This window comes from Sciurus vulgaris (genome assembly GCF_902686455.1).
Source record: "Sciurus vulgaris genome assembly, chromosome: 1".
Lineage (NCBI taxonomy): Eukaryota > Metazoa > Chordata > Mammalia > Rodentia > Sciuridae > Sciurus > Sciurus vulgaris.
In genome coordinates, this window is record NC_136461.1 from 96,830,485 (window position 1) to 97,407,200 (window position 576,716).

The 576,716-nt window shown below is 37.6% G+C and overlaps 2 protein-coding genes across 5 annotated transcripts; both read right to left on the bottom strand.

Moving 5' to 3' along the window:
- Positions 1-5,338: 5,338 nt before the first annotated feature.
- LOC306657337 (guanine nucleotide exchange factor VAV3-like) lies at positions 5,339-116,011 on the bottom strand. 2 transcript variants are annotated; one of them, XM_079133251.1, is made up of 10 exons: positions 115,732-116,008; positions 110,614-110,659; positions 65,366-65,502; positions 43,552-43,617; positions 37,736-37,770; positions 33,658-33,774; positions 33,007-33,094; positions 27,079-27,208; positions 7,339-7,490; positions 5,339-6,707 (listed from the first exon to the last, which is right to left on the bottom strand). In XM_079133251.1, exons 3-10 carry the CDS (start codon positions 65,489-65,491, stop codon positions 6,666-6,668), a joined length of 756 nt encoding a protein of 251 aa, XP_078989377.1. In that variant the 5' UTR covers positions 65,492-65,502; positions 110,614-110,659; positions 115,732-116,008; the 3' UTR covers positions 5,339-6,665. The 2 variants fall into 2 exon arrangements, with proteins under 2 accessions (XP_078989377.1, XP_078989378.1); XM_079133252.1 differs by lacking the exon at positions 110,614-110,659 and having other exon boundaries at positions 115,732-116,011.
- Positions 116,012-128,039: 12,028 nt separating this feature from the next.
- LOC306657137 (guanine nucleotide exchange factor VAV3) lies at positions 128,040-424,908 on the bottom strand. Of its 3 annotated transcripts, XM_079132883.1 has the most exons (20): positions 424,278-424,908; positions 327,024-327,140; positions 254,969-255,027; positions 252,794-252,859; positions 248,424-248,532; positions 246,671-246,763; positions 243,994-244,062; positions 242,057-242,160; positions 240,794-240,893; positions 236,392-236,487; positions 232,515-232,583; positions 230,801-230,887; positions 226,755-226,840; positions 225,168-225,300; positions 224,361-224,470; positions 189,900-190,001; positions 189,505-189,605; positions 177,586-177,611; positions 172,461-172,506; positions 128,040-128,141 (listed from the first exon to the last, which is right to left on the bottom strand). In XM_079132883.1, exons 1-20 carry the CDS (start codon positions 424,479-424,481, stop codon positions 128,131-128,133), a joined length of 1,788 nt encoding a protein of 595 aa, XP_078989009.1. In that variant the 5' UTR covers positions 424,482-424,908; the 3' UTR covers positions 128,040-128,130. The 3 variants fall into 3 exon arrangements, with proteins under 3 accessions (XP_078989009.1, XP_078989008.1, XP_078989010.1); XM_079132882.1 differs by lacking the exon at positions 128,040-128,141 and having other exon boundaries at positions 172,001-172,506; XM_079132884.1 differs by lacking the exons at positions 128,040-128,141; positions 327,024-327,140; positions 424,278-424,908 and adding exons at positions 286,942-286,967; positions 291,888-295,517 and having other exon boundaries at positions 172,001-172,506.
- Between the last annotated feature and the right edge of the window lie 151,808 nt (positions 424,909-576,716).

A 576,716-nucleotide genomic window follows, 5' to 3' on the forward strand; every position in this document is an offset into this window, starting at 1 on the left:
GCTTTTCTCCCCAAATAACAGATTGGCACCTAACCTCACACATCATCTGTCTATTGTTTGTCAAGCTCTGGGATCACAGGAGTTCCTCAAGTGTAGGAATTATGCCAGGTTTGTTGTGTCCTGAAAGCCTGGCACTGCAGAGTTCATAGAAGGAGCTCAATACATGCTCGTTGAATGAATGAGTCAAGGTTTTGTCAGATACTTGTGGAATCTAGAGATGTAAATTTTCAACAGCTACTTCCAGGCTTGCCTGGTTGATGTTTCCATTTTTCTCTGTGTGACTATGTGATTGAGCCCACTTCTTACATATTAGGCAACTGGCTCTTCTCGCCCACCACTTCTCACTCCCTCTCCCAACACTTTGAGCCTCAAAAGGGACATTTGCTAAATGAGAAATGAGCTCCCCTGGAGAGACATCCCTCTCTTATTCATCCTTGTATCCCCTGTAGAGGCTGATATTGAGTAGGCATTCAGTAAATATAGATTTAAGAAATCAACATGAGATTGTTTTCTACAAAGAGCTAAATTTTAGATTCAGCTAAATTTACCTAATGAAACCTATGCCTTCCTTATGGGCCTCATATTTGGTTTCAATGGCCTTTTCATTTACCCAGTTGTGGCAGGCATCCACTGGGACAGCCCCCAGCAATTCCTTTCTCTTGGTGTTTGTCCTTCTGTAATCTCTTTCCCTTGAGTATGGCTGGATTTAGGAATTCAAGGAATAGAACAGAGCAGAAGTGATGGACGTCACTTCTGAGAAAGTTATAGGAATGTAAGCCTTCACCCTGAGTGCTCTTATTCTTTCACTCTTGGATGCTTATTTTGGGATAAGCCAGCTGCCATGTGGTGAGGTGGCCATGTGGGGAGGTTCACATGAGTGAACTGTGGCGCACTTCTGAATGCCAGTGAGCCTTGAGATAACTGTAACCTTGGCTGACACCTTGATTGAAGTCTCGTGGGAGAGTCTGAGCTGAAAATACCCACTGAATCTGTTCCCTGATCTGTTCCCTGACCCACAGAAACTGCAATAATAAATGTTTGTTGTCCTCAATCACAAAGTTTTGGAGTAATTTGTTATGTAGCAGTAGGTAACTGATACATTGTGCTCTGGAAGAGCATTTTATTTGTGCATCACTTGTGCATAATTTTTAAAGCATTACTAATATGAAAAGTTAACTATAGATGTTTCTTCCAGAGGCTAATATACAGAGATTTTTCTCCCACATCTGAGTTAACTTCGTAAATTTTTTTAAAATTTATTTTTGCATGTAAATTTAAAATGGTGGCCAAAATGTAATTTACAAAACTCTTGTTTGTTAACTATTTTTCATCGGGTGATTTTCTAAAAATTTTACACATATTTTCTCATTTAGTCTTTATGAAAACCCTCTGCAGTAAAGTGCTCTCATCTCTCCATTTGAACTTCAGAGAAGCAAATGAACTGGCAGTGTAAACATTCACCCAAGGTTGGACAGCTACTAAGTGGTAGAGACAGATTTATTCTAAGGCTGAACGCTTAACCATTAGTCTCTAGAGCATCTTAGACAAAGGGGCATATCAAGTAGAAGAGTAAAACAAGTCTTAAAATCCAGCTCCAATATGGAGGAGATACTTAACTAGGACTAGAGATTTTATGACTAAAAAACAAAATGATGTGAATCTTTTGTGAATTTTCAGAAGGATTACATAAGATAAGTGAGATCATACATAATAAATGCCTAGCATACTGTCTGGCACATGCCAGTATAAGCTAAGAATATATAAGTGAGAAAAGAAGACAGACCAGAAATTACTGCTGGGAGTAAACAATAAAAACCAACTTTCCCTTTCTGTGAAGGGGTCATTCAGATCACTAGAAAATTCACAAACATTCCCTGATCAAGCTCCTGAGTCATAATTAGGTCTGCTGACACTTTTCAAAGTCTTGCTGACAGCAAGTGGATAAAGCATAGTGACCTCACCACATTCTCCCAGGATCCAGAAACTCCCCAGAATGATTCCCAAGAGAAAAGTCTTAGAAGTTGTAGAAATATCTTGATGGTCAGAAGTATCACAGAGAAATGTAAAAAGCATGTATTTGTCATTGAGCCAGGACACCTGGGTTTGAGTCTTTGCCAGTGTTTTTATATCTGAATGACCTTGGGCAAGTCAGGTCATGGGCTGACACTGAGCCATTTTAGAGTTCACCTTCTATCTTACCCAGGACTCCAAGAGAACAGGACATGAATTGACTTTTCTACATTTTCTTTTGGCACTGAGGCCTCTCACCATCTGGCCCTGTGCCTGGTTCATTATTGCTAGTTACACTGTGCCCAGAAATTCTGGAACTTTTCGGCATAGCCAGAATCTAGCATGCTTCAAAAGGAGTTTTGTTTTGTTTTTCTGTCACTATTTTCTCCAATCTGGTCTAAGCAATGGTGCCTAATGAGATACAGGATCCCTTTTCGACCTCCATCCCGGGACTTGTTACTTAGAATTAGATGCCTTCCAAAGTCTGCCAGACCAGGCAGGTGCATAACATTTCTAATCAGAGTCTGACCAATCCCAGAAAATAGTTTCAGTGAAAAATGAAGTGACTAATGGACTAAGTCTAAATGATTTGGGGCTGGGTAAAAATTCCATTTTCCTGGTTAAAACCATGTGGAGCTGTTAAACTCACTTCTGAGATTGTTTATGGGTTTGCATATTAATCTTCTTGAATGTAAACCTATTACTCTATCTATAATTTGCTGAAAATTAAACCATGGGTAAGCAACAATACAGAATCATTCAAATGTATTCAAAATAAAGGCTATATGAACATAATTTGGGACCCCAGTACACATTTTATAGTTCATAAAAGGAGGGAGAACAACTTATTCTTAAGGGCCTACTGTGTGCTAGGCTCTGCAGAAGGGGTTTCTCATATGTTGTTTATTCTTCATAACAGCTCTCTCAGACACTTAGAACTATTCCTGTATTACAGAAAGGAAACTGATGCTCAGAAAAGTCAGCAGTAGAGTTATAGGTGAGTCCAGGTCTGACTGATGCTAAAACTCTCCCTTTTCCTGTGACACCAAATAGTATCAATTCCCTTCCTAGAAAGGTTAATTTAGAATCTGCAGTTGGCCACCTTAATCTAATAAATAAACCTGATTATGTTTAAGGAATTCAAAAGGATGGCAACTGCCCAAATTGTCAGCAAATCCATCTGACAATGACAATGATAATGAGGACCAGATGTGACTCTGAAAAAGCCAGGCACAATTCCACTTGATATGTGCTTATCTCTGGTGAGTCTTCCACCAGGCTGTGAAGTAGGCATGATGACAATATTGACTGCTGAGGTCCTGCCTGGCAGGGGTGGGCTCTGAACCTAGACAGTCAGTCTGACTTCTGGGGTTGTGCTTTCTTTAATCTTCTCTCTACAGCTGTCATAGTAAGTGGAACAAAGCAGGTCATCTAAAAACCAGGTACCAACATATAGGAACTACTGGCTGGAAGACAAAACACAGGAATGTTACAAAAGACTGTGTTCCCATGTTAATGGACAAGTAGAGAGGGACCTTTCTGAGCACAGTGGGCAGTGGTGTGGATGGTGACTAATCCAAGTCTTAAGAGGCACATAATGTTAATATGTCAAAGAGAAGTGATAAAGACACCAATGGAATTAGCTCCTTAAATAAAAGGAGAGCTGTGTGACACATATCATAATGAAAAGAGGGGGAATTTTCTGAGCACAGTGTGAGGGTGATGTCAAGCAGAACCACAGTGGAACCGGCCTTTCTTTCCTGGTCCTTAGGAGGAATATGCACCTTCTCCCTCCCTGAGATGGACAGCCTGCAGGCCTGCTCTACCAAGGGAAGCAGGTTCCCAGTCTTTCTGGCTGCTGTCATAATTTCCTAGCGCAAAAACTAAATCAAAAGCAGGGCAGGGGCAGGGGAGCTCACTCTCTGATGCTAATCTCTCTATGCAATATCTGTTTGGGGTTTTCTTTTAGAGTAGGAATAGTGGAATATTTCTTAATTCTATTGATCTTCAATTGTTTAAATCACTATTATAAAATGGTTCTTTGGGCTATATAAGCTTAAAAAAATCGCTAATCTCTGTCTTGCCTTATCAAGCTTATACAATAGGGTGTTGGTTCTTTGGGCTTCAGACCCAGACTTCCTAGGCTGGAACCCAGTTCTGACATTTAACAGCCATTGACCTTGGGAAAGTTGAACCTCTTGATGTACCTTAGTTTTCTCATCTGAAAATGGAGACATTATAGGGGTCATTGTATGTGCACCAAAAGGAAGGAACTCAGAATAGTGTGTGACATATCAAGAGCATGTCAATAGGTGCTACTGGCAGAGACTGAGTTTATTTTACAATTAAGGGTTCTCAATTTACATGGTAATTGTGAGCTAAACCCAACCAAAATTAGGGTTTGTATTCCCATGTTAATTATGAGATTGGCATATGGGAGTTATGTCATTATTCAATGGAAAGACTCTCCAACTCTCAAGAAATCAATTTAATGCAAGTAGTAACCATTTATTGTATTGACATATTTACATAATATTACAAAGTAAAATACCACTCTAATTCACCATATTACACAAGGGCTGCATACAGGCAAGACAAAGTATATGGAAAACACTTACTTCTGTCTTTGGTATTAGAAATCTACACAAATCTGCAGCATTTAAAGTTTCCAATAGAAAGTATTAAACAAAGACAAAGTTGTAATCAGTAATGTCATGAAAAGGGGCTCTAATATCCTCTGCTCTGAAACCCCCAGACCAATGAAATGCAACAGGAAGACCACATACCATTTGTAAGAGGGGGAATATATTGACTGAAATAAACGATACATGCTACAACACTGTACACAGGAGCATTTCAATTTGTGTGAAGCTGTGCCCTCCATAATAACATTTGGCTGACAGTAACAGACAAAACATTCCCAGGACAAGAGTCACGGGTAAGACTTATAGAGAAGAATCCACTCCAAGAGTGCACCTTGGCAGTGTAACTTCACTATACAGAACACTCTGTAAAACACATTTTTATGATAGTTTACACATATACAAAAACTTATCTGGTTTAACAAATAATAATTTTTCTAAAACACAATCACAGTTTACACAATTCTGAGGTAAAGGTCTTGAGTCTATCCTAGATGAGAAGACCTAGCCCACAAAGGTCTCTAGCAGGGGATGTGTCCACTGAACATCATGTTCTGGCACCTAGTGGGTTGGGGGAGAGTCAGGCCACAGCTACTTCATTTCAGAGAGGGCCCCAAATTTCAGAACTCAACATTACTAGTTTGGCTCTGTGAAGTTAATGCTTGAAATTTTTCCCCCCAAACATGAAACTCTCCAAATCTTGTCAGAGCATGATTTCTACTATGGAGGAAGTATTTCATCAGGAAAGGGCCAAGTTAGTGTCTTAACTGCCTCAACAGGGGACTCTGTGCATCCCAGGAAGAATATATTTAGAGCCCTCACCTAAAAAAGTGAAGGCCTGTTAAAATAAATCTACTGCAAAACTCATCTTCCCACCAGTCAGTACGTGTCCAGAAATGCCTGCAGATGGGAAGCCCAAGAAGTTCAGTGATTCTCCTTCTGTCCCAGAAATGCATAAAGGACCCAGGTGTGCTTTCCTTCCAAAATCCTCAACAAAATAGTTTGTGCTACTGTAGAAAAGAAAGTAGTCTTAGAGTAGTTTGTGCTGCTCTGAAAAAATGTGGGAGTCAGCAAATATGTTCCAGGTCTTTCCAAGAGGAGAGGAAAAGGCATATGTTAATAGATACTGCTTCTACAAAATGACTTACTATAGATTATAGCCCTTGGTCTGTTTCTGTAAACAATGCCACCTTACTCAGACTATTGGCAACTATTCATAATATGCCCAGCCAAGATTATTTCATCAAGTCAAGTACTATCAAAATAAACCTATGAAGCCATGAAGAATGTGAAGATTTAATATGAAGACTCTCTCTTTCATGTGCTTTTTCCCCCTTTTTACAAAGAAGTTTGCAAATATAATCAGGACATCAAGTGAATAATTAAAACCCTTCTGGAATGTATCACTTATGATGCAAACCAGAGCAATTGCCTCTTACATGTTTATCATGAGTAACATCTGGGGGTAAAAGTGTTTGCTGGGCAATGAGTCACCTGTTGGGCAATTTAAGACAAGTAATTCTAGATCTTTCCAGTAGGCTGGATCCTACCCAAATGGCAGGACTCTAATTTTTCTTCATGCTGAGAAAAGCAAAATTAAACTTCTGCTTCTTTGTGCCATCAAAAACCCTGGTGAATGGAAGGTGAGAACAAAGTAAACATGCATTAAGCATTTACTAATGGTGGGCATTTATGGTGTCTGACCCAATGAAGTAAAGAGAAACCTGAATCAATGTGTTTGTAGGACTCTTTTAGGAAGAAAAGCTTTTGGCTTTGCCCTGGCCCCAGACAATGACAGACTGGCAGGCTGTTTCTTGCACAGCTCTAGGCAAGCCATTAATCTGTCAGTACCAAGCATCTTTAGAAATCTCAGCATTAAGACTTAGGAGGGAGTATATTGAACAGCCAGAAATTCAGCTTTTTAAACACTGCGGTTAATTCATAATGCTGTGCGGGCTTCTGTTTATCCCTTCTCTGAGATTTTTGGTGCAGGGTCCAGTGCTGGATTGGAATTTATTCATCCTCTTCCACATATGTGGATGGAAACCAGCCCACCTAAAAAAGAAAAGCAATCAACATGACTTTGCATCTGGCATTTCAAAGGATTCTACAAACAGCCCTTTGTTTTCATAAAACCCCAATTAAGCTGGGGTTTTATGTCCACTATAGGTAAAGATGATGGGTTTATTAGGCTGTTCTTAGAAGTCTTATAGATTGAGTGATAGAAATGGAGTTATAAAGTCAGTTTCAATAGTGAATCAGAATCTGTTAGCACACAAATAAATATGTAAATTAAGTGTAACACAGGTCTCAAGTACGTAATGATTCCTATTTCTGCTGTAGAACTGGGTATAAAGACAGAGTACCATGCCCCATTCTTTCCAATTGGGACCAGCAGCTCTTATCAATATCTGGCACTACACATAAAGTGTAGGCTGTGTGGCTGAGGTTCTAAAAAGAATTGAAATACTCCTTAACTCCTCTCCAAACAGGAAGCCATCCAGCTTGCTGCTGTGGACTTTCTTGATGCCACTGTGGTATTTATGCAACGTTTTCAGTAAGGCATGACACTGGTCTCTGAGGCCAGGGGTGGGTGGTGTGAAGGCCGCCCCATGATGGGTGACAATCATGCACCCCACCAACCTGCTTCAGTCAAGGGCACAAGCACCTGAGAGCCATGACTCACCCTGCCATTTACTTCTCCTCTCCACCAGCCATTTGCACTCATCTTCGTGTAAATCTTCACCACATCTCCTTTCAACAGGGAGAGTTCTCGCATATCTCTTGCACAGAAGTCATACCGAGCGATGGCGATGCCCAGCACTTTTGGACTTAGCACTGCAAAGGGAATGATGGGAATCAGAGTGGACATGTGGTCAGTGAGCAGCCATAAGATCCCAGTCAGAAGAACATGACTGATGCCACCAAAATCTGAGCCGTGACTTCATCACAGCCAGTGGTGGCGGCAGATGGGAGCTTGAAGCAGCACAGAGACTGTTTCAATTCAATCAAGTGTGGGCGAATTCCTTTCTTAAGTTTAAAGAACCACTCTTCTGTCTTCACATTATTCTTAAAAACTTCCTAATCTTTAAAAACTAATTTTAAGAAAAACTAATTGAAATAAAACTAGCTAATATCTGAGTTACTCTCTGAAAGATGGAATCTAAAGTGACTTCAGCACAAAGGTGTTATGATGCTACATCTATTTCTAACTAGAACCTCTGAGGTCAAGTCGTATATATTGTATATATCATCTAACAACTGCTGTGACCAATTCTCAAATAACTAAATTCTTTGCTCTGATAAAAGTCTGTCAAACTGATGTCATTACTTCTAATTAAATGGCATATCCCCTCCTAACCAAACTCTATGTTAAAACTGTCTGGGGACAAACCCAGTTATTGTTTCATATATAATTTACGTGAAAGAGTGTGAAAGAAGTTTCGTAGAAAGAACACAAATATTGCCTTCAAGACACTTTAACTAAAATGTCTAATCAAAAAAAGTTGCCAGGGAATTCAACTCCTGTAATAGGAGATTTTTTTGTTTGATTTAATATTTTTGATGGTAGGCAAGGATCTCTCCCTGCTCTGAAAGGAAAAGTCCACTCAAGCTCCAGGTTTGGGGCCTCTAGGGTTTCATAATATGTTTTATATCAACTTCTCCACCTGTTGCTCTTCAGGCTCATAAACTGTTTTCAATTATATGTTCGGTGATTCTGAGAATCACTCATCTGAGATTGGTGGGACTTCATAAATCTGAAATGGTGGAGGAACGTCAGCATAAGAAAAAGACACGAACGGGAAACTTCATCCATCCGTATGTTTAACGGTTCCCAGTCCCCAGGCAGCCACAGCTGTGACCCGTGTTGCCCTGGGAAAGTGTGCCCACTTGGTGACAGGGCTCCCTGGCCCATTACTCATGGCTTTGTAATGATAGAAATGCTTTTAGTCTCTAGGTGTCGATCAAAAGATAAATGAATGGCGATGCTGTAGATTTCAGAACTGTAAAGGGAGTAAAAATAGGTAATTTTATTTTACTGTTCAGGACACAAACCACTTTAATGGTTTTCTTACTGAAAACTGTCCCATTGCTGGGGCACAACTCTTAGAGTCAGTGCACATAAAAACACCCCTGTGATGGAAAAACCAAATCATCAACTTAACTATGTGACCTTGCACAGGCCTCTTAACCCCTCTAGGCCACATTTTTCTCATCTATAAAATGAAAGGTTTGTACTAGATGACTTTTAAGGTCTTTCTATTTCAAAATCCTATGATCCTATTGAGACTTACAGGTTAATTTTTTTAAACCCGTAAGAAAACATATTTTACCTTGCCATAATGTTGTCCCCTCAATGCCACATAAATAGCCATTAAACTCTCTAGCTAATGACAGAAATCAAGGCCAAAATGCCTGGGCACCAACTAAAGAGCTGTAGAACTGATGGGCACCAGTCATCCTTTCAAGCAATATGTACTGAATTTTATACTTCTATTTGAAAGTAAAATTAGGATTTGGGTTCTTTTTATTTTCTTAGTAGAAATATATAAACACTGTCTTTCCTCACCTAAAATTTCTAGTCCTCGAAAAAATATTAATGGTTTTGCAGAATACTTCATCTCCCTTTATACTTCCAGTCCCCATCCCTCTCCAACCTCTACCCACAGACACATTATAAAATGTCTTATTGAAATATATGGCATGGACACACACGCAAAAACCAGAGAAGTGAAATGTCATGACAAACAATGACTTTATGACAGAGAAGAGTAAAGTGCATGGTGGTAATGGAACTCTAGGGACTGTCTGTGAGGAGATGTATCTATATGAGAAGCCATACACAGAAGTCAAAATATTTTATTTGCAAACAGAAGCAGGCTGGAGAGACATATAAAAGCAGTAAAGCAGTACCTGACCAGAAAGGAGTGGAAGAAGGGGGAACAAAGCTGTAGTCTGGAGGAGTTACAAAAGAAAAGCCACAGAACAAAGAGGGGGCTTAGAGAAAGAAAGAAAAAGAGAGAAGCAAAAGAGCATTTAGGAATTGGTTAAAAAAAACATAGCAAAACTATTTTGTTGTCTGTAATCATAAGATAATTATCACATCCAAGTCACAATATCAAGCTGCATTTTTCACCCACTTCTCTCCTATCACCGTTTCTGAATGAAGAACAAGTCAGACTTCTTTATTTTGACATTTTGAATGACTGTAGTTCAGAGTGGTCTATCCTTTAACAGGCAAAGACAGCAAATCCATTCCATGTCGCCACCTCTGAACTCCGTCTATCCAAGGTTGGTCAAGGAAGGCCTTCTTCTTTTGACATGGTGCCCAACTTCCACTTTGTTACAACAGTGGAAAGGGGCATTCCATAAATACCTGATGTAAAGTGTGTTTCACATCAATACTAGTGTGGATCATTAAGAGTTTATAGAGTAGTGTCAATGAAATATGCAGAATCCATGGAAAATTAAGAAAACCACCCAATTTATTAGGAACCACCCTCAACTCACAATCAAGCATGCACGTCTCAGGTTATTTTCAAAACGGGAAAAATGCAATTAGAAACGATTAACACCCTGGATTTTACCCTATCTGGCAAATAAAGTACTTATATCCTCTGAATTATAGAAATGTACAGAAAGGTTATGTATGCATTTGGATGCTCAAAACTTTTTACTTTACACACTTAATAATAAGAGCTAACAACATTTATCAAATATTTATCAAGTGTCAGTACCATGCTCAATATAGTCAGTATTTCATTTAATCACTACAATAGCTCTAGGAAGAAGATATTAATACTATTTTCCCTTTGTATCTGAGCAAACCCAGATTTAAACCCAGGCAGTAGGACCCCAGTATTCATCCTCTTAATTGCTGCTGCCCTTCTCTGTCTGCACCTTCCATATTGTTGCAGGTACCTCCACAGGCAGCTATACTTGACCTGCTAATGCCAGGAGCCATGGCAGTGGAAAAGGCAAGGGTTATAAGCTTCCTTACATTATTTATTCTACCCTTCTTTCATATCATAGATTACTCAGTTTAACTATGTTCACCCATCAGGAATACTACATTTCCCAGCCTCCCCTGCAGTTTGGTACAGCTATATGGCCAACTTCCTGGTAAATGAGATAGAGCAGAAGTATCAGAAGGCAGCTACCAGGATCTTTCAAGACAGCAGAAACACACCCCTCTTTTTAGTAATTTATTCTATTCTGATGTCTGGCATGTGAAAGCTACCATCTTTGTCTATGAAAAGGAAAGCCTCTCTTTCAGGCTGACAGAGCACACACTTGAAACAACTGAGTTACTAAAGAGTTTGTGGAAAAAGAGAGACCTTCCCTTCTCTCTTTTCTGGGCTGACGACCACTAGGTTTTTGCAGGAAAGAGAAACTGTCTATCCTGTTCAAGCTGATTGTTTTGTCTTCCTGTCACCTGTACCTAGACCTAATCTAAATTGTTATAAAAAGCTTTCTACAATCAAAGATGAGATAAAAATCAGGCTAAACAAAAACAAAAACAAACCAAAAAAAAAAAAAAACTGGATGATAAGTTCATAAAATCTTCTGCCTCTTTTCAGAAAATGGCTTGACTTTGAGGGTCAGAGAATTCTCTAAGAACTAATTTTCTTGTCAGAAAGGGGTTCTTAGAATTCCTAATAGCAGTGACCTGTTGAGGGGATTAGCAGACTCCAGCCAAATGGACTGGCCATGGGAACTGGGGAGAACGCAGTTGCTCTTGGAATCACAGACCCTGAAGCCTTCACATGTACAGGGACATATTCGAGGCACATGTTTCTTGTGGATGGTCTCACAAGTTCACCGTGTGCCTGCCCTGATGTATTGAGGTTCTTTTCTATTTCATTTGAATGCCCTGTACTTAAAAATGTGTTGGTATATGCCATCACAAGTAATTTTAGAAAATGCCTGAATTAATTCATGGCTATATAGAACTGATATATTTTCACTTTCTTGAGGCCATGATACACCCACTGCTAGAAAAAGAATGTCATTTCTAATAATCCGTACATACCTAACTCCATTATTGGCAGAAAATCTGGGATCAATATTCCTATCTCATGTCTGTGAGAATGTAAGTCAGAGGCCTGCATTTGACACATTACTCTGGCAGGTATGAGAATCTTTCTCCTTGGTGTGTTTTCTAAGTGTCCATTCTTGATTCCCTCTCTGGGACTATTTCATTCATAAAGAAATAAAAGAAGACTATTTCTCCAAATTTTCTAATGAAGGCAATTTAAAACTAGAGTCTGAAATATAAGAAGAGATAAGTTATCTCTAAAAGGAAAAAATGAGAAATCAATGGAAACACAATTAGGTGTAATTTAAATAATCCCAACAATAGGTAGATAAATTAGATAGATAACCTGTCTATAATCTTAAAATATCTAACTTTCCTGAAGTAATATGGGTAATGCTTCACCAAAGGACTTGAATCTCTGTTTCAATAACATAATATTAGAGTGCTACCCCTGTCTCTAAGAGACCTAATTATGTGCATTCATGTCAAGTGTCTAGAATTCAAACCTTCTTAAATGTGATCTAAAATATTATAATTTCAACCAAATAGTTAGCCTGCATGGTTAGGCTTTGGCGCCTCTGCAGGCTTCATTAAACTACTTCTTTTCCCCTGATGAGTGAAACAGATTCTCGGATATGCCTTCTGAATCTCCTCTAAATTCCAGTCTGTGACTTCCAATGTTGTCATGGTACTACTATACCAAGAAATGGTAGAGCTGTTTTCTTGGATCTAATTTGTCTGAAGCAAAACTCATCACATTCCTCCTTGTAGTCTAACTCAACCTCTCATTTATTTCTTCCCTCCTTCAATGACTCCATTAAATGACTCCCCTACACTCTTTGTGAACTATCCTTACCAAGAAGAAAAAAAAAAGTATACTGTTCGGTTTTTGCTATTGTCTAAATCAAGTGCCTTCTTCCTCTTAATCCTTCACTAATTCTCAATTCTCTCATCATTTCTAACCTCAGACAATAGCCCCTCAACTGGTCTTTTTGTTTTTGACTTTCTTTCCATTCTGTCTTAAATTCAGCCTCCCAGCTATTCACCTTACTTGTAACTTCTATTATTCCATGTGCTAAATTATGAAATTTAAACTCTTGACCTGAATCCCACAGCAATTCATAATCTGGTTCCTACTGCCTTAATCTTAAACAAATCTGCCATAATTTTCAACCATGAATTCCTTTCACTTAAACCAGCTTCTACTCCCCCTTGAGGTCCTTAGTTATATTTCCAACACAGAACTTCTCCATATTTTGGCATACAGCTCCTGTCCCTGGTCTTTGCCAATCCTAACTTCCCTGTCTCAAAAGCCCCTCTCTGAGTCTTCCTGCTCAATTGAGACCACACGTTTTCCCTCACAGTCTTTCCTAGGTCTCTGCTAGGCACTTGTATCATAACGCTTCTGGGTTCTTTTATTTAATGACTGCATGTGTTCCAGGTTTTATCTCCAATTAGACGTTGATTGTGGAAAGAAGAGGTCAGTTCTTACATGCTTCTGCAGCTCCTGCAGCTCCTGCAGGACGGGGAGCAGTGCTAAGCAACCAAAGTTGCAGAATGGACAAGAATCTCAGCAGGGAATTTAATTTTGCAAGTTCCTTATGTCTCCTCCTCCTGTTCATTTAGCTCATCTTTTGCTCACTTAACTGCTCAATAAGACTTCCAACAAAGGCTGGCAAAACACAAAGGAAAGAATGTGAAATATATTCAGGTTTTATTCCCCAGGCTTCCTGAGAGCCATAATCTATCAGTGATATTCCTACAATAACTGTATAATTTTTTCAGAGATGCTGAACAGCTATTAAATACTGTATGTCTCACAGCATTAACCACACTATATGCCTGAGGAATCTTCTTAGGAGGAAAAGGTTAATCAGTTTCTCCTGCCACCCAGTGTATAGCTGTCAGCCAAACATTATAAGGATTGGTAGGGATGCTTTCTACTTTTCTACATGTTGTAGCATGACTTATTGTTGACACTCTTCCTATATGTCAATTTTCATTGCCTTTGGGTCCTTAATTCCCTAGAGCTAGAAAAACATTATTTGAATATCTGGCACCTACTGAGACAAGAATAAAAGATAACATGTTTCCCTGGGAAAGTATGGATTTAAATCTAGACATAAACAATATCAGAATATGGCATTTGATAAAATTATCTTGCAGAATGGTTTAACTTGTAAAATATATTTATATCTAAACTGAGAATATATCTACTTATCTCTACACAGATATGCAGATGTTCAGTTCCTTCACCAAACTCCTCCTACTTCACCAGGACACCTCTAACACAAGAATTATTGGTAGGATGGTGCTGGGGTTGGAGCCAGTAGTAGAGCATTTGCCTACCATGTGTGAGGCACTGCGTGTGTTCTCAGTACCACATAAAAATAAATAAATAAAATAAAGATATTGTGTCCAATTACAACTAAAAAAATTTAAAAAGACTTATTGGTAGGTGCATGTCCTAGAATAAAATTAGGAAGAGCCAAGAACAATGACATTCAAGTGGGAATACTGAAGTGGTTATCATCTTCTGGACTCTTCATTCACTGCCTGGTATTACAGGTAGCCTCCCTGATCATGAACTAGGTAACTTTGGAAACTTCTTGAGAGACCACTCTTATTCATATCAATACCCACGCAGATAATATTAAATTAATATTGAGCTCTTTATGATTGAAGTAGTCATTTGCAAACTGCATGCTTCACTTAAGAGTCTACTTTCCCTCCTTCAAATACTTTATACTAGCACAGAGGAGGAAGAACACAGCTCAGAGAGACCCTAGAGGCAGGGCTCTAGTGATTTCACATGTGACTGACTCCTGGCTCTCAACTGGGCTAACATTCATAGACAGCATTATTATCAAATGAGTGGTTCATAATTTAGTGGCTTAATGTTTCAATTATGAACTATTAAGAGCACAAATATTATTTATCAACTTTTCAAGTTAAACAAACAAAAACTTGAAGTACTAACATTCTCTAGTAGGAATAGAAGTTATCTGTTAAATACATTGAGAATAGAAGTTATCAGCATAGCCATAACTGATTGGCAGATCATTAGTGGATATTATTCAGTTATAAGACTTGATTGAGAAGATAAAGCCACAGAATACAGAAGTATGTCAGGTGAATGAAAATAATAGGTTAGCAGTATGATAAAAATGTAGTAGTGACTGATCTCTCATGCCTATATTTCTGTTGTCAAGGCTAACCAATTGCTTTAAAGTATTATGGACTGCCTGATAAGGTACTAATATTCATGAGCAAATGAAAATATACTCAATTTTCAGTAATATTTGAAATCTGCACACAGTAGAGGTTGAGCTCAATCAACATCATTTTTTCCAGATCTGACCTATTTTTTACATTTTTAGTTTTTAAAAAGTTTTATTCTTTTTAATTTTACATGACAGTAGAATCTATTTTGTTATATTTAAATAAAATTTAAATAAAGTACATGTTATTATAATTAGAATCCCAGTCTTGTGGATGGATATACATGATGTTGAGATTCACTGTGGTGCATTCATATATTTCCATAGGAAAATTATGTCAGATTCATTCCACTGTCTTTCCCATTCCTATGCCCCCTCCCTTCCCTTCATTCCCCTTTATCTTATCCACTGTCAGTCAACATTCTTCCTTAAGGTATTGGTTATCAAATCAGAAAGTAATTTTGAACTAACAATTATCCATTGTGTGTATGAGAGAACTTCAGTTTAAGGTTCCATTAATTGTTTGGTGGTAGTTTAGACATTATTCAACATTCAGTTTTTAGATGTAATGAGCATATTTGTTCACATTCATTTAGGTAACAAAAACTAGTTAGCAAGAATATTAGGCGACTGGACCGGTAGTATTATCAGTGCAGTGACCTCCTGCATTAGCTGCCCCAGAGTGTCTAGCGCTCTTCCTGAAGACCTGCGTTCCTGTGTGAGATGCTCTGATGAACGGGCCAGGAGGTTCTTTTTGCCAAGATTGTCTACAGATGGCCTAACAGCAGAAAACATGCTGAGAATTTAATGAATGTTTAATTTAAAATTGTGATCCTTACCCTGATTTTATTTAGAGCTCAGGCATGTCTTCTTTTTAAACTCCCAGCAACATTCACCAAATACCTTCTTGTATAACTCTCCCAGATCAAACAAACTAAAACTCCCTTATTTAGTATTTATTGTATATTTCATATATTATCACTAAAAATAGGAATAATTCAGATTGGTTTCACTTAATCGAGTTCTGCCATTTGGTAAATGGAAAAAAAATGGCTGTTAATGTGAAATTCAAACATAGCAAGTAAAAGTGATGTGTAGGATACTAGGAAAAATAAACAGTACTTGGTATTCAATGCCATACAGTACAAAGATAAAAAAACTATTAGGAAAATAAAATAAGTATAGTCTTTCCTATTGTTTTGGAAAATTACATCATTTAACATCACCTTGGGATTTCAGATTGTTTATAGGCATATAGTCTGTCAAGATGTGAAACTGGTTCTAAATCCATATTCTTTAAAAATGACTGCCATTTATTAAATTACTAAGGTAACAGGACTGTGATAAGACACTAAAGAAGAGAAGCTTACAAATTAGTGGGGAGATAGACACAGACATTGGAAATATGAAAATAATTCATTTTGATTCAAGAATGCTGTGACTAGACACTAGGATCTGCTGTAGCCCTAAAAACAAAACAAAACCCTCCAAACTTCTACTTGCTCAGGCCCAAAACTTGAGAGTCATCCTTCGGTCTTCTCTTACCTCCCATGACATCCAGTTGGGGCACCTTCAAAAGCTATCACTCATATGGCTATATGTTGGTCCAAGCCACTGTCACCTCTATCTAGAGAGTAACAGTAGCCTCCAAAGTGAGCCCATGTCTCTCCTTTGTGTACTTCCCTCCAAGGGCTTCCCATTTCTTCCAGAGTAAAAGCTAACATCCTATAGGACCTTACAAGATCTGGCCTCCCTCACCTCTCAGACCTATCTCCTACTAGTTTTGCTTCTTCTGCTCTGGTGACATAACTCATGTCATAGATGCTTCTTCCTTTTGCACTGGATGTTCACTCTCTCACTTCCCTGAGTTTCTACACACAGCAAACTTCATGATGAGGCCTTCCTTGATATCCTGTAAGTGTCGTGGACACAAACCACTTATGCCTTGTGATGCAGGTAGAAAACAGGCTTACAGGGTAATGACATGCAAGCAGAGGAGTTGGAGGGTGCACACAATCCCAAACACTCTCACTGTCCTACTTCTTAGGTTGGGCATGAATGGTCTGCACACACAGAAGTCTCAGCAGCTGGCTCTACATACCTCTAGGGAATGAGGTATTTACGAGAGCTTGTAACAACAGAAGCTCCTTGGTCATACAAGCAGGCAGTTAGAAAGGGGAGCTACTGGTGCTCATGGCTGGTGTCAGCCTGTTCAAATATGACTGGAGAACAGCTGAACCAGCTCTCTGCTACACTACCAAAAAGAAGGAAAATGATCCTCCAGTTTTACTCATCATTTAAATTACTCAACCAATCCAGTTACAACCGTAAGCCATCCCTTTCACACTTGAGCACCATTGCCTTGTTATTTTCCCAGAGCACTTCTCAATTTCTAACACTATATAATTATTTTTAAATTTATTATCTGCCTTTCCCATTAGCATGTAGATTCCACAGGGAGAAGGAATTTTTATTTTTATTTTGAAGATTTTTTTTTTTATTTTTTTTATTTATTTATTTATTTTGTACTTGGGATTGAACTCAGGGACACTGGGCTACATCATCCACAGTCCTTTTTTAAATTTTTTTAAAATTTTGAGACAGGGTCTCACTAAGTTGCTTAGGGCCTTGCTAAGTTGCTTAGGCTGGACTCAAACTGCATTTCTCCTGCCTTAGTCTCTCAAATTGCTGGAATTATAGGCATGAACTACCTCACCTGGCTAAAGCAGGGAATTAAGTCTGTTCCATTAACTGCTGTATATTCCTGGCAATTTGAACAGTGCTTACTCTGGTGTAGGCTCTTCATAAAGATCTGTTGAATGGTGAATGTGAGGATCTCTGGAGGGAGTTATTTGTGAACATGTAATAACTAAAGAGATGAGGAAATTGTTTGAATAATTCAAGTATGTGAAACTGTGTCCTTTGAGAAAGAAAGATAAAGGAAAGGGGGGAAATTCACTGGGAAAGAATGAGTTTTGAATAGGGAAAAGTATGAGCCAACAGGTCATGCAATATTGAAATTTTTTAGCTCAGTTCTGACAAACTGGAGTGTATCCATAGAAATGTGGCCAGGATGGTGAGAGATTTGACAACCAATGATATGATAAGGGATTAAATAATAGGAAGGAAAGGAGAAAATAGAGGAGGGCACAGAATGCGGGGGAAAGAAAGAGACAGTGTGAAAGGAAGAAAGCATATCTGATGAAAGGTCACCATGGTGCAAAAAGTATATTTCTTTTTAATATACATTATTTTACAGTATATTTTGAGGTTTTCAGGGTAGAGTGTGTACGTAGCATATTCATTTTGAACTATGGTTAAGTAGCCATAGTAGGCCAAATTTCAGGATCAATGTAGGACAAAAAAAATCATGTTCAAAAAATAACTGAATGCTTTTTGTGTGGTGATAGACATGAGGTCACCTGAGTGTTCAAGCAAAGACTGAGGATGACCTTTCAAAAATGTTTTAAAAGGGATGTGTTTGCAAAAGCCTTCACCAGGGCTAATGAGGCTGGAAAGAGTGAGTGTGGAGGTAACAGCAGAACCCACAGCATTTCTATTTCCTGTTGAGGCATCAGGCTGGCTATGCATCATGTCAGGGGTATGTGTGCTGCAGAGTGTGTGCACGAGTAGCTGAACAGACAAAACAATGATTGAAAATGTGAATGAATGAAAGGAAACCCAAGCTGAGCCTGCACTCAGCTTCTCAACACTAACATGAACAGAGGAGAGTTGCAGCCTTGCTACCTAATGCAGACTGGGAATTAAGAAGGGAATCAGCACATCAGTGATACATATCAGGAAAAAGGGGGTCTCAGCCTGAACCCGCATAGCTAGGAGCCTAGTTACATTTTTGGGGGACAAAGACAGAGAATTCTTTTTTATTTATTTATTTTTTTTGAGAATTCTTTTTGATGTAGATAAATTTGTGTGTCTTCCAGGCAGGAAAGGCAGAAAAACAAATCCTTGGCTCAGGGCTGTCATATGAGGACACTGTAGTCAATTGGGGAACATTACTCATATTAACTACCCTGAGACCAGTTTTTAACTAAGAATATAAGTTTCTGAGAATGGATAGTATAAAGGATGAGAAATACTAAGAACTTAAGTACTGCTTTTTGAGCTATGAAATATTAAAAAGATGGTTTTGAATGAGGTTATCTGAATCTGTACAATTTATATTGGTATGCCATATTCCGAAGGGATCTTGGATACTGGTTACTAATTTTTAAAGCCATCAGACTCAGGATGAAAATGCTTTATAGTAACAAGTAAAGCTCTCAAAGTAAGTAAATAAAAAAGGTGGGCCCAGCATGTTCTAATAATGAAGATGTACAGTTTTAGTTGATCAGCTGCCCCAGTACTGAAAGTTGTGTGGCCATTACAGGCATGTTGTGGAAAAAAGATAAAAACAGCAGCAATGTTGTAACTAACACAGCCCATAGAGGAGTGTGCACACTGGGAGAGCAGGGTTGAAGCCCAGGAAATGGGAGTGGAATCCCAAGCACCAAGGGAAAGCAGGATGACTTCATAAATGCAGTAGAAATTGTCAGATGAGATGAATGCAACGTCTCACTCAGGGCCATAGTGGGGCGTATGCAGAAGCGGGCAGAAGCGGGCAGAAGCAGCGATAGTGATCACAGGAGCCCAGGCATCTAACTCTTTCTGCATGACAGATGCTATTCTGAGTACTCCATACCTACTGACTCTTATGGTGCATACCATGAGCATATTACTATGAGGTAGTATTGTATGATAAAATAAACTAGGGAAACTGTCATTTTCCCAGAAAGATATCATACAAATAGCAATTTTTGCATATTTGTTTGACAAAGAGATCTTTTTCATGGTGCTTCCTGAGGAACTAGAGGTTCATGTAATACTCCACTGGAGATGTTAATCTAATATATGTAACAGGGGTTAATCATTGGATTGTTCCATCATCAAATGAGATACTTAGGTTCTCTTATTCTTTATCATATGTGTAAGGCAGTGTTTCAGACAAATGGCCATGCAGGTACTGCTTGGAAACCTGCACTGGCTCAGGGCTTCTTCTGAGGAAGATAAGGTATTTCACCGTGGGAAAGCAGTAATCCACTGAACACTCCTGACAGATTTCAAGCACTGTTGCTCTTGTAACTTCCATTGAGAGTTGCCCAATCAATGCCAAGACCTCTCATAATTTTGTTAAAAAAAAAAAAAAAAAAAGAGAAATTAAAATGGGGATGGAAAATTTTAGAGAAGTTAAAACACAACACCATGAGACTGGGCTGTGTTGACAGACTCCCCCCTCATAAAGATATTTCCACTCAGTCTGTGAATAGGGCTGTATTTGAGAAAAGGGCCTTGGTAGAAGTTAAAGATCACAAGATAAAATCATCCTGTTTATGGTAGGACCTAAATGGAATGCTAAATGCTAAGAGAAGGGCAGATACAGAAAGGCAAGGTAAAGACCAGGCAGACTGATGGGTCTATATGCCCAATACCCAGGATTGCCAGCTGCTCTCCAGAGGCTAGAGGAGGGATATGGTGCAAGTTCTCCTTCATGGCCTTTGAAGGTGCTAACCGTGCCCGCACTTGGATTTTTGAACTTCTCGCCTCCAGAACCGTGAGTTTCTGTTGTTCTAAGGTACTCTGATAGTTTTTACAGTAGTCCTAGGAAACTAATATTTAAGTAATGAGAATAAAATTGGATTAAATCAAAAACACATGACTAAGGAAAAAAGTCATCTGAGACTGAGGCTAAAACAACAAAATTAGAAAATAAAGGTACATTAACATCAATATGTTTAATTAAAATGATTAAAAGCTGAAACTATTAAGTGTATATTTGAGAAGCTTGAATGAAAGAATAATAAACAGCAATAAATAATAAGTAATAGTTAAGAACTTATCAGGATGTATCAGGAATTATCAGGAATAAGAATACTGTATTCTTTTATTTTCAGATAAAATAAGTATGAATGACACAAATTCTCCAAGTCCAAGTTTCTGTTAAAAACAATGGCTAAAAATGAAGCATAAGTCTCCTGTTCATGGCTATTAGCTAACGAGTGAAATTATAGAGCTACCCAGGAAGAGGCAGGCCAGGCTCTGGCTCTGACTTCTTGCAATGTCATTTATTTGTATGATCTCAAGGAAACCTTTGTTGATTTTTGAAGAATTGCTAAAATATTTGTCATCACACCAAAAGGAACATAGTGATCTCCATTTATTTTCAAATCCACTCATCTTCCTGTGCTTTCTATTTTAACTGCACTTGGCACTCCAATGCTTGCTATGCCTTCCCTGGGTCTTAGGTTCTGATCTCAGTTACTCAGCACCTTCTGGGCACTGTGAAAAATGCAGTTGAGAATGAAAAGCAAAGGAGCCTGGCCCTAAGGGCTCCACAAATAATACACCAGAAGAAATCATTTAACCTATATGCAAACAACTATAATTCTCAAATTACTATATTTCATGCAAACTATAAAATAAAATAGTAGTCATTCATACAAATCTATCTTCAATGAGACCACTCTCCTTGGTGCCAACAGCTTATTGAACCAGTGAGCATCTGCAAGTACCTAAACTCATGCAAAACCGATTGCCTTCTCCTTTAAACCTGCTCTATCTCTTCTGCCTCCTGGTCAATCAATGGCTGAATTCACCATCTGCCAACTGTCCAAGATTAATATTATATTTGTAATACTTCTACCTCAATTCCTTTATCCAATCAGTTCAACTTCTAGAATGTATTCGTGTCTTCCCACTGTCCTCCTCCATTGTCACTCTCAATCCTTGCCCAAACTACCTGCAAACTTCTCACAAATTTCTGTAGTGAGCAGCTGACTCATTTCCTTTCTACTCATGGCTTTCTCTCTTATCCACTCCTTGGAGAAACCAGAGATATAAGTTAGTTCTGTGACTTGCTGCTTATAAAACTTGAGAATATTCCCACCAGAAATATCAGAATTCATTCATGCTGTTCCCAAAACATTTACTCCTTCTCAAATTCAATATATATTTCTTCCCTGTATTAGAGCTGTTGTACAAGCTACAACACTGTGGAGTTTCCCCATGGCCCACCCTTGTACCCTGTCATCCTTATAGATCATTAAGTTTAGCCTGAATGACATTCTTCAAAGTCTTTCTATGATCCCTCAGGTTAGATGAGCTCTTTTGTCAAACTCTTGAACTTGTTCTTCATCTCCACCAGACTTATCAAAATCTTTGGTTAAATACAAATTACTTGTCTGTTGCTATTCCCCATATTGTCTGTGTCATTCAGTATTATAACTCTAGCATCCAGTGCAGAGCACATGGTAAATGTTAAATGATAATTTTTGGATAAAGGAAATGAGTGAATGCATAAGCAAGTGCAATAGGGTCACAGTGAGGAACAGAAGTCTTTAAATAGGATCTACTCAGCACATATTGTTATTTAAATGCTCCAAAATTAGTGACCAAGTCCCTCTGCACCTGGAGCGGGTGAAAAGGAGGACACTGTCACTTTCTTCCAATTTTGTAGACATAGCCAGCAGATAGGATCATTTCCACATATAAAACTTTTTCATGCTGAAATAATTCAGACATAAAGGAGAAAGGATAACATATAAAATCTCTGTACAATTCATGCAGATTCTCCAAATGTTAACATTTTATAACATTTGATTTATCAATCTGTTTTTTCCTGACCCATTTGAGAATAAAATGCAGACACAATTCCACTTACTGCTAAATATGTTAATGTGTTTATAAACAAAGACATTCTCTTATAAAACCACAGTCCAATTATCCAAAGTAGAAAATTGCACTGATACAGGAGTTATTTCACAGAGTTTACACAAACTTTGCTAAGTTGTCTTACTCCTGTCCTTTATAGTAATATATGTGTGTGTGATATGCAAATATATGTGTGCTTATAAATGTGTGTTATATATATTCTTTTCCTCCATAATTCAATCTAGGACATAACATGCTACATATGGTTGTCATACCTCTTCAATGTGAAACAATTTGTCACTCTTTGCCTTTAATGACCTTGACATTTTTAAAGAATATAGTTATTTGTAAATGTCCTTCAATTTCCATTTGGCTGATGTTTCCTCATGATTAGACACAAATCATGCATTTTTGGAGCAGGAATACCATCAAAATGATGGTGTATCTTCCTTGAAGCATCCTATTAAGAAGTATATGAAATTTATTTGTCCCAATACTGGTGATGTCACTATCAATCACTTGGTTAAGGTGTTAGTATTTTTCCTTTTATAATTAGTAAGTTATTATGAAAGAAATTATGATGTTACTTAAGTATCATGATAGTGAAAGTTTTAAAAATTATTTAGGTCTTTTCTGAGAGCCAATTAATTCTGCATAAATATAAACTTGGGAAAATAGTTAAGGTGTGCTTTTGGGTCACAAAATAGCTAAGTGTGCAACTTTTCCTTCTGTAATGGTCTATTAATATTATACTTTACTTCCTTCTCTTGTGCATACAAAGAAAGAAACCATTTAGAAGGCAATTTGTCAAAGAACATAATAAAATCTCTAATCTCATTTCTTATTTATTGGTTGGGAAAGCTGAGGCCCAGCTGGCTAACTGGCTTGCCTAAGATAAGGCAGGTAGATACTCAGGAGTAGACCTGAAAATAATTAAGTGCTCACTAAAAAGCAAGAAAGGCACATGTCAATATATTTTCCTTCAAATATATAAGCCCTACACATTAACCTAAAGCAATCTAAAGCAGATTTTCTAGGATCCTTTTAGAAAATAAAGAACTTCTTCCACAAATCCATAGAACATCTTCTGTGGAGCCACTATAGGATTTAGGGAAGTACAACAGCTCACTGAGACCACTGAGTTCCATCTGTGTTCTCTTCTTTTTTGGAAATACTCTTAGAGCATTCCAAAGGTCAAAAAAAAAAAAAAAAAAAAAAATTCCATCACCCTGGGACACAGTCTTAGAGTCAGCCTATAATGGGCTGCTAACCAAGAAATACTATACTCTGGATGCTTAATTCTAATCAATATCTATTTACATGTTATTTTTCAAGGGTTTGAGGTAGTTCCATCATAATCCTATTTAACTTTACAGACCACAAAACTGTTCAAAAAACATGCCAATCTTGACCAGCCCAGAAGTAAACGGCTTCCATATTGCACTAAGACTTCTTTTCCAAGATGACTATATGAATTAAAGATAGCAAAAATAATAGGTAAGGACTATAAAGACAGCCTGCATAGTCTTCCTCTCCAGAAATTGTAGCATATTCTCTCTGCTACTTTCTGGGATACGCAGCAAGCATAAAATCATAAGTAGAGGACTGGGGATACAGCTCAGTTGTTAGAGTGCTTGCCCCACAAGCACAAGGCTTTGGGTCCAATTCCCTGTATTGCAAAAAAAAAAAAAAAAAAAAAAAAAAAAAATTCAAAAAACAAAAAACATAAGTACTGTTTTCAGTAAAGGTTAACCCTAAATCAAGACTTGGTATAAAATAAGCAAGGCAAATTTTTTAAAATCATAAAAGTGAAGTAAAAAATGCTCCCAAAGTTACAATTTGTAAATTTATTCAAGTCTTAGAAACACAGAGAAACACTGATGCCTTAGAAGGTTGAGTAGCAGTAGTGGCAGTAGGGGTGGTAGAATCAGTGATAACTTCTATGGAGTATATACCATGTACAGGCACTATGCTAAGTGCTTTATATGAAGCACCTCAATGAATTCTCAGGACCATTTTCTCATTTTACATAGAGTTATCATAAAGTAAATAAAACATTGGGGTAGTAGGTGTTTGATCTGAAATTATAATTCTGTTTCATGTTCATGAATAAATAATTTTGGAGAGTTAGCTACTGTGTTATTGTTGCTGATGGCTTATCCCTTCATTTCTTTCAGGAATAGTGAAGGAGTGACATCTTCCTGAATCACTCTTTTTTTTTTTTTTTTTTTTTTTTTTAATAGTACCAGGGATTGTACCCAGGGACACTTAACTACTGAGCCACAGCCTTTTTAAAATTTTTATTTTGAGACACGATCTCACTGAGATGCTGAGGGACTCGCTAAGTTGCTGAGGCTGGCTTTGAACTTGCAATCCTTCTTCCTCAGCCTCCCAAATTGCTGGTATTACAGGCATGCACCACCATGCCTGTTCTGAAATACTCTTTATAATAAAAAAAAAAATCTAATTCCTCTAACCAGATTTGCCTGAATTTTCCCATCAAAATCTAAGCTGCATAAAGGCAGGGACTTCTACTTCTTAACTGCTATATCCAAAGAGCAGAACAATGCCTTATCTGTGTAAGGTGTTTGTATCTGTCTGTCTCTCTATCTATAGATCTGTTGAATTATATTTTGTTTTATTTATCAATTTTTTCTATATATAACTTACATTAAATTTTAAATGAGTGACTTGCCTTCCTTTCTTAATCATAAAATTGTTTTAGTTGCTGAAAAGATAGGGTACAGATGTTTAAACTCATATTCTCTTTTTAAAAATGTCCCTGTAAGCTAGCATGGATAGTCAGATTTATTCTTTTGGCTGTGATTTAAAAAATAAAAAAGTCTATAATTCCTTTCCTAGCTGCAAAACAAGTTTGAGTACTAAATACTCCATTAAATACTAATGACAAAATTGTGAAGTTAGGCAATATAATTGCTGGACAATGTTCTCTGATTGTCATAGCATAGCATGTGCCAAGCTCTAACTAAGGGCCTGCAGTGGACCAGACATAGATAAGTTAACAGCCTTCCTACCTAATATGGACGCTGTCCTCCCTGGTTGCCCACCTCTCCCCCACTGGGCCCTAGAACTAAGAGAACAACTCAAATAGAACTGGGTAGAACTGACCTCCTCAGTGAGTTGCATTGTGTCTGCTGCTGCGAAGGCAAAGAAAAAACATGGAAAATTTTCTTTCTTGCAGTGGGGAGAAGTCAGAACCTTGACAGACTTTAAGGAAATTTGTAGAAAAGCTGTTTTTTAGGGAAAACTTCCATAAGAAAATGGAAGCTTTGAATGAGCAAAAGTTATAGAATGTATGACAATCTAAAATAAGTTGAGTAATATTGGGCTAAAAAATAGATGAAACTTTAAATGTGTTTAAAGTCTCAACATAAAGTGTGTTCCTACTACTTTCGCTGTGCAGTCTTGGGCTTGTGTTGCTGATCACTGTGGGGAAAATAGCTATTGAGCTATTCAAATAAGAAAAAACCTGTCAGTTGATATGACATATTACTTGCATGTTTACTTATATTGAAGTGTATGAAATTTTACTGATGTTGTTGGAACCCTAAGCATACCTGTTTCCCTTTTAGTGTCTGCTTTTAGGGGAAAAAATAAAGTCAAAATTATATTAAACAGTTGCAAATTCTTTTTTCAAGTTTCCCTAGATATTCCAGTTTTGCTTAGGCTAAAGATTCTAAGAGTAATAAAATTGTTTTCATTTCTCCCTTAAAACAGATTTATTTATTTATTTTTTTAAATGATCAAAACAAGGGCCTGAAAGCATACTTTTTTCTCCACATTTTTCATCACAAAGTTCTCTTCACATGCCACATCTATCACCAGTAAGATTATGTCACCAGGGGGAAAAGGTTTTGATAAGGACTCACATTTGAACCATGACATGTTTTTGTTGTGTGCTAATCTTTCGCAGTTAGTCGTTGCACAAAGATCTTTCTGAAAGTAATAGCTCATATGTAGTTTTAGAAAAACTGCCATCCAGGAAAAGACACTAGCCATTTCAATATTCTGAAGGTAGTCATTGAAATGGGACCATTAAGCACACTGGGGATACTAGCCTGGTGAGGAGAGCTGTAAGCCAGTTTTGCTTAAATACTGTTCTTCAAACAGCATTATAACCACCAACATTAGGTGTAAACAAAAACGTCTGGCTAATATAAAATTTGAAGAATAGCATAAAACTTTTACATATTAACATACCCTTACATTTTGGCTATTTTAATGCAAACATAATTTTGAATTTGGCAAGAAGACCTATAACTAGACACGTACATAAACCTGTTGGTCCCTCTGATTCTGCTTAGCTCCAGAAAAAAGTCCTTGCTCATTACATTAGCATATTAATTGGTTATATTTCAAAGTTTAGAATGAAGATGTTTAATGCAATTTTGCCTCCAACCCTTCAGTGACAGCAAATCCTATTCTCAATTATGATACTCACAGCTGTTGCCTGCTCTATTACCCCTCTGTCCAGCTGAATGTTCTGGCTCCTTGTATGGAAACTGTAGAGTCGTATCTAAGGTTCTGAACCCTTCTTTAAGAGAATGATGCTTGTAGTACTCCACAAGTTCCTTCAGAGAAAAGAATCAAAGATTATTTTTTTATAAAGATACATCTGTTCTCAAACACATACTCCTTAACACACAATTACATACAATGTAAGGATGATCAGTTTAATGCTAAGTTCTCCATACCTTTGGAGCAGTGAGTGAATGATGATCTTTTGTCACTGTCTGGATGTACACACACCTACCTAGGTTGTCCTTGTTATTCAGGACATTTATCATAGGACTTAGTCTCTATTGTTCTTCATGGCTATAGAATCTCTTTCTAGTCTTCAGTCAGATGTGGTAAATGAAAAGAAACCATACTAAACCTCAATTTCAGAGTAGTAATTATTGTTCTTATTTATGGAATACTTGTTGTTCTAAACAAAAATAAAAGGAACAGCTGCTTGCTTAGCATATAGCAATTTCTACTTTCCTGCATTTCTATCAACATGGCAGAAAAACACACTTGACACTAGATGCATTTTTCCATGGTAAACACCAGTTGATAATGCAAAAATGCTACTTGACATTGTTTCTGGTTTATGATAAAGTATTGGTACCTATCATAGCTCTATATATCACCTGGTACTCACAGGAATCCATAACACGATTTTTCCAATTTTTGCTTAGAAATAATTTGCCTTAAACACAGCCAATTCCAATGTCATAATCACCCACCATTTTTCAGACTAAAACTTTAGGAAATTTCTTTCTGCATGTTGATTTCATAAATTCTGCACAAATCTGAATCCCTCTACTGTAAACCAGAACTGAATAATCATTCATTCATAATGAAAAATGCACCTTATCATTAGATGAGTACTATAAAGCTTTTATAAATATATGAAATGAAAATAAGAGCAAATTCACTTTTAACCTAATTATTTGGTGCTTCTATTATTGCACCTTTAAAAATGAGTGGGAAAGCATCTCATTTCTCCTAAAAATCACACTGTTGATTGACTCAATACTTCCATTCAGTGGTTATTTTCTCAGTTCCTAAAACAAATCAATTGGGCCAAAAATCACCCAAAAGAACAAAAAGAGAATCACCAATGATTTATTATTTATGACTAAACTCAGATATGTTGCAGGCTCTTCTATGTTGAGAGTGTCAGGGGTCACAAAGACTATGAAGACAGGGCTCCACTCTCTAGAAGTCTCATTCTAGAGGAGAAAGTGGGAACTCAAGGGCACAGAGAGAACTTCCTGTGGTGTGTCCAACGGGGAGAATGAGAGAAGGCTTCAGGATGGAAGCACCTTGAATTAAACTGAAGTACAAGTAAAATTTCAACAGAGAAAAATGGGGAAGTATCATTTTAGGTAGTCAGGCTGGGAACATACACAAAGGTGACAAAGTAAAAACAAACAAACAAAAATATCACCTTCATAAAGTAAAAGCAGTAACGTTTGTCTAAAGCTCTGGCTAAAGCAAATGGAGACTTTTTTTTCAATCCTGATACCTGTAAAATGGAGATAACAAACCATTTCACAGGCTATAAGGAAATATACATACAGTGCCGATACATGTGGATAATCTCAACAGCTGCCACCATCCCGTGAGCCAGGCCCTCACAGGCTCCCCTGTAATCTTCACTCAATAACCTTAGGAGGTGGGCCTCATTCCCACTGATGCTCAGATCTCAGTGAGGCTAACTGATTTGTGTAAGGTCACAAGCTGGTGTCTGTCTCCAAAGTTTGAGCTTTTAACTATATCCTACTATTAGCAAATAGGATCTGGCAAATGTAAACATAAAAACCAAAAAAGAGGGGAGGCAAAGGGAAGTGATATTTGTTAAGAGTCCATAATGTGCCAGGAATTTTGCTAGCATCTAACACACATGATAACTTTCTTAACTTCTTTAACTTTCTTCCTTCCTTTGGCCCAGATAACGCAGATGCTTGATGAAACAAAGAAATGTGGAATCTGACCAACCTTTAAAACGAGAGAAAAAGAAATAAAGCAACAGAGAGTAGTCTGTATCTTCAAAGTAGTTTCAGCCATCAGAAAATGGCATTTGTGTTGTGATAATTTTTAATGTAGTTTGCTAAGGCTAAGTCAGGAATTAAATTCGACTTAGTGATGAATATTTCTGTAAATGTTTTTTAAAGACAAAGAAAAATTTGTCTTTTAAAAAAGATCTCTTAAAGAACAGTACATCTATATATCATGTTGCTGATACAAATGATACCAGAGAATTGTTCTCTTAGTCTTAATATTTAAATTGAGTAAAATGTGTTATTTCCTTTGGCAATATAAAAATAAATCTGAAATGAATAATAAGACAATAGCTTTGAACTTCCATTTAATCTCATTGGCAGCAATATGAATTTTATGTATTTTATTATGAATTACTATTCACTAGTGTTCATATAAAGTTGGCTAGAAACTATAGAATTATCATACTGAAAAAAGGATTTGGTGATCATTTAATAGTCAACCCACCTCTACATTTTACAGAAGAAAAAAATGACTTTTCCAAGGCTTGGGGTCATGTAGTTTTAGTAAGCTTCAAGACACTCTTTAACACTTCGCTAAGCATAGAAGATATTTTAGTTCCATTTTCAGTCTTCTGAGGGCAAATCTTCCTACGTGTCCCTGAGTAGAATTAAGTACTGCCACCATGGATCTTTTCCAATCCATGCCTTTATGCTTTCTGTACTTTAGTCTAATCCACCCCTGCTTTAGCAGTCATTGACCTTCAGGTACAACAAGTAAATAAGGCGACTCTAAACAAAAGAAATCGCTAAGCTTTCCTTATCTCACACTGACACAGCAGTGTCAACAATGCAAGTCTCTCTGAAAAAAAAAAATAATGAGTGAGAGCCAGTCATTGCAATTACCAAGGAAACAGGCAATGGAGATGGTTTATAAACAGCATTTGGACATGGATGGTCTGGCATACATGAAAATTAGAACAAAATTAATGCCTTGTAATCTGGATACAGAAATTCATTTAGGATTTGAATTTAATGACTAAGAAACACAAAGATTTTGATTAACCAAGCTATTGAAACCCAGGGGGAAAAAGGTTTGGTCCCAACCACCTAAAACCAGCCTTCTCTTTGATGAACTAGCTGATTTAAAATAAGCGCCAGTGCCGGTTTTGTATTTCCAAATAAAAATTTACTTCAGGCCCCATTGTGATTCATAGGTAGAACACAACTTTAACACCAATGACAATGGGTCACTGAACTATTCTTAAGAAACAATTGGAATCTTCAGACCTCTTCTTAACCTGTAATGGAAACTGCATTATTTGAAACAAACACTTTCAGAGGGATCTAAACATGAGGTTAGAGGTTATATGGTTGTGATTTTTAAGAAGGCCCGATACCTCTTAACCTCTCCTTCCAGAGGAACTGTTTACTGAAGTATTAGCCACCCCTTCTGACCAAGTATCCCCAATTTCCCAGTGTAAGTCCAAAGGATGGTACTATTGTGAGGTTCTTGGTACAAATGTATTTACTAATTTGTAAGCTTTTTTAGATGAGTCAAGTCATTTCTGGATTCTCCAAAAACACAGTGATTTCACACAGAAAAGGCTCGTATAAATTTGTTCAATGAATGATCGGAAACAAAAAGAAGGGGGAGCCGCAGCCTAGTTCAGGAGCCTTTTCAGCAATTTTCATACTTATTTGCTATACCTGCCAAAGGACTTTTCTGATACTGAAACTTCTCAGCTCCTTATCCTTTCTTTTCACAATTACATCTTTTTGCTATTTTTCAGTCTCACTTGTAGCTTTGCTTAATTTCCCTCTCTCTTAAATCCACTGTGTTATGTGCTTCTCTGGAAAAGATCTCCAGGTATAAAAGTTTCGAAAAAATATATGTATGTGTCTTTAACAGTGGTATTTCTGAGATTTGCTTTATAAGAGTTTATTTCATCTCCAAGACAAATATTCTTAATTTCTTTTCCAGAACACTGAGGCAAAAACTTTAATGCTCACTGGTACCAATGATCTGAAGTCAGATCATGATTGTTTATACTATAATCGCAGCTTTACATGTAGACAGGAACTCAAGGATCTCTCTACCCATCCAGGTGGCTGTGGGATTACTGGATTTTCACATCTGACCTTCATCACCGAAGAACTTCCTAGAGCTGAACCAAGTGATACAAAGCTAAGTTGACTGGCCCTTTCCAGTGGCTATTTCTTTCATCCTCTCTGCTTGTCTCCTCTGATGGGAGTTCCTTTCCATACTTCCAAAGCATGGAAGGCTGGAAGTCATCTTTCGCCCTGCAGCATGTTTTTAAGTGCCATATTAACTATAATACTGTGGAGCAGCCTCATTACCATCCAAGGAACTTCTGCAGGTGAAAGCTCACACTGGCATGTCTTGCAGAGATGTGGAGAGCCCTGTGCATGCTTTCATCATGTCTCAGCCGTGTCTGTCCTTCGTTATTTGTGCATCCACTTGCCACCTCCCTCCTAGCTTTTCATCTTATGAAAAACCTCCGCTGGTCCAGTTCTCTCTGCACAGCTTGCTTGTTCCAAAGGAATGTAAGTCACTTCAGCAGGCAGGTTGCCTGGATCTTGGTTACCAAATTGACAGAGTTTACTTTTCTAGGACATGACCATGATGCTCGTCTTAGCTTCTGAATTTAAAATGTGATATTTATGTCCATAGAGGATGTCTTCTTTTTCTTTCAACTTAAAACGTTTCAATTTCTTTAAAATACTGGTCACTGTCCTGAAGCTACTGTAAATTTTCAGCTAAGGCATTCAAGTCGGCGTCTTTTGTCAGGCTCACTTATGCTCAGTTTTAACTTTAATGTTAACATCTGCAAAGTGCTTTCTGATGTTTTCCGGAAAGATGTGGTATGTATCATTTGACTGATGGTTCAATCAATGAGTGGTCCTTCTCAATGTTACTGAATTTCTTAATAGCTACAAATGCATCTTATGTTCTATTTCCAAATTATTCATTTTCTTAGTGAGCTACCAGACTTGAGAAATACACTTGAGACCATTTTTAAGAAATATGAACTTTTATTTATTGTTAGCACTGTCTAACTAATGATACATATGCATTATATATGCCATATATACAATATTCTTATATGCTAATAAAATTATTAAATTATGTATTTTTTCAATTGTGGGAATTAATCAAATAATCTTTGTTCATTTGAAATAAGATGACAATACACTATTTCCATTTAAATATATTTCGTAGGACATAAGTATTCCAATGAAATATCAATTGTATTGTTGTAAAAAAAAAGTTACCATATTAATACTTCATTGTCCAAGATAATGAATGAGAGTCACTGAACAGAAAATTTAGAAGAGTAGAAAATATTCACAAAGAATTTTCCATTTGACTTTACATCTTGTATGAAATGAACTTAAATATGAGTGACATTTTATTTATTACAACTCTTTGTGTCATAATTTATAATATTCTTCTGGGTGAATGAGGAAATAGAGGCAAAGGAAGGAAGAAGGAAGAAGAGCATATTAAAAGTTTGCTGCATGTCATTCAAACACACACCAAAACCCACGCTAATAACTGAAAGTTGATTCATTAATTTGTTGTTACCTTAAGAGTCATAACTAGAATAGACTCTAAAATACTATCCAAAACTTGCAAACTTAGTTTACAGTGAAAAAATACGATTTGAACAATTTTACAAAACTTAGTTGGAGTTCTTGAAGTCAGACATTTTAGAATTTTGTTACAAAACTATACTATGATTCCCTTTAAGTAATTTCCAGTGAGCAAAATTTCCAAGAAACTATAGAATTAAACTGATCTTTCTAACAACAGAAAAATAGGGATCACAGATTGAAAAGAAATAATCGATGCTTACCATTAAACTTTTAAATTTTCTATTTTCTGCAATGTGAAAAAAGCCATCTCTTGTTAAAATCTTGATGTGCTTTGCTTCATTATTATACCTATGGGCAATGAATAACTTATGAATATAAATGTGTTTTTAATCAGTAGAAATCAATAATTACCAGAGGGCATGCCCCAATAACATTATAAGAATTAATTCTGCAGACAAAATATATAACTATGCCAATACAAGGGTGACAGCTAATTAACAAAATATATTTACTAGATTGGTTGAAGATACAACCAATATTTGAAGTACAGAGGGGTGGAGATGAGCTTGTCTAATGATAATGCTTAATTTATAAAGTTTAGTTTGAGAATGCAGAAAAAAATAAGACAAAACCTAATAATATATACTTAGAATCTATTAGAAATATACACACATCAAGTCAACAAAATATAATGTTATGAAAGGAATCTAATATGCCAATTAGCAGCCTATAACACTTATTACTGTTTCTCTAACAGATATTTTCAAGTATTAATGAACTGTCTTGATAGATGCATTATTTCTGCTGCAATTAGAACCTTGGTTTTCAACTTCAGTGTTATACATGTCAGATGGTCTATGCAATTATGAAAACAGGAAATCTATTTCTGTAAAAGTACTTGTCCTACTTACTTAATGCTAATTGCATATTCTCCTGACTCTTTGGTCCTGTGCCTCACAAGGTAAGTACTATTTACCCTATTAATAAGTTCAGTCTCTGCTTGCAATCTTTCCATTGCTCCAGCATACCTGTAAGAAACAATAACATGGAAAATTTGGCTAATGTACCTGAAAGAAAATGGAGGCTAAAAATATGTATCTGTCAGGATTTTAGTTTAGTAGCAGATCTGATTTGTTCTTACTTCTATAAAATTATATTGCTTAAAAATAATTTGGAAAAGTCCTTTAATATGTCCAAACACAAATGTTCTACAAAACTAACCACAGCAAAGTGAACGGTGCCTAAAACACAGTAATCACCTAGTTAATATTTACGAAATAAATAAATGGGACAAAAAGAGGATCCAGTAGGCTTTGGAACACAAAGATAGCTGTGGGGAGTTAAGGGACAAGTGGAAAAAGTCTTGCCCTGCAGAAGACACACACATGCACACACACACACATGTTCTCTTCACCTTTTCTATGCACACTATGACATCTCCTTGGAGTGTCTTTAGTTCACAATTTTGATAACTAATTTTCTTAAGAAATTAGTAACAGTGTGTAACACTTACTTTAAAAAGTTAGTTTTCAAACCCAGAATTCAATTTTCCCTAGACTGTAAACCTTAAACATATCCAAAGTCCATAATAATAAAAACTATCATAATAAAATGTCCAAATATAATGTTAAAATATTCTTAAATGACCCCCTCACATCAAACATTGGTATTATATTGACTGGAAAATTGACTGGAAAAATACAGCAGAGATTTTGAACAATAGAAATTAAAGAAAAAATTTGTTGTGTTCTCTTTCAAAGCTATTTATGACTTAATACTCTAGAAAATTCTGATTTACACATAGAATCATGTAACTCTAAATATTCATATCTAATCTACACTATTTATTTTAAATGCACAAAGGCATTCAACAAAAGTGTATTGAAGGAGGGTGTGTTAGATTTCCATCAAGTCACAAAGGGGACTTGAAGGCATTTTACACTGATAGTGCCTTAAGTTATAACAACCCGTGAACCACAGGAGCTAGTGTGGTACGATTCATGCCTACCTCTTCAAGCTTTTCTCTTACAACACCCTTCATCTCTGTCTTAAGCCTTCTTTCAGGTTCACAAATTCATCTAGCTCCCTTTTAATTCGCAGACTATGCTTTTGTCTAGAAACACACCCTCCAGCAACACAATTCCTTCAGGTTTAGAGAGGGGGTCTTCCTGACCATCCCATTGTACTCTCCACTCTGTTATTCTCACTACTACTTGTAAGTTGGGCACATAGCACACGACTATAATCCTAGCTGGTTGGGAGGCTGAGGCAGGAGGATCGCAAGTTCAAAGCCAGCATTAGCAACTTAGCAAGACCCTATCTCTAAATAAAATATTAAAAAAGGGCTGGGAATGTGGCTCAGTGGTTGATTTTTTTATGGCTATCACAAATTAATTCCAAATTCTCCAAATAAACCCCTTAATAATACATTTTCAACACCTCACACTCTCCTGACTTTTTCCCCTTCTTTTGAACCTCTCCACTGTTTTGCTTCCCCTCCAACCCTGCTGAATGACTGTGGTCTTGAGACTTCCCTTGCTCTCCTTTCCTGGATTCTGAATGTTCCTCTTCCTTGGCCTAGAAACTCAACCTTCAGTCTCCTTCAAGTGGATACATGGGATCTAACACTCCTAAGGCTCACATTTATGAAAATGGAGTAGGGACCTTGGTATTTATCTCCTGTTCTACATACAGATTTTCAAATAATTCTCCAGTTTTTAGGTCCATGCCTTGTCCTTGCTTTTTGACACCCTAAAAACATAGATTATTGAAGATAATCACCTTGATTTCCCATTTCATTTCATGGCCTATATAAGAGACAAAAGTTACCCTGTTCAAACAACCTCCTTTAAATGTGGAAATAATGAGCACATAATACAGTTGGTAGTATTCAACGTCTCAGTGACTTGAGAACTACCATGCCATCATTCAGTGTAATTTTCCCTAAACAGTTTAGTATTTCTAAAATTGAAGGTTCCATTTTCTGGTGTGGTTGATCATTTTGTTCCCTAGCAGAAGACATTTCACACAAAACTACCTGCTTAGTTTGAATAAACTGCCCAGGTTGCTCAAGGGAGGGGAGGAAAGTGACTTTAAATTCTACTGTGAAATATCTTTATTTCTTCCTATTTTAAGGCTTTTCCTTTGTCTGAACATCTTGATTTTTTATCATAAGGAATAATACTATCCTAACTGGTCATATTTTCAATAGAATCTTACATTTTGGCAAGAGTGCATTTTAAAACAGAGTCCTAATTCATTCCCAAATACCTGATTAACCTTATTTCATAAAGTCTCTGTAGTCTGCAACATTAGTATTTATCTAAGGTTATGAAAGTTACATGAAAAATTGGAGGAAGAAAAAGAAGGGCTTCAATCATTATACTTCTATGATTTTTATCTGATTTTGATGTTTTCCATTTGTCCATACTATTAGCTCTAGTGTCCACATTTAATTCCTGTCAGGACTATGGTTTTCAATTACATAGAAACTAAGACCTGGAAATTGTTTGAAGTCAGGTAAAAATGGCTTTCCCAGTTCTATCACAATGTCTTCAGCAAGCTCAGTGCTGCTTGAGGCCCAGAGGGGTACAGCAGAGAAGGCAGATCATGACTAAGAAGACAGAAGTGGTTGCTGAGAGGGGCAGAAGGTATGAGGGGAAGAATCCCATACCTTGGGCAATGGATTCCCAGGCTTTGCAAAGTAGACTGGCATTTCCCCATTTTGGTTATGACACAGAAAATACTCAGAATGTTTAAAAAATATCAGACAACTCAGGTGGTGTCTACACTCCCAAGTGTACTAGGACTTGCATACTCTCAGGATAGCTCATTTATGCATATATCCTGATCTCTCATTTGTATGCATATACTTAAACATCAGGAAAGAGAAAACACAGTCATTTTAAGAGGAATCAAAGAACATTCAGGGAAACATAAAAAATGAGCACTATGTTCATGTTTTATATTTTGAGAGGCTATATAGCAATGTGCAGATGGTATAACCTGGATAGCCTTAACCTTTCTTCATCCATAATAATAAAAATAATAACCATATATGAATGTTAGAAAAACAAAATTAAATAGAACATGTAAAGTATAAAGTATGTACTAAGTACTCAGTACCTCTTAATTGTTATGATGATGATCATAACTATTCCAGATCCTGTGTATTTTTTTACGTTTAAGATATCTAAAAAATAATAACTGCTAATCTGTGGTTCTGTTAATTGTACTGCTCAGCCTCCAGGTGGTAGTAAGTACACCACTTCCTACACCCAAAGACGTGAGGTCATATTTTACTGCTCCCTTATATTGCAAATTGTATTTTTAGAATTTACTATGCTTTTTGAAATAATTCTTAGTTTCATACAGTGGAAAAATTCATATTTTTCTCTCTGCTTCATGAAATCTATCTTCTATTTTTTTTTTGCTCCATGTCATTTTATTTATTCTGTTTTAGTTTTGACAGTGCAATTACATTATTTTTTCCATTAGAAAAAAATTTGATTAGGAATTAAAAGATAAGGAGTCCTTAAAATACAAGACACATATTTACCTATGCTCCATTCCTTTTTTTAAAAAATACTTTTTTAGTTGTTGATGGACCTTTATTTTATTTATTTATATGTGGTGCTGAGAATCAAACCCAGTGCCTCACACATGCTAGGCAAGTGCTCTACCACTGAGCCACAATCCCAGCCTTGCCCCATTTCTTTAGTGGCTGTTATAAACTTTTCATTCACAGTCAAGTGCATTCATGCACATGTGTGCTTACACATGCTCCCACATACACACACACCACTCTCTGATAAAGATACAGAAATGTCAGCAAAATATGGATTCATTATGATGTTTTGATACATCTGAAAATACCTTTAGCAAGAACAAATGGAAATGGAACATGGTTTACTGCCCCCACATTTAAGGCATCCTCAAGCTAAGAGTATGGTATTTCAACTTAGCTACATAAACATTTTTAATACTTACCAAGGTTGGCAAGAATAATCTACTGGTTTGGGCACCTAGGATATAAAAAGGCAAAAATAGATTAAGTTTACTTAAGGGAAGCTTTTAGAAATCAATCATTAATTCAGTTCAGCTGACTCAGCTCTATAAAACCCTTAAGTAGCACAGTCCTAGAGCTATCCATTGGCAATTTTATACAGAATGAATCATAGTATATGTCAGACAAGTAGAAAATAATTCATTTCACTTTAATTCATTCTTTCATTCATTTTATTGCTGCTGTACTCCAAGGGGAGAGATAGCAGGAAAATATGAACTAGAAACTTTCAATATTTATTATCAAGGCAATTTAATCCTATCATAGAAAACTAAAATGAAAATGTTATTAAGGAAATCAAATAGCACTTCACTCTCACATTAAGAAAACATGCAAAATAAATAATATACACTGGATATAGATTCTATTATGTAACAAATTCTAAAATCTGATTTTAAAATCTATCAGCTGGAAAACCTTTTATTCAGGAAAATATCATGGAAAATATCCATTTTCACCTTTTCTCAGATAAAGCTTTGCAAAAGAGAAAAGTCTTACAATTTCTATCCAAATGAAAAAAAAAAAGTTCTTCTAGCTGCTGATGGCAACTAGAAAATGAATAAAGCCAGAGAAGTTAAACAAATATTCATAAATAAGAAAATTCATTCTATAGAGAGGGAACAAATCTCTAAGTTCCTGAGAAGACAGAGCATAGGTAGTCTTGTGTTCAGAAAAGTTTCATGAATGATCTGAGTCTTTGACATATATATCCCATGGTATTCCAGGGCTTTGTCATAGAGAATGATTAAAAATACTGTTACCTTCACTTGTAATAGTTAAACCATAGAATTTCAGAGATCTGGACAAAGTGAATGCCTCTAGTTATATGACAGTTTTCATAATGGACTGGTATTATTTTGCCCTTCCAGGTTAAGAGTTATACATTAAAAACAACTTCTGATCAAAACATTCCTATAGTTATTTAAATATTTTAGCCAATGGAACACATTTTTAACATTAGCACTTTGTAAGATCATGATATGCAACAATTACTGAAGATAAAAAAACCCACTGTAATCTTGCAAATGTTTTCTTGTATCATTTTGGCTTTGTATATAGAAATTGATTTTCAGCAGCTTCCCTTTTCATAAGATGTATGTGACTTCTGAAATCTGATGGGAAACTATTTCCTTCTTCCCTTGCCTTCTTTGTATTTTTCAAATGTTTAATGTGTGATTATCCCAAAACCAACTTCTCACTCCATGGAGTACAGGGTAGGGGCAAAGAACTTCAACATATAAAGGTTGTAGACTCCTCTGGCTAGTCAAATGCTGGAAATCCCAAAACTGTATGGGTGCCATGAAATTCTACAGCAGAACAGATAACTGAATCTGCTCCATCCTGAAGTGTCCTGCTGGAGCTTTGTCTCTTTTCCTGGGTATATTCTGATATGTGAGGATCCAGGACTACCTTCTAATCTCTGATCCTCACAATCAGGGTATGGTCCTAATCTTTTTATTCAGAGATGCTTCATATTTAAGACTACAAATGATTTCCTTCTGGCTACTCTCTCATCTTTCAGTACATAGTTACTATTATTCCCTAATTCCATTTTCTGCTTTCACTATAGACAGTTTACATTGCTAAACTACTACTATTGACAAATCATTTCGTTAAAAAACATTTTATTGGGATAGTACATGCTGGATAGCCTTAACCTTGCTTCAACCGTAGTGCATGCACACATGAACACACAAATATGTATTTAAAAGCACATATATAATGATACATTTTTATTCCTAAAGTACATCTTATAAAGTTAGATGGAACAGTATCTGTATTTGGCTAAAAATATCATTATTTAGGGGAGTTAAATTTCTAAGTTAATAACAATTTTTTCTTAAAACTTTTCAACACATTATTCTTATAATTTCAAATATTGTAGTTTCACATTCTAGAATCTCCCTTTGGTACTTTTTTATAGTTCCTATTTCTCTACTGAAGTTTCCTTTTCATTCAACTCATTATGAACATATTTTCCTTTGTATCCTAAGCTACTTTTAAAATCCTTTCCTTCTAAGTCCATCATTTGGGACATCTTAAGGTAGACCTCTCAGTTCATTGTTTTTGGTTTTTGTTTGTTTCTTGGTTTGTTTGAGTATGGTTCATGTTTTCTTATTTCTTGAGTAGGGTTAATTTTGGATTGTATCTGGGATGATCTGAATAACATGCTGTTTCTCAAATTGAAGATCTACATTCTGTTGTATTCCTGCAAAGAGTACAGTTTTTGTAAAAGCAGGCAGTTAACCTGGTTGAACTTCAATTGCAGACTCTATGTCTCCCATGCTAAAGGGCTGGTGAATTCTCAGTTTAGTTCTTTCCGTCTGGGCTGTGTTGTTTAGAATCTGCACCAATCAGAGACTCAGACAGAATTTATACACAGAATTTGAGGTTCTCTATCTCTTGTCTCCTTTCTTTCTAACATTTCCTATCTCCCTTTCCAGTTTTTGTGGTTGTTTCAAACTCTAGACTTGGTTCTTCAAGTTGGAGATACCCTAAGGTTTCTAACTGAATTTTAGCATAGTTGAATTCTATAACCCAGACCTTGCCCTCAAGCTAGCCTCAAAACCAGGAAATTCACTCAATATCATTCCCTCTTCCCAGAGTCAATTTTCCTAGTCAATACCTTCAGATGGTTTGTTTTGTTTTTATATTTTGTTCATATTTTACAGCTGTTATCTGAAAGAGGACTGGCACAATAGGAGCTACTCAACTTTTCCCCAAGGTAGAAACTCTTTGCTTCCATTATGGCTTTTGTCATCTGTTAATATAATCATGAATCCTTAACAAGTACTCTGTCTTTTCTCAGGTTAGATTTAATATTTTGTCTTTTAATGTTCTGAAGTTTCAGTAAGATATGTCAGGGGTTGCTTAATTTTCATATATTCTTTTTGATTCTTAAGATTAGTTTAATCATAGATACTGGAAAGTTCTCAGTCATTACTTATTTAAATATTGCTTCACCACAATTGTCTCTAATCTCTCCCTCCATCAGAGTATTTGAATCTCATCACTTCATTCTCTGCTATATTTTTCCTTTTGTAAGCTCTTTGGATTGTTCTGAGAAGTTTCTTCACATTTTTCTCTGTCTCCACAAGTGTGTCTGATATGCATATAATACTCCCATTAAGACCTTCATCTCAATTACTATGAGTTTTTTTGAAATATGTCCAGATATTTGGATAGTGTCTTGTTCTTCCCTTAGATTTTTTATTCCCTTTTTAAAATTTCTTCAACCATATTAAACATAAAGTTCTGAGTTTAGTATCTAGTAATACCAATATCTACTGCATTTGTGGGTTCAGTTCAATTTTTTATTATTTTTGTTATCCTTAGCTCAAGGTGGTTTTCTCATAAATTTAATGATTCCAAATGGTGAATGTATGTGCCCTAGGGCTTTATCTGTAAAAATCCTTTGAGGGCTGTGTATAAGAAAACTCCAATGCAAACAGAACTTGTATTTTCTCTGGGGAAACAATCAATGTGGAATCATTTTAATATATGTCTCCAGATTAGAATTATTCAGGTCACAGAGGTAGTATGAATTCCAGAGAATTTTTAAATTTAAGGATAGTGATTCTTAGGGGAGATTGTTTTCTTTTTTTCTATTCCACCCAGAGTCAAGACTGTGGTAGGCAAAATTTTTTTTTGTGGGGTAGTGTTTTTTTTTTTTTGTTTGTTTGTTTGTTTTTCCCCTAGTTTACCCATGGAGGGCTTCGGGATTCATAGAGAGATACCCAAGTTCACCAGTGCAAACCAATAAAGGAAATAAAAAGCCTGCTGTAGCTCCAGGTTTTATCCCCAATAAACATATTTCTGGAAATGAAAGTATCTCACTTATGTACCTCCTGTGCTTCCCCCAGTTGTAGATAACTAACTGTATACCTCAGAATTTGTGAGAAGACAGGCAGAGCATATGAAGAATACTGAACACTACTCATGAACCCCTGATAAACAGTATCTTCCAGGATCAAAAGCAATACCACATTTCAAACTCTTTCAACCTATCACCCCTTCAGTCTTCCTGCTTTCTACTTACCTTCACTCAGTATTCTCTACAATCAACATGAATAATAGAATCAAGTAAGCAGCAAAATTTCAAGACCTATTTATTAACTGTAAGCTATTAAAAACAACTGTATCTAGCTGGTTGTTTTCTGAACATATTTATCCTAATTACTCACTAATTGGGTCACCAAATATCATTCAATAGGATTCTACAAACTGATTTCCTTAGTATCTAGCATTATTCATTGCCTATATATAGCCAGGGACTTGCATTTGCCTTTGTACTCCTTTGTTCATTCATTCAACAATTATTTTGAAATACTTTATATAAGACTATCTCTAAAATAAAACTTCAGATGCTTCTTTTATACCACATACAAGAAGTCATAAACAGATGGTAGCATTTGCTATACGAAAATGGTTAATATTCTTGATTTGATGCCTCCAGATTCAAAATATCTTAATATTAGCATACATTATCTCTTGCTACATGCCTGTATATACACATCACTGCTTTACAGATAGGAAGCCTGAATCTCTATCACACAAATGACAGATAACTAGCTAAATAATCGTTGTTTCTTATCTAATTAGAGAAGTATCAAACTTCAACAATCATTCAACATTATAACATAATGCAGGATTTTTAAAATGTGACATTAGATCATAGAGCCAAAAGAATAACAAATGCTTATTTTTAAAATAATTAAACCTAAATGAATGCAGTAAAGTATTTTATAGACTACCTTCTGAAATCAAGGGTGGCAGATGCTCACTTTTTTATTTTTATTTTTATTTCTTTTACTAGTATTGGGAATTGAACCCACAGGTACTGAAGCACTGAGCCACATTCCAGTCCTTTTGTGTGTTTATGTTTTATTTAGAGAAAGAGTCTCACAAAGTTGCTCAGAGCCTTGCTAAGTTGCTGTGGCTGGTTTTGAACTTGTAATCCTTCTGCCTCAGCATCTGGAGCTGCTGGGATTACAGGTATGCTCCTCATATTTGTAATATGAAAAATAATGTCCAATTTAGAAATATAGGCACAATTCAAATATAGCAGGAAAGGTAGTTTAAGAAGAGTTTTGAGGGTTTCCTTTTGTCAAGTAATCAACTCTATCATATTAGTAAAAATATTCATTTACTTTGGACTCAATAACTTCAAAATTTTTTGTGAAAATCTCCACCCTAAATATCGTTATATTAAAATCATATCACTTCAAACAGAAATTTATCAATATCATAAATCACAAGAGTAATTTTATGTTATATTCACCTACATTGAGTAGTGACTCATTCTCCTTTTATGTGTATTTGATGTATTCAGAAATTTTCATTATGATATTAAATAAATAATGATATACTAAAGTATAGAAAATGTATTTAGAGATTTGATTGAAGAATTTGTGACTTTTCACTTCCTAGCATGCTTTCCAATATATCAGCTGAATGTAAATTCTTCCTGCAGCAAAATTGAGTGGGAATAGCTTAGACCTTACTACTTAATTCTGTAAATTCTTCTAAGCTAAATTTGTCTCTTGCATATAATTAACATTTTAAAATATTTTCTGACAGTGGTTTAAAATGGTATTGTAAATAATAAGATCCCTTTAGAAAATATTAATAAAGCTACAGAGCAACCTGACCAGTATCCTTTCTTTGTATATTTCTGCCCAATTAATCATAGTATCAAAAGTCAAACAAAACAAAAAAGAAATAAAATACTAATACTTACACATGGGGAAGGCTTGACGGCATCACTTGGGAAAAATCCAACCTCTCCTGAAGCTAAATTTCTACCCTAAGTTAGGAAAAAAAATTCAGGGTTGAGAACAAAATGATAATTTCATAACACTGTTTACGTAGTGGTATAAACTGTGGTTCTGAGGATGCTCAGAATGACTTACATCTTATACCAAGTCCTGAGCATTAATTTACTATGGCTCGGAAAAAAGAAGCAAAGACAGAGATGTTTTTCCTAATTGTTCAACTAGACATGTGGTTTTAGGTCATTTATTTTTTTTTTAATGTACCATTTAATTCTGTTACCTTTCCATCTCTCAATCTTATCTAAAGATGGAGTCTAAGAATAGCTAATACATATTTAACCCTTCCTGTATGATAGACACTGCTCTGAGTGTTTCATTTAATTCATATAACAGTCCTCTACATTAGGTCCAATTACTATTCCCATATCATAAATGAGGAGAATGACAAGAAGTAAATGATTTGTCCAAGATCACAGAGCTAACAATTTCCAGAACCAAAATTCAAACTTAGATATTCTAACCTCAGAGCTCTGCACTGCTTCTCTATACAAGTGTAATGCTTAAAGAAGGATGCTAGAAAATAAAACCAAAAGGCAGCAAGATCCATTCTATGCTGCATGAATTTTATTGTTGCTGGTGGTGTTTTACCAAAGGAGTTGCCTATTTTAGAAAAATTAAACTGGTGCCAATGTGAAAGGTGGCTTACAGAAGGACATGGGTTTGGAGGTAAGATTAGTATGAGGGAACTGGTAGCATGGTAAGAAAAGAGAGACCAGAAGAGGAGAATCCGGTAAAGACATTATTTAACTGGAGTCTGTTGGACTTGCTTGAGGATTGGATAAGGGCAGAGAAGAGTCAGTGAGAAATGTCAAGGATGGGGGTAAGGGTGATTCCATAATCCTTCCAGACAGATAACAGACATGGATGACCATCATACAGAGGGCAATCTGGAAATCATTGGAGCGACACTGACATGAGAGGAAATGTAGAGAGAATACAGAAACTAGTGTAAATAGAAGACAGACAGCAACCATCAGGAGGAGAAACAGATTGGGGAGAGACAGTAACACAGCAACTGTAAAGCTGGAATGAAGTGTTTCACTCAACTATATTGCTGAGTGCTCTGTGGCACCTTTGTAAGCATGACAGAGGTACAAATAAGTAAGAACAGAATTTGGGGACCATCCATCCCTTTATATATAAGTACACTGCAATTCTAAGTGCAAAATACACAAGTATGTGGGTAGCAACCACACACTGACTGAACTGAGAAGAAAAAAATAAAAGGGGTGATACTTCTAAAAAAAGAAAATTAAGATCTCTGATAATGCACTAAAAGAAATAAGTTTATTTTGCAGGGAAAAGGCCAGAGAGCTTTATAATGACTTTTCAAAACTATGTTTGAAGGTATATCAACAAATTGGAAAATTATGACTCATAAGAATCGTGAACTGTCAATTCATTTTCTTTATCACAAAAACTAAAAGTCTTAATCTACAGAATGCAGAGTTCACGGGAAGAAGTAATATTTTTGTTACAGTACAAGATGGTCAACATAATATTATATACTTCCTTCAACAGAAGTGACACAAGGACCCTCATATTGATTGATACTTTCACTCTGTTCAAAACTCAGTTCATACCCTACCTACTCTGTCATCTCTTCTATAAAACCATCCCCAAGCTACAGATCCTGGTTTAATCCCAAGTCTGTTCTCCCACTGCACCTTCACATCCTCTTAGTAGCACACAAATTTTAGCAGACCATATAATTATTGCTCTATTCTTCTCCATTATTAGACCATGAGTTTTTTGAGATCAAGAACAATGTGTCTGTCATTTTTGTGTCACCCAATGTAGGCCACATGGTAGGCATTTAATAAGTGTTTTGGACTGAGGTATCTTTCATTTTGATAGTCCCATCGTGGTGAGCAGAAAGACCCAAATTTCCTCTTCACTAAAAACAATAAACTATACCAGACTTCATAACCACAACCACTAAAAGCATTATGCTACCTGTTTCTATATGAAAATATTCATACAGTGAATATTGACCTGTCCCTGATATTTTAGATAAGGAGCCTGTGTTGGAGAATGCAATGTTGCAAAGGAGAGAGAAGGATGAAGATACAGAAGGTGAAAGAGTAGGAGGAAGTTTACAATTTTTTATAATTTATGCAAGTGTGTGGCTGGCAATTTTTTTCCTCTTTCTTCTTTTGCAGAACCAAGTGGTCCACAAGAAAGACATGAATAGGAACTGAAATCATCCTCACTGGTTGAGGAAGGGAACAGAGTTGTGTAAGAAATACTGCAAAATGGGGTGAATCTGTCATTTTCCATTCAAACCAGGACCTTTTGAGAATTAAATAGATAGTAGTTCATAATGATGCAAGGATAAATGGTGCAAATTGATCTACTGATAGAGGAATGGACTACTGGGAGGGGGAAACCTAGGTGAAGGAAGTGGGTTACTGGGGGTATGCCCTGGAAGGGTTTATCTCCCAGTCTTCCCTCTATTTCCCAGCTGCCATGAGCTGACAGCTTTCCTCCACCATGTCCTTCCACCTTAATGTTTCTGTCTTGGAGTCATCAGAACATGGACTGAATCCTCTCAAACTATGAACCAAAATAAAATTTTCTTTCTCTACATTATACTTTTCAGGTATTTATTCATAGCAATGGAAAGCTGACTAAAGGTCATTCCACAGTGCTTCTTTCTTAATGAAATGTCCTAGCATGTGATCACATTTCCTCAATGGTCACACATATTTCTTAGATGACAGAGAGAGGAGAAAGAATTTAACCTATCTTAACAGATGAATAAAGTTAGAATTCCTTACTAATGCCTATGAGACATCAGTTTTAGCCATGAGAGATAACATGTTCTATATTTAATTATTTCATTTATTAAAGAACTAGCCTTTCTATAACATTTGGAGGATTCAAAACAAAGTAGTGTGCAGGAAGGAAGTCTTTGGTTCCTTGGTGGATGGATGTGGGTGGGATATACAACTGCAATTCTTAATACTAATGGATGGAGCTGCTGCACATGCAGGTCATTGCAGACTGTAACCATTAAATCAACCATCCTCAAATCTAATGATTTAGTGTATCTAATGTCATGATCTATCTACGAGATTTTTACTAACCTTGATGAGAGACATGTAACTGAAGTTCTTTCTTTATATTCCTGTGTGGGCATTTTATTCTGGGTCAGATAACCAGGTTGTCATCTTTTTTTTTTTTTTTTTTCATGCCTATTATAAATACCAGAGATAGGGAATCATCTTTTAGCAACCTTCTTGTCTGATATTTGTTCTTGAGTTCCTTAATATCTTCAAGGTCAACTTGAAAACATTCCTCTTTTATACTATGTGTCATCTGATATACCATATGGTACTAGCTTTATATGCATTTATTCTGCAGAGCATCTTTGTATTATGTGGTGAGACTTTTGTAAATTTAACATTACAGGTTGGGTCATTTTATGAAAATGCTTTATTTGGAAAGTACCTGAGAAAATAGACCATGAGATGACTATGGTGAGAATATGGTGCACTTTTATAACTGCCATTAAATAAATTGGAGCAAATATAAAGCAAAATATTAAATTATGAGTCATAAAATAATAATGCCTTTTGTCCTGACAAGCAAATTGCTTCCTGTAGAAAAATGTACCAAACTAAAATTGACAACTTTCTCTGAAATTTTGAGCATCACAAATATAAATGCATAGTCAAGCATTTATTTCTAACTGAACTTAGGTTTTAACTAGTCCTCATTTTTCTTCAAAAAGAATACACAGTGAATCATAATAAATTAAAACTACTTTATTGCTGATAGAAATAATACTTACAATCTACCTGAATAGAGAAAAACATTAATGTATTCTAGGACACCAGAGCTAAAAACACATTTTTAAACCCATGGACAAGGAAGGCTTAAAATGACAGAGGACATCCTACAAAAACCTTAAACATAAATTGCTTGGCTCCTAACTTTGCAAAAAGAAGAAAGAATTGCTTTAAGAAAAGTACAGTGTCTCTTCCCTGTGGCTCATTTATCCCCTTAATACTACCTGGATTGGAGCTTTAATGCACTCCTGGACTAGTACCGAACAATTTGAAACAGATGTGGAAAGCTGAATGTAAAAGGGACAGATTAATGGTTATTTATGAAAGACTGGAAATTCTCCAAAGTTACAATGCTTTAACCACTCTCAATGTATGCATGATGGTGCTATGGAGATTAATAAGCAATTTATCACACATGGCTAATGGCCAGAGCAACTGTCACCCTGCCCAGTTATTTCTCTATTGTCAGAAATACACAGTTTGAGGGTGGACAGGGGAGGGGAGTAAGAAGACATATAATGTGGCCATGAATTTTAGGAATATAAGCAAATATGTATACCAGTTAGTTTATTTACTGGATGGGTGAATAAATGCACATATGGAGGGATGGATGGGCAGATGGACAGATAGATGCAAGCATTATTTTTGCAATTATTCTGATAAGTTTTGTGAGGACAGGTGATTAAACAAAAGGTTCAGAAAAGTGATGATCAGGGAAAGACCCAATCTGAAACTGGCCTTTGATGAGCAGTGATTTCTCATCATAGCTGCAACCATGTTGTAACCATTGTCATAGTCACATATATGTCCAGGCTAGTTCCTGAAATGCAAAGAATGGTGGTATCATAGGGATATTGCATCAGAAGAGCTCATTCTATTCCTGGCTCTGCTATAAAAAGCTGCACAACCATCTTAGGTAAGCCTCCATGGTAAAACAGGAATGATGACAAAACATGCTTCATCAGGGTGTTACAAGGACAGAAGAATTAATAGGTGTGAATGCACTTTGTAAACACTTGATTTCTATTTTATCCACAATATTGCTTTTTTAATTATTCTCAATTGATTCTTGCATTCCTAAATCTTCAGTTTTTATTGACCCATTCCTACATTATTAAAATAGAAATGCCTAGTCTTTTGTATAATTCCCACCACTCCTTCTATATTTAGGCAAATTTATGAAGCCATAGGTAACAGATTCTCAAGTCACTTTCACCAGAACAGAACTATTACAAGGCATTCTTTACACAAATACTTTCTGAAAAGTACACATGTTCTTTCATTGTTAATTTCCCCCTATGCAGTGAGTAAGGTAGACCTTTTCCTGCCAGTGAACACTTTGAAACTTGCCAAGCATAATTGCATGTGGTTATACTGAAGGGTCACTACAATGAATTCCAAAGTTTCAGTCAGCTTTTTCACTGCTGTGAGCAAAAGACCTGATGAGAACAACTAGAGGAGGAGAAGTTAATTTGGGGTTCACAGTTTCAGAGATCTCTGTCCTGATGCCCAACTCTGATGCTCAGGGCCCAAGGTAAGACAGAACACTATGGCGGAAAGGTGTGGAGGAAGAAAATAGCTCAGGACGTGATAATCCAGAAGCAGAGAGAGACTGTTTCACTCAGCAGGGACAAAATATATACCCCAAAAGCATGACTCCAATGACCTACTCCTTCAGTAACACCCTACCTGCCTACAGTAATCACTCAGTTAATTCATTCGAGTGGATTAATGCACTGATTGGGTTAAGGCTCTCATAACCCAGCTTTTTCACCTCTAAACATTCTTGCACTCTCACATGAGCTTTTAGGGTACATCTCATATCTAAACATAACACAGAGTGTTGGTGCACACACATAACACAGTGAAACTGTAAACCATGTACCATTGTTAGCTCTTGGTCAAAAAAGGATAGGATCTTCAACTTTTGACCAATGTATAAACAGTAAAAGTCCTTTTAAAAAACTTCAAAATTCATATGCCTATTTAATTCACTTATACCTAGGTAGCTACCATAGATACAGAATTCAGAATAACTCTACAAAACTTGTACCTTGGTCTAGGATCTCTGAAATTAAATTATTTCCAGTTTGCATGGGTTTCTAATTGCATCAAATCACAGAAATATATGAAAAGGCCTCCATTATACTTGATGGTTTTTCCAATTCACACAAAATTGTTTGTGTTTACTATATGTCTGAAATTTTGGCAGATGGAAGTGTCAAAAAAGCTTTAAAATTAAAAGTTGTGAAACGTACACTGAGAAAAAAACCACTAAAAAGCCATAAGCTGCATTTCTACAGTTATCAGATGTGAGATGAATGTAACAGTGGAATGAGACTATGCAGAATAGTTTTCCTGCTATTCAGAAAAACTGTGTTCCATGAGATCTCTGTATTTCTCCAGCAAGAAAGGGTGCTCTCTGATTATGGGTATATTAAGGGTTTTGTTTTGTTTTCTCTCCAAAGTCTCAGTGGGTAAGATGTTGTACATGATAAAATACTGACTCATAATCTTATGATTGCATTTTTCTGGTCAAATAAACAAGAGAGCACCTTTGATGAAAGAAAAAATTTCAGCAAGCAGAAACCAGTCTGCAGGCAGGTAAGCCAAATCTGAAGCAGTTACTAAACACAAATCTGGAAAGAACAAGGTTCTACCACATTTTGGAAAATGTCCTACTTGTGAAGAAGCCATATGACCCCCCAAATAACTGGCTTAACAAAGTTTCAAAGAAATTTATTTTTCTAATCCTGGCAGACAAGAAATAAGTGTTTTTCTATCCTTGGTAATCACAAAGGAAAAATTCTGAGTGATAGCACTCTACATGTTAAATGCTTATGCAGCATTAGGCATTTCTAAAGAATGTTGTTTTTCTACTAAGAGTAGAATCAGTGATTTAATGAAAAGTTTATTGACTTCCTTATAAGTTTAAAGCTCTATGCCAGGTACAAGGAGACTAAAAATCAATAAACATGGTCACTGTTTTCAAGGATCTCATGCAATGTCATTTTGTTAATGAGTTTTTATTTTATTTTCATAGATTTTAAATGATTTTAGATCAGAGCAAACCCATGAAATACTAATTTGATGTGATTAGGGAGCTGGGAGCCTACTGCCCTTTCTCTGGCCTTCACATCTGAGTAAGTCATTTGGCCTTGGCTTCAATATGCTCACCCGTGAAACAAAAGAATTTGACTCAAGGATCTCCAAGGTCTCTGCTTACCTCCAAAGCACCCTGCTTATATAAGCTCATTTTCCAAGTCTCTACAGTTCTCCAATCAATTATTGCTAGCCAAAAAGTATCTGATCCACAAATTCTTAATTAGGGAGAGTATGTGTCAGTAATTTAATCTGGTAGCATTCACTGACACAAGATAAGGTCACTTCATCTCCTTAGTGACTTTCACTTTAATTTAGTGTGAAGTCTTCTATTTTCCAAACTACATAGGGTTGACTTATTGAGATTAGATACATTCACTAATTCCTCAGGAATTACCATGAATGATTAAAATTCAATATATGTTATAATGTCCAATTATTTGGCCCAAAGTTGTAAGGGCATGTGCACATGCAGGCTCTAGTAAACCACTGGTGGTATCAAATCCACAGTTGTGTCAAACAATTTCGGACTGATGATTCACTGAAAGTATTCTGTAACTGATACAACTTTTAGTAACGATGGCAGAATGCAACTTATATGGTAAAAAAGTAATGGAAGTAAAAGAACCACAACAGAATTTCTTAAAACTTTCCCCCATAATGTCCTCTAACCCTCAGAAAAGAAGAAATAATACTTCACAGGCTAAACTGCTGCCTTAGATGGCAGTGTCCTCAGCTAAGTACATTGTAACCTACATTTTCCCTGTATCAAACACTGGAAAAATACAAGGAAGAACTGTTAAACAAAAAATGTTCATCTTGAGAGTTAACAATTAGGACCTCACCCAGTTTGTCAGGAGGTTTGCCAATTCCCATAACACAGTCTGTACACTTGGAAACACTCCTGAAAACTCAGTTTATGATCTATTCAATCAAAGCCAGTTGGCAATTACCCAGGGAAAATGCTTCTTACAGTCCTTTACCCATGTCTATTATCTTCTATAATCATCTCTCCCAGGGCCTCCCTTGTTCTATTACACTTACACACAGCCTTTTTCTCCTTTCCTGTAATTAGGGAACCTGATGCTCTCAAGGTCAAAATACTCAATATTTTGAGGCAAAAACCTGTCAAAATAAAGGTCTCACAATTATAGGTTATACTAATGCTGACAAAGTCACTACAATTTTCCCATAGGTTTTTATTTCTACATTCACAATCTCAATTCTACCTTGGCTTCTCCTCATTCTATACAAGGAACAGGCTAGTGAGAGGCATCACAAGAAAAGCCCAGGTGAACCAAGAAACACCTTGAAACCATGCTCCAACACTTAAAAGGTAGGACTGCCATGGTAGGAGTCAAGTTTGGGACTTTATGCAGGAATAGCGTCCTGTAGAAATATGAATTGGAAAAAACACTTATCAGTTCCCAGAGATGCTGACTGTCTGGGTTTCTAATGACAAAGTAATGGGGTTAATTTATTATTTACTTATTGATGTTAAGAATCAGTTTTCTTCACAAAGGCAATTTGATTCCTTTTTGACATTTTTAAAGTAAACTTATTGGTCTCACACTATGATGCAGCCTGATATTTGAATTTTAGATCAAGAGAAAAAACTAGTTTTATAAAATCCTACAGGAGATAATAATCTCGTGTTGTCTAGAAAGGATCAGAAAAGTCTCTTCTTCATCTAGAAAAAGAATCCTTTAAAGTGATTGACTGCTAAAGTTGTGGGAGAAGTATCAGACAGGAGGAAAGATCTGCCCTCCCCTGCTATACCTCTCTTCTCCAGCCTTCAGTGGGTTTCTGGTCAGGTTATGGGTTATTATAAAGTTCAGGCAAATTCTCACCCATTCCCTAGGCAGTCTGTTTTCTGAAAACGCTATCTCTATTCCCTTCTCCCTGTCCTTCGCTCTCCTTCAGGAATCTTACTTCTTCCTCATCCAAACCTGCTCTGGGGAAAGAGCTCATGATTTTTTACCCTGAAGGGCATTTAAATCATCCATGCCCTCCAAAATTTTTCACTTGCTCTTTTATGTATAATTATGAAGTAAAATGTTTCATCTCTGATTAAAGAAATTTCAAGAACTGGATATAGGAACTGGATGAGCAAACTGGTCTTCTACGAGCTCATATGTCAGTGAGACCCTTCACATTAATATGAGGAAGATGAAATTAAACAAATAAAACACTAGATAATCCTTTTCTTATTTCTGGAAAAATGAAGCACATTTTTCAAAATCGTTAGTCATGATTCAGAAATATACTTTTTTCCTTTCCAATTTTCTCTCCAGTTTTTTTCCTATGGTTCTTACAACACCCTGAAAGTCATTTAAGAACTAAAATTCCCATTTTATAGATGATGAATGTGAGGACACACATTAACTAGCTCTAAGATTATTCCAAGAAAAGAAATACAAATTTAAATCTGATAAGATAAATGAATATCTCAAAGGTCTTTCAAACATCATCTTAAAATATGATTTGGGTAAATAATTAGAAAATTTATAAATATCGTGTTATGGAAATATCATCTCTAAAGCACTATGCACTCTAAACTAAATGCCCATTTTGTTCTAGGCCCTGGAGGTAAAGACAGGAAAGTCACAGTTCTAATCTTCCTGCTGCTTACAGGCAGCAGGAAGGATGAACAGACCCTGGGGATACAGTGTGATATGTTATGACTGAGGCCTTTTGGTTCAGAGAAGAGCACAGAGATGGTAACCCCAGGGTTGAGTTTTGTTGGTGAAGAAGGTTTTAGCTAAGACACTGAGAGAAGGGGAAATCTAGACAAGGACAAAATACACATCAATGACTGGAGGTTTCAAAAAATATGTCTCCAGTCAACTGGTTTTTGTTTTTTGTTTTGTTTTTCTTTTCTTTAATTAACATGAGGAAAACACACCTGTGTTTAAAAGAAAAAAAAAAAGTCATCAATCCATGTTATGTGACTGTACAAATATGACATAATAAATTCCACTATAATGTGGAATTATAATGCACCAATTTAAAAAAATTATTCACCTGGATTATTCGCCTGGATTGCTGTTTGAATTCTGAATAAGGCAGTGTGGGAAGTAAAAATTCTTGACAAGGCAGAATCCATTAAGGGTGAACTTATTATAGGAAATTTAATACTTTGCTTTTCATGGCAACTAGGATCCTCCCTCCCCCAGATTCCTTGACTCCTGTGACTAGGAACCCTTCTCCTCATTTTTAGTCTTCTAAATTCTATCTCAGTTCTAGGATTTTCTTACTTTTTATTCTTTTCTCTATGACTCTTCCTATGAGGCAAAATGTTTAAAATCTTTTTCTAAGCAAAAAATTATACATACAACAATGGTTTTTGTTTCCTAATTAAATTGCCTTTAAAAAAGGTATTTTCCTTAGGGATCTGAAAAAAATAAAATGGTTCTCCTAAAACAAAGGTAGAATGATCTAACATACAGAATTAAACTAGACCTTAGGACCAGAAGTCTGGAAGAGACTTTAGTTTCAATTCTATAACTATTATCTTATAGATAGGGGTTAAACTTGGCTCCTTGAAATCTCAGTTCTAAACAAGGGTAACATAACTTTCCATTCATCCTCTTTATGGCAATCTCTGTGAATTAATCAGAATGTGTGTAAAACCGTTTTTACTCCTTAGAATACAGATCATGTAGATGCATGATTTGTAACTGTGAAGCATCACAATTATTTTCTAGGTTATTTAACTTTCATTGTAGATAAAAATACATATATTTTTGGCACTAATTATAGTTCTACTGCTTATAATTGCCTTTTGGTTCCAATTAGCTTACAAAATTCTCCCAGTGGAACATTTGGATATTTGTAAATGACAATGGAGCAAATAAAACCCCACGATATAGGTCACAGGATCCTCATCATTTCACAAGTTTACTTCTAAGAAGAAAACACAAAAAGCACACCATTCGAATGACTTGATTTTCTGTTTGACTGTTTCTGTCTCTTGCCCTCTCCCACTTCCTGTTAAGTATAATCTGTATCTTTTCTGAGAAAAACACTAAGCCTTTATTATCATATATTGTAACAAAGGCATAAGAGCAACAGGATTATCATCAGTCAGATGGTATGATCAGAATTGTTCTATATGCTGCTAACTCTAAAAATCTATGCCTTAACACCTGCACTAGGAAATGTACCCAAAATGACCAATTTTCTACTTTATATTCATTTCACTTGAAAACAATTTTATAGAGCTTTCAAGGAAAGAGAACGGAAAAGAGAAGACAACCACAAAAGAAAAAGCTGCCACAATGAATCCCTTCAATACAAAGATTGAACAGAACACATTTTTACAGCTCAATTGACAATTCATTGTTTGAAAGAAGTTATAATGAAAATGCAGATAGCTCACTCACTTCAATAGCATTAGAAATTACTGTTGTTATAATAATAATACAGACTAGACTAATAGCTATTCAGAGAAAGAAAGCCCCTGATAGATAGTAGAGGATAATTTGTATTCTTTGGACATGGAGTATATTGAAAACATGACAGTCTACAATAAAATCTGACTTTCCACACTAATGAGTGAAGTTGAACACTTGGGGGAAAAAAGACAGGAAAAAACAGTTCAGAAGCATAACTTCTTGAAAATTTCCAAACAGGCCAAAGCACTTAACTAGTACAAAAAACATTTTTGAAATACAAATGCAAAGTCAGTGTAATATTCCAAAAAGTAGTCTAAATTTTTATCTGCAGGTAAAATTCCAGTTGTATTTTTAACAATATGATTTATAAAAACTCAAAATGTACTCATGTACCTCATCTATTCTGAACTCCAATTATTCCTTAGATCATTAAGATCATTGAGCTGGGTGTGATGGTACACTGCCTATAATCCCAGAAACTCTGGAGGCTGAGGCAGAAGGATCACAAGTTTGAGGCCAATCTTAGCAATTTAGCAAGGCCCTAAGCAACTTAGCACGACCCTGTCTCAAAATGAAAAAATAAAAAGAACTAGAACATAGGTAAGTGGGGTTCAATCCCCAATACCAAAAAACGAAAAACAAAAAATAGATGATTAAGAACATGAGGTAAGGTTAGAAACTGTTTTCCTCACTTCTGAAACACAGAATTGGACACACAGTAGGTACTTTGTAAGTATTTAAAGGGATAGATGGATGAATGGATGGGAGGGTGGATGAATAGGAGCTAATGTTTAATGAGAGCTATGCTAGAACTCCTTCATACATTGTTTTACTCTGTAAACTGTGATTATCGTTCCTCCCACTTTACAGAAAATAAAACTGAGAAACAGCATAATAAGTTTAAGGTCATGCTACTGGTATATGGCAGGGTTTGTAACTCATACTCAGCAAACTGAAGCATGACTTTCTAACTTCTAGAAAAGAAAAACATCTAACTTGATCCTCTTATGCTAATTATGTGCAATCTCAAATGAGATTGAACAGGGGAAAAAAGAAGTGCTTAACTATGTTTTTGGAAGCTATTCGAAAACATCCCCAGGAGAGAGTCACATATTTTAGGATGTGAACCAAAAAGGGCATGCCTTCTTTGGAACATGAAATTGGCAATTAATGTACATGAAGCCACTGTAAACACACTGAAAAACATACATGCTTTGGAAGGATCAATCAGCAAGCATATTCTTCAGATCCAACGAGGAAGAAAGAGTTTTTGTTCTGAATTTCTTTTAAAAATGCAGGACATTCTAGATCATGCCACTGAGTAAGTTCAGATTTAACTCAGTTTCCTACATTAACCTGCCATATGTGCGATCTGTACAACAAAAGCTGATTTAACTGCAACAGCCTTGGGACACTGTAAGATGTAAGGTGCTTTTAGAGAAATAAATTTATATGAAGTTCAGGATGAAGATTGTGGCAAATACATTTTTATTATACATTAATTATTTGAAAACCTTCCCTATACTTGGTAATTATCCAGCTGAAGTATTGAGTCCATTCTAACATCTTACATTGCAGTTATACTTGAGTTGGTTTGCTAAAAATGACCAAATAAAGAAACTGAGGATAATGCCATAGTTACTGTGAAATCTTACCAACTAAATCATATAGTCAATGGCTCATGTTAGCTTTATCTGGGGTTCAGTAGAAACTACTCAGACCTGGACTCACCCCAGATCAAACCTATCTATTCTCCGCATGTAGGGCTGTGTGTTGACTTCATTCCAAAGCCTCCCAAGGAGTCAGTTAGGATTGGGAGCACTACTCTGGTCCAGTCCTGACTGTGTAACACTTGAAGCTAAACTACATAGGGATGAAGTGATCTGACCCAAGCCCCACAGCTGTTTGGCTACAAGTGCATAATTGAATCCAGGCCTTCTTATTCTGTCACTGCTCCTAACAATAGGGAGTTTTTGTTGAGTGAAAATCCTTTGATTGCCTCAGAGGTACCCAGAAGACAGTTTGAATATGTTACATCCATGTCAGAGATGTGACATGAATCATTAACATAGGACTAACAACTAAAATGCACTACTAGCTCAAGCAAGCATGAGTGGTTCCTTTAGAAACAGAGGACCTTAATGCCAAAGCAATGATGAGAGTTGATAACTGAGGTGAGAGCAGTGTCTGAGTAGTGAATATAGGTGGCACTCAGGGCAGACCTGCTGAGCTGAAATAAATGTGCTAATTGTTTTTCTGTGTTCTAAACGTATCTTTTCCCTTTCTTCTCCCCAACCATTATATACCTCCCAAAATAAAACACATTTTTGTCATTCAATGGTTCTTTTTTCTCCTACAATTCCCTTAAGCATTTCCAAAGCCATTCTAAAGTGATACTGGAAACTCTTCATGTTTTCAGGCAGCTGGGGAGGAAATGTCAATAATGCATTTCTTGTGGTCTAGAAAGAATAGGAGGCAGTACAATTGAGTAAAAAGAGTACTGGGCTGTTGGTCACAGAGCCCAAAGTATTGTCCTATTTTCAACACTGTGAAATAATGAATACGAAAAAATAATGAAAAATATTGGAAGCACCATCCAAACCTAATGTGATAACAAAAAAAAAAAAAAAAAGAAAGAAAGAAAATATACATATTTACACATTTCAGCTTTTGGAATCTAGGTTATCAAAGAGAAAAAAAACTGAAAAAAAAAAAAAGAGAGCTTGGTTAGAAAAATATGAGGTCTAAATTCTCCCTCTCTTAAGGGCAAACACCTCTGGACACACACACACGTTTGGGGGGTTCCTGATAGGCTACTCTCACCATCTTCAGTGATTTCCAACACACCATGGATTGGGAACTCCTGATATACACCAAGATCTTCAACACTTTGTCCTTAGCATGACTATTTCCTGTCCCTTTCTCTACAGTGAAAAATGGATTGGTTTTTAGTGCCCTTGAGAATTGCTTACAAAGTTAGTTTATTCTTAGAGCTTCTCAGACAGCTTCAACAATGTTTTCAAGGCACATTGGTACCTTGGTGATCTCCAGTGAACCATACCTCCTGGTATTCCATTTGTATAATCCTGTCTCATGTGTCTGGGCTGGTCCTTGTCCTGTGCTAACAAATAGAAAGCAGCAGAAGTAACTGCACCAGTTCTGGACATAAAGCTCAGAAGGTTTGGCAGCTTTTATTTTTACACTTAGATGAGAGGTACTGTGTAAGACATCTAACTGCCCCAAGCCTACCATGACCTACCATGCTGTGCAGAAGCCTAAAGAGTCACTGAAGAGGTCACTGTGACAGACAGTTACAGCTGAGTTCCCAGACAGGGCTGCTCCTAACTGCCAACCCTACGGATGAGGCCATTTTGGACCCTCTATGTTGCAGCACCCCAGTCAACATCAAGTGAAGCAGAGGCGCCACCTTGTCAACCTACAGCATTATGAGAAATAATAAATCATTGTTTAGTAAAGACAAAACTGAAATACTGTCACAAATTTGATGGTAGTTAAACAAACACAAGAAACCAGTTTAATTAGCATAACGACAGGTACTTCTTAAACAGCACATAAGCCTACCTCCCCTGTCATTAATCATAAAGTCTAAACTAAGATGCAACCTGAGCTTGATCATGACATCACAACCACAAAAGCAGCAGCAAAGTATGGTAGTTAAGAGCTTGGGCTCTGTGTCGAGAATTCCTAGGTCTGATTCCCAGCTCTGCCAAGTCAAGAGCTGTGGGACTTTGGGCAGGCTACTCACCCTCAAAGTACTCTGGTTTGTTCATGTATAAAATGAGGATAATCATAGTAATTCACTTTATATAATTTTCATTTGTATTACATGTATTTATATGCTTAGAATTCTATTTTGTAGCTAAAAATATATAATAAGCATTAGTTGTTGGGGCTTTTAGTTGTAATTATTATCACAAGAAAAGAATTTTATTCAATTCTACCTGGAAATAGGATAGGAGTAAGAGGGTACAGAAGAGAGAAAATTTTGACAGAAGAGGCTTTAATTGAAATGTCATAGAGCAGGGTACAGGGCTGATGGAAATGATGATGAACATGTGAGAAGTTGAAGGATGATGGGATGTGAAATCAGAGGTAGGTAGGAATGCAACATGTATCCTATGTTTCATACATGCCACCATTAGGGCAAAGAAATGTGAATTGTGTGCAGCAAGGAGAAAGATACTGGAAGATACCAAAAAGAAGTGTCCTGTAATTATATCTGGATTTTGCAGGGTATGGAGGATGGTTGTAGCAGATAACTTCTGGAGGTCAGAGGTGATTGAGGAGACCACTTTGAAGGTAATCATGTAACAGTTGAGTAGAGTAGAAGCTTTACAATGGAGGTGGTGAGGAAGAAATGTATTGAGAGCAATTTATAAGATAAAGTGAGGAGGAACTGATGACTAAAAGATGTGGAGAGTGGTGGATGAGAGGAGGGAATAGAACACAAAATTTTAGACTTGGGTATCCTACTACAGTCTGACATGTATACATACGTTTATAGCAGCACAATTCACAATGGCCAAACTACAGAACCAGCAGAGGTGTCCATCAGTGAATGAATGGATAAAGAAAATGAGGTAATACACACACAATGGAGTCTTATTGAGCCATAAATAAAAATGAAATTAAGTCAATTGACAGAAAATGGATAGAACTTGAGACCATTACATTAAGTAAAATAAGCCAAACTCAGAAAGTCAAGAGTTGTGTGTTTTATCTCATAAGTGGATGCTTGAAAGGCAAAAAGTAAAGAAACTGGGAGTGGGGCAGGAATCTCATGAATCAAAGGAAGATGAGTAGAGGAAAGGGATCAGGGGGTAGGAGGAGGAGAGGGAAGGGAAAAGGCTGGGAAGTGATACTGACCAAATTGCACTGTTATATTATGTGCTTGTATAAATATATAACAACAAATCCCATCATTATGGACAACTGTAACTTACCAACAAAAATGTGGAAAGGAAAAAAATTAGACTTGTGTATAGGAAAGCAAATGGATCAAGTGGTTATGCCATCAATCAACAATGATATAGACCATGTCAACAATGCTATCAACTACTTGGATCATATTGACTTTGGTAGAATATCCCTCCCCTGAAAAATAGAATACAGATTCTTTTCAAGTACACACAGATAGACCATGTTCTAGATCATAAGACAACTTCTAATAAATTTAAAATAATTCCAGTCATATGAACTATATTATGATATGGCAAGAAATTAGAGTGTAAGAACAGAGGAGAAAAGAGGTATGTTTAACCTGATTTAAACATTACACACTATGTACATGTATGGAAACATGTTATTTCATTAATATGTATAATTTTTTATGTACAAGGTAAAAATAAATTTACTTTAAAAAAGAAATTAAGAACAGAAATATGTCTGGGAAATCCCTAAATATTTGAAAATTGAAAAGCACATGTCTAAATAGCTGCTCAGAAGAAACTGAAAGGGTAATTAGAAAGTAGTCTGAACAGACTGAAAAATGATAACACAGCATACTAAAATTTAGAAAGGCAGAAAAGGCAGCACTTAGAAACTCCACAGCCTATATTAGAAAAAGGAAGGAAAGTACTCAGATCAATGAGTAAACACTTTACCTTAAGAAACTAGAGAAATTAATCCCAAGAAGAGGAGAATATAGAAAGTTATAAAGACCAGAGCAAAAATAAATTATATAAGAGAAAAGAAAAACAATAGAAAGAAGGGTTAAAACCAAAAGCTGGTTCTTTGGGAAGATTAGTAAAATTCCCAGCCATCTAGTCAGATTGAAAAGGAAAAGAAGTTGGAGGAGGAAGACACATGTTGATAAATCAGGAATGAGAGGGATAACACAACTACAGAAAACAGATACTAAAAGGCTAATGAAGGAAAACTATGAACAACTTTAGGCCATTAAATTTGACAATTTAAACAAAGTGGTAAAATTCCTTGAAAAACACAAACTACCAAAGCTCACTCGAAAGGAATAGGTAACCTGGATGGCTCTATATTTATTAAAGAAATTGAAACTATAGTTTAAAGAAACCTTCTTACTAAGGAGACTTAACACCTAGAGAGATTTCCTGGTGCATTCTATAAAACATGTCAGGAAAAAATTATGCAATTCTACAAAACTTTCAGAAAACTAAAAAAGAATTATTCCCATTTCTCAGTCTTTGAGTATTATATTATTATTCTCCAAGACAAACAAAAAAAAATTCAAGAAAATAAAACAATGTATAAGAAGAATAATACATCATTGCCAATTGGGGCTTATTTCAGAAAAGAAAATTGATTTAATATATGAAAAGCAATCAAATTTACCATATTAATAAATAAAAATGATACAATAATTTAAGTTAATGTAGAAGTAAAAATTTAAGTAAATTTACTTAAGTAAATTTAAGTAAAGCTAGCATGCATTACTGATAAGAACACTCAGCAAACTAGGACTAAGAAAAATATTCCTTACTTTAAAGAGGACATTTATTAAAAACTACAGATAACATCATACTCAATGGTACAGGACTTAACACTTTCACCTAATATCAGGAATAAGGCAAGGATGTATTCTCTCACCACTTCTATTTGACATTTTACTATGTTCTAGCCATTGACACAAGGCAAGGGGGGAAAAAGGCATTCAAGGATCCAGATTACAAAGGAAGAAGTAAAACCATATTTATTCATTGGCAATATAATTATACAAAATATGTACTGGCACCTGGAGAAGAAAAGGTATAAGTGAATTCAACAAGAATTACAAGATGAAAAAATATTAATACACAAAACAACTGTATTTCTACATACTCCTGATGAGTAATAGAAACTGAAATTTTAAAAAACTATAATTTGCAATAGCACCAAAGTGAAGTAATAATTACACATATGACAAAAGACAAGAGTGACTTTGACTCTGACAAGTACAACACTTCTACAAAATTACAGAAGAACTAAAGAAATAGAGTATGTCATGTTCAGTGATCAGACAACTTAATATTATCACTTCTATATAATCTACAATTCAATACAATTCTAACCAAAATCCCAGCGGGCCATGATTGCTGAGACTGACAATGTGATTCAAAAATTCATATTAAATGGAGAGGATTAAGACTAGCCAAAACAGTTTTGAAAGAAAATGTCAACTCATCTACTTATAAAGTAAAGAGGCAACCCAGTAGATAAATAATTGACTTTTCAACAAATGTTGCTGGCTATCCATATGCAAAAAAATATGAACACGGCTCATGTCATATACAAAAATAACTCAAAATGCATCATAAACCTAAATGCAAAAACTAAAACTATAAAACTTCTAGGAGAAAACACAGGAGAATGTTTTCTTAACTTTCGGAGAGGTAAAGTTTGCTTTTTTTTTTTTTTTTTAAATGCAGTTCTGTGGATCAAATCCAGGGCCTTGGGCAGGCTAGGCAAGCCTACCCCTGAGCTATATTCCTAGTTCCAAAGATTTCTTAGATAAAATACCCATTGAATGATCCACCAAAAAGAACAATTTAACAAATTGTATTATATCAAAAATAAAAACTTTTGTTCTATGTGTAGCAATATGAGGAGAATAAAAATAGAATCTACAGATTAGAAGAAAATAAATGAAAAAAAAATGTTTTACAAAGGAAAGGACTTATGCCCAAAATATACAAGGAACTCTCAATATTAAGAAAATAAAATGTTAAAAAAAATTTTGATGAACTACTGGAATTAGTACTTCACCACTAAAGGTAGATGGATGATAAATACACACATGAAAAGATGCTCACAATTATTAGTTATTAGGGAAATGCAAATAAGAAACACCATGGGATACTATTATATAGCCATGAGAACAGAAAAAATAAAAAAGACTGTCCATACACGATATTGGCAAGGTTATGGATCACCTAGAATTTTTCTCTACAGCTAGTGGAAATGTAGCTTGGCAGAGTGACTTTGAAAATCAGACTTAGTAAAGTCTATTTAGTAATATATTCATATATCTATGTAGGATCCATCATTTCCCCTCTTAGAATTTAGCTAAGAAAAATGAAAACTGACAACCATACAAAGACTTATACTTGAATGTTTGCAAAAGTTTTATTTGTAACAACCAAATGCCACTAAAAACCAGAAAATCCATTGGTAAGAGAATAAGCAAATTGTTCTATAACTATACAAGAAATAATACACAGCAAAAAAAGAAAGAACATGGTTAAATCTCAGGATGATAGTGTTCAGTGAAAGCCATACAAAACATTTGTGTACAATGAATCAAAATGCAGTCTGTAAAAGTTTTAAAAAATAATAAATTTTAAAAAAAGAGAATACATATTATATAAAATTCTAAAAGGTACTGTTAAGGTTTGGAGGTGAGGTGTCCCCCAAAAGGTCACATGTGAGGCAGTACAAGGTGGTTCAGAGGAGAAATGATTGGGTTAAAAGAAGCTTAATCCAATCAGTGAATTAATCTCCTGATAGAGATTAACTGAGTAGTAACTTAAGTGGTAGGATGTAGCTGGAGGAAGTGAGGAATTGGGGTGTGGCTTTGGGATGTAATATATTTGTATCTGGAGAGTGAGACTCTCTCTTTCTCTCTCTGCATCCTGATCACCATGTGAGCTGCTTCTCTCTGTCACACTTTTCCATCATGATGTCCTGCCTCACCTCGAATCCCGAGGAATGGAGCCAGCAGTCTATGGATTGAGATCTCTAAGACTGTGAGCCTTCAAATAAACTTTTCCTCCTCTACAGCTGTGCTAGTCAGGTCCTATAGTCAGAGCAGTGAAAAAACTGACTAAAACTGGTACAAACTCATCCATAGTCTGAAAGCAGAACAATGGTTTCACCCTGGAATTGTACCTTTTGCCTTGGAGTTGGAAGGGTAGGATAATAAATGAGGGTCTAAAGGAGGGACTAGGAAGGGTCACAAAAATGTTTGGAACTGATAAGTATATGTATTATCTTGATTGTAACGGTGGTTTTACTTGCATATACATTTGATTTGTCAAAATGAAATCAAATTGTACACTTTAAATATGTACAAATTGTCATATATCTCAAAGCTGTTTTGTTTTAAGTGGTACCAGTGATCCAAGTAAGAGTAGTCTCTCCAAGAGACTAGATTAAACTAGATTATGAATGTAACAGAGGGGAAGAGAAGGAACACACCACTCCCTCAAAAAGTGCAGCTTTGCTATGGGAGAGCAAGAGGGTGAGATGGAAAGAGGGAACCTGACAGAACCAGGCAAAGGTTGAGTTATCCATGTTTTAAGTTGAGAGAAACTTGAGGATATTTTTATATCACAGAAAAGGAGCCATGTGGGAGAATGAAATTGAAAATGTGGGATGGAAAATCCAAGAAGAAAGATAAGTATTGAATAAGAGGAGCATTATGGGTTAAGTTGAGGGATTCACGAGTTAATAGAATTTTTCTGTTATTCTTTCTTCTAAGAAGGATGACATATGAGAGGAGTACGATACTTAAGAAAAATATTGGAGATCTGGAAAACTCATTGGCTACAGAAGTTGAAATGGTGGTTGAAGATAAATGTTCAATCTCAGAGTATTCTTATGTAATGAGATGACAGACGGTAAAATAATCCATGCAAATTAAAGCTCTTGCTTACATGTGTGCACAGTGGGATATTATTCAGTAGTCCTCTGCCTTCTCTGCCTTTACCCCTAACCAAATTTCATTCACATGCTAATCTTTCTGTTGATCCTCACCCAACTCTTCCCTCAATGCAAATAGATATTTAAAAAATTCTTTAGATTTGCTGGGAAATATTTCTAACGCACACAAGAAAATAGAGAATAATTTAATGAACAGCAGATTTTATTATCCAGCTTTATCAAATCTTAACGTTATACCATATTTATCTCAATTTTAAAAATGCTTAAATCAAACGTAGGCTTACTAGTAAGATAGATTTTACCACTAGAAAACATCAACATAATCACTTACTTTTCATATTTCATTTATTTCATGAATAATGCCCAGGGCACCTCTGAGAACTTCAGGTACTGTGAGTAGGCAAAGAATCAAATATGGCCAGAAATGGCCACCGGCAAGCTAATTAGGTAGTTTCCCTGAAGTGAACTGCTAATATATTAAAGCCATGCAAATTAGATCATGCCCACAGGTACTGAGTTTGGAAAATCTGCTCTGGCAAGGTATGAATTTTTAATAAAAATGATAATTATGACTAACAGCATTGACACTATTTTCCTTTAGCTTTCTAACACTCACTGCCACTTTGGTATTGGTAAATATGAGGAAGGCTAATAAAAAATAATTTCCCTCTCCACAGTATGTAAGATTTCTGAATCTGAAAGCAAGCAATCAGTTTCTAAAGATAAGAGCTTTATTCTTCATGCAGTTATGAATCATCCATTAAATAAAAAAGTTATAATTTTGATGGTACCTGCCAAAACAGACTGTGTGCATCTCCTCTCAGAAGTTCAACTGTATCCCCTGCCTGGATATGTAATGGGGGTCCTTCATGAAGAGCTGGGGGTGGCGTTCCAGTGTAGTTCCTAATGACCTGCATCTTTGGCAAACCTGAAAATAAGCAACACGAGTTCTAGAATTGAGAAAGCAATGAAATGTGGAGTCTAAATGTACTTTAAAAAAAAAAAAAAGAGCCATTATTAACATTAAAACATTTTAATACCACTAGGTGCAAGTAAACATTTGAAGTAATTCCAATAGAATGCTTTGCAACTTTCTCATTATTTGAGATGGTAATAGAATAAGACAAGTATTCATCCCCTGATCCCTTACATACTTTCCCTCTCACCATCAACCTCTTTTCAGTTGAAAAAAATATTTCTTTCAGTTGATGCCTGCTTCATAAAAAACACATCACGTATTGTACAGTTTAATGGAAGAGAATCAATTTTTTCATCAACTCTATCCTTTCTGCCTACTACTTTCCTCTTGGGCATTGGCTGATTTCATCACTAAGGAGGCTCACCCCTTCTGTGTATGTATCACGGTGCCCAGTATAAGGTTGCTATCTTAAGGTTATCTTTGTAATTCAAAAGCAAAGCGGTGATGGATGTGCCACTGCAATACTTAAGACATTTAGATGGAGAAACTCTTCGGGCTCAAATTTAGGCTTGCAAAACAGACTCAATGAAGGGAATATGTCCAAGCCAATAGCATCAACAATATTTGAAATACAGATCTGTCCCTTCTCTTTGTATTTCTTTGAATGTTCAATGAAGACCTCGGTTCAATATTTCATTTTTGAGAACAGCAACTTCAATTGCACACAGACCTAATTGCACCAATACTGGTCACAAATAGACAGCCTCAGAATCACTTTTTTCACTTAGAGGTGAAACTGCTCCCTCCTAAGGGAGAGATGGCTCATGAACATGCTATTTATTGCATACTCCAGAACTTAATCCATTGCTTATTACACTTCAGGAATTTTTATTCTAATGTTTGACTGTGGTGACTGGATGGAAGTGCTGCACTAAGTATACATAGGAGGATGAATGACTGTCATTTGGTTCTTGATGTCCAAGTTACCCAGAAAAGGCTTCGATAACTACATGGAAAGCTCCAGCAAAGAGTTTCAATGAAGTCCTCAAAAATCTTTTTCAACAGCCACCACAGAGAGGGGAAAACAAATGTTGCTATAAATTAGACAGAACTGAAAAGCTTTTGTCAACAGTTTCTTATCAGTCCAGTCAATCAGAAGGCAGAGGACTGAAACACATGGCATCTTTTTCCCCAATTTAGCAGCTGGGACTGCTGAGGCATGTTAGGAGTTGCTACATCACCCCTTTGCTTCAGTACTTGAGCCACAGATCCCTGGAGGAATGACTTTAATCCCACATCTCTCACGGAGTGATTCCTTTCCAGATGCTAAAAGGTGGCACCCTAAAGCAAACAGCAGCCTTTATTGTTTTTCCCAAAAACAATACTCCACAGGAGAACTCTTCTGGTTGAAGTGTTTATCAGACTTGTTCTCTATACACTGTAAATACCTCTGAGTATAGACAAGGCTTATTTTACACATTCTATTAAATTGCTACTGTTAACCTAAAATGAAATCTAAACATCCCATACACATGACAATTGATTTAAAAGCTCAATACATAAGAGAGGATAAAGTAGAATTTTTCAAATGGAGTCTGGTCTGCATGATCGTTATTCCACATCTGGAGGTCAGAGTTGAAGTTTGCCTCTGTTTTATTGAGCATTTCTAGGGCATTTGGTAGGCTCCCTGGGCAATTTGGGGTCTATGCCAATTTTTAAATAGAAACTGAAGGCCAGAAAGAAGAGTTTTCAAACCTGAAATAATGCATGTGGCCCTGTCTTTCCTGCGGTTGTTTGTGGCCAAGACCCACAGGGATAAAAGAAGCAGTGCCAAGTACGTGTGACATACCATGGGAAAGATAGTTCTTTTATTGTCAACATTACCGGGTTAGTCATTATCAAGAAAAAATGATTGAAAACGTACAGGATGTTTAGGAACAAAAGTTAACTGTGATGACATTTCACTATCCAAAAATGCATTAGAGATTGTAACACAGAAATGTCCAGGCTGCGTACAAGGCTGTAAGATGTCAGGCATGGAGCAATGTTGCCTCCTGACGTTTTCAATGGACTGGAATGCCATAACATGTGGCCTAGTAAAAATCACAGTATTAATACATGGGCCCTTCTCCCTTTTAAATACTGTGGTTTTTAAATAGTCTGGTCAAAAAATAAGACCTAACTATGTTGCAAAGTAGCAATGATGGACTTTGCTTCTATAACTCCATTTATTCCTCATTTTTCATTTATTCTAATTTTCTGCTATTACTATTTGGTTATGAGCTCCATTTTGGAAAGTTGATCTAGTAGAACAATAGCATAAGTATGTTAGTAACCTCATTCCTAAAACAAAAATGGGTAACCCTTGCCAGGAATTACGGTTGTGTCCAGGTAATAGCTGAAAAGACATAGTACCTAGCCTCAATTCAGTCACAGAGGGCTTGCAAAGAACGTTATTTAGTTAACTCTTATGCTTTTCTCAAGGGACAAATTATGACTTTACAGTACAATGGAATTTATATCTTTGGTTATTTGTTAGATGCGTTTTGGCTCTTTGTTTCTAATTGGTTAGCACTTTCCATTTTAGCATGATTTGTTGTTAGGACTACAGGACTACAGAGATCAAAGGAGAAAAGGAATGAAACAAGGGCACAGTTACTTAAAGAAGCCTGCTACATTGTCCCTGCTTCTGATGCTAGCATATAGAAGGTGCTCTATAAATGCCAGCAGGACAAATAGTTGTTTTCCAAAAAGGAACCTTCCTTTTATAAAAGAGGCACAGACACATTTCTGTGAACATGATCATATCAACTGAGATTTAAAATGCAATTAAAATAAGAAAAGAGGAAATGAGTTAAACTTCAAGTCAGCACTCAGCCATCAATATAATATTTAACACAATCTACAACCACAGCAGGCATCACACCTCATAAATGAGATCAAGAACAGAGAAGAAATTAGATTTACAGATGCTCCTATTTCGAATAGCCATTTACTGTTGATTTAGTGTAGGTTTTCCTCTCCTTATAAAATATGCCTGATAGGTATTAACCCAAATTTAAAAATGACCAGGACAGAACATTCACAACATGTCCCCATGACAACTCAGTCATTATGGCATACAGTTTATTAACAAGGTTTTCCTGAAACTTACTCAAAAATCTCTTTTTCCATTGACCTGCCTCCTTCCATCTGGAATTATGCTGAAGGAAGCAAATCTCCTTTTTATAGGTTAGCCTTTCCCTTTCAAACTTTGTTTAGGCTGAAAATCCCTAGTTCTTAAAAAGAAAAAAAAATCCTTTGGTTATCCATGCTTTGAGGGATTTTTGAGATGCAAAACAGTCTGAACTCTAAGAGTAGAAATGTAGTTTTCCTCATTGACGCTGATAAATCACAAATAAATAGCCAAAGGTTATCTTTAAAAAGATGATCAAAAATATGCTTTTCACAATATTCTAAACTCACAACTCACGGAAAACTTTCTTTCTCCTTGGGAAAACTAAGACTAAGTAGTTGTTCAGTTTCTTTCTGCTCCAGAACTGCATTTACAATGGATGTGGCACAGTCACAAAGCTGCTCACCAAAATCTAAGTATTTATGCTGCAACTGTCTTCAGATGTTGCATGCAAAATAATCACATGTAATTTCATCATATATATGTGGGCAATCTTGGAAATTCCCAAAACTTTACATAATCATAATTATAAATTATAATCATAATTATAAATTATGATTGAAATGGCTCAGCCAAAATTACATTTCCTGCCCAAATGTTTAGTTAGTTTTATTCATTATGACAAATGCTTTGTTGTATCACTATACCCTTAATATCTACCTATGAATAATTTTGTCCTTGACTTTTTGTTCACCCTAGCAATTGTTCTAGGTCTTAAATCAAAGTCTCTAAGTCAGCCTTTTGCATGAAAGATTCACACACCAAAGAATTGGCAATATTAAAATGATAGTTATATGCCAGTGATGGTCATGGAGCTCTGATTAAATAAAACTAAAGCCATGTGGAAGACTAAAGTCTCAAAAAGAGAAAAAGAAAAAAAAATGTAACACATGCTGAGTAACTTTTTTAAAAGGTGCTTTAAAAAATTGTTAATTTTAGATAGAATCTTATTAGAAAATTAACCAGATATAAACAATTTCTTTAATAATTTTCACTTAAACCCTCAAACTCAAAGAACTTCACAGTGCATTGTACCAGTATCAGCTGCTGTGTTGTCTAAGCAGGGCAGGAAGAGTGATTGTCACAATATAGATTAGGATCTATTCAGGATGCTGATATCGATGCCCTAATGCAACGGGCTTCCCTGGGACAATAACTCAGAGGAGAGTGCTGCCTACTAGATAAATATGCTGTCAGTAATGTGCTGGCCTTTCACCTCTGAGGCCTAATTTAAAATCTAAACACAGTCACATTAAAAAATAATTAGTTTTGCAAGATGTCGGAGGATCTTGTTGGTTCATCCTGGGAAACTCATCAGGAATGTAACATATGCATTCATTCGTAACTGTGTCTTGAGCATTGCCCAGTGCTGAGCATGAAGGGTTCAGAATAGAGCCAGGGTGTGATTCCTGTTTTCAAACAGACTGCAGTCACTGCATTGAACTGACAGGTGAAGGCAAATGAAGCAACACCACTGGGTATGGTTTCTTGCGCAGCGGGAACTTTTAAAAAATATTTCTATCCGTAAAATTTCAGGAAATTTTGTTTTAATAAATCTTGAGTAGGATCCTACTAGTATATATTTTTATTTTTTTCTCCAAGTTTCCTCACTGTGACTACCAAATTGTAGTTGGGTTTCGGAACCTCATTCTGATGGGTTCACATACAAAGCACCATGACCAACATCCACCATGACCCAACTTGTTTTTGAGAAAATTACAGTGAAGTACGTGCCATCTGCATCATACCAACAAAATTTTCTTTAAATTAATATCTGTGCCCTTCCTGATTCGCATCCATGATCTAAGCCTGAACTCCTGATAAGCAGGTTGGGCAAATTGGGGTGCTGTACCTCCCCTGCCCACCGCACCTATCCAGGCTCTTTCCAAGAAGGCACTGCTCTTTCCTTCACTTGTTGGTCTTCCTAGAGGAGCAAAAGGAGCCTCAGAACAGAAACCATCTGCTATGACAGAAGCAGACAATTTGGTGGAAAACAAACTAGTCTAAAGAACTAATTGTTCACAAAGGGAACACTTCGCATCAATGATTTTTAAAAATTTTCACCCAGAGAAGCCTACTTTACTTTTATAAACAATGATGAGTCAAATGGAAGAAATAGTTATTGCTCATATAAAAAGAAGGGTTTGGTGTGGAAGCCTTCTTCCAACTTTATAAACACTGACTAGTCACTCTTTGGCACTGCCTATTAGAGTATTAGTGAATTGTGAATCAAGGGTGAAAGATATAATAATGCCTTTTGGAAGGTTTTTAAATTTTAATTTATTAAGAAGATGCTATATGTTATAAGTATAAAAGAACTAAAAAAATTCATGTAACTTTAAAATCCAGGCAAATTTAACATTCTGTCTTATCATATATGGACATTTCAATGAAAAAATGAATGTTTCCCCAAAATCTTTAAATAAAATTCAAGCTCTAAGAGAACATGCTAAGGATTTGGCAGACTCCTAGTAAATAACCATTTCCAAGGACCTGAGTGCATTTTGAGGAGCACAGCTCAGAACTATCTCATTATATTCTTTTCAGACAATAAAAGAACACAATCACATAATCTTAAATAAGAGTATTATCATCACCCACTCTTATTGCCTTATTTTCTATGTTATACAACTAGGAAGCAACATGGCAAATAAGTGATCTAACATCAAAGAGCTAGTTAAAAGCAGAAGTGGAACAAGAACTCAATTGACTGACTCCTAGTTCAGTGATCCTACTGCCAGCAGCCACTTTCCACAACATAGAGGAAATAGGCTATAGCAGAGTAGAGATCTCTTGACAGGGATGCAGGTTTTGGCATGATCTGAGGTGCACCCCTGACACCTGGGAATCCAGTGTTATCCTGGGAGGCAAAAAGAGGGATAGAACTTTCTTTTAAGTGGTGAAAGAGTTCCCCGAGACCAGTTTCATTCTAGGAGAAAGGTAATAACTCTCACTGATATATTCTAAACCAGAGTCTCAAAAATACCCGACTTAAAAAAAATAATCACCGCACCAGACAATCCATGGAACCGTCTGGGGCTGACACATCCACAAGCAGCTCTGAGGATCTGTGGGCAAGTGGTCACATGTAGCTGTATCTACATAAAGTTATAATCACTTAAACTAGATCATTCTGCACTGCTGAGCACACCCAAGTGTTTCACAGATGGTGATTAAGCCAAAGCCTGCAAATTAACAGGCTGGACATGTGAGACACCAGTGACTGGGGAGGAGGCAAAAGGAGACTGTCGAATGGCTGTTCTTACTGAAGGAAGATAAACCAGATGGCCAGATTTACTCTAATAGAACATGAAAGGAGGAGGAAGATGCATAGGTCAGTAGGACACAACTCTTGATGACTCCTGAGACAAGAGAACTAGGATTATTAGTTTCCAGAGCTGTTGGTCCAGAAAGATTTCTTCAAAGTCTGTGGGACTTTCCTTTGTGGAAAGCACCAGGATGCTGAGTGACCACAAAGATGACTTTTGGGTCTGTCTTCTTACCCATCAGGTATAGACCCTTCTGTCCCCCAAAGAAATTCAGCATGTTTCTTTCCTGAAATCAAAATTAAGTTTTAACTGGGCATGGTGGCACATTCCTGTAATCCCAGCAACTCAGGAGGCTGAGGCAGGAGAATTTTGAGTTCAAAGCCAGCCTCAGCAATTTAGTGAGGCCCTAAGCAACTCAGTGAGGCTCTGTATCAAAAAAGGACTGGGGATATGGTGGGGATATGGCTCACTGGTAAAGGGCCACTGGGTTCAATCCCCAGTATCAAAAAAAAAAAAAAAAAAAAAAAAAAAGGTTGTTTTAAGAATTCAGCCATAAAGATAGCTGAGGGATAAGAGAACAGAGTAAAAGTAAAATCAATTAAGGCACTTTGTGATAACCTAGTTTCCTTCTTTGTTCTATGGGTTAATTCATTTACTCAACATGTGTTTACAGATCATTCATTTCTAGGCAGCACTGGGAAAAAAAGACTAACCATGTCCATCCTTCATAAAGCTTGTATTTTAGTGAAAGTAACAAACAAGAAAGCAAGAGGATAAAAGTCATAAAATCAGATTTAAGTGTTACTAAAGTGCATTTAGAAAAAAATACTGGATTACAGAGTGACCGATGCAGGGGTGAGAGGATTTTAAGGGAAGGTAAGCAAGTCAGGCTTCAGACCTGAGGAAAAAGCTGTAAGCCTTTGTGATGGGGTTGAAATTTAACAATCAAGCTGAACTATAAACATGAAGACTCTGAGCCTGAAATGAGATTAAAGTACTTTAGGGTCAGGACATCGAATAAAAGCAAAGGATAAAATTTAAGATAGATAATATGCAATCTTGAGAATCTGGCCCATTTCATTACACCATTTCTACACTAATTTCTGTTGAATTATTTGAAATTTATGGGACAGGTGAGGTTCTTATTAGCATACTGCACCCTTTTTCTGAATTATACTTGCTGTTGTCTGCACATAAATCTCAGCCCACACCCATGGGAGGAAATGAAAAAAGTCTGACCTTTCTTCTTACTCCTTAAAGCTCATGTATTGCTTCTGCTAACAAACCCACTATTACAGACTGAATGTTTATGCCCCCCATTCATATGTTGACATCTAGTCCCTCATGTGGTAGGAAGTGATTAGGTTATAAGGGAATGAGTGGATGTGACTAGCGCTCTCTCAGAGACCCTGGAGAGCTGCACCCCTTCCACCATGTGAGAACACAGTGAGAGGACAACAGTCTATGAACCAGGAAGCAGGCCTCACCAAACAGAATCTGCCAGTGTCTTGACTTTGGACTTCTCAGCCTCTGGACTGTGAGAAATCAATTTCTTCTGTTTATAAGCTACCTATTTTATGATGTTCTATTGCAGCTGCCCAGATAAACTAACATACCTACCACATTCCCTTACGGACTTAGACACACTTTTTTAGATACTCATTCATGCTTATTGCTTCAAAACTATTTATTACACAAAAATTATTTATTTAGCTAATACAAAATAACATGTACCAGACCATATACAGTCTTAGTGGAGAGTTTATATCCTAGACTGTGATAGCTTGATGACAATTTGTATTCTTTATCTCAATGAATTTTTTTAAAGAAAAAAGGAAGAAATGTAATGATTCTTTTCCCCCCCAAAATTCACTTCCAAACACATGGCATGCACACTCGATTATACCTCCAAAGTACCTCTAACGAAACCATTTCTTCTCACCCTTATTTCTACTGCCCAGTTCAAGAACTGTCTTCCTAAGTGGCCATTCCTTATCAACTTTTGTAATAACTGAGCCTGCATATAGCAGCACGATGTTTTAAAAGCATGAATTACATAATAACATCCTCCAATTTAAAACCCTTTGCACTACACTTAGAATTAGACCTGAAATCCTGGCCATCATCTATCGACAAGACTCTCTCTGGCTCCCGACGACTCTCTAGTCTCACTCTGTTCCAATCTCACTTTTGCCCACTGTTTTCAGTTATGCTGAGTTTCTTGCAGTTTCTCACAGATCCTCAGCAAATATGTCAGGTGAAGATAGTCCATATTTTTGTAATTCATAAATGTATCTATTTACTGGTTATCTGTCTCCTTCCCTTTTTTATATATTTGTGCCACTTAATACAACAAATATTTTAATGATTTAATCATTAGTCAGTTTTGGTTGATACTATATAATTATAATTAGTTTTGACTTAATTTTAAACAGTATTTCTGCTTTTATTTCTATCAATATGCTATATATAACTACAATTTTGTGAAATTATTTTTAATGTGCAAAATTGCTAATTTATTTCTTGAAAGTCCTTAATAATAACACTTTTAACTTATACTCATCCTCCGTATGCTTTAAATTAGGTGACTTATATCATCTATAGTTTAAGAAAAAAAAACTTTTTTATTCCTATATAGTCAGTTGTTTCATTTGCTTGCTTTCCTCAACCTCTATCTCCTTCCCTCCATCCTGAGATACATCTGCTTGAGCAGCAGTGAACATATTCAGATGTACTTCCCAAAGATTTAGATTTGTTCGGACACATTTTATTGATTTGTAAGTTAAAATGAAGAGCATGTGCAATTGGTATTCTTGGAGGGTAGAGTTTCAGAGAAAGCAAATGACTCTAGACCATCATTTTGATGTGCTGATTTTTTTTTTTTTTAAGAGACTTCAGAAGCCTTAGGTAAGAGATCAGCTATCAACTATCTGCATAATCATGCACATAAATTGAACAATGTCTTCATCCTTCTTAAGAACATTTTTTTCTAAAATAAACTTTGAAATGGGAAGCAGGCAAAACAGAAGAGCAGGCTTTTTATAAAACAGCACCGCACTGACAATATGAACTTGAAGAACTTCCAACTAGTTCAGTGTTTGAAAACTGAATCCACATTCAAACTCTGAGGATCCATCACCATCACAATATCTAACTGGTAATTGGAACATTACTTACCTTGCATTGTTTATTTTTTGTTCTTAACCTTTTCTTGAAGTAAAAAAAGGAATGTAAGTCAGAACCATTTACTTAAATCTTATGGATTCAGGCATGAGTACAAAATTTAGCAGTCTAAAATCAAATGAATATATAACTATTATCAAAACCAGTGATGTTTCATAGGAAGAGTTCAGGTAGGTATTAATGTGGTAAAAATTTTGTTTAAATTCCCTTTCATTAGAGCCAAAGATCAACAACCAATAAATCTACCTAAAAACACAAATAACTGAGGGGGGGAAATTCTCCTTTTTAGCACTGCTTATAGTAAGAAGGAAGAATAACAGAAAATGGAGATGCTACACCCTTATATGGAAAGGTGCCACTGTCAAAGAAAGTGCTTAGGATAATTTAGTCAAATGTTTTCATTTACATGCAAAACAATGGAAATCCAGTTGCATGTAGTCAGCAAATATGTCAGGTAAAGATAGTCTATACTTTTGTAATTCATAGTTATCTATTTACTGATGCAATAGATTTTGTAATTCATAGAGTTATCTATTTAACATGATGCTCTTTCTAATAGTGCTCTGTCACCCAAAGAGGGCAGAGTCTTGGGTGGGAAGCATGAGAGAAGATCACAGAAGGTCTCACACATTGTTATTTCAGATTTTAATAATTAGTGAATAAGTCATTATTTTCCCAAAGGAAACTGGGAAAGAATGAGATTCAGAATTTTTCAATGAGAATTATATTACTATATATTATATGTTATATTATATTTATTATGTTATATATTATTGTTATATTATTATTATTTATAAGCAACAATAGACCAATAAGACTATTATAAGAAGTTCAGAAATTGAGTTTCAAAATCTCTAAAGCCCTGAGATTATTATATTGGGCATATATGTTCTACCTCCTTCCTATAAACTGACTGGAAATACTAAAAATTTAAGGTATTCACATATAAATTTCTGGAATTTACCACCTTTCAATTTAAAATATTTGAAACTCGAACACCAATTTTAACAAGTGTTGGTATTTGTCTTTCAAAACCGTGATTTTTTTTTCCCTCCTTCTCCTATTAACTGGAAAACTACTATTTCTTTTCCTACCCTTACTTCTTTTTCTTCCCTTACCTTCTTTATGGTTAATCTAATTGTCTCCCATAATTTTTAGCTTCCCATCTTTTTCTACATCAACAGCATCTGACATCATCCTTATATATCAAACTTATGTTATAGTTTTAACATGTTGAAATGTAGCAAAAGTTTTTTTTAAAGGGTTAGATACTCGATCCTTCTAATCATCTGAAAAATGATAATGAATGGTACCTACATTTTAAAGGTATAATAAAAATATGAAAGTAATAATTATTAAAATGTAAACTATGAACTATAAAGAACATTACAATTGTTAAAATAGTAAGAAATTATACCAAGATCTTATGAATCAACTAGAAAGCAGTTACAGTGGTAAAAGCAGGGTTATGTATAGAAAAGATATACTGAACTAGAACTTTGAGTTCTGTCTCATTTCTCAATTAAAACATCAATGACACCTGGCACAAAGTTCATGTGCAATTACACATATAACACACACTGTATTAACATGTCATATCATCCTAAAACCAAACTATTGATTTCTCACTTGACTTTAATCACCATGAAAAATTGCTCACTCTTACAATGACCTTTTCCTGGGCTCTGTAGAGTCTGGTTGTTTCATTTACCTGTTCCTTGTTCTTCCATTAAGACAAAATTTTCCAGGATAATGTGGAAAGTTTACTTTTTGCCAATACCCCATTGTTCATCCCAGAATATAGAAGTATGATATATATTGGCTTATACCAGTATATTGGCTAGTTAAACCCATAGGTATTGGATGTCAACAGTTTTGGAACTATGAAAAAGGTAAACTTTCCATAGTTCAACCTAGTATGTACCAAAATAACTCTTGATATATATGAATTCAGTACCAACTATAAATGAAGTTCATATCAGGAAAGGATCTGATTAAGCTGAAGTATGACAAAATGTAGGCATAATTCTGTTTAGAAAAGAATATTTCATATAAATTTGCACTTGAGTATTAGCTCTGTGGAGCAACACTAATTAGTAATTTTTTGTTCAATAAATATTTGTTGAGTCACTCTTTGCAATCTACCTTGGGGACCTAATCCTTTCAAGATAGTGTCACCCTGCCCCACCCCAGGATTCCACAGCAAAGATATTGTATTTTGCCCCTTAAGCTAGGGAATATACCTAGTGATGGTAGAATTTGCAATTTTGTCTTCTGTAAAAATATTTCATCTCTATATAGCAAAAACTATACACATTATTTATTACACAATCACAAAACAATTATTTTTATCTTTACTGACTAATTATCTTTGTTTTGCTAACCCCTAGCATACTGCTTGGCATATGGTGAAAGCTTGGTAATAATGAATGATTTAATTTTCACAAGAATTTTTACTTTATGAGAGTTAAATGTGAATTTTTAAACATAAACATGTGATACAACCAAGTCAATATTTCTTTTTCCTACTATCTTCAAAGATTTAAAAATTCATGGCATTTGTTTTTAAAGCACTCTGATTTAACCTAAAGACAGATAAGTTTGGGCATTGACTTCTGATGCTTTGTTATTATTATTAATTAAATAACCAAGAGGGCAGGCAAACACAAAATTTAAAAAAAAAAAAAATCCAGAATGTCCACCTGAGCAACTGAGGGAGTACATTACTTCTCAAAATTCTAAGAAATGACTAGGGAATATTTCACCAAGGAGATGAACTCACAAGCCATTTCTTCAGTATACCAGATGCATCAAGCTGTCCATTGAATTCCAGACTGCTTTTGATTTCTTTTTCTATCTCCTAAATTAAAAAAAGGCTTATAGAATATACATTTGTGTTTCTGGCAAATTTCACCAAAATTTGGTTTTGGTTTTGCCAAAAACAGATAATAAGTATGAAAGCAGTTTGAAAAATTACAAGAATTTTCTCCTGAACACAATGTTTTGAATCCACAGCTGTTTAAAACATATCCATCTACAAGTTTGGTTGGTTCCTTGACTCACTGTTGGCTGTTTCCCTTCCTCTGAAATATTCTGGATATGAAAGGTGCAATATGAGTAAGACAGCTCTTTCCCTCAGAGCTGAGTGCCTCTAGAGTACAGAGAGGAGTGAACACACCATCCCATGCTCTGAGACAACCATGACAGGACAGACATGTCGCTGTGGAAGCAATGAGCAGAGACACTGAAACCAGGAAGATCAGAGGCCTAAGGGAAGAAGACGCTAAGCTAGAACTGACACCTATGTAGGCATCAGGGAAAGTATCTAACTGGCACCACATTTAAGAAGGTACAAGTCTCTGTGAGTGAATGGCATTCCTTTTGGGACTCTCCATTTCCACTGGGTAAGTGAGGACAGGCTGATCTGGACATTGGCAAAAGAATGACTCAAAGTATTGGGCCACAGATTAGGCAAGGCAGAAAACACAGGAGGGGGCTGGTGAGCAGAAATTAGCAGATGGTGGAGGGACAGGAGGTCTGAGGTGGGAGTGAGAGAATGAAAGTAATGTTTTAGAAATGTAACAAGTCCGGGTGACAAGGCCCCACTGGTTATGGGGATAAAGGGGTGAAACAGAGCAGCAGCAGAGGTTGCCAGAGGTAAAAACATCAATATTAGGAGAAGTGAGGAAGCTTGCATTTGGGTAAGTTCTGCAATATGAGGTCACCCTGGGTTGAAGGCAGTATATCCTTTTGTGTATGTGCAATAAATTATGGAGAGGAGTCCAAGAGGGTAGTACAGGGTAATGGTCACAAACATAGCTTTGTGTTAAACAGGTCTCAGGATGAGTCCCATAAATGCTTCATTTCCATGTCTGCACAAGGTGACACTGATACAATTAAGGAGGTGTGTATGTAAGAATTACATACAAAGCACTTAGTACAATGCCTGGCACGAGGTCTGGATCCATGGACATTTGTCTTTTCACTGAGTCTACCTGTTTCTCTTAATAAACTACTTTCATTAACCTAGTTTGTTAAGTAAAAATGTTCCAATGGCTCATAACATAATAAAAATAAGAAAATATATACATATAAGAATGATAATACCAAGCAATCTCAGCACCAAGTGATATAATTACTAAAAAGAGTATTAATTAAAACTCTAGGAATGGAGAAATAAACTACTGGAAGAGACTGAAGAGCCTTGAAATAAGTCTTTTATGCATCCAGTTGGAATAGAGGCTGAAATGTGAAAGCAAAACATTAGAGCTTTTAGAAATCAATACATTAAACCACTTTTATGACATAAAATAGAGAAAGTTTGCTTCCAAAAGACACAAAAAGTACACGAAGTAAAAATGAATAAATTTGTTCCATTAAAATTTTAAATTCTGAAAATCATAAAACGTAGATGCACGCAGTTATAATAACCAAAAGATTAGTGCCCAAAATATAAAAAGAACTGCTAAAACTTAAAACAATAAAAAGCCCAATTAAAAAAACTGTGAAAAAAACTATGGACAGGTAAGAGAAACTGAAAAAATGTTAAATGTGATGAAATAGTCAATGTCAGATATTAATTGTTAGAGGAAAAGTTTTTAAAATGATCTATTAATTTATACCTTTTTTGTTGGTAAAACTTATAAATTAATTACACTAAACATTTTTGGAGGTTCAAGGAAATAGGAATCTTTTGATTAGGATAAAGAAAAGGCAAAATGTTAATATGTATTTACTCAATGGTAAGTGCATCAGTGTCTATTATATTATTTTTGTTGTGTTTGAACATATTACAAATGTATTTCTTTAAATTTCATTAAAGAGTATATAATAAAGTACTTACTTTGAAGAGATTTAAATTATTTTAAAAAGTGGTATAGCCTGTATTCACCATGAATACTACAAGGAACACGTAGTATAAATAGTATTTTCAGTGAATAAAATTAGCAAATTCAACTTGCTATATACTGAAATAGTTGTTGCTACTTTATTTAAATTTTCACCATTTGATTTTATTTGCATTTGTTAGATAATGAATGACAGCAGAAAGTACTTAGCTGCGATGAGTCCCTATTAAACAGATATTATCCTAGCTCCCTGTGCCGGGTGCAATGTCCCTCTTTTCCTTCTCTCTGACCACCTATGACAGTCCTTCAATAATACTCTCAGCAAGGGTCTCCAGAGAGCAGAAGATGAATCAAGGTCATTCAAGCATACAAGCTTAACCTCCAACCTCAGCAGAGCCTACCATACATTTGTCAGGCAAAACAATCACTTCTCTTTCTTAAACAAAGTAAGACTTCAGCTTATGAAACAAAACAATCTAACAGGTTAGGTCAATATTGTATAAAGGTAACATTTATTAGCAAACTCCACATCTCTAAGTCATGGCCTAAAAATAAGACTCTGTATGTGTGTGTTTTAAGCAGAATTTCTAATTTCATAGCCTATATTTTCTTTTCTTTTGGGTGCTCTCTCAGGTAATAACGAGTGCTATGGAAGAGGGCTACTAAGAAAGAATTGTTATTCACAGGGACTTAATCCTTCTTGACATTTTGTCCTGAGAGTTGCCTCTGGGTGTATATTCTCTTAGATATAACAGTGGCTCATATAAACATCAACACACTACTGAGCTTGCATGACACTGATACAAAGGTCAACAAAAGCTGCACACAGTTACCAGAGGTAGAGCAAAGAATGTAACTCAATGCAAGCACTGTGACAAGTTTCTGGGATTCACAGAGCACTCTTAGGATGAAAGTTCTACTAATAGTAAACATACAACAGAGGGGAAAATTAAAATTGCACTTTTATACTTGTTACTCTAGGATATTTTCAAATACTTCACAGGTATTATTAAAAATTATGACCAACCTCTTAAACACTCAATCATTTTATTAGTAGAGCCATATAAGAAAAAATGCTAATTAATTGCTATTAATACAACCACACAGGAGAACTATAACTAGAAAATCTATAGTTTAGGTCCCAGTTCTGATTCTGGCATAGAATTTATATGAGGGCATGAGCATTTCCTCAAATGTGACTTTACCTCAATTTCCCTACTGGGCACAATTCTTCAATATCTTTTTTAAGTGAAAATTAATCCTGTTCAAATGAATGGTCTCAATAAAGTTACTTGCATAGAAATGTGGAATGTACAATTATAAAAAATATGGCTAAAGAATAAAAGATTTGATTTGCTACTTCAAACCTATACATAGGATGTGAGAATGGAGTTAAATTCTCAAAGAAATTCACTTTTATAAATAAGTGAATGGCTACAGATGTGTCTGTTAAAAAGAAAAACCACTTACACATCTAATCATACATATTCCAACACTTCAAGATGTCCAAAAAGAAAACTACCTGGGATTTCAAAGCTTTTCATTTAATCAGGAGTACTGACAAGAAGATGGGTCTTTTATGAGGAAGTACTTATATTCTTATATACATGTCTACATATGTATATAAAATATATTTTTACACAATATTCTTGCAATCTACAGAATTTACCCAAATTCAGTTGTTTTTATAAGGACATACTCATTGAGCTGCTACCATGTTAGGTAGTAGGGACACATCATTATGTGCTTTTCTTGGTTTTCTGTTGAAAGTTTATTTTCATGTGTGAGTTTAAACATGCAAATAGCTGTCTATAAAATTTATTCATTAAACAATGAGCCTCCAGTGAGAACTAAGTGTGTGAGAGTTAAGTGAGACCTTTCCTACTCCCATTCTCACAATTCAAATGACAAGTCACCAGAATGTCACCGACTGTGAAAGGGCAAATATTTATGCTTTTCTTTCCCCCACCTCCCCACAGGGGACAGCTTCTCCAATGTCACTGTATGTGGGGGGAAAAGCTCTCCAACTGCAATTAAAATTTTTAGCATCTAAAAATTCCCACAGATAACCTGATTCATGTTTAATTTACTGATATATTTCCCTGCTCCAGTTTTTTTTTTTTTTTTTTAATCCCCAGGTTATTCCCTGTTGTTCCAGTTTCAGGTTGTGACATGTTGAACTCTGCGATGCTTAGGAAGGGACCTTCTTTGCATACCTTTTTACATGGCTGTTATTCTTTGAGTAACAGTGTCCACAGTGAATACCACTTACAAGGTGCTGCACTTGAAAGTTTCTTTCTCGCTGTGCTGAGTTACATAATTGTTATTTTCATCTTAATTATCCCAAGCGAGTGGGAAGGCATTTTGAGATTTGGCTTGCTTGGCTTCGAAATGAGGTAACTAGAAAAGAAATTAATTCATGTGCCAGTTTCTCTAGGCATCCATCTATATCTTTGCAGAAAGTCAAAAATACATACCAGAACACCGCAGTGACGGGTGGTCTTAAAGTTTCCCTCTTTACCAGACTGAAACATGTTCCATGTCCCTTTTCATGAAACACATCATTCACTATGGTTGCTAAGTGAAGGAGACCCTAGGATGTGACTTATTTCTTGGTATTTCAGCTTTCAGCCTCTGCATGTTCATCTTTTCCTAAAGCTTCCATTTATCTGTGTTTAATTTTTTTCAAAATCTACCATGTACTTTGTGCTTAAAACGGTAATAACATAACAAACAAGAAGGCTTCTGCTTGCCCTCACAAAGCTTAGACTCTAACAAAGAAAACAACACCGGCAATTATAATGCATTACTGAGTTTTACAACACAAAAATGGCAAATGACATGGCAGCATAAGGCAAGGACAATTTCATCAAGAGCTCAAAGGAGAGACTACACTCGGAAGAAGGCCCAGCAACAAGAGGCTTGCCAACATGACTGTAGTTTACATACCATGATGAAGATGACATTAATTTTTATAAGAAAAAAGGACTGGCCCAGCAGGGTGGCACACGCCAGTAATCCCAGCAGTTTGGGAGGCAGAGGCAGGAAGATCACAAATCAGAGGTCAGCCTCAGCAACTTAGTAAGACCATGTCTCAAAACAAAGAAGAAACAGAATAATAACAACAACAATAATAATAACAATAATAAAAAGGACCAGAGATGTAGGTCAGAGATAAAGTGCCCCTGGTTTCAATTCCAAGTGCCAAAAAGAAGAAAGACAGACTATAAAAAATTTTTCTTAATAAAATAATAAAAATGGATTACATTTTAAATAACAACAGTTAATTTGTAAAGCACAATTAGGATTATCTTTCAAATGTTCATTGTAGTAGTTATGATATGAAAAAAAACTGGAAACAATCTAAATGAATAGCAAAAGGGATTTGGTTAAATTAAATTCAGGGTACATTTTTATAATTCAATATAAACTGAAATTTCAAAATAATGTCATAGAAAACTATTTCTATAATATATGGAACTATATCCAAGGATGTTGTTGAGAGGGAAAAAACAAGTTACAAAACACCAGGATATGCAATAAGACCTCATTTCTGAAACATTATAGAGGAGCACAGGAAAAAAGTCTGAGACATGCTACAATACTAATGACAGTTATTTTTATTAAAATAACTTTTGTCGATTTCAATTTTCTAAACTTTAACATGTTTCATTTTAAAGATTTTTTTAATGACATATTCTAGGTAGCCAAGATACCCCTGTTGCCAAGAAAATGAAGTTCAAAACTCCTTGTCCTGCCCTGATCAGCATCATCACACTACACTCCCTACCACGGCACTCCGGATGCCAGACACCAGCACTGCACCTACTCAATACTGCACCTCCAAGTGACTTAGAACCAGCATCCCCTGTGGGTGGGTGTGGCAAGCAGAGGGCACATTCATGCTAGGAAAGACTTTCTTCTGCCTGGCAGACACTGTTCCATGCCTGGAACTGCAATGGCCTGAGGAACACTGACTGAATCTTGGTACCACCAGCCCCATTCACGGGCATCTTTGCTTTATCTCCTGCTGTTATGCATCAACAGTGCACTGCACCCTCCTTGGTGAGCAGACTATGCACTTGCAACACTGCAGGGCCTGCTCCTTCTAGGCATTCCTGGATGCCAACTCCAGAATATCATCCCAACCTTTCCAGCAGATCTATGTCTTTGTTCCACTGAAGTTACACAATCTTCTGAATCTCTATCATAGAAACTGTTAAGACTGAATATAAATTATACATCAATTTTATTTCCTCCCCACTTGAATATAAACTTCACAAGGTCAAGCATCATGAATTATTCAACTGTTTATCCTAAGTATGATGTTTGATAACCAACACTCAATAAATGCCTGTTATTAATGAAAGGCTGTAAGAATGTTTATCATTAAAAAATAAATTATTGAGAATATTTTTAATAAAGTATGTTGTATTTCTTGACTAATTTTGCTTGGATAAATAAAATAACAGAACCATTTTGTGTATGTGTGTATATAGTAAATTCATATAATTTTGCGTTGCTTTGGCATCCATTCTAAACACAAATTTAACTTTCTCATACTAAAAGCAGGGCTCAGACACCCTTGATATAGTTTCCAGATCTATACCACACCCAAATGGCTCAGATAAGATATACAAACTTAGAAGCATCTCTCCCACCTAGCACACCCAGCTCCTTGCTTTCCTAAATTTCCCTTTAAAGAACCATTCAGGCATTTGCCCAAGAATTTAAAGTGATGCACAACCTTCTTCTTTATATACACTGCCATTCTCTTGCATGACTTTTCATTCATGCTCCAAAGATGAGGGACTGTCAATCCAACTCATTTCACCCTCCACCCTCCCCAAGATCTGTAAGAAATCTTTGAACTGGCTTCCGATTGTGGTGGTGCACTGAATTTATACCTTTCATCTGAAAGAACTAGGGTCTGCCTAGGCTGGTTTTCCTTGAGATACTAGGGAGAACACATGATGGGTCTCCCAGTGCCAGAGTGATGGTCAGGCAGGTACAAACTGGTCACGCGTCGAACAACAGCCACAAGGGCATCTACCAGTTTAAACAAGTTTCCCATATGCAGGACCTCTGGTTGCAGGTTGGGCAACGAGGACTAGGCTGACTGCCAGGTAAAGGAAGTTTCCCATGAAAGGCTATAAACAACCTTGTCCAGCTTACCTTCATGCTCCATTAGGGGAGACTGCTAGCTGCTGTGGTACTGCAACCCCAATTTATCTGGGGACTCTCAAAACAACATACAGTCAAATTATTTGTTTCAAATAAGGCATGGTAGTTCTAGTCTATACCTACTATACTCTGGAATTTGGAAGTACCTAGTTTCTCTAACTGTATCTACCACTGAAAATAAAGTTGCCTTGCTCACTGTTGGTAGAAATGTAAGCTTTCACATATATTATGGAAAACAGAATGGAGGTTCTTAAAAAAAGTAAAATTAGAACTACTGTTCAATCCAGAAATCCCAATACTGGGTATATATCTAAAGGAAATAAAATACATCAAAGAGACATCTGCACTCTCATGTTCATTACAACAGTATTCATAATAGCCAAGAAATTGAAACAAACTTAAGTGTCCATCAACTGGTTAATGTATAATGATAAAAAACCTGCAGAAATAAAAGATAGAAGGAACCTAGCTCAACATAACAAATGGAATATATGAAAAACACAAAGCCAACATCATAATGAATTGGGGAAAATCAAAAGCATTTCCTATAAAATCTGGAACAAGACAAAGGATGTCTACTTTCACCATAACTATTCAATATAGTACCAGAAATTCTAGACAAAGCAATTAGACAAGAGGAAGAAATAAAATGGATAAAAATAGGAAAGGAAGAAGTCAAATTATCACTGTTTACAAGTGATATGATACTACACTTAGAAGGTCCAAAAAGCTTCACCAGAAGACTGCCAGAGCTAATAAACAAATTCATAAAAGCAGCAGTTTACCAAATGAATGTACAAAAATCTACAGTTTTCCTATACTACAATATTAAATATACTGAAAATGAAATCAGGAAAACAACTTCATATAATTTGCCTCAAAAAAAATAGGAATAAATCTAACCAAGAAGACAAAAGATCTCTATAATGAAAATTATAGAACACTGAAGAAATGAAAGAAGATGGAAAGACCTCCCATGATCATGGATAGACAGAATTAACACTGTTTAAATGATCATACTACCAAAAAGCAATAGACAGAGTCAGTGCAATTCCCACCAAAATACCAATGACAGTCTTCACACAACTAAGAAAAAAAAACTGTTGTAAAATTCATTTAGAAGAGTAAAAGACCCAAAATAGCCAGTTTTCAGCAAAAGAGCAATGCTGACTTCATAATATACTACATAATAATAGTCACAATACCTGACTTAAAAATGTACTACAGAGTTATGGTAACAAAAATTGCATGGTACTGGCTAAAATCAAACACACAGACCAACACTACAGAATAGAAGACACAGACAAACCCACAAGATAGAGTCATCTAATCCTTAACAAAAGTACCCAAAACATGCATTGGAAAATAGATAGACTTTTTTTATAAAAAAATGGTGTTGGGAAAACTGGTTATTCATATGTAGAAAAATGACACTAGATGCACCCTACACACACACACAAATATTAAATAAAAATGGATCAATGTCCTAGGAATTAGACTAGAGACTATGCAACTCCTAGAAGAAAACATAGGGTAAACACTCCAACGGATAAGCAAAGGCAATAGCATTCTTAATAGGATCCCTAAACCTCAGAAATAATGACAAGTCTTAATAAATGGGATGGCATCAAATTAAAAAGCTTCTGCACAGCAAAGGAAATAATTAAGAATGTGAAGAGAGAACCTACTGGATGGGAGAAAATCTCTGCCAGTTCCTCTTCTGACAGAGGAATAATATACAAAGAATTAAAATATACAAGGAATTAAAAAAAACTTACCATCAAGAAATAACACATACCCCAATTAATAAATGGGCAAATGAACTAAAGAGACACTTCTCAAAAGAAGAAATACAACTAGTCAATGAATATATGAAAAAGGGTCAATATCTTTAGCAAACTGGTAAATGCAAATCAAAACTTACACTGAAATTTCATCTCATACTAGTCAGAATGGCAAAACTATGAAGAGCAAAACTAATAAATGTTGGAGAGGATGTAGAGAAAAAGGAAAACTATTATGCTCTTAGTGGGATTGTAAATTAGTACAATTCACAATAGCCAAACTATGGAACCAACCTAGGTGTCCAACAATGGAGAAATGGATAAATAAAATTTCGTATATGTGCACAAAAGAGTTTTATTCAATCACAAAGATTGAAATTATGTCATTTTCAGAAAAGTGGAACTTAAAGTAAGCCAAACTCAAAGTCAAGAGTTGTATGTTTCCTCTCATATGTGGAAGGTAGAGAGGAAAAATGAAAAGTGGGAGAAACCTCATGAAAATCAAAGGGGGACCAGTAGAGTGGAGGAATGGTTCCAGGAAGAGGAAGGAAGAGGTGGGAAAGGGAAACACTGGGGAATGGTATTGACAAATTTACATTGCTGTATCATGTGCATGTAAGAATATGTAATAATGAATCCCACCATTATATGTAAGTATAATGCAGCAATTAAAATGGAAAAAAAAACTAATGAATGGATAAAGAAATGTGGTACATATATAACACAAAATAATATTCAATCATAAAAAGGAAAGAAATCCTGTCATTTGCAACAACATGGATGGAACCAGAGATCATTACATCAAGTGAAATAAGCCTGGTACAGAAAGATGAGTACTGCATGATCTTATACATTTGTGGAATGTAGAAAGTTTATCTCACAGAATTTGAGAGTATAATGGTGTTAACCAGATGCTGGAGAGTATTGGGGCATTATGGGGGAGGTTTATCAATGGGTACAAAACTATAGTTAGATAGCAGTACGAGGGTCTGGTGTGCTAATGCACAGAAGGTGACTACAGATAACATTAAAATACTGTGCATTTCAAAAAGCTAGAAGTAAAGATTTTAAATGTTTTTACCATAAAGAAATATCAATATATTTGAGGAGATAGGTATGTTTAACCTGATTTAAATGTCATGCAATATATAATGGCAGCAAAATAAAACATGGTGTCTCATTAATAGGTACATTCTATGTTACAGTTTTAAAAAATTAATTTAAATTAATAATAAAGTTATGGAGTTGTGATTCAGTGGTAGAGTGCTTGCCTGGCACGTGTGAGGCCCTGAGTTCAATACTCAGCACCACACATTAATAAATGAATAAAATAAAAGATCCACTGACAACTAAAAAATACAAAATATAAAAGAACATTCATTTAAGAAAAATAAATAAAGTTGGCACTCCAGATTGGTTGAGGGAAATTATTTTTTTTCTCTTAAATGAACAATTATTTAGATCTTCAAGTCATTACATTGTTAAGATCTTCAAGGCAAAAAATTAAACAGATATATAAGCAAATAAAATTTTAATTTATAATGTGAATAACTGCTTACACAGTATAGTCCTAAAATTTCAAAACCAGAGCACTGTATTTAAGGAGACTGTGCCATTTTAAAATAATGAGTTGCTGTTTTTTTCAGCATTGAATTCACTTTGCAAAATGAGCCTGTCAACAAATTTATACTCCCACACGTCATCAATACAAATGTATCTAGTTCCCTTTCTCCAAATGATTAAAATTATATTAAAAATATGACAAACTGTTTTTAAGAAAAGACTATAGTTAAGGCTGAAACATTAGGCAAGTTGAAAAAACAAGTATGAAAGAATATGTCTCAATTTTATTCTGCTCAATTTGGACTTTTCCCAAAGGATTTTTAAAGGGAAAAAGCATGTGCCTGAAGTAGAGACGTAATGTCACTGGGGCACAAGTTAACTCACATGCACACAGAGATTTCCAGAGCTTCAGTGCTGCTGTTCCTCAATGATCAACGTTCCTAGAGGCCCAATGGTTATCTTTACTATTTTAGTAAAAGTACTAAGAGTTGGGATTTTATTTAAGGCCACTGGCCTTAAAGCTTCTTAAGTCCAAATCCAACCGGAATGACAGGTTATACGAGGATGTTTTAGCAAGAACACTTACCAAGCAAATGAAAGCTCTGCAATATACCAAGCTTTAAAGAAAAATGCTAACAGAAGCACATTCTCTGTGTGCCCAATGGGTAGCAGAAGACATGAGTAATGGGCAAAGAAATGAAGCTAAAAGTTTCTAACTCTATCCAACTACTACTTAAAATACCAGCAGTTACAAGTACTTGCAGACTGGGGCATATGTGAATCAGAAAGCAGGAATTCCCACACTGACACCCTCATTATTCCCAGCAATGACCTGTACATCTGCTTCTTGGGCTGCAAAGGCTGGCCCTGTTTTCCTGGAGCTTTCCAGTTTTTTTTCAACCACAATTCTTTATAAAGCCAATTATATTTTAAATATGCTGAAGAACTTATGTTTTAAAGATATTTATGCATAAACCAAGGGATGTGATTGTAATTAGAATCTGGGCTACTCTAGTAGTATTTTAGTCAGTTAGGATTCTTTGGTAACCATGGGTGTAGTCATTTATCTAATGCAGAGTGTATCCAGTGACTTAAAAATATATCTGCCCTTTGTAGATACTCAAGCAGAATTTTAATATATGAACTTCTACACTGTTGAACAGGCTCGTGTGAATCTGGGTTATTAAAAGAAACTTTTATAATGGAAAAAAGTTGAGAAAGGCATTGCCCCAAATGAAGTATTTCTGGTTCGAAAAAAAATCACTCAACAAAATATGTATATGTATTCCATTGGAAGGGCTCTGAAAATATCTGTTTTTGTGACTTTTACACCTTTAAGCTTCTATAGATTCTTGAATTCTAGGTAGATTTGGATTAAAAATAAACACAGGGAAAGAAATGCTTTTATAAATTCCTCTTTCACCAAGCATATTAAAGCTAGAAAAATATAATAGGCAGACTTACATGCACCACAATTTAAGATAATTGCCAATAAAGTAGTCAAGAGCTTTAAAGAAATGCCAATTTGCAAAATGAAGAGTTTGCTAGTATTTCACCTCTGCTGAAAAATTTGATTGCCTTGCCTTTCCATACCAGCAAATTCCTCTTTATAATTCTAGCAAATAGTGTGATAGTGAGATTTTACTGCAGTTATTATAGATCCTAAATGAAACTCCTATTGTTTCAATTTGGCTCTGAGTGGTTGATATTAGAGACAAATTATTTTTACTTGAAGATTCTTGCAAAACTTATCAAAATATCACTTTATAAACATGTCTGTGCTCTATATTACTGTGGGTTTGGAATCTTCTATTCATTGTTCTTAAAGTCTTTGTGAAAAAAATTCAAGCTAGCATGAACTCCCTAATACTCAAATGTAATGCATTTCATTGTTTATATACACTAATCTGAAAGGTAACAACTAATAAAAATAGGACTGCTGGTCATGTTAGCAAACCATTTCCTTAATTTTCCAAGTATAGAAAGAAGCATACTTGATTTTTCAGAGGCCAAAGACTCTTCACACTGCAAATCAGTGCTACCTCTTATAAAATTTAATTTAAAGTTCAGTTCAATATATATTTCCTGACCACCTACTATGTTCCAGAAACTGTGAGTATAAATATTAAAAGATAAAGCCCCAGTTAATAAGAAATTTATGAGTTTGTAGAAAGCAGAAGATATAGATTATTTCCACCAAAAAGTACTATGGCAGTGCTATCATGGTAGAGGAATCTTTGTAGCAACCAGATGTGGGATATGATAAAGTAGAAGAGGGTGTACTGGAATTAAGTTTAGGTGGATGAATGAGAGAGTTAAATAGGAGTTAACCAGATACAGAAGTGGTGTCAGGGTATTTTGTCTACAAACTAAGGCAAGAGACAATGATACGGTGGCAAGAAATAATTCAGTATATATGAAAAATTATCAAATCTCTGTGACTGCAGAAGACAAGAAGAACAGGGGTATGTTAGATATGAATTAGGTTCTGGAAGCCTCACATCTAATATCCTGTAGACTGGTTCTGCATAAGGGCTGAAGAATTTAAGCAGGAGAGTCTTTCTCCTTGAGGTAAATCATTCTTTTGGTAGTGTGATGGAGGCAATAAAGGAAGTTAAACCTGAAGGCAAGATGAAGAGTTCAGACACTACTACAGTGGGCAATAAATTGAATACTAATTGACTAAGTACCAGTGGTACAGAAGCAGGGGAGGAGAGGAGGAAGATATGTGGGTTGGGAGTGGTAAACACTAGGCTGGGAAAAGAGGGGTGCTTTGTCTGGGGAGAACTTTAAAACAATCACAAAACTAACTTTTAATCAAAGTTGATGTGGTTGTTCTGAGAACCAGAAACTCTCAGCAATGTCACTGATAAAATATTCCTCCCCACAAATAGGTGGACCTCTCTCTCTACATCAGTCCTCCCTGGCATACCACTGCAAAAGGCTTCTGTATAAGGGGTCCTGTACTGAAGCTCTCTGGGACCACAGGGATGAGAGCAGGTGCTTCTCCTCAAAGGAATTAGTTTTACCTTAGTAACCACAGCTCACAAATACACTGTCTACAAGTCAGTTCCTCAGCAGTCACATAATGGAGATTGAAGTGGGGGTCACACCAGTCTAACCTACCCTGACTGCATTTTGCTATCCTTGCTAAGGGCAGAGCCAATGTCTCACAGATCAGCACTAGGAACCCCCTAACCTCACCTGTTCTGGAGAAAGAGTGTGATTTCCCATGTCCAGTATCACTGTGCCCCTTACCACCAGAAAGTCACACTACCGAAAACGCATGAAGGCTCTCGCCCTCTCTGTGCTTCTCACACAGTCTAGAAATTCACAGGTAAGAAAACAAAGGACAATGAATGTTATCTGGAAATTGACTGCTCAAGGGAAGGTGGTCTTCATTGTGAAGAGAGGGGATGTATCCCAGATTCAAAATAAGGAAGTTCTGCCAAGCATGATGGCACAGGTCTGTGGTCCCAGATACTCAGGGGGCTGAGCACAAGGAGTGCAAATGCCAGGCCAGCCTCTCAATCTATGTGACCCTGTCTCAAAAACTAAGAAACAGCTGGGGTTGTAGCTCAGTTGTAGAGTTCCCTGAGGTTCAATCCCCACTGCTGAAAAAAAAAAAAAAAAAAAACCAAAAACAACAACAACAAAAAAAAAACCACCAAAACAAAACATTAAAATAGTGAGGATTTCTTTTATTTATTCATTTATTTCTTTGTAGTACCAGGTTTTGCTTCTGCCACTGATACACATTTCTGCGCCCCCCCCCCCTTTTTTTTTTTTTTTTAATGAGACAGGGTCTAAGTTGCCCAAGCTGGCCTCTTCTGATCCCCTACCACAACCTCCCAAGCTGCTGGGATTACAGCAGCTCACCACCCTCACCACCCAACTGAAGGGGAGTGTTTTAAAGAACACTCCCAAAGTCACTATGTTCCAAAGCAGCACCATGAGTCTTGAGGAATACAGGTTTTTATGTCTCCACATGACTTCCTCTTCCTTTTACCCCTCCACCTTTCCCTTCCTCTGACTACTAAGACAAGAATAGTTATTAGAAATCACCAAATTAAACCAATAGTTTTCAGGCATACACTGAAGGTCAAAAAGTTTAAATGACTTACTACATCTGGCTACTGGTCGTCATGAATAACTATTAAAGTGATTACTCTTGAGGAAAGAAAAGACAAGAGTTAGTGTCTTATTATTCAAAAGCATGATCCGTGGGCCTGAATTAAGGTGGTGTCTGCGATTTGGAAAGGAGTATATAGGCCTCTAGGACTGTGATACCACCTCTCACAGACAGGTGAAACCCATGGTGGCTGGGCAGGTGCCACTATTTCCTAAGGCAGCACAGTCTATTGCTGTGGTGCATGACTCTTCACTTACTTAGACGTTAATCTGCATGTGTTGCACAGTATTTTCTGTCTCCTTATAAGTAGGTACCTGGGAGTTTTGCCTCCTGGCCTCAGAGCATTGCAGGCTAGAGAGTTAAGGCTTACAGAAATCACTGATTTCTCTGGAAAATCTGAATTATTGAAGAGATGGTGTTGGATGTGACCATGAGTAGAGAGGGCGGGGGAGGTGCCAACCTTCCACAGAACCACTGTGGGAGGGAGGAGAGTCCCCGATGGACAAGAGATCAGAGTTTGGTGGGTCCCAGAAAGCTTCCCAGGCTCCTGTGTCACATTCCTGATCAGAGTCCACCCTTTTCCACATGTGAGAAGTAAAATGACACTCTGCAGACATTAAGGGAGAGAATAAGGGCTCATGATAGGAATTGAACAGATTTTAAGAAAATAAAAGATGGCTTTATTACATGTATTCTTAAACCTAGGAACTGAAATTCTCACCAGCAACCTTCTAAAGTGTATGCCATTCTGCAAACAGTACTAAAGTATCCACTTTAGTAAAGCTGTGCCCAGCTTTACTCCCAAAATACAGTACTAACTGCCCAGAATATTTTAAGTTCTCTTTAAATATTAATCTATGGTAGACTTCCAAATATTAGTTGATCTATTTGTAGGACACACTTCTATCACTACCTCAGGATAACCAAAATATTTTATTTTTAAATATACTAGCTAATTTATAAAGCACTAACTATGTGCCAGACTAATAGCATCATATATTTAAGCATCATGACAGCCCTACGAAGTGGGCATTATGATGATCTTGGTTCTAGAATTTGTGTAACATCAATTTCCAAAAAAGTACTACACACAAGACATGAGGGAGCTAGCAGCTTGGACTGCTGCCTCAGCTTTAATGGACCTAGGTCCTTAAAAGCAGAAACAGAGCATGCCATGACCCCTAGTCTCAGAAGTCTGAAACCTGTACCTCTTCTCAAGGTGTCAGCTCGCCTTTCGCAAATGGGTGATCCTGGGTCCTGAAGGTGGTGGTGATAATGATGGGTGGCCATCATTTACCAAATACATACAAAAAGCCAGACCAGACATGGTGCTGATGCTCTACAAATGCATTCTCTCAATTCACACATAGCATCTCTGGGAGGAAGGCATCAACATCCCCTTGCCCTATCCCAGGTAGAGGTTGGGACCCTGGAAAGACTGTGCCTTACTAAGTAGTGAGGCAAGGTGCAATGTTGGCTACAAAGCCTGATACCTTAGGCACTTACATTGCCTGGCCACCCACATGCCACCCCAGGAGCACTTGTTTCACATACACATGACCAATGATAAAGCACAAGACAGAAAAACAACCGCTTTCTGTAAGTTATCTAAAATAGCAAAATCCTGTCCAAAACTCTATTTTCTACATGAATTTTTAAAAAGACTCTAAGGGAGAAGACCATGGAAAGGACAAGCAGAAGCAGCATCTGTTACATTTGTTTGGGGTCATTTCCTGAGAGTCTGCTATGATTTTATCATCTAATCATGTTAAAATTGAAGCAAGACACACTAATTAAAGATCTAGAATGCTATATGGAATGAGCTTCTTTCCTTGGAATGTAGCATCCTGAGACAGCAGGGCCCACAGTGCCCACTTGCCCAAGGAGTAGCACTCTCTCAGCCTTCCAAACACCTGATCTGGTTCCCTCTCAGCCGGGACCCAGACATTTATGCAACAGCACAAACTTTCTCTTCCTAGCATCCCTGACATCATATCCCGCCCTCCATTTTGGATTAGCAATTAATAGTTTTTCTGTCTTTCATCTGACCATGATTATTTTTCTTTATCCTACTTTAGCTCACTTCCTCCCTCCCGAGTGTCTGGCATCATTCATGGGTGAGGTCAGTTTGAGTACAAAATAAATCATCTGATAAAGTGCACTAATGTAATGAGTGTCCCCCACCAAAGACTCCTCAATTAGTTAAAGACATCCAGTGCTTTTACTGATTATAGAAACAAAAACAGTCAGCCCTCTGTATCCAAGTGTTCCATATCTATGGATTCAATCTGTGTGGACTGAAAATATTTGGGAGAAAAAGACTGTCCTAAACACATACTCTTATTATTGCCTAAAAAAGTACAGTTTAGCAACTATTTCCTAGCATTTGCACTGTAAAAAGGTATTATAAATAATCTAGAGAAGATTTAACATAAATTCAAGGATGTATACAGGTTATATGGAAATAATATGCCACTTTATATAAGGGACTTGAGCCACTCGATGCTTGTGTATGATGAGGACCCAGGGACCAATACCCACCATATTCATTTTTATAAGGATTTTATTAAAAGTTCAGGTTCTGTTTACTACTTCTATGAATTTGAATCTGACTTACACTCTCAGTATAGCTTCCTCATCTAAAAAATGGACATAATATCCCTGTCACAGGATTTGTTGTGAGAATTAAAAATAAAGTCAGTAAAACAGTATCTGAAATCCTAGCATTCACTCCTCAGTTACTTCACCAACATGCTGATGTTCCTACAAATCATACCTATAAGAATTTGCAGTAGGGGTGTACAATGAAATGTGCAGAGTAAGAGATTTAGCAAATCATCAACTTTTTCCTGACTGTACTGAGAGGAGGAGACCACAAGCAGGGCCCCAGGGCTGATGCTGATGCAGTCTGGAAGGAGGTAAGTGACAACTGTCAAATAATGTGCTGTCAAAGGAACACAGATTGTCAGCAGGAACTTCTGACACCTCATTTTAACTTTAGTTTATATTTTTAAGTGAAACATAAAATTTGGACTCCATACATGGAACCAAGGTTTCCTGTACCTTGGCTCATAGCTGGCAGTGTCATGTTACAGAGGCACCCTGCAACAGTTCCCAAGCTACTTATCCCAACATGTTAATTCTCAGCAACCCTTTCGCAATAAGGGCGTGGGATTCAGGATTTCTGAAGGAGTCTATGCTGACTATATGGAGAAAATCCCCAAGGGAGAAAGCCAAGAGCTGATAAGAAGGTCAAAAGGAATTCAGGAGGAAAAGAAAAACAAGTCAGGCCAGTGTTCTTTAAATTGAAGACAGAAAAATTCTTGCCTGTGTTTTCATTCCATTTCACCTTACAAAAACCTCCTGCTATTCTACTCTGCTCAATATCCTTTTTCTAAACTACTTTGACTTAAAAAATGAACTAAGCCTTCCTAGGAGTCCATGTGATCGCTTCTTTATCTGTTATCTGTTTGAAGGGGGACAAAAAGAATCACCCTGGCTATTGTAGATGGACAGGGACCTGGCCTGTCTCCTGTGATTTCTGAAACCTCAAGGTTGCATCTTCAACCATGTCCTTAGAATTTCTAGTTCTTCTTTTGGCTTTTTACAATGCTTCTAATAGCATGAACCATAGAAATAAAGGAAGAGACAGGAAAGGGAAAGTCTTCTAATGGGGACAAGAAGAAAAAAAAAAAAAAAGAAAGAAAGAAAGAAATGAACACATTTTCAGGAGGGCCTGAAAATTTCACAATCAATTCCTACCTCTGATATCTGGTTGCTGATGGTCTACACAAACATGAACTGCAGCCACTTTGGATTGTACATGAGGTTTTGGTTTTTGTTAATTTGTAATTGTTTAGATTGGTGAATCTCTTCGCACATGCAGTTTTAGTTCTTCAATTTTAAAGTTTGTTATCCTTCTTCATTTATTGGCAAACTGCTACATTTATCATAAATTTCCCTCATTTGTAAACAGTTTTTTAATTTAGAAGACAGGGAAAAAAAGAGATGTAAATATATAATTATAAAAATAGAAGAGCGAAACAATGTCACTTGATGGCAGAGCACTTGCCCAGCATGCACAAGGCTCTTGGTTTTAATCCCTAGCACTGCAAAAAAAAAAAAAAAAGAAAGAAAAAAAAGAAAAAGAGAGAGAGAGAGAGAAAAGAAAAGAAAAATTAAAAATTGCATAGAGGATAGAGGAATTATACGACTGACCCCAAAAGATAAGCAAAACTATGAATCACCCACCCAAATAATGTTACCATTGAGAGTTTGAGACATATGGCAAAATAAAGATTCCATAACTTGGCACTTACTTTTTACTTTATTGCATGAGTTTGTATGCCATGGCTAGGATCAGTTTTCTGTCTTGATTAAGATATTACCTCATTTGGGCCAGTCAATAACCTTGTGATGTAGATAAGGAGAGTACTGGTATCAAAGAAATCAAAGGTTTATTAAATTGCCCAAAGATTTATGTAGAAGGTCAGACTGAAACCCATATTTTTAAATGTCAAGCCCATACTGCTTCCTCTCAGTGGGAAGTACTGGCACTTCTGGTGACAGTACTGCTGGTCACTGGCCAGTCATCTGTGCCAAGAGTTGTGTTTAAAGTACTTTGCATGTTAAAATTATGACCACACAGGAAGGAAGTAACAGGGCCAAGAATCTGGACCCAGATTGCTCTAATCCAGGGGCCCAAACTCTTAACCAATATACTCGACTGCTATAGACTATGCATGGACATTCTCAGAATACATCAAATTTACATAACATTATCACAAATTAAATAACAGCCAAATTAAAATCTTTTCAAATGAAGATAAAAATATAGCATTTTTTTTTCCTTTTAGAAATGTTATTAAAAAAACTGGCATGAAATGTGAAGTATGTTTGTTCTTATGCTTTGATGATGATTAATGAACTCCTTTTTGGAAAGGAGAGATCTGCACTTGGCATTAATATTATAAACTTTTCTCATCCCAGTAGCTTCTCTTTAGGTAGGAAAGTTGTTGCATAAGGCAGTGATTAATGAGATGCCACAAATGTTGATTTAGTCCCAGATAGAAATTCTTTTTCTCTCTCTCAAATCTAAATGCTTCACCAAAATTAATTTTAAGTCACACTACAAATATGAGTAAAGTGCCGATTCAAGTTGAAAATACATCATATGTTCAACCTGAGTCCATATGCTTTTCTCCAATTTCTTCCTGTTTTGCTAGAAAAAATATCTTTGAACAGTTTGAGATTCCAAGAAGGTATTGCCATTTCACTTTCTCAAAACCATTGGCCAGATTCTGTTCTTGGATACTGCTTACATTTAAATGGAAGACACACAAAGTACTTAAATATGGGATCCCCAAAGCATGTCATTATACATGGATTTTTTTAAAAATGATAAGTTTTTTCCTCTGGGAGAGGGACACTTTAATATTAGCAATAAAATGGTGGATGTTGGTAGAGAAATGAATGAAAATGTTCATCTTTCACCTATATAATTTTATGAATATGCTCTAAACAAACTGAAAGAATAAGTCTTAGTCCCACAAAGGAAAGTTCTGTCCTGGATTGAAGGTATCATATTATTTTGATAGACCATTAAAAGCAGTCAAAAGTTGCAGGCATTACTGTTGTTATCTGCAGAGCCAGAAGCAAGCTCTGAACAGATCGTCAGAGGCAATATGCCAGACAAGAAACCAAAGGCATATTCTACTTGCTTACAATAAACTTCTCCAAGAGTGTCTATTTATTAAACACCTCATGTTTTCATGATAACATATAGCTCGAAGCCCCTCAGTGGACGCCTGAAACTGTTGAGACAGCTGAATCCTATATACAGTTTCTCCTGTAATCACCTACAGCATTGTCACATAGTACCAGAGATAATCTGTCCTTCACATGTTGTGCCCTGACCCCTCCTTTACATCACTACTCTTGGGCATTGAGGCCATTGTTAAGTAAAATAGACTACTTGAATGCAAGCCCTTCAATACCAGGACAGTTGATCTGATAACTCAGATGTGAGACAGCCGCTGAGCAACCAGTGGACAAGAAGTGAACAAAGTGGACAAGCTGGACAAAGGGATGGTTCACGTCCTCAGTGGCACAAAGCAGGACAGCATGAGAGTCCAGCACTCTCTTCAGAATGGCATGCAATGTAAAACTTATGAACTGTTGATTTCTGTGACTTTCCATTTAATATTTTTGGACTGGTGACAATTACAAAGCACAGAAAATAAAACCGTGACTTAGGGGGGACTACTGTATAAAACTTCCCAAATTAGAACTCTATAAAGCGTAGAATTTCCACACTGTTTTTAAAATGAGAAGACATTTACTACATATTTCAAATAAAGAAACTGAGAATTTCTTTCACGAAAAATTACTAAAACTGAAGATCTTTTAAAATAATGTCTCATCTCACTCCTGAGAGCAGCTGATAAAATTAAGATGAAAAGGATGTGTAAAATTAAGGAGGCTGCATATGTTCAAAGGGAAATAGAGAAATGGGAAGAGCCACAAAATGTTTTTCCTCCTACTTGCAAAAGGCCTTGGGGGAGGTAATCTTAGATGGTCATATTTTGAAAATAAGAAAATTTGACTGCCTCAATGTAAAATACTTATATTTGTTCAACATATTATTTTCTTGCTATATGGAACATATATTGTGACCTATTTTGCACAAGATAACTTATTATCTGAGCAAACCATGTATATAATAAAGCACAAAATAAAAAGTACATAATGTAATGTGGTTGTTAAGATATGAATAAAAAGATAATTTAAATTTGTAAAATGTTGTAACATAAATCCCCCAAATATTTTGATGAACATTTTGGAACTGCTCACAGAATTGTAATCGACTACTTTAAAAATTAAGTAAATTATTAAATTAAATAAGTTAAATGGGCAAATGTTACAAAAATTAAACAGCATAGCTAGAAGTACCTATTTAATAACATTAAGAGGAGGAGAAATTTCCTAAAAAAGAAACCACAAATGAATTGCCAGTAACTCTGACCACTTATAAATTTAAAACTTCATATAGAAACAAATAAGCCAGAAAAATTATGAAGATTATTTCAATAAATATGTGGTTGAAATCAACTTATCTATGTATACTTTTCTTACAAATCATTTAGAAAAACAGTAAATCTTAACAGAAAAATAGGTGCAGCATAAGCAGAAAATTAATAGAAGAATGATACAAACATCCAATAAACATTAAAAGGAGTCCATCTGGTGTAAAGTCATGTACAGTCCTATCATGACTGCATGCAGATCAGATACTCTCTGACTTACAATGGTTTGATTTATGACTTCTGGACTTTCTGATGTTGCAAAACTGATACACATCCAGGAGAAACCATACTTTAAATTTTGACCTTTTCCTGAGCTGGACACACTGTATAATAATCTCAAGATGCTGGGCAGTGGCAGCCAGCCACAGCTCCTGGTCAACCTCACAATCACAAGGTGGAAGAAGCAACTCGCTACTATGTACTGCATGGCTAAGCTTTGATGTTAGGTGAAGTGTACTACATGCATCTTGACTTACACTATTTTCAGTTTATAATAGGTTTATCTAACATTATCCCATCATACAGTTGAGGAACATCTGTACTGTGATATAAACAGTAAGATATGATTCTTTTGCTATCAAATGACTTAAAGTAAGAATTTACAGTGTTAGCATAAAATATGACATATTCTCATAGGCCAGCAATGAAGATAAAATTGAATGCACTATTTCCTTTTTCCATATTTTTATTGGTACTTTATAATTATACATAGCAGTGGAATCTGTTTGTACATATTTGTACATACATATTCTATAATGATATAATTTGGTCAATACTGTTCCCCAGCATTTTTCCCTTTTTCCTCTCACTGCCCTTCCCCTGGTCTCTTTGAATGTAATATTTCTAAAAGGCAATTTTGCAATATAAGTACCTAGATTCTTAGAGTTCATATGCTTTGATCCAGAAAGACTACCTTGATGACTAATTTTCTAAATGATTTATAAGAAAAATAAACATAGATAAGTTTATATTAACCACATAATTATTGAAAACACTTGCATAATTTTTCTGGCTTATTTATTTCTATATAAGGTTTGTGATTGGGATGTAGCTCAATGATAAAGTGCTTGCCTTGTATGCGTGAGGGCCCGAGTTCAATTTTCAGAATTGCAAAAATAATCTAAATTTGGAAGTGGACAAACTACTGATATTTTACTTATGGTTTCTTTTATTGATTTTATGCTTAGGAAGTTTCTCCTCAATTCTATTACATATGTACTTTTAACTTTATTGTTTAATTTTGGTAATGTTTATTTTTATTTAAGTAATAACTTATTTAACTTTTTCAAGTAATGGATTACAATTCTGTGATCAATTCCAAAATGTACATCAAAATAATAACCAGCCACATAGGCAAATATATCCATTTTCCTCAGAGTAGTATTTATAATAATGAAAATTAGAAAAACTAATGTCTAGCAATAAATTATGCTGAAATCACTTCATATGATTTGAAGAGAACTCGCTTCCAGGTATCTTCCACATTACATCTGGGGTGATCTTTTCAACCAGTCTCTGCTGGCCATGTTACTTCTCTGGCTAAAAATATTCAAGGGCTCAATGTGCTCTTGAGAAAAAGTCAGACTTCTCGTGTGGCGTCTTGTGTGCCTGCTTCTCAGTTCTTGCCTTCCAGCTCTTCCTCAACAGCCCTACCCCTGCATGCTTCCTGAACCTCAAGGTTTCTGAGCTACCTGTTCCCAAGGTCTGTAACTCCTCCCTCCCCTGATCTGTCAATACCCTACTCATATCTTGGATTTTGGTTTAGATGTCATTTCTTGATTATCATGCATTAAAGTCTATGGCCCTTTTCTCTGAACTCAGATCTTTGCTCTGTGACACTGTTCTCTATAGTGAAAACACATCCTGTTCATTCCTGTAAACCCAACACCATATCTGCACACTTGTCAAATGGTTGAACAAACAACCGAATAAACAAATATGCTCAAGAAACAAAGCCAAGTGATAAAAGTAAAATATCAAATTGAAAGCTATAGACATTTTATAAACATGCAGTAACACACAAAGAAAGTAAGTACTAGGGAAAAGCATGCAACAGAAGTTTAAAGGGTGATCATCTGAGTAAACCAGGGAACTTTTCTATGCTTCCTTACAATTTTCAGAATCTTTCATAATAAACTTTTCAAACGCAAAACTAGTTTATCAGAAAAGATCAAATAAAAAAAAATACATATGTACGCTCTCTTACTCTAAATAATCCCTGGACAACAAATGCTTATTGTATTTCTGCCACTGGTTTGGTTACCGGAAATATTGCAAAACAATGTGAAGACAGTTTTTCAGAACTGTATAATATTTTTAAATTATATATCAAACAATTAATGCCTTAAAATAGCTTTTTAAAAAAATTCAACTACCTTCAAGTTCAGCCTTTAGACTGACAGAAAGAATTATTCTTCACATTTCAGAACTGCAAAGCAAAGTGAGTTCTGCTGGGTGTCATCTATCCAGCATGTGTCAGTGCCCGTGTCTACAGTTGTTTGTTTCAGAACCTCTAATTAGCTGCCTTATCTTCTGCTAGTGTTTCTTCTGGTGCTAAGTTTTAATCATCCAAATTAATTGAAATACTGTAGCAATATCAGATTCACATTTTCAAAATTAACAATGCATAAAATAAAATTACCCCTAAATCTGGTTGGTAACAACAGCCACTAATAAATTCTGCAAAAGAGACCAGATCCCACTGCTAATTTTCACTGCACGAAGGAGCTAGGACTCAGAAAATGAGCTTTTCTCTGTCCAAAGCATGGCATAAGAAGTGTACATAGAAGATCTCTAGAAAGGTCTCTAGTTTGGCACTTAGATGCTGTGTGGCCTTGGATAAATTACTTATTCTCTCAGAGCTTTGGTTCCCTCTGCTGAAAAACCTCAATAAGCCATGATGGAACATCACTACTGCAATTGGGTTACATGAGACTTTAATTTCCATCTTGCTAGGAGCTTCTCAGCTTGCATTCTTTGGTGAAGCAAGCACCCACATTAGGAAGTCTCATATAGCCAAGAATGGGGAACAGCCTCTGGGAATGTGTACTAGGCACTGAGGCAGTCAGTCTAACAGCCAAAAGGAAGGAAATCCTGTCATCAAGTACATGAGGCTGAAAGTAGACCTTTCTCAGGGGTGATTTCAGATGAGATCCAGCCCAGATCTTAAATGAGGTTTTAATGAGAAAACATGAAGCAGAGAATCCAGTGGAGCCATGCTCAGATTTCTCACTCACAGAAACCAGGAGATAATAAATATGTGTTATCTTACACAGCTGGATTTAGGGTGACTTGTTACACAGCAATGAAAAACTAATGCAGATGTGTACAAGTATTGATAATAGCCACCACTGCTCTCCCTTAAAATGTTCTAAACTTTGATGAATGATTCTTTTACTATTCCTTTTAATCTTCATAATGACACTAGAAGGGGTTGCTACTATTAGCTCCATTTTCAAGATGATAAACAGGTAGGCCTTCTCAAGATGATATGACCAGTAAGTGGAAGAGCAGGGTACAAACTTGGCCTCTGGCACTGCAGAGCCCTGTGAACCACCTCGCAGGCTGCCTCTGGTGATTGAAAGTGCTGACATGAATGAAAGTGCTGAACGGAGACAAAACTAAGGAAGCTCTCCCCTCCTCTCTCCTCATCACTCCCTCATTGCCACAGTCAGGCTGCAGCCTCAACTCTGTGCCTTGAGGACCACACTCTGGCACCGAGCTTTCCAGCAGGGAGGACATCTGTTATTCCTCTTGTCCCTACAAAGCATGTCACATTAGGTCCTGTTTGCTCTGCTCTCTGATGGACCTATCTCTACTCATATGTCAGTTGGTAACAGCAGAAACAAAAGATTATCATCTTCTAAGAGCACAGAACCTGCATTCAAAGGAGAATATCAACTTGAAATTTTAGGTACAATGACTGCATGACAAGATCAAATGTGTGGCAAGAAAACTATTGTACTGCTGCAAACCAAAGATAGCAGTTAGGATTAACTTTTGTTGGGAATCTCCACTTCCTGCTTTAGGTACCTTCCTCCCGATTTATCTCTTTTGATAAGAGAAAAGGACCAAAGAAAAGAACCTACAAATGGAACAAGGAGAAGGTAGAAGAGGTGGAAAATCCAGTCAGTGGGCCCAAGAAGAACTCTCTGATAACTGTTGTGCACAATAATAGATTTATATTATAATCTGCTCAAACCAAGTTTCTCTCTACTGCTACCCCTGGCCCATTGTTTTACAAGCAGAATTGCAGAATACAAATTCCATGTGGACAGGCTAGGTCAGTTCCAAGTCCAGTTCTGGAAATGGGCACAGAAGCCAGGTGAACATTTAATATGAAAGCCAGGCTTTAGTGATTTCTTCAGAGATAAACAAAGGGTGGAGACTAGGTCAATTAAAGCCTTCCTTGAATTTTTGCCAGATATGCTGGTAAAAAGGTATTCTGTTTTCTCAGGATTCACTAGCTATGATGAACAGCTATTCTAAGAGTTGCTAATGGATACTTTTGCCTGTAAATGAGACAAATGTACATGAGGCGCTTGTGGATAGGAAGTCAACAAAGAAGAAAGGAGAACTGAGACACAGGAAGAAACTGAGCCCTGAGGGTATCAAATGAGTCCCTGGATTCAACTCTGCCTGGAGGCAAACACTCTGGACTTCCCAGTTACTGAAATAGGTATGCCTTTCCCCTTTCTTATTAAACTAGTTGGAAATTGGTTTATATTCCAAACAAAAGTATAGTGCTTGATAAATACTTGAAATGACCCAAACCTGGTACAGACTTATACCTTCAATTAAATATCTATAGTTCTAGTAAAGTTACTGATATAGTTACTGATGTAACTATTAGACATTTTGTGTCCTTGGCATATGTACTTCTTCAGTTCATAATGAATTCTGCCCCTGGTATATTCACTGTCAACTACACCAACTAAACCAATACCACATGTGGGTGGTTCACCATATTCTGAGCAGTACTATTGTTAAGTGAGTTAAGTTTGTATTTCTTATCTGTCCAACAAAATTCCAAGTTCATCAAAGGCAAGCAAGCAGCCATAAATTTCTAATAACTATACAGAAAAAAATAGGTCTCAAAAATGATCTGTAAAAACAATTATAAGAATCTAGCATAAGTTTTCCTTTCATTCCAATTAAAATTTTAAAAATCACTTGATTTGAATATGCTGAGATAATAACCAATATGTGTCATTTTGACAAACTCCACACACTGTGCTCCAATGTTCTAACTAGTTCAATAACCACTCTCACTCTTTGTCCATAGAGTTGTAGTATTAATAAGATCAACGGCTATTTTGATATTAAGGCAGACATTTTCAATGTCCCCTTTCCTGAGAGCAGCCAGATATTATCTGCATTAAATATGGTGTTGGAAACTAAAGTTTTTACCTTCCTTTAAAACTTTAGACCTGAGCCCATAAGAAATTTCTGAAGTTTCTTTCTCTAGTTAGCATTAGGTGGCATATTCTTTTACTTTTGAAGTGGAAGAGTATTCAACTAGCACAGTCGCAGATATAGAAAAGGAAATGCAGGTTATATCTGATGAAATGTTCAAAGTAGCTCATAGGTTCAAGACTTTCTCTTTAGAATGTTTTTCTAAATATTTAGTAGATACATTATCTTCTAAAGACATAATTACTACGATAACAAAAAAATGTTATAAGTTCAAAAATGACCCGGAAGTAGATTTTGTATGTGATAATTCAAATATTTTGTTATTTCAATAATCACCATACTGATGCTGTGTTTGCTATCTAAAAGAACCCCCATGTACATCTTCAAATATTCACCTCTCTCCCTTCTTATTCTGAAGGTACCTAAGCAGTGTGAAAGACCTGCTTGGCAAGGCATGTACAGACCTGCCAGACAGCAATAGCGAGTCTTTGTGAACTCAGAGTGAGCCTTGAAAGGGAGAAACAAATCCTCCAGCCAAAAAAGATGTGAGCCAGGGACTGTGATGTTCATTTCAGAAATCTGTTATCACGGTAAAGGGAATTAGAAAGGTAGTCCCGAAAATAACTACAAGGGGATCAACTGCCTTAGTGCAAAACTAGTCTTATTGTTCATAGTTTAATAGAAGCTGGAAAAAAAATCTGCTATTTTAAAAACCAGAGCATGCTCCCCAGTATTCGTTCACAGCTTGGATTTCTCATTTTTCCGCAATGAATCTTAATCACTGGGTTTTACTGTCCCAGTTTTTTTTTTTTTTTTTTTCAAGTTCATTTCTTTCACTGTGAAATATATTTTTTGCACATTTACAAATATGCTCCCAATATTTCAATTAAGATACAGATCCTAATATATTTGATGAGAAATTAGTTGTGGGGATAACAGAAGAGATAGAAATAGGTTCAATTGGTTAATATGGAAATTTTGCAATCTATGGAAACTGTATCTTATGGATTACAGACAAAAGCTGATTTCCTAAAACCTTCAAGAATATACATTAGTTTCCCTCATTACAAAAAAGAAGGAAAATATGTTTTCAGATCAATGATTTAAACAATACTGCACTGTTAATTTTGTTTTCGATGATTTGGAAACTAAAATATAAAATTTCTCTATTGAGAAAATTGATAATATATTTAAAAGCAAATTTAAAAGAAACAATTTTATTTAGACTTGGAATGCATTTAGTAATCCTTTGAAATTAAAACACTAAGGAGAACATTAAACTGTAATTCAATACAATAAACCAGCATACAGGATTTTTTATATAAATAAAATCAGCCATACATAAACTCCTTAAAAATAATTTGAGCCCACATCTGCTTGCCTTTCCAATTCATTTTGCTTTTTTAGTGTACTAGGTAATCACAGATATTTATGTATACTTACGGGATTATCACCAATTGTCATGATACTATGTTATGCCACAATGGATCTGTATGTAAAATTTATATAGTGCTACAATGTTTTATAAGTTTGTATACATATGCATTTATGCTATCAATACCTGTGCCTCTATTCCTTTCCTAGGGGAGAGGGGCCATGTTTTTTAATTAATGGCATTGCTGAGCTTAATGTCATGTAGAGCATGAAGCTGGTAATGAAGCAAAGATTATTTGAATTCCTTTTGTTACACAAGAACAAACAGTATCAGTGGCATACAACAATCCTCACCTCCTGAAAGAGAAAGTGACCACCTTGAAGCTGTCTGTGCTTATAAATGATTAGGATATCTTCTGGGTGAATACAAACACAATCTAAGCACAGGTATCTCTTTGTAATCAAGAGTTTAATAAAGAGCACAGGGAACCTAGGGCTCTCAGGAAAAACCAACCCATCATCTCTTCATTTACTATTCAAGGTTATCACAGATTCCATGAGTAATTAAGCTCAGAAAGGGAATAAGCTACCTAAACTGTTGCCATGTACTCCATCTAATCTACAGGCAGTACAACACCCAACAATGGCCTGAATGTTTTAAAAGGTAGAGACTGCTGATTTAAATACAGGATGCTGTAAGTTTTAAAAATACAGGACAATTTTGCAATAGTCAAAAAACATGGATTTGGTGAAAAGAACACATGCCCTGGCATATAAATAGACCATATGCAAACTGAAATAAATCCTGTATCTCCTATACTTAGATTGAAGGAAAACTTTTAAAGCTCAGTATTAAAATTTAATTGGTAACTTTGACCTTGAGTGCCACTTTAGGTGAAAATTATTACACCAGTGCTCTGATTTTCTTGAGATTTATGATCTCATGTTCTTGAAAAAGGCCTAGCACTTCCGTGTTCCTGAAATAATTGATCTGTCTGTTGCAAGTGTTGTTTTTCTGATACACAACATCTGTCTCAGGAAGAAAAGTACAAACTGATGAAAATACCCTGCTATATTTAAGTAATTCAAAAGAGCTACCACAATTTGCATCTAACACATTATTTTTATAAAAGCAGTTAACATTATAAGTTGATAAGTTTCTTAGCACACAATAGAAGACAAGAAAAAATAAAGAGCAAAGACATTTGCAAATATGATCTATTAAAGATCAACCACAACTATAATGAAGAGCTAATGTTTTTAAAAACATGCTAACAAGCCAAAATACAAACCTGCAGCTCACGTCTTTCTTGGGTTGGAATAAAACTCCACAATGTACATTTTCAACCTTGGTAGTGATTGTTTCTTTGTTGTAATCACAAATGTTAATTTTAAAAAAAAAAAAAAAAAAAAAAAAAAAAAAAACTCTCAACCATTACTGTTGATTGTGTATACTGGTAAAGATAAGCAAAAGCGCATGACAGTCATTAGGTAAGCAGGGAATAACTCCAAGTCTAGAAATGACTGTGTTTATGTAACTTCTTGCTTCAATAGAAATTCAACATAAAATTCAGGGTCTGTTTGCAAAGAAATAACTGGCAAATGTTATTGATTCTCTAAATGGAAAAATAGACAATATTAAAATCTAATACAAACTAATTAAAATGATAATTGCTACCACTTAGCGTTTACTACATACTGGGCAATTTGAAAGGCACTTTACAAGTATTTATTTACGTATGCTCACGGCAACTTTGTAAGGTAGGGACTGTCATTGGTTTCCTTTTAAAATCAGGAAAAACCAAGAGGAATCAAATTGCCTAAGGTTAAACAGCAAGGAAACAGCTAAGTTCACTCCCAGCCCCAGCCAGTGTGGTTCAAATCCATGCTTCTTTGTACCACTTGACCCTGACATAGTCTATTAGCAGGAAGAATTTATAATGCAAGCAAGAGAGTCAACCCCTATCTATAGAAAAGAGTATAAGTCATTCATTAATTCATGTAACAAATATTTACTAAGTACTTCTTACCCTATGGAATTATACACTAAGTTCTTTTCTAACTCAAAAGGTCTGTAGAGAAGATATATAGTTTACCTTTGTACATGGTTATGAAATTGGAAACTGAAAGTTATACCTGACCTCCCAAATGCTTTAATCATTTTTACTACAAGCCCCCTAAATAAGGCCCTGGAAAGTCATCAATGTATTAGCACTTGGAGATGACAACTAAATCAGCTAGCAGAGAAAAAATAAACAAATAAAAGGAACTTCAACAGTAAAAGTACAAACAGTAAGCAATGCTTCTGGAAGCAATCTGCCCATGCGGCCTGTACTATAATGATCCCTTGTTTAAATACCTTGGATGAAACACTCCATAACTGTGAAAACCCGCTAAACAAGGACTCCATCAGGATCAATGTGAGACAGTCATTAAGCAAGGGTTAACTCTGAAACAAGAAGTTTTGCCCCTTGTCAGCAGAAAAAGGCAGAGAAGCAAAAGTCAACCAATCCTTTTCAAGCCTGATTCCATAGATGGCTAAGGGGAGAAATAGGTGTTACCTCACCAGCAGCTTCAACAGCAAGATCATCAACCATTTGACTTTTTCAAAAATGTGGAAAACTAAGAAAGATATTCATATATTTTTAGTATACCCTGAAATTTTTCTAAATACTCTCAAAAACATAATATACAACAGTACTTTTATATTTGTGAGTTTATGTTTTAGGAAGATCTACAATTTTTGGACACAGAAATACCAGAATAGTTATACCTATACAAAGTCATCCTTTAGCATAAAGGAGTATAAATTTATTTTATTATTGAACTACTTGGTCATATTTATAATCTGTGAATTCACAATTTATTTTGGCTATAAAATAAATTGTTAAAGAGTTAAATGTGTTCCTACTAACATACTCTAAATATAGAAATGTATTTCCCTAGAGGGAAATAGTCTAATGAAAATGGACATAGAATAAAGAAAAAAACACCTAAAAACACATTTATTAAGGTTAGATGAGTTTCTGAAATTGAAATACAACTCACATGAAATAAGAAAAAAAGTAGTATCTTCATGGTCATACGCTCCTACTAAACAGAAAAGAAGTAACTTCTGAATATTATTGCAGAGTCCTCTGCAAAGGGTATTGTCTTGGGAAGTTAGAACTATTAAAAAGTAAACCAGAACCCTATTTTTTTAATGGCCTCAATTTTGTTCTGTAGTTAAAAGATTTAAACTGATCCCATGACACAAGTGAGGCAATTTCAAGCCAGAGGCAGCAAAGCTGCTATAAATCCCAGACAGCTCATAAACTGGCATGGCTATGATGGGTGTGGTTTCAGTTAAAAGCTATAACGCTTTGAAAACTAAACTTTATGACTAGGCGAACACTGCTTATGAGGACAAAACAAAACAAAACACATAATCTACATTATTTTCCAGCAAGGCTACTCAATTCTTCATGTTCCACTTGATTTATTATCAAGTTCATATAGCTAGAATCCTTTAGTTGTGAATATCCTTTACCTATAATAACAGGATCACATAGAGAACAAAATATTGATAATTAAATTCAGAAAGGCATTGCTTAATAGATGGAAAAAAATTATACTTAAATAATAAGGCAAACCTCACAAAATTAAGACAAATCAATGGTCTCCAGAGAGGACACATGTTCACAAGTCCTTAAAAACATGCTTCTATTATAAATTCATAGAGATATAAGATTAAGAAACTTTCCAAATGGAGAGGTACCAGTTGTATGTTCTTCCCAACTCCCTCAGAAAAATGCTCATTTGTAATAGCCATCTTGCTGGTTGGTTTTCTTACCAGATTTAGGAGGGAGCAGAGGAAGGAACCTGGGTAGGTTAGCATTAGCCAGGCACCCTGAGGTGGTTCAGTAAGCAAATAACCAGCCCAACTGCTGATTGTGGAAAGAGTGTGGTACTAGGGTTACTCATCATGTGAATGATTTACACTTTAGAACTTCACCTCCTGGTCACACAGTATATACCAAGCTGTGAGGAACAAAGGCCAAGAATATACCTGACTTTCTATAGCAATTCCTTAACTGAAGTCATTATAGGATATATCATCAGAAACACACCTGGATCCACCTGTCTGGGAGTTCTTCGGAGTCCATTGGTCCGTTTCTTCTGCCCAGAAAGGTAAAACAAAGCAAAACAAAGATGCATTGGTGATTTAGCATTATGAATTACATTACCTCTGACATTCTAGAAGCTCAACAAATGCTGCATTTTTTCCAATTAAAAGCATGACTAAATTTGAATGTGGTCTTAAAGTTTGTTTTTATTATTTAACTCTTTTAATTTCTGCAATAAGGCTTCATTTGAACATCATTCTACCTCCTACTCCCTCTGAGAGGGGTCTTGCTGTCCTGTCCAGGCTGGCCTGGAACTTGTGATCACTCTACCTCAGCCTCCAGAGTAGGTGGGATTACAGGGGCATGCCCAGAAAACATCATTACATTTGACAAGTCATTGATATGACTCTAAGAAAAAGAAATACTTTTGTGTGCCTATTCTAGATACTGTGTGTGTTTGTTTGTTTGTTTGTTTGTTTAATTACAGTGACTATAGGAAATAGGAGAACAAAACCTGGGCAGCCATTTGGGGTTGGAAAATGTTCTTAGAAAAGTTCTATGAGCAATAGTTTTAAATTGATCTGCTAAAACTCTAACTCCTCTTTCTGAGGCCTGACAGAATAGAGAAAGAAGAAGATATGCAACCTCAAAACAAAGTTCTGAAGCTCTGATTTTAGCCAACACTCAAATGATCTAGTGTTTTAACTGTGGACCAGCTGTATCTGAATACTTTAACAAAATAAAACAAAACAGGCAGGCAACTCTGAAGCCATGAAAGTGAATTCTTATTATAGAAAAGGAATCCATTAAAAAAAAACTGTGCATTATAAAAAATTATAGATAAGATTCAAAATGAAAGAGATTTTAAATTTTTGAAATGCATGATTACACATTTGATTTCACAAGCATTAAATTCATTCTCACCTAATAACTATAGTAATCTCACTAATTAAGGACTTGATTTTTCACTTTTTATTATACAACTGGATGAGAAGCTGAGTCTATGACTACCATATAATTCAGATTTTCACAAAAGCAATTTTCTTTTTATGCATGTTGGGTTTTGTGCCTGTGTGTGGAAACTTGGTTTCATTCAGAGCACATTGGCTTTGCTAAGTACACATTAGCCATGGATTTTTCTCATGGTTCCTTATGATGTTGCTTTTTACTCACAAGTCAAATGGTTGAAAACAGGGTCTTTGAGCCTTCCAAAGGGCCTCAAAGCCAAATCCAGCGGACTCTCAGACACAAGTGAAAAAAACTGGAGAAACTTTTAAAAATGTAATTTTTGTTTTTACTGTAACTGCTTTCAAAACGGATTTTTTAAAAGACAAATAGGATCATTAAAGTGAGCATTAACTTCTGTTGAGCACGATGGATAGCTGTACTGGAAAAACTATAATATAAAGAGTCTCTATGAGAAGAAAATGCTGCTCTGGGCCTCTTGGTGGCCAGTGCACATAAAGTGGAAGCCCGGTAGTGACAGATTCATACCCAACAGCATGAAAGAAAACTGCTTTCAAAGGAAAAACTCATTCTATCTGACATTTTACAAAATCCCTGGACTTCCCATAGAAAGGACAATACAACTGACTACATTTGCTATAGGAATATACACAATGATGGCTATCTTGCCACTATTTACTTTTCTTGTACCATGCCACCTTCTTAATGTACAATAGAAAACTGTCTTTCTTCTGATATTCCAAATTCTTTCTTATCAAAGTGCTCAGGCTGCAAGAAAAAAATTCAACCTTTGGGTCTGAGTTCTAGAATCCCTAAACCAGCACTATTTAGAAACTGTAAACTTAAAATGTGAAAAAAGAGAATGTAAATTCTCTTTTACACAGATTAGAACTCAGATTAGAGAATAAAACTAAGTGCAAATTCAGTACATCTCTTTGCCTCAGTTTCTTCATCCACAAAACGGGGATAATAATAGCATCTACTTCACAGTGTTGGTGGTGAGACTTAAGTGAGTTAATTACCTTAAGTGCTTGGAATGGTTCTTGCCACATAGTAAGACTTATTAAATGGTAATTTATTATCACATCATTAACTTCATAGAATTTTGAATGTGTAAATTCACCTGAAGGATATATTCTTGTCCTGTTATTGCCTTACTTATTTTGCTTTCTTTTGTTTTTGAGACAGGGTCCTGCTATATTGCCCAGGCAGGCCCAAACTCCTGGACTCAAGGGATGTTCCTGCCTCAGCCTCTGAGTAACAGGGACATGGGCACACATCAGTGTGCCCAGCTTGCTCACTGTTCAAGTTCTTTCTCCTGAAGAGTCACTGAAAATCAGTCACCTAGAAAACAACTTTTCTGCAGGAAAAGTAGGCAGAGAAATGAACTATGTGTTAAATAAGTTTCAAAAATAGAGGGGAATATCAGTTCCTGAGATGAAGTAAATTGACAAGAGTTTGAAATTTATTATACTTTCAAAGCACCTAAAAAGTAAAAAACATGGAATATATTAAACAATTTAAAAAATAAAACTCAACAGTCATTCTGTCATCCCTGTCCCACAGACTTTCCTCACAGACCTGTATTTTCAAAAAGCCCTAGGCCAGGCTGGACAGGCCCTTGTCCCCAATAAGAAAGGGAATGAGAGAAGGGCATATGTACTAGCCACCCCAGGATCTCTCAGTTACAGCCCCATGAGACCATGAGAATTGGTCTTTAGTGCCTTCTCGATCTCCTTTGATCTACCTTGAAGGGGTGAGGAACAAATCTCATTTTATAAGTACTTGTAATTATTTCTAGCTTCATTACCTAATATTTTGCCTTTAAAAAATATGTCTTGTTATCTAAAAATCTCTTGTCTTCTTGCCTCTTTTGGGGAAAGACTAATTCTCTCTGTTGGATTTACCAACAAAATAAACAAATCTTCCTTTGGTATCTGAAATTTGGTTCTTCTATCTTAACCTGCATTAAGGGGTAGATTCAAAGTAGCTGAATAGGTGTAAAATGATAAATTTGAAGTTGGAGGGATCCTGAGGGCCACGCCAGAGAGGGTGTGGCCATGGAGCCTACGGATCCTGTGGCTATCAGAAACTGACCTACCTTGAGAACCAAATGTGAAATTAAAATAAAAATTCACAATCATGCTCTTCAAGGAGACACAGAAGAAAACTCTCAACCAATTCAAGGAGAGAAAGACGGTCCTCAGAGGGGAAAAGAATTAAAAAATCACAGAACTTTAGAAGGGCTTCATCATCAACTTGGGGGAGGAACATTTGTTATTGAAAGTGAACTTATTTGTTATGGGGTGAAAAGATGCTTCCTAATGTTCTTTTTGCTACAATTCTCCCTTGAACCATCTAAGGTTTCCAAGTATACTGGCTGGCATGAGGGCTCACTATGTTCCTCCTCCAGAAAAGTAGAGATTCTCAGTACAGTCACACTTTAAATAAAAAAAAACACACTTTTTATATTCAAAAGTTAAGCAAGTCACTAAAAAACCTAATGCTACCTGATACCACATTAAAAAAAAATAAACATGAAAATTAATTCTTTTTATTAATAGGCTTATGTGTCATTTTAAGAGTATAAAAGTACCTGAGAAAATTATTTTAATATGTGAAAATTATTAACCACTTCTTATTAGCACTTTCTTGCTATAAATACACTCACTTCACATTACCTTATTAAAATGAAATGAAAACCATTTTCCTTGGAAAAAAATAATACACATGCCGACTAGGATAAATGTTAAGTAACAGTGAGTCAAAGTTCAGAGCTCTACAAGTCTGTCTCAACAATCTAAGAATAGAGCAGAATAATGAAAGAAGGCTGCTTGGCCAGATCATCGGCTCTGTCCAGAGACCCTGACACACTGATGAAGAGCCTTCCTGTCCATGAAATACTAAAAGGAATTTTGGTAAATTTATTTCACCCTAAAAGAACTTGTGGCCTATTTTTTTTTTAAATATTACTGGCTATCTTGTTATGCGTTCCTTGATCTAGACTCCAGATTCTAAAGCACACTCAACAGACATAAAGAGCTATATCTAGCAGGAGCTTCTTGCTGTCACACTCTTAAGACTCTACCTGTGCAACCATGTGCTCATACAGAAGAGGAAAAAGTAACTCAGGTGATATACATCCTGTTGTTCTTTGCCAACTATATAAGTAATAGCTTATTACAAACATACTAATAGTATAACACTTCTATTGTTTTTTTATTTCTCAGTGCTAGGAACTGGTAGCACTTTTAGAAAGAGAATTGGTACATGTTAAAATAATTTGATAAAGAGTGTGGTCATTCTTTTCTGAAAATTTTGGGTTACTTTTTTTTAATGTACTAATCATACACATTTTATATTTACTTTGCTACGGTATTTTTTAAAAGATTTTGCTATGGGGCTGGGGGTATATTTCAGTGGTAAAGTGCCTAGCAACACAAAGTCCCTGGGTTTATCCCCAGCACCCTCAAACAAATGAACACAACAACAACAACAAAAACTTTTGCTATGGTATTTTGGGGAGTCAGGTGAACATTTTATTACTTTTGGTTGAAGGCTAAGGCTGTGATTCCATGGTGGTCTGGAAACTGCCATATTTTTTCATTCTTTTGTGTTTTTGTGTTTTTTTTAAAAGTTACTTTACTCTGAGAGGTAACAAGGATCACATACTTCTGTCATTAGGAGATTGCATAAATCCACATGAAAATGTTATCAGATCTTGATTTTTATCAATAGGACATAACAATAATCACATTTGTGCTCAAATGGAAAACTACAAGAAATATAAAAACCATATCCTTAGGTGAACAACATCAGAACTTTCAGTACTGGCAAAGATGGGGGCAGCATACATTTCATGATAGGGGAAAGTCTACCAAATTCCTAGGATAAAGCTCACCTTTCCCTCTGCACCAAGTATTGTATTTCACACACAGTGCTAGTCTAAGCATTCACACTGTCCCTGGACCCCAGGCCTACAACAGTGAGGTGAACAAGCCTCTGATCTGCACTCACAAGCATTTATCTGGTCACTCCCTCCATTTTTGTTCCTATTCATTTTAAAAGGCACATTTAACATTGTACAAGCCTGCTTAAGTTAGCAAATAACTTGAAATGCAAAGTTTATATAAAATTTTTAAATGTTAATCTTACCTCTGGTGGTTTGAGCGGCCCTTGTTCTGAAACAAATGTAAAATTGGCATTGTCAGTGCAAAGTTGTTTGGTTTGGGTTAGCAACCTTAGCTTGTTCTCTGCAGCGTGGCAAAACACTGCTGCTTTGTTTTCTTAACTGATCCCTGTAATATATTTCCAGGGTCCCTCAGGCTGGGCTAGTAATTGTTTTGCAACCAGGGCTCTCTTACCTTATTGGCTTGTCAGGAAAGTGACTCATAGTTCTAAATGACTTCTAGGTTATGCTTACCTTTTTCAATTGTTTATTAGCAATGTCAATTCAACCACATAAAATTCTCTAAAACAAGGCTTGTACTAAATTATATGCATGACAGCTAGATGCAAACTTTTCTTTCAAACGCACCTTGTAAGAATCTTAACACTAGTTGTAAGGTATTGCACTATTTATAACCATGGCAAACTTAACACAGTACAGCATTCATATGTAGGTTTTCCCATTAACATGGCTTACAATCTTTATTTTAATCTTGGGTTTCAATAAAGCAGTTTGGTTTAAAGATGTAAATTAAAAATTGAATCAGGATATGATTCCAATGCTCGTTTTCCTTCATCATTAATGTACATCTCTACAAATAGTAGTAACATCTCTTTACTACATGTCAGTTTCCTGAAATTGATTACTAGTTATAACAGCCTGGGACCTACAGATGAGCAATCTGGTCAAAGGACCAAGGATCCCTCAGAGAGTAAGAGCACACATAGTACATTGGAAACTGGTGGACGGTCCTTGTGCTTCCTTTCCTCACACCTAGGGAACCACCTACATGTTATAAGTTCTCCAGGACAAGCTCAAACCCCACAACACTGTGAGCCCACACAGTATTTTCCCATCCAAAGCAATCCTCTAAAGAAGGAATTTGAAAATAGATGATGCCACAGAAAGATACCAGGAGAGGAAGGGGAGGCTTAAGTGGGAACACTGCAGGAAGCCCCCAGCCAGAGTTCATGAAAAACTCCTTCCAGACACCCAGCTGCTGCTCTGCATAGGAAGACTGCCTGAGACCTGGAACAGGAGGTTGGTTGGGGTTTTTTTTTGTTGTGTTTTGTTTATTTTTTGGTTTTTTTGTTTAAAGTACCACTCCAGATTAATGGAAACGGAAGATCCGTGGGTAGAAAGTCACCTTTCTAGAGGCAAGCCACATCCCTTTGTCAATTTCAATCCCCCCCTTTCTCCTAGCTTTCACAAATGACTGACTTTCTTCTATGAAGGCATTTTGCTAGCCTGGAATTAGCCTTTATAAAGAAGTATTCCTGGAGAAAAAGCTATTTCACTTCTTATTTTTCCTCGCCATTAGAAACATACAAAGTTCCAGAAGAAAGACTGCCTAAGCAGGTTGGCTGGAAAGAGGGTCTTTAAAAGTTGGTGAACCTCAACTCAAAATGAACTTGGGTTCTTAACAGGGCAGCTGTGATACCTGTTTCACTGGTTTTCCCTGAAAGACCTCTATATTACAGGACAGAACTAACTACCTTCTTATTCTGGTGAGTTTACAAACCAGGAATCAGACGCTGGAAGAAGCACCAAACAGGAGTGGGAGTTTAACTTACCATATCAAGGACACTCAGGAAAGCTTTGATATTTCTAGGTGACCTCTAAAATGAGAATTCTCAGACCTTTTGGGTTCAGTGTTTACAAATGAACATACATCTTAATCTCATCCCAAATATCCTTTCTGTCCTCACTCTTTGCATAGAAGGGTTTTATGTCCTGTGAAGTAAGGTTTTTACAAGATGTTTTCAATGTGTTTATTTGTGCATAAAAACTATGATTGCCTCATGAGGTAGCTCCATATCAGACTTCATGAGGGTTCTCTGGTGCTCATTGGGGAGAAGAAGGGATGGCAGTTTTTTCCTCAAATCTTGCTGTGTAGGGACTGGCTGCACCCTATTCAGCTTCTGGCATGAGTGAGGATCAATTATGGAGTCCAGGAGAGCATAGTTCAGGCAAAGGTATGGAGGGAGGTTGATACCAACTAAAGAACACCCTGGACTGGGCGGACCACCTCACTTCATCCTCCTCTCCTTCATTTCTCCCCCTCTCACCAACTCTTACTTTCCTTCTTTTGGCATCTCATCAAGAGAATCATCTTTCCTCTGAATTCTGATGGATGCACTGAGAACTACTCCACATGACGCTTACCTTTGTGTAATCCAGGTAGGAAAAATGGATAGGGGCTTCATCCTGGCTCTGACTACAACTCCAAGGGCCTGACTCCTTCTTATTCTGCCATTACTCCCCTTCTCATGGCCATACATTTACCCTACTGCCTAGACAAAGGCCCATTGTTTCAACGACTTAGCACCTACAGCCAGCATGCTGGTGGGCTCTTGCTGGGTAGCTCACATAAATAGCAGCTCATGAAAGCCTGAGTTTTATGCAGTCACATCTCATGGTAGGGCTCTGGTTTTAGAATCTTCTCTGAGTTCATAATTCTTTTGAACTCCAACAGTGGCCATGCCATCAAACTGGACCACCTCTTTCATGAATGCAATCTACAGTCCCATTACCATCCAGTGCAATAGCTGGGGTAACTGACATTAAAGTTTGAAAGACAGGAAAAACAAATTGTAACCCTATGACTTATATATTTCAAAGTAAAAAGTGAAAGTTCATTCTGACTGGAGAACAAACAGAAAAGTGCTTTTTCTACATGTTCTATGGAAAGTTGATCTAATTTGAAATCCACAACCCCATCTTTTACTTCCTCTCAATATGTATCCAAAACTACTATGAGGGGGCACTTGGATTTCTTGAAAACTCTGTGTGTTGGCATCTGATCTGGGATAGCAAGGGCTGAGTATCATCAAACTTCTTTGGCTGAATTCTGACCTAGAATACAGATTGCAGGTTGAGATCTGATGAAAAATGCCCTCCCGCTTTCTGTCTCTCTCTTTTTTCTCCTGGGAACTTTCTTAGGATAGTAATTCAATTCTTCAAGTTTCTAAGTTTTAAATCCTCAACTTGTCTTTTACCCTGCAGCCTACTTCTCAGGCTCCTATTGATCAAACTATAAAATGTCCTTACCCTTTCAAGACCTTTCTAGATGGTGACTCACAGGCCCTCAAGGGGTTTATACCTTGCATTTTTTCATCATGTCCCAACTGGCTTAATGTAATTCTGAGAAGTGGTGTACCAAGGTGCTGGGAGCCATTGCAGAGCTCCACCTTCAAGGCCAGCAAAGCTCAGTGTGAGTATTTGTATAAAAGAATGATTTCTACTGCAGCTTTACACTCACGTTGTACAATTCTCCTTGTTTAAAGACAAAATTCAGTCCTGCTATGTTTGTTTCTCCAATACAAGGGGGCTCTCAGTTCATAACATTATTACACGATTTGCTTTGTCTCTTATCTGAAGTTCTATTTCTCAAGACTAAACAAATCATGTCTACCAGAGGGGTTGTCACAAAAGGGGCCACAGAAAACTAATTACCTGTATAGCTATTGAGGTGCCTTGCCATCATGGCTAATGTGCTACTTTCTGTGAAACATAAACTAAAGGATGAAAGTTGGATTGATCAAATTTTGGAGGCAGTTTGCACAAATGCTATATTCATTATTCAGATCTACAGCAATGTTTTGGAAAGAAAAAAAAATAAGCAAACCATAAGCCATAAATATAGTTGGAAAGAGGCTTTGATTTTAAGTCTTTCAGGAGCTCTAAAGGAATCCAACCATGTAACAGTTTCCAATTCACTTTAATAATTATTAATGTATCATTGAACTGACCCAAATAGTGAAATGGAAGGAATAATAACTACTCTGGAATATAAAAAATGTCTCAATGAGTTAAAAAAAAAAAAAGACTAATTTATACAGATGTTGTAGAGAACTATTATGCAGAACTAAATTCATTTTTGGTTATGAAATTAATGATCAAGACTCAGTTCATGTAAAAGGAATGTGATGTAATGCCAAGTGGCTGAAATAAAATTGTACTTTAAAAGTTTATCTCTTATGCTAAAATATGTAATAGTATTTATAAATGAGCCCATTTCAGATGCCAATTCGGGGTACAGGTTCCAAGTAGCAGCCTTGCAGGTTTAAACCAGTAGGATATCAAGGCAACTTCCTTCCAATTTAGAGGTGGCTGTAACAGAGCAGGAATAGCAGCTGGCCTAGATAAAAGAGTGATTATAAAGATAAGCAAATGGGGACCTGCTTCTGTTAAATAGTAGAGCAGCTGAGGTTTACATTCCCATTAAAGGAAAAGATGCATTAAACCAAAGTTGTCTGCTCCTGCAATATTTGCCTTCCAATGTTACTTTCATTGTTTAGACAGGGAAGATGCAAACCAAGCTATATTGATCAATGACATAGTAAGAAAGGGACCAAAGGGCTTAGTCATATGTTATCATTGGTGGGGGCAACATAAATGTCCCTGAAGATTACAGTCTAGTATTAAAAATTAACAATGGTATACTGTGAAAAGGAAATGCCAGCCTAGAATTACATCAGCTTTGCAGTAACTTGTTGAGAGAGTCTACATCATGGAGTTCAAACATATTCATTATTAACGTTGGAAAGTTTTGGCACACACTTCAGAGCCCATGTACGTGTTTATCATCAGGGCTGTTATGGTGAATGTGAAGGAGTCAACTCAAGTTCAAGAAGAGGAGAGGGTGGAACTGCCTGCCCTTTACTTATATCCATGCAAATTCTCAAATGTTAAGACATAAACTCATTACCCACACTTCAAATATGTTTTTAAGTTGTGTGATTTGTTTTATAAAAACTAAACACATTTCTCATAATTCAAATGTACTTAACCTGTCATAGTTATAGATTCCTATGAATGGATTAACTCCATTCAGAAATGCACTACATTTTTGTCAAGTAGTAGTGATTTCCAGGGTGAATGAAGACTAGATAGATTGAATAGATATAAACCATGAAATATAAAAGGTTTCTAAACTCAGGAAAGACAGCATTTAAGGAAAATCAACTTTCACAAAAAGAAGCACCTTTGAGATATTGTCAAATGCTTACTGATTAATATTTAGCTATCCCATAACATCACTAAGAACTGTATTTGAGTTGAAATAGTCCTATTTTGGGGAGGTTTGAAAAACAACTTGGTTTTAAGTGCCCCTACTTTGGACTTGATATAAAAGGGTGGATTTGTAAGATGAAAAACAAATTGCCTAAATTGTTTACTTCACTTCTCCGATAGTGAAGAAGCATGTAATGTGGGGAGGGGGATATTAAAATGACAGGGAGAGTGTGCTCACCAAGCAGATCGTGGTGCTCCCTACAGTGTCCAGCTTCCACAGAGTTAAGCTGTAGCTAGTTTAAGCCAATGGCAGTGATCAAAGTGGTACTGCTTGCTTCCAGGTCATGGGTCTAAAATGCTACAGCCCTGGAAACCATGTATCACGCTGGCAGAGTCACAAACAGGCCTAGACCCCAGGCCATTGCTTAGGAGCGGCTCTGAAAGACTAGTGTATACATGGTGCATGTGTGAGAAATAAACTTTATTTGTTAAAAGCTGCTGGGACTGGGAGTGCGTTAGTCACAACACCAGCCTAACCTTGGGAAAGAAATAAAAACCTGCATACAAGCTAATTAAAGAACAACTTAATTCAGACTACCATCAGGTGGTCAGGGTGAGGTTAATGATTGGCCTCGATAGAAAGTAGAGAAAGGGCAGACCTGGGAACTGGAAGGAGAAAAGGGGGTATATTTCAGAGAGGGGCTAGAGTAAGAACTAAGCAGGAATTCTAAAAATGGGATTGACTGGATCAGGGAGCAGATTTCTCCAGAAAGAGGTATTTTTGTTATCAGGTGATCTGTGAACTGGTTCACTTTCTTGCTACTTATTAACCTAACAGAGGTGTTACCTGTCGAAACCCCCATGATCAATGCTTAGGTCATGAACCTTTCATTGTGCAAATACTAGAAAGAAAATGCAAAAGGTCTATTCAGTTTGGCTATCTTGGTTCTTAAAGTACTAGCCAGAGATTCAGATGAGGTTTTATTCTACTTGTCTACCACTAATGGAGCTCTAGCCTCCACAAGGATGGAACAAAAGCCTATAGGAGCTCCCACACCCACCCACTTCTGGATCTAAGACTAGTGATCTTAGAGGCCCTGGTGCACCACATTCTTCTCATTCATCTGTCCCCTGGGTTTGGTGGTCTATCCACACCTTATCCTTGTACCATGTTTTCCCTAAAGTCAAAATAACAGTCACAGATATACCATTGACCCTAATGAAAAGATCATCAAGGAGGCAATTATAATAATAATGATAAATGCTATAAGAAAGTAATTGTAAATGCCAGGGTCACAGAGGGGACTGACAGACTAAGAATGACCAAGTATAAAAATATACTAAGTATAAAAATAAAATCTTCAAGGTGGGGCAATATTAGCAGTGAGTTTTCAAAAATGAAAATAGATTTATCAAGTAAAAAAGGGAAGGAAAGACATTAAAATAGAGAAACAAATTATACAAATTTATATTAAAACAAATTTATATTGAAACAAATTAAACAAATATATATTAGCTATATAAACATGAAAAAAGTAGTTATGGAACTGCAATAAACAGAGTTACTTGGTTGGTTGGGGAGAAGTGGTATAATTGGACTGCAAAAATGATCTGGAGCTCTGTATGTGATTTTGGGAAGTTTGTACACTATTCTGGAAGGCACAGAAAGTAAAGTAAGTAAAATGGTGACACAACCAGTCATATTTAAAGGATTTTTAAAGATAATTTCAAAAGTTATATAGAGGAAATAAGATTAAAAGCAGAGAGGAACTTTTGTTTTTTTTTTTTTTTTTTTTTTTGGTACCCAGGATTGAACTCAAGGTCACTTAACCACTGAGTCACATCCCCAGCCCTATTTGTATTTTATATAGAGACAAAGGTCTCACTGGTTGCTTAGTGCCTCACTTTTGCTGAGGTTGGCTTTGAAATCATGATCCTCCTGCCTGGGCCTCCTGAGCTGCTGGGATTACAGGCGTGTGCCACTGTGCCCAGATGAGAAGAAACTTTTGAAGTTGTTGCAATAAGAGACAGATTTGATTTTTATTTGTAGCAATGCCATATTAGTGGATTCTAGGGAGACTTAGAAGGAGAATGAAGATAGGTAAGTGATTGGAGATGAGAGAGACGGCGTGAGAGTATGGATGGTGGACTTTTAACTAAAAAAAAAAAAAATAAAGGAAGGAAAGGAAGGATGGGGTGGGGTGGGACAAACAAGGGTGGTTTAGACATGTGGTATTTGAGGTCATTGTAACATACTACTTGGGAGGGGCATGAGGAGGAAAGGAAATTTAAAAGCCAGAATTCAGGAAAGATGCTGTATGTAGAAATGGAGTCTTATCCAGCTGAGATGTCGGTTGTAGCTAAAGTCAGGGAAACAAATCAGATCTCCAAAGGGAGGCATGGGGATGGGATGGGATGTGAAGGAGTGTCAAGGAGTCAAGGAGAATGGTTAATAGTGTCAATGAGAGATCAGGAAAGGTAGAGCCTGAAATGTGATCTGGCAATTAACAGGTAGAATGGGATATTCTCTGACCTTCATTTAGCCTCTCAACTACTATATCATTTTGTTCAACTAGCTCCTCTTTTTCTTTCTTTCCTGGTCCCGGGAATTGAACTCAGGGGCATTCAACCACCGAGTCACATCCCCAGCCCTATTCTGTATTTTATTTAAAGACAGGGTCTCACTGACTTGCTTAGTACCTCGCTTTTGCTGAAGCTGGCTTTGAACTCATGATCATCCTGCCTCAGCCTCTTGAGCCACTGGGATTACAGGCATGTGCCACTGCATCAGGTGCACCTCTTTCTCACTTCTCCACGCCTGTCTATAAACGTGGTCACTGTTGAATGAAGATGACGTGTTTCCCTTATAGAACTGCCTTCCACCCAGTTATACAGTGTCTATCAAGCATGATGTGACCATTCCTACTAGTCACAGCTCTCCGCACCACAAGTGGACTCCTGACTCACACTGAGTCAATCAGAATTTTTTTTGTTTCTTAAGAAGACAGAGTATGCTAAACATTGGAGCTACAAAGTCGCAAAAAGTTGGAGTGATTCTCAAACCTTCTATGATTCATATTCTGTGGCAACCCAGATTATGTAAACACCTGAGTTTTCCTTAAATCAATACTACTCACTTGGTTTAAATTTGCCCGCTGGGATGATTTTCTTCAAAGTCAAATTCTCCTGGATACCACATTCTCTCCATATAAAAGCCCCATTCAAGCAAACCATGACTCCAGATGCTGATATATCCTGTCCTTCCCCCTGCCCTACTACACATCCATGTTTTCCCAGATGCTAAGACAGTCTTGGAAAAACTACCCTGCTAACTGCTGCAAGCAATGCTTCCTGGATGCCAAACAAAGAACTGTGCCAAGACTTAGGCAATGCTGGGACTCTTGCAGGTTGGGAAACAGCCCATAAAATCCAGCTCCCCATGACCTCAAAATAGCATCTATCCTACCACGCTGAGATCAGACCCACCAGGCTCAGGTTCATACTCTAGCCACAGTTACCACCTGCCAGTCAGGGAGGAGTGCATTTGAGGACAGGATGTCATGACTTCTGATTTTTGGAGGACACCATCTTGGAAACAAGGGAGAGAGAGCTGCTGATGCAGCTGTGACACAGATCCTTCTGCACTCTGATGACAAGGTCCTGAGAAAGGGCCACCCAGGAAATCCTGATCTGAAGGTAAAAGAGAAGCCTCCAAGGCAGGTTCGTATCATTTCATACCCCTAATTAATTGACTATGAGATTCAATGTCACTGGTCTTTTCAAAATCTTGAACAGAAAAGGAAGTAGAAAAGGAGAGGGAGAAAAGGCACAGACATGCACAACATAGGAGAATGGAGGTCATGGGGGGACGCAGAGAAAATGGAGGGCACAAGGGAATATGTTCAAAATTCCAAATATCAAATTCAGTCAGAGGTTCAAAAAAATCTTTTCTGTGCCTTAAAATGAATTATATATCAAAGTTTAGACAGTGGTGTTACCTTCTAATGGATGATATCTGTATAACCAAGTATTATAATCTACAGGGCACTAATAGACTTAGTTATTTTCAAATTTCTTTTTAGCTTTCAAATTCTTAGGATTCTTAGATTCTTCTCATTTAAAAATAAGGGGCATAGGTAGAAGTTATCTAAAGTCCTTCCAGCTCCAAAGGCAGGTTTGGTTCTACAGAGTGCCTGCTTTCTCACTGCACTTAAAGACACTCAGACATAAAACCATATGATGGTTATTAAGTTAATCAAGGTCAAAATTGTTTCTCAACTTACTAAAAAACTTGCAAGATCACTTCCTTTCTCAGAGAGAAATGAGCACAGGATGACTTACCAAAGTAGGTACTGAGCAAATGACATTGTTGTCCTCATAGTTAATTCACATGCCTGGCAGCAGGTCCAGTGCTCAGGAACAAACCCAGAAGACAGTCTGCCTGGATCTGATGCTGGACTCTACTGATTTTCTGTACCTTGGTTTCTCATCCACAAGATAAGAATAGCAAGAATGCCAACTTTAAATAAGTTAATAGTGGCAATGTACTTACAACAGTACCTGACACTATCAAAGTATTTTTTAAAACTTTGAAGGCTGGGCTGGAGCTGGAGTATAGGTCAGTGGCAGACTGCTTGCCTAGCATGTATGAGGTCCTGGATTCAATGACCAGCACCATCAAATAAAAGAAAAAAAGAAAAGACAAAAAAATTACAAAAGCTAAGTGCTGTTATTATCACTATTTTATAAGAAAAGAAACTAAAAATCACAAAAGTTAAGTAAGTGGGATCCAAAATCACCCAAGGAGTAATCTGTGGAGTGTGGTCAAACCTACATAAGACGTGAGAACTGCAGGTTTTCTGGCCACTGTGCTACATCCCTAAACAAAATGACTCACCTAAGAACAGAGGACAGGGTATGTTGAACTAATGACCAGAAAGAGACACTGGGATACACCACTCCTCTCTTTTTCGATTGAGAATTCCCAACTGGTCCCTATCAACTTCTTTAATATTAGAGAATTTTTAAGACCTTTTAGTTATACTTATGTACCATTTCAAAGTTCATCAATTTTTTTTTTTTTTTACCCATAGTACCTCCAGGCTATAAAACCAACAAAAACACAGAATTAGCCCATGTCTTTTACAAAACTGACTTTTCACTGTAACAACTCAGATTTAAATAGTTCTTATTATACCCAAGCACCGTAGTAATCATCAATATCATTTAATGGATCCTTATAACCTTCTTCCAATTTACATTTTGAATGAACAAGAAAAAGTTTATAATGTTCAGGTGAATTTCCCAAGCTCAGGTAGCTGCAGATAACTGAGGTAGGATTCCAACCCCTCTGCTTGACTTAACTACTTACTGTCCTCCACTACTGCCTTTAGAACAGAACCACCATGTCAACTACAGTGTCACTTCATATTCTTCAAAGACTTCAATTCTCCAAGGCAGGGCATGGGATTTATAAAAAAACACATTAGCCTACCAGGAGCAAATTGTCTACAAAGAGATAAAAGAATGGAACGTAAAAATGGAAGGACAAAAATTTAAGTTGACTCAGGTAGACAATTAAAGAAAACAATAATAGTATATAATACTTCTACTAGATTTTGCAACTTTGTAAACTGTTTCTGACCTTCAGGCAGATGTGAGGGATGACCCTGTCTCTTTCACTTCACAGCCCTGTGCAGTTGTATGACCATGCAGACCCCATCCGCCATGGGAAGGTGTGTTCTGAAGACTGAGTGGACTGATAGGGAAGGGTCTGCAGCATGAGGCAGGCAGAGCAGGCCCCATGCAGGAACTCTTCCAATGCCAGGACTTCTGCCCTTGTGGAGCTGTCTGGGCCTAGCACAGAGAACGGCACATAGGGCTCTCTAAAAATGTCGACTGAAGGAGCAAAGTGAGCGGAATGTGCTGTGATCTCAGTCCTCTACTAGGATTCACCTTTTCTACAATCGCCCATTTTCTGAACTCGGCTCTGAAATAAGCTATTCTCTGTTTCACTCTTCTTCACATTATCCAAAATAATTCAATGTCCACCTTTTCCTTTGGGAAAATCAAAGGTTGACATGGCTACCTTTTGAACTCAAGCTGTTAAAGATCCTTTCTTGTGTTCAAAAAGTTTTACTGATTTTGAAAGGTCTTATTGATAAAACACAGAGAAACTCAGGGGAAAAGGACAAAGAGAAAGAAGAAGAAAGAGAAAGAATAAAGAGGCCAGAAAAGAAAGAGAAGGGAGAGAGCCCAAGAGAAGCAGAGAAGCAGAGAGAAGCGAAAGGCTATTGAATGCATAATTGCCGACCAGCTCATGTAACAGCCATGGAGTGCTATTTTTAAAAACCAATGGGAAAATATTTACATAAAATCCAAAGCACATATGCTCTTTGTTAAATGCTGGAAAATGACAATGTATTCAATTCATTAATTCATTGATGTTTACCTCTGACACCATTGGCAAGTGTAAGCTAAACAGCCAAGAGGAGAAAGAAGAAATTTAAGAATTAAAGATAATGAATATTTTCTTTCTTTTTTGTTTTTGCTACTGTTCTTTCATGTGTGTGTTCACAGTTTTAGTGGCATCCTTAGGGGTTGGGGCTAATGAACGGGTGATACGAAGCCATCTAAGTCCCTCTTGAAGACCTCTGCTTCCAAGGTTTGTATTAAAAAATCAAATGAATTTTAAACCATTTAAACCAAAGTTATGTAGAAAAGTCACATAAATTTTAAACACTCTTCTAATTGTGCTTATAAATAATAGTTTCAAAAGGAGATACTTTATAATAAACATATTAAGGGTAAATTAGGTCTTAATTATGTTTAGCACATTTTATGTCCTCATTAAAAACAGAATCCCAACAATAAATATGACTTACCACCAGAATTACCTCTGCCACAATTGTCTACTCTTCCCAAACACTCTTTGTGGGCTCTTGCTCCACACTTAAAACATAAATAGCCTTGATAAAATGTTCCCCTGAAAGGTAAAATTAGAGAGTGATACATTAAAAGGTGATAAACTCTGCCTATATGAAATAATTCATGCAAAAGATAGTGGGGCATCACATTGTTACTCAAAGCACCCTCAGCAGAAAGAAAGGACCTCCCCATTGAGGTCCTCAGGGGATCTTTTCTAGGTCCAAGACCTAGTAAAGATCTGTTGGATCCAAACTTATAAAGGCAATATCCCCACTTCAGAATGTTTTGGCCTGAAAAACTGAGCAATTTCACTTGCTCATTTAAACTCAAAAACAGGCCTAAGCAGCTTTACCTGAGGAGCATCTGGCAGACTTTGCAGGACGTCACCCGAGTGAAGGTGTGCATCTTGAAGTCATGGAAATTGGAGTCTGCATAGTCTGGCCTTATGTTAGATCTGTAAAAAGGAAAAGGTCACTTCCTAAAGAAAGCTTCACAACAGAACAGCAGATTAGGCACCTAAAAGCTAAATCCATCAAAACTGCATTGGGTAGAGATCTGATTCTAGTAAAAAGGCTAATGGTTTCTAAGCCATTTACACATTAAAACATGCACCAAAATCTAGTTATATGAGAACATGTAACACAGAAGGACATAATCTAATCCTTAGAATTGAGTATTTACAAAGGACTCTGCAGCATGGTCCCCTAGATCAACCTGCTGGGAAAAAAAGCAAAATCTGCTATATATTCATGCTGTGTGATAGTTTCTTTTCTCTAGCAACATCACTGAAATATAAACTAGCTGGTGATGGTGTGAGGGAGAAGCAGAGCACAGTGAACTTCAAGAGTTGATCTCTAAATAGGTGTGGGTTATGTAATGATTTATAAAAAAATAATTTTATAGAAAGTTTTTCAAAGATGCATTAATCTGATAATTAATTCTTTCCTAAAAAATCATTCTCCTTGCAATCCAAAAAAAAGCTAAATTATTTCATCATTTGTTTTGCATTTTTAGTATACACACACACACAACAAAAAAATTATTTACACCTATCTTCAATTCACATTCATCGTAGACTGTGCCAGATACTGAGACAACCACTTGACATTCATTACCTTGTTTAATTTCACATCAATCCTAATTGCCTGGCATTAATAATAGCAATAGCTTACAACAAGGAAACTGAGTCTACTTGAAAGCAAAGCTCGCTCTAAAATGAAGGAAACCCGAACAAAGACCTTCAACCCAGGTCTGTGCTGTTGGTCACACTTACAGAGTGAGAGAAATCATCAACATCCACAGTAAAATAATAATCAGGTTTTTGTGTTTACTAGGTGTGTTAGATGGACTTAATTTAACCATTTCTAGAGGTTTTTTTTTTTTTAAACTTTTTAATTTAGCCATGCATAGAAGAAAGGAGAACTAGAGTTTAAAATGGATACAAATCAAAGTCCACCTAGAAAGCTAAAATAATACACTCCACAGTGTTACATGCAATCTGAGAGACTGTAGAAAAGTTTGAGATACTGATGAGCTAGGATTTCCCCTTTCATCGAATACGGCAACTCTCAGGCACATAGAGCCTCAGCGTAATGAAGCATAACGCAGGCAGGCGACCAGGCATCAATCTCTGAGGTACCAGGAGAAGCCTTATGAAAAAACATTCGCAAAGGCAATTGGAGTAGCAGGCAGTGATGCAGAAGTGTCAGAGAGGTCAGCCTTCCCATCCATCTGCTGAATATGAGAGTGCTAAAAATGAAATCAAATATTAGTGCCATCTGGGATTTCTCTGCTCTGTGCTTCTGGTGACCTCACTTTTTAGGAAAATGTTCCACTGCATGCTGAAAAGTATGGCCTCTTCCACAGAGGCATTTTTGTGTTGCTGATTAAAAATGACAGAGCTTTTCCTCAGGAAGGGAGATGAGAAAATATAAGAATCTGAAAACTAAGCTTCCATCACATTGTTCAGAAAACATCTGATTCTTGAATCCATACAACCATGTACTAAAAGGAGCCTCAAGATCCATTTCCTTAGCCAGGAAGGGCTGTTGTGCATTTTTCTCTGAGCATCAAGGTGATATAGTCATAGATGAATTGTCAAGTAACAGTTTCAGTCCTGAAAGAATTTACCAGTCTGGAGTTTTCAAATAAAAGTAGGTCTCCTTCAGGCAGGAACTTATGTAAATAGGTCGCCAATATGAAAGAATTTAATTAATTTCAGGAATTGGCCTTGGACAGAGAGAGGCAACTTTCTCTTGGGGTCAAACCAAGTTTTTTTTGTGTGTGTACATGTACAAAGATATATACATACGTATTTATGTATATGTATCAGAGTCGAATTTGGACCATTTGTATTGAAAATTTTTACCAACTGAGAATAAGCTGACTTTTCAGAAGACTAAAATCTGAAAAGTAGAACCATAAACACATCATAAAGTTTTTTTTTAAAAAATCTTATGAAAAAACTCTGAAAATAATGTTAACAGTAGTTGCCTTAAGGGAAATGAAACTTGAAGTGAGTGTGGAGTGGTAAGGAGAAACTGTTATAATTTTTTAAAACTATAACTGCATATTATTTTAAAAACTTTTGAATCAAACATTAAAGAATGAAAGTTAACTTAGTGACCCTGAAACTGCTACTGAGGCACTACTGAATATAAAAGCAGAGTGGAGGGCAGGAATCTGAAATGAGACCACCTGGGCTTAAATCCTAACTTTCAAATCAGTAGCAGTGTGACCCTAGGCGAGTTGGTAAGTATAGAGCAGGAATACTAATAAAACAAAACTCGAAAAGTGAGGTAATGTATGTAAAGTGCTTAGAACACTGCCTGAGCAGAACTGGTGTTCAATCAGAAAAAAATAGACTTACTCAGGAGAGGATGTGTATGACAAAGTCCAGGGAATAGGTGTAGTCAAACCAGGTGCAACCTGAAGAGGAGAGAGGTCCACCCACATGGCATATATCCTGTAAGGATATAGAAGCCAAAGACTGGCCATGTTGGAAGAGTTGGGAAGGAGGACTGGAGCAGAAGAGGGCAGAATAACATCAGGATTATAGATTGGGAAAAACAAAGGCAAGAATGGGCAGCAGTGGCCTTTATGGTACATCTCCATGCACCAGGCACATCACTAAGCTGTTCATGTGCTTTTTCACATTTCCTGCTTACAACAAATCTAGGCAGTCACTCACTCATTTCATGTGCTTCTTCACATTTCCTGCTCACAAACAAATCTAGGCAGCCACTCACTCATTTCATAAATATTAGTGAGCAATTGCCATATAAACAGACCCTGAGGCAGGAACAGAAAATAGGACCCTTCTACTACAGCCCAATGAGTAAAGAGGGGAGATGTAGGAGATGAGGAGAAAGTTTGGCAAGGGCCAAGGAAAGAGGTGAGATTTTATACAAGAGGTGATATCACATTTAGTTGAAAAAAATAATATATGTAGCTACCACATAGAGAGTTCCTGCTAGTGAGGAAAAAGTGGGCATAGCAAGACCAACTATGGGGATGAGTTGTCTATACCTGAGACCTGAAGATCAAAAAGGTCAGTCTACTTGCTCACTCCTGTAGCTACACATAAAAGATTCAATTGTCTTAATTCATGACAATTTACTTTTGGGAACCTGGAAGGAATCTCTCGGATTTCTCAGTTAAATGTTCTCACAGCTATTGCTTCACGTGGGGTTCATTTATAAAAAGTAATCAGGCCATCAAATTTTTATAGGGCAATTTATGTTGGTACTCCTAGGGCTCCTTATAACCTTTTGTGTTCTCCTAGGATGATCTCCCCTTCTCACCTGGTTCCACACTGGCTTAAAGACAAGGACCACATACCTCCCATTAGCCTAGGCATCTTCACCATGCTACAGATCTATATCCCCAACTGCAACTCAGTATCTCCAATGCATCACATGAAAAACTCATCTTCCATACCTTTCCTGAAATTTCTGATCCAATCACTCCATCTTACAACCTAGAAACTTCAGAATTACAAGAAATTTTTCCCTGTCCTTTATATATCTGCACATTCATTTGCTCTTAATCTCTTAAATGTTCCAATTTCTCCTCGCCTGAAAATCTGACCAATTGTTGATTCATTCTTGAAAACACCTCCTCAAAACCCAGGTTATGCACACACACAGGCTCCATTCTTCTAGAGAACCCTGACTACTACGGACATACTGGATAATAATAGCATTAGAATAGTGGGGCCAATAACCAAAGAAGGAGTAGAAACAGTGCTTAAATTTAGACATTTCAACCTTTACAATGCTTTCCTTGACAGTGATGCCAAGTTACATAGAACTGCTATGCTTTACTGACTTTGTGCAGCCTTAAAAGAAATTGTCACGAAGCATCATGAGGACTCATTTGTGTGCCCCTTGCCATTCAGTGCTGGAGGGCTCAGTGGTTGTCTTTTCCCTGTTAACCTAGCCTTTTTATAGACATCAAACATTCTACCAGGAAAATACCAAGGAAGGCCCAGGTTTTCAAGTTCATAAATAGTTCAACCAAATTGACACAGGTGCATTAATATAAGTTAAAAATCATTATAGCTTATACATATATAATATTAACATTATATCATTATGACCATAATGATAGTATTATTAGTATATAATTATTTATATGATTGTATCTTATATTTAAAATTTTATAGATTTTTCCACATCTGAAACAATGGAACGAAATGGGTAGAAAAATGTGTGTATACTGTAGCATTTTCTTCTTCTTGTGTTCAAAAGCTACCCTTTGCCACAGTATCAAATGGAAAAATGGAAGGAGCAAAGAGAAAGATTTTTTTATTTTTTAAATGCTGGAAATTGAACACAGGGTGTTCTACCAGTGAGTCAAATCCTTTTTAAAATTTTAGGGAGACAGGGTCTTGCTAAGTTATCCAGGCTGTCTCACACTTGAGATCCTCCTGCCTCAGCCTCCCAAGTAGCTGGGGTTCTAGATATGCACTATAACACCTAACTGAGGTAAAGATTTTTTTAATAGACCAAAAAGTTTGATCATTCACATGTGAGAAAATTTAAAATATACATAGAATTATATAAATATATATATAATTACTGATATTCAATTACATGTTCTACTTTATGTTTAAAATTAACATTTTTTCTCTATTTCAGTATCTGATTATACTGTCATATAGGTTAAGAATAAAGGAAGCATATACTAGTGAAATGAAATCATCTAAAACAATCCTGACCAGTTGCAGAGGAACTAAGAACCATGCAAGATGACTTATTATCTCATGTCATGTCAGTGTTGTTAACATTTAAATATTACCAGTATGAATAACAATTATGTCAAAAATATAAAGTAGTGCTTGGCATGGTGACATGTGCCTATAATTCCTTGACTTGGGAGGTTGAGGAAGGAGGATCACAAGTTCAAAAACAGCCTCAGCAACTTAGTAAGACCCTCAGCAATTTAGCAAGACCCTGTTTCAAAATGAAAGGGACTGGAAAGTTGCCCAGTGGTTAAGCACCCCTGGGTTCAATCCCTGGTATCAAAAAATTAAAAATAAAATATTCCATATTGCATAAAGCAATTGCATAAAGCAGTGATTAAACACACCCCCCACACACACACACGGATGCAGCAGGATCGTTTGTATACCAAAACACACGCATATATAAAAATGTATAGATACAAATGGCTATGTGTACATGTTACTGAAATTCAGAAAATACACATTGTGACTATCAAGAGAATCCTGAATAATTTTCTATTATTATAATATTAAATTATTTTGCTCTCACTGTAACAAGATGGATGCATCTCTTGCATTCTTCTATTAACCTCCATCACTTAAGTGGCAATAAATTACTATAAGCAGTAATTATTTAAGTTATCAAAGCAAGCTTTTAAAATCATTTAAAATAATATGTATTCTTTATTATCTTCAGGACACTTACTGACATAAATGACTCTTTTTAAAAAATAACAATTTTAAACACACACACACAAAAAAATTGGATCATTTTGCCAAATACTGAGGGGTAGTTTCTTAATATAACATAAAGCAAACTCAATAGAGAACATGTTTAATGTAAAACACTAAACAATTAAAGTTTCTGAAATCAGTAATATCATTCAACCCAATTCTGAAATACCCAATCAATGCAATATGACAAGAAAAATAAATATGAAGGATAAATATTATTTTTTAAAACTGCACAGAATTTTCATTTGAACATAACATTACAGTATGATTGAGAAAAGCCAAGAGAAGAAATTGAACACTAATGAAACCAATAAGAGAAAAGGACACATCAAATGGCATTTGGAGAAATCCACATGTAAATGTTCAATATTTCATTAGCAAAATGCGATGATGTGTGACTGTCTCTGACCAGCAAAAACCTCTTGAGAATCAGAGTTCAAGGATTTTAGGGATCCTAGTCACATAGATACATAGTCTACATGATCGGCCACAATCATTAAAAAATTCAAGAAGAAAAGTATATGCTTACTATAAATCATGTTGTTTAAAAAGGACAGTCTAGACAGGCTGGCACAATAAAATTCAGTTTCCATTGCATACTAAACCTATTGCTTAGTACCACTGGGAATATTTTAAAGCCAAGTTCCAAGATGTCAGAGAAGGACCAGCCAACCCCACAAGCTGATCCTTCTAAAGAGCAAATTCAAGCCTTCTACTTTCTGCACAAAAAAATATCTAAGAAAATCCCAGGGTGAAAACTTTGAATTCTATGTGAAAAACATTTTTAAATTGAAAAAGAAAATAAAACATATCCAAGAAAATAAAATTTGCACAGCAAATTCCTAAATAAGACTAAATATTTTATTATAAATAAATTTTATCATTCTAAATTAATGCATAAGTTTAAAACAATTATTTTCCCCTACAATACATGCACATGCACGCATACACATACACACACACACACACACACACACATACACACAAAAATATGTATAAAATGAGATTTTGTTTTCAACTTGAAAAATGATTATGAAATCCAACTAGAAGAATAAATGTGTGAATAGTTGGGAAGTTTTTTAAACCATTATATGGAAAGCTATCATAGCCTAAGAAATAAATATTAAAGTGTTTTTAAAAGTACAGTTATTAAATCTACATAAAATTGACAAAAAAACTGAAAGGCTAATAATACAAAATAAAAAATTCTTGAAGGGGATCAAATTTATGCAAGAACTTGGCATATGATTTTTATGTTAATTTACTCATTCATTATTCATCTGTTCAAAAATTAACTAATTTAAAGAAAACTTGTTAAATATCTAATATGTTTCAGGTGGTAGAATACAATGAGAAGCAAACCTAAATAATGCCCTTGCCTATTTGGTTGGGAGAGGGGAGACATTTGAAACATTTAAATAATTCCACAAACAATTCTGAAACAGGGCATGCAATCACAATAAAAGATCATATTAAGAAAAGTTAAAATACAGAATGTGACCTTGTCCATGAATTATCACAGAAGGCTTTTACATGGAAACAATGCTTGAACTTGGATTTAAAGATGAGGAAGAAATAAATAGACAAGGAGAGGAAGAATGCTCCAGAAGGAAAAAGTATCTTTCAACTGTAAATATATAATAAAAACATTTCTGAAAATGTTAAGGAAGACATATGTCTATCATGTTTTATAACAATATAAAGTTTGGATAAAGATTTATAGTACTTATTTGATAAATAGGTAATATATACCTATAATGTGCCATGAATGTAGCCAATAGGAAGGAGTAAGGGACAAAATCACTGCCCTCATGGGGTTTATAATCTATATTTAAATGTGAAATTTAGATCTAAGACTGAAACTTGTTTCAAGTAAAAAAATATTAGAAATACTTGAAAATATTGATGACTACTTACATCATTTTTAAAGGTTAAAAAAATTAAAGGTGGCTAAATACACTTTCATTAAAATTTTTTTCTTTAAACCCAAAATAATAAATTAAAAGATAAAGCAGAAATTTTATTTGTAATATATATGATAAAAGATTAATGTCCTTATAATATGTAAGAGTACATGAAAATTCATAAGAAAAAAATGAATATCCCAATTGAAGACTGAAGAAATGGTTTGATTTATAAAGAAATAAAATCGTTCAATAAATACATAATATGTAGTTACTAGAAATCAAAAGAAATGCAAATTTAAATAACAAGATATAATTTTACACATCAAAGTTCAAAAAATAAAAAAGCACATAGTATGAGTGAACCTATAAAAAATCCAAGCACTTAAGATGTATTCATTCTTTGACAAAAATTCTGCTTAATACAAGTTATTGTGAATTGTTCATTACAAAATTTTTAACAACTAAAAATCAGAAATTTTAAGTTAAAGAAAGGAAACAAATTATTATATATCTGCATAATGGAATTTAGAAATAATATGGTAGATATATACATTAATCAAGAGAGATATTTGCAATATATAAAAGAGCTGGTAAGAAAACTGAATCTATATGAAGATACACATTAATATGACACATAACTGTTTGTTCATATATGTGAAAACATGAAGAATGGGTGATAGCACTATGAAGGATTCTGATGTTTCTATTTTACAGTTACCTGTGTTAAGTTTCTACAGTGAACACACATTGGTCATTCATTTTATTTCTGTATCTGTTTTTTGGAGTAGAGAAAATGAGAAACAGAAACAACCACAGCAATATTACAAGCATTGAAGAGGTTACAAGCAACTTGACTAGTCACTGGAAAGAATCTGAGACAAACACCTGTCTCAAAGCCTGTGCTGTTTATGTTAAATGTATTATGTTAAATGTATCAAAACTCTATTGGAAAGTAAAGACAAAGTGAATTAAATGTTTGCAACACATGTGAAAATATCACCAAACAACAAGAGCACAATGATAAATTTGACCCATGGTAAAGTTGGCAAAGGAGGTGAACAAGAAATCCTTTATGGATTTCTTTATGTTGCTTTTTTTTTTTCTGTTTTTTAATGTTATTTATGTTGTTATGTTTTTCTTTACAGAAAAACAACCAGCGAACAGGCCTTTGATAAACGATTCAGCCTCATCAGTAAATATGTGACGCCTGGGAACATGGAAGGCGTCAGCAGACATGACCAACGTGGCCATTCTTGGACAATGGTTATTTTGCACTCTTCTGCACTCCTGTAAGGGATGTGGTCTTTGCTGATGAGTTTGGTCTAAGAACTAACAGCCAGATTTGTAAATACTTCCTTAAATGGAAGTACATAAGCTGGTAAGTTCTTCAAAGTGAGAGACTAGTCCAGATAGATCACACTGCTACAGCAAGAACTGAATTTTTCAGAATAGGCAAGATGCTTCCCAATGCAGGCAACTGTGGGCCCAAGAAAAGCTAGTTAAAGTATGCTACATTTACCATTGCTATTCCTGCAATCCTTGACTAATTAAATTAGGACTCTATCCATATTTCTTAAGTGTGGGGTGTGGGATGCATTTTTTTTTCTTACATAAATTTGGTCCAATAGAAAACTTTGGTTTTCAAAGTAGTGAAAAGTAAAGCATATTTTGTTCTTTATAATAGTGAATGATTATAAATAAGCTAAATGCCCAATGATGAAGGATTGGGCAAATAAATTGTGATACATCCATATAGAAGAAAAATAATTGGTTATTTAATCATATTGGACAAGAGTTTTCACAAGAAAAAATAAAGGTATAAAAGTGAGCTAAAAACAATATATATGTACATATAAATGTGTGTGTGTGATTTCTGTATCTATCTCTGTTACTAGAAAGGCTATAGCAGGAAAATGAAATTAGGACAAATGCTGATTACAGAGACTCAAATCATCATACAACACTCCTTCATTGTACTCATCACAATTTCCTTTTAATATTATTTGTATGATAATTTGCTTAATGTTTCTTTTCCCTGCAAAGACTACAGCTCTGAGGTCAAGGACTATGTCAGAGCTGCCTAGCACAATACCTGTAACAACCTGCATCGTGTCTAGCACACAAGTGTTAAATACATTGATGTTCAATGGATTGCCCAAGGAGATTAAATGCACCAGATTAGAATAAAGTTGGTTTACAAAACATTCCCCAAAAGGTAAGAAGTTACTGATGAACATTGGTTATGTATTTTGTGCTAAACTCCCTGGTAACCAAAGCTAAGAGCACAACAGGATTAAATGCTAAGAAAATGATAACAAGAAAAGAAAACTCTGGCAAGAAAAATAACTCTGATGGGTTTTCATCTGAGGAACACTGTGTGTGATTTACAACCAATGTCTTCAACAACATACCTATACACAACTGTGGGCCTTCTAGCCCTTCTCGATTGGCACCAAGAACATAATACCACAGCAGAAACAATTCAATGGTGAATCTTTCCATGATCTTAAAAATCATTTCTGAAACTTCATGATCTCCCCTCAAGTCAAATGCTAAGTTTGGGGTAGTCAAATGGCTTTCAAATTCAAGAATTAACATCCTAAACATATGAAAATGTATGTTGATAAGGCAAACATTTGTGTCAAATCTTCGAAAACTAGCTCTAGAGGCACTAAACTTTCTGATCTAGAAGAAATTTCTAAAACAAATAAAAGGCCACATTATTTTACTAGATGTTAGGTTTTATGATTCATTTCTACATCAGGGCTGAGGACAGATCAAATAAATATGGAAGTCCAGAGCCCAGAGGAGACCTAGAGACTGACCTTACAGACCAACACTACCCTGGGCTGGCACCTTTCCTTAGACAGTCCCCAGCTCCCAGGAAGGCCCACTAAGCTAACTGTGAACCATGGATCTAACTACCTAACACACTTCTTGTACTCTTAACAAAACATTCCAGAACATCAGAATAGTCTGTTCAGGTTATTTTTCATGTTACAAGCACTTCTAAAATCTAGAATTCTGACAAAGCTTTCTTAAACCACGTGATACTTTAGCAAAGATATCTAAATGAGACATCATTTTACATCTTAAATTTAGGTTTTCCTGGAAGATACAACTTTAAGGGCATCAATAAGCGTTACTTTTTCCTCCATTTCATTAACTAAAAAGTTCCAGAATAAAACCCAAATATTTATTTTTAAAATATCCTACATTGTGAAATCAAATCTATCAAGGAGGTAATAGAAAAGATATAATTTTTCAATCAATTGTCCTAAACCATTACTCATTTCCCAATAATCTGTTCCCATGATACCACAAGCCTACTAAATATATTGTTAGTTATTTGAAAGGGTAAAGAAAATGAAAAACAAACAGGTGCTTCAAAAACCAAGTTAAAAAAAAAAAAAAGAAAAATCTTCAGAAGGGACATCTTCAACTGTTTCTGAGGATCCATAAAATGTATGAAAAAAAGATTTATAAATCACAATAAAATTTATTCCTTATATTCCAAATCACGTAGCCTTTAATCTAGGGAAATAAATAAAGACTTCAAAAAACCAATAAAAATAAGATAATGCTTGGCTCTGAAAAACAGTATTTTCTTATCTATCATATATTGTACTTCTTTATTTCATTCAACACTGGCTTTATAGTAATTTTAAATACGCATCCATCACTGCATTTCAGTGACATTGCAAGGAAATTATTGAATGAGACATAAAGTCAGTTAAACCTATAATAAATTTAATGTAGAAAAAATGTCAGACTATGGGTAATTTGGGTCTGTATTTGTTAATAACTTGATGTGCAGCTTGTGGTGTATAATGTATTCTTTCTATTTTTAGTTTCTTCACCAGTCAAAGCAGTTTATCTGTCATTCCTGCTATAAAAGACCAACATCCAAGAGTGGGAAAAAGAAGAGAATTCCCACTTGTTGGTAGCTGTCTTGTCATTCAAATTTGTTCTGAAAATAAATAAAAATATATATGTGTAGATTTTAATAAATAGATTTGTCAACAAAATAATGGAAAGCCCTACATAAATGCTGGATGCTAGTCCTATTATTCTTTTTGCCATGAAAAGTGAGAAACATTTAGTAGAAAACTTAAAAGACGTCATGGAGGAACTCAATATAAATATAATCATATCACCAATGAGAACCAAGCTATTCTTGTAATAAGCACTGAATAAGCATATTAAAACTCCTCTTTGCTTCTAATGCAGTTTATTAGGCATGCATTCAACAGATTAACCGAGTACCTATTATGCGCCAACCATTTTCTAACACTGAGAATACAAGATTGTACTTATCTGGTCCCAACCATCATGGATCTCCAGTTAATATGCATTATTTTGCTTTACTTCAATTCTTCCACTGAAATACACTGTTTATTCTCTTGTAACTAAGTAAGACAGAGAGAGGAGGCACTTCAATGTTCAATGTTCAGGTTTAAACAGCAAGACAACTCCCACCATGTCAGCCCTTCCACATAAGGAACGGGGGTCCTGGAAATTGTGAATTTTCTCTGATCTAATACATCAATACCATAATTCAAATGCTGCAGATAACATGAATTAGGAATGCTGATCTGGCATACTAATTTAAGTCATGGTAGCACATTTTGAATTATGACTGATAATATGAAGTCTGCCACTGAATTAATGTGTTTTAGAAGTAAATGAAAACAAAGACAATATTGTAACCCAGCAATAATAACAAAACAAGGAAAACTGAAAAGCAATTTGACAAGATTTATGAGTTCCCCTTCAAATTCTATAATAATTATGTACGAAATAGGGGGTTTCAATCAACATTTCATCCTTTATGTACAAACTCTGTCTTATATTAAACTCTGTGTGGAACTTCATTGTAAATTGAGCAGGATTTCTATAAATTTGGCATTGAGGCTATCATTGTCAATCAAAACCCCCAATTACTCTAAAAATGCAAGAACTTTAAAATGCTAAATATAGTTGTTAAAGGAAAAGGTATATTAATTGTAGACATTACTGTGACCAAATACCCAGTAAAAAATTTTCTAAGATTACAAACAAATTCTTTTAAGATTTTAAGTGGTTTGGTAACACTTTAGACTCAATAGGACTTATAGGTTATGAAGGTACTTGTTGCCTATGAACTCACCATAAAGTTGGACAGACAAGACTCAAATAAACAATTTATGAAGAAGGTGAGAGCATGGGCAAGATCTGGAGCCCAAACAGCAAGCTATCACTGAACTGCTTTGGTCAGCAGGAATCAAAACACAACAACTGGAGATCACAGGGGCCTGGTATGACGGAACAGGTAGCTGTCCTATCCTGGGACTATCCAGGATCCAGTTGACACAGAAGGCACTTGTATCACAGCATGATACAAGGAATCAGGTCTCAAAGGTATAAGCTGGGTATAGCACAGAACCGTTCAAGAGAACAGTCTGCAAGCTGATGTCCAGAGTTCTAGGGTGGGCAAGAGAACCATGTGTCAGTTCATGATTCAAGACCAGGCTTAGGTACAAGAAAATGAATTAGGGCATGAAAATACAGGCAGGTAACAGAAACCAAATAGAGCTGGATAGGTGATGTGGCTGGGGAAAGTCATTCAGCAGAATAACTTAGGTAAGATGATACATTCCAAGAGGCTGCTATTGTAGTACACCTGTCCCAAGTACTGGACAAGTTCTTGGAGCAGGGTGAGATGGCTAAGGGCTGACAGATGAAAACCAATGGCCAGGAATCTCTCCCGGGAACTGGGAAGCTTTCAACATTTGAGCTGAGGGATGGATAAAAGTGCTGAGAAAGCAAGGCATAGAACCAGTAGACATCAGGGGTGTAAGGCTACATAGGAAAGGAAAATGGCAGCCTACAGAGGTGGCTGGGAAGCATGTCTGACCTTTAAGAAGAGAGAATATGATGCAAGCTGTGCACTCCAGCTAAAAGCAGATGGATAGAAGCAGACGCAAAGCAGCTTCTCTCTTGTCCATAAGGAAAACTCTACCTCCTGTCGAGGCCACTTCAGACAAAGGGAAAGCCCAAAGTTTCTAAATGCTGTTGGTGAGTGGTGCCTGAATTTCAAATCACACACCCCAAAGCAGAATTCTCAAGCTAAACTTCTGCTTCCTCTAGCCCAGGAAGGACTGAACACCACTGTTCACTCGACCTGTTGCTTTATGTCTCCACCCTACAAATGGGGTAATAGCATTTCCCAAATATTTCTGAAAAAAAAAAAAAAAATGAATCCAAACCAATGGAATGGAATGATTCCAATGGAATCATGATTGCCGTAATTCTTGGCAGATGGAAGGAACCTTGGCATTTGGACCCAGCTTAAAATATTCTGGCTAGGTCACGATTTAGGTGTCCAAAATAATGTACAGAAAAGCAGGATCTGAGACAGCTCTGCTTGCTGCAGTCAGTTGTGTATAAGGGTTTCAGAATATGCAGATGGCCTGAACCAGACTCCTTCTCCACTGTGAAGTATGAGATTGATCCTCTGTTCCTGTCTTTCTGCTGAATATTGGTTTCCCCCCCTCAAAACTAATTATATTAGAGAAACCCAGAATAAAATATTCTGTAAAACACACTTTTCTCACTATTCTTGTCAATGAATTTCAAATTGTCCTGTGATTTGGGACTCTCTCTTCTACAATATCTATCCATTTAGAAATGATTTAAACTCCCAAGTGAGCCAAAAAGCATACAAGGAAGTAAAATTCAAGTGGCTACTCCTAAAACAAAAATCAGAACTGTCTCACTGGCTTGAGATAGGCATGTGTACCTGTTTACTTAAAAAAAAAAAAAAATCTTCCAAAAATATTCTGAAGACATTCTAACAAATGAACTTATGAGAGTATTTATTAAATGCCTACTATACATTAGACGATGTGCGATAAAAAACAAATTACATCCTGACCTTGAAGGGTAGCTTTCTGAGCATAAGATGACTCACTGGAGTCACAGAGCCTTCCAAGCCCCAACAGTAGGTGAGGTTCAGTGATGAAGAAGAGCATCATGACCCCATGCCCTCTTCTAAGAGCTCCCCATGGGCCTTGCTGGTCCCAGGAAAAAGCATCACATGCCCCAGTCTCTGGGCTTTGCCCCTGGTTGGTGAGGGGTTAGTGCTCCTAAGGGGACTCATGTCTCCCCACACAAATAGTGAATAGTCTCTAATAATGCTGCAGTCCCAGCTCAGCCCTCAGGGAAGTCCTCCATTGTCTGCCACCATCCTCCACTTGGACCCCTCTTGATCTTGTCAGTCTACACCTGAATTCTCCTTCTGGGTCTGGGTATTTCAGACTGATGGTTCACTAAGATAGGTGTGAAATAATAAAAAAAACATACTCATCTTAGTCCTGATTCCTGACACAGAGCTCCTAAAACTTTGAAGTAGGGATGCTAGGAGAATCTACTGCTCTAATATTTGCCTTTGAACCCAGTTCCTGACCCTTTAAAATTTCCTAGGTGAGAGAAGCACCTTTGTTCTAATGAGAAGACTCTTAATGGGTTCCTGGATAGCCTCAGGTTGGAAGCTGGTTGCCAGGGGAACCAACCATATGATTATGGGACTTGGTGTTCCCTGCCCCCAACAGGCACCAACCTCCAGGAAGGAGAGAGGGGCTGAAAGTTGAATTGACTGCCAATGTCCAATGGTTTATCCCTCAGAGGTTCATATGCTGGAGGCCTGGTCCCAGTATGGCTGTGTTGAGGTCGTGGAACATTTAAGAAGTGAGGCCTAGTGGGGAGTAATTAGATCTTCAAGAAGATCTTACCATGTGATCTCTTCTAATGTGCACTCCCATCTCTATGATACCAGCTACCACAGACTCTCACCAGAGCTAAGTAAATGCTAGCACCATGCTCTTGCATCTCCAGAATTGTGAATTAAATCTTTTATTCTGTATAAAGTACCAAGCCTCAGGTATTTTGTTATAGTTAACACAAAACAGACCAAGCCATTGTGTATATAGGAACATACCCCACTTCCATATTTTGGTGACCAGGGGTGAAATATTGTATTGAGTAGTATATGAGAATAGGAAAAAACACTTCAGTTTATTTCCCATCATATATATAATACTTAATTCAATTTCTTTCTATTCCTAAGAGATTGCCTTTTGGTCTCAGGCTTTAGAAACTGAGAAATAACCAAACAAGCTCACAATCACTGTACAGACCCTGACCAGAGTCCTGGGACTGTATGGATCTGGGAATAAAAACTAAAAATTATCAGGACAGCCATTTCTAAATGCCTAGGATCTCTGGAGCACAGGTACAGTTACTTTGCATGTATTTTCTCCTTTTACTTCACAATGACTATGAAATAAGTATTATTATTCTCATTTGCAGATTACAAAACTGAGGCTCAGAGGGCTTCCATATTTTTTCAAAGATCACTTGACTAAAAAATGTTTCATGATTCAAATGCCTGTTGACTCCTAAAGCTATTGGTTTCAAACTTTATAATTCATACCTTGGGTTTAATAAAGAAGAGAGAATTTTTACAGCCCTTGATTTCTGGGAATCTTTATGCAGACCATTTCTGAGACAATGATCAAAAGAACACCCCCAGCCCAAGAACATTCCATAGCAAGGCACAGCTCACAGCTTAGGTTGTCATCACCCAAACACACTGAGCTCAGAGTTCTGACCATGCAATATCCTCATTCTTACCATCCCAGCCCTAGACCCATTCTAGTTCCCAAGAAGAATCATTCATTATTACAAGAAATCTCAGGGATTGTGTTTTCAGATTCTGAGCTAAAGTTATGGTAGCCCAAGCAGATTCATAGACCAGGCCAGAATTTAACAGATTCGAATCTCCTTGAAACTCCAAGATTCACTAGCACAATCAAACATTGCTATCAGTCACTGTACATAGAGGGACTTGTTCTTGCCCAAGTGCCAAAACAATCTGGGATCATGTCTTCCATATTTCTACTGACAGTATCTTTTTTTTAACACTGTAAAATGAGGAGCAAAATGATACCTTATTAAAATGAAACTGATGTAGAGTTTACCTATTACATAATAAAGACAAAAAAATGGCAAATAGTTGTATTATTCTGTTTAAATTGCATAATGCATGCCATGAGGTAGATAGTATATCTCCAAGTTATTTCCAGATTGAGTCATAAAAGTCAAGTAACTTTCCCAAGTTCATGAAGCAATTAACAGATTCAGCCATGGTTGCCTCTTAATGACTACACAAAACTAAGGAGTGTGGGAATTATAATGTGGGTCATGAATAGTAACAAAAACATTTTAAATAGGAAAATTAAATCTCCCAGATTATTATCCCATAATAAACTTAAAAGAAGCCCATCTGTTCAAGACACCCTTAAAACACACCTCAGACGCAGCTCCAAAACATTATTCTTGGTCACGAATATTCCTCTTTCTTTCTGCCACTCCAAATCCCATCTATCTATAGAAAATTTAAACAACAATTTCAAGTAATGAAATTGAAGAAGCTATCAAAGGCCTACCAACCAAAAAAAAAAAAAAAAAAAAAAAAAAGGCCCAGGACTGGATGGACTCTCAGCCAAATTCCTCCAGACCTTTAAAGAACTAATATCAATCCTCCTCAAATTATTGCATGAAATAGAAAAGGAGAGAACTCTTATAAACTCATTCTACAAAGCCAGTATCACTCTGATACCAAGCCAGACAAAGACACATCAAGGAAAGAAGACCTCAGACCAATATCATTGATGAACACATATGCAAAAATTCTTAATAAAATACTGGCAAATCACATACAAAACACATTAAAACCATAGTTGAGTATGTTTCATCCCAGGGATACAATGTTGTTTCAACATACAGAAATCAGTAAATTCATCACATAAATAGATATAAATACAGTTACATGATGTTCTCAACAGACTCAGAAAAAACATTTGACAAAATACAGCATAAATTCATGTATAAAACACTAGAAAAACTAGGGATAGAAGGATCATACCTCAACATTGTAAAGACAAAACTGATGCAACCACTCTGGAAAGCAGTATGGAGATTCCTCAAAAGACTAGGATTGGAACCACCATTTCACCCATTTATCTCTCTCCTCAGTATATATCAAGTTTTTAAATCAGCATACTACAGTGACACGGCCACATCAATGTTTATAGCAGCTCAGTTCACAATTGCTAAGCTATAGAGCCAACCTAAATGCCCTTCAACAGATGAATGGATGAGGAAAATGTGGTATATATACAGAATGAAGTATTACTCAGCCATAAAGAAGAATGACTTTAAGACATTTGCCTGTTAATGGATGGATCTGGAGATTACCATGCCAAGTGAAAGAAGCCAATCCCCAAAGAACCACAAGTTGAATGTTTTCTTTGATATGTGGAAGCTAACTCACAATAAGTGGGGGGTGGCAGAGAATAGAAGTTCAGTGAAGTAGACAAAGGTTAGTGAAGAGAAGGGAGGAGGGATGGAAAAAGAAAAGACACTGAAATGAATTTGACAACAACTTTCCTATGTATATATATGAATATGCCACAGTGAATCTCATCTTCATATACATCCACAAGAAATGAACTTAAAAAATTACTATGAGTAATTACTATGGTAGAAAGTCCAATAGAGGGAAGGGAACAGGGGCTGAGGGATGGAAGGGGAAGGAGACGCATTGGGGTCCATACTTTTATAATTATGTCAAAATAGGTTCTAATGTCATCTATAAAGAATTTGTAAAAATCCTATCTCTGTAATTTGGGCCTTCATCTTATCTTTGAGAACTTTGACATAACATACAGCTGATAACAATCTGTCCTTTCTCTGAAGTTATGTGGCACTTGAAATCTAAAAATGGTCAGATGTGGTGGCACACTTCTATAATCCCAGCAACTTGGGAGGCTGAGGCAGGAAGATTGAAAGTATTGAAAGTTCAAGGCAACTTAGCAAGCAAGACCCTGTCTCAAAATAAAAAAAATAAAATAAAATGGACTGGGGATATAGTCCAGTGAGTTCAGTACACGTCAACAGCTGGTCAGGGGCCTGCTTCTGGGGTCTCCTGGGCAACTACTTGGCAGCCACAGAGGATATTTTAAGCCAATGAAAATTTTTTGTTGACATGCTATTCCTGTTCCTGAGAGAAAAAAGGTAACTACACAGTCCTGGAAAGTATACTGATAAGTAGCAATTTTGGTAGATGAAGGCAAACATAAAACTGTTCTGAATTTAGGTTATTGCTAGAAAAAAAAATCTCTAATGAAAGAATTTAATATTACACTATCAATATCCCTATCTCAGAAATAAGTGATGATGTGTAACAGCCTATCTTCAGGGCTGAGAAAAAAAATCAATGATCCTTTTAGAATCTGAGCTGTGATATTTGCAAAGCGCTTTGGGTTCAGATAGGGGAAAGTGCTAGAAGAGGACACAAACAGATAAATAAGTCAATCAAAAAGAGAGGAAGAAGAAAAAAAACGAAGAAAAGAAATTGCTCACAGAGGACAAATCACTCCAAAGCAGAATTTTATTAAACCGTACTTGGGTCTGATCCTCACACAGGTGACAAGAATTCCTGCAGAAGGGCCCCTGCTCCTGGAGCAAGTGCTCAGGGAATACTTCTTAGAAAGCTGTGCCGTCCACTAATGGCCAACAGGCTCATCACAGTTTTCCCAGGCAGGTCTCAGAACTGTCTTTGAAACATTGATTAATTTAATCAATTGATTCTCTACATAATAATGCTCTGGCTTCTTGAGCTTTTATTATCAAAAAGCCTTCCTCACTAAAAACTAGTAGTGATCAAGTTCCCTGGATCACACACTAGCTGCACTTTTTGATCAAGGTTTCACAGTTAATTTCTTCAGCTTTGCAAGACAATGTATCCTAGTGAATCAGCACAGACTATCAGTCCTATTTCCTCTATTAAGATTTTGAATGTAAGCAGCACTTCCACTTATAATTAAACTGATGAAACTTTCTGTTATTTGGTCACTCATATTTCTGCAGATGAACTAAGTAAGGCCTGCTCTTTGAATTTTCTTGATGGCTTACTGAATGGCTGCATACAACCAAAAGAGAACAAAATCAAGAGAAGAAAGTCATCCTAACTGCTGGGTAGAAATAAAGAAGCCGCGATTACACTACTATTTTTGTATCACAATTAACTTTTACATTTCCCCCACTTTGTTTTGCCTTGCAGGACAAAAATTGATCACAAATAAGTATCAGTGCTCTCTTAAACTGGTAGAAGAATTAAATTCCAGAGAGAAAGACAGGCTTGCCTGGTCCTGTGGCTAAGTCATTGGTAGGATTTTCTCTTCTTGTCTGTCTTTGAACTACACTGAAATGTCTTTTCTGTCCAGTTTCCCATTCTGTTTTTAGGATAATGAATATGATCTCCATAATTAAATCTTAGAATCTTTTAAGCCTTCATTACTATTCATCATTAGCATTATCCTCAGCTGTCTTACCTTTCCTCCAACTTATTGAAAATATTACATATGCATAAATTAATCATTAGGCATTTAACCTCCAAACACCTTTATGAAATCAGGTTTACTAGCCATTTTAGATTAATGTGAATTCTCACTTTCCAAATGAATTTAAAAACCAATTGCAAATAGTCTACTAACAAACACTTAAAATTAATATTTGATTATTTCCCCAACCAGTCATATATTCAGATTGTCAACCTATCCATTATATTCAAAATGGCCAGCTAGTCATATTTTAAATTAAACATAAGCCCATGGGATTTAGCCTTTGTGGGCTTTGCACATTTAGACTTATGTCAATATCGAGAGTCAATACAAACCTAATACTAAAACATTCAATCTCTTATGTTGAAATGTTATAAAACCAAGAATTCTCTTAAATCAGCAATACTCTTTTACAGCCTCTTTGAAGTCCCCAAACAAACTTAAGTGAAGGGGAGCTCTATTATAATTGAATATGGAAGGGCAAGCTGGACTGTGCAACACATTAAACAATTAAACACACAAGAAATTTAATTAAAGTTCTAATTCACTTTGGATTTCCCTGTATCCCGCAATTAGACTGTTTCATGCTAGTATCAAGTCTTCAGGAGTCAGGAATGCCCTGCTGAAAGTAAATCTGCTATGTCAACAGCAAGCAGTCTGTTAACGTCAACCAGATGGCAGGGCAACGGGTTTTGTTGCTAATATCCACTGAAGGCTGGTTGACTTTGACACTTCTACCCTACATCCACTGGTCCTTGAACAGGGATTGGCAGCTTTGTATGACAGGGATAAAGGGGAAAGCAGTAGACCTTTGTTTTAAGGAAAAGGTGCCCACTAAACAAGATCTGCTTTGAGAGAAGAGGAATCGCTACAATTAGAAGACCTGGATCTAGTCTGGGTTCCACCACTTGCTACTCCTGTGTCTTTGGGCAAATTATCATGCAAATGGAGTCATCCTGAGTCTATCTAGATGCGCACATAAGATCATCCAGTGTGCAAGAAAAGGAAAAATTGATCTGTTAGCTGATCTACCTATAAAGTGGCTGAGGCAGAAGGGGGCTGTTCATAACTTCTGTGGTTCCAAATCTAGGACTATTTTTATTACACTGCCCTAAAAAGACCCTTCACGAGAGTCTCTTGTGTGTGTGAGTGCCCCCAAATCAGCTACAGTGGGAGAAGACTTAACACAGATTCCTTACCACTTTGCACAAGTACAGTGCCACAAAGAAAAAGAATGTTCAGCTAACACAACCAGATACAAAAGGCTCTGCAAAACGAGAAGCAACAAAGCAAGTTCAGAGATAAACCACAGTCACAACTGTCACCAAGCGTCACTGAATATTTCTAATGCATTTTTCCCAGCCCTGTGGAATGTCAAAAATGCATTAGGTTGCTCTGTGGTGTTTCTTCTAGTAAATCAAAGTCCCTGCCAAACAGTTCAATTTTTTCCTCAGTCTCAGAGATGTCTAGGTCATGATAATTGGAAAACTCAATCCAAACCCCTACCACAATTAAACAGCTCATGCATACTTTTGTCTTGGTAAACTACATATGATCTCAGGTCTATTTTGTTATGTATGAAACACTATTTCCAAGCCATCCAGTTTTTAAAAATGCACCGACAGCAACAACTTTAATTTAAAATGCCAGTGTCAATATGTCAAAGCTCAAATATTCTTCAGGACGAAGCTTTAATGCATATATATTATTAATGTACTATCCGAGAACAGATCCCTAAGTTGATTCTGATCAACAAGTCATTCATCAAAGACTACATAAAGCAAATCTGGTGTACAATAATAGATGAGAGAATTTTGTAGCTGGATGGTCTTGCTACCCAAGAAAGAGGAAACAAAAGTACAGCAAGTCTGCAGTTTGGCATTAGTAACAGAAAACCTGAGTTTAATAAGACATTGGTTTTATTCCTTACCAACCATTTGGGCAAGAAATTTTTGGAGAAAGGAATGAGGAAAACATGTGCCTCACAAACTGCAGACTCTGCCAGGATGAGCCATGGCTCAGGCAGGTTTCTTATACTTCTTTGTTGTTGTTGTTGTTGTTAGATATTTTTAGTTGTAGATGGACACCATACCTTTATTTTATTTATTTTTATGTGGTATTGAGGATCAAACCCAGTGCCTCATACATGCTAGGCAAGAGCTCTAAAACTGAGTCACAAACCCAGCCCAGTTTCTTGCACTGGCCCTTGGTTTTCTTATTGTGAAAACGGATAAACTGCACCCATCATGGATTCTGCAAAGCACTGTGTTTGGAGTATAATGTTAATGTAAGCAAAAGTTAATGTAAGCAAACATGAATGCTCTCACATGATTCATGCAAGAAAAGGTGGAAAGAAAAATATAAAAGTTTCTTACTTACAAACTTTGTAAAATAAGATAGTATTATTTTTAATGAAAATGCTTAGTTATATGGCCTGTTAATTTAGGGCATTTGTGACTTGGAAATTACCTTCATTTATGCAAATATCTGGCTGCTTTGTGTGTCAGAGATGGTGTAGGTAAATATAAATAATCAGAGTCCACTGATAATTTAAATATTCTAGCCACTTTTGAGGCAGATAATCTGAGGTCCCAAACTTCTGTATTTTCTTACAGAAGGTTGTTCACTATTCTCATAAGTGACAAACAGGTCAGACACATGGTTCAGATAACCACTTCAGACCTGCCTCTCCCCAGGAAGAAGCTATTCAAAGCTCAATCCAGAATTTATCCTGCAGAAGGATGACAATTTATCACACTGTGTTCCTACCTTCAGCAACTTCTGTAGTAAACAACCAATGTTACCTCAGTACTACATGAAAACACACACGCGCACACACACACACACACACACACACACAAACACACATATTTATTTAGCACTTATCTTAATCTACCCTGATAAAATCACCAGGCCTTATTCTCAGACCATAAGGCTTTTCTTCCCCAATTCCTCTACTTCGAGAAAGAGAACTTAAACTCTGAGATTAGAAGCTCATTATCTAAACAGCTAGAAGAATAAAAACTCTACCAAACCAAATAAAAACTATTTATAATCCATAATAGGCTCAATTCTGTGTTAAGACACAGTGACCAAAATTCATGATATAAATTAATTTATAAATTAAAATTTGATTTACCTTGCTCTAAGGAATTCTTTGAAGCTAAATCAGCCTTATAAATTGGTAATAATATGCACAGTGTTACTTATTATTGGATTTTGTAAAAATATCAAATTCTTATCCAAGAGCATCATCAAACTGTGGAAATATTTAAATTATAAATCACATGTTTTATCTAGTACATGAATATACTACACAGGAATATTCTTCTTATAAAACAAACTGAAGGAAACTTTCATCTTTGGAGAACAACAGTAGGTATTCTTGCTGTAAATGAAGCAATGTGGTGTGAGGGGAAAATCCCTAGATGGAGATTCAAGTTCAACCTCTATCACTTGATAACTGAAAACACACACACACACACACACACCTCTTAATCTCTCCTACATTTTCTGATTTTTAAAGGAATTTTACCTTCCTGGTCACCTCACAGGACTTTTTTTTTTTTTTTTTTTTTTTAGTAGTTTTAGTTGCAGATGGACACAATACCTTTATTTTCTTTATTTAGTTTATGTGGTACTGGGAATCAAATCCAGTGACTTACACACATCAGGCAAATGCTCTACCACTGAGCCACAACTCCAGGACCTATCAGAGAACTCTTTAAGAATGAAATGAGGTCTTATCTTAAGACACTTTTCTAACTGTAAAGCACAATGTAATGGTAAGGAATTATTGCTGTATGCCTCTAGATTCTAAATACTCTATCATGAAGGAATTAAAGTCTAAAATCTTCCTTAAGGAATGCAAGATATTAAAATGCTATGCATAATTCAATCAGAAATCCCAAAATTTATTTCTAACTCATTGAAAATACAAAGTCTAATATTTCTGTGAGAATATCTTAGCATCTGTGCTATCCTTCCCATAATACTGGGTTGAAATTAAACATTCAATTTATCCACACCTTTACCTGAAACTAATTAGCATTCAATTAAACTAGTTAATGAAAGAAGCTTTCTAAATTAAGTTCTTTTTCAGTATAAGAAAAAATGTGTTTTAAGCATGAACCTGGAGAAATAGTTATCTTCAAATATATAAAGGGAAAAGAGTTTAGACATATTCTATCTGAGCCCAAAAAGTGACATTATAAATCACACTTGAATAGACAGGCTTCTCCTCATTATAAAGAAAAATTTCCTACAGAGAGAACTAACCAAAGATAGAGCAAACACCTCCAGAGGTAGTGAGGGTCCTTGTCACAAGAAGCATTCAAGCACAGCCTGTACTTGGAAAAGAAGTACAACTTACAACTTTTTATTAAAATAAGAAAAGTCCTCGATTGCAAATGACTCTTATACTCCTCCAGGGGGCCAATAACTAAAATTCTCCCACCAGTATTACATGCACAGAACATCTCTATGTTGAAATTTCCAATTCTGTTCTCCTCAAATCAAAATAACATGTGGAATAAACCATTTCAAGAACCTTGCAATTTATCACTGCTTTGCATTATTATAACACTGGCATGAAAATGTAAGCCTCATTACAATTGATATTCCATGAGAGAAGGTAACTTGTCTTATGAACGTTCTTAGAGCCTCAAACACTTCTGAGTGTGTATGAAATGCTCAATAATTACATGACCAAATGAATGAATTCCAAGTTATAATACATAGTCTTCTTCAAAACTTGTTTCAAAACCTGACTTTCTTATCTCTGCAACTAGACCACCCTTGTCTTGCTGCCCCATGAAGAGGAAGAACCAAGCTTCTCCTTTGTGTCCACTGTTAAGTATTGCCAGTTTCCAGATGCAGCTTATTTTGTGAGGTTGTTGCTCAAAGCGGTAATTCCTATGAACTAATAATATCTTATCAAGAAATATCACAAAATCAGTACAAGTGACATTATTAGGCTTGGACTTATGGGTTAAGCTTGTTTAATATCACAGAATTCACTGTAGTAAAGATTATGTCATTTTCTTAGAGGCAACCATACACGAAGTTGACTCAGTACAACAATTCCAAAACAAATACTGTTAATCTCCACGATGCCTAGACCAGCTGGAGAAAGCACCGTGACCACAGCTGCCAGGTTAGACTCTCCAGGATGTGCTTGTTATTGTTCATTTAAAAAGAAGGAAAAAAAAAAAATCAACAGATCAAAGACTCTTGTTATAAAGGCTCAGGAAAACCAACAGTAATTCAGCTTAATAATTTTATTTGCCATAAGTCCTAACAAGGGTAATGCTTATTTGTCGATGGAAATTGTGCTATCTGTCCTTGTTCTTCCTCCTGCCTGCCACTCCTCCCTTCTCGTGAGCATGTTCAGGAATGCCAAGAAAGTGTCAAATAAGTAGTAAATACAACTAGAGAAAAAGGAGAGGAGGTTGATCCCCACCAGGCAATAACAGAACGAGAATATATTTAATATTTACTAATGCTCTGTCATGCATGAAATGCTTTCACATGTTTCTGGATCAAGCAAGCTACTGAAAGACTCCATTTTATGACAGCTGTGATTTTTCTGAGCACTGTCCCGTGTCCTGCTTCCTTTTATTGCTGCCAGTATAGTTCCCCATACTGACTTAACTGCCAATTTTGAAAGGTTATAGACAATACATTAGATTCAGGGAGAGCTGAGCTGGCTTCAACTTGGGAGATTAATGTGAATAGGTCAGCTCAGGGAGACTCGGCACAGCCCAGGGGCGGTGGACCACAGCAGCATGAATTTCACACCCGTAAACAAATTCCTCTTATTAAAATCTGGTCATGAAAGCCTTTTAAGGAGAAAGAATAAAAGGTGGGTTTTTTTCTCCAAAACAACAAAAATGCATATGGGTAGACAAATTCAGAGAAGGTTTTTGGACTGATATTTTGGCCACTATACCACTAAGACTACCAGTTTCCAAACAGGCACCAACAGGCTTTAGACACTCAGAAGATAACAAAACAGGTGCCACCATAGTCAAAATGTCACCAGTGGATCACCCAGGAGAGCTCACTCTCCAGCCAACTCAACACCATCCTCTTCCTCTGGGTGGCCCCCCCAGGGAGGACTCCAGAATAAATATCAGGCACAAATGGGACTTGTGCTATGAAGAAAGGTTTCAAGAACAGAAAGCATCACTGATTAAGAACTTTCCTTGTTGATGTGGTTGACTCCTGAATAGAGCTTGGATTCTGTAGGACTCACTGTCCTTTTCAATAAAAGACTCACAAAACCTAATGAAACGGGATATCCTAAATAGGTGCATACTGCTTTTTGAGCAGATGTTTTTGATATTCATTTCGACAGTAAAAAAATAATGCCAACTAGAGATAATTCATCCAGATTTGTTTTTGTTTTGGTGAGAGCATTTTGGAGCTAAACCATCATAATGGCCTAAAGAGAAATCAGGGCTACTAAATAAAAAAATAAAATAAAATAAATAAAATTTCCTGTCTATGAAAGACCACAGTGTGGTTCCTTACAGTTGAGCTCATTTATTGGTAACACATACTCACTCCATTCCTGAGGCCTAGATCATTTTATTTGTGCTCTGAGTCAAAGGTTAGTAGCTAGAGCTCATGAGAAAATGTAGACCACCAACTTTCTTGAAAATACCACTCTTATTCAGTCATGTGTTTTCTGTGGCTGCTGATAGTACTTAACAATGGCAGAAATAAGTCGTAGTTCAGAAGAAACCTCATGGCCCACAAAGTATAAAATATATTTTTTCTGTGGCCCCTTACAAAAGGTGTTTACTGGCCCCTGCTGTGAGAGATTTGCTTCCATGAATACTTATTTATACATCTGAGAAGATCTGAACAGACCACACCTCCTACTGAAGAAAAGAGGAGGTGGGGCTGGTTAGAGAGGAGTGGAGGGAAATGTAGGAGTCGCTCTTGTCTGGCCATGCTACAGAGGTCTGTGACTTAGCTTCACATAGGTGAGGGAGGTGACTGGATCTAAGAAAAAATATAACCAAAGTCAATCTTTCACTTTTTCACAATAGAATGTCAAATCTGCTACCAGAACTTTGACATTATAAACATGGGTCTTTTATCAATCAATCACAAAGGCCCCTTCTCTGAGAAGCTCCCAGAGAGCCTCCTCTGGAATTGAGGTGTAATGTGACAGCAACAGTGTTAGTCCTCTAAATCCCAGGGAGGGTGGGGAAGTGCTCTGTGTGGCCTGGCCAGGCTAGTGTTCACCATAGAAGTGCTGAGTTCAGGAGTACTCAGGTCAGGGGTACTGAGGCCAGGAGTACTGGTCCACTGCAGTTAGCAGCTTAGAGTGGTCACACCACAGGTGCCAGTAGGGTGTCAAGGAAACTGGAGGAATGGCAGAAGGAATAGGTGTCAGACAAGAGTCTCCCTGTGATGCCTGTCAGCACAACAGTTTAGGCTGTGACTGGGTTTGGGGTAAATAATGGAGAGGGAATAAAAGCAAGGAATAAAAGGAATCAGGAATGTGGACAGAGAGAGAGAAATGTGAAGAAGTTGGCTGGCCCTTCTTAATGGAGCACATCAAACTCCAGAATAGAATTTGGGCTAACAATCTAAATCTGCAAGGGACAAAATCTCCAAGTAGCACAGTTACATATAATTTCTGCAGGTTTTAGTACATGTAAGGATGAGATAAAGGCCATTTAGAAGATGGTCTAGATAATGTGAAAATTACCCTCCGTTTTGGTTCTATAAGTTTTATTCAAGAATCAAGTCAGACTGCCAGAAAGGAACACCAGGTTAGATGTACAGAAAACTGCCTTAAAAATTTTGCAATTTCATATTTGAAGGTTAATAAAGAAAGAAACAACATGACATCAACTTCACAAATCACAAAACATCTAATGCTGCCAGGGCAAAAAATGTTTTTAACTGTCTCTTACCTAAACATTCACACACAATACCTTCCTGTACTAGGAAGTTTCTTTCTACCAAGAGCTATTGAGATATTGTCTCAGATCACAAATTCCATAACCCATCAAGTCTTTTTTACCTTTTTGTTTTGGATGTAAAAAAAAAAAAACAAAAAACTTAAAAATTAAAATTTCAAATTTATAATTAATACATGATTGCTTATTAGATGCCAGGTGCTGTGCTAGAACAAATCATGTAGGTGAATGATGCCCACAAAGTCTCTGTCTTCATGATGTTCACCGCCCAGTGGAGGAAACAGATGTTAGATTAAAAATAGATAGATTTGATGGTGATACCACCAACTTAAGAGCCTAGGCAATTTCCAGCCTTGGAACACTGACGGTAGGTACACATAGCAATCAAAACAACCCAAAATAATCTCACTCTTAACATTCAAGGAACATAAAAGGGACTATAATTCAGAGTCCATATATATGCATCTCCAAATGCCCTTTCCTCCTTCCCAAATCACCAGACCCCATAGTGTTTCAAAGTACCCCCAGAACTCTTTATCCCCAGATCTATTAGCTTTTGTTTGTTTGTTTGTTCCCTCCTCTTTTTTTCCCCATCTGTAATTACGTGGTTCAGTTTGGTATCAATTCTAAATAGCAAAAAAAATCCTCTCCTTCTTAGGAGAAGAAGAGAAAAGGAAAAGTGAGCAGACAAGTATGAACTCCCTTTAACAGGCAGGGAGATTGTTGGATGGACGGAGTGCTGTGACCATTACCCTTGAATAACTTCTGTCTGGTGATACAGTTAAATTGTGAGAGAATATCGTGGAGGTGGAATTACTCATTTAGTGTAGACGTCAGGCTCTCTCAGCGGTCTTTAAAGTCAAGACCTGAAGGATCTAGAACTTGCTCTCCAAAAAGCAGACAGACAGACTACGCTAGGCAGCAAAGCTTATTCATGAAAGCCTGAGATCGTCCATTCTCCAGGAACAGAAATACACAATCTTAACTACAGAAAAATTAGCATGGAGAAAACAGATGGGAGATGTGGTTGGAAAGATGAGTGGGATACAAATGATGCACAGCCCTCTCTGGTCCTGGTAAAAATTCTGATATTAGGTCAATATAATCAATAACCAAAAAGGCATTGAAAGTGGGGCATAAGAGAATCAGATCACCCTGATGCTTAGTGAAGGATGAACTGGATGGAGGGGCAGGAAATGAAGAAGCCAAATGGGGATACAGCAGGTTTAAATCTGGGTGAGTGGCAGTGGAGTATAAAGGCAAGTGTTGAATTTAATCTGCAGAAATTGGTGAGAGATTGATTATATGTGGAGGCAGAGGGCTATGTTCAGGGCAGTTTTTGGAACTCCAGTTATTGATACTTGAATAATATGGTTGGAGGAAGGGATGATTTGGGTAGAATATTGAGAGTTCAGACTTGAAGAGACCACAAGCAGGGCCCCAGGGCTGATGCTGATGCAGTCTGGAAGGAGGTAAGTGACAACTGTCAAATAATGTGCTGTCAAAGGAACACAGATTGTCAGCAGGAACTTCTGACACCTCATTTTAACTTTAGTTTATATTTTTAAGTGAAACATAAAATTTGGACTCCATACATGGAACCAAGGTTTCCTGTACCTTGGCTCATAGCTGGCAGTGTCATGTTACAGAGGCACCCTGCAACAGTTCCCAAGCTACTTATCCCAACATGTTAATTCTCAGCAACCCTTTCGCAATAAGGGCGTGGGATTCAGGATTTCTGAAGGAGTCTATGCTGACTATATGGAGAAAATCCCCAAGGGAGAAAGCCAAGAGCTGATAAGAAGGTCAAAAGGAATTCAGGAGGAAAAGAAAAACAAGTCAGGCCAGTGTTCTTTAAATTGAAGACAGAAAAATTCTTGCCTGTGTTTTCATTCCATTTCACCTTACAAAAACCTCCTGCTATTCTACTCTGCTCAATATCCTTTTCTAAACTACTTTGACTTAAAAAATGAACTAAGCCTTCCTAGGAGTCCATGTGATCGCTTCTTTATCTGTTATCTGTTTGAAGGGGGACAAAAAGAATCACCCTGGCTATTGTAGATGGACAGGGACCTGGCCTGTCTCCTGTGATTTCTGAAACCTCAAGGTTGCATCTTCAACCATGTCCTTAGAATTTCTAGTTCTTCTTTTGGCTTTTTACAATGCTTCTAATAGCATGAACCATAGAAATAAAGGAAGAGACAGGAAAGGGAAAGTCTTCTAATGGGGACAAGAAGAAAAAAAAAAAAAAGAAAAAAAGAAATGAACACATTTTCAGGAGGGCCTGAAAATTTCACAATCAATTCCTACCTCTGATATCTGGTTGCTGATGGTCTACACAAACATGAACTGCAGCCACTTTGGATTGTACATGAGGTTTTGGTTTTTGTTAATTTGTAATTGTTTAGATTGGTGAATCTCTTCGCACATGCAGTTTTAGTTCTTCAATTTTAAAGTTTGTTATCCTTCTTCATTTATTGGCAAACTGCTACATTTATCATAAATTTCCCTCATTTGTAAACAGTTTTTTTTTTAGAAGACAGGGAAAAAAAGAGATGTAAATATATAATTATAAAAATAGAAGAGCGAAACAATGTCACTTGATGGCAGAGCACTTGCCCAGCATGCACAAGGCTCTTGGTTTTAATCCCTAGCACTGCAAAAAAAAAAAAAAGAAAGAAAAAAAGAAAAGAGAGAGAGAGAGAGAAAAGAAAAGAAAAATTAAAAAGTTGCATAGAGGATAGAGGAATTATACGACTGACCCCAAAAGATAAGCAAACTATGAATCACCCACCCAAATAATGTTACCATTGAGAAGTTTGAGACATATGGCAAAATAAAGATTCCATAACTTGGCACTTACTTTTTACTTTATTGCATGAGTTGTATGCCATGGCTAGGATCAGTTTTCTGTCTTGATTAAGATATTACCTCATTGGGCCAGTCAATAACCTTGTGATGTAGATAAGGAGAGTACTGGTATCAAAGAAATCAAAGGTTATTAAATTGCCCAAAGATTTATTGTAGAAGGTCAGACTGAAACCCATATTTTTAAATGTCAAGCCCATACTGCTCCTCTCAGTGGGAAGTACTGGCACTTCTGGTGACAGTACTGCTGGTCACTGGCCAGTCATCTGTGCCAAGAGTTGTGTTTAAAGTACTTTGCATGTTAAAATTATGACCACACAGGAAGGAAGTAACAGGGCCAAGAATCTGGACCCAGATTGCTCTAATCCAGGGGCCCAAACTCTTAACCAATATACTCGACTGCTATAGACTATGCATGGACATTCTCAGAATACATCAAATTTACATAACATTATCACAAATTAAATAACAGCCAAATTAAAATCTTTTCAAATGAAGATAAAAATATAGCATTTTTTTTTCCTTTTAGAAATGTTATTAAAAAAACTGGCATGAAATGTGAAGTATGTTTGTTCTTATGCTTTGATGATGATTAATGAACTCCTTTTTGGAAAGGAGAGATCTGCACTTGGCATTAATATTATAAACTTTTCTCATCCCAGTAGCTTCTCTTTAGGTAGGAAAGTTGTTGCATAAGGCAGTGATTAATGAGATGCCACAAATGTTGATTTAGTCCCAGATAGAAATTCTTTTTCTCTCTCTCAAATCTAAATGCTTCACCAAAATTAATTTTAAGTCACACTACAAATATGAGTAAAGTGCCGATTCAAGTTGAAAATACATCATATGTTCAACCTGAGTCCATATGCTTTTCTCCAATTTCTTCCTGTTTTGCTAGAAAAAATATCTTTGAACAGTTTGAGATTCCAAGAAGGTATTGCCATTTCACTTTCTCAAAACCATTGGCCAGATTCTGTTCTTGGATACTGCTTACATTTAAATGGAAGACACACAAAGTACTTAAATATGGGATCCCCAAAGCATGTCATTATACATGGATTTTTTTTAAAAATGATAAGTTTTTTCCTCTGGGAGAGGGACACTTTAATATTAGCAATAAAATGGTGGATGTTGGTAGAGAAATGAATGAAAATGTTCATCTTTCACCTATATAATTTTATGAATATGCTCTAAACAAACTGAAAGAATAAGTCTTAGTCCCACAAAGGAAAGTTCTGTCCTGGATTGAAGGTATCATATTATTTTGATAGACCATTAAAAGCAGTCAAAAGTTGCAGGCATTACTGTTGTTATCTGCAGAGCCAGAAGCAAGCTCTGAACAGATCGTCAGAGGCAATATGCCAGACAAGAAACCAAAGGCATATTCTACTTGCTTACAATAAACTTCTCCAAGAGTGTCTATTTATTAAACACCTCATGTTTTCATGATAACATATAGCTCGAAGCCCCTCAGTGGACGCCTGAAACTGTTGAGACAGCTGAATCCTATATACAGTTTCTCCTGTAATCACCTACAGCATTGTCACATAGTACCAGAGATAATCTGTCCTTCACATGTTGTGCCCTGACCCCTCCTTTACATCACTACTCTTGGGCATTGAGGCCATTGTTAAGTAAAATAGACTACTTGAATGCAAGCCCTTCAATACCAGGACAGTTGATCTGATAACTCAGATGTGAGACAGCCGCTGAGCAACCAGTGGACAAGAAGTGAACAAAGTGGACAAGCTGGACAAAGGGATGGTTCACGTCCTCAGTGGCACAAAGCAGGACAGCATGAGAGTCCAGCACTCTCTTCAGAATGGCATGCAATGTAAAACTTATGAACTGTTGATTTCTGTGACTTTCCATTTAATATTTTTGGACTGGTGACAATTACAAAGCACAGAAAATAAAACCGTGACTTAGGGGGGACTACTGTATAAAACTTCCCAAATTAGAACTCTATAAAGCGTAGAATTTCCACACTGTTTTTAAAATGAGAAGACATTTACTACATATTTCAAATAAAGAAACTGAGAATTTCTTTCACGAAAAATTACTAAAACTGAAGATCTTTTAAAATAATGTCTCATCTCACTCCTGAGAGCAGCTGATAAAATTAAGATGAAAAGGATGTGTAAAATTAAGGAGGCTGCATATGTTCAAAGGGAAATAGAGAAATGGGAAGAGCCACAAAATGTTTTTCCTCCTACTTGCAAAAGGCCTTGGGGGAGGTAATCTTAGATGGTCATATTTTGAAAATAAGAAAATTTGACTGCCTCAATGTAAAATACTTATATTTGTTCAACATATTATTTCTTGCTATATGGAACATATATTGTGACCTATTTTGCACAAGATAACTTATTATCTGAGCAAACCATGTATATAATAAAGCACAAAATAAAAAGTACATAATGTAATGTGGTTGTTAAGATATGAATAAAAAGATAATTTAAATTTGTAAAATGTTGTAACATAAATCCCCCAAATATTTGATGAACATTTTGGAACTGCTCACAGAATTGTAATCGACTACTTTAAAAATTAAGTAAATTATTAAATTAAATAAGTTAAATGGGCAAATGTTACAAAAATTAAACAGCATAGCTAGAAGTACCTATTTAATAACATTAAGAGGAGGAGAAATTTCCTAAAAAGAAACCACAAATGAATTGCCAGTAACTCTGACCCACTTATAAATTTAAAACTTCATATAGAAACAAATAAGCCAGAAAAATTATGAAGATTATTTCAATAAATATGTGGTTGAAATCAACTTATCTATGTATACTTTTCTTACAAATCATTTAGAAAAACAGTAAATCTTAACAGAAAAATAGGTGCAGCATAAGCAGAAAATTAATAGAAGAATGATACAAACATCCAATAAACATTAAAAGGAGTCCATCTGGTGTAAAGTCATGTACAGTCCTATCATGACTGCATGCAGATCAGATACTCTCTGACTTACAATGGTTTGATTTATGACTTCTGGACTTTCTGATGTTGCAAAACTGATACACATCCAGGAGAAACCATACTTTAAATTTTGACCTTTTCCTGAGCTGGACACACTGTATAATAATCTCAAGATGCTGGGCAGTGGCAGCCAGCCACAGCTCCTGGTCAACCTCACAATCACAAGGTGGAAGAAGCAACTCGCTACTATGTACTGCATGGCTAAGCTTTGATGTTAGGTGAAGTGTACTACATGCATCTTGACTTACACTATTTTCAGTTTATAATAGGTTTATCTAACATTATCCCATCATACAGTTGAGGAACATCTGTACTGTGATATAAACAGTAAGATATGATTCTTTTGCTATCAAATGACTTAAAGTAAGAATTTACAGTGTTAGCATAAAATATGACATATTCTCATAGGCCAGCAATGAAGATAAAATTGAATGCACTATTTCCTTTTTCCATATTTTTATTGGTACTTTATAATTATACATAGCAGTGGAATCTGTTTGTACATATTTGTACATACATATTCTATAATGATATAATTTGGTCAATACTGTTCCCCAGCATTTTTCCCTTTTTCCTCTCACTGCCCTTCCCCTGGTCTCTTTGAATGTAATATTTCTAAAAGGCAATTTTGCAATATAAGTACCTAGATTCTTAGAGTTCATATGCTTTGATCCAGAAAGACTACCTTGATGACTAATTTTCTAAATGATTTATAAGAAAAATAAACATAGATAAGTTTATATTAACCACATAATTATTGAAAACACTTGCATAATTTTTCTGGCTTATTTATTTCTATATAAGGTTTGTGATTGGGATGTAGCTCAATGATAAAGTGCTTGCCTTGTATGCGTGAGGGCCCGAGTTCAATTTTCAGAATTGCAAAAATAATCTAAATTTGGAAGTGGACAAACTACTGATATTTTACTTATGGTTTCTTTATTGATTTTATGCTTAGGAAGTTTCTCCTCAATTCTATTACATATGTACTTTTAACTTTATTGTTTAATTTTGGTAATGTTTATTTTTATTTAAGTAATAACTTATTTAACTTTTTCAAGTAATGGATTACAATTCTGTGATCAATTCCAAAATGTACATCAAAATAATAACCAGCCACATAGGCAAATATATCCATTTTCCTCAGAGTAGTATTTATAATAATGAAAATTAGAAAAACTAATGTCTAGCAATAAATTATGCTGAAATCACTTCATATGATTTGAAGAGAACTCGCTTCCAGGTATCTTCCACATTACATCTGGGGTGATCTTTTCAACCAGTCTCTGCTGGCCATGTTACTTCTCTGGCTAAAAATATTCAAGGGCTCAATGTGCTCTTGAGAAAAAGTCAGACTTCTCGTGTGGCGTCTTGTGTGCCTGCTTCTCAGTTCTTGCCTTCCAGCTCTTCCTCAACAGCCCTACCCCTGCATGCTTCCTGAACCTCAAGGTTTCTGAGCTACCTGTTCCCAAGGTCTGTAACTCCTCCCTCCCCTGATCTGTCAATACCTACTCATATCTTGGATTTTGGTTTAGATGTCATTTCTTGATTATCATGCATTAAAGTCTATGGCCCTTTTCTCTGAACTCAGATCTTTGCTCTGTGACACTGTTCTCTATAGTGAAAACACATCCTGTTCATTCCTGTAAACCCAACACCATATCTGCACACTTGTCAAATGGTTGAACAAACAACCGAATAAACAAATATGCTCAAGAAACAAAGCCAAGTGATAAAAGTAAAATATCAAATTGAAAGCTATAGACATTTTATAAACATGCAGTAACACACAAAGAAAGTAAGTACTAGGGAAAAGCATGCAACAGAAGTTTAAAGGGTGATCATCTGAGTAAACCAGGGAACTTTTCTATGCTTCCTTACAATTTTCAGAATCTTTCATAATAAACTTTTCAAACGCAAAACTAGTTTATCAGAAAAGATCAAATAAAAAAAAATACATATGTACGCTCTCTTACTCTAAATAATCCCTGGACAACAAATGCTTATTGTATTTCTGCCACTGGTTTGGTTACCGGAAATATTGCAAAACAATGTGAAGACAGTTTTTCAGAACTGTATAATATTTTTAAATTATATATCAAACAATTAATGCCTTAAAATAGCTTTTTAAAAAAAATTCAACTACCTTCAAGTTCAGCCTTTAGACTGACAGAAAGAATTATTCTTCACATTTCAGAACTGCAAAGCAAAGTGAGTTCTGCTGGGTGTCATCTATCCAGCATGTGTCAGTGCCCGTGTCTACAGTTGTTTGTTTCAGAACCTCTAATTAGCTGCCTTATCTTCTGCTAGTGTTTCTTCTGGTGCTAAGTTTTAATCATCCAAATTAATTGAAATACTGTAGCAATATCAGATTCACATTTTCAAAATTAACAATGCATAAAATAAAATTACCCCTAAATCTGGTTGGTAACAACAGCCACTAATAAATTCTGCAAAAGAGACCAGATCCCACTGCTAATTTTCACTGCACGAAGGAGCTAGGACTCAGAAAATGAGCTTTTCTCTGTCCAAAGCATGGCATAAGAAGTGTACATAGAAGATCTCTAGAAAGGTCTCTAGTTTGGCACTTAGATGCTGTGTGGCCTTGGATAAATTACTTATTCTCTCAGAGCTTTGGTTCCCTCTGCTGAAAAACCTCAATAAGCCATGATGGAACATCACTACTGCAATTGGGTTACATGAGACTTTAATTTCCATCTTGCTAGGAGCTTCTCAGCTTGCATTCTTTGGTGAAGCAAGCACCCACATTAGGAAGTCTCATATAGCCAAGAATGGGGAACAGCCTCTGGGAATGTGTACTAGGCACTGAGGCAGTCAGTCTAACAGCCAAAAGGAAGGAAATCCTGTCATCAAGTACATGAGGCTGAAAGTAGACCTTTCTCAGGGGTGATTTCAGATGAGATCCAGCCCAGATCTTAAATGAGGTTTTAATGAGAAAACATGAAGCAGAGAATCCAGTGGAGCCATGCTCAGATTTCTCACTCACAGAAACCAGGAGATAATAAATATGTGTTATCTTACACAGCTGGATTTAGGGTGACTTGTTACACAGCAATGAAAAACTAATGCAGATGTGTACAAGTATTGATAATAGCCACCACTGCTCTCCCTTAAAATGTTCTAAACTTTGATGAATGATTCTTTTACTATTCCTTTTAATCTTCATAATGACACTAGAAGGGGTTGCTACTATTAGCTCCATTTTCAAGATGATAAACAGGTAGGCCTTCTCAAGATGATATGACCAGTAAGTGGAAGAGCAGGGTACAAACTTGGCCTCTGGCACTGCAGAGCCCTGTGAACCACCTCGCAGGCTGCCTCTGGTGATTGAAAGTGCTGACATGAATGAAAGTGCTGAACGGAGACAAAACTAAGGAAGCTCTCCCCTCCTCTCTCCTCATCACTCCCTCATTGCCACAGTCAGGCTGCAGCCTCAACTCTGTGCCTTGAGGACCACACTCTGGCACCGAGCTTTCCAGCAGGGAGGACATCTGTTATTCCTCTTGTCCCTACAAAGCATGTCACATTAGGTCCTGTTTGCTCTGCTCTCTGATGGACCTATCTCTTACTCATATGTCAGTTGGTAACAGCAGAAACAAAAGATTATCATCTTCTAAGAGCACAGAACCTGCATTCAAAGGAGAATATCAACTTGAAATTTTAGGTACAATGACTGCATGACAAGATCAAATGTGTGGCAAGAAAACTATTGTACTGCTGCAAACCAAAGATAGCAGTTAGGATTAACTTTTGTTGGGAATCTCCACTTCCTGCTTTAGGTACCTTCCTCCCGATTTATCTCTTTTGATAAGAGAAAAGGACCAAAGAAAAGAACCTACAAATGGAACAAGGAGAAGGTAGAAGAGGTGGAAAATCCAGTCAGTGGGCCCAAGAAGAACTCTCTGATAACTGTTGTGCACAATAATAGATTTATATTATAATCTGCTCAAACCAAGTTTCTCTCTACTGCTACCCCTGGCCCATTGTTTTACAAGCAGAATTGCAGAATACAAATTCCATGTGGACAGGCTAGGTCAGTTCCAAGTCCAGTTCTGGAAATGGGCACAGAAGCCAGGTGAACATTTAATATGAAAGCCAGGCTTTAGTGATTTCTTCAGAGATAAACAAGGGTGGAGACTAGGTCAATTAAAGCCTTCCTTGAATTTTTGCCAGATATGCTGGTAAAAAGGTATTCTGTTTTCTCAGGATTCACTAGCTATGATGAACAGCTATTCTAAGAGTTGCTAATGGATACTTTTGCCTGTAAATGAGACAAATGTACATGAGGCGCTTGTGGATAGGAAGTCAACAAAGAAGAAAGGAGAACTGAGACACAGGAAGAAACTGAGCCCTGAGGGTATCAAATGAGTCCCTGGATTCAACTCTGCCTGGAGGCAAACACTCTGGACTTCCCAGTTACTGAAATAGGTATGCCTTTCCCCTTTCTTATTAAACTAGTTGGAAATTGGTTTATATTCCAAACAAAAGTATAGTGCTTGATAAATACTTGAAATGACCCAAACCTGGTACAGACTTATACCTTCAATTAAATATCTATAGTTCTAGTAAAGTTACTGATATAGTTACTGATGTAACTATTAGACATTTTGTGTCCTTGGCATATGTACTTCTTCAGTTCATAATGAATTCTGCCCCTGGTATATTCACTGTCAACTACACCAACTAAACCAATACCACATGTGGGTGGTTCACCATATTCTGAGCAGTACTATTGTTAAGTGAGTTAAGTTTGTATTTCTTATCTGTCCAACAAAATTCCAAGTTCATCAAAGGCAAGCAAGCAGCCATAAATTTCTAATAACTATACAGAAAAAAATAGGTCTCAAAAATGATCTGTAAAAACAATTATAAGAATCTAGCATAAGTTTTCCTTTCATTCCAATTAAAATTTTAAAAATCACTTGATTTGAATATGCTGAGATAATAACCAATATGTGTCATTTTGACAAACTCCACACACTGTGCTCCAATGTTCTAACTAGTTCAATAACCACTCTCACTCTTTGTCCATAGAGTTGTAGTATTAATAAGATCAACGGCTATTTTGATATTAAGGCGACATTTTCAATGTCCCCTTTCCTGAGAGCAGCCAGATATTATCTGCATTAAATATGGTGTTGGAAACTAAAGTTTTTACCTTCCTTAAAAACTTTAGACCTGAGCCCATAAGAAATTTCTGAAGTTTCTTTCTCTAGTTAGCATTAGGTGGTCCTATTCTTTTACTTTTGAAGTGGAAGAGTTATTCAACTAGCACAGTCGCAGATATAGAAAAGGAAATGCAGGTTATATCTGATGAAATGGTTCAAAGTAGCTCATAGGTTTCAAGACTTTCTCTTTAGAATGATTTTTCTAAATATTAGTAGATACATTATCTTCTAAAGACATAATTACTACGATAACAAAAAAAATGTTATAAGTTCCAAAATGACCCGGAAGTAGATTTTGTATGTGATAATTCAAATATTTTGTTATTTCAATAATCACCATACTGATGCTGTGTTGCTATCTAAAAGAACCCCCATGTACATCTTCAAATATTCACCTCTCTCCCTTCTTATTCTGAAGGTACCTAAGCAGTGTGAAAGACCTGCTTGGCAAAGGCATGTACAGACCTGCCAGACAGCAATAGCGAGTCTTTGTGAACTCAGAGTGAGCCTTGAAAGGGAGAAACAAATCCTCCAGCCAAAAAAGATGTGAGCCAGGGACTGTGATGTTCATTTCAGAATCTGGTTATCACGGTAAAGTGAATTAGAAAGGGTAGTCCCGAAAATAACTACAAGGGGATCAACTGCCTTAGTGCAAAACTAGTCTTATTGTTCATAGTTTAATAGAAGCTGGAAAAAAAATCTGCTATTTTAAAAACCAGAGCATGCTCCCCAGTATTCGTTCACAGCTTGGATTTCTCATTTTTTCCGCAATGAATCTTAATCACTGGGTTTTACTGTCCCAGTTTTTTTTTTTTTTTTTTCAAGTTCATTTCTTCACTGTGAAATATATTTTTTGCACATTTACAAATATGCTCCCAATATTTCAATTAAGATACAGATCCTAATATATTTGATGAGAAATTAGTTGTGGGGATAACAGAAGAGATAGAAATAGGTTCAATTGGTTAATATGGAAATTTTGCAATCTATGGAAACTGTATCTTATGGATTACAGACAAAAGCTGATTTCCTAAAACCTTCAAGAATATACATTAGTTTCCCTCATTACAAAAAAGAAGGAAAATATGTTTTCAGATCAATGATTAAACAATACTGCACTGTTAATTTTGTTTTCGATGATTTGGAAACTAAAATATAAAATTTCTCTATTGAGAAAAATTGATAATATATTTAAAAGCAAATTTAAAAGAAACAATTTTATTTAGACTTGGAATGCATTTAGTAATCCTTTGAAATTAAAACACTAAGGAGAACATTAAACTGTAATTCAATACAATAAACCAGCATACAGGATTTTTATATAAATAAAATCAGCCATACATAAACTCCTTAAAAATAATTTGAGCCCACATCTGCTTGCCTTTCCATTCATTTTGCTTTTTTTAGTGTACTAGGTAATCACAGATATTTATGTATACTTACGGGATTATCACCAATTGTCATGATACTATGTTATGCCACAATGGATATGTATGTAAAATTTATATAGTGCTACAATGTTTTATAAGTTTGTATACATATGCATTTATGCTATCAATACCTGTGCCTCTATTCCCTTTCCTAGGGAGAGGGGCCATGTTTTTTAATTAATGGCATTGCTGAGCTTAATGTCATGTAGAGCATGAAGCTGGGTAATGAAGCAAAGATTATTTGAATTCCTTTTGTTACACAAGAACAAACAGTATCAGTGGCATACAACAATCCTCACCTCCTGAAAGAGAAAGTGACCACCTTGAAGCTGTCTGTGCTTATAAATGATTAGGATATCTTCTCGGGTGAATACAAACACAATCTAAGCACAGGTATCTCTTTGTAATCAAGAGTTTAATAAAGAGCACAGGGAACCTAGGGCTCTCAGGAAAAACCAACCCATCATCTCTTCATTTACTATTCAAGGTTATCACAGATTCCATGAGTAATTAAGCTCAGAAAGGGAATAAGCTACCTAAACTGTTGCCATGTACTCCATCTAATCTACAGGCAGTACAACACCCAACAATGGCCTGAATGTTTTAAAAGGTAGAGCTGCTGATTTAAATACAGGATGCTGTAAGTTTTAAAAATACAGGACAATTTTGCAATAGTCAAAAACATGGATTTGGTGAAAAGAACACATGCCCTGGCATTAAATAGACCATATGCAAACTGAAATAAATCCTGTATCTCCTATACTTAGATTGAAGGAAAACTTTTAAAGCTCAGTATTAAAATTTAATTGGTAACTTTGACCTTGAGTGCCACTTTAGGTGAAAATTATTACACCAGTGCTCTGATTTTCTTGAGATTATGATCTCATGTTCTTGAAAAAGGCCTAGCACTTCCGTGTTCCTGAAATAATTGATCTGTCTGTTGCAAGTGTTGTTTTTCGATACACAACATCTGTCTCAGGAAGAAAAGTACAAACTGATGAAAATACCCTGCTATATTTAAGTAATTCAAAAGAGCTACCACAATTTGCATCTAACACATTATTTTTATAAAAGCAGTTAACATTATAAGTTGATAAGTTTCTTAGCACACAATAGAAGACAAGAAAAATAAGAGCAAAGACATTTGCAAATATGATCTATTAAAGATCAACCACAACTATAATGAAGAGCTAATGTTTTTAAAAACATGCTAACAAGCCAAAATACAAACCTGCAGCTCACGTCTTTCTTGGGTTGGAATAAAACTCCACAATGTACATTTTCAACCTTGGTAGTGATTGTTTCTTTGTTGTAATCACAAATGTTAATTTTACAAAAAAAAAAGAAAAAAAAAAAAAAAACTCTCAACCATTACTGTTGATTGTGTATACTGGTAAAGATAAGCAAAAGCGCATGACAGTCATTAGGTAAGCAGGGAATAACTCCAAGTCTAGAAATGACTGTGTTTATGTAACTTCTTGCTTCAATAGAAATTCAACATAAAATTCAGGGTCTGTTTGCAAAGAAATAACTGGCAAATGTTATTGATTCTCTAAATGGAAAAATAGACAATATTAAAATCTAATACAAACTAATTAAAATGATAATTGCTACCACTTAGCGTTTACTACATACTGGGCAATTTGAAAGGCACTTTACAAGTATTATTTACGTATGCTCACGGCAACTTTGTAAGGTAGGGGACTGTCATTGGTTTCCTTTTAAAATCAGGAAAAACCAAGAGGAATCAAATTGCCTAAGGTTAAACAGCAAGGAAACAGCTAAGTTCACTCCCAGCCCCAGCCAGTGTGGTTCAAATCCATGCTTCTTTGTACCACTTGACCCTGACATAGTCTATTAGCAGGAAGAATTTATAATGCAAGCAAGAGAGTCAACCCCTATCTATAGAAAAGAGTATAAGTCATTCATTAATTCATGTAACAAATATTTACTAAGTACTTCTTACCCTATGGAATTATACACTAAGTTCTTTTCTAACTCAAAAGGTCTGTAGAGAAGATATAGTTTACCTTTGTACATGGTTATGAAATTGGAAACTGAAAGTTATACCTGACCTCCCAAATGCTTTAATCATTTTTACTACAAGCCCCCTAAATAAGGCCCTGGAAAGTCATCAATGTATTAGCACTTGGAGATGACAACTAAATCAGCTAGCAGAGAAAAAATAAACAAATAAAAGGAACTTCAACAGTAAAAGTACAAACAGTAAGCAATGCTTCTGGGAAGCAGTCTGCCCATGCGGCCTGTACTATAATGATCCCTTGTTTAAATACCTTGGATGAAACACTCCATAACTGTGAAAACCCGCTAAACAAGGACTCCATCAGGATCAATGTGAGACAGTCATTAAGCAAGGGTTAACTCTGAAACAAGAAGTTTTGCCCCTTGTCAGCAGAAAAAGGCAGAGAAGCAAAAGTCAACCAATCCTTTTCAAGCCTGATTCCATAGATGGCTAAGGGGAGAAATAGGTGTTACCTCACCAGCAGCTTCAACAGCAAGATCATCAACCATTTGACTTTTTCAAAAATGTGGAAAACTAAGAAAGATATTCATATATTTTTAGTATACCCTGAAATTTTTCTAAATACTCTCAAAAACATAATATACAACAGTACTTTTATATTTGTGAGTTTATGTTTTAGGAAGATCTACAATTTTTGGACACAGAAATACCAGAATAGTTATACCTATACAAAGTCATCCTTTAGCATAAAGGAGTATAAATTTATTTTATTATTGAACTACTTGGTCATATTTATAATCTGTGAATTCACAATTTATTTTGGCTATAAAATAAATTGTTAAAGAGTTAAATGTGTTCCTACTAACATACTCTAAATATAGAAATGTATTTCCCTAGAGGGAAATAGTCTAATGAAAATGGACATAGAATAAAGAAAAAAACACCTAAAAACACATTTATTAAGGTTAGATGAGTTTCTGAAATTGAAATACAACTCACATGAAATAAGAAAAAAAGTAGTATCTTCATGGTCATACGCTCCTACTAAACAGAAAAGAAGTAACTTCTGAATATTATTGCAGAGTCCTCTGCAAAGGGTATTGTCTTGGGAAAGTTAGAACTATTAAAAAGTAAACCAGAACCCTATTTTTTTTAATGGCCTCAATTTTGTTCTGTAGTTAAAAGATTTAAACTGATCCCATGACACAAGTGAGGCAATTTCAAGCCAGAGGCAGCAAAGCTGCTATAAATCCCAGACAGCTCATAAACTGGCATGGCTATGATGGGTGTGGTTTCAGTTAAAAGCTATAACGCTTTGAAAACTAAACTTTATGACTAGGCGAACACTGCTTATGAGGACAAAACAAAACAAACACATAATCTACATTATTTTCCAGCAAGGCTACTCAATTCTTCATGTTCCACTTGATTTATTATCAAGTTCATATAGCTAGAATCCTTTAGTTGTGAATATCCTTTACCTATAATAACAGGATCACATAGAGAACAAAATATTGATAATTAAATTCAGAAAGGCATTGCTTAATAGATGGAAAAAAATTATACTTAAATAATAAGGCAAACCTCACAAAATTAAGACAAATCAATGGTCTCCAGAGAGGACACATGTTCACAAAGTCCTTAAAAACATGCTTCTATTATAAATTCATAGAGATATAAGATTAAGAAACTTTCCAAATGGAGAGGTACCAGTTGTATGTTCTTCCCAACTCCCTCAGAAAAATGCTCATTTGTAATAGCCATCTTGCTGGTTGGTTTTCTTACCAGATTTAGGAGGGAGCAGAGGAAGGAACCTGGGTAGGTTAGCATTAGCCAGGCACCCTGAGGTGGTTCAGTAAGCAAATAACCAGCCCAACTGCTGATTGTGGAAAGAGTGTGGTACTAGGGTTACTCATCATGTGAATGATTTACACTTTAGAACTTCACCTCCTGGTCACACAGTATATACCAAGCTGTGAGGAACAAAGGCCAAGAATATACCTGACTTTCTATAGCAATTCCTTAACTGAAGTCATTATAGGATATATCATCAGAAACACACCTGGATCCACCTGTCTGGGAGTTCTTCGGAGTCCATTGGTCCGTTTCTGCCCAGAAAGGTAAAACAAAGCAAAACAAAGATGCATTGGTGATTTAGCATTATGAAATTACATTACCTCTGACATTCTAGAAGCTCAACAAATGCTGCATTTTTTCCAATTAAAAGCATGACTAAATTTGAATGTGGTCTTAAAGTTTGTTTTTATTATTTAACTCTTTTAATTTCTGCAATAAGGCTTTCATTTGAACATCATTCTACCTCCTACTCCCTCTGAGAGGGGTCTTGCTGTCCTGTCCAGGCTGGCCTGGAACTTGTGATCACTCTACCTCAGCCTCCAGAGTAGGTGGGATTACAGGGGCATGCCCAGAAAACATCATTACATTTGACAAGTCATTGATATGACTCTAAGAAAAAGAAATACTTTTGTGTGCCTATTCTAGATACTGTGTGTGTTTGTTTGTTTGTTTGTTTGTTTAATTACAGTGACTATAGGAAATAGGAGAACAAAACCTGGGCAGCCATTTGGGGTTGGAAAATGTTCTTAGAAAAGTTCTATGAGCAATAGTTTTAAATTGATCTGCTAAAACTCTAACTCCTCTTTCTGAGGCCTGACAGAATAGAGAAAGAAGAAGATATGCAACCTCAAAACAAAGTTCTGAAGCTCTGATTTTAGCCAACACTCAAATGATCTAGTGTTTTAACTGTGGACCAGCTGTATCTGAATACTTTTAACAAAATAAAACAAAACAGGCAGGCAACTCTGAAGCCATGAAAGTGAATTCTTATTATAGAAAAGGAATCCATTAAAAAAAAACTGTGCATTATAAAAAATTATAGATAAGATTCAAAATGAAAGAGATTTTAAATTTTTGAAATGCATGATTACACATTTGATTTCACAAGCATTAAATTCATTCTCACCTAATAACTATAGTAATCTCACTAATTAAGGACTTGATTTTTCACTTTTTATTATACAACTGGATGAGAAGCTGAGTCTATGACTACCATATAATTCAGATTTTCACAAAAGCAATTTTCTTTTTATGCATGTTGGGTTTTGTGCCTGTGTGTGGAAACTTGGTTTCATTCAGAGCACATTGGCTTTGCTAAGTACACATTAGCCATGGATTTTTCTCATGGTTCCTTATGATGTTGCTTTTTACTCACAAGTCAAATGGTTGAAACAGGGTCTTTGAGCCTTCCAAAGGGCCTCAAAGCCAAATCCAGCGGACTCTCAGACACAAGTGAAAAAACTGGAGAAACTTTTAAAAATGTAATTTTTGTTTTTACTGTAACTGCTTTCAAAACGGATTTTTTAAAAGACAAATAGGATCATTAAAGTGAGCATTAAACTTCTGTTGAGCACGATGGATAGCTGTACTGGAAAAACTATAATATAAAGAGTCTCTATGAGAAGAAAATGCTGCTCTGGGCCTCTTGGTGGCCAGTGCACATAAAGTGGAAGCCCGGTAGTGACAGATTCATACCCAACAGCATGAAAGAAAACTGCTTTCAAAGGAAAACTCATTCTATCTGACATTTTACAAAATCCCTGGACTTCCCATAGAAAGGACAATACAACTGACTACATTTGCTATAGGAATATACACAATGATGGCTATCTTGCCACTATTTACTTTTCTTGTACCATGCCACCTTCTTAATGTACAATAGAAACTGTCTTTCTTCTGATATTCCAAATTCTTTCTTATCAAAGTGCTCAGGCTGCAAGAAAAAAATTCAACCTTTGGGTCTGAGTTCTAGAATCCCTAAACCAGCACTATTTAGAAACTGTAAACTTAAAATGTGAAAAAAGAGAATGTAAATTCTCTTTTACACAGATTAGAACTCAGATTAGAGAATAAAACTAAGTGCAAATTCAGTACATCTCTTTGCCTCAGTTTCTTCATCCACAAAACGGGGATAATAATAGCATCTACTTCACAGTGTTGGTGGTGAGACTTAAGTGAGTTAATTTACCTTAAGTGCTTGGAATGGTTCTTGCCACATAGTAAGACTTATTAAATGGTAATTTATTATCACATCATTAACTTCATAGAATTTTGAATGTGTAAATTCACCTGAAGGATATATTCTTGTCCTGTTATTGCCTTACTTATTTTTGCTTTCTTTTGTTTTTGAGACAGGGTCCTGCTATATTGCCCAGGCAGGCCCCAAACTCCTGGACTCAAGGGATGTTCCTGCCTCAGCCTCTGAGTAACAGGGACATGGGCACACATCAGTGTGCCCAGCTTGCTCACTGTTCAAGTTCTTTCTCCTGAAGAGTCACTGAAAATCAGTCACCTAGAAAACAAACTTTTCTGCAGGAAAAGTAGGCAGAGAAATGAACTATGTGTTAAATAAGTTTCAAAAATAGAGGGGAATATCAGTTCCTGAGATGAAGTAAATTGACAAGAGTTTGAAATTTATTATACTTTCAAAGCACCTAAAAAGTAAAAAACATGGAATATATTAAACAATTTAAAAAATAAAACTCAACAGTCATTCTGTCATCCCTGTCCCACAGACTTTCCTCACAGACCTGTATTTTCAAAAGCCCTAGGCCAAGGCTGGACAGGCCCTTGTCCCCAATAAGAAAGGGAATGAGAGAAGGGCATATGTACTAGCCACCCCAGGATCTCTCAGTTACAGCCCCATGAGACCATGAGAATTGGTCTTTAGTGCCTTCTCGATCTCCTTTGATCTACCTTGAAGGGGTGAGGAACAAATCTCATTTTATAAGTACTTGGTAATTATTTCTAGCTTCATTACCTAATATTTTGCCTTTAAAAAATATGTCTTTGTTATCTAAAAATCTCTTGTCTTCTTGCCTCTTTTGGGGAAAGACTAATTCTCTCTGTTGGATTTACCAACAAAATAAACAAATCTTCCTTTGGTATCTGAAATTTGGTTCTTCTATCTTAACCTGCATTAAGGGGTAGATTCAAAGTAGCTGAATAGGTGTAAAATGATAAATTTGAAGTTGGAGGGATCCTGAGGGCCACGCCAGAGAGGGTGTGGCCATGGAGCCTACGGATCCTGTGGCTATCAGAAACTGACCTACCTTGAGAACCAAATGTGAAATTAAAATAAAAATTCACAATCATGCTCTTCAAGGAGACACAGAAGAAAACTCTCAACCAATTCAAGGAGAGAAAGACGGTCCTCAAGAGGGGAAAAGAATTAAAAAATCACAGAACTTTAAGAAGGGCTTCATCATCAACTTGGGGGAGGAACATTTGTTATTGAAAGTGAACTTATTTGTTATGGGGTGAAAAGATGCTTCCTAATGTTCTTTTTGCTACAATTCTCCCTTGAACCATCTAAGGTTTCCAAGTATACTGGCTGGCATGAGGGCTCACTATGTTCCTCCTCCAGAAAAGTAGAGATTCTCAGTACAGTCACACTTTAAATAAAAAAAACACACTTTTATATTCAAAAGTTAAGCAAGTCACTAAAAACCTAATGCTACCTGATACCACATTAAAAAAAATAAACATGAAAATTAATTCTTTTTATTAATAGGCTTATGTGTCATTTTAAGAGTATAAAAGTACCTGAGAAAATTATTTTAATATGTGAAAATTATTAACCACTTCTTATTAGCACTTTCTTGCTATAAATACACTCACTTCACATTACCTTATTAAAATGAAATGAAAACCATTTTCCTTGGAAAAAAATAATACACATGCCGACTAGGATAAATGTTAAGTAACAGTGAGTCAAAGTTCAGAGCTCTACAAGTCTGTCTCAACAATCTAAGAATAGAGCAGAATAAATGAAAGAAGGCTGCTTGGCCAGATCATCGGCTCTGTCCAGAGAACCCTGACACACTGATGAAGAGCCTTCCTGTCCATGAAATACTAAAAGGAATTTTGGGTAAATTTATTTCACCCTAAAAGAACTTGTGGCCTATTTTTTTTTTTAAATATTACTGGCTATCTTGTTATGCGTTCCTTGATCTAGACTCCAGATTCTAAAGCACACTCAACAGACATAAAGAGCTATATCTAGCAGGAGCTTCTTGCTGTCACACTCTTAAGACTCTACCTGTGCAAACCATGTGCTCATACAGAAGAGGAAAAAGTAACTCAGGTGATATACATCCTGTTGTTCTTTGCCAACTATATAAGTAATAGCTTATTACAAACATACTAATAGTATAACACTTCTATTGTTTTTTTATTTCTCAGTGCTAGGAACTGGTAGCACTTTTAGAAAGAGAATTGGTACATGTTAAAATAATTTGATAAAGAGTGTGTCATTCTTTTCTGAAAATTTTGGGTTACTTTTTTTTTAATGTAACTAATCATACACATTTTATATTTTACTTTGCTACGGTATTTTTTAAAAGATTTTGCTATGGGGCTGGGGGTATATTTCAGTGGTAAAGTGCCTAGCAACACAAAGTCCCTGGGTTTATCCCCAGCACCTCAAACAAATGAACAACAACAACAACAACAAAAACTTTTGCTATGGTATTTTGGGGGAGTCAGGTGAACATTTTATTACTTTTGGTTGAAGGCTAAGGCTGTGATTCCATGGTGGTCTGGAAACTGCCATATTTTTTCATTCTTTTGTGTTTTTGTGTTTTTTTAAAAGTTACTTTACTCTGAGAGGTAACAAGGATCACATACTTCTGTCATTAGGAGATTGCATAAATCCACATGAAAATGTTATCAGATCTTGATTTTTATCAATAGGACATAACAATAATCACATTTGTGCTCAAATGGAAAACTACAAGAAATATAAAACCATATCCTTAGGTGAACAACATCAGAACTTTCAGTACTGGCAAAGATGGGGCAGGCATACATTTCATGATAGGGGAAAGTCTACCAAATTCCTAGGATAAAGCTCACCTTTCCCTCTGCACCAAGTATTGTATTTCACACACAGTGCTAGTCTAAGCATTCACACTGTCCCTGGACCCCAGGCCTACAACAGTGAGGTGAACAAGCCTCTGATCTGCACTCACAAGCATTTATCTGGTCACTCCCTCCATTTTTGTTCCTATTCATTTTAAAAGGCACATTTAACATTGTACAAGCCTGCTTAAGTTAGCAAATAACTTGAAATGCAAAGGTTATATAAAATTTTTAAATGTTAATCTTACCTCTGGTGGTTTGAGCGGCCCTTGTTCTGAAACAAATGTAAAAATTGGCATTGTCAGTGCAAAGTTGTTTGGTTTGGTTAGCAACCTTAGCTTGTTCTCTGCAGCGTGGCAAAACACTGCTGCTTTGTTTTCTTAACTGATCCCTGTAATATATTTCCAGGGTCCCTCAGGCTGGGCTAGTAATTGTTTTGCAACCAGGGCTCTCTTACCTTATTGGCTTGTCAGGAAAGTGACTCATAGTTCTAAATGACTTCTAGGTTATGCTTAACTTTTTCAATTGTTTATTAAGCAATGTCAATTCAACCACATAAAATTCTCTAAAACAAGGCTTGTACTAAATTATATGCATGACAGCTAGATGCAAACTTTTCTTTCAACGCACCTTGTAAGAATCTTAACACTAAGTTGTAAAGGTATTGCACTATTTATAACCATGGCAAACTTAACACAGTACAGCATTCATATGTAGGTTTTCCCATTAACATGGCTTACAATCTTTATTTTTAATCTTGGGTTTCAATAAAGCAGTTTGGTTTAAAGATGTAAATTAAAAATTGAATCAGGATATGATTCCAATGCTCGTTTTCCTTTCATCATTAATGTACATCTCTACAAATAGTAGTAACATCTCTTTACTACATGTCAGTTCCTGAAATTGATTACTAGTTATAACAGCCCTGGGACCTACAGATGAGCAATCTGGTCAAAGGACCAAGGATCCCTCAGAGAGTAAGAGCACACATAGTACATTGGAAACTGGTGGACGGTCCTTGTGCTTCCTTTCCTCACACCTAGGGAACACCTACATGTTATAAGTTCTCCAGGACAAGCTCAAACCCCACAACACTGTGAGCCCACACAGTATTTTCCCATCCAAAGCAATCCTCTAAAGAGGAATTTGAAAATAGATGATGCCACAGAAAGATACCAGGAGAGGAAGGGGAGGCTTAAGTGGGAACACTGCAGGAAGCCCCCAGCCAGAGTTCATGAAAAACTCCTTCCAGGACACCCAGCTGCTGCTCTGCATAGGAAGACTGCCTGAGACCTGGAACAGGAGGTTGGTTGGGGTTTTTTTTTGTTGTGTTTTGTTTATTTTTTGGTTTTTTGTTTTAAAGTACCACTCCAGATTAATGGAAACGGAAGATCCGTGGGTAGAAAGTCACCTTTCTAGAGGCAAGCCCACATCCCTTTGTCAATTTCAATCCCCCCCTTTCTCCTAGCTTTCACAAATGACTGACTTTCTTCTATGAAGGCATTTTTGCTAGGCCTGGAATTAGCCTTTATAAAGAAGTATTCCTGGAGAAAAAGCTATTTCACTTCTTATTTTCCTCGCCATTAGAAACATACAAAGTTCCAGAAGAAAGACTGCCTAAGCAGGTTGGCTGGAAAGAGGGTCTTTAAAAGTTGGTGAACCTCAACTCAAAATGAACTTGGGTTCTTAACAGGGCAGCTGTGATACCTGTTTCACTGGTTTTCCCTGAAAGACCTCTATATTACAGGACAGAACTAACTACCTCTTATTCTGGTGAGTTACAAACCAGGAATCAGACGCTGGAAGAAGCACCAAACAGGAGTGGAGTTTAACTTTACCATATCAAGGACACTCAGGAAAGCTTTGATATTTCTAGGTGACCTCTAAAATGAGAAATTCTCAGACCTTTGGGGTTCAGTGTTTACAAATGAACATACATCTTAATCTCATCCAAAATATCCTTTCTGTCCTCACTCTTTGCATAGAAGGGTTTTTATGTCCTGTGAAGTAAGGTTTTTTACAAGATGTTTTCAATGTGTTATTTGTGGCATAAAAACTATGATTGCCTCATGAGGTAGCTCCATATCAGACTTCATGAGGGTTCTCTGGGTGCTCATTGGGGAGAAGAAGGGATGGCAGTTTTTTCTCAAATCTTGCTGTGTAGGGACTGGCTGCACCCTATTCAGCTTCTGGCATGAGTGAGGATCAATTATGGAGTCCAGGAGAGCATAGTTCAGGCAAGGTATGGAGGGAGTTGATACCAACTAAAGAACACCCTGGACTGGGCTGACCACCTCACTTCATCCTCTCTCCTTCATTTCTCCCCCTTCTCACCAACTCTTACTTTCCTTCTTTGGCATCTCATCAAGAGAATCATCTTTCCTCTGAATTCTGATGGATGCACTGAGAACTACTCCACATGACGCTTCCTTTGTGTAATCCAGGTAGGAAAAATGGATAGGGGCTTCATCCTGGCTCTGACTACAACTCCAAGGGCCTGACTCCTTCTTATTCTGCCATTACTCCCCTTCTCATGGCCATACATTTACCCTACTGCCTAGACAAAGGCCCATTGTTTCAACGGACTTAGCACCTAACAGCCAGCATGCTGGTGGGCTCTTGCTGGTATCTCACATAAATAGCAGCTCCATGAAAGCCTGAGTTTTTATGCAGTCACATCTCATGGTAGGGCTCTGTTTTAGAATCTTCTCTGAGTTCATAAATTCTTTTGAACTCCAACAGTGGCCATGCCATCAAACTGGACCACCTCTTTCATGAATGCAATCTACAGTCCCATTACCATCCAGTGCAATAGCTGGGTAACTGACATGAAAGTTTTGAAAGACAGGAAAAACAAATTGTAACCCTATGACTTATATATTTCAAAGTAAAAAGTGAAAGTTCATTCTGACTGGAGAACAAACAGAAAAGTGCTTTTTTCTACATGTTCTATGGAAAAGTTGATCTAATTTTGAAATCCACAACCCCATCTTTTACTTCCTCTCAAATATGTATCCAAAACTACTATGAGGGCACTTGGATTTCTTGAAAACTCTGTGTGTTGGCATCTGATCTGGGATAGCAAGGGCTGAGTATCATCAAAACTTCTTTGGCTGAATTCTGACCTAGAATACAGATTGCAGGTTGAGATCTGATGAAAAATGCCCTCCCGCTTTCTGTCTCTCTTTTTTCTCCTGGGAACTTTCTTAGGATAGTAATTCAATTCTTCAAGTTTCTAAGTTTTTAATCCTCAACTTGTCTTTTACCCTGCAGCCTACTTCTCAGGCTCCTATTGATCAAACTATAAAATGTCCTTACCCTTTCAAGAACCTTTCTAGATGGTGACTCACAGGCCCTCAAGGGGTTTATACCTTGCATTTTTTCATCATGTCCCAACTGGCTTAATGTAATTCTGAGAAGTGGTGTACCAAGGTGCTGGGAGCCATTGCAGAGCTCCACCTTCAAGGCCAGCAAAGCTCAGTGTGAGTATTTGTATAAAAGAAATGATTTCTACTGCAGCTTTACACTCACGTTGTACAATTCTCTTGTTTAAAGACAAAATTCAGTCCTGCTATGTTTGTTTCTCCAATACAAGGGGCTCTCAGTTCATAACATTATTACACGATTTGCTTTGTCTCTTATCTGAAGTTCTATTTCTCAAGACTAAACAAATCAGTGTCTACCAAGAGGGGTTGTCACAAAAGGGGCCACAGAAAACTAATTACCTGTATAGCTATTGAAGGTGCCTTGCCATCATGGCTAATGTGCTACTTCTGTGAAACATAAAACTAAAGGATGAAAGTTGGATTGATCAAATTTTGGAGGCAGTTGCACAAATGCTATATTCATTATTCAGATCTACAGCAATGTTTTGGAAAGAAAAAAAAATAAGCAAACCATAAGCCATAAATAATAGTTGGAAAGAGGCTTTGATTTTTAAGTCTTTTCAGGAGCTCTAAAGGAATCCAACCATGTAACAGTTTCCAATTCACTTTAATAATTATTAATGTATCATTGAACTGACCCAAATAGTGAAATGGAAGGAATAATAACTACTCTGGAATATAAAAATGTCTCAATGAGTTAAAAAAAAAAAAGACTAATTTATACAAGATGTTGTAAGAACTATTATGCAGAACTAAATTCATTTTTGGTTATGAAATTAATGATCAAGACTCAGTTCATGTAAAAGGAATGTGATGTAATGCCAAGTGGCTGAAATAAAATTGTACTTTAAAAGTTTATCTCTTATGCTAAAATATGTAATAGTATTTATAAATGAGCCCATTTCAGATGCCAATTCGGGGTACAGGTTCCAAGTATCAGCCTTGCAGGTTTAAACCAGTAGGATATCAAGGCAACTTCCTTCCAATTAGAGGTGGCTGTAACAGAGCAGGAATAGCAGCTGGCCTAGATAAAAGAGTGATTATAAAGATAAGCAAATGGGGACCTGCTTCTGTTAAATATTAGAGCAGCTGAGGTTTACATTCCCATTAAAGGAAAAGATGCATTAAACCAAAGTTGTCTGCTCCTGCAATATTTGCCTTCCAATGTTACTTTCATTGTTTAGACAGGGAAGATGCAAACCAAGCTATATTGATCAATGACATAGTAAGAAAGGGACCAAAGGGCTTAGTCATATGTTATCATTGGTGGGGGCAACATAAATGTCCCTGAAGATTACAGTCTAGTATTAAAAATTAACAATGGTATACTGTGAAAAGGAAATGCCAGCCTAGAATTACATCAGCTTTGCAGTAACTTGTTGAGAGAGTCTACATCATGGAGTTCAAACATATTCATTATTAACGTTGGAAAGTTTTGGCACACACTTCAGAGCCCATGTACGTGTTTATCATCAGGGCTGTTATGGTGAATGTGAAGGAGTCAACTCAAGTTCAAGAAGAGGAGAGGGTGGAACTGCCTGCCCTTTACTTATATCCATGCAAATTCTCAAATGTTAAGACATAAACTCATTACCCACACTTCAAATATGTTTTTAAGTTGTGTGATTTGTTTTATAAAAACTAAACACATTTCTCATAATTCAAATGTACTTAACCTGTCATAGTTATAGATTCCTATGAATGGATTACTCCATTCAGAAATGCACTACATTTTTGTCAAGTAGTAGTGATTTCCAGGGTGAATGAAGACTAGATAGATTGAATAGATATAAACCATGAAATATAAAAGGTTTCTAAACTCAGGAAAGACAGCATTTAAGGAAAATCAACTTTCACAAAAAGAAGCACCTTTGAGATATTGTAAATGCTTACTGATTAATATTTAGCTATCCCATAACATCACTAAGAACTGTATTTGAGTTGAAATAGTCCTATTTTGGGGAGGTTTGAAAACAACTTGGTTTTAAGTGCCCCTACTTTGGACGATATAAAAGGGTGGATTTGTAAGATGAAAAACAAATTGCCTAAATTGTTTTACTTCACTTCTCCGATAGTGAAGAAGCATGTAATGTGGGGAGGGGGATATTAAAATGACAGGGAGAGTGTTGCTCACCAAGCAGATCGTGTGCTCACTACAGTGTCCAGCTTCCCACAGAGTTAAGCTGTAGCTAGTTTAAGCCAATGGCAGTGATCAAAGTGGTACTGCTTGCTTCCAGGTCATGGGTCTAAAATGCTACAGCCCTGGAAACCATGTATCACGCTGGCAGAGTCACAAACAGGCCTAGACCCCAGGCCATTGCTTAGGAGCTGCTCTGAAAGACTAGTGTATACATGGTGCATGTGTGAGAAATAAACTTTATTTGTTAAAGCTGCTGGGACTGGGAGTGCGTTAGTCACAACACAGCCTAACCTTGGGAAAGAAATAAAAACCTGCATACAAGCTAATTAAAGAACAACTTAATTCAGACTACCATCAGGTGGTCAGGGTGAGGTTAATGATTGGCCTCGGATAGAAAGTAGAGAAAGGGCAGACCTGGGAACTGGAAGGAGAAAAGGGGGTATATTTCAGAGAGGGCTAAGAGTAAGAACTAAGCAGGAATTCTAAAAATGGGATTGACTGGATCAGGGAGCAGATTTCTCCAGAAAGAGGTATTTTTGTTATCAGGTGATCTGTGAACTGGTTCACTTTCTTGCTACTTATTAACCTAACAGAGGTGTTACCTGTCGAAACCCCCATGATCAATGCTTAGGTCATGAACCTTTCATTGTGCAAATACTAGAAAGAAATGCAAAAGGTCTATTCAGTTTGCTATCTTTGGTTCTTAAAGTACTAGCCAGAGATTCAGATGAGGTTTTTATTCTACTTGTCTACCAACTAATGGAGCTCTAGCCTCCACAAGGATGGAACAAAAGCCTATAGGAGCTCCCACACCACCCACTTCTGGATCTAAGACTAGTGATCTTAGAGGCCCTGGTGCACCACATTCTTCTCATTCATCTGTCCCTGGGTTTGGTGGTCTATCCACACCTTATCCTTGTACCATGTTTTCCCTAAAGTCAAAATAACAGTCACAGATCATACCATTGACCCTAAATGAAAAGATCATCAAGGAGGCAATTATAATAAATATGATAAATGCTATAAGAAAAGTAATTGTAAAATGCCAGGGTCACAGAGGGGACTGACAGACTAAGAATGACCAAGTATAAAAATATACTAAGTATAAAAATAAAATCTTCAAGGTGGGGCAATATTAGCATTGAGTTTTCAAAAATGAAAATAGATTTATCAAGTAAAAAAGGGAAGGAAAGACATTAAAATAGAGAAACAAATTATACAAATTTATATTAAAACAAATTTATATTGAAACAAATTAAACAAATATATATTAGCTATATAAACATGAAAAAAGTAGTTATGGAACTGCAATAAACAGAGTTACTTGGTTGGTTGGGGAGAAGTGGTATGAATTGGACTGCAAAAATGATCTGGAGCTCTGTATGTGATTTTGGGAAGTTTGTACACTATTCTGGAAGGCACAGAAAGTAAAGTAAGTAAAATGGTGACACAACCAGTCATATTTTAAAGGATTTTTAAAGATAATTTCAAAAGTTATATAGAGGAAATAAGATTAAAAGCAGAGAGGAAACTTTGTTTTTTTTTTTTTTTTTTTTTTGGTACCCAGGATTGAACTCAAGGTCACTTAACCACTGAGTCACATCCCCAGCCCTATTTTGTATTTTATATAGAGACAAGGTCTCACTGGGTTGCTTAGTGCCTCACTTTTGCTGAGGTTGGCTTTGAAATCATGATCCTCCTGCCTGGGCCTCCTGAGCTGCTGGGATTACAGGCGTGTGCCACTGTGCCCAGCTGAGAAGAAACTTTTGAAGTTGTTGCAATAAGAGACAGATTTTGATTTTTATTTGTAGCAATGCCATATTAGTGGATTCTAGGGAGACTTAGAAGGAGAATGAAGAATAGGTAAGTGATTGGAGATGAGAGAGACGGCGTGAGAGTATGGATGGTGGACTTTTAACTAAAAAAAAAAAAATAAAGGAAGGAAAGGAAAGGATGGGGTGGGGTGGGACAAACAAGGGTGGTTTAGACACGTGGTATTTGAGGTCATTGTAACATACTTGGGAGGGGCATGAGGAGGAAATGGAAATTTAAAAGCCAGAATTCAGGAAAGATGCTGTATGTAGAAATGGAGTCTTATCCAGCTGAGATGTCGGTTGTAGCTAAAGTCAGGGAAACAAATCAGATCTCCAAAGGGAGGCATGGGGATGGGATGGATGTGAAGGAGTGTCAAGGAGTCAAGGAGAATGGTTAATAGTGTCAAATGAGAGATCAGGAAAGGTAGAGCCTGAAATGTGATCTGGCAATTAACAGGTAGAATGGGATATTCTCTGACCTTCATTTAGCCTCTCAACTACTATATCATTTTGTTCAACTAGCTCCTCTTTTTCTTTCTTTCCTGGTCCCGGGAATTGAACTCAGGGGCATTCAACCACCGAGTCACACCCCCAGCCCTATTTTGTATTTTATTTAAAGACAGGGTCTCACTGACTTGCTTAGTACCTCGCTTTTGCTGAAGCTGGCTTTGAACTCATGATCATCCTGCCTCAGCCTCTTGAGCCACTGGGATTACAGGCATGTGCCACTGCATCAGGTGCACCTCTTTCTCACTTCTCCACGCCTGTCTATAAACGTGGTCACTGTTGAATGAAGATGACGTGTTTCCCTTTATAGAACTGCCTTCCACCCAGTTATACAGTGTCTATCAAGCATGATGTGACCATTCCTACTAGTCACAGCTCTCCGCACCACAAGTGGACTCCTGACTCACACTGAGTCAATCAGAATTTTTTTGTTTCTTAAGAAGACAGAGTATGCTAAACATTGGAGCTACAAAGTCGCAAAAAGTTGGAGTGATTCTCAAACCTTCTATGATTCATATTCTGTGGCAACCCAGATTATGTAAACACCTGAGTTTTCCTTAAATCAATACTACTCACTTGGTTTAAATTTGCCCGCTGGGATGATTTTCTTCAAAGTCAAATTCTCCTGGATACCACATTCTCTCCATATAAAAGCCCCATTCAAGCAAACCATGACTCCAGATGCTGATATATCCTGTCCTTCCCCCTGCCCTACTACACATCCATGTTTTCCCAGATGCTAAGACAGTCTTGGAAAACTACCCTGCTAACTGCTGCAAGCAATGCTTCCTGGATGCCAAACAAAGAACTGTGCAAGACTTAAGGCAATGCTGGGACTCTTGCAGGTTGGGAAACAGCCCATAAAATCCAGCTCCCCATGACCTCAAAATAGCATCTATCCTACCACGCTGAGATCAGACCCACCAGGCTCAGGTTCATACTCTAGCCACAGTTACCACCTGCCAGTCAGGGAGGAGTGCATTTGAGGACAGGATGTCATGACTTCTGATTTTTGGAGGACACCATCTTGGAAACAAGGGAGAGAGAGCTGCTGATGCAGCTGTGACACAGATCCTTCTGCACTCTGATGACAAGGTCCTGAGAAAGGGCCACCCAGGAAATCCTGATCTGAAGGTAAAAAGAGAAGCCTCCAAGGCAGGTTCGTATCATTTCATACCCCTAATTAATTGACTATGAGATTCAATGTCACTGGTCTTTTCAAAATCTTGAACAGAAAAGGAAGTAGAAAGGAGAGGGAGAAAAGGCACAGACATGCACAACATAGGAGAATGGAGGTCAATGGGGGGACGCAGAGAAAATGGAGGGCACAAGGGAATATGTTCAAAATTCCAAATATCAAATTCAGTCAGAGGTTCAAAAAAATCTTTTCTGTGCCTTAAAATGAATTATATATCAAAGTTTAGACAGTGGTGTTACCTTCTAATGGATGATATCTGTATAACCAAGTATTATAATCTACAGGGCACTAATAGACTTAGTTATTTTCAAATTTCTTTTTAGCTTTCAAATTCTTAGGATTCTTAGATTCTTCTCATCTAAAAATAAGGGGCATAGGTAGAAGTTATCTAAAGTCCTTCCAGCTCCAAAGGCAGGTTTGGTTCTACAGAGTGCCTGCTTTCTCACTGCACTTAAAGACACTCAGACATAAAACCATATGATGGTTATTAAGTTAATCAAGGTCAAAATTGTTTCTCAACTTACTAAAAAACTTGCAAGATCACTTCCTTTCTCAGAGAGAAATGAGCACAGGATGACTTACCAAAGTAGGTACTGAGCAAATGACATTGTTGTCCTCATAGTTAATTCACATGCCTGGCAGCAGGTCCAGTGCTCAGGAACAAACCCAGAAGACAGTCTGCCTGGATCTGATGCTGGACTCTACTGATTTTCTGTACCTTGGTTTCTCATCCACAAGATAAGAATAGCAAGAATGCCAACTTTAAATAAGTTAATAGTGGCAATGTACTTACAACAGTACCTGACACTATCAAAGTATTTTTTAAAACTTTGAAGGCTGGGCTGGAGCTGGAGTATAGGTCAGTGGCAGACTGCTTGCCTAGCATGTATGAGGTCCTGGATTCAATGACCAGCACCATCAATAAAAGAAAAAAAGAAAAGACAAAAAAATTACAAAAGCTAAGTGCTGTTATTATCACTATTTTATAAGAAAAGAAACTAAAAATCACAAAAGTTAAGTAAGTGGGATCCAAAATCACCCAAGGAGTAATCTGTGGAGTGTGGTCAAACCTACATAAGACGTGAGAACTGCAGGTTTTCTGGCCACTGTGCTACATCCCTAAACAAAATGACTCACCTAAGAACAGAGGACAGGGTATGTTGAACTAATGACCAGAAAGAGACACTGGGATACACCACTCCTCTCTTTTTCGATTGAGAATTCCCAACTGGTCCCTATCAACTTCTTTAATATTAGAGAATTTTTAAGACCTTTTAGTTATACTTATGTACCATTTCAAAGTTCATCAATTTTTTTTTTTTTTTTACCCATAGTACCTCCAGGCTATAAAACCAACAAAAACACAGAATTAGCCCATGTCTTTTACAAAACTGACTTTTCACTGTAACAACTCAGATTTAAATAGTTCTTATTATACCCAAGCACCGTAGTAATCATCAATATCATTTAATGGATCCTTATAACCTTCTTCCAATTTACATTTTGAATGAACAAGAAAAAGTTATAATGTTCAGGTGAATTTCCCAAGCTCAGGTAGCTGCAGATAACTGAGGTAGGATTCCAACCCCTCTGCTGACTTAACTACTTACTGTCCTCCACTACTGCCTTTAGAACAGAACCACCATGTCAACTACAGTGTCACTTCATATTCTTCAAAGACTTCAATTCTCCAAGGCAGGGCATGGGATTATAAAAAACACATTAGCCTACCAGGAGCAAATTGTCTACAAAGAGATAAAAGAATGGAACGTAAAAATGGAAGGACAAAAATTTAAGTTGACTCAGGTAGACAATTAAAGAAAACAATAATAGTATATAATACTTCTACTAGATTTTGCAACTTTGTAAACTGTTTCTGACCTTCAGGCAGATGTGAGGGATGACCCTGTCTCTTTCACTTCACAGCCCTGTGCAGTTGTATGACCATGCAGACCCCATCCGCCATGGGAAGGTGTGTTCTGAAGACTGAGTGGACTGATAGGGAAGGGTCTGCAGCATGAGGCAGGCAGAGCAGGCCCCATGCAGGAACTCTTCCAATGCCAGGACTTCTGCCCTTGTGGAGCTGTCTGGGCCTAGCACAGAGAACGGCACATAGGGCTCTCTAAAAATGTCGACTGAAGGAGCAAAGTGAGCGGAATGTGCTGTGATCTCAGTCCTCTACTAGGATTCACCTTTTCTACAATCGCCCATTTTCTGAACTCGGCTCTGAAATAAGCTATTCTCTGTTTCACTCTTCTTCACATTATCCAAAATAATTCAATGTCCACCTTTTCCTTTGGGAAAATCAAAGGTTGACATGGCTACCTTTTGAACTCAAGCTGTTAAAGATCCTTTCTTGTGTTCAAAAAGTTTTACTGATTTTGAAAGGTCTTATTGATAAACACAGAGAAACTCAGGGGAAAAGGACAAAGAGAAAGAAGAAGAAAGAGAAAGAATAAAGAGGCCAGAAAAGAAAGAGAAGGGAGAGAGCCCAAGAGAAGCAGAGAAGCAGAGAGAAGCGAAAGGCTATTGAATGCATAATTGCCGACCAGCTCATGTAACAGCCATGGAGTGCTATTTTTAAAAACCAATGGGAAAATATTTACATAAAATCCAAAGCACATATGCTCTTTGTTAAATGCTGGAAAATGACAATGTATTCAATTCATTAATTCATTGATGTTTACCTCTGACACCATTGGCAAGTGTAAGCTAAACAGCCAAGAGGAGAAAGAAGAAATTTAAGAATTAAAGATAAATGAATATTTTCTTTCTTTTTTGTTTTTGCTACTGTTCTTTCATGTGTGTGTTCACAGTTTTAGTGGCATCCTTAGGGGTTGGGGCTAATGAAACGGGTGATACGAAGCCATCTAAGTCCCTCTTGAAGACCTCTGCTTCCAAGGTTTGTATTAAAAAATCAAATGAATTTTAAACCATTTAAACCAAAGTTATGTAGAAAAGTCACATAAATTTTAAACACTCTTCTAATTGTGCTTATAAATAATAGTTTCAAAAGGAGATACTTTATAATAAACATATTAAGGGTAAATTAGGTCTTAATTATGTTTAGCACATTTTATGTCCTCATTAAAAACAGAATCCCAACAATAAATATGACTTACCACCAGAATTACCTCTGCCACAATTGTCTACTCTTCCCAAACACTCTTTGTGGGCTCTTGCTCCACACTTAAAACATAAATAGCCTTGATAAAATGTTCCCCTGAAAGGTAAAATTAGAGAGTGATACATTAAAAGGTGATAAACTCTGCCTATATGAAATAATTCATGCAAAAGATAGTGGGGCATCACATTGTTACTCAAAGCACCCTCAGCAGAAAGAAAGGACCTCCCCATTGAGGTCCTCAGGGGATCTTTTCTAGGTCCAAGACCTAGTAAAGATCTGTTGGATCCAAACTTATAAAGGCAATATCCCCACTTCAGAATGTTTTGGCCTGAAAAACTGAGCAATTTCACTTGCTCATTTAAACTCAAAAACAGGCCTAAGCAGCTTTACCTGAGGAGCATCTGGCAGACTTTGCAGGACGTCACCCGAGTGAAGGTGTGCATCTTGAAGTCATGGAAATTGGAGTCTGCATAGTCTGGCCTTATGTTAGATCTGTAAAAGGAAAAGGTCACTTCCTAAAGAAAGCTTCACAACAGAACAGCAGATTAGGCACCTAAAAGCTAAATCCATCAAAACTGCATTGGGTAGAGATCTGATTCTAGTAAAAAGGCTAATGGTTTCTAAGCCATTTACACATTAAAACATGCACCAAAATCTAGTTATATGAGAACATGTAACACAGAAGGACATAATCTAATCCTTAGAATTGAGTATTTACAAAGGACTCTGCAGCATGGTCCCCTAGATCAACCTGCTGGGAAAAAAGCAAAATCTGCTATATATTCATGCTGTGTGATAGTTTCTTTTCTCTAGCAACATCACTGAAATATAAACTAGCTGGTGATGGTGTGAGGGAGAAGCAGAGCACAGTGAACTTCAAGAGTTGATCTCTAAATAGGTGTGGGTTATGTAATGATTTATAAAAAAATAATTTTATAGAAAGTTTTTCAAAGATGCATTAATCTGATAATTAATTCTTTCCTAAAAAATCATTCTCCTTGCAATCCAAAAAAAAGCTAAATTATTTCATCATTTGTTTTGCATTTTTAGTATACACACACACACAACAAAAAAATTATTTACACCTATCTTCAATTCACATTCATCGTAGACTGTGCCAGATACTGAGACAACCACTTGACATTCATTACCTTGTTTAATTTTCACATCAATCCTAATTGCCTGGCATTAATAATAGCAATAGCTTACAAACAAGGAAACTGAGTCTACTTGAAAGCAAAGCTCGCTCTAAAATGAAGGAAACCCGAACAAAGACCTTCAACCCAGGTCTGTGCTGTTGGTCACACTTACAGAGTGAGAGAAATCATCAACATCCACAGTAAAATAATAATCAGGTTTTTGTGTTTACTAGGTGTGTTAGATGGACTTAATTTAACCATTTCTAGAGGTTTTTCTTTTTTAAACTTTTTAATTTAGCCATGCATAGAAGAAAGGAGAACTAGAGTTTAAAATGGATACAAATCAAAGTCCACCTAGAAAGCTAAAATAATACACTCCACAGTGTTACATGCAATCTGAGAGACTGTAGAAAAGTTTGAGATACTGATGAGCTAGGATTTCCCCTTTCATCGAATACGGCAACTCTCAGGCACATAGAGCCTCAGCGTAATGAAGCATAACGCAGGCAGGCGACCAGGCATCAATCTCTGAGGTACCAGGAGAAGCCTTATGAAAAAACATTCGCAAAGGCAATTGGAGTAGCAGGCAGTGATGCAGAAGTGTCAGAGAGGTCAGCCTTCCCATCCATCTGCTGAATATGAGAGTGCTAAAAATGAAATCAAATATTAGTGCCATCTGGGATTTCTCTGCTCTGTGCTTCTGGTGACCTCACTTTTTAGGAAAATGTTCCACTGCATGCTGAAAAGTATGGCCTCTTCCACAGAGGCATTTTTGTGTTGCTGATTAAAAATGACAGAGCTTTTCCTCAGGAAGGGAGATGAGAAAATATAAGAATCTGAAAACTAAGCTTCCATCACATTGTTCAGAAAACATCTGATTCTTGAATCCATACAACCATGTACTAAAAGGAGCCTCAAGATCCATTTCCTTAGCCAGGAAGGGCTGTTGTGCATTTTTCTCTGAGCATCAAGGTGATATAGTCATAGATGAATTGTCAAGTAACAGTTTCAGTCCTGAAAGAATTTACCAGTCTGGAGTTTTCAAATAAAAGTAGGTCTCCTTCAGGCAGGAACTTATGTAAATAGGTCGCCAATATGAAAGAATTTAATTAATTTCAGGAATTGGCCTTGGACAGAGAGAGGCAACTTTCTCTTGGGGTCAAACCAAGTTTTTTTTGTGTGTGTACATGTACAAAGATATATACATACGTATTTATGTATATGTATCAGAGTCGAATTTGGACCATTTGTATTGAAAATTTTTACCAACTGAGAATAAGCTGACTTTTCAGAAGACTAAAATCTGAAAAGTAGAACCATAAACACATCATAAAGTTTTTTTTTTAAAAAATCTTATGAAAAAACTCTGAAAATAATGTTAACAGTAGTTGCCTTAAGGGAAATGAAACTTGAAGTGAGTGTGGAGTGGTAAGGAGAAACTGTTATAATTTTTTAAAACTATAACTGCATATTATTTTAAAAACTTTTGAATCAAACATTAAAGAATGAAAGTTAACTTAGTGACCCTGAAACTGCTACTGAGGCACTACTGAATATAAAAGCAGAGTGGAGGGCAGGAATCTGAAATGAGACCACCTGGGCTTAAATCCTAACTTTCAAATCAGTAGCAGTGTGACCCTAGGCGAGTTGGTAAGTATAGAGCAGGAATACTAATAAAACAAAACTCGAAAAGTGAGGTAATGTATGTAAAGTGCTTAGAACACTGCCTGAGCAGAACTGGTGTTCAATCAGAAAAAAATAGACTTACTCAGGAGAGGATGTGTATGACAAAGTCCAGGGAATAGGTGTAGTCAAACCAGGTGCAACCTGAAGAGGAGAGAGGTCCACCCACATGGCATATATCCTGTAAGGATATAGAAGCCAAAGACTGGCCATGTTGGAAGAGTTGGGAAGGAGGACTGGAGCAGAAGAGGGCAGAATAACATCAGGATTATAGATTGGGAAAAACAAAGGCAAGAATGGGCAGCAGTGGCCTTTATGGTACATCTCCATGCACCAGGCACATCACTAAGCTGTTCATGTGCTTTTTCACATTTCCTGCTTACAACAAATCTAGGCAGTCACTCACTCATTTCATGTGCTTCTTCACATTTCCTGCTCACAACAAATCTAGGCAGCCACTCACTCATTTCATAAATATTTAGTGAGCAATTGCCATATAAACAGACCCTGAGGCAGGAACAGAAAATAGGACCCTTCTACTACAGCCCAATGAGTAAAGAGGGGAGATGTAGGAGATGAGGAGAAAGTTTGGCAAGGGCCAAGGAAAGAGGTGAGATTTTATACAAGAGGTGATATCACATTTAGTTGAAAAAAATAATATATGTAGCTACCACATAGAGAGTTCCTGCTAGTGAGGAAAAAGTGGGCATAGCAAGACCAACTATGGGGATGAGTTGTCTATACCTGAGACCTGAAGATCAAAAAGGTCAGTCTACTTGCTCACTCCTGTAGCTACACATAAAAGATTCAATTGTCTTAATTCATGACAATTTACTTTTGGGAACCTGGAAGGAATCTCTCGGATTTCTCAGTTAAATGTTCTCACAGCTATTGCTTCACGTGGGGTTCATTTATAAAAAGTAATCAGGCCATCAAATTTTTATAGGGCAATTTATGTTGGTACTCCTAGGGCTCCTTATAACCTTTTGTGTTCTCCTAGGATGATCTCCCCTTCTCACCTGGTTCCACACTGGCTTAAAGACAAGGACCACATACCTCCCATTAGCCTAGGCATCTTCACCATGCTACAGATCTATATCCCCAACTGCAACTCAGTATCTCCAATGCATCACATGAAAAACTCATCTTCCATACCTTTCCTGAAATTTCTGATCCAATCACTCCATCTTACAACCTAGAAACTTCAGAATTACAAGAAATTTTTCCCTGTCCTTTATATATCTGCACATTCATTTGCTCTTAATCTCTTAAATGTTCCAATTTCTCCTCGCCTGAAAATCTGACCAATTGTTGATTCATTCTTGAAACACCTCCTCAAAACCCAGGTTATGCACACACACAGGCTCCATTCTTCTAGAGAACCCTGACTACTACGGACATACTGGATAATAATAGCATTAGAATAGTGGGGCCAATAACCAAAGAAGGAGTAGAAACAGTGCTTAAATTTAGACATTTCAACCTTTACAATGCTTTCCTTGACAGTGATGCCAAGTTACATAGAACTGCTATGCTTTTACTGACTTTGTGCAGCCTTAAAAGAAATTGTCACGAAGCATCATGAGGACTCATTTGTGTGCCCCTTGCCATTCAGTGCTGGAGGGCTCAGTGGTTGTCTTTTCCCTGTTAACCTAGCCTTTTTATAGACATCAAACATTCTACCAGGAAAATACCAAGGAAGGCCCAGGTTTTCAAGTTCATAAATAGTTCAACCAAATTGACACAGGTGCATTAATATAAGTTAAAAATCATTATAGCTTATACATATATAATATTAACATTATATCATTATGACCATAATGATAGTATTATTAGTATATAATTATTTATATGATTGTATCTTATATTTAAAATTTTATAGATTTTTCCACATCTGAAACAATGGAACGAAATGGGTAGAAAAATGTGTGTATACTGTAGCATTTTCTTCTTCTTGTGTTCAAAAGCTACCCTTTGCCACAGTATCAAATGGAAAAATGGAAGGAGCAAAGAGAAAGATTTTTTTATTTTTTAAATGCTGGAAATTGAACACAGGGTGTTCTACCAGTGAGTCAAATCCTTTTTAAAATTTTAGGGAGACAGGGTCTTGCTAAGTTATCCAGGCTGTCTCACACTTGAGATCCTCCTGCCTCAGCCTCCCAAGTAGCTGGGGTTCTAGATATGCACTATAACACCTAACTGAGGTAAAGATTTTTTTAATAGACCAAAAAGTTTGATCATTCACATGTGAGAAAATTTAAAATATACATAGAATTATATAAATATATATATAATTACTGATATTCAATTACATGTTCTACTTTATGTTTAAAATTAACATTTTTTCTCTATTTCAGTATCTGATTATACTGTCATATAGGTTAAGAATAAAGGAAGCATATACTAGTGAAATGAAATCATCTAAAACAATCCTGACCAGTTGCAGAGGAACTAAGAACCATGCAAGATGACTTATTATCTCATGTCATGTCAGTGTTGTTAACATTTAAATATTACCAGTATGAATAACAATTATGTCAAAAATATAAAGTAGTGCTTGGCATGGTGACATGTGCCTATAATTCCTTGACTTGGGAGGTTGAGGAAGGAGGATCACAAGTTCAAAAACAGCCTCAGCAACTTAGTAAGACCCTCAGCAATTTAGCAAGACCCTGTTTCAAAATGAAAGGGACTGGAAAGTTGCCCAGTGGTTAAGCACCCCTGGGTTCAATCCCTGGTATCAAAAAATTAAAAATAAAATATTCCATATTGCATAAAGCAATTGCATAAAGCAGTGATTAAACACACCCCCCCCCACACACACACGGATGCAGCAGGATCGTTTGTATACCAAAACACACGCATATATAAAAATGTATAGATACAAATGGCTATGTGTACATGTTACTGAAATTCAGAAATACACATTGTGACTATCAAGAGAATCCTGAATAATTTTCTATTATTATAATATTAAATTATTTTGCTCTCACTGTAACAAGATGGATGCATCTCTTGCATTCTTCTATTAACCTCCATCACTTAAGTGGCAATAAATTACTATAAGCAGTAATTATTTAAGTTATCAAAGCAAGCTTTTAAAATCATTTAAAATAATATGTATTCTTTATTATCTTCAGGACACTTACTGACATAAATGACTCTTTTTAAAAAATAACAATTTTAAACACACACACACAAAAAAATTGGATCATTTTGCCAAATACTGAGGGGTAGTTTCTTAATATAACATAAAGCAAACTCAATAGAGAACATGTTTAATGTAAAACACTAAACAATTAAAGTTTCTGAAATCAGTAATATCATTCAACCCAATTCTGAAATACCCAATCAATGCAATATGACAAGAAAAATAAATATGAAGGATAAATATTATTTTTTAAAACTGCACAGAATTTTCATTTGAACATAACATTACAGTATGATTGAGAAAAGCCAAGAGAAGAAATTGAACACTAATGAAACCAATAAGAGAAAAGGACACATCAAATGGCATTTGGAGAAATCCACATGTAAATGTTCAATATTTCATTAGCAAAATGCGATGATGTGTGACTGTCTCTGACCAGCAAAAACCTCTTGAGAATCAGAGTTCAAGGATTTTAGGGATCCTAGTCACATAGATACATAGTCTACATGATCGGCCACAATCATTAAAAAATTCAAGAAGAAAAGTATATGCTTACTATAAATCATGTTGTTTAAAAAGGACAGTCTAGACAGGCTGGCACAATAAAATTCAGTTTCCATTGCATACTAAACCTATTGCTTAGTACCACTGGGAATATTTTAAAGCCAAGTTCCAAGATGTCAGAGAAGGACCAGCCAACCCCACAAGCTGATCCTTCTAAAGAGCAAATTCAAGCCTTCTACTTTCTGCACAAAAAAATATCTAAGAAAAATCCCAGGGTGAAAACTTTGAATTCTATGTGAAAAACATTTTTAAATTGAAAAAGAAAATAAAACATATCCAAGAAAATAAAATTTGCACAGCAAATTCCTAAATAAGACTAAATATTTTATTATAAATAAATTTTATCATTCTAAATTAATGCATAAGTTTAAAACAATTATTTTCCCCTACAATACATGCACATGCACGCATACACATACACACACACACACACACACACACATACACACAAAAATATGTATAAAATGAGATTTTGTTTTCAACTTGAAAAATGATTATGAAATCCAACTAGAAGAATAAATGTGTGAATAGTTGGGAAGTTTTTTAAACCATTATATGGAAAGCTATCATAGCCTAAGAAATAAATATTAAAGTGTTTTTAAAAGTACAGTTATTAAATCTACATAAAATTGACAAAAAAAACTGAAAGGCTAATAATACAAAATAAAAATTCTTGAAGGGGATCAAATTTATGCAAGAACTTGGCATATGATTTTTATGTTAATTTACTCATTCATTATTCATCTGTTCAAAAATTAACTAATTTAAAGAAAACTTGTTAAATATCTAATATGTTTCAGGTGGTAGAATACAATGAGAAGCAAACCTAAATAATGCCCTTGCCTATTTGGTTGGGAGAGGGGAGACATTTGAAACATTTAAATAATTCCACAAACAATTCTGAAACAGGGCATGCAATCACAATAAAAGATCATATTAAGAAAAGTTAAAATACAGAATGTGACCTTGTCCATGAATTATCACAGAAGGCTTTTACATGGAAACAATGCTTGAACTTGGATTTAAAGATGAGGAAGAAATAAATAGACAAGGAGAGGAAGAATGCTCCAGAAGGAAAAAGTATCTTTCAACTGTAAATATATAATAAAAACATTTCTGAAAATGTTAAGGAAGACATATGTCTATCATGTTTTATAACAATATAAAGTTTGGATAAAGATTTATAGTACTTATTTGATAAATAGGTAATATATACCTATAATGTGCCATGAATGTAGCCAATAGGAAGGAGTAAGGGACAAAATCACTGCCCTCATGGGGTTTATAATCTATATTTAAATGTGAAATTTAGATCTAAGACTGAAACTTGTTTCAAGTAAAAAAATATTAGAAATACTTGAAAATATTGATGACTACTTACATCATTTTAAAGGTTAAAAAAATTAAAGGTGGCTAAATACACTTTCATTAAATTTTTTTCTTTAAACCCAAAATAATAAATTAAAAGATAAAGCAGAAATTTTATTTGTAATATATATGATAAAAGATTAATGTCCTTATAATATGTAAGAGTACATGAAAATTCATAAGAAAAAAATGAATATCCCAATTGAAGACTGAAGAAATGGTTTGATTTATAAAGAAATAAAATCGTTCAATAAATACATAATATGTAGTTACTAGAAATCAAAAGAAATGCAAATTTAAATAACAAGATATAATTTTACACATCAAAGTTCAAAAAATAAAAAAGCACATAGTATGAGTGAACCTATAAAAAATCCAAGCACTTAAGATGTATTCATTCTTTGACAAAAATTCTGCTTAATACAAGTTATTGTGAATTGTTCATTACAAATTTTTAACAACTAAAAATCAGAAATTTTAAGTTAAAGAAAGGAAACAAATTATTATATATCTGCATAATGGAATTTAGAAATAATATGGTAGATATATACATTAATCAAGAGAGATATTTGCAATATATAAAAGAGCTGGTAAGAAAACTGAATCTATATGAAGATACACATTAATATGACACATAACTGTTTGTTCATATATGTGAAAACATGAAGAATGGGTGATAGCACTATGAAGGATTCTGATGTTTCTATTTTACAGTTACCTGTGTTAAGTTTCTACAGTGAACACACATTGGTCATTCATTTTATTTCTGTATCTGTTTTTTGGAGTAGAGAAAATGAGAAACAGAAACAACCACAGCAATATTACAAGCATTGAAGAGGTTACAAGCAACTTGACTAGTCACTGGAAAGAATCTGAGACAAACACCTGTCTCAAAGCCTGTGCTGTTTATGTTAAATGTATTATGTTAAATGTATCAAAACTCTATTGGAAAGTAAAGACAAAGTGAATTAAATGTTTGCAACACATGTGAAAATATCACCAAACAACAAGAGCACAATGATAAATTTGACCCATGGTAAAGTTGGCAAAGGAGGTGAACAAGAAATCCTTTATGGATTTCTTTATGTTGCTTTTTTTTTTTCTGTTTTTTAATGTTATTTATGTTGTTATGTTTTTCTTTACAGAAAAACAACCAGCGAACAGGCCTTTGATAAACGATTCAGCCTCATCAGTAAATATGTGACGCCTGGGAACATGGAAGGCGTCAGCAGACATGACCAACGTGGCCATTCTTGGACAATGGTTATTTTGCACTCTTCTGCACTCCTGTAAGGGATGTGGTCTTTGCTGATGAGTTTGGTCTAAGAACTAACAGCCAGATTTGTAAATACTTCCTTAAATGGAAGTACATAAGCTGGTAAGTTCTTCAAAGTGAGAGGACTAGTCCAGATAGATCACACTGCTACAGCAAGAACTGAATTTTTCAGAATAGGCAAGATGCTTCCCAATGCAGGCAACTGTGGGCCCAAGAAAAGCTAGTTAAAGTATGCTACATTTACCATTGCTATTCCTGCAATCCTTGACTAATTAAATTAGGACTCTATCCATATTTCTTAAGTGTGGGGTGTGGGATGCATTTTTTTTCTTACATAAATTTGGTCCAATAGAAAACTTGGTTTTCAAAGTAGTGAAAAGTAAAGCATATTTTGTTCTTTATAATAGTGAATGATTATAAATAAGCTAAATGCCCAATGATGAAGGATTGGGCAAATAAATTGTGATACATCCATATAGAAGAAAAATAATTGGTTATTTAATCATATTGGACAAGAGTTTTCACAAGAAAAAATAAAGGTATAAAAGTGAGCTAAAAACAATATATATGTACATATAAATGTGTGTGTGTGATTTCTGTATCTATCTCTGTTACTAGAAAGGCTATAGCAGGAAAATGAAATTAGGACAAATGCTGATTACAGAGACTCAAATCATCATACAACACTCCTTCATTGTACTCATCACAATTTCCTTTTAATATTATTTGTATGATAATTTGCTTAATGTTTCTTTTCCCTGCAAAGACTACAGCTCTGAGGTCAAGGACTATGTCAGAGCTGCCTAGCACAATACCTGTAACAACCTGCATCGTGTCTAGCACACAAGTGTTAAATACATTGATGTTCAATGGATTGCCCAAGGAGATTAAATGCACCAGATTAGAATAAAGTTGGTTTACAAAACATTCCCCAAAAGGTAAGAAGTTACTGATGAACATTGGTTATGTATTTTGTGCTAAACTCCCTGGTAACCAAAGCTAAGAGCACAACAGGATTAAATGCTAAGAAAATGATAACAAGAAAAGAAAACTCTGGCAAGAAAAATAACTCTGATGGGTTTTCATCTGAGGAACACTGTGTGTGATTTACAACCAATGTCTTCAACAACATACCTATACACAACTGTGGGCCTTCTAGCCCTTCTCGATTGGCACCAAGAACATAATACCACAGCAGAAACAATTCAATGGTGAATCTTTCCATGATCTTAAAAATCATTTCTGAAACTTCATGATCTCCCCTCAAGTCAAATGCTAAGTTTGGGGTAGTCAAATGGCTTTCAAATTCAAGAATTAACATCCTAAACATATGAAAATGTATGTTGATAAGGCAAACATTTGTGTCAAATCTTCGAAAACTAGCTCTAGAGGCACTAAACTTTCTGATCTAGAAGAAATTTCTAAAACAAATAAAAGGCCACATTATTTTACTAGATGTTAGGTTTTATGATTCATTTCTACATCAGGGCTGAGGACAGATCAAATAAATATGGAAGTCCAGAGCCCAGAGGAGACCTAGAGACTGACCTTACAGACCAACACTACCCTGGGCTGGCACCTTTCCTTAGACAGTCCCCAGCTCCCAGGAAGGCCCACTAAGCTAACTGTGAACCATGGATCTAACTACCTAACACACTTCTTGTACTCTTAACAAAACATTCCAGAACATCAGAATAGTCTGTTCAGGTTATTTTTCATGTTACAAGCACTTCTAAAATCTAGAATTCTGACAAAGCTTTCTTAAACCACGTGATACTTTAGCAAAGATATCTAAATGAGACATCATTTTACATCTTAAATTTAGGTTTTCCTGGAAGATACAACTTTAAGGGCATCAATAAGCGTTACTTTTTCCTCCATTTCATTAACTAAAAAGTTCCAGAATAAAACCCAAATATTTATTTTTAAAATATCCTACATTGTGAAATCAAATCTATCAAGGAGGTAATAGAAAAGATATAATTTTTCAATCAATTGTCCTAAACCATTACTCATTTCCCAATAATCTGTTCCCATGATACCACAAGCCTACTAAATATATTGTTAGTTATTTGAAAGGGTAAAGAAAATGAAAAACAAACAGGTGCTTCAAAAACCAAGTTAAAAAAAAAAAAAGAAAAATCTTCAGAAGGGACATCTTCAACTGTTTCTGAGGATCCATAAAATGTATGAAAAAAAGATTTATAAATCACAATAAAATTTATTCCTTATATTCCAAATCACGTAGCCTTTAATCTAGGGAAATAATAAAGACTTCAAAAAACCAATAAAAATAAGATAATGCTTGGCTCTGAAAAACAGTATTTTCTTATCTATCATATATTGTACTTCTTTATTTCATTCAACACTGGCTTTATAGTAATTTTAAATACGCATCCATCACTGCATTTCAGTGACATTGCAAGGAAATTATTGAATGAGACATAAAGTCAGTTAAACCTATAATAAATTTAATGTAGAAAAAATGTCAGACTATGGGTAATTTGGGTCTGTATTTGTTAATAACTTGATGTGCAGCTTGTGGTGTATAATGTATTCTTTCTATTTTTAGTTTCTTCACCAGTCAAAGCAGTTTATCTGTCATTCCTGCTATAAAAGACCAACATCCAAGAGTGGGAAAAAGAAGAGAATTCCCACTTGTTGGTAGCTGTCTTGTCATTCAAATTTGTTCTGAAAATAAATAAAAATATATATGTGTAGATTTTAATAAATAGATTTGTCAACAAAATAATGGAAAGCCCTACATAAATGCTGGATGCTAGTCCTATTATTCTTTTTGCCATGAAAAGTGAGAAACATTTAGTAGAAAACTTAAAAGACGTCATGGAGGAACTCAATATAAATATAATCATATCACCAATGAGAACCAAGCTATTCTTGTAATAAGCACTGAATAAGCATATTAAAACTCCTCTTTGCTTCTAATGCAGTTTATTAGGCATGCATTCAACAGATTAACCGAGTACCTATTATGCGCCAACCATTTTCTAACACTGAGAATACAAGATTGTACTTATCTGGTCCCAACCATCATGGATCTCCAGTTAATATGCATTATTTTGCTTTACTTCAATTCTTCCACTGAAATACACTGTTTATTCTCTTGTAACTAAGTAAGACAGAGAGAGGAGGCACTTCAATGTTCAATGTTCAGGTTTAAACAGCAAGACAACTCCCACCATGTCAGCCCTTCCACATAAGGAACGGGGGTCCTGGAAATTGTGAATTTTCTCTGATCTAATACATCAATACCATAATTCAAATGCTGCAGATAACATGAATTAGGAATGCTGATCTGGCATACTAATTTAAGTCATGGTAGCACATTTTGAATTATGACTGATAATATGAAGTCTGCCACTGAATTAATGTGTTTTAGAAGTAAATGAAAACAAAGACAATATTGTAACCCAGCAATAATAACAAAACAAGGAAAACTGAAAAGCAATTTGACAAGATTTATGAGTTCCCCTTCAAATTCTATAATAATTATGTACGAAATAGGGGGTTTCAATCAACATTTCATCCTTTATGTACAAACTCTGTCTTATATTAAACTCTGTGTGGAACTTCATTGTAAATTGAGCAGGATTTCTATAAATTTGGCATTGAGGCTATCATTGTCAATCAAAACCCCCAATTACTCTAAAAATGCAAGAACTTTAAAATGCTAAATATAGTTGTTAAAGGAAAAGGTATATTAATTGTAGACATTACTGTGACCAAATACCCAGTAAAAAATTTTCTAAGATTACAAACAAATTCTTTTAAGATTTTAAGTGGTTTGGTAACACTTTAGACTCAATAGGACTTATAGGTTATGAAGGTACTTGTTGCCTATGAACTCACCATAAAGTTGGACAGACAAGACTCAAATAAACAATTTATGAAGAAGGTGAGAGCATGGGCAAGATCTGGAGCCCAAACAGCAAGCTATCACTGAACTGCTTTGGTCAGCAGGAATCAAAACACAACAACTGGAGATCACAGGGGCCTGGTATGACGGAACAGGTAGCTGTCCTATCCTGGGACTATCCAGGATCCAGTTGACACAGAAGGCACTTGTATCACAGCATGATACAAGGAATCAGGTCTCAAAGGTATAAGCTGGGTATAGCACAGAACCGTTCAAGAGAACAGTCTGCAAGCTGATGTCCAGAGTTCTAGGGTGGGCAAGAGAACCATGTGTCAGTTCATGATTCAAGACCAGGCTTAGGTACAAGAAAATGAATTAGGGCATGAAAATACAGGCAGGTAACAGAAACCAAATAGAGCTGGATAGGTGATGTGGCTGGGGAAAGTCATTCAGCAGAATAACTTAGGTAAGATGATACATTCCAAGAGGCTGCTATTGTAGTACACCTGTCCCAAGTACTGGACAAGTTCTTGGAGCAGGGTGAGATGGCTAAGGGCTGACAGATGAAAACCAATGGCCAGGAATCTCTCCCGGGAACTGGGAAGCTTTCAACATTTGAGCTGAGGGATGGATAAAAGTGCTGAGAAAGCAAGGCATAGAACCAGTAGACATCAGGGGTGTAAGGCTACATAGGAAAGGAAAATGGCAGCCTACAGAGGTGGCTGGGAAGCATGTCTGACCTTTAAGAAGAGAGAATATGATGCAAGCTGTGCACTCCAGCTAAAAGCAGATGGATAGAAGCAGACGCAAAGCAGCTTCTCTCTTGTCCATAAGGAAAACTCTACCTCCTGTCGAGGCCACTTCAGACAAAGGGAAAGCCCAAAGTTTCTAAATGCTGTTGGTGAGTGGTGCCTGAATTTCAAATCACACACCCCAAAGCAGAATTCTCAAGCTAAACTTCTGCTTCCTCTAGCCCAGGAAGGACTGAACACCACTGTTCACTCGACCTGTTGCTTTATGTCTCCACCCTACAAATGGGGTAATAGCATTTCCCAAATATTTCTGAAAAAAAAAAAAAAAATGAATCCAAACCAATGGAATGGAATGATTCCAATGGAATCATGATTGCCGTAATTCTTGGCAGATGGAAGGAACCTTGGCATTTGGACCCAGCTTAAAATATTCTGGCTAGGTCACGATTTAGGTGTCCAAAATAATGTACAGAAAAGCAGGATCTGAGACAGCTCTGCTTGCTGCAGTCAGTTGTGTATAAGGGTTTCAGAATATGCAGATGGCCTGAACCAGACTCCTTCTCCACTGTGAAGTATGAGATTGATCCTCTGTTCCTGTCTTTCTGCTGAATATTGGTTTCCCCCCCTCAAAACTAATTATATTAGAGAAACCCAGAATAAAATATTCTGTAAAACACACTTTTCTCACTATTCTTGTCAATGAATTTCAAATTGTCCTGTGATTTGGGACTCTCTCTTCTACAATATCTATCCATTTAGAAATGATTTAAACTCCCAAGTGAGCCAAAAAGCATACAAGGAAGTAAAATTCAAGTGGCTACTCCTAAAACAAAAATCAGAACTGTCTCACTGGCTTGAGATAGGCATGTGTACCTGTTTACTTAAAAAAAAAAAAAAAATCTTCCAAAAATATTCTGAAGACATTCTAACAAATGAACTTATGAGAGTATTTATTAAATGCCTACTATACATTAGACGATGTGCGATAAAAAACAAATTACATCCTGACCTTGAAGGGTAGCTTTCTGAGCATAAGATGACTCACTGGAGTCACAGAGCCTTCCAAGCCCCAACAGTAGGTGAGGTTCAGTGATGAAGAAGAGCATCATGACCCCATGCCCTCTTCTAAGAGCTCCCCATGGGCCTTGCTGGTCCCAGGAAAAAGCATCACATGCCCCAGTCTCTGGGCTTTGCCCCTGGTTGGTGAGGGGTTAGTGCTCCTAAGGGGACTCATGTCTCCCCACACAAATAGTGAATAGTCTCTAATAATGCTGCAGTCCCAGCTCAGCCCTCAGGGAAGTCCTCCATTGTCTGCCACCATCCTCCACTTGGACCCCTCTTGATCTTGTCAGTCTACACCTGAATTCTCCTTCTGGGTCTGGGTATTTCAGACTGATGGTTCACTAAGATAGGTGTGAAATAATAAAAAAAACATACTCATCTTAGTCCTGATTCCTGACACAGAGCTCCTAAAACTTTGAAGTAGGGATGCTAGGAGAATCTACTGCTCTAATATTTGCCTTTGAACCCAGTTCCTGACCCTTTAAAATTTCCTAGGTGAGAGAAGCACCTTTGTTCTAATGAGAAGACTCTTAATGGGTTCCTGGATAGCCTCAGGTTGGAAGCTGGTTGCCAGGGGAACCAACCATATGATTATGGGACTTGGTGTTCCCTGCCCCCAACAGGCACCAACCTCCAGGAAGGAGAGAGGGGCTGAAAGTTGAATTGACTGCCAATGTCCAATGGTTTATCCCTCAGAGGTTCATATGCTGGAGGCCTGGTCCCAGTATGGCTGTGTTGAGGTCGTGGAACATTTAAGAAGTGAGGCCTAGTGGGGAGTAATTAGATCTTCAAGAAGATCTTACCATGTGATCTCTTCTAATGTGCACTCCCATCTCTATGATACCAGCTACCACAGACTCTCACCAGAGCTAAGTAAATGCTAGCACCATGCTCTTGCATCTCCAGAATTGTGAATTAAATCTTTTATTCTGTATAAAGTACCAAGCCTCAGGTATTTTGTTATAGTTAACACAAAACAGACCAAGCCATTGTGTATATAGGAACATACCCCACTTCCATATTTTGGTGACCAGGGGTGAAATATTGTATTGAGTAGTATATGAGAATAGGAAAAAACACTTCAGTTTATTTCCCATCATATATATAATACTTAATTCAATTTCTTTCTATTCCTAAGAGATTGCCTTTTGGTCTCAGGCTTTAGAAACTGAGAAATAACCAAACAAGCTCACAATCACTGTACAGACCCTGACCAGAGTCCTGGGACTGTATGGATCTGGGAATAAAAACTAAAAATTATCAGGACAGCCATTTCTAAATGCCTAGGATCTCTGGAGCACAGGTACAGTTACTTTGCATGTATTTTCTCCTTTTACTTCACAATGACTATGAAATAAGTATTATTATTCTCATTTGCAGATTACAAAACTGAGGCTCAGAGGGCTTCCATATTTTTTCAAAGATCACTTGACTAAAAAATGTTTCATGATTCAAATGCCTGTTGACTCCTAAAGCTATTGGTTTCAAACTTTATAATTCATACCTTGGGTTTAATAAAGAAGAGAGAATTTTTACAGCCCTTGATTTCTGGGAATCTTTATGCAGACCATTTCTGAGACAATGATCAAAAGAACACCCCCAGCCCAAGAACATTCCATAGCAAGGCACAGCTCACAGCTTAGGTTGTCATCACCCAAACACACTGAGCTCAGAGTTCTGACCATGCAATATCCTCATTCTTACCATCCCAGCCCTAGACCCATTCTAGTTCCCAAGAAGAATCATTCATTATTACAAGAAATCTCAGGGATTGTGTTTTCAGATTCTGAGCTAAAGTTATGGTAGCCCAAGCAGATTCATAGACCAGGCCAGAATTTAACAGATTCGAATCTCCTTGAAACTCCAAGATTCACTAGCACAATCAAACATTGCTATCAGTCACTGTACATAGAGGGACTTGTTCTTGCCCAAGTGCCAAAACAATCTGGGATCATGTCTTCCATATTTCTACTGACAGTATCTTTTTTTTTAACACTGTAAAATGAGGAGCAAAATGATACCTTATTAAAATGAAACTGATGTAGAGTTTACCTATTACATAATAAAGACAAAAAAATGGCAAATAGTTGTATTATTCTGTTTAAATTGCATAATGCATGCCATGAGGTAGATAGTATATCTCCAAGTTATTTCCAGATTGAGTCATAAAAGTCAAGTAACTTTCCCAAGTTCATGAAGCAATTAACAGATTCAGCCATGGTTGCCTCTTAATGACTACACAAAACTAAGGAGTGTGGGAATTATAATGTGGGTCATGAATAGTAACAAAAACATTTTAAATAGGAAAATTAAATCTCCCAGATTATTATCCCATAATAAACTTAAAAGAAGCCCATCTGTTCAAGACACCCTTAAAACACACCTCAGACGCAGCTCCAAAACATTATTCTTGGTCACGAATATTCCTCTTTCTTTCTGCCACTCCAAATCCCATCTATCTATAGAAAATTTAAACAACAATTTCAAGTAATGAAATTGAAGAAGCTATCAAAGGCCTACCAACCAAAAAAAAAAAAAAAAAAAAAAAAAGGCCCAGGACTGGATGGACTCTCAGCCAAATTCCTCCAGACCTTTAAAGAACTAATATCAATCCTCCTCAAATTATTGCATGAAATAGAAAAGGAGAGAACTCTTATAAACTCATTCTACAAAGCCAGTATCACTCTGATACCAAGCCAGACAAAGACACATCAAGGAAAGAAGACCTCAGACCAATATCATTGATGAACACATATGCAAAAATTCTTAATAAAATACTGGCAAATCACATACAAAAACACATTAAAACCATAGTTGAGTATGTTTCATCCCAGGGATACAATGTTGTTTCAACATACAGAAATCAGTAAATTCATCACATAAATAGATATAAATACAGTTACATGATGTTCTCAACAGACTCAGAAAAAACATTTGACAAAATACAGCATAAATTCATGTATAAAACACTAGAAAAACTAGGGATAGAAGGATCATACCTCAACATTGTAAAGACAAAACTGATGCAACCACTCTGGAAAGCAGTATGGAGATTCCTCAAAAGACTAGGATTGGAACCACCATTTCACCCATTTATCTCTCTCCTCAGTATATATCAAGTTTTTAAATCAGCATACTACAGTGACACGGCCACATCAATGTTTATAGCAGCTCAGTTCACAATTGCTAAGCTATAGAGCCAACCTAAATGCCCTTCAACAGATGAATGGATGAGGAAAATGTGGTATATATACAGAATGAAGTATTACTCAGCCATAAAGAAGAATGACTTTAAGACATTTGCCTGTTAATGGATGGATCTGGAGATTACCATGCCAAGTGAAAGAAGCCAATCCCCAAAGAACCACAAGTTGAATGTTTTCTTTGATATGTGGAAGCTAACTCACAATAAGTGGGGGTGGCAGAGAATAGAAGTTCAGTGAAGTAGACAAAGGTTAGTGAAGAGAAGGGAGGAGGGATGGAAAAAGAAAAGACACTGAAATGAATTTGACAACAACTTTCCTATGTATATATATGAATATGCCACAGTGAATCTCATCTTCATATACATCCACAAGAAATGAACTTAAAAAATTACTATGAGTAATTACTATGGTAGAAAGTCCAATAGAGGGAAGGGAACAGGGGCTGAGGGATGGAAGGGGAAGGAGACGCATTGGGGTCCATACTTTTATAATTATGTCAAAATAGGTTCTAATGTCATCTATAAAGAATTTGTAAAAATCCTATCTCTGTAATTTGGGCCTTCATCTTATCTTTGAGAACTTTGACATAACATACAGCTGATAACAATCTGTCCTTTCTCTGAAGTTATGTGGCACTTGAAATCTAAAAATGGTCAGATGTGGTGGCACACTTCTATAATCCCAGCAACTTGGGAGGCTGAGGCAGGAAGATTGAAAGTATTGAAAGTTCAAGGCAACTTAGCAAGCAAGACCCTGTCTCAAAATAAAAAAAATAAAATAAAATGGACTGGGGATATAGTCCAGTGAGTTCAGTACACGTCAACAGCTGGTCAGGGGCCTGCTTCTGGGGTCTCCTGGGCAACTACTTGGCAGCCACAGAGGATATTTTAAGCCAATGAAAATTTTTTGTTGACATGCTATTCCTGTTCCTGAGAGAAAAAAGGTAACTACACAGTCCTGGAAAGTATACTGATAAGTAGCAATTTTGGTAGATGAAGGCAAACATAAAACTGTTCTGAATTTAGGTTATTGCTAGAAAAAAAAATCTCTAATGAAAGAATTTAATATTACACTATCAATATCCCTATCTCAGAAATAAGTGATGATGTGTAACAGCCTATCTTCAGGGCTGAGAAAAAAAATCAATGATCCTTTTAGAATCTGAGCTGTGATATTTGCAAAGCGCTTTGGGTTCAGATAGGGGAAAGTGCTAGAAGAGGACACAAACAGATAAATAAGTCAATCAAAAAGAGAGGAAGAAGAAAAAAAACGAAGAAAAGAAATTGCTCACAGAGGACAAATCACTCCAAAGCAGAATTTTATTAAACCGTACTTGGGTCTGATCCTCACACAGGTGACAAGAATTCCTGCAGAAGGGCCCCTGCTCCTGGAGCAAGTGCTCAGGGAATACTTCTTAGAAAGCTGTGCCGTCCACTAATGGCCAACAGGCTCATCACAGTTTTCCCAGGCAGGTCTCAGAACTGTCTTTGAAACATTGATTAATTTAATCAATTGATTCTCTACATAATAATGCTCTGGCTTCTTGAGCTTTTATTATCAAAAAGCCTTCCTCACTAAAAACTAGTAGTGATCAAGTTCCCTGGATCACACACTAGCTGCACTTTTTGATCAAGGTTTCACAGTTAATTTCTTCAGCTTTGCAAGACAATGTATCCTAGTGAATCAGCACAGACTATCAGTCCTATTTCCTCTATTAAGATTTTGAATGTAAGCAGCACTTCCACTTATAATTAAACTGATGAAACTTTCTGTTATTTGGTCACTCATATTTCTGCAGATGAACTAAGTAAGGCCTGCTCTTTGAATTTTCTTGATGGCTTACTGAATGGCTGCATACAACCAAAAGAGAACAAAATCAAGAGAAGAAAGTCATCCTAACTGCTGGGTAGAAATAAAGAAGCCGCGATTACACTACTATTTTTGTATCACAATTAACTTTTACATTTCCCCCACTTTGTTTTGCCTTGCAGGACAAAAATTGATCACAAATAAGTATCAGTGCTCTCTTAAACTGGTAGAAGAATTAAATTCCAGAGAGAAAGACAGGCTTGCCTGGTCCTGTGGCTAAGTCATTGGTAGGATTTTCTCTTCTTGTCTGTCTTTGAACTACACTGAAATGTCTTTTCTGTCCAGTTTCCCATTCTGTTTTTAGGATAATGAATATGATCTCCATAATTAAATCTTAGAATCTTTTAAGCCTTCATTACTATTCATCATTAGCATTATCCTCAGCTGTCTTACCTTTCCTCCAACTTATTGAAAATATTACATATGCATAAATTAATCATTAGGCATTTAACCTCCAAACACCTTTATGAAATCAGGTTTACTAGCCATTTTAGATTAATGTGAATTCTCACTTTCCAAATGAATTTAAAAACCAATTGCAAATAGTCTACTAACAAACACTTAAAATTAATATTTGATTATTTCCCCAACCAGTCATATATTCAGATTGTCAACCTATCCATTATATTCAAAATGGCCAGCTAGTCATATTTTAAATTAAACATAAGCCCATGGGATTTAGCCTTTGTGGGCTTTGCACATTTAGACTTATGTCAATATCGAGAGTCAATACAAACCTAATACTAAAACATTCAATCTCTTATGTTGAAATGTTATAAAACCAAGAATTCTCTTAAATCAGCAATACTCTTTTACAGCCTCTTTGAAGTCCCCAAACAAACTTAAGTGAAGGGGAGCTCTATTATAATTGAATATGGAAGGGCAAGCTGGACTGTGCAACACATTAAACAATTAAACACACAAGAAATTTAATTAAAGTTCTAATTCACTTTGGATTTCCCTGTATCCCGCAATTAGACTGTTTCATGCTAGTATCAAGTCTTCAGGAGTCAGGAATGCCCTGCTGAAAGTAAATCTGCTATGTCAACAGCAAGCAGTCTGTTAACGTCAACCAGATGGCAGGGCAACGGGTTTTGTTGCTAATATCCACTGAAGGCTGGTTGACTTTGACACTTCTACCCTACATCCACTGGTCCTTGAACAGGGATTGGCAGCTTTGTATGACAGGGATAAAGGGGAAAGCAGTAGACCTTTGTTTTAAGGAAAAGGTGCCCACTAAACAAGATCTGCTTTGAGAGAAGAGGAATCGCTACAATTAGAAGACCTGGATCTAGTCTGGGTTCCACCACTTGCTACTCCTGTGTCTTTGGGCAAATTATCATGCAAATGGAGTCATCCTGAGTCTATCTAGATGCGCACATAAGATCATCCAGTGTGCAAGAAAAGGAAAAATTGATCTGTTAGCTGATCTACCTATAAAGTGGCTGAGGCAGAAGGGGGCTGTTCATAACTTCTGTGGTTCCAAATCTAGGACTATTTTTATTACACTGCCCTAAAAAGACCCTTCACGAGAGTCTCTTGTGTGTGTGAGTGCCCCCAAATCAGCTACAGTGGGAGAAGACTTAACACAGATTCCTTACCACTTTGCACAAGTACAGTGCCACAAAGAAAAAGAATGTTCAGCTAACACAACCAGATACAAAAGGCTCTGCAAAACGAGAAGCAACAAAGCAAGTTCAGAGATAAACCACAGTCACAACTGTCACCAAGCGTCACTGAATATTTCTAATGCATTTTTCCCAGCCCTGTGGAATGTCAAAAATGCATTAGGTTGCTCTGTGGTGTTTCTTCTAGTAAATCAAAGTCCTGCCAAACAGTTCAATTTTTTCCTCAGTCTCAGAGATGTCTAGGTCATGATAATTGGAAAACTCAATCCAAACCCCTACCACAATTAAACAGCTCATGCATACTTTTGTCTTGGTAAACTACATATGATCTCAGGTCTATTTTGTTATGTATGAAACACTATTTCCAAGCCATCCAGTTTTTAAAATGCACCGACAGCAACAACTTTAATTTAAAATGCCAGTGTCAATATGTCAAAGCTCAAATATTCTTCAGGACGAAGCTTTAATGCATATATATTATTAATGTACTATCCGAGAACAGATCCCTAAGTTGATTCTGATCAACAAGTCATTCATCAAAGACTACATAAAGCAAATCTGGTGTACAATAATAGATGAGAGAATTTTGTAGCTGGATGGTCTTGCTACCCAAGAAAGAGGAAACAAAAGTACAGCAAGTCTGCAGTTTGGCATTAGTAAACAGAAAACCTGAGTTTAATAAGACATTGGTTTTATTCCTTACCAACCATTTGGGCAAGAAATTTTTGGAGAAAGGAATGAGGAAAACATGTGCCTCACAAACTGCAGACTCTGCCAGGATGAGCCATGGCTCAGGCAGGTTTCTTATACTTCTTTGTTGTTGTTGTTGTTGTTAGATATTTTTAGTTGTAGATGGACACCATACCTTTATTTTATTTATTTTTATGTGGTATTGAGGATCAAACCCAGTGCCTCATACATGCTAGGCAAGAGCTCTAAAACTGAGTCACAAACCCAGCCCAGTTTCTTGCACTGGCCCTTGGTTTTCTTATTGTGAAAACGGATAAACTGCACCCATCATGGATTCTGCAAAGCACTGTGTTTGGAGTATAATGTTAATGTAAGCAAAAGTTAATGTAAGCAAACATGAATGCTCTCACATGATTCATGCAAGAAAAGGTGGAAAGAAAAATATAAAAGTTTCTTACTTACAAACTTTGTAAAATAAGATAGTATTATTTTTAATGAAAATGCTTAGTTATATGGCCTGTTAATTTAGGGCATTTGTGACTTGGAAATTACCTTCATTTATGCAAATATCTGGCTGCTTTGTGTGTCAGAGATGGTGTAGGTAAATATAAATAATCAGAGTCCACTGATAATTTAAATATTCTAGCCACTTTTGAGGCAGATAATCTGAGGTCCCAAACTTCTGTATTTTCTTACAGAAGGTTGTTCACTATTCTCATAAGTGACAAACAGGTCAGACACATGGTTCAGATAACCACTTCAGACCTGCCTCTCCCCAGGAAGAAGCTATTCAAAGCTCAATCCAGAATTTATCCTGCAGAAGGATGACAATTTATCACACTGTGTTCCTACCTTCAGCAACTTCTGTAGTAAACAACCAATGTTACCTCAGTACTACATGAAAACACACACGCGCACACACACACACACACACACACACACACAAACACACATATTTATTTAGCACTTATCTTAATCTACCCTGATAAAATCACCAGGCCTTATTCTCAGACCATAAGGCTTTTCTTCCCCAATTCCTCTACTTCGAGAAAGAGAACTTAAACTCTGAGATTAGAAGCTCATTATCTAAACAGCTAGAAGAATAAAAACTCTACCAAACCAAATAAAAACTATTTATAATCCATAATAGGCTCAATTCTGTGTTAAGACACAGTGACCAAAATTCATGATATAAATTAATTTATAAATTAAAATTTGATTTACCTTGCTCTAAGGAATTCTTTGAAGCTAAATCAGCCTTATAAATTGGTAATAATATGCACAGTGTTACTTATTATTGGATTTTGTAAAAATATCAAATTCTTATCCAAGAGCATCATCAAACTGTGGAAATATTTAAATTATAAATCACATGTTTTATCTAGTACATGAATATACTACACAGGAATATTCTTCTTATAAAACAAACTGAAGGAAACTTTCATCTTTGGAGAACAACAGTAGGTATTCTTGCTGTAAATGAAGCAATGTGGTGTGAGGGGAAAATCCCTAGATGGAGATTCAAGTTCAACCTCTATCACTTGATAACTGAAAACACACACACACACACACACACACTCTTAATCTCTCCTACATTTTCTGATTTTTTAAAGGAATTTTACCTTCCTGGTCACCTCACAGGACTTTTTTTTTTTTTTTTTTTTTTAGTAGTTTTAGTTGCAGATGGACACAATACCTTTATTTTCTTTATTTAGTTTTATGTGGTACTGGGAATCAAATCCAGTGACTTACACACATCAGGCAAATGCTCTACCACTGAGCCACAACTCCAGGACCTATCAGAGAACTCTTTAAGAATGAAATGAGGTCTTATCTTAAGACACTTTTCTAACTGTAAAGCACAATGTAATGGTAAGGAATTATTGCTGTATGCCTCTAGATTCTAAATACTCTATCATGAAGGAATTAAAGTCTAAAATCTTCCTTAAGGAATGCAAGATATTAAAATGCTATGCATAATTCAATCAGAAATCCCAAAATTTATTTCTAACTCATTGAAAATACAAAGTCTAATATTTCTGTGAGAATATCTTAGCATCTGTGCTATCCTTCCCATAATACTGGGTTGAAATTAAACATTCAATTTATCCACACCTTTACCTGAAACTAATTAGCATTCAATTAAACTAGTTAATGAAAGAAGCTTTCTAAATTAAGTTCTTTTTCAGTATAAGAAAAAATGTGTTTTAAGCATGAACCTGGAGAAATAGTTATCTTCAAATATATAAAGGGAAAAGAGTTTAGACATATTCTATCTGAGCCCAAAAAGTGACATTATAAATCACACTTGAATAGACAGGCTTCTCCTCATTATAAAGAAAAATTTCCTACAGAGAGAACTAACCAAAGATAGAGCAAACACCTCCAGAGGTAGTGAGGTCCTTGTCACAAGAAGCATTCAAGCACAGCCTGTACTTGGAAAGAAGTACAACTTACAACTTTTTATTTAAAATAAGAAAAGTCCTCGATTGCAAATGACTCTTATACTCTCCAGGGGGCCAATAACTAAAAATTCTCCCACCAGTATTACATGCACAGAACATCTCTATGTTGAAATTTCCAATTCTGTTCTCCTCAAATCAAAATAACATGTGGAATAAACCATTTCAAGAACCTTGCAATTTATCACTGCTTTGCATTATTATAACACTGGCATGAAAATGTAAGCCTCATTACAATTGATATTCCATGAGAGAAGGTAACTTGTCTTATGAACGTTCTTAGAGCCTCAAACACTTCTGAGTGTGTATGAGATGCTCAATAATTACATGACCAAATGAATGAATTCCAAGTTATAATACATAGTCTTCTTCAAAACTTGTTTCAAACCTGACTTTCTTATCTCTGCAACTAGACCACCCTTGTCTTGCTGCCCCATGAAGAGGAAGAACCAAGCTTCTCCTTTTGTGTCCACTGTTAAGTATTGCCAGTTTCCAGATGCAGCTTATTTTGTGAGGTGTTGCTCAAAGCGGTAATTCCTATGAACTAATAATATCTTATCAAGAAATATCACAAAATCAGTACAAGTGACATTATTAGGCTTGGACTTATGGGTTAAAGCTTGTTTAATATCACAGAATTCACTGTAGTAAAGATTATGTCATTTTCTTAGAGGCAACCATACACGAAGTTGACTCAGTACAACAATTCCAAAACAAATACTGTTAATCTCCACGATGCCTAGACCAGCTGGAGAGAGCACCGTGACCACAGCTGCCAGGTTAGACTCTCCAGGATGTGCTGTTATTGTTCATTTAAAAAGAAGGAAAAAAAAAAATCAACAGATCAAAGACTCTTGTTATAAAGGCTCAGGAAAACCAACAGTAATTCAGCTTAATAATTTTATTTGCCATAAGTCCTAACAAGGGTAATGCTTATTTGTCGATGGAAATTGTGCTATCTGTCCTTGTTCTTCCTCCTGCCTGCCACTCCTCCCTTCTCGTGAGCATGTTCAGGAATGCCAAGAAAGTGTCAAATAAGTATTAAATACAACTAGAGAAAAAGGAGAGAGGTTGATCCCCACCAGGCAATAACAGAACGAGAATATATTTAATATTTACTAATGCTCTGTCATGCATGAAATGCTTTCACATGTTTCTGGATCAAGCAAGCTACTGAAAGACTCCATTTTATGACAGCTGTGATTTTTCTGAGCACTGTCCCGTGTCCTGCTTCCTTTTATTGCTGCCAGTATAGTTCCCCATACTGACTTAACTGCCAATTTTGAAAGGTTATAGACAATACATTAGATTCAGGGAGAGCTGAGCTGGCTTCAACTTGGGAGATTAATGTGAATAGGTCAGCTCAGGGAGACTCGGCACAGCCCAGGGGCGGTGGACCACAGCAGCATGAATTTCACACCCGTAAACAAATTCCTCTTATTAAAATCTGGTCATGAAAGCCTTTTAAGGAGAAAGAATAAAAGGTGGGTTTTTTTCTCCAAAACAACAAAAATGCATATGGGTAGACAAATTCAGAGAAGGTTTTTGGACTGATATTTTGGCCACTATACCACTAAGACTACCAGTTTCCAAACAGGCACCAACAGGCTTTAGACACTCAGAAGATAACAAAACAGGTGCCACCATAGTCAAAATGTCACCAGTGGATCACCCAGGAGAGCTCACTCTCCAGCCAACTCAACACCATCCTCTTCCTCTGGGTGGCCCCCCCAGGGAGGACTCCAGAATAAATATCAGGCACAAATGGGACTTGTGCTATGAAGAAAGGTTTCAAGAACAGAAAGAGCATCACTGATTAAGAACTTTCCTTGTTGATGTGGTTGACTCCTGAATAGAGCTTGGATTCTGTAGGACTCACTGTCCTTTTCAATAAAAGACTCACAAAACCTAATGAAACGGGATATCCTAAATAGGTGCATACTGCTTTTTGAGCAGATGTTTTTGATATTCATTTCGACAGTAAAAAAATAATGCCAACTAGAGATAATTCATCCAGATTTGTTTTTGTTTTGGTGAGAGCATTTTGGAGCTAAACCATCATAATGGCCTAAAGAGAAATCAGGGCTACTAAATAAAAAAATAAAATAAAATAAAATAAAATTTCCTGTCTATGAAAGACCACAGTGTGGTTCCTTACAGTTGAGCTCATTTATTGGTAACACATACTCACTCCATTCCTGAGGCCTAGATCATTTTATTTGTGCTCTGAGTCAAAGGTTAGTAGCTAGAGCTCATGAGAAAAATGTAGACCACCAACTTTCTTGAAAATACCACTCTTATTCAGTCATGTGTTTTCTGTGGCTGCTGATAGTACTTAACAATGGCAGAAATAAGTCGTAGTTCAGAAGAAACCTCATGGCCCACAAAGTATAAAATATATTTTTTCTGTGGCCCCTTACAAAAGGTGTTTACTGGCCCCTGCTGTGAGAGATTTGCTTCCATGAATACTTATTTATACATCTGAGAAGATCTGAACAGACCACACCTCCTACTGAAGAAAAGAGGAGGTGGGGCTGGTTAGAGAGGAGTGGAGGGAAATGTAGGAGTCGCTCTTGTCTGGCCATGCTACAGAGGTCTGTGACTTAGCTTCACATAGGTGAGGGAGGTGACTGGATCTAAGAAAAAATATAACCAAAGTCAATCTTTCACTTTTTCACAATAGAATGTCAAATCTGCTACCAGAACTTTGACATTATAAACATGGGTCTTTTATCAATCAATCACAAAGGCCCCTTCTCTGAGAAGCTCCCAGAGAGCCTCCTCTGGAATTGAGGTGTAATGTGACAGCAACAGTGTTAGTCCTCTAAATCCCAGGGAGGGTGGGGAAGTGCTCTGTGTGGCCTGGCCAGGCTAGTGTTCACCATAGAAGTGCTGAGTTCAGGAGTACTCAGGTCAGGGGTACTGAGGCCAGGAGTACTGGTCCACTGCAGTTAGCAGCTTAGAGTGGTCACACCACAGGTGCCAGTAGGGTGTCAAGGAAACTGGAGGAATGGCAGAAGGAATAGGTGTCAGACAAGAGTCTCCCTGTGATGCCTGTCAGCACAACAAAGTTTAGGCTGTGACTGGGTTTGGGGTAAATAATGGAGAGGGAATAAAAGCAAGGAAGATAAAAGGAATCAGGAATGTGGACAGAGAGAGAGAAATGTGAAGAAGTTGGCTGGCCCTTCTTAATGGAGCACATCAAACTCCAGAATAGAATTTGGGCTAACAATCTAAATCTGCAAGGGACAAAATCTCCAAGTAGCACAAGTTACATATAATTTCTGCAGGTTTTAGTACATGTAAGGATGAGATAAAGGCCATTTAGAAGATGGTCTAGATAATGTGAAAATTACCCGTCCGTTTTGGTTCTATAAGTTTTATTCAAGAATCAAGTCAGACTGCCAGAAAGGAACACCAGGTTAGATGTACAGAAAACTGCCTTAAAAATTTTGCAATTTCATATTTGAAGGTTAATATAAGAAAGAAACAACATGACATCAACTTCACAAATCACAAAAACATCTAATGCTGCCAGGGCAAAAAATGTTTTTAACTGTCTCTTACCTAAACATTCACACACAATACCTTCCTGTACTAGGAAGTTTCTTTCTACCAAGAGCTATTGAGATATTGTCTCAGATCACAAATTCCATAACCCATCAAGTCTTTTTTACCTTTTTGTTTTGGATGTAAAAAAAAAAAAACAAAAAACTTAAAAATTAAAATTTCAAATTTATAATTAATACATGATTGCTTATTAGATGCCAGGTGCTGTGCTAGAACAAATCATGTAGGTGAATGATGCCCACAAAGTCTCTGTCTTCATGATGTTCACCGCCCAGTGGAGGAAACAGATGTTAGATTAAAAAATAGATAGATTTGATGGTGATACCACCAACTTAAGAGCCTAGGCAATTTCCAGCCTTGGAACACTGACGGTAGGTACACATAGCAATCAAAACAACCCAAAATAATCTCACTCTTAACATTCAAGGAACATAAAAGGGACTATAATTCAGAGTCCATATATATGCATCTCCAAATGCCCTTTCCTCCTTCCCAAATCACCAGACCCCATAGTGTTTCAAAGTACCCCCAGAACTCTTTATCCCCAGATCTATTAGCTTTTGTTTGTTTGTTTGTTTCCCTCCTCTTTTTTTCCCCATCTGTAATTACGTGGTTCAGTTTGGTATCAATTCTAAATAGCAAGAAAAAATCCTCTCCTTCTTAGGAGAAGAAGAGAAAAGGAAAAGTGAGCAGACAAGTATGAACTCCCTTTAACAGGCAGGGAGATTGTTGGATGGACGGAGTGCTGTGACCATTACCCTTGAATAACTTCTGTCTGGTGATACAGTTAAATTGTGAGAGAATATCGTGGAGGTGGAATTACTCATTTAGTGTAGACGTCAGGCTCTCTCAGCGGTCTTTAAAGTCAAGACCTGAAGGATCTAGAACTTGCTCTCCAAAAAGCAGACAGACAGACTACGCTAGGCAGCAAAGCTTATTCATGAAAGCCTGAGATCGTCCATTCTCCAGGAACAGAAATACACAATCTTAACTACAGAAAAATTAGCATGGAGAAAACAGATGGGAGATGTGGTTGGAAAGATGAGTGGGATACAAATGATGCACAGCCCTCTCTGGTCCTGGTAAAAATTCTGATATTAGGTCAAATATAATCAATAACCAAAAAGGCATTGAAAGTGGGGCATAAGAGAATCAGATCACCCTGATGCTTAGTGAAGGATGAACTGGATGGAGGGGCAGGAAATGAAGAAGCCAAATGGGGATACAGCAGGTTTAAATCTGGGTGAGTGGCAGTGGAGTATAAAGGCAAGTGTTGAATTTAATCTGCAGAAATTGGTGAGAGATTGATTATATGTGGAGGCAGAGGGCTATGTTCAGGGCAGTTTTTGGAACTCCAGTTATTGATACTTGAATAAATATGGTTGGAGGAAGGGATGATTTGGGTAGAAATATTGAGAGTTCAGACTTGAAATTGAATCCATTATATGTTAACTGAACATTATGTTTGGAGATTAAAAAAAAAAATTTAAACTTAATTGCAATAGCTCCCTCATTGTTACATGCCCAGAGCTTCCAGTGCTATTTAGCAACAAGGAAGTACTCAACAAATATTTGAAGAATGAACAAAATTTCCTGTGGTAACTATCACTCTGGTTTTCAGAATATTTGAGCAATGTCTTTAGATTAAAACATTATGTTTGATGAAATATACTTTCATATTTGAAATGTGAAAAAACACATGCTTACTGTTTTTATCATACCAACTACAAGGAAGTAAATTCCAAGAAAAGTGTTCTTCCCTGGTAGAGTCTAGGTTTGAAGGAAATACTTGAAAACACTGTTTTATTTAACCTCTGATTATTTTAATTTTCCTTTTTCATTCTGTGGCATGTGTGCTCTTTTATTGTGAAGTGGCTTCAAATTCCTTCTGGAAGTAGATGGAATAAATTAGAAAGCAACACTGTGCCTCAGATTAAGTGTGATTTGTGGAGCTTAATGGCTAGATTCTTGCTGTGCCCCATCCTTCCCTGGCAGCTCCTTTTCAAAAGCTCAGCTTAGGGAACAGAGTTCAGGGGCTGTCCCTCAGATGACTAAGATGACAGTAAAACCTGGTCCCAGAGCGGCTACCCAGTTCTGGAATCTCCATCTCACTAGTCGTGGTATTAGCAAATAAATATTCTGGGCTAATATTCCAGGAGATGTGGGGCCCCTTGGTGCTACTTCTCCTGCGGCAATCCCCCTAACGCTGTTCCTGGCAGAGAGGACACAGTCAAGAAATTGCAATAGTGGCAGCAGTGACAGCATATGCATCCACGGAGGGACTTTTTTCATTCAGGGGAGCAAGTGTGAACTGATAAATTACAATAATTGGGTCAAGGTGGTCAGAAGAAATTCCAGGTAAAAGGATCTTTCCATTTCCCTGCAATAAATACTGCATAGGCCAGTTTGAATCCACCACTTTCCATCATACTCAATGACTTACTTTCCCTTTTCTTTCTCTTTCCAACGCTTTGTTTAAAAATCCCTACTTATGTGGGGCACAATGGTGCACACCTGTAATCCCAGCAGCTGGGGAGGCAGAGGCAGGAGAATCGCCAGTTCTAAGCCAGTCTCAGCAATTCAGCAAGGTGCTAAGCAACTCAGTGAGACCCCATCTCTAAATATAAAATACAAAATTAGGACTGGGGATGTGGCTTAGTGGTCAAATGTCCCAAAGTCCCTTCCCCCCAAAAAAATCCTTCTTGTCCTAATATTTCACTTCTTTATTTCATATTTTACCCGATTCTGACTTGTTCCTGGGACATTGAGAAAAATCTCTGATCCCTATGTCCTCGTCACAGTGAAAACAAAACAAAAAACCTGACTTCATTTTAGATAACAAGATCTGAGCTAGTTGCTTATTTTGGTATCCTCAGGAATAAAAAGAAAACAAAACAAAAAAAATCCTGTGAATTCTAATGTAAACAATATGGCCCCAACCTTCTACAAGTTTGCTAAAGTACTCCTGTGGTTACTAGTTTCCTGAGCTCTAAAATGGATATAAAGTTTATTAATTTAAATCTAACAGAAGAATTCATAAAAACACAATGAATATAAGGGATCTGAGGAAAATGGATCCACAGCTTCCTAACAACATTTTAGACTGCCATATGCACTCACATCCCCATTTTCCAACATCATCGTGAAAACCAGCTTAATCCAATAAAAATATTTTTCCAGCCTATTTCACAGATGACTAAACGGAATTATAAGAGATAGTTGGTGACAAAAAACTCTTTGGAATAAATAAACACAATAAAGTGCATATTGATCAACCTTTTAAAGATTTAAATTATTCTTTAGAGTGGGTTCTCCAGAAATACAGCTCTTGAACATCCCTTGGTTGCACAATCGTTCCAACAACCTCATGAGCAATCAGTCCAGCTATCACTTCTCACAGGAGGAAAGAAATCCTTCCTTCTGCCCTGTCCAAGTGGGTCACTGCTGCTTTTCTCTTTGCTCAGCCTTTCCTAGGAGGTTGCCAAATTCTACTGTGGTTCACTGCATATTTTAAATGCTGGAAGTGGCTGTGTCCAAAGAAGGTCAAGAACGCGGCTGCTGAGCAATAGTGGGGGTGCACTTGGGAAAGACAGAGGCTAAGATTTAGGTCACCTATGGGGAGGTGATTTGTGTCCACTGAATCCTTATTGTTTATTGGTATCCATGCTTTTCTTTGTGCTTTCTGATTAATGTTCTAAAGGAAGAGCAGTATTTTAAGTGCCTTCGAGGTAATTTGCAATTATTTTAAATAAAAATGATCCAATCATCCTATAAACAGAATTTCCATCTTCTGTAAACAGAGCTGGCAAATATTTCATCAGTCTTAAAAATACTCCCTCTCTTGATTAGCCACTCTCCTCCCACCAATGTGTTTCCTTTTCTTTTCAGAGTTCCTTAAAGCAGCAGTTCAGACTGTTCTAGAAAGATGTGAGGACACTGGGAAGAAGTCCCATAGAGATACACAGGCTTGCTGTTTTTCCTTTATTGTCCTGAATGCTACAGGATTTCTTAGCTTTCTTTTTTTCTTGATTTATAAAATAAGAGTATTAGAACTTAGTATTAGTATTAGATAATGAATAAAACAGCAATATTTGAACCACAAGGAAAACTGTAAGAATCAGGGATTACCTAGACTTTTCTATTTTCCTGAGCACAAGACAGACAAGAGCTATGTTAGAAAGCTGGAAGCAGACACTATCAGGGCTTTCAGACATGACCTTGTCACTAGCTGCCTGGACAATCAATGGAACTCTAAAATGCAAAACTGACTTCTGCTGACGTTTTATTATATTGCTGAAGTGCTTGGAAAATAATAGAAGATTGAGAATTCCAGGTACCCTGTGTATACTGCAGCTGTTCTGACTATAAGGGAACAATTTAAATCCATCCACACTCTGGCATGCAAATACCTGCAAAAGCAGGGTCCCCTAATTGTCCGCAAGGACCCATCCTCCCTTCTTCCATAGCAACAGAACCTCAGTTCCTGGCCAGGCACAATCCTATCTGGAATAAAAGTCATAATTCCCAGCCTCCCTTGTCAGGTGTGGCTACATAACTAAATTCTGGTCGGTATTATATAACATAAGTATGTGGTATTTCTGCAAAGGATCCTTAAACGTGGGAGATTACCTTCTGCTGCCTAGAACGTAGATTTTATAGCTGGAGCTCCAGAAGCTATCTTAGACTAACCCTGAGGATAGAAGCCAAATATTGATGGCAGAACAAGACACAAGCCTGAGTCCCTGATGATATCCCTAAGAGCCACCACACCACTCTCCTCTATCTATCCCCAGACTCTTACATAAAACAGATACGAGCATTTATTATACCAAGTCTCTTGTATTAGGGATTAGCTGTTTGATTTATGGCCATTGAAAAAAGTTGTCACTGATATGTCTATCATACAGTACAAGGAATGCAGCTGCTCTGGAAGGAGGAATTTTGCTTTCCTCCTCTGCAGAAATTCCTTCACTCATCTAAAAATTACATAGCCAAACAGAACCCATCAGAAAATACTAGCCTAGCATCTTCCCCCAAGAGCAAAGGTTGCAATCAACTCTGCCTCTGAGCATTTTCACTAACCCCAGCCACCTATGGCTCCACTTCTAACTGCTCAACTCCAGGTGTCTCACTGAGAAAGCATGCCAGGTATATGATGTAGCCCACTGTTAACCATAAACTGGAAGAGGTCACCAACTTCAGCACTTATGCCTCAAACCAAATGTAACCCTCTGCAGTCTCGGTACTGCATGAATGCACAAAACTGTTAATCTCTTGTGTTTATTATAATCAATAACAATAAATTATAATAACTATATGAGCACATTGAAAGATGCTCTCTAGCTTTATAAGTACCCATAAGCATACTAGGATCCTAAATATAAAAGAATATTAGTAACAGCAACAACAATAAATCTCACCTATTGATCAAAACCATATGACTGCTACTGTACTATTTGGCTAGCACTCTGCTGGGACCTATTATTTGGAGTTCAAAATAAATATTACTTCTATTTTACAGATGAGAAGACTGAGGCTCTCAGAGGTTAAATAATTTAGCTAAGACCCTAGAGTCAGATCATGGCAGTGATTACAGCAGAACACAGAATTGTCTATAAGCTGTTAAATATTTTAGCTACATAATCTTGTCTCTAAAACTATCAGGTAAAATAATCCAAAGAGAATATGTATTTCCTTTCTTCAGAACTGCAATAAACTATTCTAATCCTATCTCTATTTCATGTTGTCAAGAACATTTCTTAAAAGCCAGAAACAAAAAAACTTGATAGTATTGGTCAGTAGATGGTAAATAACACTAGAACACAAATGAAACAAATCACAACTATTTCCCCTTAATCCTACCCTTCACTAATAGTTTCACTTCAGGGTGACCGATATGTTTCTACAGTAAGGGTCACTAGACAACTTTTAATTTGTAAACATCCAAACTGAAAAGAAACACCTATAGCAACATGTTCTCCAGTAATTACAACTCTGTATGCCATTTCTTTTGACACAGGTCTGATTTATTTTCCACCTCTTTGTTGTGCTTTTGCTTTAATAAAAGAAAAGAATGCTGAAACTGAGCCCTTAAAGCATTCATTGAATCTGTCTGCAATTTAGCCAGTATTCCAACAATATGGGAGTTTAAAACAGAGGGAAGAAATCAATCTTTCTATTTGAAATAAGACATGTGCTCATAGGAATATCTTTATGTGTATGTGGGGGATATTTCTATTTAATTTAAAGATATACATTTAAAAACAGTAATTACATAAAAAGTTTACCATTACAATGATTAAAATTGTATGGGATTGCTAGAAGCTAAAGAATTAAAATATTCCTATGAGAAGAAATCCAAACAGTAGGCTAGAGCGCCCTCTTTCATCTCTTTGAAAAAAATCACCAAAGTTCCTCTCCCAGGAGGGGGATGTCACCAAGTCAACAGTTTAGCAGTGCTCACGCTCAGAGGCATTACAGTGTATCGATTGTTCATTATTTATAAGTGATTTTACAGTAGAAAACACAGAACTTTTAAAAACAGAAATACTCACAAAGCCATTTCAAACTGCTCCAGCCATTTTTTCTTTAAATCTTTTGTTTTGCAATAAAACTCTAACCCATTTTGTCCTTGGATGTGGATGAGGTAGAAGCCGTAAGACCACTGTTAAAAATTAATATTCTCTGGATTAATATGCATGGTTTATTAAAGATGCCATGTTTCCAAACTCACTAAAACATTACCATAATCATCCAAACACCCCCTCATATATAACCAGTATATAAACTGTGAACAATTAGGCTTATTATTACTGTCAACTTCCTATCTATAATATACATGTTTTACTGTCTTGCTCTTGTGGCATGTGAGATCATCAGATCAGTGGTAGCACTGTCCAACCACCTCTCATAGAGGCCTGTACCTGATCAATGCCTAGGGACAAAACAGCTGGATCACAAGCCACATCTCACATTAATCCACAGTCAGGCCTCTGCATGTGCAGTTTCCTCATCCCCAGATCCAATCAACCAAATATGGAAAATATTTTTTGATACTCTATCTCTACTGAAAGTGTATAAAATTTTTTTCATTATTTCTACACAATACAACACAACAACTATTTACATAGGAATTACAATGTAGCACGTATTGTAAGTACTCTCGGGATAAATTATATAGGAAAATGTGTGTAGGTTAAATGCCAACCCTGTGTCATTTTATATAAGGAACTTGAACACCCACTAATTTTGATATTCACAGTGGAGGCGAGGGGCTCTTGGATATCAAGAGATGGTGGTGTTAGCATACTTTTCCTGAATCATCAAAGTTATGGGTAAATTATAGTTATCAATGTTTTCACCTTTTTATTTTCTTTATCAGTTGTAGGATTGTTGGCTATCTTGTATTGTTGAAGATCTATTATTTCTTTCATTTCATAGTTATCACCTTTTCTTTTACATACAATCACTGCCAAATCAAATAAGAAGATATGCCTGTGAAAGAGAGAGAGACTGACTGACAAATGTTAAATGGTTTAGAAGCACATATATTAACTTTTACCTGGTAAAACATAATTATACCAACCAACCATTCCTCCTTTGTGTTAGACAACAGGGTGTTTCACCTTGGAAAAAAAGAGGGATGTGACTTAATAAAAACAGTGTGTATATAGACACTACCCTTTACCACATGAATGCTCTCCATGCATCTCACTTCTCAAAATCATAGTAAGAGCAATATTCACATTGCAGAGTTGTTGAAAGGACCAATTGAGATAAGCCATAAAGCTTGTTTAAGGGCAATAACTTTTTATTATTTAAAAGCTAAAAATTCCAAAAAGAAATATTAATGAAGAAGGTATCAGTTAACCTCTGCTAAGGTACTAGCAATCAGTCAGAATGACTGAGAAGAGTTAGTTCAGCCCTTTAACAAACCAGACTCAATTCAAGTCCCCAGCACCCCTGCTGGGTAGTCATTAGTATGACCAAACAGGCTTAGAGTTGCCAGAGAATTTGCTTAGGGTCACACTAGCAGGAAGGTGCACAGTAAGATTCTCACCCAGTTCTAAGGTCAGAATGTGGGCTTTTACCCTTTATGTTGTTCTTCATGATTTAAAGAACCAACTGAAACACAAACAGATGGTGAATGAGCAAAACGCAAACCAGAGAAGTTATGGTTAAATTTCCATGTCAAAATTTCTTTTATTTCTTATTAAAAACAATGTACTTTGGGGAATAAAAACAAACATTATGATCCTATCATCCAATACCAATATTTGCATTTTTGTAAACTCTTGGTGATTAACATGTATATTTGTTAACAGCGATGATGACTGATACTTTTACAAAGCTGTAACACTGTGATTACTTTTAAAGTCTGGTTTGAAGAATTTGTGGCTCCTGAGAACTACCTGTAGAGCCTGGGTATCAAGGTGGAAGCAAGAACCGATGCTGCCCCCTGCTGGCTGACTTTATATTCTCCAAAGAGTCCAGAAAAGACCAGGAAAGCATCAGTGGGGCAGTCACATATATATTATATAATTTTTTTTCTCTCAAGAAAAATATCACTTCATGGTACTCTGTCTTCCCTTAAGACCATTTTCTTTTATTCTGCGTTATTTTTTAGTGAATGTCCTAAAAGCCAATTATGTTTTTCCAGTATTTATTGTTATTTCATCTTTATTCACCTCTATTACCATGTCTATGTGTACTTTTTTTACCCTAGCTGTTCTTTTATATTTTTCATAATTTGTTCCTTAATAACTTAGACACATAATAGATTCCAGGACAGAAGGATAATACCTATATCAAAAAATTTTAGGAACCATGGGTTGTTCTGTCCCCTTGTTTTTCTTCTTTACTTCTCCTCCTTCATCCTAGAAAATTCGTTTTAAGGTTTTCTTCTGATACTTATTACTTATTTTGAAAATAAGCACTGCTCTTCTCACCTTTCTTGCTTTGTATGCTTGTCCAGAGTGGTTATTCGAATTTCACCATCTCCCTGAGGTCTTCCAAATAGCAAAACAGGCTGGTTCTAGAATATAAAATGTACATGCCTGAATTGTTCATAATCACAGAAACAAACAGCAAAGACATTCCCCCAAGAAAAATATCTTATTATGTTACAAATGTTATCAATTTACGTAATTTAGCATACTTAAAAAGCTCAAGACTACATGACACACTATTAAAAATAGTCTGTCCTTTATAATCTTTATGGAGGTTACATTAATTAATTTTACTTAAAAGAAAATAATTTTAAGGTAATCTTAAAAGCAAAGTTAGATATAAAAAGAGAAATAACCATAAAAATACAAATCACAAGAAAATTCCAGCAACTAATCCTTGCTGAGCATCTACTGTGTGCCAATAAACATAGGACAGCTTGACCTAGTCCCTGCCCTCATGGAACATACTCCCCAGTGGGGCAACAATATTGACAGAAGCATATAGCTACATATGTACCACCTTCCCAAAGGAGGAGTACAGGGAGGGGATCTAACTTGTTCAAGAGCATCAGGACTGACATTCTCAAGCAAAGATCTCAAGAATGAAAAGTTCTGACTTAATGATTAAAAATAATGGCAATTAAATTATTCCTTTAAAAAGTAATTATGAGTACATAATATACTTGCCAACTGAAAAAAAGAATTGGCTGAATATTATCACTCATACCTGGAGATTCCATTTTAATGAAGAACTTAAATGTTATAAGAAAACTATAAAGATAAATATTCCATATCAAAATCCCAATGATGTTAGACTGGAGTTGTGGTTCAGTGGTAGAGCATTTGCCTAGTATGCATGAGGTCCTGGGTTTGTTCCCCAGCACTACATAAAAAACTAAACAAAATAAAGGTATTGTGTCCATCTACAGCTAAAAATATTTTTTAAATGATGCTCTCTTCATCAATTCTGCCTGCCTTCCATCCTTCTTTCCTTCCTTTATTGTTAAAAAGGAAAAAAATGCCAAAATCCCAATGATGTTTTTTGAAGAAATAGAAAATTCCATTACAAGATCCATATGGAATCTCAAGTGACCCTGAAAAAGAACAAGGCTGGATATTTCACACTTCTGATTATCAAACATTTTACAAAGCTACAATAATCAAAACAATGTAGCACTGACAGAAAGACACATGGACCAACAGAACAGCAGAGAGCTTAGAAATAAGCTCTTACGTAGTCAAAATTATTTTTGACGAGGGCAACAAGAATATTCATTAGTGAAAAGACAAATGGTAGTGGGGAAACTGGATATCAATACCCACATGCAAAATAATAAAGTTGGACCCTTACTTCAAATCACATATAAAGATGAACTCAAAATGGATCAAAGACCCAAAGTAAGGGATAAACTAAAAAAGTCTTAGCAAATGGAGGAAAAGTTTTATAACAATGGATTTAACCATGATTTCTTGGATATGATACCAAAAGTGTGAATGACAAAAGATTTTACCAAAATTTAAAACTTTCGTGCATCGAGGACACTATAAACAAAAAGAAAAGCCAAACCACAGAAGAAAGTATTTGCAAACTATTTTTCTGGTAAAGGACTGATATGTGGGTATACATAAAGAACATCTACAAACTCCATGACAAAAACCAAGCAATCTGATTCAAAAATGATCAAAGTGTTTGAATGAACCCTCCTCCAAAGAAGATAGAAAAATGGCAAATAAACACATGAAAAGTGTTCTACAGTATTAATCATTTGTAAAATGCAAAGCCGAACCACAATAAAATACCACTGCACACCCATTGGGATGTCTATCATATATACCACATATCATACACACACACACACACACACACACATCTACATACCTGTGTGTGTGTGTGTGTGTAATTTTTTAAAAATCCCGCCCCCCCAAAAAAAAAATAACAAAATTAACAAATGTTGGCAAGGATGAGGAGAAACTGGAACCTTTGTGCATTGTTAGTCGGAATGTAAAATGGTGTAGATTCTATGAAAATGTTACGGAAATTAAATATTAAATAACCATACAATCCAGAAATTCCACTTCTGGGTATATAAATGGAAGAAGTGAAAGCAGGCACTGGAATAGATCATGGCACACCTATGCACAGCAGTATTCATGACAGATAAAAGGCAGGAGCAACCCACATGTTCAATGATAAGACTCACAGATAAGTGAAATAAGGGGTATATACATACCATGATATATCATCAACCTTAAAGGAACAAACTTTTTATAAGAAGGGAATTTTGACACATGCTACAATACAGATGGGCCCTAAAGACAGTATGCTGAATAAAATAAACCAACATCAAAGGACAAATATCATACAATTCCATTTACATGAGGTACCCAAAGCAGTCAAATTTACAGAGACATAAATTAGAGTGCTGGTTGTGAGGACTGGAGAGAGGGGCAATGGGGAGTTTGTGGTTAAGAGTAGAGTTTCAGTTTTGCAAGATGAAGAGAGTTCTGGAGATGGATGGTGGAGATGGTTGCCCAACACTGAAAATGTACTTGATGCCACAGAACTGTGCACTTAAATGGCTAAGATGGTAATTTAATGTTGTATTTTATTATTATTTTTTAATGCTATGCAGCTGTTAAGAAAATATGCTGCAGAATTCCAAAGAGGACAGAATGATGGGAGAATAGGGAAAGGGATTTTTTTTAGATTGGACTTTGAAGGAATTTCATAGGGAATAATGGGGAGAGACATGGTAGGCTCTGAGAAGATCGTGATCAAAGGTAGAATTATGCAAACACACAGCAAACTGGGGAACCCTGTGATAAACACAGCAGAAGACCTATAATATTTGGACAATTATCTGAGTTCAGGAAATTAAGTTTAAGTCCACATCACTGAGGGCCTTAAATGCCTGCTAAGGAATGTGATTGAATAATGAAAACAACAGAAAATCTTTACAAGTTTGGCAAAGAGGGCGAACTGAGAAATCCATATTTTGGAACAGCAACTATGTGAAGATATAAGAGGTTTATGGGATTGGGAAGGAGGTAGGTGGTGACCCAAAACAGAGAAGTAGCTGTATACTAGAAAAAGGTAGGTTCAAAATGTTTCGGAGAAGGAAGAAATAAAATTACTCTTTCAAAACAATTAACAATCCATTCTCTATTTGCACTGCCCCCAGGTTAATCCAGGCCTCCATTCTCTCTGGAAACCCCTTAACAGTTTGCTGACTGGTCTATCTGTAAAAAGGGTCCTCTTGAAAGTAAATAGCTCCCAGACAGAAACCTCCCACTAGCTTTCTCTGGCTGTCACAGTGAAATCTCAACTCAGCCTAGGGCTGTGCTGTGCTGTTTCCCTGCCCCGCTGCCCACCCATGAGAGGGCCATTCTTAATTCACTCTCGATTTCCAGCCACCCCTACCCTTCATCTCTTGCCCACCTCTGAGCATCTCAGCTGCTAAGGTTTCTGCTGAGGTAGATCTCCCCCCAGATCTTCTGGTGGCCGCTCATCATCTTTTAGGTCCCATTTCAAATGGCAGATGATTCCAGAGGACTAAGCAAGGACTCTCCTTAGTTCCCTCTGCTACAGCACCCAGCTCCAAGCACCAACCTCAACATGGCATTTTTAAACACTCTCCTGACTGTTTTCTCAGTCAGGAGACCCCTTGTTCATGATTATAGTCATGCCCTGAGCAAGGTGTCTGGCACATAGTGGTCACCCAGGAAATATATGTAAAATGAGCTTGTGAACGGTGATCAGCCATGACTATGCAGGGGCATGAGGAAAAGCAGAGAAAACGGTGGACTTCAATGCTTGGAATTCAGACTGTTGGGACAGAAAGTCCCTGGACAAGGAAGAATAACAGGAGTAGCAGGTGCCACTGAATATCCATGAATGCTGCCAAACAGAGGAACTGGGGTGGGGGAGGGGGGGCTCCAACAGTAGAAACTTCAAGGTAAACTATCTTTTTGTCTTCAACTGCAGCTCTTAAAATGTCCCCCAACTGGGGGGAGAGGGGAAGCTGGATGGAAAGATAATTACATACCAAATTTTCTATAGATAGCTGAAACTGTTTAATTTCACGAAGGGTCTCATTATCTCTTTTCACTTCATTCACATATTGTGCCAAGTCCTAAAGAATGAAGACAAGAAGGCACACTAAGATTAGGGAAGAGATGCAAACTGCTTTGAAAGAAAACACATCATTAATTCCATTAGGGGTAAATGTAACCACCATAACTCTGCAATGACAATAAAACGAACACCCAATCAATCAAAGCTGCATCTCAAAAGCAATTGTGAAATGTCAGGACAGCTGGAAGACTGAAGAGTTGTCATTTACCACACCCCTGAGAAGAGTCAGGATGCTGCTGCCTTAAAAAATCCAAACAAACAAAATATGCTGCTATGCAGAGCAACCAAAAAGAAACTAGGTCAGAAGAATGTCAATTCCAAGCACAGTAATGCCTGACCTTGACAGAATTATATTTTTACTCAGGTTAGAACGAGGGTAACAGTGAAGGATTAGCAGGGAGAAAAAAGTAACTAAAAGTTATACAGTGAACCTAAGGGAGACTATTTTCTGCAACCAGTTAATGTCTTGTTATTTCCAGAGAGCATTCAGTCAAGCAAGCTGGCTCAATTTTAAAGAGTTAATAAAGGAGAAATAAAGGAGAGCTGAGGAACTAAACAGAACAAAAAAAATGAAACAAAGTGAACAAAAACACTGGCCATGTTTCTCCATGTGCCTTCACCTATTTTAAAATGGCTTTTCTTATATTTGAGGAAACATTAGCTAATCTCCCCATACTGTAACCGGCTATTTTTATTACATGTGCTCCAGATTTTCCTGTTTTCTGAGCTCTTTTTCTTTTTTCTCTACCCTCTTAAATTCATCTGCAACAGTAGGAACCAACCCTCAAAAAGCAGTTCCTAACTTTGTTCTCAACAGAAATCTGACTTTTCTTAGGATGTAGCCATAAATGGCTTCTTCAAAGATAGGAAACTTGGTAGAATCTTTTTTTGTAATAATAATTGTGATGTTTCCTGATAACGGAACTAAAATGAGCTCAACATCAAAGCCGACACTGAAACTAGTACAGGGACACAGATGAGTAGCTATACATAGTTCTGAGCAGTTCTGCCACATTATCACTGTTTTTAAGAACAAATATCTGCTTGCTTTAAGTGATGGGCAGATATTATTTCCCTCAAAAATATACTGATTCAGCATAATGTGGAAATAAGGGTTTTACATATTCGTGATATGTTCAAAAAAACCTGCTTTTATCTACCTGTATTTCTTAAATTTCAGGCTTAATTGAAAACAAAAATCCAAACTGAAATTCACTTGTATAATACAGGGCATCCAAAAGGGTAAACTGGTAGACATCATCATCTGAGGAATATGAGCCACAATGGTGTTCCTGAAGTCCACAGATGACCTGATGCTTAAACAAGCCAACAATTTTCTATTAGTAACTATAAAAGAATCTGAAAAATGAGTCATTATATCAAGGCACTCTGACAGTTATGAAAGTTGGTCAAGTTCACTAGTTATTTTAATATACCTCTTAATGTTATGTGTTCTTGTCTAACTTTAAATCCATGCAAGTTTGTCTATTTCAGTAAATATTAACCAGCTTTCCCCACCAAACTAAATGTGTATTAAAATATCTTAGCATATCATAGGTACATTTCAGTAGTTTTAATGCTATTGTTTAAAAATCATAAACATGTTACAGATACATTTGCTTTACCTTCATAGCATCAAGAGCCAGTTTCAGATTCGCTTTCTCAGTGGGATCAGTGGTATGTTTGACAAGTTCCTATTTGGAAGAAATGGTCTCATACATCAAACCAAAACTATCACATAAGAAAGAAAATGTTTGTAAAAAGTAAATCATTATTGTCATCATTCTGTCCATAATGTGATAAATTTAATGTAAAGAGGCTTTATTTTCACAAAAAAAATTCCCAACTGCAAGAAGACCAAAAGAGCAGGAAATATGCTTGGATACATCTTCTTTTCAAAGACCAAGCTCAATTCTGTCCCCCACCACCAGATGCTGCTTCCCAAACATTATGTAAGAGTTCCTCACTGCTCACTGAATTGACACCTTTCACTTACTTTCACACATGGCTTCTCTCTAGCTGCTGCTTCCAAGAACCACATCTCCCTTCATTTCAGGGGCATCAGGATGTTCCGTTTATTGTTCCTGGGGCCATTGTTTTCATACATCCTCAATTTCTACCAATTCCTCAGTCTTTCAGTTTCTTCTTTTGTTAACTGAACTTTGAAAGTTATCACTCCCAGTCCCTTTCATTCTTATTTTACACTGTTTTGATTTGGATGTGAGGTGTCCCCCCAAAAGCTCATATGTGGGACAATGCAAGAGGGTTCAGAGAGGAAATGATTGGGTTATGAGAGTCTTAACCCAATTAGTGAATTAATCACCCAATGGAATTCATGGAGTGGTAACTGAAGTGGTAGGATGTGGCTGGAGGAGGTGGGGCATTGGGGTGTGGCTTTGGAGTATATATTTGTATCTGGCAAGTGGCGATCTCTCTGCTTCCTGATCATTATGTGAGCCACTTCGCTCCACCACACTCTTCCTTCATGATATAAAGCCTCACCTGGAGCACCAAGGAATGGGTCAGCTGTCTATGGATTGAGACCTCTGAAATCTTGAGCCCCTAAATAAAATTTCCTCCTCTACAGTTCTTCTGGTCTGGTCTTTTAGTCACAGTAACAAAAAAGCTGACTAAAACATACACAGTCTACGATTCTATCACAACCACAGTCATATCATGTCAACATCACCTAATGAGGTTCACTCTCAAATGCACACACTCAACCCAGAACTCACAATGGAGTCCCAGACTTACAATTCCTTGTGGTTTCCACAAGAAACCCCTACCCTTACCCAGAACCCTACTCTTGTTCTTGTGTTACTTTTTTTTTTTTTTAATAATGGCACCTCCATTCATGTAATCACATAGGCCAAATCTAGAATGTGTCCCAGACTCTTCCCTTGCTTCTCTGTCCCCATTCAACTGATGTTAGCTTTGATCCTGCCCTGGAAACCACCCTCCCTGCCACTCCTTTGCCCTTTCTCAAATGGGTTATTAGAATGATTTGCAGTCTTCCTCAAGATCATCTAACCCCTTTATTGGATCTCAGAGTTAGGACACCAGGAAGTCATGTCTCTCCCCTATTTAGCTTTCTGAGATGCCCCACAAGTGCCTTGGTTGTCACCTATACCTCCGAGTCAGACTCTAAGGTCTCTATCCTGCACACTTCCTTCAACTTCTCTCCCATCACTTCCAAACAACCCATATTCTATTCATACTCAATTAACTGTAATCCTCAAAACAATATTCTGATACCTAATCCCTTAAGAATTGTTATTTTTCTTCCTTTAGAAAGTGCCTCCTCTTTGCTCTACCAGTCAAAATTGTGCTCCTCCTTCGAAGCCCAACTCAACAATCACTCCTCTGGGAAGCTGGTCTCTATTCAGTTCCCTGGCCTTCTCAGGATAATGATCTGTTTGGTTTAAGGCCCTTTTGTGTGCCTATCACAGTGTTCCTTGGCAAATCACATTTCATATTTCCCTTCTAACTGGTGAGCTTTATCAGTGCATAGGACCTGTCATGTTGTAAGTGCTTGATGCTGTGTTTGGCACAGGGAATTACACAAAAATCTTTTATGAATTCAATGCCAGTAGTGCTTCGGCTTATAGACAGAGAATCTGCTAAGTATAAAAATCTGTCAAAATTCTATTCTTTTATTTCCATTTTTACTCTTACTTTATTAAATAAAAATAGCAAATTATTCTTAGAGTTTCCAATACTCCCATATAAAATATTCTAATTTTTATAAATTTGTGATTTCAAATCTGCAAACATTTCAAAAGTGATTTACCCATGAAAGTATAGTAGTAAGTAGAAAATGTGTAAATTCATAACCACATTTATTCAATAAATTTCAAGATGCGAGACAAATAAATTTTAGTCTATTTTGAGATGGGAAAGCATTTCCAGAATTTCTATCTATATATAGTACACAAAACTTTTCATAATTGCTTTTTTGGGAGAAGTATACCAGGGATTGAACCCAGGGGCACTCAATCAGGGAATCAAATCCACATCCCTTTTATATTTTTATTTACAGACAGGGTATCTTAGTGCCTTGCTAAGTTGCTAAGGCTGGCTTTGAATTCACAATCCTCCTGCCTCAGCCTCCTGAGCCACAGGGATTACAGCTGTGTGCCACGATGCCTGGCCAAAACTTTTCATAATTTAAAATTGATCATGGAACTAAATACACTCTTAAAATTTAAAATACAAAACAAACCAAGAGAAACTAGGGAAGAAGTTCACTAAATTTCAAAAAAGTACAATTTTATAGTTCTATAAGTCTGCATAAAACCATAAAAGGACCAAAATAGATAATGATTTAAAAACTGAACCTTCTAAATTCTTCAGTCAATATTTGACTACACCAAAGTTACAAAATACATTATCTTATTTTGGGCAAGTTTTTAGTTCCATGATGCCTTGGAAACTGATTGTCTGAGTCTTCCCTATTATTTTTTCATAAAATCCAATTTGATTAAGTTGCTTTGAGTTTAGGTCTCATAAATGTTTTAATGCATTTTTAAGAAATAATCAGGGTTTGAATTTTTCTGATTTCTCAGTAGAACAAAAATAGAGATGACTAATAATTTTGTGGCTACAGTTCAAGAAATTTAATATACAAGATGTACAAAGCACAGCAGACTCAAAATTATATTTCATATACAGGTAGTAGATCTTTTTAAAATGACATTTCACAAGCATCAGCAGAGTTGACACACTAATACAGTAAGACATTTCTTTGGAGCAGAACTAATGAGTCTCCTGGTATAGCTATCAAATTAAATTTATAAGACTCTCCACCCTCATTAGAAGACTAACCATGGAAACCATAAGCTTTGTGGGTTATAACAAGAATCACTTCAAAATAAATGTAGTCTTATTACAATTTAGTAGAGTAGAAAACAATACAGAATGTGACACAAACTGTTCATGCTTGCTATAAGGCAAAGGGTCTAATATGATTCATCTGCCCAAATTCAGAAACATTGAAACACTAATAAATGACTACTGCTAACTACAGAAGGCTTAGCTGAGGGAGTATTTTATTTCTTTTCCTTCATTTTTTATTTCCTTTAGTTTTAGCTAGTCCTGTTTGATGGACACAGAATATGACTTTATAGCAAATACCAAATCATCTTTACTGAAAGGAGGAAAAAAATATTCAGCTAAATTATGGTAGAATAAGTTGAACATAACTTTCCTAGTTCATATATGAATACACAACCAGTATAACTCCACATATCATGTACAACCACAAGAATGGGAAGTTATATTCCATGTATGTATAATATGTCAATACATTCTACTGTCATACATATTTAAAAAGGACAATTAATTTTTTAAAATGTCCTATTCTGGACATTTCCTACTTAGCCATAACAATAATTTAAAACTTTAAGGGGAGAGAGTCAAAACAGAGTATCTGCAACTCAGCTGACACTTTATTAATATTTTTTGAACAAATAAATAAGCAATAAGCAGTTTTAAGCTACATACCTGGAGAAGAAGGTGATACTTTAAAACACGTTGCATAGGAACCACAAGCAAATCTCGAAGAGTAAATTTCCCATTATTTGCTCTTTTGGAACATTCCTAAGGAAATGTATTTTTTAAATTGTTAGTTTTCTCAAGGGGAATCTTTAACATTAAAAATTGCTAAGTCTACAAGGACCATTATACTCTAAATATTTTGCTCTTTTCTTTAATAATCTTTCTCTCTAAATAATACAAGGTAGATTTAAAAAACAAATTTTATAGTATTTCTAATCAAATATGAATCAAAGAGAACTGTTTTAGGAATGCATATTATTTTCTCCAGTTCAAAATCATGACCTCCAGGGTCCTCCTCAATTTACTCTCATAGCTCTCTACCTTCTGCCAGTCTCCCCAGTGGGCTTATGGATCAGACATCAAGAACAAGTAACTCATCATCCTCTTTAAGAGCTATGCTTCTAGGTCTTCAGGAATAATCCTAATCAAAATTGTGTTTTCTCTTTCCCTTCCTCCTCCTTTCTCTGTATAAGCCTTGTGGGTCATTTAATTATTTTAATATATATCTTCCCCAAGATATCATTTATACCTCTAAGAATCCCAGATTTGCTTAATAAACATTTATTGAACTGAATGAAAGAGAATATTTGACTCTGAAAATTTGCAAACCTATAAACCTACTAACTCAATGTTTTCAAAAGCCTCAGATTTTATCTTCTTAAGCTCACATTATTTCTTTGAAGTTTTATTCTAAAATAGTATTTACTTCCTTCTTCACTCTTTTGACAGTAACTCTTATGCAAAGGAAAGTGCTTTGAATTTGAGATAGCAAAGCATGAATTTCAAGTCAAGATTTGCTGACTATTGATTGTATGGCCTTGGACAAGTTACTTTTCTGATTTTACCATTTATCACATATCTGTGCTGTCATTCAAAAAAAAATCCCAATAAAGTCATAAAAACATCATTAGTAGTGAGCCACCATATAAATCCAAAATCCTCACACAACTGCACAATCTATTTCAAAGACTTTTTTAGTACACATAAGGAGTCACATTGAAAAAACACTTGCTTGCCCACGTTTCCCCTTTGCCTACACTTGGCTTTCGTGGAACACTGAAAGATGTATTACCAGAAAGCACAGGGAAAAAACCATTAATTCTAATAACTATAGTGGCTCAATGAATGTGTTTGACTACAAATCTTAAGAAAGATGAACTGGGGCAATTTCCCAACATGTTTGCTTGGGTTTTATCAATTATTACAATTTATTGGAAGGTGTTATGGTTTGGATCTAGGAGTTCCCTCTGCAAAAGATCATGTGTTAGGCAATGCAGTAATGTTCAGGAGTGAAAAGCTTGTATTATGAGAGCTGTAACCTCATCAGTGGATCAATCCACTGGATGAATTAATAATTTGAACAGACTACTGGGTAGTAACTGTAGGCAGCTGGGCATGGTTGGAGAAGGTAGGTCACTAGAGACATGCCCTTAGGGACAAGCTAGCCCTTGTCCCTGGCTCCTATCTCTTTGCTTCTTAGTTGCCATGAGCTGAGCAACTTGCCTCCATCATGCCCTTCCACCATGATGGTCTACCTTACTTCAAGTCCAGAGCAATGGAGTCAGCCAACCATGGACTGAGACATCTGAAACTATGAGTCCAAATAAACTTTTCCTCCCCCAAGTTATTCTAGGCAGGCATTTTGGTTACAGTGATATGAAGCAGAGTAACAAAGAGGGATAACTGTTTCAACTCATTTGTAACTTCTGCAGATTGTAAAGAGTTCTGAATCATGGATGTCAAACAGAAGAATAACTGCTTTTACAATGAGTAGATTTTCTCCCCCCAGTTACATTTTAAGCTGCTTAGAATGGATGTTGCAACTTACACTTCATATATTATGCCATCTCAACAGTGTTAACAACAGAAAGTTACACATTTAAAAGTCACTATGTTATAGAAGTTCATGTAAAACTTCTGGGGAAAAAATTAATTCCTTTAAATTCTATGTCATGGGTTCAAGAAGAAAAAAAAAAAAAAAAAAAAAAAAACCAATATTACCGGCATAAGCTATAACCAGGGGCTGGAGACTGAGGTATAAAATGCTTATTGACACTGAATAAATGAAGAATAGAAATTATTATTGAAAGCAATTGAAGGGTAGAAATCACTCACTCACTTAGCCTAAACTCAATTTTAAATGGAAGGAAAATAAAATGAATCAGGTTCAGGCCTCATAGAGAAAGATACAGAGACTCCATCACCTTTTACCCCAAGTTATCCTGGTTCCAAAGTAGAGAAGAAAATGACGAAAAAAAAAAAAAATCAATAAGGGTAAAAATAACCACAAAGGAGAAGACAGGAAGAAGGCAGAGACACTAAGAACAAGGCAGCTTTCCCTCCATCATGCTGGGGCTTGCAGCAGGCGGTTGCAACAGAGGATTTTTTGAAGTGGTACAGTATCTGATTAAACACTTCCAAATCAGGCATGTGGTCACATGGAGGGCAGTGGGGCCAGGAAGGGACAGTTGGCACTGCCTACCCGTGAGCCTTTCACACTGTCTGAAGCCCACTCTTTCCCTGAGACTGAGACTGCACCCAGAGTTCCAGAGTATGGTCACTGGACAGGGCTTTGACGCCGATTCTGAAAGAAGAGCAGGGGATCCAACAAGACTGAGAAGATAATCCGTTTGATTGACAAATGGATGCTGACTCCTAACTTGAACCACAATTTTGTATTTTTATTTAAAATTATAAAAAATGCTTTAATGATTGCTCTGCTGTGAACTACTTGTATCACTTGTAAAGTTTTGTTTTATTATATTTTAATTTGCATCAAGCTGGCTTATCACCACACTTATGAGTCTCTATTCTCTGAAGAGGAGACGGAACCCTTTGCATTAACAGTCTTGTAAGAATACCATTTAGTGGTGATTAACCTGTCTCCAGCCATAAAGGTCAACATCATCAAGGAATGGGATACTAAGCAAAAAAAAAAAAAAGATCTATGATATTGATTTAGGGCAGTTACTTGGTGACCTGCTAATGTGTAAACTTCCTAAGTAATAGTATCCTTTATGGGAGTTGGAAATTATGAAGTCCTGCTGGGTCTGCCAAAACAGTGAAAGGGTTCTGATTTGAAAATTACCTGCCTTTTTCCCATTTGGTCACCTGATCTCACTGATAAACTCGACCAAAAGGAGGAAAGGGGGTGTTAAAGAAGCAAACAAGCCACATGTAGACATTTAAGAGTTGATCTCGTTTCTCGACCTGAAATTTAAGAAAATCCTAACACAGGGATGATATATTAAAGATGATCATTTATATAACATAATTGTTTTTCAAAAGTTCTTTTAAAGTATGAACGCTTCTGGTGGGAAAATTCATATATGAGGTACAAAAACCATGGTTTAACATAAGCTCCCAGTCTTATTTTCTATTGAGACCACATGCTGTACTTCCCCCAACCAACTGGCCACATCTCAAGCTTTCCTCACTCTTCCCACCAAGACATGCACTCCTCCGGGACGCCCTTATGGAATCTCATCTGCCAAAGCTGACCCCACTCTTCAGTGACCTAACTCACATGCTGCCTCTGCAGGTAGACCCTCCACACCTACAGCCCCTGAAGTTATCTCTCATCTCACTCAGAATCCTCCCACACAGAGCTTATCACAGGCCTCTCAGGCTTATCATATTTATGTTTGTCTTCTCTTCTGTCTTATAGACAATATGCCCTTCTCATACATCTGCTTCTATGTGTTTACTTTTCATAAACCTTTTTTTTGTTGTTGCTTATATTCTTTTTTTTATTGTAAACAAATGGGATACATGTTGTTTCTCTGTTTGTACATGGCGTAAAGGCATACCATTTGTGTAATCATAAATTTACATAGGGTAATGTTGTTTTATTCATTCTGTTATTTTTTCTCTTCCCCCCACCCCTCCCACCCCTCTTTTCCCTCTAAACAGTCTTTTCTTCCTCCATTCTTGCCCCCCTCCCTAACCCTAACCATAAACCTTTTAAATCCACATACATCATCTTACTTGTCCTGTACCTCTTACTACCTAGGTGACCCTGGCAAATTACTCATCAACCCTCCAAACCTCAACTTTCTTCCTAATAATTATATGAGAAACTTAATTGTATATATCTCACAAAGTGAAGGAGACCTAAGAAGATAATGGCTATAAAACACAGGGACATAAAAGTTAGACTTTGTGACTGTTATTATTACTACCATATTGTTATTTTAGAAAGCTATCTGTTAAATATTTTCTAAAATTGACTTGAAATTATATTTAGAATATATCAAGAAAAAATGTAGTGTTGCATTGGTCAGGAAGAGGAATACATTGCTTTTAAGTTTATTTTAGTTTATGTCATAAAAAAAAAAAAAATAGACACCTCTAATTTCAGTTTGACATCTTCTTTTGTTTTAGAGATATAGTCTAAATTAGAGATGGCTGACTCCACTCCACTGCAGTACTGCCCATAAATAACCAATCTGAAAAGGAAAAAGAGAAAGGAAGAAATCTGTAAGACAAAAGCAAGAATCAGGTAGAGGGGGAAAGAGGCAAAACTTTTCATCTCTTTAAAATCACAGTTGAGGATAAAGCAACAGTAAAAATCCTTTTTAACACACACAACACATATACAAAGAATGCAGGTCACTCATTTACAGTAATAAAAATACTCATTCTTAATTTCAAATTTGAATAGGATTAATTCCATGTACATTTTTACAGGTAGATTTTATGATCTGGCTTAATTACTATTAATGTCATTTGAGTATATGTATGTATACTTCTCTAAAAATTAAAAATTTATTGTTCAGCTATTAAACTTTGATTGTATACTGACACAGAACAATTTTATTCCCCACTGTAAGCTCACTGTAAATCACTACAACTCCACTCATTAATAAACCTCCTACTCCTTACTCCTTTTTTATTAAGGTACATGCATCATCCAAAAAGTGAGAATAAGAGGCATGAACTGTGAGGGATGGGAGATAACTCAGGAAGGGCATCTCTATAATACAGGTATTTTGTAGAAGCTAATTAGTTTATTGTTTCTTTTAACTCTCTCCTAGAAAAAAAAAAAAGAACTACTAATAAATTGTTGGTATTTATCGAAAAGTTGACACAAAGCAATTCATTAGTGATTTGTTAGTACTAGAAATTGTATTGCTTAAAATGAGAGAACATTTATATTTTAAGCACAATTTCTTGATATTCCAATTCATGTGACTCATTTAGTTGTGTTTTGTTTGTTTTCAATTTAGGAAAAGAAACTGACATTGTGAATCAAATTCTCCCAAAAGAGAATCCTAAAATAATCGAGTTGAAAGAAGTATTAGGTACCTGCCAATCTACCCCTGATGCTCATGAATGGGGAGAGGCTCCGAGAGTTAAAATGACTGAGTGCAAGATTACATCACTCAGTAGAGACAAGGCCAGTGGAAGAAACGTCTGCTTTCTGATTTACAATGTGGAAGTCAATATACATATGAAGTTCAAACTAGTACTCCAAGATTAACTGTCCCACATTCCAATACTGCCTACATAGTATTGTAACAAACTGTAGTGATAGCCATTAGCCACTTTCATACTAATCTTCACCATAATTATAAACTAACACCGACAAGGTTTAAAATTCAAGGGTTACCTTTCCTTGTAGTTGATGAAAACTTGATACAAGTTCTGGTCATTTTTATTTACAATGGAATCATGAATCTCTTGCATCAAGCTCCGATGAACTTTTACAAGTTCCTGAGAAAAGAAAACAATGTGAAAGAAGAGTAAGAATCAGAACCAAAAACAAACCCCAAACCAAAAATTTCTGCTGTTACTAGATCTGCCACTCAGGATACACTGAATGTTCTCAATATATAAACCTGCTACCATTAAGGAAGAGAGGAAGACTGAGGAGGAAGAAAGGGTAGAGGAAGTGGAGGGAGAAGAGAAGAAGGGGAGGTTTCAAAGGGAAGAGAGGGGGAGAAAAGGGAAACAGGGAGGGAGTGAGGAAGAGAGGGTAAGAGAGACATGCATGGGAAATAGCAGTTTCAGATCTGATCAGAAATGTCAGTGTCCTGTGAAGAAAGAAATTATCCCACTAGCTATTTAAGGATGATTTATTTCTTGTATAAAAATATGTACAGCTTTTTCATTTTATAATCACTGCAAATTTTTAAATAAAACTTCCCAAGTACTTAATGTTTTATTGACAGAATAAAGTAATGATTCATGTCCTTAGGACATAGAAATGTAGATTTGTACTCTGGTCAATTAGTGATGTCCTGGTGCTAAGCTAACAATAATCAGACAAAATTACTTGAAACCAGACAACTAATGGCATAAATAAGAAGCAAATGAATTGTACTAGACAGTAACTCAAAAGTCAGAATTCTACATTTTTTCCAGATAAACAAGTAATTTTCAACTGCCAGTAAACATGTGTCGCAGACAGGAAATTCAAGTCAAGGTACCAATTCCCCATTCTCTCTTCCCCTGGACCTTGGAGCATACAGAGACACCACGGCATGCTCCTTCTTTAGTAGGGCAGTAATTAAACATGGATGTTGGCCTTGTCATATTATTGAGGAGCTCAGTAAGGCCTTAAGAATGAGGACTGTCAATGGATTCTAACAGTGATCACATGTAAGTGGATCAGGATCCCTGTTTGCTAGACTATGCAGTTGGTTTTATGCTAGACCTTCATTTGATATTGTGAGTGTTTTCTTCCAGTTATGTTACAAACCAATGAGGATGTGTTTATTTGGCCTTAATCAGGGATAAGGACAACATGCTAGAGCTTATCACCTGGTGCTCAGAAACACAGAACAAAACGGATTCAAAATAAAAGGGATTTTTTTACATGATATAAGAAAGCCTATATACATAAAAACTCTTAGATGTGTGTGTGTATGCATGTGAATTGAAGCAGGTCCTCAAGGTCTAACATTCTAAATCTTGCCTGATAGAACCTCATTTGACAAAGAATTTCACTGATCCACATTTCTGGGCAAATGCCCTTGTAGGATTATAAGATTATGTTAAGATGCCCTGAAACTCAAAATGCATGCATAAATGTGAAGAAATCTCTTCATATTTTTATCATTAAAATAGTCCATTAAATTACAAGAAAGCTGAGTTTCAGAAGTGGGAGTCAAGGTTGATACAATTAGAAGCAGAAAGCACCAAAGTCCAGAGGCCAAGGAAGTAGAGGTATGGAGGCAGGTGGAGGTAACAGACATCCTAGAAACTAGAGAAGCACCAGGGCAGAGAGGGGTGGGGCTGAATGGGACCCCAAAAGACAACGAGTAGTACCAAGAAACAATTATTTCAAACTATCTCCTCACGACAACCAGTTAAGAAGAACACATGGATCTTATTTTTCCATTTGTGTTCCTGCATGCATTTTGGCTAAAGATATGACATATCAGTTTTTCAAGAAAGTAAGGACAGAAGAACTTGGGAAGCAAAAATAGGGTCAAAATTCTTAGAGAATACAGGAGAGTGTTATAATAGGAATCTGGAGCCTACTGACAAAATGAGGATTTTACAGAAGTGCATCACAATTTTAGCTATCATATTTTTACTTACAGGAATGTTGATGAATACTGAATCAAATTCTGCTGCTGTAAGAAATCTTTTCAGGGGTGCCATGAAATACTACGAGGAGAGAAGAGGGAAGCAATAATTAAGCATAACTTGCCCTAATCAATATAATGATTTATTTCATCAATAAACAAAAAAATTACTAGATTCATTTGTTAATCAGCACTATAAATACCAAAAAAAGTACAAACCATTCTCTTAAAGGTCTTATATTTGATCAGAAAAATAAAGACATAAATATAAGCTATAGTATTTGAAGTAATATAATTAAAGGTTTAGACAATAAGTCTAAGAAAGAACCCCCTGGGATGTTGGTAAACAATGACATTGGAGATACATTTGAGAACTCATATAAAACATCCCCCAAACGTGCTTTGTGGAGATTATAGATCCTTGAGATCAATAAACTGTTTATGCAATTTATACGTCATTTCCCCCAATTATCGCAAATTTTAGTTCCTGGTCTGCCGTACCTTTTTCATTCCTTGGCAATCTCAGAATCTGTGCAGATGATCCTCCCAAGAGCCTAGCCTCTAGTCCCTTGGCCTCCAATAATCTGATGCTCTAGTCTAGCTCAGCTCCCAAATCTCATGGTCCTATTGAAGACCTTGTTTTTATCAAAAACTGCAAATGCTTTACAGGTTCATTTAAAAAAAAAAAAAAAAACTCACCTCTAAAACCCCTACCTCCTACCTTTACAGGAAATTCTTCAGCCCCACAGGGTCTGCCAATCCAATGAATGCCCATATCCCTCATGGCCCCACTTCCCTCCCTACCCATTTTTATACTCCATGAACCACCATCAGAATCACTTCTCTGTATACACGCTTTCCATCATTTCTTCCATTGCACTTTTCTAGAAAACCAAAACCCTGGCTAAATCTAGCTTGCCACATACTTTGTGCCTATATCTAACAAATTAAGCATGGACTAACTGATAGTCTAATTTTAAATACGACCATGAAACTCAATGGATCCTATAATGCTATGTAGTCCTGTTAAAATTCCCTGGTCAACTTATTCTCTTACTCTCCTCAACAACTCTTCCATATCTTTATCTTTTCCTAAACCTAAACCTTTGTCCTGGTTCTCATTTTCCTAACCCTCTAAATGTGGAACTCAGCAGGGGTGACCTCAAACCTTTTCCTTAAGAGCATGTATCCCCTGGGGTAATCTCATTAAGTCCCACAGTCTGAAATTTCACTGTGCAATTAATTATAAAGGCTCAATCTATACATCAATTCAACTTTTCCCGTTACTACCAGATTCATATATCTAACATGTTCCTTGATACACCCCATGGGAAGTCCAAGAGGTATCACAAACTTAACATGTTCTCCAGACTCAAACCTTCCTTCCCCATCTCAGTAAGCACCTTCGCCATTCATGGAGTGACTCATGCAAATCCTAGCAGTCATCCTTGATCTCTTGCATCCTTTTGCCTAATCCATCATCAAATCCAGGTGGCTCCACTTGTAAAATATACCCCTTGCCACTTCTATCGATTCCACCATTTTCTGTCATCTTGAAGATTACAACATTCCTCTAATTTTTCTCTCAGTTCCCAACCTTGCCTCACAAGAGCCAGAAGGAGATGTTGAAGATTTAGCTGGTATTGCATCACATCTGCTCAAAATGTCCTAGCTTTTGTCCCCATATGGCCTACTCTCTGACCCACTCATTCCCCTTCACTCATTCTGTTCCAGCCCCACTGGACTGCTGCTGTTTCCTGAAGCACAGGTTGAACACTCTCCCACCCGAGGGTCTTCCTTCCAGAACTCTCATCCCTGCATATGTGTATGCCCTCAGGGCACTGGGCTGTTGGCTTAAACACACCATCTCATCAAAGAGGCCTTCCATTATCACTCTCTATAACTCCCATCTCCCCTCACTCTCCCCTTACCCCAACTTGTTTCTCTTAAGAGAACCTACCATACTTATGTACTTGTATTCTAAACCTTCCCATGAGACAGAAAGTGCCGGAGTACTGTTGGGTTTGCTCCTATAGCCTCAGTTCCTAAAACAGTGCCTCTCAGATACAAAGAAATCAACAAAATATTATGGAAAGAATAAATCTGCTTTGATATTTTTCTTTTTCCTTTTTAAGGAGTACTTTATTGAGACATAATTCACATATTACATAATCCACCCATTTAAAGGGCACAGGCCCATATTTATTAGTATGTTCACACAGTTGTACAACCATGACAATTGATTTTAGAATATTTTTATCAACCAAAAGAGAAATTCCATATCCTTTAGTAGTCACTTTCCATTAGTATCTCCTTCCCCAACCCACCTGTCCTCTCTCACCACCTATACACATACCACCACCATCCAGCACCAATCACTTAACTACTTTGTCTCTGTGTTTGCTTATTCTGGACACAGTTTTAAATATTCTCCTCCTATCTAACTGTAATTCTAGTTCCTAGGCCATTTATAACATCACCCTATCCCCACCCCAGCCACCTAAGACTCTGGATACGACTGTTCTACTCTCCACTTCTTTGCATTCTACTGGGAGTGAGATCAGGTGATATTTGTCCTCCTGTGCCTAGCTTGAAATGCAAAGCACTCACTCACATGCTCAATGGAAACTGTGGGGCTCAGGTGTTAACTATGGGAGGCAGTATTTTGATATTAGTACCTGATGACTGACCTTTTCTATTGACTCCAAGGTTTCTGTATATTTTTCTTCTGTCTGCTTAATCTCTGCTAGGCAGCAGCTTCGTATGTCATTTTCTGGACATTTCTGCAGTTAAAATTATAAAAATAGAATTATTTAATCATGTACATGTAGAAATCTATCTGGTAGCAGATACAAAGAGATCAAAATCATCGCATTTCCATCTAATAAAACACATAGCTGAAAGATATACTTAACTACATTTGTGATACATCTTTGTTGTGTTTAATTTTAAACAACATAAATGGAAAAGTTCTAAGTGATTAAAAATAAGTCTCTGAATTTAGACATTCTCTTCAAATTAACACATCTCTTTCATTAAAAATGTTAATGAATCTGGAAATGGTATAAGAGTTCCTTTAATACACAGCATATTTCACATGTGCTACAGAAATAAATATAAAAATACTTAAAAGATACTTAGTAAGTAAAACCTTCAAATATTTCTTTCAAGCATTAACATCTTAGTGCTTGGCTCTTTTACTAAGTGTTTAGGATTAAAGTTGGCAGAACACAGTACTAAGATCAAAGATTTGGGGATAAGATGGAATTAGGTTCAAATACTGGTTTTATTGTTATTAGCTTTATAGCTCTGAACAAGTTTCAGATTTCTCTGTGACTCTGTTTTCCCTTTTGTGAAACAGAGAAAATTACAGTATCAAACCCAGGGAGTTCTAATGAGATAAACGATGTGAAACACTTTGTGTGCCTTGCCAGGCATTTAAGAAGAACCCTAAATATCTAAATTATTATTCCTGTTAACCTTGTCCCACATAAACCACCCAGCACTGTCAGCTGAGGGAAGATTGCCCCCATGGGAACTGCTGAAGAATCTGCTGGCACCCAAGCAGTTGATAATTACAGTAGGTACACATGATACTGTCACCTAAAATCACTCTGGAAATAATGCTAGAGGGGGCATCTGCTCCTGAAGTGGGTTAAAACACACATTCTTAAATTTCCTACACACAGGCCAAGTGACTTGGTTCCACCCCATAGAAGCTACTGCTCTCCAGTGAGGCACTGGGCAGTCTACCAGCCCCGTATGAAAGGCCACAACAAAAAGAGAATGTTAATAAAAGCCTAATTAACTGACTTGTTAAAATTTCAAACTATTGATGAGAAGATAACTCAAAGAAATTCTTCCTTGAATGTTCTAGATAGAGTCAGGGCAGATAAAGCTTTGAGGGCCCAGATAGATTGTATGACAGTATCTGAAACTAAATTTATGAAGTAGTATAAAAAAGCAAGGCCATTTATAATAAAAATGAAAGGGGGGAAACTATGACACCACTTAAGAAATGGGAAGAAATATCCTTTAACATATATTTTATCTTACATTAAATGTAAGGGGAAAAATTTACCTGCTTTGAAAAAAGAAGGTTTACTTTCTTAACTGTATAATTTCATGATTCACTGAAATTACATTCTATTGCCACTGTGCCATTAAGCAGCTGGCTGGCATGTCATTTACCTCTTTAGAGTTGGCTTCTTTACTGCTAAAATGGAAGAATTAGACTAGAGATCCCCTACAGTTATTTTGAGCAGTAAAATGTCATGCCCATGTTTCTAAGTGCAAGGAAAAGTCACAGTTACATGTTACACAGTTACACAATTGTATACTTACAAGGGAGGTAAAACAAAGAATATTCCAGCAGAGGTTACATAATAATTACATTAATTGAAACACTCAGAGTAATTTAAGAAACAAATGAAAAGGTCCTACAGGTTGATGGGCTTCCTCTGCTTTCATTAAGTCCTCGTAGACTTCTCCACCTTCATCTTCCCCATAAACACAGTCGTAGAGATCTTCTTCATCTTCTACTCGGGTTTCACTAAAACAAAGGACACCATGTAAAGGTCATTTTCCATTATGCAGTAAATGTAATAGCCAGAAATAGCCTACTGGAGTTTAGCAGAAAATAGATTAAAAGTTTTCTACTGGTTTTAGTAGAAAATGCAGAGAAAAAGAAAAATGGAAAGTGGAAAGAGTCAAAAGGCTTACATTAGAGCTCAGTCCCTGCTAACAAGAAGGATGACAACAGAACCTGACAGTGAGGGCAGCAGCTGACATTTACTGGTTAGTTACCCTATGCAAGCTCACAGGTGATGGTTCCGCAGATCTTGTCTCACCCTATTCATCGTGCATTCACTATCTTATTAGATATGCCTTATTATTTGACTCATTAAAGAGAAAGTTGAGAGACCAAAAAGTTATTTGAATTGCCAGAGATAACATAGCTAATCAATAGCAGAGCCATGATTTAAAAGCGAGTCTGGCTCACACTCGGTTTTAACCACTCCATCACACAGTGCCCCCACTTCTCAGTGTTTGAAGACCTATTTCATCACCCATGCTAAAGGGTATAAAACGGAGAAGGCTGGAGAGTTAGGAATATTTGTTTAAAATGCTCTGTTAACAGCATTCATTGCTACAAGGTTATTACCAATATCTAAACCAGTGATTTTCAAATCAGCCCACTCAGAGGGTACATACAGATCCCCCATCGCCCAGATTTTGCTTTTATCTATTCATATTTTTAAGTGTGGGGGGGGGGCAAGACCCTTAAAACCATCTGTTGAAAAACCATATAAAATATGCTGGTCTCCTGGTAGTTAAAAATAATCCCCATCTTTCAAGCTTTCATGCGCACTTACACAGTGATTGACAGTTCCACCCTCCCCAAATCCCTCAGATGAGACTGAACCCACTCAATCAAGGTGCTCCAGTCACTGCATGTTCCTTTACTACACAGACGTTTTTCCTTCCAGTTCAAGACTTCTATGAATGCCTCTTCCAGCTAATTATCTCAAAGAATTGGGACGAACCAACATAGAGATGTTGGAAAGAAGCATTAATGAGAAAGAAATTCAACTTCTTTAATACCACCAGCCCTGAGCACCTCTCCTGGGCTTGTGCAGATAAAATGTTATAAATTGATGTACTAAAAATAAAAACACTATAACTATAAATGTCAGTCTACAACTTGGAACATTTTTCAATGGCGGTACAACCACAGAGTTGCTTATGTTTGTCATGAAGGATTATTTGAGGATATTTGACAGGAACGAACTGTCAAACACTCAGAGAAAAGGAAGGTATATTAAGTGAGAGAGACTGGTGGCAACAGAAATTTCAGAGAATTCTGCTCTGAGAAATATTCATTCCAGAGTCACTTGTCCACCCACCTACCCACCCATCCATCCATCCAACAGACATTTACTAAGAACTGACTGAGTTTCAGGCTCTTCAGTGCTCAGAATGTACAGATCAAGAACTCTCCCATTGCCTAATGTGGAGAATGGCACATAAATACACAATTCTGTATGTGCAATAATAGAGACAAGTATAAAATATAGGAGCACAGAAAAGAGTAAAAATAACTCTCACTAAAGAAGTCAGAGGAAGACTTCACAGAAGATATGACATCTGAGCTACATCTTGAATATATTTATCAGTTTACTCAATAGATATTTTCGGTGAAAATATTGTGTTCCAGGAGGTAAGGCTGCAGGCCAAGCAGAGAAGTTTAGCTCTCATGGAACTTAAAACCCAGTGGGGATGATACACACCCACACTGAATGAGAAGAGGGGAAGAGCATTCCAGAAAAAAGACACTAACAATTGCAAAAGAAGAATAAAAAACCTGATCATGCCTGGATTAGCACCCCATTCACTGCATCTCAGCTAGCAGAGCAGATCACTGGAGGGACAGGAGAGCCAGGCACTCTGTGAATTCAACCTCATGCTGCACATCTGGGAACCAACAGGGAGTTATTTAGATGAGGGTCTGCTGGAGGGACAAGAAGAAAGGCAGGGAGATCAGTAAGGCAAGATGTGAGCCTACTGTGAGTGAGAGACAAAGAACCTTAACTAAGGTAGGGCAGGTGAGGAGAGGAATACAGAGACAGGAGATGGCAAACCAGGCTAAGTGACCAGTGATAATTTCAGAGGGGAAAGAGTGAAGGATGCCCCTCAGCTTCTGCTTTGGAAATCTGAGGAAATGGCAGGTCATATTGACAGTTCCATTATTTCCACACCAGTGGCTCTCCTGGCAGGTAATCTGGCCAGGGAAGAGTGGGGGCAGTTAAGTTGGTTTGAGCACTTTATGTAACACATCAAAGGACAGGAAGAGCTGGTGAGATCACAAGGGAGCTAAGATAAGAAACAATGAAAGAACGGGTTCTGCATGGGAAGTTCTGTTCAGAAGGAAAATGAACTGTGAAATTCGTTCTCTGACTCTCAGTCCCAGTGCTCAGGCTGACTCCGACCACCACCCCAAACACACTCAATCTTGTCTGAAAACACCAGTGAGCAGAACAAGATGGGGGGAGGCTACAAAATTAATAGGTATAAGGGACCTCTGGTAGAGTTTTTAAAAGAATAACCTCATTACAGTGCTAGAAATAAAGTATTCTTCCAAATGCTTTAAAGAATCTGATTCTAAGACAATCTTACAGTGCCTTAATGAAGACAGCATCTATCTCACTTCACATAAGAAAGAGTTCTTGAAGGTTTTAAGGAGAGATAAGAAACTATGTTAACAGTTCAATATATGACTTCAAGGTCAGAATGTCACCTACTCTAGAAAGAGCTGCTGGCCACAATCCCTCTGGCTCCAGGCAGCTCTTGCTCCTTCTGCTTGTCTACTAAAAGTTTTAGAGGGCCAGGTCAGGAAGCACCCAGGAGTCAGTGCAATGAATAAAAGCCTCAAAGTCAGAAGAAGAACTGCCTGGTTTAAACCCGAGGGCTACCATTTACTAGTGCTATTACCTCCAGTCAGTTACTTTTACTTAGCTTTTTTTTTTTTTTTCCATGCTGGAGATTGAACCCAGAGCCTTGTGCTTATGAGGCAAGCACTCTACCAACTGAGTTATAGCCCCAGCCCCATTACTTAGCTTTTCAAATTTTGGCTTTCTCATTGGAAAATTATAGTAACAGTAGAAACCTAACAATATGTTGGTACTGAAGAAAACTGATCATGCATATAACCCGGCAAGCACACACAAGGGCACTCAGCTAACTCTTATTACTAACTGACTAGATAGCCCAGGCCTGAAGCACAATGCCTGGTAAACAATAGATGCTTTGGATCTATTCATTTATTTATTGAGGACCTGCTAAAAACCAGACACTGCTTGAAGTTCTAAGAAAATAGCCACACCATAAAGTTCCTGATCTCACAGAGTTGACCTTCTAATGAGGACACAGACAGTAAATGAAGCAAGCCAAGATTGTCTAGGGTAGTTGCAAGTGCTGTGGAAATGCAGAGCAAGGTGAGGGGGTAGTGGCAATTTTATACCAGGTAGTCAGAGAAGGTCTCTGTGTAGGGGAATATCTGAGCAAAGACTTGAATGATGAGGGACCTGTGATATGGGCAGATGAAATGGCAAGTGTAACGGCTCTAAGATAGAACAAGCTTGGTGTGTTGGATACATGAATGGATGAATTTCCAAAGGTCTATGAATCTCTCTTGGAGCATAATCTGTTTCTTAAAATTCTTTGCAAGTAGGCCTGGTGTACATCATCAGTTCTTTGTAGAGTAAGGATCATGTTGGATATTAATTGGTAATCTGCACAAGTCACTCAAACAGGAGAAGATAATCAGCTGCATGTCCTTCTTCCCCTCTGGACTACTGAATAATAAAGCCTGAGGAGAGCCTCTGTGCAGAACCAATGCCACCTGCCGAACTGTCCCTGAACAACAACAGCCCACACCTGGGCTGTTCCTTCTTGCACTCACAAAGCACACACTATCTGTCTTACAACTCCAGTCATTGATTCTATTTCTTTTTAATCATTGCCAACTGTCTCATTTCGGTTTTATCTACAACTCTATCATGGCTTTGAGAAACTTCCAAAAATTTTATTTCATTGCAATATGTTTCTTTGCTTTTCACAAGTATATAGGAACTAAAAACCAGTTGAAGTATGTTTCTTATGAAGCTTTTCACCACCAGTTTAAGGTCATTTCTTACATGGCTTCATCATTGTCACTTTTGCCCTTCAGAGAGCTTATTTAATGTCCACAGTTAAGACCTATGCTAGACACAGAAATGGCAATGGCTTTATTTTGCTGAAAATGTTCAACATACTCTATTAAGTCAGGAAGGCCTTTGTAGATGTCTTCATCATCAACGCTTTCTTCTGTTGGGAAGGGCCTAGGATGGGGGAAAAACACAGGTGAATGAGCAACCCCAAGCTGAGCATTTATGTCTCACTAAATATTTGAGTGTATCTGTTGCAAAATGGTCAGATTCCTCACCACATCTACCAAGGTCTAGAGCTTCCCCCAAAGTGCCTGCTGAGACCTGTAACTGTGGTGCCCCAGGATGGCTGCAACTTCTGCTACCCCAAATCATCTGCAGCCATTACAGCTGGCCACCATGAACACACGGACAATTGGGGACCTACTGATATACTGATCTGATCTCCCACCTGTCACATCCCTGCAGGGCACCCCAAGGCACCCACCAGAGCCCTCACTCATAGGCCAAGCATATAACCTCCCTTTAGCAACCTCTTTTTATCAGCTATAAGATCTGACCTGACAAGTAAATTTGTGACACCATCCTTCCAATGACCCAGTCCATCAGGATAGGTGAAAATCATCACAAAACAAAAGCATCATTCCCTGCACCTCTGATTCCTGACCCTGGCATGTTTTTCTACTCTGATTTTAAGGTATTTAAGTTATTTCTTTTTAAATTTTCATTTCTTTGGACAAATAAGTCAATCAGACATCAAAGGAATAGGGTGTATGTCCCCGCTCAGTAAAAACACACGTTATCTCCTATTCCTAACATTTAGCTTCCCTGTTTGCTTCATCATACTATGTACTTTTCATAATAAAAATATAATGCCCTAAATTTATGCCTAAGAAAGTCACAGTAGTTATACTCCATGGCTCAAGGTTTAGTTTATTTTTTCTCAATAGTGGAAAGCACATTATATGTTCCATAAAAGCAAGAGAAGCCATCAAAATAATGTTTTAAATAATTATTAGTTACTTGGAAAAGCAGATATTCACATCAGATTATGGACTAATACTTAAGATATTTAAGGAAACTTTTCAAACAAATCAATATGCAAGAAACACCAAAGTTTCAAAGCCATTTTTTATAAATTTAGGTATATTAAATTATGATTTTAGGTCAATATAAGTCCGTTATAGAAAATACAGACAAAAAAATTAAAGAAAAATATTTTTGACATATACCCTTCCAGAATCAAAAATACATAAATAAATAAAAATGGGATATTTTTAAAAATCTACTTTCATATAACGACATAAAATGTTTATCGGTGTGGGAAGATAATCATGTGGAAGAGCAAATTAGGAGGAGCTGAAGAACTGTCCAGACTACAGATCACTTCTGTGCAAAATCATGGCTCATTTCTGAGAAAAAGCCCATGGGGTGCCCTCCCTGAGGTCACTGGGCTTGATATCTCGGGACTGGGCTGCCTGGCCAGGGATAATCCTCCTATACACTGTGCTTGAATCCTCTCTCCTTAGAATATGAATATGAGCTGGACATCGAAAAACAGAAGCAATAGGGGCAGAGATGCAGGCTCAGAATTCCATGATGACTGCAGATTGGAATAAGGAGCCCTGAGGAAATAAGGTAAAGAACAAAAGCCATTCCACCTCCATGCAGCCTGGCTGTGTTGTTGCTGACACTGCTTTTCTTCATTCCCTAATGTTATTTATAATAAGTCTTCACTGACTGATGTAACTGAAGCATGTAGTATTAGAAACAGAAAAATTCTCAAACAACACACAGTCGTATTTCCATGCTTACCAAATGCATGATATTCTACTCCAAGGAGATGGCATAATTTATTTAACTAACTTACCTCTAAGTTTTTAATGTATTACCAAACCTTCAACACACATCCATGTATGCAGATAATTGTATACTTGTCTGATTATTCCTTAAACTCCTAAAAGTTGTGAGTTATTGTTACAGTCTACTCTACAGGGGAAAAATGTATTACCATATCTTAAATATATTTATTGACTTAAGCATTGTGTTTGTCCATGTATAGAAATGTTGAAGGAAGTTTAAAAAAAAGAACCATATCAGAGCCAGTCACCAGTGAACTGAAAACAATGTTTAGTCAGTGTGTCTTATTCAACTCTACAAATAAGTTCTTCCTTTCTCAAAAAATTTCAAACATGCATTTGAAAAGGTGCTCTGCAAACTTTTCATCATAATCATTACACTGAACAGAACTTGACATGAATCACAAAGACACTAACAACATACCTGATTCCTGTGGCCAAAGCTGTGGGTGTGCGAGAAAGTCGCGATAATGTCTCAATAACCTGAGAAAAGAGGAAAATGTTAACTGAACCTGCATTCTGAAGAGTTAAGATTTTTTCCCCCAAAACAGTAGTCTTCCAATCTTTTACAATGGTAAAATAAATGTAAAATAGCAGATGCCAAAGAGTACTGAATTGGGAGAGTCATAATCAGGAAGTATAAGCACCTGGATTATATGCACACAGCATGATTTTGAATTCCACCTTTATGTGTAAACCTAAAGCATCAATCAAAAATAAATAAACGAGTGAAAGATCAGTAGAGTAGAAGGAGGAGAACTGGGGTAGGGAGAAGGGAAGCGAAAGGCAGGGGAATGGGAACTGTAATGGAGTAAATCAAATTCCATGCCCGTATGCTTTTGTCAAAATGAGCCCAACTACTATGTTTAACTATAATGCTCTAATTTAAAAAAATAAAATGAAATCTGGATTATACTTTCTTTCTTTGACTTTACAAGTTAAAGCAGATTCCTAACCCATCTGAGTTGCCATTTCCTTGTCAGTAGAACAAAGAAATAGATTGGGTGACTCCAAATATCTGATAGCTCTGCTTCTAATGACCCCAAAAGATCACATAAAGTTGTGTTTTCCAACATAGTACCCACTAGTCACATGAGGTTAGTGAATTAAGTTGATTAAAATTTTTAAAAATTCATTTCCTCAGCTTTATTAGTCTTATTTTAAGTGCTCAGCAGCCACAGAGGCTACTGTCTGGACTCGCATTTTCCATCATCACAGAATGTCCTATTGGTCAACACTGCTGTACAGAAAAGTGGCTCAGAGTGTGGCCACCTGAGTCAGACCCATGAGTTCAAATCTTTGGGTGCCCACTTATTAGCAGATACCTTTGGGTAAACCATCAACTTCTCTGGGCTTTTGTATCTTCATCTCTCTAACACCTCTAATAACAAAAATCATTAGACTCTGTGAGGATTAAATAACATAGGTAGAATATTTAAATAGTAGCAATTCTTTATAATCACCAACTTTAAGAAAATTGCCTTATTCTAATTCTGAGTGTTTTCAGGAAAAAGAAATTGTTCTAAATTACCCCTGATTATCTATTTCAAAGATTCCCTATGAAGATCTTCAGTATCTAAACCTAAGTGTGCCCTGCTACAGTTTTAGTATTAGTGTCCAGTAATTTTACCCTCCTTTCAATCTTTTATAACTAAGATCATCTTATTCAAAGACTCAGGAAGCCAATGACCTAAAATGTATTTCTCTTATAGTCTCCTTTTTCTGATAAATAAAATATATCCAATCTCTCAAAATTAAAACAAAACTTAAAATAATTATACCGTATAGGCCATTCAGAATGGGGGGGGGGGTGTAAAAGAAAAAAAGGAAAACTCCTGTTTGAGTTGAAGTAATCTCTCACTGCAATGACAAAAAAATATGTCTCCAGTCCTTTGCAGAAACCTTTTAAGGGTACTGGCCACACAGGAGCTCACCTCCAACCTGCTTCAGGAAGCAGTATGTTGTAGTGCTTAGAAATGCAGGCTCTCGAGTAGGAACACCTGGAGCCCTTGACTGACCAGTTTTCACCTTTACTCTGTAAAATTTAGATAATAATTGTTTCATGCCTCATGGAGTGACTGAAAGAATCAAATGTGGTAATGCCCAACAAGTGCTTTACTCAATAAATGTGAACTTTTATTATGACATAAAATAAATTATACAGAAATAAAATTTAGTTACATGGTGACAATAGATAATAACAATGTATTACTAAAATAAAATTGGGAAGAGATTTTAAGTGTTCATATCGCCAAAAAAATGAAATCTCTGTGAGGTGATATAGCCCTAATTCAGCCAATCCATTATGTATTACACATTTCAAAACAACATGTGGTACATGACAAATACATAACATTTTTGTCAATATAAAATACATTTTTTAAAAAATCTTTAAGTTCATCAATAAAGGAGAGAATGGAGCTTAACTCTTTAGGATGATTCTTATGGGTTAAATGGAGCAAGAGACATGTAACAAGATGAACTGGGTTACAGGGTAACCCTAGCCTCCTGCAATGATCCCAAGGTAGGGGGTAGGGGCAGAGAAAAGACAAAGGGAAAAAAGAAAATTTAATCGAAAGGCTGCAATTTATTCCTACTTAACTGTGCATCAAGGCAAGATAATCACTTGGCTAAAACCCGATATTGATTGGTTCCCAATAATAGTAAAGAAGAACCTTCTTCAGCAAGTCTGTAAACTCAGCAGCTCACAACTGAATAAATGCTAATAATTTTATCAGAGTAAATTGATACAAAATAATCATTTGCTAAAATTCCAAAATTATGCAATTACTGAGTGAAAAGTGTAGTTTTTGGAAAGTTCTGGAACGATCTGTGGAATAGTATTTAGATCCCTGAATTAACTATATTACTGAATTTCATCATGTGCTTTTAGCCTGATCTAGCAATTCCATAAAGCTGTGAGGTAAAATCTGCCTCTGATTTCATTTTACACTGTGGTACAACACTGTCACTATTTAATAGTAACAACAACAAAATCCCAGGAACAGCAGTACTGTTGCTATGAATTTTATTATTGCTATTTCATTATGTATTTTAATAGCAATGTATTTTATATATAATGTAACATATTCCTTTGTCTTCTATACTAATGATATATTTATAATATAAGAATGCATTTCCTGCCCTTCTTCCACCAACCAGATCAAATACAACCTTTCCTGTCACACATCTCTCCCAGGAAAAAGATCACTTGAATTTTATATAAATGTCCACCAGAGGGAGCCAAATGACAGTCTATTAGTTTAGCCCCTGCCTTGACTGTTCTAAGCAAAAACATTTCTGAAAATTAACAAGCTAAAACCAATTTCCATTATTTATTTAACAAGGACTATTAGTTACTATTCAGTAATAGAAAACTAACAAAGACACATTTGGTGGTATGGGCTGGAAGGATGGTATGCAGTGCATTTTCCAGTGAGTCTGGAAAACTATCAGTTTTATGGCTATCCTTTTGCACATCAAGTCCATCCATTAACTCTAAGTTTAGCCAAAGCAAACGAGGACTGTTTAGCTACTACAGTTTTTTAGAACAATGTGTATTTTATAAAGGCAGAGTGCATCTGGATTTGGAATAGACATATATACAAAGTAATGACAGATTCTTAAATTTTGCGTGAAGACTGACTTGCCATTTCAAATATCCATTTGAGAATGTTTACAAAAGAAAACATCCCCAAGTAGACTAAAAAGATCATTTTTCTTACAATGTATTAATTTCTAAATTATTACCTCAAAATAATAGAAAAATTAAAACTTCCTTTCCCAGAAAGGAAGGTAAGTTAGTAAGAATGTTTGCAAATTAAAAGACTAACAATCAATTATACTAAATCCACACCATGGATTTTCTTTCTTTACCTATGTCCAATCCTTGGTGGGTGAGAAGAGTGGCATTTGTAAAGAAATGAAGATCATTCTGGGTATAACATAAATAGGAGCTATAATGTGAGAAAGGCAGAGGAGGTGAGGAAGGCGTCTCACACTGGCTTTACAAGTGTGTGTGGGGAGAGGTGAAATTCTAGAAGCAGTAAAGGGTCGTTGAGAAAGATTAGCACAAGAGATAACGGGGTCTCACTTGCATATTTGAAAGGTCACTCAGCAGTGAAGGACAGACTGGGAAAGGAGTCACCTAGGAGGCTTCCTCAATGGCCCTCATGAGAAACAAGAAGTTTGAACCCAGATGACAATAGTTGAGATAGACCAGAGGTGGAGATGCAAGAAGTACTCAGGAAGGGTGGACAGACCAGGAGGAGATGTGAGAAGTACTCAGGAAGGGTGGACAGACCAGAGGTGGAGATGAGAGAAGTACTCAGGAAGGGTGGACAGACCAGAGGTGGAGATGAGAGAAGTACTCAGGAAGGGCAGCTGGAGCCCTGTGAAAGCTAAAGAAAGGGAGCGGACCCATGGCCACCTTAGCAAACTGTTGAAGCCCTGGGGGTACTAACCCCAAGGGGGTTCCCAGCCTCTCTGCTTCCCTCAGCCATGCTGACAGGTACATCCTGAGCTCAGCGAGGCCATCTGCTCCTCCAGGGAGCCTTCTCTGTCCCTCTTCCAGCCCCAGCCTGGGTCTTCAGTGTCTCCATAGGACTCTGGATATCATCACCTTATTTAAAGTAAAAGTTGACTTTTTAAAATATTTGAACTCATGTTTGTCCAATTGCAATAATGTATTAGTATATATAAGTTGCCCTCCTCTCACTGGAAGGAAATTACAGCTAAGAATCACGTGACTCGTGGACAATTTTTGTCTTTTTCTTTTCTCTTTTATTATTCTTGTAAGTAATGGGTTCTTATTGGACATATTTTTCTACCACAGGCTTTTGTTACTAAAAATAAATCATGTCAGTATGCATAGATCCACTTTATTCATTTTAATGCTGTGGAACACTCCAATGGACGTAAATAGCTTAATGATTTTGCCAGTCCCCGCCAATGAGCTTCTTCGACATGTTGCTACAAAACCTGCAATTACCCTCTTTGCCAAATATCTTTTCTGCCCTGTACAGGCATTGCTATAGGAAAGATTCTTAATAGGAAGACTAGGACAAAAGGCATGAGTAGGGCTCTCCATGGTGTTTTCATGAACTTAGATATGCCTGAAGAGCACATAAGAAGATGACAAGGCATTGCAGTAATCCCTTTATTTGTCTGTCATTCCAACAATGGAAAATACCTGTCATTTGGAAGAATCAAACCACTTCTCCCTGCTGTGGGATGCTCCCATCACCAAGTTTACAGCCAGGCTCCAAACAACCACTTAACACAAAAAAAATGTTGCTTTAAAAAAAAAAAAAATGAACGAATAACACTTGTCTTGCAAAAGATTTCTGAGAATTAGGGACAATACACTGAGAGACTACCCATTTTTATCTATTCTCTTTATGAGATTTCTGATGAATTCCCACACTGCCTATCTAGCACATTAGCACTCAACAGCTAATATGCTAGATAACATAAGCCATTCATGCAGCCACAGTAGGTGATGGCTATGTTTAGGGGCCTGAATGAAGAAAACCACACTCAGACACCAGAAGGATCCATGGAGATCAGCATACATACAGATCTGCCAAAAAGTTGCTAACTCATATGGATGTGCCTCCGTGAGCTTTCTGTGCTGAAGCTTGACTGCTGAACCCACTCCCTGACTCAAAGGGAAGGCTGAACAGGAGCTGGCTCCCCAGGCGTTCCCCGTTCCAGAGGAAGCCATCTCTGAGAGGAGGTGAGCTCTGAAAGGACAGTCGGATGGTTGCAAGCTAGAGCCCCAAGTGCAAAGCAAGTCTCTTGGTCCCTGAAGGGGTCCACAGTGTCACAGTACCACAGCAGGAAGTGCCATCTGACAGCTGAGGCTATAAGCCTGTGTGTAGCACCATGGGTTTCTGCAGGCTCAGAGCAAATGCCCTGGGGGAGTGGAAAAATACCCAAGGCCCAGAAGAGGTAGCTGGGAGTATGGGCTGAGCATGCTGGGCTCAGAAGTTCCAAGAGAAGCAGAAGCCTGCAGATCAGCTGCAACCCAGAGGCATCCCAGAGACCTAGTGTTACCCAGGAACCCCAGACACCAGATTCTCTGACAAATGGGGCCTAATTGTAAGTGCGACCAGATGGTGAGTTTCAGATTAACAATATATTTCACCTTACGTCTCCCAGGAAATGAAAAGAACTCATTATCTTAATTTTCTTTGCAATTCTAATTTCACACAGTAAATTATCCCCATTAGGATACACTGCAGCTTAGTGTCACTTTCAGCCACACATCTCAAGGACTTCCTAAAGCTGCTGGCTATTGCTTTGAACCATAGGATACTGTTGGAAAATATCCCCAGCACCTCGTCTGTAAGCAAAGCACATCAGTACAGCCAGATAAAAAGAACAAAGCTTCATTTCTGTATCAAGATTATAAACCATAAGAAATGAATTTCCATTGTTCACAAGAGTAGGGTATCTATATAAATGGATCTAAACTACAATTTGTGCTGAACTTGATGATCATAAATGTAAGAATTATTCCATATATATATATATATTTTTTTTTTTATTTTTTTTACTCTTAAAAATTGAAACTACAGAGAACACAAACCCCCTTTTTATAGGAAAGGCATGTGCTGGACTCGCTAGGTGTGTAGATGCAGAGGTTAGGTTTTCCTGGGTTCAAATCCCAATTCAGCCTCTTACAAGCTGGATAAAGCATGAAATTCATTATGTATTAGTTCCTTCACCTGTGAAATTAAGTGACAATATTACCTATCACACGAGTTTACTGTTAAGGTTAATGAGGTAATCTATGCCTATAACCCATAAAAGAACAGCTTGTACTTCTATCATTTCCTAAGTAATTAACAGTCATCCTTGTTGTCATCAGCATCATAAGTAAAATTTGGTCTTTACAAAGCACTTCAAATAAGAAAATGGGAGGCTTACCTCACAGAGACTTGAAAGAGCTCTAAGAGTTGACAAGAACATAGGGATGGGCTCAGGGAAACTTTGGCATCCATTCTCTCACCCTCTCCATCACCCCCATACCTCACTGCCCCAAATAAACATACAAATCTATCTCACTATAGTATGTTTGTTATTTAATTGCAATTTCAAGATGTTAGTAGGTTTTCTGTCCCTGTGACAAAACACCTGATATAATAAACTTTTGAGGAAGAAAGGTTTATTTTGGCTCATAGTTTGAGAGGTTTCAGTTGCTTGGCCCCACTGCCTATGGGACAGTGGCAACACAGTACATCAAGGCCAGGAGCACATGGCCTATTCATCTCATGGTGTCTGGAAAGCAAAGAGAGAAGGAGGGGCTGGGGTTCTAGCCCCTTTAAGGGCACAGCCCCAGTGACCTACCTTCCTCCCACTAGGCCCCAACTCTTAAAGGTTCCACCACCTTCCAACAGTGCCAAAGGCTGGGGACCAAGCCTTTACCACATGAGTCTTTGGAGGGACATTCATGAGCCAAACTATGGAACAAAGACAATTCCTTTAGTAAATCCCCACTTCTACCCACCAAATTTTACTCAGTGATTCTGAATGATTTTGAATTCCAGGGAGCTTAGGAAGCCATCTTCATTCAATATCCCCTTTAGCCTACTAAAAAAAAAAACACACAAGTCCTCCAAAACCAACAAGCTCAAAGTCAAAGAACAGGCAATAGCAAAGTGCTGCCAAAATGCAGGTCTCTTCTCTTTCATCCAGGCTACTGCTCTTTCCCTCACTATGCTATCTATTTATCTCCTGCATTTATCAGTAAACGTCTATACAACACTCAGTGGCACTAGATATACAAGATCTAGACACTGCAAGCTGAGAGTAGCCAAGTGAAGATGCCATATTCCCTTCTCTCAAAAAGCCCCCAGTCCGTTAGGAAAGCACACAAGGGTAGATGAATGCAAATGAAATCACAGGTAGAGTGACAAGGTGCATGGCAACCCAGAGGTGAGACCAAAGTCAGCTGGGTCCCTGGAAGGGCAGAGGAAACTAGGGAGGTCCTAAAGTTCCTTAAGAAGAGGTGGCCCCGGGAAGCACAGAAGGGCAGCTGGATTTTCCCAGGCACTACTTTGTCGCAGGATATTAGACTTTTGGTGGGTAAAAATTAGCCCCACCCCAATCATAAAAGCATGTCCAGGGAGGACATGCATTCTAAACAGATTCACTTGCACCTTATTCTCTGGGAAGCTTTCTGTAGTTGCCAATTCCTAAATCATACAGTTCTTATTTGGTTAGGAATGGATTTGCATTCATCTCATGAGGTGTTTTCACAACACTGTAGTCTGGCAGCCTCTGCCTTCTTGGTCTCAGTATTCTGTCTCTGAAGACCCCAAAGAAGGCATCTTTCACTTTGAACCTACAACTTCCCCGCTGTTTCCAATGACCCCACAACCCCACTTCCCTCTTTCCCACAGCTAGACACTGGGGAAACTGTCTAGAATCATGCTCCAGATCTAAACCCTATCAATCTATCCTTTAAATCCTCTCTGGTTCCAACCCCTTCCCTCTGCCTGTGCCTCTACCTTAGTCCAGGCCCTATTTTTTGCCTCAAGATTAGAATAGCTATCAATTTATCTTCAGACCTCCATTTCCACTCCCTTCAAACTCATTGTATACCTGGTTACCAGAAGTAGTACAGAATTTCTAAGCTGTCAATCTAATCACACCACAGTTACCACCAATTCCACCTTAAAATTCTTAAATGGTAGCCTTCATGCAAAAAGTTCCAATTGCTTAAAAGCACACTCACAATCTGCTTCCAGCCTCACTCTACCTCCTCCCACCACTCCTGCCATGTCCAGCCATCGCCAACCACACCGACCCCTGTGCCCCAGGCAGGTTCCACCACTGTGTACCTAAATTTATAGTACTATAATTTACAGAGGTAGATACAAAATTAAAACATTCAAACTAAAAACCAAGTAGAAAAAAAAAAAAAAAGCAAACTGGGACCAACAATGCTAATTTTTCTCACACCAAATAAATGATCATGAGAAACTTTTCTTCCACAGTGTTCAGGCATGCTCCTGGTCCAAATACCAAAGCAGATGGAATCTAGAAATCATCAGAGCAGAGGTAGTGTCTGGAAGAACAGTTTCTATTAATAAATAAGCACTGCCCCTCCTAAATTTAAGCTGGTCTGTTAGAATGTATTGGTAAAGTCAGAATGATAAGGAATTCAACTGTTCACAACTATAAAAGAAACACTTAGGTTTCAAAAATCTAATTGTATTTGCAAATCATTCCTTGCCTATAAGCAGGGAGTAGAAATAGAGGTTACAAAGATTATGCAACACTTTTAACTGGTTCAATGCCAAGAACAGGAATTTAACTGCAGACTATACGTGAACACAGATTCCATACCTAACCATCTTAAGTGATTCTAGCAGAGCAGCCCTATAAGGAGCAGAGTCATCAGAAGCTCACCAGGAAGCCACTGTGACTGATGCACCACTCATACTGGAAGAGCTTGTCTTGTGTTTGTGTCAGGCCATGATCTTATGTGGTCTGAAATTGACTGGGAGAGTACCATGTGACTAACGGGACTTGGAAAACTTAATGAATGTTCAAAGCTGCGTAAAGTCAACACATTTTCCTAACTCAGCTTCCTTTTGAAATCATTCAACTCGCAGGCAAAGATGTCTGCTTCCTGAACACTGCCCCATGGCTATTACCACTTTAAAGCATGAAATGTAGACAGTGGGAGATGGGGGTGGAGGACTATGCTAGAATGATAGGATATCACAGTAGAAAAGCATCTGTCATGATTAGCAGCCTGAAGATGCCCTGTCTTCGGTCCCAGCCTCAGGAGTGCTCACAGAAAATAAAGAGCAAATCCTCTGCATGTGATTCTCATATCTCACTCCACCTACCATAAATTATAACTTTGCCTACAGGAGTAGAATAAAATGACAGTCCTTAACATCTCTCTTCTGGCTGGTTTGATAATACTGGTCATTTCATAATCTGCTTTAAAATGCTCATTTTCTTATGTATATGAACAATTAAAATGCAGGTAAATTATTATGTTAGAAAAGAGCTAGTCAGTCGAAATACATAAGCCACACACACAACTTTAAAATTCTAAGAAGACTTGTTTGAAAAAAATTAAAGGTGAAATTAATTTTCATATTATTTTATATAATTCAATAAATCTACAGATCAGTCCATCATATAATCAATATAAAAGACAAAACATTTTATATCATTTTTTCATAGTTAATCTACAAAATCATGCATACAAATTAAGTTACAGTTCATCTCAATTCAGACTAGCTGCAATTTGAGTGCTCATAGCCATATGTGATTAATGGCTGGCCAATGGACAGCACAGGCCTGCACAAAACCCTCCAGAGCAATCAGAGCATGGTGGGAAAGCAAGCAAATCCACAGTGATGAAAGGCCTGGACCAAGTCCTCATTCTACTGAAGCAGGGACAGCTTCAGAGTGGTGTGACATCCCAAAGATCCCATAACTTGATCTGGTCAAATCAGATCAGATGCTTACACTTCTTGATGCCCACCACCCTTCTCAGTAAAACCAGAGGAAGGCCCAACAGGTACTTAAAAGAAGGAGGCCTCCACATTTCCCACCATCTATAAAAGTCACTTGATCATTCTTTTCAAGCCCACAATCACCTAGGCAGACATGCCAGCTAGGCCCTGCAGACACTCACTCAACAAAGCAGACAAGACCTTGGTCCCCACTGTGCTCACAGTGCATCTGGGAGACAAGGGGATAATCACGAAAATACACATGCACAATTACAGGTGATAAGAGTTAAGGAGAAATGACACAGAGTCCTGTAAGGAGAACGCAGGAGGGGACATGTCTTCAACTAAGATTCTGGGAAATCTTCTCTGAGGAAGTGAAACAGAAGTTGAGATCTGATTGCTAATGGGTGATCATGTCTTCCCTTCCAGTATTTTTCACAAAAAAGCATTAATATTATCCAATGCCTGATAACACTTCTGAATCCTTTCACTTGTTTCTAAGCATTTACCTCTTCTTGTTCTTTCTTCCAAACAGTGAAGGTCATTCATTTCCAGAGATAATGATCTCACCAATGTTTGAGTCAGTCTGCATGTGGCCAGAATGGACTGCCAGATCCCTGCCTCCCGCTCAGGGCTTCCCCTCTGACTTGGCTCCATTTTTCAAACTTGACAAGCTACAGTCACAATTTCCCAGGTATGGAAAAGCAAGTTAGGTTCAGATTGCCATATTCAAGTTAGACTTTCATTTGCTAGGCCTACAAGTTAGGCAAGTTGTTAAGGAAGCAGGAACATATTCCAGTGTGTTTTCTAGGAAAACTGTAGCCAGTTCAACAGATTAACTAAAAGGGAGACAGACTGGGGGACTGGAGACCAGAAGAACAAATATTGCAATAATTTAGCTTTGGGGAAATACTCAGCAGGTCTTATCTTCAGGGAATATACTAAGTGATAGAGCCTTGGCATTGGAATTTTTTAAGCTTCCTGGATAATTCTAATATGCAGCGAAGGTTGAAAAATCACAGGCTTGGATGGAGTAGCACTTTGAATTCCTGAAGTCAAACAGAATCAGGTTTGTTTCCTCCCACTCTTTAATTTAGCAATTAATTATTGAGTGCCTTTGACTGTCAGGCAGTAGGTTAAGTGCTTGGTTTTATTTAAACACAAAACCTATGAGCTATATTTTCATTTTAAAATGAGAAATCTCTAAGGGTCAGAGAGATAAAAATGTCTTCTAGGAATATGACAACCAAATGACAGAACCCAGACATGAGCCCAAGCTCTTATCATCCCCATCTGCTGAGAGCAAGTGCTGCTGCCAGTGCCTTTACACATACAATGCCACTTAACAGCAGGGGTGCATCCTGAAATATGCATTGTCAGGCAATTTTGCCACTGTGCAAACATCCTAGAGTTCATTTGCACAAACACAAGATGTATGCGCTGCTGCCAGCATTTTATGGCATACTATTTTACAGTAAACTTTTTTTTATAAGTAGGAGTGCACTCTAAGTTAATGGTAATAGTAAATACATTAACCAGTAACCATCATTTATCATCATTATCAAGTTTAATGCACTATCCATAATGCAGTACTACACTTTTATACAACTGGTAACGCAGTCACTAGGCAATAGGAATTTTTCAGCTTCATTATAATCTCACCAGACCACCATCGTGTGCAATGCGTCATTGACGAGAACACTGTTATGAGGCATGTGACAATATTTGAACCTTTACTTATGATTTTACTTACAGTGTTCTTTAATCCTCAGGTGTCCTGACTCCCAGGGAGTGTAAGTACACCAGAAGGTAACCACATCTCATGGTTCCATTGAGCCCTCTGCTGCATCTGCCACCAAGGAACAACTATAGCATCTAACTCATCTGCTACTGAATTCACACCCTTAAGGGACTGTTGAGTACCTTTTCCACATTTTGCCAAAATAGGAACCTTAATTGTATTACTATAGAAAAACTCTTTCAGTGTTACAGTAAACTCAAATGCATACATCTACACAATCATCCCTAAAAACCATTCATTTAATAGTGCATTCCACTTTCAGATGAAAATATGAATGTCCTAACAGTAACTTCTTGTACCCGTTTATCCTAACACTACAGCAATTGCCTATAAAACCCATGTAAATTTCAACAGGTAAAAAAATGTTACTATTTCCTAAGACAGGACTGCCTATTATGCAGTAGTGCGAATGCTTAAAACATCTTTATGAGTAAGCTTGGTCTATAGCATTTGAGTAAAAATTCATGCATAAAAATATGTCAAAAACTCCTAAGATCATCAGTTAATTCAAATACCCTATCTCACTTGTTTAAGACACAGGGGCTCAGTGCTTTGTTAGGGGAAATAATTTATATGTAAAATCTTGTACTAGCAAATTGAATACAAGAGAAGCAGTGAACACAACAGGGCCCAGTGAGAACAGGAAGGTGCCCAAAGCCTAGGGCCCAGCAGTGAGCGCTGCTTCTTCTAGTGCCTATTAAGCAGATGGTCAGGAAACATATTATTCTGATGTCTTCAAGGGTTGTTTCTGTGTTAAGCAGTATAAATGACTACATGAATTTAAAATTAACCTCATCCAAACAAAAATGACAATGATAAACAATCAAATGCTGTTTTATATTATACACAAGCATGTGCACACAGACATGCACATAGTATCCACTTCCATACTCAGCATTTTGCAGACATTATTAAACACTCTAAGACAACTTTATGCACACAGTAATGTTATCCTCATTTTAGAGATAGCGACACTGAGGAAGAGTAAGGTTAAGAAATTTGCCATAGTCACAGGGCTTTAAGTATCAAAGCCAACATCTGCACACAGGTAATCTGACCCAGGTTATGTAACTAAAACCATGAAAATCAAAATAGCCCATTATTAGTGCTATAAAAATTGAATATCCAGCCAGGTCAACAGGAGTTCAAAGACAGGGTATCTGTCCTCCACCTCACTGTGTTGGTCAGATTTATTTTAGGCTCACAGTTTAGGGGTTCAGCCCATGGTCGGCCAACTCATTACTCTGACCCTGAGGTGAAGAAGAACATCATGGCAGAAGGGGTGGAGAAAAGCTGATCAATTAACAGCAGCCAGGAAGCAAAGGTGGGGAAGAGGGAAAAAGAAAGAAAGAGGAAGAAAAAAAAAGAGAAAGAGAAAAGCAGTCAGGGACAGATATAGTGCAAGATCATGCCCCCACGTGACCCACATCCTCCAGTCATGCCCACCTCCCTACGGTTCCCACTAAATAGTCCATCCAAATTATTAATCCATCAAATGTATTAATCTACTGATGAGGTTATAGCCCTAATCGCTGCCTAAAAGACCCACCTCTGAACCTTGCTGCATTAACAACCTATTTTTCAAAATATGGGCTTTCCAGAGAGCATTTCTAGATCCAAATAATAATACCCACTGTCAATTTTATATCTGTCCTAACTTCTCCCTTTTGAAATATTACATATCTGTTTACTTCCTGTCTTCCTGGACTAGTTTAAGTTCCATGAGAGCAGAATCTGACAACCTTGTTCATAGCAGCATCCTGCAGTATCTGAAGCATCTAGAACATTGTATGACACACAGAGACTCAGTAGCTATTTCTGACAAGGAATAGACTGGGTGGCATACACAATAGGAGCAAATACTTGGAGGTGAGGACTCTGGGTTTGGGATGGGGGTGTATGAAATAGGGTCCAAGAGACAAGTTGGAAGTAGACAGCTTTAAATGCCAGGCTAAGGCCATATCTATGCTATGGGAAACCAAAACAGGTTCTAAACTGGAGAATTAACTGTCAAAAAGTAAACACTAATCTGATGACTGCCTAAGATAGTTTAGAGGAAGGAGCTTGAGCCTAGGAGGAAGCGGTTTTAACAAAGTCCAGCTCTGAATTGATCAGGGAGTGAACTTGGGAGATGCTGAGTCAAGGAAATGGACATGACAAGCATTATGAAAAAGGGATCAATTCCATTTGTGCACTCCTGGATGTTCCAGATCCCACGAAGCCCATCCAGCTTGAGCAAACTTTAGGAAATCTGACCTGACACTCAATAATTACTGTGTAGAAGATGCTTTACAGAGAGGATTAAGTTCAAGCATTATTTAGAAATTTGATGCTCTTCCAGACAGAAACAAAGATAGCTCTGGCTGATGACTGGTTGAAATAGCTGACCCAGAACAGTTAAGAACTGCAGGAAGACACATGGCCAGGGCTTCTCACATCAGGGCTAACCTGAACCTGAGTCAGGCTAGAGTCACAAATCTGGGCTGGCCTGGTAGTGGCCCCGTCTCAACTGAGGAATCTGAAATTATCTGTGGGGTGTGTGGGGGGCACATGTAGACCAGTACTAATAAAATAGGATTTTTATAGAAATTAGTGATTCAATATTTTTTCTTCATCTTGCTTTTCCACTTTTTAGTCTTAGCTGAAGACCATGCCTGATCACATTCATTTTATATTCAAGCTCAATATACTGGATTTAATCAGCTTTTTGAAATTGACTTGCACTTTGACTTAAGAAAAAAGCTGAAGATTGACTTTTATTATTATTATCTAATTACATTTTGATGTCCCTCCTCTTTTCCATTCCAAGTCTTTGCTGATTTTCCTTTTAGCCTTAATGTCTACTGAATTACTTGCATGGCAATTTTTGAAACAGCATGACAATAGTTGTTGCTTTAAAACTGTGTCACCTGTGGCCTTTAAATCCTAAGGAGGATTCCTACCTTAAGAGCTCTGGAAGACTTCTTTTTCTAGATCTCAGTTATTTTGCAATGAGCAAGGAACACTTTTTAGTTATTAGCCCCTCTGAGTACATGTGGTTAATCCTGGATAATCTAAATTTCCCTTAGGGTATGAGTATTTACCAAGAACTGGCACAGAGAAAATAATCCTCTCAAAGGATGTAGAAAAGCAGCTCAGCCCTTACAGTAAAATGACACCAGTGAGCTGGAGCACTCCACTCTGTTGCACTAAGTTGGGGAAAAAATTCCAGTGGGTACTGGAAAAGAGAGGAATAAAAAAGAATCACTTCAGTCCAAAAGACTTTCACCAGAGTTATTTGGGGGGCACAACTCTTCTTCAGAAGTTGCCCCTGAGATCCTTTTCCCAGCAAACTCTGAAGACAGACTTCCCCGTCCATCACACTGGACACAACTACCTAACAGTCAGTGAGTGCTCGGTTGCATCTGCCAGGACAACCTGCCCTCCACAAGCTGCAGGAAGGGAACAAGATGCCAAAATGAGAAATTATCTACATACAGATGAAATTACCATGATAGCTCATGTCCAAATAACCTACTCAGAAGGAAACTGAATGTCATCTATATCCTTTACACCCTTCCCATGAAGGCATCCTTGATGTACCCATGGTGCTCTATAAGAATTCTTACAGCAAATAAGTGATAAAATCCCTTGGTCAGAGAAAACCAAGGTGAGTCTACCTTATGCTGGCTTCTGTTTTGGTGGTGGTGGTCTAATATCATATTTCTGTTATGATACTATTACGATTTTCTTTTTATTATTCTGTCTTAAACATCCTCCAAAAAGGACTACCCTGCCTATTTAAGAGGTTTGGTATCTGGATGATCTTTAAGGGTTATTTCCTAGAGAACACCTGACAGCAACATGAACTAAGAGAGGAGAAGCCCTACAAACATTTATATACAGCTTGAAATTCTCACTAATTGTGGGTCTTTCAATATAGAGAAAGAGGAAATCAGAGGGGATACAAAGAGCCCAGGATGAGGCAGAATATTTGGATCCTGATGATCTGAGCAAAGGGATATTCTGGGTCAGATGTTTCAAAGCAGATATTCTGACACCTGGTCAAAAGAGCTAAGCTTATTAGGAAGTAACAAGCTGAAAGATACCCCTGACCCCATCAAAACTGCAATCCCCATACAGATCCTTGCTTCATTACTAACTTCCATCCCATAAAGTTTCAATTCTCAGAGTTGAAGATGGATAAAAGCCCAATAATGAGCTAAGTGATTAAAGAGAAAAGTCTAATGTTTTATTTCATGCCATATAAAAAATTCCCTGTTAGCAAAGTGGACCTGACAAAATGACTTTGCCAATATGACTGCCTCAAAATGTCATATGATCAGTATAGCTTCTCATCCTGGTTCTAGCCCTGACTTGCTGTGAGATAATGGTCAGTCATGTAGTCTCTCTGGGCCCGTGGCACTTATCTCTAAAATTAGAGGCTTCAGCTAGTTGGGTCTTGTATTAGTCCATTTTCTGTTGCTATAACAAAAATGCCTGAGGCTGGGTATTTACAAAGAAAAGAGCCAAAATGGGTATAAGTGGTTCAGGTCTATAGCCCATTCTATGCAGGAGAATGAGGCAAAAGGATCACTTGAGTTCAGCAGTTCAAGGCCAGTGTAGGCAATATAGTAATTCCCTTTCTTAGGAGGGAAAGGAAAAGAAAAGTAGAATAGAAAAAAGGAAGGAAGGAGAGGAAAAAGAGATAAGACAAGAAGGAAAGGAGGAAGGGAGGGAGGAAAGGAAAGAAAGGAGAGAGTAAGGGGGGAGGAGGAGAGAGAGAAAGGAGGAAAGGGAAGGGGAGGGGAAGGGAGGGGAGGGAAAGGAGGAAGAGAGGGTTGGTTCTTATTTAATTCACACAAAAGGCCTTGGGAATAGCCTTTCAAACACCAGCTTCATATTTCCTCTGAGTTCCGAGTCCTTTAAGAAGTGTATGGATCTGGTTTTGGACTACATAAGAATCAATATTTGTATGAGAGCACTTATATTCACAGGTATACACTTAAAAATGTCTCTAAAAATAGAAATAAGTACAAGACAGGACAGAGAGAAGAGGGAGGAGGAAGTAAGAAGGAAGGGAGGAAGGAGCAAGCAAGCTCACAGTTTTGGAGGTTGAATGTCTGAGATCAGGCAGTCCCATCTGTTCAGCCTCTGGTGAGGGCTCTCCTGGTTGCAAAACAGCACGGGGGAGAAGCACAAGGGAAACAGTTATGTGTACAAAAGGCCAAGCATGGTGGCAGCCTCACACACTCTACTGAGACCAGGGTTCATCCTTCCAAGGACAGCACCCCAATCCCCTAATTACCTCCCACTAGAGCCCACCTCCCACAGGTTCCCCTCCTCAGCATCACCAGGCTGAAGACCAAGTCTTCAGCACAAATCATATCCAAACTACAGTAGATCTGAAACTTAGTTCTAGCCAACTACACTGCCACAACTCCAGTTCCTAACAGCGAGCCAACAGTGACACAATCTCACCAGTTATTTCATTTTTTAAAGGAATTAGTTCTATAAACAAGACATGAAAACTGGAGCTGAGGTGGTGGACTATGCACACATATTCATATGCTATAAGTTGATGTATATAGGATTATAGATTTTACTTATAAGTTAATGGAAGACACTATATTTTTTCCACTGAAAGGTATAAACACTGAATTTCCTCAAGTTGAGATGGCCAGAATTTTCTGAGCCCTGATCCCTTTAAAAAGTATATGAATCTGGTTTTGGCCTACATAAGAAGCAAATATTTGCAAGGAGCACCTGATATTCACAGATATATATTTTTTAAAAACAGTATCACAAAATAAATTTTGGAGAATCATACTAGAATCTATAACTTTTGCAGTAGTGTGACAAATAGAGTTCAAAAGTATAGGTGTAGTTTTGTTTGTTAAAATAAAATACATTTACACAAATGTACCATAAAGACCTTTTGCATCATAAGTGCATACTGATTAAAAACTTTTGCCATCAGTGCACCTGAATCTTTTTTACCTTTTCCCTCTCAAATTTTTAAATAGCTTCATTTCACCAAGTTTATGTGTTTTGGTGATAAATAAAATAATTTTTAAAACTAAGTGGGAAAATGCCCCTATCATACAGTATGGTTTTGAGAGACAAGGATGATCATCTTCAAATTATTGATGTGTGCAAGAAGATACTACTCTTAATATGATTATCATTAGCTACCTTTCTTCAGTGCTGTGTCAGGAACTCTACATGAACCTGGGAGGTAGAAATTATACCAATTATACCCAGAAGGAAACTGAATGTCAGAGAAATGACAGAAGCGGCTAACAGTGGGATGCAAACCCAAGTCACTTAAACTTTTCCCCCAACACCAATTTGTCACTTGGTAATTCCCAATCATGGAGAAGTTACCATTACTATTTGTTTTCACTTCATCTTTCAATTAAATATTTCTTGGGCAACTGCACATGCCATAAATTCCCCGAGGTATCAGGAATCAAGGCAGCATTAAGATGCAGTCCCTTTCCTCAAGGAATTCCCCAGACTGTAAACAAACCACTACAATCAAATAAGAATTCTATAAACAAAGTGTTCACGGGACTCCAAAGAGCATAAACAAAGCAAGCCAAACCAGATCTCTGGGCCAAGGGAGGCTTTCCAGAAAGTTAGGCTGAAATAAAGTTTTAAGGATGATTAGTGATGTGGTATGTAGACAACAGTGGAGAGGGGCCTCTGACAGGAGAGCTGTAAAACAGGGCAGAACTTAAGAGAACTTGTGCTATGCCTTGATGACATCACTGCCTTTAGGTTGGGGTAAAAGTGGAAAATGAGAAAGTAGAAATTCCAAGTAAGATTTTTTTTTAAATATTTGCTTTTATATTTATCCTATATCGACATCACTTGAAGACTTGTTAAGACACAGATTGCTGGGCTTCAGCTCCAGTTTGCAATTCAGTAGGGACCTGAGAATTTGTATTTCTAGAATGTTCTCCCATGCCATGGATACTACTGGTCCAAGAACCACATTTAGAGAGCTACTGATACAGAAAGATAAGCCATGGAGAGATTACTACAACAACATGGTTTTAAAATTTATTCACTTTTGGTCCTCTGCTTCCCCTAAATATTAATCGAGATAACACTTTTTAAAAAAATGAAGAGTAAACACAGGTGTATTTGATAAGAAGAGTCTTATGGAAGGAATACAAACCTACAAAGTAAAAATTTAAGGAGGCTGCATTTGTGATTCCATTGGTGTATTTTTGAATACTTAATCTAGGCCCACTTTTTAAAAGCTAGGCTATCAAGGTCTTCTACCTTCCCACTGCTCTGCAGAGGAAGAACCCTGTGCAGGAAAAGGAAGGACTCTCAGATCTGACCAGTGCCCCAGGTGGCCTGGCTCCCAAGTGGCAGGGCTCCCAAGCCTACACTCTGGCTTCCCAGCCCAGGGACTGCCTGTGCTTCCAACAAACAGGAAGTTCAAAGGACACAGGGTACACTATCAGCAAGAAGGACTGAGGAAGTGAAACTGCTATAGGATTTCACTTTTGTTTTTATTTTTTTTTAACATTTCTATATTGTTGGACATTTTAATAATAAGTATACGTAATTTTTTACTCAGAAAAGGATTTTTAATGAAAAGATGCTTTCAGAATCAAAGACAAATGGAAATTGTTTTTAAACTAGTTCTTAATTGTTCTGTGGAATCAGCCTTTGGTTGAAACAAAATATTAGATGTTAAAAACTTAAAAGTGATGCCAGGCACTGTAATCCCAGCGGCTCCAGAGGCTGAGGCAGGAGAATCATGAGTTCAAAGCCAGCCTCAGCAACTTAGCAAGGTCCTAAACAACTCAGTGAGACCCTGTCTCTAAATAAAATACAAAATAGGTCCGGGGATGTGGCTCAGTGGTTGAGTGCCCCTGAGTTTAATCATCAGTACCCCAAAAATTCTCCCCCCCAAAAAAATTAAAAGTGATAGAATCAGAGTTGATCAGGAGAAAAGGGTAATGTTTAACAGTGAGGGATATGAAGATTCCTTGGGCATAGAATTTTTACTGTCTACTGTTTAAGATAATCATAGTACTCTGAAACAGTACTAGTCATTTATGTAAACTCTGAATTTTATTTTTAAGTTGCATTATTTTATATAGGTACCACTGGCAATGTTGGGAAAAATCAAATAAATATGAAGAATTTCCCTTTACAAAATCAATTTTCTTATTTGCCTTTTGTGATTTTGACATTTACCATCAAAAAGGAAGGAAGGAAGGAAGGAAGGAAGGAAGGAAGGAAGGAAGGAAGGGAGGGAGGGAGGGAGGGAGGGAGGGAGGGAGGGAGGGAGGGAGGGAGGGAGGCAGGCAGGCAGGCAGACAGGCAGACAGGCAGACTTCAGCTTGTATCAGATGAAAATTCACCTCAAATCCAAATTTCAAGTAACACAAAAATAACTTCTGAAGTTGTCTATTTAATTTCTCCATACTCAAATTCGTTAGAACTAAATGCAAAACAAGTTACTAAAAGAAGTTTGAAGGTTCTTGTCTCGCATAAATATTGAATAATAAGTAAATTAGCATGGTAACTTACTTTCCACCAACAATAATTTTTTTCTATTCTGCTGTCTTGAGGGTAAGAATGTCCTTAGAAACACCTGGCATAATTTCCCTTGCTGTGAAAATACCAGTGTTTCAAACTGAATTCTATATAACAAAGCACAGCAAACAACCCTAACACCCATTATATTTCTTTTCCAAATGAGGGTCAGTCTAACACTGTAGCGCAAACCTGACCCAACCATAAATGTAATGGTACATGGTGGATTTTTCCCTTCTAGCACTCACCTCCCAAAACAGAACCACTTCAGAGTCACTAATGCTCTTGGTTTCTATGTGTCACAATGATTATTTCATATCAAGATGCTTTCCCAAGAATTATTTGAGTACAAATACTAACACCTTCTTCTTGATCTTTTCTCAAATATGTAGATATTATAAATGGGAGGGTGAGAGCTATTGCAACTTTATCTCAATTGCAATCAGACTCAGCAACAGGAACCAAGTTCTGCTGCTTCTTTACTCAGAGAGTGGAAACTGTGACTAATCCTTATAATAAAGGACACTCATTTATCCTCTGCTTTATCTATCGAAATGGGGCTTTTGGAAAAATACATGACATTAGATTTGCAGCACTGATTTGATTCCACATAACATTGCAGCCCCACCAGGAGAACAGACCATAAGGGAGAACAGGGAAATGGTGTTCCAGGGTCACTGCACATGACACTGTATTGTGCACAAGAGAAGCATTATTGCTTGAATCGGGAAGGTCCTCCAAAGGCTCATTTGTTGAAGGCTTGGTCCCCAAGGCAGGAATTGTCAGAAGCGAGACTTCTGGGAAGTGATCGTATGATGAGGGTGCTGATCTCTTCAATGGGCAATCTATTGATGGGTCTATAATTGAACACACTATTGGGAGGTGGTGGAAACTTGAGGAGGTTGGGTTTAGCTGGAGGAAAGAAATCACTGGGGGCATGCCTGGAAAGGGATATCCTGTCCCCAAGCACCACTCCTCACCTTTGCTTCTCAGCCACAGGGAGGAGAGCAGATCTGCTGCACCACCTGCTTTCCACTGTTGTATCAGATAAATGTAAAGCTAACAGTAAGTCCCTGTGAAGGGCACCCCATAGAGCTGTACAGAGTATCATCACCAGGACATCCTGGACCTACCATGTTTCACATACCCTCCTATTTCCTGAGTCTAAGAAAGCTCTGTAACTGTTTGAGACGACACTAGCCATCCACATATGTCCTTAGCCTTTTGACTTGGCCTTGAAGCAGCCTTAAGCAGTACATACGAGCTGTTCCTTTAAAAGCAATATAAAATTCTTGTTAGATTTTCTTTTTCCTCTTTCACGGTATGTGGCAATATATTTCAGTGTACGAGTCCAGGATCAGCAGGAACAGAAAATGAGAAAATATCTGTTCCTTTAAAGAAACTTGCACATTTATAAGTCATCAGTGAGAGAGTTGGAATTTAGCAATTTGAAGAAATACTATGCTCAGATTTTCAAGCAAAACAGTCATTTGGGCTATTTTCACACACCTAACCAATGGTAGCTGATTTCAAAATTCCAATGCTTATTTATAAAAATACTTTCAACATACATATTTAATTGGGTCTCAAAATAGAGAAACTTTAACAATGTCTCGGAGGCTTAGATGACATATGGCTACTTAAAGTTTTGAGGTAAAAATTTCCATCTCAAGTAGAACACAAATAGTCTAAATAATCCTAATGCTTAGAAACTGCTCATGAACAAGGGCTATTACTGAACATACAAATCACAAATATGAAAAAGGGAACATATAAGGCCAAGAAAAAGTGCTTTAATGAGAAGTGATTAGGAAAGACAAGATAAAAGCAACAAAAGTGCATAAAACAGTAAAATTCAAAGCTCCCACATCCTTTTCCAAATCACTTTTAGAACTCTAGGTATTATTTTCTTACAATATAATATTTTTGTGCATACGCATATATGAGAGTTAGAAAAAGGACATTATATAGTACAAAAACTAAGAAATAAGGGCTGGGGATATAGCTCAGTTGATAGAGTGCTTGCCTGTCAAGCACAAGGCCCTATGTTCAATCCCCAGCACAGCAAAAACAACAAAAAAAAAAAAACTAAGAAATATTCTATCACTTTAATTAAATTGCAACGCACACTCTTAAACCTCACAGTGAGGGCAATTCATGATCCAAATGCCATGAATGATCAGTTGCACCCACAAGGTACCCTCAGTTCCAAAACACTATGATGTAAGACAAAAGACACTCTAGATCTGCCCCCATCTGAGATGTCCTGCTGTGGTTTGTCCCCAACAAAATTCATGCTGAAAATTTTTTTTTCCCAATACAGGAGTTGGGAGGAGGGCTAATGGGAGGTGTTCAGTTCATAAGAGTAAAGCCTTCATGAATGGATGGATGACTGTGAGCTCTTGCTCTCACCAGAATGGATAAATTACAGTGAGAGTAGGCTGTTATAAAGCAAGGTATGTCTTACATGTTCTCTTTCACACACATGCTCTTGTCCTTCTTCAGTCATGAGTAGAAATAACATGTGATCTTCATAAGATGTGGCTCCTCAATCTTGGGTTTTCCAGACTCCAGAACTAATAGGCCCAAATAAATTTCTTTTCTTTATAAAATACCCAGTCTCAGGTATTCTCTTTTTTTAAAATATTGTTTTAGTTGTCAATAGACCTTTATTTAATTAATTTATTTATTTACTTATATGTGGTGCTGAGAATCTAACCCAGTGCCTCACACATGCCAGGCAAGCACTCTACCACTGAGACATAACCCCAGCCTAGGTATTCTCTTATAGTAACAGAAAACAAACTAAGATATGTGAGCTACTCAGAATTCTATAGGATTAGAAGTTATAATGCCTTTAGTTAATAACCTATCATTGAATCATTGAACTCATGAGCTTTTTTTTGCACAATTCATCACAATTACAATGGAAAGAATAATAATTTTCTATCTAAATATTTATCCATGTATCTAATTATTTCCTGATAATAAATTCCTAGAAGTTAAGTTTATGAGTCAAAGGGTATGAAAATTTTCCAAGTTCCTGATAAATATTGCTAAAGTCTTCTTTTTTTTAACTTCCCTACAAATAAGCTATTCATAAACTGCTCAAAAAGCTGAATAGAACCTGCCCAAAGGAAAAAGGATTATTGAATTATCAGATTATGCCTCTGATCTTTAAGAAGTATTCTGAAATGCTCTTGTAAGTTTTCTTCCCCTTAAAGCAATTCTCAGGTTATTCTTGGCAACCTAAAAATAAGCAATGCCTTACTGTTCCCTTTTTTGAACTCTTTCTTGAAAATTTCCTTTGTCCCCTTCTCAATTCAGCAATATTTTAGGGAGGAATCATCACTATAATTAGATAAGAGTCTTGGAAATCAACAATGCTTAACCTTCAGTAAAAACACAGAATGAATCAATTATTTAATCAAGTAGCAAGAGGGATCACATTTCCTGGGAGAAAAGAACATTATATTGTCAGCACCAACTTCTTAGACCTTAGACAGCACATTTGACTAACAGGAGCATCACCTCAATTCTTGGGATCCTTGTTATTTCCCTAATTTGTAGACAAGTCAAGTTGCAGATATTTTATGAGCATTTGAAATGTGCAAGACCCTACTATAAATATTTAAGAAACTAGAACCTATAAAACCAAAGAGCTTATAAATTAAGGGAAAGGATCAAGAGTACATTGAAAATGCATTGAAATGGGAGAAAATATTTAAACATTCAAAAACAATAATATAAGTCACTAGGCAAAAGTGCTAACTTATTCAATTATTGCAGATCACAGTGCATTTTGTATGTTTTAATTGCATTTTATGCTGTACATTAGAATACCAAATTTGCACTCAGGCTACAGTTCTTTCCCAAATGACCCAAACATTATGAAATTGAGAACAGAAAAAGATTATAAAACATCTTTTTTATTTTTGTTCATTATAGCAAAGAAAACGATTTGTAAAATATTTAATGATGTGAATCCCTTAGAGAAACATTGCTAGAAAGGTTTTGAGAATAATCAAGCTACACCATAGCTTACTGCATCTAGAAAATACTATGTAGGAAAACACTTTTCCAATTACAAAGTTCCTAGGAGTTTACGCCTTTATAAAGACCATATTTTCTGAAAAAAACTTCTGCCCTTTTAACACTTTGCCACGGAAGAGAAGGTTGATTAAAATTCTGCTGACATATTGCCAGGGATAGGGTAAAAGCTAAGACATCTGGACTCCAAAGCAGTAGCTGGACCCTGACTCTCTCCCAAACCTAAGCTCCAGGCATTGGGAGCCACCAAGAGGCACTGCAGAGGCCTGGTTGTCACTCAGGTTTCCTGGGCAAAACATAGTAATTTGGGTGCTCACACCTCTCCATCAGCTTCCTGTCCCTTTAGAGCCTCAGAAGACCATGAGGTGAGACAGAGGAGAAATTCAAAGGTAGCAGGGACAGGAGCAGCATGCTGTCTTCTCAGAGTCAGAAGAGAAGAAAGTCTTGCCCAGGGGTAACTGCGCAGGTCAGACTTTCCAATCATTCTATCCATTTCATGTACTTATTTTCATCCATAACTGAGGAAATTATGAAAAATTTTAAATTAGTACGAGCCAAGGAAATGTTACTATGTCATAAAAATTCACCTACTATCACATAGTCTCATTTGAGTGTTGCTTTAATCATTATGTTTACATGACAAGACTAAAATGTTTTCTTATGCTTTTTGCTTTTCAGTTACTAAATCCAGCAGATAATTTTCCCCTCGTGCATCAGTTGAGCAATCCTATCTTTGTATCCAAACACAATCACCAAATAGGTAATCATCTTACAGCAAATCTCTAAACACATTTTTTTCCATTCATTGAGGATGTCCTGAGACCATTCTATAACAAACAGTGAGAAGAAAGCAGAAAATGGGTGAAAGACCAAGAGGCAAGAGGATGAGTCAGAAAGGAGGTAAGATGGACAGTAAGTTCAGCAGGTTTGGTTACTTATTGCATGACTATTAACACAGCTGACTTTTTGTGGCAGTGCAACATAAATTTTTTGTCCTGTTATTAACTTGTAAGCCTAGTAATGGCCAATTATTTGTATAGCAATAGAAATAAATTGAAGATACTGGCTAAGACTGGATTGACTGTGGACTTTTGTACTATATTACAGAATCCAATATCTGTTTTTTGGTGGTTATGTAAAAGGTCTGAAGAATTCCTATCTAGTGTGCAATCTGTGATATTGGAATGTTCATTGTGTATCTGTCTCCAATACAAAAAGGTAGAGTAACACAATTACAATATGTGATTAGATGTTACAGTCCATGTACTTCGGTAATTTTTTTCATTTCAAATTAATACCTAGAATTTACCACAAAAAAAGATGGACAACAAGGGGAAGGCAGCATGGAAGCCCACCTAGACCACAGGAAAATGAAATTAAATAACAAAGTAAGGAAAATATGTTAAAAAGCCAGAAAGCAATAAGAAACCAGGAAATAATAGATTAGAGGTCCTTTCATTTCAGGAACATGTAGATAGTTCAACTCTTACGTATTTTCCTCACTCATGATTGTGTTCTGAATTAATAGACAAATTAATTTTCTTCTAAGACACTAAAGATCACATAGAGGTATAAGAAATAAAAACAGTTTAAGACTTTGCTGCTTGTGATGGTTTGGATGTGAGGTATCCCCCAAAAGCTCACGTGTGAGACAATGAAAGAAGTTTTAGAGGAGAAATATTGGGTTGAGAGAGTCTTAACCCAATCAGTGATTTAATCCCCTGATAGGAATTAACTAAGTGGTAACTGAAGTGGTACGATGTGTCTGAAGGAGGTGGGGATTGGGGCATGGCTCTGCTTCCTGATCACCACATGAGCTGCTTCCCTTTGCCACACTCTTCCTGGCCTTCTATGAACTAAGACCTCTGAAACTGTAAGCCCTCAAATAAATTTTTCCTCCTTTAAAATTGTTCTGGTCAGAACTTTTAGTCTCAGCAGCAAAAACGCTAAAACACTGCTGTTGTAGTTTTTATTGCATTCCACGCTCAGAAAGCAAAGCTGGTCAGAGGGTGAACAGATGTCTTAAAGACATCACCAAATCTCGTGACCCTCCACCACCATTCACTCAGTGCCTTACACTCACTGATGACCTGGGCAAAGGAACAGTGATCTGACAACCAGATCTGCAGACAATGATACTGGGCACGATTAACAACCTGCCCAATGAAGAAGCAGGCTGACAATTTATTTAACAAACAGAATGACATTTGGGGAAAGCCTCACATAGAAAAGCGATTTAGAGAAAACTCTGGCTGGCATTAATACCAAATAAGAGAGGACAAAGAGTAAAGTTTACCAAAATTGGCTGAATATGATTAGATTGGCAAGAAAGAAAGGCAACTAGAAGGAATACCTCCAAAGCCCTGGTTTCTTCCATAAATCACAGATGGTCACTCTTACAATTTAGATATGAGATACACTCAAAAATTCATATGTGAGACAATGCAAGAAAGTTGAGATGAAATGATTGCGTTATGACAGCCTTAATTAATTAATCCAACTATAAGGATTGACTAGGTGGTAACTGTAGGTAGATAGGGTGTGACTGGACATGGGTCATTGGGGGTGGGTCTTTGGACAGCGTCTCTCTCTGCTTTCTGATTGTCATGCTTTCTTCTTCCACCATGATGTTCTACCACACCTTGGGCCCAGAGTAATGAAGCCAGTCATTTATGGACTAAGACTTCTGAAACCGTGAGTGCCAAATGAACTTTTCCTCCTCTAAATTTGTTTTTGTCAGGTCTTTTGATCACAGTGATGAAAAAGTTAACTAAAACAGGCTTTTATTTCACTGTCTAGCAGAGAGGCAACGTGATATATTTTTAAAAAAAACAAGCTTTAGAATCTAATGAATCTATACTTAAATAGTGACTTGAAAATGTAGTATTTGGGAAACTTTGGGCAAGTTACTTAATTTCTCTGAGCCTGTTTCTCATATATAAAGTTGAGCATTGAGATGACCATGCCAATTCCACACGAGGTTTGGGGGGATTAAATGAGATCATGGATGTGAAAGCCTTCATCTAACTCCAAACAAACATACAGTGGTGTTCAAGCAAATACCTATGGATTTCTTAGTTGATAAACACTGGTCATATGCAGTCTTACACAATCTCATAGTCTTTTCCAGTTCTCATGATACAATCTCATCTCTGACCCTGATTCTGCAAACCTGACAGTGTAAAAAAAGTCATTAATAAATTTTCTCAAATGCCAAATGGGCCTGCCTGTAGTGCTCATTGATATTTAGGCTTAATGTTTTTCTTTTAGCCCATATATTTTTGCCTGCTCTGAGTCATAAGAATGTCAAGCTACAAATTCAAGGTTTTAAAATAATATTACTCTCATTGTAGATAATTTGGAAAGTATAGAAGAAGGTACAAAAGTAGGAATATCATCCATCTATTATAACCATGAGAAATTTAAAAGAATGTCTATTCAAACCATCTTACTTTCCAGATGAGCAGAGAAGGTCACATAGATCATGGTTTCAAATATTAACAAGCCATTATTGAACATCTGTAGGTGGCAGCATCATTAAACAGGCCAGAGTCTTGGCTCCAGCCTGAGCTCCCTGGATCTTGTGCCATGAACTACATGTCCAGAGACTGAAGTGGCTACCTCACAAGCCCGCAGGACAAAGTTCCTCCAGTAACAACCATCAAATCCTAACAGATGCAAGAGCCTTTGAGAGATGCTATGGGATCCTTCCCAGGAAGCATCCACAGCTCTCACTCTAAAGGAGCTCATTACTTAATGGGAATGACACACACATTTGACATGTAAGAACAGGCAGACGAAAAAAAGTTACAGTAAGATCTCAAGGGACAGGAAAGGGGAGGTGACTTGCTCCCACAAGTGAGGCAGTGGGAAGCCTCACAGAGACAGGAATGTGAATACTGAGCCTCAGGAGCACGTGGAATGCATTAGGTTGTGGCACAGAGGCAAGGGGTGTGCCAGTGCACAGCAGGTCTGAGAAACCATGAGCCATAGCTCCTGGGGCAGAAAGACAAGACGCAGTACTGGATGAGCCAATCATAGTCAGGTTATGAAAAGTCTTCCAGGCTGTGTTAAGGAGCATTTTCCTCTGTAGCACAGGGAACCATCAAAAGAGCATGAGGAGCAGAGGAGAGGTAGAGTCGACACTGAGTTTTGAAATTACTGAGATTGGAAGATAGACACAGGGAATTAGGGAGGCCAATTAAGTGACCTCTGTGATGGCCCAGATAGCAGGAAAGGAGGCATCTACAGGCAGCAGTTAAGAAGAGAGGGAGCAGGGCATTTCTCAAGTGGCTGGTAGAGTATAAAAGGGCACTGACCACCAGATAGGACAATATCTCTCAGTTACATAAATCCACAGCTGTGCCAAGGCCAAAAACTAAACAGGAGAAAGAAAAAAAATGAAAAAATAAAACCAAACAAGCCCCAAAAACTAAACAAAGAAAGAAAAAAAAAAAGCTCCTATTAGCAAATAGCTCTGAGAGAGAAAAAAGCAATATTGTCCTAGTGCCTCTGGATTCAACTTCATGCTTTCATGTGTCAGACAGAGGGGCCCCTCACAAGCTCTGGACACCACTCACACAGAGGCAATTAATTCAGAAAGGACACCAGGGAGCACATTTGACACTAAACGGCACATGGGAACTCAATCTGGCCAACTGCTCTGATCTGGTTCCCACCTGGGCCATGTGCCAAGGGTACAGGGAGCAGGACAGGCTGGTCTGGACCCTTGAGGGAAGTTGATCTGAATGCAGTGAGGATCTGGTACATTATGGACACAACCAAAATAGCACTCCCTGCTCCATCTAGTGGCCTCCAAGGGCCATCAATCAGGACCCACCTGGAACTCAGCTGCTGTCTCTAGATGTAGTCTCGTCAATCAAGCTTAGTGGAAATGCACCCAGAGCATTTTTACCATGAAATGCTGATCCTGTGTTCAGTAATAGCTACCTGGGAATAATCACACTGACCCAAGTTCCAGGAGAAAGGAAAGATGGGAGGAAAGTAGACTAGATAAATAAACTATGATACATTATATATTGGTATTTTCTAGAAGCGTTAAAATATGAACTGAAACTATGTATGTTACCAGGGATTAATCTTGAAAACACATTTAAAAAGCAATGGCTTGTGGCATTTATGTAAATAATACATGTATGTAAAACATACAAACAGTACATATAATGTACACAATATGTACATAGTAGTAAAAGATAAAAAGGAATCCCAGGGTGAAACTGAGGACGTTCCCATGGAGCCAGATCTTGGGGAGCTGGCTTCTCAAGGTCCCCTCCTGTTAATGCCTCCCCTCTTCAACCACTATTCTCATCAGAAAAAACATTAAAAAGAGGTCACACCACAGGCCTCCATGCAAGTGCCTGACCTCCCTGAAAAGTAACATCCTTGTAGTCAAAAATATACATGGAGTTCTCCTCAATTAAATTTTGTGACACAAGAACTACAAGGGAAAAAAACAATAATTACTGTGGAGGGATTTTGTTTGTTATCTTGAATATTAGTGATTTCTGCTTTTAACTCAAGTTGATGTGTATTAGAGGAGACCTTTTCTTATCCTTTCTCCAGCTGAAATATCAAAACAGATTACCTCAAAGAAACTAAATATTTTGCCTTTAACAGTTTTAACTTTTTCTTTTCTCCTTCAAAATGTATCACTATGGAAATTTCACCAATGGGAACAATTTTCTTCCCTGGCTATTGCACAGACTGAATATGTATATTCAGGTCTGGGGAGAAAAGACAAAATCATGGTCAAAAATCTCAGATACTGGCAAATGGAGGCTTTTACTGAGTATGTAACATACATAGTCTTTCTTATGAAAAGAGAGAAAATGAGATGAAACCAATGTGACAAAATGTTATTTTCCCTTTAATCCTGATAATGAGAATATAGATGCCTCAAAATAGGCCTTTTTAGAAGAGTGGAAATATAACATTTTTGAAAAAGTTTTGAGTGGAAAAATGAGGGTGGGGGAATTTTTCATGTAGCTTTTTGTAGCACCTTCTAAAAACAACACTGCCCCAGTACTTCCTCCAAACTGCTTTCTCAACATGGAAGTGTAATGACTGTAGGGTTAAACCTAAGACAACAGTTACAGCACAAACTGCCTTTTCCTCCTCTCAAGTTGAAGGCTGTCAGACAAAAATAACTGACTTTCATTTCTCTAATAACCCATTTTTTAAAAATTCTTCTAATCCAATATACTTAGAAGAAATAATAGTCTATTCCCTTTCCCATTTATAAAAGGACAAGTTTTCCTTCATACTTACATAACAGAAAAAAAAGAATGCAAACTTCCTAATGACCCAGATGACTAAGGCCATGCACAGTATAAATCCACGGTCTTGTGCCAGTCATGAGTCAGGAGGTACCTCTGTGACTCATGAGACCGTCTCTGGAGAAATGTAATATCTAAAAAAGTAAGCTTCTCACTGTGCATTTACTATGGATGGGTATCTTAGAGAAGTATTGCTAATCTTGGCATCCACATTTCCTAGAATAATCACTTCTATTCTTATGTCCTTAGAAGACAAAGTTCTGAACACAAAGTACTTTCAGTCACCTAAGGATGTGATGGTACATATATTTATTAACTTGGAAATAAGCATTGATCATCAGGAAGAGTGATGACATTAAAACACTAAAGAATAAGACAATGTCCCTTCCTCATGAAACTACCATGGGAAAGAAAGACAGTAAACAAAAACACCAAACAATTATAGGTAGTACTTAGTTCTGTGAAGCAACTCTTGTTGGTGCTGGGCCCCTGAAAGAGGGAAACCCATTTCAGATAGAAGAGGCCCATCTGGGGAGGGTTAAGGTATAATGTGAAGCTCCAGAGAGAAGGGGCCAGCCCTATGAACATGGAAGGAAATGTTCTGGGAGGAGGATCAGCAAGTAAAAACACTAGAGGTGGGAGAGAGTACTGAGTTCTGGGAGGTGCAGACAGCCTGCATGTCAACAGCAGAAAGGAAGAGAGGGAGAGAGGAGGCTGGAGTGATACAGAGGCCAGATCATGCGTCGAGAACAAAGAAGAACTTTCAGCTGGGGTGTGGACAATCTGGAAGATGTACAGGATCACTTTGGCTGCTCTGTGGACATGGAATGGAAGAAGGTAAGAGCCAAAGTGAGAAAAATGGTAAGTTAAGAAGCTCCTGTAATAATACAGGCAAAAGATAACGTTGGCATAGACTAAAATGGTGCAAAAAAAGACTCATTTTTTCAATAAACATTTTTTCAACACCTACTATGTACCAGTAATCAGTTCAGATGATGGGGATGCAGCAAAGAGTGAGGCTAACAAGACATTCTTTGTTCTTATTACTATTACATGGTTAAGAAAGGAGATGAAAATAAGGACAAAAATCATTAAACCATAAAATTTTGGAAAGATACTATGAAGACAATAAAACAAGTTGATGGAATAGGGAGGACAGTGGGGATGGGACTTAAAACAGATTATTTAGGCTAAAGAGTCAAGAAAGGTCATCTTTTACCTGAGATCTGATTGATGAAAAAGTATCTGAAAGCATAAAAGAGAAGAAGAAAACTGGTCAAATTCAAAGTGAATCTGGAAGATAGAATCCACAAGACTTGCTTACATTTGACATTAAAGAATCAAGAATAAGGACAGCTGAAGGGCATCTAGGTTGGTTCCACAATCTTGCTATTGTGAACTGAGCTGCTATAAACATTGATGTAACTGCATCACTGTAGTTTGCTGATTTTAAGTCCTTTGGGTAAAAACCAAGGAGTGGGATAACTGGGTCAAAAGGTGGGTTCTTTCCAAGTTCTCTGAGGAATCTTCATCTACATTGTGTACAACCATAGAAACAAAACGATGTACCCCATTTGTGTACAATGAATCAAAATGCAGTCTGTGAAAAATTAAAAGCTAAATTTAAAAAAAGAATTAATAAATGGGATGGCACCAAATTAAAAAGCTTCTATACAAGAAAAGAAAAGAATAAGGACTGGGGTGTAGCTCAGTGGCAAAGCATTGCCTACCATGCGTGAAGCCTGGGTTTGATTCCAAGCACCACACATCACACACACACACACACACTCAGGAATAATGTCCAAGTCTGTGATTTTAGAAAATACAGATAATGGTGACATTTTCTACAATAAAGTCTTGGGAAGAAGCATCTTTATCAATTTTGGAATTAGGGGTTCCATTTTGGACATAATAAATTTGAGGTCATATGAAATACAAGGTAGATGTGAGTCTGGATCTTAAAAGAAGAGGCCTAGTCTGGAGATTAAATATCTGAGAAAATCTATACAAAAATAGTAAGTAAAGTCATGGGGGTGGGTGGGGCTGCCTATGTTGGCTGTTATGGTTTAGGTGTGTGGTATTTCCCAAAAGCTCATGTGTGAGACAATGCAAGAAGGTTTAAATGTGAACTGATTGGGTTATGAGAGTTGTAGCCTAATTGGTGTGTTAATTCCCTGATGGGGATTAACTGGTAGTAACTATAAGCAGGTAGGTTCTGGCTGGAGGAGGTGGGTCACTGGGGTCATGCCTTTGAGGTATATATTTTGTCAAGATGAGTAACTCTCTCTGCTGCCTGGTACTATGTTCCCAGCTGCTTTCCTCTGCCACATACTTCCACCATGATGTTGTGCCTCAAATCAATCCCCAAGGACTAAAGTTGGCTATCTGTGGATTGAGACCTCTGGAACTGTGGACCCCAAAATAAACTTTCCCTCCTTAAAGTTGTTTTTGTCGGGTCTTTAGGTCACGAGAATGGAACAGTTGACTACAACAGCTGTATAACACGGAAAAAGAAAAAGAGGAGAGTCCAAGAGACTCCAAATATTAGAGATCAAACACTGGAAGAGAAGTTAAGAAAAGAAGAATGGCTGGTGAGGTGGTAAGAAGTCAAAAAAATGTCTGTTATGAACTGAATGTTTGTATACACCCAAATTCATATACTGAAACTCTAAACCCTAGTGTTGCTCTATTTGGAGATGAGATTCTAAGGAATTAATTAAGGTTAAATGAGGTTATAAGAGTAAGGCCCTGATCCAATAGGAATGGTGTCTTTATAAGAAGGAAAGCCAGGGAGTTCTCTTTCCCTCCCTTTCTGCTCATGCACAAAGGAAGGTCACGTGAGGATGTCGTGAGAAGGCAGCTTTCCAGCAAGCCAGGAAGAGGGTTCTCACCAGAAACCAGGTTTGCCTATTCTTTCATCATAGACTTCTAGCCTCCAGAACTATGAGAAAATAAATTCCTGCTGTATAAGCCACTCTGGCTATTGTATTTTGTTACAGCAGCCCAAGCAGACTAATACAGCATCATTTCAAGGAAGCAGAAAAAGGAAAAGGTATCAAGAAGCAGAGATGGGTACACAGTGTGGAATGTGGGCAAACAGCAGAAATATCAAAGTCATGGGTGATGCGATAAAAGTAATTTTAATGTAGTTATGAGAACAGATGCCAGATTGGAATAGGCTGAAAAGTAAAGCAGAAGGGATGAAGTAGAGGTACACATAGGATAATTTAGGAAATTTTACTGAGAAAAATAAATGCGAATACGACAATCAAAAGGGAATATGGAGTAAAGGAAAATTTTCTGTTCAAACAAAATGGAAACATACATTTATATATGATGATGGAAATGACCCCACACAGAGGTTCAAACAGAGGTCATGTGTATTTTCTGTTCCCATATACATGGTTTTGTGCTAGGTGTTAAGGAGGATCTGAAGATGAATATGTCCAGCCTTCTCATGAAATAAGTACAACTCCAAACAAAACAACCCACAGATTTTTCTTGATTAAAAATATTTGAACAGCTGGACACACAGTGGCCAAGGCCTGTAATCCCAGTGACATGAAAGACTAAGTAAAGCAGGAGAATCACAAGTTCAAGGCCAGCCTCAGCAACTTAGCAAGTCCCTAAGCGATATGGCAAGACCTTGTTTCAAACTTAAAAAATAAAAGGTTGAGGATGTGGCTCAGTGGGAAAGCACCTTTGGGCTCGATCCCCAGTATCCCCAACCCAAAAAGTACCTGAACATATATACTATCTACATTTGTACTACAGAGCAATAGTATATTTTATATATGCAGCATTTTCAGGAAAATAAAATGTTAAAACTTTGACTTAAGAAAAAATGCAAAAAGGTTAATAAATTGCATGGCTCAACTATGAATTTATATATTCCTTATAATCACTAGTAATAACTAATGGCAAGTCATAATGATGTATTAGACCCCAGACAGAAACAAAGAAATACCCAAAGTAACATAATATAGAAGTAGTATAAACCAAAAGCAATGGAAGACTGAGAATACTATCTTTAAAAATAAAAGAACCCACAGATTGTCAGGAATTAAGAAAAGGGACTCAGTTATTTGAAATGAGATGATCATATATGTCTCTAAAATAGAAATCTGCTATCTACCACACATGGGTCAAATACATACCATTAACCTGTTTTTGAAAGTAAAGTCTTATTAGAACAAAATCATGTTCATTTATACATTGTCTATAACTTCTATTTGCTACAATGATAGATCTGAATAGTCTCAACTGAGACTGGATGGTCTAAATATTCTAAATTTTTTCCTATCTTATCCTTTACAGAAAAAAAACTTGCTGACTCTTGAAGTAGATACTCTGCAAAAGGACCAGGTTGCCACATACAGATAGGTTTAAAACAGGTGTGTAATGACTAGCATCAAATTACCACCAATAATGGGTTTTTATCACATATTATTGTACCTTCTCATACTATAGGTTCTTTTAGAATATTAAGGAAGATGAAAAGATAAAGGATGCATGAGACAAAAATAAAATTGAGAACCCATTTATTACCCTTTATCAATTATGATTAATTTCTTTTCTTTTTTGGTGGTGCTAGGAATTGTGCATGCTAAGCTTGCACTCTACCACTGAGCTACACCCACAGTTCTTAACACTCATATCGAAGACAGTACCCTACCGAAAAAAACTGTCACATTCTATTCCTCCTTAGTAGATTGAACAGGAAGGGGATGTAGGCAGATCCATGATAGGGAAAAATCTAGTGCTTTTTCATTCTCATATGAAGAAAGGATTATAACTATTCTCCTACAGAAATCTCATTCTGTCTCCTGCCCTACCCACAAACACTATGACCTCTCCTACAGCAATGCCTTTGCCCAAATTGAATCTGCTTCTTTTTCATCAAAATATAATACCTCTCACAAAACATCTGCCTAACCAAATCTCAGTCACCTTTCAAAGCTCAGTGTAAATGTTACCTCCTGCTTGAATTTCTTCCTGCTTATCCCAGCCAAAGCTGACCCTCCCTTCTGGATTTTGAGTATCTCTGCCATTGTCAAGCAGCTTATCAAAAACCACCTTATGATGTTGTAAATTTATGCCCATTTATACACTACTGGGTTATAACCACATACTGGAAGAAAGGAATCATTTCTTATAATCCCTTGTCCATTTCAGCAACAACAGATGAGAATGCACAGAGACCTGTGTCCTCTTAAAGAAATGTGGCCTCAATAATAGCAAGGTCTCCAGTAGTAAAATTTACCACATTTCTTATTGTCTTTATGTTAGTAGATTAAATTAAGGGTTTTCACTGGTATGAGATGCACATTCAACAAGAGATTGCAATGCACATTTTTAAGTCTGAGTATTTTTTTCTTTATGCTACTGCTTACTAGTCTTAGAGTCATGAACTCTTCTGAGTTTTATCTGAAAACAGAGATAATAAAAATATGAGCCCTTCTGTGTTACAGTTCACAGTGAAGCTCAATGAAATCATGTAAGTGCAAGTGTTCAGGAAAAAAAAAATCAAAGTTGCTATACAAACATAAGGTCATAGTTCATTATTGCTCTAGTGTGCTACCACTTGGCAAACAGCCCACTGATTGATGTCATGGCTTCTTAGGATGAATCTCCTTCCAATCCTAGCGAAAAGCCAAGGGCTATTCCGGCACTTAAGCTTTATGGCACTCAATAGTTAGGTCAACTGATCATTACAGCCAAAGTGCTTTCACAAAAGGCCTTGTTACAGAGGCTACAAGGTGAAGTCTTTGAAATTGCATAGCATTAATCAAATTGATATTTCTGATAGAATCTGAAGCCAATATTAATATAAAAAAGGAAACAAATGGAAAATAAAGAGTATAATGCCAACCCACACTTATATTTTTAAAGCAGAAAATACTTCAATGTCTATGTGTTACACATTATCATTTTTTCCAGTTTTCACATTTAAAATGCTCAAGCTTTACAAGCATCTACCATTTGCTCTTAAATTTTATAAACATCTTTAGTAAAAAAAAAATTAATGATCTAGAAGTCAATATGCTAAATAATTTATCATATACAGGTTAAGCATTCATAATTCAAAAATCCCAAATTCAAAGTGTTCCATAACCTGAAATGTTTTGCACACAGACATTATGCTACAAGTGGCAAATCCCATACCTGCTCTCATGTGATAGATCAATCAAAATGCAGGTGTACTAAATGCAGGCTATATGCATATGATCTATATGAAAAGAAAAACATAAATGAATTTTGTGTTTGAGCTTGGGTCTCTTCCCCAAGATGACTCATTATATATATGCAAATACTCCAAAATCCTAAATCTGAAGCATTTCTGGTTCCAAACTTTTCAGAGAAGGGAAACTCAATGCATATAACTTTTAATACATTTGTCTTCAGCCCAACCTTTTAAATTTAAATATTTTTTTAGTTTTCTCTACTTTTTTTATTACCCTGAATCATCTATGGCATCTAGACAAAGTTTTTCTATGCAAATAAAATTAAATGTAAGGAAGCCTGACAGAAGTGAAGTGGAAGAACTACCGGGAGGTATAGAAAAAAAGCACATTTTGACATTTACTTCTGGCCCTCTCTCAAACCTCTCTTCCATCCTTATCTTCCCAGGTGTGAGTGAAGTATAACTTGCAAATGAGGTTAGTGCGCTCTGTACTTCACATATTTAAACTGTCTTCATACTGATCAGGGTCTATCTTTGCTGCCTTAGACCCAATTAAGAAATGTGAGTGGATTATAGCCAGCTGAAAAATCACATCAAGAAGCAGTGATTAAAGAACTGATTGATATATGGAGAGAACACTCTAGGAAGTAGATTAGTGTTGTCCCGGCTGCCCAAATCAGATATGATCAAAGAACTCTTTCTGCTCAGTAAAGTAGTTGGCTGCAGAATCCTCTTCAACAGTGTTCCAAAAAGCTATTACCAACAAATCAAATAGGCAGGTGACATGAAATATATTTGAAGTCCTTGGATTAAGTTTTTTGAGGTTAATGTCCTCACTCTTATTTAATCTCAGATGTATTTTACCATTGATTTTATTTATTCTTAGTATTCATATCAATGACTAAAACTTTTTTAAATGACCTTGGAGGAAATCTGAATCAAGATTCAAAAAGAGAGCTGAAGTTTGTTTGCTTGTTTAACATCTTGAATTTATTTCACATTTATTCATGACCAATCCCTGTTCTAGACCAAGTAGGGGCTTTAGAAATTTTCAGAAGAGCCTGAATTATTTAGGACACAGGAGTCACGTCAAGCCTAGATTGAACACACCCCAAGACTGGTAGTCCTAAAGCTGCTAGGCATCCTGGGAATCATTCTAGACATTCCCCAGTCCAGACAGTTTTGTGAGTAAATTTGCAGAATTAAGTGGTGCCCAAGCTGTGTGCTGGCATTTAGTCTTTCTCAGGAGCATCTGGTACTTGGACATCAGTCACATCAGCCAGGAAACACTTCCTAGGTGGCTCCCTTTTGCCCTGTCCTAGGTTAAATCTTGGTGAAAGAGTGCAAAGTGGTTTATGCCTTTCAGGAGTATCTGATTCAGGTACTTAATCCCAAGAACAAACCTAGACCATAAAGCAGAAGGTCTGGGATTTGCACCTGGCTTAACCCCTAACTTGGTGAATATATTCATTTTCTATGATGACTGTAACCAACTACCATGCATTGACTTAAAACAGCCCATACTTAACTGTCTTCCATTTCTATGGGTCAGATGTTCAACACAAGTCTCACCAGGGTCTGTTCAAGGAGTCTCAGCAGGGCACTGCTCCTTTTCAGAGGCTAGAGCAGGGAATCCTTTTCCAGCTTCTAGAAATGTCAGTGATCTTTGGCTCCTGGCCCTTTTCCTCCACCTTCAGTACCAACAATGTGGCATCTCTTTTTGTCCCAGGTGGGAAAGGTTCTCTGTTTCTAATGACCTGTAATTACATTGGATCTACACAGATACTCCAAGATAAACCTCCCCATCTCCAGATCCTTAACTTCAGCATAGCTGCTGAGTCCCTTCTGCCACATAGGGTAACATAGTCACAGTTTCCAGAAATTAGGACATGGACATCTCTGGAAGGCCATTATTCTACCTTTCTAACCTTGAAAACATAATTCTACCTCTCTATGACACACCTACAAGATGAGAAGTCTGGAATCCATCATTTCCAAAACCTCTTTCAGCCCTATTTTATGCAGGTGTGTAAATGTTAAGAATTATAACAAGCAGCTTCTTACATCACAAATTATGGATGCAGGAGGTCAGTGGGCACACTCTGATCTCCCTTCTCACCATAAAAATTGGTCCACTTACCATGATGAACCAGATACACAGAGAAATGTTAGTAAAATAAACTGAATGATTTGTGCAAAGAATTACAACAGGACAATTACAAATCTGCTGGTGCTGGAGTGAATAAAGGGAAGATAGTACTGCTTACTACAGCTCGACTGTGTTTTAAATCTGGATTGACTCACTGAGTGGTGCTGTTAAAGTCAAGCAACTATCCCTCAACCAGCTGTTCCCATTATTTATAGAGCCTTATGGAGTGTCCTCTCCAAGCTGCTTCTGTCAGCAAGCCAGGTAAAAACACAACATCACTACCATGTTCTACATTAAGGTTGAGGAGAGTTAATTCTGAACATAAAACCTCGGCACAAGGTTTGTTTATACCAACTCATTTTTATTTCAGGCATAAAGTACACCATTAAGTACTAACGGTACTTTAGCTTCTTTGTGGGCATTTCCTTTACATAAACCACAGTCCTGTACAGTATTTCCTGTAAAATAACCATGTCATATTTTTTTTTTCTCAGAATGGGGACATTTGGCAGCTGCAGTCACAAGTGGTCTACCAAAGTTTATTTTATCTATTTCAGTTCAACATATCCACCCAGAAAGTCAAGTACATACATGAGTACAACACTAAAACTCTAAACCTCCATTTTTTAATTTAAAACAAATCTTTAAAATGTCAAAATCTGGCTAGCATTTTTTTTAATAAAATGATGGAATGTCAAAACAGATCACTGATTTGCTCTGAATCTTTCAATCAGAGGAAACAGAGGCCTTTCCTGAAGTCCTTGGAATAATTTTTGCCAGAATCATCACAGAGCTAGGATACCTGCTATTTACACAATATGCATGAGTTTCATTTCACTTAAAGAACTAAAATTGAACTAAACAGTATACAGAAGCACACCATGCTTAAATAATAAGACTACTTGTAATTCCTTAATCAAAGATTTATTCTTTCTTTCAAGGGAGGTTCTTGCTCTTCAAATGTGTGTGCGTCCTCAGGAGAAACAGGGGTGTGGTCTGTCCTTTCATCTTTTAACATGAAGTGGACTTTGAATGTCCTGGTCAGAAAAGTCTGCCAAGGGGAAGAGAGGCTCTCGAAACTAGGATTTTCTAAACACCTGAGACCACTCACTGTTTTGTAAATAAGATCAAACACTTTTTTGGCTGTCTAAGAAAAGTGCAAACCCAAGGAAGTAAGGCTTATTTTGTCTAAAAGGTTGCATCTTTACTAACGTAAAACTAGTTTCTTATCCCCGAACTAGAAATAGTGATTCCCACCAAAAATTCTCTCTCAATAGAAGTAAGGTTCAAATGTGGGGGTTAACCATAAATACTTCTAGTAAGATCTTGCTAAAATAGTAAGTGAATGATAAAATTTGGGGTTTAAGGTTTTATAGCTTTTTCAAAAAACAAATATAAGGACTTCCTTTCAGTATTTTACATCATTCATATAAACAACATGTGTAAAATAATGCTTTGAAAATTACATATGAAATCTAAAATCTCCACAGAATATCAACTTGACATCATCAATTTGAGATTAATGAACATGAGTGTATTGTTCCTGTTTTAGTATAATCTATGAGAAAAAGGAAAGATATCAAAATTGATAGGAGAAATGCAATGTGAGTATGAATGAGCAGAGTTTTACATACACATTTTAATAATTAGAAATTCTCCCTATGTATTTATTGCAAGGTATGTTCTCAATATTGTCCATCCAGAATGTTCTTTCCTTTTCTTTTCCAATTCATAATAACCTTAACTTATCTCAAGCTTTACTCCACCTATTAACTCCTAAGCAACTTTCTTTTCTGACGTTCACCCTTTTGCTCACCTGTTCCTCTGGGGGCTTGACTATACTCTTCCTTGAACAGCTACAAGTGTGTCTGATCTACAATGAAAATGAAAATTTGTTCCAAAGTGGATCTTATGCTTTGAACCTCTATTTTTAGGGTATTCTAGCTCTCAACATCATATAAAAGCCTCCAATACAGTCTTATTAAATTTAAATTGGTTTTAGACATATTTTTAAGGAACTAAAGCAACCCACCAGAATTTTATCCACAATTCAGTGGACTGTTTCTGCTGAGGTTAGGTCTACAAAATCTCCCCTACTTAGAAAAACTTTTTAACCAGTCACTGATGCAGAACCTAAACCAGAGTCTTGCCTATAACATCTATTCAAGTCACAAGAGCTTATTGAACTGGATCACAGGGTTGATTTAAAACAACTAGATGAGCTTGGAAGCAAATGCAGTCATCCAAGTATGAAGGATATTAGGTCTGATCTGGCAAGTAGCCATGGAAGAAGAGGTGAAGGCGGACAAGGGCCCAGCAGCCATGGGAACTGACACAAGCAATAGAAGAATGGCCAGGGAAATATTACTAACAATCTGTTCCCTCCTCTTTGAAATGAGAAGGTCATAATTAAAGATATCTCTGATCTCCCTCAGCTTCTCAAGTCAATGCCTGAGGAAGAACAGAGATTCACTGTAAATAAGGAAGTAACCAGAGAGTCAGTAGAGAGCTCAAAAGACGTTCACAGAAGTAACCTTAAAGACACATGGCCCCACTGGCCACCTCTGGAATGGTCTGAACAAAAACTAGTAAGCCCAGTGGTGGTTTGGAAGACAATGCCACCAAATGCCTCCTATTTATTCAGAGAAGCATTTTCAAATTCGGTTTTGATTTTGATCTGAATTTCCATAGGAAAGAATTTAAAATGCAAACTTGAAATAACTCAAGATTTTTTTTTTTAATTTCAAACTCTTTCAACTGACCAGTCCACAGTACATAACACAATGGGTATCTTTAACACTTTGCTATAAATGTCTTGCTTTATCTTCCAGCTAATTTGCTTTCTAAGATGTTTTATGTTTTGATATTCATATTGGAGAAGTGGCAATTTCCAGAGAAAAAAACACTATAGAAAATGTAAGCCATGCCAGGCATGGTGGTGCATGCCAGCAATCCCACTGGCTTAGAAAGCTGAGGTAGGAGGATCACAGGTTCAAAGCCAGCCTCAGCAACTTAGCAACTAGTGAGAACCTGTCTCAAAATAAAAAACAAGTTAAAAAAAAAAGGGCTGGGAATGTGGCTCAGTTGTTGAGCACCTTAGGTTCAATCCCTGTTGTAAAAAAAAAAAAAAAATAATAAGTGTAAGCTACTGGTTACACTGCAGAAAATATAAACCACTGAAATGTGAGATATATAGATCAAATAACATGAATAAGTTGTTACTCAAGTGTTTTCACGATTAAAAAAAAGACTATGGTTTGCAGAAGAAATCAATTATTTTCAGCACCTGCAAGAGAGTTTTAATTAATTTACTAAGAATGTCATTTTTTTTACTGATCCGCAAACATTTACTGAAAATTTAATCCTTTCTTTGCATAATGACTGCAACATCACTTTTTTTTTTCAGAACTGCCTTTATTTATTTTTTCTTTTTTTATTGGAAACAAATGGGGTACAACTTGTTTCTCTGCACATGAAGTAGAGGCATACCAATTGTGTAATCATACATTTACATAGGGTAATGGTGTTTGATTCATTCTGTTATTCTTTTCCCTTGCCCCCACCCCTCCCACCTCTCTTTTCCCTCTATACAATCCCTCCTTCCTCCCTTCTTGTCTCCCTCCCACCCCCCATTATGTATCATCATCCACTTATCAGTGAGATCATTCATCCTTTGGTTTTTTGAGATTGGCTTATCTCACTTAGCATGATATTCTCCAATTTCATCCATCTGCCTGCAAATGCCATAATTTATTATTTTATTATTTTATTATTCTTTATGGCTGAGTAATATTCCATTGTGTATATATATATATGGTATATATATATATATATATCACAGTTGCTTTATCCATTCATCAATTGAGAGGCATCTAATTTGGTTCCACAATCTGGCTATGGTGAATTGAGCAGCTATGAACATTGATGTGGCTGTATCTCTGTAGTACGCTGATTTTAAGTCCTTTGGGTATAGGCCACGGAGTGGGATAGCTGGGTCAAATTGTGGTTCCATGTCAGTTTCAATAAGAGACACTCAATGTCTTCCAAAAATAAAACAAACTAACATTTTATCATTCTATGATTCTATTTGAAGACTCACTTTAAAGAAATCAGTTCAATTCCTAATTAAATGTGCCTAACTATTCAGTGAAACACACAAAAGACCAACAAACTGACATACTTTCGAATATACTAACTCGGTCAGCAGTCTTTCAGAAGCTAGGTTAGGACTATCATTACTCTGTGAGGGTCACATGAATGTCGACTGTACCATTTCTCTGTGTATTTGGAATTTTCACCATTAAAAGATTTTTTAAAGATTCATATAATGGTGCAAACCTAATGAGAAATACTTGGAATTTTTTAACACCTAGAAAATCACAGATAAAAACCATGAGGATGAAAGGATTATGGGTATCAACATTATCGGTTATATGAGAAGGTTCAACAATCAGGCACTAGCATGAACACAGCAGATTGGAGCTCTTCCAGATAAGCTGAAATCACTTCAACTATCAAATAGACACTTGAACCGATTTATTATACAATGACACTTTGCAGAAAACCAAAGAGATGGTAGGCCACGAGGTAGGATATGATCAAAACAAATTTCTTTTTACTAACCAAAATAAACTGCAATTCCAATTGATATAAGGCTTCCAGAACTACAAATTTAAGTCATTTGATTAACTTATACTTAATGAAAACTCGCAAGTAATAACTCAAAACAAAACATTCCAAAGTAACTACGTTCCCAGGTAGAAGAAAAGTCTTAGTACCCTTGAAAACTCAAGATATAATAAGTTTAATAGTTGGAGAAAATCTGATAAAAGACAAAATAGTGCCGAATTAAAAACAGCTAAAAATATGAACACTATCACCATGATGTTATCTTTCATTTTTTTTTTTCCGGGGGGGGGGGGGGGTCCCAAGGATTGAACTCAGAGGCACTCAACCACTTTTATAAAACACATTTGTTATCCAATTTGCAAGATAAAGGCTTGAACTTTCTTATACTCTCACTGTTTAACATTACACATTTCCTATTCATCTAAAACTAAACAGACTCAAATAACATTTTCTTTTTATCAATTTAATTCAATACACAATACCAGTTCTATGGAAACATTGTATTGCAAGGAAGGATGAAGATGACATTGGAGGAACTATTATCAGAGGTAACCTATAATTATCCAAAGTGTAACCAAATCTATTACCTTAGATAATCTGAAAGTTTGTTCAAATTTTCTAAGTTATAATAAAGATCACAGAAATCACTCTATAAATATCAATGAAAGCAGCCAAGAAAAAACAAAGATGATACAATATTAGAAATGAAGTTAGGATCATTACTGCTAATCCTATGCACATTAAAAGGATAGTAAAGTAATACCAAGAATAACTCTTCACTCATGAACTCTATTTCCTATAAAAGAACATGTATATTTTTTTTAAAGGTGCACATGGACCTGTTTTGACTGGTACCATTCAAAGATCTATGGTGGTAGGGAACTAGGTTATCAAAGGATGTTAGTACTGGGCCTTTGTTCTACTGTCCTACACTTCAGTGCACATTCACATTTCTCTCTCAGTCACAAATGCTGCATTCCAGGGTGCTTGACCATTGGCACATCTGCCAAGTGTCCTGCTTTGATGACATGTCATCATCTGTTCATATTTCATAGGCATTCTATAATCTGTTAAGGAAGTGCTTCTTAGTTGAAACCCTTATTGTGCCCCCAAGGAAAGATAAAGGAAGCAGCAAAAGTAGAGTCCAGAGTTTTGGCCAAGGTGGGATGGGACAAAGGTGTCCAGGAATAAAAGGTAGTTATACAGAAGAGGAGAAGAGGAGAAAGCACTGTATGTATTAAAAAAAAAAAAAAAATCTAAGAAAAATTGTCCAGTTGGCAAGAACACAGGACACCAGTACAGCATTTATTTTACAGAGATCCCTAAAAGCCAGAATGAAGAACTATGAAACAATGAGAAGGGAATGTTCTAAGGGATTAACACATTCAGAGGTGCTTTTTAACATTCATCTGGGAATCAAATAGTTTGGAAAGGAAGCTGGAGGCAATGAGACCACCATAAGACTGTGGCAATCAATGGTCTTGGATAGAGTCACTGGCAGGTAGGCTGACTAAAGGTAGTGAGGCAGGGAAGAGTTGGTGACCACATAGGCAGTAACAAGGAGAGTCCCAGTGTGCATAGCAACACTGAACTTCTCAAGCACTCAGAAAATAAATGTGAGGCACTTTCTATGGCACTCTTCTAGGACATGGTGACAAAGCTTACCCTCAAGAGAGTTTGTATTCTAATATATGTAGGGGAAGGGGAGGTGGGTAAAGAAACAATTTTAAAAGCATATATGTAATGTCAGATATAATAAATATGGAGAAAATTAAGCAATGTAAAGGACACAGGGATTGTCAGAGGAGTGGGGAGAACTGATAAGGGAGTTTGTTTCCAATGTTCTGGACAAGGCGCCTAACAAACATTTAAATAGAGATCTAAAGATGAGGAAACAATCTCCACTCCATTCCTGTGGGTGGTAAATTTACTTCAAAATTAAAAAAGGAGCAATGATATTTAGCTATAAATCAAGCTATAAATATACGTCTATTTGAAATAGATGTCAACATAAAAAATCACAAAATAAAATTACTAACAGAAAGTATTGAGAATATGCTAACTGGGCCAAGAAGTAGAAATACACTGTAACATAAATACATTTCAGGTTTCAAGTATTATTTTTCATTTATTATACTACAATGCCTAAATGACTACTCCTTTTCCTAGATTTGAGCTGTCCAATACTCTAAACACATGAAATAATATTAGTCCAAATTACTATGTACTGCAGTGTAAAGATAAACTGAATTTTAAAGATTAAGGGAAAAAAACAACAAGATATTTAATTAATACTCTTTGTACCAATTACATGTTGAAATAATATTATGAACACACTGTATTACATAAAATGTTAATAAATTAAATTTCATTTTACTTTATTAATGTGGGAACTAGGACATTTTAAATCACATACACGGCTTGACTTCATAGCTGGCATGCTTCTGTTGGATAGCAATGTTCTAGGCAGTTTCATTATCTATCGATCAATTTTTCAATTCTACATTGCTCATGCAACAAATTACTTTAAAAAATTTCAATTTAGTAAGAATAAGAAAATCAGAGAGACAGGAAAGCAATGTCCAGAAAACATTTTTTATCTTTATATGTATACTGTCTACCCACTACCTCTCTCCTCTGAGAATAAAACCCATCTTCTTTTGGTCACTGCTTTAGACCCTGAGTTCCAGAGGAAGTTACCACAAGTGACTGAGTCTGCAACCCTGGGTGTAGCTGAATGGTAAGGAAGGGGCTTAAGTAAACTGAAGCATTTTTCACCGTTGGCTGTAGCTATGTGCTCTAGGGATGATGACTGACGCACACTGAGCCCATTAAAGGCCTGCCTTCCTGAATAATTTTGTTCCGAAAAATTTTTTAGAGTTTTTTTTCCTTTGTTACTCTTTCCTATGTCTACAGACATTTATCATGGACTACCACATACCTCTTTCCTTTTGGATAGCTGCATAGTGGGAAATCAAGAAACAGCCAAGGCGAGAGCGTCCTTGGCATCACCCTCCCTAGTAAGGAGCTCAGAGGGAGAAGAGCTGTCCTGAATTCTAGGTGTTGACCAGCAGCAAAAGCAGCAGGGGCCTGAGCTGCAACTGAAAACAAGACAGGGCTGCTAAGAAACACAGAGAAGAAGCTTCCACACGGACAACTAGGCAAAACTTTGTTCCCAAAGCTAGCAGAAGACAGCCTGGGAATGGATGCAAAAGAGGAGGGCAAGGATTCGGTTTGGAAGCAGTTCCAATCATCAGTATCATCTGGCCTTGACTAGGTAATGCCTAGTCTACCTTAACAAAAGAACACTCAGGAAAGGAAAACAGCAAATTCTGTGTCAGTAGTGAATTTTCATTTTACCTTTAATCACAAATGCTTTTACTATTAGGTTGAAAAGCATTTTATTCATTTTGTATTTAGTCACAGAGGAAAAATGATTCCATCTCTATTTGCAAGAGAAAATGAAATTAGCACATACCCTATACTTGTTCTTGGTAAGAGTTCCTTAAATACACAGGAAGTCAAAGGGAAACAGAAATACTCTCACAGGATGCTGTCCCCAAAGGGAACAGGCTCTGAAAAATAATTCCTGTCAGATCAGGATGCTGCTGGGAATAAACAGATAAAACACAAGATTTTTTTTTTTAATGTATTTAATGTCAGCATTAGGAAACATCAGCTAGATATGTTTTAGCAAACATCAAATCTACCCACTTAGAAAACATGTGAACAATTCAATGCAGAGCTTGTTTTATATATTTTGGGAAATTCAGAGAAATTGATTTCCTTTACTAACTTGCTAATTTTTAAAAAAAAGGTTTTAGGTTTTACTAGACATAACAAAATGGAAATTTAATTGTCAGTGAATTATACTACAGTGAGATTATTTTTTTTTAACCTGCATTCTCCCTGAGGCAGCAATGATCGCTGGAAAGGCCAGACCTGAGAGGCATAAAGGAGTTGTCAGCCCTCCAACTAGGGATTCTGGTGCTAAATTGTTAATGTCAGAGAATGGCTAATGCCAGAAGTTTGACCGTCTATTAAAATGGAACAAAAACTGCATTATTGTCTTTAGTACTAATTTTCAAACAGCATATAGGAAGTGTCATCCTCCTGTAAGAATGATGAAATTCCTAATTTCTCCCTTCTCTTTTTCATTTCCCTGTCCCCTTCTAAGCAAATTCATAGCCTTCTGAAAAGAAATGACTTGAAGTCACAGTTATTTTCCTAAATGACTCCTCAAAAGCTTCTCTCTTATGCAACTTTTAAATAGAGCTCATTTCTGATTAAGGAAGTCTTATAGTTTCTCAAACATGGGAAAAATAAAGACAAAATAAAAACTACCTGGAGCCACTGGAAAACACACATTTAACATTTTCATAAGCTTTCTTCCAGGACTACACATCATATGTGTGTGTGTGTGTGTGTGTGTGTGTGCGTATGCATGTGTGCACACATAAAACCGGAATAACAGTTTACATACAGCTTTATAACATACTTTCTATGAACATATTGTGAGGGTTTTTTACATCATTCTATTATTCCTACAAAATATTTAAAGGCTGCAAAGTGCTTCATTGTATGACTTTGATAGCTCATTTAACTAACTTCCTTCTACTGAATGATTACTTGAATTGTTACTTTTTTTAATATAAATAATTAAATTAACATTGCACCAATCAATTGGTATCTGTGTGAGACTTTATTTCCTTAGATTAATTCTAAAAGTAGAACTACTAACTCAAAGACTATAAGTAATTTCCAAGATTTGGGATACATGATGCCAAATTTTTACCAAAAATGGAGCATCAGCAACCACTCTCAGAGACATGAAGGAGCACATTTCAGCAACAAACATCAAAACTTCACTCCACCTTAATCATCTCTGTGTTTTCTTTTGAAACAATAAATTTATTAATCTAACAGACAAAAAAAAAATGAAGCTTGTGAATTTTTTAAAATTTGCATTCGTTTTTTTTGCTATAATTTTAAGCAGCTTCAAGTGTGTCTATTGACCATTGTATGAATAAGTATATTAATAAAATGTGTTAATTAGACATTTGTATTAACAAATGTATGTAGGTCTACTTTGCATGAACTGCTTGGCTGTGTCCTTTGAGAATTCTTCTTTAAGTTTTCCATTCTTGTATTGATCTAGGAGAGTAGTGGTTAAGAACTTACACTCTGGAATCTGACCACATGGGTTCAAATCTCAGCTCTATCCCTTATTTTCCAGATAGTCACAGTAAGTTACCTAACCATAATCTGATGATGGTAGAGTAGCTTGGGGTATTAAATAACCTATGCCGGGACATAGAAGATATGTGCCTTCATTTACAATTTACATTTACCCTTTATGGAGAATATAACTTAACATTGTATTTTCTTGCTGTAATTATTATACATTTTGTCAGTTTTCCATATATGTGTTTTATTTTGGAGTATTTTTTGAGGTTCATAAGTTTTCTACTTTCATAAAGGAAAATCAATCAAATACAAGTTCTTTCTACACTTAGAAAGGTCTTTCCTATTCCAAAAATGTTTAAGAAATCATCTTTTTTGCTGCTAGTTCTTTTAAAATGACATTTAAAAAAAAAACAAATCTATTTTTTATGACAACTCAGGACACAGAAAGGTCATCCAAGAGAAAAGTCAGAGAAACAAACAAACAGACTAAAAGAGCATCAAAACAGCAAAGGTTATCCAACATCCTACTTCCTAAATACAATTCCTTTATTAGTGCTAATTCTAAAATGTTATTGAACAAAATACACTGTCTTTCAGCTTTCCAATGAGATATAACTAAAGATCATTCCGTAGACACAACAACTTGTTCACGCATTAACTTGTATCTAATAGCTACTTCTTCAACTCTAAAACTTCTATGATTAGATGAGGCTGTCAGTGGTGGGTATAGTGGTGGCTGTATTACTCCCCCACCCCAAAGTGGTAAAGGTCAGTATTATTCTAGGTCAAAAGATAAACCAAGACCACCATGGGCAAACAGGGACACATGGTTACCTTATTATCATATCCTTGAAGACTGTCATTGTGAGATCATTTCACAAATGGATTTAATAGTAAACAATTCCCTTGCTATCTCTACTTGCTATATCTATGATTCATTTTTCATGCTTCTACAGTCATATCTTCTGCCATCTCCACTCTACCACGACCTTTCTAACAGGGGTCTAGTTTATTGCATATGTAATGACATTTCTCTACCCATTTTCTTGCTCAACCACTTTTGCAGTATGTGTTTACAATGACCTCCCTGAAACTCTCTTCTTCCTGTGGTAGTAAATCATGAATATGGTGGGGATGTCTCATCTCTCAGATATGTGAGGGGGAAAAAAGTAGAAAACTGCTAAAAAAAAGAAAAGAAAAAAGAAACCATGTGAAAGGGCAAACAAAACCCCAACATCCATGTGTAATATCTCTAAAAGTTTATTTTCATTTTCACAATAATCCAACAACAGTGTTCCGGGTTAGCAGGCAACTTTTCCCTACAAGGTGATTGGGGGGACCTGGGATCCATCCTTTTTGTGTATTTGCCACATCCTCAGGCCTCGAGGATCCTCGATTGGGTTGATAGATGGGGAGCAACACAAAACAAAACATGGAGGATGCATGTGTAAGGTTTTTATGGGTCAGGTCTGGGAATGATACACATTAATTCTACACACTTTCTACTAGCAAGGACTTAGCCACCTGAACCACACCTAACTGTAAGAGAATGTATGTGCCCAGGAAGAAGAAATGAGTCTGATGAATACCACTCCAGTATCTTCCTCAAGTAAGGCTCTTCATGAAGTCTTGTATTTGTTAACTCCATTTACATGTTAAATTCTTAGGAGCAGGAGAAGCAGGGATTGCTTTATAACTAGAACCTAACTCTAATATGAGTTTCAAATATGTCTGAAGTCCTTATTATGACTGGTAGGATGACCTAATGAAAAGAAAAATCCACTCTAATAACCAAGAAACCAGAAGAAAACAAAAAAAGGAGGGGGCTCAAAAGTAAGATAGGGCATGGTATTTTGCTCTTAATTGTTCCTTTGTCTCAACCCTCAGAACACCAGAAGAATCCAGGGAGGGCATGGGAAAGTACTGGGAGAGTTCAGAACTCAGACTGCTTGCACTTCTGTCTGGAAGACAATGTGCCACTGGGCCCTGAGGGCTTCTAAGGGCCCCATTTTGCCTCAAAGACTTTACACCACCATGGTGGTATCCATCAGACTTACCTGACAGAGGCCACAGAGGCACCATCTAGGAAGCAGCAGGGGCAACCACAGGCATTTTTTAGCATGTCAGACTATCCGGTGCATACTCATAAGCAAGCTCACAGTCAACTGGTGATACCAGGTGGATCAGGTAAGGAACAGGATGAGAGACAACCCCATGAGTAGCAACAGGACTGCTCAAGAGCTGACACAAGTGATTCCCAGAAAAATAGTGAAGAATTGAAGGAAGGTGAAAGTATTAGTGAGTGTCACAGAAACATCATTTGAAATATTAATGTCTATGTTACTTCACTGGACATGTCCCATCAGTGCTACGGTCCCAGAAAGCAGCAGCTATATTTACAATATTATCAAGGCTGGGAGCAACTGGACAGAGAATAATGCATTCTATAAATTATCTTACACACCAATTATCTGATCTGAGTACAATCAGACAGAAATATCACTTCTTTTGTAGGTAACTGAATTTTAAATTCAATCTACTGATTTATTGATAAAGACACATGAAACATTAAAAGCACTATCCCTCCTTCAAAAGCATCCTAAAAATCAACAATGCTATTCTAATACTTAACTTAAATTGCCTATCAAGTTTATCATAACTAATAGGACTTTGTTTTGTTTCCAAGTTTTATTCTCTTGTTAAATGGCATCTTAAACATTGGCTGAAACCTACCTAAAAAAGCAAATATGAAATTTTTATTACCATAAAAAGCTGATTCAAGCAATTTCAAAGTATGAAAAAAGTATGTAACTCTTTTTTAAAAAATTCATATCTATTCTAAAGACATATAAAACCCTCCAATCAGTCATAAAAATGGCTACAGATTCTTCCCCATATTCTGGTTATCAATCAATATTCTTCTATTACCTTTCTAAAAAATATATATGCTGAAGTGATAGGACTACTAACCAAGATATTCAGCAATCTAAACAAGATTAGTTCTGCCAAATTTTATAACACTAAATAGGGAACAATTATTAATTTCAAATTTTCCATATGAACAAACAAGGGAAACTGAAATAAGTAAAAACACCTATAATATTATGTCATCACCTTCTCCTGCACTCATGAGGTTTATCTTCAAAAGACAAATCCAATAAGAGAAATGCAAATCAAAACTACACTAAGATTCCATCTCACCCCAATTAGAATGGCAATTATCAAGAACACAAGCAACAACAGGTGTTGGCGAGGATATGGGGAAAAAGGTACACTCATACATTGCTGGTGGGGTTGCAAATTAGTGCAGCCACTCTGGAAAGCAGTGAGGAGATTCCTCAGAAAGCTTGGAATGGAACCACCATTTGATCCAGCTATCCCACTCCTTGGCCTATACCCAAAGGACTTAAAATCAGCATACTACAGAGATACAGCCACATCAATGTTCATAGCTGCTCAATTCACCATAGCCAGATTGTGGAACCAACCTAGATGCCCTTCAGTTGATGAATAGATAAAGAAACTGTGGCATATATACACAATGGAATATTACTCCACCATGAAGAATGATAAAATTATGGCATTTGCAGGCAAATGGATGAAACTGGAGAATATCATGCTAAGTGAGATAAGCCAATCTCAAAAAACTAAAGGACAAATGATCTCACTGATAAGCGGATGAGGACATATAATGTGGTGGGAGGAGTTAGCGTTAGGGTTAGGGCTAGGGTTAGGGTTAGGTTTAGGGTTAGGGATAAGGAGGGTGGTAAGAATGGAGGAAGGAAGGGCTGTATACAGGGAAAAGAGGGGTGGGAGGGGTGGGGGGAAGGGAAAAAAATAACAGAATGAATCAAACATTACCCTATGTAAATTTATGATTACACATGTATCCCATTTGTTTACAATAAAAAAAAAAGATGAAAGAAAAAAAAAGACAAATCCATCATTAGATTTTCTCTTAAAAGACCTTCTCAAGATTGTGATATGGTTTCACAGAACCAAAAATCCCAATTTGTTTGCATATGATTTTGATGTGTCTTCATAAAATTTCAAAGACCTACAACATAATCTTCATTGTTTGTCTAAGTTTATTTGTTTTAATATCACCCTTTGAAATAGAAAGTAACACTTTGCTATGTACAAAAATGAAGTTTATGTTAAAAAGGATAGCAGATATGGGTATCTGACTACTATCCCTGATGAGCAAGGGAAACAACAAAAATGTTTTTCAAAAAGCTTACCTTTAATTCCTATCTTAGAATGTTTTCTGCTTTACAAAATATCAATAACTGTCTAGAAAAAACTTACATCTGACTAGCTTTGGCACCACAAATCACTGTTCTTGAAGGAATTAAAATTTGGCAAGTCAAACATAATAATATTAAGTAATAATTTCTAAAGATAATTACTTACGGGGCTGGGATTGTGGCTCAGTGGTAGAGTGCTTGCCTAACATGTGTGAGGCACTGGGTTTGATTCTAAGCACCGCATACAAATAAGTAAAAAAAAAAAAAAAAAAGAAAAAAGAAAAAAAGATTCATCAAGTAATAAAAATATTTTTTAAAAGCTAATTACATTCCAACACAGAAATACAATTTCCCAAAGTCAAGTGGAGGAGTGCAGACCTTATGTTAATTAGTACCCATAACCTACTAAAAGCAAGTCCAATGCATGATAATTGGGATTTCCAAATAGTCAACACTAAATTTTAATTGACTAGCTAAGAGATAATGTAACAAATAAGAAGTCAAACAACCAGCAAGAGACAGGTCTGGAAAACTATTACACAAACCCAGGACTCCTGTCTAATTCCTAGAATCTTTTCTACTTCAGAAAGTACTGCTTCTACATTGCTGTTTGTGTTAAAGGACAACTTGACTCCCTGTAACATACACTCATTTGGTTATAGTGGGGAGAAAAACACACAGAAAACAATTCCATCATCTACATCCAAGTTTTCTCATTTTAAAACAATTGTCTTGTCTTCTAAGTAAACCATCAGAGTCAAAGCATTAGGTTAGACCACAAGAAACTGCAGTTTTTGTCAAATGTTAGCAATTTCATATGGTTCAGTCTACACATTCAATTTTGAAAGGGTCAAGAATGATAACATAGTTACTGATTATTACTGAAATATCTGCAGTGTATGCTTTCTGTATTTTATCTGTATTTTCCTCCCTTTAACTCTTATTTGACTCCTCACAAAGATTAAATATATTTAACATTGAGTTGGTAGAGTCTATGCAATACAAACTTTAATGAGAGGTTGTAGTGAAAGAAAAAGAGGAACAGTATGTAAACAGAGGTATGAAAAGATTGTCTTTGTCTCTTAAGTTATGTTTAAACATGTATCTTGCAAGTTAACACTTTTTTGCATACACTCTTGCAGGCATTATGGCTGAAGATCTCACATGTCTATCTGAATAGAAACTGTACAAAATAGAAAATTTAGTTTATAGTAAGAACCCACGTTTTCTTCCCCTTATTGGATTTCTGGATTAATTAGCTAAAAACATTCCTGAAAACCTAACTTCCTTGAGATTTTATCACCCATCCCTAAATGCCTGTGTTGACATAAATCAAAATTTAAAAGTTAACAAATTTTTACAGGCATAAATGTAGGCACCACCGATAAGCTATTTATGAAAACAAATACTACCCTGATATCATTAATTCGCTAATGTATTACTTTTAATCTTTTTTAGCCAGAAAAAAAAAGCAAAATAAAATAATTTCCTCAAGTATTTAAGAATATAAAAATAAATTAGTGGCATTTCTGTTATTTCTCTAGACTCATTAAAATCCTAAATTGTAGAAGAATTTGAATTTTGTTTGAAATATTAAGACAATGTCAACATATTTTCTGTGACAATAAAAGATGCAGGGTTAAGAAAAACAAAAGCTATTAAAGTGCAAGAAATTTCAGCACCTTTTCAACTGCTGTTTCTCTGTCACGGACTTCCTCATGGGTTTCGTTTTCTTTGTTTTGTTTCAGCAAATCTGAGCTTTATGTGTATTTTTCTTTAGTGAAACTAAAAGCTTTTTGTTATAAAATATTCAAAATAATGCAGAATGAAAAAGGGGAAGTTATTGATTGACTATGCCTGTTTCTTGTCTCAGAAAAAGACTTGACAATTTTACCAAGAATCTGTGCTGGGATTCTCAAAGGGAGGGAAGGGTGATTGCCTTGCCTTTGAGATCAGCTGGTGCCAGAGAAAATGTGGACCAAAGCTGCCTGGATGACATGGGAAGCTGCTCTTGGAAATAAACAGGACATAGCGACTATATTATGGGCAAGCTCCAACTTAGAAACAGGTTTTATTTAACAAATAGAATATAATAACAACAATGAAAATGTTATCCTGAAGAAATGACACCATTTCAGCCCTGTAATGAAGAAAATATGCTTAGAAAATTTTTTGATTTCTGAATTTAGGGAATTCTTGCCAATGTTTTTATTCACCTCTTAAGTGACTTAACCACTTCTAAAAATATAAAAATACCCCACTTTAAGAAAATCCCCTAAAATGAGTTATTCTATTGCTTTCTAAGCCATTCACCAAAATTATTGTTTTTTGAAAAGTTTACCATTAGATTTTTATAACCCAAATCTAAGATAAATTTAAATCTAAAACTGTATAAAGAAAAGAAATTCAGTGAAACTTCTAGGTCAGAATATCCCGGAAATGTGAGTCATAGATAATAATATTTGGGCAAACTCTCCATGGAAATGGAACTCCCATGAGCAAGACCATGACATCTAATTGTCTCAATGTTCTTGAAATTACAGGTTTCTATAAGGCAGAGCTTGACAGAAAGCTAACATTTTTTGACAAGGTTTAAATGACTAAGCTGATTTTGAGATATGTTATTTGAATTTGGGGGTATTTTTGTTTTGGGTTTTGTTTTGTTAAGCCATATAAAAATCTTAGCACTCAAGCACTTAAGACACTCAAGGATTCTCAGGGAATTTCTTGGTGAAAAGAGATACTTTATGTCTCGTTTTATCTAGAGGAATACATGAAAGCACATTGAATATGGCTAATTCAATGTTTGGGGGATAATAGTCCTAAAACACAAGTGGCCTAGTATTATAGGACTTATTAGTGGATTCTGAAAAAAACAATCACTGAGCCCCTTCTATAATGAATGCAGTTAAGACTTTTTAAAAAATTCCCTAAATTATAGAAAACTCAAAGAACAATAAAATGAATCCAACATGTCACTAGGAAATAGTCGTTGCCTTTGTTAGGTTATAAGAAAATTAAATTAAAAACAAAATATGTCTAAAACTTTTAAAGAAAACATTGTTCTTGAACTTGAAAGACACAAAAACCAAATATAAGTTTTAAACATTGACTCAATCCTTGTTGAATTCAAAGAAACCAACTACAAAAGATATTTTGGGCAAAATTAATGACATTGAGTATGGTCTGGATATTAAATGATATTAAAGAAGTATTATTCATTTTGTTATGTGATGAAGATGTTACAGTTACATAGGAAAAGAGGCTCCTTTTGATACATGAAGCTTGAAGAATTTAGAAGACAAATGCCAAGATGCCCACCCCTTATCAACTTTGAAATGGTCCAGCAAAACAGCAATATATGTATTTATACTAGACATAACAAATATAGTCAAATGTTAATTGTTGAAAAGTAGATACATAAGTGGTCTTAGCAGTAGTCTTTATATGTTTCAGTATATTCGGTTCTTTCTATAATTCCTTTTTTTTTTTTTTAAGCTCTTGGGTTTCTAATTTAGATTTTTCCAAATTCCACCAGGCACAAAGGCATGAAGGTTAGCTCATAAACTCACTTCTGGATTAACCTGTTGCTCTTTCTTCCTGACTTAAGGCAGCTGGGAAGTAAATGTAACCCTCAGACCAGCTGGTGTGGTGACAGGGACTCTTCCTCTAAATGATTTCTAGTCTCTCTCTCTCAAATTTAAATTTCTTAATCTGTAACTGCCCCGTTGTATATGTGTTGTCATGACATCTCAAATTATTCTTAGAAGTGAACAGGTCATCATCATAAAAGAGAGGGCCAGGAGGACTGGAGATTTCACTTCAAGAAGCCAAGAGAGTGGAACAAAACTGTCTTCATGTATTTGAAGGACTGTCCTAAAGAAGATTTAAAAATTAATTCTGTACTACTCCAGAACCAATGGCAAAAAAATTGGGGAGATAAATTATAATTTATAACTAGTGATAATTTTCTAAATAATCATTATCTCAAAATTGAATCCATACTGAGAGCTATTCTGCTTAGGAAACCATTTGGTATCATCACTAGGAATCATCTGAAAACTATAGAAGGGTTTTCGATTATAAGTCCAATAACAGTGTAGAGAAAAGGAAACCTGTCTTTGCTTATTTATTTAGCTAAATGTCTATTATTTATAAAAATTGGAAAGAAGCCTCCTGAACAAAATTCTAATTACAAAAAAACTGCTAGCAATTTTTTGGAAAAACCAAAGATAATACCATCTCCTTTTCCACATAATATCATAATTTTGTGAAAATGCTATGAAAACTTGAAAAAATGGTATTCCCCTAAGAAATTGTATTTATTACCCATTGGTTAATGAATTCAAATTTTTCTGCTGCTTCTTCCCTAAACTTAAGCCTTTTCGGAAAATGTCAGAAGTGGCTTTACTAAAGAATCCTTGTTAAACTCTGCAGACATAAGAAACAGATACCAAGCAAATTTAAAGCTGAATCTGGCTTTTTGTGCAAGCTTTGATTACTCTATCTAATCCACATCTAATGCTATCAATCACCATCAAAACTTGAATTACACTGACCAATAAAAATGGTGTCCTATATGATCCCATATTTTAATACAATCATTCTAGAGTGATCATCTTGACTCGGATGAATAATGAATATGCAGCTACTTTAGAGGCAGAAATGATTTAGCACACAATCTACAATAGTAACTGCTCCCTCAAAAGTACCAAGCATCATCTTTCGAAGACTCTACATAGAAATACAGGATAAGAGTAGCCAAGTAAAGTCTACACCTGCAGTCACCAAGAATATTTCATATTAAATTAATTGTGTACACACATGCACAGACACTTTCATGGGCAATGTTCTAGAAGGTCTAAAAGCCATTCACTTCATTCTAACTTAATGATTTAACTGCTGTATGTGCTGGCCTGGTCTGATGTCATTTGTCCTCAGACACCAAGTTTGATCAGCAAGATGTTTCACATCCAAAGGGATTTATAACCGGCATTGGGGCAAACCAGAAGAAGGCCCATCATCAGCTAACATGTCTCCATTGGAATCCTCCATAGATCCAAGTGTACAAGTGACTCAGAAATTGAAGTCTACACAGGGGAAGCCTCAATGTCAGACTCCACACAGCTGCAGGGACTGCCAAACACCATTTCCTGTAGTTGTCTGGCGCTCACACTACTTCTGGTACACACTTCCTGTGCCTGATTCCGTGCAAGTGAGGGCATTCATTCAGTTCCACTCCCACCCACCCAGCTCACTGAGCATGGGAAGCAAATACCAGCACTCCTATATTCGTACAGATGTGCATAAGCATTTTAAAAAAATAGAGAATAAATACAGAAAATGCCACCCTCCTTTTATGAAAATCCTGTTACTAGGGAATAAGTACACCAGCCCAACAGTCAAAAAGGACTACACACCAAGAGTTCTGCATCACTGCTGCTTGTGTAGACAAGTAAATTGGCTATTAAAATATCATACACTGGAGTTAACCAATTCTCCATGTGGATTTCTCAACTGTCATATTCAATAACTTGCTGAAAGTAAATTAGACTCAATGAATTCCATATGTAACTTGGACAAACTACATCTTACGTCAAATCAATTTGACAGGGGGTCAAGGATCTCTAAACACAGCTGACATGAGATACGGCCCAATAGCTAAAGCTGAGAATAAGAATACATGCACAAGAGAGCATGTATTTCCCACAGCCTTGGAAATGCAGGCTAATGTTCCTACAAAGTTTCCTATAACACAAAAAGTATTCCCATTTTTAAATGAATAAAAAAAGGAACAAGTATTCTATCAGGGACCATGCTGCTACTAGATAATTAGAACAAAAGCCAAAGGGAACAAATTAAAAAAAATAAAAACCATCAGAAAAAGATGATATTTTTACCCAATATGGTAAAAATGACCCAATATGGTAAAATGACCCAATATGGTAGAATGACCCAATATGGTAAAAATATGTAAAAACTAAAACAGACAAAATACCTATTGAGTTGTAGAATATATGTACAGAGAGTGACTTCACATGCCATTTGTATTCTCTTACATTAATTCATAAAAACACTGCACCCTTCCTGCTCCATTATTTCCCTCTGTAATAAACTCTACCTCCCTTCTAGTCATCCAGGGGCCATTGTTCCCTTTTTTCTCTCCCTTCCTCTCATTGGTCATCTCAATTCCTAACCACCCCAAACTCTCAAACTATGGGCCTTTCCTGCACTTGCTCTAATATAGTTCTAAATCATTCTCAACTATACTGCTTCAGTCTCATACTTGAACCTCCTGCATCTGGCATTACAACCATCCATAACAGCCTTCCCCAGTGACAGAGTGCTTAGGTAAAGTGCACAGCTGCTCATCTCATGTCTGTCTGCTAAAAGATATTCAATGGCCCTTTAAGGTACACCCTGTGAGGCCCAGGGCCCTTACATTCTGGTTCAGTCTCTCCTGGACCTCAAGATCCAGCTCACCCCAGTTACATCTTACACTCAAGTTACAAGGACTATCTGCAGCATCCCCCAAACCCATTCCACATGGATCCTCCTTCTGTACCATCCTAGACTTCCCATATACCTGAAGGGTACCTTCCCACTTTTGCTTGGAAGTAAATAATTAAAGTCTCTGATAATAGACAGAGATGGTCTCAGACCCATGGTCCAATGCCTACTAGCTACCATGTATTTCTCTAGGTCTCATTTTATTGAGCAATGAAATGGGGATGATACCAACATAATAGGACTGTTACAAAGAAAAAGCAAAATAGTTATATAGAATATAGCTTAAGGTAAGTGCCTAATAAAATATGGCCAGCACCACACTCCTATTTTTCTGTCCAGATTCAGCAGAAGGATAATATTCAAGGCATATTTCTTAACTATATTTGAAAAGAACCTATCCCTTTGCCATGAACTCCTCCACAGCACCTTTTCATTTGTCTATTTTCAAAGATTGTATGGGATTTTATTTTCCTATCCTTCCAGTTTCCCTTTCGTTTTGTTTATCATTACTTAGCATGTTATAGTATAAACATTTACTTAAATGCATATGTCCTTTACTGTATGATACGTGTCTTATAGAAAAGATTAAAAGCATGTTTGGTTTAAAAGCCTCTTCAAAAGAGCTTATATTATATAAAAACATCATAAATGTATAATGAAGCTCAGAAAGTCATCATGGAATAGAAATTACACAAGCTGACCATATAGTACTCAATATATGCATGTAAGTTAAAAATCATACATGTATGCATATATTTTTAAACACAAGGTTAAATAAGTTACTACTGAAGATATGCCTATAGGTACATATATCTAGTTGTACCTGTAAATCTACATCTTTGTGCACATTTACATGTACATTAGGAATTCAATAGAAAGAATTTTTTTTTTTTTTTAAATCACCCAAAAATTCACTGCTTGATCTTTGGAGGAACCCTTGAAACAGCGAAAAGAAGTTCAATTTCAGTTCTCAAACTAGATTTCCAGTTCTGTAAATAATATTCTCAGGAATCACACCAAAAGGGGATGCAAAATCAAAGTGACATTCTTCATCAGGCTTTTCTCTTTATGACATCTGTATCTTTCTGAAAGCGTAAGTGGAAAACACCTTTTAACTCTCTAAAAGTTCATAACTTTAAGGTACTGTCAATATTATTGAAAATGTAGTCGACTTGGACTTATGGGGAAAGACTGAGTGCTTTCATAGAGGATTACACAACCAAGAATTACCAATGTCAAATATTCCTGTATAGAATTCCATGTATACAATTGCACTTTCCAATAATTGACATTTTAGAATCAGAAGGGATTTCAGAGTTAAAGAAGCTGAGAAGAAGTTAAAGGACCTGCTCAAGGGGAATTACTGGAAAAGATAAAACTAGACTCCAGTTAAAATGTTCTTTATATCATATTTAAAACTTAATTAAGAGTGCAGTTGTACCAATATTGTCCTCCTACTGGTCTTTGATATTTCAAAGAGGTTTTCTTGCCACCCCTACAATGGCTTCCTGCAGCTGCTTACCACTTTATTTTCTCAGTAGCCCTTGACATTTGCTGTGCTTAACTTGTTGTTTACGCTTTGTTTTGCTTCCTCAACTCAGATAGCACCTTGAGGGCAGGGGCCTTGACTGCCCTCGCCTCCACAATGATCAAGCACTGTTGAACATATCAATATTTTCAGAATGAAGGATGGATTACAAAAGCCCCTTATCCACAGGGGAAAGTTTCCAAGACCTTCTGGGAAGGTCTGAAATGGTACATAGGACCAACCCTGTGTTATTCCTGAATCTGTATGATCATCACTCACTTGCAGAACATGGTTTGGAGTAATTCTTTTGTGTGTTGGGGGTTGATGGTCACTTGCGTAACTCTTCGCATAAGCACAGTGCTTTCTGGTGTCATCTAGAACACATCTTCTGTTCATGGCTTCCACCTACAAATTCAGTGCCTTCTCCATATTCACTAAGGACTTTTCGCATACTGTGGATAAAATTTTATGGTTTGAGGTGCAAAAGAAAAACCTGAACTTCTTTTTCCTTCTTCACAATCTCCTGGGTAGAAGATTTCTTCTTACTGTAGCTCTTAGCAACCTCAGTGTCTTACCTTTTCACTTTAAGAGGCACTTCACAGCTTTTCTTTGGCATATCTGAACTACTATCATTACTTTTGTGCTTCAGGATCATGACAATAGTTCCCCTGTGGTTTTGCTTTCCATGGCTTCATTATCCCAGGTCCAAAAATATTAAATGTAAAATTCCAGAAATAAATACATCCTAAATTTTAAATTGTTAGCTATTCTGAGTAGCATGATAAAATCTCAGGCCATATTGCTCCATCCATCCTGAGATGTAAATCATCCCATTGTCCAGCAGATCCACCTTGTACACTCCCCCTGCCTACTAGTCACTTAGTTATCTGATTAACTGCTGCAGTATACCAGTGCTAATGTTCAAGTAATTCTTATTTTACTTAATAATGGCCCCAAAGTTCAAGGGCAGTGATTCTGGTAATTTGGATATTCCAAAGAGAAGCAGTAAAGTGCTTTCTTTTAGGTGAAAATTCTCAACTTAATAACTTAGTAAGAAAAGAAAGACAATACTTTGTTGAGCTTGCTAAGATCTATGTTAAGAACAAGTCTTCCATTCCCAAAATTATGAAGAAGGAAAAAGACATGGAAGATTAAGGAATGATTCACATCCCAGGCCAGACAGAGCAAGATGGCAGGAGATTTTATAATTTTACTCACAATTGGTATTCACTTTAAACTTTTATAAATTAGTTCCAGAATTTTTCCCATAATATTTTAAAACTGGTTGAACCATGGGTAACTGAAATTACAGAAGGCAAAACTATAGGTTGGATGGGGGTTGCTATACTCAGAAGTTATCACCAACTGAGCCCTTACCCTCTGGGTCAATTGCACTAACTGCTTTACCTATAGAATTTGATATGCAACCCCTTGCTACAACTCCTATTTTTCAGATCAAAATACAATGGCTAAGAGGGGTTGAGTGACTTTCCCATACACAAGTTACTGGGTACAAGGTAGAGTGAAACCCAGTATTATTTCATCTCAATTTTTCAGATGAGTTGAGAAAGTTAATCTAATGTGTCCAGATTGTCTGTGGGGAGCAGAGGAGGAGGACAAAGCTCCTCCTTGGAAGGGAGGGAATGAGCAGAGAGAGGTCAGCAAGGCCAGACCCAGGAGATTCAATATACCCCAGAACCAAAAAAGTCCAGAAGTCTGGATAAAGCACAACTTCTCAGTTCAATTTCTCACACACACACACGGCTCCCAGTCTAAGTCACTAAGACAAGGGCTGATGGATATGGTTAGGAAGGGGTATTCCAGGCAATAAAGGCAATATCAATAAATATTAATCTGGTGAGTCATGACAACTTTAATAATTTGGTAGGACTGAAGCAAGGGAATTTATGGTAATAGAAAATAAGAAAGGCAAACAGGGGTCTGATTATGCAGGACATATGACTTTTAAAAGGTTTTGGATTTTATTTTCTCATAAGCAACAGAGATCTATCAAGTTTTAAATATCTGAGTAAAATAATCAAATTATAATTCATGAAGATTACTCTGAAGTTTATTTTGGAATGATTCAGAACTGAAAAAGCTTAAGAGCAATTTCAAAAATCCCAGTGATAAGGGCCTTCAAAAGGCAAAATCAAGAAGGGTTGAAGAAAAGGCATTTGTTACTATTTAATTCCTGGCAGGATGAACAAATAAATAGCTCCACCCAAATAGAAATAAGTTTGAAGAGAAAAAGAAAAAAAGGATCAGTTTTTACATAGCAAGTTTGAAACAAACTTGAGAAATACTAGATAATCAAAATTTTGTTTTCCTCTGCATGATTTTTCAGTGCTTTTCTCATGTTATATTCCATTGACGTAACATATAGTAATTATCAGACTTACCTGAACACAAATGTCTTTTCAAAAGTTTCCGATTAATATATTTCTTAGGACAATGGGGCTTCTTGGAAACTTATTTAGGAAATGCCATTTCAGAAGGATTTAACTGTATTTAGATTACAGAAAAGGTTTTTGAACTGGCACAAAAACAAAGACCAGATCAAAACATGAACTTGAATAATCACTGAAGTGTAAAGAATGATCTTTGCAAGATTCAGGTATTAGAATTTCTGTAAGTGGTGATAAGAATGGGGAAATAAGACAAGCATTAAGTACCTCCAAGAAATTGAGAGGTTAAAATGTTATGGGGATAGAAAGAAACTGTTTTGGGTAGCATGCAGCTTAGCGGTGCCGAAACTACATGGACATGCCAGCATCAGAGAATTACAGCTGTCCCAAGAAACATGCAGGGTCAGTCTTCAACATGCTAACAGACAGTTTTAGATAGAGATGAGCTCCTTGAGACTTTGAAGCAACACTGATTAGGACCCTGTGGACAGCATAAACCTGTTTTGAATTATTTGGGGTGGTAAAAAATTTCAAAAGAGAAATTTGAAAATTTCAATTAAAAGTAGAAATTCAAATAAGTAATTGTAAAAAGAGATTATATTTACATGCCAAGATGATTGATTTTGGTTATGTATGTAGTTGTGGATCAAAGGGCACACATTAGACAATAAGAGTCTGCCAAGTCATCCAAGGTGAATTCCCTAGGGCGCTTCTACCAAGGAAAAGTTCAGAAGCCTTCGGTTGGAAGGGGTTTCTTGTGACTGCGAAAGGCAGGCAAAGATTCCCAGGAGGATAAGCCACCACCAGTTGTGAAGTGTCATTGTGCATGATGCAATTGGTGCTTTAAAGGATGATCTTCCCAGCACTCTCAAAAATGGAAAACAGGTGTTTTGGTTTGGATCTGCATGTCCCCCAAAAGCCATGTACTAAAAGGCTTGATCACCAGTCTGTGCCAATACTGGCAGTTGGTAAATACTTTAGAAGGTGAGGTCTAGTTGGAAGGAGGAGGTCATTGGGGGGCATATCCTTGAAGAGTAGGTCTTGTTCCCTGACCCTGCCTCTCTCCCTATCTCACTCCACCCCTCTCTCCCTCTCTTTCTCTCCCTCTCCTGGTTGTCAACAAGTGAGCAGCTTTTGCTCTACCACATGTTCACCGCCATGATGCTGTGCCTCACCATAGACCTAAAAGCAATGAAGCCAGAGGACCAAGGACTGAAATGTCTGAAATCATGAGTCAAAATAAATGTTTCTTCCTTTTATATTGTTTTCTTCAGGTATTCTGTCTTGGAAAAAGAAAACTGACTAACACAGCAGGGCATGGGGATGTAGAAATTAGTCAGTCACCCCAGCTGGGAGGCTGGACTGATGAAAGACATCCTTGTACCCTTATACATACATCCTAAGGTACACATATCAGGCTGGGAAGAGTGAAAAGGTGAAGACACACAAATTGTAGGATGCAGCCTGAGCAAATTCTCTCATGGGACATATTATGAGGCATGACAGGTGGAGCAAAGATGTGATCTCACAATGCAAAGACAGCGTGATAGCAGCAGGTCTCTGCTAATGAGCTATAAGGGGGAAAGCACCAACATCTCTTGGTGCAGGCAGTATAAACAGCTGGGAATTTCCATTACATAAGCCATTCAAAAGTCCTTTTCTCTATTAAGTTACCATGGACCCCATGGTTTTCTCAGCAAGTTCAAATGTATTATTAAATGGCAATGCATTTATGGTGCTAAAAGACCAAATTGCCCCTTGTCCTGAATCTTCCCTGATGGAGCTGCTAAATTGCTTTACATCCAGGATGTATGGATAAGGGTACAAGGATGTCTTTCATCAGTCCGGCCTCCCAGTCTGGCCTCTCCCATCGTGGGAGAGGAAAAAAAGGAAAGAAAAGAAAACACTCCACGAGCTCAACAGCAACAACCACCTTCTATAAAAGTTGCCCTGTAGACCTCCCAGCTGAAGTCTCCAGGCAAAAAAAAAATCAAGTGAAATGTTTATCACAAAAACCAAGGACAGCACAAGGTAACCTTACAGGCATGCACACACATGCACACACATGTTACAATTTTTTTAATAATCTGACCCAGAAAGAATCAAATCAAATAGATAAAATGAGTTTCAAATCAAATGAGTTTCAAGAAAGTGCCATTTGAATTTTCTTTTTAATCATTCACATATCCACATTCAGAACTCTAAATAACAATATCCACTCAAATTACTTGGTTCATTTACTCAATTGCTTAGTGAGCAATAAGCTAGGTATTTTACAGAAATTAACTCTATTTTCACGATAATCTTGTATGGGAAAATTTAGTATTCCATTTATAGACAAAGAAACTAAGGACCAGAAGGGTTAATGACAACTCTGAGGTCACAGAGAATCCTGCAGAGTTTTCTGACTTAGAATATTTCGTCCAAATCAATCAATATCCTAAGTTTTACTCACATTTAGGTGAGAAGAGTTAAGTGGTTCTTTAACTCATTTTACGTGTGGTCTTAAAGTCATTTTCAAAACATTTTATATGGCCCAAATATACAGACACAGATGGGGACCTCTAGAGAAGATAATTCATGCTCATTTTTTCATCTCTGTAAGGCAGAGACAGACCTGGGAAGGAAGTCTCATTACTTTTGAATCTCAAGATCTCTAATTTTGCTTGGGTCAATGGTAAGAGGGGAAAATAACTTACCATATTTACCACAAAGCCAGGAATGGTGTTTTGTTTTGTTTTTGTGGTGCTGGGAATTGAACATAGGGGTTAATTGCATGCTAAGCAATAACTCTACCAATGAGTTGCATCCCAAGCCCTAGGACTATACTTTATTTACTTATTTATATACTATACAACAGAGTTTCTACAACTCTGTTTTCCTTACACCTCTTCATTATATGATAGAAAATATAGACTAATAAATGGTCTTTAAGTTGCATGGAAAAAGAAAAATCATCTCTACACACCTAAAATTACCTAACCTAGGAAGCAGTGAATTTAGTAGATTTCTCTCTTGATTGAAGAATTATTGAAAACTGACTCAAAAAAAAAAAAAAAAAAAGGAATGCATTGGCTCATTTTATGGAAAAATCCATAGACACATGTAGTTAGCTTTGGGCACAGCTTGACTCTAGCTTCACATGATGTCACCAGGCTCTTCCCTAGATCTATTCCCTCTGAACTGGGTCCATTTTGAAATTCCAGGTGGTACCAAGATGGCTTCAGTTACTCTGAGACTCACAGACCCACATCCACACACTTCCAAATCAGAGGGAAATAAAAGAAAACTGCCCCTGCAAATGTCTCAAACCATCATATTGGTCCCAACTGAGCAACTCACTCCATCACCAAACCTATCACTGTGGCCAAAAGTATGCAATATCTTATTTGACCAAACCGTCTAAATTACAAGAATGGGGGGAAAAGGTGGGATTGGGGGAGCTTTCAAAGGAGATATGATGCCACAGAAGGGGGAATAAAAGATGACTGTATATAATAAAATAGATCAATGCTCTACCACATTAAAGTTATTTCTTAACCTTACCCTTCCAATATATTATTAGTTCTTACAGTTAATTCAAAATTTAACCCCTGTTTACCAATGAATCTCAAACCTACTGAAATAATGATGTTAGTGGTAACAATAACAACTATTATTTATTGTGTCAATCTTGGACCTAGACACTACTAATATCATACATGATTTAATCTACTACTCACCTCATCTTAATTTATAGATGAGGAAACTAGGCTCAGAGAAGCTAAGTTACTAGGCCAAGATCACAAACTAGTAAGGAATACAACCAGAGTTCAAACAGGTCCAACACAGAAGCCAAAACATGACTCGACCTCTCTGGATAATATTTTTACCTGTGTCCCTGACCCACTCCTAAGATGATGCTCTGAATTCATTTGACAGTGCCTGTCCTGAACCTTAACATTTTAAAACTGCTAAAATGCCATTCAGATCACCTGGGACTACCTTTAGCCAGATGTGATTCTCTTTGATTAAAAAAAAAAAAACTACCTTATACTTGAAAGAAATTTTTAGACTAATCTGAAGTCTGCAAGTGTCAGGAAGTAGGGGAGGATATGACTGCAGCCACATCTGGACTACAGCAGCAGCCTGATTTCTATTACTAGAAATGATCCCATTAAAGAAAAATCCCAAGTGCTTCTGTACTGAGAAGGTGCCAAGAGACTGCTCAGGAGGAAACACTTCTAAACAGCAAGAATGTTATTCAGAAAATGGCAATCAGAGCAGGGTGACAGAAAATTCCTTATGTGCAGCATGAGAGTGGAACAAGATTTTACTTATTGTTGTCATCAGAAAGTCAGAAAAGGACTCACTTTTTTTTTTTTAACAAAGTTAAATGATTTTTCAAAATGTGAACCCAAAGCCTATAAGGGTTCTTAAAAGGACAACTAAGCCCACCTACTACTGAGCAGGTACCAGCCTCCACTGTCCTAGCTAAGGACTTCACCTCTCATCAGAACACAACGGTCCTGAGTAAGTCACACTTAAACTCAAGGCATCCGCTGACTCCAAGATGAGTTCAAGTTACTAAGCTGGTTCCTCATTTCTATCAAAGTGTGTGTGTGTGTGTGTGTGTGTGTGTGTGTGTGTGTGTATTTCTAATTCTTGTTGATGTTGATAGAGTTTGAATTGAAGTGAATTAACACTGAGTAAGAAGCTCAATACTAGAAATTAAAGGAACCTTTGAGAGGCAAATTAGCATAAATGTGAATACTCAAAATGTATGCTCTTCACCATCTCATTAAAGCAAAATTATCATTATCATTCATTTGTATCAATTAACATTTTTCCCAGGATTTGCTTACTTTCCAAATGAAAACACATCCATGTCAAGCCTGTGGTTCAACATTAGAATTCTGAACCCACACCAGAAGGAGGCCTTGGACAGAGATTAAGGAACAGAATATGCCACAGCAGGGAAAGGCAGGGAGGACACAGCTAAGAATTGATGACATGTATACCAACAAGAATCTCTGAAACATTTGTCTATTTAGTTATTAACTTTAACACCAACTCATGCAGCATACTGAATCTTTCCTTTCTAAAGATAAAATAAAATGTAATTAGATCCAAAGTCACAGAGCTCTTGTGCTTTTTAGTTCTGTCAATTCCTTTGGTTTTTTCCTGTACATTAAACCTTCTCCCTGATCATCCACACAGGAGTGACACCCCAAACATGCAGCAGACAAGGAAAGCAGAGCATTCAGAGCCTGAACTCAAGCTCCTGCTCCACTCCCCAAGCCAGGAGGCCTCAAAAATCACTTGATCCTCCCACCACCTCACTTTCCTTATCTGAAGAATGGGAACACTTGCCTGCTGCCATTCTAAGACCATTTTGAGAATTAAATGAGGTTGATAATATTAAGAACTCTGAAAACTTCAAAATGCTGAAAAAATATAAGGTACCATTATTATAAATAAGATATTCCTGGGCAACAAGGTGCCAAATATCCATAAATTCTAGAGTCACCATTTGTATGAATTAAGGTATGCAAACACAGATTTTTCATTTTAAATTGACAAAAAATTCAATAAAATCTAAGGAATGGAAGGAAATAAGCTCATCCAAATCCTATTAAATTTTATACTCACAATATCAAAAACTGTTTTATCTCTGAATGGATACTCTGCATTTTTCTGTTCAAAAATTTAGAACTATGTGAATTACCCCAGTTCCATCACTCCCAAACTAGGATTTGTAGGTAGGCACAATAATAGTACCCACAAAGTAAGACTGATACAAAGATTGCATGAATACATGCAAAGCACCTGGGATCATGCTGTTACATGTTATAGCCATGTGAATGTTTGTACAAGACATAGTGATGAGAATCAGCCAAATCTAGGTTCAAATCATTGCTCCAAACCCTATTAGATATGAAATTTGGAGTGCAGTCTTTCTCACTGAAAAATAATAGTACTTCATAAGGTTGTCATGAGGATTTAAAACATAATACAGACATGAAGATTGAAAAGTTACCTGCACATCTCAAGTCAATAATTGGTGGTATTGGTTGTTTTGCTTAGAATATTTAATAATTGAAGTATGGAAATTATGGAGTGATATGAAATGTTTCTTGAAATTTTAGTTGGTTTCTTTAGGTCAAAAACACTTCTGAGGAAAGAGCTGTACCAATCTCAGAAGAAACAAAAATGTATGTGGCTTTAAAGTAGCAAGCACAGGTTCAAGTTCTAAACCACAGTTTCAAGTTTAATTCTCCTTCAACTTAACCACTACCAAAAGAGAGTAATTAGAAATACAGTTATCCCTGAGACGCATATGGCTCATTCCTTTACATTCAATTATTTGGAATCTCAACTCCCCTATAAAGCTTCCATGTCTAATTTATCTAGCAGGTAGTGTTGTTCCACTAGAACAAAGCCAAGCATTTTAAAAATATTTATATTTTTCATCAACACCACTTTTTGTAAACTTGAATGAAAAATGAATAGCCCCTTCATGAGCTTTAAAAAGTCAAGGCTTTTTTCACTTTTCATTTCTACAGATCATTTCTGTTTTTCAATTCCCCAAAAGAGAAGGTGAAAATCAATGGAGATTTTTTTTTTTTTTTAAACAGACTAGGGAAAGGATCAAAGAAAAGTGAAAACAACAATGATCTCTCTGGTGTTTTTCAGGACCAACAGCTTTGAGAAGTATCTTCCTCACCTGGGCTACTACTTAATTTCTCTTTGTCTTCATGGCTGAACTTCAAGGACATGAGCAAATATGCTTCCATTTCCTTACTAAGGGCCTGGCTTTCAGTTCCTTTCACTAACCATATTTTATCCTTCATCATTTTAATTTGGAACCTCAACACAGTTAAATCACAGCTTGCTGGAGATAAAAGAAATCTTAGAAATCACATTCCTACACCCATTTTCCTTCCAAGCTGACAGGCTGTCTGATGACTGGGAAGACTGTGACTTCTCAAAGTTCATGAAACAACTCTGGATTAAAGCCAGAAAGAGAACTGCAGTCTCCAATCTACCCATACAGAATAGTTTCCCCATCTTTGCTGTATTTCAGTATCTAATTTCTTGTGTTTCTGTCTCAAGTTTAGGCTATTCATTCCCATTGCCAAGCAAATCAATCCATTGCTTGGTTTTTATTTTATAAGCAAAATATCACATCATAGAAACCACATAAAGTGTCACTTTCAGACAGCCTTTTTTAATTATTTTTTTTTATTTTTTACAGACTGCATTTTGATTCATTGTCCATAAATGGGGTACATTTTTTCATTTCTATGTTTGTGCATGATGCACATAAATTCATACCATTTATGTAATCATACATGTACATAGGGTAATGATGTCTGTCTCATTCCACCATTTTTCATACTCCCAGCCCCTCCTCCCTCTCATTTCCCTCTACATAATCTAAAGTTCCTCCATTCTTCTCTCACCCCCCAAACCTCCTTGATAAGACACTAGCGCCTGAACTGAAGAATAGAAGCAAACTTCTCAATATTGCTTTGTCCTTTCCTCCTTATGTGCTTATTTTCATACTGCAGTGTAATGTCAGCAGGGATTGAAGTAATACCATCTCAGATACTGACTTTTTAATGGCTACTTACTTGCCAGGCATGGAACTTAATGCTTAATCAAGTCATAATAACAGACCATAACTTTTGAAAGGATGATTCTTTTGCCTAATATACACGTGTCTGGTATACACCCAAGTAGTAATGGTAAACATTAAAACAATTTCTATGTGGAAAAAATATCACTGAAATTCAATGATTCCAACAGATATAAGCTGAAATCTAAGCAAGAAGAATTACTCAATGAACTGGCTGGTGCTGTGGCTCAGTGATGAACACTTCCCTAACATACATGAGGACATGGGTTTGATCTCTAGCACCACAAAAATTAACTAAAAAGAAAGAAAAACACAACAGTCTCAAACACTTCAGCAGTTTGTGTCTTCTCCAAGTTATCTCGCAAGTGTCAAAACAGAGAAAAGGGCAACAGTGTTCTCCACTTTCACAAACTAGATGCCATCCACATATAGAGAAGACTGGAGGGAAAGAATATTGGTCATCGGACATAGGTACCAATGAACTATCTAAAGGATGGGTAATGGTAACCCTACCATCACAGGTAACCAGCAGGAAAAATTACCTCTGGATAAAAGACTTTCCTTGTGCTGCTTTAAATTAGAAAGTAATTCTAAACTTCTTTGTAAAGTCATTGCTATTTATTTGTTTTCTTTATTTTGTATGTGTTGTTTTTGTTGGCTAAACCACCTATATGGGAAGTTTAACTATACAATGCAGATACGTAGACCACTTAATTCTTAAAACTTAACAACATTCTCTAATGATGAGCAAATATTCTCCAATAAAAATATTAAAAATGCACCAACTATAACAATAAAGCTCTATTAAAAATATTGTAAACATTTTTAATGCAATTACCTTTCCAAAGTCACGAACATCGAACAGGTCAAACGCTTCAAAGAGTTCACTTTTCCTCATCCCAAATGTCTCGCAACAGGCCGTGAGAAACGTCCGTATGTTCTTCAAACAGAGGAACTGAGGAATGAAAAATAGCTATCAGTATATAGTGAATTATTCTGAATGCTACCAATCTTCTGCCACACCTGGGTTGCTACAAGAGTAACAGAACCAGTCCACTCTTGAGAGTGCTGTTTGCTCACTCGGCAGCACCGACTGAGCACCTACTCTCCTCCAGGTGATATGGCTATGGACAGGCAGGTGAAACTTCTGCCCTTGTGAAGCTTACATTCCAGTATAAGAAAACAGACAAGAACAAATGTAGCAACACAGAAAGGCAAACATTTATATTTTCCTATGATGGTAAATAGGACAGAAAAATTAAAGATGGGAGGAAAGATCCAGAGAGCTGGTGGAGGTAGGGTGGAGAGAACTTAGCCAGGTCTCCCTGAGAGGAGGATGGTGGGGCAGAGATCTGAGGTGGTTAAGGTGCAAACCATGCAGAAAGGTAGACAGGGTATTCCAAGCTAAAGAAGCATCACTTATTGAGGCCCTGAGGCAGGAGTGTCTGAGTATGTTTGAGAAAAAGGCAAACTAGAGTGAGTGATGGGGAGAAAGGTAGGAGGTGAGGGAGACAGGTCATGGGGTCAGATGGTGAAGAACCTTGTCAGACAGCTTTTATTCTGATTGATAAGAGAAGCTATTGGGGGACAAGGGCCATATAAGGGACAAAATCTAATGTTTCACAAGGGTCTTCTTGGGCTGCTGCATTGGATATAGATTGAAGGGGGCTGGAGCGAGAATATGGCAGGAAAACCAGATAGGAGGCTACTGTAATAATCCAGGTGAGAGACAAACTTTGAAAACTCAGGTGTTACATTGTGACTGTGTTGAATCTGAGATAACCATTAGTCATCCAATGGGACGTGAGGCGGAAACCGTGTGGGAGTTCTTCAGAATATATAGAACACTGAACCATGATGTTGGCTGAGACCACTTTGGGAGAGGAGAACTGAGGGCAGGAAAACTTAGGAGATCAGGAAAAGAGGAGGTGGCTACAAAGGAGTCTGACAGAGAGTGATCAATGGGGAAGGAGAGAAAACCAAAGATGAGCTTCCTTGAAGCAAAGTTAAAAAAAGATTTCTAAGCAGCAAGAGTGACAAGCTATGTGAGATGCTGCAGACGGTCAAATAAGATTTAGATCAAGTGCTGCCCATGGAATTTGGAGTATGCAGGCCATTCGTTCCTTAACAGAAGCAGGTCCTGTGTAGGGACTGAAGTGAAAGACTGGAGCAGGTCCAGAAACAACAGGAGAGAATGAAAATAGGAGATAGGTGATGGAGTTTGGCTGCAAAGGGAAACAGAAAAGTAAAGGTCAAGGAAGGGTTTTTAAAAACAATGGCAGCTATGAGTATGTGTTTCTATTTTGATGGAAGTACCTTACTAGAGAAGGAAAAATTAATCACAGAGGAGCGAGGCACAGTACACCCAGATGAAGTCCTTGGGTAGGCAAAAGGGAGGTGATCAGATGTTGAAGCACAGAGGCTGACTCCCAGAGAGAGGCATGGTTAGCTCAGCCACAACAACAGGAGGTGCAGAAGGACACGCAGACACTGCTGACCACTTGAAAACCAAAAGTGAGAACTTTTAGTATCAAAAAGACTCAGATCCACCTAAGCGAAACATACATGTCCTGAAGATGAATTAGTTCTTTGTGGAAGTATTACTCAAAATAGCACACATTTTTTTTAAAAAATCACATGCATGTCAAAATTTTAAATAAATATTCTTATAATATGTCATTTATGCCAAAAGAATTTCAAAAAGAAAAACTTAACCTCCAATAAGTGAGCAACACATTAGCAAATTACTGCATCTGGTTTTTTGTTAAGCACTCACAATATTTCATTTTGTTTTGTTTTTAATCTTGGTTTGCTTTTTAATTGGCAGAAAGCACATTTTACTTCCTCTACATTTGAAACATTCAGATTTGTCATAAGCTTAACTTAGACACAGTTTTACCCTTTACAGGAATCATTCTCAGAGGCTTAAATATTTCAGGAGGGGTTAAAACCACAAGGGAAGCATCATAAACCTTTTGAAACACACAGGCTGCAGCCAATCAGCACATGCAGTTACTGCTTTCACTTTAAAAATTCATAAGAGACCTTTACAACACAGAATCACTCTGCATGTTGCTCTTCCACATAGAATTGCTTATTTACAGATTAAAAGGCTTGCATTCTGCCAAGACAGATAATAATTACACTCTGGGGGATTATGCAACTGCTCTCTTGCAATATTTTTTACATAATTAAGTGCCCAACTCATAGCTCACCAAGGAACAAAGCATAATTGCAAATGCCACCCTCTAAAGATTTCTCACCAAACTCAAATTTTCCCCATGTGTAGGAAAAACTGCACTTGGCTTGTATTAAAGTGCTTTGATCATTAATTCAGCAAAGCAAGTAGTATTACTGAAAGTAAAAACAATATGAAATTTAGTCATTGTTGCATACACATAAGACTAAAAACATGCTTTCCTCTTACTTCTGGAACAAATGTTAACCTTACTTGTCCCCTAAGTAGTTCAACTCTATTAAATTCAAATATTTACTGGATTTGGAAAAAGTCACTGGTACACTCTTGCTTTCAGTCTTCAAACCTGTTTACCACTTTCTAATGTATGTTTTCAGTCAACCATTTTTGAATTCCTGCAACATTACACTGGAAAACCTACAAATGATTAAGGCTCTGCCTCAAGCTCCTCTATTAAATTTATCAGGAAATTGTTACGATCCTCAAAAGTTGACTGACAACACTAGGCTCACAAGTCACTGGATGCTCACAGAGTTGGGTGGTGGGCACAAGCAGGACAGAAGCAGGCCCCTCATTTGTTTTAGAAACCCCCAAGACAGCTGGGCTTGATGCTCCAGAACTTTTGCTTAGCTTTTATCCTACTTTTCCTTTTTCAAGTTTATTTAAGAAACTTTTGAATCAAAAGAAGAGTTGAAATATGAAATCCCCACCTACATTAATCATTGTAACATAGTGCCACATAGGATCTTATAAACATACTTTTTTTATTTTAAAATGTATTTTACTCAGTATTTGAGAGTAAGTTATAGACATCACAACACTTTATTCCCAAATAACTCAACATACACCTCCTAGGAATAAGGATATTTTCCTACATATCAATAATACCTATATTACATCTATGAAAATTAACAATTTTGTATTAGCTAGTATCCATTCCGTATTCAAATCTGCACAACTGTTCATCTCATGCCTTTTAATATTATTTTTGCCCAATCTAGGATCCAATCAAGTTTCAGTCCTTGCATTTGCTTGTTCTATCTTTGCAACACTCCTTAATTTAAAAATCCCAAGGCTGTCACTCTGTTTTGTTTTGTTTCATTTTTAGTGACGTGGGCTCTATGAAGAAGTCTCACATTCTTCATTTGACTATTTCCCCACAGTGCCATCAAATCTATACTTCCATCACTTGTATTTTCCGGTGAACAAACATCTAGGTTCAAGCAAAGCAGGTGACAGAAAATACTTCATATTCCATACTATGAATGTCATATTTTCTCAAATCAGAAGAACCAAAATTATGGGCTATCTCATTACTACTGATGCTAAGCTCATACTTGTTTAAGATGGTTACTACCATGATGCTGTCTTGTAAAGATACATGTCTTTCTCATATCTGTAAATAACCAGCAGTGAAAACGGGGTGACATGTAGCATTCCCAATTTTTTTTTGGCAAAGCATACACCATCTTCTGATTGTCCCAATTATTCCATTTGGGACTGTAAAATAGTGATTTTGCTATCATTCCTTTCACCTTTATTAGTTTGTAACCTTTTATAAGTTTATAAATCTATAGTCTTTTATAAATTTATAAATCTTGCCCTCCTTCATTTCATTTGTGAGCAAATCAACTGTCATCATTATCCTTTTTATCTTCAGATTGTCCCAAATTTGACTTTGAGGAATCCTTCAAACTGGTTCCTGTGTCCTTTTGATATAATTTCATTCATCTTTGTTTTCTTGTCTTTAACTTGTTCCAAATTCATATCATATTTTCCCAGAACTAGTTCTGAATAGTCATTTCCCTAAGAAGGTCTGTTTCCATTTGTAAATAGCAAATGGTATTTAAAAACTAAAGCCTGAACATCAGGCCACATCTAGATTACATAAGCCAATTACATTAAATCAACCAATGCCTCTACCGTTTCCTTAAATAATCTATCACTTGCACCTGAAAGAGACAATGAGATTGGTCTAACTGGTCTTTAAAGTGCCTTTCAGAAAATAATATATTTTTTTATGGAATATGTAATAAGCCAACTCTTATCTCCCTCTGTTCAGGATAAAAGGAATTTGAAATTACTGAATAATAATTAAGATGTAACTTTTTATGGCTAGAGATGTGATTGTCTTACATAAGGGTGTTTCAGTATTAAGCTTTTTTTCCCTAAGACAACCTACACAGACTTTGGGATCAGAAGGTATTTGATGTTCCGTGTATCGTCGTCAGCAGCTGAAAAAATATTGCCTTCAGAAGTGGCTTAAGGGGCACAAGGACAAGTCCATCTCATTATTTCACAACCATGTCTTATTCTTGACCAAAAATCACACTACTTTGCTATTTCATCTAACTTATTTGCATGAGATAACTTCAGGATTTCTTAAAATTTAGAATTTTAGGAAGTAGCATTAAATGACTTCAGGATTTAATTTTAAAGTACTAAATATATCCATATAAGAAAAAGAATTGCCAAATAAGGACACATGAATTACAAACAGTCATTTATTCCTTGAACAGGTATTAATCAGATGTCTGTTATATAAGAGGTATCATGAAACTTTTGAACTTATTAATGTACTAGACAATGTGACTTGAATGAAACTACCAAGAACTGGGGATAAAAAAGGAAATGTGACCCAGGCCCTACCTTCAAAGCACAGACAGGCAGAGCAGACAGACAAGTGAATCCACAGTTACGAGATAGGGTGGCAACTGCTATGAAGAATTCAAAGGTTCTTGCAAGTCCTGGATGATCAGGACAGCTTTCTGGAATAACTATGGTACGTGAGATAAAACCTAAATGGTGTATGGGGGCCAGCCCCACAAACAGAAGGAATGGTTGGCGCCCAGGGAGGGAAAAGGATATCACCAGATATAGAGAATAGGGTGCTCCAGGGAAATAGCAGGGCATGTGAATGAGTAGGGGAAGAGACAAAACCAGGATCACTGGGGACCAAGAAAGTGGTTTGGAGGGTCACAGTCCTGGGTGGGAAAAGTGGAAGAAGGACAGGAGAGTGAGCTGGGATTTCCCTAACATGCCAAAAGAACTCAAGGTTTTTCCTACAAGAAATAGAGGTTAAAGAATTTTAAGTAGAAGAGTTAACTACTACGCAGCTTTTTATTTTAAGATTATTAGTGCTATGAGTTCTGAGCGATTTCTATGTCCATGCTAAATATTTATACCACTTAATATTCGTAACAATCCAATCAGGAAAGTGTTTTTTTTTTTTTTCTTTGATATCTACTGAGGCTGAGAAATTTATTCAAGTTTACAAAATTGCATTTGCTAAAGCAACAGAGTCAGGGTGTGAACCCAGGCATTCTGGCTGCAAAGACCGTATCCTTAACTATTATGTTATACTAACTTCATTATGTGGTATGCAGCATTAAATGGTTTTCTTTTTGTTAGGGAGATGATGAGGGGTACTCAAGCAGCACAGGATGATTTGAAAATCATTATATTAATCTAATAGGAGATGATGGTGATTTAGACTAGGAAGGTAGAAGGAAAAACAGAAAGAACTCTAATATTTCCATATTTTCTAGGAAATAATATGGAAAGGTAACACCTAACAATTAATTGAACATGAGCAGGGAGGATTGGGAGAAAAATTGAAGGCCTACAGATTATACGCACTTCTATTTCTCAGCAGTCAGATGGGTAACATGAGCATTCACTGAAAATGGTAACTGGACAAATGGGGGAGGAGGCATGTGAAAGGGGGCCACCAGCTGAGTCAGTTAATTCTTGCCTTCAGAAATGGAGAGGCCCAATAATTAGATGCCACCTGGCTTCCCTCCCAGGGATACCCATGGATAAGTAATATATTCTAATAACAAAGACACCTGTCTTTAACTGCCCTTTGTCTCTCTGTCCCTTCAAAAAAAAAAAAAAAAAAAAAACAACCATGAATAGCTTACTTATTCAAAGTCAAGGGATGAAAATGTCATAAAAGCCGTCCACATCAATGCACATAACCTTCAGAGAAGAAAGTTCAGTACCAACAAGGCCTAAGACATCCTAAAATTACACACCAGGCCAAAGCTCTCTGGATTGGAAAATGCTTCATATACAGAAAAGGATCCCAACAACGAAAGTGGCTTTCCAAGGTGCTGCCTCAGTTGTCACCACTTCAATGCTAGCAACACTCATGTACAAGAAGGAAACACTGTAAGGTCAGATGGCTAAAGTTCACTATAAAACTGAAAGGACCTCCCCTCTCCCTCAACACGTACAGTGTCCGGGTTTTTTTTTTGTGTGTGTGTGTGTGTGTGTGAGAGCCTTGTTGACTCTTCTCAAATGCAAACAGAATCATTTCAACTACTTCTTTAGAACTGTTAGCAATAATGGACTAGTTGGGCGCAATTCGAATTATGAGAGGCCATTAATAAGCTGAATGGGAGTTTTGAAAGATACAGAAGAGACCACCATTAGGCCTACTTGCAAACGTGGCTTCTTGCCAGAGCCTCAGCTCAGACTTTATCAAGTCTCTCCCCAGGACTTCTGTCACTCTAACCCCTCTCCTCCTCTGTGCCCCTCCAAAGGCTGAAATCGTTTCTACAAGTGCTAAGGCACAAGAGAAAGAAGAGATTTTTTTTTTTTTTTTTTTTTGCGGTGCTGGAGATTTGAACCCAGGGCCTTGTGCTTGAGAGTCAAGCACTCCACCAACTGAGCTATATCCCATGCCCACAGAAATTTTTAAAAAATCAAGTTTCTCCCTTATTAGAATTTCCTATTTCTGTCACGTTTACCATATCTTCTCTTTTTTCCCATCTACAGTTCTTTTTAAATTAAGGAGCTAAATCTTACATCTTTTAGAAATTTAAGAAAAAAAAAAAAAGGGAAAAGAATGATTTTTATTTGTACGATGACCTCATTTGTTCTTTTACCTTTATGGATCAGTGGGTACTATAGAATATCATCACCACTGTCCTCTGGAGAAAGTCTCAGTTCAGCACTGCACAATATCTTCAACTTACTTTCATCTTTATCCTGATATTATAAATAAAGATTCCAAAAGGACATTCAGAGAAGAAGACAGAAATATTGCAAAAGGACATTCAGAGAAGACAGAAATATGTGAGGACAGTTCCTTGGCTAAAATCTTGTGTTCAAATGGTAAAGCCAAACTCCCCCTTATTCTCAGTATACTGAAAAACCAATTATTTGTTTTGATGGTTGTTTAAGCCTCAATTCATTTTTAATTCATTTTTAATGAAATGGTTTTAATCACCTAATCAAAAATGTAGTGATTTAACAGTAAATTTACAGAGTATTTTTTGTTTTTTTTATTTCATGATAATGCATTTTCATGAAATGTATGTAACTCTGTTGAAATGATTAAGCCTACAATGTAGGACTAGGTAAAAATACATGCATCCTCTTCACTCTGCAGCACCTGGCTCACATTTGTAATGGTAATATCCAAGCTTGATTATGATATGTCTGTTTGCCCAACTATTGCCCCATGAAACAGTAAACATCTTTGAGCAGATTACATCTATTTTGTCTTTGTATCCCCAAAGCTTACATAATAGCACATGCTTTAGATAAACTTATGAATAAATACTGATGCAGTTTATCTGTTAAAAAAAAAAAAAATAGCAACCATTCCTTGGTAGCCAGAGAACTCAGAGTACATTTTTACATTAAATTGTCATCCTAGCTTTTTATTCATATATTAGTAAAGTATAGTTTTTACTAGGGTACCTTAAAACTTTCTGGAGTAGTTGGTGATGTTACATTTTTTGAATAAAACTAATAAAGATTTTAAATTATTATGTTCACACACATAATCTTTATTCTGGTTGCCTACAACTGGTGTAAGTTCAATGTTGAACTGGTAACAGATTTTCAGAAGCCCTAGCCAGTGGTCTCCGTAACACACATGTGCACGCATATGTACATGTACATACACACACACACACACACACACACACACACACACACTCTGCTGCTTTCACTAGCTCTTGTCCTCAAAAGAGGAAGAACTGTACCCCTCTCCCTAACTTAGACACTGAATTTCAAAAGGTTTTTGTTGTCACCATGCATTAACCCCTAGATAGAGAAAAGATTAACACAGATCATCTTTTTAAAAAACATTTTTAAAAGATGTGTCCACCTATACAATACCTTTGTTTTATTTATTTACTTTTATGTGGTGCTGAGAATCGAACCCAGTGCCTCATACATGCTAGGCAAGCACTCTACCACTGAGCCACAACCCCAGCCCAACACAGCATCTTTAATCCCCTTCATGTGTTTTTAGTCTTTGCACTGAAAAACTGAATACTTGGAGAATGAAGAAGTCAAAGTTAGTCTGAAATACCTATTTTACTATGTTCATTAATCTACTAATGAAAGTAATGCATGCCACTGTCTTTAATGAGAAAAAGTAGCACTCAACCATACTGTTAGCTAGAGCACAGTTAGCCCAAAGCATGCTAAAACTGCCCAATCTACATTTTTAAAAAGGCTTCCGAGTTCTATATTCTGGGTACAAAAAAAAAAAAAAAAAAAAAAATGGAATTTCTTTCTACTTAGGCCATAAAGAAGCAGTGGAATTCAGTAGCTAAAAGTCAGAATTTTTACATTGTTGAACAGTAGCCATTTAGCAAGAGTAATGCAGGTAGTAGAAAGAAGCAGTGGTTGACTCAGGAAGCTGAGGCAGGAGCACAAGTTTGAGACCAGCCGGGGCAACCTGGTGAATCTGTCTCAAAATAAAAAAATTACAAGCACTGGGGACATAGTTCAGGAGTAGAACACTTGCCTCGAAGGCTTAAAGTCCTGGATTCAATCCCCACACAAGAAGGAAAAGAAAGGAAAGGAAAGGGAGCAAACAAACAGTGGTGGTATCTGGAGTAGCAATGGTGGTGTTGGCTGCTAATGCAGAATGGAGGTTGCCAAACAACCCCATTTACGCAAGCCTACGTTAGAAATGGACCACCATTGCAAAGCAGAGGATCCTCAGAACTGCACAAGGGACAAGAAAACAGCTGCCTGTGGAACAGGGAATGAGCATCACCATCACTGTGCTATGTCACCTCAGAAGGATATGGTAGCTTCTCCTAAGAGTACAATATTCAAAATGAGGAAAAAGCCTTATTTTGGTAGTGGAAAGAAATCTTTGGTGCTTTTAAAGCCTTATAATTTGTCAATTCGAAAAATGAGAACAAAAATGTGTGTGTTTATATCTAATGTGAAAGGAAAGGAGCTGCATGCAAACTAAAACAGGATGGTTTGACTGCAAGCAACCCCTCCTACGCTGCCATCACCTACAACAGCCCCCATGGAAGCAGCACCGGAACACCCACACCTCGCTGAAGCACCCTCTCTTTCCTTTGTCCCCTGCTGCCCAGGTACTGCTCCTTCTACCTCACTCAATGTACAGCCAGAGCAGGATTTGGAAAGCAGATAACAAAAACAGGAACCAAAATGGAAGGGAAGTATAAACCCAAGGCCCCTCCTCACACTGTCACGATCCCATAAGTAGATGAGTCCACTGGCAGAGAGAGGTAAAATAATTAACCCAACACATAGCCAGTAAATGGTGGGACAAGGTTCCAACCCAGGCAGCTGGATCCAAAGCCCAAGCCTGTAACAGTGACAATATTCTGTCGTATGGCAGACTGTCCCAAACCAGGGAGCTAACAGCTACACATTCTACCCTCAAAGGGATGATAGTATTGTGAAGGTAGAAAGAAATGACCAGCACACTTCAATTCCAGTACAGCACTCAGTTCTGTATGTTATATTTTCAACACTCAGGGCACTGAGTGGGGTTGGCTGAGGGCTGCTCCTCTGCTGGGGTGGCTGAACTGAGTGTCCAAGCAGGAACAAAGCAGCACAGGAAATGGTTATTGTGAGAGACAAAGCTCACACAAAGGCCCGAACCACTGGAGAAGCACAGCAGTTCAGCTGGACTCAGAACTCATTTCTCCATAAGGATAAAGCAGTATCTCAGAGCAACGAAAATGGCTCCGTCTGCCACAAACAGCACAAGTGCAAACTTCTATGTCCCTAGTGTGGCACTAAGCCCTCTTTATGGATTACCTCCACTGACACACACACAAACCCTATGAAGATGACTCCAATCTATCCATGAGGAAACCGATGCTTTAAAGGACCCAAGGTCATGGTAGCTGAGGAGCAGGAGAGTGAGATCCACCCCCTACTGGAACTCCCCACCACGCCACACAGCCTCCTTGAGAGGTGGCCAGGGGGTACACACCAGTGGTGGATCAGACAGCAGGCACCTGCCCCTTGAGGGGACTTGTGTTCCACCCTAAGGAAAGCACAGTAGCACAACACTCCAACTTCAGTCACTGGAACAAAATTGAAGTCTTCCTTTCTCTCCCTTAACCCCCAAATTTCTCAAGAACCTAAAAGAATGACTCAGCTAAGATGGATTTTGTAAAGTGGATGATTTCCAGAATAGCTTCTGTTCTCCCTGTTTTATCCATCTGTGTTTATACAAACTTGTATTTTCTTCCTTCAACTCTGCCTATGCTGGAAACTTTTGTAACGGTTTGTTCCATTCTTTACTCCCAAACACACATGCCCTGAGATCAAAGTTTTATGTTTGCCAATGCACTGCACCAGTTTTTAGTATAAACTAAAATTTAAAAATAAAAACCTGTACATGTCATGGAAAACCATTAGAAAAAGTGAGAACTTTTTTTTATGAACAAAACATGCCCAAATGGATGACATTAACAAATGTTCTATTCCAATAATATAGTTTTCTACTCAAAGGAAAGGAAACAAGAAAATTATAAATTTCCTTCCTTAAATATGTGATTCAGCAGAACTAAAAAGTTGAAATATTCAGTAGGATGTCTTCAGAAAAGAAAACTCTTCTCCAAGCTTGCCCTCAACCTTGAGAGTCCTGGAAAGCCAAGTCTCGACTCCACCCTCCACTCTGCACCCAGGGAGGCTCCATCCAAACCCCATCAGTAAGCAGCAAGCCAGGGTGCCTGCAGCCTTGAAGCACACAGGCAGATATGCTTCAGTGAACGTGGCAAGTCAGCTTTGATCTGAATGGCTTCAAGCATGAACTGAATTTAGTATTTTCTTTGGGTTATGGTGACTTACCAGTGAATGTTGTTAAAAACAGCACTGTTGAGAATATTCTTATAAATTAAATATGATTTTAAATTGTCAAGTTTATTTCAAGTATCACAAAGTTATTCTTGGGGATAGAAATGTACCAAGTACATAAAGTCAGCAACCATTCTGACTCTTAATGGATTTTCTAGGAAATCTAAATTCCAATATTTTATCCTTCTGTTTCCATTATAAGTGCTCCCTAAGTCCCCATATTTAAATATCCAAACTACATCACTCATATTGGGAAAAAAAAAAAAAAACTTTAAATGTGTTGCCAAGCATATATCTTAGAGTTTTCAGTTCAGAACTTTTGTTTGCCAGGGTACGAGAGCACCACTTCTGAATGGTGCCTCAACCCACACACCAAAGCCACTGCACTCAGATACTTGACCGTTCATCATCCATGTGGCCTGATCTCCTCACCAAGACTATACACATAGTCATCTTTCTGACACATCTTTACTTTTACAGTTCATTTTCTGCTTTATCATTTTATTGTGTGACAAGAAGAGAAAAATACATCTTTAAATTTGGAGTAATTATTAATTTTACAACATAACAGATTGGACTTCAACCCTGCTATTATTCTGGTTTTATCTAAAAGATTCCAAAGGTTATTTTTTTAAATATCTTCAAGATTAGTACATGTCAGTTCCTATATATGAAGTAAAATAAAAGAATTAATGGCTAATTTATCATCTTACAGCATTATTATGCCTACTGGCATAATTTAAATACTACAGAGAATATTGCTATTAACTACATTGCTATGCTATCTTCTTTATTCGAGAGGTCATCATAGTACAACTAAAAATGAAGAGCAACATTTCCCCCAAGTGATTCCAGTTGCAGAAAGAGGCAATATAACTATTCTAAAAATAACCAACACAAAAATGTTGAAACTGCAATTCAGATCAGCAGAGTACAGAGTACTTAGCTCTCAACTAAGTAAACTACCTTCCCCTCTACTTCCTCTCAGCTACATAAGATCACATCCCTTTCTTTCTTAATGCCTTTCAGTAGTCTGCTTCTACATGTTGATTGGATTAAAATCATTGTTTTTCTGTGCCAAATCACATTCTATTTTCTACCCACATTTCTAACCTCTCTAATTAATATTCTCTCTGCACCCACACTCCTCCAAATTTAGCATCATCCCCCAATTTTATATAAATCAAAAGAAGGAATTTTCTACATTTTTCAGTGTGGAGCTTACAAAACTTAAATGACCTTCCTAAGTTCAACTATCCAGTGGGTAGGTAATATAAAAGAAAACCCATCTGACCCCAGAACCCATTTGTAATAGTAATCAACTAAATTACCTTCTTGGAGTCACACAATTCTTGATAGCAGAATCAGAATCTGCAGCCACATCTTTCTTTTGTTCCTAGTTCTGCTCCACTATGTATCTTGTGTGTGTCCATTTGCACACCTAGCACTTGCCTTAATTTAGGATAGGTTTGGTGCAAATAACAATGACTAAAAAACTCAATTTTGTATACTACACAATCTGGTGCATATTATAAAAGACCTGATTAAGATGATGCAACATCATCTTAATCAGGTCTTTTATCAGGACATTGACCAGCTCTCCCTGGAGTTGCTAAGAAAGACAAAGTGTAACGGTACTGTGAAGGATGAGGAATATTCCAGGGAGAGAAAAAAGAAGGAAAAAATGAGTATGCAATTTATTGTCCACACCAGAACTTTTTTTAAATGAATACTTGTAGTAGGACAAAAAGGCTTAAATAAGGAACACCATGGTAAATCATAAACAATAGGAACTAAATTTGCAAATGGCCATTTCAAATGGAGTTAGAATGAAAAAAAAATTTTTTTAAACCTACAAGGTATATCTGCCTTATAGGAGTTGGCTGGCAATTGAAGAAAAAAACTTAAAAGTATTTGGAAGAAGAGCATTCTAGAATGATCTATCACAGTCCATTCAGAAAGCTGTATAATCAGAAAATGTCCAATTTTGGTGAAAAATGGGCAAAGTTGGATTCATAGTTGAAGACTACAGAAGTGAAAGTACTTTTAGTACTTATTAGATGAAGACAAAACCTCTGACTTTTTGAAATGAAGTTCACTGGAAAAATAAGGAAAACTAAAGAAGGAAAAGTAAAGGTCTCTAACTATAAGAATTAGAATTTGGGATAATATTCATTTATCTTTGTTTTATTACTTCTGATTTTCTTATCTGACATATAGACTTTTTTTGGTTTATCTCCACATTTTACAGTCATTATTTCATTAAAATAAAGTTTCAGTTTGTTCTAAGGTCAGTATGACTACTTAGAATCTGCATTAAAATCACTGTATTAGCAAGAACTAAATTATAAGTGGAATTTGCATGTATCATGTGTTATCTGTATGTTTACACCACAACACATATTACTTTTTCTTAATAAGTACCACTACTACTATATTTCTTCTGAAAATATAACTAGGTGGAATACCAAACAGGTTGAAGTACATTCAATTAATTATAGAAAATGCTTCTAGTTTTTTTTCTTTTTCCTGCCTTGTTTTCAGCCTTCAAATAAACTCTGTCATCTTGAAATATGAGATTTGTATTCAATACACTGTTGTGCAGTATACTGCTTGTGTGACCAAGCTGAATTTCTACCCAACCCTAATCTTGTTTATCTCTGAGAAAAGGATGCCTGAAGGTCAGAAGTTCCTCTTCAGGTGGGCTGACCCAAAACAGCTGGATCCAAGAGGGCTGCCACAGTGACAGCAAGCCAAATTCTAACTTCATCATAACCTAATCCTCTAATCGTTACTATATAATTCCCATACTAAATGGCACACTACCAGCCACCATGACAGGAAGCACGAGATCATGAAAGGAATGAAAAGAGGTGGTGCTTGAGTACTAGGAAATCTCCACCTATTCCAGGAGCAGACCTGAATATGCCTCCCCTTTGTCAGTCTACCCCTCCTTCTTGTTACTTTTACCCTATATCCATCTATGACCTTTCCACCCACCAACAGGTTGAGAAACTGATTTGAAAGATGGGTTCCTACTTCTCCTTTCTTTGGTCACTAACTAAACTTGTGCTGTTGGCTCTCAGAGTTCAATCCCAGTTTTTGGCTTCCACACATTGAACAGAAACAGATTTCAATTTGAGGGTCTCCCAGACCAGAAAACTGTTGGTAGGTAACATTCTGTTCAGAAACCTACTAATCTGGACAATCATCATTACCTGTCACCACATTGCCACCATATACACCATGGCTGTCTAGGGCAACAGATTAAATGAATAGTGTTTTATTTCCAGTAGCAATAGAAAAACTAAGATGGAAAAATGAATGGATAGATTGGTTCAAATTCTCTTAATTCCCGTAGCTAGACACCTTTAGTCTTCCTTTTTTTTTTTTTTTTTTTTTTTTTGACAATGTTATATGCCCTGAAAATAATCTGAAGCAAGTGAAAGACACGTATATACACCCCACAATATATGGGAGAACAGAACCAGGCACAAAAGACCTGGGTACAAATCCTGATTTTGCATCAAGAACTGGGTGTTTATATAAGGAGGTAATTTAGTCACTAAGAATGGGTTCTGTGGTCAGACAGGTTTAAGTTCCTATCAGCCACCTGCTGCCTAGTTGACCTTAGGAAGGTAACGTCTCTAAGACTTAGACTACAAAATGTACATGATTCTATCTTTCTAATAGGAGAGTACTTAGCCTAATGAAATATAGGTGAAGCATACTATTGATAAGCAGTAAGCCTTCACTGAATATTGCTTATTGTTATTGATAAGAAAATGATAAATAAACTAAAATACATTACAAAATCGTATGATTAATATACCACAATGGTATTACACTGTTTGTAACACTATTATTATTAGGTAGTAATTTAACCCATGTTAGTCTTGACTTCTTTTATAATATGAGAATAACTGTATTTCCCTAACAGGACTGTTGTATCAGCTGAGAGAATCTGTGAGAAATCTGTTTCATTAGTTCATTTCACACATTAAGCACTAAGCGCCCATTATGCATTAAGTACATGTCAAGCTCAAGCTCAGCTCAAGGCTTGTTGCCAAAGACACAGAGAAGACAGAGGGCTCCTTCTTCCCAAGAGTGTACAGTCCAAGGACAGCATGCAAACATAAGGAGTTGTAAAAATGCAACCATCATTACTCTTCACTCACCCGCAAACTCCCTTTCTCTGATTTTTATGATTTTTTACACTTCTCCAGACATCTCATCTTTCCTATCTAAATTTCAATAATATTTAAGATTATTACTTACATGAGGAAAAATACAAAAAAAAAAAGAATTATTCAATCAGTAGGGACTAACCTACTCTATATCTCTATATAAATACTATAATAAATATACTAAGCCAATATGCATTCATTAAAATTAAAATTATAGGCATGGTATAAAACCCTTTTGTGAGTGAATATTTTTTCCTGAATTTCTGCAAGTCAAGTATAGGTTTACTCATGTCACATACCCCATGCTGACAAGGACAAAGATAATGTTTTCTTGGCCTGACTTTTCTGCCATTCATTTACTATTCTGATGATCAGCATTAGTATTCCAATGGTAACTCAAACCATTCTTTTCCCAGGTGAATGTCTGCATGGAATTTAGCACTAAGCTTAGTGACATCTGGCTTCTAGTACACAGCTAACACAAAGGATCGTCTAGATGGTTCTGGATGGAAACAACTAGAATAGTTCCACCAAAATCAGGGACTGCAAAAATTTTAAAATATATATATAGCAAAAGCTTGATCAAGCTGCTAAAGCTTAAGTGTCACTCAAAAGGAAAATAATACACCAATCAGAGTTCAATATAGTCATTTATTCTGTCACTGAACACATTCATTGTTTGTCCTATAATTTTATTTTGTGATTAGATCAAAAGTCTGTAAGGACATTTAAATGATTTTCTCTCAATACCTTGCTAGACTAATACATGCTTCTTTTTAAAGTTTAATTTTTATGTGTTTAAGAAAATACTTTCCCCCAGAGTACACATCTCTAACTTTATAATAGAAGTCACACAGTAAAAATGTTAAACGTAATCAACTTTTGCAGAGTTGTCATGTTCTTCTGAGCAAGTTTATATTAAACCTATTTTTAAAAGATTACCGAGCATTGTATTGTTCTTACCATATCCATTTTTTCCCTTACTAGTCTGCTATATCCATTGTATCCCCCACAGGATCACAAAGTAAAAAACCTCCTACATGAAGTAAATGCCAGGGCCACCTCCATACAAGAACAGCACATCATGATTTATAGTGAACACACTGATTTCCTGTGAAGGAAGTCCCCTGACGTGGGAAGGTAAGTCCCACCAAGCCAGGGAGGATGATTTCAGGCACTGACTGGGGCTGCTACAGTTCCATGGCTGCCAAGGACCTCCCTCAAGCACTCGTGTAAATGGATATTTTCCATAATTGTCCAGAAATAATACTCTTAACATATCAGGCAGGAATATTCACTAATGCCCATATTCCCAGTAGTAGTATGGTAAACGCTTATTAATTTCAAGTACATTTTCACACAGGTACAGCACAGAAGAAAAACTTCAGTCAGCGCATACAGTGAATTGCAAAACTAGATAAAAATGCCATCTCCCCTATTCAGAGAAAAAAAGGTAGGAGGAAAGATAGATATTTAAACCAGCACCAAATTATCTCCTCTTCTTGCTGGAAGTTTCAATAAAAGTTTCAGACATCAACTAAAACAAGCTGAAATTTCATTATAAGGGAAGTGATACAAATTCCATTGCACAAGAAATTTCATTATGATTAAGTATTTGGAAAAAACAAAATGATTCCTAAATCTTGATAGATAGCCCTCAAACACAAAATCTGTAAAACTAATCTCTATAATTTAAAATAATAAATGCTTTCTTCATAATTCTAAATAAAGTGGCACCTATCAAATATTAGAGTGTTTTCCTTTGAAACTATTGAACAGTGACTGAGGATATTTCATTTTACTTGCTCAGTCCTTGAGACAGTCATCAAATGTACCTTCTTAAACATTTTCCCACAGAGCTACCCTTAATGACAGAAGAGAATAAACTCATATCCAGGGTATCCCAGTTGCCTAAAGTGCTCAGTCTACCTATTATGTATCCAGAATGTCTGTATCATATGTAAATTTAACTTCTATCCCATTAAATGGTCATGTTTGTTTTAGTACAAAAGATGTTGTAAATTATTTATTATTGACTCAAACCCTTTTTTCCCTCCTTGACCAAGCTTCTCATAAAGCACGTAACTGCCCAAATGACTAATGAGAGAAGCTGGGGAGTAGAAGCCATAAAGAGGAAGAGTGTAGGTTTCTTTCCCGAGTCAGTTTGAGGCCAAGAGTAAAACAGAGCTAGGGGAAGCAAAACATGGGGCCACATTTACCGTGAGAACTTGAGCTCAATGCTTCAGACAGTCCTTAGAGACAATCCTCACTGTACTCAAACCCAGGATGTGGATGAAGAGCTAAAGTCAATTCAACTTCTTCAGAGGCAAAGATAACCACAGATAACATCCGAACTCCATTTAAATTGTACTTATAAAGGTATGAAGGTACTACTTCACATTGTTTTGTCATCTGCTGTTGAAAAATAGTGCAGGAATTTGAGAAATAATTAGTGAACACTTAAATGACTTCATCACAAGTGCCAGGCAGTATTGTAAGCTATCTTATTCAATCCTCATCACCCTGGAAGTAGCTACTCCATTTTACACATAAAGAAACAGGCATGGAGAGGTTAAATGCTTGCCCAGTATGATCCAGACAATAAAGAAAAGGGCAGGGGTACAAACTGAGGCAGCCTGTCTTCATAGTTACTGCCCTTGAAATGCCTCACTACATGTTAGATTACCTAATGACACAGGAAAAAGATGTTTACAAGGTGGTTACTTTGCTGGTTTCTGTATACTTTTGAAAGATTTAATAAATAAAAATAGTAGCATTATTTATAACTTATTACATACTAATCCTATCCTAATCATGCATCCTTCCTCAAAAATCAATTACATATAAATCTGGCATACCTTTACATAACTATGAAATTTTATATTTAGTAAATACAAATCACACAATAGGATAACTATTGATATTTCCACATACATCACTCACAGGAATTTACCCATGTAACTGCTACTGCATAGAAGAAATCTTCAGTGAAATAATACCAGAAAATGCCCCGATGATGGTCCACTTTCAGCTTGGATTTGCAGAGGACATATAGTAACTCTCCCTGCCAGAGGAAGCATCACACACCTCCTTCCATGGCCAAAACATGCACAGCACCCCAATTCCAACAGAAAAACAGAAACATGTTCAACAGGAGCCAGAACTGCTGAAATCATGGCACCATTTTTCTAAAATATTCGTAGGCAATCTGCATTTGGCAGAATATACTATAAATCAAGTATTAAAAAGAAAAAAATGCAGCTCAGGAAGCTGAGGCAGGAGGATCAAGAGTTCAAAGCCAGCCTCAGCAAGAGGGAGGCACTAAGCAACTCAAATGAGACCCTGTCTCTAAATAAAATACAAAATAGGGCTGGGGATGTGGCTCAGTGGTGGAGTGTCTCCGAGTTCAATCCCTGGGATACCCACCCCTGCCAAAAAAAAAAAAAAGAAAAGAAAAAAAAAATAATAAAGTTCTCTACTTAAATACGGACTTTACTTTGAGTGAGTCCTTAAGAATTGGCCCTTGAAAGATGATAAGAAGGTGGAGTGCCCCCTCCCACCTGACCAAGTCCAGAACTATTCATCTTTCAATATCATTAGGCTCATCACTGGTCTCATACATCAAATCAACTGTACCACAGTCAATAGCAGCCACCTGGTATGTCAAATGCCCTGTACATTCTCTTTATTACAGCGTTCTATTTTTATTATTCAGGGTCAGTGGATTAAAAAATTTTATATAAAGATTTTAAGTGTTTGCTCACAAATTTGCTCTTCCACAATTTGTTTACTAGAAAGTCCTATATCTCCTCAAACATAAAACCTCATGTCACAAAAAGCCTAATCATAACCCAAGCCTAACGTAGGAGGATCAACGGTATTGGAGGTGTATGCTTCTATATAGTGCTTATAATTTTATTTGTTAAAAAACTTAAGAATACATCTGAAAAAAAAAATCCCATCTACAGTAATGTCGCATTCCATTTAAAACACTTTTTTTAGAGCTCTAACCCATTATTAGTATTATATATTACAGGGGGAACCTGAAATATTTGCAACTTCATCTATAACAAGCCACCTATGGGACTAAAAACTTTGACTCTTTTAAAGTTTTAATCCAATCAGTGATCAGATTCTCAAAAAGTACCACCCAGAAATACACAGGAAAAGAATCTACCCCGTGCAAGACACGTTCAGCATTCAACAAAAATGAGTGAGAAAAATAGACTGTGACCCAATGCTATCTCTACTGTAAGGCTTACACCATGACACAGGGCAAACTCAGGGAGGAGCAGGGGCAGCAATGACAAGTGCCTATAAGTGAGATCAAAGTAACTGCCACTGCACTAACAATCCCCAGGGTGGACACTGGGGCTGCCTTTGCATCTCTATCACCTAGAGATACAGCAATGTATATGTTAAATAAGTAGCTAAATTATTAAATGCCTAGGAAAAGATGATCAGCTTCCTCAGCAGGGGAAACCATGAGAATTGGAAAAGCAGACAAAAAGTGAAGAGAGGCAATGATTAGAAGCCTCAGGGGAGGAAGCAGTGGCATCAGGATGACAAGGCATGTGGAAATCTGAGAACATCAGGGAAAAGAGAAAGAGAAGGAAGGCAGGAAAAGAGCTACCCACACAGCCAGGAGGACCCCACCCCCCCTAGGCAAGTCCAGAAGACACCACCCAATGGGACAGCACATTGCATCATTTGGCTTCTGGCACCATATTCTGGGGAATCCACCCTGCCGATGACACGGTAACTCAAAAAAAGCACAAACTGTGGTTCTTAGAACCACTGATATGACCTCATGGTCATGTTCCTCAATGGCACTCTGAGACCACACCCTTACTACATTTATGGCATTAGAAACAGTCCATCTCTTATAAAATGATGTGATAGGAGACATCAAGGCATGTTATGTGAGTTTATTACTGTCCTTCCTTGCTAAATTCATCCCCCACCCTGGCCAAAAATCCAGTCTTATCACCACTAGTGTGTACCACATCTAAAAAGGAATTTATTTAAATATAAAAAGAGTTTTAAAATATGAATATGCAAAACGTTACTTAACTTGAAAATTGTTAGGTGGAATCTTTCCTGCTCCAATAATTCTCAATAAAACACGGTTATTATTCTTCAGGGTAAAAAAGTAATAATTTTAATTTACTGATAAAAAAATCACTCACACAAAGTCAACAAAGCAGGAAAACAGATCGGTACTCAGTTCCTGGGGTATGTGTGTATATACACATGTAAAAATATACACAATAAAGTTATTAATAGTTTTCTCTGGGTAGTGAGATTTCCTCTTATTTCCATTCTCTTCATAAGTAGAAATTACATGGATAAGTAGAAGAACTTTTTATGTAAGTGTGCACAATAAGGTAGTATTTACTCTGAAAAAACAAACATGAGAAAAAAAAATAACATGAGAAAATAATATCTGTCATCGACTCTATGGAGAAGAGGCAAGTTTCCACCTTGGCAGATGGCTTTGAGTGAAGCATGGTCTTTCCATCCTTTCTACCTAGCTGGAAGACAATGATGTCTCTACAAGTGCTGTCACTTAATCTATCAATTTACATTATTAACATAACCATGACTTTTCCAAAATAAAGCTTTCAACCTCTAGAGTCCTTGCAAGGCACACAACATTCAGTAGATTACTATTACTGCATTATATTTTATTATAATTAACAACTCAGATACTTCCCAGCACGGGTAGTTTTGTTGGTATTTAAAGTATACCGCCTATAAAATGTATGTACTGAAAACACATCTCCCGTAAAATATATAATATGTTCATGCAAGAGATTACATGTTATACATGAATACACCAAAGAAAACACTCTTAAACTACTCTAAACAGTGTAGTTCAATTTTAAAACAGTCTTATCAAAGGAAAATGGTCCAACTCAAGAAAAAAGTCAGCAAATCAACACTTCCATCTAAGAAAGGGATACACCCAGGCCATGGGTCAACAAACTCCCTGTTTACTAGGGATGCAGAGATGAGCTGGATGCAATGCCTTCCCTCAAACAGCTTATACCTACCATGGAAACACACACACAGATCTGAGTTCAATAAGCGCTCTCAAATATGGGATGGAGATGATGAAAGTATGTACCAGGCTCTTAAAGGGCACACAGAATAGAATGGCTGTTCTCCTTTTCTGGGTGATGTCAGGAAAGTCTCCTAGAGTACTTTTTTCCTCAATGCAGGCATTATGTCCTACAATTAAATGAATTATGATAGCATCTATCTTTTAAAAAGCACCCCAAAGCATAGAAGAATGTTAAAGACACAGTCACACACGTCCATCGATAAAGCCTGGGGAGAGCCTACAGAGGTAAGAAGCCATTCAGTAAGCTAATTCACTGTTAAGCGCTCATTAGCTGTTGTGTGAGGTAATAAACAAGACATGGTGCCCCATGCTCAATGACCTTACAGTACACTAGAGGAGAGAGAAAGGAACAAATCCTCACAATACAATTTGGTAAGTCCTTAACAGGGGTATGTTTGTGGCTATGAAGGATCAAAGGATGGCACAAATAAGTGAACATTCAGGGAAAGTTTAAGAAACACAAAGCCAAGTGTGAGCTCTGTAGGACTGGAAAGAGGTCCCTCACCGAACTCTAAGACACCGGGGTTGAACTGAGATCCTTCAGAGTACATTCTTCTACTCCTCAGGATCATCCTATGCAATATTACTGTTCCCATTTTCTAGGTGGTGTACATGTAGTTAGAGAAGTAACTTGCCCAAAGCCAAACTGATAATAACTGGTGCAGTCAGGTCTTGAAAGCAAATCAAAAGTCCCTTTACCACATGGTATGTGGTATGGCTGGAATATGAGGTGTCCCACAAAAGTTCAGGAGATAACAAAGTGATGTTCAGAGGTGAAAGGATCAGATTACAAGAGTTGTGACCTAATCAATGGATTAATTCAGTTGATAGATTAGTAATATGAAAGAATTACTGTTCTGGGTGGAAATATGACTCAGTCTCTGTGAGCTTACCAAATTTATATCTTACACAGAATTACTTCTGGTTGTGTTATTGTATAATTAAACCCACAGAGTCTACAAGTTCTTTTTTCACTTGGTCTTATATTATCAATGAACTCATTTCTTTGCCCTACAGTTTTATGCAACTATGGTTTTATAAAGCCATCTCCCTTATGGTAGAGACTCCATAGTAACTGTCACCCACTTACACATAAAATCAAACAATTGGCAATAAGATAATGTAATGCTATGTTTAGTAAAAATTACTAGACTATAAATTTAAATCAGACCACCAGGGCAAGTATGCTATAAAAAACTGGCAAACACAACAAGGGAAGGATAATTCATGCTGCCTGGGCAGCTCCTGCGCTGAGGCATGCTCTCTCAAATGACTTACCTATGTATTATGCAGCACTAGGCAAATCATTGCCCAGGACCTACTGGTTAAGATCATTGACCTGTGGTTCCTGAATTACAAACCAAGATATCCTGGGACACTACAGCAATCTCACAGGGACACTGCATGGAATATTATATTTTCAAAGAACCTGCAGTAATACTCAACAGCTGTCAGATCCTGCACTGTCATCTGGAACTGGTGCACTGCTCCAGCACGAGCTCATACTACACTCCTTTCAATGACACATCTTGGTGAAGCTAGACATTCAGCAACCACTGCAATTAACAAATAAATATAGCACAACAATCAATGTGGAACAGAAACTTGGGTGTGGTGCTATGTCATCTTATTCCAAGATATGATAAAGTACATACTGCCCAGCAGGCACACACATCCATTAGTAAGGAATTGAACATATTTAAGAAAGAAATAAAAATGAAAATATTCTTTCACACAAATGCCATGTTGTTAGGACACAAATACTTATTAGGTTGCTTAGTACTAACTACTTAAAAACAAAACTATTTGCTGTTATGGTGGTGGTTTGGGCCTACTGGTAAAATGGAAAAAAAAAAAAAATTCACAAAGATACTAAATGTGCCATAAACCAAGAAGGTCTGAGAACTTCTGCTACAGGCTAACCCTTCAACCCTAAGAACAGGAGGCAAGACCAAAGACCTCTAGAGGTTTTGTCTGGCCCTCTACCCTGTTTTTAAAGTGATTTAAAGGCAGTCATTGATTGAATGCACAGACTCATTTTACATCATCAGTGTAATAGATGGAGATATAATCATTACCATACGTTTCTCCCCACTATTAGATTGGCTTTGCTCCTCTTCCATCCGTGACATTTGTCTAAATATTATGATTGCTTTTGTAAACAACTGTATAATGTTTACTTCGCTTTTGGAAAAACTAACATATCTATTTTGGGGAACATCTCCTTTCCTATTCTTTCACTATTGTCACACACAAAAGAACTGCTAGATAATTTTATAGGGAGGTTTGCATGAATTTTCCTTTTAGTATGCATTAAATCTGCTAATAGATTTCTATAGTTTTCTCTTATATTCCATGCACTTTAGAAAAACCTGAGGTCCTACGTGTTTAAATCTTCAAGAAACATATTTATGAAATCATACCAAATTATACCTACCATGAGGCTATAAATCATTTTTTAATACTAGAGATTGAACCCAGGAGCACTTAACCACTGAGTCATATTCCCAGTCCTTTTTTGTATTTTATTTTGAGACAGGGTTTCACTGAGTTGCTTAAGGCCTCACTAAGTTGCTGAGGCTGACTTTGAACTCATGATTCTCCTGCCTCGGCCTCCTGAGCTACTGGGATTATGAGCATGCACCACTATACCTGGAAAAAGCTATAAATCTTAAACCTCATGTATACATCTAGAGAGCAATCACAAAAGTGGGCTGATAGGATGCCAACAAAATTAAAGAATTTTTTAAACATTTAATAACATATTTGTGGAAGCTCCCAAAATAGAACAATTTGCTTGTACCTATCCATATCCATGTCTGCCATACCAAGTAGAACTTAACAATTCCCCAGTCATGGGTACTAATGTCATTCTACTAAAGAATAAATCCTAATGACTAACACAGCTGGAGAGTTAAACTAGTCTTTGGTTAAACTGCAAAGACAGAACTGAAATGAGATCACCTGTCACTCTGAAATAGTTTTAACCATTCAGCTCAGGCTTGAGGTGAACCTCACTGAACAAAAGACAGGTGATACACAATAAGGAAAGAGAAATCAAAATCAAGGCATGGGATTATGCTGTTGAAAATGAAAGGGTATCAGGATACTTGTTTCTTTAAAAAAAATTTAGCAGTTGGTAAGAAAAAGCACTTTTAATCTTTCAGAAGAAAACCAGCACACATATAAAGGATTCAGATGGCAGGAAATGTCCACAGATGTCAAAAGTTTGAGCAAACTGGACCAAATAATCTTTGAAGTAATGAATATAAAACAAAGGCTATGAAAAAATGAATACCAGATTTTCCAGAGATATGTTACTCTTAAAAACTCCCTAATCACCATCCCATGTGACATCCGCAGATGGAATACAGGATAAGGATGAGGGCTTTGTGGGCAAAGACGCATGCTTTGCCTCTAAATCTATCAGTTATGAGGTGAAGGATGCCAGGCAAATGGTAAATCACTCCAATGTCAGATGGAAATACCACCACCAGTCTCTCAAGATGGTGTGGAAACTAGTGAGGATATGCACCTAAGATGCTTGGTATAGAAACTGAGTGCACATCTTTATCACCATCTCCTGACTTCAATTAAAAACTGACAAAACAGATTCCACTCCTTTACATCTATTGAAGAACCCCATCTGCCTACCAGAAACTCCTACCTTAACATTCCCCAGTCATCTCAAGCCAAGCATGGCTAAAACTCACCTCACGTTCTTGAGAACCAGTGTCTCCATTGGTGCAAATAAATTAATTTGCCTCATCTCCCCCTTTATGACCTTGACATCATTCTTAACCCCTTGCTCTCTTGGTCACACCCAATCCAACCCTCTGCCACTTGCTTCATATTACACTTTTGCTCTCCATTCCCATCCCCTAGTTGTCCTGAAGCTGGGCATAGGTATATGAAGTATATCACTAATACAAAATCTAAAATGTTCCAAAATTCAAAACTTTGAGAGAACATTTCTGATTTTGGATTTTGGGGTTAGGTTATATTAGCTGGAAATGTCTGATACATTCCAAAATCAGAAACAAAAAGCCAGGCACAGTGATGCACTCCTAGAATTCCAGCAGCTCAGGAGGCTGAGACAGAAGGATTGCAAGTTCAAAGCCAGACTCAGCAACTTTGCAAGTCCCTAAGCAACTTAGCAAAACCCTGTCTCAAAAAATAAAGTATAAAAAAGGGTTTGGGATGTGGCTTAGTGGTTAAGCACCCCTAGGTTCAATCCTTAGTACCAAATAAATAAATAATAGTAGAAAACAAACAAATAGTAGAAAATCCCAAAACCTGAAATACATCTGGCCCCAAGCATTTCTGATAAGTAATATTCAACCTATACTCTTATACTTTCCCTATTGGTCTTTTCTCTTGACTCCTTCCTAGATAACCTATCTTACCTAGAATTTGCTCTGTAACTTTCTGCCCTCCACCACAATCTTCTTCCTTCTAATCAAAATCCAGTTCAACAAGAGCTCTACTCAGGATCATCGAGTGATCAGTGACCAAATGCCCCCCTTGAGCTAGTCAGAAAAAGCACCTTCCTTTTTTCCTCAAGAGACTTTCTTTCCATTTGCTAGAAAACTGAGTTCACGTACTCGTTTTATTAATGAGTACCATGTGACTGAGGGAGGCTGAACTATTATGCTAAATCAATGTGTATGTATGATGTAATTGATGTTGGCCAGCAGGTTTGGTACCAAACATGAACAATCACACAAAGACCTTAATGTAGGGGTCTGCCTGGTATATTCAAGGAACACCAAGGAGCCAGAGTGGCTGGAATAGACAGGCTATCTACCTGAAAATTATCATAAAACTACACAAGTATGTGACAGGAATGAGACCCTGGAAATAGGATGCCTTTGTGTGTTGTATAGAGTGGTATGCCACCCTCACCTGGAATTCCACCTCCTCTCTGCTTACCTTATGTCAACCTTCACTTGATAGAACACTTTCTCAATGGAGCTTTCCTATCCAAAATCACAGTCATTGTCAAATTCTCTAAACTCCTGTTTGCACACGGTTAATGACTGGTATAGACTACTAAATATTTTATGTATTTGTACCTTCTAGATATGTATCCTGGATTTATCTCTAACTAAACTGGAAATCGCTCTAGAGCAATGATGCTTCCCCAATATCAACAAAGTACTCTATACTTAGTAGTCCAAGAGTAATTCTTCATTGAGACTGTGGCTAAAAGCCCCCAACATTATAAAATTTTCAGAACAATTTTTATAAATGAAACTTTATATTGACACCCAATTATAATCCATTGAGCCAATATACTCACCACAATGCTATAGAAAGTACTTTAAAAGTCATATTTATAAAGCATATGGATTTTTCAGTTGATTCAGTTTTATCGATTTTTATAAAATAGTCATTCATATTTTATTTCAGATAATTTAGTTTTACTGCAATATTGCTTTCTAAGATATAAAATCTTTATTCTTCCTAATAAAATAGTCATAATTAAAAGGAAAAATATAGCTTTGCATTCCATTCCAGGAAAGAAATGTTAAAGATACATGCAATAATCAAAAAACAAATTCAAAGTCAAGCCAGGACTACCCATGTAAATACTAGATAAAAGATGGTGTTTGTAGAATTGTTTTACACACAAATGAAGAGTCTATTAAATAACATCAGAAGACAAGGATAACCCAGAATGTTGATACTATCAAAGGATTGTTTGTACATCATAAAAAAGATCTCCTATACTGGAGGTTGATTAAGCATTTTCTTAGCAACAAGGATAGAATTCCTATTGCTAGTGGATCTATTGATGAGCAATCAGAAAGACTGGAGACCGTCCAGAAGCTCCTGCTCATCCTAGACCCTTGCAGAAAGGCAGAATTAAGCCAGGGCTTCTTAATCATGTGATAGCTTTCCAGGGACTACTTTCAGTGCTGGAAATGGCCATCAGAGGACATATGTCAAAAAGTGAGCTCCATGACTTAGAAGTCTTGTCTGAAACAAGGCCATGTTTAAATACTAGCACCTAGCTCAGGACCCTAATGATTTTTATTTTATTTTATTTTATGATTCCAAAAGAAAAGAAGGACAGGAGTGAAGGAAAGAGGAAAAAGACAGATCCAAATATGTGGCATGGTGCCTACTGTCCAGGGAGCTATTTAAAGGCAATTCTCACAAAACTCCTGAAAGCCACAGTACTGTTGCAGTAGGAATTGCTGCCATCAGAACATAAAACTGCTATTTAAATTACAAGCATTCAACTTTGGATTGTGTAGAGGGAAATGAGGTGGGGAGGGGGCGGTGGAAGGAAAGATAGTGGAATGAGACAAACATCATTACCCTATGTACATGTATGATTACACAAATGGTGTGAATCCACATTCTGTATAACTATAGAAGCAAAAAGTTGTACCCCATTTGTGTACAATGAATCAAAATGCAGTCTGTAAAAATAAATATAAATAAAATTTAAAAAATTAATTCCAAGCATCCTACATGGTGCTATGTTAACAAAACATGTCAGATTTTGCAGCAAATGAACTCTAAATTCATATCTTACATCTACCAAAGCTAAATCAGAGGCCCTAATTCCTATATAAATGGGGAGGGGGTCATTAAAGGATTCTATCAACATTGCCCTCTACCCCTCTCTTTACTTCAGGACAGACTAACGAAGCTAATCAAAACTAAATGATGCTTATTTTCTGACTATGGCTATTTTAAACAAATCCTATCTGATATACCTGAGTGCACTCCCAACAATTGTAAGCATAAACTTTAGCAATTTCCTAATTTAAAGACTAAATAGATTTTGCTGCAGTTAAAAAAAATAATTTATCTTATTCTATTGATTCCAGGGACAGAGAAGCATTGTTAATTTTTACATTAACCTTCAATATTATTAAAGATTATTATTATGTGATTTCTTTCCTTAACTAAAAAGGCTTTCCCTCTATAGCTTAAACAATCTGTCTGCTCTTTCCCAGCACTTCAGTCAGCAAATAACAGACCATGTTGGCATCAACAGGCCATCATCATGCTCAACTTCAGTCTGTATCTTTTAACTAAAGGAATGAGGTAAAAACATCCATGTGGTTCTCTGGGAGCCAAGAGAATTCAGAGTTAGAAAATACTGGGTATTCACTCCCTAAAATTAACATCTGTAAAACACCTTTGTGAATTCAGACTTCAAATGTATTTCACAAATGGAAAAGTTATCATTATCATCCCAGCCAAATAGAATCCCACGCTAGCTCTACTATCTCAAGAACCTTCACCCATTCCAATCTCTCTGGGGCAGAAGGACAGCAGCAACACTGGACCAGTTTCCTTGTTCTAGCATAATGCAAGGCACAAAATACCTGCACTCAACACAGTGGGTGCCAAAATGAATTAGAAATCACATCTACGAATACCTAGCATTTGCTGGGTGTGGCGGCCCACACCTGTGATCACAGAAGCTTGGGAGGCTGAGGCAGCAAGATCGCAGGTTTGAAGTCAGGCTCAGCAATTTAGGGAAGCAATAAGTAAACTAGTGAGTTCCTGTCTTAAAATTTTAAAAAAAGATGACATATGGCTCAGGGGTTAAGCGCCCTTGGGTTCAATCCCTGGTACCCACCCCCTCCTCCAAAAAATACTTAGCATTTTCTGAGAGTTTCTCATGTGCTTTACATGGATTATCTAAGCAGATATTCACAATAACTTTATAAGGAAGATAAATATTATTTTATTCAATTTTCAGATAATGACACTAAAGCATAGGAAACTAAGCAAGTGGCCCAAGATTATCTGGCTTTTAAGACTGATGCTGAGGGGGTTTCAAGATGGCGGCCTAGAGGGTGGCTGCATTTCATGTTGCTCCAGGACTCAGGATTCAAAAGAGAAGATACTGAGAGACTTGGGACCAACTCAAAGCACCCCAATGACAGCATGGCAGAAGAAATGACAGAAAAGGAGTTCAAAATGTACATAATTAAAATGATCAGGGAAGCAAATGATGAGATGGAAGAGCAAACGCAGGCAATGAATGATGAGATGAAAGAGCAAATGCAGGCATTGAATGATCGCACCAATCGACAGTTAAAAGAGAAAATACAGGAAGCAAAAGATCATTTCAATAAAGAGTTAGAGACATTGAAAAAAAGCAGCAATTCTTGAAATGAAGGAAACAATAAACCAAGTTAAGAACTCCATAAAAAGCATAACCAATAGGATAGAACGCCTGGAAGACAGAACCTCAGACATTGAAGACAAAATATTTAATCTTGAAAACAAAATTGAACAAACAGAGAAGATGGTAAGAAATCATGAACAGAATCTACAAGAACTATGGGATATCATGAAAAGGCCAAATTTAAGAATTATTGGGACTGAGGAAGGCTTAGAGAAACAAACCAAAGGAATGAACAATCTATTCAATGAAATAATATCAGAAAATTTCCCAACTCTGAAGAATGAAATGGAAAATCAAGTTCAAGAGGCTTATAGGATTCCAAATACACAAAATTACAACAGATCCACACCAAGGCACATTATAATGAAAATACCTAACATACAAAATAAAGACAGAATTTTAAAGGCTGTGAGACAAAAGAACCAAATTACATTCAGGGGGAAACCAATACAGATATCAGCAGATTTTTCAATCCAGACCCTAAAAGCTAGAAGGGCCTGGAACAACATTTTTCAAGCCCTGAAAGAATATGGATGCTAACCAAGAATCTTATACCCCAGCAAAACGTACCTTCAAATTTGACGATGAAATAAAATCCTTCCACGATAAACAAAAGCTAAAAGAATTTACAAAAAGAAAGCCAGCATTACAGAATATTCTCAGCAAAATACTCCATGAGGAAGAGATGAAAAACAAAGAAGCAAATCAGCAAAGGGAGGAATTATCCTAAAGGAATTGTCGAATACAGGAGGAACCAAGTCGTGTAAAATAAATAAATAAATAAATAAAATTTAAAAATGAACCAAATGACCGGGAATACAAATCATATCTCAATAATAACCCTGAATGTTAATGGCCTGAATTCATCAATCAAAAGACATAGACAGGCAGATTGGATTAAAAAGAAAGATCCAACAATATGTTGCCTGCAAGAGACTCACCTCATAGAAAAAGATACCCATAGACTAAAGGTGAAAGGATGGGGAAAACATACCATGCACACGGACTCAGCAAAAAAGCTGGAGTATCCATCCTCATTTCAGATAATGTGGACTTCAAGCCAAAGTTAGTCAGAAGGGATAAGAAGGACATTTCATACTGCTTAAGGGAAGCATAAATCAGCAAGATATAACAATCATAAACATCTATGCCCCAAACAGTGGCTCATCCATGTATGTCAAACAAATCCTCCTCAATTTCAGAAACCACACAGACCATAACACAATAACACTAGGTGATTTTAAGACGCCTCTCTCACCACTGGACAGATCTTCCAAACAAAAATTGAACAAAGAAACCATAGATCTCAATAACACAATCAATAATTTAGACTTAATGGACATTTATAGAGTATACTATCCAACCAAGAGCGAATACACTTTCTTCTCAGCAGCACATGGATCCTTCTCTAAAATAGACCATATATTATGCCACAAAGCTAATGTTAGCAAATACAAGAAGATAGAGACACTACCTTGTATTCTATCAGATCTTAATGGATTGAAGTTAGAAATAAATGAAAGAGTAAAAAACAAACTACTCCAACACCTGGAGATTAAACAATATGCTATTATATGATGAATGGATAACAGAAGATATTAGGAAGGAAATTAAAAATTCCTAGAGGTAAATGAGAACAAAGAAACATCATATCAAAATCTCTGGGACACTATGAAAGCAGTACTTAGAGGAAAATTTATTTCATGGAGCACATTTAATAAAAGAAGTAAAACTCAAAAAATAAACGACCTAACATTACAGCTCAAAGCCCTACAAAAAGAAGAACAGAACAGCACCAAAAGTAGTAGAAGACAGGAAATAGTTAAACTCAGAGCTGAAATCAACGAAATTGAAACAAAAGAAACAATACAGAAAATTGACAAAATAAATAGTTGGTTCTTCAAAAAAATAAACAAAATTGATAAACCTTTAGCCACACTAACAAAGAGAAGACGAGAGAAAACCCAAATCACTAAAATTCGGAATGAACAAGGAAATAGCACAACAGACACGATTGAAATACAAAACATAATTAGAAGCTATTTTGAAAATCTATACTCCAACAAAACAGAAAATTTCAAAGATATCAACAGGTTTCTAGAGACATATGAATTGCCTAAACTGAACGAGGAGAACATACACAATTTAAATAGACCGATTTCCAGTAATGAAATAGAAGTCATCAAAAGCCTACCAAAAAAGAAAAGTCCAGGACCAGATGGGTTCTCAGCCAAGTTCGACTAAACCTTTAAAGAAGAGCTCATTCCAATACTTCTCAAAGTATTCCATAAAATAGAAGAGGAGGGAACCCTCCCAAACTCATTCTATGAAGCCAATACCACCCTGATACCTAAACCAGACAGAGCACATCGAGGAAAGAAAATTTCAGACCAATATCCTTAATGAACATCGACGCAAAAATTCTCAACAAAATTTTAGCAAATCGCATACAAAAGCATATTAAAAAGTGCACCATGATCAAGTGGGTTTCATCCCAGGAATGCAAGGTTGGTTCAACATCAGGAAATCAATAAATGTCATTCACCATATCAATAGACTTAAGGTCAAGAATCACATGATTATTTCAATAGATGCAGAAAAAGCATTTGATAAAATACAGCACCCCTTCATGCTCAAAGCACTAGAAAAAATAGGGATAGTGGGAACATTCCTTAACATTGTAAAGGCCATTTATGCTAAGCCCATGGCTAATATCATTCTAAATGGTGAAAAACTGAAAGCATTCCCCCTAAAAACTGGAACAAGGCAGGGATGCCCTCTTTCACCACTTCTATTCAATATCATCCTTGAGACTCTAGCCAGAGCAATTAGACAGACCAAAGAAATTAAAGGGATACGAATAGGAAAAGAACTCAAACTATCCCTATTTGCTGATGATAGGATTATATACTTAGAGGAACCAGGAAATTCCACCAGAAAACTTTTAGAACTCATAAGTGAATTTAGTAAAGTAGCGGGATATAAGATCAATGCACATAAATCTAATGCATTTTTATACATAAGTGATGAATCTTTGGAAAGAATAATTAGGAAAACTACCCCATTCACAATAGCCTCGAAAGAAATAAAATACTTGGGAATCAATCTCACAAAAGAGGTGAAAGACCTCTACAATGAGAACTACAGAACACTAAAGAAAGAAATTAAAGAAAACCTTAGAAGATGGAAAGATCTTCCATGTTCTTGGATAGGAAGAATTAATATTGTCAAAATGGCCACACTACCTAAAGTGCTATACAGATTCAATGCAATTCCAATTAAAATCCCAATGATGTACCTTACAGAAATAGAGCAAGCAACTATGAAATTCATCTGGAAGAATAAGAAACCCAGAATAGCTAAAGCAATCCTTAGCAGGAAGAGTGAAACAGGGGGTATCACAATACCAGATCTTCAACTCTACTACAAAGCAATAGTAACAACAATGGCATGGTATTGGTACCAAAATAGACAGGTAGATCAATGGTACAGAATAGAGGACACGGACACAAACCCAAATAAATACCATTTTCTCATACTAGACAAAGGGGCCAAAAATACACAATGGAGAAAAGATAGCCTCTTCAACAAATGGTGCTGGGAGAATTGAAAATCCATATGCAACAGAATGAAATTAAACCCCTATCTCTCACCCTGCACAAAACTCAACTCAAAATGGATGAAGGACCTTGAAATCAGACCAGAGACTGTGCATCTTACAGAAGAAAAAGTAGGTCCAAACCTTCAACTTGTTAGCTTAGAATCATACTTCCTTAACAGGACTCCCATAGCACAAGAAATAAAAGCAAGAATCAACAACTGGGATAGATTCAAACTAAAAAGTTTTCTCTCAGCAAAGGAAACTATCAGTAATGTGAAGAGAGAGCCTACAGAGTGGGAGAATATCTTTGTCAATCATACTTCAGATAGAGCACTAATCTCCAGAATCTATAAAGAACTCAAAAAACTCTACACCAAGAATACAAATAATTCAATCAACAAATGGGCTAAGGAAATGAACAGACACTTCACAGAAGAAGATGTACAAGCAATCAACAGATACATGAAAAAATATTCAATATCTCTAATAATAAGAGAAATGTAAATCAAAACTACCCTAAGATTCCATCTCACCCCAATTAGAATGGCAATTATCAAGAACACAAGCAACAATAGGTGTTGGCTCAGATGTGGGGAAAAAGGTACACTCCTTTTGCTAGTGGGGTTGCAAATTAGTGCAGCCACTCTGGAAAGCAGTATGGAGATCCCTCAGAAAGCTTGGAATGGAACCACCATTTGATCCAGCTATCCCACTCCTTGGCCTATACCCAAAGGACTTAAAATCAGCATACTACAGAGATACAGCCACATCAATGTTCATAGCTGCTCAATTCACCATAGACAGATTGTGGAACCAACCTGGATGCCCTTCAGTTGATGAATGGATAAAGAAACTGTGGCATATATACACAATGGAATATTACTCCGCCATGAAGAATGATAAAATTATGGCATTTGCAGGCAAATGGATGAAATTGGAGAATATCATGCTAAGTGAGATAAGCCAATCTCAAAAAGCCAAAGGAGGAATGATATCGCTAATAAGTGGATGATGACACATAATGGGGGGAGGGAGGGGTTAGTGTTAGGGTTAGAGTTCGGGTTAGGGAGGGGGGCAAGAATGGAGGAAGGAAGGACTGTATAAAGGGAAAAGAGGGATTGGAGGGGTGGGGGAAGGGAAAAAATAACAGAATGAATCAAACAACATTACCCTCTGTAAATTTATGATTACACAAATGGTATGCCTTTACGCCATGTACAAACAGAGAAACAACATGTATCCCACTTGTTTATAATAAAAAAAGAAAAAAAGAGTGAGCCCTAGGGTAAACCATAAAAAAAAAAGACTGATGCTGAGATTTGAAATTTGTAATCTGATTCCATTTGTTTTGTTGTTGTTGTTTGTTTTGCTTTGGTTTTTTTGCTGCTGCTGCTTTAAACAGTTTACCAAGCTCTGAAGTTCACACATAATTTTTAATCTCACAGCACTGTTACTGAACTCTGCTTGAACCATCATATAATGCTTCCAATCTCTGCCCTTGAAATACTTAGAGGGCCATGCTATTAGGTACCGTGGACAAAATGCCTAGGAACAATGAGCTATTAGGGGCCTATGAAAAATATCAAAGGCCTCAAAGTTTTTTAAAATACAGCATTTCAAAATCAAAAAAAGAATATATAGTTAATAAATTTTCTTTGGATGTTACAAATATCACAGATGTAAGGATTTAATATGAAGGTTTAATTACATTTGGAAACAATTTCTAAGTTAGACTTCTTAATCTAAAAGAATCCCTAATTATGTCCAAAAAGTGTGGAGAATTACAGCCATTTATTAATTAATGTGTTACAATAGCCAAATAACCTCAAAATCAAAATTATGTGTAATATCCTCTATGCTTTTGTAACAAAATATTATTCAATGTGAAACATGGGGGGAGGTTCAAGTATCTTACATGATTTTGGGGCTGAGCCTCCAAATGCAGAAGGGTTGCAATGCTAAAACTGCCCTGAAGTCTCCTCCATGACAACTTCTGGCTTCTGGTGACCTGAGCTAAGAAAGCGAAAAAGCACAAAGCACCTGGGAAGAAGCAAAGTACACATCAGAAAAGGCCCATGTACCATGCCATTTGAGTCATAATTATGTGTCATGGAATTTTACCTGAGGGGAAAAAAGAGCTAGGCACAAGAAGCCCCAGCAATCAAGCATGTTATAGCAAAAAGCTGCAAACAATCTAAGTTTTCTAACACTGTATGATTGTTTGTTAATGCTATAATATGATTCTAAAGAGTCATTCCAAAGGAAATTGAAGTAACAGTGATAAGAGCAGCTTGCCAAAAAATATGAATGTGTTCCCCTTTTGGACAAAATAATAATAATAATTTACACACATAACAGAGTTAGAAGGATGTGTGTTACACTAAATCAACTGTTAAGAGCAAATTACCAGGGCTGGGGTTGTGGCTCAGTGGTACAGCATTTGCCTAGCAAGTATGAGGCACTGGGTTTTATTCTTAGCACCACATATAAATAAATAAAATAAAGGTCCATCAACAACTAAAAATTATTTTTTTTAAAAAAGGGCCAATTACCAAATAACACATACCTATGGTCCTGATAATGTAAAGATTTAAGGTGCATGCGTGTGTGCATGTATACGTGTGGCAGAGGAACTCAGAAGACTACTGTGGTAGCTAGATATCACCTGTTGATAACACACTTACTCCAATCCTTTCATATTCTTTCACAGTGTCCAGAAGCCTGGGAACTCTCTGTCCCAGATTATTCAACTCAATGAAAGGCACTCAGGTGAAAGACGACAAAAAAAGGAGCCCCATCCCTCCCGTCCCCCCAGCAGTGGTCAAAGGGAGGACAAATGTCATGCCAAAGCTTGCATGGCTTCTGGGCAGAGCTCCTGGTACCCTCATTTAGGGCTGGGGATGGCTCAGTTCATAGGTGGCAGCTTCCTATGATCCCAGGACTTCTTGATTTCCTCAAGGTAGTACCAGTTATTAACAATCTTTTCCCCGACCCAATTCCCAGTATTACACCTCTTCCTTCTAAGTACTTATGGCAGTTTCTCTTTTACAGTTTCAACTATAAAAGGAAACAATGATCATCTTTTTTTTTTTATTGTAAACAAATGGGATACATGTTGTTTGTCTGTTTGTACATGGGTTAAAGGCATACCATTTGTATAATCATAAATTTACATATGGTAATGTTGTTTGATTCATTCTATTATTTTCTCCCTCCCCCCCCACCCCTCCCACCCTTCTTTTCCCTCTAAACAGTCCTTTCTTCCTCCATTCTTGCCCCCCTCCCTAACCCTAACCCTAACACTAACTCCTTGGTCTATACCCAAAGGACTTAAAATCAGCATACTACAGAGATACAGCCACATCAATGTTCATAGCTGCTCAATTCACAATAGTCAGACTGTGGAACCAACCTAGATGTCCTTCAATTGATGAATGGATAAAGAAACTGTGGTATATATATATACAATGGAAACAATGATCATCTTGATCTCCAGACGGTGAGATTGTGAATGACCCTTTTATCCTTACTTGCATATTGACTTTTTAAAATAAACATGCAAACATAGCATTTGTAATATGTAAGGAGGTTCTCAGGGTTTTCCAATGCATAAGTTTTAGCTCATCACTTTATTCCCTCTCTAGGCCTTTGGTTAATCATGTTTGCTTTTCTTACAGTTTTAACATACTTGATTACCTTCTTACCATGTCAAAAGAAAAAAGATATAAGCCAAGATATAAAAATAGAAGTGACATGATAGCTGATAGGAAAGAATCAACAAAAAGCAGGGTTTTTTTTTTCCTTTTTGTTTGTTCTAACTAGTTATACATAAGAGTAGAATGCATTTATGCACTTTGATATATCGTACATAAATGCTATGTCCTTTTTCTGTTTTACAAAAAATTGTAACCACCATGTCCCCCAGAGCCCCCCATAATATATAGTACTCTGGAAAGTATTTTATAGGGAAGTACTTTACTACCTACCTCGACAAAAGAAAGAATACTTGCTTGGCATATATACAACTAGTATTTACATAAATTACTTCAGTCATTTTTGATCAGCTTCACATTCCAAATCAGTTACAGATTATTTGGAGAATAAAACTAAGAAGGGGCAAGCATCAATTAAGGTCTAATTTAGAAACCCACAATAATTATGATCATCATTATTAGTAAGATTTATTGAGCAATTATGTGCAGGTACTACCATGTAAACACATTACATGAATTCTTCATTTAGTCTCTATAACTCTGTGATGAAAGCATGATTGCCTTCATTGTGCAAAAGAGGAAATGAACTTGAAGAGCCTTAGTGGCATGCATAAGATCACAGGACTGTCAAGTGGTGTCAGTGGAATGTATATCCAGACCTATCTAATCCCAAAGCCATACCAATATCTGTGTATTCCATACACAGAAAAGAACAGAGGCATAAATAAATATCTTCCCTGGGTCATCAGTTATTAAAGCACTTATAGGAACATAAATCATAAAAACCCCTCTCCCAGATGCTGGGGAAGGCAACCACCTGCCATTCACTCCAAGAAGGAAGCTTTCAGACCACCCTTCAGAACTAAGTGAACCAAACTACATAAAATTATGACATTGTTTTCTCTAAGCTACATGTTTAAAACCTTGTAACAGCACAATTGCAGTGACAGCTGACAGCAAGGGAAAAGTCAGAATTAAAATGATTGAAGGTCACATGACCTCAATTTAAGAAAAAAAAATCAAACTTGTTCAATATATTTGTGTTTAATATAAATTCTAAAATATGCACTATTAATAACAAAGGTTTTCATCTTAATTTTGAAACTAAAATTTCAGGGTTTTTTTGCTGTTGTTAGGGTACCTGGGATTAAACTCAGGGGCACTTGATCACTGAGCCACATCTGCAGCCCTATTTTGTATTTTATTTAGAGACAGGGTCTCATTGAGTTGCTTAGCACCTCACTTTTGCTAAGGCTCACCTCACTTTTGCATGATCCTCCTCTCTCAGGCATCCCCTGCCCCCAGCTGCTGGGATTACAGGCATGCACCACTCCATCTGGCCAGGTTAGAAGTTTTTAACAGTCTTTTTTCCTTTTATGAAAACAATGTGATCTAAGCTTATAAAAGTTGGAAAGTACAAAGAAGCATAAATTTTAAAGTTACTATGATCTTACTAACATTAGCATATAAAACCATGTTCCCTGTTTTCTTATGAGATATATATAAAAAATATGCTTAACTAAGCAAGTAACTTGCAGACAAAGAAACAAGTTGAACACTGAAGAAAAAAAATCAAAATGGAAATATCTAGTAGAACAAAAAATATTATAATTCCCATGAGTATACAATGGGCAAAACAAATTCAAATTCTCGATGTACTACAGCAGACTGTTTATCCTATGCTAAAAACTTTAAATCAATTTTAAATCCTCAAAATGATTAAGATAAATAAATAAAATGTAAATCAAGTCATTTAAAGGTACATTTGCTTTCTTCTTTATATTTTAAAAAGAAAATTCTCCAGTGGAACAATAGGTCACTACAGAGATAGCTGCTGTAGTCAAAAAAAAAAAAAAAAAAGTGACACTATTATCAACTCGTTGAGAATCAGTTGGCAGACTGGCCAAGTGAAAATGAAACAGACTGTTATAAATGGTCAACTAATAGCAGTACACAATCAAGGAGGATATTAAATAAAACCTTGCACCAGCATAGACCATTGAGCAGGTTCTTTAGAATCCTCTGTCCTTCAATTATAATATATAGAAACAAATATGATAACTTATTGCAAATAGCACTGGCTTAGAAAAAAGTGAGAGGATTTCATAAAAGGAGTTAAGTGCCATAATATAGCAATAAGATGAAGCAGCCTGGCTGGGGCTAAACAAGTTGGCAGGATAAAAGAAGGTAAATACCAAGTGAAGTCTTTCTCATTTTCCTCTAAAGAATAAAAGTTTGGGGAAATGTGTGCAACACAGAGAAAACATATCTAAAAGTATCATTATCTGAAAAGCAAATATTTCACAAAAATCTTTGACACAGACATAACTTCAAAGACAGACTAACATTTTCAAAAGAGAATTCATCCATTTAAAAATACTAAAAACGTTTTTGTTTTGTAATTTGGGGTAAGAAACCTCAAATAACCTCAGGTCCTAAAAATGCCTAAGAAAATACCACCTAGAGCAAATAGTGACTAATAGTTTAGGTCTGTATCATTGAATTTCTTTTTCCCAACAACACGGTACCAGGAACTTAAGAACTTACCCCTGGTTTTTTAAAAGATCTTACAAAATAAAATTCAGAGTATTAAAAAGCATGTGTTGGGAGTGGACAGGGCCTCAGGATGCTGGCCTGCTGAGACAAATGTAGAGAGAACTACCAAGAAATGCTCTCACCTGAAGGACCTGCTTCCCAACCAGTCTTGGTGACTCCTCAAACTTCTGCAATTTCTCTGATCTCTCACTTCACTAACATTAAGTACCAAAGAACTTAGATAAAATTTTCTCTTCTTGTGTTGTTAAAGAATTTTTTCTTCCCCAAAATTTCACTAGCTCATCCAGGTAGGGACTACATGCCTGTGTCCACATCCAAACTGATACCATACTATAGGAATAGTCTCTGAGCCAACTCCTTTGGGAAAAGTAAGTCTCAATTACTTGGTCTCTGACTGAACTGAAAAATCAGTCAGATTTTTTTTCTATTGCCATACTTTCCACAGCACCAAAACCACTTGGAATAGTGGTGGTATGGTTAAGGACAAGCAAGCATACTTTCCTGTTTTTTATTTCCCTCCAGGGCTCAACAGAAGGCAGTGATCTTATGTTTATACTACCTCGGCTAACCTGTCAAAATTTCTTTTCCTGTGGATTTTTTTAAACTATAAATAGATTACATTTCATCAAAAACACAAACATGCTTCTTTTCTTGGTTGAGTCCATACTGTGCATAACAATCAATATCTATTTTTAACATTTTAATGTTTTAATCATATTTTAAAAGGTTTTGGCATCTGATTGTACAGATCGAAAGAAAAAGAAACATTTAAAATGAATTTCACAAGTTAATGTTCCCGAGAGAAATGTCAGAAGGTCACAGATAATAAAATACTAATAGGGAAGATGCAGTCAGCTTAAGTTTGAATGACCCAGCTTGATGACACTCGAATTTCATTATGTGCAGGGTATGTACAAAGCCAAGATTACAAAACTGAAATTACACTACTAAACACTCATGGAAACAGCAATGAAATTTTAAACACTCTAAATTATAATCAAATAACCAGAGAAATATTTCCTACCCTGCAGCAAGAATTCAATTCATGAGGTAAATGGAAGGAAATGCATTTGACCTTAAAACTATTTATAAATTTCAAAAGATAGATCCCAAAGGTAATCAGGGCTTTTATCAATGATAAATATACAAGTGCATAAAAGGATCTCTCTTTTTCAAAACAGTGATATTTGAAATCTCTAGCCTCATGCTGACAATATGGTTATTCATTGACCTATGCATAAAAACCTTCAACTTGTCAGAGTAAAGAAACACTAGAATTTTTTTTTCTTGGATATTTTTTTTAATTTATTTTTATTGTAAACAAATGGGATACATATTGTTTCTGTTTGTACATGGAGTAACAGCATACCATTTGCATATTCATAAATTTACATAGAGTAATGATGTTTGATTCATTCCATTAGAATTTTTGTTAACCATCACAACTACATTTCTTCATTTTTAAGACTTCAGATTGTTTTACATAATAACTACAATGTCTAATTATTTATACACATGCACACATAGATGATAGAGAGGTGGATATAAATAGCTAATTGGTAGTGAAATTGTAGTAAGACGATGAACTCCATTATGCCAGCAGAGCCAGACAGGAAGATTTAATGGGCATATGACACAAGAACCTCAATTTTATCTTGCAACAGTGATGTGCAATAAACATTCCTGGGCCCTGCCCCTGGAGCTCACAACCTGGTTGCTCCTGTCCCTCCTGTGACAATGCACTAGAGTCACATGAGCTGGCACCAGGTTAACCGGCAAATTATTTGAGTTCTGATACTATCACCCCTCAAAGGAGGTCAAATGATCTCTCTTCCATAAACTTGTTGTAAGATTTAGTGGGCAAATGTGCATGAAGGCACCTGTCTTGCATGACACAAATGGGAAGTGTCCCTGTTCTAACAGAGAGGTCTATGTCTCCTCCAGCTGCCCTTGCTCAGGGTGTCAATGTTTAGGAAGCACTGAGGTTTTCAGCTATAATTACCAAGTACAGACTCTATAATTAAAGTTATTTCAACCAACATTTCAGTGCTTACTTAGCAGGCATGGACATATGCCCAGCACAGTGCTAGACATTGTGGGAGATAGAAAAGAAAAACAGGATTTAGTCCTTTGCTCCAGAAGTAAAAAGTCTCACTAGGGAAACAAAACCAGCACACATGAAAAAGCAACAAGGCACAGAGGCCAGCACAGCCCCAAGGGCTACACTTGTGGGTGGGACTAACCTCAAAAGTCAAAGGGAAGGTAGCATTTTTAATTCTAATGGATGATAAGTTTGTGGGAGGCATTGTAGCATGAACACAGAGTCTAATCAAGGGCATGAAGTGGATTGTATCTGTGAACCTGATGAGGGACTGCCTCCAATTAAGTGGCAAAAGGAGCAAAAACTCTTCAGATGATGGGGAATCCAAGTACCAAGAAAAGATTTCCAAACTTAATCCTCTAGGTCTAACATGGTCACTAGACAGAGCCAAAATGTATACAAAAATATCACCAAAGAAAATTTTGGCAATGCTAAGACAGAGTCTCAAAGGAAAAGATGTTGAACCTGTTTGGAAAAGACTTAATAAGATGTAAAATGACAATCAGTAGTCAGCTATTTCCTAATCTTAATTTCTTGTCCCATTTTTAGTTCAAAGACAAAAACACATGAATTAGTAGTAGAATGAATTTCTGTTAAACCAGAATAGGTACAACGTACGACTGACACTGCCATGTGGTTTATTGGGCTGGAGGCCACACAGGTTTCAGGTGAGGTATTTGGAGGTGGGAAAGAGGCAAGTTCCAATCTTATGTGAACCTGAGCAATTTACTTGATACTTGCACCTCAGTTTCCTCATCTGTAGAGTAAAACAGTATCTCTTCACAATGGGTCTTAAGGCTTAAATTAGAAAAAAAAAATAACCTAGAAACTTCAAGCATATATAAATGTTAACCAAAGAAAAATTAAAAGCACATTTTTCTAGTTGATAAGCACCAAGAGGGCAGGGACTGTGTTTTACCCTCCAATGCAAACAGTCTGTCTCAATCCCTAACATCTGAGTATGCAATAAGTCTTTGATTATTTAATGAGCATTCAATTTAATGCAAGGCATCTTTGGTGAGCATCCATTATGTACTATAGACTTAGGAGGCCATGGGGCTCCAGTAGGGAAAGGAAAAATAAAAACCAGAAAGGTCTCTTGCCCTCATAGAGCTTGTAGTCTGGTATGGAAGTCAGGTAGTATATGGAAAATTATAACTGTGGGAAATATCATACACGAAATGAAAGCACAGTGTCTGTGGGAGTGTGGAGCACTGAGGGAGCAGGGAGCCTGCTCCCAGAAGGTCTCAGGGCCTTCAAGCCAAGTAGCCAAGTGCCATCATCAATCACTTCTACAGTGTCCCAGAATAGCCAAACGAATTTAGACTTAATGGCCCATTGCTTTAAATATCGACAATTTTTTTCAAATATTGATTCTGACATTAAATTAGAAGGAAGGGAATGTTGCCCAAGAAAATTGAAAGGAAGAAAACGGAGGCTTCCTTGTGAATTCAAAGGATATCGACTGTGCCCTGCTCATCAGAGGTAGGAAGAGGAGCACAGGTAACACATAATCAACTTTTTACCAGAAAAAGCTTAATTACTATAAGCAATCTGTGTGGTTACAGGTCTTTCTTAAAAGGTACATGTGCCTAAATCATAATGTTCAAATCTCCAATTTTGAATATATCCCAAGTAGTACTGCTGAGATGGAAGGTGTAGTTTCAAAACTCCAGCCTTGAATGTAACCCTCCAAAGTTAATGAATATTTATTGAGTTCCTCCTTTGTGTAAAACAGGACATTAAGGAAAATTATAAAAGCTTTAAAGTAATACCCAGCTATCGAAAAACATACAATCCATTTGAGAAAAAAAAAAAAATTATGGGAATTCAACAAATAAATGCATTTTACATAAAGAAGTCACAAGCCATGATTCCTTATCAAATAAATCCTGATAAGAACCTGAGATCCAAGAAGATGGTGTCACTACCTTTTTTGATCAGCAGTGTGGCCAAGTGCCAAGAGCAAGAATAAGAGCCTGGAATCAATGTCTTAAGAGGCAGGGTGTGAACAAACAAATGCGTGAAATTTACAAATGAAGCAAGGACAGCAGAGTCCCAAGAGAAGGTTCAAGAAAATTTTCATGGAAAACAAGAATCAGGGGCTATAGATGGTGATTAGGGGAAAGTCGGCATACAGAGGACAGTATGAGGCTAAAGTAGGTCGAGGAACAGAAAATGCGAAGACAGCAACTGGAATTCTTGCAAGAGACAAAAATAAGGCTTGACGTGTTGGTGAAGGTCAGATTGTCCAAAAGTCTAAATGTCACATTGATCTGGTTGCCTACAGTCTTCAGGGCTTCTGAAGACAAAAATGTGACCAAACTCTGCCTGTTGGTAGAGTCCTACATGGACTGAAGTAGAAGGCTCTCCTGCAGCAATCCAGCAAGAGGCCAGAACCTGTACTAGGCGGGAGCTCCCTGACCAGAAATAACAGGCAGCTCAGAACAATCACTCACGATTCACTGGAAAACACTTTTGTGACCAGATAACATACTTAGCATTTACCATGTGACAGATGCCACACTAAGCCAGGATTGTAGTCTACCTGATTCAGTTTGCTGATCTGAACCCTGTGCTATTTAGGTATGAAGGGGCACCAGAGGTTTCTTAAATTTCTCAACATTTCCAAAGCCAAGTAAGTGACTAGGAGGATGACAACACTGTCAATAACATCGGGGAACACAAGAAAGGCATTGAGTTTCAGACATTTGGTTGGAGTTACAGAATGACATTCAAGATTTGTCCAGTAGTCAGGAAAGAAAGTTCAAGTCAAAGATGAAATATAGATTAAGGCTGGAACATGCGGACTCAGGAATTAACTGAAATAAAAAGGAGATAATGAAATGACATTCAACTATTTAATCAACAAATATTTTGTGAATACTTTTCCGATAACAAGCACAAGACTGACTTGAGGCAAATAAGACCAAAAGTTTCTGCTCTCCAGTAGGTTGCAGCCTGGCTACAAAGAAAGGAATTAATGAGATCTAAATATACAGTGTGAAAGTACCTTTAGGGACACCAAAGAGCACATGAAGCAGAGGATGCCATGCTGGAAACCAAAATATTGTAGAGTGGGATAAAAAACCCAAAATGCCATGATTTCAACAAAGCAATGGAAACAGAGGCCTGAGTGTAGGTGGTAATGATCTGGTGAATGGAATTTTGGGGCACACATCTCCACAAATCTGAGCCCACATAAACCTATCTTTAGTTCTTTGTATATATTGATTCAAAATGTGAACCTAGATTGTTACACATGAAGCCAGGGTAGATGAAGAGGAGGCAGCTGGGGTGGGATAGAAGATGCAGAAGAAATAAATAATATCTGGCATAACCTATTTCAGAAGTATTTTCTCAGTATATTTGAATCCAAGTAATTAGACATTTTGACAGAAAAAAATTAATTGCTCCATAAAAACAAATCAAAATGTATAAAGTATTTTAGGGCTTCTTTTTTCTTTTTTTTTTTCCAGTGCTGGGGATTGAACCCAGGGCCTTGTGCTTGAGAGGCAAACACTCTCCAACTGAACTATCAACTTCTGTTTTTAGGCAAACTGTTGAGTATATTTCATGACAGTGATTTCTTTTTAGTTTTCTACCAACTGAACTACCAACTGAACTATCTCCCCAGCCCAAGGGCATATTTTTTAAAGTATTTCCACAGTTATCTGTGCCACATGACAAAATGTCATATCAAAAATATACCTCAGGGGCTGGGGCAGAGCACTTGCCAAGCACGTTTGAGGCACTGGGTTCAATCCCTAGCACCACATAAAAATAAGCAAATAAAATAAAGGCATGCTGTCCATCTACAACTACAAAAAATTTTAAATATAGATACCTCAAGTATCCACATCTATTAATGAACTGGATACAGTTCACCACTCAAGTTCTCCCCCAAGGTATGCTTTTGTCATCATTCACAAAATTATAAATCAGTCATTGTTTGTAAAATTATACTTAAGAAAACTAAAAAGAAATCACTGTCATGAAATATACTCAACGGTTTTCCTAAAAACAAAAGTTATACTTACTTTAGATGGCAGCATATTAAGTTTTGCTGAAAAGTAATATATTTTTGTAGAGGAAATTTAATGAACTATTGCTTGAATTGAAATCACTCTGAAACTACTCATCAACTTAAGCAGGTGATTCCCTTTTAGGAAAAAAAAAATATAAAGTGTATTGAAGATGGACTAATTCTATTATGTGCTCTAATGAGTATATTTTAATGATGTTTCCATGTGATAGAGAAGTTCTTAGAGTTTATCTTTTAATCTATTTTTACTATAAATTGGAAAGTTGCCTATACTTGTGAATAAATCAGTTATCTTAAAGTATAAAAACCCTACAAATTTATCTTTTCCAGTATCATTGTGTTAAAGATGAGAAACCAAAGTCAGGAGAGGTTAAATGACTTTGCCAAGCTGACAGACCTGGATTTTTGGAATGATGAATGGATGGGTTTTGGAAAGATGAATGGATTTTGGACAGATGAATGGGGGTGGGGATACAGAGGGGGGGACATATACATTATGCATGATTTTCTCTAAATAGTATAAAACACTATAAGTATTATAGTTCATCATATATGCATATAAATATACAAATATTAACACATAGTATGTTTATTTCCATAAATATGTAAAAATAATTTAATATTTAAACACTTATAAAATCATAATAAACCATGTGAGACTTCACAACAAAGTTAAAAGAAACAAAATAAATGTCCCAGAAACAGAACTTAGAAACATGGAAACTTATATATAATAAGGATAACTTCCTACAAAACCAGTGAGAGAAGAAATTGACACTGGTTTTTTGGTTTTTTTTTAATCAGTTAAAATGACTTTGAAATCACTTGAATCAAAGGGGGAAAATTCAGTGGCGATCTTTTATTTAGTACTGTCTGTTCTGATCTCCACAGTACAGAAGCAGTTGAAAAGTCTTTAGTCTCAACCAGACAGGAAGCAGTCGTGCCCTCTTTCCAAGAAGTGGTGTGCAAAACCTTCATGATCTATCTCGCTGAAAAGGGAAACCAGCACAAAGCTTTGTTGAACTAGACTTAATATATGGCATGTGATAAAATAAGAACAGTACTGGTGCAACGTCATCATCTAAGGGACTCATTAAATAGAGGCTCCAATAACTGGAAAGCTTGCTAAAAGTGTAGAGGAATTCACTATGGCCACTGAGAAATATAAACACAGTCATAACACTAACAAAACTATAGGGCAAATAACAGTCATGAAACTCTTCTCCACTAAAGAATGAATTAAAGACAAACAAAAATCTCAAAACACAAAACAAACAAACCTGGAAGAACTGTCAGCTATAAATTTGATAAATGAGGGAAGACTTAACATTTAAAAGTGGTAAACATGTCCTCCAGCTATTGTCTTAGAGGGAGAGACAAGGCATTTTTTTTCCCTCCAAAATGCTATGGAATGATGATATGAAGATCTTTCATAAATTTTATGTCTCTGGACAATCTATTTTTAAATCAGAAAAAGTCTACCCAACTTGTTTGTATTCTCCAAACTTCTCTTTGATGAAGAAACTCCCCACCTCCCTTATGCTTTACTGAAAAATCCTTTTATGTAATTTTTAAAAGAAATGCTTTAAAAAAAAAAACTAGAGTGCAAAGAATATATAAATGTTTCCCTCTCCTCCAGTCAAAAGAGATTCTCCTACTAAATCTCCCAGCACTTCATTTGTACCTCTAAAGGTGATTAGCACATTTCTCCTTATGATTGTGTCTGATTTCCCTTGAAGCTTTTAAGCTAGCTGAGAACACAAGAGTCTCATCTATACCTTCTCCATGCAAGGTTTTACATTGTGTCATGTATATTCTAGGCAGATATATGGATAACATAAAACATTAGTCTTTTAATTAATATGGTATTTTGGACAGATACCAGCACAAAATATTATAAGTGGCTTCCATCCCTACAGCTATTCACCTTCGCTTGTTCCCCTTATGATTACTCTAAACAAAATTCTAATTAAAAATTCCTACATAAAAATCTTTTCAATAGCTTCCTACTATCCAAAAGATCAAAACCATACACATATCCTTTATGGCTACTGCAATTCCACCTGCTCTTTCATCACTGGCTGTGGGTCTCCCATGGCCTGGCTTTAAGAAGTCACATATGCTTCTTCTGTCCCTTCACCCTCTTCTGAACCACGAAGTAAAAGCCCATCTATCAGCACTCAACACCAAACTTGCAACCTCATTATATACCTTCCTCAGACACACTCCATACTTTGCTGGTGCCTGTTCTACAACACTTCTCACACTGCAGAAGTGGGGAAATTGAAAGGGTAAACAGGGTATATTACCCTCTAAACTAAGAAAAGCCTGAGGTGATACAAAGATAGAAACCACCTGCAAGAAGTTTGGCCTAAACAGCTAAATCCCAGAACTATGTATCACACCTGAACACCAATAAAGTTCTAGAAGAACTTTAGCAGGTAGTAGGAAAGTTTATTCTACTCAAAAACAGGACTTAACTGACAACTGAACTACCACTGTGACTGGCCCCTCAGGTGTGCATTTCCTAATTTCAATAAAGCACCCAGGGGAAAGCCTTAAATGGAGATTATGATGGTAAATGTTCTTAACACTTACAATGATTTTTTAAAAATCCTTCAACTATCTAATTTCTAAAGTGGAATTATCTACTATAACAGCCCAGAAGAACTCAAAAATAGAAAGCCACTGTACATAGGGTTTTGATTGTTTTTTAACCTGCAAAAACTAGTAAGGAGGTACTAAAAGTATGAGAAATTAAAAATACCAGTACTTTTTTTGCTATAACATAACAATTAATAAAAGATAACCTTAACCTGGTTATTTTATGTCTTGTCAGCATTTCTGTGCACATCAGCCCTCCACCTACCTCACTCACATGACCCACAAAACAAACACTAAATTGTTCTTAGAGGGGCTGAGTCCTAAAGTGTTAACTGGGTAAATAAAGAACCATTTCATCATACGTCACATCACCTCACTCCAGCCAGTGAGCTGATCATTCCCCAGTCCAGGCCACAAGCCCATCTCACATGAAACTTCAGACATTGTCCATTTCAAATTGTATCTATATATTTATACGATGGTCAAAAAACAAAACAAAACAAAGCCTCCATGGGTTGGAAATTAATGTCTTATTTTCTTTGTGGCTCAGCATCCAGGGGAAAAAAAATAGCTCAGACTACCCAGGCAGAAGATCAAGAGAGTTTTGTGGCAAATGTTACCATGGTTAAAAACTGAAAGTGTATTATCTAACAGAAATCACAATACACCAAGCACACTGTAAGATTTGTTTCAACTTCCACTTTTTAATTGGGCATGTATCCATACATGTTACATAGGGTAGAATTAAATATATATAGCAATAACTTAATATTTTATTCTTATAACATAGTCTAGAAGATATTAATTTCCTAACCATCACTCACTACTGACTTAATTTTTTTAAGTATTAAGAAAAATTCTTTTTTTTCCCAGCACCATTTGTTGAAGAGGCTATCTTTTCTCCATTGCATATTTTTGACACTTTTGTCTTGTATGAGAAAATTGTATTTATTTGGGTTTGTATCCGTGTCCTCTGTTCTGTACCATTGATCTACCTGTCTATTTTGGTACCAATACCATATTGTTTTTGTTACTATTGCTTTGTAGTATAGTTGAAGTTCTGGTATTGTGATACGCCCAGCTTCATTTTTCCTGTGAAGGATTGCTTTAGCTATCCTGGGTTTCTTATTCTTCCAGATGAATTTCATGATTGCTTGCTCTATTTCTGTGAGGTACATCATTGGGATTTTAATTGGAATTGCATTGAATCTGTATAGCACTTTTGGTAGTATGGCCATTTTGACAATATTAATTCTGTCTATCAAGAACATGGGAGATCTTTCCATCTTCTAAGGTTTTCTTTAATTTCTTTCTTTAGTGTTCTGTAGTTCTCATTGTAGAGGTCTTTCACTCTTTTGTTAGATTGATTCCCAAGTATTTTATTTTTTTCGAAGCTATTGTGAATGGGGTAGTTTTCCTAATTTTTCTTTCCAAAGATTCATCAACTATATATAAAAATGCTACTTTACTGAATTCACTTATGAGTTCCAAAAGTTTTCTGGTGAAATTTCCTGGTTCCTCTAAGTATATAATTATATCATCAGCAAATAGGGATAGTTTGAGTTCTTCTTTTCCTATTTGTATCCCTTTAATTTCTTTGGTCTGTCTAATTGCTCCAGCTAGAGTTTCAAAGACAATGTTGAATATCAATTAAGTCTATTGATATGGTGAATGACATTTATTGATTTCCGGATGTTGAACCAATCTTGCATCCCTGAGATGAAACCCACTTGATCATGGTGCACTATCTTTTTAATATGTTTTTGTATGCGGTTTGCTAAAATTTTGTTGAGAACTTTTGCATCGATGTTCATTGAGGATATTGGTCTGAAATTTTCTTTCCTCCATGTGTCTCTGTCTGCTTTAGGTATCAGGGTAATACTGGCAAACTAAACCCGTATCTCTCACCATGCACAAAACTCAGAATGGATTAAGGATCTCGAAATCAGACCAGAGACCCTGCAGATTATAGAAGAAAAAATAGGTCCAGATCTTCAACATGTCAGCTTAGGACCACACTTCCTCAACAGGACTCCCATAGCACAAGAAATAAAAGCAAGAATCAATAACTGGGATAGATTCAAACTAAAAAGCTTTCTCTCAGCAAAGGAAACTATCAGCAACGCGAAGAAAGAGCCTACAGAGTGGGAGAAAATCTTTGCCAATCATATTTCAGATAGAGCACTAATCTCCAGAATCTACAAAGAACTCAAAAAACTCTACACCAAGAATGCAAATAACTCAATTGACAAATGGGCTAAGGAAATGAATAGACACTTCACAGAAGAAGATCTACAAGCAATCGACAAACATATGAAAAAATGTTCCACATCTCTAGTAATAAGAGAAATGCAAATCAAAACCACCCTAAGATTCCATCTCACCCCAATTAGAATGGTGATTATAAAGAATACAAGCAACAACAGGTGTTGGTGAGGATGTGGGGAAAAAGGTACACTCATACATTGCTGGTGGGGTTGCAAATTTGTGCAGCCACTCTGGAAGGCAGTGTGGAGATTCCTTAGAAAACTTGGAATGCAACCACCATTTGACCCAGCTATCCCACTCCTTGGCCTATACCCAAAGGACTTAAAATCAGCATACTACAGAGATACAACCACATCAATGTTCATAGCTGCTCAATTCACAATAGCCTGATTGTGGAACCAACCTAGATTCCCTTCAATTGATGAATGGATAAAGAAACTGTGGTGTATATATATATACAATGGAATATTATTCAGCCATAAAGAATGATAAAATTATGGCATTTACAGGCAAATGGATGCAACTGGAGAATATCATGCTAAGTGAGATAAGCCAATCTCAAAAAAACAAAGGTCAAATGATCTCTCTGATAAGCGGATGATAACACATAATGGGGGGTGGGAGGGATTAGTGTTAGGGTTAGGGTTGGGGTTAGGGAGGAGGGCAAGAATGGAGGAAGGAAGGACTGTATAGAGGGAAAAGAGGGGTGGAAGGGGTGGGAGGGAAGGGAAAAATAACAGAATGAATCAAACAACATTACCCAATGAAAATTTATGATTACACAAATGGTATGCCTTTACTCCATGTACAGAGAAACAACATGTATCCCATTTGCTTGCAATAATAAAAAAAAAAAAGGAAAAAAAAGCCATTAAAAACTCTGTGGTTTTCATATTGAACTCTTAAAAAAGAAAAATTCTTAACAGAGAAACAACATGTATCCCATTTGTTTACAATAAAAAAAAAGAAAAATTCTTGTCATTGAATTTTAACAGCTTTTTGAAGTATAACTGATAAATTAAGTGCACATGTTAAAGGATACAATTTGATGAGTCATCTCAGGAGTGTACACCCGGAAACCACCACCACAATCAAGGTGGTGAATATTTCCACCACATCCTATCATTTCCTAGAGTTCTTCCATCCCACTTCATCAAATCCCTCCCTGTCCCAGCAGCTACCAGTCTATTCTCTGTCATTATAAATTAGTTTGCATTTTCTGCAGTTTTATATAAATAAACTGTGTAGTATATTTCTGCAAGTTTTGGGGTTTTGTTTGGTTTGGGAATTACTTAACTCAAATCCCAGTTTGTAACCATAAGGTATCAGACCTTATCTTATTACCCACAGTACCTGCTATGTTTTGTACATCTGTGCCCCTTCAAAATTCATACATTGAGGTGCTGAAGAAATAGCTCAGAGTGTAGAGCGCTCGCCTAGCATGTGCAAGGTCCGCGGTTCCAATCCCCGGCCCCTGGGGGGGGGGGGACCTCATACACTGAAATTTTAACTCACACCAGGCAGATAGTACATACCTATAATCCCAGAAACTCAGGAGGCTGAGGGAGGAGGATCACTAGTTCCTGCAACCTCAGAACTTAGCAAGACCCTCAGCAACTCAGCAACACCTTGTCTCAAAATAAAAAAAATTTTAAAGGGTTGGGGATGTAGCTTAGGGATAATGTGCCCCTGATTCAACCACTGATACCAAAAAATAAAAAGAAAAAGAAATGCTAACTCCCAAAAATAACAGTATTAAGGAGGTGGGGCCTTTCAGGAGTGATTAGTTCATAAAAATGGAGCTGTCCTGAATGGAATTAGTAACCATATTTTTAAAAAGTCACAAGGGAGCTCATTTGCCCACCACCATGTGTAGACACAGCAAGCAAGAAAGCACCATTTATCAATCAGAAAACAGGGCCTCAATAGGCACCGAATCTGCCCACATCTTCATCTTAGAATTCTCAGCTTCTAGAACTCTGAGAAAAGTTTCTGCTGTTTATAAGCTACTTAGTCTATGGTATTTTGTTACAGCAGCTCAAAGGTACTAAAGCAGTACTTTTTTGGACTTTCTGAACTTTTCACTCTAGGGTTTTCAGAACAGTTTCAAGAACATTTGACTCAGTATTCTAGAGACTAGATGGAACCACGGTTGCTACTTCTCTCTTCTCTCCCATTCCCCATAGAGTCTTGGTAAGAAATTAATGGAATTTAAAATTTTGAAGACAAAGAATTTTTTCAAAAATACAATATATATCATTGTTATTTTTAAATTTTTTTTAGTTGTAGATGAACACAAAGTCTTTATTTATTTAATTTTATGTGGTGCTGAGGAGCCTCAACACGTGCTAGGCAGGCGCTCTACCACTAAGCCACAACCCCAAGCCCTATCATTGTTATTTTAAGACTAAATACCCATGCCCTAAGTAACAAATCAACTAGTATAAATTCTGACCACAAAAAGAATTTTGAATGTTAGTAAATGATAAAATGTCAGCTGAATAACCAATCTTACCCTCTAATTGGTATTATGACAAAAACGATAAACCCTCAACATTGAACAAAAAAAAAAATGTTTTTGATTCTCTGGATAGTCAACAGGTCTTTAATGGAATAAAAGTTACCATATCAGCAAAAGGGAAATGTCTCCTGGCTACCTCTCAGCCTTTGCCAACCTTTCAAGCATATCACCAACAAACACCAAAAAGTTATGGCATTTAAATTTCTGAATATGCAGGAATAATGTAAATTAAGATACTTTAAAGAGCTGTATTTTATTTACAGCAATTATAAATAATGCCTTCATACCTGTTTGCAAAGTCTATGCCATGGTGAAAATGTTTATCCTGTTTCTTTATAGATTCTATTGGGAGGAAAAAACACTGGGTCCAGACGTTTCTTGAGGATCCATATCTTATTAAATATCAAATAATATAGAAGAATACAAGGAAATTAAGAACAATTGGGGAAACTCTAGTAAATGCTATGTAATAGAGCCAGAGTTAGAAGTCAAAACCACTCCCAATTCTATACCCAACAGAAGTGTGTACATATGTTCCCTAAAAGATAGGTACAGGATGTTCAAGGCAGGATTATTTCTAATACCAAAAGCTGAAAGCAGAAAATGAATAAATTGTACATTCAGAACATGAATGAAATACTGCTATAAGGAACAGTGTGGATCAATCTCAAAGACACAACAGTAAGGCTGAGGATATAGCTCAGTTGGTAGAGTGCTTGCCTTGCATGCATAAAGCCCTGGGTTCAATTCCCAGCACCCAGGAAAAAAAAAAAAAAAAAAGTAAGAGAACACAACATTGACTGGAATATACCAAATACAAAAACACATTTTGTGTGATTCCCTTTATATAAAGTTTAAAAGAGAAACAGAAAGAGCTAATGTATAGTTTTGAAGGTCAAGATAGACTTACTGCTCTTTCAAATCTGCTCATTTCAAATTCTGAATATAAATGTCCTCAGAATCCGTTCACATTCATTATTAGTTCATGATCAAGTTTAAAGATTGAAAGAGGAAAAAAATGTTAAGGTCCATCTACCCATTTCCTACAATTGCATTTGCCAATGCTGTAAATTGAATTGAAACATAAAAAGTCCTCTCATTACTTATGAAATGTAGGGAGAAAGCATACTATCTGGAGATAAAGCAATGTCCCTGTAATCATAAACAAAAGGAATGCATAAATCACATTTTCTTCTTTGACACTTGACAGAAGCCTAGCTCACAACAGTGATCAATCAGATCAAAACATGAGAGTATTATCTCTGGTCTCAGGGTTGCCTTGTTTGAACAGTGAATGCAAAACAGTTTTTGACATTATCTTGATCATACTCAAAAAGCTGTTTCTTAAAGATTCTAATCTAAGAAACTTGGATTTATTCAAGGAAGTTTCAAGGGCCTATATGTTTACTTTAGGACTACAAGACTCAATGCTTTCATTTTTAATATACTGAATTCCCTTAGAAGTAGAAGAATAAACACTGAAATTCTTCTGTGAAAGGTCTAGGTGAAAGCATTGCAAAATCCATGACTTCCCTAGAAGTCATCCCTAGGACAGGAAACAGACATACCTCTACTTAGCTTTAGAATTATTAACTCTTTGCTGGGAAGAAATCCTGAGAAATGTGGATTTGGACCAAACCCCACAGAACAGAGCAGAATGTTTTGCCTTTCTTTCTCTTTCTGAAATAACATAAACTGAACTCAACAGACTCTGCTTGTGTATCTTTCGTGTGAAATGATTTTTGTCATTTTGCAAAGATGAATCATAATAACAATTACTTAAGAATTCCTAATTATTTCAGACAAAGGTGTCAACAGGAGGGGTGGCTTCAAGGAAAGGATACTTTCAACCAAAACCAGCTGTTAAAAATGGTACCCATCTTAAACATCAAAAGTCCCTAAAAAGAAAACAGAAGACCCAGAAATAAGAAATGATGAAAACTTAATCACTGAAATTTTAATTATATGCTATATTTAGCATTTTTAAATATCACATTCAGAAAATTTCAGACTTAATACTTTCTCTTTAGAGAATCATTGTTATTAAGAAAAAACACATGGCAAACAAAACATAGTTGTGCATCAACACAAATGAGAAAAGAAACAAGAAAGGGATTCCTGCCTACAAGGACATCTGTAGCTTTGAATAGGATACAGGGGGCAGACATTTCCCAGAGCACTTAATTTCTCTAAGAACCCATCCACACATTAGTAACAAGAACCTTCATGAGATATTTTCCCTGCCCACAGAGTAAGCTAATTGATGAAGCAAACGTCTAGTTGGCAAACATCTGTATCAGCTAATTTGCTAGTAAGAACGTTGGTGGGATTCTACTTTCAACATAAATTCATATGTTTTATCCATTTTGAGCAATAAAAGTTACAAGGTTCTAGTTTCCTAAAGTTCTCCAAAGCAAAGCAGCTACTTCTAATTATTCATTTTAAAATAAGTCAAAAGTGATTTGATTTCCTTAAAGTCAATGAACATGAAGTTCCTAAGATTAAAAAGAAACTCTAGAAAAACAAAGATTACACTTCCAGTTCACTAGTAAAATGCAGAGTGATGAGGTTAACAGAAGAGGTTAATACATAATTCTTCAGGAGTAAGTAGAAGTAGAAGCACCCACTACGCAGAGACAAAAGGGTCAATTCTTTACTACAGCAGTAGAAGTGAAATATTCAGTGAGTGGAGAAAAGGAAAAGCAATTATCTAAAAAATACACAAAGGTGGTCCTCAGTCATTGAAATAGAAGTAAGTTTCCCCATCACAATTATGAGAGTGAATACTTCATTCCTTCACTCACTCACACACTCATACACCATAGTTACAGAAATGAGTAAGAACCCTTCCATGCCCTGAAGTAGTTCATAGGCAGCTATGAGGAGACAAGAGAACCCTAGGGTATAGCAGGAAAGACCCTGAATAAGGAGGACTATGTCAAGGAAGAAAATCAAATGGAGTAGCATAAGTTTGAAGTACTTAAAATTGAGTCTGGAGGCACTGTAAATCAGATCTCAGACAGACCTGCAGCTGAACCTTTGACCAAGGCTGCAGATTCAAGCCATCCTTCAGATTGGGTCAACCAGTTTCCTAAAAATGTTAACCTCTGCTAACCTTCTATAGAGTGAACCACTTTCTCAAAACTACCCAAAGACTAAAACCACACCCAATCCCTTTCCTACAAGGAAAGCTCAATCATAATTCCTAACTAATAATATTTATTTTCATCTACCATGCAGTTCAGATCTATAAATACAGCTGCCATTTTGTAAAACCTTGGACCATTTATTCTAGGCAACTAGACTATGTGTTTTCCAGGTGGTCATTCTCACTTGGGCTTCATTAAACTCTGTCCTCACATTGTGTTTCAACTTGCTTTTGGGGGTGACAAGTACTGAGGGAGAATACAGGAGAAGCACCAAAACAGAGGGGTCAATGGAGGCCAGCACATGTGTTAAATTTTGGAGATAAATGGGAGTGAATGAACAAATCCAAATGGAAAGGTGTTTCTGTTATAAGGAAAAGCATTTACAAAGACAAGGGGATGAAAGAAAAAGTGACATATTCAATTACTCCATCCATAAAGAAGAATGAAATTATGGCACTTGCTGATAAATGGATGGAACTGGAGTCTATTATGCTAAGTGAAATAAGGGTATCCCAATAAACCAAAGACCTAATGTTCTCTCTAATGTGAGGATGCTGACTCACAATAAGCAGGGAGGAGGGAAGAACAGAGCTTCACTGGATTAGACAAAGGGGAATGAAGAGAAAGTAGGGGGGTAATGGGGATAAGAAAGACAGAAGAATGAATCAGATGTAACATTCCCAAGTTCATATATGAATACACATATTCATCATATGTAACTCCACATCATGTGCAATCACAAAAATGGGAAGTTATACTCCATACTCCATGTATGTATGATATATCAAAATAAATTATACTGTCATATATAACTAAAAATAACAATTTTTTTTAAAGTGACATGTTCAGCTCTGGTCTAGGGGAAGGGAAATGCAGCTCTAAACTATAATAGCAGCAGAGGCACAGATGTCAAGATGAAAATATCTGAATTTTGTGTGTTGATAAGTTGAAGGGAGTTAACAGTTAAAGAAGAATTTTTTTTTTTTATATGTGAGAGATGAGGGTTCATGTAGATCACTTTTGGAAACTTTAAAATAGAATTTATGATTTGGAAATAAAAATTAATAAAGGACAAAATTAGATTTGAAGAATAATTTCTGAAATGTGATTTACTAAATAAAACATCTTGAAAGTATAAACACAATTGAAAAATGACCTTGGAAAATAACTTGGATAATCAATTAATGCCCTCATGCAACTTAGAACACTTTTGAATAGTTGAAGAAAACTCTTGACAAATATGAGGAAAATACATTTAGCCAAGGAAAAAATGTATATTTAATGCATCAATTAATTGTGCATAGAATTAGAATAGGATTATATTTGAACCAAAAAGGTAAATCAAATTGTGTCTAATTTCTAGAAAATCATCAAGAGACAAATTCTAACACAAAATTTTCTTACACACTTTTAAAAATATGGCAATCTAGAAAAACAACCCATAATAAACACAAGTCATGATCCCTCTTTGATGAGTTTGAGTTTGCAACTTGTGCTTTTAATTGATTCATGCATTTGCTTAACTGACTGTAAGGAAATGAAGGCTGGGCAAGTGAGTCATGAATGAGTCACAGCTCCTCTCTGGAGTCGCCACAAGCCTGACAGTGGCTTACTGCACTAAGCCTGAATTTCAAGTTGGAGAAGAATTTGTGACAGAATGCCAAGGTCTGCCAAGAATGCCAAAGAAATTGTCCAAACGAGACAGTAAGGATGTCCTGACAGTAGGCTTCCCGGTACTTCCTTCCCAGGTTAGAACTCACAAGCATGTGCCTCATCCCAACCCACAGAAATAACACACCTGCCTCACACTCTGCTCCTTCATAAACCTCATTCCTTAAAGGAAGGGACAACTAAAACTGCACCCCTTTTACTACTTTCTTAACGCTGCCCATCAGATTGCCAAAGCCTGTGGGAAATGGGAAGCCAGCAGTCACTGTTCAGATTGCCACACCCTGCAACCAGGTGCACAGGATGCCTCCCAAGGGTGAATGGAGTCTATACAATACCCATCCCCCAGCGCAAAGCTCCCTGTCATTCACACTACAATTCTGCTGCAACAAATAGCACACGTGACACACTAAACCACTGTACTTGGAGATTTGAAAAACACTTACCACAAAGTATGTGCTTATTTATAAAACACACCACCAGTGAGGTGTTACTCTTACAGAGACAGGAATGAAACCAGTGCGTGACTAATCAGCCCTTCTATGCTGACTATGCAGCACTTCAGCTTTTGCACAATGTGCATGGCTAGTGACTGCAGCAGATGTAACATCAGCACAAAAGGTTTTCTTCAAAACAAACTTCCATCTCTGCCTGCCAAATACCAATATGTCATTTCCTTCTTACTGGACTCTTGTTTCTGAAGGACAAGGACCATGTGATTCTTAAGACTATTGGTATCCTCTACCACGTGAGGCAAGGAGAAAGCATTCAACAAATGTATGTTGGATGCAAAATGATGAGGGGGAAACAGAAAACTATTTGTTAGCCTGGTCACATTTACCTGCAAACATTTACCATGGTGCTTCAATGCTAAAGGAAGCACACACAATCACTCTACCTAAAGTTACTGTAGCCAAAAGCCTCTTCAGGTTCATCTTAAGGTTTCCAGAGACAACATCTTCCTAAAATCCTAAGAGACTCTGGACTGTATCAAGTCCTATGCAGATACAGGAAGCCCTCTATTTAATAAAAATTTTAGAATGTAGCCCATTAAAATTTCTAGTTCTTAGACCTTAGGATACCTTTTCCCAAATAAATAAGGCTAAGGTGGTCAGGTTCTTAGGCCAACAGCCCTTTCCTCAAAAAAAAAAGAAATTGAAAATAGAAAAATGAAATCCTTTTACCTTTGCCTCTTTGCTTTTAAACATAAAATGCACTCAATCACACCAGAGCATGTTTGCAAGCTTTCGAACATGTCTGGCAGAGAACCAAGCCCTGATCTTCGTGGGGAAACCAGAGAGGATGGACTCAAACTATAATCACTCTGGATCCCTCAAATATGAACAGGTAGAGGGAGAGGTAAGAGGAATGAAAGTGGGGAAATCAATCCTAAAGAAAAGAGACCGGTCAGAAAACTAGCTAACAAATGGAAGAGATGCTCCCCTGGATATATCCTTCAGGCATGGGATCAAGGGCATTCCTTACCAGGAAAGAGCTGCCACATGGGACCATAAAGGCTACCAGGAATCTGATTCTCTGCTACGGGTGCCCAGTGGAACGAGGGTGTGAGTGTGGGAAGGGGGACTAGATTCCCAAAAGCTGAAATATCTGTTTCCTGTAGAAGCAGGAATGTAGACAGGAAAAGGAGAGGAACACAAGAAAGGAATAAAGAAGCAGGGAAGGAGGGAAGGGTGATTCCTGAAGTGACGACTTGCAGCCTGAGACAAGATTAGGGTACTTAAATAATTCAGAGGTGTCCACCAGAGGACTTTCCTCCAGGTTTCTTATTTTGGCACAGACCGGCATTTGTGTGCCATTATCTCACAACACTGAATACATAACCTACTCAAATATTTCCATGTCTCCAAGTGGCTATGCAGCTTTGATTACCTCAAGAGCCCAAAGTTACCAGGCATTTAATAAGTACTTACAGAACAAAAGAACAATGAAAAAGGAAAATATTTTGTCCCTTGTGTTAAAAGAGGTTCCCTTACTATTCTCCCTGAGAAACTTCAAGAAAAGTTATGTCTTCACACTGAGTAGAAAAATCACCTTCTAAACTGAGAAGGAAAGAGGGAACTATGGATAGTTTGGGCTCTTTATTGTTTTGATCGCTCATTTATACCCACCACTTTACATCACATATACATTTTAATTATATATGAGCATTCATTTCCTAGAAGGTCTTTCCTCTCCAGATACCAATTTTCTCTATCTTCTATACTTTAAGACTTAAATGTCCCCACCAGAGTGACACCACAAGAAGGCTTACCACCATCTTTGAGCTCAAATGTTCAAATGATAAGAACTTAAGGGATCTAAAAAATAATACTTTTTTTTTCCACCTGAATTTAGAACCAAATGAGAGATAGATGTATGAGTCAAAGACAGATAAAAATGACAGCTTTTTAGTCTTAGAAACTATATTTGGAGAAAGGGTTTGTGAGTGCAGTCAAATAGATAAACATCCTTCCCCCTGTTGAGGACGGATGGAGACAGACCTGACCTACGTCTTACCTTAATTGCCAAGAACATCCTAGAATGTACCTTTTCAGAAGTTAGGTAGATCCTAAAGAGTTCTAGAGGGGGCTCAGTCACATCTGCCCTCAGAGAGGATGCCACCCCTCTTCTCTTGAAAGGAATGCAAAAGTAGAGATATGTCAGGAATGTTATTCTAATGGAAATCCCTCCTTGAGAAAACAGGAAGACTGGGCATAAATATTCCTTAACAACCACTTGAATTTCTTTTCTTACTCATTAAGGCCCTGAGCTCTCAGGGATGTGGCCATCCCCTAAGGAAGAAAGGGTCAGCTTATTAGAGATGTCCTTTCCCCACAGGGATGAGAAGGCACTTTCCAGCACCAACTACTCTCCTTTGAGTAGTTCCTCAGGATCACTGGGGTAGAGGGAGGGGGTTCTGAAATAGAGCAGAGAACTACATCAAATAAAACAATGCTCAGGTCATGTTGAATCTGAGACTGAAAATCACTCCCTGTTTTCTTTCTGATTTCAAATCTCATCCCGCAACGTTGTCCAACGTGGATCAACAAAGATCCTACAATGAACACAAATCGCAGTACTGAGAAAAATACAAAAATAAAATGCAACAAATACAGGAGTCTTGAATTTAAATACAAACCCCCTTCCAGTCTGTTTTCCAGTAAGATATTAAAGTCCCCAAATTAAATACCTTGCAAGTTCGAGTCCAAAAAATGTTAAATTCCAAAGGGATTAAATTCTGGACCAAAATTATCTTGCCATTATGTATACAAAGTTTATCTTAGTTTGAGTTTGTGAGAAAATAAAGATTGAGAAAAAAGTTAGTATGCAGATACTTAGGTGTCGGGAGTGATCTGTGGAGCAGGAGAGCGGGAGCAGAGGAGTGGAAATGGTGAGGAGGGAAGGGAAACACAAGGATGTATTATTGAACTGCTAGGGACAGGTACTCAAGTGTTATTATTTGATTCTGGAATGACTACAAAAGCTTGTGTGTTGAAAGTGTGATCCCCAATACAGCAAGATTCAGAGGTGGGCTTTTAGGCATTGATTGGATCAAGGTCTGATTTCATCAATGGACTAACCTATTCAATGGATTAATTCACATAGCTGAATGAACACCAGGAAGGTGGGACCTGGTCAGAGGAAGTACGTCACTGGGGGTAGGCCCTGGAAGGATTTACCTTGTCTCTGACCTCCCCACCTCTCTACCTCTTAGCTGCCAGGACCTGAGCTGCTGTCCTCTGTCATGCCCTCTGCCAGAGGTTTCAGCCTTGGAGTCATGGACTGAATCCTCTGAAACTGTAAGCCAAAACAAATCTTTCCTCCTCTAAGTTGTTCTTGTTAGATATTTTGGTCATGGGGATGAAAAGCTGACTAACCACATCAAGATCAATCACCCTGCTGAGGAACCTACTGAAGTTTTCCTCTGAATTGCCCTCTTCAGGAACAAAGTGGGGGGTTCACCCAACTATTCCCATCCCCCACTGTTCAAAGGTAACTCCCCTCCCTCCCCAGCATGACTCCTCAACACTTCCCAAGTTGTGTGTGCTTTCCCAGAAAGTTCCCACCAGAAGCCAGAGAGGAGCCCATGGTGGGGAGAGGTGGAGGACATGGCCCCAGGCAAGGTGCTTTCCAAATGCACCTAAGAAGTTTGGGGAAGCCTGTGTGGGACTGAGTAAGAGGCATGCAGGCAGGCAGAGAGGATTTCCAAGTGGTGAGTCAGGAGGCATCTAAAACAAAGTCCAACAACATTAAAGGTCAGATTCTTATTCTATAATCTGAGCTGAAGGAGTTGTTGATAGGTAGAGTTGTCGTGCTTTTTTTTTATTTTGCTTTTGTCTTTTTTGTTGTTATTTAAACAGCTTCAAGCATGGAGAAAGTATAGTTCCTTCAGGGCATTAGACATTGACTCAGTTTTATCTCAAGTCTTTGATATCCTCCATTTTTAAAAGAGCCAAAGAGTTACAAGGGCAGTCAAGATTGTCACCTGCCCCACACCAACAAATTCAAAATAAAAGTCATTCCTCAGGCCTTGGAGCAGCAACCACAACAAGCAAGACAGCGTTCACAGAATTCAGTACCTGGCATAAGCCACACCCATGTAACTGTTTTGAAAGGGCGTGGGGGGGCCTTCAAGACATTTGAAAGATCACAAGTTTGAGGCCAGAAGAAAAGAGGGAAAAGAACAAGGAGGAGGAGGAAACATTGCCATATGCTACAATACAGATAAGCCTTGAAGATATTTTACTAAGTGAAAAAGCAAGTCACTAAAGGACAAATACCACATAATTCATTTTTTTTTTTAATAAAATACAGTAGTCAAATTCATAGAGGCAGAAAATAGTATCATGGCTTCTAAGGGCGGGGGGGAGTTACAGTTTAGTATGTACAGAGTTTCAGTTGGGAAAGATGAAAAAACTCTACAGATGGTTAATGCCAATGACTACACAGCATTGTAAATGCATTTGACAACACCAAATGGTAGACTTAAAAATGGTTAAGAGGCTAATTTTATGTTGTATAGTTTAGCACAATGAAAAACAAAGAAACAAAACAACACTGCTGATTAGACTAGGAGAAATGCCCAAAATGGGAGGTTAATTTTGGCACTAAGTTTTCGCACAGAGGAGTGAAAACCCAACTCTGCATAGTGCCTTTCCTTTAGCGTCACACTGAAGCTTCACTGCCCTCTTTCAAAGTTTAGAAATTTCAAAGCGGTGGCAGCCCCAGTCCCCTCAGTCCTGAGGCATGGACCTCTCTTTCCCGGCCTGCACCTTCCACAGCCTTAGCTCCTGGTTCTTTGAGCCGCCTGTTTCTGGCACCCAAGGGCTGAACAGAATGTGGGATCTGCAGGGCAGTTATCATCTCCACGATGTTTCACAGCATCTGCAGCAACTGTCTTCTGCTATGTGATTGCTTTGGGCTGTGGGGGCTGCTTCCTGAGGAGGACCATCTCTTAGACCTCACAGTTCTTCCAATTGAGCTTCAGCAGATGCAGGACTGCCTTCACTGCTTCCAAAGCCCACTGTCCAGGTCTGGGAGGACCTACAGCACTGAGTGGGCACCTCGAGACACTGGCATTCCTACACAGTACTTCTGCTTTCTGCCAGAAGTAGAGGACATCTCTCTCAAGTTTAACTTTTCCTTACTTTACTTCCTGAGCTAGTGATCCCAGCTGGGAGTTATCTCTTATAAGCCACATCTAGCCAGGTCTGGTCTGTCTCCCCTAGAATGAACCTCACCTTTCCCTGATGTCCCTGAGAGTCCTAACTCCATAAATAATGTGGGAATGTTCCTTCAGGGCACAGGTGATTCCTGATTGCCCAATCACAGTAATTATCATCTCAAGACATATTTAAACTTTTCAGTATTTTATACTGATATTTCTAGGCTTCAGTATTTTATGCTGATATTCTGTAACCTCTTGATATTGCCCTCCCAGGGCCACCATGACTACCCCACTTGGACTAATTATACATATTAGAAGAAGGTTCCCCAGGGACAGATGTAAACCTAGGCCCGGTCAGGTGCATTTCAACCTAACCTAGCAAAACTCTTCATGCAGTGCACAAAATGCAAAACTATTCCCAGTCCTGAGCCACACAAAGTAAGTTTCCAGTTAATCCTCGACTTTCATGAATTGTTGAAGGGGCACCTAGTGATATTTTCTGAACTCTGGTGAAAGCACTTTGCACCTTTCTTGTCTCTTGTTTCATTCTATTTCTTCAGGACCATCACCCTATTAGCAATCATTAGACTGAATATCCCTTCTTTTTATATCTACCCTACCTCAAGATCTCATTTTTCCCCTTCAATTCTAACAAAATGAGAACTTTACTCCCATCCTCACCTTTTCATTCTACCACTGCTTTTTTTTCTGTTAAAATAAAAACATATTTTCAAGACACTCTAATTCCTTCTTGATTTCCTAACAAAATCTGATCTCTAGATTCTGAGTGCTCCAGGTAGTAACCTTTTCTATTGTCATCTTAATGCTGGAGTTTGCAATAAATTTACTGATGCATTTGTCTATCTCAACTCAAGAATATACCACATATTCTTAAACAAGGATTACACCATTCATTTTTTTAAGTGTCAATCTTTACCAATTTATTTATTTTTCAAATCATCCATTTTTATTTGCTTAATAAAATCTACAACCCCTCTATAGGTGAAGCTACAGTTCCATGATCTAATGATCAGAACTTACATCATTAATAAGTCCAGAGCAAAAATAATTCAAGTTTCATTGTGGGGAGACTCCTGTTAAAGCATTAGAATAATGCTTCTGTCTCCAAAAGCAGTGGCTAATTGAGTTTCTTCCAGGTCTACTCTTTGAGACCTGCCTTCTGCAGAGAATGATTTCTTAATCTGCTCTTGACTGGTGTTCTATTAAGATCTTGTAGATAAACTGCAAGATTGCATTAGATTAGTTCCTCCAGGGTCCTCCTTTGGCCTGGAATGAAATTAACTGAATGTGGCAAAACCAATTTATCACTTCCTACCCTAGCATGATTCTCACAATTTAAAGGAAGAACATCACACAATAGTACTCTTGAAACTGTCACTTCTGCAGTTTGAAGACCTGGCCATCAGTATTGACCAAAACACAATAAAAATCATCAATGCTATTCTACCTCAAATGACAGAATATCTAATTCCTTCCTCAGCCTCACCTGCAATATAAACCTGTAACCACAAAAGCCAAAACTTAAGTGCTTCAAGTACACCCACAAAGTCCAGCCCAGCTCCCCTTGCTAGGATCTGCACGTCCTACACTAAGAGGAACTAACATGCATCAAAAACACCTGTGCCAGACTAAGGCTAACATGGTCAGCTAGGCTGCCATAAGCTTCACAGTCCTACAAGGTCAAAAGAGCAAGTACTCCTCTTTCCTACCGAGTGAAAAATCCAGTGAGCTATAGGTACTGAAATCGGATCAAAATGTAGATGTTGCCAGGCGAGGTGGTGCATACCTGTAAATCCCAGTAGCTCCAGAGTCTGAGACAGGAGGATCACAAGTTCAAAGCCAAAAGCAAAAAGCGAGGCACTAAGCAACTCAGTGAGACCCTGTCTTTAAATAAAATACAAAATAGGGCTGGGGACATGGCTCAGTGGTTGCGTACCAGTGAGTTCAATCCCTGGTATGCACCACCACCCCCACAAAAAAATGTAAATGTTTTGATGTTTTACTGATGAAAGTTAATAAATATTAGAAATGTGGCTTTAGTATACCGGTTCCCCTCTCATCCAATCTCTACTCCCAACACCATACCTACTTCTTACAAAAAAAAAAAAAAAATTTCTATCTCAAGAATCCCCCTTTAAAACAAAACCTACTCTGCTTAGCTAGCCATAGGAATGAGAACAGACCAGAAAACAACCACTCTCTTTGTAAGCAAGTAGGTCTCAAAAATAAGACCCAGAAGAAGCTAAGTCACACATGCCCAAGTATATGTTAACAGCCTAACAAGTTCTCCCATGGATAAATATGAGGTGTAGGAAAAAGTTATCCTCAAACACATACCTCTCTTCAGCCTACAGAATGGGGAGGAAATCTTTGCTACCTGCACCTCAGCACATTAATCTCCAGGATATACAAAGAACTCAAAAAACTTAACACCAAAAAACTAAATAACCCAATCAACAAGTGGGCAAAGAACTGAACAGACACTTCCCAGAAGAAGAAAAACAATCGGTCAACAAATATATGAAAAAATGTTCAATTTCTCTAGCAATTAGAGAATTGCAAATTAAAGCTTTTCTGAGATTTCATCTTACTCCAGTCAGAATGGCAATTATCAAGAATACTAGCAACAGGGTTTTCAAGATGGCGGCCTAGAGGGTGGCTGCATTACGGGTTGCTCCAGAACTCAGGATTCAAGAGAGGAGATATTGAGACGCTTGGGACCAACTCAAAGTAGCCGGGTGACTCTCACCCCCTGGGGGGGCATCCCGGATGGGACGGGGGTCCCGGAACGCAGGAAACTTTGTGAAGTAGAACTGCCGGCGAGACGCCCCTCCCCCCGCTGGAGCGCCATAGAGGAGGCAGCTCGGCACAGCGCTGGGACTCGGAGCAGCCACTGGGGCTCCGGCGGCTGCCCGGGGGAGGAGAGGCGGGGAGAACTGTGTGGACTCAGGACACCGGGGCCTGCCCTGAGGAGGAGGAGAGGAGCGTGGCCACTTGGATTCGGAGAGACTGCGCCAGAGCTGCAGGCGGTTGCCAGAGGAGAAGCCGCGCGGCGAGCTGTTTGGAATCAGAACGACGCTTCTGAACACCGGGGCCTGCCCTGAGGACGAGGAGGAAGAGGAGCAGCCGCTTGGATTCGGGCGACTATACGGGCACTACAGGCGGTTGCCAGAGAAGGGGCTGCGTGGCGAGCTGTTTGGACCCTGACCACTTCTGAACCCCGGGGCCTGCCCGGAGGAGAAGGAGCGCGGCGGGTCCTTTGGACTCGCAGTGACTGCATTAGCGCTCCAGGCGGCTGCTCAGAGGAGAAGGCGAGTGGTGAGTTGTTTGGTCTTAAAGTGACAGCTCCTGAACACAGGGGGGCTGCCTGGAGGAGAAGCGTGGTGGGACGCTTGGTCTTGAGGGACCACACCAGAGCTCCGGGCGGTTGCCCAGAGGACCCGTGCAGCGGGTCACGTGGATTCAGAGCCACTCAGAGGGACTGCTCCTGAACACCCGGGGGGTTATCTGGAGAAGGAGGAGGAACGGGCAGGGTCACTTCGACTCGGAGTGATTGATTGCCCCGGGCTACGGGTGGTTGGTGGGAGGAGGAGGCACGAAGTGAGTTTCTTGGACTCCTAGTGACCGCACCGGCATACTGGGCGGCTGTCTGGAGGAAGAGACCTGTGGCGGGTCTCTGGGACTCAGAGCGATTGTACGGGGCTCCAGGTGGCTGCTCAGAGGAGGGGCCACGCAGCCAGGCGATTAGGTGCAGAACAGGGTCCCAGGATCTAGGAGGCTTCTGGGTGGAAGAGCCGCACAGAGACAGGCTTAGGGCGGAGCGAAGGTTCCAGGCCTATGGGCAAATTCTCTGAGGAGGGGCAGCCTAAGGAGATTCATCTGCGAAGGGTGAGGCTCCCAGGCCCAGGAGGTAGGGCCGGGCCCCTGGAAACTTTGCAGAGGAAGGCAGCCCAGCCCAGGCAGTAGCTGTAAATTGAGGGGAACCTCTAGGAGGAAACTGACCAGCGAGACCTCCCCACCGGGTGAGTCTTCCCTGCTGGGTGAGGTTTCCCACAAGGACGGTAAAACCAGAGGCTCGGGCCCAAACAGGCCTTGCCTCAGCCCACAGCCTAGGTCCCCTTTGGATGACCATAGGTCAACAAGTGGAGGCACCTCTGCCCACTAGCAGGGAATATACCCCACCTGAAGGCCACCACTCCTAGAGAGGCAGCTTCCTTGTGGAACACCGCATTATCAACCTCCTCCAAGACTTCAGCCTACTGAAGGCTAAGAGGGGATATATATAGAAATCTTCAGGGTCATTGTAAATCAACAGAGGAAATCTGCAATATCTCAGCGGTCCACTGATATCTGAACAACATGAGAAAACAAGGAAAGAAAATGCTGCAAACAAATCTAGATGTTACATCAATAAAACCCAATGACAGCATGGCAGAAGAAATGACAGAAAAGGAGTTCAGAATGTACATAATTAAAATGATCAGAGAAGCAAACGAGGAGATGAAAGAGCAAATGCAAGCATTGAATGATGAGATGAAAGAGCAAATGCAAGCATTGATTGATCGCACCAATCGACAGTTAAAAGAGCAAATACAGGAAGCAAAAGATCATTTCAATAAAGAGTTAGAGATATTGAAAAAAAACCAAACAGAAATCCTTGACATGAAGGAAACAATAAACCAAATTAAGAACTCCATAGAAAGCATATCCAATAGGATAGAACACCTGGAAGACAGAACCTCAGACATTGAAGACAAAATATTTAACCTTGAAAACAAAGCTGAACAAACAGAGAAGATGGTAAGAAATCATGAACAGAATCTACAAGAACTATGGGATATCATGAAAAGGCCAAATTTAAGAATTATTGGGATTGAGGAAGGCCTAGAGAAACAAGCCAAAGGAATGAACAACCTATTCAATGAAATAATATCAGAAAATTTCCCAAATCTGAAGAATGAAATGGAAAATCAAGTTCAAGAGGCTTACAGGACTCCAAATACACAAAATTACAACAGACCCACACCAAGGCACATTATAATGAAAATACCTAACATACAAAATAAAGACAGAATTTTAAAGGCTGTGAGAGAAAAGAACCAAATTACATTCAGGGGGAAACCAATACGCATATCAGCAGATTTTTCAATCCAGACCCTAAAAGCTAGAAGGTCCTGGAACAACATTTTTCAAGCCCTGAAAGAAAATGGATGCCAACCAAGAATCTTATACCCAGCAAAACTTACCTTCAAATTTGACGATGAAATAAAATCCTTCCATGATAAACAAAAGCTAAAAGAATTTACAAAAAGAAAGCCAGCATTACAGAACATTCTCAACAAAATATTCCATGAGGAAGAGATGAAAAACAAAGAAGCAAATCAGCAAAGGGAGGAACTATCCTAAAGGAATTGTCAAATAAAGGAGGAAACAAGTTGTGTCAAACAAAGAAATAAACAAAATTTTAAAAATGAACCAAATGACCGGGAAACCAAATCATTTCTCTATAATAACCCTGAACGTTAATGGCCTGAATTCATCAATCAAAAGACATAGACTGGCAGACTGGATTAAAAAGAAAGATCCAACAATATGTTGCCTGCAAGAGACTCACCTCATAGAAAAAGATACCCATAGATTAAAGGTGAAAGGATGGGGAAAAACATACCATGCACATGGACTCAGCAAAAAAGCTGGAGTATCCATCCTCATTTCCGATAATGTGGACTTCAAGCCAAAGTTAGTCAGAAGGGATAAAGAAGGTCATTTCATACTGCTTAAGGGAAGCATAAATCAGCAAGATATAACAATCATAAACATCTATGCCCCAAACAGTGGCTCATCTATGTATGTCAAACAAATCCTTCTCAATTTCAGAAACCAAATAGACCACAACACAATAATACTAGGTGATTTTAACACGCCGCTCTCACCACTGGACAGATCTTCCAGACAAAAATTGAGCAAAGAAACCATAGATCTCAACAACACAATCAATAATTTAGACTTAACGGACATTTATAGAATATTCCATCCAACCAAGAGCGAATACACTTTCTTCTCAGCAGCACATGGATCCTTCTCTAAAATAGACCATATATTATGCCACAAAGCTAATGTTAGCAAATACAAGAAGATAGAGACACTAGCATGTATTCTATCAGATCATAATGGATTGAAGTTAGAAATAAATGAAAGAGTAAAACACAGAAACTATTCCAACATCTGGAGATTAAACAATATGCTATTATATGATGAATGGATAACAGAAGATATTAGGAAGGAAATTAAAAAATTCTTAGAGGTAAATGAGAACAAAGAAACATCATATCAAAACCTCTGGGACACTATGAAAGCAGTACTTAGAGGGAAATTTATTTCATGGAGCGCATTTAATAAAAGAAGTAAAACTCAACAAATAAACAACCTAACACTACAGCTCAAAGCCTTAGAAAAAGAAGAACAGAACAGCACCAAAAGTAGTAGAAGACAGGAAATTGTTAAACTCAGAGCTGAAATCAATGAAATTGAAACAAAAGAAACAATACAAAAAATTGACAAAATAAATAGTTGGTTCTTCGAAAAAATAAACAAAATTGATAAACCTTTAGCCACACTAACAAAGAGAAGACGAGAGAAAACCCAAATCACTAAAATTCGGAATGAACAAGGAAATATCACTACAGACAGGATGGAAATACAAAACATAATTAGAAGCTATTTTGAAAATCTATACTCCAACAAAATAGAAAATTTCGAAGACATCAACAGGTTTCTAGAGACATATGAATTGCCTAAACTGAATGAGGAGGACATAAACAATTTAAATAGACCAATTTCAAGTACTGAAATAGAAGAAGTCATCAAAAGCCTACCAACAAAGAAAAGTCCGGGACCAGATGGGTTCTCAGCCGAGTTCTACAAAACCTTTAAGGAAGAGCTCATTCCAATACTTCTCAAAGTATTCCATAAAATAGAAGAGGAGGGAACCCTCCCAAACTCATTCTATGAAGCCAATATCACACTGATACCTAAACCAGACAGAGACTCATCAAGGAAAGAAAATTTCAGACCAATATCCTTAATGAACATCGACGCAAAAATTCTCAACAAAATTTTAGCAAATCGCATACAAAAACATATTAAAAAGATAGTGCACCATGATCAAGTGGGTTTCATCCCAGGGATGCAAGGTTGGTTCAACATCAGGAAATCAATAAACGTAATTCACCATATTAATAGACTTAAAGTCAAGAATCACATGATTATTTCAATAGATGCAGAAAAAGCATTTGATAAAATACAGCACCCCTTCATGCTCAAAACACTAGAAAAAATAGGGATAGTGGGAACATTCCTTAATATTGTAAAGGCCATTTATGCTAAGCCCATGGCTATTATCATTCTAAATGGTGAAAAACTGAAAGCATTCCCCCTAAAAACTGGAACAAGGCAGGGATGCCCTCTTTCACCACTTCTATTCAACATCGTTCTTGAGACTCTGGCCAGAGCAATTAGACAAACCAAAGAAATTAAAGGGATACGAATTGGAAAAGAAGAACTCAAACTATCCCTGTTCGCTGATGACATGATTATATATTTAGAGGAACCTGGAAATTCCTCCAGAAAACTCTTAGAACTCATAAGTGATTTCAGTAAAGTAGCAGGTTACAAGATCAATGCCCATAAATCCAACGCATTTTTATACATAAGTGATGAATCTTCAGAAAGAGAAATTAGGAAAACTACCCCATTCACAATAGCCTCGAAAAAAATAAAATACTTGGGAATCAATCTCACAAAAGAGGTGAAAGACCTCTACAATGAGAACTATACAACACTAAAGAAAGAAATTAAAGAACACCTTAGAAGATGGAAAGATCTTCCATGTTCTTGGATAGGAAGAATTAATATTGTCAAAATGGCCATACTACCTAAAGTGCTATACAAATTCAATGCAATTCCAATTAAAATCCCAATGACGTACCTTACAGAAATAGAGCAGGCAATTATGAAATTCATCTGGAAGAATAAGAAACCCAGAATAGCTAAAGCAATCCTTAGCAGGAAGAGTGAAACAGGGGGTATTGCAATACCAGATCTTCAACTCTACTACAAAGCAATAGTAACAAAAACGGCATGGTATTGGTACCAAAATAGAAAGGTAGATCAATGGTACAGAATAGAGGACACGGACACAAACCCAAATAAATACAATTTTCTCATACTAGACAAAGGGGCCAAAAATATGCAATGGAGAAAAGATAGCCTCTTCAACAAATGGTGCTGGGAGAATTGGAAATCCATATGCAACAGAATGAAACTAAACCCATATCTCTCACCATGCACGAAACTAAACTCAAAATGGATTAAGGACCTCGGAATCAGACCAGAGACCCTGCAGATTATAGAAGAAAAAGTAGGCCCAAATCTTCATCTTGTTGGTCTAGGACCAGACTTCCTTAACAGGACTCCCATAGCACAAGAAATAAAAGCTAGAATCAACCACTGGGATAGATTCAAACTAAAAAGCTTTCTCTCAGCAAAGGAAACTATCAGCAACGCGAAGAAAGAGCCTACAGAGTGGGAGAATATCTTTGCCAATCATACTTCAGATAGAGCACTAATCTCCAGAATCTATAAAGAACTCAAAAAACTCTACTCCAAGAATTCAAACAGTCCAGTCAACAAATGGGCTAAGGAAATGAATAGACACTTCACAGAAGAAGATCTACAAGCAATCAACAAACATATGGAAAAATGTTCAACATCTCTAGTAATAAGAGAAATGCAAATCAAAACCACCCTAAGGTTCCATCTCACCCCAATTAGAATGGCGATTATCAAGAATACGAGCAACAACAGGTGTTGGCGAGGATGTGGGGAGAAAGGGACACTCATACACTGCTGGTGGGGCTGCAAATTAGTGCAGCCGCTATGGAAAGCAGTGTGGAGTTTCCTTAGAAAACTTGGAATGGAACCACCATTTGACCCAGCTATCCCACTCCTTGGCCTATACCCAAAGGACTTAAAATCTGCATACTACAGAAATACAGCCACATCAATGTTCATAGCTGCTCAATTCACAATAGCCAGACTGTGGAACCAACCTAGATGCCCTTCAATTGATGAGTGGATAAAGAAACTGTGGTATATATATACTATGGAATATTACTCAGCCATAAAGAATGATAAAATTATGACATTTGCAGGCAAATGGATGAAATTGGAGAATATCATGCTAAGTGAGATAAGCCAATCTCAAAAAGCCAAAGGACGAATGATATCGCTAATAAGTGGAGGTTGACACACAATGGGGGGGAGGGAAGGGTTAGAGTTAGGGTTAGGGAGGGGGGCAAGTATGGAGGAAGGAACTACTGTATAGAGTGTAAAGAGGGGTGGGAGGGGTGGGGGGAAGGGGAAAAAATAACAGAATGAATCAAACAACATTGCTCTATGTAAATTTATGATTACACAAATGGTATGCCTTTACGCCATGTACAAACAGAGAAACAACATGTATCCCATTTGTTTACAATAAAAAAAAAAAAAAAAATCTTAGCCATTCTAAAAAAAAAAAAAAAAAAAAAAAAAAAAAGAATACTAGCAACAATAAGTCTTGGTGAGCATGTGGGGGGAAAGGCACACTCATACATTGCTGGTGGGACTGCAAATTGGTGCAACCATTATGGAAAGCAGTATGGAGATTCCTCAGGAACCTTGGAATGGAACCACCATTTGACCCAGTTATCCCACTCCTCAGTAAATATCCAAAGGACTTAAAATCAGCATACTATAATGACACAGCCACATCAATATTTATAACAGCTCAATTTACAATAGGCAAGCTATGGAACCAACCTAGGTGCCCTTCGACAGATGAATGGATAAAGAAAATGTGGTACATATACACAATCGAATTTTACTCAACCACGAAGAAGAATGAAATTATGGCATTTGGGAGTAAATGAATGGAACTGGAGACTATCACGCTATGTGAAATAAGCCAATCCCAGAAAACCACAGACTGAATGTTCTCTCCGATTTGTGGATGCCAGCACACAATAAGGGGGGCAGGGAATAGAAATTCATTGGCTCAGACAAAGGGAAACGATGGGAAGGGTGGGGGATGAGAATACAAAAGACAGTAGAATGAATGAATAAGCTGTTACTTTCTTATGTTCACGTATGAATACACAACCAGTGAAACTCCACATCATATACTACCACAGGAATGGGCTCTTAATTGGAGTAAGTTATACTTCATGTACGTATAATATGTCAAAATATACTGTCATATATATCTATAAAGAATTACACCATACACACACACACACACACACACACACACACGTGTATATACACACACTTTTCTTATAACCCCAGTTCTTTCTTACATCTTCAGTACCTAAACAGGGTTTTGACCATATGTTCAATAAATATTGTTAAATGGAGGAGTGAAAGAATAAACTGTCCTCTGAAAGACAAATGTGGTTTTGGTCTTGCAAAGGTAAAAAATGTAGCTTGCCTTTCTGGGACATGAAAACCAAAAGAGATGGAGGTCTCAAACGAAAGGAAATGTACCAGGCATAATCTAATCTCTTAGGAATGCTCATCTTCATCATTAAGTCCTTCTGCTATGCTGTTTGACCCAAGATAATGTTCTGCCCAGCCTCCTGGATGGCTCAGGTAATGTTATTATAGATCTTGCATGAAGAATGTTGGCTAAGATAAAAGATTGCTTGATACTAAACTATGCTTGCTATAAGTATGTGCCCTGTCTTCAGACTACCCTCATTTAGGTGAAATATGAGAAAAAAAGTGAGATCTTATTTCATCACAAAATGCATTTGAGTTTTTAAAAGTCGTTAAAAAATAACTACATTTTTTTTAGTTTCAGAGTAATTTGAAATCACAAAAGCTTTTAACAAATTATACCTAAAATTCTTTTTCTCTCCTGTGTTTATGGCTAATAGTAACAGTTATTATGTATCTTGTTATTTAAACATTCCTAATTATTCATTTAGCACAAGAGCTGGGCATTGTGTTGGTCCCCAGGAATCAGCAGTGAATAAAATGTGAGTAGTCCCTGCTTGATGAAGCAGCTCGAATCTAGCAGGAAAATCGGTCATGAAACAAATATTTGCAAGGAGGAGTTGCAGAAAAGGGTAATTTGAAAACCAAGAAACAAAAGATAAAACGGCAAGTTCCAAGTCTAGAAGAAAAAAATGGGCTAACAAATTCTGGGAATGGAAAAATAGCCCATTTGACTGCAACAGAACAAGCAAGGTCAGATCACAAAGGGTCTTACTCGGAATTTTGCCCTCAGAGCATAGGGAGGCATTCTAAAGTTACAAAGGGGTTCACAGGATCAGGTTGGTGCTTTGGGAGGGCATTTCTCATTGTTTTTAATATTACTGATTATACAGTTGAGAGACTGGATTGTTGTAAGGTGGCATATACAGAGGAAGACTCATCCGAAGGCAGTGGTCCAAGTGAAAGATGGGTGGGCAGTGGACAGCATAGATGGAATGAAGACAGACAATGAAGGCTGAGCACCATAAATACCTTGCACCAACTAAAAGTTCGACAGATATCATGAGCCTGTCTCTTTTGTCCCACTTTACTAAGATTGATTTAGAGAGGTCAAGTAATTTGCTCAGTCATTGAGTAAATAGGCAACTGAGGCTGGAATCAAATCAAAATGACACTGAAGTCTTTGTTTTTAACCAAGTCTTCAGAAATCTGTCCTTTTTTTGTTCATTGGAAATGTTTCTCTGCAAACTATCTAGCACTTTATTAACAAGAGCTGCAAATGGGTTTGTAACCTTCGACCCAGAAATTTCATCTTCAAAAATAAAGATGAAGGAAATTATCCAAAGGGAAGAAATAGACTACACAAGGACATAGAGAATCACAGTATCTATAAAATGTTACTGGAAATAGCCCAAGTGGCTGATTACGTAAAAAGGGAACTTACTAATAAGGCAGATGATTCTTCATTTTCATAGCTACATACTTCTCCATCATTACTTCCTACATGACCTTGAGAAAACTGCTCAGTGTCTTAAAATTCTTTAGCTGCAGTAATTATGTTCTCTTAACTATCTAGGGAAGTAGATGTTAATACCATTAACCATAACAGTCAGTATTCAGCAGAACTTTTTGCCACTCTTGTGTTAAGAATTTGAAAAGTGGGAAGCTCTGTCCTGCATTATGTAATCCTTAAAAAGACCTAAAGCACAGACAGCATTGTCCCTAAGACAAAGCTCAAAGAACCAAGAGGTGAAAGAGCTGGGTAGATCATGTGACTAATCAGCAGCAGATCCAAAACCTGAATTCTAAAGTCTTTTTCCTTTCTGATGTACCATACTACCCTCTCCTCTGGTTATCACAGAGAAAACAGAGGCCCAGAGATCACTGATCTCATAAGTCACAGAGGCAACATTTGAATGCAGGTGTCTCAGTTCCAGGTAGGGAGCTGGTTTTTAGGGCCTTTGTTATAACTCAGCTACTACATACGAAATAATCAACAGATTAATCAAAAGATAAAAATATGTTGCTTAGAAAATTTTTAAAGTCACAAAATACCAAGTCTTAGATTCAACAAATCTAAATAAAATAGCTGCAAAAAGAATGCAACAGAGAAAAGTTTGCCACAGATCATTTAATGATACAATCCCCAAAGAACTGTGGAGAAAACCATATACGACAAAGGTAAATGATCAAGTGGGATAGAAGGGAAAGCATCTTACCTTATTACCAAGGGCCCACCATGCCCCTGGTTCTGTGCTAGGTATTCTGCTGGTCTGAACTTACTCGCTCTTCACAACACCTGGCAATTATATTTATCCCCATTTCACAAGCAAGAAAACTAAGAGGCTGAGAGATTCAGGGATTTTCCCACAGCCACCCAGTTAACAGGGTGTGATGTGAACCCAGGCCGTCTAATGTCCAAGTCCATATCCTCTCAATATATCATACTGCCTTTCCCCTGCATGACAACTGGCAGAATATTATGATTTTTTCATCCTGTGACTAAAAGACACTAAAATCTAGCATCCCTGCCCAACCAATAGTAAGGCTACCATAAGGGGTTCATTAAATGGTCACACATAGCCATTCATGGCAGTACCTCTGCGGCAGGTACTGAGCTAGGAACGAAAAGCTGAAGAGCAGTGGTCTCCAACTTCATGGAACTTGGAATTTAGGAAAACACTTAAAGTGACACTAAAACATACATGAATATTTGTATTCTCAGGAATAAGTGACATACTTTGTTCTTTGGTTTAATGGGGTAAAACTTCACCCTTCTTAAGAACTGAGTAATTCTGGATGGCTACCTTTCCGGATAGCTGAGGTTTTACTCCTTGAAGCATCAGATCTTTGACTTACTAATTTTCATTGTTTAATAATTTTCCAATGCTCAGTCAATCTTCCCAGGAAGTTCTGGGCTCCTAAGTTTGAGGCTTTGTATTTCAGCCCTCACTGATTCCCCTATACTACTACTTTCCAAAATGAAAAAAAAAAAATTAGTAAGTGAATGAAAGAGAATAAGGTCTTTAAGTGGTTCACTGAAGTACTTTCTAATCTTTCTAAAAAGTATATTTTTTAGAAAGAGTAAGTATGATTTAAACTTCTTTGGAGGTCCAGGTCATTAGTAGTCTGGTAAAATGCATGGACTGAAATCAGGAAACCCAGGTCTAGACCGGTTTTGCCAAGCCCAGTGATTGTGGTCAGGTTGCTGTACACATCAGAAGCCTTAGACTGCTCATTTTTAGGACCAAATTCCTCAACTAGAACTATCTGTAAGGATTTTTCCAGCTCCAAAATAGTATGTAACTCTTTGAACAATGAAGTCAGTTACTATAAAGATCCATTCAAACAGGACCATTCTTCCTCATAGCCTCGTGAAGCATGGAAAGTAATTTGGCTTCATTTTCCATAATCCAAGAGCAACATGCTTTTTGAGTTCTTGAGTCTATGATTTGCAGATTTTACTACTGCCAGTTTAATTTTCAGCTAGCCCTCTTTTCCATTTTAACTAGCAATCTGTAATTTACTTAGTGTTTCTTCAAAAAACTCAGGATGGAACCATTTGATCCAGTTATCCCACTCCTCGGTTTATACCCAAGGGACTTAGAGTCAACATACTACAGTGACACAGCCACATCAATGTTTACAGAAGCTCAATTCACAGTAACTAGACTTTGTAGCCAGCCTAAATACCCTTCAACACATGGGTGAATAGAGAAAATGTGGTATGTATATATATATAGATATAGATATATAGATATATACAATGGAATATTACTTAGCTTTGAAGAAGAGTGAAATTCTGGCATTTGCTGGTAAATGGATGGAGTTAGAGAATGTCATGCTAAGTGAAATAAATCAAACCCAAAACACCCAAGTTCAAATGTTTTCTCTGATATGTGGATGCTAATTCACAATAAGGGGGGATAGGGAAGAATAGAGTTAGTTTATATTAGGTAGAATGGAGTGAAGAGAGGGGAAAGGGTATGGGGGAAGGAATGACAGTGAAACAGACATTATTACCTCATGTACATGCATGACTGTATGACTGATGTGATCCTGCAATATGTGTAATCAGAAAAATGAGAGATTATACTCTGTTTACATATAATGTCAAAATATATAAATGCATTCTATAGTCATGTACAGCTAATTAGAATAAATAAAATTTTTAAAAAGTTTTTTTAAAAGGCTGAATGAATGAAACTTACATTTACTGAGTACCTTTTAAGTCCAAATACTGCATTGAATATGAAGTAATATGCATTTACTTCAAATAACTTAATTCTTAGGAGATTGCAAATAGGTATCATCACCTCTATTTTATTAATGTGGAAATCTAAGACAAGAGTGGTTAAGTTGTCCAAGATTTAAAGTGGCACAGGTATGAGTCAAAATCAGTTTGACACATTCACGGCAATATGCTAGAAAGTTACACCATGTTGCCTCACCAATTTATAGGAATAGTGTGTCAATTATAAGTCCTTAGGCTAAGCGTCAGAATTGAGGAACTGTCTAAAGGGTAACATAGATGAAATTTTGCTTGTTGTATTCACATGGGGTTTAAGACACATTTTATATCTTCTTTTATACAGGTGAGAGAATCTGTTATTATTTTAAATGTATTACTAATTAAGTTTATTTTATATAAAACCCAGAGCCAAGTGGGCAAGGCTTCTGATTAGTGTTAGGGGGATAGGTGAGAAATTTGTTTATATGCATCACTGAAACTTTTGAAACATTTACTAAACATGCAAGGAAAAAAATTAGATCATTTACCAAAATAAGCATGTAAGAAGCCAATTAAATAAATGTTTATTTTACCTTTCCCATTATTTTTTCTTAACTGGGGTCAATAAATAGAACTGTATAGTCAAAAAGATTGAAAATTCAACATGGATTTAACCATCTAAATTTCTGCATAAATATTTTCAAAAGTCCACTGCAGTTAGAATGGCAATCAGGCCCAGATCTCCATCATGTCAGCTTAGGAACCCAATTCATAACAAGACTCCTAAAGCGCAAGCAGTGAAATAAAGAATCAATAAATGGGATAGTATTAAACTAAAAAGCTTCTTCTCAGCAAAGGAGACAATTAAGAGCCTACAGAATTGGAGAAAATCTTTGCCACCTGCACCTCAGAAAGAGCGTTAGTCTCCACAATATATAAAGAACTCAAAAAGCTTAACACCAAAAAAAAAAAAAATCCAATCAATAAATGGGCAAAGGAATTGAACAGACATTTCACAGAGGAAGAAACAGTATTGGTCAACAAATATATGAAAAAATGTTCAACTTCTCTAGCAATTAGAGAAATGCAAGTTAAAATTACATTGAGATTTCATTTCATCTCACTCCAGTCAGAATGGCATTTATCAAGAATACAAGTAGCAGCGTTCAACATCTCTAGTAATTATAGAAATGCAAATTAAAACAACTCTAAGATTTCATCTTACTCCAATTAGAATGGCCAGTATCAAGAACAAAAGCAATAATAAGTGTTGGCATGGATGTAGAGAAAAAGTCACACTTGTACATTGCTGTGGAGTGGCAAATCTGTGCAGCCACTCTGGAAAGCAGTATGGAGATTCCTCAGAAAACCTGGAATGGAACCACCATTTGACCCAGCTCTCCCACTCATTAGCCTATACCCAAAGGACTTAAAATTGGCATACTACAGTGATGTGGCCATGACAATGTTTATACCAGCTCAACTCACAATAGCTAAACTATGGAACCAACCTAGGTACCCTTCAACAGATGAATGGATAAAGAAAATATAGTACATATACACAATGGAATATTAGTCAGCTTTAAAGAAGAATGAAATTATGGCATTTGCAGGTAAATGGATGGAGCTGAAGAATATCATACTAAGCAAAATAAGCCAATCCCAAAACACCAAAGGTTGAATATTTTCTCTGATAAAGGGATGCTAATTCACAATAAGATGAGTGGGGGGTGACTAGGAAGAAGAGTTACTTTAGATTAGGGAGGGGAAGGAATATAGGAATAGGAAGGAGAGTAGAATGAAACAAATTATTACCTTATATACATGTATGACTGCATGACTGATGTGGTTCTACAACATGTACAATCACAAAAAGAGGAACTGTACCCCATTTATGTATATCACAGTATATAAATACATTCTACTATCATGTATAACTAATTAGAACAAATAAATTTTTTTAAAAAATAAAATACAAAAAAAACTAGCATACTATAGTGACACAGGCATATCAATGTTTGTATCAGCACAATTCACAATAGCCAAGTTACAGAACCAACCTAGGCACCCATCAACAGAACAGATGAATGGATAAAGAAAATGTGAAAGATATATATCACCTGTAGACAGATACACATACACACACACACACAACCTACACACCCAACAGCTTTACCAGTCATAAAAAAGAATGAAATTCATTTGCTAGTAAATGAATGAAATGGAGAGCATCATTTCTAAGTGAAATCAGACCCAAAGTCAAAGGTTAAGTATTTTCTGTCATATGTAGTATTGAGAAGAAAATAAGGAAATAAAAAGTGGGACCCCCATGAAAATAGAAGGGAGATCAGAGGAGTAGAGGAAGGGGATTGCAGGGGAGGGAGGAGGAACGGAAAAAGGCAGGAACTACAGAATATATTTGGCCAAATTATGCTATGTACATATATGAATACACCACAATGAATTGCACCTCCATGTATATCTAAAAATCACCAAGTGAAAAGGAAAAATAAATAGAAGACTACTAAAGGACAAGGAACAGGGAGAGGGATAAGAGGCGAGAAAGTGGAAGAACTGAGGACTGAAATGGAGCAAATTTGTACACACAGACACACAAACACAAAGTCCAGCTTCATGTTTTAGAACTAACACTGATGTTAACAGCAATTATGTCACATTTCTTCTTAAACATCATCTCTGGAAATACCCACATCTTTTGCATTAGTGCTTACTCTGAGCTCCAGAAACGTTCAATTCCTGCTTTCCCCTGTGTTGAGGATAAATAGTTATAGCCTACTGAATCCCAAAGGAGTCTCTGGGTTCTATTTCCAAGTACTCAGTCATCATAAATAATCTGAAGTCAAGCATTTCTTGTGTGACCTGAGCTTACAAACTTTTCTTAGCCCACAAATGCTTTCTTAGATTTGAAGATCAAATGCCAGGTTACTAAATATCTCCTGCTGAAACTACATCTTTGAGTTTCAAAAAGTGACAGAACTATTCTAGAGCTACTTTCTCTATCAGGCATTGCACATATGATCAAGATAAAGTTGCACTACTGAATCATAGCATTGCTCCAAAGTGGGGAGGGAGCTTGCAAAAATGCAGATGTTCTGAGCTGGTTACAAAAGAGGACAGGCAGCTCAGACAGTGCTGGGAACTGAAAAATGTGACTCAAGAGTTTCTGGCTCATCAATAATGCTCACTCCAGCACACCCTGGGCTCAGGAGACCAAAAACCAGAGAAAGTAACATCTAGTATACAGTGTTCTACTTCTCAGAACCAAAGTTTTAGAGCACCTTAGAATTTTAATTTATTAAATATTCCCTTGAAGACCTGAAACTCTTTCTTGGGAGTCAGAAGACCAAAAAAAAGTACAAATGAATGTAACTTGCAAAGTTTGGAACACTAGCTACTTCTAGTAGCTGTAGTCATGGTCACCATGTGGGGAGTGGTAAAGGATGGGCTGAAGACAAGCTAACTGTTGGGGGCTATGCCATGCGGACTACACCAAGATGGCGCCTGGCAGCCAGCCAGAGGTGGTTTTGATCACATCGGTGGTGAGGAGGTTGATTAACATAAGCACACCCAGGTGATTTATCATTGGCCATATTCAATTAAGTCCACACACACAATGTGTGCACATGTGTTCCCGAGTGCTCCTGATCGTGCCTGCTCGTTTTGACCTTTACTGTGATTGCACGGCTAGCTCCTCGCCTAATAATTGGCATCAGCCCTACCCTTCACCTCCTGGAGGGGATATATGCCGGCTCTCCTCGAGTGCCGGGGTTCCAGGTTCGGGTTCACGGGTTTCCTGAATCTACAATAAACCGTTCCGAATTCAAGACTCCGCTGGACAGCGTCAAATGGTGGCCCATATGGGGACCCGTAACTTTTTATACAGCTATCAGCACCACAAGGATAAGGTAAGTAAAAGACAGTGTCGCTAGCGTAATTAACGAGAAGTTTCCCTATTCGAGGAAACAGTGGCCTTAAGGTTTAACGGAAGGCTCCCCTAGTGAGGGAACTTAACAGAAGGCTGTCCCGAGAGACAGCAAAAGGACATCACATAGTAAATGTGTTTAAAGTGTTAGTCGTGTCAGTATTTCTATTGCTTTTGTTAGGCACTCAGGATAGCTGGCCAGGTGATGAAATATAAAGAGGATGATAAAGGAGCTCCGGAGTGTGTATTTTGGATTGTTTGTGTGTTTGTACTACTGTTAGTGTGGTCTTTGTTCATCCTGTATCAAACTTATTTAGCAGCGAAAGATGGGTTCGGAAATATCACGGAATCAGTCTGAAAGGATAATCCAAATAGGAGGCATAAAAAATATATTACAGGAGGGAGAAGAAGTGCTAGAAGAGATTAAAGAGGAGGTTGGCTGGAATGGCCAAAAACGGGAAGAGTTCTGAGGAGGAAGGAGACACTGGGGAGGAACTAGAAAATAATAAGCCCAGGGTTTATGGAGGAAAGGCTGCTCAAGGGTCACAATGGGAAAGAGAACAAAGCAAGGAAGAATGGAGTGGTAGTGACCTAGAAAACAATTACTCAGAAAACTTAAGAACAAGGGGAAAAGGTAGGAGAAAGCTAAACCTAATACAAAGAACTTCAAAATTCGTGGAACCTGCCCGTATTTGAGGACGAAAATAGGGATACATCAACCATTAGAAAAACTTTAAAGAGGCACTTATGACTGATTGGAAACAGCTATGCAGAGCAGTGTTATCTGAAGGACAATATCTGAATTGGAGGGCTCAGTGGCAAGAAATATCTGTTGAAACTGCTTGCAGAAACGCAGTAGCAAGGTTTCCTGGTAGGAATGTTGAATAAGAGAAGGCTAATACGCTTCAATAGATACTCAAAATCAATATGATCCTGGAGTGTATGCACAGATATATACAGCAGCAAAGAGACAATGCCCTAACAAAAGACAAGAGATAATTACAGTAAAATCTGTTACACCTCGTGCCCCAGGTCTTTGCCCAAAGTGCAGAAAAGGAAAACACTTGGCTAATGAGTGCAGATTAGTTACTGATGTTGAGGGCAAGATGTTACCAAATCATTTAAGAAACGGGGCACAGGGCTCTTCAACTCGAGGCTCGCAAATGTATGGAGCTTTAGGGGGAACAATGTCAGATCACGAATTCGGGTGGTTCCTCAACACAATCCTTTCCTAAGGCACTGAATGTTTCTTCTAATGGTACTTCTGCAGTAGTTACTCACCAGGATACTATTATTCAGATTACATCTCAAAAATCAGCTCAGTTGGTGGAAATGGAAGCAGCTGTCATAGCCCTTGTAGAGTTTAAGGAGTAACAGATCTTTTTGCTGATAGTGATTGCATCACTCGGGCGATTCCCAAATTAGAATTGGCTGGACCCATAGCCCTCATAAGCTGATTTAGCCACTCAGATGGTTTTCATCTTTTTCTCAGTAAAGCAAGCTGCTTATTTTCATCCTGTGTAACTCACTTTCTAGTCCCTCATGTTAGTGCCTCACCTTTAAGGAGGGTCTATAAGTAAAGGGAAGTGCACTGATCAAAAGGTTAATGGAGTTAGTACTGAAATATGTAGAGAGAGTGAAACAATTGTTTTTTCATATACTCCTGTGTGCCCAGCTCTCCCTTTCCTTTTTGTGACTTCTAATGGGAACCTCTCTAGACCGTTATCTTCACAGATTGCACAACAATGGACGGATGGATTCGACGAGCTGGAAACAAGGCTTCCACGGCAGATCCTCACCATAAACGCCACTAAGGTAGAAGTCAAACTGGGAGGACTTATCACAGGAGCATTAGATGGGCTAGCACAATCTGGCACAAATTAGGGGGACTCTTAAGTCCCACACTAATAAGCTTGGGTATGCTTGTGTTAATTCTATTCTACATTTACAAACGCCTCAAAGCCAGTCAACAGGCTCATAATGTGATCATAAAACAGGCCATGGCCGCCCTTGAAGCAGAACAATCTCCCAACATATGGCTTAGTATGCTGGGTCGGTAGTCAAAGACGGGTAACCACAGGAAAACACTGTACCAACCTAAGACAGAAGGGCCAACTCCGCTTTGGTATCCTTTGATGACGGGAAAGGACAGGATGTTGATTCCCGGGACCTAAGACAGACACGATTCCTACCAGCTTCATTTTTATTTCATATAAGGAAGGGGGAGATGTTGGGGGCTATGCCATGCGGACTACACCAAGATGGCGCCTGGCAGCCAGCCAGAGGTGGTTTTGATCACATCGGTGGCGAAGAGGTTGATTAACATAAGCACACCCAGGTGATTTATCATTGGCCGTATTCAATTAAGTCCACACACACAATGTGTGCACATGTGTTCCCGAGTGCTCCTGATCGTGCCTGCTCGTTTTTGACCTTTACCGTGATTGCACAGCTAGCTCCTCGCCTAATAATTGGCGTCAGCCCTACCCTTCACCTCCTGGAGGGGATATATGCCGGCTCTCCTCGAGTGCCGGGGTTCCAGGTTCGGCTTCACGGGTTTCCTGAATCTACAATAAACCGTTCCGAATTCAAGAGCCTCGCTACTCTTTTGTCTCCCGAGCCAAATTGACTCCGCTGGACGGTGTCACTAACGCTCAGGAAGATTGGGTGGTAAGATGAGGACCAGCCAACCCTGTAAGGACAAGGGCAGATTTTGGGATTCTGGGTGTGTGGAATTAGGAGGGCTGGCATAGGAGGCATTGCAAAGAGGCAGAGGAAAACAATGACAAGCTTTACTAAAGCTAGCCATCAAAAGAGGCTGGAGAGACATAGTGGTCACTTCTCCAACAGCTCTCTGCAGCTTCTGCACAAGGGCAGGAAAGCCCGTGGAGGGCAGTGCCCCAGGGCTGGGGTGACTGCCCATGTGATGTCATAGAAAGAAAGCAGATTGAGGGTAAAAATGGAAAGGCTGATCATTTATGGACTCAGGAGTATACAACTAAGACCAGGAAGGACCAGGGAAGGAAGCAATATCAGTCAACTAAAGAGCACAGGGAGGCTCGTAAGTGGTCAGCAGGTGTGAGGAAGGGAGACGGGCAAGTCAGGAGGTTAGAGGGAGAAAGAGCAGGTTTCTTTACTTTCAGCACTTTAGATAAGCATTAAGCAATCTGACTGTCCCAACAGGCTTTGCTCCCTCAGCTTTCAAGATGGTCAAAAGAGTAAGTCACCGTCTGATGTTCAAATCCACACCAAAGATGTATACTCTAATGTCTCCACTGCCATGCAGACAGTACAGCCAAATGCCATATTAATGCTATTAAGGACATTTCATCATTGTTAAGAATAACTGCCTAACTGAGGACACCGCTAAGGTCTGGATGTCTGCACGTTCCTAGTCTCACGCACTCTCTCCCCACCCACTTTTCTTTCTCAAACCTTCTTCCTCTCCAGTAACCACTCACAGTCTGTCCTCTTCCGATCTCACATCTCCCCAACCCCACCCCAGTTGCATGCACTTCTGCACCAGTCTTGCAGCATCCAGTGACTTACTTCCTTTCTGCATTCCTGTCAAAGCCTGACTCGAAAATCAAATCTATTTTCTCCCAGCCCCCCAAAAGCAGAAGTATCATGTGATTTATCTTTATGCCTTTGGTGCCCTACACATAGAACTTTCTAAACAAATCCTGATGGAAAGGAGAGAAATTAACTGAGTCATACACATGAAAAAAATCCATTTTGTAACACTGGTATCACACCTTGCACTTCAAGAAAATTCAGAAGAACATTACCCATCTACCAAATATTTGCTGCCCATTCACTCTAACTCAAATAGCTCCTTCCTGTACTCTGTTACATTCAAGCAACTCTGCCGCAAAATCCATTTGGTGTAGAATGCAAGTAACAAAGGGTCAGGGCCTGAGCTTTATTTTCCTTTGAGTCTTCATCTACTACAATGTCTAATAGGCAACCTAATGATTTAGTTCATCAACTCACATGCATGAAAACAGACAAATAGAAAGCAGATAATCTATAAGCTAACTGCCCAAAAGCAAATAATCTGTAAACTAATCAGACTATAAAACAACTGAAAACAGGCATCATTATTTTAAATATACTTTCAGTGCAAAATAATACAAGGCTGTTTTACATTTACAGAGCATGCCTGGCTTTTTGCACTTTCCCAGTCATTTCCTCATGCAATTCACTGTGTAACCACTGAGTTTGGCAGCAGGGACAGGAAATTTTTACTGAATTTGGAATTAGGACCGTTGGATTCAGGTCCTGTCTTCACCACTTCCTGTCTGTGTGACCTTGAGAAAAGCCCTTTAGCCAGCATGCCTCTCGATTTCCTCCTCTGGAGAGTGGTGATAAGATCTCCTTCCTGCCTTACAAGCTTTTGAGGATGGGGAATGGAAGGCAGAGGTGGAAGGAAATAATCTTACTGAGTACCTACTAGGCACCAAGAATTAAAATGTATTATTTAATTCTTGCCACAACTCTGAAAAGCCAGGTTTTATTTTTTGTCCATCAGATGAGAAAACAGAGATCCAACAAATAAGGTAACTTTCCCAAGGTTCCCAAGTCATTAAGTGCCAGGGCTAGGATTCTACCATTTCTGCCTGATGCCTGAGCTTCATGAAACCATAAAACTTCCTAAATGATATTTTGTAAGTATCTGCTACTATTGCTCTTAGTGTAGAAGGCAGAGGCAAAGAGAAGCAAATATGATAAGGTCACACAGCCTGCTGGGACTAGGATCCAGGTCTCCTAATACTTGACCTGAAGCCTTTTCACTGAACCATGCTGCCCCAATGATCCCAGGAAAAGGCAGAAAGAGACATGATGCTTGTTTATACAGACCAGCTGTTACAGATCTATTTTAAGACAAGCACTTTGAAAATCATGGAAGGTGAGTATCAAGTGTATCATTAAATATTCCATATTAATTGACCCTTTAGAGAACTCCCATGTGAGAAGCATATGCTACTGGCTTCCTGTTACGTAAGCAGCTTAGAGGCTAGCTGCAGCCCTTGCAACACACATTTTGAAAGCATATTCAGATAGCAGCATAAAATACAATTCTAAAGTAATTTTCCATGGAGATCAAAAGTAACTACCTTTACTGTTCATGGTTTTGTACACTAAATGTCCAAGACTGGATAAATGCAGAATGTAAACCTGTGGTTGGCCTTAACACCATGCAGGATCTCTGCTGATGGGGTGTGAAAGAGATGTAATAATATTCTAAATAATAGCTAGTGATGGCTATCTATACATTTGCAAGAATAGTTAAAATGCAGAGAGCAATAACTATTTCAAAGCATACCATTTAAAACAACAGTGTTACTGCTACCCAGGGAAATACAGGCACTCCTGACACCAGTACAGAGAGTTAAACCACGTGCCCAAGGCCAGATGTCACAAGACAATATTAAAAGGTCAAAAAGGACTAGCTACACTCACTTTCTCTTTTCCTCTCATCAACATTCCTTAGTTTTTCTATCTGATTGTATTTCCTTCTCCCATCATATTCTGCCAAAGGTCTAACCTCCCTTTTATTCTAAGTAGTGAGAGAAATGTGTATCAAATCATTCAGGTGATATATTCAGCATCCTCAAACATTAGTAACTCAATTTCTGACTAGTATGGAGCACTATTAACAACAGCCACGAGTCCCATCAGAGAACATTTCTCCGAGGAACACCGGGAAAGAGCAATACAATAGAATTAAAGAAAATTCCATGGCAGTTCACATTCAGATGTGCCAATAGCTTTGCAGAGAGGATTTAGTTCATCTTAAATATTCTAATTCTAATGTTAGCTCTACCATGAACTATTTGTCAGTACAAGTTACTAAACCACTCAGACTCACAGAGTGTCCATCACTTGGAGATAAATAACAGGACCTGCTCCATGGTGTTGGGAGGATTCAATGAGAGCAAGGAGGTGTGCAGAAGTAGCAACAATGGTTATAGTAAAAATAGTGTCTGTCATGCACATACGTGCCAGTCAGAGAGTTAATTCATCTGGTCCACCTACCCTAGGAGGTAAACTCTTTGATTAGATCTATTTTTCAGACAAGGAAGCTGAAAAACAGGATCAGCCACTATCTCAAATTCTCTCCATTGGTAAGTAGAGGAATAATGTCCTCTGCTATAATTTATAATGGTACTTAATGGGCAGGTACTTTGGAATTTTAATGAAATGGCTAGTGCTGGGTATATATTTTTAAAAAAATTTATATAGATATTTTTGAAAAGATAGTAAATAAGGAGTAATTTTCAACTCCCTGATGAATTTACACCTATTTATGTATGCCTGTAATGTATGACTCCTGTGTTAGCTTCTAGATGTGTACATCTGTGAATTACCTACAATGGCCTCAAGCAAAGTCAAAGCCTAGAAGGAAGGGAAATAAGAAAAAAATTGCAAGATAGTGCAAGGAATGCTGCACTCCACCTATGTGTACCACAAAAGCAGCATGGGATGAGTTGCCCCCAAGAGGCAGCCTAGGGAGACCCACTGCAAAGATTCAGGAAATGAATCTTCAGACAAATAAGGACGGGCACTTCAAAACAAGAAAAGGAAAGAAAATAAAAAGGAACATGCAATAGCACAGAGACACGTAACAGCACAACTCATTCAAGAAACCATGAAGAGGTCAGGAGTACACAGTGGAGGCAGCGTTGAGAGATGAAGGAGGACCAGACCACCCACCTTTGTGTGCTTTAAGGACTGTGAATTTTATCTGTAGTCCATGAGGAACCAACAGTTTTAAGGAAGCTGACTGAGCACTTGTCCTGGTAGTTCAGGTCAAAACTTTAGTCCCTCTCCATCACACCCAATGTTCATCAGCAAGTCTTTGGGGTTCTACTTTGAAAACATTCACTGAGTCCAATGAGGGAAATAACAGCACATGAAAATAGAAAAGATCCAGAAGAGAACTGATGATATGGGGAAAAAGGAAGAGAAAAATGAAGGAGAAACTGGCCTCTGCCAGGAGCACTGTTAACTCACTCATGTTCCAGGAGAGGAAGTACCATTTATGGACCCAGATATAGGGGGGTGGTAGCTGGAGGAAGCTCTTTTCTGATTTTGTCTATTTTCTCAGTGGACTACGAAGTAAGGTCATCAGTTGAGAGAAAGAATGGAGGAGGTGATGGAGGTCAGAGGAAAGAAGAAAAGGTACCAAATTAATCATGTGGGAGAAACAAAAAATAAATGATCTATAACAGATCTCAAACTTTTTGGTGTCAGTACCCCTCTTCACTCTTAAAAAAAAAAAAAGTGGTTATTGAGAACTCTCAGCAGCTTTTGTTTGAAGGGGTACATATCTATCAATGTGTAACACTAGAATTCTACACTAAGAAATCTGTAAAGAAATCTCGAGCATGTATTCCACCATTAACTGTAGCAAGGACATCAGCAGAACCACATAGCTTTTAGAAATCTCTGTCATGTACTTATGAGAAAGTGAGAATTAACAGGCAAATAAGGTCTTAATATTACAAAAAGGTTTTGCCTTATAGAATCCCTAAAAGCCTCTCAGGAATTTCCAGGAGTCCCTGGATCATACTCTGAGAAATATAATGAAATGACTGGGTAGTGTAGGGTGCCCACGTGAAGTCAGGGATCAAAAATTTAAAGTTGAAGTCAGGGATCAAAAATTTAAAGTGAGAGGACGCAATGTAGCATGGGTTTCCCTACCTCATCTCAGTTGTAGGCAGGAAATAAGTAATAAGTTGGATTTAACCACAATATTGTTTATCCAAACAAGCAAGATAAATAAGAGAAGCCAAGGAAGTAATCATAATAGCTATGGTACTTAAGCTAAGAAGGAAGGAAATGAAGGCAGTGAAGAGGTGGTAGGAGCAACAAGTTCAAAAGATTGCTGGATTTTAGGTATTAGCAGAATAAGCCAGAAAGAAAGAGGTAGTGAGAGAGTGGGATGCTTGAATCTGAGAAGCTAGAGGGTGACTGGCAGTAACTTCAAGTTCAACATCTCCATGTTGCTCCTTTTCCCTCTGCATCTGCCCCTCCTCCATCAGTCACCCAAGCCTGAAATCCAGGGCTCAGTCTAAATATGTTCCACTCTCTCTGCAAGAAGAGGCTCCCAAGTACTATCCATTCCAACTCTTCTCTAATCTTTTGAGTACCTCTCTATCCCTTTCCTGGCCCCCTCCTTTCGTGACTGCACTTGAGCAGTAGTTTTTAATGCGCACTTCTGCTCCAGTCAACCCATTCTAACTTTGCCGGGAATGAGCAGACTCCAACCCTGAAGTGACTATAACAATGGAGGCAGAGGGCATGAAATAAGCAGACCTAGACTGTCAATGCGAATTTGGAGCCATCATGATAGATTCACAGCACGGGTGTCATGAGATGATCTGAGGAAGAGACTATGAAAAGACAACTAAAGGGAAAACTTGAACATGTTTAAGGAAAGTTTAGATATAGAGAAGCTGCGAATGAATAAGAGACAGAAGAGAACTGGAGAGTACAGTGCAGTGAGAGTAAAGGGGATATGGCACTTCAGGAGGAAGGGAATGATCAGTAATGTAAACTCTACAGTGAGTTTATAAAATAATAGAAGGGTCCATTGCATTTGAATATTAGAAAATGTGTTGACTCTATATTGGAAAAATCCATTTGCATACCAAATATAATTTTTTCCATAGTCCAAAAGAGAACTCTCTTGTTTTCCTCACCGTGGCAGCTGAGGGACTCTCCCTCATTAACAAAGACACAGCACTTCAGGTTAAGCCACTAACTTCAGCAGCAGAACAAGTGCTTAGGATGCTTTTCAGTGCCATAACTACTGGACATGAAAAGACCCTCATAGGTGTTGAGCTTACAATTATGTTGGAATATTCCAAAAGACTAACCTAACAAATGGCAAACAGATTACTTGACTTTGGCCAAGACAGTCTCAAAAATGTCATTATTCTGAACTATCTGACTAAAAAGATAACTGGGGCAACATTCTTTTTGGACGGTGATGGGGTTTTTTGGCTCTCCCTTCTATGTAACTCAATGTCCTGCACACACCATTATCTGGTTTGAGGGACTGGTAGTACAGACAAGCAATGCATACCACAATGCTGAAAGTCATAGTGTTTTTAGAAATATGTTTATATATAGCAGAAATAAAATTGTCTTAATGTGACTTTAAAAAAACAGTAGCACATCAAAATTCAGCTGGATGTGAGCAGGTTGAAAGGAGATCCTAGGGACAACCCCAGAATATTCTTTTACAAATGCTGCAACACTCAATGATCAACTGATAGTGTTATATAGAAAAACATGAACATCAATAATTCTGAGTTGAAATTGCATTCAGAAGAACACTTTAAGAACATAGTAAATTTATGTCATTTTCTTATATACATATATTTTTCACACATACACACAAGCACAAAAGTGCCATATCATAAAATCTGTCTAAATTTAAAAGAACTCTTTAAGAGATATAAAAGAAAATTCTATGTGATGAGAAAATAGACCTCTTTTTTTCTACTAGTCACTACCTTATTTTTCTGCTCTCTTTATAACAAAAATTACTGCCCCATCCCAGCAAAGAGATACCTATGCTTGGGGTCTTGATCCTCTTCTCCCATTCTTTCTTCTGCATTAGGGTGCTTGCCCGCCATACCACCAAATTCATTTTTGTCAAAGTCATCAAAAAACTCTACACTGCTTCAACCAACATTCTATCCTCAGTCCTGATTTAACTTGATCTCTCAGCAGCACTTGACATGTTAGATCATTCCTTCCCCTCAAAACATTTCATGCACTTAGTTTCCTGGAAGCACATTCTGTGTCTCTCTCCTCCCTCATGTGCATTTCCTATCAACTCCCCAACTTTCTAACCTCAGTTAAGACAGGACCCATGACTCACTCCAACTTTTTCTCTTCTTTCTACATTACTTCCTAGATGATACCATCCAATCTCGTGATTGTAACACCATCTATACCTTGATGACTCCCAACTTATATCTACATCTCAGACTTCAATTCCTGCTCAGCATCTCCATCCAGATGTCTTTGGACACTTTAAACACAACTAGCTGCAGCTCCTACTCCTTCCCTCCTACATATACCCTTGAAGCTATTTTCCTCTAGTTTTTCCATCCCAGTAAATGGCAACTCTGTCATTCCAGTAGCTTGGGCCAAAACTCCTGGAGCCATTCTTTTTGGAGGGTGCAGAGGGTATTAAGGATTTAACACAGGGGTGCTTTACTACAGAGTCACAACCGCAGTCCTTTTTATCATTTTGAGACAGGGTGTTGCTACATTACTCAGGGCCTAAATTGCTGAGGCTAGCCTCAAACTTGCCATCCTTCTGCCTCAGCCTCCCAAGCCACTGGGATTACAGTACTAGAGTCATTCTTGATTCCTCTCTTAACAATCATCTGAGTTCATCAATAAATCCCCACTGGCTCTCCCTTCAAAATACATCCAGAGCTCTTCTATTTCATATCTGCTGCTGCTGCTACTGCTCTGGTCAGGGCAACCATGCCTCTTGCTTAAATGGCAGAACCATCCCAACTGCCTCTATTCTTACTGTTCATCAGTCTACTCACAATATGGCAGCCAGAGTGACCTTGTTGAAAAGGTAAGTCAGGTCTCATCATGCCTTCGCTCAGTTGGCTTCCTATTTCACTCAAAGTGAAAGCCAAAGTCCTTACAAGGCTCCTATGCCCTAAAAATTGGTTCATATTTTCTCCTGACTGCATTCCTATACTCTTAGCCACACTCATTCTCCTCCAGCCTCTCTTGCCCTGCTGTTCCTCTACTGTGTCTGCAGTTAATTATCTCAGGACCTTTGCATATGGTACCCCTCTGGGAATATTCTCTTTTTCAAGCATCCACATCCCTGCATTCCCTCACTCCCTTCAGTTCCCTGCCTAGATGAAACCACCTCAAAAAGGGCTTTTTTTTCTTTTGGCTGCCTTCCATAGATCACACAAACCACCTTCTATAAAATCACATCATGTTTCTCTCTATTTCTTTACCCAGCTTCATACATTTTATGGTCATTTATTTTTTATGATCCATCTCCTCCACTAACATATAAATCCCTTCAGGACAGGGACTTTGTTGAGTTTGTTTACTGCTCCAAACCAGTGTCTTAATACATAGCACACAGTAGGAACAAGCAAATATTTATTGAAGAAATCCTTGGAGCCTGAATAATTCATTTTAGGACAATTCAAAGTTAACATATAATGTACACAGTGGTCAGTAAGTTCATCAAATGCAGTATTACCACTCCAAGATATAATATAAAGCAAAATTTTAAATTTCTAAATAATAAGACTAAAATCATCTCATTAATGACAGATCTATGGTTGGTTATAGGCATTCACTGAGACCTTCTTAGTCACTTAAAGTAGCACCAAGCCAATAACACCTGTCCTTCTACAAGGCACCCCTAGTACAGTCATCATCAGTAGACCTGTCTCCTCCAGAATCATTGGTGTGCTTTATGTCCTAGATATTGTTTTAGATGAAAAATAAATCTATTTAATATATGCATGCACTAAATTTCCTGAATTTTCAAAGGCCAGCTGGATTTTACTTAACTTAATCTTTATAATAAAAGGAGCATGTTAAACTGAAACTAAATGTGATATGCATCTCTTTTATCCATTATATATAAAAACAAAATCTAAATCAGTATAAAAATGTACTTGTTTCTAACCAAAGATCACTGTCTTACCAAGATGGCAAGATCAAAAAGAGACTAATGTCCACAGCCAGGAAGAATGGTAAGTAAGAGAGTGGGATCCCCTTTATGATTCTGTTTTGAAGAACACTGGCTGAACTTATGAAGAATTCAAGAATCAAACCTATAATTGAGTAATCATTATTTGCATGGTTATTTATACTTTTAATGCAAACGACAGAACACTGACAGAAAATGACAAAAAAAGATTCCACTCACTGGAATAAATACCTTTATTATTAAAAGAGACTAGTCATTTTATAGCCTCTTCGGGAAAACTAAAAACAGGCAACAAGCAAAACATCAATAAACTAAATTTTCCTTTGTCAGCATCTGCTCACAACAGTTTCAGAATGTCATAAAACTCTAAGGTGAGAGCTTTCAGTTATTTCCTGTCTTAGAAAATCATATGCTATAAGAAAATAATCTAAAATTAATATCTTCAATAGAACCTAGCTCAAATAGATTCTAACAGAATGACTCTGAGACATAGTGAAAAAAGATAAGTAGTAGTTATGACCTCTAAATTCACAAGAGTAAATTGTTGGCTTGAATGGCAGGAATGCACTAGGCTAACAGATTATTCATCCATACATAATAAACACAGCTGATGGGGTGGGAGCCTCATGAGCAGCCAGAACCTTTCCCAAGAAAAATATATGAGGTAGAAGTATTTAGAGATGTCAGTCCAAAGGAACCTGTAAACCTTTGTGGTTCTTTTAAAATAGTACTTGTAACCTATTACCCTTTAATATGACAGTAGCACAAAATACACAAAGTAATTTTGCTAAGAGTGAACATTAAGAACACAGTTATATTTGAGCACTATAGGCATGTTAAATATGTCAACTTGTTTCATGAAGTCATTTAATAAGTCTCATTTAAGAATTTAATGATGACCTATATAATTCAAACTCATCTGCCTTGCTTCTCAGTCACTCAGAACCTCATCTCTCTACAATGTGGTCAAGAAGAAAGCAAAAAGAGGCACCATTATTTTCAGGTACTAGCCTTCCTGAATACATGTTTGAGAACAGTCCTCACTCATAGTATATATAACAAGGGAAACTGCACTTGATTTGCTCAGAGTTAGGCAGACTAAAGAACTCAAAGCACAACACCCTAAGGAAGACATTTAGCTGTCCTACTTACCTCATTATAACCTGGTGGTTTGTCTGATATCAGTGTAATAATTCCTTTAGGGCAAGTACCTGGTATGCCACTGTGGTACCCTCAGTAGGGAATAGAGCTCTTAGAGAATTGTATGTGCTCAATTTTCATTAGTGATGCTTATAATGACAATCCTTAGTCATCAAAAAGATTAAATTACATCTCATAAATTCTAAGAGGAAAAGAAAGAGCAAAACACATTTTAAAAATATTTCATCCATTTTTAACATTCAAATAAAGTTTAAAAAGGGAGATACTTAACTGTCTAGAAAACTTGAATATTCGGAACAACTTAAAGTACAACCTCTGAAAGTTTCAGGAAACTTAAGTTTCAGGAAACGTGCACAGTACCATCCTACCTGCTGGTGGGCCAAAGCATCCTGACCCATGCTGCTTCCTAAGACTACAAGCAAGGTGGAAAATAGGGATCTCTGAGACTAGCTAGCCAACTGACCACAACTGCCCCCATAATAGAAATGTCTGCTAACCCCTTGAAAGGATATCCAGAGTTGGGACAGCTGTGAAAGGGTCTACAATGTTAGTAATCACCATGCGGGTTTCTGGGAGTTAAAAAACAATTTACCCTACATTTAAGTACATGTGGCTCCCAACTCTTATCTGCCTGTTCTTTCTTGGAGACTACCCAAGACTGAAAGCAGACAGGTAAGGGGTGCAAAATTTAAACTGCACAGGGACCCTGATGAAACACACACTTTGAGAACCAGAAATGCGTGTATGCACTTAAATACATAGTTATTAAATCGTATAAAGTCAGTTCCTTCTTGAAAAGGCACTACTCTAGTTGCTAAGTAGCTTAGACTCTCAATACAGGACTAATGTGTCATAAAAGGGACTCTTTTCTAAGTTGAAAGTGGGTTTTTTTACACTGAGAAAGAGAAAACAAAGGTTATGAATGGTGTTAACATCTTTCTGAATCGAAACTTTCCGACAGGACCAAGAAACCACTATTCTGCTGCACCGTGACTTTTAAGCTTACTGTAAGAAGCACATAGCCTTCCAGAACTGCATTTCACTTAAAACCCTGAAAGAGGCACTTCCAGGCAAGGCTCAGTCATGGGAGTCAAGCGTGCACCACATCACCTGAGCACAGGACCAAATGAAAGAAAGCGGAATCTTTAGTGAAACTTTTCATTTCCTGTGGCTGCTGAGTGAGGCTGGACTCTTCACACAGCTTAAGCAGAGCTGTAAACACAACCATCCAGTTTGCCAGTTGGCCACAAGCTCAGGGGGGGTCTTGGGGTACAAGCCTCTGCATCCTGCTCCTTTTCCTTCCTTTGACCAGTGTCATTCCTGTTCAGATAACGGTACCGAACGCCCTCCACTTCCTAGAGTCCTCATGGATGTCATGGTTCCTCTTTCAAGAGAGCATGGGGACAAAACGCAAAGCAAAAGAACAGACTAAAAGCAAATTTATCCCATCACCTCGTTTCATCCCTTCCCATCCTTATTTCAGAAGAGCTGGATCAAATTCTCTTTGTTGCCCAACACACACGCTGTAGGTGAAGGGCACCCTAAGACAACTTCTTTCTTCCCGCCTCACAGACAGCCTTTACGAAATCCTTACACTACCTCCAGACGCAAGGCTTTAGCATGCAGCTGATGAGCTAAACCATTTCAAGCCAAGGTAGGAAAAGCTGAAGTGGTCCCCAAAGCAGAAGGCTGGGAGACAGGGCAAGCTGGGCGCACCTAGATGTTTGCATTCACACAAAGAAATTAGCCGGATGATTAATGAGAGATGCCGGCAGGAGGCGGGGGCGCCCGGTCAGCCTCCTTACCTGGGACATCTGCGGCCTCAGGTTGATCTCCTTCAGGTTGATGGAGTGCGCCCGGAGGTTGTTGAGCAGCTGGCAGAGCAGGACTCCATCGCGGAGGGTCTGTGCCAGGTCGAACACCTGCGCTGAGTCCCAAGTCACCCGGTGGTTGGCAGGCAGTACCTTGCAGTGGATGAGCCACTGAGCGCACTGCTTCCATGGCTCCATGTCCGACGGCTCCCAGATTCAGCCCGGCCGGGGCAGGCAGCGAGGATGCGGCCGCAGCTATAGCTGTTCCTCCGCGCCCCACAGACGCCAGCCGCCAGCCGCAGCCGGCCCTTTCCCTGCGCGGGTTCTAGGAATCTGGTGCCCTGGCCAGAGGTTTGGGGGCGCCACGCAGAGCTCAACTCCGGTCTCGGACCCGGTCCGCCGCGACCCGGCCGCCGCTGCAGCGAGTCCCACGCGCTCTCCCTGAGCCCCGGCCGGCTCGGCGGCGGCGGCCGTGCACAGGCTTCCGACTCGCGAGCCGGGCTCCCCGCGACTGAGCATGCCCAGCGCGCCCGGCCGGTCTCGCCGCCGTCTGCGAGTCCCCAGAGGCGCGGGTGGGAGCGCGCGAGCCGCCCTGGCTTGGGGTCTGTAGCCGAGGGCGGGGCGTGGGGGAGGGGCAGGCGGAGTAGGGGGTGGTGGCGACAAAGGGGATCCCAGAGTCCCCGCCCACCCGCGAACCCTCAGATTTGCGGAATTTACACAACCCCAGGCGTCCAGGGATTTTCTCCTGGAGTAGCTTCCTGGAGAGAGTGTGGCTGAACACTATAATACGATGGGGTTCCCCCGGGACACCCTAAACAATGGATGCAATTTTTAAAAAGGGGGTCTCAGAGGAGAGACAGATTAATTGGGGGCAGCCGAGCTCCCCAGAGGAATGAAGCGAGTACAAAGCATTTGAAGAACTCAGTTCTGAAAGTTTGAGATCGTCGCCCCCTCGCCCCTCCTGTTCTGTCCCCTATTCTTTTCTACAGAGAATTCCTCGGACGGTTCCTCCAAGTTAGTTTCTTCTAAGGATCTTTTGACATCTTAAAAAGTATGTGTGTGAAGACCTCTACAGAAAATGACTCCACCCCGCTATTTCAACACGAGGTGTTTTTCACTTAGTGCTGGTTTCTCTCTACCCTCGCAGGCTCTGAACTGTCACCGTAGCAGTTCTGGCCCTTTTGCACCAAAAAAAAAAAAAAAAAAAAAAAAAAAAAAAAACCTGCCTGAGAAAAATAGGCCGGTGAGAAGGAGGCCAATCTGCGCATGCGTCAGGGACTTGCGACCAGGTTTGGGAGCACGGCGCATCAGCCTTGGGCGGCTCCAGTAGGGCTGAGTTTGGGAAACCTTTGTGAAAGTTGAAACATGCCCCCAGAAGTCTTGCACTACCAGCTGAAGCAGTGCAGTCTCACTTCTTAAATCTTTTATGGACCACTAACCCTGCCCCTTTTACTCCCACTGCTCCTCAAAACTAAAGTGTGTATAAATTATTTGTGGCAAGATATTACTACATTGAACTCTAGCTGTTCTGTGTAAATGAGGTCGTTGGGGAATCTTTTAAAATGTATTCTTCCGAAATATTTGTAAATGAAATATGAAATCCAGTTTGGTGAGATTTTAGATTTTTTTTTTTTTTTTTTTTAGTTTTATTAGATATCTGTAGCTTGAATTTTTAATTTAAACCATATTGACTTTATAAGCAGGTCAAAATGTTATTTTTAAAAGAATATATGATCTGTTAAGGACAGGGACTATGTCCTTTTTCATTTGACTGAGGCAAGCATAGCACACTGTGTACACCGTGTTAAACAATAAATCAGCCTGAGGATTTCCTTTCCTCACATGCATCCTTCCCCAGCAATTTCCTCATGTAACTATTGTAGATTCCACCAATAGTGCAAGGTTTCCTAAACCATAATTTTGGCAAGTACAATAGTCCCCTTTATCTAAGAGGAATAGTTTTGAAGACCCCCTAGTGGATGCCTCTACAGACAGCATCAAACCATATAAATACTGCATTTTGAGGTGTGGTGGTATGGTGCAGTTGGTAGAGCACTTACCTAGCATACATGAGGCCTGGATTCCATCCCCAGCACCATACATACATCTTCCTTTCCTATACATCCAATATCTGTGATGAAGTTTAACTTGTAAGAGATTAACAACAGTAAATAAGAAAATAGAACATTACAACAATGTTGTAAAAGTTATTTAAAACTTATAAACTATTTCTGGAGTTTTTCACTTAATATTTTTGATCTGCTGTTGACTGCAGATAACTGAAACCAGGAAAAGTAAAACCATAGAGAACTTCTGCAAATCATGTAAAACTTTACATATCTTTAGAAATAAAACCTAACACATCTGAATCACCATTTAATACAAAGTTCTGCATAAATAGAAATTAAACTGGAAAAGCAGTCTCATTAAAAAGAAATAATTAAATAAAACTGAATTTTGTTCCAGGTAGCATCAAATCAACCTTGAATGTTATAGAGTAATTTCAAAATTCAGATTATATACACTATATCAGGAGGCAGACCTGAATTCAGAGTCCAAGCTCTGCTGTTTTCAAATGATGGAGCTTGTGTAAATTAATTCCTACAACCTATAATTCCCCCACATCTGTAAAACAGGAAAAATAATACTTACCTCATAAAATTGGATTAAATACCATGTCCTGCTTTTCAAAATGCAGCAGATTGACAGCAGCCATCACCCTCAGTCTTCTAAGAAACGTAGATTCTTGAGCCCTACTCCAGACTGAATGAATCAGATCCTGAATTTTAATAAGACCCCCAAAACAAGACCATCAAAGTTTGAGAAGCACTGATGTAGCACATAAAATGTGTGGTGCCTGACAGAGCTCAATCCCACTTATATATATAATTAGTACAAATATGGCACAATGAATCCCACCACTATGCATAATTATAATGAATCAATTTTTTAATTACCCAACAGTAGCCTCTTTTCATTCATCAAAAGTCAGTAATGAGCAAATAAATAAAGTGTACTTAACTTTTTTTAAAACAAATGTATAATATATAATTTATGTGACTAGGACTTCAAAACATAATACTTCTCAAAGTAAACCCAAGACTAGATAGAAGGGCAAGAGGAATGTGTGTGGAAGACATAGAAGACCTGGAAGGGAAGGAGACTAGAGGAGGAGCAGGGTTCTTCAAGCAAATAAGGTGCTAAGTGGCAACAGGCGAGCTGTGCAGGAAGTATAAGTGTCTGAAGCTGGGGCAATAAAAAAATAGCAATGGGAGTCTCGCCTGAGCTGTCAGAGACAGTCTTTTTTTCCCTTGAAGTCTTAACTCCTTCATGAAGGTGACAAGTTGGAAGATGGAGACTAAACTGTCAGTGGCAACTCCTGGCTAGTCCTGGTCTGGTGTTCTGCACATCTGCCATGGTACTTCAGGATTCTTCCCCAGTTTCTGTTGCCACTGAAACCCTGATTAGCACTCGAGGCACCTGAATACTTTACCATTTACTGACAGCCCACCTTTTCAAAATCTCTACTGGGTGCTTCACACACATATCTGCAGAGAGAGGTTGCCCCTCCCCATACACTCTACAGATGAGGAAACAGAAGAGCAAAAGTGTTAAGCACCTTGGCTCTTTATTACAGAGTTTATTAAGAGGGCAAGCTTGTGGCTCCACATCTATGTTGTTTCTGTTCAGAACCATGGGTCCCCATTGTAATAATTACCTTCATGAGTTTACTGATTCAAATGTTTTTCTCCCTGCTGGACTGCAGCATCTTGAAAGCAGGGATAGTAACTTATTCATCTTCAAATTTCCAGAATCAACCTTGGTGCTTCTTGATGCTTGTCAAACAACAAGCACTCAATAAATACTTGTTAGTTAAGTGAGTGAATAAAGGAATAAACTAATGAGCTCTATCATCCTTGTCCCAGCCTCTGCTTCTGTCTTTCTAGTGGTGAAAAGATCGGGAGGGATTTTTCCAGTATTACTTGAACAAGAGCCACACGATATAAAGGTCTGCTCCTTCCTGTGTGGCTCAGCCTTTCTGGGCCTTCAAGTTAAGCAGGCTGTGCTATTCAGATCTTGCCTTAGCCCAGCAGTTATAAGAACGGGAAATGGGATGGGTAGCATCCCGAGCTGCAGAAAAGACAACAGATGTTGAATATCACATTCAGCCCTTTCTGTGTTCAAAAGTCCACCAAAATCAAAAGGTGGAAATTAAAGAATTCACTAAGTTACACGTCAGGCCTAATGTACATAAAGACTGAATTTAAGGAGGTGAGAGTCGTAATTCATTGCTAAATTTTTCCTTCTCATTCTTTCAACTTTTCAAATTACAAAAGGACTAACAGTTATCTACCTCTTGGAATTCAGAAACCCAAATTTATTTAATTCCTTATTTCACTTATTACTTATTTTATGTCACAAGAGAAGTAAATCATAGGTGGTACATAGCATATACTAAAAAAAATTCTGAAGTATTTAAGAAGAAAAAAACAAATATTGTAGATTGCAAACTGAAAATCAGGCTGTCAGTCTGCTGGGTTAATTTTCTGACTACAATCAAATGTAGATGGATTTCATATAAACATAAAGAATGTGTGGTTTAAAGATCTGGAAATTTGGTAGTCTTAAAAATAAAACCCAGGGAGCTGCTGTTAAGGTAGGATGGGGCTAGAATAAGATTTCTATAATAATCATTCCTTTAATAACTGTACCCAAATCACTGTGTTTATAAAGACTTGGGGAGTAGTTACAACTGAGCAGGGTGTTTTTAGGATCACAGGATTTCTTTTCTCTTCTGACATGTTCAAGTCTGGATAATAACATCAATAATGACAACAATTGGCAATAATGATTTTCACTTAAAATGGTACTTACTATCTAACGAAAGAAATTTTCTTGGGATAATTTATGACACAAATAACTTCCAAAGCAGCAGCTTAAAAAGGAGGATAAGAGCATGACTTCCAGTCTATTTTTTTTTTTTTTTTTTTGCAAGGGATGGATTAATGAAAGACTCATTAACTAACCAATGTCCTGATAAATGAAAATGCAAAAATGCAATTGTTCCCGCCTTCCCCATTGGGAAGAGGAGTGGAGAGAAACAAGACTCCAGTTTTATTTCACCAGTTAACTGTGCCTCAATCTTTCCAGAGCCTGTCTTACATTAAACATGCTGCAACCCTCAAGCCATGGTTAGATATTAGTCCACTGTGGAGCGCCAGCAGTGATACACATACACATTAGGCTTTAAAGATGACCAAGGAGGTCGGACTTCCAGGGAAGAGCTAAATAGCTATATGCATTCCCATCAGCAATGAAGGACTTCAATTTGTGAAACATTTACATTTTCTTTGCATGTTGATAAAAACAAATTGCCAAAGACAATACTCTTCATACTGAGGTGGTGAATATTAAAACCCAATGTAAAGAAACTTTTGTAGGTAGTCCTTGGTGCTCCTGTTCCCACAAAATCCTGTACCTATCACAATGAATATACTAAGTTCTTTGTAAAATAATAATGTCTTTAAATGTCTGACACCGCAACTGTCATCACCCTCCCTGAACCCCCACCTGCCCCTCCTTGAGGTCCCTACGAACAGGAACTACACCTAACTCACATCATATCTCCAATGCCTAGCACCCAGTAGAGGATGGATGTCTAGGTGGATGAATTGATGGATGGATAGATAGCTACAAGGGCAGGTAGAAGAATAAATGCAATTAATAGGGATGTAAAACACATGATGATAGTAATGCAGAGAGAGAAAAAAACTCCAGTTACCATTTCTACATGTTACCCACATTTATTCCTGCCAGCAGCAATGTTCTTGGGAAAGTAAAGTGATACTGTAGGACAAATAGACTTTACTCACGTGAGGAAAGTACAGGAGTACTAGAAAGCACCTCTGTACCATCTCCATTAAAAACTTTTCCCCTTATGTTTCTTAACAATTGAAATCCATTATTGTACAATTAGAAACTCTTCCTGAAAGAGGCCACATATTAAGTTAAATTCATGCCTCCTGCCTGAAGTCAGATAATCTTAACGGTAGCTGCAGCTATTTATTGAGTTTTTTTCTGATCAGGGATACCTATTCACATCCATGCTTCATATGAATTATTTTATTTTATTCTCAGAATCTCTCAGATAAGTACCATATCTTATAGTTGAGGAAACTGATAAGAACTAGGAAGCTCAACTATCTTTCCTAAATTAAAGCAATTGATAGGTGGCAGAGTCAGTATCCTGATGTACCCCATGTATCCTCATGCTAAGACCTGCATGTTTAACCATGATGCTGTTCTGCCTCCCTGAAGATTTAGGATACAGACCAATCCCTAAGAGCAAATCCCAACAAGATGGCTTTATACACAACTAGCTTTAAGTGCTTCACACCTATGTGAACTCATTAATAAGGTATACTCAAATTATATTTATGTAAGTGAAATTCCTGATTATTCAGAAAACAGGAAAAGAACCAATTTTTCTTCAAAGTCAGTTTTATTTTAATTCTTCATCTTTATTCTTAAAATGTTCCATTCATAAGTGTTTGAACATTCTGTAAGCACTCTATTTTCTGACGTGGCCCTTTTGTTTTGTGTGGTTTGCTTCCTACTGACATAAGGTTTTGAAATGCTATGCTTTACAGAATATCAGTGGTTTTCTCTTGATCATCAGAATCATGACAACACAGGATTAATTCAACATAAAGTTTGACATGTTTTTCTAGGAATGGACATGGGAAAGCTACAAAGCATCAGAATTGAAACCTAGCATGCTGTTTAAGTCAGCTTTTTCACTGCTGTGACTAAAGGACCCGACGAGACCAATTTTAGAGGAGGAAAAGTTTACTCAGGGGCTCACCGTTTCAGAAGTCTCCATCCATAGAAGGCTGGCTCCATTCCTTGGGGCTCCAGGTAAGGCAGAACATCATGGCAGAAGAGTATAGTACAGGGTAGCAACCCATACGATCAAAAAGCAGAGGGAGAGAAAAACTTCACCCTCCAGATACAAAATACATACCCCATAGCCACACACCCCCACCAATGAACTGCTTCCTCCTGCTACACCCCACCTGTCTCCAGTTAGCACTCAGTTAATCCCATCAGGGATTAATTCTCTGATTAGGTTGAGGTTTTAGCCCAATGATTTCTCCTCTAAACCTTCTTGCATTGTCTCACACATGAGCTTTTGGGGGACACCTCACATCCAAACCATGACACATGCCTTGTTAATCCCACACATATGCACATAGACACACACACATTTGTATACTTTTGCAGATTGCTTATGATCCACTTTGCAATCTTGGTATCAGGTTATCCGACAAAAGTCATAAGTTGGTTTTTACTGCACACACAGATGAAAAAAAGGGCACTCCCACACCACACAGAAAGAGCTCCATCATCAGAACAAAAAACACAGTGATGTATCCCTCTTCAAATTGTTTTGTTACAATTTGGCTACAGTGTTAAAACTGTTCTTACAGAAATTTCCTAGATTTAGGAAATAACTCCCGTGTTCAGCTAACTTTCTCCTTGCTGACAGTTCTCAGGAACTAAAATTCAGATATATTTAAATAAGAATTTAACATTAAAGTGTAAGAAAGAAAGATACATATGGATACAATCTTAGAGAACTGTAATTCAAATTATTTTAAAGAGAAAATAGGATGAAAGTGGTAGACCTGAAAAATAGGATAATTAATTTATATATATTAAAATGTCAATACAATATAGAAAGAAGTCATTTCAAAAATAGAAAATTATAGCCCCTTGCAAAAAAAAATTCTGCAAACCAAATCTAATTTACCTACCTTATTTTTTTCGGTGTGTGGGCGAGTACTGGGAATTGAACTCAGGTGCACTCAACCACTGAGTCACATCCTAGCCCTATTTTGCATTTTATTTATAGACAGGGTCTCACTAAGTTGCTTAGTGCCTCACCATTGCTGAGGCTGGCTTTGAATTCCTGCTCTTCCTGCTTCAGCCTCCCAAGCTGCTGGAATTACAGGTGTGAGCCACCATGCTGAACTTAATTTACCTACCTTATTTAATAAATATTTATTACTTTCTAAAGTGCAAAACCATTCTTATAAATTTTATATAGGATTATAAGGTAAAAGTAAAACAGAACTCTATACAAATTCTATAAAAATTTACTAAGCACTATGAGATTAGTGTATAAAAGATGACAAACACTAGGCACCCTAAATCTTTCTGTGTTTAAGTCAACTGCTATGGCTGTTAGAATGAAAACAGACTTCTGGATAGGCACTGAACTGGAAGGATTGCTGAAGCAACAGCCTTCCTGGATTTGCAGGAGGGCTGCTATAAGTTTGAAAGAGCTGCCAGTAAGTAAAGTCTGACATATGCTAGAACCCCAACATTTCCATATCATGTCCCTTTTCCTGAGCCTATTTAAATATTCTAAGTGCAGGTACCAGGAAAAACTTCCGGGATGTGTCAAAATACAAAAATAATAATAATAATGCCATTTAAAGTAGCAAAAAGTTGAAAACATTAATTAAAAACTCCAAAATGTCCTAAGGAACTCAAACAAGTCAATAATAAGAGAACAAATAACCAATTTTAAAATGGGCAAAGGACATGAATAGACATTTCTTAAAGGAAGACAAACGGATGGCCAGTAGGCATATGAAAAAAAAAAATGCTCATATCACCAAGCATCAGGGATATGCAAATTAAAGCCATAATAAGCTATCACCTCCAAGCATGTTAAATTGATTATTATAAAAAGTGTTGGTGAGGTTGGGGAGAAAAAGGAACACTGTTTACTGTTGGTGAGATTATTAGAAATTAATACAGCTATTATAGAAAACAGTATGGAATTTCCTTAAGTCATTAAAAATGGAACTACTGGGCTTTGGATGTAGCTTAGTGGTATAGTGCTTGCCTAGCATGCAGGGGAACTGGGTTCATCCCAACACTGCAAAAACAGAAGGAGAATAAGATTTACTATATGATCCAGCAGTCCCACTCTGGATCTAGCCCTAAAGGAAATTCAATCTGTATATCAAGGAGGTACCTTCACTTCCATGTTCATTGCAACATTATTCACAAGAGCCAAGATACAGAAACATCTAATGTCCATTGATGGATGAATGAATGAAGAAAATATTTACGTAGGTTTACAACAGTATATAATTCAGCCTTTAAAAAGAAGAAAACCCTGCCACTTATGGTTGAACCTGAAGGACATTATGCTAAGTAAAATAATCCAGGCACAGAAAGACAAACACTTATTGATCTTGCTTACATGTGAAATCTACAAGTTAAACTCTTGGAAGTAGAAAGTAGAATGGTTGTTAGCAGCTTGAGCAGGGGCAGGAGACCAAAAAATTTCAGAAAGATGTTGATCAATAGGTAGTAAGTTACAGTTAGGATGAATAAGTTCTGGGGATCTATCATATAGCATGGTGACTACTAAAAATAATAACATATACTTGAAAATTACCGATAGTAGAGCCTAAATATTCCTACTACCAAAAAATGATAAATGTGTGAGGTGATGGATGTGTTCATTCATTTAATTGAATCATTTCACAGTGTATAGATATATCAAAACATCACATTATACACATTAAATACATGCAATTTTATTTGTCAGTTATACCTTAATAATGGTGGGAAGGGAAAAATTTCAATATGTTGAAAATTCTGACTACTATTGGCAATTTACAATGAGACCCCTCACCCTCCCAGTATCAAAAGGACTCTCCCAAGCCCCTCTAGCACTTAGGCTAGTAGTTCCTCTCTCTTACAAGAGAGACTGCCACAGGACTCTGAAGAACACAGGTGATCGATACAGAGAAGGGAATCTAGTCGCCCAGCCTATCTCCATCACACTTGTGGGGAATTGAGTTACAGGAGTCCAAATAAATGAGATTTTGCTGCTGGCTGTCTAGCAGTGCCTTTCATTTTGATCAGTCTCTTATTTGAAAGCGGCTGGAAGGATGTAGCCTGGCCACTGGCTGAAGTTTCTCCCGACAGCTGCTCACTGTGATGTGCATGCGAATGATGGATAACTGTGGCCTCCTCCCCTGAAGCCAACGGTTTAGTTTTTAGTGAAAGTGCAAAGGAAACAGATACTGCTGACCCATAGTCAGTAGGTCTTCTCTGGTGCTGAAATAAGGATGTTCAGAAAGGTCTTTTCTTTGCTATAATATTGGTTTTGTCATTTTATGGCAGATATCTGCTTAACAACTAATTGCTTCTGTAATGTTCTTTACATCTTTCATATCCAAAGATTAAAGCTCCACTATTTTTAAATAATGTCTTGTTGAGTATATATGAAGATAGCCATAATTTCATTATAGATTTTTAAAATATTCTTGATGTCCAAAGGGTCAGAAACTAGCATCAGTGAGGAAAAGACTCTTTTTTTAAAATAATTTCAAAAATCTTTTTAAAAATAATTTAATTACTTTGGAAGTCTGCTTCAACCACTCCTATTTCTCTGAATTTAAAGTTGTAAGCAGTATTTTGCTGTTTGAAGAGACTGATCCTAAAGAGTGATGGGTTTAAAGACACTTTCTATGTCTGATCTGTTTTCACTTCCAGATGTATCTACCCAAATGTTCCCCCACAATATTCTCATACTCTGCAGATGAACTGGAGGAAATCCAAGCTTTGAGTTCTGCTTTTCAAAGGGTCTTTCAGAAATGAGCTAAGCAGTGGTAAATTTGCAACAGGATTAAAACCTAAACTGGCATCTCATTCAAGTTACATAGTGTGGCAAATTAGGGCAGCTGTTTAAAACATGTTGCCAGTGGACTCAGTACCTCCATTGGCCACGCAAGCCATAGCCACAAAATGTGGCTCTAACTTGAGCCATATCTGCAGCCAGTGCATGCTCTGAATGGTTGGAAGAGCTCAATTAGGCTGAAAAGTTCCTGTGCCCACTTTAGACTCCTGCAATCCCAGGTACATGGCTTCCTCCTCAGGAGGGCCTTCCCTGATGATGAGCTTGCCCTTGCCTCATCACCAGCAGCACTCATTCGTCCCTACAGGTATTATTTTCTATCTGCCTTATTGTTATTGGCATTAAGAGGAACTGTTGATGGGACGGGGGTCCCGGAACGCAGGAAACTTTGTGAAGTAGAACTGCCGGCGAGACGCCCCTCCCCCTGCTGGAGCGCCGTAGAGGAGGCCGCTCGGCACAGCGCTGGGACTCGGAGCAGCCACTGGGGCCCGGCGGCTGCCCGGGGGAGGAGTGGCGGGGAGAACTGTGTGGACTCAGGACACCGGGGCCTGCCCTGAGGAGGAGGAGAGGAGCGTGGCCACTTGGATTCGGAGAGACTGCGCCAGAGCTGCAGGCGGTTGCCAGAGGAGAAGCTGCGCGGCGAGCTGTTGGAATCAGAACGACGCTTCTGAACCCCGGGGCCTGCCCTGAGGACAAGGAGGAAGAGGAGCGGCCGCTTGGATTCGGGTGACCACACGGGAGCTACAGGCGGTTGCCAGAGAAGGGGCTGCGTGGCGAGCTGTTTGGACTCTGACCACTTCTGAACCCCGGGGCCTGCCTGGAGGAGTAGGAGAAGGAGGAGAAGGAGCGCGGCGGGTCCTTTGGACTCGCAGTGACTGCATTAGCGCTCCAGGCGGCTGCTCAGAGGAGAAGGCGAGTGGTGAGTTGTTTGGTCTTAAAGTGACAGCTCCTGAACACAGGGGGGCTGCCTGGAGGAGAAGCGTGGTGGGACGCTTGGTCTTGAGAGGCCACACCTGAGCTCCGGGCGGTGCCCAGAGGACCCGTGCAGCGGGTCACGTGGACTCAGAGCCACTCAGAGGGACTGCTCCTGAACACCCGGGGGGTTATCTGGAGAAGGAGGAGGAACGGGGAGGGTCACTTCCACTCGGAGTGATTGATTGCCCCGGGCTACGGGTGGTTGGTGGGAGGAGGAGGCACGAAGTGAGTTTCTTGGATTCCTAGTGACCGCACCGGCATACTGGGCGGCTGTCTGGAGGAAGAGGCCTGTGGCGGGTCTCTGGGACTCAGAGCGATTGTTCAGGGCCACAGGTGGCTGCTCAGAGGAGGGGCCACGCAGCCAGGCGATTAGGTGCAGAACAGGGTCCCAGGATCTAGGAGGCTTCTGGGTGGAAGAGCCGCACAGAGACAGGCTTAGGGTGGAGCGAAGGTTCCAGGCCTGTGGGCAAATTCTCTGAGGAGGGGCAGCCTAAGGAGATTCATCTGCGAAGGGTGAGGCTCCCAGGCCCAGGAGGTAGGGCCGGGCCCCTGGAAACTTTGCAGAGGAAGGCAGCCCAGCCCAGGCAGTAGCTGTAAATTGAGGGGAACCTCTAGGAGGAAACTGACCAGCGAGACCTCCCCACTGGGTGAGTCTTCCCTGCCTGGTGAGGTTTCCCCACAAGGACGGTAAAACCAGAGACACAGGCCCAAACAGGCCTTGCCTCAGCCCACAGCCTAGGTCCCCTTTGGATGACCATTGGTCAACAAGTAGAGGCACCTCTGCCCACTAGCAGGGAATATACCCCACCTGAAGGCCACCACTCCTAGAGAGGCAGCTTCCTTGTGGAGCACCGCATTATCAACTTCCTCCAAGACTTCAGCCTACTGAAGGCTAAGAGGGGATATATATAGAAATCTTCAGGGACATTGTAAATCAACAGAGGAAATCTGCAATATCTCAGCAGTCCACTGATATCTGAGCAATATGAGAAAACAAGGAAAGAAAATGCTGCAAACAAATCTAGATGTTACATCAATAAAACCCAATGACAGCATGGCAGAAGAAATGACAGAAAAGGAGTTCAGAATGTACATAATTAAAATGATCAGAGAAGCAAACGATGAGATGAAAGAGCAAATGCAAGCATTGAATGATCGCACCAATCGACAGTTAAAAGAGGAAATACAGGAAGCAAAGGATCATTTCAATAAAGAGTTAGAGATATTGAAAAAAAACCAAACAGAAATCCTTGACATGAAGGAAACAATAAACCAAATTAAGAACTCCATAGAAAGCATATCCAATAGGATAGAACACCTGGAAGACAGAACCTCAGACATTGAAGACAAAATATTTAACCTTGAAAACAAAGTTGAACAAACAGAGAAGATGGTAAGAAATCATGAACAGAATCTATAAGAACTATGGGATATCATGAAAAGGCCAAATTTAAGAATTATTGGGATTGAGGAAGGCCTAGAGAAACAAGCCAAAGGAATGAACAACCTATTCAATGAAATAATATCAGAAAATTTCCCAAATCTGAAGAATGAAATGGAAAATCAAGTTCAAGAGGCTTACAGGACTCCAAATACACAAAATTACAACAGACCCACACCAAGGCACATTATAATGAAAATACCTAACATACAAAATAAAGACAGAATTTTAAAGGCTGTGAGAGAAAAGAACCAAATGACATTCAGGGGGAAACCAATACGCATATCAGCAGATTTTTCAATCCAGACCCTAAAAGCTAGAAGGTCCTGGAACAACATTTTTCAAGCCCTGAAAGAAAATGGATGCCAACCAAGAATCTTATACCCAGCAAAACTTACCTTCAAATTTGACGATGAAATAAAATCCTTCCATGATAAACAAAAGCTAAAAGAATTTACAAAAAGAAAGCCAGCATTACAGAACATTCTCAACAAAATATTCCATGAGGAAGAGATGAAAAACAAAGAAGCAAATCAGCAAAGGGAGGAATTATCCTAAAGGAATTGTCAAACAAAGGAGGAAACAAGTTGTGTCAAACAAAGAAATAAACAAAATTTTAAAAATGAACCAAATGACCGGGAAACCAAATCATTTCTCTATAATAACCCTGAATGTTAATGGCCTGAATTCATCAATCAAAAGACATAGACTGGCAGACTGGATTAAAAAGAAAGATCCAACAATATGTTGCCTGCAAGAGACTCTCCTCATAGAAAAAGATACCCATAGATTAAAGGTGAAAGGATGGGGAAAAACATACCATGCACATGGACTCAGCAAAAAAGCTGGAGTATCCATCCTCATATCCGATAATGTGGACTTCAAGCCAAAGTTAGTCAGAAGGGATAAAGAAGGTCATTTCATAATGCTTAAGGGAAGCATAAATCAGCAAGATATAACAATCATAAACATCTATGCCCCAAACAGTGGCTCATCTATGTATGTCAAACAAATCCTTCTCAATTTCAGAAACCAAATAGACCACAACACAATAATACTAGGTGATTTTAACACGCCGCTCTCACCACTGGACAGATCTTCCAGACAAAAATTGAACAAAGAAACCATAGATCTCAACAACACAATCAATAATTTAGACTTAACGGACATTTATAGAATATACCATCCAACCAAGAGTGAATACACTTTCTTCTCAGCAGCACATGGATCCTTCTCTAAAATAGACCATATATTATGCCACAAAGCTAATGTTAGCAAATACAAGAAGATAGAGACACTAGCATGTATTCTATCAGATCATAATGGATTGAAGTTAGAAATAAATGAAAGAGTAAAACACAGAAACTATTCCAACATCTGGAGATTAAACAATATGCTATTATATGATGAATGGATAACAGAAGATATTAGGAAGGAAATTAAAAAATTCTTAGAGGTAAATGAGAACAAAGAAACATCATATCAAAATCTCTGGGACACTATGAAAGCAGTACTTAGAGGGAAATTTATTTCATGGAGCGCATTTAATAAAAGAAGTAAAACTCAACAAATAAACAACCTAACACTACAGCTCAAAGCCTTAGAAAAAGAAGAACAGAACAGCACCAAAAGTAGTAGAAGACAGGAAATAGTTAAACTCAGAGCTGAAATCAATGAAATTGAAACAAAAGAAACAATACAAAAAATTGACAAAATAAATAGTTGGTTCTTCGAAAAAATAAACAAAATTGATAAACCTTTAGCCACACTAACAAAGAGAAGACGAGAGAAAACCCAAATCACTAAAATTCGGAATGAACAAGGAAATATCACAACAGACAGGATGGAAATACAAAACATAATTAGAAGCTATTTTGAAAATCTATACTCCAACAAAATAGAAAATTTCGAAGACATCAACAGGTTTCTAGAGACATATGAATTGCCTAAACTGAATGAGGAGGACATAAACAATTTAAATAGACCAATTTCAAGTACTGAAATAGAAGAAGTCATCAAAAGCCTACCAACAAAGAAAAGTCCGGGACCAGATGGGTTCTCAGCCGAGTTCTACAAAACCTTTAAGGAAGAGCTCATTCCAATACTTCTCAAAGTATTCCATAAAATAGAAGAGGAGGGAACCCTCCCAAACTCATTCTATGAAGCCAATATCACACTGATACCTAAACCAGACAGAGACTCATCAAGGAAAGAAAATTTCAGACCAATATCCTTAATGAACATCGACGCAAAAATTCTCAACAAAATTTTAGCAAATCGCATACAAAAACATATTAAAAAGATAGTGCACCATGATCAAGTGGGTTTCATCCCAGGGATGCAAGGTTGGTTCAACATCAGGAAATCAATAAACATAATTCACCATATTAATAGACTTAAAGTCAAGAATCACATGATTATTTCAATAGATGCAGAAAAAGCATTTGATAAAATACAGCACCCCTTCATGCTCAAAACACTAGAAAAAATAGGGATAGTGGGAACATTCCTTAACATTGTAAAGGCCATTTATGCTAAGCCCATGGCTAATATCATTCTAAATGGTGAAAAACTGAAAGCATTCCCCCTAAAAACTGGAACAAGGCAGGGATGCCCTCTTTCACCACTTCTATTCAACATCGTTCTTGAGACTCTGGCCAGAGCAATTAGACAAACCAAAGAAATTAAAGGGATACGAATTGGAAAAGAAGAACTCAAACTATCCCTGTTCGCTGATGACATGATTATATATTTAGAGGAACCTGGAAATTCCACCAGAAAACTCTTAGAACTCATAAGTGAATTCAGCAAAGTAGCAGATTACAAGATCAATGCCCATAAATCCAATGCATTTTTATACATAAGTGATGAATCTTCAGAAAGAGAAATTAGGAAAACTACCCCATTCACAATAGCCTCGAAAAAAATAAAATACTTGGGAATCAATCTCACAAAAGAGGTGAAAGACCTCTACAATGAGAACTATACAACACTAAAGAAAGAAATTAAAGAACACCTTAGAAGATGGAAAGATCTTCCATGTTCTTGGATAGGAAGAATTAATATTGTCAAAATGGCCATACTACCTAAAGTGCTATACAAATTCAATGCAATTCCAATTAAAATCCCAATTGTGTACCTTACAGAAATAGAGCAAGCAATTATGAAATTCATCTGGAAGAATAAGAAACCCAGAATAGCTAAAGCAATTCTTAGCAGGAAGAGTGAAACAGGGGGTATTGCAATACCAGATCTTCAACTCTACTACAAAGCAATAGTAACAAAAACGGCATGGTATTGGTACCAAAATAGAAAGGTAGATCAATGGTACAGAATAGAGGACACGGACACAAACCCAAATAAATACAATTTTCTCATACTAGACAAAGGGGCCAAAAATATGCAATGGAGAAAAGATAGCCTCTTCAACAAATGGTGCTGGGAGAATTCGAAATCCATATGCAACAGAATGAAACTAAACCCATATCTCTCACCATGCATGAAACTAAACTCAAAATGGATTAAGGACCTCGGAATCAGACCAGAGACCCTGCAGATTATAGAAGAAAAAGTAGGTCCAAATCTTCACCTTGTTGGTCTAGGACCAGACTTCCTTAACAGGACTCCCATAGCACAAGAAATAAAAGCTAGAATCAACCACTGGGATAGATTCAAACTAAAAAGCTTTCTTTCAGCAAAGGAAACTATCAGCAATGCGAAGAAAGAGCCTACAGAGTGGGAGAATATCTTTGCCAATCATACTTCAGATAGAGCACTAATCTCCAGAATCTATAAAGAACTCAAAAAACTCTACTCCAAGAATTCAAACAGTCCAGTCAACAAATGGGCTAAGGAAATGAATAGACACTTCACAGAAGAAGATCTACAAGCAATCAACAAACATATGGAAAAATGTTCAACATCTCTAGTAATAAGAGAAATGCAAATCAAAACCACCCTAAGTTTCCATCTCACCCCAATTAGAATGGCGATTATCAAGAATACGAGCAACAACAGGTGTTGGCGAGGATGTGGGGAGAAAGGTACACTCATACACTGCTGGTGGGGCTGCAAATTAGTGCAGCCACTATGGAAAGCAGTGTGGAGATTCCTTAGAAAACTTGGAATGGAACCACCATTTGACCCAGCTATCCCACTCCTTGGCCTATACCCAAAGGACTTAAAATCTGCATACTACAGAAATACAGCCACATCAATGTTCATAGCTGCTCAATTCACAATAGCCAGACTGTGGAACCAACCTAGATGCCCTTCAATTGATGAGTGGATAAAGAAACTGTGGTATATATATACTATGGAATATTACTCAGCCATAAAGAATGATAAAATTATGACATTTGCAGGCAAATGGATGAAATTGGAGAATATCATGCTAAGTGAGATAAGCCAATCTCAAAAAGCCAAAGGACGAATGATATCACTAATAAGTGGAGGATGACACCTAATGGGGGGGAGGGAAGGGTTAGAGTTAGGGTTAGGGAGGAGGGCAAGTATGGAGGAAGGAACTACTGTATAGAGGGTAAAGAGGGGTGGGAGGGGTGGGGCGAAGGGAAAAAAATAACAGAATGAATCAAACAACATTGCTCTATGTAAATTTATGATTACACAAATGGTATGCCTTTACGCCATGTACAAACAGAGAAACAACATGTATCCCATTTGTTTACAATAAAAAAAAAAAAATCCAAAAAAAAAAAAGAGGAACTGTTGAGGAAACATGGTGCTTAGTTCATCTGGGAATTCTCAAGAGCATAGCAAGTGCTTATTGAGTGAATGAATGAATCAATGAGTGGTGTCAAACCTGTCACTGTAGATGATTCTCCTTCTAGCTTTAAGCACAAAGAGTTTTTGCATTATTTTCACCATTTTTTGTCCATATTTACCCCCTTCCTAAATTTTGTCTTACTGGAAAGGTTTTTTCCTAAAAGTAGGAAAGAATATAAGGAGCCCATAAAGAGAGAAGGGTGATGAGGGGGCCACAGGCAAGGGACAAACAAAACAAATGATTCCCCCAACTAAAAATCAAAATCATTTCAAAAGTGCTAAGGAAAATAAACCATCTAATGCAATTATGGTGCTGAATGTTATTTTACCATAAGCAAACAAAAATGTGATTTAAAACAAAAATAAGTTTAATAGAAGTCTCGGAATTCTTTTCTCAATCATCCCGAATGATACTTCACTTATAGGAGGTGTGGTTTGTTTTTCAGAGTGATTTTTCTCTAGAATTAGTCTGAACTGTATGTGATTTGCATGAAAGAGACAAGCCCTTCCAGCTGTTCAAAATTAGCTTCATCCCAAGTGAGATCACCCATGAAAGACCCTGTTATTGGCAATTTGTTATCTCCACACTTTTTAAATTAAATACCATTTCAGTTCATTCCAAGAAGGGGTCAAACCACTTAACTGAGCATGGAAAAGAGAGGACTTGTCACTACTACTCTTAATCAAATTCTTTCACTTCTTTTATTCTTTTTCATTTTTAGCCTCGGTTGTCTAAATTCATCTTCAGGAATAAATGGTCACTGGTCATGTATTCAAGCTGGAATCCCCACAATGGGGTCCAACATTCTGTTATTTTAAAAATATATTAGGTATCAGATTATGAGCTGGGAACTGACCTACATGCTTTGACATGTCTTATTTCACTTACAACAGTCTTGCTGAGTAAATGTTGTGTCCTGATTTTATAGGGTAGGAGGAAGGTTCAGAGAGGTAGACAATGTTTATAACAGTGTAGCCATAAAAAGATTCCTGAAACACCTCAAACCACTAAATCAGAATATTGGGAGATATATAGGAATCTAATAAATCAGAATTTCTGCATTTTCAATTAGTGCTCCTGGGTGGTGGTTATTATTATTATTATTATTATTATTATTATTATTATTATTATTACCTTTCACTGGGAAATTTTTAAACCTATACAAAAGTAGATGGAATAGTCACTAAATCTCCAGTTTTAATAGCTATCAAAGTCATGGATGTCTTTTCAGTTGTTCACTCTTCACTGTGTGATGCTGTCATTTCTATGTCCATTGAATGAAATATCTGGTGATTCTTTAAGAATACAAAAATTTGAGAATCAGTGAGGTATATAGTGATGTTCTCACTTTTGCTTGTCTATAGAGCAGCAGACTAAAAAGCAAACTCAAAATATGTAGCCTCATGTGAGGTTGCTTTCCATTAAACTAGAGCTGTATTCATTGAGTTAATGTATATTTGTTGAGTTCCTTTGTATCATACAGCACCAGACTGAGAACTAGGGTGTATATAAAGAGATAAATATATAGCCATTGTTTTTTAAATATGTACAATTAAGAAAATTTACTAGACATATAATAGTTAAGTCATACTTCAAAATGACTCACGAACAAGGGCTAAAAAGAATAACGTAGGTTGTAAAGGCAACAGTATATTAAAAAGTTGAAGATTTTAAAATGCAGCATTTTTTTTTTTTATGGAAGTGATAAGACTTGACTGGGACTAGGACGAAAGGACTTTCCAAGTGAAAAATAACATACATAAAAACCCAGCATTCAAAATAAATTGTTTCTAGAAATCAGGGAATGAAAAACAGGCTGCTTGGGCCAGAAGGTTCCATATCAGGTTGCTTAGGAGATCAGATCATGGAAGTTCTCAAAGGCAAGATTGAACAAGGATAACAGGAAGTCACCAGGAATTTTTGAATAGGGGAGAAATGTGGTCACAGTGGCAATTTAGGAAGAGAATTCTGACTACAATATGTCCTGAAAAGATCAATCCAGAAGGCAGGTTGACCAGCTAAGAAGTGACTTCACTGAATCATGCATCAGATGGAAAGAATAAACCCTTGAAAGACATTGAGCCTACTGTGCTTGGGGTGATAACAGGGAGGAGGAGTAAAAAATGAATCTGAGATTTTGTAACTGGGTAGCCTGAATTGAGGATATCAAAATGAGTGTTACTGAAGACAATAGAAGATAGGAGTCTAGCGCTTGGGTGAAAGACTTATTGTGACAATGTTGGGGTTTAGAGTCATCGGCACAGGAAACAATTGACATGGTAATAGATTCATGATCTAAGGTGGAACTCACTGGGAGATGTAACTGTGTATTAGGGGACTGCTCATAGTGAAGGCATGAAAGGAGAAGAGGCAGAGAAGTTATGGAGACACTAGCAGGACTGTCGCTGTATATGATCCAAATCTAGGTCAGTGCACACCAGGGCATCCCTGCAATGTTAGTGCTGCAGGGATGCCCTCCATACCCCTGACCCTGACTGAGTATGTGGATGAAACCACTGCTATGTCATTTCTGGAATGATTTCTGGATAATCACTTAGGACCAACCCTGTGATTCAATATTTGACTTTCAAAGTCCAAAAAGATCTTTAAATATGGTCTTTTGGGGGAAAATAAATTAGTGAAAAACATCCCAAGTATTTTAATGGCAAACTATGGTCTGCTTCATAAAAATCTTAATTTGAGCCTATTACATAGGTTTCATACAGGCTCAGTCTTGTTGAACTATAATTCCTCTTCCCTAGGGATTAGGAGATCTTTAATCATACTGGCTACAGGCAGGTCTCAATGCTGCTGTAGGGATTTATTTTCTTTATCTGAATCCATTAGTTCTCCTTCCGGGATTCCAAATGGGTCTATGACAATTAACTCATTTATTAAGCAAATATTTATTGGCTGCATGTTTTTCTAATGGAAGAAAGTCAACAGTAAACAATACAGACAAAATTCTTTATCTTCTTGGTATTTCCAGTCTCTCTCTGACTTTGCTCAATGACTAATGACTTTTGGAAGTATACATCCAAAATGAAGTACATTGCTCTTAACTGTAGAAAATAAATTTACCTGTGGTTGTCTTTTTGGCCACTGGTACATTTGAGCTGTGTCCCCTCTTTAAGCTTCTCTTTCTTCCCTGCCTGTTAAGGACAGCATCTAGTTAAGCTAAATGGCCACAGGGTCAGTGGCATCACAAACCACATTGCCAGTTCCCTCAGTGGCTTCTCTGTTGGCACCAATGATACCAACTACCCGCTGGCTTCTTATTGCAGTCACACCTCAGTGTTCTCTCCTTGCTCCCTGGTTCCCAGTACGCTTGTAGTTGCTCTCATGCCATCCCCTGCTGGAACAGCTACTCTCTGAGTTTTGCCAGGAAGAATGAAACCTGTCCACAAGAAAGTCCTTCCCTCTCCCAGTACCCAATTGCTCCTCTCTCCAAATTCTCAACATTTGAGCCCATAGAGGAAAACTTAAAATCAAAGTTACTGACTAGAAGCAGAACAGAAAATACTTAGCTTCCTTCTTTCCTCTAGAATATAGGTACATTGTACCTCAGAAAACCACATGAGAGAAGTTCAAGAAGCTCAAGATAAACTTGGAAGAGTCTGATCTAGCTTGGCAGGTCCTCTGGTACCATCTCACACCTGCACTTATATGAGAAAAAGCTAGAGCAAACCATTCTATAAGTACTTTAAAAGAAAAAAAAATGTATTATAACTTTTATTCATTTTGTTTCCATTTATTCCAAAAATAATATTCTTTTTTCATAAAAAGTATGGTATTTAATGATATCTATTCAGCTTTGCTCATACTTTAAAAGAAAATGTTTTACATTTAGTGAAGAAATTTTTTGCATCATATACATCTAGGAACAAGCCTTCTATCATGTACAAACTAATATTTTCACCACTCATTTAGGGAAACTTCTTAAGCTATCCAAATCTTCTTTTCTTTTTTTATCCAACATTGATTATAAAGTGGTAAGAAATCTTTCTTTTTTTTTTTTATTGTAAACAAATGGGATACATGTTGTTTCTCTGTTTGTACATGGCGTAAAGGCATACCATTTGTGTAATCATAAATTTACATAGAGCAATGTTGTTTGATTCATTCTGTTATTTTTTCCCTTCCCCCCACCCCTCCCACCCCTCTTTACCCTCTATACAGTAGGTAAGAAATCTTTCTAATTAAGAAAATGATGAATCAGATCAATCCTGAAAATTATTTCCAAATGTGTGTGTGTGTGTGTGCGCGTGTGTGTGCATGCATGCTACAAAAATAAAAGGGTTTAAATCTAAGTTAAATAATTCTCATATGAATGTTTTCAAAAGGAGTACTATTTTCTTTTAGGACTCACCCATGAAAGTACCTGGTTTACTTGACTGAGGCTTTCAAGTGGAAAGGGTTATCACAAATATCAGGTTTAGTATTGGAAATAAATCCTGTTCGAGGTTTGAAAACTTGTTCTTATTCTATTTTTCAGAGGTTCAGAAGTTTAAATCTTTTAATAAAAGTTTACATGGCAATTGCTATAACCTCATTTCATTTTCACTTTTTCTTCTAATTTTTAATAAATTTTGTATAATGAAAACAATTCCTTTTCTTAAAAACTGCTTTTGATGAACGAGAGAGAGATTATCAAACAGCAAGAGAACAGTGCTAAATGACAGGTTTCATTTTAGTACAGAATAGAGATATTTTGCTCAATAGTCAGGAAAAGTAATCCATTTTACTTAAACAGAAAATCAATTTTGTAACTCTCCTGGCTCTATAACAATCAGACCTTCATCAAGACCATGTTTTCTTTATCCTTTCATCTGTCAACAAACATTTAGGCTGATTCCATGACTTAACTGTTCTGAATTATGCTATGATCCACATGGGCATGCATGTATCCCTAATGTATGATGACTTTAACTCTTTAGGATAAATACCAAGGACTGGTTTAGCAGAATCGTATGGTAAATCGACTTTTAGGTTTTTGAGGAACCTCCATATTGATTTCCATGGCAGCTACTAATAGACATTCCTACCAACAGTGCATCTATACCCCTAATGGAATTATATTCAGTCATAAACAAGAATGAAATTATGTCATTTGCAGGAAAATGTATGGAACTGAAGAGCATCATGTTAAGCAAAATAAGCCAGACATATAAAGACAATTATCACATGTGTTCCCTAACATGTGGAAGGTACAGGGAGAAAAGAGATGTTATGAAATTATAAGAGAAACCATAGGGGAACAAGAGAAGGGAAGAAGGGAGGGTTAAGAAGACCTTAGGAGTAATATTGACAAAATTACATAATATGCATGTATAAATGTGTCACAATGAAACCCACTATTCTGGATAATTAATATGCACCAATAAACAAATTTTTAAAAAATCGAGATAGTAAAAAAGAATCATTGTCATGTTAAACTTTATAAAGTTCACAGAGTGAGATGAGTGTCTTTTCCCATTAAAAAAAAAAAAGCTCCCAAATTCCTATCAACATGCCTGAAAGACAATGTTCATGTCACCATGAATTACCTTATCTTGACTCGTTTTAAATGAGGAACTTGGAACTTCAATAAATGGAGAAATAAATATTCCATTATGAAGTGCTTTAAACCCTTAGGTTTCTATGCAGAAGGAAAGCACCAATATAATGCATTGTAATCCTCTGACTCTACCTAACCATCTCAGAAGGTAAAAATGTATCAGAAATTTAACAGAGTCCTATAAGAAATTACCAGCATGTAAGTGAATTATTAGCGTTCTCTTGATAAAAACGAAAGTTGTAAACTTTCTTGGTGAATAATGATAATACTAATTCTTAGTGAAATTATATGCATAATACCTAGAGTCCCAAATATATGATAATGAGAAGAAAAAAATATTCTTAAAAATAAATCAGTGAATCAGTAATCATCCAGATCTGCTAATCTCCAAGAAAAAAAATTTAAAACTTTCCTTTCCTACATTCAAAGAAATTGTAAGTGCAAAGTCATCATTTATATCCTACTTTTCCTTTGCCCATCCCATAATGAAAGAGTAAATTTCACCAAAAATGGTTTTTCTTCTCAATTCCCAATTTTAGTTCAATAGGTGGTCACAATTGCAAGAAATATTGTCAGTGATGTCCATTTAGTGAAGCAATGTTTTAAGTGTCCACCAAGCTATAAAAGTTCAATATAATTGTAAACTCACTATACCAAGCACAGAAAACCAGGATTGTAGTCCTGCCTCCCTCACATTTCACTGTGAGACCTGGGGTAATCTCTTGGATGTTGCTTTTTCTTGACCTATTGCTTAAGTGAATTGAACTGGATTGTTTCCAAAGTGGTTTCTGACCCAAAATTCTAATTCTGGAGGCATCCACACTTTCTCCCAGTCTACTGGACTCAAAACCACGGAAGACTTGACTACATTGTCACATCCAAACTATCATCAAATTACTACATTGTTTCACCTAAATTATCATCTAACAGTTACATTGCTCCACCCAAACTTTGATCAGGCCTTCTTTGCTTGGGACTTATTCTCTCAGGCACAGTCAGAACCTCATAAAATTCATTCTTCCCAGGCTGTCCGTTTCCCATCATATTTCCTAGCTCTGAAACTTCAGTGGTTCCCTATATAATCTGTCCTACTGGAGTCTCTTCACAAGAGACTATAATGTTTTCTTTTGAGAAATAATCTGGCTGGCTTCAATACATCAATCCAGTCTTATTTTTCCATTTCACCAGTGCGACAGAGACCATTGGCTCATCTCACCTCTAACCTTTTATTTGCCATGGTCCCTTGTCTTCAGAATATTCATTGTCATTCCTGCCATAGCCTATAAAATACACACCTACATATTTTCCATTCTTTATGCCAGTATTCAAGACCTATTGCTTTCAACTAGTGTGCAGTAGTGTGTTGCAGTAGTGGTAAGTGTCTTTGCGGAAGCCAGATTGCCTAGGTTCAACTTCTGGGTCTGTCACTTGCTAGTTCAGCAACTTTGGACATGCTATATGATCCCCCTGTGCTTTAGTCTATAGAGGGAGAACAAATTATTTCCAACAGACTGAGTTGCTATGACAGTGAGAGTGAACATGTGTGAAACACATGGCACCGTGCCTGGCACACAGTAGGTATTCCAAAATTGTTTGCAATTACACCTGCTCCTAGAAGCATGCTTGGGCAATAGCATATAGTAAGACACTTATATTTAAACTGTGCTCTACTGCTCACTTCTGTTTCTCTTGACTAGTCAGGAAGAGAATGGAAGAGCAAGAATGATGTCACTCTTTTTTTTTTTTTTCACCCTACCCATGGGCAGAGCACTCCTGTGCCAACTTCTGGTATCCACAACCAGAGAGAGGAATAGGAAACTACAGAGGGATACGATGATGATTAAAGGGTTAGAAAGAGATGATTAGGAGGAAAGAATTAGAACAAATCATCCCAGACGAGAAAGTTGATGGTTACCTAAATAAAGGTGTTCGGAATACAAAAGGCCCTTGAAACCTCCCCTGGGAATTGCTTGCTGCTCACTTTCACTGTAGCCCAAGGTTTTAACTGCATCCTTCCTACTTCCTTTCTCTCATCCCTGGTGGCTTTCAAGTCATTTCTCATTCCATTCCCCCTGCCTGACTTAACTCAATCATGTGCATATAATTCAGAATTTACACTCCTATTCTATTCTGAAAGGTGGATTTTATTAAAACTTATGATGATTAAATAAATTAGCAGTAAGTACATGACTGAGCAGTAAGTAGTAGAACTAGGATTCAAACAAGGTCTGTCTGACAACAGAATCTGAGATCAGTCAGTGACACATGCTATTGCTTCTATTTCTCCTTATAACTAACTCCCACAGCTTTATGCCCACCTTTCTTCCCAACAGCTCCAGCCTTACACAGTATAGACAATTAAACAATATTCACAAAGAGCTAGTTGCTTGAAGAGAAAATACTCATCATTTTAAATAAACATAACAATAATTCAAGGGGAAATTGGAAAATCTTTTTCCTTGAATTATCAACATTAGTAAATGATCTAATAGATTAATTAATTGACTCTCCCATGTGTGAGTCAGTTTAACAGAAGAACATTGGCTTGACAACTTTTCAGGTACTTTTTAAAACCAAAGATTTTACATTTATAGAAAATCAAAATTATAGACAATACTTTAGTAAATCAATGCAATGGCTGAAGATATCAGCAATTTACAAAGCCATGTGAACTTTATTAGGGAGTTGACAAAGATAATTAGGCAAGAAATTTTAAAGTGAGGTATTTGAATCCTCTTAATAAGAACAATGGAAAACTGACGAGAAAACTGTGATAACCACTCATGGAAATGAATGAGATCTGTGACCAAGGAACTCTCTACATCAGATATTTATAACCTCCACTCAAGTTTCAGAAAGATCAGTGAAATAGTTTCAGGAAAAATATTCTCTCTGAAATTCAATCTGAGCCCACTGACTTCTTTAAAAGAAGTAAGCAAACATCTCACAAGCAACATTCCCACAAACGAGGTTCAGATGAAATTAAATGTACTCTTTATTCCATCAAATGTGTGTTAACTTGAACCTTGACCTCCCTTAAAATTGAAATTAAATTAATGTACACTCTACAAACTCAGCTGAAACTTCCCCAGGCCCAGCATATCTGATCTCATACAAAGATTTTCTTTGAGTGGAACATAGAAAAAAATATAAACATTTTCTTAATGTGATAAACAGTGAAAAGAAATCAAATGCTGTTACTAGTCTGACAGTCAAATATTTTTCTCCTGAATTATTTTAATTGTATTAGTATAAAAGTATTATATACTCAATACAGAAATATATATATGCTTTCACATTTCATAATTATAATTATATATAATTGATACCTGTATTTATATACAAATATACATATTTATTATATTTATGATATATCACATATAATGTATATATAAAATAATGAGAAATTCTACATCCATAACACATTGTGTTGTACATTCTTTCCACTTATGGTATATGCTTTTTAAAATAAGAATGTCATTTTGTACACTATTTTATAACATTTTCACCTATCATCCATTATAGTTTTCTCAGATTTATATAATCCTTGTCATTCATTACACAAGCTCTCTTGACTTATGAATATGATACATGCCAATGGTTCCATTGTGTCTTCTAACCTATCTTTTATGTGAAGATCTCAACTGTTGTTCAGAAACAATTAGTTTAGCAGCACCAAGGCACTCCTGTCATTTGTAACCACTCCACTTTGCTCTTAAATCTGAGGTGTCTACTTAAAGCAAATTCACATATTATATCACAAGATGAAAACAAACTGTGGGTAGTCTGAACAACTAGAAGGAAAATCCATTTTCAATAAAGGACCAGCCCTGTGCATTGGTAGGCCCTGGGGCATGTATAGAAATGAAAGTGACAAATCTTATATCTAATTATTTTAAAGTTATAAGTCAAACTCACAGTTGGATAAAATATGTTCTATGCTTTTACTTTGAAATATTCTCTCATGACTTAGAATCTAGGTAGAAATAAGAACTTTCAGACATCTAAGGAGTTTCTTGTCAGAATAGGTGTTAGGGAAGAACCAGCCTGGCCCTGTCCCCAGCACATGGCCCATGGCCACATCTCCTTTGTCACCCCAGCTCTGTCCCACACCAGAGGGGCCTCACACTCAGCTCTGTCTACAGCTTAGCCCATCAGAGCTGCCCCTGCCCATCTGTCAGGCTTGAGAATGAACACTCCATCAGAATGTCAGCCCTCTAGAAGATCAGAGGTAAAGGAGAGACCTGTGCAGGCCTTTGGAAGCATGAGGGAGTCTGTTCAAGGAATTTGGGATTCTTTGATACCCAAAGCAAAATATAACAGAAGGGGATGCAGATTTCAGGTGGGCACACCCACTAGCCCTAGTGTGCCTATGATGGGGCCAGGGGCCAGGGTGGGCCCTCCAAAACACAGGCCCATGGAAGGAGCTGGTCCGTCTGGGTCTGAAGGCAGCTGTGAGGGAAGCCCACCTTTTTGAGATATCTTGACAAGTCCACTTGATGTAGAAGCCAAGATCCTGAAGGAACAAGTTTAATGAGGGATAGGGGGAAAAGAGTAGGATTAAAAACTTGTACTCAGAGTCAAGAGATGACATAAGTAGCAAGACCTTCTGTAAAATTACTAAATTATTCAACTCGTAAAATACTTGGAAGAAGGTTTTTTTGCACCAAAGTGGAAATCCATGAAGGAGTTTGAACATAGTTGACTTATGTTGTCTTGAATCAATTTAGAATGAACCAACGGGAAATAAACTCTCTGGAACTTTCAAAACTCCCAAGGGGTTTTATAAACCATGAAATGGTAGGCTAGGACTGTGTTCAACTGATATGTGGACTGAGTAAGAGGCAGAGTCATTGTGTTTAATATCTGGGTGATAGCTATAGAAAACCTTACATTTGATTAAAGAATGTATGAGAACATTTTCACTTTGCAGATAAAGCTATCCTGATTTTTAATGGAATAGTTTAGTACCTTAAAAGTGACTGTATTTTTTATGAGATTACCAAAAGGAACATTTTAAAAAGGTTATATGTAGAAATATCAGAATCATGGATTAAAAAAAGGACCCTGAATTCCTTTGTGATGCATTAAATTCTTAAACTAGCTCTCTCTTTCCCCTTTCCCCTTTAGAATACTAAACATGTTTCTAGTTGAAGCAAAGCGTTTCCAATTAACTTCATGAAGTGGTGCTCAAGTTCAAATTCTAAAATAAAGACCATCTACACTTTCCTAAAACAAGATATCTCTGTCTAGCAAGTTTGGGGGGCACTCCTTTCTTTCATAGTGCATAGTAGTAAATCACAAAGTGATAGTGTAGCTCCATCCATGGAGTGGGAGACACAATACATTATTCAACCTCTTCAATGGAACACTGTGATTTTAGCTGTAACAAACATGACCTTCATAGCACCAGTGGCCAGGGCCCGTTTCTATTAGTGTCTCAGGCTCCAACCATAGCTCCAATAAAAGAACTCTTAATAAATACTATTTATCACTAGAAACAACAACAACAACAACAAAAATACAGGAAACCTCAAACCCTTCATGATCAAGTCATCTTAGTTCAAAGTAACATTGTCCGCAGTTTTAGGTGCTGACAATGACCTCTCTGAGTGTATGTTGACTGTATTTTGTCTAAACTATATCCCATTATGATCACTGGAATTTACTGAGCATCTGCTAAGGGACAACAAGACTCATTGTCCAGTACGAAAATGCCCCAAAACATGGTTATAAATAAAGGGGTGCCAGAGTAGCAGTAGACTCAGATTGCTACAGAAACACAGGGTGATGGAGGACCTGATGCCTGAGATGCAGAGACGGAGGGGGAAGGGGAGGAGTTCCCTGAGGAAAAGGTAAGCGGACAGTACACATGGTAACTCAGAAGGCAAAGGGCACACAACCAGTAAGTTTCATAGTGACACCAACTATTGATGCATGATGTGAGAAGAGCTAATGGATGGACATGGGGCCAAAAAGACAAGTACAGACCTAAGGTCTCTGGAGTAACCTAGAGCCCCACAAGAAGATTGTCCTCAGAGCTCATATATTTCTGAAACTGCCTTACAGTAAGACTCTTTTGACATCCTACTAATAAGTCCTTTTAGTAGAATTCAAAGTTTTTGTTGAATTCCACTTTCTAATACAATGTGTTAAAAAAGATTCCACTGCAACCTTAGAGAGACACATGCAAGACCTTGTTAAACCTGGCTCCCTAGAGGAAGAGAGCTGGCAAACCAAACTCGAAATACCTTTTACAACTAACTTGAGAACATAACATCGGTGACCTCATGATAACAGAGTCGGAGAGACTTTGGGAAGGGCAGTCACCTAGTAGTTTCTTAGCATAAGGCCGTACTTGCCCCCAGGCAAAATGACTAATGCAAACAGGGAGAATGTGCGTGGGCACTTATGAAAGATGTAGAGGCCAACCTTAAGTCTGTGGGTCTGAACATCTTGAAGCTTTCTAAACTAAAGGATACAAAAACACTTCTGTACACGGACCTAGTGTGCACAGGTTCTTACATGTCTTTATTCTGCTGTGCTCATAGCAGAACACAGATGCCACTGTGCAATTCTTCAGCAAAAATATACTCACATTCCTGGCCTCATTAAAATTTGAGTTAAAACCATAATTTATTAGCAACTTATGTTTTTAGAGCAAATTTCTTTTTACCACTACCCAAGTTGAACTCTAGGCCACGAAGAAACTAAACCTAAAAGAAGTCTTCACAATTATTTCTAGAGATGCTTGAGAAGATGATCAAGGACCTCCACTTTCCTTTGGTGGACATTTATTGTACCCTGTACAGTATTCACTTCTGCTTCTTCTAATGACTCCTTTAGGGCATCTCCTAGCCTCACAGCATGTGGTCTTGGTGAAAGGGTCAGCAAAGTTGTCCTACCAAAGGTCAAACTAGACCTGTCTCTTTGATGAAAATTAAACATTGTGTACAGTGACAGAAGAATAGAAATGGTTGGAATTGATTCCACCATCCTCCCCCATTCCCTCCTTCCCTCTGTCTCCTCCTTTTCATTGTTAAGTCAGCCAGGCTTAGTTTCTGTTGCTGGCAATTAAAGAATTCTAAATATTACATTGCAGTTCATACGTCTCAGTAATTTTGCAAATCAGGTTTAATGATCATGAAGTCAACCATAAGAGAAAGATAGACCGGGGGACTTACACAGAAAAACTGATTTTATAGCTTTATAGCAGGTTCACTAGTATTTCTTAATTGTTTCAAAATGGCATGAGAGGAGGAGGAAAGGAATGGTGAGATTGGATGTGGAATGGAAAATTCTATAAACACAGGCCAATGGAGGCTCTTTAGGATACTAGTTCGGGTTATGAGAAGTATTATGGGCAAGGCAGAGCAGCCACATGTAGGAGGGAAGTACCACAGACCATCTGAGTCACCACTATGATTCAGGTAAAGGGAGAAAAGGTGGGGTCCATACACTAAAGTGTCATTTAAGAAATATTCAGGACAATATCAGGTGGATGAGGCAGAACACCCTGGAGTAATGAGTCTCAGCAATCCAGAAAGCACAGAAATATTTGCTGCAACAAATGGCAGAATCTGAGGGCAACTTGCTCAGCCACTGCAGGAGCCTTCCCTTCATTTCTCACATGGTGTCTATATTGGCAGTTTTCCCAGACAGAATAGGTGTTCTCAGGAAAATCCAGGAGCCTCAGAAATTCTTCTGAACTACTGCAGTTACCATCCAATGACTGGGGAGTAAACTGTAATCTCCAGATCCTTCAGGTTCCCTACAGTCTTCATATTCAGACCTGCAAACAGCAAATCTCCCAGCACCTCATGTTGTAGACCATTTGTAAGATGGCACATTGGGCCTAGCATTTAAATCTGACCTCCTTTTCCACAACTGTGAAGCCCAGAGAAGCACAAGAGCCATTTCATAGAGTTGTTGTGAGGCTACATGAGATAGTGCATGTCATGCATTCAGCAGATTCTCATGCACAATAAGTGCTCAACAAAGTTAGACAAAATGCCAACAAAGATGTTCAAAGATATGACCAGGAGCAGCTCTGATCTCTTCATTATTACTACCAAAGTCCTATACACATTCTGCATACATTAAAAAAAAAAAAAAAAAAAAAAGAATCTAACGTCTGCTGCTGGCTGTGCACTCCCTGTCACCATCAAGTGGCCCTCGAAGACTCCCACTCAGGTGGAGGAGTCAGGAGGGGTTTGGCTCTTGCTTCAAGAAGGGGGAAGGGGAGCATCTGGCAATAAAGTCCCTTGAGGCCAAGTGGCAGCTGATTCACACAAATGGTATTTGGAAAGAGGTGGAGGGAATAAGAGAGGAGCCTGCCCTTGCCTCCCGGAAACTGGCTCCTCTCTCCTCAGCACAGCTGCCATCTTTCATCACCCAAGCCTCCCCCAGATGTGGCAGCCAACTCACTCTTTCAGAATCCCCTCCCACACCAGGACATGTCGAGACTTTGCTGCCTGCTCCCAGCACTGGCAAGAACTGTGCTCTGGTCCCTGTGTAAGTCAGAGTGCACCAGCAGAAGACATGGGGTGTGGAAGGATTAATGATTATTTTTTAATGTTGCTAGATTTTAAAAAAATATTCATGTGATATTTAAGTACTTTAAGGATTGTGACAAGGAAAAAATGCTTATATTTAGAGGAGACTAGGATGTATGTTCACAGAAAAAAGATGAAAACTTGTAACATAACAATGCTAAAAGGCAAAACACTCCACTTGTATAATTGCTTCCAGTGAGTCATGGTCAAGGCAGTGTTGGCTCCCATAGCAGTAAGGAAATGATGGACCCAGTGGGATCAACTGGTTTCATTCAATCAAAATATAACCCCAGGGGAAAATTAAACTTCATTCAGGTAGTCACACTACATGTTTTAAAATATAGACTCTTCCAAAGATGTTTTGTATGCCCACATCCAGTTCTTTTTTTTTTTTTTTTTGTCAACAAAATTCCACTTGGAAGTTGTTCTCCCATCATGCTGCACCTTTGGAAAAGCTCCTTGGGAAGTTAGTGGTGCTGAATTTCCACCTCACTTTAAAATGTTTCTTGGAGGAACTTCAGCACTCATTTCCAGCAACTTCACACACGAAACTCAGTAACAATGGGGTAACTTTGGTGCACAGATAAGAAAATAAGTGCTATTGTTTACTTAGAGCCTCAGACCCTGTGCCTAGTTTACAGCCATTGTCCAGTTTTGCAAACTCTAACATGAGACTCAGAGAGGTTAACATCACAGGGCTGATAAGTGGAGGGGGTGAGATTCAATCTGTCCTTCTTCTTTGCAACTGTCAGGTGACCCTGATAAAGTTAGAAGGACATGTTTCATAATCATGAAGATCCCAGTTTTTAATATTACTGTCTAGGTCCACAGTATCTGACACATATTAGGCACTCAATTGAGTGTTTATTTTCAGACATTGGTTTACTTTTTTAGGTAAGACACACCTGAGTTTATCGCCTTCTAGTATATTCCATCTCACTCTAGTTCTCTCTTTAGAATCTAAAAGTACCACTGTAGTATAAAATGGGAGTCACACAAAAAGACAAAATTGACCTTTTTTATGGGTTACTGAGAGAAGTAACAAAACTCACTTTGAATTCATGCTGCTTTTTATTATAGTTTTTTTTTTCCCCACAGCTTTTCAATATTGTCAAATTCAAAGACAGTAAGAATGAAAGGAAGTAAATTGAATTACTGAGGATGTCACCTTAACAGGGAGGATCACGTGGTCCAGATTACAGCTGACCCCTGCAAGTGGAATTTGATTGCCAGTCACCTAAGTAGTGGTCCATTTAGTTATGTCTCCTTATTCCACATGCCAGGATGGGTATCAGAGATTGTTTCCAACTCACCCGTGCCCAAGCCTCGCAGCAATCCCACGAGAATGAAAATTTTATTACCCCATTTTACAGATGTCATAACTGCTTAGAGGAGTCAGACAATTTGTACAAGATCACAGAGTCAGTGACTGGCAGCACTGCATTACAACGGGTTCTCTCTAAGCTTTTAGACTGTTAATTTCTGTTTTCCTATAAAATATTTAGCCTGTTGTAAGAATTACCCTTGAGGAACCTTCCGGACTAAGATAGGTAATGACCTGCACAGATTGTACTTATGATACAAATCAAACCCAGGTTGAAAGAGACTGAGCAAGGGCCAAAAACAATGATTCATTGCCTACCTTGTGAAAGACGATGGTAATTCTAGGTCAATGTCTAATGAACGGATGTCCGCATAGCAATTAGCAGTGTGGGCACCCTGAGTGGCAGTGTTGGCAGAGCAGCAGTGATTGTCATAGAAACTGGACTCCTCTCTGCCCCACAAAGGAATTCCACGTGGCTGATCCAGGATGGAGCAGGCTGCAGAGAGCTCCCCTTCTCCCCCAGGCTGGAATGCTGTCCCTTTAACATCTTCCCAGAGAGAAGCAACTCAGGGACAGTCAGCAAGATGGGATAGAGTGCCTGATTATAAAAATATGCATCACCTTTCATTTCATCAGTTGCTTTGGAATTTCTGCTGGCAGCCCATACAAGACCCCAAGGGCACCTCTTCCAATCTGCTTTTTAAAATGTTTAAAGTTCTTTTTAAAAATTAAGTAAAATCAACTTGGTTATTTCCTGTTCTGTAAAATTCATCATCTGTAGTCATTAATCATTGGAACCAATGAATATATGCCATTAACATTTTGCCTTAATTTTACAAGTATCTAAAAGTCTTTCTAATCTTAAGACACTGTCTAGCAATATTAACCTAATTAGCACTCCAGCTGAGTCATGAGTTATATATAAAACTAATTGCTGTACATGATAAATCTTCCTTATCTTTTACTGGGAAAATAAGAGGTGGGAACACTTTTGGAAACCAAAATTAATGGAATGCCTGGTATGAACTAAGCATTTTATTTCATCTGCATAACAGTTATGAGATACTTATCTCTGTCGTATAGATAGAAAACAAGATCCAGAGAAGTTAAATAGCCAGCCCTCTATCTGACAGATAGTAAGATTCAAAGCTTGACTTCAAAGCCAGGGATGTCTGACTCCAAAATCTTTGTTCTTTATGCTACCAAATTCACAAATATTGATGTTACTTCACATGTATCTATATCTAGAATTACTCTGTGTATTAGTCAGCTTTCCATTGCTATAAACAAATACCTGAGATGATCAAGTTAAAAGATGGAAAGGTTTATTTTGGTTTTGGAGGTTTTATACCATGGTCCATTAGCCCCTTTTCTTTTGAGTTTGTGGTGAGGTAGCACATCATTTCAAGAGGGAGTGGCAAAACCATCCACTTTGTGTCTGGTAAATGAAAGAGAAAGGAGAAAAGAAGGGATGGGGTCCCAATATCCCTTTTAAGAGCACACCCCCAATGTCTAGAGAATCTCCCTGTAGGCTCCATCTCTAAAAGGTTCCATTGCCTCCCAATAGCATCATGGGCTGGGACAGTTGTCCAAGCCATAGCACTCTGCAATACATAAATTAAAGAAAAATTGCAAAATTTAAACTATGAATCTAAATAATAAATAAATCTAAATAATTAGAATCTTGACTTAAACAATTCCTTCTCGTCCACATTCCTACCCTCTGTCACCATCATGTTCTTAACATTTAGAAACAATAGTGATAAACAGTGAGGACCCATGATCGGTTTTAATCCTTAAATTGTGCGTTGAGGTCAGACAATAGTTAGTCCAATTTCCTGAATCTATCCTGTTACCTGTTGCAAGGGGGCCTGCTGACACAAGCCCAAGGCATTGTGAAATTCTCAATATTTGAAGAAAGATTCAATCAAGTTCAGACTATCCTACTTAGACAGTGAAACATGCTGATACATTTTCCAAAGCTTTTTGGTAATAAGCTGAAAGAAAGATTTTGTTGTTGTTTTTGCTGGTGGTGGTAGTGATATTTCAGAGGGGAAGGGGAAAGGAGATCATGTCTATAAAGCAAACTCTGTTACATAGTTCCTTGACTGTGTAGGTCAATATTTATAACAATATATTTTAAAAGAATCTCATTTCTTTTCAAAGGTCTAATATCTACTACATGGTTGAATACAAGTACTGTGAATAATGAGGCAAAATACTAGGTTTTGAACCCAGCTCCACTACTAGCCAGCCTTGGGACCAGTGGCAAGATTTTAACTCTTCAAGTGTCAGATTCCCCATCAGTGGAAGAGTGGTTTAGAGTTGGGCAATCTCCATGTCTTTATCTGGGGGTATATATTCATGTGTTCATTCATTTATTCATTCCATACATATACATATTTTTACAAACAGCATTCCAGTGTTTGATGATACTATCCTGACATTATCGTTATTATCAACCTTACTCACCGATTAAGCCCCTGACATATGAGGCACTGTGATCACAGAGAAAGTCTTTTTCAAGAAGCCCACAAAGGGAACAACATACACACAGCTCTGGAAGGCAGACCCAGCCAAGCATTGATAATCAGAATTCCCTAAGAATTATCTAAATTTCTTTCATTATCTCAGTAGTGGTGCTCAGACAGAGGAGATGCTATGGTCCACTGGTTAGCCTTCATACAGGAAGCGAGATCATATTTGGTACATCCTCTGCATTTCTCTCTAGATTGTGAAAAGTACACATAACCAGAGCAGGAACTAAACACAATCAGACAAACAGCTACATGCACACAGAGGGTCAACTCAGGAAACGTGAACAAATATGTACTAACATCCATACACCCATTCCCACCACATTTACCATTAATTCAGTGTTACAGAAAATGCCTACTGCAGGGTTGGTGCTGAGGGGGCTACAGGACTAGACAAGAAAGGACCCTCCCGCATGCCACTCCAGGAGCTCACACTTATTCTTTTCACTCGGGAAGACAAATAGAAATGATTCCAATAGTTGCAATGACAGTGGTTCTAACTATAAGCTCTGAACTGTGGGAAAGGGAATACTTATTGTGGCCTAAAGAAATCTGGGAAGACTTTTCAGAAAAGATAGGCCTTTATCTAGGCTCTCAAGAAAGAGCCAGACTTTGATGGAGGGAAATGTAGAGAAGTAGTAAGGCTTAACCTTCAGTGGCATTATGTCCCAAACCCAGCACCAGGATCCATGTGGGTCAGAATCAGTAAATTCACCTGGCAGCAGCATTAGGTGCTAAGGAGCTTAGTGAAAATCAAGGTTATAGAAACCAAATAAATCAGGTCTCACTCTGATATTAAATAGTAATTAAGAACCCAGGATCTAGAGCTGAACTACCTGAGTTTGCGTCCTAGCTCCACGTGACCTTAGGCAAGTAACTTAACCTCTCTGTTCTCTGGTGAGTAGTATAAAGATTTAAATGTGGAAGTGGTTAAAAAAAAAAAAAAATCCCAGCACTTAGTAAAAAAAAATGCCCAGCACTTAGTAAGGACCATATAAATATTTGTCGTTCCATATAAATGGGGAGCCACTGGAGGTAATGACACTAGCAAATGAGCTACTTGGTCCCCTTAAATAGTTTTGCTTACTACTATGCATTGGCTATAGTAAGCACTTAAAAAGGAATCTGTGGTTGTGATTGTGTTGCAAAGTTTAGAGGGACATGCATTTAATCCATATAACTAGTAACAATAGTCTCAGTCCTGGAGCTCTCAGCTTGTCCAAATCCCAAAGACATACCACAGGGGATGGCTCACCTTCTCAGGAACTCCTAAGGTTTTGGAGGGCACATTTCCTCTCATTAGAATAGTCAGCATGGGTGGATGCTTTAATATCAAATAATCATCCAATTTCTTATTCACTCTTTTCTGATTTTATTAGATTTGCTTAGAGAGTACTAGTGTATCAGAAAACAAAAAAGAACACAATAAAAGAAAACAGGATGTCTAGCCAGACTAGAACACAGGATCCTTTTAAGAGATGCCAAGAACATTTCCCTCTCAGGAGAACCAGAAGCAATGGGCTTAAGGGGGTTCTCCAGACGGTGTGCTTTATTAGAATACTCTTCTTTGTTCCTCTGTTCTGTTACTCACTGGTGACCAACCTTAAGGAGAAAGGTCACTGTTACAGACAGCAAGAAAGTAGGGGTTAAAGTTAGAATTGTCATGGAAGGCTGCAAAACTGATTTTCCTTCTTTTGAGAAATAGTAAATATAATTGAAAAGGTTTATTCCTTTATAATCTGAATCAAAATCTCATTACCCTCAACATTATATTTTCAGCAAGAACTGAATTTATGGATGTTATAAGTTTTAACTACGGACTTCGCTCAAAGTTCTGAAGGTTGGAGAAAGAGAAGTAGGGCAGCACTTCCATGCCTTGAGCTGACAGAGGCCTGGAAGAGGAAGCAAGGGGAAGAAAGTATAAAGCTACCCCACTCTAAGAATGGCAGTAAGGCAGTATGACCTATTTGTAAACCCAAATACCTGGAATTCTTTTCCAGTTTTTTCTGGGTCACATCATTTTACTAACCTCTTTGGACTTGATTTCTCTAGACTTGGACTCTGTTGAAATGGATATAAATGCAAGAAATTTATTATTATGGTTAGGCTCTTGTTGCTTTGGAAATCCCAACTAAAGGAGTCAGTAATGGTAGTCAGTCAGTCACTCACTCACTCCTCTGCCATCCTTTATTGTTTTGCTTTGCAAAGACTCAAACTAGAAATACATTACATTTTATGCATTTGTGAATATGTGTGTATCCATTTAAATAAAGGGAGTGTATCATATGTAATCATTTTGTAAATGTTTAAAAACCATACTTTTTCTGTGCAATATTATTGTCTAAATGTTGATGAAAGATTATTTTTCCCCGAGGTAAATGTTGGTAGAATGTTAGGAACTAGATCCTTTCACCTCTTGGGTTACTTTCTAAAACTACTACTTGAACAGCTGAAGGGGTCTCTTCAGCAAAGAGTCTGCCTAGGGAGCTACAGAACCTCCTTTCTGTTTCCTGGGCTCCTTCTCTGAGTTCCTCACCAGCAGAGGTTCTCAAAGCAAAGCCTCTGCACCCACAGCATTAACATCAACATCACCAAAAAATGTGCTATAAACGCATTCTCAGACCTCACTCCAAATGTACTGGATCATAAATTCTGGGGGCAAGACCCAGAAAACTGATTTCACACACACACCCATGACCACAAGTGATTTTTATGGTGCCAAAGTTGAATCCTTTGCCTTCAATATTCACATGCACAATTGACCATTTCGATGGTACTACATAACTGCTTCTGTTGCAGAGGAATAGCAATCTGGTGATATAAACCACATACCAAGCAGGTAATTACAGAGAAATTTCTTCAAAAGTTACTTTGGTTCCCTCCATTTAAAACTCAAAATTTAATGTGATTTTATTCATAGCTTTATTTTATTTTTTAAACCAAGAAACACTGAATCCCACCAGATGCTGAGGTGAGGGGGGCACTTGGGGTATGGAGATGGAAAAGACTTGGTTCTTTTCAACTCATACTGCTCTAATAATCCAGAGAAGGGGAGTAGAACTGTAAAGCCAGTATTTATGGAACACTTGCTTTATGTTCTTTGCACATGAGATATTAATTAGTAAGGCAATCCTATGAGAGTTCTACCATCATTACCATATACCACACAGAGGGAGAAAATCCTCATGAGGTGAACAAACTTGCCCAAAGTTGAAATTTTTTTCCTTCAACTTTTTATTTTGAGAGACTTCAAACCTACAGAAAAGTTGAAAGAAAAATACAATGATGATAGCCTTCACTTAGATCCAACAATTGCTAATATTTCACCCCATGTACATCATTGTATTTCTTTTAATACACTATTCTGTATAAGTACAACATCATTCACATCCAAGAAATTTATCATGAATACAATATGTCTCGTGATCCCTGATGTATTCAAAAGTATTCCAGAGAGCTGTTTTTCTCCCAAATCACACATTGTATTTGGTTGTCATATTTCTTCAGTTTTAGTCTTCTTTAATCTAGAATAGTCCGCCAGCTTCTTTTTTGTTTTTCTAATCATTTATGACATTGGCATGTTTTGAAGAGTCTAGATCAGTTGTTTAGAATTGTCTACATTTTGGATTTGGTTGGTTGGTTCCAGATTTTGGAAAGAATTTTACATAGATGATGTTGTGTATTTAAGTTCATATCAAATCAGATATCGAGTATCAGTTGAACCCAATACTGGAACTACTGAGTTTTAACCCTTGGTTCAAATAGCATCCAGCAGATATTTCCATTGCAAAGGTACCTTTTTCCCTTTGCAAATTTAAAGTCATCTGCAGAATATTTCCGCAATCCCACAGTGCTGGGGACTCGAACCCGGGCCTCCAGCATACAAGGCAGGCACTCTACGAGATAGGCTATATGGCCTGCATCTGCAGGATAATATTTTGAAATACTACATTCTATTCTCCAGCAATATTTTGTCCGTGGTTTCAGTATCCATTTATGATTCTATCTGAATAAAATATTATATTGGTAGCTACAAATAGAGATTTTTCTAATTACTTTACTTACAATTTTACCTAACATTCTTTTTATAAAAATAAAGTTCTGTCTTTCCACCTCTTTGAGGTACCACTATGTATTTGTTGATTCATTTTTTAAAATCAATATATTTTAATTCACTGCCATCATTTTTAATGCTCAAATATTTCTCAAATTTGACTAATGAGAGTCCAAGACAGTTCTTTATCCCTTGGTCATTTTGTTATGATTCTATGAACCCTTTCTTACTTTCTGACAGAATAACATATTCTAGGAGCATCTTTCAGTGCTATGCAACTGGAATCAACTATTTTTCCAAGGAATTTTGGCTCCCATTAGTAGGCTATGCAACTGGAATCAACTATTTTTCCAAGGAATTTTGGCTCCCATTAGTAGGCAATAGTCTTTAGAAATCCACACCTGAAAGTCACAGTTGGAATTTGAACCCAGATGATGGTACTGCAGGACTTGGGCACTGAAACAGGATATTATACAACTCTCCTTACATGTAATATCCTCTAAAAAGTGAGCTACACACCTCTCCAGATACCACTATCAGGAAAAAAGTTTAGTGGTGATTTTTAACATGTTTGAAAACCAAATTTACATTTTAATTGCCCTTCCTCAGCCATGTGGGAGCATCACGCAATAACATATATTCTAGGAGAGCAACTTTTTGTTAGCCTGAGTCTAAATTTGAGTCACACAGGAGCACAGGTGAGGAAGGGCAGCCTATTATTACCAGGTCAGGTTTCCTTAAAGGGTGCAGCAAAAAGCAAGACAGCTAAAAGCCCACCTGGGCTGCAGCAACTGAAGATACAGAGCTTGTGGGTCTGGGCTTTACTAGATGGAGCCTCTTTCCTGGCAGCCTTCGCTTGCTACTGCCTTGTGTTTCCTTAATACTCTTGCTGTTGCTATCAGCAATAAAATTAATAATCATATCAACTGACCTATTCAACCACCTCAAATTACAGTCCATTTTAGCCTGCAGAAGACATGGCCAGCCTGTGACTTTGCAGTTGAACAATAATTAAGTGATATTTCAATGGTACAAAAAAGGAATCAAAGGCCTGTTTAAAACCATCCCCTTCGATCAATTCTAGATTGGAACCAATAAAGCATCCATGCTCAGAGTCACAAAGTGGTTTACAAAAACTGATGCCCAACTGAGAAGCCAGCAGCTTCCCCCATGGCACTCCAGATCAGATCTCTCCCTGTCTGCAGACATCTGCCACAAGTCAGGGTAACCTGTCACTCATTTCTAACCTGCTGTTTCGCTGTTGATTGACCACAAGCCAAGCAAAACGAGCGTCCCTGTGGTGGACCTGGCAGTCGCCCCACTCCAGCCTATGCTGTTTGACAGACCAAAAGAGGCTTCGAGGCTTTCTACAAGGGGAATCACCCTTGTAGAAACAGAGCAGCTGGCCCTGGGCCATGCTGCCCTTCAGGGAAGGAGACATTCAGGAAGGGCGTGGCCTTTTGGCCTCAGGACTGAACAGAAATGGCTGAGTCGATTTCCAGGGCCTTAAAAGGTGTCAGACACCAAGCAAACGACTTCAGGCTGAATCTTTAGAAGAACAGCTTGGTATTTTATACTCAGACTTTAACATAAGAATATCTGTCCTGTTGTCTGTCTGCATTGAGTCAGAAGAGTGTCCCTGCGCAAGACTTTAGAATGTTTTGCAAATTCACATTCAGTTTACCAATAATACGTAATAGGATCTGGACTCCTATAGGATCAGCATTCAACATGAAGAGCACTGGAATGAATGCATGAGTGAATGAACAGACGAAGTTTGAACACTGAATGAGGGACGGGGTAAGTGAATAAAGACTCAATGAGTATCCAGGGATCTGGGTTTTGGTCTTGGCTCAGTCCCTTCCTGGCCTCTCATTTAACCAGTTGGAGATCAACAGCCCTGTCTAGAAAATAAAAGCCTTGGGGGAAATGACTGTATCTCTTCCAGCTATAAACGGTTTCTTATTTCACTTGTGTGCCTATGTAGATTGATCAGCAAGAATTAAACTAGCTTATAATTTATAGTCATCAGTAATAGTCAAACAATCTCTGAATAAGCAGGAATCTCTGAAAGCAGCTCAAACTGAATTACACTGCATGATTAATGAATTGTGAATTTGAATTTTGACTCTGACACAAGGTTAAGTTACTCAGTCTCTTGGCACATCTTTACCTATAAATATTGAGACACGTTTGCTCCCAAACTAAAGCATTTAGAAAACAACCAAAAGCATAGTATTTGCTCTAGGCTTTTACTACTGTTCCAAGATGACACAGATCAGCTCTTCAGCTCCTATTTGAAGATTTCAATAGAAGGAGAAACAAAGAGTTTGAGTTATATTAAAACTTTCAGGCAACGAACAATTAAAGGAACGTTTTATAAAGTGCAACTGTGCTGCAGTTAGTATGGGAACTTAAGATTACTCAGATGTGTGGTCTTTCTACTGCTATTCTAATTTAGAAATGTACATTATAAAATTATAAATGTACATTATAACTTCAAAATGTTTCTTTTGGCTATCCTTTTTCCTTTATTTTTGTTTTGTAGTTTTAAAGTCTTAAAATAGTGCCCTATTAACACAAATCACTCTAAAAATTGGCATTGGAAAGAATTTGAGGGTAAAAACATCTCTCCCATTTCTCCCAGGTACCAACAATGATCACCAATTGGTAGAAAGAACCTAGACCCTCCCACATTTCCCAAGCTGTATTTCCAACTTCTCAGCTGTTCAGTGTATAATTAAACCAGGAGGAAAAAGTGCAACCTATGTCAAATGCACAACCTTCCATGACATACGCAATTCCAGTGGAAATCCAAAAAGTCATGGGGCTGGATTAAGGAATGATGTTTCTCATGTCTTCAGGATGAAAAATCCACCAGCAATTACTACTGTAAAAAAAATGATATTTTTGTAAACATTAAACAGATAAGTAGGATCTCCCGCAAAATGTTTCACTTCATTCTTCTTATTTAACACCAAGTCATAAAAGAACCAGGCAGAATAAAGCAGGTGATGCTAAAGGAACTGACAACCTCCCTTGTGTGCAAGCAAGACCATATGCTTAAAAAACTTATCTCAGAAGAGAAAGGGATTTCTTTAATCTGATAAAAGGACTCTTAACAAAAACCTACATTATGTTTAATGATGAAATAGCAAAGGCTTTTCAGATTGGGAAGAAAATAGAAAAGAAGCAAAAGTTGGAAAGAGAAAAACATTCAACCTGTTATTATCCATAGATATGATTTTCACATAAACTATTTTGAAAGTTGAAAAATAAACTAGTCCTTGGCAGAATAATCTATTTTGAATTTCTTTAAGATACCAAGAATCAAACCAGGTAGACCTAGATGTACAATGAGCCACCAAGGTCAGAAGCCAGGAGGAGGATGTGGAAGAAACTCAGAAGGTAGACCTCAGGAACTGGGGTAACATCAAGTCAACTGGAACCAATTTTGGGGTACTGACAGAGATGAGCAAGAATATGTGTGAGTTCCCTGGCCTCAAACATCTGCACCAGAGGCCAGGATGGGGGCTAGTCAGCCAAACCCAGTGAACCACTGCCACTCTCTGCTACCTATGTTTACATCATCTGCCCCGTGTCTACAGATACACCCTGATGCTGTCCATATTTCACTCATGCACCTTTTAAGAGGATATAGAGGGAAAATATGAATGTCTTAGCAATTATTCCAAAGGGCAAAGGCTAAAAATTACCTAAAGGGATGCTTAAGTCATTGGTTCAGCCAAAATATAAAAGCACCAAGAATTAAAAGTTAGTTGCTTTTCCTCACTCTTTCACTGAGGGAGTAGGGTTTACCAGAATGACAGATCAATTATAGCAAAAGAAAGAAATAATATTTACTTTATAGGTGTAGAGTGAGTGAACTTTGCTAAATTGTGTATGAAATCAGAGAGACCACTATGACTGTAATCTGCAATGCATCTATGAAGTCTCATGTCTCCCCAGACTTCCTTCATTAGCCTCCTATTGAGTAAGCAAGTTTCACTCCAGTCTGAAACTACAAAACAAACAAACAAACCAAAACAGTAGTTGCATAAAGTTCAGGCCATATCATTGAAAATGAGCACATTACCTTGAGGGATGGGAAATATGCCCAATTGTTTAACTGAAATTAGTTCATAAGAATCATTCTTCTCTGTGAACCATGCCCTAGGGAAATGAGATATAAAGAGGACAACAACAAAAAGCATTGTCGAATGGAATATTACTCAGCCTTAAAGAAGAATGAAATTATGGCATTAGATGGTAAATGGATGGAACTGGAGAACATTATGCTAAATGAAATAAGTCAATCCCAAAGAACCAAAGGCCAAATGCTTTCTCTGATAAGTGGATGCTGATTCACAATAAGGGGTGAGGGGGAGAATAGACAGAGAGGAATGAAGGGAGGGGAGGGGGTATGGGGGTAAGAATGATAGTAGAATGAATCAGACATTATTATCCTCTGTGCATATATGATTACATGACCTGTGTTACTCTACATCATGTACAACCAGAATGAGAAATTATACTCCATTTATGTATAAAGTGTCAAAATTCTATATATAAAGTGACAGCATTCTACTGTCATGTAGAACTAATTAGAGCAAATTTTTAAAAAAGGGGGGGGGGGGGGAAAGTATTGTTGAGTGCCTACTCTGCACCAAATACTGTCTAGTCAAACTTTGTCCAATATGAAGGCCACTAGCCACATGGGGCTGATGAGTACTTGAAATATGACTGGTATAAAAGGAAACAAATTTTAATTTTAGCTAATTGCATTCTTCCTTTGAATTCCAGCTACGAATGGAAATGGGCTTCCAAAAATGCTTGTAAAATGGTTGAGGCACAAGTAGCAAAGAGATGTTTTTACACCTGAGATTCAAGAATGCTCCTGCTTTTCTTACCCCATTTCCACTTCTTCATGCCACAAGTTTATTTTTTCTTGCTTTCTTTTCTCAAAAACTAGTTAGCTGGAAATTAAATAAGGAAAGATAAGCCCATTAAAGTTCACCGTCCATCTTCATGGAACCCAAATGAAGAAGCATTTTGAATATCACCTGCTTACCCACAATATTCTACTTTTCTAGGGATTAAGTTTCTGATTCATGCAAACTGAAGCTTTGCAATTTAGGTGAGAATCTGAAAAGTAAAATAGGCAGCATAAGAATGTAAGCTTTATGCTTAACAGGCTAGGAAAAGAGGATGAAAATGTTCAGTGATAGGGCTGGCATGCTTCCCCCCTATATATTTAAATTGGGAACAAAAATTAAAGTAAAGCAAAAATAGGAAGAAATTGATTTTCCAAATAATAGTGTCTATACTTCTCAAGGTAGGGTATTGGCCATTCAGATTAAAACCATCAAAATAACTTCATTGATTAGCAAGAGAAATTAAAAAAACAAATACATGTGAAATAACTGCCCTGTGCATCAATTTGTAACCTAGTTTGGTGATGGACACAATTAGATAGAAGTCCCATAATCTGATGTTTGCTCTTCTGCCAACTTCCAGGAGGGAAAAATTAAGTGTAGGTGGAGAAATTGTTCTAAATGATATTCAGCAGAAAGAGCATCTGAAATACATTTTTCACAGTCTACAAAACTTGGCACACAGATTCGTTATAAATAGGATTGTTGGACATGTACTTGATATGGGAATATATATCAGGAGTCTTAGTAAAGATGGAGGGTTTTCAATGCCTTAAGCAATTACAGTAAGCCAATTACAGGCTCCATCCATCTATCATTGGGTTGCAACCTGCATTGCAGTCTTCTGCAGTCACCCAAGCACACTGGCTCTGGATCCATTCCTAGTGCATTATCCCCAGCATTCATAACGCAGGCACTAGATAGGATAAAATTGTTCATTTGGAGCCAAAATTAGAAGATTTTGAAGCCTAAGATGTCCAGGGGGTGGGGGAGATACACATACACATGCACATGCACACACATACACACAATGTTATTGTTTAGATATTAGGTGTCCCCCAAAAACTCAGTTGTAGGATAATGCAAGAAAGTTCAGAGGTGAAATGATTGGGTTACAAGAGCCTTAACCTAATCAGTGCATTAATCTGCTGATGGAGATTAACTAGGTGATAAGTGTAGGCAGGTAGGGTGTGACTAGATCTGGTAATCATTGGGGGCATGCCTTTGGGGTATACGTTTTGTCTCTAGGGAGTGAGAGCTCTCCCTGTGACTGGTAGCCACGTTCTGAACTGCTTTCCTCCACCACATTCTTCCACCATGGTGTTCTGCCTCATCTCAGGTCCAGAGCAATGGAGTTTGCCACTTATGGATGAGATCTCTGAAACCATGCCCCCCAAATAAACGTTCCCTCCTCTAAAATTGTCGTTGATAGTCCTTTGGTCACAGCAGTGAAACAGCTAAAACACACACACACACACACACACACACATACTTGACAAAGTAACTCTACTAGTCCAATTCCTTATTTTTTTTACCATGTTCATAATACCAAATTGTTCTGAGCAATAGTTGTGCTGCCTTAAAGTTCTGGAATAATAAATGTAAAGGTTTATTTCACTTTTTTTTTAATGAAAAAGTTGAAAATACATATCGAAGATTATTTGGTTATTCTTTAGAGTAACCCAAGTTATTTTTCACATGACTTAAAGAAGTAAGTACAGAACTGGCTAAAGAGGGGTGAAAGAGTAAAGGATTCTAACCACCAAGTCTATGGTCTCTAACGGTGACCCATTCTGTTCTATTTACTTTGATAGGCAGCATATGATGCACGTTGCAGACTCTTAAATACAACTGATGGGAGAATTGATAAATGCATTAAATTTAATAATCCTTTAAAAAACATGAACAAAATATCTCTGAATAATTTAAGAGAGAATAAAAAAGAGATTTAATTTCATTTTACTGCATATAGATTTTCAGTTTTCCCAGCACCATTTGTTGAACAGGCTGTTTTTTCTCCATTGTATGTTTTTGACTTCTTTGCCTAGTTTGAGGTAACTGTATTTATGTGGGTTTGTCTCTGTGTCCTCTACTCTGTACCATTGGTCTGCCTGTCTACTCTGGTGCCAATACCATGCCACTTTTGTTACTATTGCTCTGTACTATAGTTTAAGTTCTGGTATTGTGATACCTGCTGCTTCACTATTCCTGCTCAGGATTCTTTTGGCAATTCAAGTTCTCTTATTCTTTCAGATGAGGTTCATGATTCCTTTCTCTATTTCTATGAGGGATGTGGAAAAAAAAAAAAAAGAAAGAAAGAAAGAAAAAAGAATAAAAGAGAGACTCAAAATGGCCATTACAGGAAGGCTGCATTTCCAGTTGTCTTGTGACTCAGGATTCAAGCAGCTGGAGTCCTGCTTCCCAGCAAGTACATAGCCCAAGAAAAATGGAAAGAAGGACTGTGCACTCAGACTACAACCATACATTTTCATTGACTATTTGACTATCTAAGTGGAAATGATTCTTTCACTTTTCATTAAGAATCCTTTTTTCTTTATTTTTTTTTCCTTCTAACTTTGTGTGTGTGTGTGTGTGTGGGTGGGTGTATTCTTGTGCTTGTTGACTTGTGGACATATATAGATACACACACTTGTTTCGTTTTCTCACTTTAAGCATTTTTTAAACATAGTTATATTTATTTTTCCTTGCCTTATCTTATGAGGATTAGGGTTTGGATTTTGATTATTTCAGCTTTGTTTTGTTTTTGTTTCTCATTTCTATTTCTTTCCATTGTTCTCCCACTAATAGTCAAATTCTCTTCTTTTTTCCTATTTTTCTCTCCCTTTACTTTGTTTTACCTATTTTTCTCCTCCTTCTTTATAATTATCTCTTGCTACATCTCTTCTGACTCCTCTCTGTTCACATTTTAAGCATTCCAAACTCTCCTCTACCTTCCTCTCACATTTTTATTCCTCTTAATGAATTCCATTTTTACCATCTTTTAGAACTATGATATATGTAACCCCTGACCCTGTATTCATGTCATTGCAGTCATTATTACTGTGGATGACATAGTTGACAACTGCTATTTAATGACAAATCTAATACACATTTATTTATTGTTTTTGCTGTTGGCGATTGCTGACTCTACCATTTCTGTTTTGGGGTTAATTAGGGTTGAGGATGTCATAGTAGGCACTGGTATTTAATTTAATGTTAATACTATTTGCATTGGTTGTTGATTCTTTCATTTTTCATTAAGAATCCTTTTTTCTTCATGTGCACCTTGCTCCAATTACAAATTAATGACACTCAAACATCAATTGTACCTTAATACAAAGAATTAAAGAGACAAAATCCCAAACTAATGATCACGCCCCAAGTAAGAAAGTCTAGGGGTGGGCCCTCAGGTCCCACTTGTGGACATCCATTGCTCTAGCAACAACAGAGAATTAACATCAAGCCAAGGGTACCATATATCCAAGGGGATCTCATTCTTCATCATTGTAGGAGATTTTGGCAAGAGAAGGAGGTACTGTAAAAAGGCCCACGATAAGAGCAGAAGATAAATATGTCCTAACACATGCATAAACCCCAACACAGTAATATAAGAAATGTGAAAAAAGAACAAGGTTAAATTGCACCTCCTAAAGTTCATAATTCACTAGCAACAGAGTTCAAAGATATTAGATGAAGAAGTAAAAAAGTGCATATAAAAATGATCACTGAATTCCAAGAGAACACAGAAAAACAACTGAATGAATTAAGGAAGGCTGTATAAGATATGAACGAGAAATTCAATAAGGAGATAGAGATATTCAAAGAGAACCAAAGAAATCTTGGAAATGAAAGACATAATAAATCAAATAAAGTATTCAGTTGAAGTCTCTCTAATAGGGTAGACCATGCCAAATACAGATTCTCAGAACTGGAAGACAAAGACGCCAGCCTTGAACATTCAGGCAGTATTAAATAAAAGAAAATAAGTAAACATAATCCAAATATAAAAGAACTCTGAAACATTAAGAGATCAAATTTTAAAATAATTATAACTGAAGAGGGTTGCAAGATGCAGGCTAATGGAATAGATAACCTCTTCAGGGAAATAATAGCAAAATTTCCGAACATTGAGAATGAGCTGTAAATATAGATTCAGAAGGCATTCATAACCCTAAACAGAGAAGATCAAAGAAGATCCTCTTTGAGACACATTTAATTAAAATGCCTACATAAAGAACAAGGATAGAATTTTAAGTCTCAAAAGGAAAAACATCAGGTCATATTTAGAGGCAAGTCAATCAGAATTACTTTCAATTTCTCAGCACAAATTCTAAAAACTAGGAGAGCTTGGAATGATGTGTTCCAAGTACTGAAAGAAAACAACTATCTAATCCTCTGAACTTCTATCCCTCCGCCCTCATTATAGGTTAGCTTCCACATATCAGAGAAATTATTTGCCCTTTGGTATTTTTAGATTTGCTTATTTTACATAGCATGATAGTCTTCAGATTCATCCATTTATCAGCAAATGATATAAAGTCATTCTTCTTTATGGCTGAGTAATATTCCATTGTGTATATATACCACAATTTCTTTATCCATTCATCTGTTGATGGGCATCTATCAACCAAGATTGACAGTTATCGATCATGTAGAACCAAAGCACAAATAAAAACTTTCAAGATAAGCAGAAACTTAAAGAATTTATGACTTCTAAGCCAGCACTGCAGAACTTACTTAAATAAATATTCCACACAGAGTAATATAAAAACAAACCCCAGAGCTCACAAATGGACAAATCTAATTTGAAAAACAAATGAGAAGAAAGACCAAACTGAACATTAGAAAAAAAAAAATGCCAGGAACTAATAAGCATCTCTCTATAATAACCTTAAATGTAAATGTAAATGTAACTCTCCAATTAAAAGATATAGGCTAGCAGAATGGATTAAAAATCAAGTTGCAACTATGTCGTTTGCAAGAGACTCACCTTAAACACAAAGAGAGCCGCAGCCTGAAAGTAAATAATATGCCAATGCCCCTGATGAACTTAGATGAAAATCTTCTTAATAAATTATTAGCAAAACATATTCAACAACATAATAAAAAGAATGTACATTATGACCAAGTTGGTTTTATCCCAGGGACGCAAGGATAGTTTAGCCTCTTCTGCAAATATCAAATAAGTGTAATTCATCACATAAATTGAAGGACAAAAACCATTTAGTCATCTCAACAGATGTAGAGAAAAGCTTTCAACAAAATTCAGTACTCATTCACGACGAAACCATTGAAGAAACGAGGGACAGAAGGAACCTATCTCAACATCACAAAGGCTGCATATAACAAACCCAAAGCCTACATCACAGCGAATGGGGGAAAACTGAAAGCATTTCCTTTAAAATCTGAAATAAGACAAGGATGTCCACTCTCACCACTCTTATTTAATATAACACTAGAAATTTTAGCCAGAACTATTAAGCAAGAAAAGGAAATAAAAGACACAAAAATGGGAAAGAAAGAAGTCAAATTATCACTGTTTGCAGATGATATGATCCTATACTTAGAAGATCCAAACAGTTCTATAAAAAGACTGTTAGAGTTCATAAACAAATTTATTTAAGTAGCAGGTTACAAAATCAACATATAAAAATCAAGTTTTCTTGTATACCAATAATGAATCTGCTGAGAAAGACATCAATTACTGTTTAATTCACAGCAGCCTTTAAAAAAATAAAATACCTAGTTGCTAGAGATGATGAACATTTTTTCATATGTTTGTTGATTGATTGTATATCTTCTTCTGTGAAGTGTCCGTTCAGTTCCTTAGCCCATTTGTTAATTGGGTTATATATATAAATATATATATATATAAAAATATATATATATATATTTTTTTTTTTGGTGTTAGGTTTTTTGAGTTCTTTATATATCCTGGAGATTAGTGTTCTGAGGTATGTGTGGTAAAGATTTTCTCCCATTCTTTAGGCTCTCTCTTTACATTATTGATTGTTGCCTTTGCTGAGAAGAAGCTTTTTAGTTTGAATCCATACCATTTATTGATTCTTAATTTTACTTTTTTGCATTTTAGGAGTCTTGTTAAGGAAGTCAGATCCTAAGCTGACATGATGAAAATTTGGGCCTATTTTTTCATCCATTAGGTGCAGGGTCTCTGTTCTAGTGCCTAAGTTGATTTTTGAGCAAGGTGAGAGATAGAAGTTTAATTTCATTTTGCTACATATGGATTTCCAGTTTTCCCAACACCATTCGTTGAAGAGGCTATCTTTTCTCCAATGTATGTTTTTGACACCTTTGTCTAGTATGAGATAACTGTATTTATGTGGGTTTGTCTTTGTGTCTTCCATTTTGTACCATTGGTCTACCTATTTTGGTGCCATTTTTGTTACCATTTCTCTGTAATACAGTTTAAGGTCTGGCATTGTGATGCCCCCTGCTTCACTCTTCTTGCTAAGGATGGCTTTGGCTATTCTGGGTATCTTATTTTTCCAAATGAATTTTTTGATTGCTTTTTCTAGTTCTATGAAGAATGTCATTGGGATTTTAATAGAATTGCATTAAATCTGTATAAGTTTTGGTAGTATGGCCATTTTGACAATATTTATTCTGCCTATCCAAGATCCTGTGAGATCTTTCCTTCTTCTAAGGTCTTCTTCAATTTCTTTCTTTAGTGTTCTGCAGTTCTCATTGTAGAGGTCTTTCACCTCTTTTGTTAGATTGGTTCCCAAGTATTTTATTGCTGTGTTGTTTTTTTTTCAGGCTATTGTATATGGCGTAGTTTTCCTAACTTCTCTTGCAGTGGATTCATCACTAGAAAAAATGTTCAGCATCTCTAACAATTAGAGAAGTACAAATCAAAACTATGCTAAGGTTTCAGCTCACTCCAGTCAGAATGGCAATTATCAAGAATGCAAGTAACAATAAATGTTGGTGGTGAGGATGTGGGAAAAAAATTCATTCATACATTGTTGGTGAGACTGAAAATTGGTGCAACCACTCTGGAAAACAGTATGGAGATTCCTCAGAAAACTTGGAATGGAACCACCATTTGACCCAGCTATCTCACTCCTCAATTTATACCTAAAGGACTTAAAATCAGCATACTACAGTAGCACAGCCACATCAATATTTATAGCAGCTCAATTCACAATAGCTAAACTATGGAGCCAAACTAGATGCCCTTCAACAAATGAATGAATAAAGAAAATGTGGTACATACACACAATGGAATATTATTCAGCCTTAAAAAAGAATGAAATTATGGCATTTGTCAGTAAATGGATGGAACAAGAGAATATCATGCTAAGTGAAATAAACCAATCCCCAAAATACAAAGGCTGAATATTATCTCAGATAAGCAGATGCTGATCCATTCTGGGGGAGGGGTAGGAAACAATGAAGGAACTTTGGATTGTGCAGAGGAGAGTGAGGAGAGGGTTTGGGCAGTGGGGATGGGAAAGACCGTAAAATGAGACAGACATTATTACCCTATATACATGTATGATTACACTACTGGTGTGACTCAGCACTATGTACAGCCAGAGCAATGAGAAGTTATGCTCCATTTGTGTACAATGTGTCAAAATACATTCTACTGTCATGTATAACTAAAAAGAACAAGTAAAAATTTTTTAAAAAGTATTCGTCAGGTTTTTTGGTCACAGTGATGAAAAAGCTGACTAAAACATTACCAAAAGCAATGTAGAGATTCATGCAATCCCCATCAAAATACCAATGACATTCTATACAGAACTAGAAAAAACAGTTCTAAAATTCATTTGGAATAATAAAAGACCTAAAATAACCAATTCAATTCTAAGCAAAAAACAAAGCAAAACAAAAACAATGCTAGAGGCACTATGTTACCTGACTTCAAATTATACTGCAGAGCTATAGTAACTAAAACCATGTTTAATGGCATAAAAACAGATTCATAGACCAAACAAACCCACACAGATTCAATCATTTGATCCTTGACAAAAGTGTCAAAAACACATTGAAGAAACGACGGCCTTTTAAACAAATGATGCTGGGAAAACTGAATATTCATATGTAGAATGAGACCTTATTCTACACTATAGACAACTGTGACCTTCTCACTCACCCTGCACAAAAATCAACTCAAAATGTATCAAAGATCTCAGAATTAGACCACAAATGATAAAACTAAAATAATATGCAGGATGAGCACTCCAGCATACAGGCCTGGGCAACAACTTACCAATAGGACCTCCAAGGCTTAAGAACTAATACCAAGAGTTAACAAAACTTTGGCACAGTAAAGGAAACAATAATATGAAGAGAGAATTAGAGAATAAAGAAAACCTTTGCTAGCCACTCTTCTGTCAGAGGATTAAAATCAGAATATATAAAGAACTCAAAAAACTTAAACCAAAAAAAAAAAAGCCCTAATTAATGAATAGACAAAGGAACTAAACAGACACTCCACAAAAGAAGAAATACAAATGGTCAACGAATATGTGGAAAGATGTTGAACAACATCAGCAATTAGCAAAATGCCAGTCAAAACTACACCACGATTTCATCTCACTCCTGTCAGAATTGCAGTCATCAAGAACACAAACAATAAGTGCGGGAGAGGATGTGGAGAAAAAGGAATATGTTTACCCTGTTGGTGGGATTGCAAATCAGGACAGCCACTATGGAAATCAGTATGGAGATTCCTCAAATGACTAGGCATGGAACAACTATATGACCCAGCTATACTACTTCTTCAAACTTATCCTAAAAAGTTAAAGTCAGACTACAGTGATACATGCATAGTCGTGTTTATAACAACACAATTCACAACAGCCAAACTATGGAACCAGCCTATGTGTCCATCGACGGATAGATAAAGAAAATGTGTATAGATACATACACACAATGGAGTTTTATTCAGTCATAAAGAAAAATGAAATTATGTAATTTGCAGGAAAATAGATGGAATTTGAGAACATATTAAGTGAAATAAGCCAAACTCAGAAGGTCAAGTGTCATGTGTTTTCTCTCACGTATGGAAGCTAGAGAGGAAAAAGGAAAAAAGTTGCAGGAGGGATTTCATAAAAATCAAAGGCAAATCAGTAGAGTAGAGGAAAAGACCAGGGGGCAGGAGGAAGAGAGGGGAAGGGCAAATACTAGGGAGTGATATTGGTCAAATTATATTGTTATATTGTGTGCATGTGTGACTATGTAATAATAAATCCCACCATTATGTACAACTGAAATACACCAATAAAAAATATGGAAAAAGAAGAAGAATGAAGGGGAACAGGAAGGTTACTGTCCATCACTTTTATTTTGTGTGGAATGAGTCATTAAAGTACTAATGATGTTTATTAGGAGTGAGACCTTTCCATGTACTGACCTGGGCATATATTTCTGTCTCATAATATGTCCTGTGGACAATTCTTGTTGTGTTTTTGTTTGTTTATTTTTGTTTTTGTTTAATCAGGAGTTGAACCCAGGGGCTCTTAACCACTGAGTCCCACATCCCCATTCCTCTTTTACTTTTTATTTTAAGACAGGGTCTTGCTAAGCTTCTTAGGGCCTCACAAAGTTGCTGAGGCTGGTCTTGAACTTGCTATCTTCCTACTTAAGTCTACCAAGCCATTGGGATTACAGGCAAGTGCCACCATGTCTAGCTTGGATAATTCTTAATGAATGTTTGTCAAAATATCCTGTGTTAGTGGCAAAATTCCAACTTGCTTATGATCTAGTCTAAATTTTCCCATTTTGGAGAGCTGTATTCTAGTATTTATAAAGGATTTTGTGTTGTATTAATAATATTGACTTTAATTTTAGCTTTCTTGTACTTTTTTCCTCCAATTTGTTGTAAATGCTATATTAATTTCATAAAATGGGTTGGTAATGTTCTATTTTCTGCAAGAACTTGAATGCTGATGAAATTATATGTTCTTTTATGTTTAGTTTGAAAACCCATATGGTTTTGGATTTTGTTTCTTTTATTTTTTCTTTAATGTAGGAGTAGATGTGTACATTATCATAGACCGTTTCAATTGCTGACTGTGTTTTCAAGATTATATACCTTTTCTTTGAGGCCTGAAAATATGTCTTCTATGTGATCTAGTCTATTGGTGATGCTTTTGATTGAATATTTTATTTGATTTATTGAATTTTTATTTCCAGGATTTGTTTGGTTCTTTTCCAGAATCTCTATCTCTTTATTGACACGTTCTTTCACTTTCTGTATGTTCCCAGTTCATTCCACGTAGATGTAGTCATCAGATCCTTGGCAAATGTATCGAAAACATACACTGAAGAAAAGCCTTTTTAATAAGTAGCGTTAGGAAAATTGAATATCCACATATAAAAGAATGAAACTAGATTCCTATCTAGTTTTCTCATCCTGCCCAAAAGACAAATCTAAATGGATCAAAGATCTAGGAATCAGACCATAAACACTGCAATAGGTAGAAGAAAACAGAGTCAATGTTTTAACATACTAGCATAGGCAATGACTGCCTTAATAAGACTCCTAAAGCTCAAGGGCATGAAGAGACATCCTAAAAAATGGGAGAAAATCTTTGCCAGTAACTCTTCCAACAGGAGGAGTATATCCAGAATACATAGAAAACTCAACACACACACACACACACACACACACACACACACACCCCAATCAATAAATGAACAAATTACTTAAATAGATGTTTCTCAAAAGAAGAAATACAATTGCCTAGAAATATATGAAAAAATGTTCAACATTCTTAGCAATTAGGAAAATGCAAATCAAAACTACACTAAGATTTCATCTCACTCCAGGTAAAATGGCAATCAAGAATATAAATAGGAGACACCCCTCCCCCCGCTGGAGCAGTGAACTCGGACAACTGAGAGCGCCATAAAGGAGGCCGCTCGGCACAGCGCTGGGACTCGGAGCAACCACTGGGGCTCCGGCGGCTGCCCAGGGGAGGAGTGGTGAGGAGAGCTGTGTGGACTCAGGACACCAGGGCCTGCCCTGAGGAGGAGGAGAGGAACGTGGCAGCTTGGATTCGGAGTGACTGCTCCAGAGCTACAGGCGGCTGCTCAGAGGAGAAGGCGAGTGGTGAGTTGTTTGGACTTAAAGTGACAGCTCCTGAACACAGGGGGGCTGCCTGGAGGAGAAGTGTGGTGGGTCACTTGGTCTTGAGTGGCCGCACCAGAGCTCCAGGCGGTTGCCCAGAGGATCCGTGCAGCGGGTCACGTGGATTCAGAGCCAGTCAGAGCGACCGCTCCTGAACACCCGGGGGGTTATCTGGAGAAGGAGGAAGAACGGGGAGGGTCACTTCGACTCGGAGTGATTGATTGCCCAGGGCTACGGGTGGTTGGTGGGAGGTGGAGGCACGCAGTGAATTTCTTGGACTCCTAGTGACCGCACCGGAATACTGGGCGGCTGTCTGGAGGAAGAGGCGTGTGGCGGGTCTCTGGGACTCAGAGCGATTGTACAGGGCCCCAAGTGGCTGCTCAGAGGAGGGGCCGCATAGCCAGGCGATTAGGTGCAGAGCAGGGTCCCAGGATCTAGGAGGCTTCTTGGTGGAAGAGCCAAACAGAGACAGACTTAGGGTGGAACGAAGGTTCCAGGCCTGGGGGCAGATTCTCTGAGGAGGGGCAGCCTAAGGAGATTCATCTGGGAAGGGTGAGACTCCCAGGCCCAGGAGGTAGGGCCGGGCCCCTGGGAACTTTGCAGAGGAAGGCAGCCCAGCCCAGGCGGTAGCTGTAAATTGAGGGGAACCTCTAGGAGGGAACTGACCAGCGAGACCTCCCCACCAGGTGAGTCTTCCCTGCTGGGTGAGGTTTCCCCACAAGGACGGTAAAACCAGAGACTCAGGCCCAAACAGGCCTTGCCTCAGCCCGCAGCCTAGGTCCCCTTTGGATGACCATTGGTCAACAAGTGGAGACACCTCTGCCCACTAGCAGGGATTATACCCCACCTGAAGGCCACCACTCCTAGAGAGGCAGATTCCTTGTGGAGCACCTCATTGTCAACTTCCTCCAAGACTTCAGCCTACTGAAGGCTAAGGGGGGATATATATAGAAATCTTCAAGGACATTGTAAGTCAATAGAGGAAATCTGCAATATCTCTGCGGTCCTCTGATACCTGAACAATATGAGAAAACAAGGAAAGAAAATGCTGCAAACAAATCTAGATGTTACATCAATAAAACCCAATGACAGCATGGCAGAAGAAATGACAGAAAAGGAGTTCAGAATGTACATAATTAAAATGATCAGAGAAGCAAATGATGAGATGAAAGAGCAAATGCAAGCATTGAATGATCGCACCAATCGACAGTTAAAAGAGCAAATACAGGAAGCAAAAGATCATTTCAATAAAGAGTTAGAGATATTGAAAAAAAACCAAACAGAAATCCTTGACATGAAGGAAACAATAAACCAAATTAAGAACTCCATAGAAAGCATATCCAATAGGATAGAACACCTGGAAGACAGAACCTCAGACATTGAAGACAAAATATTTAACCTTGAAAACAAAGTTGAATAAACAGAGAAGATGGTAAGAAATCATGAACAGAATCTACAAGAACTATGGGATATCATGAAAAGGCCAAATTTAAGAATTATTGGGATTGAGGAAGGCCTAGAGAAACAAGCCAAAGGAATGAACAATTTATTCAATGAAATAATATCAGAAAATTTCCCAAATCTGAAGAATGAAATGGAAAATCAAGTTCAAGAGGCTTATAGGACTCCAAATACACAAAATTACAACAGACCCACACCAAGGCACATTATAATGAAAATACCTAACATACAAAACAAAGACAGAATTTTAAAGGCTGTGAGAGAAAAGAACCAAATTACATTCAGGGGGAAACTAATACGCATATCAGCAGATTTTTCAATCCAGACCCTAAAAGCCAGAAGGGCCTGGAACAACATTTTTCAAGCCCTGAAAGAAAATGGATGCCAACCAAGAATCTTATACCCAGCAAAACTTACCTTCAAATTTGACGATGAAATAAAATCCTTCCATGATAAATAAAAGCTAAAAGAATTAACAAAAAGAAAGCCAGCATTACAGAACATTCTCAGCAAAATATTCCATGAGGAAGAGATGAAAAACAAAGAAGCAAATCAGCAAAGGGAGGAATTATCCTAAAGAAATTGTCAAATAAAGGAGGAAACAAGTTGTGTCAAACAAATAAATAAATAAAATTTAAAAAATGAACCAAATGACCGGGAAACCAAATCATATCTCTATAATAACCCTGAATGTTAATGGCCTGAATTCATCAATCAAAAGACATAGACTGGCAGATTGGATTAAAAAGAAAGATCCAACAATATGTTGCCTGCAAGAGACTCACCTCATAGAAAAAGGTACCCATAGACTAAAGGTGAAAGGATGGGGAAAAACATACCATGCACATGGACTCAGCAAAAAAGCTGGAGTATATATCCTCATTTCCGATAATGTGGACTTCAAGCCAAAGTTAGTCAGAAGGGATAAAGAAGGTCATTTCATACTGCTTAAGGGAAGCATAAGCCAGCAAGATATAACAATCATAAACATCTATGCCCCAAACAGTGGCTCATCCATGTATGTCAAACAAATCCTTCTCAATTTCAGAAACCAAATAGACCACAACACAATAATACTAGGTGATTTTAACACGCCTCTCTCACCACTGGACAGATCTTCCAGACAAAAATTGAACAAAGAAACCATAGATCTCAATAACACAATCAATAATTTAGACTTAACGGACATTTATAGAATATACCATCCAACCAAGAGCGAATACACTTTCTTCTCAGCAGCACATGGATCCTTCTCTAAAATACACCATATATTATGCCACAAAGCTAATGTTAGCAAATACAAGAAGATAGAGACACTAGCATGTATTCTATCAGACCATAATGGATTGAAGTTAGAAATAAATGAAAGAGTAAAACACAGAAACTATTCCAACATCTGGAGATTAAACAATATGCTATTATATGATGAATGGATAACAGAAGATATTAGGAAGGAAATTAAAAAATTCTTAGAGGTAAATGAGAACAAAGAAACATCATATCAAAATCTCTGGGATACTATGAAAGCAGTACTTAGAGGGAAATTTATTTCATGGAGCGCATTTAATAAAAGAAGTAAAACTCAACAAATAAACGACCTAACACTACAGCTCAAAGCCCTAGAAAAAGAAGAACAGAACAGCACCAAAAGTAGTAGAAGACAAGAAATAGTTAAACTCAGAGCTGAAATCAATGAAATTGAAACAAAAGAAACAATACAAAAAATTGACAAAATAAATAGTTGGTTCTTCGAAAAAATAAACAAAATTGATAAACCTTTAGCCACACTAACAAAGAGAAGACGAGAGAAAACCCAAATCACTAAAATTCGGAATGAACAAGGAAATATCACAACAGACAGGACTGAAATACTAAACATAATTAGAAGCTATTTTGAAAATCTATACTCCAACAAAATAGAAAATTTTGAAGGCATCAACAGGTTTCTAGAGACATATGAATTGCCTAAACTGAACGAGGAGGACATAAACAATTTAAATAGACCAATTTCAAGTACTGAAATAGAAGAAGTCATCAAAAGCCTACGAACAAAGAAAAGTCCGGGACCAGATGGGTTCTCAGCCGAGTTCTACAAAACCTTTAAAGAAGAGCTCATTCCAATACTTCTCAAAGTATTCCATGAAATAGAAGAGGAGGGAACCCTCCCAAACTCATTCTATGAAGCCAATATCACCCTGATACCTAAACCAGACAGAGACTCATCAAGGAAAGAAAATTTCAGACCAATATCCTTAATGAACATGGACGCAAAAATTCTCAACAAAATTTTAGCAAATCGCATACAAATACATATTAAAAACATAGTGCACCATGATCAAGTTAGTTTCATCCCAGGGATGCAAGGTTGGTTCAACATCAGGAAATCAATAAACGTAATTCACCATATTAATAGACTTAAAGTTAAGAATCACATGATTATTTCAATAGATGCAGAAAAAGCATTTGATAAAATACAGCACCCCTTCATGCTCAAAACACTAGAAAAAATAGGGATAGTGGGAACATTCCTTAACATTGTAAAGGCCATTTATGCTAAGCCCATGGCTAATATCATTCTAAATGGTGAAAAACTGAAAGCATTCCCCCTAAAAACTGGAACAAGGCAGGGATGCCCTCTTTCACCACTTCTATTCAACATCGTTCTTGAGACTCTGGCCAGAGCAATTAGACAAACCAAAGAAATTAAAGGGATACGAATTGGAAAAGAAGAACTCAAACTATCCCTGTTCGCTGATGACATGATTATATATTTAGAGGAACCTGGAAATTCCACCAGAAAACTCTTAGAACTCATAAGTGAATTCAGTAAAGTAGCAGGTTACAAGATCAATGCCCATAAATCCAACGCATTTTTATACAGAAGTGATGAATCTTCAGAAAGAGAAGTTAGGAAAACTACCCCTTTCAAAATAGCCTCAAAAAAAATAAAATACTTGGGAATCAATCTCACAAAAGAGGTGAAAGACCTCTACAATGAGAACTACAGTACACTAAAGAAAGAAATTAAAGAACACCTTAGAAGATGGAAAGATCTTCCATGTTCTTGGATAGGAAGAATTAATATTGTCAAAATGGCCATACTACCTAAAGTGCTATACAGATTCAATGCAATTCCAATTAAAATCCCAATGACGTACCTTACAGAAATAGAGCAAGCAATTATGAAATTCATCTGGGAGAATAAGAAACCCAGAATAGCTAAAGCAATCCTTAGCAGGAAGAGTGAAACAGGGGGTATTGCAATACCAGATCTTCAACTCTACTACAAAGCAATAGTAACAAAAACGGCATGGTATTGGTACCAAAATAGACAGGTAGATCAATGGTACAGAATAAAGGACACGGACACAAACCCAAATAAATACAATTTTCTCATACTAGACAAAGGTGCCAAAAATATGCAATGGAGAAAAGATAGCCTCTTCAACAAATGGTGCTGGGAGAATTCGAAATCCATATGCAACAGAATGAAACTAAACTCATATCTCTCACCATGCATGAAACTAAACTCAAAATGGATTAAGGACCTCGGAATCAGACCAGAGACCCTGCAGATTATAGAAGAAAAAGTAGGTCCAAATCTTCACCTTGTTGGTCTAGGATCAGACTTCCTTAACAGGACTCCCATAGCACAAGAAATAAAAGCTAGAATCAACCACTGGGATAGATTCAAACTAAAAAGCTTTCTCTCAGCAAAGGAAACTTATCAGCAATGCGAAGAAAGAGCCTACAGAATGGGAGAATATCTTTGCCAATCATACTTCAGATAGAGCACTAATCTCCAGAATCTATAAAGAACTCAAAAAACTCTACTCCAAGAATTCAAATAATCCAGTCGACAAATGGACTAAGGAAATGAATAGACACTTCACAGAAGAAGATCTACAAGCAATCAACAAACATATGGAAAAATGTTCAACATCTCTAGTAATAAGAGAAATGCAAATCAAAACCACCCTAAGATTCCATCTCACCCCAATTAGAATGGCGATTATCAAGAATACGAGCAACAACAGGTGTTGGTGAGGATGTGGGGAGAAAGGTACACTCATACATTGCTGGTGGGGCTGCAAATTAGTGCAGCCACTCTGGAAAGCAGTGTGGAGATTCCTTAGAAAACTTGGAATGGACCCTCCATTTGACCCAGCTATCCCACTCCTTGGCCTATACCCAAAGGACTTAAAATCAGCATACTACAGAGATACAGCCACATCAATGTTCATAGCTGCTCAATTCACAATAGCCAGACTGTGGAACCAACCTAGATGCCCTTCAGTTGATGAGTGGATAAAGAAACTGTGGTATATATATACAATGGAATATTACTCAGCCATAAAGAATGATAAAATTATTGCATTTGCAGGCAAATGGATGAAATTGGAGAATATCATGCTAAGTAAGATAAGCCAATCTCAAAAAGCCAAAGGATGAATGATATCGCTAATGAGTGGAGGATGACACATAATGGGGGGGAGGGAATGGTTAGTGTTAGGGTTAGAGTTAGGGTTAGGGAGGGGGGCAAGTATGGAGGAAGGAAGTACTGTATAGAGGGTAAAGAGGGGTGGGAGGGGTGGGGGGAAGGGAAAAAATAACAGAATGAATCAAACAACATTACTCTATGTAAATTTATGATTACACAAATGGTATGCCTTTACGCCATGTACAAACAGAGAAACAACATGTATCCCATTTGTTTACAATAAAAAAAAGAAAGAAAACTATGAAATTAAAAAAAAAGAATATAAATAACAATAAATGCTGGCAAGGATGTGGGGGAAAGATACACTCATGCACTGTTGGTCAGACTGCAAATTAGTACAACCACTTTGGAAAGCAGTATGGAGATTCCTCAAAAGACTAGGAATGGAGCCAGGCACAGTGGTACACACCAGTAATCCCAGCAACTTGGGAGGCTGAGGAAGGAGGATCATGAGTTCAAAGCCAGCTTCAGCAGATTAGCAAGGCACTTAGCAACTCAGTGAGACTCTGTCTCTAAATAAAATACAAAATAGGACTGGGGATGTTGCTCAGTGGTTAAGCAGTCCCCTGGGTTCAATCTCCAGTACCAAATAAAATTTAAAAAAAGATAAAGAAAAAACTAGGAATGGACCTAGTATCCCGTTCCTTTGTATTTATCCAAAGAACTAAAATCAGCATACTATAGTGGTACATGCATACCAATGTTTATAGCAGCCAATTCACAATGGCCAAGTTATGGAACTAGCCTAGATGCCTGTCAACAGATGAATGGATAAAGAAAATATGGTGTCATACACATATATATACATACACACACATATATGTTTATATACACACACGCATATATATACATACATATGGTATATGCTTAGGAAACTTTATAGGACAAATAAAGCAATTCATTTGCTATTTAATTTCAAGGAGAAGAGAAAGGAAAACCTAGAGATTTAAAGATATTTAAAGAATATTATTTAAAGGATGGACTTTATTTGAATTCTGACCAAAATGATGAAACTTAAAATAAATAAATAAAATATAAGACATTTGGCATATTAGACAATAGGTATTAATAGTAAGAAAATATTATAAATTTATAGATGTGATAAAAGTACCATGTTTTTTAAAAGTGCTTATCTTTTAGAGATATATATAGGAATATATGCAGATGAAATTTTTATGAGATTTGTTTCAAAAAATAATGGAGGAAGCAGGTCCAGTGGCACATGCCTGTAATCCCAATGACTTGGGAGGCTGAGGCAGGATATAAATATTCTAGCAAATATTTAGTAATACCAAAAACATTCACACTATATTAAGTTCATGTTCACACTGTACATTGTTTCATACTGTATAGGAAAATACCACAAGGCAATCACCTAAATATTCACAAGATAAAAATCATTAAATTTATGCAAATATTATGGATAATTTTCAATAAAGTAAAAAATACTCATTTTTGAAATGGAATATGAAATATAAAATATTATAAATGAATGCAAAGAAACATGGTAACCATATTTACAGTCTAGCTACATGTAGATCAAGCATCCTTCCAAAAGTCTTGAGAGTCCAGGTGGCCAAGGAAAAGCTGGAGGGAGGGGAAGCACTTATTCATAGTAGGAACAGGAAAGGAGTCTAGAATCCAGGATGTGAAATATTCAATATAGATACAGGCCCATTGCTCAAGAAATGCCTGACACCAGAGCACTCCTGATAGTCTGTTTTCTGAAAGGGCAAAAATTTGGGTCTCTTTGAGGGTAAGTATGAATCTGCAGTTGTTTGGAGAATGAGGGAATGATAATGAATAAGACCAAAAAAGAAGAAAAAGAGTCACCTAATATTGCAGGTGGTCTCTGACAGATGCAAAAAGCAAACTTTAAATGAAAAGCTTGAACTTCATACTGAGAAAAGAGAATTATTTATAGCAAAACAGTTCAACAAGTTTTCTAGTGTGGCCAAGTAAATCAGCCCAGCTCAGAACAGGAATGAATTAGACCAGGTACACCATAAAATAAACAAACAGTCTGAACTAGACTCACACAACGGGTCTGTGAGGCTGCCGACTCAAGGATGTGGGCCTGGTGAATGCAGGGTGTGCTGATGGAGGGCTACAGACCAGCTTCCATTTTAATCAATAGAATACTTTTTTAAGGCCCTTGTAGTGATATTGTTGAGAGCCCAGGGAACATGAGAGCCACAGATCCCTCAGGTCCAGTCACCTAACAGGGGAGATCCGCTTATTTTTCTTGTTGAATTATCCCAAACAGGACTCTAACAAGTTTACTTTGGAGTCAACCAGAAAAAATGAGTTTAAGTATGTTTTGCTCAACCTTTTCAAAGAAAGATGGAAACAAATATTTTTGTAATATTTGCTGCCGACTGCTTTCTTCATCCCGCAGGATGAAGACTGAATTGATTTCTCCCACCACACTGACATTCTTTCTATACCACAGTGTTTTAAAATGTATCTTTGACACACTGCACATTCAGGAGCTGGAGGAGGAGGTGGGCAGTTGTTTACTCTTAGTAGCTTTTTAAGAGGTTTGTGGTATAATACTTTGGGGACTTTAGAATCTCTGCAATGATTGCATACAGTAGCTCTTCTGCAATCATATCAGATAGTGACTCCCCTTGAAGAGGACCATTTAATGTCATTCCTTTTCTCCCTTCTGGAATGATTTTTCTAGTTTTTTTTTTTTTGTTGTTGTTGTTGTTGTTGTTGTTTTTTTTAATGCCCAATAATAAGCATCCTTGGTAAAGTGCCAGGAAATATTTCACCTTAGATTTTCTGATCCATAGAGAGTGTACTTGGATTACCCCAGGGAAGGATGAAGTACCTACACACCCACCTCCACTGCCCAAAAACTTGTCCTTGGAAGTAAGTGAATAATGTTAACTTTATCAATGGTTGACTCAAAAATGTAGAATATATAGTTACACCTAATATTAAGAGCTAAAGTGGAGAAAATGGTAATATCATAGAGCTTCAAAGTAAAACTTACTAAGAGCTCATTGTATAAAAAAGAACCATAGTGAAGGAGTTTTGTTTAGAAACATAATCTTACTTTCTGTGCCCAACCAAATTCAAAACTACAATTAAATAAATGTAGGCACTCAATGTTTAATAGGGAGTTCTGCCTGCAATTAGAGTCAGACCACCTAAAATCTATCACTAAAGGAATATTTCTTTTAACTAAAAGTCTATGTATCCATAACATCTAAAAATGGGTCCTCTATCTCCTATGAAATATCAGCAGCTCTCTTGAAATAAGCATTCACAGTGAGCCAACTGTTTGTTCTCTATTGATTTATTAACCACCTACACAAGTGAATCATATGCCCTAATTACAATCAAGGACAATAACTCTATGATATCAATTAACCTACTATAACAAACAAAATGTTTCTAGAAATGTCTTCAGAGAAGTTTCATTTTCTTCTTGAAAAACATGAACACATAGGTAACTATAAATATCTCAGAAGCATTATCCCCAACTTCAAAAAGTCTAACCTACTTATTAACAATTCTGAGTTAAGATGAATAAGGCATTAATATTCATAGTTTCCCTAGAGCCATCATACTCCCAAGAAAAGTGAATAATGTTCTCCCAAGAATAACATTTTCCTAACTTTTCAAGTCATTTTCTAGAGATATTCATTCAGCAAAGATTAAAGTCAGGTGCGCTTGCAGATAATAGGGACAAAATAGTAAACAAAACGGGCATAAGAAGAAATTCTGACACTCTTGGAACCTACAGTCAGCAGACCTAAGGTGGGTGTCATTTGTGCAATTGATTGCAAGATATAACTATTCCGGAGTGCATTTGCTACTTAAAGTGCAAGTCAAAAATACAAAAGGATCATTGCTAGAATCACAAGAGCAGTGATCGCTAGATCTTTGCGACCAACTTGTGACAAATGTCATGAACACTGTCAAGCATTCTTAACATCGTGTAAATGGGTTCTTTCAGCTTGGAGTTTTATTCCCAAGAGTCCCTCCTAAGCATGTAGGAGCCTGTACTGGATCTGAAACAGCAGAATTCCTGGGTTCAAAACAGGTACATTTTCAAGGGAGTTTAGAAGGTAGTGCAAAACACCCCTTTAGAAAGCCCAAGTCCATTCACCCTTCTGGCAGCAGTGCATGATACCCACTTCACCAACAGATGCACCATCACCAGTCCTGGGTGCTTTTACTAGATCTTTTTCAGTATAACAGTTGAAAACAATATCATATGATTATTATCATTTGCATATAATACAGTTGTTTTAGATGGACCTCAGCTATTGGACAAATCAGGACTCATTTGGTTGTGAATGATAAAAAATAAACTTGATGTATTTTATGCAAGGGCAAAGAGAATGTATTGGCTCGAATAACCAGAAGTCAACAAGTAGATCTGGCATGACTGGATCCAGAAGCCATGACAATGTAATTCACTCTTCATTCTTTCCCTCCTCTCTCCTCTCTCCCTCCTTTCCCCCTTCTCTCTTTCCTTCACTTGTCTTTGCTGTTCTTTGTGTTTTCCTAGCAGCCTTCCCTGTTAACTCCCACAGAATGATTCCAAGGAGAACACTGGACTGATTTAGGTGCCTGTTCATCTCTGAACCAATAAATTTGCCCAACTAAACCATTTTCCCAAACCTATGGGTATGGTGTAGGGGTCATGGAATAGGAAAGAGGTATTACATGCTGAACAACAGCCTTCCTTGGACTGTGGAATGGAATGGGGAAAGGGTTCACCCAAGGACACAGAAGAGGTCAAGAAGCTTTTTGGACAAACACAAACTATAGTTACCAACCTTGTCTTCTTACCCACTATCAGTTACACATACCACAAACGGCACCACCATGTTTCCCCTGGCCTTTGGCCTTTGTTTTCCAGCTGGTCACATGTTTATATGTTCTACTCAGTTTGAGTTGTTCACAGGGCCAACCAGCAGATAGCATCCCTTCCAGATCAACTTTGCTAGCTTTATGATCAATGCCTCATCAAATACCCACAGGAACCTTAAGGTAGCAGTATGGGACAATGCCACTGGTCTGTCCAGGGCTGTGAGGTACCTAATTTAGCTATGGGAACCAGGTCGAGTAAGAAAGGAGGGAAGTGAATAGAAGGGAAAGGGAATAGAAAGAAATCAGTGGAATCCGAACTTCCCTGCAGGTAGCTTGGCTTGCCTGTGCCGGACAGACCCACCTCACCGGAGCCAGCTCTGTCCTCTGCCCCTCACTGAACCCTGCCTGAGAGTCAATTTTCAACTTTCACTGCTGCCCTGGGACATAATCCTTCTCCAAAACTCCAGCACAGTCACACCAGTTGGGCAGGTCATGGTGGGCAGGTTTCAGTCATCTAATTACAAGAAACAGATCAGACTGGTCCTTGAAAAGAAATTTTATTATGTCATCTAGCAGAATATTTATTACCATTTAAGTTTTTTACTGTATTTGCTTGCCTTTATTTCATTACTATCTTGTCTATTTCTTTTTTTCTTTTTCCCCTTATAATTCTTCTTCTTTTAAACAAAGGACAAGAAAGAAGCATCATCCTGCGTGAGGCCATACCCTAAAGGACGGGGTCTTGACCTCCCTTCTCTGATTCCTCTTCTCTTGGTAGCCACACATCCCACGCCCCACCCGTGGGTCTCACCTAACCAGACTCTGCAGTGGGCTTTTTAGCACCTTTCAATCACACTCAACAAAGAGTAATAGTGTATCTACCAGGTGCCAGATGTACACTTAACTGGTTCAGGTGTACACTTAACTCAGTGTACAACTGATTCCCCCTGCAGTCAGAGAGTCACCTTTTGACCATAAGACCCCCCTTTGGAGGAAATCAATGATCATATTATTTTATCTTACAAATATGCAAACCAAGATACAGAGAGGCTAAAGGACTTATCTAAAAATCACAAAACTAGTAGAGAGTATTGGCACCAGGGATTTCTTTAAATCCCCTTCTCTTTCTTTCCTTTCAACAGTGCAGCCTCTTTAAATGTGCAAATGTATTGGGGGCAGGTTGCATTTGACAGGGGCCAAAATTTTTAATCCCTGTTTATCTCCAGGTGTTTGTTCTGACAGTGGATGAGCCCATTTCCCTATCTAGGGGTGGATAACTGAAAGCTGCTATTAAGTCTCCAAGGGTTTTATCCAGAAATAAAATAATCCATAATTACTTCCTAAAATTACCCTTAGTAACACATTCATGCATGAGTAAAGGAACAATTTACAGAATTAGTGTGTAAAAAATTTAGATTAAAGTCAACAGAAAGAGCACTGCATTAGGAATTAATAGGTGTAGGTTTAATTCTTAGTTCTACTATTGGCAAGTTACGTTTGGCAATTTATTTCCACATCTCAAGGACTCCACTGCAAAAAGAATTTAAATTAGATTCTCTCTAATATATCTTCTAGTTTTAAAATTCTATTATCCAGAAACACTTTATGAAACATAATTTATCTTTCATTTCCCTTTTTTTTTCCCTCTAAGGAGAGACTATTGCCATTGTTTCACTGAAGGTACTTGGGATGTTGCAAAGCCCCAGGGCTTAAGCCCTGGTGTTCTTCAGCGAGAGCCCTCAGGCACAGCTCAGGCACTAATTGCCCTGGGAAAGATCCTGAACTACAATCCAGGTGGGTCTCCATCCTTTCTGGATTAGTCAGGACTGCCCTGAGAAGCAGAACTAATAAGATGGAACCAATTTATGATGGTTCAGCTTACAATTTTTCAACTTTACAGCAGGGCATGGGCATTCCCACACAACCACTCTGTTTTTTCACTTTCAGGAGGTATTTCATAAATTTCAAGAGATACTCAACACTTTCCTATAAAATATGTTCATGTTGGATGATTTTTCTGAACTCTAGAGTAATGTAGGTGAGCCTGGTTAAGGTGGCCTGGGCTACACAAGATGATGTGGGGTAGGTTTGGTGTATTAAACACATTTTTTACTTGTGGTACTTACCACTTATGATGGGTTTATTGGAATGTACCTCATCATAAGTTGAGGAGCATCTGCATATAGATATTCGAAGGGATTTATTATGGCAATTGGGTTGTGGGATCATGAGGTCCCATGATATGCTGTCTGAAAGTTGGAGATCCAGCAAAACCACAAGTGTAATTCAGCCCAAGTCCAATGGCCTGAGAACCAAGAGAGCCAGTTAAGTTATTCCCACTGCAGGGCCCAAGGCACGAGAATCAGGAAGCTGCTGATGTAAGTCCTGGAGTCTGAAGGCCTGAGAATCAGAGATTCAGAAATATAAAGACAAAAGTTGAAAGTCCTAGCTTAATAAGACAGAGAGGCCTTTCCCCCCTCGTTTTGTCTGTTCAGGCCCTCCGTGAACTGGATGATGTCTACCTACATGGCTGAGGACCATCTTCTTACTCAGCATACTGATTCAAAGGCTAATCTCTTCTAGAACCACCTTCACAGACACACCAGAAATCACATTTCACCAGCTCTCTGGGCATATCCCTTTGCCCAGTCAGTTTGACACGACTGAATCCTCACACCTTTCTTCCATTGTCAGAGGCAGTTACTCCCTACCCACCCTACTCCAATCACCCTGTCAGCTTTCTGCTCCTCCCAGGAGGCAAGACTGTAGAACCAGATACATGCTGACCCTCTCAGACCTAGAAGATTAATGTGCAATAGGAAGAAGTGGGCTCTTTACCTGATTCCTCTGCACCTGCACTTCTTCATCTCCCTGAGGAATTTGTGGAAAGATAAGAAAGAATCTTGAAGAAGCCCCTGGTGGCACAGGGGATGCCCAATAAGTGGCAATTTTTCCTTTCCCTACAAAGGAAAGGTTTGGTGGGGCTTTTCGCGTGTTCTCTTCTAACAACAGTATTATTTAATTAAAAGCTAGACGTTTTTGAGCCACACATTCTCACCTGATAATTCTATGTGCTGTGGTCTGAATATGTTTTATTCCCCAAAACTTCATGTACAGAGGCTTAGTCCCCAGGTTAGTGAAGGGTGGTGGAGACTGTAAGGGGTGGGGCCTGGTAGGAGGTGATTGAGTCGTGGCTGCCCTGGTGGAGGGGTTAATACTGGTCCTAGGGAGAAGTTGAGTCTTGCAAGAGTGTTTTATTCCTGTGAAAGTGGATGGTTATAGAAGAATGCTTCTGGACCTTTCTCCGTCTCTTACTTTCTTATCTTGCCATGTGACCTCTCTCTTCACATGTACCTGTTTCCCCTTCTACTTCTCTGCCAAGTTGTGATGCAGCCAAAAGGGCTCTCAGATTCTGGTGCCATGCTGCTTGGACTTCCCAGTCACCAGAATCATGAGTTTAATAATCCTCTTTTCTTTGTAAGTTATTGAACCTTGGGGATTTTGTTATAGCAACACAAAACAAACTCAGATATCATGTAAACTCTCATTACACTTTAAACATAACATGGAACAGTTAAATTGGTCCAGAATTTACTAGTTGTGTACAAATGAGAGTATACTTGTGTTCATCAAATGTATATTTAATTGGAAATAGAAAGTTACCATTTGTAAAACATACTTTTGAGCTTCTTTAGCTTAGGTATTGATCAGAAAGATGAATTAGTTATAGGTATTAAAAAAAAAAAAACTGAGCTGTGAGAGATGGCTAAGTCTCCAGACTGTTAGGAGTTGGTCTTCAGAGTTCTGAATCAGACCTCCTCATTCACAGGTGCTGCCCACCTCTCCCAAATCCATTGGTTTCTCATATATCAAATCCCTTTCATAGGAACTCAGTATTACAAAATGGGGCACACAGACCCTTCCTTCCTTTAGCAGGCCAAAATGGATGGGTCCCATGGCCAGTCCCTTCAGGACACTGCCTGCCATATGTGAAGGTAAGAGTGGCTAATCTAAGAAACCAAGTGTGAGGAGCTGGTGCTGAGGGCTTCCCTTCCTGTCCAGTTACTTGAGTGCACTTCAGCTTGTCTTTGGGCAACTCAGAGTCCTTATTCATGCTGTTTCTTTTCCTGGAAGGCCTGCCCTTCTTCCAACCTGTATGATCCAACTTAACCTCCAGGTCTCAAGTTAGATGTCATTACCTTCTGAAGGTCTGCCTTAACTCCTTAGGTATGGGTCAGATCCTGTGGGATCCTCGAATGCCCTGGTTTACACCTGTTATGGTGCATAGTATTTTCTATTGCACCTTCTTTTTACCTGTATAGACCAGCAGTGTCCAACTAAAAATATTGCAATGAATGAAATGTCATATATCTGCTGTCCAAAGTGGTAGCTACCAGACACATGCTGGTTATTGGAATACTTGAAATGTGGCTAGCACAACTGAAGAAATACATTTAAATTAGTTTGAACTTAATTAAATGACAATATTCACATATGGCTAGTGATCTACTGGACCATGATAGTCCAGACCTTATGTCTCTGTAGCATGAGGGCTGTTTTATTTACCTTTGAATCCTCTGTACTAAGTCAAGAGGTGGGTAATCTGATCCTGGGTGAATATTTGTGGAATGAATGAATTTAGCAGAAATCCATGTTTTGTTGTCTCACCAAAAGCACTTTTGTAGTAGGACCTCCAGGCTAAGCAGAGAGGGGGGTGATGTCTTGATTGACAGGGAGAAAGATTTTAAAAGACAAATGAGATTGTCACTCAGAGTAAATTCTGGGTGGATAAGGGTACCCCTTGATGTCTCTCTCCTTCTCTCAGGGTCCTTTTCCCTTCTCACAGGGTGTCTTACCCTGAGCTCTTAGTCTCCCAGGGCCAGTTCCCTGCTTCCTGCCTACACAAGCCCTCACAGGATGCACCCCAGCATCAGGGAGATCCTTTGACTGTGACTGGCAGAAACCAACCCAGCCTCATTTATACAAAAAAGAAACCAACTGGAAGAATAAAGGGTAATTAACAAAAAAGCAGAAAAATTTGAACTTTAGAACAGACAGAAACTGCGGTAGCTCTGGGAGTCTTGGTGGCAGGGTCTAATAAGAAGGGGAAGCTGCCCTTGGGTATGGGATCCAATTGTATTTTTGCTTTGTTTTGTTTGCTTGTTTGATTTTGCATCTCTTCCAGAATCCAGATCTAGGAAAAGGAAGGGTATGTTTGGTTGTCCCACCTGGTACAGGGAAGGGCAGGCACTTTGACTCTTAACAGACATGAGCGGCAGTGGTTCCCCCAAAGCAAAATCAGAGTGCTCTAACTAGAATAGATACTGACTGTCAAAAATGGTAGATGTTCAACTGAGATTAGAGCTCCATAGTAATATGCTTCCAGATTTTTTTCTTTCCTGCTCCATCTTTTACTGTTTTTGTTCAGATGAGGTCTCACTATGTTGCCTAGGCTGGCCTCAAATTCCTGGGCTCAAATGATCCTCCTGTCTCAGTCTCCTGAATTGCTGGGGCTACAGGTACATATCATCATGCTTAGCCCTGTTCCATTTTATCTTACCCCCTAACCTGGTCCACCCAAGAAAAAGGCCTAACGATATTTCATTTCTCATAGTTCGTGATATAGAAAAACATGCCCATCAGGTCTTTAAAACTTATTTTTTTCTAGATTACTTATGGTTAAAAAAGTAATTAAGATGCTAGACATATCAAGATTATTTCCATTAAAGAATCTTAAAACTCAGGGAGTGATAGAAGAATTTCAGTGACTGTGTAGAGCAAGCAGGGGAAAGATTTGCAGGCAGAGGGGCTCTTAGACCATTGCTTCAAAATAAGTACTTGGAGCCAGGCATGGTGGTACACACCTGTAATCCCAGTGACTCGGGAGGCTGAGGGAGGAGTTTTGAGAGTAAGCCTCAGCAACATAGTGAAGCCCGAAGCCACTAAGTGAGACCCTGTCTCTAAATAAAATATTTTTAAAGGGTCAGGGATGTGTCTCAGTGGTTAAGCCACTCTGAGTTCAAACCCCAGTACAGAAAAAAAAAATTTAATAAAAAACAAACAAAGCAAAAATACCAACTAAGTAATTGTCCTACAAATAGGTTTTTTTTTTTTTTTTTTTTTTTTTCCCCTAGATCTCACTTTCTTCATCTCATTCTAAGGACTCATTTTAAGGGGAAATGTCATATGCAACTACTTCTGTAACAATAATAGCTACAAATATAAACTATTGTATATACATGCACCTATGTCATACAGCATATATAACTTACACATATCAGAGTCTACTCTTGTATTTGGATATTTGTAATCTGATGGTAAAAATGAATGATTGACTTTATGTATCATCACAGGGAGAGAGGGTGAGAAGTTTTAAGGGAAAATCCAAAAACAAAGTGACATGTGAAAGATCAGAACAACCCTGCCATGTCACTGCTCTCTGTTTATTTGACTGAAATGTCTGAGTTCTCAAACCCTCAAAAACAGGGAAAGAATACCCAAAATAAACTGTGCCTTGAGTCAAAAAATCATTCTTGCAGTGGACCCCATCCAGGGCTCTGCCCAAAGTAGTGGAATCATTCTCCTTAGAAAATGATTCTCCACACTGTGACTGAGGGGATGGCTGACAATTAACAACTAATCTAGTTGCTGGCTTCACTTCCACAGCAGAGAAGGAAAGGCCAGCAGATGCCAATGGTAAAAACTCATCAAAACATCAGATTTGTTCACACATTTCCTGAAAATAATCAAAGCCCAGCTGTTTGGTGTCTGGCTGGGTGACTGGACCTATCTCGCCCACCCACAATTGTCCCAGCTGTCAGTTATAGCCAGTGAGTCATTGCTGCTGAGAGATAGGAGTCCTGTGAAGCCAAACCCAAGGGTCATCCAGGGAATGCTCATCATGTCTTTCTCACACCACAAATGTTCTACTTGACTTCCTCCGTCTGGCGTTTCAGCACCTGAAAAGTTTCAAATGTGGAATGCAATTAGCATTTAGCTTCTGAGAATTTTGACAGCCTTTGGAGGCTTCTGATTCTTACAGCACTTCAGGGAAATCATCGTGAGGTCCAGCGGTTAGTGCACACTGTCAACAGGGGCCTACTATGTGAAAACACCCCACGTGGTGGTGAAGATACAAATGATATGGTATTCAGCATTATAATGTGTAGGGAAATAAAAGTAAATAACAGAGCAAATGAACCATAAATGCCTCATATGCCATAGAAGCTTCAACGACAGAGACAGACATTGCTCAGGGTAAGAGCATCAAGGGAAGGTGGGAGAGTGCACAAAAGAATACAGACATAACAGAGCATATTCTGGCATGCATGGCCCATGAAAACATACTGAGTGAAAGAAGCCAGTCACATAAAGCCACATATTATATGATTCCTTCTATGTAAAATATCTCAAATAAGTAAATCCTTATATACAGAAAGAAAATTAGTGGTTTCCAGGGGCTTGAGAGATGGGGAGAGGGGTGTCTGCTAATGAATTGTATGATATATGAAATCAATTGACAAAACTCTCTAAAAAGAATCTGAGGTTTTGAGTGTTTAAAATAAGTAATTTCTAATTTGAGTTATTTTTATACTATTAATTTCCTTATTCTAAAAGTCAACTGCTGAGAAAAATGGAATCAATGATAACTTTTAGTTTATCTGTCTCCAGAGCTGGTGAAGGTTTCCAGACCTGCCCCTTGTTCTTGAGCATCCTACAGCACAGCTGCCAGCAGTACAAGTTGCTGATTCCAGCTCCCAACACTCACTGGCTCACTCGCTCAGTAACTTACCCAAGAAATCAAGGGCCCCCAGTGCTCTGGGTTCTGAGGAGAGAGTAATGACTCTCCAGACAAGGTCCCTGGCCACTAAAGCAATCATGTCAGTCAAAGAGAGGCAAAGAGAGGTAAAAAGCATGTCAGGCAGTCCCTTGGAATCCAAGATGTGACATGCTCTGGGAAGTTGTCACCAGTGCAATGTGGGGTTGAACAGGTTGGAAGTAAGAGGCGGCTAAAACAGGTAAAGGAATCAGGTTTGGCTTCAACACAGGAGCCCAAGGGAAGGGTGTGGGACTTTGCACTCGGTAAAAACCACCACGAGAGATTAAAAGACAGGAAAGAGGGTACCTGACTAAATTTTCTCAGTGTCCCTTTAGGTCTGAGAACTGACCCTAGCCAGAGCCTCCCATTTTCTTACCTATAAAATGAACAGACTAATAACTACACCTTGTTAGGAAGATTAAATGAAATAAAGTGAGCTTAGATACCTACCAGATTACATGTGAAAAGTACATTTTAGTTTATTTAGAAAACATTCTATTATATATTAATTGTAGTAAGATATTATTCAATTATACAATAACGAAGCCAATAGTTTCAACATTTTCCCCCCCAAAAATATAAAAGTGAACTGTCTTTTACTTTCATTTCCTGTCTCATGCTTAAAGTTTTATTCAATTATTTTCAATGTGATCACTATCACTGAGTAATCACCAATATGCAAGCATACAATATTAACAACATGATAAACTATTATATAGTTATCATATAACACTATAAAACTACATAGATAATATGATACTATGATGTTAATATGAAAAACTAAATAAAACCCAAAAGACAGAACTCTCTCACTTGTCCAGGTAAGACCTCATATTCCCATGGGAATTCAGACCTCAGCCAGTGACCATGAGCATGCTCTGCACTAGGGACAAACCCTACACTGCAGGGAGTGCAGATCAAACAGCGATGACACTTCAGGTAGGTGGTCAGGAGAAGGTTCAAGAGGGCCATAGCTGAGCCGAGCTCTGCATGCTCCAACTCAGCTTTGTGATGATTAGGGAAAGCCTTCCAGAGAGAGGGAGACTTTGGGCTGACTTGAGTCTGAGAGTTTGGGGGATGGGACAAAAGTCCCTGTTGCTGGAGCATGATGTGGTGATAAAAGAGGTCAAATAGATAACTGAGGGTCAGAGTTTATTCTAAATGCCAGGAGTCAGTTCATTCCAGAAGGGCAGACTATGTAGTTAAGAGTTGTAGATTTGGTGGTGGAAATATGAAGAATCCCAAGTAAGCAAATTTGCTCTATGAAAGTGAGCAGGAGGGGAAAGAGTCATCTCAGGAGCAATGGCGTGGGTCACATGACCTAGTTCTGTGTCTCCCCTGGAGGTCTATAAGTCTACCTTGCTCTTCTTTTGATTTGGATCTTGATATCTATGCATTTATTTTTCTTTTAACTCTAAAGAACCTCAAATTTGCAGGGAGCCTTGAGCTGCATAAATATTTTTTCTTTCTGACTTGATAGAATCTTGTAATCTTTCATGTTCTTTTGATGTTATAACTGTTGTCAATATTTAAAATGTTTTTCCACTGAATTTTGGATGCCTTGAATGGCTTAATCTGACTTTGTATTAAAACTTATAAAATAATTTTCCTAACAAGAAGAAGAGGCGGGGAAAGGCAAAGAAACTGATGGTATGCACAAGTGGAGAGATGCAGAGAGTAGCAGCTAAGGGCACAGTCTATGGAACCAGGCTGCCTGGGTTTGAACCCAGCTTTGTCTTGCACTGGTTATTTAACCTCTGTGCCTCATTTTTGCCATCTATGAAATGGGGTTAGTATAATGGTACCTACCCAACAGGGTTGCTATGGTGACTAAAGGAGTGTGTGCATGTCTTCACTGCCTTTTGGAACTACTCAGGTCTTTTGGGAACCTTTCCTGGCTCCAGGTTCTGCTGAAATAATGGGTTCCCTTCAGGGGCTGACCAGATTCACCTAGGAGTAACTTGACAATGCCTCACTTCTATCCCCCTTGCATACCTACTGCTTCCTGCCCATTGCTTGTCTGATGCCTCAGCGTAGGTCATTCATGGGAACCCACTCTGAACTCTAGAACTCTAGATGTGATCCTCTAGAAGTGCAGGGGAATTAAAGCCATGAGCCTACCTTTGACCCGGGAGGAATAGGAGTTGTGGATACATGTGTCCCCATGTCCCGTTGGGTAGACAGTTCTGAGAAGCATTTCTTAAGGCTTCCTGCCACATGCCAGTTGCCCATGGTGGTAGCAAGGAATAAGCATCCTTGTGCTGGCTTTCCCTCCCTCTAGGTTTCATTAGCTATTGTCCTCACACCTACTCCCTGAGATGACTTCTCACATAAACTCCATGTGTGCATGTCTTTGGCCCAGACTCGGTTTTGGAGGCAACCTAAGCTCACACATAAAGTGTTTAGAACAGTGCCATTGTAAGCTCTATGTAGATGCTAGCTATTATTCTTTTGCAAAGGAGTGATTATCATGATGAGGCATGAAATGTAAGTTGGATTAGGTGGGGAGTAAAGAAATGATAGGAATGCTAGAAATGTGAGAAAGTGGTAAGGCCAAGGCACCAGAAGTCACATAAGGTCTTGGTGTGTGAAAAGAGGTAAGGAAGCAAGTGAGCTGAAAGAAGGTAGTCAGAGAGGGAGACTCTTGAAATCAGCTTATCAAGGTGGTGCAGTTACTGATAGTATTGATAGTCTAGAATCTGATTGTGGAAATGGGCAGCTAAGGAGAGATGGAAAAAAAGACCAAAAAGCCAGGGAATTCAAGATCTAAGGATCTAAGAGGCTGTGGAATTTGTCTACATACAAATTAGTCAGTTATTACTGCCACAGTGCTGTGTAATAAACCTCCCCCAAATTCGATGACGCGTAACATTTAGTGTTGCACAGGTCTGCAGATCAGTTGGCTAATCTGTGTCAGTCCCAGCAGTGTAGTCTATTGGGTTTGGTTCAGGTCTTCAGCACAGGCCAGGACCTGGCCTGAAGGGACACTCGCTATTTGGGGCACACTCATCTCGAGCAGGTCACGACAGCAGGTATATTCACCATGCCCTCAAATACTACATAGGCCAAAACAACTCCATGCCACACTCAGCCCCAGCCATCCAGAGTTTACTCTGCCCTCCAAGGGAAGGAGAAGAGAGTGAATATTTGATGAACAATCATCTGAAATGTCACATTATAGGTGTTGTAGACGCCATAAATGGTACTGTGAGTACTAGAGAAGAGAAGGACAGTGACCCAGGGACAAAGGCCATCCAAGCATACCTTGAACAAACAGGACTTGTAGGGGTGATTATGCTCAGCTTTCCTTCCCACCCAGCCCATGCAAACATTTCACAGACCTAGATTTTCCCCTGACCCTTTACAAAATCTTAGGCACAGAATTTTCAGTTACTATTAGACAACAAAGTCATTTGTTTGTTTTCAATTGCAAATAGATATTTAGCCATTAATATGTCTGACCCATATAATAATCAAAACCCTCAATATCATTCATATTTGAAGTTTTTTCTCTCTCCTAACTTAGAGCTGCTGCAGGTGGGATGCAATGGAATGGAGCAGGGGGATTGACTTCCTTAGTTCCCCATCTCCTCCTCCCAGGAGTAACTTCTTCTGAGCTGTTCCTGGCTCATCCAGGATTGAAGCAGTGGCAAGGGGAATAGAGGTGATGAGGTCTTATTTGACTGACACCAATGAAGCTTGCATTGGGTTTCTTTGATGTCTGAACATCTGGTGGGTAAAGAGGGCTGATATTGACAGGTTTTAGTTTTAACATTGTCTCTCTGATTTCTTCAGAGATATTCCCTCTTCTCTTACTTCCTGGCATTTCTCACTTCTGGCCTCTGTATGGAAAGTTGTCCCCCCACCCCCCCAGATATTTTGTACAAGTCCCTTCCGAGTCTCTGGTTTTTCTCCACACGCTCTGTCTGTTGCACTTTTTAGACTTCTTGGTTACAGGTTCAGCACCAGCCTCAGTGCTCTCAAAGACTCCAGGGAACAAAGACACAAGTGAGCTCTCTGTTTGGCTTCCTTGAAGCTTTTCACACCAGGGAATCACAATCACCCTTCATCCATGGAGGAGGTTGGGACCCATAGCACACGAATACTCTTCAAGGAATTCTTCCACTAGACTCCCACCTCTCTCTTGAAGCTGAATGGTTATTTGAGGTTTGCAAACCTGACTCTCAGTTCTCCTTTACATATCCTGTCAGGATAATTTAGTATTTTATTCTGGTAAGATATGAGATAACTAGGTTGTCTTGGATCCTCAGTAGAAATGAGGCTAAGAGAATTTCATTTTCATGTTCTGTTGCATGTGAGTGTAGGAGAGAAACCAAAGTCACAAATGGAGTACGGAGTAATGAGATTTTCACTCTGTAGAAGCAAGACCCCACAATAAGTTGATTCTCTTCTTGGGAATGTTTTTCTTCAGATTCAGAGTCGTTGAATTATTGATAGATCAATAAAAACAACTACACAGGATTGCAACTTACCTGCCTATGTTAGAAAATGCAGAATGCAGTTTTATGGTTTGTCAGGAAAAGATTCACTAAGATCTCTGGAAGCTCAACAATAATTATGATGAAAGCAGTAAGAGAAGGACCATGCTCATACTATGAAGAGAAGAGCAAATCCAAGCCTGTGTGTGTGTGTGTGTGTGTGTGTGTGTATGTGTGTGTGTGTCTAGAGAAAGAAAGATTCCAGAAATCTGGATCCCATGGGAGGTGAAACTTGAGGGTTGGTACCTGGGAAAACAGCAGAGTAAGAAAATTGAGGTCTTGGGGTATACCTACTTCTCCTTTCTGAGATCAGCCCTCTCTTACTCCCTTGTACTCAGGAAGTTCTTCCCTTTTTGAAAGCTAGTCTCTTCTAAGAAAGCAGATGATAACCCTACATATTCCACTCCACCCTAAGCCACTTCCTTCTACCAACAAGAAAGTGTCCTGGATCCCAAGCAGTAGTGATAGGAGACATCAAAACCAAAGTCATGACATGATCACAATTGAAATTTCAAAAGATTACCGTGGAGCTGGGGATGTACCTCAGTAATAGAGCTTGTGTTAAGCAAGTGGGAAGCCCTAGGTTGGGTTCTAAGAACCACAAAAACAAACCAAACGACAACAAAATAAAATTAAATGTGGATGGTCAGATATACCTGTAACCCCAGCTACTTGACAGGCTGAGTCAGGAGCAGCACAGGTTCAAGGCCAGCCTCTGCAATATAAAGAGACTACATCTAAAAACAAAAAGCAATAAAAATAATCTATGGCTTTAGTGTGGAGGCATTTAGGAATCACTGAGGGATGAAGAAAAGGATTTCATGATTTAGGTCATGTGTAAATTTATCCTATGTAATTATAGAGTAAATATATTTGCAAGGTGATTACAAAACAAAACTATGGGATACTTGGATTTTAAATCATTCAGATTACATTTGGAAGAACAGATAGGAGGTCTTGTTTGCCTTTGAACTTTTACCACCTAGTATAATGCCTTATCTGTGGTAGGTGCTGAAAAGATGTTTATGTAATTGAATAGAATATCTAGTACATAATAAATACATATCAAATTGAATTGAACATACAGTGTGCACTAAGTACAACATATTATAAGAATGTAAAAGTTCCAGGTGGTGCTAGGTGTGGTGGTCACACCTGTAATCCCAGCAGCTCAGGAGGCTGAGGCAGGAGGATCACGACTTCAAAGCCAGCCTCAGCAAAATTGTGAGGCCCTAAGCAACTCAGTGAGACCCTGTTTCAAAATAAAAAGTAAAAAAAGGACTGGAATGTTGCTCAGTGGTTAAGCATCCCTGGGTTCAATCCCTAGTACCAAAACATAAAGTTCCAGGCAGTGTTTCTTAAAGTGTTCTTCTGATGAATAGCTATGTTTGCTCCCTTTTGATAGTGAGAATTACTGTTTATTTAGTTTCCCCTTTTGTTCTGACTGCCAGGGAGCTCTGGTTTAATTATTTTAGCTCTCAGGTGGTTCAGTATGTTTACTTCCTTCTCTTTTCCAAGGGACCCAATATTTCTTCCCAGATTGTCAACCTCATAATGTTCTGTGACATAATTTTGGAAATGAGACAGGGTACAAGTAAGTCATATGTCTACCCATCTCCCTTGCTCTGGAGTGGGCATCAAGATCTGACTGATGGCCAGTTCCTGGGATTGAGGAAAGCCACTTCAAGATGAAAACAGGGCAATAGGAGACAGAGATTGCTTTGTTTCTGAGAGACCCATTGCATTCTGCTGAAATCCATCCCTTCCAACCTCAACTGTGGAGCGTCCTGAGAGGTTAAAAACTGATTTCCCTAAAGGGGAAGCTCCTCAAGACGAGCAGGGTCAGGTAAGGGTATACAACTACCATACAGGCATCGGGAGGCCACCAAGGGGTTTAAACAAGAAATGACACAGTGTAATTTACAGTGTCAAAAGATGATTCTCGCGCTGGTGTGGAGAATGAACTGAAGTGAGTGAACATAGAAGGAGGGAGACCAGTAAAGAGGCTCCACCTATTCAGCAATGCCAATCCGAAGAGAGTGGTAATAACGAGGACCGAGAGAGAAACCAGGCTCATGACATGGACAGGGTTAGGATTTGGGTCTTGAGTGCCCTGCAACAGCTCCTGTGTTAGGCAATGTAGCAGTGTTCAGAGGTGGAGCTTTTAGAGAGTGATTGGATCATGGGGATTCTAACTTCAGCAGTGGATTAATTCATTTACTGGATTAACAATCTGAATGGAATCCTGGGTAGTATCTGCAGGCAGGTGGCGCACAGCCGGAGGAAATAGGTCACAGAGGTGTGGACCTAAACTGTACCTGGCCCTGGTCCCCCATAATCCTCCTGTCACCACTGTCTCTACTTCTTGGTGGTTATGAGCTGAGCAACCTTCCTCTACTATGATCTTTTTGCTATGATGTTTCTGCCTTGAAACCATCTAACCATGGGTTGAATCCACTGAAACCATGAGCCAAAACAAATCTTTCCTCCTCAAAATACCTGTTCTTGTCAGGTATTTTGTTCACAGCAACAAAAGCTGACTAACAGAGACAGATAGAATCCAGAAGGATTGATCACTGATTGTGTGGGAACTGAGAGGGAGGGATGAGTCAAGAATGATGCTCAGATTTCTATCTTAAACCACAGAAGGGAGAGTTGATTTTCTTAGAAAGAGAACCCTGAAGTCAAAGGAGGTTAAGGTGAAGGACAAGAGGAAGATCATGAGTTCAGTTTGAGTTTGAGGAGTCTGTGAAGCAGTCAAGTGGACCCACTCAGTAAAGTAGATACATGAATTTGCATCTCAAAGGGAAGTCTCGCCTTCAGATTTAATTTGGGGAGTCCTTGGATTTTAGGAAATAAAGACTTAGGACAGAATGAATTTACCCAGGGAGTAGCTTGAAAAGAGTCTAGGACAAAACCCTGAGAACCTTCAACTTTCAATGGTGGGGGAAGGGTGGCCAAGAACACTGAAAAGTAGTTGCCAGGCAGTTGATATTTGGGCAGGAAAATGAACATCACCTTATGTTTTTGAAATAGGAAAATGTGCACTCGCAAATGCATTAAAAAAAAAAAAAATATGAAAAGCTACTGTCAGATTTACTGCCAACTTTTTGAAAATCATGAAATTGCAAGTACTCTTACAGTGATCACACCTAGAAATCGAGTGTGCAGAAGATGAGAATGAGAGAATGCAGGAGGTGCCATGAACCTCCCCTGTGGAGGAGAAATAATGAGTTGTTTCTGGTCTACCTCCAAAATCTCACACAGGGTTGGACCTAAAGCAGAACCTACTGGCAAAGGATGCTGGGAAATGTAGTTGCCCAGACTTACAGTCCCTGGGATACAGAAGAACACATAGAAAGGAGTGAGGTGGAAGCTGTATGCCAAACAAAAATCAAAATGACAGAGGCAGCAATAAAAATAATAACCACATCCAGCCTACAAAGGAGAACAGTGTTTCAGCAAGTGACCTTGGCTCTTCTGGGCTTTCCTGCGTGTCCATGCTCCTGTATCCAACCCATTAACCACTTGTAACACCAAAACGAATTTCTATTCTTCTAAAAACATTACCTCCCTGGCAATTATTTTTCCAATTTCTTTGGAGTTTTCTCTCTCCCTTGTACAACTTCATGTTATTATTTTCCAGAAAATGAAAGGAAGGACAAAAGAAATAATTTGTGAAGGATTATAGAAGTTAGTAGCTAATATTTTAATTCAAGTTTATCCCAATTCGACTATCATGTTCCTTCCATTAAACTAATCTTTTATACAGAGAACAGGAAAAAAAAGAAAAAGATTGTTCAAGGAGGAAGAAAGAAAAAAATAAAAGGCAAAAACATCATGAAAACAGAAAATTGAGAATGAGAAAGGAAAGAGCAAATCTTGCTTCTTGTTTCTGTTCTTATCTGATGTTTCTGTGATTACTCCGCATTCACCCTCAGGGCTCTGTCCATCCTCTCTCCTCTCTTGAACCTTCCCTGTCTCTCCTTCCCATTGCCTTCCACTCTTCTAGGCCTTCATCATTCTTTCTCTGAATGATTGCAACTTCTTTCCTTCCTTCCTTCCAGCCTTGCTCCCATCCAATTCATCCTTCACATTGCTGCCAGAGTGATCTTTCCAAAGCAGAAAATGGAGCCTCTTATACCTGTCAACAGAGTCTGATTCAGCTTTTGTAGTGTTCATCGTACTGTCCCCTGCATGATCCTCACAGGTCCACTATATCAGCTTACTTGCTACATATATGTGCAAGTCCTAATTCCTTGGACTCCAAACTTTCACCTGTGTTGGCCCCTCTGCCTGGAATGTGCTTTTCTTTCTTTGCCTGGCTAGTTCTTATTCCCTCTTCCTAGGGCTCTGCCTGGGAAACTTTTCCTGACTTCTCAGGCTGGGTAGGGTATCTCTCTTCACTCCACCATCACCTCTATCAGCATCTATAAGGCATTACCTCTCTTAGAGAACTACCATGCTGTTGTAACTATTGGGTAGCTTTGTTTTCCCACCAAACTGTGAGCTCTTTAAGAAATTACCTACTTCCCCAACCATAGGTATTATCTATATGTTCAGTACTTAAATAATGATTGAATGAATAAATGAATGAGTGAAGCTATTTATGACAAGTGTGTTAAATGGAATGTATGTTGCTATAGTAAACTACTAATGGGAATAAAAATACCCTTAAGAGATAATGGCCAATTTGATGAATGAACTCAATGAGGATAACATGGCATATTAAAAAAGGTCAAGAGGTCAAAAAATTGGACTAAACAGACTTGTTTTATTTCGCTTTGGTCATCAATCTGCTACCAACTCCACAAGTAAGATGGAATTGGTAAAAGCTCAGCTTATGTTTACGGTAAGCTACCTGTGTTTGCTTTGATCACTCAATAAATTGATTTATAATTTTGTCCATGTGATACAAATAGAATTGTTGTGAAATAATTCAATTTGTTAAACTTCCAAAGTTTAAACCTCTAATGAGGATTGAAATTAGAAACCATTAAATCCAGGTACATCGTATCAACCTCCTAATCACCAACCCTAGGCAAGAATGTTCTTGAAGGTAGCTCCTTGCATCACAACCTAGTAATTAGAGAAACAGGGAGGAGGTACCAAAATTCATATCTGAGCAAAAATAATCACTGCATTTACTAAGGCCTTTCCAGACATTGGATGAAGTCCTTTCCACTCACTATCTTACTGAACCCTCACACTGGTCCTAGGGGATGCATGTTATGATCTCATTTTACCAAAGTGGGGGAAGGGCTTTGGATAGTTAAGGCAATATCCTAAAGTCTTGGAACTGTCCATGGCAAAGCCGTGATTCCTATCTTTCCAACTCCAAAGCCTAACCTTGACCTCTCATTTCCTACACTCTCCTGTTTCTCTGAAGATAAATTATCAAGCATTTGTATAACGGGCAGCTGAGATGTTTGCCTAAGAGAAAAAGAAAGCATGATACAATAATGTTCTGATGTGTCATGTGCCACAGTAACGTAACACCTCAAAGAGAAGGTTTTGGTTTGGACTCGCAAATTCAAACTCATCCTTTAGCATTCAGCTCAAAGAGCCCCTCAATTGTCTCCCATAAAGCTCGATGCTCCTTCCTCTGTACATACTTCTGTTTCTATAAAGAGGCCTCTTTTTAACCTTCTATTGTTTGTGGAACTGACGGGTTTTGGAAGAAAAAGTGGCTCCGCACTCACCTTCCATCCCCCTCACCACTCATGGTACCTGGAACATGCAAACCTAGCAAATACTTGTCGAATGATTAAATGATCAAGTTACATAAACAACTAAGGTTGTAACACAACCTGAGATAAGGAAGCAAATGAGAATGAGCATCTGTCAGCCTGTGCACACAGGATATGACCTAGACTTCCTCTGCTCAAAAAGTGAAGCTCATATTTTGAATCATCACAGGAGCAAAAGGAAGAAAGGAAAATACATCCAGAAGGGCAAAGCAGGGGTTTTCCTTTCTTGCTGCTCGCACTGGGTGGCTAGTCTCCTGGCTGTGATTAGATGAGCACAGCACCCTCCGTCTTAGGACACAGCTGCTACCTCCAGGGCTTGTATTCACCTTTTAGTTATGACATATGAAAACAGACCTCTAAGCAAAATAACACACCCACAAAATCCAAAACAAACTCAGCACCACTCAAGTTGCAACACAATTAATTCTTTCCATGTTTTCTTGCTTGTTCTGCAGGCCCTCTATAGGCAGACTGCATAGATTTTCGCAGAGCTGTCTTTTCAGAGCCACAGATCATGCCAGTTTGGAAAACTTGCAGTCACCCTAAGTGGTAAACGCTTAAATTAGTCATGATCTAATTTTAGAAAAGAAGGAGAGGATTTCTGGACCTCTCACCTCCCTGCCGTGTACTAGAAAAGTCCTTCTGTCATGTTAACTTGGCACAGGGATGCTGTGCACTTAAACTGTTTAACATTACAATGACAGTTTTCAGTCCTATAGACTAAACTTTGGAGAGAAAAAAAAATGAATGCTAAATATCTGCTGTCAGCTCTGGCACTCAGAGTTGGAGATGAGTCTCTTTCCCACAAGAAATAGAAATAAAAACAAACCTCTTAGTCTTGGTCTTTATACAGACTTGTGAGCATGCATGCACGCAAGCACACACAATTTTCTCCCTCTCTCTTGTATGTGTGCACATACATACACACATACATACTCCACTCAATCATACCTTAGAACAGGTTCACGCTGAGGATAATTAAACTTGAAAATCTGAACAAAGTAAAAAAAAAAAAGGTCACCCGAGTCTCTCTAGTACCCTGCTGTATCCAATCCAACTTTTATTTCTTGTGCTTCTACCATATCCAGCAGCAAGTACTATTATACACAGTGCCAGGAGCAGCACTGTTTGAGGTCCTTTCCAGTTGAAAAGGATATGGGACCAATTTTTTTAAAGTAAGTTACCACTTCATGTGACAATCATCTGGCATTTTGAAGTCTTTGCTATACTGATCAATATAAACTATAATTTTCTCAGTAAAGGGTAATGACTGCTATGGGCATTCAATAAATGTTCATGAATAAGTGTATCCACAAACAAACAAATGAGTGGGAATGGAAACTGCAAAGACAAAGACAACACATTTCATTATAACACAATAGTATTATTATGGACTTTCCTTAGCTGGAACACAGGCAAGGGAGTCACATGAACAAGAGCAGAATTATAGACCTGCCACAAATTAGCAAGGTTTTGTGGGAAATATTATTTGGCTCTTCCAGGTCTTTGTATAATGTGGGAAAAGTATTTTTCTCTTTGTACCTCACATGTTTAAGTCATCATGTAATTATGTGTGTGTGTTTTTCAATCTATAACTTTAAAGCCTACAAGCAAACATTCAGTTCACAGGTAATAGCAGTTCTAGAGAGCCCTTTTAGATGTTGGACAACAGCTCAAAGATCCCAAATGGGGATTTGGTTTCCAGAGGCAACCAGGATCTTCTGGAAGGTAGTAAGAAAATGCAGAGCCCCAGGATTCTCCCTGAAAGACTAAGCAGTGTTAGAACTGGCCTGTTCTTGTTCTGTAAACCCAGAAGGCTAAGACTTCATAGCTCATCACTGCAAGGATCTTTCTAAGGAGTGATCTCATCTCTAGATGAGACCTTCTCCAACTCGAATATCCGTGATATGGGATTATCTGGGATCTCATTGCAATTCAGTAGATCAAGGGTGGGGCCTGAGATTCTGCTTTGTTAATAAGTACCCAAATGCTGATAATGTCACTGGTCACTGGAGGGACCACCTTGTGGTAGCAATGGTCTGGAGTCTCTGGAGCCACAATGGTGCCTCCGATCAGTGTCTCAGAGTAACCCGTGCAGAGGGGCCACATGTGCTAAGATGAGGGGGAATATTTGGAAATGCTTTGTCTTAGTACCAGTCTTGCAAAACACAGTATCTGGAATGAAACAGACATGAATTGGCATCTAGGTACTCAGGAGCTTGTGACCTTGGGCCAATTATTCTTTGGGTTTCAGTTTCTCCATCTATAAGATGGGAATGATAACACCTACTTAATAGAACTGTTGTGAAGATTAAATCTAGTCAAACAGATCCACATTTCAAAACCAAGTCTCACCTTAGCTCCTATTAACTGTGAAATATTAGGAAAATTGGCCAAGGTCAGCCAGCCTCAGTTTTCTCATTTGAAAATGAAAATATTAATAACAAACTTGCAAGGTTGTTTTGAATATTAAGTGAAATAACTCAGTGCTCTCAATGCAGAACACATCCCTGAGGGTCACATTTATTTTAAAACATTACTGAATGTAGGAGTTCAGAAAAAGTAAGGTATACAGCTAAAATATTCAGAGAAAGTATTTGGAGAAAGTAACTCTCATTTGAGTCTTGAAAGACTATTAGGATGTGCTGAATGGATGAGAATGTTGCTGTTTTATAGGTAAGTCAGCCCTGAATATAATTCTCCCTATTCTTCACCTGACTTATTCTTATTCACTTTTTAGGTCTCAGTTTAGATGCTATTAACTTAAGGAAACCTGCTCTGTCCCTTAAGCCATGTTAGTCTCAAAGTTATATTTTATTACAGTACTTGATATCTGCTACCATAATTCAGTAACTGGCCTCCCCTGCTAGTCTGTAGGTCATTAAGGCAGGGACTCTCTGCCTTGTTCTATTCCTAGACCTAGCACAGCATTCAAAAATACCTCAGGCATTCTGTTTACATATTTTGCATATTGTGTGTTTTTTAAAAATTTTACTTTATTTAATGATTTTTTTTTTTTAATTTGTAGTATTGGGGGTTGAACCCAGGTCCTTGAGCATGCTATCCAAGTGCTCTATCCCCAACTCTATATTTTTCATATAAGAAATAGGGTCTTGCTATTTTGCCCAGGCTGGCCTCCAATTTGCAATCCACCATCCTCAGCCTCTCAAGTAGCTGGGATTATAGGCATGTGCCACTATGTCTGGTTCATCATTTACATAATTGAATGAAATAGAAATTAGAAATTGAATAATTGGCTTTCAAAATATATTTTAGGGCTGAGGTTGTAGCTCAGTGGTACAGAGCTTGCCCAGCATGTGTGAGGCCCTGGGTTCAATCCTCAGCAACACATAAAAAAATAAAATAAATCAAATAAATAAAACAGAGGTATTGTGTCCATCTACAACTTAAAAAATTAAGTATTTTTTAAGTGAGATATAATTTCTCTCTAAAACTATACGTCAAAGATCAGAATTTTCATTAGTTCAACCGACAAGAACAATAGATGATTTCCGGGTCTTTGACCTTTAGAGTAGATAAAGGAACACAGGTATGAAAAAGTCATATGTCAATGGACTTCCCAAACTGGCAAAATGATTAATGCATCAACAAACATCAGTGGTGGGATAAGCATTGTTATCAGAGTACATATGAGATGCCTCTGGAGCACAGACAAAGCAGCAATTTCTTCTTTAGAGAAAGGGTTGGAAAAAGGCAGAGAAGAGTGACCAAGAAGAGGTCAACTGAGCTATACCATGAAGGATGAGCAGGAATTATCTTAGCAACATAAGATGGAAGAGCATTTATTTCATCTGTGCTCCAGAGCACAGATTCTGGAACCCAGCTGTGCCACTTACTATTCCTGGATCCTTTGGCAAGTTACACTCTGTGGTACATCAGTTCCTCATCCAAAAATGGCACCAGCAACAGAATGTATCCTGTTAGGTTTTTCATGAGAATTAAATAAATGAATGTACATTAAGTGCTTAGAGGAGTGTGGCAACTAGGGAGGGTTATAATAAATGTTGTTGATGCTGCTGTTGCTATTATTATTATACTTAATTATAGCCAAAATTATTGTGCCCATCAAAAATTGCCTTATACATGCAGTGGGTTTAAGTCCACCTGTGCACCTGGACACACCAAAGTGAGAAAACATTGCTCTAAAGATAATGGGGTAAAGAGACACAAATGATTATTCTTCTTGAGCCAGGTGCTTTGACTGCTGCTGAGATTACCTAGGAATAGTGGATTCCAGTTCCTTCAGTTTTCCAAAGCAGACTCTGATCAGTGATTCTCAGGGAATTTCCAGACTGGGACTGAACCATTGGTCCTGCTTCTGAGACTCCAGCCTCTTGGACCCAGCAGCTACTGTCTCCTTGGGCTCTCCAACCTGCAGAGAGTCATTATAGAACTATCCACCTTCTAATTCTGGTGAAGTTGTATGTTTTCAGAAAGGATGAGTTGAAAAAGTTCCTCAACCAGTGTTACAGCTTCAAGTAGAAGAAGCATATATTTTGAAAGTGCACCTTCCTCTGTGCCTTTTCCTTCAATGCCTGCCAGTAGGGTTCATATGATTACTTGGCAGCAGAATGCATTCACCTCCCCACAGTTGGCTTTGCTGAGAAGCACACTGCACAGCTAATTTTTGGTGCTTTAACTCACATCTGGATCTAACTACCATCAATGGATTCTCAGATGTAACAACCAACCCCCCAACACATTTTGAGATCTTCATCTCTAGTCTGCCTGCTTCAGGTATCAAATAAATATCCATTGAAGAATGGTGAGAGCAGGTTGTGACTCTTAAGATTCTGAGTACAGATGCTCCTGGACTTTTAATGGGACTGTGTTTCAATAAACTCATCATAAACTGCAAACGATGGTTTCCCTCTCACCTCATGTTACAAGGGTCACCACAGTACAACAGTTCTCAACCAACACCAAGAATCAAAAGATGGTTAAAGCTACTCCTTCATGAACAAAACACAATAGAACAAGAAGTGGTCTTGGATGGTTCAGAAGAAAGAATGCCTCTTATGTCCTTGAAAAAGAGGACTCTCCTTGACCAAACTTCGGTCAGGCTCCTCTGAATCCTATTCTCAACTAGGCCTCAACCTTTGCACTTATGTGTTTTCTGCATTACCCAGTTGTCAGTTTAGAGAGATGTCTTCACCCTCCCTATCTTATCCATCCTTAATGTTTGAACACTCAATATCTGATCACTTTCCTTATCCGCTACCCTTGGTATCTACTCACCCTGCCCTGCCTTCAGTAAGAATCCTATTAGATCTGATTAGTCAGAATTCCCCTACCTGTGATGTAATTTTTCCTCCTAGTAATTTTCCATCCACCAGCCCCCACCCTGTCCCTACTTGTCTGTGTTATATTTAGAATTGAGCACCAAGTTCTGTAAGGTCTCTTTTCCCATATTGCAATCATTTCTAAATAAAATCTGTTTTTACCACTAAAATAAAAATTAAATTAAATAAAGAGAATGGAATGAAGATGTGATCAAAGACAAATGCATTAAATATTAGCTGGCTGCACTAACGCAGGTGAACAACAGTGTTGCTCATGTGCTGCAAACAGAGCATTTGGCCCAGGCCAAGCTCTGGGGTGTTGTATCAGGGACTGCTGGCTTAATGCTACTTATAAGGAGAGAGGTCTGAAATCTGCCATGCATATTTAAGTGCTAGTGCCAATCAAGTGAGTGTATCTCCTTAGAACACTTATTTTAATGGCTATTTTTTGCCTCATAATCTTTAAGGCAGGAAGCTGGCTTAACACATCAAAGCAGAATCAAGCATTCTGTATGCGTTGCTCCAGAGTAATCTTCTCCATCAATATTTCATGAAGCAGACTCCCTGGAACGAGAGCGCAGACTGAAGGTCAGAGAGGGTGAGTCACTGCCGATGTTGGAAGGCTCCTCTGAAACCCACCACTGGCATATTCAGAGGCTGTCTACAACCGAGACAAAGGATTCTACACCCTACAGCAGGGGTGGATAGAAAGAATTCTAGAAAGACATCTACTTTACAAACAAACAAAAGCTCTGCAGTGTCTTCAGCCAATTTCCACTCTACACACTGTTCCTATTATTACTCAGCTCCTGGCTTTCTCTCTATTTCCACTTGATTAATTGTCAGATGATTCTCAGTCATAAGTCGATTTGGTCACACAATAATGATGATCCATGCTGCATACTTCCTTCCTCCCACCAAAATTGCCCCAACACGATAGAATAATTTTGGTGAAAATATTAGCATTTATGACAACTTTTACCTCAGCACTAGTTGTCTTTTCTGAAACAAAAACAACAGGAGCCTGCTAGAGGTAAACTGAAGAAGGGCCTGTCCCAACCTTCCCCAGGATATTAGCATGAATTCCTGAGGGTGAGAAGCCATGACCAGTTAGCTTCGTTTGTATAGCATTTACCTCCACAGCAAGATTTAGCTCCAGTGCCTCAGGCATACATCTATTTTTTCATCTGATTAGATTGCAACCCTTTGCTCAGATTGTTATAAAACCAAAACTTTAGTGTCTGTCAAATGTCTGAATAAATATCTCATTTCAATTTTTCTTTATTCATAAATTAGAGCTCTTTCTTCTAGGTTCTCACCAGTCAGAGAGCCCTTCCCAAAGATTCTAGAGCATTTTTCAAAAATGTGTCCACCATCAAGCAACATCAGCATCACCTGGGGACTAGTTAGATATGCAAATTCTCCAACCTGGCCTAGCCTTACTCAATCAAAAATGCTGAGATAAGACACAGTAATCTGTTTTCACAGGCCCTCCAGGTAATTCTGGTGCATACTAAAGTTGCAGAGCCATTGCTCCAGTGTATGGAAATCCATTTTCAAATGAGTTACATTGAGTTCCAAAAGGTTTATATCAAAAACCATTTTGCTGAATCTTCCCTTAGTTAGTTACCTTATCTGTTTAAAATCCTCTGGTAATCACTTAATGGCTCCATGATAAAATACACATTCTTTAGCTTCCTTACAAGCTGGTCCTTCTCCAGTTCCACTTTCCTCCTACATACATCATCCTACACACCCACTGTACACATTTCTCATTCCATGCCACGTGCGTGGTGGCTCCTCTCCCTAGGATACTTTTTCCGCCTTCTTCACCTGGCAGACCCCTCTCCTCCTTAAAGACAAAGTTCTGTCATTACCATCTTTCTCAAATTCCTCTAAGCAGAATTAAATGCAGTATCTACGGTGTTTTCCACATCTTCTTGTTCATGCATTTCTAAAAGTGCTCATTAAATTATTTTATGATAATTTTTTTCTCCCATGGTCATCTCTCTTGAGATAAAAAATGAAGAATTCATGAGCAAAGTCATCGCCTTTTTGGTCTTTGTAGTTCCAGGGCTGAGCTGAATGCCTGACCCTGTTGGACATTTGACATGTTTGCTGTATGACTGCCTGCCACCAAGATCACTCATGGAAAGAAAATTCAAACATTTATTATTCTCTTCTACTCTAAGGCAAATACAACTCTGGTCGAGGAAAGAACTTCTCTAAGTTCTTGTTAACGGGGCTGAAAGCTTTTGTGAATAGACATTAAACAAGAAAAGCAAGTGCTTCCAAATCAGAAAACATGGGTTTCAATTCCATCATTTGTAGTTGTTTAACCTTGAGCAAATGAGCCTCTGGAGCTCAAGCTCCTCATCTGTAGAAAGGGATGAAATAGCAACTTCCCTGTTTACCTCCCTCATTGTTGGGACGACGTGAGGTATTCTATGTCACCATTGAGATTATTAATATACCAAAAGATATATCAGAGCACCCATTTTGTCAAATCTTATTTTTTTGAAGGATTTTAATTTTTTAAATTATTTTTTTATTTAGCTTTTAATTTTTTACAGACTGCATTTTGATTCATTGTACACAAATGGGGTACATCATTTCGTTTCTATGGTTGTACACAATGTAGATTCATACCATTCGTATAATCATACATGTACATAGGGTAATGATGGCTGTCTCTTGGAATGGACCCACCTTTTGACCCAGTTATCCCACTCCTCAGTTTATACCCAAAGGACCTAAAATCAGCAAACTACAGTAACACAGTCACATCAATGTTTATAGCAGCTCAGTTCACAATAGTTAGATTGTGGAACCAACCTAGATGCCCTTCAACAGATGAATGGATAAAGAAACTCTGGTATATATACAGAATGGAATACTCTTCTGCCATAAAGAAGAATAATATTATGGCATTTGCAAATAAATGGATGGAATTGGAGAATATCATGCTAAGTGAAATAAGCCAATCCCAAAAAACCAAAGGCCAAATGTTTTCCCTGATAAATGGAGAATGATATATAATGGGGGTAGGGGTGGGGAATGAGAGAAGAATGGGGGACCTTTAGAATATGTAGAAGGAAATGAGAGGGAGGGGGATATAAAAAATGGTGGAATGAGACAAATCTTATTCTTTAAACTGTTTGATCTTATTATTAGATATTCAACAGTAACATAAGTGCTAAAGCACAGTAAAGTATAAAGGTTTTATTCCATCACTAACCATATGAGGCACTGGGATAGAAGAGGAAAGAATGAAGCAGCTAATTAGTTGAAAACCATTTCTTTGAATTTAACCTGGCAGAGGTGTCTCAGCTCAGGACAACTTCCTGTGGATCCTTGCTCTACAGATGCTTGTGGGGGTTTTCCCATGCATCTCTGTGCTCCCACCCCCTAATTCTGATTTTGAAGTTCTGGGAATTAAACCCAGGGCCCCATGCACCTGAGGCCAGTGCTCTGCCACTGAACCACACCCTCAGCCCTCCAACTCTGATTTCTGAAGGCAAAAGAAACGAAAAGGGCTTATGCCTGTGCTTTTCTTTTCTACCTCCCCTCTGCATATTTTCTATCCCCATGTTCCACCACTAGGAAGGCAAGGGCAGTCTGCCAAGTGGGTTTATCATCATTCTCCCGAGAGCCTCATGTTATACAATTATGCCAAGCTCCAGATTGCAGTCAGGTTCTCGGGCTACTGTCAACCCCAGGATTTTTGGCAGACAGAAGGCATTAGGCTGCACTGGTCAGGGTCTTTAGCTCTCAGCCTATTCTGCTAAGTACAGTTGATGCTTAAGGCTAGAGTGAAGGAATTTGAAATTGACTCTGGCTCTGGAAATTCTGTTCAAGGCTTGTCAGCAATTTATAAAATTTAGCCATTTTTTAAAATAAGCTTGCTGATTTGGGGAGCTAATATAGCCAATATGTAAAAGGCTCTCTTTGGCAATACTGCAGCCTACTTTGATATCCCTGTTCAGATTCCATTCATCTTATGATGTCAAGACTTCCCTACATTTTGATTTTTAAGATGCTTCGAGGAAAGTCTGCCACCCCAAACATGCATGCAGTATATTGTAAGCCAGTTCGCTATGAAGAGAGTTATAAGATCAATTATGGACTTTCCTGTGCTGATAATGTGCTGACATGGGCTAGGCAGTCTTGACCTTCTACAGTGAGGATGGTAAAGAAAGAGCCTGAGCTCTTCTTTATTCTCATTCAAAAAGAAGAGGAAATAAGGAAGAAAAGGGGAGGTGGAAAACAGAAAACTGAGAAAACAGAGAAGTTAGGGGGCAGGTGGACGATTCATGAGGCCACCACAAAAGGGACACATTAAATGATCAAAACAAGACCTGTAGGAAGGACTCAAATGCATAGGATTATAGGGTTGTCCTTCCTTAAAAAGGGTGAGTGCCAGAGATAGAGAATAACTTGTATAGAAAGTAATAATGGAACTTTCTAGACTGAGGTGGAGTTCAGGAAACTTGCTATAGTTTAATTATCTGTGAGACCCGATTTCAAGCTGAAACCAACAAGTTGACCCAACACTCCCACAACACTTTTGCTTCTTTCTCTTTGAAAATGGGTCAAATTAGCTCACACTAGGTGTAGGAATAAGGACAAATTGCAGCCCTGGAAGAACCAATTGTCCTATCAAGTTATGTAACCAAAAATAAATAATGTGAGAGATTGTGATCATATCCTATGTGTAATTTCTCCTGTGAACTCTCTCTAACCTGTCTTTAACCTCTAATGGGGGGATGATGTGTGTGTTCTGCCACAGAAGATGCTAGAGGGCAGGGAACCTCCAAAATGAGAGAGGGTAAACTCCCCTTCCTCTTGGAGGATGACAGCGAAGATGCACACAAATCCCACTTGCCCACTGTTGTTCCCCAGACTCTAATAGCAAGATTGGTTCAATTCCCAGTTCCACTGATGGAAAATTTCCACAGCCTCTGAAATACATCTGGCTCTCAGGGTGGTGGGTCGCTTTTGGCCCTGAACTACCACTTATGCTGAAATGTTTGTTTCAGGGCTCATCATCAGTCTTTTCCCCATGTCAGTCATTGGTACCAATTCTTCATCACGTGGACCTGGACATTGAATTCTACCCTTTTCCTTATTTTTCACCATCCCAACAATTCAACGAATAAAACAATCACTGATGTATTTGTATGAATAGAAGAATTTATTAAATATTGAGGCAGTGGCAGGATATACATCACAGAAATGTGACTTAGAATCCATCATATATTCCATTCTTAAAGGTCTCTTGACCACTCCTCAAACTTACATTCTAGTATTCCACCATATTCTTTGTCCTCTATTCTCTTTCCCCTCTCCCACACTTCAAAAATCCTGTCAATTTCTCATGCAAAGAAGGTAAATGATTTCTTTAGTTATTCTGGTTCCTATCAATACATATAATCAGGGGTTAATCTTCTACCTCAAGAAACCATTGCTTTATTGTATGAATGATTCCATACTTCCAGTGAAATTGTCATTTTTAATTTTATTGAAGAATTATTTATTTAGTGACTACTGTGGGCCACAAGTTCAAATGCACAAAGATGTTTATATAAAATATTTCTAATAACACAAAACTAGAAAAGCCTAACTTCCAAACAAAGGGACCTGAGTAAATTCATTATGGTTTAGCCACTCAGTAGCATTCTATATGCAGTAGGGATCACAAAATTTAATTCACATTATTGCTCCTATGTGGAAAAAAAAAAATCCACCCTATAATCGTTTACTTTAACTTTCACTCCTCTGGTCTTATTTCAAGGATTAGGGGTGAGAGGTGAAATAAACTCATTGTGTGATCTGATTTAAAGTTTAATTTGCGTTGATAATTTAACCCAGGTTTAAATTTCTCACACAGATCTGCTTACCCTGCTTCCCTTATTAAGATAGCATCTGGTTTTATGGGGGCATCCTGCATCTCCTTTGGCAGCACAAAAATAAGAAGTGCCCTAGGGTATGGTGTTGGCTTCCTCTTCTGGTCTCCAGCAGATCTAAGTCTGCTCTGTGTTTTGCTGGCATCCACTGAGGCAGACTGCCACTAGTTTAACTCAGTCTCATCTCTTGACCTATCCAAACCCGGAGTGCTCCTTGGCTCAGTAGGCCTGGTCTCAGCCTCTGATGGCTGAATGTCCCTACGTGGTAGTTATAGATTCCACCCAGTCCCTGGCCTTAAAATCCACCCCCAGGCTTTGCTGTTGACTCACCTGCTCCACCACAACAAGCCCCATTACAACACAGTGACTTTCAACTCAATAGGCAAAGAAGGGGTGTGCTAGAAAGTTCCAACCTGACCCTTTTTCAGTCTAAGCTGACCACAAATTCCCTCTCTTAATTAGCCTGAGCTGCCCCTCTGTGCCCTGATGTCTCCTCTCAAGGATCCCAAACAAGAGTGGATAGGGAGGAATAAAAGCTTCCTGGAGGCCATTTGCTCCCTTAACTTATAAAATGTACAGTAAATGAGGACCGACCTTTAATTCTTTCATTTTCTCCCTTTTCTCTCCTCCGAGAGAGCTTTTATTTTGTTTCCTTTTGTCATATGTATACTCTGCATCTACGAAGCAATACCCTCAACTTTGCTGTTGAGGACAAAACAAGCACCCTCTACACCATGAAAAACACCATACTCCAGTTCTTCCAGGCTTTATTGTAATATGCAATATTATAATTCCTTTCTCTCACAGGACAGTCCTGTGTGCATGTCAGGAACATAATTAATATTAAATACTACCTCAGTCTTTCTCCTGGTATTACTCTCACGACAAGGAGGAAAATCTCTGAGCCAAGGCACAAAGATGAATGGTCAAGTACTCAGGAAGACAAAAAAGAAAAGTACATTAATAATTAAAATTTTTATCTCCATTACAGAATAACCATGTTTAAATATACTTACAAAGTTTTTTATCACATGGAAAAATAAATGTGTTTGAATGCCTTTGAGAAGAAAGCAGGATAAAAACAATATGGGAAAAATAAAATCACAAGTACATGAAAATGTGCGTAGAGAGAAGATTGAATGGAAAGAAACCAAAATGTCCATCATGTTAACCTCTGACTATGATTGTTGACTTCTCTATGTTTAAAGGTGTCTATGGTGCGGATATGTTGCTGCTATCATGGGAACAAATTTAATTTTTTAGTTGTAAGGGAAAGCTTTTTAAGTTTGTTAAAAGTAATTTTAAACAAATATTTTTCTTCCAATTTATTCACTCACTTAGTGAATATTTATTGTGCACCCTTGTTTTAATCAACTTTTTTTGCTGTGATTAAATTACCCCACAAGAACAATTAGAACAGGAAAAGTTTATTTGGGGGCTCATGGTTTCTGAGGTCTTAGTCCGTAGATGGCCAGCTCTGAGCCTGAGAGGAGGCAGAACATTATGACAGAAGGGTATGGTGGAGGAAAGCAGCTCAAGACATGGTTCCAAGAAGCAGAGAGAGAGAGAGACTCTTCTCACCAGGAAGAAAATGTACACCCCAAACACACACCCCCCAATGACCCAGCTCCTCCAGACACACCCTACCTGAATACAGTTACCACCCAGTCAATCCCTATGGGGGATTAAAACACTGATTAGGTTAAGGTTCTCACAACCCAATCATTTCACCTCTAAACCTGTTTGCATCATCTCACATCCAAACCATCATAACCTCCCATATTCAAGGGATTTAAGTATTGTGGGTTAAATGAGGCAACATACCTGCCTTTCTGGTGCTTTGCATTCTAGCAGGAGATGATGGCGATGTCAAATAAGATCAGTTCAAGTTAAAGGTATTATTGAAATATCAGAATACAGCATATGCTAATTTATCCAAGTATTATATACTATATACTGATAGTGTAGTATATCTGTAAATAAATCAAAACTATTTAATATAGATAAATAGGTAGTTTATAAAACTACTATTTAGTTGTTAAATAGAATTAAGCAATGATATGGAGACCTTTCTAAAACAGAGTTATTAGAACAGTGAAGAGAGCATGCTGGGTGTGCACGCACACTTGTCCCTGTGCAGCTCTTTCTGGAGGAATTTATAAGTCACTGGTAGCAGCGTTTGCTTCCCTTTGGAGAGGGGTCCCTGGGGAACTGAAGGACAGAGGTAGGAAGCAGATTTACTTGAACTATTTGGATTATTTAAGGTTTGCTTTTATTGCCTACCTAAAAAAGAATAATTTTTAAAAATCTTACCTGTTCATAAAAATATGCAGTCTGTTCCATATTTTTGGAACAAATATTTAAGGGTAACTTTGACTATCTTATCACTCAATTCTATGTATTTCTATGAAAAATTGTCAATATTCATTCAATACTACATTTAGAAGATGCCAAATATCTATCTAGTGCCCCCATATGGAATACAAAACTTTTGGATACTTAAATAATCTTCACATATTTTTGCTCAACAATTGCTTAATAAGCCAAAAGTTTTCAGAAAGAAAAAAAGAAAAAAGATCATTTGAAAGGCTTGAAAAATAAAAAGTCTCAGAAAGAGGAAACTCCATAGCCCATGAAATCTAAATCTCAAAATGAGAACCACTTTAACATGTGGCTTTCTATTCTTTACATAACTGGCACCAAAAGTTGGCTCCTTTGTGAGAAAACCTCCCCTGTCTAGGGAGAGTTCAAGTTTCCAGAAAGAATTTCACATTTTAGGTGGGGAGCTACAATTGTCCACTGAGTGTTTTTTCTCTACCTGGAACATCCACCTCCTTTGGCATCCTCTATATTCACCAGTAGCATGTCAAAGGCAATCCCCTCCCCCAAGTCACCATCTGACTTAGGGTTTATCACTGACAATCTCCCCCTTGGAGGCAGACCTGTGCTTCCTTCTTTGAAGTTCTTCCTGCAATTAGCAGTACAGAAAATTGAACCCAAACCCAGGGTTCAATTTTTTGCCTCTGAGTAAGATCCCCAGACCTTTTTTAAAATTTTATTTTGAGACAAGCTCTGACGAAGTTGCCCAAGCTGACCTCAAACTCACCATCCTGCCTCAGCCTCCTGAGTAGTTGGGATTACAGGCCTGTGCCACTGCACCCTGCTAAGTGCTTAACTTCTGTTGCATTGAATGAGAGCTATGTTCTTGTTGCCCTCTGGGCCCTGACATCATCCCCGCCACACACACTTTTTTAAGTTCTTGGAATTGAACCCAGGGCCTTGTGCACACTAGGTGAGCATTCTACCACTAAGTTATACTTCCAGCTCCTTCTAACATTTCTTAAGTAAATGGCTCAGCAATAGAAAAAAAGAAAATAGGGAGCAGAGCAGTGGGACATCCCAGTGGCAAGGGGGTGTGACTGACAAGAAACCAGTGGTACCTTTCTGTTTTGTTAGGCCAAGACACTCACTGTGCGTCTTTAGCAGGCAGGGCAAATGGAGTACTTTCCCCCTGCGGTCTGAACACTGTGTGCTGTATTTAATGCTCTTCAGCTGTGCAGCAGGACTGACAAACCTGATCCTGCCATCATCCTTATCTAATCATTTTATGGGGCATTAAGCTGCCTTTGGCTGAGCCGGTTACCAGCTGCAACAACACTCCAGGAAAGGACACAACCCTACTTCAATGAAGCCATGACACTAATAGAGCCCACATATATACATATCTCTGATCCACCGTTTATGTCATTTATCCTAGGTTCATCCTCCTAGTTGGGAGTGCAGGATCGCATCAGAGAGGTGACTGCTCACTGAAGGTGTCTGTGCTGTGCTAAAAATTAGGGTTTTAGATAAAGTTGGCGGAATTTTTTCCCATGGCAATATAACTTTCAAGGTCCCTGGGTGAAATGCAGACAGCTCACTGCATCATTTTAAAGTCAAGTTTTCCTGGGTTATAAACACTAATGACCACAGTTTTACTACAAGCAGTGGTAACCTTGTTTGTGGGGTCAGCCTCCCTCTGCAGAATGATGCTGGGCGCTGTGGCAGCCTGAAGGTATTTCAAACATGTTTTTGCTTGAAAAGATAATCACTGCATGCCTGTCTTCACTCTCGTCCTCTTCTCCATGTGCTGTGCTTGGCTGCTGGCATATGTTCATTCTGTAGCTCCTGGCAGCTGCTACTCAGGGCAGGAGGATTCCAGCAGATGAAGAATGTGTATTATGCAAACCATGGCAACCAGAAACACCAACATCTCCTGTACCCCGCTGAAAACCAATGGCATGGCTTTTGCAACCAGGTCCATATATTAAACTGGTCTGTAGCCTAGGGATAAGCTATTGGTTTGACAGAGAGAGATAGGCAGTAGCATTAGGATTGCAGCCAACCTGAGTTTGAATCCCAGTTCTAAGCCCTACTAATTGTTTGTTCTTGAGAAAATTATTGAAGTTCTTTGTTGTCTCAGTTTCCTCATCTGTAAAATAGAGAAAATATCTCAAAAGGGAGTTATGGAGATTAAATTAATTAGTGCAAGTAAAGTCCTTAGAATTATGTTTGGCATAGAATAAGATTTAACCCATGTTAGCTTGCTTGGAAAAAGATCTCATCTATACCCAATGTTTAGTTATTATTTATCAGCCCAAGACAAAAGTTTTAACTGCACAGCAGACCTCTCTTGAATGGCTAGTGGGACATCTCTCAGGTTCTCCAAGGTTCTTCCACCCCAATATGTCCAGCACCAAAGTCATGATTGTTCCCCAATCAACCCAGGGCCTCTCCAGTGCCTCTGAGAACAGCACTACTATTCATCCTAGGTAGACCCCTGCTTATCCCTCACTGCAATACCCTTGTCCAGGCTACCACCGGGAATTGTACCACAGCCACATCCAGTCCTTCACAGCAGGTCTCCTCTCATCCTCTCTTGCCCCTCCAGTCTGCTCTCCATGCAGCAACTAGAGTGGAACTCTGCTAAATCATAAAGCTAATCCTCTCACTTATACCCATACCCATACTCGCACATGTATGCTGTTAAAAATCCTTCAGTGGCTCCCCCTGACCTTCAGCATAAAGCCTAAAATCCTTCCCAGGCCCTGCATGTCTAGTCCTGTGTACCCACCCCCTCAGTCTCATCTTGAACTGCTTCTTTCTCTTTCTTTGAGCACCAGCCACATCAGCTTATTTAACACAACATAAGCCATCCCACCCAAGGCCTTTGTACCTGCTATTTCCCCATTGCCTTGCCTCGATAATTCCTGCTCATCCTTCAAATCATAGTTCAGCTGCTTTTTGGGTTTCTAATCAAATTTTGATTTCTCTTTTCAAAAGCTCTCGGGTAATTATGTCCTTTTCCTTCCAGAACCGTATTTGTAATTAGATAAACTTTGGTGTGGTCTTTGAAAATTTCTATCTTCCTAAAAGACTAAAAGCTCCAGGAAATCAGTGACTTAGGACAGCAGCTAGCCATAATTAGGAGCTCAGTAAGCATTTCTGGAACTCATTCACCATAGAAGACTTCCATTTGTTTAGTAGTTTCCCATTCATTACCTCACTTAACCTTCATGCAAACCTTACAGTTGAGGACTGTCCCCATTGCAACATTCGAGGACAAGAGGCTGAAGATCTTGGGGATTTGTTCAAGACCATGCAGAAGATAAAGAACTTAAAGTCAAGTATTCCCACTGGAAGTCAAGCCTCTTCCCACAAGTGCTTTTGACAGTGCCTCTGTAATAGTCCTCTCTCACTGTACAGAGCCTTTGGTTAGAGAGCTATTCATAGCTGCACTGAGATGCAGAATTGGACTAAATCAGAGGCCCACTGTACCTCAAATTATTTACCAGCCCTCCTTCTGACAGTTCCACCTCACTTGTACATCCTCGCCTGTGAGGGAAGGAGAGGGAGAGAGTCTTGCCAAATGAGAAGCCAGGCCTCTGCTGATTCTAACTGCCCAATGTTCTGAATTGCCTCCTGTATTCACCCCTGCCTCTACCTCCCCATCCCCACCCCACCCTCTACTTTGCCAATCTCCAGTGAAGACCACCAGCATTTCATCTCATCATCAGGGGCACAAAACAGCTTTCAGTATTTCAAACAAAGGGAATGTGATGCAGGGAATTTGTTACAAAAGAGGATGACAAAAGAGGCTGATTAGTCAAACTGGGGACAGTGAAGCAACTCCCAAAGGCCTGCCATAATAGGAACTGCTGCTACCCCTGGGCTATAAGGACTGAGAGAGGAGGAGCCTTACCAGAAACCAAGAGCCCAGGTCACCTTGAGCATGCAGAAGAAAAAACACTTGCTATGGTAGGGTGGATAATGTCCCCTCAGAGATATCACATTCTAATCCCCAGATCCTGTGAAAGTGTTATCTCATGTAGCAAAAGGAATTTTTTAGATGTGATTATGTGAAGTATCATTAGATGGGGAGATTTTTAGCCTAGAATTTTCAGGTGAGTCCAATATCATTACAACGGTTCTAACAAGAGGGAGGCGAGAGGGTCAGAGTCAGAGAAGGCAAGGTGACATTGAAAGCAGATCTTGGAGTGATATGGCCACAACTCAAGGAAGGTGGGCAGTCCCCAGAAGCTGGAAAAGGAATGGAAACTGGTCATCCCCCTTCTGAGCCTTCAGAAGGAATGCAGCCCTGCTGACACCTTGATTTTAGTCTCAGAAGACTTATTGCAAACTTCTGACCTCCAAAACCATAAGATGATACTCTTGTGTTGCCTAAACCACCAGGTTTGTGGTAATTTGACATAACAACCATAGGAAACTAATACACCCAGCTTACCCCTTCTCCCCACTCTTTAGTCATCCCTATAGCTGAACCCAACAAGATAACAAGTGGCAGAGAAGCCAGGGAACAGCCTGCAAGGGAAGGATGTGGGGGCAAATATCCCTAGGACCACTGCACCTCCTTACCACCCCTGTGGGAATATGACACTGTAGTATACATCTGAAGCCCATTCATCTGAGTCTTATTTTAAAATCCTAAGTACTGTACAGAGTTCCTTCTATTAAGTTTGTTCTGATCTAAGTGGCAAAAAGTTTGACATTAAAACCTTCACAATGGCCAGCACTAAGCAACTCAGTGAGACCCTGCCACTAAATAAAATACAAAATAGGGCTGAGAATGTGGCTCAGTGGTCAAGTGCCCCTGAGTTCCATCCCCGGATATCCCCTGCCAAAAAATGAGGCTCATTCTTCCCTGATTCATTCAAATTCCATTGCTCAAATTGTTAGAACCAAGGAATGATATTTGGTCATGATATTTCATGAGATGGTCTAGTAATTTTATGGACTTCTATTATTTTTCTCATTTTATTAGCATGTAAATCAAAACAGATGGCATCACCTCATCTTAATGGTACCAGTAATCAAACACAATCTATAAAATGAAAGTGTTCCATAAAAATGAGCACTACCCAGTTATCGTGCATGCAGGCTGCTGCCATTGCTCTCTTCTCTGCATTGTCCCCCAATGTGACTTGGCAGCCCATCTTCATCAGCTCTGTGGTTGAAAAAAAATGGGTCATTGCACTGTGACAAAAGGACATTCATTGAAAATACAGCAATTAAGAAAAGTTTGAGCTCCAATGGTCTCAAATGCCTGAAGGAAGCTTGTACTTGCAGTGTGTGGGTGCCAGAAGCAGACAGACTGACAAAGCAACACCAGCTCCACCAGCAGCCCACCAGGGACATGTTTAAGAATCCAATCAGAAGGAAGTGGCTGAAAGCCACTGATGGAGGGGACATGAGGCTCTGGGGAAAAAAAAAGACTGTTTTCTGTATTACTACCATTTAATTGAAACATTATGGGACCCACAGTCCCAGGACCTAAAAATAGGGCATCACAACAAAAAGACTCAACAATAAAGTTTTCATTTATGAAATTTTATTTTTGCCTACATGATATGGGAATGGAGAGGACTCACATGATATAAAGAAAAAAGCTTCATTGATCTCTCTCTCTCTCTCTCTCTCTCTCTCTCTCTCTCTCTCTAACACACACACACACACACACACACACACACACACATTCTTGCAGGAGTTCATAAACCAAAAAACTAGCAAAAAGTGGAAGGTGGGTGAAGTTGGATGATAGGGACACAAGTGCTCCTCTTCTGATCTCTGTACTTTTGTGTTTAAAATTTTCCAGAGAAAGGGGAAAAGATGATTTTGAAGTCATTGGATGCAGATTTTCCCTGGTCATTATTCCTTTCTATTGCTCATTTTATAAACATGTTCCCTAGGTTTCACCATGTCTGTACACATGGGGACCCAGAGACACAGCAGACGTCACCAAGCTCTCTCTGATTCTCTGTGCTTATGTGGAAAGCAGAAGCCTTCACTGGCAGAGGAAGGGTGGTGCTGGGGTGGGCATGGCTGAGGAGGGGCAGGCTGAAGCGGGAGAGAAAACAAAGCAGGAGCAAACCCTTCGTGAAGAGGCACTGGGAGGGGCCGCACTGTGGCACCAGCTCACTGTATCAGAGGGCCACCAACACCAAGGCACTCTTAGATACTAACACAAGCTCAACTCAGGAGGCATTTATTGAACACCCACTATGAGCCAGGTCAGGGGGTTCACCCTGAGCACAATCAGGATGACAACATTATAGCCTCTCAGTGCCACTGTCTGCAGTAGCTAAAGTTTGCCTTAAAAAGTTGAAGAATGTTGACTGAACTGTCTGCAAGTCAGTCATTTCATTGGTATTAACTGAATGAAGAAAAACCTTAAAAGACGAATTCTTCAAATGCTGTGGCTCAGCACTGCCTCCCCTGGTGCTGCACAGAGCAGGGGAGGGTGGTGAGTTGTTGATATGCCAGCTTCCTTTCTTAGCAACAATTGTTAAAAAGCAAGGTGAAACTGCTTTTCTAAAGCGTAGCAAGGTGGTCAAGACATGCACTGCTGATGGGCTGACTACTTTTCAGTGTTCATAGGATATAACAAGAAAGTGGAACGCAGTGAGAAAGAGATTCATGCCAATTCCATTTTGGAACAAATGTCTGACAAATCACAAAGGTCATTGGCTCCTGACTTGCTTAGTTCTGTCACTGTGGGGAATGGGGGATGGAGTGGTGAGGAAGTAACCCGGGATTGATAAAGGACAGTGCAATGCCTTACCCCTTATCCTGCTAAAGCACTGCTCCCCTCCCCCTTCTTTTCCTTCTTAACAGCTGGCCCGAAGGACCTAAACTTAGCAAGGGCGAGGTGTAGGAAACTAGATAGTGCATTCTACAGTTGGATAGGAAATACTGGGCTCAATGTGTTTAAGGTTAAGATTAATTCCTCACTTCCTCTGAATCTATTTTAAAAACAGAGCAAAGGATGGCACATGCTTTCTTCTAACAAAATGACAGAAGATCAAAGGATAAACGTGATCCCTATGTCAACCCTCTGACTCCGGCTGTGGCCCTTTGCCCACAGAATTTAAAAAAAAAAAAAATATTTTATCATTGTGGTTAAAACTTAGTTGCCTGTATTTATTCAGAAAATTCAGTAGTGGCAACAGCCAGGAAAATGGCGAATCGTGATTGGCTAATTTGACATGAGTCCGTAGAACAAAAGAAAAATTGAGTGGTTCTTTTCTTTAACTTCTACTTCACAGCAATAAACAAAGACCACGAGTCTGTCTCTCTGCAGAGGGAGTTTGAGCTTCAAGTCTGTGGAACTTGGTGCCTGAAAGCAGAAATCTGTCCGCTGTGGAGAGAATCAATTTTTCTGATTTGCAGTAGCCATTCTAATTAATGTTGGCTCATTATTATTCCCTGTGTTATATAAACAAGAGCTCTCTTTCTGCAGAGCCACTCATTAGGACTGATTTAATTGAATTTGAGAAGGAAAGGGATGGCTGCCTTGGGAAGCAAAGGATTGAGGCTTCTGAAAGAGCAGCATTTGACCAGTGACTCACAACTGACACTTGTGTCAGAAGCAAACTGTAGAGGAAGAATGAGAGCAGACCCTCTCCAGCTCCTTGTTGCTCCAGAGTGGTTTATGTGACTCTTCCATACACCTGCCTCTGCCCTGCTCCTCATCAGTCATTTCTGATGTCCTACTGAGTTCTGGCTTCCTTTGAGTTTTTCAACACTGCACATGACATGAGAGAAATTTCATCCAATCCAAGATCCTATTTATATAAAGAAAATCAGTTCAGAAATTGGCAGGCCATAAGATTCTAATGATTCCAAATTCAACAAACTACTCTGGAATTTTTTTCAATCAAAGTCCTTTTTTTAAAAAATATATATTTTTAGTTGCAGATGTACACAATACCTTTGTTTTATTTATTTAGGTTTTTTTTTTTTTTTTTTTTTTTTTTTTTTTTTTTTTTTTTTTTTTATGTGGTGCTGGGGATCAAAACCCAGTGCCTCACATGTGCTGGGCAAGAGTACTACCACTGAGCCACAACCCCAGCCCTCAAAGTCCTTTTTGACTCTGGATGGAATCCAGTCTTTCTTTGAATAGGGTGGGATTATCAAGACAACTCACAATCACCTGTTAACTCACTCTGCAAATACTTCTTGAGTTCCTAAAACGTGTTGAGCTCTGCTCTAGGCAGTGGAGATTATTACTGAACAAGACACAAAAGGAGCTGCCCAGGGAGATTATACCGAGTGCAGGGAGACAAACAATAAGCATGAAATCACTTAAGTGAACACAAGGAGAGAGCCAGGAAGAAACTAAAACAAGGTGACACAGTTTGTAACTTCTGGGTGACTCACTTAGATCAGACATTCAGAGAAGACTTCGTAGGAGGTGCTGAGACAGGGATGATTTGAAGGAGTCAGCCATGCAGAGACCAAAGCAGACCCTTTGGTGAGGGCAACAAGTTCAAAGGTTGCAAGGCAGGAAGAGGATAGGGAGTTAAAGGAGCTGCAAGCAGGCCAGCAGAGCTGGAGCTCACAGAGTGTGTGAGTGAAGGGATGCTGTCAGGGCACAGGTAATACCAAACCTGCAGGGCCTCCTCTGAAAAACATGACTTCACCCTGGTGCTTGGGTTTGGTTTTATCTACAGTGTGATGGAAAAGCAATGTGTGAGAAGGCATCAAACAGGAAGGTGACATGATCTGGCTTCAATTTTTAATTTTCTAGCTGCTAAGCACTGGAGGAAGAGGATGGGTGGAAGGAATGACACCAATTAGGAAGCTATCATAATACATGTGAGAAATAATATAAAGACACCAATATAGGAACAATTAGCATGTGCTGGGCTCAGACTGTACCCTGAGCATTGTGCTAATCCCTTTGCATTCAGTGCTTCATTTATTTCTCCTGAAACCCCTATGAGAAGTTAAGGGAGATTAAATGACCTGTCCAAGGTCACAAATGGCAGATCAGGCAATATGACTCCCATATTCACCTGCCATGGAACTTCAGCAATGAACACTATGTGAACCCTGGAAAGAAAGCCACTTAAGATGACCAGATGCACCCTTTTTAAATATATCTGATGTGTCCTGGAATTGGAAATTATTTGTGCTGCTAATTTTGATTTATTATTATTTTGTGTGGGCACATGAAAGAGGGGGTTTTGTAAGCAAATACCAGTGGAAAATGACAAGCAGCAGAGAGGAGCTGAGAGACCATTCCTGTGGCCTCCCAAGTCTTTGGTCTTGGGAACTCAGGAGAAAGAGCAACCTCTACTGAGAATCCTCACTGGGGGAGAGCTGGGTTTCAGTTAAGGTGAGGAAGTGGAGAAAATGTGCTGTGCTGAACAAGTGCAAGGGGGTGGAGGTTTACTACTGGGGATTCCAGAGGACACACTGGAAAGATTGGCAGAAAGCACAGCAGTGGGAGGATGAGTCAGGGGCTAAAATGCACAAAACAACACAGGAATAAGAGGACATGGGAGAGCGCAAGAGCAGATGGCTTCCATTTTGAGTGGGTGGCCAAGCATGACAGGGATGAGAAGCAGGAAACTAATTTGGCTCATGGTCCAAGTAGAACTTTGGCGAAGTCGTCTCTCTCTGCCCCGATGCAGGGTTCCAGGTACTAATAGAGCCTCTGCAGCTGGTTCCCAGTCTGTCATTTATCTGACTCATGCCTGCTTACGTAAGTGTGACACACTGTTCTGCATATGAAACCTAAGTGTTTTGATGTGGAGTTTTGAGGTTTAATCCCTCTACTATAATGATAAATAGGTTCATCAAAGAACATGAACTTCAACTTGGAAAATACTACTTAACTAAACATGATAACAGAATAATGAAATAAAATGAAACTAGACACTGGCAAGGATTTTTCTGTTTTTAAAAATATATATTTATATAGTTGACTCATGAAGTGATCTTACCATCTTTTCCCAGTAAATTTAGAGATTTGAATAATAATTATTATGGCAACTCTGAAAAAATTTCAACATACATTGTTATGGTTTAAATACGAGGTATCTCCAAAAACTCATGTGTGAGACAATGCAAGAATGCTCAGAAGTGAAATGATTAGATTATGAGATTTGTAACCTAATCAGTGGATTGATCCACTGGTATGAATTAACTGGTGGTAACTGGTAGCTGTAGGCAGGTAGGGTTTATTTGGAGGAAGTAGGTCCCTGAGGGCATGATGTTAGGGTTTATATTTTGTCCCTAGTAGGCACAGCACTCCCCCACCCTCTTCTCTCTCCCCTTTCTGGTTGCCGTGTCCTGAGCTGCTTTCCTCCACCATGCTCTTCCACCATAATGATCTGTTTCATCTTGGGCCCAGAGCTATGGGGTCAACCGATCATGGACTGAACCTCTGAAATCACAAACCAAAATAAACTTTTCCTCCTCAACATTGTTCTCTTCAGGTCTTTCAGTCACAGTGACAAAAATCTGACTAAAATCCTCATTCTATAGAAAATAAAAACCATACAAGTAAATGATAATGACTACTCTTTGGGTTTTTGTTTTTGTTTTTGTTTTGGATGTCTAAAAAAGTAGATCTTCTCTTTCATCCTGACTTTTTTTTTTTTTTATTGTAAACAAATGGGATACATGTTGTTTCTCTGTTTGTACATGGCGTAAAGGCATACCATTTGTGTAATCATAAATTTACATAGAGTAATGTTGTTTGATTCATTCTGTTATTTTTTCCCTTCCCCCCACCCCTCCAACCCCTCTTTACCCTCTATACAGTAGTTCCTTCCTCCATACTTGCCCCCCTCCCTAACCCTAACTCTAACCCTAACACTAACCCTTCCCTCCCCCCCATTATGTGTCATCCTCCACTTATTAGTGATATCATTCGTCCTTTGGCTTTTTGAGATTGGCTTATCTCACTTAGCATGATATTCTCCAATTTCATCCATTTGCCTGCAAATGCCATAATTTTATCATTCTTTATGGCTGAGTAATATTCCATTGTATATATATACCACAGTTTCTTTATCCACTCATCAATTGAAGGGCATCTAGGTTGGTTCCACAGTCTGGCTATTGTGAATTGAGCAGCTATGAACATTGATGTGGCTGTATCTCTGTAGTATGCTGATTTTAAGTCCTTTGGGTATAGACCAAGGAGTGGGATAGCTGGGTCAAATGGAGGGTCCATTCCAAGTTTTCTAAGGAATCTCCACACTGCTTTCCAGAGTGGCTGCACTAATTTGCAGCCCCACCAGCAATGTATGAGTGTACCTTTCTCCCCACATCCTCGCCAACACCTGTTGTTGCTCGTATTCTTGATAATCGCCATTCTAATTGGGGTGAGATGGAATCTTAGGGTGTTTTTGATTTGCATTTCTCTTATTACTAGAGATGTTGAGCATTTTTCCATATGTTTGTTGATTGCTTGTAGATCTTCTTCTGTGAAGTGTCTATTCATTTCCTTAGCCCATTTGTTGACTGGATTATTTGAATTCTTGGAGTAGAGTTTTTTGAGTTCTTTATAGATTCTGGAGATTAGTGCTCTATCTGAAGTATGATTGGCAAAGATATTCTCCCACTCTGTAGGCTCTTTCTTCGCATTGCTGATAGTTTCCTTTGCTGAGAGAAAGCTTTTTAGTTTGAATCTATCCCAGTGGTTGATTCTAGCTTTTATTTCTTGTGCTATGGGAGTCCTGTTAAGGAAGTCTGATCCTAGACCAACAAGGTGAAGATTTGGACCTACTTTTTCTTCTATAATCTGCAGGGTCTCTGGTCTGATTCCGAGGTCCTTAATCCATTTTGAGTTGAGTTTCGTGCATGGTGAGAGATATGGGTTTAGTTTCATTCTGTTGCATAGGGATTTCCAATTCTCCCAGCACCATTTGTTGAAGAGGCTATCTTTTCTCCATTGCATATTTTTGGCACCTTTGTCTAGTATGAGAAAATTGTATTTATTTGGGTTTGTGTCCGTGTCCTCTATTCTGTACCATTGATCTACCTGTCTATTTTGGTACCAATACCATGCCGTTTTTGTTACTATTGCTTTGTAGTAGAGTTGAAGATTTGGTATTGCAATACCCCCTGTTTCACTCTTCCTGCTAAGGATTGCTTTAGCTATTCTGGGTTTCTTATTCTCCCAGATGAATTTCATAATTGCTTGCTCTATTTCTGTAAGGTACGTCATTGGGATTTTAATTGGAATTGCATTGAATCTGTATAGCACTTTAGGTAGTATGGCCATTTTGACAATATTAATTCTTCCTATCCAAGAACATGGAAGATCTTTCCATCTTCTAAGGTGTTCTTTAATTTCTTTCTTTAGTGTACTGTAGTTCTCATTGTAGAGGTCTTTCACCTCTTTTGTGAGATTGATTCCCAAGTATTTTATTTTTTTCGAGGCTATTGTGAATGGGGTAGTTTTCCTAATTTCTCTTTCTGAAGATTCATCACTTCTGTATAAAAATGCGTTGGATTTATGGGCATTGATCTTGTAACCTGCTACTTTACTGAATTCACTTATGAGTTCTAAGAGTTTTCTGGTGGAATTTCCAGGTTCCTCTAAATATATAATCATGTCATCAGCGAACAGGGATAGTTTGAGTTCTTCTTTTCCAATTCGTATCCCTTTAATTTCTTTGGTTTGTCTAATTGCTCTGGCCAGAGTCTCAAGAACGATGTTGAATAGAAGTGGTGAAAGAGGGCATCCCTGCCTTGTTCCAGTTTTTAGGGGGAATGCTTTCAGTTTTTCACCATTTAGAATGATATTAGCCATGGGCTTAGCATAAATGGCCTTTACAATGTTAAGGAATGTTCCCACTATCCCTATTTTTTCTAGTGTTTTGAGCATGAAGGGGTGCTGTATTTTATCAAATGCTTTTTCTGCATCTATTGAAATAATCATGTGATTCTTGACTTTAAGTCTATTAATATGGTGAATTACGTTTATTGATTTCCTGATGTTGAACCAACCTTGCATCCTTGGGATGAAACCCACTTGATCATGGTGCACTATCTTTTTAATATGTTTTTGTATGCGATTTGCTGTGATATTGGCTTCATAGAATGAGTTTGGGAGGGTTCCCTCCTCTTCTATTTTATGGAATACTTTGAGAAGTACTGGAATGAGCTCTTCTTTAAAGGTTTTGTAGAACTGAGAACCCATCTGGTCCCGGACTTTTCTTTGTTGGTAGGCTTTTGATGACTTCTTCTATTTCAGTACTTGAAATTGGTCTATTTAAATTGTTTATGACCTCCTCGTTCAGTTTAGGCAATTCATATGTCTCTAGAAACCTGTTGATGTCTTCGAAATTTTCTTTTTTTTTTTTATTGTAAACAAATGGGATACATGTTGTTTCTCTGTTTGTACATGGCGTAAAGGCATACCATTTGTGTAATCATCGAAATTTTCTATTTTGTTGGAGTATAGATTTTCAAAATAGCTTCTAATTAAGTTTTGTATTTCAATCCTGTCTGTTGTGATATTTCCTTGTTCATTCCGAATTTTAGTGATTTGGGTTTTCTCTCATCTTCTCTTTGTTAGTGTGGCTAAAGGTTTATCAATTTTGTTTATTTTTTCGAAGAACCAACTATTTATTTTGTCAATTTTTTGTATTGTTTCTTTTGTTTCAATTTCATTGATTTCAGCTCTGAGTTTAACTATTTCCTCTCTTCTACTACTTTTGGTGCTGGTCTGTTCTTCTTTTTCTAGGGCTTTGAGCTGTAGTGTTAGGTCGTTTATTTGTTGAGTTTTACTTCTTTTATTAAATGCACTCCATGAAATAAATTTCCCTCTAAGTACTGATTTCATAGTGTCCCAGAGATTTTGATATGATGTTTCTTTGTTCTCATTTACCTCTAAGAATTTTTTAATTTCCTTCCTAATATCTTCTGTTATCCATTCATCATATAATAGCATATCGTTTAATCTCCAGATGTTGGAATAGTTTCTGTGTTTTACTCTTTCATTTATTTCTAACTTCAATCCATTATGATCTGATAGAATACATGCTAGTGTCTCTATCTTCTTGTATTTGCTAACATTAGCTTTGTGGCATAATATATGGTGTATTTTAGAGAAGGATCCATGTGCTGCTGAGAAGAAAGTGTATTCGCTCTTGGTTGGATGGTATATTCTATAAATGTCTGTTAAGTCTAAATTATTGATTGTGTTATTGAGATCTATGGTTTCTTTGTTCAATTTTTGTCTGGAAGATCTGTCCAGTGGTGAGAGAGGCGTGTTAAAATCACCTAGTATTATTGTGTTGTGGTCTATTTGGTTTCTGAAATTGAGAAGGATTTGTTTGACATACATAGATGAGCCACTGTTTGGGGCATAGATGTTTATGATTGTTATATCTTGCTGATTTATGCTTCCCTTAAGCAGTATGAAATGACCTTCTTTATCCCTTCTGACTAACTTTGGCTTGAAGTCCACATTATCGGAAATGAGGATGGATACTCCAGCTGTTTTGCTGAGTCCATGTGCATGGTATGATTTTCCCCATCCTTTCACCTTTAGTCTATGGGTATCTTTTTCTATGAGGTGAGTCTCTTGCAGGCAACATATTGTTGGATCTTTCTTTTTAATCCAGTCTGCCAGTCTATGTCTTTTGATTGATGAATTCAGGCCATTAACATTCAGGGTTATTATAGAGAAATGATTTGGTTTCCCGGTCATTTGGTTCATTTTTTAAATTTTGTTTATTTATTTTTTTGACACAACTTGTTTCCTCCTTTATTTGACAATTCCTTTAGGATAAATCCTCCCTTTGCTGATTTGCTTCTTTGTTTTTCATCTCTTCCTCATGGAATATTTTGCTGAGAATGTTCTGTAATGCTGGCTTTCTTTTTGTAAATTCTTTTAGCTTTTGTTTATCATGGAAGGATTTTATTTCATCGTCAAATTTGAAGGTAAGTTTTGCTGGGTATAAGATTCTTGGTTGGCATCCATTTTCTTTCAGGGCTTGAAAAATGTTGTTCCAGGCCCTTCTAGCTTTTAGGGTCTGGATTGAAAAATCTGCTGATATGCGTATTGGTTTCCCCCTGAATGTCATTTGGTTCTTTTCTCTCACAGCCTTTAAAATTCTGTCTTTATTTTGTATGTTCGGTATTTTCATTATAATGTGCCTTGGTGTGGGTCTGTTGTAATTTTGTGTATTTGGAGTCCTATAAGCCTCTTGAACTTGATTTTCCATTTCATTCTTCAGATTTGGGAAATTTTCTGATATTATTTCATTGAATAAATTGTTCATTCCTTTGGCTTGTTTCTCTAGGCCTTCCTCAATCCCAATAATTCTTAAATTTGGCCTTTTCATGATATCCCATAGTTCTTGTAGATTCTGTTCATGATTTCTTACCATCTTCTCTGTTTGTTCAACTTTGTTTTCAAGGTTAAATATTTTGTCTTCAATGTCTGAGGTTCTGTCTTCCAGGTGTTCTATCCTATTGGATATGCTTTCTATGGAATTCTTAATTTGGTTTATTGTTTCCTTCATGTCAAGGATTTCTGTTTGGTTTTTTTTCAATATCTCTAACTCTTTATTGAAATGATCTTTTGCTTCCTGTATTTGCTCTTTTAACTGTCGATTGGTGCGATCATTCAATGCTTGCATTTGCTCTTTCATCTCATTGTTTGCTTCTCTGATTATTTTAATTATGTACATTCTGAACTCCTTTTCTGTCATTTCTTCTGCCATGCTGTCATTGGGTTTTATTGATGTAACATCTAGATTTGTTTGCAGCATTTTCTTTCCTTGTTTTCTCATATTGTTCAGGTATCAGTGGACCGCTGAGATATTGCAGATTTCCTCTATTGACTTACAATGTCCCTGAAGATTTCTATATATATCCCCCCTTAGCCTTCAGTAGGCTGAAGTCTTGGAGGAAGTTGATAATGCAATGCTCCACAAGGAAGCTGCCTCTCTAGGAGTGGTGGCCTTCAGGTGGGGTATAATCCCTGCTAGTGGGCAGAAGTGCCTCCACTTGTTAACCAATGGTCATCCAAAGGGGACCTAGGCTGCGGGCTGAGGCAAGGCCTGTTTGGGCCTGAGTCTCTGGTTTTACCGTCCTTGTGGGGAAACCTCACCAGGCAGGGAAGACTCACCCGGTGGGGAGGTCTCGCTGGTCAGTTCCCTCCTAGAGGTTCCCCTCAATTTACAGCTACCGCCTGGGCTGGGCTGCCTTCCTCTGCAAAGTTCCCAGGGGCCCGGCCCTACCTCCTGGGCCTGGGAGTCTCACCCTTCCCAGATGAATCTCCTTAGGCTGCCCCTCCTCAGAGAATCTGCCCCCAGGCCTGGAACCTTCGCTCCGCCCTAAGCCTGTCTCTGTGCGGCTCTTCCACCCAGAAGCCTCCTAGATCCTGGGACCCTGCTCTGCACCTAATCGCCTGGCTGTGCGGCCCCTCCTCTGAGCAGCCACCTGGGGCCCCGAACAATTGCTCTGAGTCCCAGAGACCCGCCACAGGCCTCTTCCTCCAGACAGCTGCCCAGTATTCCGGTGCGGTCACTAGGAGTCCAAGCAACTCACTGCGTGCCTCCTCCTCCCACCAACCACCTGTAGCCCGGGGCAATCAATCACTCCGAGTCGAAGTGACCCTCCCCGTTCCTCCTCCTTCTCCAGATAACCCCCCGGGTGTTCAGGAGCAGTCGCTCTGAGTGGCTCTGAATCCACGTGACCCGCTGCACGGGTCCTCTGGGCAACCGCCCGGAGCTCTGGTGCGGCCACTCAAGACCAAGCGTCCCACCACGCTTCTCCTCCAGGCAGCCCCCCTGTGTTCAGGAGCTGTCACTTTAAGTCCAAACAACTCACCACTCGCCTTCTCCTCTGAGCAGCCGCCTGGAGTGCTAATGCAGTCACTGCGAGTCCAAAGGACCCGCCGCGCTCCTCCTCCTCCTCTTCCTACTCCTCCAGGCAGGCCCCGGGGTTCAGAAGTGTTCTGAGTCCAAACAGCTCGCCACGCAGCCCCTTCTCTGGCAACCGCCTGTAGCTCTGGTGTAGTCACCCGAATCCAAGCGGCCGCGCTCCTCTTCCTCCTCCTCGTCCTCAGGGCAGGCCCCTGGGTTCAGAAGCGTCGTTCTGAGTCCAAACAGCTCGCCGCGCGGCTTCTCCTCTGGCAACCGCCTGCAGCTCTGGTGCAGTCACTCCAAATCCAAGTGGCCATGTTCCTCCTCCTCCTGCTCAGGGCAGGTCCCGGTGTTCTGAGTCCACACAGCTCCCCTCGCCACTCCTCCCCTGGGCAGCCGCCGGAGCCCCAGTGGTGGCTCCGAGTCCTAGCGCTGTGCTGAGTGGCCTCCTTTACGGCGCTCCCAGTTGTCCGCGTTCACCGCTCCAGCGGGGGGAGGGGCATCTCGCCGGCAGCTCTACTTCACAAGTTCCCTGCGTTCCGCGACCACCGTCCCATCTGGGACGCCTTCCCAATGGGTGAGAGTCACCCGGCTGCTTTGAGTTGGTCCCAAGTGTCTCAATATCTCCTCTTTTGAATCCTGAGTCCTGGAGCAACATGAAATGCTGCCACCCTCTAGGCCGCCATCTTGAAACCCCTCATCCTGACTTTTGAATCAGCAGGGTTGTGAGAGCTGTGGCCCAGCAGAGATGTTGGAGCAAGTCTGACTGCTTGCTAGACATCATTCCCAATGGAAGACTTCCCTGATGCCCCTTCTGAACCACCCATCAGTGCAAATCAGATGTCTCTTCCATATGCTCACCATTAGTTCTCTCTGTCCCTTCCCTCCTAGACTGTGACCTCCTTCAGAGAGGAACCTGTGTCTTCGCTCATCTTAGAATCCCACACATGTGTATCACATGTGTTTAGTACATGATGAAAGAGACATTCCCTTACTTTCATTTTTCTTTTATGATCTTGTTTTAAAACGTTGGTTATACTCTTCTGCTTTTTTGTAGCAGGAGTAGAGGGATGCTCCAAACTAGAGGATAAGTCAATTTTGCTGAAATTTTGGGGAAACAGTAATTAGGGAAGAGATCCAGATGAGGCAAGGAAATTAATATTTGAATGTATCATATGCCAGAAAATAGAGTAGGTGACTTCACCTGTACCTTTTATTTAATCCTTCAGACCTTTCATACCTGTAAGTTTGCACTCTCATTAAAGCACCCACACATTAATCCATACAATGACTTCAAGTCAGAAACTTGACTGAACTTGAGCAAACTAATTACATGTTACAGAGATTAAAAAAAAAAAAATAGGTTTTCAAATAGAATAGTACCCATTCTGCTGATTCTAATCCCAAGGAAGCAAATCCAACATCAGAAGGCAAGAGCCCATTATTTGTATCTGGATCTTCCATCCCTGGGCAATAGGTCAGAGAATAAAGATAATTATATACTTTCTGGGTAATTATCTGAGATGAAACATTCTACAGATGTATAAAATATCAGTGGAGCTGCACTTTGGTACCAGCTATCACAAGATCTGTTACAAATTCCCCTGATGTTCAGCAAGCATCAAATTGCCCTCAATGGGAGAGTGCAGGACCATGGATCTCCCCCACACCATGGGCGGCTCTGTAACCTTCCTACCACTAACCTCAGCCTTACTCTTGACTTCTACTTGGGCATCCACCTGTCCAGTTCTCTCAATATCTTTTTTTGTCCCTTGTTCTTACATCACACAATCCACATGCTGAATTTCACCTTTACCAATACTTATTCAGGGGCCCTGAGAAGGGTAGTAGATTAGAAGCATGAAGAGAGGGGCACCCCTGACATGTACATGTGAACAAAATACCTCCCATACCTTCCCCTTCAATTAGATCTGCTGGCTAGTTTGGGGTCAGGACAGATGAGGCAGGCTTTACTGACTGCCTTGTCTAGTCCATTATTCATACTTCCCTTGCTAAAAAAAGTTCATGGAGCTGTAGATTCAGGGGTGTAACATAGTACTATCAATAAGAGCAAGTCTGCTGGAGACTTTCAGAAGAGGTTTCCTTGCTAATGGAAAAAAATAAAATTGTTTAAGTGTTCCTCAGAGGTCTATATGGTAAAGGCTTGGTTCTCATCATGATGCTATTGGGACCACTTGTCTAAGCAGTGGGGTCTTGTGGGAGGTTTTCAGGTCATTGGGGATGTGCCCTTGAAGGGATCATAGCACCCCTACCCCTTCTTCTTCCTCTCTTTCACTTCCTAGCCATGAGGTGAGCCGTTTGCTCTACCATGCCCCCACCACTGCCATTTAGCACCCCACCAGAAGGCTAAAAGCAATGGATCCTAATGATCATGGATTGGAACCTACAAAACTGAGAGCTAAAATCAACCTTTACTCTTTATAAGTTGATATCTTGACTGTTTGTTACAATAATAGATAGCTAACAACTAACCCAAGGTTCATGGGGGAAAACGATGCTTTCATGATTTGGACTTTGTCATGGGAGGACACAATGCCTGTAGCTGCTGGAGCCATTTTTCACCCATGAAGAGAAAAATGCAAGAAGCTGGCCTTGTCCTTTGTAATAAAATAAATTCCTCATTGGTGAAGTCACTTTCAGCTGGGTATTTTGTTATACACAGCCAAAAGCATCTTCACAGACTTAATGGAAAAGCCAGGAATTTCTAGTGTGTTGTTCACACCTTGGTATGGACTAGAGAAAGGACAAGACTCAAGCAACAGGAATACATCTCTAATGTCTGCATGTTTGGTCTCATGGTAGATAGAAGTTGTTTAGGGAAGAAAGCCATCCTGTGACCTTGCCCTCCAATGACTCTGTGGAAATGGAAAAAATGTCCCAATATCTGTATTTCTTAGTCTGCTTGGCAACTCCAGCATCTTAGAACCAGCATAGCCCTGAAAAACCAGGTTCACTTGCTTCATAACAAGTTTTTCAATTGGGAAAGAATTCTGTCCCATAACAATCAATTATATTTGAACCTCATTCTTGAAGTCCAGCAATCATGACAGAGATGGGACAAAATCCTGGAATTTTAGAGTGGGAAAAAAGTTGAAGAGCATCCAGACAAAAATTCTACATTATAGAAGAAATAAATTGCCTGATTCTTTCTATAGACAGTTAAAGGGATTCTTAAACAAAATCTTCACTTTTTATTATGAAAGAGAATTTCTTTAATAACTTTAGACCGTTTATTTTAAACAAGATCATTTATTTCTACCAGGCACTTGGCATGTGGAATTCTCTTTATAAATGTTTGTTGAACATTGTGGAAAAAATGAACTCATGCAAAACAAAAATTGCCTGACTTCTCTATGCTTTCAAGATGTAGTCATATGAAGAAAAGCTCAGGTTACTATCCCAGGCTGCTCTAATAAATAAACTAAATTTACCCAAACATGTGAGCATATGTTGATTAACCATATGTAGACTATTGTCTTATAATACCTATTTTCCAAAACTTCCATCCCATTCACTGGGGAATTATTGGACCCTACCCTTATGTTAGTCAACTTTCCATTGCTATAACAAATACCCAAGATAAATAAACTTAAAAAGAGAAAAGGTCTATTTGGGCTCATATTTTTAGAGGTCTCTCTTCATGTTTCCTTGACCACACTGCCTTTGGACCTCTGACAAGACAGAACATCATGGCAGGAACCTGTGACAGGGAAGATTCTCAGGTTATGGCGACCAGGAAGCAAAGGAGAGAGACAGAAAGGGACCAGATTCCCCTGCTAGGCTCCATCTACCTTCCCATAGCATCAGAACAGTAATATCCTTCTGAGAACCCTGTTGTTCGAACTCTTTTCACAAAGCATTTTGTTCACTGTTTGAAATATAAAGTACTCCTTTCTTAGAAAGAATGTTCCTCTGAAATTATTTAACATTTTTTAGACTTTTTAGAAAGCAAATCTGAATACATACACAATGTAACTAGATGATTTTTTGTGGCCTCAAAATCAAATACTGACATTTTTAGGATTATCCTGAGAATGCTTCAAACTCTAATAGTTCAATATGAATAGAAATATTTATAATTTTACAATATTTGCTTATAATGTCATATTATAATGATCAAATTATGTCACTATAAAATTATTTTTTAAATCACACAAACCACAGCCTTTTTATTATATGTCGTCTAAAGTTTCATGACTGTACTAAGATAATTTTTTTTCTAGATTAGGTATTTATGATCCACATTTGTGGTAGGAAATCATAGATTCAAACTCTCATGGTTTATTTTTTTTTAAAGATAAAATAGGCCCTCTTAAATTAAAGTAAGAAAGTATGAAAATTTCCAGACTAAGAAAAGCCAGAAATTATGACAAATAGAAGAGGAATAACCTGAGATCATTTTTAAAAATCTGAGTACTTTTACAGTTAAATAACCCTGGTAAAATTTTTTATGTGATCATTGGTTAAACACAAATTTAATGTCTTCCAAGAAAAGAGGAAATGGAGTTGGATGATGTCTTTGATAAAAGCACATAAAGGATTTACATTTAGAAAGACATCATTTTATTCAAATAATGACCACAAGAATTCGTACCAGAAGTAGAAAACAAGAAAAGGGCAGCACATATTAATCCACGTTTATGTCCCAAATAGTTTCACAGGCAATATGCTTTATTCACTCAGATTACCTAATCCCTGGTAACATTAACAAATTCACTAATAATCAAAGTCTCCAACTCTGAATTTAAATTTTTAAATTGCTGAATTTAAATTTTCAAGTGAAAGATATGTAAGTTGAGGACAAAATTTGTTGATATTTGAAAAGGAAATGTAGAGTAAAAGTTCCAAGGTTTTCATCACTTTAGAAAACTGTTTTTCCCATTCATAAGTTGACTCTGAATGTTCTAATAATGCCAGAGGTTCTTGAAGAAGATAGTTGAGAAGAACACCGCTAATTCTCTTGACAAAAATAAGAGCAAAGTAACTACACAAGTGGATGTAAAGTTCAATTATATCCAAGTTCCCTTTTCTGAGTAAATGTGACAGGACAGAAAACACCAACATCAGAGCAGCGATTTCTTTAGTCTTCTATCACCCAATGTTGCCACTGTGTGTTAGAATGAGATTTGACCCCAAGTAAAATAGAAATTAAGTGACCATCCCCTACCCCTGCAGGAAGGTAGTTAAGAAATTAAGAAGAATGTGAAGGACATGGTTATTAAAAAAATTTTTTCTTAGTTCAAGTCAATCAAATGTTTGAAACAGAAATTATTTACAGATGTTTTAGTGGGTAAAAAGGACAGAGTCTACAGTGCCCTGAAGTACATCAGATATTTGTTTTAAAAATAGAGAAAACCAATAAAATATTTAGGCATCTTCCAACTTCAACTATCATTTGATGAGTCTCAGGAAATGGGAAATTTACATAAATTCTCACTTTTTATGGTATTGAATAAAAATCAATTAATTATAATTTACTTTAAAAGAGATTGACAAAAAAAAGTCATGCATACATTGCTCAATGCAGTTTATGAATATGTAGGTATTCACTGAACAGTTCTTTCTACCTTTCCATATGTTGAAAGTTTTTATGACAAAAAGTCTAAAGTTGGCCAGTTCTCAATGGTGCATACCTGTAGTCCCAGCAACTCAGGAGGCTGAGGCAGGAGGATTTCAAATTCAAGATCAGTTGCAGCAATTTAGCAAGACCCTCAGCAACTTAGCAAGACTGCGTCACAAAATTAAAAATAAAAAGGGCTGAGATGTAGCTCAGTGGTAAATTCCCAAAACCTCCCCTAAAAAAGCATCTAAAATTAGTTAAATCAAAGAAGAGATATTTGAAAACAAAATATATGAAAGCTAAATAATTCAAATATTCTGGTAGCTGATGCTAAAAAGAACCAAGAATCATTAAGACTTTTCATAAAACTTGGTTGAAAGACACTAATAAAGACTGATTTTTCAGGCTTGTAAGAATTTACATATTTTAGTTACATGATAAGAACTAAGACTCCTAGGAAATAAGAGAAGTGAATACATTTTTTATAGTTCATTAAACATAAAGATGTTTTGATGTTTGATTTTATGCCAAAAAGATATTCAATACTTGTTAATGAAGAAAATAGAATTCTACACCAATATGTATGTATCCAGCTTTCTCACAGAGAGATACATGCTTCCAGGTGATTTATTCTTGGAAAAGAAAATGAGACACAAATAAAATAATAAAAAAACTATATAAATATGGAGCCAAGTTAAATAAAATTGTAGATTGAAATGTATTGGAAATAGATAAGTATAGGGTATAACCAGTAAGCTGAATAATGGTTCCTAAAGATGTCCACATCTTAAACCCCAGAACCTGTGAATGTGTTACTTTCCATGCCAAAAGGGACTTTGTATACAGATGAAGTTAAGGATCTTGAGATGGGAAGACTGCCCCACTGGGATCACGGTAATCACAAGGGTACTTAAGAGAGGAAGGCAGAAGAGTCGGAGTAAGAAAAGACATGGTGACAGAGAAAGGGGTTTTATGACGTGGGGCCATCCATAACCAAAGAATGTGGGCACCCTCCACATGGAGCACAGCCCTACTGGCCCATTTTAGGTTTCTGAGTTCTAGCACTATAACAGCCATGCATTTTAAACCACTAAATTTGTGGTAATGTGTTATGACAGGATTAGGAAGTATATAGCATATTACAAGTAAGGTTACTATGGAGGTCAGGCAGGAAATAAATCAATATGTATTAAATAGATGGAGTCTTATTGGGGGATATGAGGTATATGAAAGGCCTTGAAGGCTGAGTCCATTGTGATCTGCCTTTGTCTGCATGTAATCAAAAGCTATTGCAGTACACAAAGCCACTTACTGTTTTCATACTACAAGCAGTCCAAAAGAGGGTAAGCCAGTAAGGTGCAATCTACAATGCCATCAATCTTCAGGCTCCTTTTAACTTTCAGCTTCATCCTCAGTATGTGGCTTTCAGTCTCATAGTTGCTTCATAGTCACTGGATTACTGCTTTATCTTCAGCCTAACATCCTCATCCTAGAGAGAAAGAAACCAGCAAAGAGGAAAGGGTAATACAAAATTTTCCAGAGATCTCCCGCAGAGAAGCCAGAACTATGTTACATAGCTACCACAGCTATCCTTAACCCCGTTGAAAGCTAGCCAAATATAAATTAACGTCCCAAAGAAAACTGGGGCTCTTCCAGTAATGAAGAACAGGAGAATATACATTATGTGGTGTGTCAGTCAACTTTTCAATGCTGTGACCAAAATACCCAACAAGAACATCTTAGAAGAGTAGTTTATTTTGGTTCACAGTTTCAGAGGTTTAGTCCACAGTCAGCTGAGTCCATTGCTCTGGGTCCAAGGTGAATCAGAATATCATGGAAAAATAGTGTGGTAGAGGAGTTCTGTTTATGGCTAGCTAGGAAGCAGAGAAAGAGAAGGAAGGGGCCACAGGGAAGGTGCACCTGCCCTAGGCATGCCTCCAATAACTCACGTCCCACCTGCCTACAGTTATTACCCAGTCCATTTAAACTAGGATGAACTGATTAGGTTACAACTTTCACAATCTAATCATTTCACCTTCAAACATTTTTGTATTAACACAGGAACTTTGAGGAGATATCACATATCCAAACCATAACATTCCACCCCTAACCCCTAAAAATTTATGTCCATCTCACAAAGCAAAATGCATTTAGTTCATTCCCAAGAGTCCCATAGTCTTAAAAATTCCAGCATTTCCCCAAAATCCAAGTCCAAAGTCTCTTCTGAGACTCAAGGCAAACTCTTGGCTACGAGCTCCTGTAAAGATCAAAAACAAGTTCCATATATTCAATACAAAGGGGCACAGGGTAAATATTCCCATTCCAAAAAAGGGAGGGGGCATAGAAAAAAGGGATGGAACCAAAACAAGACCAAAATCCAGCTGGCAAAACAGGTTTCATAACTGCTCATAAGTTCTCCACAATGTGCTATCCAAAGGACTTGGGCATTCCACCCCATTGGACTTGCCAGTTGCAATGCAGATGAGCTCTCTTTTAGCTGGTTCCCTCCACCACAGCCAGCAGCTTTTCTTGGTATACAGTCCACGTTACTGGTGTCTCTTGATTCCTTGGGTCTCCAATCCAGTTTCATCTTCACATTCCCAGCTTCATGCATCCAACTCTCAGGGAGAGCTGCTATCACATTAACAAGAAAGTGTGGAAAAGTAAAGGAGAGGTTATTCCTTACTTCAAGTACCCCTGAGGCTTCAGGTGAGATTGGAGAATAATTTATGCATATTGTTCTTACCATTTCTTACTGCTAGCAACCTCTTTGCCATTGCATGAATAGCCCAGACTGGCCTCTGGAGGAAGAGACAGTAGAGAGAGGGGCCTGAACTGTTCTTAGCAATCATGACTGACGTCCCACATAGGTTAGCAAGGTCAATCTAGACCATCTGCTCCACCAGAAACAGCAAAAATCCAAAGAATTGACCAGTTAATCCACAGAATCCTGAGGAATAATGTTGTTGATCTAAGTCACTAAGTTTTGGAATAGTTGGTTATATAGCAAAAACTGACACACTGTTTTTTCTTGGACTCATCTTTCCCCATAATCAGAATAGTGAGATACTTAGGGGCAAGAGATAGCTATGGGATAGAGAGAAAGGAAATAAATCCATGGAGGGAGCCCATGGACTCTGCAGATGTAAGATTGCTTGAACCAAGGAAGCCTCTGAATAGCCTGGTTCACCTCAAGGAAACAGCTTATAGTTTGAGTTTGAAAGTCATAACATTAAAGGCAACCATTTTCTTGCCCTTGTATTGTGGATTGGGATTACAGAAGAGGTCTGTATCATTATGAGATTTAGGTCTTTCAATCCCAGGCCAAATATCACCACCTCACTCACTGACTCACAGACATGAGGAGCAATTAATGAGAGATGTTGGTTAAGTAAGACAGAGACAGAGTCAAATTATGAAGAAATCATGAAGAGAGAGACATTGAGGAAGGACAGAAAAAGGAAATGATAAGAATATTATTTTAAGCTAATATTGACTGAGACCTATAGGGTGTATTGAAAGAAATATAAACAGAAAACAGGGAGACCATAATGGCTGTCAAATAGTTCAGTCATGAAGCAAAAACAGAAAAGGCCACCAAAGAATTACTTCAAAGCAAAAAGTAGGTCTCTGAACAAGTTTTATATTTTGTATAACTATATAACTTAACCATCACAGAGATTTGCTGGTTGTTTGCCAATTCTGTTTCTCCTTCCTCCTGGGCTGACAGCTTATCTATGTTTCCCAGTCCCCCTGTCAGGTGGAACCAAGTGACTGAGTTTTGGCCAATGGGATGAGGGCAAAAGTAACGTGCTCCACTTTTAGATCTGACCATAGGACTTCCTTCATGATTCTATGCCCTTTGTCTTCCCTTATATACTGGCAGAATGAAAAGGTTTCTGAGAATATAGAGAAGGGTACAGCTACAAGATAAAGAAAGTATTTCTCCAACAGACCACAGGGAAGGCTATGCATAGCCAAAACACCTTCATTGAACTTTGTGGAAGCAAAAATTAAACTTGTATTATAGTAAGCAACTGAGATTTGGTGGTTTGTCTGTTAAAGAAGTTGACATTATAACCCTAAATAATACAATGATATATCTTCAAATCTATGATTAATAATATTTTTACAATGACTCCTCCCCTCCCCCAAGCTCTATTTTAAAGCACAGGGAATCAGGAACAAGCTAAGTAATTGTAACTGTGTAGTAAACATAATCAGAGACGTAGAGTGGTAGGTAGGACTCAGAGCCCAATACTGAAAGAATGAACCTGAGTGAGAAGCAAATGCACAAGAAAGGAGGCAGGGAAATGGCAACCCTCCAGAGTAAATTGGAAAAGCCGCATCTGGGAACCCAAAATTCTGATAAAGCACAAAAATTGGAAAATACTTAGATAAAAAGAGAAAGAATATAAATGAAATAACTGTGGGCATGTCCCATAAAGCACCAAGCTAGACCAAAGTCACTGCTTCCCTAATAGAGATGAAAAATTCATGGTAGCATTCAATTATATTGATGACATCAAGAGCTTCAAGAAGTCTCCTTCTGCTGAAAACCAAGTGTCAGACTTATTCTTCACTTGCCAGGCTGCTAATCCCATCGCTTAGAAGCACAAAGGAAACTGAAAGGAAGTCACAAAGGAAACTGAAGCTCCAGACCTAATTTTGAGAATTAAGGAAAATGCAGTAGTGGTTGGATGTGACAGAAAGTGACCAGGCCACTTTGGAGTCTGTAATAGAAAGAAAGGAAAGTAGAAAACTGCTGGATATGAACAACCAACTTTAGAACATGGAGTTTTTCACTATTTTAGAGCAAAGTGAGATATGACCAGGAATTCTGAAGAGAAATTTGGCACAAAACATTTCACATATTTTAAAAATATGAAATTCTATGTAGATGGGAATAATCTTGTCCTTTATGGGAGAAAATTGGAGAGACATTTAAAGAAATGTGAGATTCCACAGAAGCTCTATGATTAGCTTAGATTTTATAGTATACATTGAATTATAAAAAGGAAAGAATAGACGTAAAATGAGGAAAAATTTCCTACAAATATAGGCTTTGTGAGGGTAGAAACTGTGCCTACTTTTTCTTAATTTTGTGTCTATAAAAATTATGACAGAGGCTGCAACCTAGCCCAGCCACCCAGCCCAGCACCCACAGTCTCCAGTGCTGCCCACGCCCCCACTGCAGCTGACCATCTACCAACTGGTGGGGTCACCTCTGCCCGCTATCATGGATTATTCCCAACCTGAAGGCCACCATCCCTAATTGGGCAGCTCCTTTTTGGGATACTACATTATCAAGAACCTCTCAGGCATCAGGCTACTGAAGACTAGGAGGTTTGAACAGTACAGAATAACTCCATTGTAGAAATGTTTTTATCAGTAGTATTATTATGATTATTCCTATTATACCTACTATTATTCCTACTTTTCTTTTTTTCTTTATTATTTTTCTCATTCTATTTTCCTCTTATCTATCTGTTTCCTTGGAGACTCTTTCTCCCTTTTCTCATGTTAACAACCAAATTCTTTTAATTCCACTTTCACTATTCCTAGATGTAGTACCTCCTTAGACTCACTTCTTTTCTTATTAACATTACATCCTACACCCCTCCCCATCCTCTCTGTCCACCATTAGAAAATGTGGTCATTATTGCAAACCTATTGTTTATGCTGTAGGTAATAATTGAACTCATCATCTCTGTTTATTAAGACAATACTGTTAATATCTTAATAGGGACTATTTGGGTTGAGGAGGCATATTGTTTGTATTTTGTGCTGCTAATATTGATCTCCCACTTTAAGGTGAGGTATTAGAAACCTGCAGGGTCACTATAAGTCTATGGGGGGAAACTGCAATACCTCAGATTCACACTGCTAGAGGGGAAGATACACAAACAACATAGAGGGAAGAAAGTGTTCCAAATAAGCCTAGATGCTGTTTCAATAGAATCCAATGACAGCATGGTAGAAATGTTGAAAGGGAGTTCAGAATGTACATAATTAAAATGATCTGAAAAGCAAAGGATGAGACAAGAGAGCAAATTAAGGCAATGAATGATTGCACCAATGAACAGTTAAAAGAGCAAATGCAGGAAACAAAAGATCATTTCAATGAAGAGATAGATATTCTGAAAAAAAAAAAGAGTCCTTGAAATGATGGAAACAATAAATCAAATAAAAATTTCAAGACAAAGCATCACCAACAGAATAGATCACTGGAAGACAGAACCTCAGACAATAAAGACAAAATATTTAATCTTGAAAATAAAGTTGACCAAATAGAAAAGATGGTAAGAAATCATGAAAAGAACCTCCAAGAATTATGGGATATCATGAACACACCAAATTTAAGACTTATTGGGATGGAGGAAGGCACAGAGATACAAATCAAAGGAATGAATAATCTATTCCATGAAATAATATCAGAAAATTTCTCAGATCTGAAGAATGAAATGGAAAATCAAATATAAGAGACTTACAGAACATCAAATGTACAAAATTACAACAGATCCACACTAAGGATTATAATGAAAATACCTAACATACAAAATAAAGATAGAATTTTAAAGGCTGTAAGAGAAAAACATCAGATTACAAACAGGGGGAAACCAATATGGATAGCAGATTTCTCAGCCCAGACCCTAAAAGTGAGAAGGACATGGAACAACATTCTTCAAGTTCTGAAAGAAAATGGATGCCAACACAGAATCTTATCCCATCAAAACTTACCTTCATATTTGACTATGAATAAAACATTTCCATGATAAACAAAAGCTAAAAGAATTTACAAATAGAAAGCCTGCACTAGAGAACATTCTCAGCAAAATATTCCATGAGGAAGAAATGAAATACAACAATGTAAGTCAGCAAAGGCAGGAACTACCCTACAGGAAAAGCAAATTAAAGGAGAAACATAGTCAAGTAAAAACCCCAAAATAAGCCAAAATGACCAGGAATACAAATCATATCTCCATAATAGCCCTGAATATTAATGGCCTAAACTCAATAATCAAAAGATATAGACTGGCAGATTGGATTAAAAAGAAAGATCCAACAATATGCTGCATTCAGGAGACTCATCGTATAGAAAGATATTCATAGACTAAAGGTGAAAGAATGGGAAAAAACATACCACCCATATGCACTCAGTAAAAAAGTGGGGGTTTCCATCTTCTTATCAGATAAAGTAGACTTCAATTCAAAGTCGGAAGTGATAAAGAAGGACATTTCATACTGCTTAAGGGAAGCATATATCAGCAAGACATAACAATCATAAATATTTATGCCCCAAACAATGGTGCATCCATGTACATCAAACAAATCCTTCTCAATTTCAGGAATCAAATAGACCACAACACAATAATACTAGGTGATTTTAACACACCTCGCTCAACACTGGACAGATCCTCCAAATAAAAATTGAACAAAGAAACCATAGATCTCAATAACACAATCAATAATTTAGACTTAATAGACATATATAGAATATTCCATCCATCAATGAGTGAATACACTTTCTTCTCAGCAGCACATGGAACCTTCTCTAAAATAGACCATATGTTATACCACAAAGTCACTCTTAGCAAATACAAAAAAATAGAGATATTACCTTGTAATCTATCAGATCATACTAGAATAAAATTAGAAATCAATGATAAAAAAAAAAACAGAAACTACTCCAACACATGGAGACTAAATAATACACTATTGAATGATGCCTGGATAACAGAAGACATCAGTAGGGAGATAAAAAAAATTTCTTAGAGGTAAAAGAGAATAATGATACAACATATCAAAATCTCTGTGATGCTATGAAAGCAGTACTAAGAGGAAAATTCATTGCATGGAACACATTCAATAAAAGAATAAAAATTCAACAAATAAACAACCTAACATTACAGCTCAAAGCTGTAGAAAAAGAAGAACAGAGCAACACCAAAAGTAGAAGACAGGAAATAGTTAAAGTCAGAACTGAAATCAATGAAATTGAAACAAAAGAAACAATCAAAAAAACTGACAAAACAAAATAGTTGATTCTTTGAAAAAAATAAACAAAATTGATAAACCCTTAGCCACACTAACAAAGAGAAGGAGAAAACTCAAATTACTAAAATTCAGAATTAACAAGGAAATCTCACAACAGACACGAGTGAAATACAAAACATAATTAGAAGCTATTTTGAAAATCTATACTCCAACGAAATAGAAAATATCAAAGACATCAACAAGTTTCTAGAGACATATGAATTACTTAAACTGAACCAGGAGGACATATACAATTTAAATAGATCAATTTCAAGTAATGAAATAGAAGTCATCAGAAGCCTACCAACAAAGAAAAGACCAGGACCAGATGGGTTCTCAGCCGAGTTCTACAAGACCTTCAAAGAAGAGCTCATTAGAATACTCCTCAAAGTATTCCATGAAATAGAAGAGGGGGGAATCCTTCCAAATTCATTCTATGAAGCCAATATCACCCTGATACCTAAACCAGACAGAGACACATCGAGGAAAGAAAATTTCAGACCAATATCCCTAATGAACATTGATGCAAAAATTCTCAACAAAATTTTAGTAAATCACATACAAAAATGTATTAAAAAGATGGTTCACCATGATCAAGTGGGGTTTATCCCAGGGATGCAAGGTTGGTTCAACATCCGGAAATCAATAAACATAATTCACCATATCAATAGACTTAAAGTCAAGAATCACACGATTATTTCTATAGAAATGCAGAGAAAGCATTTGATAAAATACAGGACTGCTTCATGCTCAAAACACTAGAAAAAACAGAAATAATAGGAACATACCTAAACATTGTAAAGGTTATCTATGCTAAGACCATGGCCAACATCATTCTAAATGGAGAGAAACTGAAAGCATTCCCCCTAAAAACTGGAAAAAGGCAGGGATGCCCTCTTTTACTACTTCCATTCAACATCAACCTTGAAACTCTAGCCAGAACAATTGGACAGACCAAAGAAATTAAAGGGATACAAATAAAAAGAGAAGAACTCAAACTATCACTGTTTGCTGATGACATGATTCTATATATAGAAGATCCAAAAATTCCCACCAGAAAACTTCTAGAACTCAAATGAATTCAGCAAAGTAGCAGGATATAAAATCAACATGCATAAATCTAATGCATTTTTATTCACAAGTGATGAATTCTCAGAAGGAGAAATTAGGAAAAATACCTCATTCACAAGCCTCAAAAAAATAAAAGACTTGGGAAACGATCTAACAAAAGAGGTGAAAGACCTCTACAATGAGTACAGAACCCTAAAGAATGAAATGAAAGAAAACCTTAGAAGATGGAAATATCTCCTTTGTTCTTGGATAGGCAGAATTAATATTGCCAAAATGGCCATACTACCAAAAGTGCTGGACATACTTTTTCTTCTCTTAGGTGCAGGGTGTCTGTTCTAATTCCTAGGTCCTTGATCCATTTGTAGTTGAGGTTTGTGCAGGGTGAGAGATAGGGGTTTAGTTTCATTTTACTGCATATGGATTTCCAATTTTGCCAGCATCATTTGTTGAATATGCTATTTTTCTTCATTGTTAAGTTTTTGGCACTTTTGTCTAGTATGAGATAACTGCATTTATGTGGGTTTGTCTCTGTGTCCTCTATTCTATACCATTGATCTACCTGTCTATTTTGGTGCCAATACTATGCTGTTTTTGTTCTTATTGCTCTGTAGTATAGTTGAAGGCCTGGTATTGTGATACCATCTGCTTCGCTCTTCCTGCTAAGGATTTCTTTAGCTATTCTGGGTCTCTTATTCTTCCAGATGAATTTCATGATTGCTTTCTCTACTTCTATGAGGAATTTCATTGGGATTTTAATTGGAATTACATTGAATTTGTATACCACTTTTGTTTGACTTTGTCTCCACCAGATCCCACTGAAGTAGAATAACAATATACAAGTATAGCCCAAGTAAACACCTGAACCCCAAATTACAGCCCCAACATGGTGCCTTCCTCATTGAAAAACTTCTGAAACATAATAGGGAGTGCATTTTTAAAAAAAAATTTTTACAGACTACATTTGGATTCATTGTACACAAATGGGGTACATCATTTCATTTCTATGGTTGTACACGATGTAGATTCAAACCATTTGTGTAATCATACCTGTACACAGGGTAATGATGTCTGTCTCATTCTACCGTTTTTCATACCCCCTCCCTCTCATTTCCATTCTTCTCTCACTCCCACCTCCCATCTCCACTTATCAGGGAAAACATTTGGCCTTTGGTTTTTTTTGGAAATGGCTTATTTCACTTAGCATGATATTCTCCAATTCCATCCATTTATTTGCAAATGCCATAATATTATTCTTCTTTATGGCTGAATAATATTCCATTATGTATATATACCACAGTTTCTTTATCCATTCATCTGTTGAAGGGCATCTAGTTTGGTTCCACAATCTAGCTATTATGAATTGAGCTGCTATAAACATTGATGTGGCTGTATTACTGAAGAATGCTGATTTTAAGTCCTTTGGGTATAAATTGAGGAGTGTGACAACTGGGTCAAAAGGTGGGTCCATTCCAAGTTTTCTGAGGATTCTCCACACTGCTTTCCAGAGTGGCTGCACCAATTTGCAACTCCACCAGCAATGGAAAAGTATGCCTTTTCCCCACATCCACGCCAACATCTATTATTGTTTGTGTTCTTGATAGTAGCCACTTTAATTGGAGTAAGATGAAATCTTAGGGTTGTTTTAATTTGCATTTCTCTTAATTACTAGAGATGTTGAACACTTTTTCATATATTTATTAATTGCCTATATGTCTTCTATAAAGTGTCTGTCTGGTTCCTTGGCCCATTTATTGATTAGGTTCTTTGTATTTTTGGTGTAAAGTTTTGTAAGTTCTTTATAAATTTTGGAGATAAGTGCTCTATCTGAAGTGCATGTGGAAAAGATTTTCTCCCACTCTGTAGGCTCTCTCTTCACATTCTTGATTGTATCCCTTGCTGAGAAAAAGCTTTTTAGTTTGAGTCCATCCCATTTATTGATTCTTGCTTTGATTTCTTGTGCTTTGGGAGTCTTGTTGAGGAAGTCTGATACTAAGCCAACATGATGAAGATTCGGGCCTACTTTGTCTTCTATTCGGTGCAGGGTCTCTGGTCTAATTCCTAAATCCTTGACCCATTTTGAGTTGAGTTTTGTGCAGGGTAAGAGATACACGTTTAATTTCATTTTACTGCATATGGATTTCCAGTTTTGCCATTTGTTGAACAGGCTCTCTTTTCTCCATTGTATGTTTTTGGCTCCTTTGTCTAGTATGAGGTGACTATATTTATGTGGTTTTGTCTCTGTGTCTTCTATTCTGTACAATTGGTCTGCCTGTCTATTTTGGTGCCAATACCATGCCATTTTTGTTATTATTGCTCTGTAGTATAGTTCAATGTCTGGTATTGTGATACCTTCTGCTTCACTTTTTCTATCAGAATTGTTTCGGCTATTTAAGTCTCTTGTTCTTCCAGATGAAGTTCATGATTGATTTCTCTATTTCTATGAGGAATGTCATAGGGATTTTAATTGGAATTGCATTCAATCTATATAGAGCCTTTGGTAGAATGGCCATTTTGACAATGTTAATTCTGCCTATCCAAAAACATGGAAGATCTTTCCATCTTCTAAGGTTTTCTTCAATTTCTTTCTTTAGTGTTCAGTAGTTTTCATTGTAGGGGTCTTTCACCTCTTTTGTTAGATTAATTTCCAAGTATTTTATTTTTTCTTTTTTGAGGCTATTGTGAATGGAGTGGTTTTCCTAATTTCCTTTTCAGAGGATTCATCACTTATGAATAGAAATGCATTAGATTTATTCATATTGATTTTATATCCTGCTACTTTGCTGAATTTATTTATTAGCTCTAGAAGTTTTCTAGTGGATTTTTTGGATCTTCTATATATAGGATCATGTCATCAGCAAATAGTGACAGCTTACGTTCTTCTTTTCCTATTTGTATCCCTTTAATTTCTTTGGTCTGTCTAATTGCTCTGGCAAGTGTTTCAAGGACAATGTTGAATAGAAGTGGTGAAAGAGGGCATCCCTGCCTTATTCCAGTTTTTAGAGGGAATGCTTTCAGTTTCTCTCCATTAAGAATGATGTTGGCTGTGGGCTTAGCATAGATAACCTTTACAATGTTGAGGTATGTTCCTACTATTCCTATTTTTTTCTAGGGTTTTAAGCATGAAGGGGTGTTGTATTTTATCAACGCTTTCTCAGCATCTATTGAAATAATCATGTGATTCTTAACTTTAAGTCTATTGATATAATGAATACATTTATTGATTTCCAGATGTTGAAACAAACTTGCATCACTGGGATAAACCCCACTTGATCGTGCTGCATTATCTTTTTAATATATTTTTGTATGCAATTTGCCAGTATTTTGTTAAGGATTTTTGCATCTAGGTTTATCAGGGATATTGGTCTAAAGTTTTCTTTCCTTGATGAGTCTTTGGCTCATCAAGTGATACCAGCCTCAAAGAATAAATTTGGAAGGGTTCCCTCCTTTTCTATTTCCTGGAATACTTTGAGAAGTATTGGAATTAGTTCTTCTTTAAAGGTCTTGTAGAATTCAGCTGAGAATCCATCTGGTCCTGGGCTTTTCTTGGTTGGTAGGCTTTTGATGACTTCTTCTATTTCTGTGCTTAAAATTTATCTGTTTAGATTGTGTACATCTTCCTGATTCAGTTTGCGAGGATCATGTCTCTAAAAATTTGTCAATATCTTTGATACTTTCTATTTTTTTGGAGTGTAGATTTTCAAAGTAACTTCTAATTATGTTACGTATTTCAATGGTGTCTGTCATGATCTTTCCTTTTTCATCACAAATCTAGTTATGTGAGTTTTCTCTCTCCTTCTCTTCATTAGTGTGGCTAGGGTTTTATCAATTTTGTTTACTTTTTCAAAGAACCAACTTTTTGTTTTGTTAATTTTTTGAATTGTTTCTTTTGTTTCAATTTCATTGATTTCAGTTCTGATTTTAATTATTTCCTGTCTTCTACTATTTTTGTTGTTGATCTGTTCTTTTTCTAGAGCTTTGAGATATAATGTTGGTCATTTAGTTGTTGACTTTTTATTTTTTTAATGTATGAGCATAATGCAATGAACTTTCATCTTAGTACTACTTTCATAGTGTCCCAGAGATTTTGATATGTTGTGTCATTGTTCTCATTTACCTCTAAGAATTTTTTAAGTTCTTTCCTGATGTCTTCTGTAATCATTGTATCATTCAATAGCATATTATTTAGTCTCAAGTGTATTAGTAGGTTGTGTTTGTTATTTTATCATTGATTTCTAATTGCATTCCATTATGGTCTGACAGGATACAAGGTAGTATCTCTATTTTTTTGTATTTACTAATGGCATCTTTGTAGCACAGCATATGGTCTATTTTGGAGAAGAATCCATGAGCTGCTGAAAAGATGATGGATCAAGCAAAGATTTGCTGGATGATAGATGAAATACTCTGTAAATGTCCATTAAGTCTATATCATTGATTGTATTATTTAGTTCTATAGTTTCATTGTTCAGTTCTTGTTTGGAGGATCTATCCAAGGTGACAGTGGTGTGTTAATGTCCCCCACTATTATTGTGTTTTGGTCTATTTGATTCTTAAAATTGAGAAGGGTTTGTTTGATGTACATAGATGCCCCATTGTTTGGGGCATAAATATTTAAAATTGTTATGTCTTGCTGTTTTATGCTTCCCTTAAGCAGTATGAAATGTCCTTCTTTATCCCTTCTGACTAACTTAGGTTTGAAGTTCATTTTATCTGACATGAAGATGGAGACCCTGCTTTTTTATTGGGTCCATGTGCATGATATGTTTTTCCCCATCCTTTCACCTTTAGTCTTGGATGTCTTTTTCTCTGAGATGAGTCTCTTGAAGGCAGCATATTATTGGATCTTTCTTTTTAATCCAACCTGCCAGTCTATGTCTTCTGATTATTGAGTTTAGACCTTTAACATTCAGGTTTATTATTGTGATATTATTTGTATTCCTGGCCATTTTGGCTTATTTTTGGTTTTTACCTTGACTTGGTGTCTCCTTTGATTGGCTTTTCCTTTAGGGTAGAGTTCCTCCCTTTGCTGACTTGTATTGTTGTTTTTCACTTCCTCCTCATGAAATATTTTGCTGAGAATGTTCTGTAGGGCAGGCTTTCTATTTGTAAATTCTTTTAACTTTTTTTTTTATTGTAAACAAATGGGATACATGTTGTTTCTCTGTTTGTACATGGCGTAAAGGCATACCATTTGTGTAATCATAAATTTACATAGAGTAATGTTGTTTGATTCATTCTGTTATTTTTTCCCTTACCCCACTCCTCCCATCCATCTTTTCCTTCTATACAGAGCTTCCTTCCTCCATACTTGCCCCCACCCTAACCCTAACTCTAACCCTAACACTAACCCTTCCCTCCCCCCATTTTGTGTCATCATCCACTTATTAGCGATATCATTCTTCCTTTGGCTTTTGGAGATTGGCTTATCTCACTTAGCATGATATTCTCCAATTTCATCCATTTGCCTGCAAATGCCATAATTTTATCATTCTTTATGGCTGAGTAATATTCCATTGTATATATATACCACAGTTTCTTTATCCACTCATCAATTGAAGGGCATCTAGGTTGGTTCCACAGTCTGGCTATTGTGAATTGAGCAGCTATGAACATTGATGTGGCTGTATCTCTGTAGTATGCTGATTTTAAGTCCTTTGGGTATAGGCCAAGGAGTGGGATAGCAGAGTCAAATGGAGGGTCCATTCCGAGGTTTCTAAGGAATCTCCACACTGCTTTCCAGAGTGGCTGCACTAATTTGCAGCCCCACCAGCAATGTATAAGTGTACCTTTCTCCCCACATCCTCGCCAACACCTGTTGTTGCTCGTATTCTTGATAATCGCCATTCTAATTGGGGTGAGATGGAATCTTAGGGTGGTTTTGATTTGCATTTCTCTTATTACTAGAGATGTTGAGCATTTTTCCATATGTTTGTTGATTGCTTGTAGATCTTCTTCTGTGAAGTGTCTATTCATTTCCTTAGCCCATTTGTCCGCTGGATTATTTGAATTCTTGGAGTAGAGTTTTTTGAGTTCTTTATAGATTCTGGAGATTAGTGCTCTATCTGAAGTATGATTGGCAAAGATATTCTCCCACTCTGTAGGCTCTTTCTTCGCATTGCTGATAGTTTCCTTTGCTGAGAGAAAGCTTTTTAGTTTGAATCTATCCCAGTTATTGATTCTTGCTTTTATTTCTTGTGCTATGGGAGTCCTGTTAAGGAAGTTTGCTCCTAAGCCGACATGTTGAAGATCTGGACCTACTTTTTCTTCTATAATCTGCAGGGTCTCTGGTCTGATTCCAAGGTCCTTAATCCATTTTGAGTTTAGTTTCATGCATGGTGAGAGATATGGGTTTAGTTTCATTCTGTTGCACAGGGATTTCCAATTCTCCCAGCACCATTTGTTGAAGAGGCTATCTTTTCTCCATTGCATATTTTTGACACCTTGGTCTAGTATGAGAAAATTGTATTTATTTGGGTTTATGTCCGTGTCCTCTATTCTGTACCATTGATCTACCTTTCTATTTTGGTACCAATACCATGCCGTTTTTGTTACTATTGCTTTGTAGTAGAGTTGAAGATCTGGTATTGCAATACCCCCTGTTTCACTCTTCCTGCTAAGGATTGCTTTAGCTATTCTGGTTTTCTTATTCTCCCAGATAAATTTCATAATTGCTTGCTCTATTTCTGTAAGGTACGTCATTGGGATTTTAATTGGAATTGCATTGAATCTATATAGCACTTTAGGTAGTATGGCCATTTTGACAATATTAATTCTTCCTATCCAAGAACATGGAAGATCTTTCCATCTTCTAAGGTGGTCTTTAATTTCTTTCTTTAGTGTTGTATAGTTGTCATTGTAGAGGTCTTTCACCTCTTTTGTGAGATTGATTCCCAAGTATTTTATTTTTTTCGATGCTATTGAGAATGGGGTAGTTTTCCTAATTTCTCTTTCTGAAGATTTATCACTTATGTATAAAAATGCATTGGATTTATGAGCATTGATCTTGTAACCTGCTACTTTACTGAATTCACTTATGAGTTCTAAGAGTTTTCTGGTGGAATTTCCAGGTTCCTCTAAATATACAATCATGTCATCAGTGAACAGGGATAGTTTGAGTTCTTCTTTTCCAATTCGTATCCCTTTAATTTCTTTGGTTTGTCTAATTGCTCTGGCTAGAGTCTCAAGAACGATGTTAAATAGAAGTGGTGAAAGAGGGCATCCCTGCCTTGTTCCAGTTTTTAGGGGGAATGCTTTCAGTTTTTCACCATTTAGAATGATATTAGGCATGGGCTTAGCATAAATGGCCTTTACAATGTTAAGGAATGTTCCCACTATCCCTATTTTTTCTAGTGTTTTGAGCATGAAGGGGTGCTGTATTTTATCAAATGCTTTTTCTGCATCTATTGAAATAATCATGTGATTCTTGACTTTAAGTCCATTGATATGGTGAATGACATTTATTGATTTCCGGATGTTGAACCAACCTTGCATCCCTGGGATGAAACCCACTTGATCATGGTGCACTATCTTTTTAATATGCTTTTGTATGCGATTTGCTAAAATTTTGTTGAGAATTTTTGCATAGATGTTCATTAAGGATTTTGGTCTGAAATTTTCTTTCCTTGATGAGTCTCTGTCTGGTTTAGGAATCAGTGTGATATTGGCTTCATAGAATGAGTTTGGGAGGGTTCCCTCCTCTTCTATTTTATGGAATACTTTGAGAAGTATTGGAATGAGCTCTTCTTTAAAGGTTCTGTAGAACTCGGCTGAGAACCCATCTGGTCCCGGACTTTTCTTTGTTGGTAGGCTTTTGATGACTTCTTCTATTTCAGTACTTGATATTGGTCTATTTAAATTGTGTATGTCCTTCTCATTCAGTTTAGGCAATTCATATGTCTCTAGAAACCTGTTGATGTCTTTGAGGTTTTCTGTTTTGTTGGAGTATAGATTTTCAAAATAGCTTCTAATTATGTTTTGTATTTCAGTCCTGTCTGTTGTGATATTTCCTTGTTCATTCCAAATTATAGTGATTTGGGTTTTCTCTCGTCTTCTCTTTGTTAGTGTGGCTAAAGGTTTATCAATTTTGTTTATTTTTTCGAAGAACCAGCTATTTATTTTGTCAATTTTTTGTATTGTTTCTTTTGTTTCAATTTCATTGATTTCAGCTCTGAGTTTAACTATTTCCTCTCTTCTACTACTTTTGGTGCTGGTCTGTTCTTTTTCTAGGGCTTTGAGCTGTAGTGTACGGTCGTTTATTTTTTGAGTTTTACTTCTTTTATTAAATGTGCTCCATGAAATAAATTTCCCTCTAAGTACTGCTTTCATAGTGTCCCAGAGATTTTGATATGATGTTTCTTTGTTCTCATTTACCTCTAAGAATTTTTTAATTTCCTTCCTAATATCTTCTGTTATCCATTCATCATATAATAGCATATTGTTTAATCTCCAGATGTTGGAATAGTTTCTGTGTTTTACTCTTTCATTTATTTCTAACTTCAATCCATTATGGTCTGATAGAATACATGCTAGTGTCTCTATCTTCTTGTATTTGCTAACATTAGCTTTGTGGCATAATATATGGTCTATTTTAGAGAAGGATCCATGTGCTGCTGAGAAGAAAGTGTATTCGCTCTTGGTTGGATGGTATATTCTATAAATGTCCGTTAAGTCTAAATTATTGATTGTGTTATTGAGATCTATGGTTTCTTTGTTCAATTTTTGTCTGGAAGATCTGTCCAGTGGTGAGAGAGGCGTGTTAAAATCACCTATTATTATTGTGTTATGGTCTATTTGGTTTCTGAAATTGAGAAGGATTTGTTTGACATACATGGATGAGCCACTGTTTGGGGCATAGATGTTTATGATTGTTATATCTTGCTGGTTTATGCTTCCCTTAAGCAGTATGAAATGACCTTCTTTATCCCTTCTGACTAGCTTTGGCTTGAAGTCCACATTATCTGAAATGAGGATGGATACTCCAGCTGTTTTGCTGAGTCCATGTGCATGGTATGTTTTTCCCCATCCTTTCACCTGTAGTCTATGGGTATTTTTTTCTATGAGGTGAGTCTCTTGCAGGCAACATATTGCTGGATCTTTCTTTTTAATCCAATCTGCCAGTCTATGTCTTTTGATTGATGAATTCAGGCCATTAACATTCAGGGTTATTATAGAGAAATGATTTGGTTTCCCGGTCATTTGGTTCATTTTTTAAATTTTATTTATTTATTTGTTTGACACAACTTGTTTCCTCCTTTATTTGACAATTCCTTTAGGATAATTCCTCCCTTTGCTGATTTCCTTCTTTGTTTTTCATCTCTTCCTCTTGGAATATTTTGCTGAGAATGTTCTGTAATGCTGGCTTTCTTTTTAAAATTCTTTTAGCTTTTGTTTATCATGGAAGGATTTTATTTCATCGTCAAATTTGAAGGTAAGTTTTGCTGGGTATAAGATTCTTGGTTGGCATCCATTTTCTTTCAGGGCTTGAAAAATGTTGTTCCAGGCCCTTCTAGCTTTTAGGGTCTGGATTGAAAAATCTGCTGATATGCGTATTGGTTTCCCCCTGAATGTCATTTGGTTCTTTTCTCTCACAGCCTTTAAAATTCTGTCTTTATTTTGTATGTTAGGTATTTTCATTATAATGTGCCTTGGTGTGGGTCTGTTGTAATTTTGTGTATTTGGAGTCCTATAAGCCTCTTGAACTTGATTTTCCATTTCATTCTCCATATTTGGGAAATTTTCTGATATTATTTCATTGAATAGATTGTTCATTCCTTTGGTTTGTTTCTCTAAGCCTTCCTCAATCCCAATAATTCTTAAATTTGGCCTTTTCATGATATCCCATAGTTCTTGTAGATTCTGTTCATGATTTCTTACCATCTTCTCTGTTTGTTCAACTTTGTTTTCAAGGTTAAATATTTTGTCTTCAATGTCTGAGGTTCTGTCTTCCAGGTGTTCTATCCTATTGGATATGCTTTCTATGGAGTTCTTAATTTGGTTTATTGTTTCCTTCATGTCAAGGATTTCTGTTTGGTTTTTTTTCAATATCTCTAACTCTTTATTGAAATGATCTTTTGCTTCCTGTATTTGCTCTTTTAACTGTCAATTGGTGCGATCATTCAATGCTTGCATTTGCTCTTTCATCTCATCGTTTGCTTCCTTGATCATTTTAATTATGTACATTCTGAACTCCTTTTCTGTCATTTCTTCTGCCATGCTGTCATTGGGTTTTATTGATGTAACATCTAGATTTGTTTGCAGCATTTTCTTTCCTTGTTTTCTCATATTGTTCAGGTATCAGTGGACTGCTGAGATATTGCAGATTTCCTTTATTGACTTACAATGTCCCTGAAGATTTCTATATATCCACTCTTAGCCTTCAGTAGGCTGAAGTTTTGGAGGAAGTTGATAATGCAGTGCTCCCCAAGGAATCTGCCTCTCTAGGAGTGGTGGCCTTCAGGTGGGGTATATTCCCTGCTAGTGGGCAGAGTTGCCTCCACTTGTTGACCAATGGTCATCCAAAGGGGAACTAGGCTGTGGGCTGAAGCAAGGCCTGTTTGGGCCTGTGTCTCTGGTTTTACCATCCTTTGGGGAAACCTCACCCGGCAAGGCAGACTCACCCCGTGGGGAGGTCTCGCTGGTCAGTTCCCTCCTAGAGGTTCCCCTCAATTTACAGCTACCGCCTGGGCTGGGCTGCCTTCCTCTGCAAAGTTCTCAGAGGCCCGGCCCTACCTCCTGGGCCTGGGAGCCTCACCCTTCGCAGATGAATCTCCTTAGGCTGCCACTCCTCAGAGAATCTGCCCGCAGGCCTGGAACCTTCGCTCCACCTCTCAGCGTGTCTCTGTGCGGCTCTTCCACCCATAAGCCTCCTAGATCCTGGGACCCTGCTCTGCACCTAATCGCCTGGCTATGCTGCCCCTCCTCTGAGCAGCCACCTGGGGCCCCGTACAATCGCTCTGAGTCCCAGAGACCCGCCACACGCCTCTTCCTCCAGACAGCCGCCCAGTATTCCAGTGCGGTCACTAGGAGTCCAAGCAACTCACTGCGTGCCTCCTCCTCCCACCGACCACCCGTAGCCTGGGGCAATCAATCACTCCGAGTCAAAATGACCCTCCCTGTTCCTCCTCCTCCTCCAGGTAACCCCCCGGGTGTTCAGGAGCAGTCACTCTGAGTCCAAACAACTCACCACTCGCCTTCTCCTCTGCGCAGCCGCCTGGAGCTCCAATGCAGTCACTGCGAGTCCAAATGCCCTGACGCTCTCCTGCTCCTTCTCCTCCTACTCAGGGCAAGCCCCAGTGTTCAGAAGTGGTCTGAGTCCAAACAGCTCGCCACGCAGCCCCTCCTCTGGCAACCTCCTGTAGCTCTGGTGCAGTCACTCCGAATCCAAGCGGCCCCGCTCCTCCTCCTCCTCATCCTCAGGGCAGGCCCCAGTGTTCAGAAGCAGTCGCTCTAAGTCCAAACAGCTCGCCACGCAGCTTTTCCTCTGGCAACTGCCTGTAGCTCTGGTGTAGTCACTCCGAAGCCAAGCGGCCACGCTCCTCCTCCTCCTCCTCAGGGTAGGCCCCGGTGTCCTGTGTCCACACAGCTCTCCTCGCCGCTCCTCCCCTAGGCAGCCTCCAGAGCCCCAGTGGTGGCTCTGAGTCCCAGCGCTGTGCTGAGCGGCCTCCTCTACGATGTTCCCAGTTGTCCGAGTTCACTGCTCCAGCGGGGGGAGGGGCGTCTCGCCGGCAGCTCTACTTCACAAAGTTCCTTGCGTTCTGGGACTACCGTCCCATCCGGGATGCCTCCCCAATGGGAGAGACTCACCCGGCTGCTTTGAGTTGGTCCCAAGTCTCTCAATTTCTCCTCTTTTGAATCCTGAGTCCTGGAGCAACATGAAATGCAGCCACCCTCTAGGCTGCCATCTTGAAAACCTCTTTTAACTTTGTTTATCATGGAAAAATTTTATTTCATCATCAAATCTGAAGGTTAGTTTTGCTGGGTATAGGATTCTTGGTTGGCATCCATGATCTTTCAGAGCTTGAAAAATGTTCCAGGCCCGTCTTGCTTTTAGAGTCTGGGCTTAGAAATCTGCTGATATCTGTATTGGTTTCCCCTTATATATAATCTGACACTTTTCTCTTGCAGTCTTTAAAAATCCAATCTTTATCTTGTATGTGAGGTATTTTCATTTTAAAGTGCCTTGGTGTGAATCTGTTGCAATTTTGTGCACCTTGTGTTCTGTAAGCCTCTTGTATTTGATTTTCCATTTCATTCTTCAGGTTTGAGAAATTTTCTGATATTATTTCATTGAACAAGTTGTTCATCCCTTTGGTTGGTTTGTATCTCTGTGCCTTCCTCAATCCCAATAATTCTTACGTTTGGTCTGTTCATGATATCCCATAATTCTTGGAGGTTCCATTCATGACTTCTTAACATCTTCTCATTTTTTCAAGATTAAATATTTTGCCTTCATTGTTCAAGATTCTGTCTTCCATGAGATCTATTCTGTTGGTGATGTTTTCTATTGAGTTTTTCATTTGGTTTATTGTTTCTTTCATTTAAAATATTTCTGCTTGTTTTCTTTTTCATAATCTCTAACTCTTTATTGAAGTGTTCTTTTGCTTCCTGTATTTGCTCTTTTAACTGTCGATTGGTGCGATCATTCAATGTCTGCATTTGCTCTTTCATCTCATCATTCAGTGTGTGCATTTGCTCTTTCATCTCATCCTTTGCTTCCCTGATCATTTTAATTATGTACATTCTGAACTCCTTTTCTGTCATTTCTTCTGCCATGCTGTCATTGGGTTTTATTGATGTAACATCTAGATTTGTTTGCGGCATTTTATTTCCTTGTTTTCTCATATTGTTCAGGTATCAGTGGACCGCAGAGATATTGCAGATTTCCTCTATTGACTTACAATGTCCTTGAAGATTTCTATATATATCCCCTCTTAGCCTTCAGTAGGCTGAAGTCTTGGAGGAAGTTGATAATGCGGTGCTCCACAAAGAAGCGGCCTCTCTAGGAGTGGTGGCCTTCAGGTGGGGTATATTCCCTGCTAGTGGGCAGAGGTGCCTCCACTTGTTGACCAATGGTCATCCAAAGGGGAACTAGGCTGCGGGCTGAGGCAAGGCCTGTTTGGGCCTGTGTCTCTGGTTTTACCGTCCTTTTGGGGAAACCTCACCTGGCAGGGCAGACTCACCCAGTGGGGAGGTCTCGCTGGTCAGTTCCCCTCCTAGAGGTTCCCCTCAATTTACAGCTACCACCTGAGCTGGGCTGCCTTCCTCTGCAACGTTCCCAGGGGCCCAGCCCTACCTCCTGGGCCTGGGAGCCTCACCCTTCGCAGATGAATCTCCTTAGGCTGCCTCTCCTCAGAGAATCTGCCCGCAGTCCTGGAACCTTCGCTCCGCCTCTCAGTGTGTCTCTGTGCGGCTCTTCCACTCAGAAACCTCCTAGATCCTGGGACCCTGCTCTGCACCTAATCGCCTGGCTATGCGGCCCCTCCTCTGAGCAGCCACCTGGGGCCCCCGTATAATCACTCTGAGTCTCAGAGACCCGCCGCACGCCTCTTCCTATAGACAGCCATCCCGTATTCCGGTGCAGTCACTAGGAGTCCAAGCAACTCACTGTGTGTCTCCTCCTCCCACCAACCGCCCGTTGCCCTGGGCAATCACTCCAAGTGGAAGTGACCCGCCCCATTCCTTTTCCTCCTCCAGGTAACCCCCCAGGTGTTTAGGAGTGGTCGCTCTGAGTGGCTCTGAATCCACGTGACCTGCTGCACGCCGCCTCTGGGCAGCCGCCCGGAGCTCTGGTGCGGCCACTCGAGACCAAGCGACCCACCGAGCTCCTCCTCCAGGAAGCCCCCCTGTGTTCAGGAGCAGTCGCTTTAAGTCCAAACCACTCACCAATCGCCTCCTCCTCTGAGCAGCCGCCTGGAGCTGCAATGCAGTCACTGCGAGTCCAAACGACCCCCCGCACTCCTCCTCCTTCTCCTCCTACTCAGGGCAGGCCCCGGTGTTCAGAAGTGGTCTGAGTCCAAACAGCTCACCACACAGCCCCTCCTCTGGCAACCGCCTATAATTCTGGTGCAGTCACTCCGAATCCAAGCGGCCACGCTCCTCCTCCTCCTCGTCCTCAGGTCAGGTCCTGGTGTTCAGAAGCAGTCGCTCTGAGTCCAAACAGCTCGCCGCGCCTTATCTCATCTTTTTCTTCACAGATCATTTTAAGTATGCAGATTCTAAATTCTTTTTCTGTCATTTCTACTGCCATGCTGTCATTGGATTCTGTCAAAGAGCCTCCAGTCTCCTGTAGGTGTCTCAGGAAGGGAGCTACCTTTCCAATGATGATGGCCACACCCACAAGAATAATTCAAAATGCCTGCACCAGCCTCCAAAGAAGCTGGGGAGCTCCAGTGAGGGTGTGCTGCATCAAGCACAGGGGGCAGACACACTGTCCGCTTGCAGCGGGTCAGACGGGCTTGGCAACTGGTGTCCATCTGCAGTGTGGGGAGCATGGGCTCCAGGAGTGTGTTTTTAGTATGCTTGGTAGTATCCTCTTTTTCCTATCACTTTCTGTACCTTCACCTATAATAACAACTATCTCTGAAATACACTTTTCTTCTTTCTCTCCCAACTCCAACATATGTGTTGTGTTAACTTTTCCAGATATGCCCTCCCTAGGTTATTATCTTTTCTCCATTCCTTACACCCCACTTTACTATCTTCCTGTTATAAGTACCAGTCGGAATTTCTATTCTTTCCTTTGAGCCACATCAGATAGTTTCAGAATTTCTAGAAGATCCAGTGTCTTGCCTTTTTCCTCCTCAAAGAAGGAAATGCATGGAGATCCCCAACAATTAGGATTTCCTCACTCTAACAAATTTTCAAATCTTTATGGAGAACTTCTGATGAACAAAACTGTCTACCTCATTACTCCAAACAAATCTATTTATAGATGAAGATATAATAAGACAAGGCAGCCTTGGACAGATGTATTTGACAAAGGTTTTGATGGAGAGTTGAATCATATTGACAGATAGCAAGAACTGGAAAAAGTAAGCAAATTAAAAAAAAAAAAAGAAAGAAAGAAAAGAAAAGAAAAAAATACCAGAGGCAGCCGAAGTAGAGGTGGAGCCATTCTTTACAGAATCAAGAGAGGTCCAGGTTAAAGATTCGTGGGTAGAGATTGCAGCTTTGTATCCGGGCAGTAGTCAGTAAAGATGGTGTGATGCACTGCTGTGCCATTAGGTTAAAGAAAACCATTCTGATGCATTTTGCTATTCAGTTTAAAGAAACAAGGTATTTTCCACATTGATAGCAGATGTGAGGGGCTGTGCTGATTGATTCCAGCAAAGAGAAAACCATTAGGAACAATTGGTGCAATTAGAGTAATCACCTGGTTAATTTTATGATCATCTATGTTATTATCCATTTGTCTCCTACATAGACCAGATAAAATAAACAAAAAATAGAATTCAGTCTTTGATTGTAGCATTAATCTCTGCAGTTCCCTCAGGGATTCAGTAGTGCTTTTGGTTTACAAAGTTGTCTTTTCTACTTAAAAAAAAAAAAAAAGCCTAAACTCCAAGTCACAGTGACTATTTTGCTACTTGCTTAGTATGGCTATTCTAACTCTCCATTCAGGACCTGGGGAAATGACCATAAGATGGATAAGAGACCCACCGAATCCACCACGATACAGGTTTGGGGTTTTTAATGCCTTCATTAGGGGCTGGCGTTGTAGCTCAGTGGTAGAGCACTTGCCGAGCATGTGTGAGACCCTGGGTTCAATCCCCAGCACCACAAAAATAAATAAGTAAATACATGGTAAAACACCAACATAGTCAAGATGGTCTATATTATGCACCATTAACAGATAACCACAAATATCAGTACTTTACAAAGACAAGGAGTAATTTCTTGTTCATATTACATGCCCACCACAGACTGGGTATGGCTCTATCCTATATTTTCTCCATTCCAGGACCCAGACTGCTCTTTGAATGATCTTGTGAAAAAGAACCATGGCAAAACACATAGTGTCTTAAAGCTATTTTCTAGTAGTGACAGATGACACTTCTGACCTGCCTTCATTTATCAGCCAAAGTAATCATACAGCCACTCCTGACTTCAACGTGGTATAATACAACCCTGCCATCTTGAAGGCACTACTAGCCGGTGAGGTGGAGTATTAAGAAGATGTGAAAAAATCTTCTACATTATCTGATTTGCACAGACTTCCACCCTGACTAGTGGAGCACAGTAATTTTGGAGACCTAGAAAATAATGTGTATGGTAATTCCAGAGAAATCTGAAAATTTTTATTTGTAGATTTACAATATACATGATAGCAATGTCACAGAATTCTTTCTCCAGGATGCAAATCTTCCCTTCCATTCAAAGTTACCAGGTTTAAGAAGGGGCTCATGTCTGTAAACAGGATGAACAGTAACTCTCCATTTTGATTATATTAAGCTTCTACTCATAAACTAGAAATTGTCTATTTTACATTTAAAGTAAAATCTTTGACTGGGGTTATAACTCAAAGGTAAAGTTCTTGTCTAGCATGATCCCTGGCACTACAAAAAATAACCAAAAAAATCTTATTACATAAATGTAAAGCTGTCCAACCATTTCAATCCTAGAGACATTATAGTCAATTAGTCAACATCAAAAATATCTGATTTTACAGTCTGGAGATTCCTAAGAAAACTTGGCATGGAATCACCATTTGACCCAGTCATCCCACTTCTAGGTTTATACCCAAAGGACTTAAATTCAGCATACTACAGTGACACATCAATGTTTATAGCAGTTCAATTCACAATAGCTAAACTATGAAACCTGACTAGGTACCCTTTAACAGATGAATGGATAAAGAAATTGTGGCATACATACCTAGTGGACTATTACTCAGCCTTAAAGAAGAATGAAATTATGGCATTTGCCAGTAAATGGATGGAACTGGAGAATATTATGCTAAGCAAAGTAAGCCAATCCCAATGAACCACAGGCCAAATGTTTTCTCTGATATGCAGATGCTAATTCACAATAAGAAGTGAGGGGGAGAATAGTGGTATTTTGAACTAAACAGAAGGGAGTGAAGGGAGGGGAGGGGATGTGGGTGTAGGAATGACAGTAGAATGAATCAGACATTATTACCCTATGTGCATATATGATTACATGGCCTGTGTAACTCTACATCATGTACAACCAGATGAATGAGAAGTTATACTCCATTTATGTATGATGTGTCAAAGTAAAATGTATAACTAATTAGAATTTTTTTAAAAATTTTAAATGTCTGCTTTTAAACCATTTAAATTATTACTACTCAGTCTCATTTTGTCAATATCTGCTGCCATCTGGCCTCTGTCACTCTGAAATCCATCAACCATATTGAAATCAAAGAGCCCATTTATATGGCAGAATCTTTAGTTGTCATCCCAGCCTTCAAGGGCAGGCACTAGAGAGCTTTCCAAGAACGATGGAGTTCCTCTGACTAATGTCTTTCCCCATGTTTTGACAAAGGTAGTATAAACTGAGTATTCCTTATCCCAAGCGCTTAGGATTTGGAATATTCACATTTGCATAATGAGTTATCTTAGAGATGAAACCCAAGTCAAAACACAAAATTCATTTATGTTTCATAGACACCTTATGTCCATAGCCTGAAGATCATTTTGCACCATAATTTTAATACACCTAAATTTTAATTGCAACCCATCCCATGAGGTCAGGCATAGAATTTTCTACTATGGTATCATGTCACCACTCAAAAAGTTTTTGATTTTGGAGCAGTTTGAATTTCAGGGATTGGATTAGGGATGCTCAACCTACATTCTCTGAGATCCTCAATAAGACATAGTAAAAGAATACATTCATATGTCAGGGCTGCCATAAAATACCACAGACCAAGTGGCTAAAACAACAAGATTTACTTTGTCACAGTTTCAGAAGCTGGAAGTCCAAGGTCAAGGCAGAGCTGGTTTCTCCTGAGGCTCCACTCCTTGGCTTGCAAATGGCTGCCTTCTAGTTGTGTCTTCACATGGCTTTTCCTCTGCATGTGTGCATCCCTGGTGTCTCTTCCTCTTCTTATAAGGACACCAGTCATACTGGATTAAGGGCCATCTTTATGACTTCATTTAACTTTAATTACCTGTTTAAAGGCCATTTCTTCAAATATAGTCACATTGGGGCTTAGGGTTTCTAAACATGAATTTAAGGGCAGGGAGGGACACAATTCAATTCATAACATACTGTTTCTTAATACATCCATCCTTCCATTTAGTAGACTTGATGAGGCAGTGCATTCAACTTGATTTATAATTCTCCAGTGGGCAAGAACAGATGTTGGGTCTGGTATTTAGTTACACTGGTATTTGGAGTCATGACTTTGGTTTATTTTGATATTTGGAGTCTCATAATTCCAAAAGATGTTATGTTGGGGGGCAGTCACAGAAGTGTTCTGGGTTTTTAAGTTAAGCAAACATTTTAAAATTCTGAGGTTGCCATTCTTTTCTGTAATCTCTCCTGTGCATTCAGAAACATCCATCCCAATCACAGTCCCTATATTCTTTTCTACAACGGTACCTAAAGATTAAGGCAGCCATTTGGTATCCCAAAACTGTACCTTTAATGTTAGGCATTTCGTTCTATTCTAACACAAGTAATAATCTTTTTTTGTCATTAACTACTAATATCATAAAGATCATCACTACTTCAAATCTTACCCTCTCCAATACTAAGTTCCCATTTTGGAAAAAAAAAAAAAAAGGATTTATGAAGTCACCCTTGATAAAGCTTCAGCAAGAAAAATATCTATCATAGATAGTGTTTTAGTCAGTCTTACATCGCTGTGACCAAAAAGACCTAATGAGAACAACATAGAGGAGGAAAAGTTTATTTTGGCTCAGTTTCAGAGGCACAGTCCATGGTCCATCCATAGCTCTGAGCCTAAAGTAGGGCAAAACATCAAGCCCAAAGGGCATGGCTCAGGACACTGTCACCAGGAAATAGAGAGAGCTCCACTCACCAAGGACAAAATATAAACCCATAAAGGCACACCCTCAGTGACCTACTTCCTCCTGCCACATCATACCTGCCAACAGGTCCTTCCCAGTTAATCCATATCAATGGATTAATCCAATGACTAAGTCATACCTCTCACAATCCAATCATTTCACCTCTGAACATTCTTATACTATCTCACACATAAACTTTTGGGGAACACCTCATATTTAAACTATAACTTGTAGTCAAAACAAAAATGATCTAATATGCAGATCTTATACCATTAAAATCAGGAAACCACATAAATATTTTAGTAAAGCTACAGCTGCTAGTAATGAAGAGTCAATATGAGAAAGCCAGTGCAGAAGCCCATGTCAGTCTGCCTCTACTTCTGAAGGAAGAAGAAACCATACTTCACTTCCTCCTTCCAAATCTCATATGGCTATCTTCCTTGGCCTACTCTAAACAAGAACATCACTGTCAAAGGATTCTGAGAAATATATCCCAGGGCTTCTAGTCTCCACTATACAGGAGAGCTCATGAAAGTTACTGAATGCCAACAGACATGTACCTGGTACACATCTCTTTCCAGAAATGATTAGATGATATCCTTCACAAAAATGAAGGATTAAAAAAGGGGAGACGATCACAAGATCCTAAACACTGAGAGCTCAAAACAGAAGAGAAACATAAGACTTTTCCATAATGATGATAAAAATGAGTCTTATGATAAATGCTGTTATCAGTTCTTATAGAGGCAGCCAGTTTACAACAGGGTCAAGGAATGGAAGAAAGACTCCAAGGAAAACAAATGAAACAGATAGAATAGTGTAATTGTATTGAAAAAACTTATATTTCCATTGGAAAGATAAGGGAAGAATTAGAGATTATATACGTGTTCTTGGGACTAAGATGTTTCCCCCCCACTAAAACAAAAATTCTTTTAAAGGCAATGATTAACTGCAGGAAAAACGAGAAAGAGTATACTCCTTAATTTAGTGGTAATATGGTCATAAAACACTAAAATTTAAACTTTTATTATAGTTGTGTTGGGAGGAAGGGAAAGGCAAATCAAAGTAGTTGTATAAGAAATTTAATTTTTCACCTGCTATGATAAGTGGTTTAGGTTAGTTTTTAAAGGGATAAATCTATAAACAGTAATATGATAATTTTTACTTCAGAATTGAAGGTAAAAATTAGAATAAATGGATAAAAGATGTAAAATTCTAAGACATGATTAGCGGGGATAAGGAAGGGTAGAAAAAGGGCTTGAACTTTTTTATAAGCTTTGTAGAATAATTTGACTATCAACACTTTTGACATGTATTAGACATAATATACAATCATTATTTTTAAAAGACTGAATGAAAAGTGAGGAAATAAAGACACATGCCATTGCCTAGTGCTTCTCAAAATTTAATGCACATATGGACTACTGAATGCCACTTCCGTAGATCTGGGATGGGGCCTTAAATTCTATATTACTTTCAAGCCCCCAAGGGATATCAGTGCTGCTGGCTGGTTCATGAACCGCTCTTTGAGTAACAAAGCTGTATGCTGTTCTCTGTCTCAAGGAAAGGGAAAGAGAGGGAAGTAATTAGAGGGATACCAAGGAAAAAAGTGGGGTTATAATTGTCCAATTACACACCTTTCACCGCTTATCTTTTCTGCCTGAAACCTACTCATACTTTAAGACCTGATTTATAAGTCATTTTCTCTGTGAAACATCACTGAATGTTTTGCCCCTCTCAGTCCCAAGCAAAATTATTTCCCAGTTTGGAGGCTTTCAAAAAAAAAATCTAAATCTGTGTAATCCTTATGTTTTGCATAGATATTAGATCTATTAATGTTTAAATAAATATTTTGAAGAAATAAATAACTAATAATGTCAACAACACAGTAACAAATTATAGCTACTGGAAGTGTTTGGGAAAAGGCAGGTACATGTTCATTGCTGATATCATAGAATGGGTCTCTTTATTTAGTAGAAGTTGAAAACCACATAAATTCCCTTCTAAGAGTCTATGATTTTATATGTTGGATGTTATGAAATAATAATGACATTTCCAAGGGATCTATGTTATGCTTTTGTTAATTTATTTTGAGTAATTTTGTTTAGTTTTTAACACATCTGATTAAATTCCCTAATAAGTAAAAATTTTAATGTGGTAGAAACAGGCTTATGAAATTATACAAGGTTTTATCTTTCAAGGTCCCCCTGGCACGTTTTCGCACCCACAAGCAAACCTGACCTCAACTTGGCAGCCTCTGTACCCTAAATGATAGGACTGTAAAGAAAAACCAATACTCATTCTAATCAGTGTGATAACCAGCTCTTGGCAGTGAGCAAATGAGTCTAAAGAGGGGATCCTGGCAGCACAACTTCTAAATAGCAAGAAGTTCATTAAAATAAGAACAATAAGAGACTGACACAGTGCCCCAGCTATTCCTAAGAGGTACAAAATGCTGGTCTCAGGTGGATATGTCATTCCACATGCTGGGTTTAACACTGCAGATGTCTGCAAATGTAGGAGAGAATGACCATGATTAGAAAAGAAACCAGATTTTAAAAAAATAAATAAAAGTAAGGCATCACAAGGGAAGGAGCTGGAGCAGCTCATATTCTGTCACATGCCAAAATTCAGATTTCATTTTGTATCCCAAGGTCTCTTGGGAAAATTATAGATCAGTTATGAGTGATATAATACCTAACTACACACTAAAATCACTAGCTGTTTTTTTAAAAAGTCACTGATGCTCAAGGCCTCTATCCAGGGATCTTGATATACTAGAACTGGACCAGGGTCTAGGTTTCAGGATTATTCATTTCCCCAAGATCAACCAACTTTTACTAATTTGCAAGCTCTAGATATGATGATTGTTGGTATCCAGGGTTTACTGTCTTTCCTCTACCCAGATTCTGTAGTAACCACTCCCTGATATGCTGCAGATGCAATGAATAAACAACCTCCTTCAGCAATTCTAGGACATCTTTCATGGTGAGATCAAGAACACACTCAAAACCAAGAGGGGTTCAGTCAATTGGAGAGACTGAGTCAAAAAAGCCTCCTTTCTGTCATGTAGAATCTTGTCCTTTCCTCTTCACTCATCCCAGAGGCCAATCTTGTAGAAGCCAGAAGGCTCTAAGTAAGGTGTGGGCAAAGAAATAACCCCATAGTTTCACATGGCCAATTTCATCCCATAACCAAACAGGTATTGCCCATTTGCTGAGTATGCATGCCCACATACACACAAACACACACTCACACACTAACTGTAACACTCAGCTATACCAGACAGCTCTCCCAGGTCATCCCCAACTGCATCTAAAACTGAGAAAGATTTTTATCATTCATGTGGTTACACTTTCTTGAAAACATTAATACTGAAATATATCTAATCCTGGTAAGTACCTTGTTATCACTATCCAATATTTAAAAATCAAGTTGGGTAATTATTTTGAAATATATTTCAAATGGACAAAAAAATGTTTTACCATAGTCCTGTAGCAGCC

Coding starts and splice junctions, on each gene's coding strand:
- LOC306657337 (XM_079133252.1), bottom strand. CDS start 65,491: ATGCAGGTCATTAGGAACTACACTGGAACGCCACCCCCAGCTCTTCAT. Junction 33,775..37,735: donor GATTATTCTTGCCAACCTTG/GTAAGTATTAAA, acceptor TGTTTCTTACAG/GTATGCTGGAGCAATGGAAA. Junction 27,209..33,006: donor GAAAATTTAAAAGTTTAATG/GTAAGCATCGAT, acceptor TTTTCTCTGAAG/GAACTTGTGGAGTACTACAA.
- LOC306657137 (XM_079132882.1), bottom strand. CDS start 424,481: ATGGAGCCATGGAAGCAGTGCGCTCAGTGGCTCATCCACTGCAAGGTA. Junction 248,533..252,793: donor GGCCTTCCTGACTTAATAGA/GTATGTTGAACA, acceptor CCTTTGTTTTAG/TGAAACCCGAGTAGAAGATG. Junction 226,841..230,800: donor AGCTATCTATAGAAAATTTG/GTATGTAATTAT, acceptor TTTATATTCTAG/AACCAGCCTGTTTTGCTATT.